The following is a 551,067-nucleotide window of genomic DNA, read 5'->3' on the forward strand; positions in this document are numbered from 1 at the left end:
GTCTACGCACACATTTTTCATCCCTTGACATTTTTTGGTCCATCCAAACACTGCAAAGGGAACACTGATCATTATAAACCTGCCATTTGCACATTCTGAAACTGCCCAGCTCAGATCTTAGACCAGCAATACAATACACCATTAGCACACCTAAATCAGCAGCCCAACACTGAATTTTAAAACTTCGGAATGCCCAAATTTTCAACAATTAAAAAAAAACCAAACAACCCAAACAATCCAGAGGTTAAGATTGAACAAGCAAAGGAACAAGGTAAGAGGAAAACACTGGAACAAAAGGAAGTATTTACTATCCAATAAAGAAATCTTCAATACACCTAAGTCCTTGTAAAAAAACTTACTAAATATACTTAACATTCAATTCCAAAGACAAAACAAAATAATTTTTATTGAGACATTCATTCATGCTAGCATTTAAAATCTCAGAAAAACCCAAAAAACAATGTAATGAAAGTAAGAAGTTTTATGAGTAACCTTCTGAACAGCACCATCAATGATTGTACTCAACACCTTCTGCAGACAATGCTCAAAACCTCTTCCAGCTAAGGTGCCTGAGCATTTCTGACAAGTTAATCAATGCCCTCAGACATGAAGGATCTGCTGAATGAAATAATCTCACAGAGCCAGCATGGACACATGCTGTGTATTCCATTAATTTACTTGTAAATGTCAGGATTTTCTGTTCCCCGCTCTGCACTTCAAGCACTGACAGCTCAATCCCTCTGCACCACACTGTGTTCTGCTCCACAACACTCACTCTGCTGTTGGCTCTTGCTCTAGTGCTCTCCTCAGCTTTTGGGTATTTTTATGGCATTTGTTATTGGGTTTGGGTTTCTCTTGTCTGACCATTTTCTCCCCATGCCAAATAAGCAGCCCCCATGCCAAGTAAGGGCCTTCTAAACCATGTCACGCTGCCCAGGGGCAGAACAGGAGCTCTCCACATGCAATCTGTCAGCCAGGTTATGTCAGAGGGTGCAGATTAGACCTTCATTCATTACCTAAGAGGCTGTTTGAAGAAAAGCTTAGAAAAGAATAGTGCATAAAGTGAAAATTATTCATCTCTCTTTTGCTGTACTGACCAGTTCAGAAGACAAAATAATATTCATCTGGCAATTGTCTACATTGCCACTCCAATATCAATGCTTCCAAACGCACATGGAAACCCTTTTTCCATACAGATCTTATGGAAAAAACACAGCCCTTTACTGCAAGCATGTACAAGAACTGTTCTGCACAGGAGCAGGTCATGTTCCCTTCTTCAAATAGCGGGAGAGGAACTGGCTCCTGACAAAGTGGATGAGCTTGGTCTCTGTGCAGAACATTGTAACGAGGGTTGCTGCAAAGCACAGGACACCTGTGCTGATGTGAATCAGCCTGGCCATCCAGCCCTTGTCACAGCAGAACAACACCTACAACAAAGAAAACAAGTGATTGCAGGAAAACCAGGCAGCACAAAGTGCATTTATTGTCTCAACAAGAAATAAGGTCCAACATCTCTGTCCAACATGCCAACACCAACACCAAGCGGTTCTGCCACATGCACTGACCCTACGATAAATCAACTTGAGGAATCACAACATCTGCTTTCTTAAGAAAATTCTGTCAGCAAAAAATAGCCATTTAGTAGATACCTGGTAAATGAGAAAGCTGGTTTTATCTGGCATGCAGAAATATGTTAATTGAGATGACACAAAACTCTGCTGGTGCTATCATGCAAGTCTGCTACTGCAGAGCAACATATCAGGCTATTTTCTAACAAAATTGGAAATCTCCCATTCCAAAATACAAAACTCTCCTTTCTCAGGCATAATGGATTTTCAAGCTGTCAAATTTCTGTACATTGAAAATACACCATCTTCTTTATGATCAGCCTGACCAATTACCATCGTGTATTGAATAAATGTATTAAATGTGCTCTTAGCAATTTTTGTTTCTGTTCTAGTTTTGGTTGTTTATCACTTCTTTTTATTACAGAATTTTTAATACCAGTTTCTTGGTACCACTGCAAGATTTCCATTATTAATAACTAAGCACATGGATTATCTACACACAGCAGAAATGTGTTAAAATTTTACTCGTCAGCTCCACCTTGTACAGGTGGCAGAGAATTTTGATACAAAGACAGAATCTCTTAATATTATATCCTGCCTTTCTGTAATGGAAATCTCCCAGCCTACCCTCAAAAGCCTTTTTTGCCAATAGCATTCCTGTTTCTGTGGACACAAAAGTCACCTGACAGCAGCACTCCCAGCGAAAGCAGAGAGGATGATGCTCACCTCTGAGAAAGCAGTGATCCCTGCACTGACAAGGTAAACCAGCAGCAGAAGTGGTGAGGGGAGCAGGCCTGTGAGAGGTCTGTGGGAGCTTTCTTTGAAGTAATCATAGATGTAGTGGATGCTGTGAGCTATTCGGATGCCCATGTTGAAGCAGTTGGCAAGGATAAAGCCCACACTGCCATATGAGTGGGTCAAGAAATAAGAGATGCACAGAAATATGAAAGACAAGGCCAGCATAACAAAATTGTATCTAGGGGGAAAAAAAAGAAACAATTTACAATGCATGCAGTTACAGCATTCATTTACTAATAATCTTACATCTCATTAAAGGAAACTAGTTCACATTTTAAAGGGATCATGAAAGCAGCCCTTGCTAAGTCAAAAAAGATCCTATCTCTTTATAAGGCCAGCACAAATAAATTTGCAGGAATATTCTGGAGACACTGTTTCCTACCTGTCCACTTCTTCTTTGCACATTAAGGCAAATGTAAAACATTCTGTTACTCCATTGACAGCAAGAAACAGGACATATAATGAGTAACACCGGAGGAGATCTGGACCTAAAACACACATTAGAAAGATCAGTAGATAATGACTTCTTTTACCAAACAGCATTGTTTTTACAGTCACTGATACAAAGAGACAGAAATTGTAGCATTAATAGTAATAATGGAAACTTAAGTTCATTTGAACAAGTTACTTGTCTAGATATCTTGACAGGAACACAAATAAACAAGGCAAAGGATTCTGATGAGCTGTCACAGATTTCAGCAGCAGATTCACAGGAAAAAAAAACCTGCTGATTTATGAAAAAAATCTTAATAGCTGTAGGCTTTTTTTTTTTTTTTAAATGGTGGTTTTTTGCCAGGTCTATAAATCTTTACCTGTTCCAGAACTGAGCATTGAGCCTCCATAAATATCCAGAGCCAGCTGAGAATAGGCATAGCCAAAAACGGTGATGGTGAGGCCAATAAGGAGCACAAGTTTCAGCAGCAATTCCAATACATTTGCAGCCATAGCAACATCATCCTGAAAAAAAATGTAACAAATCCCATGAACCAGAACAATGTAATAGTAGCCACTCTCATGCAGAAATACTACTTCACAGAAACAAATCAGTTTGGATAGCGTAAGAAGGTGTGAAACTTGTGCTTCGGTATTGAATTATTCACACATATGCTCTTAACTTAGCAACATTTTTTACTATCCACCATTTTTGCAGTTACACACACCACGTGGATTTTATATAAAATATACACACACATACACCTCTCTCAGCCCACCAAGGACCTGAAGCACATGATTTAACTGTGTGCTGATTAACTGCGTGCAATTAGCAGAATTGCTACAGGCCAACCTTCACAAGTGATCAGGAATATGACTCTGTGGAAGAAAACTCTTATTCATTAATACTCTTCATACAACTCAAACATACAAGAAAAATCCAATTCTTTTCTTCCCAAAGCTGCACTCTTCGGAAACGTTATCTAACAGCTATTGATATGCCTAAGAAAATAAAGTACTTCCAGACAGCACTTATTTAAGAGACTTCATGATTTAAATAATGGCTTGCTCTATCTGGAAATACACAGTAGAATATGCTTTACAACACATTATTTGGAGCAGCTAATGTTAACTTCATTGATTCAAGGCCACTGCATATTTTAATTTCTATTTCATTAACATTTTACCTATTCCCTTTTCTTTTTTGGTCCAGCCTCACTCAATTTTTTGAGTTTTTGTTCTCCACTTTTCAATTTCAACAGCCTCAATTACTCAAATTTAAAACACACATTTCTGTCTGTCACACTTCTGTAATGCAACATATCTGTAACAAAAATCGAGCATTTGACAAGTAATTAATCCAAAACAAACATACCTGTTTCTGATCCTTTACAGTCTTCCCTCTTTCCAATACTTTAGCAAAAAAGACGTAAAAACTCTCCTCAATAGGCAAGAAGATAAACCTCGCTACCAGTGAACCAAGGTTATTTACAATATCATATACACCTTAAAACAAAAAAAGCAATTTGTGAGTTTTAGACACATTTTAATTTCATGGCTTTAATAACAACATGAATTCTAATTTAACATGTCCACCAAAAAAAGCGAAAACAGGTAGGATTTAGTGCAACACTGAAGCAGTGTTCTCTAAAAATTCTGACAGTCAAGCAACTACAGCTTAAAATTGCAAGGTTTGTGCATAGCAAAGGTAAGAAAAAAGCACCAACTACACAGATGTGGATCCAGAACAGCACCAAATCACACTTAAAATTCTTACTGTAGAGAAATTTAGAGGATCCTGATAAAGTTCACTGAATGAGAACAGGAATATAAGGACTTACTGGTAAAATAAAAGAGAAAAGTATATATCTAGTGAAAGTTGTCCATGCCCATCGCAGGGGAGTTAGAACTAGATAATCTTGAATGTCACTTCCAAGCCAGACTATTCCATAACTCTATTATCCTAAATTTATTATTATTATCTATATCAATCATTCTCTGAAATGTATCTCAAAAGTCACAAAGGCTTTGAAATATTCTCAGATTTTTAAGTCATATTCAAACACTTTAAGTCATTTTCAGAACCATGTGAAGAGCAGTGACTAAGAAAAACTGTCAGCATTCCACAACACCATCGCACTTACCCTGATCTCCAAAATTTAACACATTCAAAAAAGTCATCACATATCGTTCACCTGTGAGTTCAAAACAAAGAATTTAAGAACAAATCCCAAAATCTTTCCCAATACTTTTTCAGGCACTTCCAACACTAAGTTTTCAAGGAACAAAGTCAAATGGGGCAGCACCTACTTCTGAGTACCCTCAAAAACTCCATTCAGATTGACAACCACATGCCTCATCTTCCCCCATCCAAGCTTCCTGAAGCTTTAAGTCAATTTTGTAAATAGTCTTCATGAGCCCTCTCCCCTCATACTTCTTTGTCAAGCCTCACCCTCTGTCAAAATCTGTTTCAAGAAGGACTGTTTGAAGAAACTCCAAGTCAAGCGTGCTTCCTTCCAGTTAACAAAGGTCTGCAAAAAAAGTACTGAAATGTAATAAACATAGTTGAAACTACAGAGTAGAAACAGAAAAGAGCAAGGCAGTGCAATACTGTAGGGTAGCTCTAACTACTATAGTGATGAGGAAACCTACAATGCCACAACTACTAACAACAAATCTAAAGTATTGCTCAATTCAAGAATCAACATCACTGATCTAGAAAAAACATATTCCCTTGTTGAAAAGTTGTTGCAGATAAAGTACCCATAGGAGCATTCTACAGAAAACACTAATCAAGGTTAGAGTCAGGAAAAGAAACACCCATGGCGTTTAATGTGCCAATATAACTTTCACCCTCACTGGAGATATGAATTGTTTATTGCTCTTCAAACTGTCCTTGTAAGACCTGCAACCAAGAACCACATTTATCTTATCAATCTGTAAATCTTATCCAGAATGTTGTCTTCCTCAATGAGTCTTTTAATTTCTTTCTTTGCCTCATTTCTGTTTGAGAGATATTAACAGTGTCTATAGAATGCTGTGTAACATCATGGTTATGTTGTGCCCAGGTCAAAGCACCATAATCCATTGTTATATGATTCTGGTTTCTTTTCTGCCTCAGATCCAGTGGTACCTGGTCATTCCCCTGCACAGTGCAGATGGCCTATCTCCCGTTAATGTCTATTAATATTTCGTACAAACCAAGACAGCAACAACAAACCCATAACCACAAGAGTTAAAGTTTTATGATGTTTTTCTGACAAGAATTTTATTAACACAAACTTCAAACACAAATTCTATGTAGTTTTTTGTTATTTAACCTATTATATCTTCTGTAGCACGAAAATACCCCTAAAACCACTAACTCCACTGTCTCAAAGTAACATTCAAAGTGCCCTCACGTGAGATTTTAGGAAGAAGAAAATTAAGAAATAAACTGTGCAACCTACCTCATCTTCCACAAAATTAGGTAATAGAGCTTTCACTCTAGCAACTGGGAATGACTTCTTTGTGGCTTCAGGAGATCCCAAAAATATCACAAAATAAATTACATAGCACATGACGAGAACACTGACGTATAAAAGCTGGAAGGATCAGGAAGGAGAGAAGAAAAACAGTGATACAAAACTAACTTAGAAATGTAGAATTATATACTAGTTAAAAATACAGTGAGGAGAAAATGTTAGTCTTCATGCCTATCAAATATTAAGGTAGGTAAGGATTTGAACATCTCTCAAGAATGCTGTTGATCTTTAATCTTTTTTTAACCTGTAGGTTATCATGTCCCTTTACTAATTCTCATGTTTTATTCAGCATTTTTAGAACATTAAAGGTCCAATTATAAAGCAATTACTCAATCAAAAAATCAAGTTGACAGAGTACCTACTGCCTACATCTCTTACTTCATAGAACATTTCCAATTTCCAGCAGTTAAGAGCTATCTGTGAGTGCAAAAACTGAAAAGTTTATCCCTCCTTCATTGTTATCAAGAAAAAGATTTTAACCTGAGTTCATTGCACTTGATTAGCACCTTCTGATAAGGTGATACAGGTTGGTGGTACAGGCTGATAAAGCTCTGTGTGATTAGAATAACATAACCTCATTTGCAAGATATGCCTTCACAGACAGGTGTTTTTTGTACCTCCATTTAACTCAATGTCAAAGCACCAAGTCAATAATGAGTATCAGGAAAATACTAAATACAAATTCTAAATATTAAACCTCACAGGAGCTTTTTCTCCAACCTCCCCAAAGTTTTCTAGCAGGCTAAATGTCAAAGCCAAATCAAAATTCAGCTGACAGAGAAAAAAGAAAACTTACCTGAGCCAAGGAAAAAATGTAAAGTCCCCACTGAGGATAAAGGACTACTAAAGTAACTGTCAAAACACATTTTGACACTACTGAAAGACTTTCGGCAATTACCTTTAAGAAACAGAAAACAGAGAAGGGTTATTTTCTGCCAACCTAACCACATACACAAGCTTAAAATACATTAGTTTAATGCACAGAATTTATGTAGGAATGTAAGATTTTCAAAGTCAGTGTGACTGTATCACAGTTTCTTTCTGCTGAGCTGGCCAGCTTAGATTGTCATTTCTCTGTAAGTTTTCTATTCTTGCATTTCACAATTTCTCCATTGCATTTTCCCAGTTCTTTGTATGGGACATAAGGGAGAAAATTTTGCTTGAGACTATCATGTTCGCAATAGATCCATTTCACAATTTGATGTAGAATTGTGGAAGCAGCGTGCCTCTCCCTCCAATTAAAACCTATGTTCCAGTATTTAATGGTCTTGAAGGTAACAATGTCTAAATAAACCAACTTGCTTGCTCTAATGGGTACAAATTCCTGGTTACATTACAAACCAGGCCATACAGTCCTAAAAAGTACACACAGGGGCTTTTTATACACTTGAATACACAAATCTCTAAGTCAGTCATCTGTTCTGTTCAAGAGAGAGATCATTTCCCCCACATGCACACACCCCATGTAGTTTACTAACCTTAAGTCTCACAAACAAATGAGCTTGTGCTAAAACCCAGAATGGCTCTCCCAGGAGTTCAATAATGGCAGAAAGACCAAATGCCACTACACCAGCCTGATAATGAGGAACCACAGAAGGGTCGGGTACTTCAAGCAAGTGTAGCCAGACTAAGCCCAAGATAATAGACCAAAAGACACCAAGAGGGACTCTAAAAAGTTAACATAAAAACTAATTAATGGAAATGTTACTTCAGCAGAAAAAAAAAATAAAAAACAACAAAGAAAATTCAGTTACATCATCACATATGGCCATAATGACTACACAAAATAAGACCCTGAGGATTTAATTCCTCTTGTTACTATACCAAGAATACTTTTTTTTCCTTTGTAATGAACACCCTTAAGGTGCACTCTTTACATGACACAGAAGAAGTTTTTCTGACTTGTCCATTTTCTTGTCCAGAGCCACAAGGTCAAATATCTGCATTTTTGTGCCTTAGGACCAAACAACTCTGATCCCACATCAGCCTGCACACTCCCTTCTGGTGAAACTGCTTCAGGAACACAGAGCTTCTGGCAGACTGCATAACATTTTACATCGCTGGAGCAAGATCTCTTTGACCCTCACACTACCAGACCCCTAAGATATTTGACATCAGGCTCCTAAGGCATATGTGAAATACTTCACCGAAGTTAACCTTCATTTGAAGTTATGCTTCTGTACAATGAAAACTGTGCCTTTTTAAATTTGTTTTAAACAGTCAATGTCATCTCAATCATTTAATGCTTACATGAAAGACTATCACACAGCAGAAAACTGACTATAATTCAGCTAAGGGAACAGTACTAATATCTCTTAAATATGGTATTAGACCTATCCATCACAGGGAAATCCCTCTGCTTCATACCTGGATGCAGATGACCACATATAACTCCCTCATTCCTGGGCCAACTTCAATTAATAGCTGGGAAGTTCCAGGAAAAGTCAGGTCCCCCAGTGGAAGAATACTATTTTATCATGCAGGGGTAAAACTACCAGATCAGATTTACTTCCCAACCCAGCCCAATTGGGGCTGAACAGCAACTAGAGCTGAAAGAGCAAGAGAGCAGAGAAAACCAGGAACCAAAAGGGAGAAACATCATAAAATCCACTTTACTGCAATGTGTGATTACACTCTCTCTGTATCACAGAGACTGCATGTATCGCATGCAGTATCACATGGACTTTATGCTGTTCTGATATAAACAGCACTACAGCTGAAAACAGCAACCCTACTTCCTCCCTGTTGTTTAATTCCAGCTCTCCCTTCCACTTTTTACATCTCTTCTACCCAAACATTTATGTTGCTGTGCCATTAACCTGCACCAGGAGTCAAGACTAAAACTTTAGCCTAACGAGGAAAGAAAAGATATCTACAGCAGGTTCACAAATGCACATCAGGTAATAAAAGAGCAAAACTGAGCAGGAAGAGGAAGAAAAAACAAAGGACTATGTATTTGTGCAACAGGGTTTTCCTTCAAAAACTACAACAGAAATGAAACTCAAGCAACAGAAGAAATTTCTCCAGGTGACACCTTTGGCACCTCATGTGCTCCAACAAGAAATCAAGTCCACAAATGCTAAAGCACCAGACTTGACAAGCTTCCTGCAACAGCCCTGAAACACAACTGAGGCTTCTAAAAGCTCTGTGCTGAAATAACTACCTCAGTAAATAAACATTTTCTCTCATTCTGTGAGCTCCCAGCCAAGAATGAGAAATTCTACAGAAGGAAACTTTTAAAGGTATCTTACGTCAGCCACAACAGATTAATTGTTTTGGTCCAGTTTCTCTTTGCACTTCCACTCAAACAAGCTCTGCGAAACGCCTCCCTGGCGAGGAAGACAACTGTTGAGTACAGCAGAGTCAGCCTAAAGGAAGTGAAAAGGAAAAAAACAAAGGAAGAGGAAACAATTTCTTTACATACTACTAAAATCCTTCATGCAGTAGTAGCACAATTTTTACACAGGACTGCCTAGCAGACAAATCTTACAGGTGTGCAAACATGGCGATATGAGCTAAATTATCACCACCTCCTAAAAAGGAGAGAAAGCAATTGATTCAAATGGCAAGTATACATGCTACAAAACAAAACTGCAGATACAGAGTACATCCTATAGGAAAAGCAGGTTGTATATAGCTTTTCCTCTGCAAGCTGATAATTTAAACACAAAAACTAGGCCAGTGCTATCGGTGTCTCAGGCCAAAACAGACCTGGGGAGGCACGAAATGACCCAACACTGTGACACACCCAACGGCAGATTGCACAGCATTAATCAGAGCATCGCCAGTGACGCTGAGCCGAGAGCAGCAGCGAAAACAAGCAAAGTCCCCCAGCCGCACCAGCGCCGGGACGGGGTCCGCTGAGCCTCCTTCTCCTCACCTGACATTGACCACGCCGATGAGCTCCCGGGACAGGTAGCGCAGGGTGAAGGCGTTCAGCCCGAAGGTGATCACCCGGAACAGCACCTGTGAAAGAAGCCGCACGGGAAGCACCTGCGGGGCCCCGCCGAGCAGCAGCAGCAGCAGGAGGCGGATGAGGATGAGGAGGAGGAAGGAGGGAAGGGCAGCCCCGCACCTGCAGCAGGGCGCTGGACGAGGCCAGCCGGGCGGTCTGACCCAACACGTCCTGCGCCGCCATCGCCCGCTCCCGCCACCAGGAAGTGGCGCGGCCGCCGTCGCGCCGGATTCCGTCAGCGGGGCGGCACCGCCTGGCCCAGCCCGGTCCTGAGGGGAGCCGGCGGCACCACCCGACGCAGCCCAGTCCTGAAGGGACACGGCAGCACCGCCCGGCCCGGCCCTCCCCGGTCCTCAGGGGGCACGGCGGCGCCGCCCCGGCCGACCCTGAGGGGAGCCAGCGGCACCACCCCGCCCTGGTCCTCAGGGGACACGGCAGCACCGCCCGGCCCGGCCCGCCCTGGTCCTCAGGGGGCACGGCAGCACCGCACCGGCCGGCCCTGAGGGGAGCCAGCGGCACCGCCCGGCGCTGAGGGGAGCCGGCGGCACCGCCCCAGCCCGGCCCGGTCCTGAGGGGGCACAGGGAGACAGGGCGGGAAACTGAGGGGACACGGCGGGGAGAGTGCCGCCCGCGACACAGGGTGAAGGTCCTAGGGGCTCCAGCCCGCCAAAACTGAGGCGTAGCGCCACAGCCTCGCGTTCCTCCGAAACCACCCCAAAACTGCAGCCTGGCCTACGGGAGGAGGTACCGCGGTAAACAGGGTGACATTCAACAAGAGCTGTTTTCTAGAGATTACTGAAAAACCTTCCGAGTTCCACCAATCCCTTTCTAAACTGAGGGCAAACCCACCAGCCTTCCTTGACCTAAGCAGAAAGACAAGCCGAACAGAGGGAAAAACTCTCGCAGCAGGAAGGAGAAAGGATCTTACTTCATTCTGTGGAGGAAAAAAAAAGAAGGAAAAAACCCAAACACACACAACCACAAGAACAACCCAAAAACCCCACCACATAAAATCCACCAAAAAAAAAACCCACCAAGAAAGCCAACATACCTTCAAAAACCAATATGCAATTTAACTGCAACAGATTGAATTTGATAATACAATGCACTGAAGCCTTCCAAACAGACAAGACTTTAGACTCTGTAAGTCAGGACAGTTCCAGACTATTTCAGATCACTGTTTAAGCAGCGATATATAAAAAGATTGTATCTTTCCATGTTGCAGAACATTCCCTTCAGAAGCACGGCACTTCCAGCTCAGAGGTCACATTTTTCTGAGCAATGCTAGAGTTGAACTAAGATTTTTCCTGTCTAACAGCAGCAGCTACAAAGAGCACTGGGGAGGGAAGTATCTGAGCCCTACTTGATCACAACTTCTTAGTGACAGGCTGCAAACAGCAGCAGTTTCAGTCGGTGTCTTCAGAGAATCTAGGGAACCAACCAAAATTCCATCTCATGCAAAGCAACCATGTCTCCATCAATTGTCTTCTTCATGAACCCTCCTTCTCTGAGCCATTTCACCCACCACTTTATTCCTTCCATACTCAGAATAAAGTTTTCCAGGCTGCTTTTTTCCCCCATTTGGTCATTTTCCTAGTAACATTATTCAAGTCATCTGGAAGTGATGTGTAGATGTAGATGTATGTGGCAGAGGAGCGTATCTTGTGATTAAAATAACCACAAACAAACCACCCCAAAAAACCCCACCCCACTAACAAAAAGGGGTTAATATCCTGTTGTAAAGATAAAATATGGGGAGAGAAGAAATTCATCTCTGTTGGGTAATTGCAGAGACAGATTTTGAGTTAGAGTACTGTAGCTAGAGAGCAGCAAACATTGCCATTCCCCTCTCCTTTAAGCAGTCCCCCAGTTATCAAATGGAAAAAGCAACTAAAATATTGTCCTAACTCAGACTCTAGAGTTTTCTCTTGTGGCAGTAAGGGTGACAGCAGAAATGAAAAGACTTCTAGTATGTTATGACTTGTGCTGATCTCAGTAAGAGTGGATGAACTGTGGGGATTAAAACCCATCATAAACTACCAAATGAGCTACACAGAAAACAAAAATTGAGTTGAGGAGCATAAAGCATGCACCTTACAACTGTTTAGGTTGGAAAGGACCTTTAAGGTCAGACAGCCTAACTGCCAGGTCCACCACTGAACCATATCCCTAAGCACCACATCTGCTTGGTTTTGAAATCCCTCTAGGGATGATGACACCACCACTTCCCTGAGCAGCCTCTTCCAGTGCTGTTTTGCTGAAGAAAATTTTCCTAATATCCTATCTAAACGTCCCCTGGCACAACTTGAGGCTGTTTGGTCTCATCTTATTGCTTGTTACTCCGTAGAAAAGACCAACAACCACCTGGCTATAACCTCGTTTCAGGTGGTTGAGTGATAAGGTCTTCCTTGAGCCTCCTCACTATCAGCTGCCTCGACAGCTGCTCCTCGTAAGACTGATGCTCCAGATGCTTCTACCAGCTTCATTGCCCTTCTCTGGACATGCTCCAGCATCTACCAACACTGCACTAAGAAAGACCCTTGTTATTCTCTCTGTGTACATAAACATTTCCATGACAAAATTGGGTATCTTCAAGGACTAAAACATGAGAATCCACTGTGCTATCTGGAGGCAATGGTCTGACCTTTTGAGGCATCTGCCATGGGCAACAGTAAGTGACAATGAGCAATGTTTTGTTGGACAGTTTGGCTTGTCACCTCATAAAGCCGAAACAGAAACAGCTGCAAAGCCTGAGGGGGGTGGAAAAATTAAGAGAAATAACTGTGACTCAGACAGGATTTTATGGGAACCAGCTTTGGCACGTGGAGCCTTTGGGCATTGACGCGGTTCGGCCGCGCGGTGGCGGCACCGGCCCCACCACCACCCGGGCGGGACGGGGCTCTTCCCATTCCAGCGGCACCTTACCGACTCTGCTGCTGCTTGTGTCGGAACTACAGTCGGAACAGCCCAACTGGTGATGGAAATGTGGCACAGCACAAGCCCAGCTCACAGCAGGAACAGTGTTTCATAGAAACATAGAACAGCCTAGGTTGGAAGGGACCTTAGAGCTCATGTTGCTACAACCCCCTGCCATGGGCAGGGACACCTTCCACTAGACCACGTTCCTCCAAGCCCTGTCCAATCTGGCCTTCAGCACTTCCAGGATGGGGCAGCCAGTGCCAGGGCCTCACCATCCTCACAGTAAAGAGCTTTTTCCTAATAGCCAATCTAAACCTATTCCGTGTGAAGCCATTCCCCCTTGTCACTCCACATTCTTGTAAAAAGTCCCTCTCCATCTTTCCTGTAAGGTCCCTTCAGGTACTGGAACATCACAGTTAGGTCACCCAAAAACCTTCTTTTCCAGGCTGAACAATCCCTTGATTCGGCACAATGGGACAGACCCCTGTTTTTATTAGAGGTATGTGAAATCTCCATGTCAGAGAAAACCCTTCGATCTATAAAAAAAAAAAAAACCCCGACAATGTATATACAGGCCTTAGAATGAGTTGGGACTCTTCCTCCAGGACTTGAAAAATGAAAAACTTTTGTGTTTCAGTAGCTCAGTATCTGTGTTCCACTTAGTGAACTTAGGGTATTTAATTACCCCATTTATAAGGAATTTCAACATGAAAGGTGGACTTTGACTTCAAATCACAACTTTTATAAAGACTGATGGTAGCCCAGAAAATTTAAAAACTGTTAAAAACAATTGCATCACCTCACTCAGAGAAGAAATCCCCTTGAAGGATACAAATGAAACGTATCCTTCCTTCACAGGATACTTCGAAGGAAAATATTCCCAAACAACAAAGTGAGACTGGGAAGCAGGAACCTATCAATTCAGCAGTAAATCTTTGCAGAACTAAAATCAAATCCAGCATAAAGGATCATTATCAATTTTGTATTTCATTAATCCAAATAAATGCTGCATTTTAGAATTAGCAATGTATTTTAATTTATTTTATTTGTGGGTTTCCATTCCCTTAAAGATCCCTTGAGGAATTAAGCTAGAAAATCAACTGTGCTATGAAATCATAGGCAGTTCTACGTCCTGGAATAGCGCATGATGTAACACAAAATGACAGACTGGGCTGTGAGCTAAAGACTGTAGATTTCTGCAGCTGCTGAAAAAGCTTGGGAGTCATGAATGATTTTAGAAATGAGCAAAACAAATACTCAAAACCCCTGGTGCTGGCTGAACAACCTTCCCCCTCAATGTCACCCTGTCTAGCTGCTTCAGTGCACAGAGCCCCAGATCCCCCATGGCCCAGGGAGCAGTCAAGTGGTGCTGCTCATGCAGCCAGCCCTGCTCTGTGCCCCTGGGCAGGGGGAGGCACCGAGGGCAGCATGGCCTGCTTTAAAGGATGGATACACACTCCTCCTCCCATCCCCCTGGCCCACATCACAATTCTGTCCCATTGACAAGGATACCAGTAAGGCAGAGGAGTGGTCCAGGACTGGAGCTGAAGGGTACTGCTCTGCAGAGTTCACTCATCCCAATTTCCCCAGCACGCTTTGTAAGGAGCAATGGTGCTTAACACAACTGCTCTGCCTCAAGTCTGCACTTTGCCATTTCATTAATGAGGACAAAAAATAATTTGTTCCTGAGATGTTTTTCCTATTCTGCTCAGAAGTCTTGTGCCAGCAGAGGCCAAATTATGTTGTCTGATTTTAATTTTGTTTCTTTACCAGAAAGAAAGCATAGAAGAGATCAGTCTCTTTGTTCCTGATCATATAAAGCTTGTTCCTTTGCAGCAGAAACTAGGAGGTTGAGGTCAAAGCAAGAAGTCACATGGAAACTTACCAGAGTAGGCATTAAATCTCATTAAGCTTCCTTCTTTCCTCTGAGCACCCCTCTTGGATCAGAGACATATCTGGGCCTGGGGATGTAGCATTTCCAATTCAGTGCAGAACTGCAGGAAGAAAAGAGAGTCACAGGCCATTCACTAGCAAAGAACACATTAGGAGTTACTGCTGTGCCAGTTTTTCTTCCCTTGAACCAAAGTGTCCCCCAGAGGGCTTTTTAGATTAGTTCCCCGGGCCTTGTGGACTGAGTTAATCTCAATGTGCGTGATAAATGGTTAAACAAAAATTTGCACTTTTTTCCTGGCTGCATTATTAGTTCAGGAAGGATATAATTTATGTCCTTGCTGTGGGATAAAAGAAGAAAGGGACTTTTTGAAGAATGCAGAGAAGTGGGTTTTTCTGTGATATGCAACATTTAAAAAAACAGTGTCTCAGCGTTACAGCATAGCTTTTGACTTTGTAGTGTTCATTTTGCCTCACACATTTTCACAGTGCCTTTAATGCACTGTTTATATGTAATTTGAACAACTGGTTTGGCTGCCTTATCAATTTCACTTTTAAATTCAACCTTTATTTATTGAAATATTTAAGGTACAGAGGACTAACACTTTCTTATATATGAAATAATATAACAAACCAATGTTCAACTCAAGGGAAAGGCAAAAAAATGTAGCCAATGTACAAATCATAGTAAAATATCAATGATAGGATAGTGCTAAGTTTTTAAAAACTATGCTAAAAAATTGACCTGCATATTTCACAGTATATTAGGCAGATTTTACGAAATTGTATATATTGATTAGAAGAGCAAAACCAAGTGTTCTGCACAAAGTTGTCTGCTTCAAATAAGCTTTCTTTTTCTAATCTTTTCAATTTAGAAATCTGTGACATTCAACAGACATTTTAAAAATCTACGAAAAAAACCCACCTTCTGGTTATTTAATCTGGGGAAGCAATAAATTACAATATTTTGTCACAGGAACTGGCAAGCTCCTTGCTTAGAATTCATGCAAAATGAATTCCAAAACATGTACATAATCAATTCTGCACCATCTTTACTGACCTTTGTGTTCTAAATACTAAGCATTTTTTTGTCTGCATTTATATATGTTCAACTGAAGAGCATTTCTGTCTTGCCTTCCTCAAGGCTAGAAATTCCAGCCATTTTTGCTAGGATCTGACTAACAGTCTCTGTCTTACCTGTCTCAGGAAGCTTTGTATCAGCCCCTCACTTTGAGCACTGATACCTAATTTATCTAATTGCTGTGTGCTTTGGAAGCCTATCAATATATAAAATAAGAAAACTATAATGGAACAGCTGTCAATCTTTTTGGAACATTTATCCTGTCAGCAATAATCAGAGATTCTCTTGTAGATTGTTTCTTTTACCTTGCAAAATCTCACTGCCTCTCCATTTATTGCTCATGTCAGGTATGCACAGCTATCACTATGATCAGAATTGTTTCTGGAGGATTGGACATCCCAAATCCTACCCTGCAAAAGGTGATGAGCAGGTGCTGAGCCAAAATGTACATTTTTCCTCCTTTCTATGCATTCTGTAAGATGAGCACCACAGTAACACTCACTGCTGTAGGTTTGGTGCTAATGCATTGCTAGTGAACAGACAGAAGGGTTTTCTGGTTATAACAGCCAGAGTAAAGTTACAGAAACACATCTTGCAACTGTGAGTACTTCCACTTGAAAACTCTGTGCTAACTAGTGCTTGGCACCTTTGCACTACAAAACCATTCCATGAGCTCCAGGCTACATCCTTGGAGAAAAAAATATACTTGAAAGAGAGAGGTGCAGAAAGTCTGCAAAAGAGACTTCTGCTTGCTGTACAAACACATATATTCACCAACACTATTTGCTTTAATACTCATGTAGAAATAAGGCTCTCTTCATTAAAAGACTTCACAGCTGCCAAGTATTCAAGCAGAACGATCCTCTTCTATTTTAGAATGCAACAAGAAGTGTTATTAAACTTGCTTTGAGGTCAGCATGATTTGTTTGTGCATGAAGTAACCTTAAGATTTAAAACCAACAGTGACGACAACTCAATGAACACAGTAAAATACACACTGTGGATTTTACACAGGAAAGACTCAACTGGCAAGAGCTTCTGAAATACATGTGAGAGGCATTTAGATTCTGAAAATGCACTGAATGTAAAATATTCCTGCAAAATAATCCAGTTTCTTATTCCTTTTCTTCTTTGAGTCACCTGGAGACTTTTGAAGGAGACGGAGACATGCAGAAATTATACTTAACAACCAGGAGAATAAGACGTGAAAAAGTGGTTTCGCTACTCAAAGTAATTCAGCATCTAGGAGAAGAATAACTTCATGCAATGCCGTACAAAGGTTGAGAATGCAGAATTTGTGAGTCACCATACGCTGCCTTCAAGTTACGTTGATTCCAGTATTATATAACATTGTGCACGATCACCTGTTGAACAGAGTTAATTATGAGTCAGGTATCTTTTCACATCATTCATTTCCATCTCACTTGAGAGCTGACTTTCATTCTTTACTGAAATAACCCCTCTCAAGATAGTGATTAGTCTGACAAATCGATAGAATAAAACACCCTCAGCCCCTTTATGGGACCTCCTCTAGCATTCATGACAACTACAGCTAAATGCAATACATTTCTTGGATTCCTCTTATTCCTTAGTGGCAAACAAGGAATGTCTTAAATAAGACCATCCCATGTTTACCTATTCAGTTTCACAAACTCCCACATTATCATTCAACAGTCAAAATTCACTTTCAGTGCAAACCCCTAAATTATTAGAAAAAAAGCCCCATTAGGAATATGGGGAACAGAACTTCACACTGTGTCCAGCAGAGCTCTCTCAACTAAAAATAAAGGAACAGAATAGTATTTCACCTTTTAGAGGGAAGTTACCTAAATACATCCCTTTGATATAGGGGAACAATAGAGCACCAAAATAATCTCTGCCTCTAATCCAGATGTCCATAGAGTCAAGTTCCTGAGCTTCACCACCTCCTTCTTGATTGGGAACATGACTTCATTGCACGTCTTTCTGTTCAGACGAAATTATTCTCCCCAAGCCCAAGGAGGCCCAAGGTCATAAGACAACTGACATTTAAAGTCCTGTAAAAATGCATTGGGAACAAGGCTCTACACTCCAAGTTTAGCTGCACTGCCACCCTCATTGGCTCAGTCCCTAGACTTAAAAGGAACAAACAAACACAGCATGGCTTAGCTCTGAGGACATCAGATGTCCTAAAACATCACAGTTATGGTGACAGAAAAACAGAAAAGACAAATGAGGTTAGTCATCACATGAGATACACTTCTGCAAGTCTTCAAACACAAGATCTTGTGTCATGCTAACAACATTAGGGGATTTCCCCAACTTTCTCCCTTAAAGAGATTGCAATAGAAAAACTCCCCTCTCCCTTCTCTACTAAATAAGCTGCTCTGTTTTATTTTCTCTTCAAGACATTTTGTTTTCAACTTTGCCAATCACTCTGAGTTTGTGTGCTAAGCACTCAAGTAGAAAAAAAATACTTTTCTTTGTTCAGCCAAGTTGTAAGTGTATTACAATTGAACCATGATGTGTCAACAGTCTGTGTGTAGCTAGGAAAAAAATAATATATCCATTCTTATTACTAAGATTGGTTGAGGAGGTGGTTGTTTGGCATTTTTTTAAAGTATATTAGTATATTAAATTCACAAATGGCATAAACCCCCTAAAGATGATAGAAGCAAACTGTTTCTTCAGCTGGGCTATGCACTTTTGCTTCCTCTCTCCCTCTCTGGGTTCATGGTTTAGTTGCAGAGGGTAAAAATTTGTCTATTACAACAGAATAATGTTGTCATCCATTAATGTATTCCTGACCACAACTGAATCCTGGTGAAAAGATTCTTTGTAGTACTGTGAAGACGCTTGGGCATAAATCATTAGGCAGTTTACACTTAAATACAGGAAGTCTAGCTTTAACGTGATTGGAAAAGTATTCCAGACACATTCCATGGGCTCTGTTTCAATCCCTGAGAATTGTATGAGGGCTGCATGGGCACCTTGGTGCTCATATGTCTATATTCACTACACTTCTCATATTCCTAAGAATTTATGCTGTAGAAGGAGCTATATATCCTACCAGATATTCCATTTTACCAGAAAGCCTGCATCCCTACATCAAGAGTCACGCTTTGACTTCTTGCCCAGTGGACGAGAGGTCAAAGCAAACATGGCCAACTTTATAGCCCATAAAAGAGCAAAGTAACCAACCTAAAAAAAAAAGGAAAAAAAAAACCTAACTAACCCCCGCCCCCAAAGGAAAAAACCATAGGCCTTCCCAGGTTTATAGAAAAAAATCCCTGTGAAAATGTGTTGTCCTTACCGAAGGCGAGAAACTCTGAATGAGCAGTGTGTAGCAGAACTGCTCACAGGCAGTCAAAGGAGCTGGATATTCCTCTCACAAATACTGGTGTTCACACAATGCCTGGTAAGGAAAGCCACACCCTGGCTCTTGTATTCTGATATTGCATCTGACCATCATTTCCACCAGAAAAGAAATCCCACTAAATGGAAGAAGTTTTGCCTTCCTGACATTGTAAGCTTTATGTTAGGAAAAGTGCAGTATACAACTACTATTAATCTGGAGCCTTAATCACTATTGCCTTTACTCACTGTTCTGCAGCTTTCAGGCCATGGTTCACACCACTCTTCGTTCATCAGCAGATTTCAGAAGCACCATGTGTCTTTAGACCTCCATGTCTATCCTACCTCAACATAAATTTGAAGTTCTTTTCTTAGAAGCCAGCAACACCAGAGGTTCAGTGTAAGAGAAGTCACAGGAGTCGTTTAAGGTTTTCATGTATGGGAGAATACTCCCACTCACATCCTGAAGAATGTGGGGAGGTTCAAACAAAAGGATTTGACCACATGTCTGAGACTAAACCAGCAATGCATATCTTCTTCTACCCACACCCTGCCCCCAAAACTCAATCTGTTACCAAACCAGTTCCTTTCCATCTGCAGGCAAAGCTCACTATTCTATGCTGTCAGTCTCACTGAGAGTCCAACAGAAAAAGCAAGAAATTGTTAGTGGCAAAGAGTTAGTGGGGAATCATGAAATCCTTTCAGTCACAGACACACGGAGAATATTATAACTTTTCCATAGAAACATTTAGGAATACAAGTCCCTTCTGACTATTCCACTGACATTGTATCCTTAGACTTTAATCACTTCATCCTCTGTCAGATATTAGATTGTACTGGGCTTCATTCTGTAACACTTTTGGTAATGTTTTCAAATGCTAAATGCAGGGTTACTGTAGTCTGGGAAAGTGCTAGTCAGGAAATTATGTAAGAAATTAGCTTTATTTTGTTACTGCAATTCTGGCAGGTTTCTAGATTCTTATGTCACTGGCTGCATGCGATTATCAACAAAAAAATCCCAGAGCTCGTCTTGCCATGATTGTAATTGATTCCAATATTCAGGTACAGAATACATAATTTGCAAAAATATAGGCCCAAAACTTGAGGTAATCCATAAGGAAGTCAACAATACTTCTCTTCATGTAATTCTGGATGTTTCACCAGTCTCATTTAAAACTGCTTGCCTCCTAGCTTATCTGTTTTTCAAACACGCTTTTAGTTATTCCTAAGAACATTTACATTAGCAGGACAGAACCTGTTGAGTCCAACTTAGAAAAATATAAAGTTATTTTTAAATCATCTGGGGTTTTTTAATCTCCCCCACACCCAGGAAGAACTGTCTGCTTTTTAAAGACCATCATCAGTTGTGACTGCTACTTGTACACTGGAACAATTGTTTCTCTTTATGAATAAAACTGTTTGCTTTCAAGTGCCATTTACCAGTTTCTTCCCTGATATTCCCTGTATATTCTTTTCTTTGCAAAAAGAAGTTGAGTGGCTTGGGGTGTTACAGGCCACTAAAACTGAAATCTGCACTGGTGGGATTGCTTCTGAATAGTTCTGTAGTAAGTCATTGTAAATTTGACAATGGAAAGCACTGCCAAAGCAGGGAAAGCTGTTCAAAACCTCAGATTTTGTTCTAAACATATTACTAAAATCACAGACTGCTTCCTGCTTTTTGAGTAGATAAAAAACACATGAATATTTGTGAGGAGGGGGGGAAATAGAACTCATTCACTTTGTTTTTTTCACAGTCTAGACTTACATTCAGTCACTTTTCACCTCCAAGACAAAATCTTGCATCGTGAAAGAGAGAATTCAAAGTCATTAATTTGAAGTTAATTCCATTTGATCACTCCAATAACCCAGGAGCACATAAGGAGGTTACAGCTGCTAAGTGTAGGAGACAAACACTAAACATTCAGCTGAGAAACTAGTGAGCTTTTGCTTTGCTACTACCACCACTGCTTTTGTTCTACAATTCTGTGCCAATTCTGTTCTACAATTCTGGGCACAACCTACTCATGGCCTGCCTGCTCTTCCACTGGCAAAGGATTGTGCTCTTTACTACTATGCTTTCTGTTTCAAAACTGGAAAGGAGATACTTCCCAATATACAGTAAAACATAAAAAAAAGTCTTCAAAAGTGCCTATGGGAAATGGACAATACAAGAACTCTCAATACTTCATTATATTGCAAGAGGAGAAAAGAGTGTCTTGAAAACAAATAAGACTCTTTGCATTGATAATTTTAAAAAGAATTATGATTCTATATTTAGAAAAGAAGTCAGACACTGGATTTCACAACCATATGTGGAAAACATTAAAGGGCAAACTGGATGGGATTGCCAAGGCAATATGGGGCCAAGAAATGCCGCCGTTTTTTTTTCCAAACTCACCCTGAAACACTGATGGAGGGTGGGGTGGGGAAGTTTCACACAACTTTCCTCTGCAACTACTGCTAGAGTAAATTTACCTGGCATTATGCAAAAAACTGGCAGTGCTGGAATGATGCTGAGAGCACCAGAACTAGCTGGGCAATTCTGGGACAGTTTCCAGTGTCGCTGCCCATTTTTGGCTGGTTTGTGAATAAAAAGGAAATTTCAGTCTTATTATTCCAATGCAATTTATGAGACGAATAGAGAGTAGATGTAAGAGCAAGACTTCCCTTGGAAGTGCATGGGAGGATTTCCACAGTCAATAAGCAGTTCACATTAGTGAAAATGTTACTGCCAACAGTAGAAAATTTGTGAGTCCATTGTCAACACAGATAAAAATGAATGGCCTGAACATGCATTGTTACTGTCTGCTTCTGAATGCCAAGAATTGCAAAAATGGTCTTGTTTACAGCTCTGAAAAAATGACTTCATTATTAATTTCTTCCTTTCTGAGAAAAGGTTATAGCTAGTGAAAATTCATAAAACCTAAAGAAGCCAAACATTGTTTCTTTGAGCTCATCCAGTTGTGCCAAAAGGCATATGGTCAGGTTGGCACTTGCTCTATCCAATCCTTAGCACATCCAGAGCACCATTTCAATATTGAGGAATTGTCAGAATGCTTGTACAAGACAAGCAAACAGAAATCTGACAGCCAGATGCTACAAACAACCCTGTATTCACTCAGACCACGGATTATCCTATCATTGCTTTCCCCCAGTATTTTCATGCTGAATAGTATAACTTCAGTTGCATTTTCTCAATAAGCATTACAATACAGTACATATTTACAGAACTAAGTAGAAAGTGAATCATGGGGTTGGGCAGGGGGGAGAAGGAGCAGATCACTTCTTTGTAAGATTAACATCTTGGGATTTTTATTTGTAAACTATGCCATGTAATTCCTAAACTTCCTTTTCATCCCAGTGTTTCCCAGATACTTTGTCCTTCACAAGATTGCATTTGCCTCTGGGGAAAACCCAGTATTTCCACTGTTTAAGCATGACAGCTTGGCAGGAGAAAAGAAGAAAAAGCATATTTAACCAAGTGAACCTGAAAGTTGCACCGACAGACTGAAATTATGCAGAGACCCTAAAAGCAAGTGTCATCGTCTTAAAAAAGACCAAAAAACTGCATGGAGGTATTTAGAGCTACAGCTTGTCCTCTGTCTTCCTTTTTATCACCCTGGAGCTCCTTACAAGGATGTCTGTGCAATCCTTCCCTTCTCCAAGACAAAATATGAGAGGGGTCAAATGACTCACTATGGATCAAGACCTCACAGGACCCATCAGTGCTTCATCCTCAAGCAAAGAATGAAGACACGCAGAGCTCCTCACAAAACTCCCATGGGAAGATTCATCCTGAAGGAGTCAAATGAATCACTGGGGAACAGACCAAAACCTGGCACCCTGGGAATGAGATTGGAAAGGCTTGGACTCTGAAAGGACAAAATATATGGATTTAGTTTACTTGTTTGCCTTCTGAGGAAAACAGCATTCACAGCTTGTCCAGAAATGAAAGCAATTCTGGTATTAGGTTCCACTCCCATTACCTGGAATGAGGGTGCTGTGGCTTAGCAATCTGGGCTTAGCACTGCTGGAGAAATGGGGAGCAAACCTGCACGTCAGAACCCAACAGAGACTTCATAACTAATACCTTGATATTCTCCTCAAAATCAGCCAGGACAGTCACATTTCAGAAATGACAGCTGACTGACTGATTTTCAGTCTAACTACCCCTTGCAGTGACTCTTCAGCTCTTTCCTGGATATGCTTTCCTTAGCACATTATAAAACTGCAAGCATTAGATATCTTGCGGTTTTGTGCACAGATAAAAGTATTTTCCATTTACCTAAGACATATTCAATACAAGATGTACCCCAAATGAGTTCCTACATCACCTTCTGAAGGCACTGGCTTTAGGAGATTACATAGTATGCTCCTACACCTGCATAAATATGGCATTTATCTGGGTACTGGGTTTCATTCTAGAGTATTTTGACTGCCAGCTGTTACTCTGAGAGACAGATAATGTAAATAATTAACAGGCAGGACATTCTTCCAGCTGCTAATGCTGTAAAATAATTTCTCAGATGTCATCCCAGAATTAGATTTAATACTGATTAAGCACTTAATAGTAATGTGCAGCAAAAGACAAGACAACTGTAACAGAATGAACAGTGCCCAGGAACTGCTGATTTTTATCTGACTGGCTTTCTGCCTCTATTGATGGCAGTCGATTAAAAACCATTTTTTGCATGCAGGGAGCAGTTTTCTGGCCCTTCTTTCTCTGCACTTTTCTCACATATCTGTTAATAGTGATGTCCTTTCATTAGCAATGAGACATCAGCAGCCACTGCCAGAAAGCAAGTCACACTGAGGTGTGCTGTGCTGCTCAGTAGATGTTTCCCCCTTACAGCACACCCAGCAGACTGGCTGTTCTACACAAAAAAACCTGTTCACACCTGCTGGACAGGCCAAGGACAGTCACCAGGGCACTCAGATCCATTCCATGCATACAGGGCACTTTCGTGAGTCACCACATATTTCAGAGGTGGAATCCACCAGGTTTTGGGTTTTTACACTCAGTTGTCAGAATAGGTAGACCTTTCCCTAAGGCTTTCTCAGCCCCAGAAGCTGCAGGAAAGTCCCCTGTCACTGCTCATGATGGAATAGAAGTTATTTTAGCCTTTGCAAGAACCAGTCATTTAGTGTAGGCTTCTGAGCAGATATTGATACCACTGATGTTGCTAATACAGACACAAAATCAGTCATGTCTGGAAAAACAAGCCTTCCACAAATTTTTCATCAGCCAGGATCTGCATCTCGTTATCACTTGCAGCTTGCCCAGGCTCTGGAATTAGTGAATCCAAGTTAATGAAGACTCTCTGTTTGCAAAGAGATTAGTTCACAATTAAAACTACACTTCTAAAATGGGAGTTAAACAGCATGTCCTGTAGGGTTTTTTAGCTGCAGTACCCAGAAGCTGTAGAATAAATGGGACTTGAACACATTCCAGTAACTTGTGTAATTAACAAAGATACAAAGTTGTTTAAATATTTAAAACTGCAGCCCTCACATACTGTCTCAAACTCTGTCCAGTCACCCAAGTAATCACATCCACCCTAGTACAGTTGTGGACTTTAACTTTAAAAGCATTAAATTGATTCTCATCTAGTGACACGTTATGTTGACTTTATTAAGACCACAATTAGGCTACTACTACTTGAAATCTTTACCAAAAACTCTCCAAGTTTGTTTTAATGTCACTTTTGACACACTGAACAAAACAAAAAATACCCAGTACTCTGTAAGAGCTAAGTGTTATGGATAGAGCAGACCTTAGGAGCTGAAAGCACTCAGTACTTGGATGCAGCTCCTGGAAAAGCTTCAGGAAGCTCCTTCATTAACAGTGTTAAATCAGTAGATAACACAACTTTTCTATTATACAGTTATTAAACTGAATTTTCAGTACCTGCAGAAGCTTTGAGTGCCTGTAAAATACTTTTGGCAAAACTGAACTATGAATTCTGACTATTACAAGGTTATCAGATTACTTTTTTTTCTACAGGAACACATGCACTGTGTTCTGAGTCTCTGTACTATTGCAGCTAAACCTGTCTGGAGACTGCACTGACTTCTCCTCAAGTTCAGCACTGCAGGGCAGTGCATAAATGGTCTGTTCTGGAGCAGATGCTTAAAGCTGAGGTAACTCCTGTCTGAACTTGACATATTAGATGAGATCCAAATCAGCAGTCTGAAAATGTTAGTAGGTACCAGTTAAAATCGCTTCCCTCTTCAATGACCTCTCACTCCTAGCCTAGATGAAAGCGCAGCCCTAACACCTCAAATATTGTTCTTGTCTTCAAAAACTACATTTGTATTATACTGCTGCTACTGTGGAAAAGCTGAAAATAACAAAATTTGTAATAATTTTCCAAACAGAAGCCTGTCAAATGGCAATAATAATCCTTGAACACTATTGACAGAGCTTAAGAAAAAAAAAAAAAGACAAGTGAACGAGTTTGTTGGAACATGAGAGACTATGAACTTCAGAGTTTTGTCCAGCCTACAGACTATCCAGTAGTGCCTTGCCTTTGTAGGCTTTCTCTATATGACTACATAATGTAAAAAAAACCAAACTCACAAAACCCAAACAAAATAAAACCAAACCAACCCCACACACAGAAAAATCACTAGGGAAAAAAGGACTTGTACCCATCCCTCAGTGAAACAGTTATTGCTTACAAACACTGTGAGGAACAAAAAATCTCCTTCCAGGAAGCAAACAGCTGTACCTTAAGGCTGGAAGTAGATGATACCTGCACATGATAAATCTCAATCTGTAGCCATCAGGACATCATCAGTGATTTCAAAGATGCCCTGATTAATCAAACTGTATAATTAAGTATACTCTAGCAATTAAGTGCCTTTACTATGGCTTTGTAAAGTGGTTCTTTTTAAATTGTGACTGGATAGAGGCTTTGCTGTGCTGGTAATCCAGTTATACTTTGGGAATTAGTGTGCACCACTTGATTAGATTAAGAGATAAAGAGAGAATTAAGTACCACTTGCCATAGCTACATCAATGTAGGCTTCTGTAAGTGTCTCAGGCTTTGCTTGAACAGGCTACACAGACAAATTCTGAAGAGACAGATGATATAGGCAAGAGTGTCCCTTTGCTGTTTAGGTTGATATGCGAACAAGCAAGGCAGAGGTATTACTCGCTTTTAGACTAATGACGAGAAACAAGCTCGCCTAGTAAAAACACAAACAAGCCCCATTTCCAAAATTGTGTCCTGCTTCTGTCAGCACTGGAACAAGCAAAATAAACCACATCATCAGGAAACTATTTTTTTTCCTACAGTACATACACAAAATAAGCTGTGTTTCTGTTGGGATGGGTGTGTGTGTAACTTTTACCAGCCATAACTCTACTACAATTGCTTAAGGATACATTAAAACAAAACCAGCAAAAGGATGTGATCCTGTAATTAAGGGACTGGAGCATCTCTCCTGAGGAAAGGCTGAGGGAGCTGCATCTGTTCAGCCTCAAGAAGAGGTGACAGAGAGGACCTCATCAGTGTCTGTCAGTGTCTGCAGGGAGGGCTCAGAGCATGGAGCAGGCTCTGCTCAGTGGTGCCAGGCAATGGGACAAGAGGCAACGGGCAGGGACTGATGGTCAGGAATTTCCACCTGAATATGAGGAAGAACTTTAGTGTGCAGGTGACAGAGCACTGGAACAGGTTGCCCAGAGAGGGTTTGGAGTCTTCCCCACTGGAGATATTCCAGAACAGCCTGGATGCAATCCTGAGCCATGGATGACCCTGTTTGAGCAGAAAGGCTGGAGCAAATGACCCCCCGTGGTCCATTCCAGTCTGACTCACTGGTCATTCTGTGACCCACTCACATTATCACACTACCAGGCACTGCATTTGCAGTTTTTACAATTAAATAAACCATAGGTAAATGTCTAGATTAATTCTCTAACCCTACACTTCAATAACACAATAAAAAAATCACAACCTCTCTGCAGAATTTATTGTGGGAAAATTACATGCATTAATTGTCTTTTTTAAAGACATACTTTTGGTGGCAGGAAGCTAATTTGCTTCACACCACTGCACATTTTTCAGAGTTCTCTACTGAGTATTTTAAGAGTGATTCAGCAGTAATTCCAAAGCAATTCTCATAAATACTTTACCATGTATGGACATAGAAACCTCTCCCCCCTTTTTTTGAGAGTATGCTCTGCAGCTTACTAGATGACTGTAAGATTTCTGTAGCAACTTGAAAAAATGAACTATGTTCTAGGTTTGCAAACAATTGGTTATTTCAGTTTGGGTTTGATAGTTCAGTGTTCAAGAAGAAATGTTACTGGCCAAAGGGCTTCAAGTCAAGACACCAGGGCTGAATATCTCTGCAGGGTCTGAGACCTGACTTCAAGCACTCATGTACATTTTATGTGCCTTATTTTCTGTTTATACAAAACACTTCACAAAGATAATACCATACAGGACAAAAGCTACAGCACACATACACAAAAAAAAACTTGTTAATAAAAACTTCTGAGAAATATTGAGAAATATTAAGAACTGAGTTTTGTTTCTATTCCATAAAACATTCATAAATATTCATAGAATTGTACTGGGAAAGGGAAGAATTGATACTGAAGAGAAAGCTCAGAGCACACTGCTCTTAAAATTTCAGTGGTGGATGAAGACAGATGCAATTTCTTTCTAGGAAAACTATAAATGCCTGATTATTAAACTATGAATTAGTTAAATTCTCACTTATTTCATACATTGCTGTTAGATAATTTACTCCAGGATGACACAAAATCTATTTGTAACAAACCTCCAGTCCTGTTATTTCTACAAGGTATGTAAAAATTGGCTATATTGTTAGTTATATGAAAACGGTATTTTAATAAAGAATCTATTACAGAAAAAAAACCCCAAAAACCAAAGAAACAAAGCACCAAACTTGTCATTGTCACTTTCAGAAGACTGATTTTTAAAGAATAAACGGTTGAAAATTGTGCTTGGTTTTGTGAAAGGATCCCTCCTGCCTATTCTCTGCCTGGGTGGTGCTGTTTTTTCTAGAGATCTGTACAGGTTAATGCCTTGAGTAACAATTCCATATGCAACAGGTATAGATTTTAGTGGGAGAAACTGATACATGATACAAAACAAGCAAAAAATAATTTATTTCTCTAAGTCACTGACCTCCCCAGATCCAGATATAGGTAGTAAATTAACAGATGGCCTTAAGGACTTAAGAATCAATGAAAGACATCAACCTCGACTTTTATTAAATGCTCAGTTTTGGGACTGGACATTGATTTTTATTGTCAAACTACATTACTACTGCAGGCACAAGATTCACTACCAACCCCTGCTCTGTATTGATTTTGTTGAACAGCAATCAAGAGTTCAGTATTTAATGGGATGTAGCTCAAACTGGAGTTCCCACTTACTGCACACAGGGTTTAATCAATTAAATCTGCCCATTACATATTCTCATATACTCTGTGTAACTGCCTTGCATAAAAACATAAAAGAATGATAATGTCATTTTGTTATCATTAACACTCCATGAAATTGCCTTTACTTGTTAATTTAGTAATATTTCTAGATCTTCAGTATGCAAGGCTTTAGAAGCAGTCTAAGAATTCTGTCACAGATTTTCTGCATGACTGCTCATCCTTACCACTTGGAATCACACAGCTGCAATGAAAGACAGATTGAAGTACTGGAGAGAATAATCTCCTCAAGTTACACAGCACTCTGACAATCAACTTGACCTTATCACATGGGGTCTAATTAAGATTCTTTTGCCATCTAGAATTTAAATGACTGCTACTGATGACAGTTACAGCACTGAAGATAGTAAACCCTCTCCCCAATAAAAATAAAATATACTTCCCTCTTTGGCAAAGATGATGAAATCATCAAAATAAATCCACCACGACACTGAAAAATTACTAACAGTTCCAGACTTTGCTGCATATGAACTCTTCAAACTGTGCATGAATGCTCCTGCACGTTATTAAGTGAGCAGAAATTAATTCTGTTTTTACCTCTGCAACCACTTCACGATGATGATTTCTGATAGAGCCAGTTTGTTACCACCATAAGAGCAAAGTGATGAAAACCTGAACCACTGCTCCTACACTTCCTGAATCCACTCCAAAATCAAAGAGAGATATTAAGTGTAATTATGTGATGGGTTAGATTTTACAGACATATTTAAGTAATTAACAATTACAGCTGATAATAGGAAACAGAGGGAAACATTAAAATCCATTTGTGTGAAAAGCAAGCTGGAAAATGGTTAAAATATAAACAAGACGTGAAATTATTCTCACAAATTATATGAAGCAAAATTTAATAAGTCATAACATACTCAAAATGCTAAAAGGAAGGGAAGCAAAGAAACTAATTAAGGCTTGGGGGCAATAGATGCTGGTCATAAGCATATGAAGTGACAGCATAGTCTGAAATAATTTATATACATAGCTAAAAGTCAGCACTATAACAGGAAAGTCACTTGCTTGTTATAAAGTGAAAAGGATGAAAATTAGTTAACTAGATCAGGGTTTTTTATTCCCTCCCATTTATTTTACACACTCTCATTAGATAGATGATTCTGATCACTTTACAAAAAAAGCTGCTGGTGAACAATTAGTGGACTTTGGGGTTCTCAGAGTACAAGGCTGAATGTTAGCAGACAGATCTGATAAGTAAAAGTTCTGATGATAAATTATTGGGGGGGGGGCGGAATTGAAATGTGATTAAAAAAGAAAATTGGAACAAATTATCACAAAAAAGAAGAAAAGAGTGATCTTGTCCTTTGAATCCACAACCTCTGAGGAATTAGAAATGTGAAGAATAAAGAGCAAGGAGCTTTCTGGCAAAACTTAGCTATTATGCTGGGGAAAAAAGGAACTAAACTAAAGCAGATGTAGTATTTTCTATTTAAAAATTCAAACCTGTTTTCCAACGCTGTTGAAACTGTTTAGCTCTTTCTCTTCTGAGAAGAATGTTCTGTAGACTGTATTTCATAAAATAGTTTTTGAAATCGTAGGTGGTGACAGAAAGCAAAACAGTGACCTTCTGAAAAGTGATAATTGGCCACTGTACTGAGGCAAACTCCTACCCAATGCTGTTTTCACTACCAGAACTTATCATCTCCATAAATGCAATTTCAAGTTTTAACAAAAGACACATTCAGTTGTTTTGCTCTACTGTCCAATGGAGCTAAAGCAGGAAAAACTCTTACCAAGAAGTGATACCTGCAAAGTGCAAAAAAAAAAATACATTTCTGGGAAACAAAACAAAAGGGGAAAAAAAGTTAAAACAAAGATGAGAAGGAAAGGAAAGAAGTAGAGAAAGAGCTGTCTGTTGGTTTTCCCACTTTCTCTGAGCTCTGTGCTAACTGATGCCAGGGGTGCCATTGATGATGTTGGCCATCTACACTATGAAGCAGAGCATATTTTTGTCACATCATTTTACTGATAATACAGATTGTATGTTCACATGAAATGGCAAACGGTAACAAGTGAGAGCCAAGGCAGGGGTTATTCATCCCTGTAACCTTCCTCAGCTTCAGCTGGATGGGCAGCAGGCAGATGGAAATTGGCTGCAGCAGTCAATATCCAGATAACCCAAGTCAGTCCAGGTACTTCCAGGTGGCTTCTGACAATAACTCCAAGAATCTTCAATTAGTTGATCAGGAGCATTGCATGAGCTACTCTAATCAATAGCACAGATGTTTAGGTGTACTCTATGGGTTCCCTATCCAAGACAGTTTGTCAAAATCCTTTATGAAGTAGCATTCCAGTGACAACTGCAGGAGATACAGTAATCAATGCTTCCTGCCACAAGGACTCCTTGGATAACCTAAGAGTAACCACTGTGTGGATGATTTCAGTTCTCAGTCCATTCAGTGATAAATAAAAATAAATATCTCTTTACAGCTACATTGCTTTCTTATGCAATTTAAGTAACAATGGACAACTGTAAAACACGGAGAGAAGCTCAACCATGTGAAATGTGCACAAAGCAAGCATATGATATAGCATGAATTATCTTCCCTACTACTGTAAGATTCCTGTGCTTAAATACCGGAATGGTAAGTGCTTCTAAACACAAAATTTGATCAAGTAATCAAATTGCTGAACAACTTACATCTTCACACAAAGTGCACACTCCTTCCCCACAACCTTCACTCAAGAAGTGTTTCAAATTGAAGTGCTATGAAGATGAAAAAAATCATTCAGCTCACACCTTCCGAGGTCGGAACAGCAACTAACACATTTCATTTATAATGTGGCATTATCTGGAGGCAGACTGAGATAATCTGAAGGGCAATGATTTTAAGTTAACATTCTTCTGTGTGTTCCTTTGCCACAGCCTGAGCCATCAATGGAGGGATTCAGAGCCTAGAGATTCCAGGGTTTCACTGCAAGGAGCTTTTTTGTGTGAGCCATTGAGATCAGGCACCAGAGCTGGTCAGCTGTAGCAGTCCAGGACTCAGCATGGGCCAAGAGGTGTTAATGGGTGAGAAGCCACAGTAACAGTCATTAGAAATGTATTTCAAGGAGCCCAACACTGAGTTTTGTAATTCCCATCAGCATGAGCTGGATTTTGCTAAGGCCTGGTCCTCTCCATATTTCACATTGTAGATCACTGAAACAAATGTGAAACCCAGTGTACCCCATGTTTTCTATTTCAGAACTCCAAAACAAACTTGGGACACAATGTGCCTCAAGTACATGGAGCCAAGTGATGATTTTTATGGGAAAAACACCACCATGGGTCCACCAAGTTATCCAACAGCGTTAAATGCTTGCACATGTAATGAAGCATGATTACAAGGCTGGTGTATCCCCTTTGTGTCATGAAGCAGCACAGAAAGGGAATCTAATCCAATGTGCTAAGGTGATGATCAAAACGAACCTGAAAGTACCAGAAGAACACCAAAGCTGCACATGATTGTTCAAATTTCATAGAACAGTGACTTGGTCTCAAAAGACAATAACTAAACAAATAGGTTTTGGTAGATTATCAAGTATGATACATTCACAAAAGACAGAAAAGAGTTGTACAACTAATACAGTAAGAGGAAAGCAACACTGCCTTTTAAAAAAATTTAACTGCTCATACCATCAGCAAAAAATAAAAGACATCAAAATTTGGCCACTTTCTCAGACACATTCTACTTCCTTTCATCTTGAGTGAGCTCTCCTCAGGCTCCCATGGAAAAGCAGCTTTTTATTGGATAGGAATTAAAAACAAATAAACTATGAAGCTAATATAAAATTCAGCTCCTCTTAAAATCTCAAAATAAGACCTATTCCCTTCCTCCACCCACTGAACCTTGCCAGACAAGAGCTAAGCAGTATTGGATAATACCAAGCTTGAAAAATGAGCTTTTCAGGGGAGAATATCTTTGCTCTTTACTCTATCTTATCTTTGCTCTAATTTCCAAAACCATGTTCCAAGTTGCTTTTATGAAAATTAGAGAACGATAAATTAAAAAATAAAAAGCCATCTTCTTGCAGCCAAACTGGAGCACACTTTAAAGTCAGTCTGGAGACTTTGCACCCGAGTCACAAGCAACCCGGGAATTTGCTCTATATTTTATAGCACAACATGGAAACTATCTGTGCTGTACATGTTAAATTATTCTCTCCATTGTTTTATACAATTATGCTTTATAAATGAAAATTTGGACTCAGAACACACAGGATATGAGGAATTCTATTACAAACAGTACTGCATAGTAAAAAGCAAATGAGCTAATCCAGCATCCCTACTCTCCTTAAAAAAAAAAAAAAAAAAAGGAAAAAGTAAAAGGCAATATTATTCAGCATTGTTTGCTACATATCACTACCCTCTGCAGAGACTTCTCTGTTCATTCAGGCATCCATTTTCACAAGAGAACAATATGTTATTCTCTTTCCCTTAATTTCTCCAAAACAATAGCAGCAACAACTAAAGTTCTGTCCACATCAGAGATGCGGCAGTGCAGCTCTGAAAAAAAAAAAAGAAAAACCCATGGCAGCAGGCAAGGATTAGACACACTTTACCTTGGGGCTAAGAAAAAGTGCCAAAGCATCCCTTACACCAAGAGGCACATTCTCAGATGTGGTTGTGCCTCTGTTTGACAAATGGGCCATAGGGGAAGGTGCTCCATCATCACTGAAATTCATTTCTCATCGTGGGAGTGAAATGACTGACACCTGGTGAGAAATGAAGCACAGAATGTCTCAGTGCCCACCTGTGCTCATACTTACATCATGCTAAAAATCCTGAAGGACATGACAGCCTTGTCCACATTCCTGTTATAATCCCCAAAATCCTGCAGTCAACAAGAACAAGCTTGCTGAGAAATTAATTTAGTCAAGTCAAATGCCTGTCCAAGCATGGATGCTGCCATATGGTTTTCCATGTGATGCATCTATAGCTCAGATTTTCACCTGATGTACCTGAAAACACAAAGGAATAAACACATGTATTTTCTCACTGATGTGTCTTCTGGATTCTGTCATTATCAGTAATATTATTGTCCCCAGACAGTAACTGTTACCTTCTGATATAAAGCTTTGCAAACGAATTTCTAAACTAACAACAAAAACTGACTCAGAGCTCAGGCTCCCCATGAACTATTTCCTGTAAGGGACACTCGCAGCAGCATCACTGCTCTGACTGCTCTGTGCATGGCACAGCAAGATTCTGGACCTTAGCACTCCTTGCTGAGGATCTTTTCCGGCACCTTAGGGCTCTACAGTCTGTGCAGGGCACAACAATCTTTGTTCAAACCAGAGTAACATCTTAGACCTCATTTACCACAGTTTTATGAGTGCTTTGGTTTTTTATAATATAATAAGTCAAAGTAAGCCTTTACATACATCTAAGTGACAATCAGATGTATATCACTTGAAAATCACATTTTAGAGTGAGTTGTTGAAGTAGAAGAAGGGAGTACACAAGAAATCATTGGGATGCAATGATGACAGTGGGGGTCTTCTTGTCTTTGAGGAAGCAAGGAGAATATTGGGAAAGAATGAAGGCACAAGTTGGGTAGAAAAACAAGGCTGAGGGCACTCAATGGTGAAGAGGAGGTATTGAACATGCACTGTACTTTATATTGAAGGAGTATTTAAAGCTCTGTTTGCTTGGTAAAGAACGTGAAAACTACCTAAGAGATAGATTCACATCTAATTTAGACAGACATCATTAAGATAGGTGCTGAAATAAATTGCAAAATATGGAAAGCTAGTACTAATGTAAAAAACACATTCCAATAATCTCATCACTAAGACTCCTAGCAGGTGATTTCATGAAGGGTGAAGCAAGAGTATTTCACATTGTCTAATCTCAGCTGCAGCCCTCAAAAATTCTTCTCCTACAATCATGGTTTGCTGTGGGAGGATGTGGGGGCTGTAATTGTCCCACTGAGGGTTTTTGATGGATGATTGTATTTTAGATATCTGGACCTGTGATTCTGTAAGCCTCACTTTGACTTATCATTACATTAAAAATAAAACAAAGTGCTCATAACACTGACTAAAAAGAAATGTGAAAATGGCTGGTCCTAAAAAGATGCACTGCAAAAAGAAGGGTAGTTTTTCTTTTCTTCATGAAATTTTGAATAAAATTAAAGATACCAAGTAAATACAGTGAATTTTATGGAAGTCTTGGGTGCAGGGCCACATGCCATGAAAATTAAGTGGAAAATCAGTAGCTTTTCTATGACAGGAGGAGTCCAGCAAGTTTGTTTCCCACATCACCTTCCTTACACGAATTTTCTTTAAGTGATTGAAAAAAAGAACTGTCCCAAGACATTCACATCAGCCCTTTGACAGAAGTTACCATCAAAGCAGCCAGATACAGACCTGCTGTGCAAAGCATGGTACACAAAGAGAAATGGGTTTGTTTTCACCTAACACTGAAATGGGTTGGTCAATACATGGTGAGGAGCAGAGCTCAGTTACCAAGTTTTAAACGAGTCTATCTACTAGAGCTCTTCTCTCTGAGCCCTTGCTCCAACCTGAGCACTTGGGTAATGAGCAGCAGGTCCACAATGACCTAATTTTAGTCTTGGTGTCATTATCTTTGCAATCTGTTGCTCTTAAATTGCATTTAACCACCATAAATGAAAATTTTAAAAAGCCCAAACCAACTACCCAAATAATAGGAGCTGAAACTGTTTTGTTTACACTGTTAACTCCCCAGACATCAATAAAGTTACTCCCCATTTTCAAGTAAAATAAGCCTCAAGCTATTTAAATTTGACATGATGTGCACAGTTGAGCAATTTGCGAAATAAACATATTAAATGACCTGAACATGGTATTTAGGAGCAGAATTCTTACTTGCAGAGTTGTCCTATTGTCTCTTCCTTCAGTCCAACAGAGCACACTGACAACTTACTGTTTACACAACTTTCTGCATTGAATGCTGAAGTCACAAATCCACCTACTTACCGTATGCCATTTGTAGTATGCAAATGCCAAGCCACTTAAGGTGCTGCTGTTTTTTCAGCAAGTGACATTTTCAAGGCATCCCCACAACAGCACAGAGATCACTTCACCAGAACTTGGGGCTCACCATTTACCAGATGAGAAAGCAGCAATGGTTGGCACTCAGAAACTGCTCTGTGCTTGTTGGGAATGAGATGTGTGACTCTCGTGCCCACCCAGGGACACAGGAGAGTTTGCAGCTTTGAAAGACTATTTAAAATACACACAACTGCATTTTAAGGTTTCAAATGCTTATATTATACACTACACATAACACTGATGGGAATATTCTTAAAATCTAGACCTCCACTTTAAAGCCACTACTCTGCTGCTTCTCTTAACAGATACTACCCTTACAAAACTGAAACCAACCAGCCCTGGATACAAATGCATACCAGTCAGTACCTGACCCATATGTGCAGTTACTGGTTTGGTTTATTTCATTCCCACTGCTTTGATAAGCATCAGGTAACTATTTGATGATGTTATATATGTCATAGATGTGTGTTCCAAATTAAATCTGTACTAAAAAAGAAAAAAAGCCAATAATTGTTTTAGATTAAACTTTGGAAGAGGAAATGAAGTTGCATTCTTGGCCTTCTTCAATATAAGACTTGTCCTTTTTTGAAATATTTATCAAGCAGACAGCTAGCTCAAGATAATGCCATATGTTCAAAGTGAAAAAGCACTTCTTCCCCAAAGAGCAATGTTAGGACTACTGGGGCTGGAGAAGGAAGAAATATTTGACTCCCTGCCAGTCTCTGAGCTCCCAAAACAGCTTGGTTGTGGCTCTGAGAACTGAGCTCAACACCAGAGCAGCTATTTATTTTTGTTAACTTGTTTGCAGTTCCCCAACTTTTCAACTCACACTGCTATTATAAAATTTCCCATCTTTCACAGTCTGGCTACACCTTTTTCCCCAGCAGAAGTGGCTCATGAAGGATATTCATAGTTTTACTATGAATCTTTTACATCCATTTTGTAGCATTAGTTTGAGTATCAGCACCCAGGAGCACTCACATTTAACAAATGAGCTAAGTTTCTTATTTATAATTCATTAAGTCTTGAAGTCATTTCTGTTTATATTTGCAATGAATCTAGGGATCCTTGACAGAAGCCTTTAAACATCTTTATTCCTTCAACCCAGTCTTGTGATCCATAAAGCTCCTTTTTCATCCAGAACTTCTATTACCTTCAACTGATATTTTGACATTTAGTTCCAGTCACTGCAAAAACTTGAGGGGCATGGAATTGACTGTACAGCGCTAAGTCAGTTAAGAGTGTGACTTCTTTTATCCTAAGGACAGAATATAAATCCTAAGTAGAAGCTCTGGTGTTGTAAAAAGCCCCTAACACTGGTGGCTGACTTGCCTTGTCACCATGGACACTCAATATGACACTTGAGAGCTTAGTTCATAATCAAAGCACAGAATACACAAAATTAACTCCAGGCACACAGGAGGCTCCATTGCTCTAAAGTTTCTCAAATGGCAAGGTACCAGTAAATGGTACCATTTGTGAAGTACTCTCTATTAAAGTGTTTTCCTGCTGTCATACACTCACTCCTGGGAGCCTGGAAGCTTAACCTTAATCCTGCTTAGGAACAAACATATAATCTCTTTGCAGTCTTGACTGGCAGCCTATGCACAGCCCACTGGACTGGATAGCATTGGGCTGCATCTAATCCACACAGAGGAAATCTAAATGATCAGCACAGCTGATTATATCACACTGCTCTAATGTTACTCATCCTACCCCACTGAGCTGCTTCCTCCAGCTAAAAGCACATTTGTTATTAATTTTTCCAAGACAGCTCCTGAGAGAAAACAACCCTTTCTTTCTGTTTAGATTTTTAAAAAAAAAAAAAAAAACATCGAGCAACAATCCAAGACAGGAGATACACATCTGACAGTTTTGAGTTACAACTGAAATTGATATCTTCTAATTCAGGCCAAGGTAGAAAAATCTTTTAAGTGCTATGAAACAGGCTCAGCACTATGTATTTTTAAATGTTTTAAAACCCTTATTTGATGTCATCCCATTAAATTAGAACTTCAGAAACAAAAAGATGGCAAGAACTGTAGATAGGAATCTCTTCCAAACAAAATCATTGGCGTTTAGATACTCTTGGCAGTGTCACTAGGATTAAAAGCATTATCTATTACATAGCCAGAAACCTTTGCAAGCTGTAAAGGTAAGGATATGATATACAAAACTACATCTCTGCTTGTCTAGCCCCAAGCATGCTACTGCCATCTGGGATATGACATGAGGTTTGAGCCATGAGAAATCCCTTCAGCATCTTGCCTGCCTTCTCAGCTCCCTTTGGTGATGTTTTGGTATCGAAGAAAAATTTCAATGCATTTTCAATTTTGTAAAGGAGTTCTTGAATATTCTGAAAACATCCTCCCCTTTCTGTTGATGATCTGTACAGATACAGCCACACTAGACATCTGGCAAAAAAACTTCTCTGTGAGTCTTAGCAAAGCCCCTCACCTTCATCACTGCTTTGAGATGCTGCTTACAGTTCTGCCTCAGCCCCACAGAAAATACCCTTTTCTTCCTCCCCTGGGGAGAATTTCAAAGAGTTTTGTGATAAACAAGTGTGGGTGGGAGCCTGGGGCTCTCCTTTTCGCTCCCAAGATACAGCCCAAATCCACAGCCAGCTCCCATACACAATTAAAAACATATTATTAAAATATTTTTGCAGGCTGCATCTGTTTTCAACACCCACAAACTTGCTCCTGCCCTGATACTGCTGCCTACTGATGTGTTTCAGCTTCAGATAGAAATTATTTTAGGGAAGAGAGCCCGTAAGGTTAATGACAGCTTTGATTATTCAGTTCAGTATGGATGGAGTTAAAGAACTTTCTTTGTGTGATGGAGAGGTCTCTTTGCATGTACTTTCACATCCAGTTTTAATAAATAAACAAGCTCAGCCTGTGGCAGTAGACAAGTTCAGTGCTGCAAAGAAAATTGTCATGGGAGAGCTTTGGTGACTCTTCCAAGACCATGCAGCACCTTCAGCAAAAGTTATTGGGTTGCTCGTTCTTACCGATGCTGTTTGATGTCTCTGGGAGGACTGGATGGTTTCTATCCTAGGGTAACTCTGACATTAAACAGGCCTGGACTTTTAAATCTGTCCATGATCCAACTAAAACTTTGAAATGACAAATTTTGTTTCTGTAGCTCTGCTTCTTACACATGTTCCACTGAGTCTAAACATATCAGTCAATTTTTCCAGTTGCCCAGGCAGTGGTACAATTATTAGAAAGTTAATTCCAGAACCACTGTACTGAAATTATTTTTGAGAGTTATTGACCTATGCAAATGTACATTGTCAACTTGGATTCCTTATGGATACTGAATATGTACCATGTTTTTTCTAAACCATGTTGACTGAATTTCATAGTCAGCTTGGAACTGGAAAAAATCCAAGAGGTGGTGTTAAAGTGTACAGAACATCACAGTGTCATTTTCAAAGTTTTCTACTTCTTCTATTTACAAATGCAGTTTGAGAACATTGTAAATAAAAAAAGAACATAAAAGGCCAACAGTCCCTCTCACTAACAGTTTCTATTACCGCTGAAATGAAAATGTTACAGCAATCTGGACAGTTGTAATTAAAAATCTTCTTTGATGTTCTTTGTCATGAAAAGTAACAGTTTAAACAAGAGATTAAATGCAGCAGGGGGGAAACAGGATAAAAGCTGATGTCATTGTTCTAACAAAATATCCAAGTTTATGTATGCTTCCCACACAAATTCAGGAATAGGAAATGGATTTTCCCCAACATCCTAGATACTTGAGGATGGCCCTACTTCAGCTGGGAGGTAGGACTGGACCTCCCTACCAATCTTGTTATTCCTATTCTAATCCCCTTCTCACTACACTTCAAAATGGCTGTAAACTTCAGGATAAGGAAAGCTGCCCATGACTAAATCACCTTTCCCACAGTAAGGAGTTGTTTTGCTCCATGACTCTACAATTCAGTTTTGTTTGTTTACACCCAGATGCTATTGTAGAAGTGGGGTGAGAGCAGAAGCCACACTGTGCCATAGCAATTGCAGCGGGCAGTTGGCTGGGATCCTTTTTCCCAGCATAGGGAATGTCAGCCTACAGAACAGTCACACGCTGGAAGTACCTGTACCACAATTTAAACTGCTGCTAAAATTCCTAGACCAAGTTTCAGAATGAAGAGACATTTGCTGAGAAAAAGCCTCCTCTGCTCAGGATCAGGCTGTCAAAGAAATGGACGTGAGCAAACAGTGAGCAAGTGACTGTCACAGGTTATGTGATTAAATAGTTGTACCCATTTTGGTCATTAAGGGTGTTCTCCCTCAGTGTAAAAGAATCTCACCCATGTCAGCTCCCTTTTATGGTCTTTCCTTAAACTGAGGTCTTGGTATTCACAAGGAACTCCAACACAAATTCAAAACGACAACTACAGCTAAAGGTAGAGCAAAGCCAGGAAGTTAGTTTCATTATTGCCTAAACTTACAAAATAAATACCTGACAGAAATACATTTCTTATCTTTTCTTCCTCCTCACAGCAAGACAAAGGAGAGTTTGGTTAATTCTATTACTCTGGATCTGCACAAGGCTAAATAACTCCAGTAACATCAGTTGAGTTAATCTGGCATGAACCCAGCATAAGCAAAAGCAAAATTTAGTCCCTTGTTTGTTCTTTATAAGGCGCCTGACCCTTAGAAGCATCAGCCTGTTTGGAAACAATCCCATAGCCTTCACGATAGGAAGGAAAAAAAGTCAGACGTACATAAAAAATACAAGTATGCCAAGTAAAGCCAGTGTTGCTTTACATTTTACTGACTTAAAAAGATGCTGAAACAAAACAAAAAACCCAAACCTGTACATAGCCTAGAAAGAAAACACTCTTGGTGGTTGTATTCTACTACTGAAACTGTTGCTCCATTTCTTTTGGGCAAACTGCCTTTTTTTTCTTAAATGGAAACCACAGTTCTTGCCTAACTTCTTCCTAGAAGGATTAAGAGTTTTGATAGCTATTTTAAATTGCTGGATTTTACGACAGATAAGAAAACATCTCTCTCTGAAGCTTCTTGAGGCATGGCTGTTGCAAGAATAGCAATGCAGTCATCCCGTGTGTCGTGATATGTTCATAACATAGCTTGTCATCTAAAAGGAGCACAAAGATTGTTTGTTTTGAAGTAAAAAACCTCAAAGAGGGCCAGAGAGACAAGTGGACCTCCTTTTGTAAAAACTTCCCCCATGGTGCCACTCATTGCCTCAAAATGCTTTTCCAGTTCACTCTCTTGAGCAGATATCTTCATAAAACAAATAGGAAGAGACAGCAATGGCACCAGTGATGGATGGAGCATAAATGATCTATGAAACCTTCCTGTTTCTCCCTGGGAATTGAGCTCATTGACAGAGTTTGAATTTGCATTTACAGTCATATGCCATTTGTGGGGCTTGAGAAGATCTGAGTTCAGTCATGCAATGTAACACCAGATCATTTTTTCTTCCTCTTTTTTCAAAGGAAACAGGACTAATTTGGTAACTGTCAGGGTACTGGCTGCAACCACCCATCTAACTGCTTGTATGAGTCTATTTAGTCATTTGGACCCAAACTTCCCAAGTTTGACAGTGTACAGGAACAGTCTCGAGAATGCAGACATTATCTCAGATGTGGATCTCCTGCTAGAACTGAAACTACAGAGCTCAGTGACCTCAGTTAAAAGAACACTACAAGTTTCCTTCATCTTCTCAACTGCATTTCTTTGTAGAGATACATTTTATGGATATTTTACCTAAAAATAAAATCCTACATAAAGAGAAGAAGCCCATAATTAGCAGAATCCAGTTTTTTTAATTAATTTTTAAATTTATCTTTCAAAAAAAGCACAAGAAATACTTAGATTAGAAAACCAGCACACCTGAACATCCCAGAGATAGAGGAGAAAACACAGTTCTAATTTAATTTAGCTCCCCACTGTAAATTCTCCTCCTCAGACACTGACAAAGCGTTGTGTCTCCTGCTGCTCCACAGCTCAGAGATGCACAGAGCAGCCCTGCTAGAGCACAGCATTGTTGTCAGATACCTGCAGCACTGGAAAATGCACCAACCTCAGGAGTCAGACAGCACCAGTGAGCTTTCTGCAGAGATTTCCCCATACTGTGACAGTGACATCTCTATTTGTGGACATCAAGGAAAGAAGTCCTTATACAGTATTACTCAGTAAACACCAAAGTGCACTTTAGCACTAATGAACTGGTTCTGGTCTCACTAAAGTGTTCTGAGCTACAATCAAAAATAAAGCCAAGCAAATTTCCTTAAGGGCAGCTCATTAATGCTGTTAAATTTCACTGACTAAAAGTCTCCAGCACTCTGTAGGTTGTGATGGCTCTGCATTACACTGCATCTGCTATAATTTAATCAGAAAATTAAAAAGAAGCAGGAAGATAATGGTCCATTTCAGTAGCTGTTCAAGATGTCTTGATAAACACTGGCATTTTTTAACAAGTTCCTCAGCACAGCTCATGACTGCATTTATTGGGAGCTTCTCAGTTTTCAGCTGGCACTATCTTCTAGCCTTACAGTCACTCAAAAAATGCTCACACCCCTGCCTGATAAGGCATTCTTCCCTTATCCCATATCATCAATATTATTCAAGCCTCTGAAGCTGCCATATATTAGTGATTTAGCAAATGTGATAAAGTAAAGGCAATGAAGCCAACAATTCATTGTGTTTCTTCCTTTACAGTTATTTACGTGAAGCACTTATAGACTCTTACAAAAGTAAGCTCTACACAAACATGCTTTTAATTATTGGAATTGAAATATTTTTGAGACAGAAGTCTTAATCACTTTCTTTGTCACACTTTTCAAAGTCCCAGCATATCACAAGACAGCCTCCCTCAAGCAGGCAAAGTTGGGAGTGAGCAGATGAAACTACTGACATCAGATCATAACTGCACCAGAAGAGGACAACATACTTTATGAGATCAACTGTTCCCTTCCAATTTTCACCTCTCCATGGTGCACTTAAGGTCAGAGTGGATCACTTTTTCAGTCTGGAAAAGTCCTATGTGGACACATGCTATTATGAAGGCAGAGACAGGCAACAGAAACATGACTACATTAAAATATTAAATGAAATATCCAAAAGAAGCCGGATGTCCAAATTATTTGGATAGCCAAATAAAATATCCAAAGAAGCTGGAAAGAAGTGATCAAATACAAGACATTTGCAGAGGCCACACCTCACCCAGATCAGGCTAGGCCAGTTCAATGCTCACACAGCAGCCAAATAGCTGATTTTAAGGAAAGATGCACACTTGCTCCTAAAAAACAAAAAAAAAAACTGGTCTTGCCACAAATCTTTAGTTATGAATAAATAGGGAAGTTACTGAAAGTTTCAACAAGCATTTTTATAGCCCCACAAGGATTTCTATGAAAACCATTATTTGAGAATCGTAACAACACGTAAAACCTGTGCTTTAAGGAAGGACGATTGTTCTCAGAAATAACTTAGCTAAAATCGACTATTTTCTATGGTAGCAATTGGTGAAATCTTGCTAAAGTGTTCCAGTGTTCCAAAGTCTAACCAAAATGGACTAAGAACTAGCGACAATACATTTAAAACATAAAGATATCACAGTCAACCCACTACACCTCACAGCATTAAAGACCATGTACTGTCACACAACTTTGCTCTAGTAAGACTATCAATCATTGCATCTCTCAGCCTTCTCTCTGCCAGGCTACATTTCTGTGGGGAATTTTTGTTCCCTATCCCCCCAGTCAACCAAATGAAATATTTACTGTTGGAGCCATCAGAATTTTTGAATTCGTATATTCGTGTAATTTCCAGAAACTGGAACACTCACATAGTACTGCAGCAGAAACCACATCAGAATTAGGTGTGACTGTAACCAAGCTGGAAGGAGGATTCAAATCCACTCACAAGTCTCTCCAAGCTGATGCTGGCTCCTTACAAAAAAGATGATTAAAACGAGGTTTTTAGAAAGTTGCTACGTAAGCAAGCAAGAAAGAATGGCATAGAGCAGAATTTAATGTGCTTCTAAACACCACCAATAGCTTTCTCCACACAATCCCCACACCCCCTGCCAGAAGGAGACAGAGACAAAAAACAACAAAAGCTTCACAAAAGATTCTGATCTAAATCATTCCTGTATGCACAGCTTATAAGTTAATAGGTCTATTTTTATACCTTTGAGAAGAGGAAAAACAGATGGAGAATTTAAACATTTTTTACAAAATGTTAAGCAGTAAATGACTTTATTTTTCTCAGTTGTGTTTACATTATCTATCTTTTTTTGTTGCTCTCCACTTCTCAGAGATTTTAAATATGGGGTTCCGTTAGTAGCTTCTAATTGCAATTGTTTTGGATAACATTTCACACACTGACACTTTACAACATAGGAGTTATGTGAAGCCTTGGAAGTCAGAAAGCACGAGAAATGGGCACAATGCCATTGTTTTGTATGATCAAATCCATTACAGTACAGGAAGATTAGAATATGTAACTGAAAAGATAATGTTGCATCTCTAATATAGAGCTAAAAAAAAAACTAGAAGTAACCCCACACTCAATGCCCACTTTCCAAATATTGCTATTTGCTCATCTGTTCTTGAAATCCAAGTCTTATTCACAAACTGGAGGAGAGATTTTGTTTTTCTCCATAGAACGTAAGCCCATGTAAGAAAGTTTGAATGCTTTAAACTTTTGTGCTGTGGTAATCCTAAAAATAAATAGTACATTTTGTAACAGCTTGTAGTCTTATGACAGGAGATGGAACTCACCAGGAGATTCAAAGCAGAGTCATTTGAAATACTTTTCTTTTGTTCCAAAACACTTTTTCTTTTCAAGCAATTCTTTGTGTTGTGATGCTTCAGACTTCAAAATGAGTGTCATCCCTGCCAGTACCTTGGGCTGGAATCTTCTGCCATTTACAGGGGGATCAAACTGGTGCTGGTTACTTTACCTCACCTTCACACACACTGATTTTCCCAAGGCGTTGAATTGAAGTCAGGCCTTCTCTTTTCCCCTTGAGTGACAGCGAAAAACACCTCCTCATTCCAAGTAACCTTAGGGCAAGAGAGAGAAATTTGTCCTTCCTACACAATGTGTGCTGTTAATGATTATCTGGAGATGTACAGTTGTTATTACACCATATATTGAAAGATGATGACAACTAATACCATCTGAGAAAGCAGTTGCTTTTAAGGCTGGTATTGCATCTAGTTTTTTGAGTCAGACTTGGTTTTTTTTAAAGTCTTACCATTACAAAACAGACCTTAACACTTTCTCCCATGGATCTGTGATCCTCTCCTTTCCAGCTCTGCAGTAACTATTGAGAGACCTTAAGTGATGCTTTGGCCTCTGCACTGGATCAGAAAGCAGAGACATGATTTTTCAGCCCATGGATGACTCCTCTGACTCAATTTCACTTCCATTTATTATTGCCTACTTCCCCATACTTATCTGCAGCTGAAATTGGAGAAGGAGCTTTCTACAATTTTTGAACCACTGTACAACTACACATTACTAATGGTTTATTCTCAGGCAGTTTATTTCACCAGTAACTTCACCAATACATACTAAATGCACCTTACACCTACACAGGACTTCTTTGACCCTTGGACATTCCCTTTATGTCCATCTGCCTTTTATGAAACAACGAGCAGAGAGTGAAGCTGACACAAACAACCAATTGCCTCGACACACCAGCAGCCTGGGTTGGCCTGTAATTTGTATTCTTGCACTGTTACTGCAGGATGATTGCATAGCTATTTGCCATGCCATAAAAAGGTACAAGAGACCAAGCCCTGCCCTTCTTGGTCAGTGAGGACCCTGTAATTTGTGGTGGAAACAATCCTGGGATAGCAGGAGGGGTGTGATGGGCCATGTTTAGGTGTTCCGCGTGTGCCAATAAAGCAGAGCGGATGGAAACGTCACCGTGCAGCAGGGAGGAGAAGGGCTGCTGGCACAGCTCAGCCCTGGCAAACCTTCCGGCTCATTAATCCTGTGCTCTCAGCTCTGCTCTAAAGCCTTGTTTTCTCCACAATTATTCTGCATTTAAACTCGGCCTTGCCATGACCTGCTATGCACCACAGCACCAGGGGCTGCTCAATGTCACAGAGCTGAACTGCTCTAAGGGAAGGGAATTTCTAAGGCATTTAATTCAGCCAAACCATTAGCAGAGTTCCTAGAAATACTTACAGAGAGCTGAAAGCTACATACAAAAACTTTTCCTGAAGAACAGGTTTCATAACTAATTCAAGATGCTTTCTAAAGTAATAGAAAAAATCATTGAAGCAAAGAAGACAAGTAATGAAGCAGTAGAAATAAGTACTGAGGAGCAATTTAAACATACCTGGAGATGATTCCTGTTTCAAATAAATTAATGACCTTCCAATCACACATACTTTTATTCATCTGTGATTATAACTCTTTATTTTCCTTTTTCTTTGCTATACTATTTCTTCAGATCTTGAAAAATTAATTTAAGCTGTTGGCAGCTGAAAGTAAATATAAATTGCATAACAATTCCACATCAAGCCATCAAATGTATGGGACAAATAGATATAAGCTAATGCAGTTAAACCAAACATAAAAGCTTTCCAGCTTTTCCATCTTTTATTTTTAGTATTTTCATCTTTCTTTATTGTTTGCTTCCCTAAATGAATAAAAATAGCATAGTAAGGTGTGTGACTCTACAAAGAAAATACAATAACACAAAATACACAGCTATCCTTACTGAGGAAACGAATGGAACAGAAAGGCAATTTATGAAGGAATTTAAAAGGCACTAAAAAAATGTCTGCTGAAAAAAAACAGACTATGAAGAGGCAGAAAAGAGTTCCATAAACTTCACTCTGTGTCTTTGCAGAGATCACTGAAGTAGACTTTAGTCAGACAATTAAGTTACAAGCTTTTTATCTTATTAAATACACCTATAACATAACCAAAAAAGGTTCAGAGCACAGGAGAAGTATTTAGTTTCTAACAGGTTCATGCTTCCTATCCATGTTATAATCAAGACATTGTCAGCACTAACACAGGGCAGAATCCAGAAATCAGAACTGGATTTTCCCTTCCTGTAACCTTGAGGAAAAATGGCTGATAGTCTCTGAGAGTCACAAGCCATGTAGTTTTGCTACATTATTTCTTATCACAATCATTAAGTACATAATGTCTGTTGAGGAAAAAAAAAATGCTGTGGAAGGAAAAGGGTGTCAAGTACCATAAAGTACAAGCATGCAGTTTGTTTCAGGACAGGAAAGGGAGGGAAAGAGAGAAAGAAAGTAGATGAGAATGGTAAAGCTTATTCCATTGAAAATGTAAACACTGCACAAAATGAAGGGTGGTTAAGTCTGGTCCGTGTACAGGGAATAGTGATCCTTTAAAAGGTTAGACCATGGTTTGTAAAGTACCAGTATCAGTTTGCATGTGTTTATGGCCTAAACCAGAAGCTAAACACTCCTGAAGTACTGGAGACCTAAGACAATACGCCAACAGTGGCTGCTAAAGTTCCAAATGATAGAGAACAGCACTCCTGCTAGGCAGGTGTTCAACAGTACTGAAATTTGTTGCCTCTTTTTTCCAAAGAAGCACTTTGAAGAAACCACTCACAATGTTCTCTCTTTGCTCCTTTTCAAAGTAAACTTTGTTTCCCCAGGCAGTTGCTCTTTCAGGCTTTGTAGTCCTTAATTGCATTTTAGGCAGATATTCACTCTGTGATGCTCTCTGTGGTGAAACAGAACACACATCGTGACATGTTCTCGCTATATATAAAGAAATGCTGTACTAATGTAACCCACAGATTAGTGCCTCCACAAACAGCAAGAGGCTGCTCTCTAATGCCAAGGGGAAAGATAGGAAGAGAACAGCTCTATGACTGTACAACAGAGATCTTGCAGAAAGACATTAAGCCACTTCACAGCACTCTTGAAATAGAAAATTCAGTCACAAAGAAGACAAGACATGGCTTTTAGATACTCTGAAAACAAAAGGTATTTTTGCTTGTGCACCTAGAGCTATTTGCTATTCTACCTCCCTATCAGCTTCTCATCAAAGACTGCCTACACAAATGCTTTGATAACAATAGGATCACAGCAAGAAGAGCACTCATCATTCCAGCTCAACAGGAAACTAACGTATGATATTAAGCAGAAACTGCAGCCCAAGTTCTGCACTCTCTTTCTGGCTCAATGCTGCAACAGCTTCAGCCCAGGTACTTTTAATTCACACCTTTGGAGGAGTACAAGTCAATCCATGTTTTCAAACTGGAACTTTTGCTAATAACTTGTATTTTATGGATCTGCATTGTCAGGCCAGCATGGGCAAGTCAACAGGGAGGCATAGCCAGTAGAAAATATCTATGTATGAAAAACACCATGGTGAAATAAATTGTGGCACACAAGAATTTAGTTAATCTGAAACCCCAAAACAACTTCATTTCCTATAGAAGGATCTTGAAAAGACTACTCTGCAGAGAATAAGGAGTTAAGCCTTCATTAGTATTTCCAAAGTGGCCTTGGCAAGGGCCCTCCAGAACAGGGGTTAATCTGGCCTCTGTTAATTAGGTCTCACTATGTCATAATAAACCATCTTCCAGAACAGAAACTGTCCCTGCCTCACAATATAATAGAGCTACAACATATCCAGTAATACAAGAAATGAAATTTTATTCACTACAAGCACTTGAGCTTTTCTCAGAATCCACTCTGACGGGTGATTTAATTCCCTTAAATATTTATCTAATATTCAAGGAGCAACGTTTTGATTCCTCAGCAGCTCTGGAGATAGTTTTCCAGCGACTGAATGAAAATACAGTGAGACTCTTCTGTGAAAAATGGAAACTGAAACAATACCATGAACCCCCAGTAAAGTTTTATGACACATTAGCAGCAAAGTCAGTTTGAGCTGGGTCATCTGTTGTGTCCATGTACAGGAGTAAAGTAATACCAGAACAACTCCAGCTGTGCTGCAGAGCAGATCAGTAAAAAGATCAAGTGTTTGTTTTGCCTTTTTATTTTGTTTGGGTTTTTTTTTAAAGAAGCACACACAGTTTTTGTGGTGTTTTCAACAGTCTGGAATAGATCAACACTACACAAACAACAACACATGAATGGCTGCTGAACTGAGGGGAGGACAAGCTAGTGAACTGTCAGGGCAGGTCTGCCAACCAAGCCAGTAGCTCAGGAAATAACTCTATTCTTCTCAGCAAAAACTGGCATTACTACATGAAAGGCATAACCTAGATGATAATACTGTTCAAAATTATGGACATTAAATGTTGTCTCACCCAACATTTCCACAGCTGTAACAGGGAGCATAAGTCTTTCCTTCTAGTTCACAGAGAAGACTCTGGGAACTGGAATGGATTCTGGAGGCATGACATCCTAGGTCTTACAAAAGAAAGAAAGGGGGTTTTTATTGTCAGTTTTTAACAGGTAAAACCCCTTTCCAGCTGAGATTTTCTCATCTCTACTGCACACCATTCACAACATGTAGAAATCTGATTTAAGGGGGTAAGAAGAAAAACTACAGCACAAAAAAATACCTCATTTTATAACAAATCTCATGATCTCTGCTGCCCAAGTTTGCAGCCTCACCTGCTCAGAAGGTACAGAACTCACTATATCACATTTGATTTTGTGAAAGTCAATATTCTCAGCAGAGAGTGGGATAAAAAGCACCAACTCATCCCCACACTCTCACTAGATGTCTGAAAATGACAGGCTCCATCTTACTCACTAACACCAGCCCCTGTGAATTTGGTATTATGGAAAGTTACCAACACTCCAGTGATTTCTTAATTCCTAGCTTTAAAATGCCCAAACTAACCATTTCACTAATTGTGTGGTCTGAGGGCCAAAAGACATAATGCTTTCCCCTCGGTTTTGTTTCTATCTCCATGTCTCCAGCTAATAGTGTTGTTGAATGTGGTTAGTGACAATGGCACTTTATCTCAGAAAACTGTAATTTAAAAGCACAGTTGGGTTTTTCATGCTCTTCCCTCCTCTAGGGATGGATTTCTGTGGAGAGCAGAACTGAAAACTGCTTTCATTTTGTTACTCAGAAAGGTTAGGGCCAAGGGAAAGCTTATGACACTCGAGTAAAGACATTAATTTCTCTGCAAGTTTGGCTTTGGTTCTATGTTTGTGTGTGTGCCCCTCAGGTGGGGCTAATCTCTATCCCTTCTTTACTCTACATACCTGTATTGGTAATTTTCAGTCTTGCCCTGCTCATATTTTGACAGCGAGCAGCTGCATTTTCACAAAAATATCTCTCCAAAGAGATACAGGGAAGACAAGACAGTACCATGAAGCCAAAAGATAATGATAGCACAGAAATCTCTCTTCTTGGAATCGTGAGGTACAGGCCTTCAGCAGAAAGACAGGGGAAGGCTTCCTTTCACCTACTGAGAACAAGAGGAGTTTCAAATGCTTTAAGCTACTTTAGAACAAAAGAAAAGCTAAGAGCAAGAGAAATTCTCTCATCCAGACTTAAGCTGTCAGAATGGAAATGAAGAGAAGAAATCAAAGAAAAAATAATCTGTGATAACATCATATGACTCACAAGCTTTAACAAACTCCCTTCAGAAATACTGTTAGGCAGAGTAAAAGCTCCCTTGTCTTCCTCTTTTCCATTTACACATCCCAAGATTTGCTGTGAAAGGAAACACCAATATTTTCTTCCAAATCTTTAGGGAGAAACAGCTTCGTGTTTTTGCAGCTGCACTTGCCAGAACGCTGTTCCCACCAGTCCCTTGGCTCTTTCCTCAAATGTCCCATAGTTCAGATTCCTTTAAGGGTAACTGTCAAATCCTCATATTAGTCCCCATGACACAGAGAGATAATCCCTGTCTTAAAAGACTTCAAATGATTATCCCATTTTGCAGTTGATACAGCTCCTGCTACATAACACTGCCAAAAAGAACCCAACACAGCACAGTGACCAAGTCAAAAACAATTTTTTTCTGATTTTTTTCCTATTTCAAGACCCAGAAATTGTTAAAGACACACACAATCTGTTCGAAGCAGCAGTTGGGCACATGTGCCTTAAATTTAGAAGTTGGACACCTGGATCTGTGCTGGGGGTTTTTAGAACCTCGTTCACAAAGCAGAGAGCATCAGAACAAGACTCAGCACCTGAGAACATTTCCCTTTGTTCTCCTTGGCAATATTAGCATGCTTGTCCTGTCAGGGCTCACAGAACAGCCTGGCAGTGCTCACCCCAGAAGATTGTATCTCATTAGAGAGAGCAGAAAGACAAAACAGCCCTGTGGGCCAGGTATGTTCTCCATGTCTTCTGCTTGACTCTGCCCACATAAGCAATCAAGTCTAGTAAAAGGTTACGAATACGAACACAATGGGCAGAATTTAAAGGTGGGAGTAGGAATATTACAAGATGACGGCAAGTAAGACACACATCTACTTCAGTTCTTTCCCCTTGCAGCTACTCCCAAATTAAACAACTATGAAAAATAATACCTGCAATACCTATGAAATTCTACCCCTGCTCATGAAGTTAATAAGGGTTAATCTCTAATACCTGCCTAACACACTTACACCTGTACTTTGACATCTAAAAAAGACTTGTTTATTGTGCTGACCTACACTGTATATAGGTTTGAGAAAAGTAATTACTATTTTTCAGCAATTAGGACTACACACAATAATACAATGCAAAGAACAATAATGTTCTTCATCACAGATCCGTTCTGTTGCAAATAAAAACCAGTTGGAAACAGTCTACAGGTTGTGCAGAAGCCTTTAAGAAACTCTCACTGGCTAACACCTACATCAGAAGTAACAACTTAAAAGTCAAAATAGCCTTGGTTGCCTCTGCAGCATTGACCTGCACATGGATGTGGTTCAGTGCACAGGATGTACTGGCAACCTCAAAGCAGGTGTATTCCAGACAGGAATACTGTTCCTAAGGCAGAGAACTTCCCTCAGTTCCCTTTCACAGGTACTGCAATCAAAATAGTGCACTCAGTACTTATAGCCCCACAAAGCACTCCACAGGGTTTAGTCATCAGTGCGTGAGGATGGACACACCCCTCAAGGCTAAAAATGAAAAACTGCTCAGGACTCCTGACCTGGATCTGGTGAGTGATATACCTATTCTCCATCAGCAGAGACATTTTTTATCTCCAGGTTTCCCTGCAGTTATTTACCCAGTGACATCTGAGCCCTCCTTAAAACATGCCTTGAGCAGAGCTAATGATTTTATGATTAATCTGCATAATCCTTGACTCAAAACAACTCATCAACTGTTGACAAGGGCAGTTGACAAAACTGCTTTCCCAGCCCCTCCAACACACAGCAAGTCACGCAAAGTAAATTCTTAGGAGGCAGTAGAGCAAGGTCATTTAAGCCTTTTGTATCACTTAATTCCAAGTATATGTATATTCATCCAGCCAAAACAGCAGAAAATACCTTTGCTTCCTTCAAAAAGAAAGTGAAACAAGCAAGTGATCTTTGCTTTAAATAAATGGCAGCAGGTGATATACCTTGCAAAATATACCAAAATTAAACTTCAAATGGTAATGAATCCTGAATTTTATATGGAATCATTTACCACACCAGATCTTAGCAGAAGCAAAAGGCTTTGAAAAAACAAAAAATCACCACAAACTAAAAATCCCACTTGGTGGAGTCCCTCAACCCATTTTTAAGCTTTTCCATAAAGCTCACGTGGGACTTGTCAGCTTGTTGCCAGCACAGACTGCATTAATCTGAGCTTTTCACTGTTCTTTGAAAGGGTACACCAAGATAAGATTTCCAAGAAATCACAGCTGGTGTGTTCACAAATGAACAGCCAAAGCATGTATGAAGAGAAAGATTCCTTTTAATCCCCTCCATGATACCTATTTCCTTCTCTGTTAGCGAAAAACACAGAACACAGAGCTCAGCTTTTGTAAAAATTTACACACTATGCCTAAAACTGATGGTATCAAAAGCTCCACCACTTAGCTGCAATTAACTATGATTTCAACCACCCAAAATCATCCTTAGGATAAGTGCTCCACATCCTGTTTTGATTGCCTCACCTGCTTCTGTTTCTGTGCCCATGGATGAAGAACATTAAAGAGCAGCATGGGGAGAAGGAAGAAAGAAAAACCTAAAACAAATTACAAATAAGAAAACAGATTCATCACCTATTTCCCTAGAAAATTCACATTTTTCTTTTGCTTCTCATGCTGTATAAAAAGACTAAAGTAGAATCAAAGAAAGCAGCATGTAATTTGCAGCAGCTGTATTAGCAAAAAAAAAAAAAAAAAAACCACCTTATTTCTAAGCACTTCTCTTTACCAAACTACTACTTCCACACAGTGGTACTGCAGAACAGTTTTAAACCAGGAAAATAGAATGGAAAAGTAGCCAATACAGCTAAGAATTGCCCCAAAACCACTCAATTATTTTCCTAGGCACTGCTTTCTTCAAGAGTATCTTTGCAGAAGTCCCCAAGATAAAGAGGTCTGTGTTTAACTTCTCTTGTACAAGATTTTGGATAGGGTGAGACAACACTAGAAAGGCACATAATTGGCATCCTAAATACATTTTCTGGCAACTCACCCCGAATGGAAAGAGAAACAGAGTAAGAATATAAATGGGCAAAGCCCATTCCCTTCTGGGGATTAGTTCTAATTTTATTTCTAAATGGCCCAACTGCTTAACTATGTGAATTTGTATTTTTACTGCTGACAGATGAAGCTGACATCACTTACAAAGAAGGCTTGAGAATCCACTTTTAGATATTTATTTTCATAAACTATTTAGCCAGAAGGTCATCACACTGAATTTGCAACTGTGGAGAAAAATCCAGACAACATTTCATTTTGAATCCCTTTCTAGCCTGCACATACCTAAATACCTTTTATAAAAATTCTTTCATTTTTTACCAAATGTATTCTTGCTATTTAACCCTGATACACACATCTAAATTTCAGTTGCCATCCAAGAAAAACGAATTTTTATTCAGCAGTGAACTCTCTTTGAACTCAAAATGCCCAGAAAGGTTTTCTGGCCATTGCTCCACACGGAGTAGTGTCAAAAGGGCACAGACTTAAAGAATCTTTCCCCACAAGGTGTGTCCCTTCCCGGGCTGTCATCTGACAGACACATGAAAAACACCCAGTGACCACAGAAGAGAATAGCTTAAGGGACAAAGGTGACAGCTGTACAAACATATGTTCAATGCCAGGTTTATGCAGGGCAGTGAAATGCTTGGTTCTTAACCTTCTGAGGCCATCATATATGAAGTCCCCCCAACTGTTTCCAAGAAAAATTGAAGGCATAAAGCTCCAAAATGTGACTTCACCAGAAAGTCAAACATCTTATAAAATGAACAAGCCAGGTTTTGCCTGTAGCAAATTTTACAGAAACCCCTTGACACTGCCTGAAAGGCTGGTTTGGTTTTGCTTTCTGAGTTTCTACCTCTTGGCTCTTGCTTGAGAATGCTTGGGCAGATCTCAGTTTTAGCCTTCAAATTACAAAGTGTCCGTGGTGTGTTTGACACAGCTCCAGGACAACGATGTCACACAGACTGCCCTGAGCTGCACAACGTCCTGGCACTGTCCTCTGCCAGGACACAGCCTGCCACTTCTCTCCTACAGGGATTCAGAGCACAGAAAACAGGAAAGATGTAACCTCCAAGGGTGAAGCTTTGTCTGGTGTACAAGGGAAAAGAAATTTATTACAATAACCAGAAGAAATTAATCCAGTGCAGAAATGGGAACTCCCTTCAATGCCTGGCTCCTCCGACAATAAAGAAATAGCTGAGGAGAAACAGGTGAAGCCAAAAAAGACCCTAATTTCCTTGTTCATCAGTGATACCTGTTAACATTTGGCCAACAGCAAGATTAATTTGGAAGCCAGTTGCTTAAAAGGATCTGCAAATAAGAGGAGGGATTTTTCACCCATCTGAACAGAAACCAACATCATCCTCCTTTACTTACTTTACCTTAAAGAGCTTCAGGTTGTCTGTGAACTCAACTACAGGAGTCAACACAACTGAAGCAAAATCTCCTGCTGCCTTTCACTGAAACTAGACCAGGACAATTCACAGGTATTCAGTCAATTTTACTGCAGCTGATGCAAATAACAAGGATATACAGCAGAAGACAGGATCAGCACTCTATGGCTCTACTACTAAGTTTTCCTGATGTTTTAAGCAGTGCAATTCATTTATTCAGGAAAACCATGTAGATTTGAACAGAAAACAAGGTACACAGCTGAGGTGGTCAGGCATCCCTTAATGAAATACCAAGTAAGAATTTTAACCTGATGTGAGAAAAACCTTTTCTGTCTGAATGGTGGCACTGGTGCCACTTTCCAGGCCACTAGTGAGGGTCACTGCAGCACACTTGGGGTATCAACTACAGCCCAAACCAGCCAGCAGCAGTGCCAAGAAAACAAATACTTTCTTGTATGGTGAAAGGGAAGCACTGGCATAAGTAAGTCTCACAAGAGACCCAAGAAGTTTGAATTACAAAGACGTAGGGGTTCTGCCAGCTTTTGTTCAGGCACAAGGACATGCCTGCATGGCCAGAGCATTCTGGAGAAAGTGAGCAGCTGAGCAGGCAGTGGGAAGAGAAACACTGCAGGTATGAAGCTGTTCCACATGCAGCACAGCTGCTGCCCAGTGTGAGCATTCACTTGCACAATTTGTTACTCACCTCAGAGCAGGTCTCTAAATATTCCTCTTTTAGGAATGTGCTCCTTTAAATGTGGCATAACTGTTTCTCAGGTGAGAGGAGGCTTTAAAAGTTGCAAGGCTTAACATTTGGCAAACCGTCCAGATTTCTCAGCTGAAGGCACAAGCAAAATTTAAATACCAACTTACCTGATACTAACAGGTGTTTTCCTGTAGTTGTCACATTGCTTGTATTGCTCCTGAGTCATAGTATGAAAATCCCTTACCAGAAGAATCAGGTCAATAGGAGTATCCACATGAAACCAGGAACATTAACAAAAAAGTTACACCTGAGTCAGCATCAATCAGACTGAATCACTGTCAGACAAACAAGGAAGTTAGGAAACCCTCTCTGACAGGTATTTTGTTTGGGAATTTCCTCTTACATATAACTTGAGATATTTTTAAAACAGCTTTTGTTGTAAAAGCTGACTAAAGGAACAATGATGGGAAATCAAATATTCCTCAAAGTTAAGTATTACATTAATAGCATTAAGTGACAGTGTCCTCTAAATCCAGTCTCTTGACTGTTGACATATTTAGTGATAAATTACTTTCACAATTATTTATTTGATACATAACTGCATTTATGAACATACATGGCTAAGACAGTTTGCCCAGTATGCACATTATAATATTATTTGTGTGTTCACATTAAAGCACTCTCAAGTTTTTGCAAATAAAAAAAAAATTACTCTGCTGATAAAGAAAACATAAATGCAGACAATATAAATTAAACTGCTCAAGGTATATTGACTTGCACCTTAAAAGGTTTTCAATGCACTTGGAGGAAGACATGGGGTCTATTTCACTCCTGGTGTAGAGGACAGTTCGTGGCCCTTGTTGCAGAAAACATAGTAGTGTAGGAGAGTATTGAAGCTGGAGACAGAAGGATTCACCCCAGTGAAACCACGAGAAAGGAAAATCAGGACAGTAACACTGCTCAGTTAGCTGTAAGGAATGCTAGCATATAAACCTGCATTATATTTTACACTGTTTACTATGAAAGCATCAGAGGACTCTAATCCAAATTACCGTGACTATGTCTTCGCTTTAGTTGATGCTCACGCTTATCCTCTACATATTAGACTGAAATACATGGTTTTATCTTCACTCAGTGGTTCATCCCTTTGGCTCAGCACTCAACCTCTTTACAGCCAAGGTGGTTTTTAAAAGCAGTTGCTCTGCATTGTTGAAATCAAAGGATGGAACTGTCATAACATCAGTAAAACTCCTCCACACCTTCAGCTCCTTAAATCTACAGCTTTATCTCTGGTAACCCACTGCACTGTAGAGCTCTAGTTCTACACATTAGGAAACCTCCATTTGGTCATGACATTTTGCTACTAAGTTTTTATGGCAATAATTAAAATTAATTTTCAATGCCACTGTGTTAGTTTCAGTAAAATTAAATATTTCTAATCAAATACTTTAATCCCTCTGGAAAAAGTGTGTCCATGCACTGGAAGAGAAGGAAATACAAAGTTTTCCATGACAATTTAGCCAGATGGAACACAGAAAATACAGTTATGAATTTTAATGTGACTGAAGTTCACGGGGCATTCATGCCAACCCTAAACACAAGAGGGAAAGAATAATCAATTTCTCTACAGACTTCTGCTTCAACAGGATATAGAAACCAGATGAAAACATTGCTTTTTATAATCACTGGGCTAATCAAACATTTCTGGCAGACTCTGTAGCAAGTAAAGGACTATAAAAGAATATTTTTGTCTTCTTTGAAAAGTGTATGAGTGAGAAGAAATGAGATTTTTAGTGACTCATTAGGTATTTGTATAACATTAAGTAAATTTTGTCTAGGCAACACTTAGGAAAAAGAAAGCTTTTGTTATTCCAAACCTTTATCTTTTAAATGGAAGTATGAGAAATACCCATCGTTCACACTCAATTTATTCTTGAAGAATCCCAGAGCTGCACTTTCAGTACTAAGGGGCCTAAAGTAAGCAAATGGACAGATTACAGGTAATGAAAAGGAAAAAAAGGAATCTCTTACTTCCTCATAAAAGCCTTTCCGTGTAAAAGACCCAATGATTTGCATCAGTGATGTCCAGGCCTGTGATGTTACTGCAGAATATTCTGAGTTTTAAATTTTTTTCCCTTGAAAGAAATTACTTCCTTGCCTGGAAGAAGCAATTTAAATATTCAGCCAGCAAAATCCATTAAAGAAGAACCATAAAGGTACTCTCAGACCATTCTGGCTTGAACTGGATTTTCTCTGCCCTAGTCTACAGATTTATTCCAAATCTCTCTCTAAAACCTTATGAAGATACTGATGTAAATCAACTTTACTTCTCACTTGCCTCCCTCACCCATTATGGTCAATCATCTGTTCCCTTATCAAAGGGCATCCTTCCCTTTTTATTTGTGTGAGCCTCTTCCAAAGAGATTTTCATCTCAAATTCCAGAAGTTGTAACATTAACATGCCCACTCCATACCACTCATTATCTTCATTACTCAGCCAAACATTCTACTTTCCTGCCCCCTTACAGTTGTCACATCTTTTCAAGTCACAGGATTTCAATTTACGAAAGATTGGGTGAAAAGGGCTCCTTTCAGGCACAACTACAGGAAAGAACACAAACAACAGCAGATTTTTTTCTTCCCAAAAACTTAGGTGTCAAATTCAAATGATCACGTGAGAATGTCACAAGAAGTTTCTAGCTAACACAATTGCAGGATAAAAGTTGACCCAAACACACTCCAAAGATTCAGAAAATAAAGAAGTCCCTACTTTTCATGCTTTTTCTTAGGTAATTTTGTTTTAGTCTTGATTTTTAATAATTTGAACAGTAAAATTATCAGTTGTGATACCGTGCCTGTTTCAAGCAGAACTTTCAGTCCGTTGGCAATAGCCAAATACCTCACAGAAGAATCACATCATAAAAATAAGACCTGTCACACATCTGTAAAGGCTCACTAAATTATAATGTAACATCATTAAACATCCTGATTTTTTTCCTCTTTGCTATTACAAATGTGAATTTGTTTTTGTTGCTGTTAGGGTTTTTGTTGGTTCTTTTTGGTTGGTTGATTTTTTGGGGGGTTTTTTGTTTGTTTTTTGTTTTGAGGGGTTTTTTTGCTCACAGCAAAGCACAAACAGAAAATGAAAGGGTCCACATGAGTGGTTAGGAAACTAAGTGTACTCTGCAAAGAACCTAATAGGATTAGGAAAACAGTAGCATTCCTTGTTAAATAGGGAGCAGAGAGACTGTTCATGAGGTTTGGGGGTTACTTGATCTATTCAGGAAAGTGTCTTAGAGAGCAGCAGCTGATCACAAGTGGAAGGTGAGGGGCACAAGGACACATAAAATATGCCCTAAGCACAAGAAGGAGCAATTCATTCCTTTCACCTCTTCTGTATTCCTCACAAAGAGGAGACTAATATTTCAATTATTATTGCAAACTGACTGAAGGAAAATATTTTATCCCATTTTCCAAAACTTTATTCAATAACTAAGGCAAAAAACCAGTAACAGACAGAATCACCGAAAGCTTGGAAGAGAAAAATGGACAAGTAAAGGAAGCACAATAATATGGATGGAAAAGGATTTTCACATTTAAATGAGATTCAACCTCATGAATCATTAACAGATCCATCTCACAAGTTATCTCAAGACATCTATCTAACTGCTTTGATGTTCTTTAAATGGTACATAAATACGATTCCTTCTATTACATGGCTGCTGTCAAAGGCTAACTTGGTGTGGTTTGGTTTTTTGTTGTTTGGGTTTTTACCCCTTGCAGTTACATTTTCAATAACTACACAAAGCAGCTTTCCCTCCACAGAAAACAGCAGAATTGCAAGTCTAAGACAGTCTTGCAGTGGGACAAAGATAAGCATCTTCTGCTTCATGATGGAAATAATTCTGATTTTGCAATTGATGATTTGTAAAGCTACAAGCCAAGTGATGAAACCTGACACCCTGGACAAGCACCAGCTCCTCACAGAGTAAACAAGCTTCAGCAGCCATGGAGCTGAACTCTGCACTGTGTTTCCACTTGCTGCCCAACTTCCTTGTGGATAAAAGCACTGCATGGTTTATAATACATGCCTGAGCACCACCGGTGTAGATAATTTTCTACAAAGCGTCTTATTTAAGATGCCTCATTTATAATGCAAATCAAGAACAAAAGAAGGTTGCTAAAACGTGACCTTTTGTCTAAAGATGGTGCTTGCCCTAGCCAAGAACTGCATTCCTTCAAATCCCCTGGGGACTCTCTGCATGAATGATTTTCGCATCTGAAGTTCCTTACCTGTACTTCACCTATGGCTGAGCTAGAAAAACCACCAAAGCATAGTAAGTTACTCTAGATTCCAACACTTGGAAATAAAGTTTGCAGCTGAACTGGACAGTGGTACAGCTCACTCTTGTTCTTTATCCTGGTTTTCCCCAGTGTAGAAGGGTTTTGCTCCTCACTGAGGAATGATGACCTTGAAAGCTAAGCCTGATCACATATTTTAAGCTCATCACCGGAGGGCTCCGCAATGCTGTAAAAAATGGGACTTAAACACTAACATCCCTTCCTTAAGGATGTGCTTTTCAAACCCTCTCCTGTATCGTGCTGGGTTTCAAGCCTGGAAACCCTGGTATTTCAGGACCCCACCTAACACCACCTGAATTTCATCAGAACTCCTTTTGGGACAGTAAGTGGTTCAGGACACAGTTTGAAATTACCAAAGTTATAAGTGACAGATCAGTTATCAGTAATAAGCTGAGGACAAAGCCACAAGAGTGCAGAGACACGAGCATCTTCTTCATTCTTACGCTCTATACAACATTCAACAGGTTTCAGTTATAAAAACAGATTAAAACCTTACAGCTAAATATATAATGTTAAATTACTTTTTGCACTCTGTGCAAAGATCCTCCATATGTAGCAAGCTAGTCTGAAATGCAAGTTTACTGGAAACCAGACACAGCACATCCTGCCTGCAAGGGCTCTATGGAGGAACACTTCCCAAGAGCAGCAGCCCCAAACTAGAGCAATTTCAGCCATCGCAGACCCGGGTGTGGTTTCTTTATCTCTGCAGTTCATCCTGCTTGCCCTGCAGCTGAACTTAGTCTATTAATATATAACAGTAAGGAAAGATTTCCTCTGGAGACAGCGCTGCACTTAAAACAATAGGTAGCTGGTATTATTTTCATCGCACAGCAAAAGCAAGTGATCACATAACAGCTCTCCTGGTCTCCTGACACATTATCCTTTGGAGCACATTCCATTTTCCTGGGATCACAGAAGACAATTTCTCCCAAATCAGGCACAATACTGCTGCAAATCAGCACCTTCCTCATCTGCAGTGTCAAATAAAACATGAATCAGAATCTCAACACACTGCTCCTCTAAAGTACGTGCTGAAGTATCAAAAATTTCTCCAGAACATGGCAGAAACATGATATGAAGTTGTATGAAATCACCACAAGAACACCAGTTAAACTGCTACTTTGGCCAAATTAAATAACTGTCTTAATAATCCTACCAAATTCAGAATGGTTAGAAACACATACATCTAGATCAATGGGGTTTAGGCTCTGAGGAAAATATTCTTTTACAGAGAGGTTTGGGGCTTGATGTGGGTGTATTAGCCACAACCAGTCCCCAGGGATAACAGTTCAAACCATTCCTCTCAACATTTGAGCTGCACCATTATTCTCACACTGATGTGACACTCTCCTATTGCCCCTATAATCCCAACCCCCCCCCACTAATTAATGCCTAGATAAAAACTCCCACCACCTTCACCAAATGGGACCACTTCCTCATTACTGTGGTAACGGCACATGGAGATGGAGAATCAAGAAAAGATGAGCACAACCTTTTCAATTTATTTCACGTGACAGCTAAGAAAATCCTTTCTGCCAGCTTGTGCCAGGAAGATGACAATTAAACTACCCTCAACAGCAGCCACGCACGTCAATCAGAATTGTCAAGCACAACAAAGTGGTGCCCAGTTCAGAGCTGCACTGGCCTCAGACAGGCAGTTTTTCCTGCTTCTCTGGATCACAGAGAAACTTTCAGCATCTTGCAGAGTGAAACTTGAAACTGGCAAAATGATGGACAGTTTTAAACACCCACACCTGAAAGTCATAACCATCATTTGTGCTCATCCACACATACCTGGAAATAAGGCAGATTTTCAATAGAAATCTCCATAAGATTGGGGCGCCTTGTGCTGTGGAATAATGAGTTCTTAAAAATAACAATTTGAAGACTCTCTGCAAAGTACATTTATCCGTCTACATCAGTTTCTCTTCACAATAATACTATCTTGTAGATGTCACTTAAGTGACATCTGTATTAACATCTACATCGCATATTTCAATATCACTGATTAATCTAGTTTCTCAGAAAAATGTACCTGCTACTGAAATCTCAGCCAAGACTTATAGCCCACGTGATATTTCCAAGATCTGAAAAACAGCTATGTACTCACAAGAAACCAGAAAAGCAAAGTGATCTGGAATGACTCCTTGTCATTCACAAGCTAAGATGCAAAATTAAAATTGCACGTTGTCAAGTGAAAAAAAGTTTTAGGCCAGGCTTTCTTTAGGGGGTTTTCTGCTGTGGATTTAGGGAGCGGGTTTTTTTAAGTTTTTAAATGTTTTTATTTTCCTGAACTATCTTCAATGAAGTATTTTTAGAATTGTCTTTTAATGAAGCTATAAAGAAGAAAGTAGAGTATATTTCCTGGCAACAAATCACTACCTGGCAGAACTCAGTTTACTGAGATTTTTCCAATTGCTTGAACCAAAACGCCTGTGACTCATTTTGTCAAAACTAGAATTACTAGTATTAAAAAGGGGATGAATGTGATAATTATTTCTGATGCCCAAATAAGTGTCCCTCAATCTGCAGAGACAATTAAAAGCTGAAAGAACAATCAGTCAGATTGTCCTGAGTAGAAAAACACTGCACTAAAATTCCATTAATAATAGGAAATTTGTTCAAAGTGTCCCAAACCAACTGTTGTTCATTAAAACCAACCCTGCCGCTTTAATATCCCAGTAATTTGGAACATTTCCAGAATTTCTTCCTCGTATACTTTTAAAATAAACGGGGGGGAGGAGGAGAATAAATATTTTAAATCTCCAACACATCACCACAGTTATTAAGCACAATAAATAGGACTTCGCCTCAAGGAAGATATGCAGCAATTCCTGCTATGTGCAGACCCCATGCTCTAAATTAAAACAGACACAGGCTCAGTATTCTGGACAAACACAAATGTTTAAATGTGAACCACAAGTTCAACATATAGAGACCACAAGGTACACCAGAACTACCAAGAGCTACAGGCAATGGCTTAGGCATATACTTAGTTCCATGTTTTACAATAACCTGCCAATTTTTTTTTATGTCTTGGCATTTACTGCATATTGTCAGTCCTTTGAATTAATGTGAATTTAAGTAGGTGGAATATATAGTTCCAGGAGAATTCCATTATAACTTATCATAAATGAATCTTCCCACCTACTATACCATCAAGTTCCTGTTGTGCCAACAGATTGGTTCACACAAGTATTTAACTTGTTTCTTATTAAAGCATTTGAACTCTGAAATAGTAAATTTTCTAAAACTTGAAAGGCACTAACAAGGAATTCACTTGATAAAAATTAGTCATATTCTTGCATTTTTAGTTCATTATGACTATACTCATGGGGCTTCTATTTTTATTAGGATATTTTGTCAGTTATTTGTACATCTTCCCTGATTAAAGGACTGATAATCTGACTCACACCTTCATAAAAAATAATATTATTTAAATATCACAGCATCAGAACATATGAAAAACAACTTGCATAAAGAGTATATTTATATTCAAATAATATTCCCCAGAGCACACACAATTTCTTCTCTGAATATCTTGACATTTCATCTTCAATTTTGGCACAGAGGAAAGAAAAAGCCAACTGAAAAAACCCAAAACCAAAAACCCCAAAAAACAAACCTAAAAACAAAACAACAGTGACAATCTCCGTATGTTGATTAAAATTAAATTCAGCTAGGCCTTGGCAGAGAGCACTCAGGATGGATTCCTTCATCCAGTTCAAAACAGCACAAGCACAGATCTTTATTGACTTACAGATTTACATAGCTGCAAAAATAAAAGCTTTTCTCAGAAGAGTTCATTTCTCCTGAAAGCTCTCAGGTTGAGATTAAAGTAATGCAATGTAAAAAGGAGCCACACAAGTCCCTGGCCACACCATTCTGGCAATATTCATCAGAGGTACTGTCTAGCAGGAATTCGAGAGTTAAATATTTTGACTTAGACATGAACATCTGTTTTAGCCATCTGTACATTTCCCTTGTGACCATTTGTCCACCAGAAGCTGAGCTAAAGCTAAAGGGATTGTGTATATCAAGAAATACCTGTGAAAGAATGAGAAAAGAAGAACAGAGTAAATGGAAAATACAAGGCAGAAAGGGAAGAAGAGCACATAAGCATCCAAACAATAACAGTAGAAGTAATATCCAAGAGAAGGATATTCCCAAGAAGACAAAACCAGCAGGAAATGTCTCAGAGAAGAAAATGAGAAAGTAGCGATGAATCCAAGCTGGAACATTTGGACCCACGTGCAAACACAGCCACTTGAAAGCACATGACCCTGCCTGGAAGCAGACCCCAGGGCTTGAGTCTCCATTTGTTTATTTTTTCCTGGAAACAAAACAGGCTTGAGGTCAGATTAGGATGACATTGAAGCTTTTTGCTGTGTTATTATAATTCTATAATTCGCTGCAATATCACAAGCCCATCAAACAAGTCCTCAGTTTGAAAAGGTGAATTCTTGGCACACTCAGTGCAAGAATTAAGATTCAAGGAACAAAACCTCTTCAAAATGAGATACAAGGTGGGTGTGATCATTTCCTGATTTTTTTTTTTTTTTTTTATTCAAGACTTAAATGTTTCTGAATGGGAAGAGCACGTCAAAAATCCTTTCTTCCTCCTATCTCCACCCACCTGGAATCAGAACTCAGTTCATGAGAAATGCAAGCTGGGTCCTGAAAACATTCATTATTTAGGACAAGTTTGGTGTTTACAGGTGGATGAATGAAATGCAGCAGTCAGCCCTTTGAGCAGCACAGAGACCCACACATGAGTACATTCAACTTCAAAGAAAGAATTGCAATGTGTGTGAGTACATGCATGGCTCTACTTGAGCACTCACAATCAGATTAAAATTCATGTGTACTTGCAGGTGCTCAAAAAGTAATGGGCCAAGTGCAATTTAACCCCTTGAGCTGCACATGTGACTGAAATCCACTTTAATAAAATCACTGTAGGTTAGGCTCTTTCCTACATGTCAGAAACATCATAGCAGCTCCAGCTGCCAAAAACAACAACTTTTGCTGCCCTCCTTTTGTGCTCTTTACTTATCCCAGACCCCTCAGGCACAGAACCCCCTCATTAAGTCGATGCTATTCAATAAAGAGGCAGAAAACTGACCACGTTTTTTGGGGGTTGGATGTGTTGGTTTGGGGTTTTTTTCCTGGGATAGCGTGCTGATATTTCAAGAGTTAAATTAAAGCATGAAGCATTCCAGCAAGCATCAAAGCTGGCACAAGGTACTTAGTGAGAAGACGTAGGCAGGAAGACAGAACAAGGAGATGGGGGATGATAGATGATATGACTCCCTGTTCCAGCAGCTGTGAGCTGCTAAGTCTGTCCACCCTGTGCTAAGAGCCTTGCAGATAGTGGGCAGATATTTAGCAGTTTTTCTTTTTGCTTCACAGCCAAGTAATTAAGTCAGACTTAAGATGGTAAAGTACCCACAACAGAAAACAGCATCTACATGAGATAAGAATCAGCTCACCTTCACCTCCAAGTTCTGCCATGCAGGTGTGCACACAGAGAATTATCTGCTCAGACTTTCTGTGTGGTCTCATACAAGTTGAATGAAACCAATATTATACATATTTGTTATCAAACTATTGAAGTCAATGTTGTTGTTAGAGGAAAAAAATAGAGGGTGTTTTTTTCCACGAGACTTAAGGAGACACTCTAAGCATTTGCTTTAAGCAACAAACTTTTCTTATAGTTAATGCAAAACAAAACTGTCCCTCCATAGGGCAGCTCAGAACAGGAATCTGGGCCAGGTGCTCTGAATTGCTGGTAGAAGAGCCTGGCTTTCTGAAACAGCCTAGGAAAGAACCATTTAAAACACCTGTACGTTTAGGAAGGGCGATCCCACAAAATGTGAAAAGGAAATTACTGAATTACATTATATCTGTGCAATTCAAAATCTGGCTTTTTTCCCAGATATATAGAGACTAAAACAGTACATTGAGATTTTAATCCCTGAAGGACAGCTGCAAATACATGGATTTGACACAGGCATATCCCTAATTTAATTTTTTTCTTTTTCACCACTTCTGACACTTACTCCTTCTATAAAGTGCATTCATCTACATTTAAACAAAGACTATAAGGCCTTCAGTCAATCCAAATTTGCCCTACTGCAATAAAAGAGGAGATATAACATGTATCTGAGGAAAAGGAGGATATGAAATCATTAACCAAAAATAAACAATTCTTCTGAAGTCCTAAATTGCTTTGAAGTTTTTCTGAACATATAATTTGTCCTAAAAGCTTGAGCAGGAAAAGAAACTTATTTAACTAGACCAGGAATAACTTCTCTACTCTGGGCCTACTTGAAAACAGTTTGGATAATGATAAGGGAACTATTACCTCTTCTCTCACCTCTTCCTCCTCCAAATGAGTTATGTCACTGGCATCCTCTACATAAGCAGCTCATAAATGCTTCCTCACAGCTCTAAATCTGCATGTAGAACATACTTTCCTATAGCCAGAAGTGAAGAAACGTCAAAAGAAATTGCCTCCGAACACATTACTAAAACTTTTGCTGAGTGAAAACATTTGGAAACATGGCAAACCTGTCCCTCTGAAAGTTTTGCTTTAGTCTTCAAGCAGATCAAAACCATTGGAGGAGAGTGACCAATAAAGAAAAACAGCACTTATTTGTCCTTAGCAATAAAATTTACTGTACTGATAGCATGAGAAGGCAGCTAGTTAATATTTGAACATCTGAATTGTTCTTCCATTTAACTTTCTGTCACAAAAAAAAACAGGCACATTTTTAATCATGAGAATGACATGCAGTGAATCATATTTAATATCAGCCTGACTAGAAGAAAAATTCTGTGGTGATCTAGGACACTAAGCCTACTAAGACTTCCTAGACATTTGGGTGTGTTGTGGATCATCCAGGCTTGAACAATCATATATATTCAGGTATGCTGTAGAACATAAAATATGTAAGCCATTAACCATTCAATTATATACAATGATATGTAAATTACAGGAGATTTAATGATACATAAATTAATTAGCTTACAAAAATAAAAGGGATCACAGACATACTGACAAACTGCATGTACTTAAGTGTTTCCAAGTGGCACTACCTTCAAAGGCATACAGGGTCAGATCAACACTAACCAGAAAGCTGGGTTTGACCACAGAAACACTTTCCAAATGTGGCAGAGCAAGGCCATGCAGTACAATTCAGAAGACACAAGACACCATACTGGCATCAAGACCCAGCAACTCTGGAGCCTCTTTTGAATAGAATTTTAACACCTCCAAAATTAACTTTTTTTGAAAAGCGACATAACAGCCTGCTGAGTAAAATTAACGTTCCATTGGCAAAGAGGTCAAAGTAGCTGAATGTACTCAAGGAATGTGTCTGGAACACTAGCTCTAGTACCTGTAACAACATAACCTTTCTTCAGACACATTTGCAAAGTAGCTCTGGTGCAGATGGACTTTTCAACTCTGTTATTAGCTACAATTTATGTTTATACAGCTAAGTCCTCAGGGAAATAATCAATTTTTAGCCTATTACTAGAAACTAAAATAAATATTCTCAGTGCCTTTCTTATTTTACCAGATCTTAAACAGCAACACCAAATCCTTCTTTCACCCTGCTACCAATAGCAGTAAATGTGCACAAGAAATGGGAGTTCGGCTCACTCATTATTTGGCAAGCTCAAGGCAGAGCTATTTCCCCCAAGCACTATCTCTAACCCACATACAATGTGGGGAAGAGAGGCATGTTGACATCTCTCTCTGAAGTCTCATGACTCAACATCTGTGCCATGACTCCAAGCATCAACTACACCAAACTCTCCCCACATGGCTCACCAAAACTGCGACGTGCCTGAGGCAGGTGACTTCAATCCTCCACCTTGCTCCTGGGCAAACACACATAGTCTGCAGTTTCATTATTGATGTTTGCTTTCATTTTAAAGGTTTACTAGGATTGATTTTATATATTATCTTGTTTCACCGATACTGTGTTTGGCTTTTGATAGCAGCAATGGCTGTAGCAATAAAACCAAATCCTACTAAATGACTATCTTAACACAATAATGGTCAAATAATATGGGCCCCAGTAGAGGCAAGAAGATTAAGATGGACAGCTTGAAAGACATGAAAACAGCATTAATAATCTATACCCAACCCTACAGCCCAACCAGAAAAGAAAACTTGAGAATTAAATGTTAGTGGCACTAACTGCCAAAAGTTGTTCATTTGCAGCGGCCAAACTGTGATTTAAAATGATACAACTAAACAATGAAATTAGGGTTTGAGTACTCCCATATCCTCACACCAGGCCACAATAGGACATATTTTTCTTTCTGCAAAGAAAGCCTTGTTCCAGTCACAGTGTGGGACTGACCCACGTTATTGTTTGCACAGTTTGATAGTATAGCTGAAGCATTTTAAGAAGACAAAAAAACCAGCCCCATGCAACAATGGCATTGCAGTTCGCATTTTTGGATAATCATTTACACTAACAAAGGAAAACCTTTAGTTAATACCTTCTGACCATCTGACAATAATCTGAAAAAATAACACTGGCCATTTGTCCCAGGGATTGGGTGGGTGGTGCACATTCTTGTAGCTGCGCCTGGCATGCCCTACTCCATCACTGAGGGGAGAGCAGGACAGAGCAGCCCTGCCTGCCCCTGCTGAGGTGGGGATAAAGGGTGACAGAGGCAGAGAAGAGAGAACAGCCAAACTCACCTGCTCTCCCCCCACAGCCACACCTTGTGCCAGGTGAGTGACAGAGCAGCAGCCTGACCAGCAGCCCTTAACCTCCTGCTCTCATTCCTCACAAGGAACACAGCAACTGCAGTCCCTGCAAATATCCACAAATAAGAGAGGATTAAAACCAAAACAAAGCCTGTGTGCACTATCCTAACATCTTACCATCTCATCAGATAACAGAATCTGGAATTCCTCAGTGTTGGAGCTCTTGATACCTGACACCTTTGAAACATCACTCTTAAAACATGAGCCACCTGCGTTTCCTCAGGTGATTCCATGGTATCTGCTGAGGTTCTTCATTCCAGTCAGGTGAGCAGCAAAAGCATAAAGTACTACTAGCTGATGTCATGTGATGGTCTAAATTCATTGACATCATGGTCTCCAGCTTGTTCTTATTAATTGATAACTTACAGCTGCAAACCAAAAGGGATTTGGGAAAAAGAACTAAAATACCCCCTGCCTGAATGAACACACCCAAGAGTGAATGCCCCTGTCTATGCCGCCCCTGTTCTGTGCACAAACAGAATCATAATCTCCTGAACCTTAAATTAACACCAAAAATCAATCTTTTTTCAAAATAGCTAAAAAACAACCATGAAATCAGAAAATAATGCTTGTATTCTTTCACAGCATGGTTTTCTCCAGTACTCACAGGAATATAAAACCAACCATGAATAGAACTGTGGTGAGCAAGAAAATTGCATCAATATATACACTTCCTTGTTCTCCCATCTACATTAACTGCAAAGGAAAGCTGTCATAAGGGGAAGTAGAACACTCACATTGCTCAGAATCAACACTGGCAGCTGGCATGTTGAAACCAAATGTAAGGGAGTGTAGGCAGTAAACACCATAAAAACCTTTTTTGTATTTCAATTCTTAAAAAATAACTACAGTCTCAAATGTTCAAAATGAAGGAATCAGTCTCCCACCCTCAGCAACAGAAGGCAGCAGGGGGTATTTACAAGGGTGAAACCTTGAGAGACTTTGGGTTAGTTTTATATGTAGTCCAGGTTTTTAATGTTTTAGGAACTCCAGGATGACATGTGCATGTATCTTCTATACAAACATGAAAACCAGGGTTTTTATTTAAGAAGGAGGAAAAAAAGCCTAAGATTTTAATGCAATTACTTACTCAAGTAAGTAGGAATTCCTTACCCAAGGAAGTAGGGCTTTAAAAGCACCAAACATCACGAGAATTGCCAATGCTCAAAACAAGCATCTCAGCAAAACTGTCAGGAAACTATTTACTTGTCTGGTTTATAAATCAAGCATATATAAAAGTTCCTTCAACTGAGCAGAACTGCAGCATGGTTAGGACATAAGCATATCTCATTTTAATCTCAAATTCTTAAGACTCTTATCTGATAACAAAAAAGTCTCTCCAGTAACATACAAACATGTAGAAATTCACATGATTGCATCTGACACCAAGATCTTCCCCAACACAGCCAGCTAACTTCCACATCTCATCCTTCAGGAAAAAGAAAATAAAACCATCATTTGACTTAAACTCTGCTAGGCACAGAACATTACACATCTTCAAGATCTAAAACACAGCAAACGAAGCTGAGATGAGAGCTTCTCCTAGGTGTAGTGCCTAACCAGTTTCTTACCTGCAGATAATGCTCCTGACTCAATTACAGCTCTGCACGAGCACCTGCAACATCCACAGAAGCACACCCTGACAAAGTGGGAAAAAAACATCTCAGCTTCAAATTAGAAAAAATAGCACACACACCAAACACAAAGAAGAAATCCTTCCTTAATCAATATAAAAAACTGTAAAGTTAAGAAGTAGAAATTAATGTGTCATTATCAAAACAATCTCTACAGTTAGAAGACTTCAGAAAAGGCAGACTAGTTGCTGTTTCACTTCAACATCAGCCCAAATGCTTATGGCAGCCAGACCTTCACATGACAAATTCCATATCTGTGTCATTGCTAACCCATAAAGAGCTCATGCCCTTCACAAAGAAAAGCATGAAAACCTGGAGGAAAAGCCTGACAGAGGACACAAGCCTCTCATCTCAGCCTTAAGGAAAAGCTGAATAAAAGACAATGAACAACGCTAAAACACCTCAAAAAGTGACTCTACACAATAGACCACAGACCCATGCAGAAGGTAATGGGTGGAAACTCCCATCACCACCAGACTCTTCACACCTCCCACTACTATCAGAAAAGAGGAAATGAGAGCAGGCATTTGGTGGTTAGGCTTGGGACTGAGACCAATGAAGTCCTTCTACAAAGTGGGGCTGTGAAAAAAAAAATGGCAGTAACAGCCATGACTGTTTTCTGTTCTGAAATTACGTTTTCGCAAGAGTCATCATCTTTGCAAAATCAAGTGTCTGCCATGAGAATTAAAATCAGGTTTGTTTGCTGAAGGTAATGGGTACTGTAGATACAGTGTTTCAGCTCACAGAAGGTTATTACACAGTGTAGACAGTGGTTTTCTATCTGTCTGGCTCAGAAATCCTCAGGGAACAAGTTCTGAACTTCCACTAGAAAATTTTAACTTATATTTGCCACTGAAAGTTTTATCTCTAACTTTCTATTCTAATGTGCATGATCAAAGTCACATCACCCCTTACTGCCATCATAGCATACGGCAAAAATTAAGTGGCCCCAGGTAAAGCAGGTTTTTGGATGTGAAAATACAAGGGAAAATTCAGCTGCAAGAGATCCTGGTAGTTTATCTTCTCCCCAGAGATCTCCTCTCACAAAGCAGTGATTTACCATGGGATTGGGAATTATTGGGATGTCTGTCCAGATACCAAAGAGATGAAATGTTTTAACCCAGCTTGAGACTGTTTTCTTTTTACAAAATATCCAAAGGCACATTTCAGAAAAATGGATCAGAGACCGTAATGCCCTTTTACTTTTCAATAGTTACCCTGCAATCACCATGAAATCCAGCATTTCTTACTATTTACTTAGAAGCTGACAGAGAGCACTGCTAAAGGATGTTCACTAAGAATTGATTTTCATCCCCTTTTCAAACCCACTGCACGTAAAATGGGTTAATAAAGCCTTCTGAGCTGCATTAGAATGCATTCTGATGAAAGACTGTCTCCAGCTGTAGGAGCATTTCCATGTATTTAGCACAGCTGAGTCGTATAGGAAAAAGTACAGGAAAAATAGGCAGCAAGAAAGTCTCAGTACCAGGAAACACCTCAAATTTCTAAAGTCACATTACTTTAATGGTTGAGAAGATCCTCCATTTCATTTCGTGTGGATCAAATTTTTACATCTTTACTTAGTCCTAATCCAACTTGAACCCATTGAACAAACAAAGATGTAAGAGGCAAAGCTCTTTAGGTCTTGCAAAATTTTCCACAGTCCAAATGAGAAATAACTATTTTTTTCAGAAAGACTTGGACTAAAGCGATGCTCTAAATAATTGAAAAGCAGTTGTAGTTAACAAATGGTTTGCTGCAACATTATATGGTAAGGTCACAAATGAAAATGGACTCTCTCTGACCACTTACATGCCATTAAATACCCAAAGAGCACGAAATGAAATCAAATATATTTTAAAGCACTGTTTCCAAACTTCACTGGAAGTACTGAAATGAGGAAAACTCCTTGCCACAATTAGCTTCTGCTTTTTCTCCTCTCATTCAAACTAGTTTTAGTTTTGCTTTTATAACACAACACTCACGAACAGCTCATGCATATAAAGCTCCTCAGATTTCAGCATAACAGCAATCTACACAATCTTTAAATGAAGGTCCTCATACAATTTATTACAGCATGATAGCTAATCAGATGACATTCTTCTGTCCCAAACCAGGAAAATATTGTTTAGACATTCCAGTAAAAAACCCCCACACTTAATCATGCATAAGAACATGTATCTGTATAAAATATTACATAGTTTAATTTGCAGCAGAAGTAAAAAGGAAATTACCTCACGTGAGTCTGCTCCTTTGCTTTCGCCCAAACTATGATCAGCAATATATCTACTAGAGCTCTCAATTTTAAACTAAGTTACTTCAAATTAAACTCTCCATATATAAGTCAACTATTAAGTGATTTATACACATATTACAGCCTTTCTAAGATGATGTCAGAACAAGCAAGGAACTTTGACATTACCTTATGAATATCAAGTGAAATGTTCTGGAAGCAAGTTGGACATCAAAGGGGTGGAATGAGGCATTTCAGAAGTGACTCTGCAGCCGTGTCAGAGCTGTCCCAGCCCCGCGATGGTGACACCCCCAGTGCACACCACGGTCTGGCACTGCCCGGAGAAACACCCAGCTACCACAGCCTCACCAAAAAACACTGCGAATTTCATCACTGCTCTCAGCTGGAGCAGAATGAGGTGATTCAAGATGAAAACATGAGAGCAATTATACATTTAGCTCACCTGGGTGAGTTTAAAAATGATGACAAAAGGTCTGCCTTGCAGTAGGGATGTGTTTTCTCTGGTTCCTACACCTGACACATTTCTGCTCCGCAGCCCATCCCTAAAGCACCTCATTTTAACACAAACGACTGCAGTGCTTGAAGAAAACCTAAGCCCAGTCCCTCCGAGCAGAGCACGGGCTGGGGGAGCCCGGCTGGCACCCAAAATGACCCTGTGAAGGAAGGCCTCCAGCTGTGGGCACACCAGCCACGGCTGAGGTCTCTGAGGTGAGCCGGCTGAGGTGACGCCAATGCCCACAGAGCTAGGGGCTGCGGCCCCGCGTTAAAACAACACCCGCGGCTTCTAAGCCGCTTCAAAATATTTTAACCAAAGGCCCGGTAAAGGCTGAGGACACCTGAGGGCTGTTCCCCGCCGGGCAGGGGCTCTCTCCGAGCTCCGGCACCTCAAACCCAGGTGCTTTCCCGTGTCTGGCTGACCAGAGGACCGCAACCTCCCAAACGCCACGGGCCGCAGGAGCGCGGGCACAGCCTCCTCCCTCAGCCGCCTCGGCTCGGCGCCGGGCCCAGGTGCGGAGCGGCGCTGAGGGCGGGGCGCGGCGCGGGACTCCCGCCGAGGGCTGGGCGCCCTCACAGCTGGCCGCCTACATGGGAGAGCGGAGGAGGGACAGCAGGGAGGGCACGGAGCCGCGGGGAGCCCGGGCAAGGGCAGCCGGCGCCTCCCGCGGCACCTCCGGGGCGGGGCTGTGGCGGCGGCGGGAGGAGCGGGAGCCGCAGGAGCAGGTGAGCGTGGCCGCAGCTGAGCCCGTGGGCGGAGCGGAGCGCGGGGCGGGGAGCGCCGGGCCGTGCCGGGCACACACTGCTCCCTCCCGCCCCCCCGCAGGCACTCCTTCTCTCTCGCTCTCTCTCTCTCTCCCGGGACAGCGCCCGAAACTCGGCGGCGGCCGCGGCCCCCGACGGCTCCTCGGACGCGGTGAGTGCTGCTACCTGCCCCCGGCGCGGCGCTGCCGCCGCCCGGCAGTTCCTGCCCCGCCTGGGGTGAAGGAGGAAGCGAGACGGGCTCCGGCTCCCTCCGGCCCGCCCGGCTTCCGTGGGGCGCCCGGCGGGCAGAACCAGAGGGAGGGAGACTGAGGGTTCCCGGGGCTCAGCCGCCGTCCCCGCTGTGCCCCGGGGAGCGCCTCGGCAGCGGGGTGGGGCGGGAGGCGCCGGGCTGTGCCCCCGGCCCGGGGCTGCCTCCTCCGGAGCCTCCATGTTGGGCTGCGGGGAGGGGGCTGCGGACCCGGCCCGCCCAAAGCCTCCCTCTCTGGGCTGCTGGGGACGGCGCTGGCTCCTTCGGGCCGGGCAAGCGCCACCTTGAGCGGGGAGAGCCTGGGGGGCTGCGGGAGGAGAGCGCTGTGCCCCGTGCGAGGAGGCAGCGACATCCCCGCCGTCGGTCCCGGACAGAAATAGGGAGTTTCCTCTCGGCAGAAATGCCAGCTTTGATACCGACAACTTTTTTTCCCACCCAGCCGTCCCGATACTCTGTTTCAGTCTCCGTGTCACAGTGAGTTTAGCAGACGAAATGCACGGTCTGTTAAATGGTCAGGTTTCCAGCTGAATGGCGACAGACAGTGAGAAATGAAGGAGCAGGAATGCCTGATGCTTTTGTGTACGTACATGCCAGGCGTGCATCTATTAAAAAACAATTTTCTGTTCATCGCTAGAGAATTCCCCGTTTGCATTAGGGCATGAAATATTAAAATAATTGGATTACAGCGTTCTGTGGTTACATCTGACATCTGTTTACTTGCGGCCCCTGACTGTTGCACCACTTCACTTCTGGATTGTCCAAGTAGCACAGAGCAGAGCGTTGATCTGGACCTAGGAGCTCTTGCAGGAGGTTTATGTGCAAGGATGATATTGCTCTGTATCCTGTCCCTTGACAGCTGGATCTGTCTGAGGACAGAACTGAGTCTGCAGAGCCGATGGGTGTGGGTGTGGGAGAATCAGTTCTAGTGCTAGATCTTCACCTAGTTTTAGAGACTCATTTAAGAACTGAATTCCAATATTTAGTATCTACAAATGGTCGATACCAAAATCTGAGATACACTTGTGGTGTGTTTAGTTCCTTTTAAATCTCTTTTGCTCCTGGACTTGTATAGTCAGTAGTCTATTAACAATGTAATAACAAATAAACTCTTCAGCTTTCCATCTATCAAATAATGCCGTGCAGCATTGGGCTAATCAAATAGGAAGCTATAGCCAAGCATAACCAACATAGATTTCTGAGCAAGACACTATGAAGAAGTGCTTCTTACGTGGTTAAGCAATAATTCATAAGCATTTTTTTAAGTGTATATGCAGGGTTTCCTGTTTATTTTAGTTCCTGAAAATGGCTGTTAAAAAATGAGCTGTTTGTCTTTGAAATTATAGATTTCAGTCCCCCCAAGTACTGACTGATAGGTTCAGTCATTATTGTGGGAACCTGCAAATACTGAGGAGAAAAGCAAACATAAAACTGCAAAATATAGGTTTAGTTGTTTGGTTTTGGGTTTTTTTTTTAATGTTTCTCATCCTCACCTTGGTTTTCATAGTAAAATACAGGTGTGTACTTTAATATAAGGAATTATTAAATGATGGCATTTTCAGTTTCTTTGACCCACATAGTTTTACTATGATTTGTAAAATTGAATACATACAAGTTCTACGGGCATATGATTTTCAGAATGAAGTGCATTACTTTTGGAGCTTAGACAGCTGAAAAATTGAAAAGTGCAGTAAGATATTTCACCAGTTATTTGATGTAGTGCTAAATATAAAAGAACTTAGGGGCAGCACAAAAGAATTAAGATTCAGGAATCCTTTGAGATTTTTGTCCTACATCTCATAATTCAGATTTAGGTATGAAGGAATTGCTGCCACTCAGTGGCTGATACAAACATACAGAAAAATATATTCAGTTTCACAGATATGATGTTTGTGTGGGGAGTGAGCGAGTCGTAAGGTGATTCTGCTCAGTCAGTATGAGTGAGATAATTGATCGGGAAATGCTCCTATTGTTCTCGCCAGAAAAGAGCTCATTGTTAATTTTTTTGCTACTTTGAACTTCATGAATTATAATCCACCTTTTTGTTAGACATAATTATACAGTACTGTCATTTTTTATTGAATGGAACAGAGAAATAGCATAATAAATTTTACTTTTTGGTCACTCAGCAGAGATTAAAAAGATACTTTGTACAGAAGGAATTATTTAGAAATTATTTCTAAACTGAAAAACTTAAGAAATTTTGTAGCTACTTTTCTTAAAGAGAAATCTTTAGAAGAATCTCTTAAAGACAACTTGGCTATTTTATGCAATATAGATCAAGGAAATAACAATAAATCTTGGAAAGATGCCATCAATTATTAAAGTAACTGATTTCCTGGGAAAAGCATAGAAGCTTTCAGGCCTCTGAGTTTATTTTGATGTCTAAAAGCCACAGTCATTGCAATTAAAGTCCATTCAGATTAAGTCTCATCCCTGGAAGTGTTCAAGGCCAGGTTGAATGGGACTTTGAGCAAGCTAGTCTAGTAGAAGGTGTCCCTGCCCATGGCAGGGGGTGGAACTGGATGATCTTTAAGATCCCTTCCAACCTAACCCAGCCCATGATTCTGTTGAGTACTTCAGGGCCTAATAGTTTCAATTAACCATACATCCTTGCTCCCATTTGAAGGGCTTCACTGTCACCCTGCCTCTGTGCAGAGGCACATCTCTGCACTCTGCCCATCCATAGCTGGAGCTCAGCTCTGGCTGTTGCTCCCGAAAAGAGGAGCTGTGACTGGAGGTGGGACTGTGGCACGTGTGGATGTGCCACAGCTTGCTCGGTGCAGCTGATCTGCAGGGAACTGCAGTGGCACAAGCCCCAGTGTGGCCTGTGCAGTGTAAATACTTTACAGGTGTTGGCCAGCACTGAGGAATGTGCCTGGCTGGTGTTCATTGACACAGGTATTTCAGTTCCCTAAAGCTAACTCAGGTGTGTCTCTTCCTGATGCAGTCCCCATGCATTATGTGCCTGTAGTCCACCATCTCTTCACTGCATTTGCAAAATATATACTTAACCTACTGCAGAAGGAATGGAGGAGAAAAGCAATACTGGGGATTGAACTGTTTGTTGCAGATGAGTCAGAGCTGAATGTAAAAGATGACAAGAAGGGATTTACCAGTGGAGTCTGGGGGCTGGTTGACTTCATTAGGAGCCAAATTCCTCTGTTAATCATCCACTGATGAGAAAGATTATGTGACTTTTTACTCTGGGGTTATCCTTGCATTGAATGCAGCTTCTGCATTCTGCTTATCAGGTTCAGTCCAAAAGCTGCCTAAAAAGCACCAAAATAGTTTGTGTTCTGGGAGTTTTTTAACTTGTTCAGTGACAAAACTTATCATCTTTCTCTGAGTCTTCCTTTACCTGCATAATCTGAGTGCAGAATTTGTTTCTATGGGGCTCCATGTGGAGCCAAAGGACAAGGAGCAGGAATGAGGAAAGGGGGAAAGCTGCACCCATTCAGAGCCATTCGGGTAGCACATTAAAAGTAATCATTCTGGATCCGCTTGGCTGCACTTTGCAAAGATGCAATTAACAGAAATGAGCCTGGGAGAGCTCTTTACAGCCTTGGTAAAATAATGCTGAAGTGGCTTGTGTTGTGTTCTCACTTCAAAGGCAGGTTTTTCTACCCAAAAGAGTTTTTATGCTTTCTTAAAAACGCATTGCCTCTCTAAGCCACAGCTACCCCAACAGGTTTTTATGACATTTGAGTACTTTTGCAGAAATCTGCTTCATAGGAAGCAATGTATTGCATCTAACTCTATAGGACTGCCTATGTTATCCATACTGCATTTATGCGTGGAAGCTGCACCGGTGTGCTCTTCCTGTACTAGAGACACCAGGAAAGGCAGAGAAATGAGGGATCTGGTGCACAGGAGTACTGGGAACTGCACAAATCTGACCTTGGCAAGAGTCATGCAGGGTTTATTTCTGGTCTGCTCTAGACCAGACTCTGTTATTACACGTAACATTGCTACAGAGGATGGAAATCTGACGTGTATATATATGTTTCAAGTAATTTTCTGTTGGTTTTTTTTTCCTTTTGATTAAAATTTATGCAAGTGGAATATTATGTCTGCCTTCTGGTGACAGGAAGGTGCCCTGACATCCATGAGATAAGTTATGTTTTGAATCTGTTGCTTTTTGACAATAGAGTTGACAGTTTCTGATTAAAAGATAGAAGTGATGCAGCACAGATTTACATCAATAGCTGCAAATCCAAGAGGCAGGCCATAAAATAAATTATTTTAAAATACTCTCAAGCCAAGAAAGTGCATAAAACCACATTTTATGGTATCCTCTTACTGAAATTAGTGTGTTTTCTGGTAATTGCTTCGCCATTGAGTGCAATGCTCTACCTGGAAAAGTTTATTTGAGGATACTTAAGCACAGCTGGTATTCATATGATAATAATCACCATCCATAAAGACTGGGAATGACTATAACAGATAATTTCATGGAACTGATCTGTGTTAAGATTTTTGCCTTGTATGATACTTGCCTGACTGCTAAGGGAGGAGGGTGTGTGCTTGCCATCTCCTCCCATTTAATCAGCCAACTATCAAAATTAAAAAAAAAAAGAAAGAAAAAGGCAGCAATACCTCTGTATACCTCAGAACAAGGTTATTTTTGAATTCCAAGGTACTACCTGCGTTTGAGAACAAAGCAGATGTGTAATGTATATACATATCCTGCTATTTCTTATACTTTTGCTTAGAGGTGTGAGCAAGCTATGGTCTTATTTGGTTGAAATGTAACCAGGTGGTTTCACTTTTACTCATTGGGAGTGGGGATGGAGTCAGGATAGCTCCTTGGAGACTGGATAATAGGTCAGGTTATCATTGCTCTGGGCACTGTGTGTCTGTGGCAAAGAGACTCTACTAAAACAGACTCTTCTCAGACAGCTTAGTAAGGTTGCTGCTCTTTGCTGAAGAGGTGCACGTGGCCTGACATCCCTTCCACCCCACTGGGTTCAGAGGAGTTATTGAATTAGTATCTTGTTTCTCACCTCCTGGATGGCTGAAAATCTCTAAAATGTCATGTACATTTGCACATGAGTGGCTTTGGTTTGTATTTTGTTTAGTCTTTTGCAGTCTCATAAATGATTTAGGGGTTTATGGACTTGTTTTAGTCCTGCCTGCCTGCTATCGATACAGCACATCTTGAAACATATGCACTAAATCTAAACTTCAGCTTTATTTCCCCACCCCTAAGCTATGAAGTAATTCATGCTACTGATCTGGAGCTGGAAGCCCAGACCTGTGTTAGTTTAGCCTTGTTTATTTTGTGATAAATTTGTAATGATGAGATGACAAAGAGAAAACTGCATGGCTGTTTAGCACTCAAGTGTCGAGCAACTTTCTGAGTGGTTGAATTTATCTACTCCTATCCCAATCTAATAAAATGCTTGTCTTTATACTTGACTATCATCTTCTCTGATTTCTTGAGGAAATGCAGCTTAAGCTTTGCCATGGCTTTTCTGCCAAAGGAACTCTTGAAATCTGAGTATTTGTCAGGACTAGTTTGTTCCTCATAATTTCAAAGATATTTAATTTTCTTCAGTGTGTTCAATGTGTCAATATTCACTATGAGGAACAGCTTAAGGAAGAAGGAGTTTTGGTTGTGATACCAGATTTCCCTTTCTGATAGTAAAGCTTTTTTTTTTTTTTTAACCTATAGACAGACTTTTTAAAAAGATTTTGATGCTTGAACATGTAGATACATATTTGAAAAGATGATCAAAACTGTCTTAACAGCCAAACTTAAGGTTAAGCTCAGCTTCTGAAGTCTGCCTTTGTGTGGGAAATTCTGAGTACAAAGGTAGCTAAGCAATTGCTAACACATTGTTTGATGTCTGAACTGTGCTTTTCTGGGAGACTGTATTTGATTCTTGCTGGAACAGAAGAGGAATCTTGTATTTCTTTCTTTGAAAAAAAGTCCTTCTTTTTCAAAAAGTCCCGTGTGCAAAAGTTTGGTAGGAAGATATGGTCCAGCCAGTAACAAGTAGTGCTCATCATATGTGTTTAACTTATGTTCTCAAGGAAAATTAAGATAAATAGACATTGTGCAATAACATTGAACGACTGTCATGTTTGAATTATGACACTGACTGCCCTGTACATTTTATCTCAAGATGTTTATGATATATTTTGGAATGCCTCTTGGTGAATGCATTTTGCTGGTATGACTTTGTTACCAAAATGATTATTTTGTACCTTACTGATTTCCTTAGGGCCTGCTAAGAAAATATTTCATTTGCTAAGAAACACAATTGTGTCTTAGAATATTTTACTGAAATACTGAAAAACTCTGTGAAAGTAAGACTTATTCTTGCTTATTAGAAAAAAAAAGCAATATGTATTTCTGTGAGAATGAGCACAACTGTCTCACATCAAGCAGGTGCTGTCAAGATCTATCATTTTGATAACGAACTCTGTTTAACTAGATCTGAAACCCTCAGTCATGCAAGTATCTCTGCAGGTGAAGGAGTAGATTTGACTATAGATGCTTTCACTATCAATGGGTTCGGGGGTTTTTTTAAGATTTTTTTTTTTATAGTCTGGTTACTGCACTTGCTGATCACTGATGATTCCATTTCTTCACACCAGTGTGCTGGTCTGTTAACGCTGTGCTCATGCTGAGCTGTGAATTGCTCAACAGGGGCTTAGCTGTTTCCTTAAGTGTCTGATGACTGTGGCCTTTGCTGAACTCAGGTAGTCTCACTAATGACTTGGGGTGCTGATTGCCAAATATCCAGAGCAGATTTGTGTGTCAGGGAATTGTAAGCACTCTCAGGTTATGTTTGCTTACATTCCTCAGTAGCTGACAGGAGCCCACAGTTGCAATTTCTGTTCGACAAGTTCACCTAAGAAGTAGTATCCCAGGGGCAAGAGCTTCTTGGTATAGACCTACACTTTTCCAAGTAGTTTAAGAGCTAAAATTCATCCAGTTTTGGTTTGTGCTGCATGCAGTGAGCCATTGCCACTTGAACATGTCTTCTCCCATTCTCTCAGCTGAAAAGGAGATGCCAACATCCCCAGTACCTCATTGCTTCAAACCTAGCACAAGGGTTAGGGAAGCACAGGTTAAACCAGGGGTCAGTAGACAGCACTTGCCTAGAAAAAAATCACATTGGGGAACTAGGGAGCAGAAGACACAGCTTGAAGCAGTATTCCAACCTTGGCAGATGTCATGGCCACAGCTCTGCCTGGTGAAAGAAACATCTCTCGTTGTGCAAGTCCAGTGAAGTCATTCCACTGAGGACTCCTCACCTCTACAATAACAGAAGAGAATATTCATGAGGGAATATTGCCAGGTATTTTTTCCTGGTGGTTTTTTTTTTTTTTTTTTTTTTTTTTTTAAGTAGAGGCCATTTGAACAAATGTTATTTGGACCAAGGACTTACAGGTCTCTCTGTTAATCCTCACCATGCTTGTATTAGGGTCTTAGGCCTCTTTCTACTTTCTCCAGTTTCCTTGGACCCTTACAGTAAGGTAATCTGCAGTCAATTTGTACCTCAGCTCATTGGTTTTACATCTATTTTGCTGGCAAAATTTGCTTCATCTCATATACATTTGAGAATACCTTAACATGGAAGGTCTTCTGGAATCTGATTATACCCATTTATTTGGTCTCGTTTCACCAGAGGCTGGTTTTCCTCTCCAGGAAGTCAGGGTGTGTCTGTCTCATTCCCTCAGTAGTCTCAGCTGTGATTTTTGCCTTCCCTGCCTTCCATCGCAGCCTGGGCTCAGGTTCGTCAGGGCTGCATCTCTGCAGAGCAGTCAGTTCAGGAAAGGGCAGGTTTTGTGGCACATGTGCAACATGCTGTTAAACTGCTGTCACTTTGCACTTGCTGTGCAAATACCTCACACTGCTGACCTAGGGAAGCGCTGGAGGTGGATGTATGGGTTTCTCTTAACTAGACTTAGAACAAGTTTTGTGCAAAGTGTGTGATAATGCTCTCTTGCAGCCTATACAGGTTGTTCTCAGCAAGCCTTTCCACATGGTTCTATTTCTCAAAAGATGAAGTCGTTGGATCTGCACCACACACACCCCACGTATCCCCTGAAGGGAATGTGGGGGTTGCTGATAAAGGAAAGCGGGAATGCCAAAACTGCCATTTAGGCAAGGGAGCTGATTGATTTCTGTTGTAAGGCAGGAGCAGGAAGGAAAGAGAAGTGCTGTGAGTGTAGCAATGGACCTGGAGCATGGCAAGGACAGCCCAGAGTGATGAGAAACGCCAGGCTCTGCCATGCTGCTCACCCGTGTCACACCCTGTGCTGCCAGTCCCCCTCCGTCCTCGGGAACTCCAGCTCCTCCCCAAAACTTTTGTAACACAACCCAAATGCTCTCACCAGGGCCAGGGTGGGGAGAGGAAGTGGATCTGGTTTGTTACTGTATCCTGGTTTTTGTTTCAGTTTAATTTGCAAGCTTGCTGATTTCAACCAGAGCCACTGAGATTTTCAAGGCAACCCCAGGGTTTTAATGTAATCTGTACCAGTGTCTGTCAGATTGATTTTTCTGACCTATTTTGGGTCTTGCAATTTGGAGTTAATGTTGCTTTCCTTTTCCAGTGGGTGGCAGTTGAAGCAAAGAGAAATATTTATTTGCTTGAAATTTTATATAGAAATGGATTTAAGGAGAAGGAGCCAAAGTAGGCCAGTCCTTCATTGTCTCTCCTTATGTTGAATTCTGTTCTTTTTTTCTTCCACCTTGTAGCTTGAGAAAAGAGCCAATGAAAGGACCTCTTGTGACCAAAATCCGCTTTTAGTTTCAATCTCCTACTTTTTGTGCATTGTTCTGCACTCATTTCTGTATTCTCTTACCAGTTAATAACTGTGAACCTAATCTTTCCATCACTAGAACTCTGCATTGCATAAGCCTTCTTTCAAAACTTTGAAGCTGGGAGCTGCTGACTTCTTGAAGTGAAGTGTTCACCTTCCCAGAATTGTATTTTGTTTTTGAATGTGACATGTAATATCATTTCTTTCTGCTTTTTAAAAGCAAATCTTGACAAGGAGTCTTTAATACTGATTATTTGAAAGTTAATATGTATTTTAACTCTAATATCTGTGTCCTCGCAGGGCCAAATTATGACTGAAAATTACTTCCATGCAGATTTCTTGTATGGAGTTAGTGCACATCTTATTCACAGCTGAGTTCAAGCATATGTTATTAAAACAAGCAGTACTTGGAATCTAGTGTGCTAGCTAAAGTGTACATTAGTGCATTTAGTAAACAGTTCTGAGTAAAACATTAGAATATGTTTATGGGAATAGAAATATATTTTAATGTATAAAATACTGCAGTTCTAAATACAGTAGGGGTTAGGTTAAATCTATTATTTTAAAATTGTAATAATTACCTATATCAGTGCTGAAATCAAATATGAGGTTGATAATTATTGTTGCATCAAGGAGCAGAATTTAATGTACTTTGAAAAGAACCAAATTTCGCTTCCTTCCCCAAAAAACATTTAAACAGTGAAAAGACTTTTCCAAGATTTTCCAGTGCTTTATTGTGTGGGTAAATACTTAATTTAGCATAAAAAGCAGAAGTCTTTTAATGATTTTTTTTTTTCCCTAGGGATGAACTAGCCATTCATCTTCTATAATGTGTGATTATAGCTAACTTAGCAATTAATCCCCATCTTTTCCCTGAAGAAAATGAGCTCTTATATGGGTATTTAATGACTGAGTCAGTTTATCATAGCTAAGCCTTGTCTAAGCATATGTGGCAGTCCACTTTGTCTGCCCTTAAATTGATGCAGTTAAATACAAAAGCTTGTGCAAACACAATAATTCTAAACATTTATAAACTGATTTGCCACTTGTGTGGATACAAGTTCTGCAACTGGTGTTATAGCAAAGTTCAACTTGATTGATGAATGAAACTTGCAAAATTATTTAGTACTCTAAATGGAAAAATATCCAGGAAGAAACCTTTCTTCCCCTTCTGGCCATGTGAAATTACAAGGAATTAATTACCAGAGCAGCAACAAGTTGAGCTTTGTCTGGTTGATAAGTAAAATCAGCATTGTTATCAGCAGTATTCTGTGGCTATAATAACCTAAAGTGGAATTTTTTTAAAGTAAAAAATACTCTGAAAGTCGTTACATAGCATGATTACAGTTTTGTCAAAGGGACACACTCAAACAGAAAATTACTCTTTTGAGAGTCATGACTTGTTCTTTTTATTTTTCTTTTTTTTCTTTTCTTTTTTTTTTTTTTGGTTGGCTCTGTAAGAACATCTGTGATGACTTCAATGTAAGTCAGTAGAAAAAAAAACCCACATTTATTTTCAGTTCCTTTATCTGTCGATTACTGGAATATCATTTGCTGGAAAATCACGCTTCTGGAGATGGTGAGGAAAAGACTCTAAACTATTTAAAAACATTTTGATACACACATCATGTGTGATGGCATGCTTGAATTCTGAAGGGTTTTATACTTTAAGACTACATCACACTGGCAAATAAATCTTGTTTGGGGGGCTGTGGAAGGATTTTAGCATTGCTCCTACTCTAGGTTGCAAAAAACGATCTGCTTGTATTATGATTTGGGTATTTTTCTTTTTTGATTTTTTTTTTAATAAATCTGATTTTCTTGCTGCTATTTTATGCTGTTTTCCAGTGAGTAAAGCTGATCTTAATACTAGAAAAATTTTGAGTGAGTCTCAAGCAGAGGGGTGTTTTCTTTGTTTGCTTTAAACCATGCGAGTTACACAGCTCTGTTTTGAATTAACAGCTCTCCAAGCTGGGCTGACCACTTAATGCTTCTCAGACACTGAACATTCAAATACTTCAAAAGAAAGACAGCCGTATCTAGTGTTTTATCCTCTTAAAAACACAAAAAGGATGCCAGACTCATGTAATTGAAAACGTTTGCTTACAGGCAAGAAGTCCTAGGCAGGCCAAGGTGGAAGAATAAATCCCTCTTCTGCTGTGTTTAGTTTTGCTTTAGTTAGCAAGGGTACCCTGCTGTATAATAAGTAAACCGTGCCTGTTTGTGTCTCTCTGATTTTGGTTTTATTCCTGTGGTCCTTTAGCTCTTACTTGGAGTTCTAGTGGGTGAAGTTGCAGTAAATGGAGAGCAGCATGCTTAATGCTCTTCTGATCAGGGTCTTATTTTCCAAAGTCCACTGAATACCACTTCTGAATTGCTTAACCATTCAATCTCCCAAAGTAATCTGTTAGGAAAGCTACAAAAAAACCCCTCACTTTGCAGTCCATCAGTGTCTGTACTGTGTAAGCCTTTTAAAGCCTGTGTATAAATTCCAGTGTAACTCTATCTGCTGTCTGTGCTCAAGGTGAGAGGCAATGGAGGGATGCAGAGGCAGGTGGGGGAAATGATTGGAGGTGGGTTTGGGACTCTGGAGAGGTATGGCAGCCACACTGCTGCTATACTGGCTAGCAGAATTGCTCTGCTTCTGCTTGACCTCTGATGAGTTCAGTAGTTTGGGTAATTAGTTGTTCGCTGCATGCCCAGCAGAACATAAGTAGTAAAACTTGGTTTTTGTTTTTCTCCAGGGTTTTGGTTGGGGTTTTTGTTTGGGAGTTTTTTCCTTTTTTTTGCTCGTTTTTCCAATTGCAGCAAGCTGAGTGTGGGTGCTTGGTTGGGACACCCCAGCGAGTGCTGTCCATATCCCGCGGTTTGCTGCCATCCCCATCTCACACAGGGGGAGCCCTGAGCTGCCCAGCTGGGATGCAGCCCATAGCTCCCATCCAGCAGTGTAGGACTGAGCATGCTGAGCTCAGCTGCTTGTGCTGCAAAGCAACACCCACTTCTGTCCTGGCAAATCCTGAGCCCTTCCCTGGTGCCAACTGGAGAAATTTCCGTGTGACTGACACTGTACAATATTGTATCAAGGCTGGAACAAAGATGAGGTAAATGTTCTGCCAACATCTTGGGGAAAAGCAAATACTCTTGAGTCTTGTGAATTTTCCTGTGTGTTCTTTGTGACTTTATGAAGTTTCTGAGAGATTTCTTTTACTTGAAGTTAGGTTTTACCTGTATAATTAACGTATTTTGTGCTCGTGCAGGTGTGTTAATAAAAATTAGTGGAGTGGAGTAATGGAGAGGGTTTTGTCCTCTGGGAAAAGAATCTGGAAAAGCTTTTTTGGTTCATTTCATCTTTCCAAAGATTTCAGCTGGACTCACTCAGTATCACTTAGAGCCATGTTCTCATACTGACTGCTTCTCTCTGGAAGCACTTGCAGAAAACCGGGGTAGGAACATCATGCTGTGCCCACATTTACCTGAGGTTATGGTTGGCTGAGCTTGCAAACCTTCACACACAACTATACAGAAGTTCTCATTTTGAATCTTCTGAATGCTTGATCTCATAAGTTGCTGGAAGGGCATGTTCTGGTTACCAGTGAACAGAATCCTTTCCCATTGGAGACAGAGTGTGGTGAAAGGGAAGACAGAAGCTGTGGGAAGTCCCTGTTGTTGTGTGTTTGATGCAGCCACAAGCAACTTAAAGGATTGTTTTCTTTTAATTGCTGAAGTTTGGTACTAATCTTCCCAACAGCTTGTTCAGTAGCAGGCAATGCAGGGGGGTAGCACAGTGAGCTGGCATTCAGAAGTTGCTTATAACTGGAGGTTTTTCCCTTTCAAAATGCTTTATAAAGTCAGCAGCAGGGTGAAAACTCAGTGTCAAATTCAGCCACAGGTTGTAGATTACAGAATGGGACATGCAAGCCTGTCCTTTCAGCCTCTCAGACTTTATGCAATGCAATGACTTCAGCTGTGGCAGCATTTTTTATTAAACTTTTCTCAATATTACCATGCTATATAAAATTAGCACTCTTGTAGTTTGTGTTCAGCTTGGGTTGGATGGCTGGAGGTGGAGGGGATCAGCTGAAGGACTTTGGCACCATTTGTCCATTAGTTGCACCTCCCCAAAAACTCAAACAGTACAATTGCTCTTTTCAAATGTGTAGTGCTGTGTGACATCAGGTGCATATGATATTAATCAATAATGAAAGTGTTCAGCTGTGCAGTAATAACATCTACAGATAAGTAACTATCTGTACTTATCTGAAGTCCCTAGCAAGCAACATATAAGTCCCTAGCAATCAACCTATCAAGAAGGAGTAGGCTGGTTGCTTTGGTTCCTTTAATGTGGATCCTGGAATCCAGAGGCTGATTGTCTCTGACTCTGCATTTCATAAAACACATTTCTAAACTGGTTCCCACATCATTTATCTGTTGAAGTTCTGATTTGTCCCTTTGGAGGACAACATTAGTTCTCAGAGTTTCCAGGTGTCGCTAAACACTGCGAAAGAAAAATGGGAGCTTTTACTTTGAAACAGTTTTTAAGATGTTTGGTTGTGTGTTCCAACTGTGCAAATCAAAACACTGCATTCTTTGTAGGTCAGAAGAAAGGGCTGAAGTGGTAGCAGGGAAGTGGCCATGGGCTACTTGAGGGATCTCCACTGGTGGGAGATGCCATGGGGCCTGAGAGGGGACCATGGATGAATTTCATCCTGGTAGTGCCATCCATTGCTAACAGTGCTGGGAGTAACCCAGCAGGCAAAGCAAAGTGCTGATTTATTTACTTCATAGCCTAAGCAAGAGCTAGAAACCTCTGTACTTCACCCTGCCCAGAGCCTTTCCCTGCTGCAAAGACATCCAGGTTTATCAGTTGCTGTTAGACTTTGGTTTGCCTACACGTATTCAAACCCTGCACAGCCCATCGTATCAGGAAGGAATTAGATAGTGAGTGGAGTTACATGGGCTCACCAGACTTTGAACAATGTCTGAGTAAAACCAGATTGAAAGCAGTACAACCAGTTTTCCTTTTGCTGTAGATGTGTTTACAAAGATTTCAGTATGGCCATAATTTATCTGGCTTGGTAGCAATGTCATTGACAGAGAAGTGAATTCTTACATTCGTACTTCATGCTTGCAAGATTGAGCTTCAAGGATGAAATTTCCCTGATTTTAACCAGACAACACATTTGATTAAAATGTTAATGAAGGTGATATTTTTTCCTTCTGCTACAATTGTTTTAACCAATGCCATTGCACCCATTAAAGGATGTGGGCTATGGGTGTCCTCCCCAAAACAAACCCTGAAAAAAAACCCCATCTTTTGTTTATAGAGTGTGAAAATAGCAAACCATGATCTTAATATTGCTTCAAGAAAGAAAATAATTTGAGACTTCAAATGCTGTACTTTGAAACGTATTTTGACATTCTGGTGATATCAGTCCTAGTAGAGCATATTTCACAGAATTGAAACTCAACTTCCACTTTTCACTTTGTATTCCTGTTCTCTACTTTCTTTTCCTAATCCTTTTCTGTGCTTTGCTGAAAAGACAGATGCAGTTCAGTACTTTGTTTCTAAAAGGCATGTTATACAAAGAAGTTCTGCAGTGAAACCTTTTAAATAATGAAACTTCATAAGGCTTTGTTTTTCTGTTTCCCAGCTTGCTCTTTGCTTTGACCTTTGGTTCTTATGCTTTAGGATACATAGGTAGCAAACAGTCAAAAACTGATTTTAAGAAACTTTTCTGGGTTACTTTGATTCTCCTTCGTACTTTAATCCTGCCAGAGACTGGTGGCAGTTCCCGTAGTGCTCCTAGGAAACGCTGAAGCCAGTCAATTATTAAAACAAATAATCAATTCCAACAGTAATTCTAGCAGGAAGCAGTGTACTGCAATTTAATGAATTTCTAAGATCAGTCCCTAAATCATCTTTCTCTATCCTTAATTTCTTATATAAAAACTGCTGGTTTTATATGTGTCCCAATTTCAGAGGAAAAAAACAAATTGATGGTCTCTAAAAATGCGCACAGTGTTCGTATGTAGTTTAATTAGAAATGGATGGTAAAACTCCAGAGGAAAAACTTGTGCTGTGGTAAAATGTGTTTGCTCAAAATTAGGTGTCTCAGTCGTCTTAAAGGAATGGGAGTATTTGGGGGTTTTTCCCACTTTTTTCTTCTGAACAAAATCTGGTGTGCTGCTGTCAAGTCCTCAGCAGTTTGCAGTCAGATGTTTCCAGGATCTGTCACAGTAATTAATTTGTGTGAATCCTTGCCAAAGGAGCAACTTAAAAGAGTCTTTTCTTTTAATTGCTGAAGTTTAGTACTAGCCTTCCCAATGGTTAGTTCAGTGGCAGGCGGTGCAGGGAGGTAGCACAGTGAGCTGGAATTCAGAAGTTGCTTATAACTGGAGGTTTTTCCCTCTCAAAATGCTTTGTAAAGTCAGCAACGGGGTGAAAACTCAGTGTCAAATTCAGAGCAACTGTACTCTGGTCAAACAATTCTGCAAGTGTGTACTCTGAGTCTCTTACAGTTTGTGGGTTTTTTGTTTGTTTGTTTTTTATTTGGTGAAATGCTTTGAAAGAGCTGATACGACATCAGTGTGAAGTGTATAGTTATACAAATACAGTCATGTATTCCTGTAAAATCCCACCTCTGGGAATGTCTTAGGGCATAGAAGTTTTGGTTCTCTTACAGTAGCTAGTTTGTCCTTCCTAGTTAGATTTCCCCATGTTTAAAAGGGTCTTTGTTACATGCTTTGGCTTGTCTTGCCATTGACACACAGGTCTGAGGTTTTCCTGTTCAGGGAAAATTTGGCTGCACTCACCGTGCTGCTTCTAGTAAAGCTGATGGAGCAGTGTTATCTTGGAAAATGTAACAGATTGTGTTTTATTCAGCTGGTATACTTTGGACCTTTACCATGTTCTCATTTATCTCTCACTCACAGAAACACTCTAAAATGGCAACCATGTAATCTTTTTTAGATTATGAAGCCTTTGTTATGGCTCCAGAGTTTGATGCCTGACGCTTTACTGTGTGCTTTGGTCCTAGTTTTCTGGTTTTTGTTTGGTTTGGGGTTTTTTCCCTTGGTGCCTGTGGAAACATTCAAAGTCCTGATTATTTTCAGGGACTAATCTAACTTTTTATGGAATCAGATTGAAAAAAAGCTTTGTTAGATTAGTGAAGCATACATGTGCTTTAGTTCTTTTGTAGAGTTGTGGTTTTGGTAAATCCTAACTCTTCTTTATGAGAGTACAACTTCAATAACTTTACTTTTGTGAACAAAGGAAAGATTCCTGGTGATGCTTCATCTAATACATAAGGGTTCCTCTGTTGTCTGTTCCTTGACTTGGTTTCTGTCATTCATATTCAAGTTATTGTGTGAATTCAGGATATTTAGGTGTGATAAAGTATAGCATTGTTTCTCCTTGTCGAGAGCCACATGTAGTATTTCAAACAATTGTTCTTGACCTCAGTGTTAGTACTCAAGAGAGTGAGGATGAAGCAGAGCAGTTCCATTTGACTGTTGTTCCATTTACAATGTGGAAAGCTTCTCTCCTGTGGCTCTGCCCTGTTTATCTGGAAAAGCAGGAAAAGTTTTCAGGCTACAAGGCTCATTTGGGTTGATTCTCAGTTTCAGTGGTCAGCTGTAATTTCCTAGCAGGTGCAAACACTTGGTGCTGAAGGACTTGGTCACTGTGGCTTAGATTTACCACAGCCTGGGTCTTAAAAGTTGTAGGTTATCTAGAAGAAAACTCATCTGTCTAGGAAGATACTACCAAAGAAAAATCAGGAAAAGGGGTTAACAGTGAGTCTGCAAAATATTTCTTTTGTTCTTGGAGTTAAGAGTTAATAGAGCTTAACTCTGTAGAGTTAATTTTTTGTGGTTAGGCTGTACTAGAAATAGGGAGGAAGCACAGACTGTTGTGCTGGGCTCCCTAAGAAAGACAAACTTGGTGACTTTCTGAGTTAGTGCATTACTCATCGTCTACCTTGTGTATTCAAGGAAAAATCCCAGATACTCTCCTGATGATGTGACTGTTTCTGTCTTGCCCAAGCGTGGTTACAGCCCCTATCCAAGAGGTTTAGAAGACAGAGTGAAATCTTTGCCAAGTATGAAAAACAGGTATGACAGGCAAGTATTCTTGGCAAGCAATATCATTTATTATGCAGCTATTTGAAGGGGAAAGCTGCCAGCTTTCCATGTTAAAGGGAAGATAATTGCCTAACAAGGTCACTGGGAACAAGGAATGCTATGGGACAGAAATTTTGTCCTGTCCCTTGGTAGAACAGATAATTTTATTTCATTACATGCTGGAAGGACCCACAGGGCCTAAATCATGCCAGTTCCAGACATTGTGTGTATACCATGTCTCCCACTGCCAGCAAGAAAAATGAGTTTATGAAATGTTGGAAAGTGCCCAAATGAAGATTAATATGCAAACTAGAACTGAGGCAGTCTGTAGTTATGTCGTAGCTTTCTTAAATGTGTAAAGGCAGAAGGAAGGTGGGGGGTTTTGTTGTTTTCATCCTTAAATGTGGAGGGAATTATGTCTTGGTTTGGGGCAGGATTTTGTTTATTTGGTTAAAACTGCTCTGAAGATAGTGCCAGTAATTTTGTTGTTCACTGTGTTTGTGATTAGAGTAACTCAGTTTTTTTTTGGGTAATTTCACAGTGTCATAGAGATGGAATTATTTGCATTTTAAAGGAGGGAAATTTACAGGAAAAATAAAAGTTTCTCATCTATTTAAGATACTAATCTCATATTTTATTTTTAGCTATGCCTGTGTCTTCAGAGTACATTCCAGGTGATTATATGTCCTAATAAAGAGCTGAAATTTTTTTTGGATGAAACTTAAAAACTCTTTGTCCCTTTGAGGCAGAAAACCTGCAAAGTCTGTGGAGCTTCAGTGTCATAATTAAAATTAGACATACTTCTAAGTAACCAAACCCACATCTACTGATCAGAGAGGTTAAATGATTTCAGTGGAGTTTGCTGGCAGTCATGCCTGTAGTGCATGTCAGAGGCTGTTATTGCTGTTTTGAATGAGTCATTTGGGTAACAGAGGTCATAATTTCATTTGTAGTTGTGTACTTAAGTACACAGAGCATGGGAACCACCTGTTAACTACTTCTGCATTATAATATATTTTTACTGTGTGTCACTCAAAAATGTATTTCCGAAGGGAGAGGAGCAATCTGAAAGAGGTATGAGTTTATATAGTTTAAACTGCATATATTCAGGTGGAGCTTTATCTTTCTGATGCCACACTGAAATATTTATATGATAATCAAATAATGCACATAGAATGCACAGTTAACTGTCAGTCAACTTCCAGAAAAGTCACTCAGTGTTTTCTGAGAAGGCTTCCTGACAAAAGAGAAGGCTTCAGCTTCCTGGCAAAAGAGAAACTATTGTTTGGAAATAATTCAGTGACCCATCTAATGAATTTCCATAGCTCAAATAGTCATCAGCATCCAGTGGAAGATTTTAAAAAAATGTAAATAGACTGATACCAGGAAAGCCATACTGGTGGCATAAGTGCCCAGCTCTTAGGGACTCTCCCTGCCTCTGCAGCCCAGGACCAACCTTTGCTTCATGTGCAGCAGGGATGGCCTATCACTCCAGTCCCCAAGCTTAGGGCTGATACAGCTTGGTTGTGCTGAGCCTGCTGGGGAGCTGGGGTCCCAGTCAGGGCTGGTGTATCTGTTGTACCTGTTCCTGGCATGTATCTCCTCCCAAGAAAGACATGTACTTATTTAGGAGCTCAGCTGAAGTGGCTGGTTGTGGTCCCTGAAATGCATCCTGACAAGGACACTGCCACTCAAAGGAGTGTACTCCAAACACTCACATGTGAGCTCTTTATTCCCTTAAGTTGTGGAGTGCTTCATTCCCAAGCTCCAGCACAGCTATTTCCCCCTCCCCCCAATACTTAATTTCTGTTTTCAAGACCTAGGAATTTTCAGTATCATGTCACTGCACTTATGGTGTTGATGCTTCTTGTTCTTTACTGTGTTTTTTAGCAAACTGTGTGTTCCCATGGACTCTGCCATAGTTTGTTTGAGCAGGAATGTTTGTCTGTAAGCTATGCCAAAAAGAGGGGTTAAAATTCTCCAGGAGTGATAGGAGCTAACTGAGGAATCATGAGAGGAAAAGAATTCTTCTAAATATACTTAATTAGGGTTTGTCACTTGAAAAAATCATAAACAGACTCAAATCTGTGATAATCCAGAATTCTCTATCTACAATCTGTTAGTTTGCTTGAGAAGGAAAAATCTAACATGTTGTCTAGATCCCAAAATCCAGGCCATCAAGGTCTGTCCCCTGAATGATTAAAACAGTGGTGAAAGCTAGCAACAAAAGTAACAATTTTCAAGTTCCTCCCCATCTTTCTCTCCCACCTGTTGCCTATTTTTAATCCCCTGCTAGATAGAGTTGTCATGCAGTTATCTGAATTCTCTTAACAATTTGGCTTTCAAACATGTTTGAGTCACTTGTTATGGATCTAGATCTTTCCTTTTTGCTCTCTGGGTTGGTTCCTACTGGCTTCTCTCTGCACACTGTGTGGTCCCAAACATTTATTTCACCTGCTAAATACCTATCAGGGAACAATCTTGAGTTCTTCAGGAGCTCTGGTTATCTCTATTTGTTTATCTTAAACTGTGTTTTGCATTGCTTGTACTGTTGGCTCTCAGTGTCATGTGTGTCTCTCTCCTGTTAGATGCTTAAGCATTATTTATGGAGTGTTTGTAAACTACAGGCAGAGTGTCTGGGAATGTTTGGTGTGTTCCCATGGAGCTGAACTGTATTTTGACAGCTGGTTAATGCCACAAAGGCTCCAGAGGCTACTTCGCTCTATCTACCATTCCTCTACCACTTAGATGATTTGTGATAGTTGTTCTGCAAACAAAGCTGTATTTAACAATCTAGATTTTAAAATGTATCTGTTATTTGTTGGGTTAGTTCAGACCAAGTAATTTTGCTTTCCTCTATGAATATGAGCCATTTGTTCGAAATTGAGTTGAGAGTTGGTGTTAACAAAGTCAATTTTTAATATTAAAGTTTGTGGTGTGAGTCTTCACAATTAAAGCACTCTGTCAAGTATATATATTGTTTTATTAGAGCAGACTAAGGAAAAGAGAAGTTAAAAGGTTTCTCAGGGTCATAGTGCATTCAAGATCAAATTCAAAGGGACACAGTACAGTTCAAATTGGGACCTTGTCTACTTTTATGGTTACTAACACCCCTCCCTGTAGTTGCAGAAGTCACCAATTGCTGCTGTGTAATCTTATCTCTCCCCATTGTTTGTTTGGATGTGAAAATGAGGTTTCAGTCATCATTTGTAGTGAGTCCAATGAATGCTGAAACCTGAAAGAATGCTGCTGTTTCCTACTTGAGAGGTGCCTCCTGAAACTAAGGCCAGCTGGGCCTCAGCACCAGGAGGAAAAATAAGAACTTGGGCTGTAGTGTAGTGTTCCTCGAGGTAAAGATTTTTTTTTTTTTTAAAGGTGTGTTGTGAAACTTTTATGAAAATGATTCCTTACTTGTGTGTAAGGAAATGAATAAAAGAATGAGCATGTTGTAAGGCTAGTCTTGTTGTTGGTCTGTGTCTGGACACCTTCTGTCCAGGTAGTTGAGTAGATAACATGAAACTCTTGCTAAAATGTCCTTTGCTAGTGTTAGTTAATAAACCAGGAAGAGAGTAGGATAGAATAAATTTAATCTTTCCATTTTAAGTTCTCTTTTTTTTCACTTCCCTGGGTATTTCTGTTCTCCATCATTCCTTGTATTCAGCTTGGTTTACTTAGTATTATTTATTATAGGGGAAGCTTAAGGTTTTTCAGAGTAACAGTTTTGTAGGATAAATAGGTTTCACTTAACACTGTGTAAGATATCAACTGAGAACTGATCACTTAAGGTGCTACTAACATCTGCATCAAGCCTGGCCTGTAGTCTTCTTATCCCAAACTAAAATGCACTTACATTTATCTGCCCTTCAGATCTTCAGCATGTTGTCCTTGTGGTTGATTGAAACATCCCAGTTGTTGCAAGGCCCTTGAAAGGAAAAGCTTTTGGGGAAAAAAAACATGTCAGTCTTATAATTTTATAAAGATATATTTCAAAGGTTGGTAGACAGTCTACAAACTACTTGAGATGCCCCTTGGATATTAAGTTTGGTGAATTTGTTTCAGATTGAAAAAAGGATGTTGAAAGGGTAATCTGTAATACTGTAATAGGTATAATGCTTTAATGAGTATTTGTAATGGCAGATTACCTGTCTGTGCAACTCTGAGCTGTATCCTTGCTCAGCACTCTTGCTCCCTGGTTTATGAGTAAGCGCGGAAGTTGGGAGTTTCCACAAGAATTACTCATATCAAAGAGGAATCTTAAGAACCTTGTCCCTGTCTGGTCATGGAAGCAAATTAATTAACCTGCATGCATAATGCATCTTCTGTAATGCAAAATTACAGCAAGTCTCTTGATTCCCTTTGCTGTAGGGGACAGGGGCAAAAGTTCTGAATATAAATTCAGTAACTCATTACCTCAGAAATGTGTAGAGTTGCTGTTTGGAACCTGTAACTGGCCATCCTGACACTTTGCTTAAAGTATAATATTGACTCTTTCTGTTGAGTGTTTTTGAAAGAAATGGTAAAACTCTGACTTTGAAGGCTTTAGATGATAAACCTTAGCTATGATGATCTATTACGACTAAGTAGACAAGCCTGTCAATAGCCATTTGGTCAGCTACACTTTGTGGTAGATAGGTGGTGATAGGAAAAGGGAGCAGAGGAAAAGAGGTCAGCAGTAAAAGGGTCACAAACCCAAACCTTGATCTTTTGACTCATGTCAAGATCTTAAAAGTGATACTGTGTTCTACTGAACTCCATACAAATGTCTGGAATAGCTGTTTCTTTGTGTAGCTCGAGTGACTTCACTAGAAGATGCTGGAAAAATTCAAACTGTGTCTTTTTAAGTTGTTACTGAAAATTGTGTAGAGATTCTAATCATTCTCTGGAAACAGAAAGTAGTGTTTCCATTGTAGTGATTACTGAAAGTTTATTCTGAATTAAGCAAGAGCCCCAAAATATTTACTGACAAGAAAAAACAAAGTGAACAGTGTTTTCTCTTCTGTGGACAGAGTTTATTGTACTTGCTTGTCCTAAAATTTAACATGGTGTTGGAAGTTGAGTTACAAAGAATGGAAACAATTCTACCCAACTACTGTTTAGGTCTCCTAAACTGCTTTTGTATTATGCAATGCTACACATTGATGCTTGAAATGTTTCTATTTTGACTTTGTGTTCAAAGATTCAGAGTAAAACTTGAGAACTGCTCAGATCTACTTTCAGGGAGGGTGAAGAATCTATTTCTTGGGCAGTACCTAAACTATGTATCATTGCTACAGAACGGTACTAAATACTTGTATTTGTTACTTATTATATCTGAGTCTTTCAGAGGTAGCTTTATGCAATATTTTCCTCATAACTTTTTAAGTATAAAAAAATCCCTACTGCTTCAGTGGAACAAAATGTTAATGAGAGGAGATAATTATGAAAATCATTCTTCTTACTCAGGATATCCGATCTTTATGCGTGTGATACATGTTTGCACTTCTCAGTGTTAGGTGAACATAGAGTGCTGACAGCTGCAAGAGAATTGTGAGGTTCTTTTCTCCTTTGACATCTCCTCAGATGAATTTTAAGTGCTGATTTTCTGTCAGACTTGGGTTTCATAACTGCATTTTCAGAGGTGGATTTCATTTTAAAGCAGTTAAGAAAAGGTTAGTCTTGTGCTTGAAAAACTGCATTTGGGACAAGGGGATGCATCACAGGAGCATAAAAATATATTTACCAAACCACTTTTTAATTAAGCATTTTCAAAATACAAGCAAATACATTTTTCAATATAGCTGTTTTTCACGTCTGAGTAAATATTTTAATTTTTTAGTAGTCCCACAGAGGCAGAATGGGGTTGTCTCTTTAAAGGCTGGAAATGTAGCTGTCTGCAGCTCTTTCCCACAAAGTTGAAATTTATTTGGCCAAAGTTGGTTTAACTTATGTTTACTCAGTACTGGAGACTCTCAAATTATCCAAGATGTGGACTAACTTCTTGTGAGAAGTGGATTGTGGGCATCTATTTACCTCTTCTTAATTGTGTGAATTACTTCTCAGTCCTGGTCACAAAACGTGTCTGTGGGTTGAGCAGTAATTGCTAATATGGAAAAAACATCATTTAGAGCAGGATTTATGTACTTTGTGCTGTAGTAGAAGCAAATATCCAGGCCTGTGGGGAAAAGCCAGCATCCTGTGGCCTGAGGAGTGCTGAGTGCTGTAAACCACGAGGCAGAAAGGAATCTTTTTGGGCTAATTTGTTCTAGGTTTGTTGTAAACACCAGGAGAGCTCCTAGCCAGCACCCACTGCTCACTCATTTGCTGCTGCATGGAAGTGAAAGGTGTTTCAGATACACAAAATGCCAGGGTAATTATAATTAAGCAAGCTGTGATTAAGCAAGTTGCATAGTAAACAGTGTGAAAGAGCCTCTTGGTACTGGAGAAGGGAAAAAATCAAGGCGGTGTGGATAATACTAATTCACAGAGGAAAGATCTGGAGGCAGGACTGGGCAGACCATTAAGGGTAGATCTACTCAAAGAAATGACACCATGTGGAAAGAGAATTTCCCACTTGGCTGCCTGGGGACAAGTGATCTTTCCATGCAGGAACATTTGCATTTAGAGCTGCTGGGAGCATTCTGGTTCCTGTGGGCTTCACTCCATGACCTGGCTGTCCCCTTTAAAACCGTGATTGCACTGGAAAGGTTAGGAAGAGCATTGTGCCCACCATGTGTGCTGCTGCCTCAGGAGCTTTGGGCCTTTACAGCTGTTTGATTTTCTTCTTGAGATCTTCTGTGCCAGTAGCAGCCATGCCCCTATCATCCCTTTTAACTGAATGATCTCACAGAAAAACCCCCCTAGCCTGCTGTCACCTCCAGTAGCACATTGTGGTTGGAAAGCAGAGCGTTAGGATGTGTCATTTCCATCAAAAGGTTGCTATAGAAGTTATTGTAAAGAAGAACTTCTATGGCAGAAGAAACATGTACAACAAAAACAGTCAGAAGTAATTGGAAGGTGCAGGGAAAGTGACCAAGCCTTTAATTCGTTTATCCATTTAGTGATGGAGAAAGTGATAGGCCATAATGAGCCAGGAAAGCTTGTCTGTAGGAAAATCATTGAACACTCTGCTGCATCTGTGGATTAACTGGAACACAAGAGTACAACTGTAATCAAAGACTTTCTTCAGTAGCCCTGACAGTTACACGTGTCTTCCTGAAAGTATTTTTTTGACAGGTAAAGAAGTTTGTGTCTTGTTTATCAATATGCTCATTAGTGCAATGACACAATAAAGTAACAAAACAGATGCTGACTTGCAGTGTTGCAAAGTGAAATTCTTGGGTATTTGGTTTGTATTTCTCTGTGTGTGTAGTGTTTTGCATATGAAAAGCCATTCATTATTTGGCATCACCCTGTGTATCCTCAGTGACACTCAGTTATGGTTCTTTTCTCTCTTCATTGCAAAAGAGAGATCACAGAATCACAGGTAGTCATGCACATATCCATGTATGGCTTCTCTGTTCTTCAGTTGATAAACAATAGAAAAAGGTCTTGATTAAGTTGACTTAAATTGGTTATTTACATTTCTTCTGTGATTTTTGGCCTTCACATTCCCAGTAATGAAACAACAAAAACAAAAAAAGTAAAAGGTTGGTTCCTTTATTACCTACCCTGAGCAGCCTTTGAGTACCAGAAAATAGCAAGAAGGAGGATCAGTGTGCTCAGAAAGGCAGATCTAGCCCATCATAGAAACACAGAATGGTTTGGGTTGGGAGGGACCTTAAAGGTCACCTCAAAAAAACAAACCAAACAACCCCAATAATGCCAGATAAAGCCAACAGGGTGGATTGGATCTATTCCTACAACTCCATACACAGTTAATGAGCAAAAATTTTGGTTCATAACTCCTGCACCCATTTAGTTTAAAAGCCTTGATCACAAGCATATATCCATGGACTGAATTGTTTCCTCTGATGAGGTTATCTGAGCAGCAGATTTCCAGCATGTATGAATAATGATACAGTCCTCTCAGCTAATGAATATTCTAGTTTTCCAGATACTTGGAGGATTAGGTCATAAGTGCTGGCAGTAGGATAAATTTCTGACTTGGAGGCTTGTGCTCTTTGAGAGGCATTTAGACTGCATAATATGCTGATGTCTTCAAAAGAGCAAACTAAAATTGTTTTCTAATTGCACTGTTTTAGAGGGCATTTTTTATATTTCTATTGAATGTCCAGTTTCTTTATTTCCATTTTTTCCTTCTTCATGGTTCATGTAGATGCATTAACCCAGTACATTTAAAATAAGACAAATTAAAAATTTCTCTCTTTCTTAAACTGTAATTTACGTACTGTCTTTATGGTATTTGGCTTTTTCAGTGTGAAGGGATTTCAGTGGAAAATATTAAAAAAACCACCCAAACATAAAACCCCTCCAGTGGTTTGAAGAGAATGGCAGTGTTTTCTGTTTGGTTTGAAAATATGCTGTTGGCATTTTCTGTTGTTCTTTCTGGGAAATACATCTCAATTTCCAGGAAGCTTATAATTGAGCAGAAAATCATAGAATTCTGGAAGGATTTGGATTGGAAGAGCCCTTAAAGATCATCCAGTTCCAGCCCCCTGCCATGGGCAGGGAAATCTTCCACTATCCCAGGTTGCTCCAAGCCCTGTCCAGCCTGGCCTTGGACACTGCCAGGGATCCAGGGGCAGCCACAGCTTCTCTGGGCACCCTGTGCCAGGGCCTTCCCACCCTCAGAGGGAAGAATTTCTTCCTGATATCCCATCTAACCCTCCCCTCTAGCAGTGGGAAATCACTCTCCCTTGTTCTGTCCCTCCAGGCCCTTGTCCAAAGTCCCTCTCCAGCTCTCTTGGAGCCCCTTTAGGCACTGAAAAGCCAGAGAATCTCGGATGTTATAATGGATCCTAGATAAAAGTACTCAAAGAATGAGGTAGCAGATGGGCTTGGTGTGTATCTCCTCTGCTGGAGGAGAAATATGCTACTGGAATGTGCCCAAATGTGGATCCCTGTCCACTTGATCATGGTGGTACCTCAGCAGTTACTGTGCATTGGGTTTTCTTTGGCTATTTTCCTTTCGTTTGGTCCTTCTGAAAGCTTTGAGTGGCTTGGCTGTCCTCACGTACTGATTGTTACAAAAAAGTCTAGGAAGCCTTTTGCAGAATGTCTTGCTTCCTCTGGAGAATTCGCATTCACATGATAAATTTGATGTACGGTTTTGCAATTCAGTCATGCTGACTAAAAACTGCCAGATTTCTTGACCATTGTTGAGGAAGTGGGAGCTGATCAGGGGCTCAGACTCAGCACAGCTCCTCCAGTGCCTTCTTCAGTGACACAGCCAGACCTGGTGTAGAGCTTGGCTACAGGCTGTATTATTATAGAGAAGTGTACCTTCATCCCTTTCACATAATAGGGGGTTTTTTCCCTCTCATGTGGAAGGGATTGTGTTACTTAATTGCAGGGAAAAAAACCTCAACCTCTACTTATTCCCTGTGTCAAAGAAAAAACCAGCTTCCTAATTAGACTGAAATTATGCATTGCATAGAGGAAAGCCTTGGTTTGCCTCCTGTCTAAATATTTTGGACACGTTCCCATTTTATAGTGTGGTTTGATATTAATGAATTGTTGGTTCACCTGAAGCTTCATAAGGGTCTGTCTAGCCAGCCCTATTGTATTAATCCTTCCAGAATGTTGTTTCAGCTGTACTTAACAAATTATATCAGCTTGTGCTATCAGAAATAATTAGCAAAGTCTTTGGGCTTCAGGCACCGTTTCTTCACTTGCATTGTTTTAATGTCTGATGTTTGGGCTTGAAATTAATGTAGAGGATTCATTTGCACTTTTGTTTCAAGCTTGATTTTGGTGATGGTGACAAACAGTGGCCTGAAGTGTTTTCATATTTAGCCCTGTGTGTTCACAGAGGAAGGAGAACTCAGGGCTCTTAAAAAAATTATTTAAATGGCTATTTCTTATGCACTTCTAAAGAAAAAAGAGCTGACAGTACTTCCCCCTTCTCCCCACCAAGCAGTGGTTGTGGAATATTGGAAAAGCCAACTTTGTTGCTCTAGATGTTCTTTCTCCATTTCCAAAAAAAGGATATTTAGTGTAAAATGGTGTTTTTATCTTGCAGCATATGTTGCATGACTGCCTGGCCTGCTGCCTGTTTCAGAGTCCAGAATTTCCTCATCTTACTGATCTTTTAGTGTAAAACCCAGATTTTTCATCCTCTGTGTACTTGAAACCACTTCAAGAACAGTCAACTGTTGTTACTGAGCTGATCATGTTATCTTATGCTCAAATAAATTGGGCTCTGTGTCTTCCTAAAAGCTCATAAAACCAGATCTGTTTTAACTCTTGCTTACCTTCAATCTGCATCCACCCTGAGCTCCAGGAGTTTGTGCTGCCAAGATTGAAAGAGTTTCCCTGTTTAGAAAAGTGTTTCTGGTGCTCATATTATGAAAAGTTTGAGTCAAATTGTAATTGTAATGATAAGGGAAAGTATCTGTAATTCTTTTGCCTTGAGGGGTGTTGGGGAAATACCAGCAATTTAGACAGCAGCCACAAATTTGGGCAGTTTGGAGACGCTGAGCATGCAAAAGAGGTGTGGAAACTTGGAAAAATCTGTTCTTCTGGCCAAGTGGGATGAAACCAAGGAACATCTCTTGCTCCATGGCTTATCTAGATGGATTCTTCTCCAGACTGTTGCAACACAGTGACAGATTTTATTATGTAATTGTTTCTGTTTCTGGCCTTGGCCTAACCCAGCAAAAGCAGAAGTATCTGAAAGAAAATACTTGGGGGAGGAAGGGAAGGAAATGGTAACTACACTTTTTTCCAGGCTAGATTTAGGACTCTGAGCCACTCTGCTTGTACTGATTTTTTTTTTTTTTTAAAAAGACAAAATAAACCCCAAACTTGTATCATTTATACTAAAATTCAGTGTATGGAATTGTCATTTTGAAATTATGAACCAGGAAAAAAAATCATTTGCTGTAAATTTGACAGCAAGGAAATTGAATTGTGAGTTGAATTTCTTGTTGTCTTTGCTTACTTTTCATAAAATTGTGTAATGATTTTAAAACATTTTATGAAGACACACTGGTTTAGAAATATTACTGCAGAAATTGTAGCTGGTTGGGCTGTTTTAAAAGTGCTTTTTTTTGTCCTTGACTTTCTGGAGATAACTGCATTTTTTAAAATATCACCTCATGGATATATGTTGCTTTCATGAGTGTACAGTCCCACAATTCTAATTTCTAAAGCAAACCATTCATAGGAGATAGTTGTACCATAATGGCTAAATCTAAATAAGAGTACAAGTGATGCTGCCGCAGGGGCAGTACTTTTTTGGATCTTTCTCCCTTTTTTTTTTTTTAGGCACCTACATGCAACATGTCAATTTAGCCCTGTTTTGTAGAGAGCACCTTTTAAGCTCTCTGTAGATTTTAGGCTTTCAGAGCATCACCTGAAGATAATGAGGTTTTTTTTGCCATCTCTGGTGTCTGTGAGTGTTCAGCATCATGATGTAAAGTGATTGGAGGTGGGATATAAGGATATTTTTCAGGGTTTACTTGAACAGCAGTAGTGCCTAGGGAAGTCTAGCTGGCAAAGGATGCTGCTGTGTATCTTTTTGACAAGGTTCGTAACAGCAAATATAATAAGTCTCTTGTAAACGGACTTCATTTTTGGATTGACTTTTGCGTACAGAGCATCAAATAAAGACTTTGACATGTAACAGAACCTGCTAAAAGTCGCTGTAGACTGATCATAGGTGTGCAATGTAGACAGTGGTCAGCACCATATTCCTGTGGTTCAGTGAAGTGTCCTCCAGCACAGGTATTGCTTTTCTCTCTTGGACCTTCAGCTGAAAGGATACAAGTGCAGGGACTGTGCCTTGTCACATATGGGAGCAATAAAAACACAGTTTGCACAGGTCAAGGATGCTAATCACTCTTCCAGCATCTCTGTTTGCAGGCTGTCTTGTATTAGTGCCATGAAAGCAGCATAATCACCTTTGCAGGCTGTACACAAAGACCACGGAGAACCTTGTTCATGGTTTTGGAGGTGCTGTGGGGGCAATAAGTTGGACAGTAATTTGTTGCTGTCTTTCTTGTCTGTTGCCAGAACAGAGGACAGGAAACCCTTGTGTAAAAAAGGTTGGAAATAATCTATATTTTTCCATCTTAAAGAGGAAGAAGTTACTGCTGCATCTTTTCAGGAAAAAGTGCAAATTGGTCTCGTGTGTGTGGTGCTGTTGGTGTTTCCGAGAGCAATTTTGTGGCCTTGGAAGCAGCCTCAGCAAGGAGCTAAGCAGGAATCAGGCATTTCATGCCACCCAGAACTGTTCTGTGAGACAGCATGCAAAAGCCATGATGTGTGTGCAGCTTTACAGCCATCTGCAAAATGTTGTGCAGACCAATGCAAGGAAATCAGAGGCACAAACCAGCAGGGGAGTTTTCTCAATTGTATTTCTCTTGGATATATGCTCCTTATCAGTGATGGAACAGCCTGGCTCTGTTTAGGCCCATTAGTTTTTAGTCTCTCCAGTGCTCTGTTGTCAGCCAGTGTCAGCATTTCCTCCAGATGATCCACTGCTTTCCTCCAGATCATCCACTGCTTTGATGTTCTTTCCTGCTTTGTGGAAGAGTCACAACCGTGCCTTTGTTTCTGGGCTGTGCTAGGGCTGGCTTGCCCTCACTGTTTATAACAAGGCAGAATTACAGTAACAAAGGAACTCTGGCAAGCACCGCCTTCACTGCCAGTCCCCGAGAGCTGGGCTCTGATGGAAGGAGAGAAACTACAGAATTTACTCTTTGTCCCTTTGGTCTCTGTGGAGTAGATTTCTAATCTAATATGAATTTTGTGTCAGCAAATCTTGATAAAATTCTCCTTAGAATATTTGAGGTTTTAATTTTCTTTAAAGCGCTGTGTTGCAAACACATCAGTGTGAAAATTGAGCATTTCTTCATCGGGCAGGTGTTGACATTGATGTAAAGATGTTCCCATTTTTTCCCTCTCTTATGCTGTACTGAGAATATGGAAAGAAAAGCAACAGGGTTAAATAGTAGAAACCCCTCAATTTTAAAGTCCCATGGAAAGCACTGTGGATTTTGCAGAATCTATCCCAGATAGCATAGAACATGGGTTTAGCTTGGAATAGAGAAGATCAGGGATCCCTGACAAAATGAACATTGTGCTGGACAGCATCCTGTGGCTGCCACCAGGTACTTCATATACAGGAATGTTACTGGGATATTTTTTCCTTAGGTTGGTTTTTTTTTTTCCAGATTGTACTTTGACTTTGAAACTGTTTGAGATACTGAACCTGTCATTTAAACTTGCAGTATTCTTAGAGCTCACATCTCAATTTTTCCACCATTTGGTTTGGATAAAATCTTGCTCTTTAGGGAGAAGAGTTTGGCTTTAATACTTCGTAGCTGCAATGCAGATTATGAGTAGATTGTAAAATCTCCCTCAATTCAAAGCTGGTGTTTTGTAGCAGTTTCAGTTCTTGACAGATACAGCCCTTAAAACAAGAGTCAGCAGTTGTGCTGCCACTTCTGTAGCAGTCACAGAGACTGGAGCAGGACTCTTGTCTAAAATGCAACAAGCAAAGCCTATGTGTTGCTTTCCTTTTCAAATATGAGAACATTTTGGATGACTGTACTCAGAAGGGATTTTGAGAAACTTTGTTGAATTAAAATTAGTTCTTTCACTGAGTTTCACTGCCAAAAGCAGTTTTAGTCGGGTATGTTTTTGTTTACAGCAGTGCAGCTGATACTTGTCAACTATCTCACAGTACATCTTAGCATAGGAAAGGATCAGAAAATGTATTTGAGGAGCAAATCCAAATCCTCCTTCCTCATTTAACGTCTCTCTGCCATGGTATAGTCTACAACATACAGTGAGAGTTTGCATGTAGGCATTTAAGATCTCTACTTCTGTGACAAAAAGCATTATGTATAAGAGTAGAGAAACTTGGCAAGAAAAGGCAGCTGCTGAGTTTGTTGGAGCTCTTTTTAAATTGTTGTGAAATTAAAAACAAACAGTTCTCTTCTGATTTCCACTGTGACCTTGGACTTTGAGCATTGTCAAAAACTCTGTGATATTTGTGTTTTCTCCTAACTGCTGAATTGCTTGTGTGTAGTGTTTCTGAGTGAGAAATGAGCTGAGTACAATGAAACTACAACAAATAACCACATTCAAAACCATGAAGCAGAGTTGAAAATATGTCCTCCAAATGTATTTGGCCATTGGAAATGAGAGATTGGGGATTGGAGAGAAATGTGGGATTACTCAAAATGCATATGCATTGTTTTTATTGTATCTGATAACTTGGAGTTAAAGTACTAAGCTGTAAGTCCTTGTATTCTGTGTCGGGACTAATGTTGGCTTGAGTCAGATGGGCTGAGTGAAATCAGTGCAATTGTTAGTTTAGCTTTGTCAGTGCTTTCCAGTTTTTTGTTAATATAGTCACAGGCTTACTGGAAATTGACTTTTAGCTGGGCTGTCCCTTACAGCAGAAATCTCCTGTAATTCTGTTAAATAAGCTTTCTAGTGGCAGCTACATGTTGACCTACCCAGCTTGTTTCTACCTGTGGCCTCACTGGGTCTTAGAGCTGTTTCCCAGGGATGAACTAGGCTGAAATCTGGTTTCTTTTACATCCATGTTGAGTAGTAATGATATGTGATCCGGTGTTGGCAAGTCCTGTAGCTGATCACTGGGGTGTAGCACTGAACACAGTGAGCACAAGGTCTCTTGTGCACCTAAAATATGTTCCTCATTAAAACTCCTGATGAGTATTGTGCTAAGTTGCATTTGTGAAAGTGAGCTGTCAGATGGTATTTGTTAATTTTTACAAAAGCTGTCTATTTTTCTTTCTTTGTGAGGTCACCTCAGTCTTCACTCTCATCAAATGGTGCCCCAAGCTGCAATAAGCAGTGGATTAGTGTGGGAGGGTTATGGTTTTTTTGTGAGCCTGGGGGAGCTTTTGTGTGAATGTGAATTATAGTTGTGGCTTTCAGTTCTTCAGGGGGATAAGCAGTGGTGCCAAGTAATCCTAAACTTGCATTCTAACTTCGTTTTACTCTATAGAAATGAAAATAGGGAGACAGTCAATTAATAAAAACTAGCTCAATAAAGTTAGTAATGAAATTTTTCCATTTATTGAAAATGGTCTCCACATGGGGAGAGTGTGAGATGTGCAAATAATGCTGTCAGGAGCTATATGCTGTCTTGCTGCAAAGAGTGTTGATTTCAGTCTTTTATCTAAATGACTGCATGGGCCTTCAGAGATAGAAGAGGGATGTTAATTGTTTCTCAGGTCGATGCCTCTACATAAAAAAATGCCAGGATGCCCAGGGCTGTTTGAAATGTTTTTACTAGCATTGCATGACCAAGCTGGTTGACAATGTGCAGTCAAAAGGCCAGCTCAGCCCAGTGTCAAGTCTTAATTTTTTTTTCCACCGTCCCTTCCTGTTACATTGTTAACTCTTTTCTCCTAATCCCTCCTTCCCTGCAGCCTTCATTCTCTGAATGCACTAGCATTGCTTTTCTGTCAGATGACTGTTTTCTCTTACCCTTTGAACAAGTCCTTTTTGTTTCACAAAACAATATTGACATATAGGGCAAACTCCATTGCTAAAGGTGCTGTGAGTTGTAAACTGAAATCTGCTCTTAAGAATGAGGGAAGACTGTAATGAAACACCTGTTTGCTGAATTAGGAATTACAGGTGTTCTGAATTCTTGTAATTCCTGATAATTTAAAGCAGGTGACACAGGAGTGCTGGAGCTTTCCAGCACTGTCTCTCTCCTCTTTGCCTGGGATGTGGAGGTAGGGAGGCTCACAGGTTGGATCACTAGCTCTGAAAGCTTCCTAGGATTGTGAACTGCCACCTGAAAGCAATATAGGAATAGCAGCCATGTGATCGTAGCTTCAATAGAAGCTCTGATGGCTGCTGAGAAATGTCTCTTTCTTATAAGAGTCTCAGACCAGATCTTTTATTCTGTAATTTTTATTCCTTTTTTTTTTTCCACCTAGGTTCTGTATCATTGTGAGCAATGGCCCCCTTTTTACGGATATCTTTCAACTCCTTTGAGCTCGGACCTGTGCAGAATCAAGGAGAACAAGTACAGCCTTTCTGTGCTATCAAGATGAAGGAAGCTTTAACTACAGGTGAGGTTACAAATGGGGATGCTTTTCTGAATATGAATAGGTTTTTGAGAAATACTGTAGTCCTTAATCTGTGAATGGCAGTGAGTCCTGCCATGCCAAGCACTTCAATGTGAGCTTTTCTTTTGGAATTGGAGAAATAGCAATGGCTGTTGTCTCTACCCCACCTTAAAGCAAGGCTTCTTTATTAGTACACAGGAGAGAGGTGAAGTGGGGGTGGCACAAAGAGGGAGCTGGACTGCAGCAGATTTGAGAGAACTGTCGCCAAGCATAGAGCAGGAAATTATCTTTATTGGCTTGGAGGATAGGTAATGATGAGAGGTGCAGTTAGTTATTGTTGTAGTGACTGAGGCACTTTGGCAGAATTGTTTGCTTGAGATGACTCACACCCAGGGTCCTCTTAGCACAGAAATACAGAATGAGCCGTGCTGGAAGAGACCCTCAGTAATCATCAAGTCCAACTCCTGGCCCTCCTCCTCCGTGGACCATCCCCAAAATTACTCCATGTGCCTGAGAGCATTGTCCAGACACTCCTGGCAGCCTTAGGGCTGTGGCCATTCCCTGGGCAGCCTGTTCAGTGCCCAGCCACCCTCTGGGGGAAGAACCTTTTCCTGTATCCAACCTAAACCTGCCCTGAGACAGCTTCAGGCCATTCCCATGGGTCATGTCGCTGTTCACCAGAGAGAAAAAATCAGTGTCTGCCCCTCCTCTTCCCATCACAGGGAAGTTGTAACTGCAATGAGGTCTCCCCTCAGCCTTCTCTTCTCCAGCTGAGCAGACCAAGTAACTCACCAGGCCCTCAGCCTTCAAAGAGCTCATCTTTACAGAAACTGGTCCAAAGGTTTATAATATTTTGGGACATTTGGCTAGAATACACCACTGTAGCCAAACAGGATGAGAGGGAATTGCTGTATTGGGCTAGACTGCAGCTCTCTAATCCTGCATTATGGCTCTAGGGATTCACAAAACATCAAAGAATGCAGAAAAGGGTCAATTTTCTTCTTCTTTATAATGTGATTAGTCTTTCCCTCATTGCTGAAGGTAAAAGCTGCATTTAAACTTTAAATACAAGGCATGGTGCCTTTTCCAGAAAGTGTTGTCATCAAGCAAATGTACTAAGCTCCAAAGAAGCAATTTCCTAGTCTGTTGGGAGAGCCTCTGAAGAAATGGTGTTGAAGGTGTTGCAGCTGCCAGAATATGTGGAGAGGTGAAAGTGATCTAAATAAATCCACTGGGTTTTTTCCAGCCATTTGATTTTGAAAAGTAGAATTGTCCCAATATTTCCCCTCTTTGCTTTCATGTGTCTTTGACATACTAAAAAATGGGGGAGGAGAGGGCAGTGCTTGGAGAGGTGAGTGATTAGAGTATCAGGAAAAGAATCTGATGCTCCTGTTGTCAGTTTGACAAGATCTGGAACAGCTTTTTGTTGGATTTGAGCGCTGAAACACAGTCAAGGAAAAGTTTATTGTATAGGAAGAGGAAAATCATGCTGCTTAATGATTAGGCATTGAGCCAATTTGCAAACATGTGATGTGTTTTGAGTCAGGAGTGTGAGCAGAGAAACCAAGGAGGCCTGAACACAGCAGAAATAGGAACAGCATTCTTGGAGGCTGTTCTTTGCTGACACTGAAGTGTTCATCTGCAGACAGGGAGTGCAATGCATGATAAATCCTGATTAGTATGATTTTAATTACAAGAGCAGCATGACCGGGCTGGAAGCTGTTGCCCGTAATTCAGACACATTGTTTATGTTTTACATAGGGTTAAAATGTGTATAGTGACTGAACAAAGCAGATATTAATAGGGAGGGGAGAGTCTTGTGGACAGAGGGAAATCACTCTTTCCCCCTCTAAGAATCTTATAAAGACTCTTCTACAAACTGCTGCTGTTTCTGCAAACTCTAAATTACTGTTAAAGGTTCTGCATATAGCTGTGATTTCTGCTATTGCCAAGGATGCCTCCTGAAGTGTGTCTTTTTGATGGAGTCTGGCTCTAGCAATCAAAAAAGCAGGCCAGTGTAAAAGCCTTGCTTTGCAGACAGCCTGCTTTTTATCCCCCTCCTCACCTTTCTTGTCTGCCCTAATCTCTAAATAAATGTGGAGATGTGGCACTTGGGGACATGGTTTAGTGGTGGCCTTGGCAGTGCTGAGTTAGTGGTTGGACTTGATATCTTAAAGGCTTTTTTTAACCTAAACAATTCTGTGATTCTGTGACAATGTTTTCAAATTTTTTTTGTAGAACAGAGCTCTGGAAATAGGTTTGCACTGTGAAGGGCTTGAGTCTTCTGTCTACAAAGTTCCCCGAATTCAAGAGAGAAGCTTTGGACTGAGTAGAGGAGGAATGCTCAAGTTTGCTTTGCAGTGGAGAGGCCCTCAGGTGGCCATTTCTGAGCAGTTTGGAATGTCCTTTGGCAAGTGGCTCAGGGCTGTGTCTGAGCTGTAAGTCCAGCACTGCTGTTGGCAGGCATTCCTTAATAATGCAGTGCAAGGACACCATTCCCTGTGCTTGTTTGCAGAGCTCAGCACAGCTGAGTGGAGTGCATCCAGCAAGATCTTAATGAATGAACTCTGACTTTGCCTTGAGTTTCCAGGAAGATTTTAAAATATTAAGTATCTAACAGACCACACTGCAGCTTCCTGGGGAAGGGTCCAACTATTTAATCTGCCTTACTACTGCCTTGATATCATAACAGCAAATGGATCATTCAGAGCTGGAGAGGCACTTAGAAAGCACTTCTACTGCAAAAAAAAATTACTTTGATATACAGCAGAAATTTTGTAGAATGTAGAAAATTATATTCAAGTTACCTGTGCACAAATGGAGAGTAATTGGCTTGGCAGCAAATCAGAGGCAAACTGGGAGGTGGCATTGTGTGCTAGAGTCACAGTGAAGAGCTGGATGTGGTTTCTTAGGAGGCACCGTGATTTTGGATGTGTTGATGGGACTCAGACCCAGATGTAGAAAAATGCCAAAGCTTGGCATAGACTGTGATGTCACTGGCTGTTTTCTGTGCCTTAATCAGCTTAATGGGCAGCAAGAGAGACTGAAGCTATGTATTAAAATCATAGAATACCAGGCTGGAAGGGACTTCAAGGATCATCCAGCCTTTCTTAGCAGAAAGGAAAAAATCCATATAATAAGAATAGTGAAGCAATGCAAAACTCCTAACAAATGAATCTGCTTGAGATGCTCTTAAGGGAAACTGGGTAAATGTTACCTAAAAAAAGAAGAAAAAAAAGACATTTTTTGAAATAATTTCAGCTTTTTTGTTATTTCTTAACTACACAAGGTCTGTATGTACTACAGGGGACAGATAAGGCCCTGAAATATCCTTTAAAAAGTAGCAATCATGGTAGAGTCAGAGTACAATGCCAAGGAGAGTGACTGACGAATACAAGTGAAATGTTGGGATAACTTGTAAGTAGATTAATGAAATGTGAAGACTTTCATGTCTCAGACACTGGTTTCAATTTGAACTGGGTCAGTGTAAGGTTTATCTTAATTTATCTTATAGCAGTAGGTATTCGCTATGATCAGATGACACTCCTTGCAGATTTATACCAGAATGGAGCTGTGCAAGTAGTCCTTGTCAAGTTGTGACTGACTAAATCAGCTTATGAATTCTACAACAGGGTTTGTCCCTCCTGCTCTCTGGCTGTATGTTAACACCTTCACTGCCTTTGCATGTTCATCAGGGTGGGCTTTGCCTTTCATGTCATGAATGTTTGAACTGAATATTAAAACCTTGTCCTAACCACACTAAAAGAAGTAGTAAGTCTGCTTTTAGTTTTGGTACAAGTATTCCCTCTTCTATTTTGTTGAGTTTAAGCACTAGATCTGTATTCATTTTACAGTTTCTTTCTTTTTTTTTTTTTCTTTTTTGGTGGCTTTCAGAGAGAGGAAAAACTCTGGTTCAGAAGAAACCCACCATGTATCCTGAATGGAAATCGACTTTTGATGCCCACATTTACGAGGGCCGGGTGATCCAGATTGTGCTGATGAAAGCAGCAGAAGAGCCACTGTCTGAAGTGACTGTGGGTGTGTCAGTGCTAGCAGAACGGTGCAAGAAAGGCAATGGCAAAGCAGAGTTCTGGGTAAGGAAAAAGATTAATTCCTCAAAATTGCTGACCTAGTTATGTTCCTTCAAGCTGAATGAATACCTTGTGCCTTTTAGGCTTACAGATTTCCCTAGGTTAGTAGAATCTCTCTAGTTTGTATTCACCTGTTACAGCTGGGTTTTTTTCATACCTTAACTTGATTTCTAAGACAAGAACAATTATTCAGAAGAGTCAAAACTAATAGTGATGAGTTTTCACCAGTTCAGTGGTCTCAAATCCTCTGACATCATCAGTGTTCAACTTTCTCTGTACAACCTGTCATGACTTGGACAGACCATCGTGGCCAGCAAAGAGACATTAGTTCACTCAGCATAGCCTATAAGGTCCTTTCTGTGTGTGGAGAAACAGCCTGGCATTAGTAGCTGTAAATGAGGTCTTTGTCTGCTGTAAAGTCGGTTGTGCAAATGTTCTGAGTGTCAGACTTCGCCTTAGAGATGAACTCGCTTGTTATCCCAGTAGGATGATGGGATTTGTGGGGATGTGTTCATGGGTGTATCTAATGTAACTGTGGTTTGGGTTTGTTTGGGAATTGGGTTTTTCATCCCAAGTTGTATTTAGTGTAACCCAGGGATACTTTGCTCTGTGCTGAAGTCAAGATTTAATCACCCTTTCATGTTAAAGAGTTTCTTATCTTTTATGAAGGCAGCAGTTTAAGAATTAGTGGCTACTTTTTGAGCACAGGAACTGACCTCAGCAGTTGGCTTACAAGGCACTTTTTTTTTTTCTGGTCTGTAGAATTTGCCACAGAAACCATGTGTAATGGTTTTGAGGAGGAAAGGAAAATAAATTTTGATTATACCACTTTTTTTCATTGCCAGCAGCAGCATTTGATATCACTATGGTTTGTACTCTCAATAAACATATAAAGGATTGTGTGGCCCTTTTCTTTTAAAACTGGGTTCCTGTGCAAAATGAGTTTACTTACAGTGAGAACAGAAGCCAACAAAGTTGTTTGCAGAAATGGGAAAGGGACATGGACAAACAATGTGAACTCTGACCGTGCTGAAGTCCTGAGTTCACTTCAAAGCAACACAGCACATGAGTAAAAGTAAGAGTATAAAAGCCCCTGACTCAGCTGCAATAGTGAGATATGGAAGAGGATTGTAATCAAATCGTTAGTGAATAGTATACTTTGATTGCCTAGAAAGAAATGTTACGATTCCTGACAGATGCAGTCAACCACACACTTCACTGTTGCTATCTTTCTTTCCACAGCTTGACCTTCAACCTCAGGGGAAGGTACTGATGGCTGTGCAGTATTTTTTGGAAGATGCAGGTAATGTCAAGTTTATTTTCAGTCAGTTATGTGAAAAAAGGTGTTTTTGCAGAACACAGGATGTAGCTTACAAAAAAAAAACCAACCCACCTGGTGTACTGAGTAGAATGTTATTAATTAATTTTATTAATTTGCTTTCCTGGTCTTTTTTTTTTAATCTTTATTATGTGGACTCATGGCTGGATTTGTTAATTTCTAATTGCTGTTGCATTTAGGCACTTTGGATCTTTAATATGGCTGTCCACATGTTTTGATGTGATAATAAATATATTATCTGTTCCTTTTTAGGTGAAAAGAAGTTGTATCTCTTGCTCTAGCTTATGTGGGAAACATTTTTTTGTGTATTGGAGACGTGGGTCTGAGTTTCCTGGGATTCAGACAGCCTATTCACTAATCACAGAATCTGATTGTAGGAATGAGTGAATGGTTTAGTGTTAAAATGCAAATCTAGTCAATGATCTAAAATACCAGTTTAAAAAGTGAACAGCCTGTTTGTGTCAGACATCTACACAGGCTATTTGGAAATGAGCTAGGTGGGAAGCTTCAAGTACAATAATAAACCCCAGTATTTTGGCATGGATTTGTGTGTCTGGGGGGTCCTTTCCTAAAGGAAATGCTGTAAACCTCACAACTTGCTTAGCTTGTAGTTAAGACTTTCCCATGTTAGAAGTCATGAAACTATAATTTCTTGGGAATAATATTGTAATTATAATATAACTAGTCTGCCAGATTAGCCTATCAGTTTTACAGGGTTTGATTGTATGTATGTATAAATAACTGAAAAGAGTAAGCAGGAAGTTTTGAAGCATGGGTGGGGGTTTTTCCCCCCCACAGACAATTATAGAGGGAGCACCATTCTGCTCTCTAGAACAAGTTAATTGTGAAAGTACCATACATTTTTATACCATCTGTGCAATCTGTGTAGAAGATACTGGAAAAGCTATGGAAGATAGTGTGATGGGCATGGGTTACATTTCAGAGGTGACATTTTTCTCTTTGTGATGGGAAAACCCCCAGCCTATGTGTTTATTTTGGTCTCTATGAAAAGTTAACTCTTTAAAGCAAAATTTAGAAAAATACTGTGACTTTAAAGAGTCTGTAAGTGAGAGCTTTTCTCAGGTTTGCATTTAAACAGGTGTGAGGCATTATATTAGAAAATATTTATCATGGTTTTTGTCATAGTTTCCTGTGCAAGGCTGTTTCATGGGGCTGTGGCATTGTGAGCCTATGTATTTAATGAGATGTACAGAAATCCATTTCACTTGAACACCTAAAAGTTTCTCAAGCAAACCTGTACAAACCCAATTTCTGTATTCTCAGTTCCTTATTTAATGAGGCTGAAGTGTATTTCCCCCTCTCCACACAGACATGTGGAAAAGTAGAGATGGCATAAGTGAAAACCTTCCATCATTTATTATTAGCTGTTAGTAGGAAGGTAATATACTTGTGTGCCGAAAGTACTAAATTAATTGTACTTAGTAATCAAAGTAATTTAAAAATAGATACTATGTTCTTGCAGTTCTTTTCATTGCCTTTATTAGGGAGTGCAGATGGTGGTGGATGAAGCCTAAATATCAAACAGATCATTATCATGCATTTATATTCTAATAGGCAAGTTAATATCCACATCTTACTGCACTTTTTTGACCTTCTACTTTGCAATGACTTTCTATTTACCTTCTGCTTTATAAAAAATTAGTCACTGATACTTTTTTTTTTGTAACTAAACCATAAAGGTGGTAGAAATTGCCTTCAAGACATTTATACATCTAAGTTTTGTGAAGGAAGGTCACTCAATCTGATATTTTAATGTGAACACCACAAATATCAGCACATTTTAACAAACTCCTTCTCCAGATTGTAAACCTCCCTCATGTCAGTGAGTGCAATGCTGCTAAATAGGCAAACACTGATTTTTGGCTCATCATTGTGTGGCTGTAAATGTTCTCTCTAGTTAAATCAGCAGTTACCAGTATGAGAGCAGAGAGGTTTGCTGGTGCATTACAAGGATGTTTGTATTAACCTCCATTCTCCACATTGCTGAAACCCTTAGTTACCAGCTGAAAGTTCAGAGACAATTCTCATTCCTTCCTATGCACTCGTCATTTTGTTCCCTCTCTGACCTGCCTTTGCATACAGAACTCTGTGGTAGCTGTGTTTCTAAAATACTAAAAAAGGCATGTTCTGCAGCTGGTATTTCAGTTGTTCCCTGGTTTATTCAAAGGTATTGCTGCCATTTGTATCTTTGAGTTATAGGTGCTTCCTTTTGTTTGAAAATCTCCAAGTGCTTCACAAAAGTGACTAATTCTTTCTTTGGCTTGTTTATCAAAGTGAAGCTGCTGTTTCTCAAACTTTTCTTCTACGCAGCAAACATTCTGCTATCTATAGAGAGTACTGCTTTCCTCTGCTTTGATGGTGCAGAGCAGTATTGAAATAAAAAATGTTATTACTCCATTAACAGGCATATTCTTAGAGAAAAAAATCACAGAATAAGCTGATATTAAAGGTCCTTCCATGGCAGACTACACTAAGCCTTTTCATTTGTATATTCTTTTTCTAGATTGAGGCCTGGCCAGTTAATTTAGGGCTGCATATGAAAAGTCTTACCAATATTAAAGGTTTTTTTTTCTTCTTAGACCCTGTAAAATGGGGACTGCAGAGCCCTTAGAGCTATCAAAGCACTTTTTTGTCTTCTGTCCTGTGATTTGAATATGAGCTTGTGCTGGAACTTCAAAAGCTTTTCTCTTGGTGTGTGAAATGTGAGAATAGGGTGTTAACCTCAATTTTCATTTTGAAATTGTTTTCCTTCTACCCCTCCTTCTCTCATTGTAGTATTGAAACTAGGTTATAGTTCTGTAAAGCAGCTTTACTTTTAATAGGTGGGAGTTGCAATAAGTTTAATGCTTTGCTTGATCTTTGTTTATTCAAATGTAGTTAATGACCTTCTCGAGTAAGAAAACGCAGAACCTCACTCTCCTGAGTGTCTTGTGCAGTGTTAGCAGCTTTAGGAATGTGCTTGTGTCTTGAATTCTGAATTGCTGTTTTGCTGGCTAAAGCTTCCTGCAGAAAGGGATAGTGATTTTTTTTCCTTAAAATGCCATTAGAAGTAGCAGAAGGTGAGTAATTTGCACGTGAACTTTTGATATCTCAAGTGTGTGACTTCTGGGAGAGAAACATGAACCAGAGAGAGCTGCATGTATTTTGAATGTGTTTTTCTCTCTGTGTGGAGATGAGTGTTGGGGAAGCATGAGACTTCAGCATTTTTCTGAGTTATCTGTGAAAAATAGTAGGGTAAATAACAGATTGGCTGTTTTAATCTGCATACTGTGTGGGCCTAAAGTAAGATTTGAAGAAAGTATCTCTATGCATGAGGTGTGTTGTGGAAGGATTGTCACATTTTTAATAAATAGTCATGATGAGGGCTGAAAAGCCAGAGCTGGGCCTTATAATTGTACATGGGGATGTTGGTATGATTTAATCATTTAACTGAGAAAATGCTGTTTCTGGAAATTTGGCAAATGCAGTTACTCAGTGGCACTTAGCATCTGCTTTAATCTGCACCTAGAAGTGAGATTGCATGAATTTAATAAAAACATCTGCAGGCTTTATTTTCTGATTTTCTTTAGGAGAATCAGACAATTTCAGATGTAATGATTACATAAACACCAAGCTGGTGTGTCTGTGGTTCCTAAGGTAGCTAACATGTTGTGTGGAGCAGGGAAAATCTGATATAGTTTGTACGTTCAGTAGACGTTTGATTCATATGCTGTATCTTTAAAGGTAGGGTTTACTGTGTAATTTGAAAAAGAAAGAAAACCTATTCTCCAGTTTATTTATCAGCACAAATGAGGTACCAGAGGTCTCTGCAGAGACATTTACCAGAACACTGAGCTGTAAAACAAGAGGTGTGCACAGCTCTGGGCAGGTGGGAGCAGCGCGCTACAAAGGCTGCAGTGTGCACATGGCTGGGGTTTTCTCCTGGACTGAAGGGCAGTGCTTGTTAAAAGTGGTGTTTGTTTCACACTCTTCTACAAGATCAGTGGTGTCAGTAATGCCCAGGAAAGGTGGGAGCAGTGCATACTCAAGTAGCTGCAGAGCAGCCCCTCAGTGTCAGAGCAGCAGCAGCAGCAGCAGCTCAGGGGTCCAGGCTGGACTTCATCCTTGATATGTTCAAGGCCAGGCTGGATGGGGCTCTGAGCAACCTGCTCTAGTGGAAGTTATCCCTGCCTGTGGCAGGACATTGGAACTAGATGCTCCAACCCAAACCTGTGATCCTCTTTATAGGGGTAGCACAAAGACCAAAATGATTTAACACAGCAAACTGATGTCACAGAACTGTAGGCTTTTGGGAAACCTCCATTTTTGTAAATGGTTTCTTGGGTTTTTTACAGATGGTCTTTAAAGCAATCTTCTCCAGAACCAGGTTAAAGAGCAGTTTGCCTCTGAGACAGTTCATGCTGGGAAAGTCCCCTTTATAAGGAACAAGCTTTCCCTTTTAATGATTGTTGTGAGAGATTAATATTTTTCTTGACTTGAAGGTGCACTTAACTTTCAAACAAAGCCAAGTGCAAGGCTGCAGAACAGCAGAAGGAGACAGACACTGAACAGAAATGTTAGTGGGGTTTGTAATTTATTATAAAGATTCAGGCAAATCTCAGCCTGAGCAACCAGCTCAGAAAATTCCTTTCCTGTCCCTGTGTGAAGTCCTGGTTCCCAGTCTCTGACAGTAGCACTGTTATTTTTCCCTCTCTTCATGAACAGCACCATGAAATGAGCAGGTTAAATGAAAAATGAACTCTGAACATGGTAAATATTTTTTCAGCTCTTTCTTTAAAAAAAAAAAAAAAAAATTAGGGTTATTCTGAGGTTGTTTTCTTTTGTCCTTGGACTTTTGAGGTTCATTTGTGACATCTCACCTTGAGGTTGATTACAGCTCAGCAGAGCCCTGGCAATACTGTTCTAGTAAATGTTTTCCAGCTGATGGGCTGGGTGTTAGTGGCTGTGGGGACTGAGAAATGTTCAGCAGGACAGGCACTGCAGCTGAGCAGTGAATGCAGGGGGTGTGTATGGAGTGCTGCTCTGTCAATTCACAGCTGTGCTGAATGGTTTGTTCATGAATGTACAGCATGGAGGAGTTTTGGGGGCTTTGTCAGGTCAGCTGCAGGCTTTGAGAAGGGACCTTGAAATACATGAACATGACAGTGATAAATATTAACCACAGCTCACCATACAGGAAATAGATTATGTTTAATGGTGTGTGCTGGGTCCAAAATGATTAATGTCAAGTCCAGGCTGCAGAGGTCACCTGGATTCTAGTTGCTGATTCAGCTGTTTTGTACATGACTCTGACCGTGTGTTGGTTCATGACAAGCATTTCACTTGTGAGAATCCTGGCTTGCTTGGAAGGGGAAGCAATATTTTTCCTTTTGTGTTTCTCCCTCCCCTCATCCCCACCCTGTATCCATACAGTTGTGAAAGTTACTTCTCTGCAATTGATGATTGTCTCTGCATCTTTGAAATTAAGTCTTTTTTTTCCAGTTAACTCCAGGGCTGGCTGAACTGTTTAAAACTTTTCTGGAGTTATACACATTAAAGGCAATTTACACATTAAAGATAACTTGTTAAACATGCCCATAGTAAATTGAAATTATGCTATAATTTCAGAGGCACCTCAGCTCCAGATGAACTTGACTCACAGCTGCTCTCCAAACCTCTCAGCTGCTTCTGAACCAGACACAAATGTTTTCAGCTATACTTTGATATATTGGTTGGTTTTGGCAAAGGCATTTAACGAGGCAGCTGGTTGTAAACACTGTAAAGCAGATTTTGAAGTCTTGCTGTGCTCAAGAATTCCTCCCCATTAAAGTATGTTTAAGGAAAATGTGCAAAGAAAAAAAAAATAGGAAAAGAACCAAAGCTATTCATTTATATAATTACCCTCTCAAAGAACTAAATGCCAGTCTCACATTTTTCTCTCAAGTTTGATATCAGGGCTTCAGACAGGGAGGAAACACCAGTGTTTGCCATATCTTGATCAAGTTTTGTCAGAGACTTCTGCACACAGTGTCAGCAATACTAAATTGCTCCAAGTATTTCAGTGTGGGGTGTCCTCACACCCATTTGTTCCTCACTAGACACTTGGTTTGCTGGTGTTCTGGACTTTAGAAAGGCTTTTTGTCTGTTAATTTGCTCCATCACAGATGATCTCCTCAGAATACTGTGCCATAAAAGCAAAAGGCCTTTCTCTGCTTTGTTGATGTTACTGATTAAATCTCCCTTATGAAGACATCCTTTTCATGCAGCAAACAAAATGAAGCATTGCTGCCTCTCAACCACCTTGTTTTCCTTGCCCCACACAAGTGTGGTTTCCCTGAAGCATTTGGGGAGCAGTGGGTGAGGTCTGTGTATTTGCTCAGCAGGATTAAACAAAGAGATAGCAGTGTTTGCAGACTGCAACAAGCTGAAGTGCAGCAGCTGATGAGTTTTTGTTGGGTGAACTCAGTAGTCTGTTTGAACTACTAAAGTGAACCCTGTTCCTGGAGGGGCAGGGCTAACTCAGGGGCTGTCACAGGGCACACTGGGAGGTCCTTTCAGGGGCTGTCAGGATGGGTTTTTCTCTGAACCAGGTGGCCAGTTTGTCAGAAAAGTTTGTCAGAAAAGAGCATTAATACTTAGTGGCAGAACCCGGGAACCATTTCTGAGCTTTCTTTTCACAAGTATCCTTAATCTTTGCTTAATCTCGGAGTTGATGATGTTGTTTCTTTTCTAAGACAGTACATGCTGCTGCAGTGTGGCTGCTGGTGGCTGTGACAGATAAATTAGTTTGGGACACTCAGAATAGTGTTACATGACAGATTGTATTCCAGGTTCAGCAGTCTTGGAATAGCAGTGGTGGCAGCCAGATAAAAATGTAACAAGAACCAAGTGCATCTAGCAGCCAGAAAACCAGAGCTCCTGGGTAACTTTCTAGTAAGCTCAGGCATTGCAGTGAGTGTGACTTGGCAAAGTAAACATCTGCTTCTGTCAGTACTGAAAGCAAGGCTCCCACTGATAATGATAAAAGGCAGCAATGCAATGGAGCATATTAAAAACCTATTATATTGACAGTGGGAAAATACTCCTCTTTTTCCTTACTCCATTGCTTTGGAAATTCCCAGCCTGCAAACGGCAAGCTCCTGTTGTCCTAAGCTTTACAGCACTTTGGACTTGTGAACCATGTCCACATTTCTTCCGGGCTGGGACCCACAAGCTGCTGGCCAGAGCTGATGGAGTTAGTGGTTGATCAGCTCCTCATTGCTGGCTCAAGCCTTATCTTATCCTGCTGGATGGGATTGTCCCTCAACAGCTCCTTTCAGTTCACAAGAAATGTGTTCTAGGGTCAAATCACCAGTTATGCAGTCTCTTGATACACCTTCATTGGGTTACCTCTTCTAGAAACCCCCATGACTTTAAAAATGCCTGAAGAAGACAATAGACAGAATTTGTGTCTCAATCTTACAGCCACAAACACTCATTTTTGTAAAAGAAACTCAGAAGCTTTGCTGGAAATGAGTGAAAGTAACCTTAACCTCTAATGAGGACCTGTATGAGCCAGTTGGACTTGGAACCTGAGAACTTACTTGTTTTAAATCTTGGCTTAATGCTACACATAATTTCTATGTGATACAGTATTAGATGCCACAGGAGATGGGAGCAGGTAGTAGTATTATAATACTAAATATTCCATGGGGGCTAGAAGAGGAGAGGAGTGAGACTGAGACCTCTGGATAGATAAAACATGAATGTTATGAGACAACAAAATGGAAATTATTTGTCCTTACTGCTTAACCATCCTGGAGGGTGGAAGAAAGCCATCTTCCAGTAGGATGGTCCTGTAGTGACCCAGAAGGTCCTGCAGCAGTTCATCTGAATTTCTGCCGTAATCCTGATTCAGGAGGGTACGTGGAGCAGCAGCATGGCAAGGCTTCTGCTGACCCTCCTGCTTCCAATAAAATGTTTATTTAGCCTAAGCATAAATCACATAACATAAATCATAGATTTTTTTTTTTTTCAAGAAATAACAGTGGTTGTCATTTCTCTATCAAAACTGTGCTCCATTCCTGCTTTTTTCTCTCAGTTCATCAGCTAAAGGCTTTTTCTGTGCTGTCAGGAGAGGGAAGTGTTTGCACACAGACACAGGGACACCTTAGGAAGCAGTGTGTGCTGCTCTGCCACCCCTGTTGGGCTGAAAGTCTGCAGAGTGCAGGTGTAAAATGAACAAAAACACAAATCTGAAACAGAAAAACAAGCTGAACATTTGGGAGAAGCAAATATTAACCTTTGTAATACCTGGAAGTATTAAAAGTGGGTCTTCTTGTCTCCACCTCAGATTGCAGACAGTCAATGAAGGAAGAGGAGGGGACAGTAACTATCAACAGGAGAGGAGCTATCAAGCAAGCCAAAATCCACTACATCAAAAATCATGAATTTATTGCCACCTTCTTTGGACAACCTACGTTTTGCTCTGTCTGCAGAGACTTTGTATGGTAAGAAGGAAAATCTATGCTTTCCCCACCTTCAAGGGCCAAATAACTGCAAAATTCACTTCAAGTATACTCAGACAAAACATGACAAATTCGTGTGTGTTGGGGAATTTAAATTATATACTTACTAAGAGCATAGTAGTTCTTTATACCTAAGAACTATAGTTATCTCTTTCATGTTGAAAAGTAGAGCTTGAACATTTTTGCCACTGAAATAATCAGCAAAAATTCCATCAGCATCAAGTGATGGCCTGTGATCATCATCAGCTCTGTCACAGGAGAATGAGAGGGGTGGGTCTGAGAAAATAATGCCCAGGCTTTGAGATGTGAAGTGGCTGATGGCAGAGTAAAGACCCATAGAGAGCCAGAAGTTGGATCCTTTCATAGTAAGGCTGGTTTTGTCTCTAAGTCAGGTTGGGAGGATTTCCCATGTGATTGAAACCTTGTTGTTTCTGGGTTTTCCTTCTCATTTGCTGGTCTATCAAAACACAGGACCTTATCTTCTAAACCCTGCTTTCCTAAGACACATTAGCAGAATTTAGATCACCTTATTGATTGGTTGGTTGACATGGTAAAAATAAAATAAAATCCAGCCACCTTTTATTCCAGAAAATGTATTGTTTTCATTTTTTATGATTTGTGTTTCAGGGGACTCAACAAGCAGGGATACAAATGTAGACGTAAGTTGACTTTTTTTTTTCCACTTATGCTGCTTTCCACATGAATGTGGAGATCTAATAGTTACTCTTGAAAAAAAATCTGTAAATATGCATTGCACAATGTGTCATCACCATAGGTAGTAGTAAATGTTAAGTATCAATTTTGCACAATAACCAAAGGAATCTGATTATGATTCCTACCTAAAGTAATCTGATTATGATTCCTACCTAATGTTTTAGTATCAAGATTGAGACTTATCTGTTCTTTCCAGAAGTGTGTAATGCTATTGAAAAGTTGCACTCATTTAGGACAGCAGTTTTTTGTGAAACCTTTTCTAAAACGAATTACAACTATTGAGGGGTTTTACAGCTGAATTGAAAACCACTTTTGACTTAGCATAGATCTGTGCATTAGCCCAAGCAGGGAGGAGATATCAAAGGGTGAAACTCAAAAGCATGATATTGTCCTTTTGTTATCAAATGCTGGGGGGCATTGCTTAATGGAAGCTGATTTAGTTTAGAAATAAAGTTTATGGTAAAAGAAAAAGGGTGGGAGAATTAGCTTAAAAAAGATTATCTTGATAGAAAAGTTGTTGATGTATATAGTAGGATGCAAAAGGAGTGTGATTTTCACATTCTGCTATTACATGCAAACGCCTCATCCCATGTATTTATTATCTGAAGAAATCCTTTCTTTTCTTGTGCATGTCTTGAAGAATGCAATGCTGCTATTCATAAGAAATGCATTGATAAAATCATTGGGAGGTGTACTGGTACTGCAGCCAACAGCAGGGACACAATGGTAAGAGCTGGAACAATATATTTAGAGTGTAATTATGTAATTAAACATTCCTGGACTAACAAAACCTTGTGCAGAACCTGCCTACTCTATTTGGGAGATGCTTGGCTGTACAACCCAAGGGTCTGTCTTTGCTTGAAGTTGTATAAAGTTCTGTAACACTCAGTGGGCAAAGCTTTCAAGTAAGAAAAGCAGCAAAAAGCTCTGCAAGGGGGTGGTGTGTGATGGGCAGATCCATTTCCCTGCTGGATGAGGGAGCTGAGGCTGATGTGCAATTGCTGTCCTGTGCTCAGTTCCAGAAGGAGCGGTTCAACATCGACATGCCCCATCGCTTCCGCGTCTACAACTACATGAGCCCCACCTTCTGTGACCACTGTGGCAGCCTGCTCTGGGGGCTGGTCAAGCAAGGCCTCAAGTGTGAAGGTGAGCAGGAGGCAGCTGGCAGCTCTCCAGAGTTTCCCCCACACAGGAGATTGGCTGCTGCTGCACACTGTGCCTTTCCATGTGTGTTGTGTCGGGTGGGATTCGTCTCACCCATATGGGGTGAGAAAGCTTTTGTACTAAAGAGAGGCAGAGGCAATGGGCTCATGGGACAGCTCAGCCAAGGTGAGCTGCTGAAGGAGTCAGGAAACACTGCAGAGCTGTAATCTTGAGTGTTATCAAAATTACTGCTTTGGGAATAGCTGAAATATGGTGACTGACTCAATGGAGCATCTAAAAGTGTGTTCAAAGAGTTTACTGTAAATCCTGCTTCTGTAATTCTCCCACCAAAAGGCAAGGTGATCCTTATTGTAACAGATTTTGAGAATAAAGTAATGATGATTGGAGGTTTTCTCCTTGTGAAACAATTTTTAGCTTTCATTGTGTTAAAGGATAAAAACAGCAGTTTTCGAGCAATGACAGGTCCATGTCCAGTCTGTTTTTAAAAAGGTTTCTGAACTGCAGAGAAAACAGCCCTGTTTGTTGTAATGTCAATATTTTCCTGATGCTTGTATAACAATCCTTACATTTCTTTTAGAATGTGGGATGAATGTGCATCATAAATGCCAGAAGAAGGTGGCAAACTTATGTGGAATAAACCAGAAGTTGCTAGCTGAAGCTTTAAATCAAGTTAGCCAGGTAAGCAAACAGCTTTGTCTTTTTAAATTTTACAGTTATAGAGACTAACAAAGATATCAATAGGCTGAAATTGAAATAGGGGAGGGGGTGTGCCACTTAAAGAATTTTTTTTAGAGGCGTGTAGTTTCCTGAAATGCAATTGTGTTCTTCTGTGGTGCCAAGATTATTCTCTCCCTTTCTATTCAATGGCATCATAATGCTGAAATCTGTTTTTACATGCTTCAACTTTAAAATTCCACTCGAGTGATAGAATTAATAAGGAGAAATATACCAGGTATTCTCAATTTTTATTCATCTGATCTAAATATATATACACACAGAGAACTTCTTTGGAATTAATGCTGGTCCCACAGCTTGCATTGTTCATCTCCTGCTGCGGCATGATTCTTTTGTGGTTAACTTCTGCAAATAAAGATTCAGACACAAGCTCTGGAATAAAACAGGAAAATATATCACAAAAGCCAACAGTGCTTCCTCTGAGATGTGTATTCCTAAGCTTTCACAGGATATTTACTTTGAAAACAGTGAGTGCTGTTGTGCCAGCTCTTTCATGACACAGGAGCTCAATCTTTTCCTTACTGAAATGTGATCTCAGGGATCTTCCATATGTAAAAGTTGTTTCCCTGTGCTAAAGACAGGATGTCACATACAGATATGACTTCAGCATGTCCAGTAGAAGTGATTCCCATCTCCTCTTTCACATGAACATACATCCAAGGGGACATTTTCCCACAGTTCAAATTCTTCCCACTGGGATTCAAACCATTATACTTTTAATTATTTTGCAATGAACAATACAACATAGACTGTCCAGGAATTTCAGTGACTTATTTTCTTGCAGTGAAGGAAGTAAAGCAATTGGCTGCTGTGAAGCTGTAAAGAAGGTGACTAAATTGACTATGAACTAGACTTCTTGAGAAAAGATATGTACTGGGAGTTAATAATTTAAAAGAAAAGTTTATGGTGCCATCATGTTACATTTAAAGCTGTTACTCTATTTCTAAAGTAATAGTGTTAATATAATTTCAAATGTTCCCCTTGTCCTCAGAGATCTTCACGAAGGTCTGATTCTGGATCTGTAGAAAGTGTTGGTATTTATCAAGATTTTGATAAGAAACATAAAGCTCCAGGAGACGCAACAGGTGAGAAAACACAGTGTTTCAATACAGCCACTTACCTACCAGACAATTTAAGTAGTTATTCATTCTTGCCTTGTGTTAGACAATTTTTTAAATAAGTGCTGTTAAAAGCAAAAACATCTTTCTTTTTACCATCTCCTGGCCACACAAAATGCTTACACAGGAGGTGGCCCTTATGTTTCATTTCACCAGTACTTCAGCAGCAGATGCATTGAAATACTGTGTCAGTACTTAATTCTTACCGAGGGCTCTGAGTCATGCAGTGTTTCTGCACACATTGAACTTTCCCCTCCCTGTTTTGATCAGCAGATAGCAGCGAGTATGATAAGCTCTGGGAGGGGAGGACAGCCAACACAGCGTCGAGACTTGCAAGGAGAAAATTCAGCGTAGACAGCTTTGTCTTCCACAAAGTCTTGGGGAAAGGAAGCTTTGGAAAGGTATGTAACTTAAGGGAGAACTTAAGGGTCTGCCTCGCTTGATCTCTGCTATGTGATGGGCTTTTTCCCTTAACCAGAATGGTCTCACAGCTTCTTGAGTCAGTAATCTCTTAACAGAATTATATACAGATGTCTTGGTCAAAGACACTAGAAATTCATCAGCTGGATATTGTCAAAACTCAAAAGTGATTCATCATGCTCAACAGTTTGTCAGTGTTTAGTGTCAAGGCAGAGGAGTTGTCCTTTAATGCACCCAGTACAGATGGATATTTCAGATTTGTTCCCTCCTTACAAAAATAGCCTCACAATGCCCCAAGCAATGGCAGAGGATGTTTGGGAGAGCAGTGACCTCCACAGGCTGTGTCCACTGCTGTCTCTGAAACCACAGCTCTAGTGACAGAACAGGCTTTACATGGCTGCTGTTTATACACTCACCAGACATTGACAGAAAGACTGCTGTGCCTTTGGGTGTTGGTTTTGTGTGGCCTGGTTTTTGGTAGCCGGGTGGCCACAGAGGTGCCTTCTGTGAGAAGCTGCTAGAAGCTTCCACCTTGTCCAATAGAGTCAATCCCTGATGGCTCTGAAGATGGACTTGCAATTAGAGATGGTGGTCATGCCTCTGATAACATATTTAAGAAGACAATCAAACCAAAGTGGGACACAGTCTTTTTTCTACCCAGAGGAGGAAGTGAGAACATGTGAGGGAAACAACACGGAGACACCAAGGTCAGTGAAGAAAGAGGGGGAGGAGATGCTCCAGGAGCCAGAGCTGAGATTCCTCTGCAGGCCGTGGGGATGACCATGGTGAGGCAGCTATGCCCCTGCAGCCCATGGGGATCCACGGGGGATGCAGAGATCCACTCACAGCCATGGGGAGGTGCCCATTCTGGAGCAGGTGGATGCCTGGAGGAGGCTGTGGTCCAGTGGGAGACCCCATGGAGAGAGGGAGCACCTGCTTCCAGGCTGGAGCAGCCTGTCCTTGGAGGAATGTACCCTGTGGACAAGTGACCCATGCCACAGCAGTTTTGGGAGGACTGTCTGCCTGTGGGAGGGACTCACATTGCAGCAGTTTTGGGAGGACTGCTGTTCATGAGATTGGAACCACTCTGAAGGAGTTCATGGAGAACTGTCTCCCATGGGAGGGTCCTCATGTCATAGCAGGGGAACAACTCCTCTCCCTGAGCAGCAGCAGAAGATCTCAGTGATGAACTGACCAAAACCCCCAACCCCTGTCTCCCTGCACTGTTGATGGGAAGGAGGGAGGGGTTTGGGGGAAAAAGGTGTCTTTAAGGGCTTAGTTTACTTCTCATTATCATCCTCTGACTTTGTTAGTAGTAAATTCACTTTATACCTCTAAGTTGAGCCTGTTTTGCCCTTGGAGTATTTTCTCTCTGTTCTTATCTCAACTCATGACCCGTTTGTGGTCATCTGCCCAGCTGTGGCAAGAGAGAACAAGTGAGTGGCTGTCATGGGTGTCTGGCATTTGGCCAGCATCAAACCACAATATTTTTGGTGGAGAATATGGGTAGTCATGAGGACTTTGAGATAAGGATACTAATTGGGAGAAATAATGGGCAAAGCAAGTATTAAATTGTGTTACTGGGTAGAATAACAGTGGGAAATTTGTGTTGTAATTGTAGTGAAGAGTCCAGGGGTGGATTTTGTGTAATTTTTCCTTTTTGTTCTGTTGTGATAATGATATTTGTGGATTTGGTGGACGGAACTTTTTCTTCTGTTTGGTTTTCTTTTGTTTTTGTTGTTCTAAGTGAAGATTGTCTGTTGAACATGGATTTTAATGATAATTCTTAAATATGTCATTCACAGAGGCAGGGGGTGGAATGTGTTGGTCTTGTGTGGCCTGGTTTTTGATAGTGGGGGGGCCACAGAGGTGGCTTCTGTGAGAAGCTGCTAGAAGCTTCCACTATGTCTAGCAGAGCCAATCCCTGATGGCTCTGAAGATGATGGACTTGCCTCTGGCCAAGCCCGGGCCAATTAGAGATGTTAGTAATGCCTCTATGATAACATATTTAAGAAGAAAATCAAAACAAGGTGGGGGGGATATAGTTTTTTCCTAGCCAGAGAAGAAGAGGAGGTGGGAACATGTGAGGGAAACAACACGGAGACACCAAGGTCAGTGAAGAAGGAGGGGGAGGAGATGCTCCAGGCACCAGAGCTGAGATTCCTCTGCAGGCCGTGGGGATGACCATGGTGAGGCAGCTGTGCCCCTGCAGCCCATGGGGATCCACGGGGGATGCAGAGATCCACTCACAGCCATGGGGAGGTGCCCATTCTGGAGCAGGTGGATGCCTGGAGGAGGCTGTGGTCCAGTGGGAGACCCCATGGAGAGAGGGAGCACCTGCTTCCAGGCTGGAGCAGCCTGTCCTTGGAGGAATGTACCCTGTGGACAAGTGACCCATGCCACAGCAGTTTTGGGAGGACTGCTTGCTTGTGAGATTGGAACCGCTCTGGAGAATTGTCTCCCATGGGAAGGGACTGCACGGCGCAGCAGGGGAAATACTCCTCTCCCTGAGCAGCAGAAGATCTCAGCGATGAACTGACCAAAACTCCCACCCCATCTCCCTGTGCTGTTGATGGGAAGGAGGGAGGGGTTGCAGGAGAAAAGGTGTCTTTAAGGTCTTATTTTACTTCTCATTATTACTAACAAAGCCAGAGGAAGATAAATTTACATTGTGCCTCTAAGTTGAGCCTGTTTGGCCCTTGGAGTATTTTCTCTTGGTTCTTATCTCATGACCCCTTCGTTAAATTTTTCTCTCCTCTGCCCAGCCATGGCAGGGGAGAGCAAGTGAGTGGCAGTCATGGGTGTCTGGTGTTTGGCCAGTGTCAAACCACAACACTGTGGTACATGGTCCTTGAGCCCATCTCCTTATCTCAGTGTTCAGCAGCTTCACCTTCCCAAGCCTCCCTCATCTTTGCCATTTAAATGTGTTTTTTGAATTGTCAGTGCACCTGCAGTGTACACCTTTGGCTTTCCTTCACTGATATAATCAGCAACAGTCTTTCCTGCATTTGCTCTACTCTTATCTTTTATTTTTTGTAGGTTCTGCTTGCTGAGCTGAAAGGGAAGAATGAATTCTTTGCTGTCAAAGCTCTGAAAAAGGATGTGGTGCTAATTGATGATGATGTGGAATGTACCATGGTGGAAAAGCGGGTCCTTGCTCTTGCCTGGGAAAATCCATTTCTCACACATCTTTACTGCACATTTCAGACAAAGGTAAGGAAAAGCCCCATGGTGACAGCAACACAACAGGCTGAGCCCTTTAATGGATTGCCAGCAGTCAAATGAAAGTAATTTAGTGATGCAAGAATTAAATGTTCTTTTGTTGTGCTCTGCAATAATTCATGGGCCCAATGGAAAGTAAATATGAGTATGACCAAACATATCTTGATAAGGACAGAATAAAATCAGAAAAACATCTATGCAGTCTGGAATAAGAAGGCGTTTAATTTAAATCACCCTTTGATCTGAGCTTCACCCTCAGTGAGAGGAAAAAGGATGACTGTCACAGGTAGAAATTAGTAATTCTGTGTAAATCTGTATTTTGTTAAGTCTGGAAACTCATAGAATACAAAATCAGATATTTATCTTTACAAGAACAGGCAGGAGCCTCATAGGGGTGCATGAAACAGAAACCCTTCAGGAGAAGAGGGAAGTGGCTGCTTGGTCCCCTGTAGGCACTCTGCTACTTCATCTGTGGTTGGAATAGCATCAGTAATTGTTTCATTCCCTGGTTATTTGCAAAAGGATCACTTGTTCTTCGTTATGGAGTTCCTGAATGGGGGAGACCTGATGTTCCACATACAAGACAAGGGGCGTTTCGACCTCTACAGAGCAACGTGAGTCCTCAACCCTTCATTCCCCATCTCCATGCATGATTTTGCTCTCTCGGTTTACTGCTTCTAGTTCTGTGCTGCTCCTTACCTGCACTCAAGTTTCAGTGGCTCATAATTGAAAAGCTGCTTCCAGGCACTGTCTGAATACAGTAAAGAGGTTTGCTTAGTTATTTGTGGAATTAAGCTTTCTTAATTTACATATCAGTGTGATGTTTTACTTTATGGGATGCTTGTAGCTAGGGGTGCAAAATAAACTGCAACATGAGCCAGCACTGAAAAGCAAAAGGTACAGCTTCAGTATACATTCATCTGCTATACCAAAATGGAAATAGTTTTGTATTTTTCCAATTAAAAAATAGGTTTTAATACTTTTTGGGGCAGAAGGAAGTATTCTTTTAGATTTCCCTTCATGTCCCCTAGATTATCACTTCTATTTTTTGAGGAGAGTGTCCCTGAAGTGATGCTTCTTTTCAGCCTGTCTTTTGTGACCAGGCAGGTGCAGAGGGAAACAGGTGAGGCCCAATTCTAACCTTGCCATTGGTGCTCAGCCCCTCCTACAGCAATCCTTGAGGGCTGAGCTCCCAGTAGCTGTCTTTCAAAAGGCACTAAAACCACAGACTGTTAATAAAGAGGAGGACAGGGATGGTTTTCCCTGAGGGAAGTGGGATGAAGCCTTACAGCAAATTGCTGTCGTGTCCCCTCTGCTGTTTGGTGTTGGACACTGCCGATGTGTGGTGAAGGGATTAACGTGCAGCTTAACAGCATCTGGCTGCTTAGACACAGGTATATTGGGATTTAAAGATGTGTACAGTGCTTCTCGCTCCATGGAAAGATGTCCACAATATTATTTTGGCTATCTGCATTGACTGTGTTATAACTGAGCAAACATTAAACAATTTGGTTTTGGTCTTTTCAGGTTTTACGGAGCTGAAATTTTATGTGGGCTCCAGTTTCTTCACAGCAAAGGCATTATTTATAGGTGAGTATTAGCTAGCTCCAGACTGGGACCTGGGAATTGTCTTAGCACTTCATGCATCTTTGAATTCCTGATTGATGTAACAAGTACAAGCTGTCTGTCAGAGATCTGATGGAGTTCCAAGACCATTAACATGCCTGAGATGAATCTCTATTTGTGTGTTTTTCCTTGGCAACTGGAATGATGGAATGGTATTTGTGTTACACAAAAGCAGTTTTGTTTCAGTTACTTTTAAACACTGCCTTCAAATAATAAGTCTGTTTCATTTGGAGTGAGGGAGAGGGTCCTTGAGAGGTCCTACTAATCTTGAGCAAACCTTGAGGTGAAAGTCACCTGCTTCTGCCTTCTGGTGAAACCAAAATATTGATGCTTCTGCCTCATCAGGTTGAAGCATCAAAGGCCACACCCTGATCCACTGCTACAGGGAACTTCAGTTACCCACAAGAAAAGACTGCCCTGTTCTTATGTGAAATTCTCTGCTGTTTCAGTCTTTCTTGGTAAGCAGAGGGCTGTTCAGTTTCTCTTCAGCCTGCCCTCCTTGGTATGTGCTTTTGCAGCCAGATGGACCAAAAAAAAAAGATGGTCAAAGGGAGGGAATGTAGCTTTTGGAAACTGCTGGGAAACAAGCTCTTACTTGGTCGAATAGTGTTATTCTGAGAAAAGACATGAATAGGACACTTCACAGGCTGTGCCACGACACATGAACTTGTGCTGTAACCAGGAACAAGTCACAGGTAGTGTTAAGAGCTGGGCAGGTTTCAAATAATCAAATTCCTGCCAAAGGCTCTCAGAATCCAACACAATCCTTCTTTTGAGCCCTGGAGCTGGTGCAGCACTGCTGTGTCAGCTGCTGGGGCATTAACTTATACCGCCTTCCAGCAGCAACAGAAGCTCTGGCTGTGCTTTTGGATCTGAAAGCAAATGTGGAGGATTATATGGTCACCTTCCATATATGCACCTCAGCCTCTTATTTTCTCTGACAAGAATTCTTCCCTTGTCCCTCATGCCTTCAAAGCGCAAAACTACCGGTTTGTATGGATAGCATTGATGAATTATTTTCTTGAAAAGCCTCTGTGTGTGCAGTATGGGAGGTGTGTATCAGTGAAGCTGTGTGCATCTCTTTACAAAAATGACTAAAAGCACAACATCTTTTAAACACTTTCTGCAGAGACCTAAAACTGGACAATGTGATGCTTGATAAAGAAGGCCACATCAAAATAGCTGATTTTGGAATGTGCAAAGAAAACGTTGTTGGCGACAACAAGGCGAGCACTTTCTGTGGCACCCCCGACTACATCGCTCCCGAGGTCAGTGTGGCACACACAGACACTGCTGGGCTGCATTTAGTGCCCTGATGGCACAACAGCTGCTGTGATTAATCACCTCTTTGTAGACTAATAATTCAGAAAAGCCCAAGTCTAATTAGAGGTAAAAATCAGAGGAAAAAATTATATCAGCATTCTTTATAAAAGGTACTTGAGATTTTTACATATTCGGTAGCTTTAAGCTTAAAAAATGTGATTTTAGAAAGTTAAAATGCTCAGGTTTTTAAGAGCTGGGGGTTAGCTGTAGCCAGCACATACACAGGGCTCCTGCAGAATGAATTTTTGTATGTGTACTGCAGATGGAGAAGAGACTTGTATCAACACAACCAACCAGGATTTAAAACAAAAGGAGCTTCTAAGGGGAATCTCACAGAGTTAAATTCTGTGTGCTTAGTTGTTTTTTTTTAAATTCTCATTTGCAAGGTAGCTCAACTAAGGTATTTAGCTTCTAAAGCTATAATCATTAAAGCCTTCTGTAGGAATCTACTTTGCATCACTATTTGCTTCTCCCTTCATCTTGTAAAGAAGCTAGAGAGGATGTTTACTAAGTCTATGGTTATTTAAAGTTAAGGGAGAAAATTTCTGAATGAGAGCAAAGACCTGTCCAGAGCTGGCCCCACTGCCACAAACAGCAGCCATGGGTAAAACCACAGCTCTGCATCAGTGTCCACAATTTCCCAGAGAGATGGATGTTTTCTCCTAAATGCTCTAGTTTTTAGTCTCTCTTGAAATCCCTTTCCTGGTTTTTGGGATGTATTGCTGCTTCTTACTGCTTACCTGCACTGGTTGCTGTGTGGCCCAAGATCCTGCAGGGTTTGCGGTACACGTTCTCTGTGGACTGGTGGTCGTTCGGGGTGCTGCTGTATGAGATGCTGATTGGCCAATCCCCCTTCCACGGCGACGACGAAGATGAACTCTTTGAGTCCATCCGAGTGGACACTCCTCACTACCCACGCTGGATTACCAAGGAGTCCAAGGATATATTAGAAAAGGTAGGACTGCTGATCACTGTGTGGGTGCTGCCTCTGTCCAGGGAGGGACAAATCTAGGCTTTGGGAAGGAGCTGTTCATCAGCAAATTGCTCTTACAACAGGAAATCCCGGTCAGATTCATTACTAATGCTCTGTTTACTGTCAGCACCCTTAGTTACTCTAGCACCATACCTGTTACTCTTCCACTGCCAAGTGCCTTTGGAGCAGCTGTAACACTTGATTGGGTGTCTTCTCTTGCAGCTCTTTGAAAGGGATCCAGCAAAACGACTTGGGGTCACTGGGAATATCAGAGACCATCCCTTCTTCAAAACAATCAACTGGACAGCGCTAGAGAAGAGGGAGGTGGACCCTCCCTTCAGGCCCAAAGTGGTAAGTGGGTTGTTCTTTGTTCTTAGTAAACAGCAGCCCAGGGATAAGGGGTGAATTCTGTATCTGCCCTAAGTATCTTACTTTCATTTTCTCCTCACATTTTACAGATGAGGAAGTTGTGTATCTGTAACCCCATTGTTCTTGGATGATTTAGTTACACACAGGTGCACTGTACTCCTTTGACTGCCCTGAGATCTTCCCATTAAGACTCTCTTCCTGCTTCTCTCAAGGAGCTTCTTTATGAAGAAAATGTTCAGGAAAACAAACAGATACCTTTGACCTCCATTCCCCTCTATGTTAGAAATTTCTGAATTTCTGTGTTAAAAATTAGTTGCCGTTTTCTTTTCTGAAATGCCATGTGGGAGGAGCAGCAGTAGCTCAAGGCTGCTCAGCTGGTTCCTGACTGCAGGCACTCTGTGCAAACATTAAATCTCTGCTGCCTCAAACTCACCCAGGCGTCTCCCAAGGGGGCAAGAAGCAGCATTCTCTATGCTACTGAACTTAGAATTAATGTACATGCCTGATGTCACCTAAAAAAAATCTAAAGAACAGCTTGTTACTCAGTCTGTATCACAGTGGGATGCTGCTGCTTCATCTCACCTGGTTAAACCTCCAAACCAGTGCTTCTCCAGCTTGTTACTGGAACAGGTGAAATTATCTGGAAGCAACATTGTCATTAAAATGTACTCGATGGAGGAGAATTGTCCCCTTCAAACCCACTTGGTTTCGTATTGCTTGTTCCCAGAGAACTGGGAAATCTGGAAATATAAGGATCCTACAAACAGTAATCTTTGGTGGTTCAGAGTGTAAAACAGTTTTCAGTTTCATGAATATTTATGAAGCACAGACACAAAGCAGCTGCTATAGGGCATTGCTTTTTTCTCTGAACAAGTCAAGGCTGTAAAATGCTCTCAGGAATTCAAGCATTTTGGTTAATGGCAAGAAATGTTGGCCTTACATGTAAATGTTGCATTGCCTTTGTCAATAGATAAGCTGTGGATAATAACCCAGTGTTATCACTAATCCAGGTGGTTCTTCTCCAAAGCAACCTGGGTTTGGTTTTTCTGTTGGTTTCCAACTTACAACAAGACATTGCACAGTTATAATCTTATAATCTTGTTATAATAGGTTAAAATGAGTTTTCTCTCTAAAGCGGGGGAAGGAGGGAGGGAGCTTTAAGACTAACTTCCCAACCTTTTGTATTGAAGTAATTTGTTCTGGAAGAAAATTACAAAGTTTCTCTCAACCTGTTTTGCCTCTCTAACACAGAAATCAGCAAGTGACTACAACAACTTTGACAGAGAATTTCTGAGCGAGAAGCCAAAATTGTCTTACAGTGACAAAAATCTGATTGAGTCCATGGATCAGTCTGCATTTGATGGATTTTCTTTTATTAACCCTAAATTTGAACAGATCTTGAACAAGTAAGTCTCTGAACAGCTGGACTTCAAAGCAGGGTTACACTCCAGGTTACAAACCCAGACTCCAAGTGTTAATGCACTCCAACTATGTCGATACTTCAGAATAATACACAGTAGTGTGATGAATTATGTTCAACTCCTGATTTATTGGCAGTGTTTTTATGCATGGTTGGGTCTAAGGTATGTGAATCGTGCATTATTTTCTCTGTTTGGGAAAATATAAATTCTGTTTGGTACTTGAATGTAGTTATGTTATATATATATGTGCTGTATATTTTGCTCAAGAGAAGACATTGGGGAACAGAAGATGTCTTTTTAAAATGTGTTTGAGCCCTTGGTTCTTTTATTTGTCTTCAATTAAAAGAAAGTTTAATGTGACTTTCATTCATGGCTCTATGATTTTTAACAGTATGTAATTTAATGCAGTTGTCTTTAAACTACAGTGAAAAAATGATGCTTGGTCAGCCCTGATCACTCTCCTAAAATATTTATTATGTTCTTGTGAATTAACCAAAATGAAGAATCAGGCAAAAGCAGAGATTCCTAGTGTAGCACTAGTTGCTTTGGGAAACAGCTCAGGGCTGCTTTTGCTGAATAAATGCTGCATATTTATTCCAAGGCAGTCCAAGCATGAGACAGAGGCCTAAGCATCCCAGAGCAGCCCCATCCTGCCTGGGAATGTAGGGTTCTGCCACCAAATCACAGCAAGGCAGAATCCAGGTAATGACTGTAGAGTTACTTGCCTGCTCTGCCTGAGGAATTACTCTGTTCAACTGCCAAACACAAAATCCTTCTTCTAGTTTTATTTGCTTGTTTGTAACACAGCAGCTGTGGCTCCTTCTGCTTGCTATTAGAAGGGCACAAAACCAGATTCTGCTTTGTTACAACACCTACTTCTGAATTTTCATTTTTAACCATTAATGAGAATGAAAAACTAATGTAATTACTATAAAGCTTCCAAAACCTTCTCTTTGCAGTCAGCTCATAAAATTCAGGCTGAAGCAACATGCCTTGCTTCTCAAGAGCTTTCTGTGTCTTGTAACACTATTGCAAATTATTTGATTTTCTCAACACTGAGCAGGCAGAAAAAATGTACATGTCTCAGTTCATCCAAGAGTTTTGAAACATTACAGAGCTCCTAGGAGCACCCTGGAGCTTCTGGGTAGTTTCAGACTGTTAATCCCACTCAAAGAGCATGAGAAAGCTGTAATGCTTTGCAGATACTGAAAAAAATACAGTGCTGTCTTTGTTCTGCTCCTAAAGAACAGCTCTAGCTTATTGTTTTAACTCAAGTAATGCCAGCATGACTTGGATGCCATTGGAGCCTGCAGCAGATTTAGGCTGGAAAGGGCAGAACACAGCTGGCATTCCCAAAGAGCCAGGGTTGGCCTGGTTTACAACCCCCTGTCCAAGGGCAACAAGCCTGCAAGCTGCTGCAGGGAGAGCAAGAAACTGGGCTTTTCCCCCTCATCTAAACTCTGGTTTGCCATTTTTCACCAGAAAGTGATTCTGCTTTCGAAGGTGAGAGCTGCACACTTGCACCTGAGCAGAATCACACTTCTAGGTAAGCAGTAACAAATGTGGGTGCCAGCAGCAGTGGGTATTTGCATAGCAAGAAGATGTAATGAATTACAAGTAGTAGTAATTGTTCCTTGTGGGAACGCTGGCTCCTTGCCCTCACCTGCTTTGCTCTGGAGTAACAAGTGCCAAACCTGCTCAAGAGGCTTCACACAGCAACTCTTTCAGCTGGCATTTGACTGATGTCCCAGGAGCATCTCCTGTTGCCACAGCTGTGCCCAACTGCATTTGTGCCACAGGGGCACAGACACCTTTCCTCTGCAGAGCCACTACTCCTCCACTCTGCCTCAGCAGCACTGTCCTGTTCAGCCACTGCCCAGGGCCCTGCCCTGTACCTCTGTTACTTCCTGAAAGCACAGGCATGAAAGCTCCACAGGCTGGTGAGCTCCTCCACCTCCTCTGCTGAACTGCTGCACCCCAGGGACACTTGTGGGCACCAAACACCTGCGTTCACTCACCCATCAGGTCTGCATCATCCTCATACTACAGCTAGATTCAGCCTAAAAAATCTAAAACAAACACAAAAATTGCCTCCCTCCCAAACAGAAACACATACTGGAGTTAAAAAGCAATGAAAACACTCCTCCCACCTAGCAGAGAAGAGACAAATGGTTACCACCTGGGGACATGCAGGCACTAAGACATGAAAATTTGAGTACCTAATTCTAAAACCACAAAGCAGTAATTAATTTTGTCCTTATCCTTCAGAATGACAAATAACCCTGCATATTTAATGCTCTCCCTCTCCCCTCTGCATACAAACTTGTACTGACAAGTAGCATTTGGCTGTTGATTTTCACTGTTCTCAGAACAGCAGCATTATTTTCAAGACAATGTAAGAACAGTGTAGTTCTGAGAGCGTGGAACAGATCTTAATCCCAGTGCCCAGGCAGAACTAATAAAATCTTACCTTTCTCCTCCACTGTGTGCAAATCCTGGCATGCATTTATTTACACAGTTCTTCCAACTTCTTTCTCCATTACTGAGTTTCTTACTTAAATCGTAGTTATTTGTCAGAGTAAAGCAACCACAGGGGTGAGTTAATTTAATTCTTACAGTTATGTATAAACTCCCTTAACCCAGCTGGTGGAAGCTGTGGAACCCTGGGGAGGCTCAGGAACACTCACCTGGCACTTCAGCCACTGGAAATGGACATGGAAAGAAACACACATGGGTGCACGTTGTAGCATTTGATCTTTATTACTTGAATCAAAGGTCAAATGATTACATTTGTCTGAAAGATCACAACGAAGGCCAACACTGTAAGAAAGGACATTTAATCCCATTCGAGAGACTGCATCTGAGCCAGGCACACACACAACAGTCAGAGGCAGTAAAACAAATGGGTACAAACACAGAAGGCCAGGACAAGAGTTCTCTCCTGTCAGTGACTATTCTGGCAGGAGAGGGGGACACACACTTTTAGAAAGTGACAGTAATCTGCAATTCTTAACTGTGCCTTCCGAGAACAGCAGTTACGGTTACACTGTGGGAGAACCCATCACTCCAAATCTACATTCACCTCAAATCTACATTCATCATCTACACCTGCTCTCTCCAGCCAGGGTCAGATGCAGTCACTGATTTAGTAACCTTCCTACTGTAGAACAAACAACTTCTTTTTTTTCTCTTCAAGTATCAGCACAATAGTTTATTTACACTTGTACAGAACTCTTTTTACTGAACATCCATTGTAGTAAAACACTCATCACAGTATATTTGAAAGCAGGCTATAAAAATACCTACTGTACATAGAACATGTAGCCTTGAGGATGTTACAGCACCTCTGACAGATCAGAGAGGTAAAACAAAGGGAGAGAGGAGACACTTCAAGCCATGCTCACCAGCAATGAGGAGCAGCCCCTGGGCTTAGCTCTCACTGGGGGAAACACTTTTTCCCCACATTTCTTCAGCCACGTTTAAGCTCACAATCTGCCAGTAAAATCCCACTTTCCTAATGCAGCCTCCTAGGATTTTTACAGATGAAGTCTGACATTCTCAGTGTAAAAGCTGTTTAACCACCACTGCTATCCCAGCAGAGGAGTGAGGGCTGCCTGGAGCAGAGCCCGGCTTTCCCACGCCAAAGCAGGAGGGGAAATTACTCCTTCAGTTGTGCCACAAAGGTGGCCTTGTTAACAACACATCAATAAATTAACTCCTCTGAGCAGTGCCAGGCAGGCTTTCTCCTCACCCCACAACTAGGGGCACAGCTGAATTAATAAAGGTCTGAAATGTCATTACCATAACACACACACACACACACACAAAGCTTTAGACAGCAGCGCTTGAAGCAAGTGTTTCTGGTCATTCTGCACCCTACACATTCCTCTTCTAAAACAGAACCCAGCAATGCACTATGGCTTACTTCCAGAGCTGAATATATTGCTGAATTTAGCTTATTAAAAAAAAAAGTAATCACAACAGCAGCACATTATTTTATAAACCCTGCACAAACAAAAGACAATTTAGCCCTTGCCTGCAAAACTATGTTACCAGGGCCTGGTATTCACACAGGAATTCGGGAAAGAAAAAAAAACAAAACAACAAAACAGCCCCAACAACTTACATGGTAAAAGCTCAATTAATTGAAGAGAATCCTTAGAAAAAACACAGTCCAACTACCTAAGAATAGGTCTCCTCATTTCAGAGCTAGAGCCAGCAGCAGTGCTGGCAGCTCCCTTCAGTTGTCTGGTAACACACATACAAAATACACTTTGATTTAGTACAGTTAAAAGGTTGTGACCTCAACAGACACAAAAAATTCCATTTTTAGCACTGGAGTTTCACTAGGCATAAAAGAGCAATAAAGAATTGGGATGATGGAAGGTGCTTAAAAACAATACAAAAAATCCTAAGGCAGGTGTGCCATGTTAAAAATTATTTCAGAATTTACCTGGTGGTTTTTGTTGCATGAGCTGTTAGAATGGTTAAACTCACCTAACCTTTCTGTACTGTTTCCTGATGTACGTATTAAATGTGGCTATAAAAGAGAAACATATACTTTTATGTTGAAATTCGTTCCGAAAATTCCCTAAAAAAATGACAAGCAGCTTTTCCAGCCCTTGAGAGGCTGAATCCTTTTTCCCTCCCTTCCAGCCTCAGAAAAACTGTTCATCCCCCTCCCATAACTGCAGCAAAAAGGACACGTCTCTCTCCATCTCTCCCTTGATTCCTTCCCCAGCTGTCACTCACACTAAAGTCCCCCACTGCCGTCCAAATACACTTGGTCTCTGGAAAATGTTAAAATCTTCCTAAAACAGCAGAATCTTCCAGGCAGCAAATCCAGCTTTAATGCTTTGATTTTCCAAAGGGAACATCTCCCTCAGAAATTTCAGAAAAATTTGAAGTTGCGGTTGGCAAACCAAAGTTCAGTTTAAAACGCAGGACAATTATCAGAGCTGATGGACTTCCCCATTTAAAGCAGCTTTGCAACATAAAGCCTCCAATGCTCAAAATGTAGAATTTCGCCCATGTTAAATACGCCATCAAAAAAACTCCATGTAATTCTAGGCAATCATTCACAGTAAAAATAAGAGAACTCTTAGAAAAAACACTTACAAAAGAAAATAAAATCTAGTTAAAATCTGACAGTAAGATCAACACGGGCAGTTAACCACCTTGCATTATCCACAGATGAACAGTAAAAACCCACTGAAACTGCACAAATTTACAGAAGAAAAATCTAAAACCAACTGTACTCTGCTTCCCACAATCTTTTTTACTGATACCTTTCAGCACCGGGAGTTATCCACGAGCACAGGTTTTCTCCAAAGCAGTGGAATCACATTCGAAATGTCATGAAGGGAAAGGGAGGAGCATTCATCCCAACCTGCTCTGCCACCTCCGGGCCCTGAGCTGCTGGAGGAAGGGCTGCCCCCGGGAGCTGCAGCTATAGGTGGGTGGGGACTGTCCTCAAAGCTTCTTCTCTCGACCGGTTCACACCTACATTCTGCAAATTTAAAGACAAAAATAATAACATTTTAAAGCAAAGGACTCTCAGCTGGCCACAGTTGTTGCTCAACATGTAGCTGTTACATGACGCAAAAGATGAGCAGGTTGTAATGCTTATTTCCTCAAAATGCTCTGTAAAACACAAGGAAGGGGCCCAGCCCCTGAGCAGGAGTCAGAACCAGGCTTGGACTTTGCCCCAGTGCAGGGAGCTCCACAGAGCCCTTCAGACACCCAAAAGCAGGATCTCTGCTGCCAGGGAAAAGCATCAGACCTGTGTCACACCAGTTCTGGCAGGACAATTGGTCCCTGTACACCATATGCACGTCTCAATGTTACAGCTTTTAAAACCTTTTTTCCTTTAACCACTGCTTTAACCATGTTTTTCTAATCCATTGCCTCTCCCAGTCTTTATGCATGCAGTGAAACGCAAAACAGAACCCTGAAAAGGTCATAAACCACATAAGAATCAACAAAATCTTGAGGGAGGAAAGCCCACCTCTCCTTGTTCCAAGCACACTCCAGGAAATTACTCCTTAACACCAACAGTCATAAAGTCAAATCTGATCCTGTCTGTGAGCAGCCAAGTCACTGGAACAACTCTGAATAACTCCCTGAAGAGCTGATAACATCAAGTGTTCCCTAAAGAGCTGGTAACATAAAGTTTAAATGCACTTTGGGATACACAGCCATGTAGCAGATGTCACACTGACATCAGGGAATGCTCTAGTGGTTTTATAACCACATTTATTAGAGTTTACATCCAAAACAAGTCTCTCCAGTCCAGCTCCAGGGAAAGGAGAGTCCCACAAGCACACAGAGGGGGTCTCTCATCACATGCTGATACACAACTCCATCAGTCAAAACTCGTCAACTCAAAAAGCAATTCAATCTCCTCCCCAAGCCCAGTTTCTAGATTTCCAGCCAGTTTTTATGAAAGCTGGATATAAAGAAGCAGCATCAGATTCTCTTTGGAGGTTGAATTCTGCCAGCATTGCTCTGCCCTTACCAGTTCTCCTATATCCATGTGAGCCCTTTCCTTTGTCATCAGCCTTCAAGCCCTTGGGTAAATCCCCATTTTCCACCATGAACACCACACCAAAGTTTCTGGGAACACACACACAGCAAATGCTGCTGGACAGTCATCCAATTACTGTAAATCTCTGCACCCACCAGCACATGGCCTGACCCACTCTCACATCTCTTTGAAAGAAACCAAAGCAACAACCCTATTTCAAAAAGAAGCTTCTGCAAGAAGCATCTCCTCTGCAGAAAGTGGAAAGCATCAGAAAACATCCATATCTGTCTAAAAACATGAGGAGTTGGCAAGGCAAGTCATATTCTGCATGGCTATTGAGAGGAAAAAAATAAAACCAACAAACCAACAGTACATGCTGGCATTTAGTGTGTTTGTTTGTGTTTTTCTTAGCAACTGATGCAACATATGCAGCAATTCCTTGGGACTGCAGAGAGGTCTCCACAGGCACTCCCAGAATACTGGCTGAAATCTTTTAAGCTGAACATCTGATGTTGATTCAAAGAAAATTAAATGGAGCATGAAATGGAGCATCAAAATGCAGGAATCCAGAGTACTGGAAATTAGTCCACAAGCAGCGAGAACTAGACAGCTCAAACATGAAGCTAAAAGGAAGTGAGGTGATTAAGGCAAGGCTTATTTCAGTCAATGAGAGGTATCAGATAAAAGCAGCATTTTAACAACTAAGACAGACACAAAGGGAATATTGATAAGTAGGCAAGAAAGCTGAAAGCAGAAAATGCTTGAATTTGAGTAAACACAAACAGGCTGTGGAAGCAGCATGCTGAACTATCACAGTGAAGGAAGAAAACTGGGATAAACACCCCCAAGGGCTTATTAAACAAACAATAGCCAGCAGCGAGACCAGATGAACATGGGCTCAGAAAGGGACCAATATCCTCATTAACAGTAAGTGGATTTCTACTCATAGGAATCCCATTAAATGAGATGATGGCAGCTGGAATTGTACCCACTTCCAGAACAGCCATGGGCACTGTGAGGGAAAAGCCATGCAACAAGGACAGTGCTGCTCCTTAGAAAAGTGGCTGAGGTTTCAGCCTTAATTCTGGGACCACAAGGTACAACTGCTTGGCACTGAAGCACAGCTGGACAAATGACCACCCTGGGAACAGCCACACACCAGCTGCAACACCATCTGGAGAGCCCAGGGAACACAGCAGGAGGAAAAAAAACCCCACATCTCTCCTAAACACTGTTTCTACCAAGCCATACACTTCTTCTTAGGCCAGCCCCAGCAGGAGCTTGCTGCTTCCAGAGCCCGCTCCCCAAGGCAGGAGCAATCTGACTCTGCCTTGCACAAGAGTCCATCTCCCCCAGTCCTTCCTGGAAAGACTCCAAGTACACAGATTACCTCAAATATCCTCCCCTCTACCACTGTTGCTGTTCTCCTGATTATACTCTGCCCTTTGTACATTTTTTTCCTATAGGACCAAGCTTTCCTCAGCAAAGTGCTGGGATAGGCCAGGATATCCCAGGATAGGCCCCATTTTTGGTTTTACTTTGACTCAGCTACATGTGATCTTCACAGCAGAACAACAAGATCATGCAGAAAGGCTCCTGCAGGGAAAAGGAGGAACCTCTGAAGACAAGAACCAGTCCAAGCATCAACAGTGAAATAAACAGCACAATATAAACATCCAGCACTCTATCAGCCAGCTTCCCCTTGGCAAGCTGTGCCACAAACTGCCACTGATGCTTCCCATCCAGCATCAGATCTTGCTTTGACTGACAAAGCAAGGGCTGTTGAGCAATCCTCCTGTAAGAGGAGACCCCTTAGAGCATTCTGCTTTTAAATATCCACTTCACTCTGCTGCACACATCAGCACAGTGAGTGCTGTGCTCAGCAGAGCACAGCCCCAGGAAATCTGGCTGGCAGCAGCTAGCAGGAATGGAAGGTCCTGGGTGCTCCTGCTGCTTCCCCTCCCTCTGCAACTTCTGCCAGCCACAGAGCAGGCAAAATCTGCTTTCCTTTCTAGCCAAGTTTCTGCCCCTGTCATCCTCCCCCTCCATTTTCTCCAACAGCCCAACCCATCCTTTTTCAAGCAGCAAAACTCAATTTTTCCACAGCAGATGCCTGCACAGATTTTGGCTCCACCAGAAACACAATGCATTTAGTTTAATATGAATGGTATTCCTTAGCTGTGGCCTGTGGAGGTGACTCCACTCCAACCTGCCTCCACGTGGCTCCTCAGTCCCTCACTATGGCCAGCATCCCCGTGATGCCTCAGGAATGTCACCTCAGCTGTCAGATAAGAGCAACTGGACTCACTGTTGGGTGCAAGGGGGGACAGCAGGCTCAGGTCTCCTCTGGGGCATCATTCACAGCCAAGATCATGCCCAGACCATAGAGCAATTAAACATGGAACAGTGACCAAACACTCCTACATCACAGTCACGACAGCAACAGGAAAATGGTCCAGGTTCTCCCGTCTCAGCCCAGGGGCAGTGGCTTAACTAAATACCAAGCACCACAGCAGGAGGTTATCTGATTATGGTAGACATTCCCAATTACTACAGACTTCTGAAAACTTCAGCACAATTTTAGAAGTGCAGATATGTAACTTTTTTTTTCCCCCAAAATCCTAATTTGGGAGAAACATACCACCTGAGAAACCTAACAGAGAAAATCTTTCCACAACCTACTTGCTTATTTTTATGACTAAAAGACCCCCTCAGTAAACAGTTCCAAGGTTCAGTGTTCTTCAGCCTTTCCTTGCCTCAAATGCTACCTGCTCAGTGGCACAGGTGCTTCCCACAGAACACCATGAGAAAGGCCCCAAGGCACCACATCTCCCACAGCCTGCAGTCTCCTCCAGCCTGTGAGAGGCTTTCCTGCCACAGAGTTTGGGATTCATGCCCTGCTGGTTTGAAATCCCACACCTACTGGAGCCAATACTCAGCTACAAAATCCTCCGGCTAACTGTTTCCCTGCTCTGGAATAGTCAACACTGCTTACTGGAGCCCACATAAAACCTGGGTACCCAGCAGCTGGAGCAGAGCTGTACATGCTTCATCACCCACATCTGTACAAAGCAGGAAAAGAGGGAATTCAAAACCACTTCTGCCCACAGGCAAACCCTAAAGCCTGGTTAATGCAGAACAGCTGTTAACAAAAGTTGTATATTAAAAACATTTATACACATGCCTGTTCTTTGAATAACAGTCCTGGAACTAAGTGAAAACGTATTACCCTGTTCCACCAGCACATCATTAATTAGCACAAGGAGAGCACTGGTGCTGTGGATCAGTGGGATTAGGGGTTTACAGTAATTATGAGTTATTTTACACTACATGGCAGTCCAATCACTCCCAAGGGCCCTGAAACAGATAATACTAGTGCTCTGCTGGGCAAAACAAATTCTGACTTTCTTATCTCACACAGGATGTTGTGTTTCATGGCTTTCATAAATACACTGCAAGTAACACTAAATGATTGCTGGCTGTTACAATAAAACTTGATGCTGCACAATATTTAAATTACAGCAATTTATAACACCAGCATTTCAGTGAGAGCCGATCAAGGTCTGATAACTCATCCACAATAAATTAGCCAGTGCAACACTTTTATTGCGATTTGATGGATTTTTTCAAGTCATGTGCTGTACAAACATTTGATTTGGGTTATGAGCTGGGTTTCGGTGGAGCTTTTTCTTTTTTATTTCAAAGTGATTGGAATGATTAGTTTTTCAATTTATTTTGAAGTAGTAGGATGAAAACAGCACCCCGAGTTCGATAGTTGGTCAGCACACGGGATTCACTGATGAGCAGGGACAGTTACAAGAGCTTCCTCAGCAGGTCTGGAAATGTTTACATTCTGTATAATAATAAAAATACAGAGAACATTTATCATGCAGCAGTAAGACCAACAAAAACCACCAATCAGATCCCTTCACAAGTACACAGCTGGGTTGATTGAGAAGCAGAGACGATTTTAGCCCCCCAGACCCCAAGAATGCAGCAGACTGAGAGCTGATCGCTGTCCCAGAACAAGACAGCAGGAAAATCTATTCACAGTAATCACTGCTCCCATGCTGACAGCACTACCCAAAGCTCAGTCACATTTAGGAGGAAGTCTTTCACAGACCCAAGCAGGAATCCACTTAATCATGTGCTTCAGCACATACACACCTACTCATTGAGCAACTTTCAGTCTTTTGCTGACTATGCCGCATGCTTCTGTGCCAAGAGGATTTTTAACATGTGTTTGCGTTATAGGCAACACACCCCCTCTAGCAAAATCAAAAGTATGTTCTCAGACACCTTAAACATTCAAGGCTGATCACACCAACTAGGTCTCACCTCGTTTTGCAGAGGCTGCAGAACAGTGACATTCCGTGCAGCATTCAATTATCCAAAACCAAATGAAACCAAGACCCCAGTGCAGCCAAACACGCCAGGAATCACACCTGCTGTGGTACCACCTCCTGCACATCCCAATGCCTGTGCATTTGGTATTCTCCCTTCTACCAAGAGAGCAGACTATAATAAACTGCTCTGAAGTTCTTTACGAGATCCACTGTAGGTCAAATCATTGACAATTCTTCAAACTTCACACTGATGGGTTTCATTATTCCTACCTGTTTTGCACTGTGGTAAGCCAGCTCACCTTGCACTAACATCTCCCTCCTCATATCCCCTCAACAAAATAAAAAAGGAGATGTGGCTATGAATAATCTCCTCTCTGTCATTCACCAACTGAGCCAGATGTGCAAAGCAGGCATTTCACCCCAGCTCTTGTTTTCTGGCCCAAAGAATGGACCCAACAACAGCTAAAGCAACTCCTCTGAATAATTTTCTACAACAGACTATAGACTCCTTTATTGGAAAAGGTCAGAACTTCAGCCACGACAATGCTAACAAACACAAGGCTTCAATCTGCTCCAGACAATCACCATGGTACTCTGAGGGTCACACATACCACAAACAAACACTCCAGAGCTTTGCCTGGATTTCTGCATTGTGAAAATAGACATTTTCAGCTGAGCCCAAAAGGAGGGCACTGTTCTGGAGCACAGACTACAAGTGACTGGTGGGTCACAGAACAGCACACTGGACAATTCTCAATCCAATAGTTTCATTGTTTAACAATGCCTTTATGTGACACTGTATTTAATTAAATGCTTTGACTTCAATAGACTACTTGAAAATTTAATTTTACAGAACTAATTAACCTTTTCATAGGTGATATAAATGAAAGCTTTTGAAATTTTCACAGTCTGAGCAGAAATTAAATGCAGACAGGACCAACTCAGTCCTTCATTCAGACCCACTACCTGAACAGTGTAACATCATCCATATTCACCAGGCTGGGTTTCCTCTGGGGCAGAGGGAAAAGAGGATTTGAGGGGTTTTTATGAAAATGCCACTATTCCTTTCTTCTTGTAAAATTCATTAACTCAATTTATTTCTGTTCAAATCAGTCTTGTGTCTTTGTGTCCACTGCAATGCAAGTGTCCTCATGATACTCTTCAAGTATCTAAACAGAGCCACACCACACCAGTGCCAGCATGGCCACATCACCCACTAGACACATTGAGGGTCACTCAGTGACACAGGCAGAGCTTTTCCCCTTGAAATAAACCTCTTCAGTCAGAGGAGTGGCATTTTCAGCAACATTTTAGCAAGCTGTAAATTCAGAACCAGTACTCTGATCAGTCAAACAAAAGATGTTCATCTACACTATTTAACACAAATAACCTACTGCTCCAAGACACACACATAGATTTTCACTATGCTTCTCCAGCTTTAGGTACTGCCAAAACACAGGCAGGACTCCCTAAACATGACAAATCAAACTAAGATACAAAATGGCAAAGCAGAATGACAAAGCAGAAAAAAAGAAGGAGAAAGCAAATAAGCAATGAACTTGTCAAAGAGAAAATATCCAAAAGTCAGTATTTTCAGAACTTGGAACACCCAGGTCATTAAAGCAAAACTTCTTTGCAGAAGAGTTCAGCAAAGGACTCCAGCATGAATTCCACACAAAAGTGAACCTTCAGGTAAGAAAAGCACTTTGTGTCACATGCCCTATTGAATACACACACAAAACCTCAGTTCTCACTATATTCCTTTTCACCATAAACTGTTCCTCTGAAAACCACCAAACATAACCCTTTTTTCTCATGTTATCAAACTGACTTCCAATTCACCAGTAGGCACTGCTCCTAACCTCAGCATGGAGCCAGTGCCATACCTGGTGGCATTAGCATGAGGATCTGCAAGGGAACCGGAGATTTTTAATCATGACACATTTTACACAACTTTCACAACGCAGCAAAGGAAGAGCTTGGCACAAGCAGCAGAATCAACCTGAGTTCAGGTGAACACTGAGGAGCACAGAGAGCCTGAGGCAGGCAGGGTAAGGAGCTGCCATGGGCTGACATCTTCTCTCCACTTACATTTTACAAACTTGCTCAATTTCCTTCCCCCGGTTTGTCCTGCTGTATCCCGAGAGCTAGTCTTCCTCTCCAGCTTTGGCTTAAAACACAGGTAACATCATCAATCCCTCTTTTTCATACAGCAATGACCGCAGTGATGAAAAAGCTGATGATTTCTCTCTCCAGAATAAGCGTGGCATTCATAACACAACTGATGGCTACACCTACTTCTGCTGAGTGACAAAGCCTGGCAGAACTTTATAGATTTTAGACTGACACCACATCTTCAAATTCTCATTTCTCAAAGATAAACTATTCCAGCTAGAATTCATATATAAATCTGCTCTATAAAAAATTTGCTCCCCTATCACAGCAAACCAGCAGCAAAGCTTCATATGTAAAATAAAATACACTCAGCTAAGTTATCAAATCAATTCTATCCATGAGAACAATGGAAATCAGCTCAGACAGTACATTACAGCTCAGACATTACATCAAGGTTTCCAGTTTGAAAAATATTCTTACCTCAGGTTTGTCTCTGTGTGTATTTACAGCTTCAACATTCAGAAATATAGATTCTACTTTACATCCTGTTGATAGAAAACACATTTTAGATACACTTGTTTTGAAAGTGAAGTTATAATAAAGATGCAATCTAATTTTGAGTTGGTTAATCACTTTCCCCTTCTGATTTATACTAGACTTTCCTGAATTTATGAAGAGCTAAAGCTAAATAAATCAATCTATTCCAGCTGGATGAACATTATTGTAAATCTGATAGTCCACATCCTCACCTTGACTTTATCATTATTTTCTTCAAAAAAAATTCTTGATTTTTTTTTTAAATATACATGAACATTCAGTGAGAAAGTTCTTATTTGTAACTTTTTGTGTTTAAAACATCCTAAACTCCTGTATTAGAGTGAAATTTTAACAAGATAAATGTTGGTGTCATTTTTTAAACATGAGAACAACTACAAGAAGGTGCTGTGTGTTGTTAGCTACCCCATTCCTCTGTATGTGCAAAATGGTTTTAACCCCAAGCTAAACAGAACTTCAAAGTTGACTCCTGAGAAGGAACTTCTGCTTTACATTCAAAAATTCAAAACTCCAGTGAGGCAAGGAAAATCAAACAGTGAGAAGAAACAACTATTTTCCAGGTAGTATAAACTGACCCACTTAGAGAATGATACAGTTACTCAATACACCATATAATTACTCAATACAGCACTGTAAGCAGTATCTGATTGCCAAGCCCTGGCTTATCTAATATGAACATGACTTTTATAAGCTACCACTATTCTATTAATAGTCATTATTAGTCATCCATTAATAGTCAGCATCCATTAACAGTCACTTCCCCTGACACACCAGAGTCCATCCTCCATCACAAGTAGGTTTCCAGATTTTTCGCCTTACTTACTCCCTAAAGTTGTAACACACTCCATAGAATTCCTAGATGACAGAAAAAGGTAATTTCCTTAGAAAGCCCCTGCACTTCAAAAAAATAAGAATAAATTAGTAAGGCCAGTATTTGCCTTCCCTGAGGGAAGCCTGTTCTGAGAAAGCCCATTTGCCAGGAACACTGTGAGCACACACTGTGGGAGGGCCAGCACCCAGAGGAATAGTGAACCATAAAACACATTTTAAAGAGGAAAAGTGTGCATCTCCCCCTGGAACAGGATCCTTAGTCATCCTTCTAGCCACAGATGCACTGTAACCCTTGAGACCCAGCCAAAACAAGCTCTGAGCCCTGCTGTTGGCCATCAGGACTGCTATGCAGCAGACACTTCAGAGACCTCTCCATCCTTACCACGAGCTGAGTTTAAGATCCAAAGGGAGCATCATATGGAAAGCTTTAAATACGAACTAAAGGGACATGCCTTTCTCCACAGTAATTACCACAGGCATACCTCAAGCTCATTTTTAATTACTGATGAGCAAGTTCATACCATAGCAAGCTGCAGTTTCTCTTACCATAGACCACCACTACCTTGGACTGCTAGGTAAAGGTCTCATTTATCCTAATCCAGCTGTAAGGCTGTAACAGATGTTCCCCAACTGCACATCAGACACTTAAGGCAGGAATGATACTCCTCTCCAACACCAGGAAGAGAAAAGCCCCACAGGCATTTCCCCAGAACAGGCTTAACTGGGAGGTATTGAACACACCAGGTTTGATTCTGCATCCTGCCTGGCTGGAGCCAAGTGACACATCAGTTTGGAACAGTGCCACAGATCAGTACTGTAGAAATAATTTACACAGTCCTTGTGTTTTCATATGGCTGAGTTCCAAAAACTAGGTTGGCTGAAATGTGCTCAGACACACATATCTAACACTTTAAAAAAGGACAATGGCACTCTTTCACTGAAGCCAAAAGGGCAAGGACAGTATTTCATACCACTTTGTTTCCTTCCTCACTTAGTGTGTGAGCAAACACTGCAAACATCCAGGCCCTCTTAAAATTTATGAAGTCACACAACTTCCTTCCCAGCCAAAAAAGAAAGAAAAACAAACCAAACCAAAAAACCCACAAAAACAAAAAACCAAAACCCCCCCAAAAAAAACCCAAAGGAAAAAAAAAAAAAAAAAAACCCAAAACAACCCCAAAAAGCAAACACCAGAGAACCCCTCAAAAAAACAAAGAAAACCCCAAAACAAAGCCTTGCTGTGGAAAACAGGTAGAGACTAGCAGGTCAGAAGATTCCATTTAAAAAAAAAAAAAAAGAAGTTTTAACTACACTGAATCTTTATTTCCAAAACCCCAGCTTGTCATGCAAGGCTGGGAACACCAGATGTCACCACAGCACAGGCTGTCGTTCCTACAGGACGACACTGCAATAAAATGACAAATCTCTTCAGACAGATTTCAGTGCAGCAGCTACTTTTTTCATATTCTTTGTTTCAACTTTATTTGGAACTTAACAAAGTACAGGTCTAGACTGCTCTTTTTCAGAGCTGGTAATCAAAAGACAGCTTTCAATTAATGACTGAACCAACATTTTTAGGCAATCCATTTTTCCTGATAAGCTGTGTAGATAACTCTCTGCCTAAAATGATCTTCTGAAATGTGGTAACAGCAGATACAACTTAGCCACCACTTAATGAAAATGAACAGCAGGCACACATTGAGCTGAGGTGGAAACACACACAAAAGTCCATCAGCAATCAGCCTAAAACCTAAGCAGGGCACACTGTAATCCAGACCACACTGCCCACAACGGCCAGTGAAAGCCCCTGAGGCCAAGCACCAGGAACAGCTGCTGACAAACAAGTGCCAACATCAACAAACAAGGTGAGTTCATGTGCTACTGTGATGGTCCATGGAAAAAAGTACTTCAGGAAAAGAGAATAAAGTTATTTAAGGCTAAGGGAACACATTCTGCAAGATGATAAACGTATATAAATGTAAATTTGCCTGTCTTCTGAAAAGCAGTACCCTCCAATACATCAGTAAAAACTCAGATCTTGCTGTACCAGAAGTGTAAATGTATGGGTTTGTCAGAAGAATTAGTGAAACAGAGTATGAACTGAACACAAAAGTGTCCCCTCCAGCAGTTACAGCCACTGGTGGTTTCAGGCTTTCAGCAACACATGTTTCCTGGCACAATCAAAGCAAGGGTAATCCAAAGGATTCATTTATTCCAACAAAGCTCAGCAGGCATACATGCAATGTCAAGCCTAACTATTTTAAAGCAAAAGAAAGTGTGTTTTAAATGCTTCACAACCTTTCCTGATGACAGAGGCAGGATAGACAGACTTGTACATTAAATATATTTAACAGCACTTACCATAAGCCACCGGGGTTAGCTTTAAGACAGTATGCAGTGGGCACTTCAGGTAGGGCAGTTGTTCTGAGAAATCAAACCACAAATTACACATGAAATACAGGTCACAAGTAACTTTTCTGTTATGTTTCAGGTCAACCACTTGAATGTCATTTTACCTAACAGTGTATCTGTTTCCCCAGCATGCAACAGAGATGCTAATCAAACTGAACAAAAAACAAACATCACAGCATTTCAGGTGAGGGAGCAGCTCAGTAACATCAACTACCAAGTTTCACGTGGGGGTCAAATATGAAAAATTACACTTGGGTACTTGCCTAGCAAAACCAGCCTCTGATGATAAAGCAAATTATTAGAATTTACTGTCTGGAACCTTAAACAGTAAATAAATAAAAAACCCCAGACAGTTTGTAATGTATCAAGGAAGACTTACCTGCGGGCTTGTCAAGAAAATATGCGAGCAAACAGCGCATGACAGCTTGGTGACAAATGACAAGCACATTTTCCTGCCTTTCAAGTTCCATAATTACTGGCTCCAGCCTCTGAACAAGATCTTCATAGGACTGGGTGGGGAGGAAAAACAGCACATTAAAAAGGGAAAACTCTTTGAACAGTATATGTATATAGAGGGGACCTTACTTTCATATTAGTCACCTTCTAAATGTTATTTAGTACACAGACAAATACTGCAGTAATAATTTTCCTTAAACTAAGAACACACTTCAGACCTAAGCATTCACATAACACATTTTGTTACACACAGAACAACCTCCCTCCTGGAAAAGCTTTATAAAATTAACCACTTTGATCAAGGATTTCCACAAAATCCCTAGGATTTAATTCACATCTGCAAATACGAGTCTTGCATGTTATTTTCCATACCTCGTCTTCAAAAGCAGCTCTCTTCCAAGCAAAAATCTAGGATGCCCAGCCAACAGTCAGCATGCAAAGAGTTCACAAAGCCTGACTTGTTGAGGCTGCCCTTTCAAAACAAGCCATGGGCGTGCTGAACTGGCCTGGTGACTGCAGCCACCATCCCACCACCAGTCAGTGTAAGGACTTGCTGGTGACCCATCCTGCATGGCCATGGCACAGGGAATTGCTGCTGCAGGTGAACAGCAGGGCTCCTGCATGGGCATGACTGAGCTAATTTTCACACGCAGGGTAAAGACACTACTTCCAAAATGTGCCAAGTACTCCCAAAAAGTGTCATGTGCGTCCAGAATGTGTCACGTACTGCACATGTGGAGAGCTCAGCATGTCACCTAGCAGGGCAGGGACCAAGCACAGCAGAAAGCCTTCACCCTTGTCCCCAGGCAGGACAAAGTGGCACTGCTGACTGAGCTCTGCACAACAGAAAGCCCCTGGCCCCCAGAGAGCTGTGCAAACCCCTCACACTGTCACCAGACACAACTCTGCCTTGGATAAACGGGACCAACTCATTATCACAAGGCACTGAGGGAGTTTGAAATGCCTGTCACCATCCCGAGGACCGCATTGGTTTGAAAAACAAGCACTCCTTGTTCAAATGGATGAGGAGAACTTTGCAGCTTAATGACTGCCTCATTAGCAGAACCAGGGTCACACTGCCAGGGACCCTGCTCTTGTCACAATGATCACTCTGGACTGCGCAGGAAGAAGGCACAGCTCTGCTCCCTCACAGCTCGAGCAGGAGCAGCTGGGCCAATCCCTCCTGGCAGCTGCCCAAACCCTCAGCACCCACTGATAGCCCTGTCACCATCTCACCATTGCTGCACTGCAGTGGGGATGCTTTAGAAAACCATCAGCAAGTTTATTTTCCCAGAGGCAAGGGGTTTAATAACGTGGCTGGAGATTTCTCCAGCCCTTCCGCCAGAGCTGCCCACAGAACAGCCACCACCAAGAGCCCAGATGAACAGAAACAGACCACCTTGGCAGCATGTTTGATCATGCAACAGTTGAAGCCCTGCAATAATTCCTCCTGCTTTATCACTGTGGGACCAGCACAGGAATGATGCCCACAAGATCAAAGCTCTCCACTGTTTTTCTAAATTTATTGTTTTAGTTTTCCAGCCCTGAATCAAATTAAATGGTTTGGGGCTCAATCCTTGCAAGATTCTAGGTGCTTTTCTGTGGAGAAAGGAACAACCTTTTCATTAATTTTCAAATTTGTTTTTCCATCCCAAAGCCAGGATGCATGTATTCAAGAAGACAAGGAAGCCCTTCAACTTGAGAGATTAAAAATAGCATACCTCCCCTTTAGGGTATCTGTATCTGTACTTGTCTTGGTCTCTCAGTGCAAATTCAAGCGGATAATTTTCCTGTATTTCTTCATATGTCATCTCTTCACACACTCCCTGTTGGTAATGAAAATTATTTTAAAAACCATGTATTTCCAGCAGTGCAAAAAGCAGATATCACCCTTAAATAAAACACATATAAATAACTTTTAACAGCTGTATTTTGCTACTCTGACACTTGAATTGTCACACACAATAAACAGGACACTTGACTCAGATGTGGTTAGCAGGAATCATTAAATCCCTGTACAGGTGAAGTTACACATATAGGCAAGCAAGGCCACGTTTTATCTCTGGCACCTGCTAATATATCTTACAGGTACAGCTGGAAATTGCCAACTAGCAAACTCCCCATACCAAAAACTTCTTTCCAACCCCCACCTACCCAAGATTTCACAGCATCATGGCATCTACAAAGGGAATATTTTACTGGGAAAGACAAAAGATGAATAAATTAACTATGGCAAAGTTCTATAAAATGTTTTGCCTTTTTTACAGAAATTAATGACAATCTTTTCCAGCCTCTAGAAGCAGTTTCAATGACTTTCTATCCCATAAAAGACATATTATAAAAAAACTAAGTACTTTCTTCACCCCTAGCAATCAAAGCAACTTATTAGACATTTAAAAGAAGAACTTACTGCATCTATCTCATTCAAAACCTTCCACTGCTCATAAGGCACTCCCAAGGCTTCAGCAGTCTGAATTGTCCTTTTCATCTGGCTGGTCCAAACTTTCAGATCTTTGATATTTTGCTCATTAATAAACTGTGCCAAGCTTTTGGCAAACTGGAAGAAAAACCAAGAGACACTGGATGAGGGCTCTGAGCCAACACACGGCGTTCAGTTTAGCATACACAGGCTCCAGCCTCTGTAAACTCATTGTAGCTTTTCCAGAAGACTGTCAAAGTTTTTGCTAAGAAATACAACATACTCCATTATCCAAGAGGGACAGGAGAAAGAAAAGCAGTACAGAGAAAATACAAGTTTTCAGCAGTTCCTAACTCTCCTTACAGGAATTTTCCTTTCAGCTTTAACTTGTGTGCAATCTCCCCATTACCCAACTCGTCAGGATTTTACAAAAAATATAGTTAAACAATAAAAGCCCTCTTGCCAACTGCTTTGTGCTGTAGGATAAAAAGGAATTTCAGCCAACAGAGAGACAAACAGACAAAAGAGTACGTACCAAACCACTACACACAAAGTGTCCATCCTGTTTCCACTACCCAAATACGTAACTAAAGAAGTCCTTTAAACTCGTTAAGAGGAAAAGGCTGTATAGAAGACAGCTGTAATTGCCCAGCACAAACACAGAACCCAGTCACGCCTGTCAGGAGGTACGTACTTCTTTTCCCCTGACAGACAGCCCAGGATCCCCTCCTATTCTCCCCTTCAGATTGAGTTCACTCTCTCCATGTCGGCAGAGGTAGATTGACCGAGGAGTCACATGGATATTCATGAGGTAGTAGACAATCCGGCTCTGGATGTGATCCATCACTCTGTTCACAAGGTAACTCCTTCCGACATCCATAATTTTAATGTAAGAAAGATCCCTTTCATGAGCAAGATTAAAAAAAAAAAAAAAAAAGAGTAAGATTCCACATTGCTTCTATTAGCACGTACCACAATCTTTCCACCTTCTCTCTCATTATATAACAAGAGGGCAACAAAGCCAATGAAATAAAAAAAATCCTCAATTAATCATGGAATACGCATTAGTCCTAAGAAACAACACAGTACTCCAAAGGTACAGGACGAACTCTATTCCTTTCAAATGGAGCTGCTCACATCACTTTCTTTTCTGCTTTCTTTACTTGCACTTTGTCCAAATCTGGATCCTACTCCTGGAAAAATACAGCCCACACACTGAAAGGGAGAGCCACTTGAGTTACCACAGCTGAATAAGATATCCAGCTATTTTACAATACCAGATTTTTTTTTCCAAGGTTACAAACACTTTCCATCAGCAAGTACTTGTCTGATTGCACCCAAGGGCCAAAAGGAACGGTCACTAATTACCCATCTCAATTAATCCCTCCAGAAAAACTAGGGCACTAGAAGCACCAGGGAGTAGTCTGAAGTAAGACATTTTCTCAACGGCTTTCTGAACAACTCTTTGTTAACAGTACTGTAATATACCCCTCCACTACCTTCTCTCAGGATCAGACAGCTTATAATTTCAATTTTCACTGCTTATCCTTTACCATCTATGCTATAATTCTAGAGCAGCCTCTAGCTCACACAAGGAAAAACATCTAATAAGCTGAAAATAACCACTACTGGTTTCTAGCGATACATTTCAGACATGACAACACAATAAAACAAGAAAACATAGAGTAAAACCAAACTGAGGTACTGAGAACCAAGCATCACCACCTCATTCCATGTTCCTTGAAGTTAATCATTACTATTCCAGCCAGGCACAGCCATTAGGTCCATCACAGGAATTACACGCATGAACTGAGCCAATTGAACCAGCTTCACGCTGCTCACGCTTAATTACATTAAAATACAGCTCAGCCTTCTCTGCAGCTCCGGGCCTGGAACAAACCAGGAGCACCTGGGATGGCTGCAGCTCCAAATCCTACTCTGAAATCCTGGGTTGTAGCAAGAGAAATGGGGCTCCTTCCTCACATGATTCATCCCTACCTTATTTGCAAGAGTGTAACGTTAAAAAAAAACCAGAAAAATGCTGTGGCGTGAGGATAAATAACGTAACTGAGAGTTTCTCACAGCCCTGCGTCTGCAGGATAACTTACAAGCACAAAGAAATTAATTTAGAAGTCACATTTTTAAGACTGATGTGTTCATAATTAACCTTAACCATGCCAACCAATTAAGTTACGCTTACAAATCACTCATGTCTCCTCTACACACCAAAAAAACAAGTACCAACCAACCACAGTAGAAAGTCTGGAATAATTGCTAAATGGTGCTTCTATCCCAGAAGAATAATACCTTTCTCCAAGTGGGAAAATCAAAAATAACATTGTCCCAGACCGTACTCATGAGCCAATTTTCCTCAAACAACGAAGTTTCCAGGCTACACCCCTAGAGTCAACACTCTCTAATTTGCCAAACAAGAGAGAGCTCAAGCCACTAAAATACATGACTTGAAAGCCCTAATCCCTAATACAGGATGCTCCAACCCTTAAGAAAACATTTCAGTAACACGGTGATCACAGTATTGCTTCATCACTTACTTGTCCAGAGTTTCATCTAAGGTCTCGTATGAGTTCTTGTAGCACTCTATTCTTTTCATGAAGTCTTCTGTTGCTTCATCATTACTACAATCAACATAGTCAGGGCTACCCAGCTTCACTTGCTGTTTAAAATAAAACCAGGAGAAGAGTATCTAAGTTTATTTCCCTTATTCATCGAAGTTCAAAGAAATAGGAAGTGTGGGAACACAACACAAAGTTTTGTCTGCAACTTCATTAAAATACATGTAAAGCAAAAAAACTATTCTTCAGAGAATTAAACTTCTGAGCTCTTAACATTCACATAGGGGAAAAAATGAAAATTTTTCCATTAATGAGAGCTAACATGGGGTTTTTGCTGTTGGAAGTTCTTATAATGTACTGCTAAAAATACTGAGCTACTTCAAAGCTCCCAATGTCAAGCAGTTAAAGCAAACTTTCCCATACTCACCACAATGTTTGCAGCAATGACCTCCGGATCGACACATACAGACTCCACAAAAAAAGTCTTCAGTCCAAAGAGGAGCCACATGAACAAAAGGGAGGAAGAAGGAAGATGCATGAAAACACCTCTGGATACCAACACACATGAGCAGCATGTTGCCCACTTCCATGCCAAGGCCTTTTTAACAGAGTCAAGTCTTAAAACTTCCCTCCATTTACTCAGAAAGCTTCTCCAGACCCTCTCATCAAAAATCCTTAGCTGACCATTCCACGACACATCATGCTCTCTACTCTTTTCCCCAACAATGCTTGCAAGTGAAAAATTTTTGCAGTAGAAAAAGGATGAAAGAGGAAGAAACAAATGCATAGGATGCAAGTTCAGCCCCACAAATTAACTAATGCTTCTGAAATAACACTTTAGAAGCCTCTCAGCTAATGGAGTAGCCTCACTGAAAAAGAGGTCTGTGTTTAGCTGTGTCAAAGGTTTATGGAGATTAAATTTAGAGGAAATGACAGATGACTGGAGAACGGCTAAATGTAAAACCAGAAGACAGAAAATTACAGAAAGTTTTTGGTTTGTACAGAGCTGACACAAAATCCCTGTGTTTCTGCAGCAAATATCTGAACTGCATGAAGAACCATATTTAAATAGCTCTTTCTGACCCTGCACTCAGAACGACAGGTCCAGGATGACAGAACTGAAGCCATAACACAAAATATCTTAGCTCCAAACGGTACAAACACTAAGGATTAGAAAAACGAGGATTGAATGACTTCTAATCACAAACAATACTTAGGAACACAAAACACACTATTGATTAAACATCTAAGAAGGATGTAGCTTATGCTAGCACACTTAAGAGTACAGATAAGGGCAGAACTATCACTGCCTTACTTGACCACACAATAGCTCAGAACTACTTTGCTTTTGACTCACCTTATATCCATTTTCTTCACCAAATTTATAAATAGTTTCTCTACGTTCTCGAGTTGTGTTTGTAGCATCAAAGACCTAGGAACAATTAAAGGGAGACAGAAAATGGAATCAGAAGAGCATCACTGTCTGTGGCAAGCTGTGATAGTAACAAAAATATGGATTCAAAGACCTTCAGTATGAAGGAAAACAATGGAAAACACCTCCCCTTGCCTCTACCCCACTACCTCAATATGCTCAACAGGAAAACAAAGACATTCCTACTTTACACACACTATTTTCTAAATACTAAAAACTAGCAATATTTTGAAAGCAGTACTAGCCTGGAAAAAGAAACAGAATTTATGCCTAACACATAATACAGAACAGAATCTTCCTCTCGGCCCATTATCAGCATTAAGTACTAATGCAGAAGTTTTTAGTGAACTTATGCTATTAAAAAAAAGTGCTCCAATTCAACCTGCTATTCAAAACCTAAGTGTGACATTTAAGAGCAGAAGATTTGCAAGAGTTGTAAATCCTGCCCATGAATAACACGATCAATGCAGCCCTTTCTCTAGGAACTCAGTTTAGCTCTGAACACATCAGTGTTTTACTAAAGTATGAAGTTTGCCAAAGCATAACATTTACCTCATGTATCCATGCAATTATAGTTAATGGATTTCCCTGATTGGTTAATAAAAAACCCAAAGTTGTGTCAGTAGTCTTAAGAAAAGAATTTTAAAAATTAGTCTCAACATGCAATGTCAATCATCGAAGAGCTGTTTTGCATCCCATTATTAAACACTCAGGTATCCATCAATTTGAGTTTCTCCTGCTCTCTTCAGACATTTCTCATGGCAGTAACCCAACTGCCAAGCAGTACAGAGGATACTTTTTGTTCAGCAAGTCTTTACCTTCCACTTGGAACACTAAACTATCAAGTAGACATGCAAGCAAAACAGCAGATGTGTTTAACAGCACATTGTGGAACAATGTCCTACAGTAATGTGGAGAGAAGGTGGACTTTTTTCTTACTATTATTCTCTTCTCAGCTAACCCCTCAAATCAAAGGTAGTTGCTTAATATGGCATCATCACCTTGAAATTCAGCACTCACTTCACTGCAGCAGCAAGGCAGATCTAACTGCCAAAGAAAAGAAATCAGGTACACTGGAGAGCTATTGGATTCACTCAGGGCGTGTATTATCCAGCAGACACACGGTGTTTAGTGCAGAGGCATCTCAAGAAGGTGCCTTCAACAAGAAACTTACAGCCACATGCCCGTTCTCTTCGCTGAGGTACTGCCGGACGTCGTTCAGCGCTGCTAAGGCACACTGTCTTCAAAAGGAGAGAACCAAAGTCAAATGCAAGTTAAAGGCATTTTATTAATGCACCTGTGAGGAAAGTGCCCTGCAAATGTTAGATAATCTGCCTCAAAAAGACAGACCTCCCTCCAAATGCAGGAAAAACCAACAGAGGAGAGCCAAGCTACACAAAGGAAATGTGGCCAAGTCATCTTGCTCCTGTGTCACTGATAGAGCTACACACGTCCATAGAACACCCATCAACTTTGCTGACCAGTGAGCTAAAATAACATCATTGAACCATCCCTGTAACTGTATGCTTTTCCCAACTACCTACTCATAGATACATTCTCCTTAATTTGATTCTCAAAAAGCAAAAAAGGTAAATAAAATAAACCAACTTAAGGCCTTTATCTTGTGGCCCTAAGTGAAAGTGGAGAGACAACCGTATTTCAGTAATCTACTCATTCTCTTCTGAGCTACTGCGTGAAAATTGCTTATATTAAATAAAAAAACCAAAAAACGGTTAAAACAGAGAGCAAAACAAAGCTAGCATCAAGTATTAGTGACTGAGATGAAAATAACATCCCACTGCAGTCACTAACCCAGTGTAGTTAGTACTGGAGACAGCTGAGGACAGGAACACCAAAAATCCCCAGCCTTACATACTTCACACTTGCGTTAAACCTGGAGAAGAACACATGAATATGCAACTTTCCTATGTCCCCAGCATTAGCATTATCTTCAAAGTCCATTACGATTCCTGACACATCAGTAATGCTGGAGGGCAACATTAACATTGTACACGATTTCCTTGTTAGCAGAACAAAGCCCCATTTATTCCCAGTATGTACAGCCTCTTTGCAGTACCAACATAAAAGCCTGCCCATTTCAACAGCCCTTCCCTGCATTACCCCTCAATTTTGACTTCCAGACTGAAATTCATAACCCCTCTATTAACCATATTCTGCAAGCACAGCTTTATCTTGAAAGAGAAATGAAGGCTTTCCATCCTGACAGTATTTCCACATTAGCACAGTTAATAAATGTCAGGAGCTGAGATTCATCAGTCAGGTCTTCACTGAATAAATACAAACCTTCTTTACTCATTGCTAACCGGGCAGATTATCTCACACAGCCCATTTCATGCTACATCCCTCACCATTTAGTCTAATAGGTGACACAGAGGCACTTTAAAAGGTTTGGCTCTACCTGTAGGCAAAAAGTAGTGGCTTGCAAGGCTAATGCACCTCATAACTGCTCTTTATCCCTAAGGACTGGGAGGTTCTTATGCAAGCTGCTCTCCTTTAGCTTTAGCAACACTCAATTCTGCTGAGGGGAAGAGGGAAGAGAGAGAGAGGACAAGGCAAGGGACAGCCACAAAAGGAAGTCCAGACAATAGGAAAGTCCAGACATTTTTCATGCTTAAAGTGAATTAAGAACAAAACAGTCCATATTTTAAGTAGCCTAAATAAACATTATTTCTATCAGTCTTAAACTTCTGTTCCGCCTTATTTCATACTGCACACTCTAAGTGCTTTCCTGAACACACTAAAAAGTATAGTGAAAGCTGAAGAAAGTTAAAAGATCTACTTTGATCTCCTCTAGGAAAGAAGCAGCTCCCTCTTGCTCTGACCTTTCTCCTCATCTACTCTTTGCTCTCAAGGTCTGTCCCTACATTAAAGCACAGCCTCTTTCCAGGCAAGAGCAGAGACTCAAATGCTTCCTCTGGACAGGTATTCACTCTGGTGTTCTCCTTGCTTTGCACAGCACTAGCAAAACAGCAATTTTAGAGGCAGTGCATTGATTGACTGAATGAGGCACCTGCACAGTGGCCAGAAAGAAAATTTCAGGCACAAAAAAATGATAATTTTGATTCCCACTCATTTAAGCAGATAATAAATACATTGAAAGTGCTCCAGATGAACAACTCCTCTATGCAAACCAAAAAGAAAAGCAGTTATGTGGGTTTTTTTCTTTATGAACCAAACAAAAGCTCTAAAACACAATTTCAGTAATTAGGCAGCAGAAAGAATCACATCTATTAGCTGATATCTTACAAAAAGTTAGGAAAAGTAATAACTATTTGTTAAAATAGTTTTTGAGTGAAAATATTGAGGAGTATCTACAGGATATACTGTCATCACCTCCTACTGAAAGGAAAAAGGAATCAAGAAGGACTTCTCTCCATTTTTGATGCCTGAGATGAAACAAAGACTCCAAATTTTAATCAGCTAAAGAAATCACTTCACCTTCTCTAGAATGTCTTTTCCTGCAGTCCCCCTAAGGGGCTTCTTGAGCATACAAAATGCACCTACAAGCCACCTCCAAGAGCAAATTACACAGGATATAATTTTAATACCATAAGCATTGTGTACCAACCACAATCAAAACTTACTTCCTGATTTTCAAGCCTTCTTCATTGTCAGGCAGGAAGAATTCAAAGGATTTATACTTTTTCACCAAATCTCGACGATACTGACCGACATTAAATTCTGTCAAGAGAAAAGAGCATTAGTGGGAGCCAGCAACAGTCACATGAAAAGGACAAAAGTTATGACAACTTTGAAACCAAACTTCCTGCAATGATAAAATAACTTGGCCTGTAAGAAGTCACCATATCATACTTCTTTTTGTGTTTTATGGGGTTTTAAATAGCAAGACAGCAATAAATCTTGGAAACAGCGTAAGAATACTTGGGCTGCATTCACTCCACTTCAGTGGCCATACAGTAGTGCCTTTGTCCACCATTTGCCTGAACAACAAAAAGAAAGTCTTTTCCTCCTTTTCAAGAGTTACTCAAAGTCTATAAAGGACTGCTAATGATTATTAGTATTAATAATAATTAATAACTATGATTATTAGTTTTTTCTTTTGTGTATATGTGCTGTGAAACAGCATTCTGACAGCACTTCCCAAAACTTAAAGCTCTTATTTAAACAAGGCAGAGTTCTAAATATAACTAAACAATCTCGCTTTCAGTAAACAGAACTTAAATTTCAAGTAGTGGAAGCATTTTTTCAGAACCCTGCTCAAATATTTCTATTCCTTAAGGATTAGTATTTCACAACCCCTGCTCCACTTACTGGGGAAAAAAAAAAAAAAATATGAACTGTTAAAAAAAAATCATTAAAAAAATCATCCTAAACATGGAACATAATCTTCCTGTGATCTCATAACAGTAATAAAAAAACACCTATGCCTTATCTGGGCAAAGGTGCAAAAGGTCTGTGGCCAAGCACGTGTCACAGTATCAGGTAGGGGATTAGGGCAAGACAGTTCTGCTTTGCCACAGAGCAGACAATGACACTGAACCCTCCCTCATTAATCTCATTCAATGGCTCTGAAATCCGGCCTTTGAAATGCAATTAATGTTTAAGTTGTTTCAGACCTACAGGTTTTTTCTGTTGAACTGCAAAGCTTTTGGGGTTTTTTTTTTTAACTTTAAATCACACTGAAGTATTCTGTTTGAGATGCTGCCAAGGTACAAAACTATTTGCCAGACCTGGTTTCTGGAAAGAGGAAAAGAAGCTGTAGACAAAATTATAAGGTTGCAATTAAGGAAAAAAATACATAGAATAAAAGAGCTCAAGTACCAGCTGCTGTATAGAGACTGCTGTTGGGATTGGAGGCAGAGCACAAAGATATAAATTTTTTTTTTTTCCCCCAAAAGTCAAGTTTTGTTTGAGCTCAGCGGTGTTGATGGAACTTTGCATGGTCAACTGTATGACATGGATTATAGAACAATGCAGGTGAAGATTCTGTGATGGTTTTAATGAGCAGTGGCCACAGTGACTAGATGAAAAGGTGGGTCCTTGTAAGAAAAACAGAAGGTGCAAGAAGTTCAGATGGCCAATATTGTCAGCCAACAGCCCTTTAAGAATCAAAAACAATGAATTTTATGAGAAGGAATAGTTAATGCCAGAAGGTCATGCACAGCAGAGGAAAAAGTGCTATCTAGTGGGACAATCTTCAGCCTTTATTCTTAGCATCCACGCCTATGGAAAAGTTTCCCAAAGCTGACTGGTATCACAACCACAGTTATTCAAAAAAGCTTCCAAGGCTCAGTATCTAAAAACCACATTGCAACACAATTCTATTCAGACATCGAACTGACCTCGTTTCCTTCAAAAAGCACAGACAAAACTCCTCTGTGCTTTTAACCATTTCAGATTCTAAGCAACAGAGGATTTTGGAAGGAAGAAAACACTGAAATGATGGCTGAAATGATTCAACCATCATCAAGCCTGGGTTATTTACCTCCACCTTCTGTTCTTGAACTCTCCAGCTTGCTTAATGTTACATGAAAAGATGGCATTTATCTTTTCTCTGGTTTACATAACCTCACAATTTGAACCATCTGTCTCAGAGAACAAGAACTCTTGCTAAATTAAGCACACACTAATTTCAAGACATTAAGAGCCAAAGGGTAGCAGATGTTAGGGCTACTTGATACTGATCCTCTATCAGTTCAGTCCTACCAACTGGAAGAATTAGGCAAAATGTCATCTATTCCTTCAGCCAGGCAGTGAGGTGCTCTACATTGACTTCAACTTCAGCAGAACTGCATCAATGAAGACACAAACAGAAAGGCTCTGTGGTTTTCCAAGAAAATCCCACGTCAGCCTTTCTAACAAAGACAAACAATAACCAGCAACTCAAGACAGAAGCTCATATGGTACATTCATGTTGCATATTTTTGCAAAATTAGGCAGCAATGCTCTACCTATTTTTCATTAAGCACAAGTGTGTGTTTCCTGATGTGCTGCCCACAGTAGCCCACAGAATTTTTCCTATAGCTGAGCCAAACCATACCTACAGTAAAATTAGTGTTTGGGACATAGTCAACTAAGCACAAGCCAGATGTGGAAAATATCTTGTTTGTTGTCCAATACTGGACTTCTGCTTTTCAAAGTTCACACAGTGAAATGCTCAAACACAATGACATATATACATAACACATCTAATGTGTTATGTATGTAACACATTTATAACACATGTAATAACATCTATCACACATAACATTTAAGTTAGATGTGTATATAACACACAAGCACCTTGTCACCTTGGATATAGGCTAATCTACTTGGATTGTTATTCCATTTCAGCCTAATGACTGAACTCTCCAGCTATCTGATACTGGCCATCAGAAGGATTAAACCATGTGACAACAGTCAAAATCAAGGATAATTTAAATCCTGTAAACTCTCAAACAATACAATATATTCCCCATAATGTCTCTTCTAAATAAAGCACATTAAACAAGTTTCTAAAAGCTTAAGAAAACACCTATGTAAAAAGCTATACTAGAATCAAAAGGCAGTTGAAATACAGGCCAGAACTTTTCATCTTGACTTCTCAGAGCTACTAGGAAATACATCTCTGAATATCCAGCCAAAAACTCCACACTTTAGTATGATCTCATATGTTTAATGTCATTCAAATTATTAACTAGGCATAAAGCTACTAATACTGCATTGGACACAGAATCACAACACACTAAAACTGTCTTGCTCTTCTACAGAGAGAGGAGAAGGAAGGGGAGGTGGCTGCTCAGAACCACAAATGGACTTGGGTCCTGTTTACTGGGCCCAGAAGATACCACAGGAGGCCAGCCAATCTCAGCCATTTCCTGCCCAAAACACACACATAAATCCTCTTAAGAAGGTGATAACAAGTGGCAATTGGCTGCCTCAGCTCCATGTGCTCTTCATATTTAGACAAAGAACTGCAAGTCATTCCACAAACGCAGTTACACAAAGAAGTAGATAACGAATTGCAAGTAGCACAAAGTTCACACAAAAAGAAAGATGGAGAAGTCTGGAAGTTTAACCCAGAAGTGCCGATTGCTCAACTGCTTGTAAACAACATTCCTTTTCACTCACGTGAAGGAAGGAAGGGAAAGAAGGAAAAAAAAAAGTAAACAAAAAAGGTCAATGCTTAATGATAAGGGAAAAAAGTTGATTTAGGCACCTAGCAGAACAAGATAAAGGGACAGTCAACAGAAATCGATTGATTAATTAACACTTAAACAGCAATGTGCCTGTGTATGTTATTGCTTAAAAATATATTAACAAAGGAGAAGGATTTTAAGTAATCAAACTTGGCAACAAAATTACTGGAAATCAGGTTTAGAAACCACCTAACACTGTGCTCTGTCCTTCTGAAATAAACAAAAGTAAATCCATCACCTTTCGTAGGCACTCCAATCCAATTTAAATAGCGTGTCAGCTTCTTTGAGATGTAGGTTTTTCCTCTTGCTGGGAGACCCACCATGACAATCAGAGTAGGGCAATTGGTCATACATACTGGAACGGAAACACAGGAAACCAGCATTTACCAACAACATTCCCACAAAGCAAAGGCTTCTGCTGCAGTGGAAAATCCCTCTCTGTGTGCTCTCTGAGGAGCTGACCATCCGAGCAGCTCGTGCACTGTGCCTGTGCCTCGCTATTTGGGGGTTTACAGTGAACCTGACCACATTTCTCATGCTGAATTTTGGAAGGGCGAGTCAGTGGTAGTGCAGTGATGGACACGTGAGTTGTAAACAGGCAGAAAAGAAGAAGCCTGTGTATCTGCACACAGAAACAGTACCAAAAATAAGGAAACCAACATCTTATGCCTCTGTGTACCTCAGTTCAGTGCTTGCATTGAAAGGAAACAGCAAGGTGCGTGTAATTTTTAAATAATTTTTACATCTCTAAAACAAGACCTAAACACTGCTCAATCTTTTCTTGGTTTTGAGCGAAACAAGCGTGACAGATGCAGATTAACACAATGCAGTAAGACATGCTACTCACTACTTATTACTTCTCCGTTCAGTATAATTAATACTGAAGTCTCTCTTGAGCAGAGCTCATTTTGGCTGTAACTAAGAATAAGGCACAAGTATTCTACACAATCAACTACAATAATCTGATATAGATGTATGTACAGAAATACTCAATCAAAGCCAGAGTGTTTAATTTTTAAAAACCCCAATACTGTAAGAAGTTGAAGGCATTTTATGTATAATGTGAAAACCTTGAGGCATTTCCTTTCAAATCACAAGTTTTTGAACATTTTAATGGCACAAAACTAGGGATACCTTGCATTAATCTATCACAGCTACAAGGAACTGCCTAAAAAGAAAGAAGATATTAAAGTGATGCAGATACCACCAGCTTCCTCCACCCTGTAAGGGAATTAATTTCTATACAACCACACATGTATCAATTTCCTCAATGTCTTGATAGAGGAGACATCAATTCACTCCAAAAGAATGAATCATTCTCAGTGATTACAAAGCACTGTGATTGCTCAAGATTCCCAAACCTTGGATTTACAAGTCCCACCCCACAAAGTCACTTGCACAAATCTGGTGCAGATACTTCACATAACAGATCAAAAAAGAACAAGTGGAATAGCAAAGGCAGATGTGTTTCTTAAAATGCACATTGAAAGACAGGAAACCAAAACCATTAAAACTGCTCCACTTTTCATGAGAGAGAGGAGGTAAAATGGTACCCAACCTCAAACCCATGGAACAGTCAACTATGCCATGTAATGACAGCTGCAGGGAAATAAATGCAAAGCAAAACAGATCCATCCAAACACATCCAAGTCTCTGGAAGGACATTGATAAAAGCCTTCAGGGTAAATTCCTCTGTGCAGAAGCCTATAAACCAGAAAGATAATTTCTTGTCCCTTTTCCCCTTTGTCATGGGTTTAGGCTGTGAACCCCCTCTCCAACAGTGGGAAAGAAGTCCCTGGGGAAACAATGAAGTCTTTGGAGTGCCAAGAGTACAGTGCTTATTAAGCTTAACAGCCTTGCTTCCTGCTTTAAGGACAATAAAATAAAATGAGATGAGAAAACCCTCTGGGCCCCTGGAAATTTTAAGAGAAGACATTTTTCTTCAAAGCCTGTTCAAAATGTTATTTACCTGAAATACCTAGCTCTAGTTTTGAACAATTTTTCAGTACAAGCAGTGAAGTAAGAGCTGTAAAAGACAAACCAGGACCTGTATGGAAAGTCTCTGTACACAGCCCCAACTCCTCCTGCTCTGCAACAGGCTTTTTTATCCATTCCAGGCAGAATTTATCAACTAACATTATTCCCAGAGTACCTTTTTTTTTTTTTTTTGTTTTGTTTGGTTGGGGGTTTTTTTGTTTTTGGTTTTGTTTTTTTGGGTATTTTTGGTTGGTTGGTTGGGTTTTTTTGCTGCTCGGGTCAGCCATGCATTTTAACCTTCTCACAGAACATTTGTCTTTTGGTAATGCAACAATAAACCTGTACTGGAGCAAAACTAAAGGCAGGGAAGCTGCCATGAAGAGACCTGCAACTCACTTAAATGATTGCTTCACAGATTACACCACCAGCTAAATTTCTAAATTAAGTCCTACTACCTACATGGGCTTGTAATAGACCTTATAAACGAGCAGGAAACCAGATCAACACAATGACAACGTGTAAGAAGGAACATTCAGCATGCCAGTCTGCTATCCCCTGCATTTTTACATGTGTTTCCTCAAAGTACAAACCTAGCAAAGCTACGTTTGTGAGAACCCCATGTGTCCAGTTTAACAGGCACATCTAACCTGTTATTCCAATCCCTTTGTGCGCTATCTGAGGGTAACTACAGAGCAGAAACCAAGAGAATTATCCCAAACAACTGGACCTCCTGCTCAGATTAGGTGCCAGGCTGACCAAGACTGCTTTTACTCTACAAAGACAGATGTCCCTGCCTTTATAAAGAGGAATACCACTGATCCTAATGATCCCAAATACTCTGCTTTTACAAAATGCCATAGCCCTGTAAACAACACTACACAACATGTGGTGCTACAGCACATGCCACTCCTTAGTGCTTGTCTTTAACAAGAGAGTGGCAGTACATAATCTACAATTCAGGGCACTAAAAAATGTTTGGTGTTCTGGTTCAGATGGCCACCAGTGGCTGCAGCCTCACACCACCTGCACAGGTGGCACTTAGTGACAAACACACCTGTGCATTGGGAAGTAGAAGCCAAAGACACCTGTGCTGGCCAAAACAGCACATTAAGAGCTAAATGACAGGACTGAAAATAAAAGCACACAAAGCAGCTATTTTACTTCTTCTGTACCTCAGTGAGGCATTCTCAACAACACACATAAGACTCAGCACAGCAGATTTTATTTCCTTCCTTATGATCCTGTGTAATTAACAAGGCTTAATTTTATTCATCAGTTCAGTCATAAAGTTAAGACCAGAACAGAACGCAAAGTTCTGAGGATGTATCAAGTACTCTAAAGTTAAAAGAAATTATCTTTCACTTCATCTAAACCACAGTTTTCTCAACACTGTTGCCAACACTCACTGAAAGCTCAGAGGAATATTCATTCCCATTATAGGTATTTTCAGTGTCAGCATCTCAAGGCTTACATTTTCCCTTGAAGAAATGTAAGCAAGTTTGACATGAGGAAGTAGACTGATAAAAATAGCCAAACGTACCACAAGAAACTCTTGGTTTCCCAACGGCACAGTGCTCAGTCCCCTTTTCACAAGACCTCACCACCATTCAATTTATTAAAAAAAAGCTTTTCAGTACAGAAGTAGTTACAGGTGTGTGAGTTCGAGCCAAGGCAGACTCCTAAGGGCAGTTTTCTCTCCACTCCTACCACTGGACTGTCTGGTTTACCTCCAGAAATATCTCTACACAGTCTTGTCTCCAGAAAATAACCATATTTTTTACTACTGCTTCACATATGTAACTCCTAGAAGTTTCTGACAGCCCCAACTTGTGGATGAGCCATCAACACTAATTTTGTTAGAGAAACACACACACACAGAACAGTAAAACAAAACTTACAGATTGTACACCATTATTTGCTAAAGATGCTCTAGGACTTCAGACAGTTTCTTCTTTAAAATGGATGTTTGCAATAAGTGCATTTAAGAGTGCATGTTTATAAACAGCATCGCCTAAAAGAGGGAACATGGAACAAACACACCCAAAATACCAATCAGTGAGGGAAAATGGCCAAGTGATGAAGTGCTGCAACTGAAGCAACGTCATTATCCCGGCTTAATATGTCTTTAATATTTAAGAACAACACAGCAAGTTGCAGCTTGAGGGTAAAATTATGACTGCCTACCCTTTTAAAGTTTAAGACTTAACAGTCAAGGAAAGAAGAAATTACATGCTTATTTCTCCCCTCTTAGACTCTATTGTGAAATAATGCAAATGCAAAAGAAGGTTGTGAAACCAAACTGGGACATGGAACAATCTAGATCGGCTGTGCTGCAATTCATCAGCCCTCAAAACTCTCATGGATCTTATGAAATCAGAGTCAAGAGTTGATATTTTCCAAGTTCACTTACTACCAAACATTTTATCAGCTGTCCTTTCCTTTTTACCCAGAATTAGATTTTGTTTTTTCCTTAGATGTGTTAAGGGCGGATGTTTTTTGTAGCAAGCTGTTACTGTTAGAGACCTGAAGTTTACAGAGTATTCTTGCCGTTTCTGTGGCCTTCAATTCAAGGCCTGTTCTCCAAAAATCCTGTACTATTTAGAGGGTCATACAAAAATATCTCTGACTATAAGCCAACACAACCACCCTTCCAAATAAGGTTAGTCCTACATGTTTCACCCATCACTTATCCAAGTTAACCACTGCTAATCCATTATTATCTTTTTAATCAATTACAATAACCAGCCTCCCCTTCTTTGCATCCCACAGGGACAAGTCCCCCATCCTGCTGTTCTTCCTGAAAAGCATCTGCTCCTAGACCAGAAGAAATCCATTCTCTTCTAATTTGTCTCTCCTCCTTTTGCCCAAACCACCAGTTTCTAACACTACCTTCGTGCGAGGGATTCAGAATTCACATTTGTCCCCTGGCCAACCTTGTGCCACCAGCTGCTCCAAGCAGCTCTGTCACCCACTTCCTCAGGGTTACCACTTGCTTCCTACAGCTTTGATGGCAACAGCAGTGATCCCATCACACATCCTGCTCCTCAGGCACTATCCTCACCTGATTCACTCTCCTATTTTCAGTTCCCAGGATTAGGAGCACAAATACACTCAAGCAGCATGTGCTCAAAGGGTAGAGTTCTCTGGAGCAGTGATAATAATTTGATATGCTTTTTCAATGTACATTTCTACTGCTGTACCAATAACAAATGACAATTATTAGCACGACCAAATTCCTGCAGCAGTAGGGAAACAGACATTAACTGGGGGCGGGGGGGGGATATTTAACCACAGGAAGTTCAGTGTTTATCTCCCACTATAAACATCCTCTGCTGGCCTCTCAAAAACTTTCACTAGGGCCTACTTGGCTATTTATTTTTTATGTCCATGGTTATACCCCATTGCTTGATTCAGAGCTTAAAGCAACCTGAACATCCAATGCCAAGAACAGCTTTAATTCAGCCTATTTACAGACAACACTTTTCACAAGTGACCACAAAAGGCAAGCCACAGCTATTAATAACAATATGCACTTCTACTGCCTCCAGGTCTGACTTTGGAAGGTCATCAGAACAGCTACCTTGGCTGTGCCAGTGCCACCAGCTATAAAAGCTGCCTGCTCAGTAGGCTGCACACGGACACAAGTCCTCCTCGAAGACCTTGTAATGCACAAACTGAAAGAACTGGCTCTCTTCAAAGCCCTGTGACAGCTAAACCCTAGCACAGCTCAACAGATTGCTACTTCCCCAGACAATTGTAGATGCTACAACCTTTAGAAAATCATAGTAAAAACAGCTAACACAGGTAAGTCCTTTTGTAGACAAATCTGCCAAGTCCTCAACTGAAAGTGTGCACAATTTTGCTCATCCACCTTCTAGAAGGATAAAGACTAAAGTTAGTGCAGATAAAGGTCAGCAGCACAAAGGAGAAAATAAAAAACCTAACCTAAGGAGAGTGAAAGAGTTCAGCCTGTTTAGCCAAGAACCTCAGAACACAAAGTGACTAACTTCACTTCTTCCACTGTAAAGCTACACTTGAGGACAAGAAAACCACTTCCACCCTGAGCTGGTATTTTTGGAACAGTAACATTTGACATAGTTACCTGAAGCAGCAGAGAACTGGAACTGTTCAACCAAACACAGCCCCAAATCACCCATCTGGGCAGTCCATCCTGAGCTGCCACAGCACAGCTACAGCACCCACAGGTCACACTGCCTCACCACAACACAGGGCAATGCAACACACGTGGAAATCTTAGGATAAAGGACTATGCAGCTCCCTCTCATGGGAAAAATCACCAAGTGTTCTCAGTCTGCTAAAAAAGATAGATGGTTTTACCAAGGAAGAGTAACTTCTGCTACGTTCAAGGCTGCAAGTCTTGTATATCACAAATGACGGCAGATTTGTTATGGGTAGGGCTGCAAAAGCAGAAGGATTAAAAAACAAAAAGAATTCCACATCTCTTTTTGTAGCACAAGGCTTTTTTCATTTATAAGTGGTCTTAGGCACTACACTTACAGAATCCTACAAGAAACCCCACAGATGTGTAATTTTTTTTAAGTTATAGTCAAGTGAAGCTAAATAATTCTGCCAAGAAGACTCTGAACATTACCAAATTACACAACCCATATGCAATTTTGTTCATGGGCTTGGTTTGGGGTTTTTCTTGTAAAACAGTATCTGTGTCAGAGCTATAACAGATACTCTGTTTGGAAAAGAAATGCCACATTAAGGCTAAAATGAAGCAGTCTTCTTAGCCTGTTTACAAGAGCACTTAGACATTTTCTGCCCCTTTTGCTATTTCAGCACTCATCTCCTCTTAACCTACCATGTTTCAGATGCTGCGTTAACTCAGTTCCCACAGAAACATGCCTGCCTGCTTGCCCAGCACACGGGACCAAAGTCTGGGGTGGGTTTTTCTTTTGGTTTTCCTTTTTAGCTAGAGCTGGACCAAAGCAAGAGCAGAGAGAGCCAAGGCTGCAGCCCATGGACTCCTGCCACACCGGCAGAGCCTCAGCTCTGTCAGCACAGCCTCTTTGCATGACAAATACAAACAATTCCACACGACAAAGCCCCTTTTGTCTGCAAAACTGCCGTATGTGGACCTCAGTTACTTAAGGAAAGGGGGGAAGTGAAAGAAAGAGGGGAGAAAAACAACCTGTGAGGCAAAGTTTGTTAATGAACTATGGTTTACAAACCTCACAGCCAAAGTCTCAGGAGGCTGATGACTTGGTTGGCTGCACCTCAAAATATGGGAAGTCATTAACTCATAGAACAGATGGGCTGATACAGCATTGCCCTTAAAGGAAAAAAAAAAAAAACCAAAACCAAAAGGAACACAAGAACCAAAACAAGAACGCAGTGACATTTTTAGGCCTCTCCCCAAGAAGAATACACTGAATATAAACGCTCCCTGACACCAGAGCGTCTAACAAATAAAAAACCCAAACAAGCCCCCAAAACACCAACAAAAGCAACCAGAAAACATATTCATTCCAGCTGAGCTTCCCTGCCTTCCGCTGGGCACTGAGCCAGCAGCTTCGGGCTTCGACCCTCCACGGGGGACCGCCACCGCCGCCCCCGCCCCAAAGCGCTCGGCTCGGCTCGGCTCCATCCCCTCGCAGCCCGACCCCGCGCGGCCCGGCGCTTCCCGGGGCTCGGCCCCGTTGGGTCCCGGCGCTGCCCCGGCCCCGTGGCGCTCACCGCCGCGCTGGGCGCTGTGCCCCGCGGGCAGCCCGTTGTCGTAGGGCTCCCATGTCTTCTGCAGGGGGTTCTGCGTGAGCTCCCGCGCCGCCGGTGCCGCCGCCATCCTCGGCCGCTCCCGGCTCCCACCGCAGTGGCGGCGGGCGGGGCGCGGCAGGGCCGCCCCCGGGGCAGGGCCGCACAGCGGGGGAAGCCGCAGCCCCGCGGGGGAAGCCGCAGCCCCGCGCCGCCCGCGGCACGGACGGGTAACCCGCCCCGGTGTCACCGAGGCGCCGGTGTCACCGAAACCCCCGCGGGCGGGGTCGCGCTGAGAGCAGGTGGCTCCGCTCTGTGCCGCTGCTGCGCTGCTCTGGCTGCGGAGAACACCGCGCTGCCTCGGAAAAGCCTTTTTTTTTTTTTTTTTTAATTTTAAACAAAACCTAAAAATAGCACGCCCCAGGAGCGTGCAGTGCGTTTTAAGTCATGCGTTCAATTATACATTTTTCCAATTAAACTTTGTTTTGGCCTGAAGGCTAAATTAATAGCGATGCAGAAAAACATAGATAAACCATAGATTTCCTATATCCTATTTAGCTCCCAAAAAGAGCTGCTGACAAACGGCCCTGGGAAGCTGCAGTGGGAGCAGTGGTTTGACTAAACACAATACAGAGCTGTCGCCTTTCCACATCACCTCTATCAGCTTTACATCTTGGGGAAACCCAGGTCATTACCTGGGCTGAGCAAAGTCCTAAAGAAGCTCAGTATTTCACATACATATACACCTCTCTAGTTATATATTTTACAAAAAAATAAATGGAATGCACTGGAACTATGGTAGTGAACTGTAATACACACCTTCATTATGAATCACTCCATTACTAGAACACTGGCCTAAACACAAGTGAAGGCCAGTACATACTTTCTTTTTTAATACTAACCAAACTTTGAGCACCCGAGGATCATTTTTAGTTTTTCTGTTCTATTACAAGGCAAAATGTACCTTTCTAAGTAACAAAAAATCAGTTCTCAAAGACATTTGGCAAGATAACTCTGGGAGAGTCAGCACTGTTTTTTCCAAAGCCATGTCTGCTTGACCTGCTTTTCCCTCTGTTCTGAGTTATTTCCTTCTTCCAAGACTGATTACAGTTTTCCACTGTTGGTGCCCTACACTATATTTTTACCTAGCATTTTCCTCCTAATTTTGTTTTAAGTTGATTGCTGGCATGGGGAGGGGCAGAGGGGTTACACGAATTACATTACAAGGGTCACGAAACTAGGAGCAGACAGAGGGAGGTTTTGAATACTCAAAAGCTTCTTGGTTTCTTCTGTCAACTGCATATTTACTTCCAACAGATGCCAAAAGATGTGGGAGCAGGAACAGCTCAAACTCTGTTCCAGGTTCATCCCAGGAGCATTTCTCCTGTGCACACACAGAATGTTGCAACACACAGATGACAGACTCCAGGGTAGAGTCCAGCATCAAGACATCCCCACCTCGCCCTCCTGTAATCACAGAAAAGCTGACACCAAGATCCTCCAGCTTTCCTAATAATGCCTCCAGTAAAGCCAGAAGAGTCCACAACAGTGTAATATTAACAGAAGTAAGAATCAGCAGGAATGCCAGTTTATAAACCACGCTTCTAAAACTTGTTTTACATACCTTAAGTAGAAAACTTATTAAAACTTTCCAATCTCCAGAAATAAAGTTTGTACTTCCTTTCTGGAAATCCACACCCTGCACAAGAACTGAATGTCTGCTCACTCACCTACCTCAAGCCAAGAACACTGACCTGATGTTGTCCATGCAAGAATAGCATTTTTCAGAAGTCTGCAGGGTGAACAATCACATTTCTAAGTCTCATCCTCAAAGCACCAGGCACGCTGCCAGTTAATTAATTCCCTTTGGCTCAGGCAGCTTCAAACCAGTGGCACCTGCACAAAACTTCAGTTAAGGGTTTGTCCAGGTGTCTGTAATAACATTAGAGGTGTGCAGAGACACCTGCTAGCATTTGTTTTTGTGAGGCAAAGAGTTCAGCTTGGCTGATGACAAGCATATGTGATTATGTTGTTCATCAAACTTATTCAAGGGTTGGTTGGTTTGAAGTTTGTTTTTAAACCTCAGTGCAGTAATGAGCTATTCGACCAAGGACACAAAGAAAGCAAATACAGGAATCTGTATATATAAAAAATACAGCCACGCCTGAGGTCCCATTTCAAAACATGGCTTACAAGGGTACTGCATGGAATTCCTGGGAAAAGACAGAACAAGTGTTGCTCATTAGATTCCCAATAAGCAACAGAGATCACCTTTTGCACACTCTCATTGTCATCAGCTGCTGTCTGAACACAAAGGCTGGAGGGAGCAGAGCTGGTGCCTGCAGGTAAAGAACTGGAGACACAGCTTTGTTTGCTACAGGGAAACCATGAACAAGGCTTTACCCCAGGAAGGCTTCTACACAAAGCATCTACTCTCAGGGCCATGCTGAGCAGAGAGCTTACCTGAGAAACCACCTCTCCCCAGAGGCGAAATGTCAAGGGGAAGGGCACTCTTGGAAAATGAACTGCTGCATGGAAATAATGTGCTTGAGCCAAGTGACCGAGTTACACTTACTCTTTGGAAACAACTGACTGACAAGACAGGAAATTTAGGGTTTAATGCCAACAGCAAATGGTAATAATTTAGAAACAGGGCGACATAGAAGAGACTGAACTAAGGTTTCTGCTTGATCCTACAGGAAACCCAACTTGTATCCATAAACACACTGTATCATATGGCAGCCATATAATCCAAGTTTCACAACAAGGGCAACTTCCACGTACCTCATCTCCTTAGTAAAGATATCACCCTTTGGTCTGACAGCCCATAAAACATCCATGAACCACCCAACACCTCTTCCTGCCGTCCTTCCACCATCTCTCTGGCAGCGCACACTCGCTACTCGGGACAAGGAGAGCAAAGTTCCCAGTCTGCAGGTGCCCTCAGCACACGGAGCAGGCCAGCTCGCCACAGACCCACCCACGGGCCCTTGTGGGGGACAGAGGAGCAGGCAGAGCTGAGAGCCAGGAGGGACCTGCGGCACAGCTCCGAGACATGGGCACAGCCAGAGGTCAGGCAGGGGGTTGTGCTCCATCACCGCGCCCTTCCATGGGTTCCGCTGGCTCGGGGCCGTGGCGGGGCCGTGGCGGGGACACGGCGGGGACACGGCGGGGACACGGCGGGGACACGGCGGGGACACGGCGGGGCCAGCCCGGGCAGCCCTCAGCATCCCGCGGGTGCCGGCACAGCCCGCGCCGCCAGGGGGCGCCCTGCCCCCTCCACCGACACTGCGCGGGCGCGCGGGCGCCCCCCGGTGGCCGCGGCGAGCAAAGGCAGCGGCCCGGCCCAGCCCCGCGGACACGGCGGGAATGGGGACACGGGAAGGGGACAAAACACTCGTGCCCAAAAACAGCTCTCCTGGGAAAAGGAATTCCCAGCTACCCTTCCGAAATGTATTGCCACAGCCAAGTGACAGCGCGATCGCCGTGCCAGGAGACAGCCAAGCTCCGCAGAACTAAAATCCATCAGCACTTGGCTTTGAAGCACGCGAGGTAGAGTCAGAGGTTACAGAAAGCTACAGGGAAGGAGAGTCCATCTACTGACCCTGCTTTGTTTCCTCATCCAAATGAAATAAAAAATTGGGAGGGGTGAGTCCACACTCAGAACTACATATCCCCATTTCTTTCTAGATATTAAACACTGACAAATTATATTTCATCATTACTTCAATTTCTCTAAAGCAATTCTCCTCCCACTGTGTCTTGGGGTATACTTTTCAGCTCTGCATTCTCAGCTACTTACTCTGACAAAGCCCATAGCATCTGACCTCTACACACACAGCTGGCAATAATTAGCTGGGAAAAACATAAACCCAAACCCTCTCTATTGCAACTGGCAGGGTACTGCTCTAGCTCGAAGTGACAAACAGAAATTAATTTACATGATCCCATCTTAAGATTGATATATGCATTTTCTACATGTGGCAATAGCGAGAGGAGGAGAGATCAGAGTTTAAGTCCTTATCCCCTTTTAAGAAGGTACAGACAGGGCTGTGAGGCCCCCACTTAAAACTGCCCTAAAAGACAGCCCCAGCACAGCACCAGTTTTGTTTCAGTACAATTTGAGGAGACACAGACTTTGCAAAGATCATTACATACGGCTGTTATTCAAGAAATACAGACACACACCAGCACAGGCCTCAGCCACACACATATCTTACATATCTAGCCTTGACACCTATCCAAAGCTCCCCCATTTCACATGGATTAGTTGGCTCTGACCAGCTAACAGGCAGCCTGCTACACTAATCACAGCATTTGTATAAAGCAGACAGGGTAATTCCTATTGAATTTATAACTGATTCTCTCTTTAAATGAAAAAAAAAAAAGTCAAATATACCTTCAGCAGGCTGGTAGCAGTCCTTCATTGGCCAAAATCAGTGCAGCTGGAAGCATCACCCCAGGACAACAGCTATCTAATATATGCAAGGCTGTTACAACACTGCAAGCCAATGAGAGGAGTCAGTGACCAAACACACAAATATGCTTCACCCTTTCTGCTCACAAGTAACAACACTCCAGCATTTCAAAACTGGGTTTCAGGTGGGAGAGATTTTTCCCCACACAGGGATGTGAGGCACAGTGCTGATGAGCTTTTTGGACCAATAATTCGTTGTGGTGTTCTTCCATGGTGAGAGGACTTGCAGCTGCACCCAGTTTCTGCTATAGTGACCAAAGCTACCACAGAGCAGCCAGGACACTTGGTGTGTTCTGTCACATCCCTTGTTACAGCAAGACCTCAGCAGGGAACAGACTGCTCTCTCCCTCAGGTAATTCCCATATTCCTGAAGTGCAGATCAAGCCCAGCAGGTTTTTCCTCCCTGTGGAAGAGAAGTCCCTATCACCCTCCCTAAAACACAATGCCCTTCTGCTCGCTGTGTTGTGACTGCTGTAAGGCAGGTACAAACCCAGCTTTGCTATCCAGTCAACAAGGAAATCCAGAGGTAAAGGAAGCTGCACTAAAAAAAACACCTCTCTGTCTCTGGGCTGTTCCTGAACTCCTGGATGATGACACAGAATATGCCTTGGGAACAGTCATCCTGCACAAGAGATCCCTGAGGAGCTAAAAACTTCTCACGGAGCTTCCCACAGAGAACAGAGTAAGTTCTTTGCCATTCAGAGCTCAGCAAGCACAATGAGCAATCAAGGCAGAGAGGTGCCACACTGTGTGAGCAGAGTGACACACACTGATTCACACCTGCTCAGCTCAGGCTCCCAGGACATTTTGTGGTGTCAGCTTCTTAAATGAAGACTTCCCATGTGGTCAAGACTGCCAGTGGTTCGTTCCTCAACCCAAAGTGCCATGCTTTTTGTTTTCCCAGAGTCTAATGCCCCTGGAGTCAACCCAGCAAAAATGACAAATAGCCCACTAAGTCCCCAAAAATTTCAAGCATCCCACATGACAGGTTCAGCAGGTTCCCCATACCATCTCCACAGGTCCTGCCATCTGGGACTTGATTCCAAACCAGCTGAAATCACAAGGACCAGGCCTTGTGATACACAGCCCTAGCACTTCCTTCATTTCTTCTGAGCAACAAGTAAGTTTTATCACTGGCACCACTCACTCCATATCTTATTTCCTCTCACTGCCCAAAGGGAAAATGTTCCCATTGTCTTCAAGTAGACTGATACCCCAAGGACAAGAAAAAAGCCAGTAAGAATTCAGAAAGAAAACAAGAATCTGCCCTCAGCGAGACACACCTTCAGAAATTATTTTGTTAGAATTCATTTTACTACGAGACTTCCTGGCTACAGATCAATCTGTCAAAGAGACTGATAAAAAAAATCATGCTTTAGATGACAATGAGCTACTACTAAGGACAAGAAAATTCTTCACTGCTACCTGGGGAAAAGATTTAAACAACACCCAAGATCCTACACAGACAAAGCTGTATAAATTCAGGAACTGAAAAGATCCTAAGCTTAAACAAAATATTCCTTAGCACAGATAAGATAACAACCCATCCAAACATAAAATGGTCATGTCAGGTAAATCAGCAAGAAAACAAGCTCCTATCTATTCCAACAATCATCACCACATCTGATACAAGATCTGACAAGGGTTTGGGCACTCAGGAGCCTCACACCACACTTATTTACCTGGAGAGACAGATAATTCCCACAACAATTTGCATTTATGGTGTTTTCCTCATTGTCTACTGAAACATCATCAGAGCTAGGCATGCAAAGCAATGAGGTATCCCTTACAGCAGTGCTCATGTGTGGCTGGACTCCAGCATGGTTGGGATTTCCAAACCATGACAACCCAGCAATCAGGAAACAAGCACCAGCCATACAAAGGTTTTATTGTAAGTATTGTACCAATAAAGTCTTAGATCACTTTCTACAGAACTCACTCATTGCAATGCAGGTGTATAAAATCTATCAGGCAACCTAAGATTATTTGGGGAGATAAAGCAGGTTTTTATATCAGCAGATATAAAAAGGTTTTGTATCAGCAGATATCAGCAGAATGTCACCTCACCAACACGTGGATTGCATGAGAACCCCAGAGCAAACACTGAGACTCACAGACACAGTGGTATCAACTGAAAAAAAAATACACCTTGCTACACTGTCACTCTGTCCTTTGTTATCTTTATGTGAATCAAGTATTTTCATTATTTCTGAGTATATAAATATGTTAGTTTAGATATTTTTTACATTTCAGAAGAAATTATTGCTCTCTTTTTAATGTGGAGAAACCTAATGTCTGGAGATAAACCCTTTTGACAAGAAGCTGTTGTTTTCATGCAAGGAAGTTTCCTGTGTTAAGTCTGGCATGAAGGGTTAGATTTAAGGCTAGCCTGCATTAAGTCTGTTAAATCTGAAGGACAAATCACGAAATCTTTACACCTCCAGTCCAAGCAGTCACCTCCTATCTTTACCTCAAAGAACACTGAAATTATTTCCCTGAAAAACAGGCAAGATCCACAAGTGGTGCTTCCAGGTATTGCTTAAAACTATTCCCATCATCACAAAGTTGAGCAACATTTTAAATCTTCCTGTTATGATGCAACATAAAGGGAAGATGGCATCCATTATCCATGTCTTCTGAGTGCAACCCAGTGTTAAAAATCCCTTTGTAGATAAACTCTCTCGCTGTATACCAGGGACTCCATACTATTTACATGAAGGGGCTTGTGCTTCTAGGAAGTGCAGAAAGAGGACATCAAAACACATGGCATTTGCACAGATTGCCTATTTGCATTCACACGTCCAGAGGTTAAGTGCAAATCCTGAGTTTCCAAGATGGCAAGTCTGCCGAGGACAGTGATTCCTGCACACTGCTCTGGTAGCACCTGGTGTTACTACAGCAACAGCACGTCCAGCCCAGCACAGCTCTGCTGGGTGCACCCCAGACACTGCCCACCTCCCTGCCAGGCCAAGACAGCAGCACTCCAGTTACCTGATATCCCTGACAGAACCACGGCAAACAAAGCTTGAATAATCTGTAGCATTTGAAAGAGAAGGGAAAACAAAACACCCCTGCATCCAGGGGGATGTCTATCTTTGTGCTTCTTGAATCTGCTTACAAGCAATCCCTGCTAGGCAGTCTGAAAGTGCCTCCATCACCTCAAAGCTCTCTACTCCTTTTCAATCACAGAAGCATATTAGAAAACCTCCCCAGTTCTGAGTTTGAATTTGCAGTTATGAGTAGTAATGTAATTAAAAAGAGCACAAGGAAAGGACTGACAGGTTTAAGTACAACAGACAGCCCTTATCCAGGCTGACAGGCTTATGAATTATGCTCAGCTACTTTAATATTAGATATTTGAACATTTCTGGTGTATACACATCCTTTCTCCTGTCACTCAGCTAGGATCCTGTGAATCCCACTTGCTCATAACAGTAGGTCTAGGCTGCAAAATAAAAAAAAAAATTATGAAACAAGAGCAGCTGCCTTCTCAGAGTGGAACTAAATCACTTTAAGCCATCTTTAAAACCAAACACTATCAACTGACTTCAGAAGTACAATTCCACAGGAGCTGTCACTTCAAAGAAAAACATCTGTAAAAACTATATATGTGTTAGGGAAGTTGTCTGACGAGATGAAAAAGGAGAAATGACAACAAAGAGTACACAAAATTTGCATGCAATTCAAATGTATGAAGTACACCAAATTATTTTTTAAAAATTCTTGAAGGCTTTGGGACAGAGCTACCTATCAGATGGCACCACTTAAAAAGACAAGAGATAGGGGAGCTTAAGAAGCACCACCCGGGGTGTGGGGCATGAAATATTGAATTACTGATGGGGAAATCAAAGGGAAAAAGACAAGCAGGAAAACAGCCACTGGGCTGGGTGACAAACCCTCGGAGGTGTAGAGTGAATCTGTGACTCATCAGCATTTAATAGAAGTTGAAGCCATGTGAACGCCTGGAAAAGAGCACAGGGAGACAAGAGCAAGACAAGGTCACACCGTGGGAGGAGGAGGAAAGGCTGGACCAGGAGAGGGGAAGAACATCACCAAAGAAAGAACAATTCCCTGGAAGCAGCAGTGACTGTGCAGAGAGGTCGTGGAGAACAGGAACAAAACAGTGGTCTGCAAACATTGCAGTGACATAAATAAGATGTAACTAGAGAAAAGCACCCAAACCAGCCCCAGCACAGGAGAGAGGTGGTACAGCCTCACCTTGTAAGAGGGATTAGACTTCACTGACAGCCAGAACAAATTAAAAAAGGGGGACAGGAATTAACGGTCCAACAGAGGATAGTCCAGCCTACCTCAGCGTATGGGACATGTAGGTCACTAAGGGAAAAGCCCATGGCAAGGACTAACACCCCAAAGTCCTCTCAGTCACACTTGGGTTCATGCATGTCCTGCAGGCAATGGCAAAAGGAGAGCAGGTTTTGTGAAAGTAAAGAATAAATCCCTCTGGAAAGCCAGCATGGAAAACTGACACTGACACAAGGAGGAAAACAACTCACAGCATATGCGACGCCAGCTGCCGCTGGAAATGTTCTTAAGCTCTGTGAAAAAGGAGGGTATTCACCCAAATAAAAATACAAGCAAACTAGAGCAAAGCTTCCCAGAAGCTACCAATGACAGAATTTATAATAAAAGCAAAAATTCATCTTAATTTGGCAAACTGCAGTGAAGTCAGGTAGTCTAAAACAGCACTGAAGGGGGAAAAAATACAGATCAGACACACAGAGATCTAAATCACAGTGAATCTCACTAATCAGAGCCTCCAGGGCAGATTTCTCATTTTCTGTGCATTTTCCAAGTAGAGCTAGATGGCTTATCAGCTTCCTGAGACTAACAGGATCAATGTGCAAATGAGGAAGCTTAATAAGAGTAATAAAATTACAACATCCAAAATAATCAAATTTACAGAGTGCAGACAGCCTAAACAGTACAAACGCTACAAATGAAACTCTTGCAAGAGGAAACATTCACCAAGTGAGTCCCCAGCACAGTATTAGTAAAGAAGCCTACTCTTTAAAACAAACAAAAAGACCCACAGCCCACCTGAGTTCTCTTTCTATTTTATAAAAATAACTTTGTTTCAGCACAAGTGTCCCTAGAGAAAATACAAAAAATTATTCAGGTGCACAGAAGCCCCTACTCCATCACATCACAAGGAACAGCCTTTGGCACCAGAATGTGTAAAAACACATTCCAAAATTTAAATATAAATTGAAAGCCAAACAGGATACAGAAATAGAAAACAAAGGGAATCAGAAGCAAATGAGCACACCAGCCCTCACACTCACCACCTCCAGTGAAACACCAGCTGTCCAGGCTTGCTGGCTCCAGCCACCCCAGCCTGGGTTGGTCTGTGCCTGCTCAGGTCCCCCCACACCACCAGGGACACCTGAACCTTCTTTCATACAGGACAGAGGTCTCAGAAACACTCGAGGAAAAACTGGCTACCAGGAGTGAAGGGGTGCCCTGCCAATGCTCCCAGCACACCACACACAGGGCTTTGAGCTGTCCCATCAGACCTCAGAGTGACACCAGACGAGCCCAAATCCCTGGAACTAGCCCAGCCTGGGAAAGAAAAATCAGTTCAAACCCCAAGATATAAATCTGTGGGAGGTATCTCTTCCAGAACTGCTTGGATTTTTAAGCTCCTCTACTCTAATCCCCAAATGGAGCATTTCTCAGGGTGAAAAAAAGAAGCTGCTAGATCTCCTACCAAAAATGAGTAATGACTTCAGCTGTAACTGGGCTGTTCCCCCTCCTCCTTCGCCCCATCAGTCCATCTCTCACAAGCCATCTGACATTTTTTAATTGCAAGAGGTCATGAACCCCTGAAATCTCCTCATTGTTTTGGAGAAACCAGTTTCACATGGGTAGCAGAAAAAAAATACAAAGCTCTTTTTTCCCCCTTCTTAATGCAGAAGGTAAATGCTGCACAGCTCAAGGATATCAACAGGGTTCCCATGAACAACAAATGCTGCTTGTTACAAACCACCAACAGCTATAGATTTCTGGGGCTATAAAAGGAAACTTAAAGGGACGGAAAAGCCAGCCTTAAATCCAAATACTGCTGTGGCAGTGATCACTGGTGAGAAGCAGTTTCAGATGCATTAAAACACCTCATGGTTGTTGTGTTCCTGATGTGAAAAGGAGGGGTGCAGTCATACACCCGCTTTTAGCTATAAATAAATCACCACATATGTTTTGTCTTTGCATCTTTTGTTTTAAGCTATCCACTGGCAAACTGTACCTAACCCAGACATGAGGATTTCTTGCTGCTTAGGGAAACCTTCCCATTTAGGCATCTAAAACACACAGGATCAAACCGAGCCTCTGCACTGCCAGCTCAGACTGAGACAACTCCCCAAGTGTGCTGCTGGCTGCAGATGGAGAAATCCCTCACGTGGGAATCCATTCCCAAAGAAGCAGCAGCACGAGTGGCTTTTCTGAGCAAGGCAGGAATAGCACGTCCAAGCCATTTTTAGGTGCCACTCGAGTGACAAGCACCAGCCCTGCAGCAGATTCGGGGCTGGCAGGGCTGCTGTACCCTTGTTTGGAGAGAGCAGCTGCCAGGGAGCCTGCATCACACAGCTCTCCTGGCAATTAATTCCCTGTGCCAAAGCACATGTGTGAGGCCAGCTCCACACAAAGACAGGGCACCATGCAGAAACAGATGAAAATGTAAAAAAAAAAAACTGTTCAGGAATGAACAGTTTCAACTTTCACTCAACCCTTTATTCTTTTTTTTTAATCCTTTCCTGTATTTTTCTACTCATGCATGGCCTGTAAACAATACAGTAACATACTGGATCATTTGAAAACTAATGCCATACAGGCATTTCACATATCCAGGTGCTGAAATTACACTGAAACATGGAATTTAAAGCTGTAACAGGCACATTATTTCCACAAGGGCACTCATGACAAATTCATCCTGTTTTATTAATAAAACATTCGCAAAACATCCTTTTTATCCATCACATGGATAAAAGTCAGTTGCAATTAAGAGACTCATCATTTGTATTCATGGCAGCTCCATATTTAAGGGCTTCAGGATTAATTCCAGTGCATTAGTCCAGACCCTTAAATGTTGCAGACACATCCAGGACAGCCCTCCATTCACCAGCTTCTCAAATGAGAGGTAAGTTTGACAGAATCAAAACATGACCCTAAAGGCACTTTAAACTGCACTGTCATAATAGCAAGGGTAAGTTGACACACTTCACACAAAAAACCAAGTATTTCCTCTCTTTGCATGGACACAAATTCACAGGCTCACCACATCAGAGTGATTTTGGAGAAGAGAAGGCTCTGGGAGACATTATAGCATCTTCCAGTGCCTAAAGGGGCTCCAGGAGAGCTGGAGAGGGACTTTGGACAAGGGCATGGAGTGGCAGGACAAGGGGGAATGGCTTCACACTGACACAGGGCAGCGTTCGATGGCATATCAGGAATAAATTCTTCCTTGTGAAGGTAGTGAAGCCCTGGCACAGAGAAGCTGTGGCTACCCCATCCCTGGAAATGCTCAAGGCCAGGTTGGACAGGGCTTGGAGCAATCTGGGACAGTAGAAGGTATCCCTGCCCATGGTAGGGGGTGGGATGGGATGAGCTTTAAGGTGCCTTCCACCCAAAGCATCCTGTGATTTTTACCCCACACAGCCCCACTGCACCCACAGCCACCGGGTCAGTCCCTCAGCAGGTAACAGCTTCAGTATGTCTGGAGATTAGGATTCATAATTAGTGTGTGATTACAGTCCTTAGGGCCAGGGTTTGGCAGGCACCCAGGAACAAACCTGGTTTATAAGCCACCCTGGCCCCACGTGGTACCTTGCCAGAGCACACCAGGTCAGTGCTGCCTCTCTGCGTGACCAAACCATGGCAAAATCAATCCAGCGCTGCTGCAAATAACGTGTCTGAACCAACACGGGACTCTCTCCTGCAGCCCCACTTGGAGTGCCTGGTAAAAGTCTAGTTAAGTTAGGAATCAACTTAAATTACTTAATTTTAGCTGTTGGAGAACCCAACTAGACAGGCTAGGGAGTTTGGAGTTGATTATTCTCTTTTAACGCCCTTTTACAATTTAATTACTTAACCTCTTACGGTCTCACAAACCGCAAGCCAAGTGCTTTGCCTGTGAGAAAAGGCTAACAGACTTAATTATTTCTTTTAAAATGGGAAAAAATGGCTTCTGGGGAAAAGCAGAGCAGAACCAAGGAACCCTGTATTTCTCATGCTCATGGCTGGTGCTTCCCCACTTGTGTTTTGAGAATTTTTACTCTTTCTACTATGCCAGCCTTGTGGCTCTCCCCAAGCAGCTGCCCCACCCAGGGTGTGGGGCCACAAGCTTACACCACATTCAATAAATTAAAGCAAACAAATTAAAAAAGAGAAACAAAACAAAACATATAGAGTGGGAAGGTGGGAATACTCCACCAGGTCATTTCTTTCAATAGAAAGCTGAAGCATTTCCCAAATACATGATCTTTTCCAGCAATTCAAGTGTAATAATTACAGCTATCTCAAGGAAAGAATCTCTGGGCATCATACACAGAGGTTAAGCCCCAAGGAAACCATGCAAGTCCAGTGAGCAATTCAGAACACATCCCTAGTGCTTCACCAGCAATTAATGACTGTCCACAAGTTGGATTTACCAAATCTCTTACTCATAAGAGCAGAAGGAACATTGACGCAATCAAATTGAGAAAAATAGGGGTGCAACCAGGCTGACTTTTTTTTTTATTGGATGGATGATACATTAATAAAATAAAGTGTTACAATCACTCAATTCAACAACATCCTTGTATTCAACTACTGGTAAGGGTTATATTTATAAACCAGTACATTTTCGTAACAAAATGTCCTATTTCATAGCAGACCTTTCCTTCAAATGACCTCAAGAAAGTTCTGAAACAAAATCCTCCCCAAAATGCTCTCAGCTTTGGGTCCTCATCCTGCACAGCTATCCCCACATGAATGCTCTCATTAGATGATGCACCAATTTAAAAGGACTGGCATCTTATGTAAATGGATGTTATTGCTTTTAATTGCAGCCATAATTATGGGAGTGCCTTGCAACTGAGTAAGGTCACATTAAGCAAACTTACTGGAAACTCTGCAAACTGCTCTGCAACACGCTGGTCGAGCACCAGGAGTCCCACAACAGGCATTTATTCAATCCCATCCTCAGCTCTCTGCAGAGCACTACAAAATCAGTCAACCCTATACAGGATTGCTCCGAGTCACAGTTGGTTTAGTACATTTTTGCCTCCTAAGAGCTAGTTTCTCTGACATTTGCCAATATAAAATGTTTAATTCGGAATTAACGTCTTTAAAGATCAAAAGATCTCAGAGTCTTCAAGTTTCTTTGGTATTAACATCTTTTTTTTCCCTCCTCACATTTTAAAGAGCCACAGGAGCACCATGGGACCTTCCACAGAGCCAACGAGGAGGCAGCGAGGGCAGTATCCAATTCCCCTGCACAGCCAACACATCCCTGCTCATGGAAGACACCAGCACCAGCATCGTGGGAATAACCCAAGGAGCAGTGAAGGGGTTTTAGTTCAGCCACTGATGGCCATCGCCGTGTCTCAACAGCTGAACTGGGGTCCCCCTCTCAGTCTGAGAGGTTCTCTAACACCAACCTCACTGAAATCCCTGTCCGTGCCCTGGCTGGAGTGAGATGAGAAGGAAGCAGGCAGCTGCTGACTGCAAGGCCGGCAGAAGCAAAGGATGGCTGTAAACAAGAGCAATGCTGTGAGTCACCAGGCAGGAGGCACAGCCCCTCGACACCTGGTGACACGCAGGTTTCTGAGGCACCAGGCAGCTCAGGGAGCCAGGCAAGGCTCCCTGGTCCCGTTAACAAACCCGAGCACAACACCCCTCTCTGCATCCATCTCTGCCTCACATCCTGCCCCACAGCAGCAGGAGCGCCTGCTTTATCTTCAGCCCACGTAATACAGTTTTCCTAGAAAGTGGGGAAATTATATCCAAACATAAGCTCGACTGAGCCCATGTTCAAAAGTTTTGGTGCATTTGCGTCACAGCTGTCACGGTGGATTACACCAAGTGCCTGACAAACACACCAGACCTCAGTGCCCAGGGACAGCCAGCCCTCTCCAAGGCCCACGAGCCAGCAGCCAAACCTCATGAAGGAAGATAAAAAAGGTGCAGATTATGTGCTTTTATGGAGTTGCCCTTAGGAATATGGGAAGAAGAGCTAACCAGCTGGATCAGTATTTGCCCAAGCACTGGTTTTACACCCTTCCTCAGCCAATGGAGAGCACCAAGGCTTGCAGGAGCGAGATGTAAACCCGCCTTCCTACAGACAGTTAAAAAAAAATCCATCACAGCAAAGCGATCTCCAAAAATAACTCGGCAAGCAAACAGCTGCTGGTACACTACGATTCCCTCGTTCCACGCCACATCTCCAAACCTTCCTCCGCCTTGCGCCGTTCCAGCAGCAGCCGCAATTCCCATTTCGCACCGCCCGAGCTTTTGAGATGCCGGGCACCTCGCTCCTCGGCGGAGCTGGGAGGGGAAATGCCGACCAGGGCCTCCAGGCAAACACCACCTTCCCCCTCCAGCCTCGCCCTGAACGCGCGTGGGTCTGCGGGGGCTCGGGGGTTGCCCCGCGGGTGGGGAGCCGGGGGTGGGAAGGGGAGAAGCGGCGGCGCAGCTCCGCGGGGCCCGGGGGGTCCTACCTCGGCAGCGCCGGCCCTGAGGGCAGCGGCCGCGGCGGCGGCAGCCCCACATCTGCGGCGGGCTGGGCTGCGGCGGCGGCTGGCACGGAGCGCAGGGCCGCGGGAGCCCCGCGGAGCTGCCCGCGGGTGTGCGCGCCCCGCGCGGGGCGGGGCGGGGCGGGCGGAGAGACCGGCCCCGGGCAGCCCCCGCCCCGCCGGGAGCCCCGCTCCGCTCCGCCCCGCGCCGGGCGGGAGGGGCTCCGCACCTCTGCGCGGGATTGCGGGGAGCTGCTGCCGCACCTCTGCGGGGCCGCACCGCACCGCACCGCACCGCACCGCACCGCACCGCACCGCACCGCACCGCACCGCACCTCTGCGGGACCGCACCGCACCGCACCGCGCCGCGCTCCATCGCCGCTCCCTGCCGCCACCGCAGCCATCCCTTCGCTGTCTGCTCAGAGCTTCGTGTTTTGTTAAAACGAGCCGAATTTAAACGTAAACAAATAAATAAACCAGTAAAAATGTAGTGGACGGGGAGGTGGGGCGGCTGTAGCCATTTTGGAGAGCTGGGTAGCTGTGAATGCGGCCGGGGGCAGCAGATAGGGATCAGCAGTGGCCGAGGAATGGCTCTGGGCAGCAACAGGCGCTCGGCAGGCTCAGGAACAGCTGCTGCATGGAGCCAGAGGTGACCCCAGGGGTGACCCCAGCGCTGAGCCAGCGGGACTCACCCACCACAGCCTCGGGCAAGGCAGGGAGACGAGCCCGGGCTGGGATGCACCTCCCAGGGGAAGCCAGCCTGGGCAATTACAGCCTGTACGTGCATTCGGGACACAGCCACCCACCTGCTTTGGGCTGAGCTTTTCCCTGCCCTTGCCATACAGCATCCCTGAGGACACTTTGGCAGCTCGAGCTTGGTGACAAAAATCCTCTAGCTCCTTATACCGTCCTTGGGGTGATACTGAAGTGTGTTTGTTGTTTTGTTCAGGTTGGGACCGGTTATTTTTGTGGTTGCCTTTCCTCACGGCTCTATAATTTCGTTATGCTGTCCCTCTGAGGTAGGCATGAAGTGTATGGGTGTGCAAAGAAGCTTCAGAGCTGTTATCTCATCACACTCTCTGTCCTGCACTGGGCTGAGGAGCTGGAGGGGCAGCACTGTGCTTGGGAGAGTTATCTGACTTTCTGAGCCTTTGGCCTGCAGAGATAGGCAAATGAGTCTGGGGAGGGGGAAACAGCACTGCAGATGAAAGAGGAGCCAAACAGTCAATGAAGGAAGGTTAAGGAAACATCAGTCTGAGGCCACCTACTAGTGAAAAATCAAAATAACTCCCCCTTTAAGATGAAAATAATCAACATAAGCAACGGAGTTTAGATTCTGTTTGGTTTTGGTTTTGCCTAAAATTCACATGCAAATTTTCTTTACCTTGGCAGGATGTCTTTTCTTCTACCTACACACCTCCATCCTGCTTCCCTAGCTGTCTCCAAGTGATATCAACTATAATTTTACTGTCTGGGCAGCTGGTTTCAGACCCCCACTGGTAACATAAGCAGTGTAACTATGCCGGCTCTGCCTAGGGATCAGGCACCTGGTGCTTTAAAACTGTACTTAATAAAATACAGCTTCTGAATTGCTTATAGAAATTAAGCTACATGAAAGAAAGGGTGGTTTGTTGGTGTGGTTTTTTTGGACAGGGAGTATTGCGTGCTTATCTCCAGGTGATGAGGCTTGCTGCAATGAGGAAACTCAGCAGCTGAGGTCAGTACGATGCTTGGTATCACTTCCTTCAAGTGTGTGTGTGTGTGCCTTCAGAGCAAAGGCTGTTACTTTGGTCTGAGAGACCAGGGCTCTACCACTTCTCCAATCCTACGCTGTAACAGTCCCTCTGGAAATGCGATTTTCTAGGAACTGAGGGCAAATGTGAGAGAAAAATATGTCACCATTGATGCAACGCTAAGGAATACTTCCTTTTCTTTGGGGGGGATCTTCTAAGAACTGAATGCAAATCCAAGAGAAAAATGTTTTGTTGATGCAATGCTAAGGAATACTTCCTCTTCTTTTGGGGGATTTTGTAGGAAATGTGGGCAAATGCAGGTGAAAAATGTTTCACTGTTAATGCAATGCTAAGGAATGCTTCCTTTTCATTTTGGGAACTATCAAAGTCAGATCCAGCTCCTTGTGCAACCCCTCGACCTGAACAGCTTCCTGAGGTGCCATAGTGCAAGTGTTGGGCTCTATGGAGGTGGAAGTCACCTGTGTCCACCTTCTGAACAATGCTTAATCCTTACTAGCACTCCATGATTTCATCTGGACTGTTTATGATTAGTTTGCTTTATCTTCTTAAGGAGCTCAAGTGACTTTACATAACTGTGGCCTCCTGTGTTAGCAAGCTTTGCTGTGCACTGTTAACGGCATGAAGGAGGGGATGCTGTGGGGTATCCTCACTGCCACCATGTCCCTGCTGCTGTTCTGGGGCAGAGCATTTATCACTGGCAGAAATGGCATAGCTCAAAACTTGATTTAGTTAACTCTGGTTTTGGTCACTGACTGCTTCCAGCTTGAAGCAAGCACCACTGGAGTTGTTTGAGTTCCTCTGAAAGAAATACTGTACAATTCTGAGCCCTGGGATAGGAGAGAGGCCCTTGCTTTCATCTGCTCTCCCTTTGAAACATTTTAGTCACAGTTTCTAGGCTTAGTGAAACCTTATCCCCATGTTGTGTTAAAAAAATAAAAGAAAATGAAAGAGGTTTTTTTCAGCTGGTGTGAAGCAGCAGGTAGTGAGGCAGGGCCAGGAATGGAGCTCAGGGGGGCTGGGCACTGCAGCAGCTCACCCTCCTGTCCTTGGCCTTAAAACAAAGAGAATCCTACAAAACCACCCAGCTGCAAGGATTCCTTACTGCTTAATGTTGGTAAAAAGGTTCAGAGTGACCCCCCTCTCCTGCTGTCCAGCGAGATGTGGCTCAGTATCAGCCAGAAACTTCCACTGCTTTTGGCAGAACAAAAGGTCCCGAGTACCAGTGGTGAAGGCAGCCTGTAACTCTGCACAGGCTGTGGGCAGAGCCTCACAGGACACCAAACAGGCTTTTCTTTTAGTGGTTTTTCTCTTCTGTTTAACCACACGTATCCTCCTCCACAGCTTTTTTTTTCAAGGTGGGAAGGCACACCTTGGTCTTTGTGTGCAGCAGCTGCACTCCCAGAAAAGCTGTACTGCAGGATCCTAACTGTGCAGAGGACTTCAGTGTGCTTAGAAGCAAAACACATTAAATCACTGATAAGCCAGTGCAAGTATTAATAGCAAAACTTGCTAGAGATCTTGGGTTTTGCTCAAGATCTGTGTAGCCAACCACTAATGAAGTTGTTGAGATTTTGTCCAAACTGGGGAGGTGTAGTTAATTTGGTAAGTGGAACTAGGAACAGATTCATGAAGGGAAAAAAAAATCTGGCTATTTTTTTGCATTTAGGAGAAGTCAGCAGGAGAGAAGAGTGTTGGAGGTAAATATTCACAGTTTGTGCCTGGGATGTTTGATGCTAGTTTGTGCTTGGATCAACTGAGCAAGCATGGTCATCCATTTGGAGAATGTTTGACTTAGTCCTGTGCCCTTCTCAAAAATAGTTAAATTGGAAAAATTTCTGCACTTACAGGCCCTGGAAAATATTTTGCCCTAAATGTGGCTTTGTGGTTTCAAAGAACTGAAGAGAAGGCCACAAAAATACATTTTTCCTTCAGCTGCTTGGCAAGGAAAAGCATCTGGTCGGGCTTATCGGAACAGCATGGCTGGGGCAGACCTGGTCTGCCTGGGGACACCAATCGTATTGACTCTGTTTTTCACAGGTTACATTTCTCCTGCTTTAGTGTAGAGGAAATAATTTTTACCTCTGAATGAAAATAATTGAGATATGAGTAAATCAATTGGATTTTTGTTCCTCAGTTTCATCGGAAGATTTAAGCTGTTCGGTCCTTTGTTAAATTCCTTGGAAATTTGCCACATGCAGGATTGCACTGTGTTCAGTTCAGCCAGATAACACAGCTCTTTCTTAAAGATATTGCTGCAATCTTTACCCAAATTGTAAACATGCAGTGGAAGAATAAAAGGCAGAAACCAGTAGGTGAACCAGCAAGCAAAAGTTAATACAATTATTCATGTAGTCACTATTCATGCTGTACCTTTTTGTTTTGTTTTTTTTTTAAATTTCTCTGAGCTGTTTCTTCTGTCCAGACTATAAGATCTTTAAAAAATCAGGTGTATCCTTATCCTGAAGCAGGTTAAGGTAACCTAAGAGTGGAGACCTAAAATTTTGGGAAGCCTTATCTTTGTGAGCGGGAATTCTCATCTCCAGTCTGGTCAGACCCTAGGAGCTTGCCTGGCCTTTCTCAGGCTCTTTAGAAGAGGGAAATCTTGTTATGTGCATTGCTGGAGTGCTTGTTGTGCTATTTTTGTGCTGCTCAGATTTTGTGTGTGCAGCTGTAGTCAAGTGTTGCTTCTTGATCCCAGACAACTGAGATTTTCCATAACCTTTGACTAAGAAAAAATGTATCTTTAATCACAGCTCCCCTTCACAACAGGCAGCCTGTAAGAAGATTATATAAATATTATATTAAGCACATTTTTTGGCAAATTGTTTGCATTGGAATTGCATTTCTTTCCACCAGTGTCTGTGCAGTAAAAGAAATAAATGAAGAACATGGACCATAATGGAAATGAAAACTCTGATGTGTATTCCTTCTATCTCACTTGGGGATTCCTTGTCAATTCACTGCCTTGTTAAAATAACACTGACATCAATTTATCTACCAAGAACCCAGATCATGGCATTTTAAAGATCAATCCCCTTACTCTAGGTTATTGGTAGGTGTTTTGTGATAAACTTGCATAGGTAGAAGTAATGTTTTCTTGCTTAGAAAACAAAGATAAGGCTTTTTTGGTAGCTGGCAGAAAATTAGCATTCATATTATACCCTTTAGCCACAAGTAAAGTGGAAAAGTTTTCATGACCCTTCTGACCAACATCCTGAAGATCAGCTCCAAGTAGATTTTGGTGGCAATTCTTCTTGGGCTCACCTGGTTTCAGACACTGATGGGGCACTGATGACAGCTTTTCAAGTTATTTCATTCAATTTGTATGTAATTACTAATCCAACAAGTTCTATGAGTGGATGAACAAGTGTTAATTCATTAAATAAAAAGCAACATAGGTGTTTGTCAGTGTGAATAAAAGCAGCATGTACTTATGACAGAAAATCTGTTTCATCCAACGAATTTTGATAGGATGGCAGAGGTGCAGAGAGAAAAGGATACCTTTGGGGGGCTCTTCTGTTCTAGGCCAGTGGCTATGAAGAGTCACTTGTGCCCCAGGAGTTGGTTTATGCAGTCAGGAAGAGCTGACCCACATTCAAGGCCACCACCTCCACTATTTCATAGAAGGAAAATAAGATTAAATACAGACCACCCTCTTTCCCAGCTGCCTTGAAGACAAGGAAGCAACACCTACCTGTGTGTTTATTCTGCTGATGCTTTGCAGCACACACACTCCCCAGGGCACGGCGGGTGCTTGTGTTCAGACATCCAGGGTGGTTCTGCATCAGGCACTGTGACTGTGTGGGAGAGATTCTGGCAAAGTCAGAGCACCACTTCCAACACCACTGCCCTCACTGTGCTGGATGCTGCCAGTTAGCCGTGTCCTCTTACTCTCCTTACAGATTTGTTGCTATGGTGAGAAAAGCCAAGCCTTAAATATTGAACTCCCTGTTATCTCAGCTGGTATCTGCTGTGTGCAGGTATCAGTTGGTGTGTATTAAAATAAATAAGATAATAAAGAATATATGCTTTGCACTGAGGGAGGTTCTGCCTCCAAATTTTTGGGTTTTTTACCCCCTGCTTCAATTCCAGCTTGGTTTGTTTTTGCTAAAACTAACCTTGAAGTCTGCCCAATAGCATAGAGGATTACTACTCTTTATGTCTTAATTGGGGAATAGAACCAGTATCTTTCTAATTCAAATTTTTCCTCCTGAGAAGTTACAGTCACACGCAGGACAGTTCCCACAAAATGTTTCGCTACATTATTTGGTGTTTGCTTTAAGTCTGCACCAGCAGATTAGAGCAGAGTTTGGAGCATTGTATGGTTTTATGCTTAACATGTTACTGGAAGAAAATGAGTTTACAAGGTGTTTTATACAGAGCAAGCCAGCGGCTTCACTTGAATCACTCCAAGGCCTCCCTCTGACCCTCCTCGGGCTGGTGATAACGCCCCTGCTGATTTACTAATGCCAGCACAGGACACTGATTAACCTGTTTTTAAAGCCCCAGGGTGGAAAATAACTAGGAGGGGAGTTGCCGCCAAATCAGAACAGCAGAGATGCTGCTACGATGAGTTGCAGGAGGAGTATTCTGCCTCTGACAGTCCCAAGGGCAGTGAAAAACACAAACGACACTTTTCTCGAGCAGAAAATAAAAGCCCCACATAGCAGCCCTGCCTGAGGCTGGTCTGGAGCACTCGCAACAAAGGAGCTGCTGCTGCGCCCACATTCTTGTGGTGAAAGTCCTGCTCTGGTGCCCAGCCCCAGTAATGGCAGATTAAAAAAGTTATGGAACAAAGCAGGACAAGTTCTCAAATGCAGAGGCATTTTTGTTTGTATAACCTAAAGCAAGGTCTGCTGTTTGTGCTGGATGTTTAAACACTTGTGAGAGGCCACAAACGGTGCTTCGGGGCTTACTTTGTTTTCAAGTAACTTCTGAAATTGCAATCTGTTGAATCAGAGGAATGAAGGCTTATATCCCTGCTAGTTCTCGGAAACAGGGGATGTCAAGTCCAGGGCAGTAGCAGAGTCTGTGGCCCCTGAAGAATACTTTAGATATTTCTTAAATATGGTTTGTTTTTTGTAAATCTTTCCAGATCTTTTCTAGAAATGCTTGAGTGAGGGAAAAGGCTAGGAGTGGATGACTTTCAAACACAAAACAGAGATACAAAGACACTGTGAGGAAGAGCCATTTTCATTTTAGGTAACTGGTAGCTTGAAAATTTGTGTTCAAGTCGGTGCTGCTCTGAGTGACACTGAGGGGGGCTGGGATACAGTCTTGCATTCAACCTCTGGAAGTTATTTCTGTAGGAGCTGATGTTTCACTTTTGAAACAGTAATCACAAGTGAGCTTTGACATTGCACGTGGAAAAGAAGTGGCAAGCTTTAGTTAAAAGTACTAACAGGAAAGCAGTGAAGCCTTGTGCACACCCTCAGTGCTATTGGCATATATGGGGATGTGCTTTATGCAAAGCCAATGAAACCTGTGCTGCTCTGGGGAGCACCTCAAGCTGCTCACAGGCTCGAGTGTCACTGGAGGCAATTTCTGTGCTTCTGCCTCCTCCTTCTCCTCCTCCTCCCGGTCTCATGTTTCTCTGAGGTAACTCTGAGTCACCTTAGCTGCTATGTCTGGGTGAGTTGCTCACCTAGAAGCTCTGGGCACAGCAGGGCAGAGTGTGTTTGGGAGTCAGGGGAGCTTTCTGCAGCTGCAGCTAAAGAGTGACCAAAACCTGCCCCGGGGCTGGCAGAGCCCTCCTCTCTCCCTTGAGGCTGTGCTATGTTTGCACACCCACGAAGCAGCCTGAGCTCTGAGTGCTCAGCCCTCGTGTGCCACAAGCCCCCACTGCAATGTGAATGGAATAGAAGGCATTTTAAAGACCCACATGCCCTCCCTTTAACTTCAAGCCATACAGTTGCCATGATCTGCTTTTGGGAAGGATTTATTTGTTCCGAAAGAGGTTTGTCTTTCTGGAGAAGCTCAGCATCCAGCCACAAAGGCTGCAGAAGTGGTCTGGAAAGACCTGCTTCCCATACTCTTGATTTTGGTTTTATGGCTTCTGCTCGGAGCTTTGGATGAACTGAAACGCAACAGCAAATGATAGCTAGTGAGATCCTAAAACAACTCCTGGGGTCTCAAAATACTGTCACCCCCTTGGTCATCTAACCATAGGCATGGGCTATTAATGCAAGACAAAAACAATCTCTTAGAGTCTGACTAAACTGATTACTAACAACGTGGGAAATTTCTCTCTATACCAATTTTGAGGTTTTTTAGCCAGGGAAAAAAGCAGATGAGAACTTTTCTTATTAGCTAAATAACAGGCCACTATTTTCCTGCTTGTATTTGAAAAGCCTGTGAACTGCTTGGAAGGGCTTCCTTCCATCTGTTTTATGCAAGACCTCACCCTTCAGCTGAACTACTTATGTCCTGGTCATATCAAAGCTTTTAAAGGCTCCTTACTACAAGCAACTTCATTCTAGATTGTAAAATAGTCTTTCTATCTTCAGAGCAATCAGCAGTTCAATTCTCTCTGTTTGGGATAGTTAACCATGGTAAATATTATTTGGAATATGGATTATTTGTGAAGATATGAGGCTTAAACCACCTTGACAAAAAACAATGAGTCACTGAAATTAAAAACTTGGCAATGCAAGGACAGTTCTAAGTGACAGTCTTCCCTTATGTCTTGGAACAGCACATGGAAAAAGCGTAGAAATTGATGTAGTGTGAACCCTGTAACACAGTGGATGAGTGAGCTCTGCACACAGCAGGTTCCTCAGTCATCCTCAGCATGGAAAACAGGAGCTGCTGTGACAACACCATGAGCACATCCCACCCCAGAGCTGTGGAGCAGCCAGAAATGTGACCCACAAAAGGCCTGTGCTTGGTTTACTGCTGGCTCCTCTCCAGCACACTCCCGCTGAGCATGGGCTCACTCCAGCTAGGTTTGCACAGATCTACACATTTACAGGTTTTCAGACCTGGAAAAAACAACTCAGCAGATGTCCAGTGCTTCCAAATTGTCTGCTGGCACCACATGCAGTGTCTTTCAAGTCTCTATTCCTCAGAGTCTGGAGTAAGACAAGCTAAATTACATGAAATCCAGTGTCTTGGGTATTTTCAGATACAGTACAAGAGGCAAGGACAGAAGAATAGCTACAATAAGTAGGATGAATAAAGCAACTCCTCTTACACATCCAAAACTATTGTTTGAAAGTGGCAAACTGCATTCATGCCCAAGCTTCAATAACAGGAAAAGGAGCTGCTTCAAGAAATAAAGGAAGTCTGTCACTTCCCAGTCTCACCTTTCTTTAAGAAAAGCCACAAACCCACACCTGGAAACAGGGTTTCTGCCGAGCTTCTGTGGCTCCTGACAGTGTCAGAGCCTCCACCACTGCTGAGGAAATGTCTCTTTCCTGGTGCCCACATCAGTGCTTAGTTCAGTTAATGGATTGAGATAATACTGTCCAGGAGAACCTCAGACCAGCTCCCAATTAGGCACCAGTAGCTGAACACTTGAAGCATATTAAATTACCTGAAGTTACAAGCACGCAGCTCTGATCCCTTCAGGCATAAGGAGGACTTGAAATTCATGGTAATTTTCTTTGTGTGAATAGCAAGGTGAACTTTGCTTTCAATTTCAGCATTTAATACAGGGCAAATATCAGACTCCCTGTAGCTTGGGAGGAGCGTGTTTGAGTGTTCATTTAAGTTAAATCACATTCCACATACAAAAAATACTAAGATAATATTGTTTCCAACATTTACATACAACATTTACCAAGCTATCTCTATAAGAATTAGATAAAACTATTAATTCTGGGCCTAAATCCAATTATGACTAATTTTTTCAGGGCCCCCAGCTTGTCAAAGAGCTTGGTAATAACAGAGTATATGTTTCTGAAATCTGTGACTGGGGAATCCAAAGGCCTAATTATGTCTCCAGTGGTATATTCTCAGATGTTCCTCAATGTAATAATAAGAAATGAACAAATTTGCTGTAGTAACTGCAGTGGTTTACATTAACCAGCTTAAAAATTAAGGGTGCAACTTTGTAAGTCCCCAGTACACACACAGTGCTATGCAGCGCAGTCCCAGCAAGGAGAGATCACCTGAATTAGGGCCTAAGGTCAGAGAACTAAGCATGTGATTTCCCCACCCCAAGATGAACATCCAGACGGAGATGCCAACATCTCTATCTCGGCTGGGCTGGGGTATTGCACCTTCTCTCAGCTGCTTTGAAATAGGTATGGTTAAGTCTGTGGCCTGGGCTACAGAAATCAGTGCTTCTGCATTTCATTTGAGGGCTGAACTGCTTTGCATATGGCTGTCCAGGGGAAAATCAAAGTGGGGGCACTGGTTTCACTCCACTCCTCTGTGCACAGTGAGGGGGTGGAGGACACACTCCCTCCACTGCAGCAGCACAGGCACATCTTTTCACCCCTTTTGCCTCCACTCTTCAGCCATTCCTTCCCCATCATCCCTCTTCCTAAGTCTTTGCCCACACATTTTCTTGTGATTTCTCTGAGCCGTCACATCCCCAAGCCCTTAGCCCAAAGGGCAGCCCTTGGCAGCCTCACAAGGCACCACTGCTGTTGCTGGAGGACTCTCCCACCCCAAAACGGGCTGCAGCAGAAGACAAGGAGACACCTGCAGGTGCTTTCTGTTTTTATTAACAGCCCCACAGTCACGTTCTCAGGCTCATGGCAAGGGTGCTGAGGTAGTGTCACCCTGTCTGCCCCAGTGTCCCCAGGGTGGGACTGGGGGGGGCGGGGTCACTTGGCAAAGCCCTGCGTGTCACAGCGGGGTCCCTGCCACTTGTCATAGCACTGGCAGCTGAACTCCTTGGCCAGCTGGGAGATGTTCTCCCCAGGCTCCAGGCTCTGAGCCACCAGCCAGGGCTTGCCAGCGTGCAGGTCGATGGTGAAGCGGGAGGGGTCGAGGTGGAGGAAGCCCTGCTGGTTGTCCTGGCGCACACAGCGGCCCTGGCCAGAGCACAGGGTCTGGCTGCACAGGTCAGTGCTGGCTGTCACATTGATGATGTAGTGGCCCAGGGGTCCTTCCACATAGTCCTTCAGCCTCAGGCACATCTCCTGCAATGGCATTCGGTGTCACAGCCCTGCACGGCTCAGGAACTGGGTGTTCCTGCTGGCAGGGACCTGGTGTCACCCTCTGCACTCACCTTGGAGGTGCTGTAGTCCATGCTGCCCCAGAGAATGATGCCAGCAGCACCTTGAGCCGCGCTCTCCCCAATGGTGTTAATCAGGTCCTCCTGCACCCACGGGTAGAGGAGAAGTCAGCAGTGCCCAAAGCCCCCACACAGCCCCAGCAGAGCTAATGACTCCCCGGTGCCAACTCATCAGCCCAAGAGGTGACCACTATCCCCCCATCCCCATCACCTGGGAAAGGAAGTCCAGAGTGCGCTCAAAAGCAATCTGGGAGTAGGGCAGGACAGGGATGCCACTGTCAAGGATTCCACGCTGGACAGCGAAAGCCTCAGCCACGCGGTGCCGGACGTAGGCGAGCACCTTGTTGGTGCCATTGAGGCGGGGGGGCAGGTAGATGCTGGGGTAGAGCGCCCGGCTGCTCTTCCAGAGCCAGGACAGATTCTTGTTCCTTTGCTGCTCCACCTCTGGGCACGTCCCGTTGTAGGGCAGGCTATCAAAGTCATTGTTGTAGCAGTCGGGGAAACCATAGAAACCCCAGGAGGCATTGGGGCGGAGGCTCTCGCCCAGCCACAGGGTCTTGTTCATGAAATCGCAGGCACTCTCCTCAAACTGCTGCTTGGCCATCTCCACCACCTCCTTGGGAGGCCACTGCGGGTGCTGCTGCTGCACCAGCTCCTCTGACTTCTGCTGGTAGATCTCCATGGAGTCCCAGTTGCGGATCCACAGCGGGCGCCACTTCTCCCAGTCGATGACAGCCAGCCCACTATAGTCAGGGTTGGGCAGGGTCACCTTGATGTCCTGGGTGGCCTGGTGGATGTGAGTTGCCAGGCTGGCATTTTGGGGGAGCCCCCCATTCACTGGCACCCCCTCAGATGTGTAGTAGGGGAAGAGACCCATCCTGTCACTGTAGAAGAGGGTGATGTCCTGCCCGGTGAAGGACTGCTGGTCGTTGGCCAACACATCAAACACCTCCAGGCTGAGGGTGACATTGTACTTCTCGGCGCAGCGCTGGGTGGGGATGTTCCAGATGGTGACAAAGGGACGGTTGATGAGGACAGGGCCAGGTCCCCCAGCGTCGGCCAGAGCAGGCAGGAGCAGTAGGAGAAGCCAGCAGGACCACACCGATGCCATGGTGGGCTCAGGGCAAGTCCTGGAGCTGCCTGGGGACAGCTGAAACCAGAGCAGATCTTGATGCTTTTATCCCCAAATCAGGACCATCATTAATCCACACCTCCGTTCCCCAGTGCTGCCAGTCACCCAGCGTTACCTCTCCCACCTCCTCAAAGTCCCTGATTTATCAGCAGCTGGAGCCCAGCACAGAGGCCCCGCGGTGGGACAGCAGCGTCAGCCCCGCGTAATGACCGGCGGCGGCGGGCTCGGCTGGGAAGGAATGCGCAGAGTCAACACCCCATGACTGGCCGGCGGTGAGTGGGCTGGAAAGACAAACAGACACGGACGGGGCGGGGGGAGGAAGGTCACGATGATGGACGTGGGCTGAGCCGGGCAGGCGCCGCTCGGGAAGTGAAGTGACGGCCACTCGCTGGCGGGAGGAGGGCACTGCTGGGAGGGAGCTCACGGCACCGGACAGGACATAGCACCGCAGAGCCCGGGGTGGCACGGGGCACTCCCGCGTGGGGACCGCAGCCACAGGACGGCACGGTCTGGGGACACTCACGCGTGGGGCAGGAGACACAGAAAGGCACGGCCTGGGGACAGCCACAGCACAGGACAGCGGCCACAGAAAGCACAGCCTGGGGACACTCCCAGCAGCCGAGGGGCTGGGCAGGAATGTAGCTGTGCCACGCGGGGCCGCTCCATACCCACGGGCAATGCACAGGGCAGGGCAATGCCCGGAGAGGCTGCACGGGCACAGGCAGAGCAGGACAGCGCCCGGGAGAGGCTGCACGGGGACAGGAGCCACGCAAGGGCTCCGCTGGGGGACACTAGTGGCACGGGACAGCGGAGCTCGGACGCTCGCGGCACAGGGGTGTCCCCGGCCCGGCGGGGCTGTACCCACCCCCGGCCGCGGCGCACGGCACGGTGTCCCCACACGGCGATCCCGCTCCCGGGGGCTCCAGTTCCGCATCCCGAACACTGCCCGCGCGTGTCGCGGGCTGGGGCGGGGCCACGCGGGGAATCCCGCTGGGGGCGGAGCCGGGGCGTGGCCGGGGGCGTGGCCACACGCGGCCTCCACGTGGGTGGCCCGGCCGTGGCTGCCCACGCGGCTCCGGCTCCACGGGCCGCTCCCAGCACCGCAGAGCTTTCCCGGAGCCGCATACCAACCCACACCGCTTCCCCCCGCCCCGGCGGTTACGTCTGCGAGTTGAGTGCCCCGTGCCCACCCCAAATCACCCCACACCCCTCAGTCTGACCAGCTTTATTCGAGGTAAAGCACTTCAGTGTGGGGCAGCACACGGGGGCTCAGCACCACGCAGCACCTGCTCCCCACCCCCGTGACCCTCTTGCCCCCATCCCTCTCCTTACAACAGGAAAGGGGTCCCCCTCCTCCCCCCATCCCCATGAGGGGCACCTGCACTGCAGCAGGGAGGATAGAGATGGGGCGAGCACAAATCTCTTTCCCCCATTCCCCCCCACCACAGTGAGGGACAGCCCTCCATAATTAGCTGCCTCCCAGAGGGGTAGGGATATCTTAAATAGGGTACTCCTACACCACCACAGAAAGGGGCAGCTCAGTCCAGTGGGGGTTAGCACCAGCTTGCAAGCAGCAACAGCAATCCAAGTCCCAGTGGTGCCAGAGGGCCAGGGGCAGCATCGCTGCGGGGGTCAGCACGTGTCTGGCAGCCACTGCCCTGCCAGCCCTGGTAGCAGTGGCAGTGAAAGTGGGTCCGTAGGAAGAGTATGTCAGCGGAGGAGAGCTGGCCCTCAGCCCAGAAAAGCGGGCGCTGGGGGTCATCATCATCCCGGCGCCGCAGCTGGAAGTTGGTCGAGTTGAGGTGGAGGAAGACATCAGCATTGCTGTCCTGGCGCAGGCAGCGACCCCGGCCCTGGCACAGCGTTGTGCTACAGAGCTCTGCTGCTGTCGTGACATTCACGACGTAGCGTCCCAGGTCCCCCTCCAGGTAGTTTTTCATGATCTGGCACAACTCCTAGGGAAAGGAAGACACCAGGGGCATGTTGGTGTGACCCGAGAAGTGTCTCAGATGGAGAGGACAGCTCAGCCACTGGTCCTCCACTGGGGTCAGGTGATCACCCATCATCTACTCCCATACTGACCCCAAACTTACCCGGTTTTTGGTGTCAACTGCATCACCCCACAAAATGGACCCGGCTGCACCCAGTGCCGCACTCTCTCCGATGGTGGAGATCAGGTCTGGCTGTGGGGATAGGGTCCAGTTAGTACCCACAGACCCCGTGCAGTACCCACAGCCCCAGCACAGTGTGCTCCAAAGTGTCTGTTGCAGGGTCAGGGGGGCAAGAGCCATTCCCTGCTCCAGGGAAAGGGGACTGTTCCAACAGCTTGGGGACAAGTCTTCCCAAGACTGCCCTCCTCCTCAGAGGCTAGCCAACAAAGCACAGGAGCTGTGGGCTCACACACCCCAGGGTCCCAGCTGCCAGGACCCTGGAGTCCTGCAGTACTTCCCAGGCATTTCCCTGGTGATGGTCACCATTGGTGCCAGTCCTGCTGTCAGACATCCCATCCATAAGGGAAACAGTTTGTGGCACCCCATCATCCAGCCCAGAGAGGGGCTGAGCTGAGGGTCCTAAGAAAGGAGGCATCCCTCCTGCTCCCTGGGGCCAGCCCCATGCCAAATGGTGCCACTTCCCACCCACAGAGAAACAGTCAAACCATGGTGTGCCAGTAACACCATGAGGGCAGACACCAGCCTCCAGAGCCACCTTGCTCCACAGGAGCAAGATGAGATACACAGGCAGAGGAACCACCTCAGCTGACCCCAAAGCCCTGACACCCAGCGCTTGGGTTGAGGATGTCCCCAGTGGCGCAGCCCTACCTGGCTGAGCACATTCAGATTGCGGCTGTAGGTGGGTCGGGTGTAGACAAAGACAGGAAGGGAGTAGTCCTCGTGGTGCTGCTGCGAGATGCGCAGGGCCTCCATCACCCGCGCCCGCACGAACTTGCGGCTGTTGGGAGTGGATTCCAGGAGTGGATCGAGGTAGATGGAGGGGTAGAGCGCCATGCTCTCCTTCCAGAGCCACGCCAGCTGGTCATTGCGGGTCTTCTCCACGTCCGGGCACTGCCCGGTGTAGCTCTCCTTGTTCTTGCTGTAGTCGTGGTTGTAGCAATCAGGGAAGAGGTAGAACCCCCAGAGCTGCTTGGGTCGGTAGCTCTTGGCCTTGCGCAGGGTGCTCACCATGAACTCCTGGGCAGCTGACTCGAACTCAAACACTGCCTGCTTGTTCACCTTCTCACGGGGCCAGTTGGGCTGACGCCGTAACACCAGTTCCTGTGATGCCTCCCTGTAGATATCCTTGGGCTTCCAGTTGCGAGCCCAGACAGGCCGCCACTCCTCCCAGTCGATGATGGCAAGCCCTTCTTTGGTGGATGAGCGGATGTACTTGTCGATGCCGTCCTGGAGGCGGGCAAGGTGCTCGGACAGGCTGCTATTTTGGGGGACGCCACCATTGACGGCCACACCTTCACGGCTGTAGTAGGGGTAGAGCCCCAGGCGTTCCTTGTAGAAGATGGTGATGTTCTGCCCCACAAAGCCCTCGTTAGGGGTGGCGTTCACGTCGAAGATGCTGAAGTCGAAGGACACCTGGAAGCGAGGCTTGCAGTCCTGGGTGGGCATATTCCAGGCCACCAGGAAGGGCCGACGGGTGAGATGGGGGGGGGCCGACGGCTTCTCGGGGGGCTGCCGGGCCAAGGCCAGCAGGGCCAGCCAGGGCACAGCAACCGCCGCCGCGCAGCCCCCGCGCATCCTGCCCGACGGGACCTGGGGCGGCGGGACACGAGAGTCAGAAGCGGGGCCGGCAGGAGGGGGTGCAGGCAGAGGCCGATCTGCCCGCACCCCCCAAGGCAGACCCTGACCCAAGTCCCCTCCCGGGGCAGAGAGATCCCGGGGGGTGCGGGCAGAGCCCTCGGCTGGGGGTGCTGCTTCTCAGGAATCCCGGTCCCAAGCGGCTTCGCCCGCTCGCGCTCCCCCGGGTAGCGGCGCGGCGCCGCCTTTGTTCGAGCCGGGCAGACAAAGCGCCGGGGCGCGGCCCCCGGCGGCCCCGCTCCGCTCCCGCTCCCCGCGCGGCTCTCACCGCGCCTCAGGCCATCCCCCGCCGCGGGCTCCTCCAGCACCGCCACCTCCCCCCGCCGCCGCTTTTAAACCTTCCGGCGCGCACCACCCGCGGGGGTGCCGCTCCCTCCCCCGCGCCCCGCCCGCCCCGCGCCGGGCTGGTGGCACCGACCACCGCGGGGCCGCGGGGCCCCAGACCGGCGGCGGAGTACCGCCGCACACACACCTCCGTGGGACCGCGGTACCGGGCACCGAGCACCGCGGAGTCACACCCCTGTCCCGCGGCGATTGGTATGGCCCAGGAGGATCCGCCCCCCCACGCGGCGGAAGGGGGCGGGGCGGGGCCGCGGTTGGGGCCGGCAGGGGGCGCCACGGCTTGCGGGGGGGAGCGCGGGGCTGCGGTGGCCGCCGGGCCCGGGGGTCCCCAAACCGTGACCCCGGGACGGGGCTGTCCTCAGCGGGGTGGTGGTGTCCCCAGAGGCTGGGGCTGTCCCCTGGGGGTGGTGGTACCAGGGTCATGGTCACTCCGAAACTGTAGTGATCCCAGAATGGTGGTGACCCTAGGGCGGTGGTGTCCCCAGGATCATCATCAGTACAAAATGGGGATTCTGGAATGGTGCTGAGCCCAGGATGGTATACCAGGATCGTGTTGTCCCTAAAATGTTGGTGATCCTACGATGGTAGGATCCCCAGAGCATTGGCAACCCCAGAATGCTGCTGTACTCAAGGTGGTGGTGACCCCAGAAGAGCAGTGTCCCTGCAACAGCAGTGTCCCCACGACAATGGTGACCCCAGGGCGGTGCTGTGCTGGACAGGACATCCTGTGCAGGGGTAGGGCAATCGGTGCTGCTGACTCAGCCATGGCCCCGTGGGTTTCCTGCCTGGAGAGGACGAGGGGGGCCATGGGTGTAACAGGGCTGGGGGGGCTTCCTTCCCGGAGCACTGTTGAGGCTCCAGCACGTCCCCTCTGGCAAGCGACGGGACAGGCAGGGCTCAGGGACCAGCCATGTGGCAATCCCCATGTCCTGCCTGTCTCCCACCTGCTCTGGCCAGTGCTACCCTGTTGGGCTGTGGCCATCGGGGTGCCCCCATGCAGGAAGCGCCAGACCGCGAGGGTGTGTCGGGGCGGACAGGGGAAGGAAGCGGGGCTGAATCTACGGAAGTGCTCCCCAGCCACCCGCTAGCTCCCTAAGGATCAGGCGGGAGCACCAAGCCCAGCATTGTTCGGTGTCAGCTCCTGGTGCCGCCAGTGCCAAGCCCTGGCCGCAGGCACCCGCAGCTGGCTCCAGTTAGTGACACCACTTGGGTGTCAGCTTTTGTGGTGAAGCTCTCACCGAGGGGGTGACAGTCCTGCTGGGGATGGGCACTGCATCCAGGCCAGCCACTCCAAATCCAGGCTGCACCCCATGGCTCGGCCCGGCCTGCAGGCAATGCCAGGGAGAGGGGCTGGGAAGGTCAGCTGCTGGCCGGGCGTTGGCTGCCAAAACCCTTGGGAGAGATTGTGGGGAGCCAAGAAGTCCCAGCGCTGCAGGCGCTGCCCTTCCCCTCTGGGCAGTAAACAGGCTCCCTTCGCCAGCAGCTAAAATTTTCCATCCTCCTCGTGCGAAGGTATCCAGCCCCACCGGCAGTGGGGTGGCCAGAGGGGTCACAGATTTCCACTGCTGGGAGGGCTGGAAGTCCTCGATGTGACGCAGATCTGTCCCCACTGCTGTCCACATCACCTGACTCGGTTTCCCTCCTCCCTTCCCACAGGGAAGACTCTTGCTTTTGGTAGGGGGCAGCTGGGCAGATCCAGCCTCCCCTTACTCTGCTGAGCATGAGATCATTCCAAGTCATTCCCAGAGTGCAGAGGGGTGCAGGATGGCAGCAGTGGGCAGTGGCCAGGGTGAGCTGAGTGGGTAAGCTGCTCCATGCAGGCAGCAGGATCCCTCATGGATGGCAAATAAAGATAACAGGTCGTAAATCATATCAGCTTATGCCAGATAGGTCCGGGAAAAGTGTGAGAGGAGGTCAGCTTGGGGATGGAACAGTATGAAGCCAGGAGGGGAGATCAGCACCTGCCTCTGCCCTGGGCTGGGGGCTCCAGGTATGGCCCTGCCCCATGGGGAGCAGGAGGGAGCTGTGGTGGCCCTTCAGGCACAGAGGTGGTTGCGGGGCCAGAGAGCCACAGCCACCACCCTGTGTAACCTCGCCAAGCTGTACCACCCTGCACAGCCACCCAGTCCCCTTGTAAGCCACCAGGATCCATCCATCCATCCATCCCTCCCGAGGCTGAGGTCCCTATGGATGAATGGGCTCAAGTCCCAGAGCCTCATCCCCCACAGGCTGGAGGGCTGGCAGGACACACTGCACCACTCACTCTCATTACAGCTTCCATCAGCGGCTCATTTCCGAGCCGGCTTGCGCGGAGGAAATGATGAGAGGTGACGGTGGCTGCAGGAAAACACTTGCAGGGCTGTCGGGGACAGGACGTGGGGCACAAAGTGAGATCACACTTGCCCCACGGACAGCCGGCAATGCTCGAGGGACGGGCGGCATCCCGGCACAGGGTCACGCCGGCTCCAGAACGTCAGGGCCCCGTGATTAATGAGGCACTGATTTGGCAGGACGGGCGAGGAAGGAGCGGCCAGGCGGATCCTCCCCCCCGCCGCGAGGCCCGGGCGGAGCCATGGGAAGAGTCAGCTTGAGGCTGGGCTGCCTGCGAACCCCAGGGCTCTCAGATATCCCTCTCCACATGGGAGGGAAGAGAGGCCTGAGCTCCAGTCCTCGGGGCTGAACAAGGAAATTACATATATTTCACATTAGTTATATATTTAAAAGATGTCACGGCAGCTACAAGTAGAGAGTCACAGCCTGACAAAGCCACCAACTTCTGCCAGTGCCATGTGTCAACTGGAGTACTTGGAATGGGTGTGACTCAGGGGTCCTTTACCATCAGTTCAGCCCCATGTGCACAAACACCCCTTTCCCAAAAAAACAGGGAGCTCGAAGTGTCGGTGGCAAAGTCCACCTCCCATCAGGCACAGCTGCCCTTCCCAGTAAGACAGCTCTGGGACTTGTGGGCTCTACAAATAATTTTATTGAAATTTAACAAAAGTGGACAGATGCACTGGGAGGAAGGACCGTAAGTAGTGTACATTTCCCAAACCCATGGGTCCTACCCACACGATAGAGGAGCAAGGAGCCTAGTGTTGGTGAGTACGATTCCGCTACACATCCACAGGGGAAAGCACAATGTTGCACAGAAATTGTAAAAAAAAAAAAAAAAGAAAAAAGAATCAAAAGGAAAACTTTTTTTTTTGCTTGCTCCAACACCACAGTGGACACAGATACTATTTACAGTGACCTTCACATTTTTAAGATCCCTCCAGGTGTTCCCAAGGCCCTGCTGCAGCAGGATTGCTGGGGTCCTGGGGGCTGGCTGCTGTGGGGACCAGCCTGGGAAGAAGCGGTGCAGGATGCAGCGTGTTGGCAGCCTGCAGAGGTTCGCTGCCACTCTGGTGACACTGAGGGGGTAGAAGGGCAGGAGAAGGCATGGGTTTTAGGGAAGCATGTTTAATAAGCTGGAGGAAGGATGCACAGCCTGTCAGGAAGGACAAAAGCATCCTTGCTAAGCTGGTCCAGCCTCTGTCCCCTCCCCCAGGTTTGGGCCGTGCCTTGCCAGAAGATTTTTGGCTGGTAGCCAGATGAGGGGCTCCCAACTGGGGCAGGCAAACAGTGCCAATCCCCTTCTCACTGCTCCTCCTCCTTCCCCCATGCCCAAGGCAGGGTCAGTGCAGCTTCCCGTGCCCTCAAACAGCAGTGGGGCAAGGCAGCACAGACAGCGTGGCCACGGTTTTCTCTCCTCTTCCTGTGGACAGCAGCTCCTGCTCTCCTGTGGAGCCCAAGGGATGCCTGTCCCAAGGAGCTCCAACCAGGGAGAAACTCAAGAGCAGGTGGTGCAAATAAGAAACACTTCAGTGAGGAATTGTTTTAAGACAAGACTCTTTCAAGCAAGCAGGAGAACAAAAGATGTTGAAAGAAGCGCCCAGCATCACAGTGTAGACGAGCCCTGCCCTCCCACTTTCCTGCATGGTGGCAGCCAGCACATCCACTTCACCCTGTGTGCTCGCTCCTGTCGATGGGAACCACGGGTGGAGGGACGTGAAGGGAAGAGGTGGTGACAGGAAGACAGCAACAGCCACGCTGCTGTTATCTCCCCGAAGCCGGGAATGTGGCCCCACGCCCAGGCGGCTCTCAACGGACGCGGTGATGGATACATCCAACGTGGACACCGACAGGGCTGGCAGCCAAGTGCCAGCAGCTTAAATTAAAAATCGAGGTAGCAAACATCTGAAGTGCTTAGAAAGTAAATAAGTTCTGGAACGAGAGGAGGAAAGCCGAGCTGGCTGCTGTGGGGAGTAGGCTCTGACCCACTTTAAAGCTGTGCCTGCTGCCGGTCCTCCTCTGCCTGCCCAGCCCAGGCACAGCCGAGCAGGGAGGCAGGGTCTCCTCATGCTGCCATGGGGCATTTGGGGTCAGGCCTTTCCCCCAGCAGCTGGACACATACAGGGGTGAGAGGTTCTTCAGTGCTGCCAAGACCTCAACCTTCTCAGGCAGGAGGAAAGAGAAAAAAAAGAGCAGGACCTTCCGAGGTGGGGCAGAAAGCCTCCCTTTAAAGTGCATCGCATTTCTCCTCCTGCCACCGGCTGGTATGCGGGAGGAACCACAGTTCACATCGCCAGGGAGATTTCCAAGCCAGGGCAGGTACGCTGATTGTTTGGGGGGGGCAGGGAAGGAAGAGAGGATTCCTTTCCTGCTTGGCTCAGTCAAGGCCCAGCCTACAGGGAGGTATGTTCAAACAGCAGCGGGGGGGTGAGGAAGCTGCCCGGCAGCCCAGCCCCGCAGCCGGCGAGTGATGGTGCTCAGCAGGAGCCAGTGTGACAAGGGGAGAGGCAAGTCCGCTGCAGAGCTGGGACCTTGCTGCCACCAGCAGTGGCCATGGATTGCAGAGACCTCCAGCAGGCAGCAGCAAAGCCAATCTCCCCAGCGCTGGCTTAAGTGGGCAAATGCAGTGGGGGAAGAGACTGAGGTCCAAGAGAGCGGCATCTGATCTCCAGCCCCTTCCCGAGAGGAGAGCAGCAGCCAGCCTGATGTGCTTCGAGACCCCTCAGCCTGCCCTGTTTATCCTCCAACAACAAACCCACACAGGGGAGCATCACATCACACTGGTGCCAAGGGACATGCTGCAACACTGGCCATCTAACCTGCAGGCCCCAAGGACTTTGGGGCACAGGGCAGGGTGTTACCATGCCCTGGCTCTCCCTGGGCCGCATACCTGAGAAGCAGGGGATTCTCTCTGGTGAGAAGTGCAGGCTTGCTCTCCCTTTAACAACTCAATCACAGCAGCTCGTTTGCAGTACCAGTTACCCATCAAACGTCGGCTAGAGGCTACAAAAGGTATTTTAGTCTTCTGACTCAAGCGAGGATGTTTTTAAGCAGTCGTTGCACAAAGTCACCCATCTCCTGCGAGGGCCTGTTCCATCCCACCTCACCTCCACGCGAGGGGAGAGCCACTATCCCGCCGCATGCCCGGAGTCCTCCTCGGTGGGAACACGACACGGCCTGGCCTGGTGAGGCTGGGGGCGGTGGGGCAGGACATCTGGCCCACAGGCAGCGATGTCTGGGACTCACACCTCGCAGATGATCACTGGGAAATCCACGTGAATGCGAGGATGCTCTAGTTTCACTATGCCCTGAAAGAAGAGTCAGAGTGGTGAGCAGAAGGGATGGCCAATCACCATCTCTGAGCCCTGCCAGTCACCCAGGGACAGAGAACACTGTGCCCTCGAGGAACTGGAGGAACCAAGGTCCATAAAGTAGCTGTGACACCAGGTACGCCTGAGCAGCAGCACGGAAAGCACCAGCACTTTGCTCTTTGCACTTGTCCCTGGAGAGCTGAGGGCAGCACGGCTGGCTGCCACACATGGCAGGGCGAGAAAGGAGGGAGCTGCTCTGCCAGGCACTGCCCGTGCAGCAGCTGGTGCGTGACTGGCAGATATTGGCTGTCTGGGCTTTTCATCTGGCACCTTTCATTCACAGGATTTAGAAGAATGAAAAGAGCTCTCTGAGAGAACGCAGCCGGGGCAGCTGGCGCCCAAGAAAAGCGGCTTTCTGTGCAGAGGGGAGGCTGCTGAATGCATGCTCCCTCCACACCAGCCACAGGAACCGTTCCCATGCCCTGTCCAAGCCTTCTCCTGTTACAGCACCAGGAGGAGCTGCTGGCAGGTGGGGGGCTGGGGCAGAGGGGGGAGCAGGGGCTTGGGGCTGGGTCTGCACCCACAGAACCAGAGCAAAGCCTGCACTAGCAAAGGACTATCCAGTGCTGGTACCTACTCTCTTCAGCTCAGCTAAGCTTTCCAAATGACTGAATTTCAACCCACATCAACAAGGAGTCAATCCCACAGTCCAAGCCTGCCTCTGCTAGAATGCCAGCCCAGGAAGCAGCATCAAATCCTTCCGCCCATAACTGCCTGCACAGCGCTCAGAGGGCTCCCGTCCTGCTGGAGGCCTGGCCACTCCTCAGAGCACACTGACAGCTCACCACAGGTGCTCACTACAGCCATGCCTTTCTGCTTAATTAGGGTCTCTCTCCAGTCCTGGTTTGATCTGCCCTTTTCTCCGTTTATGCCCCCAGAAGATTCCTTACATGCTGTCCTGCCCCTGCACCATGATCCTCACTTGATATCCCAGCCCCTGCACAGCTTCACACCACTTGCTTATTTAAAGAGGAGACTTTTCCACTGAGTAGCAAAGCACAGAGCTGTCAACACTGCTGAGCAGCTGGAGGGGACGTGCACACTCATGTCAACAGCTGACAGACTTTGACTAATGCTCCCCAACACAGGGCCTGGCCCTTTGCAGTGACATGACACCAGCTAAGCCAGCACAGCATCCTACACCTCATGGAAGGTGCTTGGCACCGTGGCCATGCAGGGCTGCCTGGTACTCTGTGCCCCACAGCACATACCTAGCTGAGCTATCTTCCCTTGCCTGGTAGCTCTGAAAGGCTCAGGCACTGCTTCTTTCCAAAAAGGGCAGCTGGAGGGTGCTACCAACTCTCCCTCTCCTGTCACAGCCTTAGGTGACATGGGTGTGAGCCAGGACACACAGGAATTGTGGCTCCGAGGCAGAACCTGGGGTGAGGAGAGAGCCTCCACCTTTCCAGCAAGATGCCCTGAGGGAGAGGGCTCCTGTAAAGCCAGGACTTCAGGTGTCACCGTGGCGCTTTCCACTCACTTTCCCCCACCCTTCTCCGCACATTACCTGAGGTATCAGGTTCTTGTGGATCCTCTTCAGCTTGGCGCGCTTCCTCCCGTTCTTAGTGACGATTGTCTCCTCGTAGAACTCGTGAGCAAGATCCCCGTCCTCATCGTAATACATGGAGCTGCCGAGAGGAGAGGGGAGGCGTTGAGGTGAGCGCCTGCCGGTCCTGCCGGCTCCCTGCGCCTCGAGCCGGGCCGGGCTCTGGGGCAGATCGCTCCTCCCTCCCCTGGGGAGCTGCCGCGACCACCCGCCGCCGGCTCAGCGCTGCCACCGGCTCCTCCCGACCCCGGCGGCGTGCCCGTGCTGGGCCGGCCGAGCAGCAGAGCCCCCCGCCCCACGGCAGCCGCCCCCCGTCTCACCCGCGGCGTGTGAACACGAAGGGGGTGGCGGCGCGCGCGGCCCGCGCCCGGGCCAGGGCCTGCTGTCCGCCGGGGCCCTCGGGGCCGCCGCCGCCCGCCGCCGGGGTGGCGAAGGGCCACAGCCCCCGCGACTTGGAGCCGCTGGCGCCCATGGCGGGGGCAGCGGCGGCGGGAGCCGGGCCGCGGGGGGAAGGAACGGGGGGCGGCCCGGAGCCGCCCGGCGACACCGACCGAGCGCCGCCTGCGCCGCCTCCCGCGCCACTTCCGGCGCCCGCGTCACGTGACAGCAGCTGGGCGCGCGCTCTTCCCCGCCCGACGCGCGGGAACCGCAGGTTCGAGTCCCGCCGCCGCCATCCCACGGCCGGCCGACACCGCGGGGACTTCGCGTCCCTTTCCACCACAGCCCGCCCCGCCAAGGACACACCGAAGGCCAGGCCTCGTCACCAAGATGCCTTTATTGGTGCTTGATGCCCTGCTTCTGCCCAGGGACACTCACTTCTCCGGGAACATTCGCTCCTCCCAGGACACCCACTCCCCTGGGGACACCCAATCCCCCAGGGTACACTCGCTCCCCCCAGGACACACGCGCCCCTGGGGACACCCACTCCCCTGGGGACTCCCAGTCCCTCAGGGTACACTCGCTCCCCCCAGGACACACGCTCCCCTGGGGACACCCACTCCCGGGTGACACTCGCTCTCACTCCCACCAGGAATCCTCACTTTCTGGGCCAACCCCGTGGGGGCTGTGACAGCCCGGTGGGTCCGTGGCGTCCCATTCCACCCCCCTCCCTGGTGCCCCCACCCGCCGACGAGCGAGGGTCCAGTGCACTGGCTGGCCTCGGGTGCAAGCGTCGTGGTCACCCCGGCGTGCGCGTGGCCAGCGCCTCCTGCATCTTCTGGCGGCAGCGCGCGTAGCGGTGCCGCAGCCGGCGCAAGTGCTCCTCCTCCTCCCGCTGCAGGATGAGCAGGAAGTTGTGCAGCTCCGGCAGCGTGAAGGCATCCCACTGCAGGCACAAGGGCTGCCATCGCAACGGGGACCTGGCGCGTCCCCCCATGGCCACCTCCCCAGGGAATGCGGGTGCCCGTCCCCAGCCCCCTCCTCGTCCCTGCACTCACGTTCACCTCTCCAGTCTCATTCTCCTTCAGGACGAAGCTCAGCACCTTCTCGCTCGGGCCGGCCAACAGCCGCAGCCGCAGGGGCTGCTCGTCGTCACCCAGCTTCCGCAGGTACACTGCAACGGTGGCCACGCGTCACAGCGGGAACATTGCCACGGGGACACTGCCATCATGGGGACACCACTGCCATGGGGATGCTGCCACCACCCTGGGGGACACCACCACCCCGGGGACATCACCACCACGGAGCTGCCACCGCCCAGCGGAAACTGCCACTATGGGGACATAGCCATCACTGTGCAGACAGGGTCACCATGGGGCACTACCTTGCTCATCCTTCTCAGACCGCTCAAAGAGGGCGAACTTGCGGGGGTTGTCAATGACGGTGAACTTGCGGAGGAGGGCATCGATAACCTCGCTGGCGCGGGTGTGCGAGAGGATGTGCAGGTGCTTGACGGTCCCCTTGGGCAGGTAGAAGGACGTGCGGCGCTTCACGCCCTGGGGGTGTTGCCGCCCCGCCTGCAGGGAGGGGACCCGCTTGGTGGCCGGCACCGAGACAGGGCGAACCAGCTTCAGCTGCACCTTGATGAAGCCGGTGTAGGAGCCGTCCTTGTTCTGCGAGAAACCAGTGGGGTGGTGAGTGGGGTCAGGATAGGACACCGTGACCCACCCCGGCCCTGTGTCGACCCCGTACCAGGCTCATGAAGAGGTTGCTGTTGATCTGGCTGTTGTACTCCTTGATCCGCTGCTCCACCTGCGTCTGATCCAGCTCTGTCTTCTCCCACTCGCTGGGCTCATCCTGCGTGACAGCAGCCGGGCTGAGCGGCACTGCAGCCGGGGGGAGTCCGTCTGGCTGCCCCGGTGTCGCGCCGGCCCCCAGCCCATCCCGCAGCACCGACAGACGCGCCTGCGGTTGCACTGGGTTGCATCAGCCCGGCCAGCGCTGAGCTGGGCTGTGCCGGGGAAGCACAGCTGAGCTCACCGAGGCCCCAGCTCTGCTCCGGGGACACCGGCCCCGGCCGCACCCCCCAGCGCCCGTCCCTGGGGCTGCAGGGCCGGGTGAACGCGCTGCGAGGACACCCGGGGCCGAGCGTCCCCTCCCGGCACCCCAGATCAGAGAGGCGTCCCCAAGGCAGAGCGCCGGCAGCCGCCAGCCCGGCACCAGAGCGTCTGGGCAGGCTGGGCGCCCGCGGGGACACCCTGGGATTTGAGGCAGGAGGGCCGGGCTGGGGGTGCAGCCCGCCCTTGCCGCCGGCACCCCACTTCAAAGTGCTGGCCCCACACAAGGGGGACCGAGCGTCCTGGCTTGGCGTCCCTGGCACCGGCAGCCACTAATGAGTGTTTACATGGGGCCGCGGAGCTGCCACACAGTGCTGCACGTGTCCCTAAGGCACTGAGGGGCTCCCAGCCCTGACAGCCACCCCACAGCATGCAGGCACTGCCAGACCCTGCGCGGGTCCCTGCGGGATGGGGACAGCAGTGAAGCTACCCGGGGAATCGTCCCGGCACCCCCACAGCTGAGAGCACCTCCAGCCCTGAGGGACCTTGGGGTGCCCGTGCCAGACAGCGAAACCCCATTCACCCCACGGTGCCTCGCTCACCCCACATCCAACCGGACAGAGGCACCGTGTCCCACGGCACGGCCATGCTTGACCACACTCTTGCGCCACAGCAGGGCCAAGCTCACCTCCAAGACCACCCGCACCTCTAGTTTTCCCCACACACCAAGGCCACCCTCGCCTCCTTCCCAGCACCCAGCCCGGGGGAATGTGCTCCCGATGACGTCACCCGTGTCCCCCATGACGTCACGGGACCGACCTGGCGGCGGCGCGGGCGGCGGCCGAGGGAGGTGCGGGCGGTGTAGAAGAGCTCGGGCTCGGAGTCGGAGTCCTCCTGGCTGCAGTAGCCGCTGCTGGCCGTGCTGCCCCCCGTGCCCCCCGCGCCGCCCCTCCGCAGCGCCAGCGCCGCCGCCCCGCAGCCCCCGGCCCCGCCGGCCTCCGCCCCGGCCACGGGAACGGCGGCGGCGGCGGAGGGCACGGCCCGGCCCGCCCGCCCCGCAGCCCCGCCGGGCCGGCGGGCACACGGGCACACCCGGCCCCGCGCCAGCCCGGCCGGCCCCCGGGCCGGGGCCCGGCTCGGTCCGCTCCCGGCTCGGCTCAGCCCGCTCCCGGTCCTTGGCCCGGCTCCGCTCAGCCCGGCCCTTGGCCCGGCTCGGCTCCGCTCGGTCCCGGTCCCTATCGCGGCTCGGCTCGCTCCGCCCGGTCCCGGTTTCAGTTCCGACTCAGCTCCGCCCGATGCCGGTCTCCGTCCCGGCTCAGCTCCGCCCGGTCCTACTCTCAGTCCCAGCTCTGCTTCGCCTGGTCCCTATCGGGGCCCCGTTCGGCTCAGCCTGGTCCCTATGGCGGTCCTGGTCCCGGCTCGGCTCAGCCTGGTCCCTATCGCGCTCCCGTCCCCGCTCGGCTCGGCTCGGCGCGGCGTCTATCACGTCTTGCCCCGTTCCCGGCTCAGCGCGGTCCTCGTCCCTGCCCCGCCCCGGCCGTGGGGTGACGCGGGCCGGGGGCGGTGCGGCGGCCCCGCTTCCGGCGGTGACTTCACCCTCGCCCGCCTGGACACGGCTTTGCCACGGCTCGGCTCGGCTCGGCACGGGCACGGGCACGGGCACGGGCACGGGCACGGTGCTGGCAGCATGGCACCGAGCACAGCTCGGCAGGGCACAGTATAGCCCGACATGGCACTGCCCGGCATGGCACGACCTCACACACCCCAGCCTAGACCAGCCTAGCCTAGACCAGCCCAGCCCAGCCCAGCCCAGCCCAGCCCAGCCCAGCGCAGTCCATCCAGATTTGGCACAGCCCGGCATGGCACAGCATAGCCTGGCATGGTTTGGAGCCACGTGATGTCAACCTCACGCAGTTCAGTTCAGCCCAGAAAAGCCGAGCTAGCCCAGCAAGACTTGGCACAACCTGGCATGGCACAGCCTGGCTTGCCATGATGGCCTCACGTGGCACAGCCCAGCATAGCCCACCTCAGCCCAGCACAGCCCTCAGTTCTGCCACACCCTGGCCAAGCTCTCCCTCACAGACAGGCCCAGGCCCTACCACATTGGTGTCCTTCTCCAGCACCTGCTCATTGCCATCATCTTCATCACCAGCACTTGGGGGGCCGCTGCAGTCCAGCCGCACCAGGGCCCGGCACCGGTAGTGGCAGGTGAAGCTGCAGTCTAGGGACAGAGACAGGACCAGTGTCACCACCATGGACAACTGGGGTGCCAAGGTCAGGGCACTGGTGCGTGGTGGGACAAGGGCTGGCACATGGTGCTGCTGTCGGCTGCCTGCTCATGCTGTGCCCAGGGGCTCAGGGGTCGCACCAACATGGGACATGGCACTGTGCCATGTGCTGCCCGGTCCCACAGTGTCTGTGCTCCCTGCAGGGCTGGCCAGCATAGCATGCTCGGTGCCTGGTACTGGGATGCCCACTATGGGGACCCGTATCTGTGTCCAGTACTGGGATACTGGACAGTGTATACAAACTGGGATACAAACACAGTGGCAAGTGTGGGCACCCACTGCTGGAATACCTGGTACCTGGTGCAGGAGCCCAGTAAGGGGTGTGTGATGCCTGGTGAGGCATGACCAGGGGCTGCCCAGTGCCTGATGTGGTTGCCCAGTACAGGGATGTCCAGTGTTTGGTGGCCATTCCTGGTTCCCAGAGGCCCAGTGCCTGGTGCAGGTGTCCAGAATGGTGATCCCAACTTAATGGAAGTGCCTATCGAGATGTCTGTACCCAGCCCGGTGCTGGGATGTTCAGTGCCTGGTGTGGGTGCCTGATGCTGGGATGCCTGTGCCCAGCTGGTGCTCAGTGAGGAGGCCCACTACCAGGATGGTCGGGGGCTCGTGGGGGTGCCTGGTGGCAGCATACCCGGTGCTGGGAAACCCATGCTCAGTTGTGGGACACCCGGTGCTCAGTAGGGCTGCCTAGTACCAGGATGCCCCGTGTCCTGTATGGCTGCCCGGGGGTGGGATGCCCGGGGGTGGGATGCCCGATAGCGGGATATCCAGTGCTCGGTGGGGATGCCCAGCGCTGAGGAAGCCGAGTGGCGGGCCGCCTGGTGCCTGGCGGGGGTGCCAGGTGCCGGGATGCCCGATGCCCGGGGGCAGGATGCCCGGCGGCGGGGTGCGGGGGGCCCGGGGCGCGGCGCAGTACTCACGGCGGCACTGGAGGCTCTTCCTGCCGCCGCCCCAGACGAAGTCTCCGCAGAGATCGCACCAGGTGTGTAGCCCGCGGCGCCGCGGCTCGAAGCGGTGCCCGGCGCCCGGTGCCGCCGTTAGCCGCGGGTCAGGATGCGCCCCGCTGCCGGGGCGGCGGGCCGGGCTGATGCGCAGCGCGTTCGTTCGTTCCAGGCGGCCCCGGCCCGGCCGCGGCTCCGGCTGCAGCTCCCGCAGCTCGATGAGCTCCATGGCCCGGCGGCCGCGGGCGCTGCTCGGCGGCGGGGCGGGGGCCGGCACCGGGCCGTGGCCGGGGCGGGAACCGGGAGGGGCCGCCCCGATCGGGCACTGCGGGGAAACTGAGGCAGGAGAGAGGGGGGAACGGCGCAATGCCCCGGGCTCCGGCTTGCAAACTTCGGTCCCGGCGAGCCCGGCGGGGCGGGCTGGAGGCGGGGATGAGGTTCCCGCCGCGGGGGAAGGGGGGGTCTGCTGCAGAAGCCCCGCTCTCTCTGCTTCCTCTCGGACGAGCAAGACAAACTGTGCTCCCTGCCTCAGTTTCCCAGGGGGCGAAGGGGCTGGAGGCACCCCTGGCAGCGGGTGAGAAGCAGGCGGAGAGCTACGGAGAGCCATCCTGCTTCTGCTGGCTGCAGCCCTGGACGTGCAGCCCGTGGTCGGGGTGAGGAGTTTATTCTGAGCTCCGAGCTCAGGCTGCTCAGCCAGGGCTGCAGCTGGACCGAGATGGTTTCCTGCCTGCTCTCGTGGCTCCTGCAGCAGCAGCCTCAGTGCAAAGCCTATTTTATGTGTTAGGGAGTCTCGGGCAGCTCATCAGAAAAAGGACGCAGCCAACCTTTCCCAGCTGTGCTCAGATCAAGGCTCCAGCCCTTTGGCAGCAGCTGCTGGCCAGTGAGAGGTGCAGATGCACCCCAAGACATCCCCACCAGTAAACCCTATTTACTGGTAATGTTGGTGGGCAGGGGGGCCACGCCCTTGGTGCTAACATCGCATCAACGGAGAGGAAATGGGGTGAATCGTCCCTGCAAGGTGGGAGATGACAAATACCCAAGAAACTCTTTCTCACAGCAAGATGCTCGTGCAAACCACATCCTCTGCTCCCCATGCTGCTCTAATGATGGTAGAAGGTTGCATGGAGGCCTTCTCACCCCCTTCCATCTGCAGCTGCAGTAAGATAACCACAACCTTATAGACATTTTTGGGTACTCTGGGATTTCTGTTGTTCCAGAGGGAAAAATGGACACACGCCCCTCACTGTGTAGAATGGAGGGGAGGAAGCAGTTTATCATCTTTAGCTAGGAGAAGAAAGCAGGAGCCAAGCAGCTGTGGAGTGCACAAGGAGGTTTATAGGAGAAGGCAGAATGGTGGGGTGGTGGGAAAAGAGAGGCTGACCCTGGCTAGTGCTGCCTGGGGCTGGGAGCAGGCAGAAGGGACCTTTGCCTGCTTCTTTCCAGCTCTGGACTGCATGCTGGGGGAATCTCTGCCTCTCTGAGCCACAGGCCAGATGCCAGACACCACTTCTCTTACAGGTCATCCACACTCCTCGGCACCTCAGCCAACAGGTTGCAGGCAGGCTTGTGCTTCTGCCAGTGCTGGACCTGGCACGCCCTGCAGAGGGGGAAGCTGCTGTCAGGGGCAGTGGAGTCCCATTCATACCTGGGAGCAAAGCAGCAGCAAGGACAAACCCCAGCACCACGCTCCTCTGGGAGCTGGGGGAAAGCTGATACAGCCCAGCATTAGACCAAGAGGGAGGTGGATGGAGCCCCAGTTCTAGGGGTTAAGACAGTTAATGCCAGACCTTGCCAGATGGTTCAGGACCAGAGAAGATTTAATTTACTGCCACTGTCCCAGCTGCCACTGTCTCAGCCTGTCACCTGCACAGGGTCATGGGTGCTTTCCTAGTCCTGCTCCACCAAGGTGGAGAAGAAGGAGACAGTGTCACCACAGAAAACACAGCCTGTCACTGCGGGCAGATGCAGCTCAGCACCTCGCAGCTGCAATACAACCCTCACCAGCACCTCCTCCACCAGCAGGCCAGCACATCAGCCTCACTGCAAGATTTGGAGGAGTACATGGCCAGCGGAGAGCCATTGGTGCTGAGCAGTGGTGGGATCCCTGGCTTTCCCTGACCCTTCCACAGCATTCTCCAGTGAGATCTGTGGTGCTCTGGGGAGTGCTGAGGGGCTGTAGGGGCACCCCAGGGGGCTGCAGGGGGCACAGGGGTGGCAGGGCTCCCTTACCGTGTGCAGTACCACTCGTTCCGGCAGCGAGAGCAGCGCTTGGCCGCTTCTACCCCACACACCCTGCAGCGAGGCTTGTCGGGGGCCAGAGCCTCCATCATGTCCAGGCTGTAAGTCTGTGCCCACCTGTGCAGGCAGAGAGGGGTGAGGCTGCTTACAGAGAACTGCTGACCAGCAGTGAGCTGTCCCTGCTGCACCCTGCCACTGAGGGGACATCTCCAGGCAGTACCACAGAACCTCTGTCCTCCCCATGCTGAGCTCCAGTCCCTGCTAATGGGGATACTGGCCCCCCTGGGCACCCTGCATACCTGTACCAGGGCCTCACCTGCGTGCCTGGAACTTCAGCTCCTCCTCAGTGGGGCTGAAGGCGTGCTTCACCTGGTGCTTGGCAATGGCCTCCCACTTCCCTGAGTTTTTCTTGAGGATATGGTCCCAGATGACAGGAACCTGGTGGGAGAGGCAGAGCAGGAGGAAGGGGTGCTAACAGCCTGAACAAAGGTGCTGTGGTTCAGGGAGAAAGGCAGCCAGCCCTGGGCACAAGATGCAAGGCCTTCCAGGAGGGCAAGGAGAGGCAGAAGTGCAGAGGCTGTCAGGGTGTGCTTTTGGGTACATGGAGGGGAAGGATCCACTCTCCAGTGGGCATTGAGGTGAATCTAGGCAACACTTTTGGGGTCCAGTTGGGAATGAGTGTTCAGTCCTGAGGCCTGGGCTCCTGACCAGAAAGCCCTGGGACCTCAGCACCCTGCATGTGGCAGCAGAGTGAACCCCGTGCTCTGGAGCCGTTTGTCTGAGCAGATTTTTCCGCTCGTCACTTCCCTGAAGATGAACACCCGGGGGAGGGCTGGCCAGCGCAAAAGGAAACATCCCAGCCAAGAGCAGAGAGTGGAGTTCAGGCTCTGGAGTGGCGATGCTGCTTCAAACAGCGCTGCCTTCTCCAGCAGAGTAAAAATAGCCAAGGAAGGGGAGGAGGCTGCTCTGGAGCAGCCAAATGGAAAAAGGCCTTTCCTTAGCTTGGCTCAGCAACAAGGAGTGAGTTCACTGCTCTCTGGGCAGAGCAGGGAGCCCATGTCTGTGCTTCCAGCTGGCTCCCCCTGACTGCCCCGAGGCTCAGCCCCAGCCCTTGGCAGGGGCAGGAGCAGCACCAGCACAAAAGCAGAGCTACAGAGGAGGGCAGCAGCCTGGGTGAGGGCTGGGGAAGGTCCCCATCATGGCAGCTGCCTGTCACTGCGCCACCAACACGCTGGCAGTTGAGGCACATGGCATGAATCCATGTCCATCTCTGCCCTGCTGCCATCCCCAGCCCCAGCAACTCAGGTTGCCAGTCTGCAGCTTCCCCAGCCCCAGCTCCCAGCCTGGGCCATGCCTCCAGCTTAGCCATGGCCACCTCTGACAGGGCACATCAGCCTACTCCCAGGCCATGCAGCCAGCTGCGATGGGGACAGTGTGCTCCCACTGGGGACAGCCCAGATGGGCCATTGCCCAACATACCCATCTCCTCCAGGAATCAGTGTGGGAGCCTCCGGCAGTGGGGAAGAGCCTCTGAGCTCCCACTTCTTCTCAGCAGCCTCTTTGCAGATCTGCCCCCACACTCAGTTTCTCCCCTCAGCTCATGAGAAGGCAGTAGAAACACATAAAACCACTTTTCTCCAGAGACCACCACTGCACAGATTAAAAACCCCAAGAACCTCCTGGCTGTTTAAAGACCCATCAGGGCCTAACTCCCAAAGGCCCAGACAACAGCTGGGACCAGTTTAACTCCAGACTCTTTCACCAGATCATGGTGTCCATCTGTACACAGTGTGCCAAGCAGTCTCAGACCAGGGCTGTAAAAGGAGACTTCCCTGGGGAGTTCAGAATTCAACAGGAAAACACCGATAAATGTCATATGAAGAGTTAATTGTCAAAACAAGTCAGTGTCTGTGTCTGCCCAATGCAGCTGCCATCCCAGTGTGACCTGGACTCAGTGTGACCTGGAGAACTGTTTATAAATCAGCATTTATGACTTTAGATGTGATTGCTTGGCCACTGAAGGGCACGACAAGGCTCTCACATCACCCAGAGGCAGCTTTGCTGGCAGTAAGGGCGTAACTGGAATGGGTGCTTGGCTGCTTTTCCAGGGCACCACCACTCCAGAGCTGAGCTTGGTGGAAGAAATAAGGGGTAGGGAGCCATCAGGCTTAAAGCAAAGTGGCTGTAGAGGTGAAGGAAGAGCCACAGGATACCTGCTCCAGGACGAGATCCTTTTTGGGGGGAGCAGGGTCTGTCACTGCAAGGTAACTCAGAAATCTCTGCATTTCCACCAGGTTGGGCAGCTGGTCAATGAGGACGTCTGTCAGGAATGCACGGAGCTGTGGCCAGGGAGAGGGAGAGAAGAGTGAACAGCGAGAGGTCAGGACAAGGAAGTCAGTGCTGGGGAAGCAGCAGGGCAAGAGCAGGGCTTTCGGGGGCACTGACAGAGAGAGCTGTTGGGGTCTCACAAGGAGCACTCGCAAACACAAGCTTTGCTGCTGCTGCTGCTACAGTGACAGGCCTGCTGTTCTCCCTCCACTGGTTCCTTGGAGCCCTCAGTGAGGATGGGGACAGATGTCTGGAGGTGCCCAGTTCTGGCAAGGGCCTTCATGCTGTAGGGTCCTACCTTGAGGAGCTGGCTCTTGTTGAAGCCATCGAAGCGGTATTTGCGCTGGCACTCGGGGCTGAGCAGGAGGTTGAGGAGGGCAAGCCACACCTGCCCATCCAGTTTGGTCATCTTCACCTGGTCCTCAGGGGGCACCATGTGCCATGTGCCATTCTCAAACTTCTTGAGCTTGCCTGAGGGACAAAAGAACCAGATGGACACAGTGCTGCCTGAGGGAGGACAGCTCAGAGCAGGGATGCTGGCCTGTGCTCACTGCCTCTCTTCACCCTCTGCTTCTGCCTGCCTCAGTTTCTTCACCCTTTGCTCTGCAGAGCAGCCTACTTGGTACTGAGGCAAAATATCAGAGAGCAAAAAAGCAGAAAGGACAAGTATTAAACCAATAGTGCTGTGACAGGAACAGAAAAATCCCTGAGACATCTCGCTCTGTACATGGCCAGGAGTGTAGAGCACTGGTAGGCAGTGGGGCAGCCCATGCTGCAACAACAGAGTGGCTGGAGAGACCCATTTTGGGGTACCAGCATGGCCAATACCCACTCTCCTCGAGCTTCCTCCACCAGGGAAAGCCAGAAGTAGCATTGATATGACAGATATGACAAAACAAGCCCCAGCAGCTACTGTGTGGTTCTGGGGGATGGAGCAGGATGTGACCCTGCATCTGCAAAGCCTGGAAATGCCTTTGTGCTTGTCTCTTTCCAGTCCCTCCCTCAGGGCCCTGGATCAAAGCTCCCTCTCACACCCCGAGCACACAAGCAGAGAGAAGGGATGTGTTTCACGGCTGGAGGAAGGAGGAAAGCTCCTGCATCCAGCTGGGCTGCTCTGGGCAGGCACAGCCACGTGCTTCCCAGAGCTCTTCCTGCCCTGCCCCCGCCGTGACTGCCCGTGCAGGGCTGGGGCAGCGCTGGTTCCCACGCCCCAGCCTGTGCCCCACCACAGGGAACCTGGGGGTTGTGAGGGGCTTGCCTGGCTGCAGAGCGGGGAGATGATGGCCAATGGGCATAGGCTGATCAGGGGCCTTTAGCAAAAGTGAAGCTCAGGAACCAGCAGCAGTATCAGGGCAGTGTTTGCTGCCCATGTTTGACTAGTGAGTGCTGCCCCAGAAGGTGCAAAGGAGCTGGTCTTTCTGTGTCCAGAAGACTCCTCAGAGGAGCACGTGGGGCTGGCAGACACGTTACAATCCAGTGCTGGCTGTGATCCCTCAGAAGAGACCCAGCCCTGAGTGAAGATCAGCTTTTGGGAGCACTGCTGGGTCCCCAGCCCAGCTGTGATGCAGCTGCTCTTGAGCTGAACAGCTTCACGCAGGGAGCACTGAGGAGCTGGGAGGGGAGGGTAGAGGGGGAGCAGCTCTGCAAGGGCTCCTACAGCAGATCCCTCAGTGGATGCATGTCCCAGCACAGCACCACGGTGCCCCAGATACCACGGGGCATGATCCATACCTGCTTCCCAGCAGCTCCAGGGACAATGCTCCACCAGCTCGACAAGGAGGCAGGGCAGGTTGTGGGTGTTCAGCATCCGTGTCAATGCACTCAGGGGCAGACTGGAGATATGAGAGAAAGGGGGGAAAGGCACACGCAGATTAATGCCAGAATTTGTATCTACAAATGATCCCTGAGGCAACTGGGAGAGGCAGTAAAGAAAAAATGATGTGGGTTCCTGGGAGTACCATGGAGCAGGGTTGAGTGCTGCTGGGTTTGCCTCCCAGGGCACAGTACCACTGCCATTGTGGATACAGCCAGCTGCTCAAAGGGGTCCAGGTGGCCACTGTGACCCCACAGGAATCCCGTCTGGAGAGCTGGGCACATCCTCTGCTGCTCCTGGGCACCTACCTCTCCACCTGATCTGTGATGAACCGCAGCACAGACAGGGCCTTCAGGGAAATCTCAAACTCCATTGTCTCTGCCTGCTTCTGCAGCTCCTGTGGAAAGACAGGAACAGTCTTGGGATTTCAGGCTCCATTTCCCAGGAGCTACAGGGAGGCAGGCTGTTGACTGCATTGGTAACCACAGTCTGGGTAGGAAAACAGAGCCCTGAAAAACAGTTTATTGCCTCAGCTGTGCCAGCACTGCCTGTTTGCTAGGGCAGCCACAAAAGTGCTTGCAGTTCCACTGAGGGAGCAACATCCACTGATGTTGCTCATCCCTCATGTCCCTGCCCCTAACAGGTCATGGGTGGCTACTGGCTGCAGTGCTCCTGCACAGGAACACCCCCTCAAAGAGGCTGGTCCCAGACTGTGCCTCTCTCCCTTTCTGAAACCATCTTGTGGCCCATGACCCTGCAGAGATCTGTGAGGGTTGAAGGAGAGGGGAGCTGCATGATCAGCAGAGGAACCAGAGGAGGAAGAGGAGGAGGGAGAAATTTGGCCCTGTGCAGCTGCAGTCCTACATCCACCCCTCCTGGATCTGCCTCTGCCCGGCAGCTTGGGAACAGCCAACTGGAATATCTGCCTGTGGTTATCGCAGCCCGCAGCTGTGCCATGCTCTCCAGGCACCCAGCCTCCTTCCCTTCCCAGACAGCATGGACACCCTGCTTGTCCCCCATAACAGCCTGACCACCCTCTGACTCAGCCTCCTTCGAGACCACAGGGAGGGCCATGCTGAGAGGTGCCAAGTCCTTCTCCCTGCCTGAGGCACAGCTTCTCTCCAGTCCCAGAGGCAGCTCACACTTGGTGTGCAGAGCACTGACCTCAGCATCCTGTATTTCTCCACAGTGCCACTGCAACAGTTCCCTTCCAGATTTCTGTGGTAAGCAGCTCTGCACTCCCTGTGCTGGTGCCCCAGTAAGAGATTTTTGTGGGCTCTTCTCTGCCTCCTCCCTCTCCAAACTACCCTAGTGAGGTTTTTCCTACAGCTCCTCCTTGTATCCAGACCTCATCTCTGTTGTCTTGAGGCAGGGACTATCTTTTGCCTTCTAAGGAACAGCAGAACAGGGGTTACCATCATACACAGTTCCAAAGGACAACAGGCTCCATAACACAGGAGATGGCAGGAACAGCTTTTTCATAAGGGTTATTGTACATAGAGTCAGGAGAGGCTGGAATCAATCAGAGGAAACCAGACTCCTTGGGAGATGAGTGCTTTTGAGAACCTCATTGGCTAGAAAAGGTCTGGGTTTTTAAGTTCGTGTCAAAGTACTAACAGAGACACCCCCTTCCCCTCCCCAGCTGGGAAAACATTTCCTGGAAAACATCCCCATTGTGCTCCAGATCCCTCCACTTCCTTCCCTTTTCTGAAAGAGAAGTATGTGTTTGGGCAACAAGCCAAAGGATGGAGGCAAGGGGAGGTTCAGGCTCTCTCTTAAATGCTCCTTTTCCACATACTCCTCCTGATGTGCAGTTTCATGTGCTGAGAAGCACCAGAGGCAAAGACAGCTCCTGCTCTGGGAAGGTGTGTGTGTGTCAGCCGGGGAACACCTGACTGCTACGAGAAAAGCTACGAGATCACTGCTGGCCTGGACCAGCACAGAGGAGGTATTTCTCCTCTAGAGAACAGAGGAAGTTGGGGGAAGTTGGGAACCTTATGACAATTCTGAGTTGTGGGTGAACCCTCTGACCCACAGTGGCTTTCCAAGCTTCAGGGAGAGATATCCACACAGCTCCCAAGAGATACAGCAAATGGCCAAACCCCTGTACTGAATATTTTGCCCATCAGCTCTCCAGCATGTCCCACCCCAGAGCTCTGAGCACGTCCTGCAGGAAGCCTCAGGCTTCAGCCCTGTCACCAGACAGGGCTCCGGAGTGGATGCAGCCACTGGCACAGCCAAGATCCTGGCACAGAGGAGCACCAGACACCCTCTGATATGGGCATGAGGTACCAGGGCTGCAAACAGGGGTTTCCCATGGAAAGGTCTCCCTGTGCCTTTGCAGGCTGCCCACGTTCTTCACCACATATGTCCCCAGTGAACTACAGCACTTTGTCCTGACCTGCATGGATGAGGGGCTGGCAAGATCCTCAGCACGAAGCTCCACTGAGGTCACTGCTGGTGCCTTGGTGCTCCGAGCTGCAAGCAAGGTCAGCTTTCGGTGGCAATAATCAATTAAATCCAGAATGCTGTCTTCTGCTGACTCGCAGATCTCCTTCACAACGATAAGGGTTTCCCACAGGGTCAGTCCCCACAGTCACTTCCACCCCCAGGGACTTTCCACTGAGGAAAGCTGAACCTGTCTCTCACCTTGTAAAAGAACACCGTCTCCAGGAGGTTGATGATGGAGGCTTCATGGTGCAGCTGTGGGAAGAGAATGGCAAGAGTGAGGTAACAGTGGAGCAGCATTGAGAACATGGGCGCTGGGACAGGGAAAAGGGCTCTTCTGAGAAGCTGCTTATGTAGTTGTGGCCAAAAACTAGTCCAAGAGAAAGATACATGGCTGTGCTTCTCCCAGGCCCTGGGACTGGGGCAGACAGCCTTGTCTGAGACTGGGAACCGTGGCATAAACTGCCCCGAGACAATCAGCTGCTCAGGAAAGACACCACCCTGCCTCAGCAAGGTGTTACCTGGGACTGAAAATTGATTAAAACTTCCAAGCCTCAGGCAGATTTCCATCAGGTCAAGGGCTGCATCCCTCTGCAAGGAAGCCCAGTTCTATAGGTTGTTTCCCTTGCCAAGCATGGCCCAAGGGACCACTGCTCTCAGGAGCTCAGTAAGAAAAAGGCACATTGGTTAGCCCAGAGGCACTCAGAGAGCCTCTGGCTAGAGGAAAACAGTGCTCAGAGGAGGGCAAATACTCCAGGGGTATCACTGCCTGGGAGTGAGGGCAGCACTGGGAGCTGCCAGCCAGGAGCACAGCTGCCTCCAGGAATGGCTTTTGCTCCATCCAGCAGCTCCTGCAAGCCCCTGTGTGAGATTAGAGAGGGGACAGCTCTCCACAAAGCCATGCTTCCCTGGGAGTCAGTCCCTGTCCCTCCTGGGGGCAAGGGCAGGGGCTTGCAGCTCACGGCTTTGGGAAAGCAGACACTTCCCACTGTGTCCCACTGCCCACCTCAGCCTGGTGAGATGCAAAACCTCAGTTCTGAGACCTTCAGAGTGGCACTTGTTTTCAAGCACAGCTGTGTCCACCCCAGTTCCAGGCTCATTCCCACCACCCCCTCTACTCACCACCACATAGATGGGGAAGGTGCTTCTCGGCTTGAAGTCCTCCAGCCGGCACAGCACGGGAAAGACCTTGTGCTTCCAGATCTCCACGGAGATCAGCTCCCCAATGAGAACAGGAATCTAGACAGGGATGGGGAAGCAAAGCCTTTCAGACCAGTGCTGCAGGGGAACCAGGTTTGTTGCTAATGGTCAGCCCCACTGGAGTCACCCAGGGAGGAGGGTGGCCTCGGGGCACACTCTATTCACTCAGCTCAGAAATGAGCAGCTTCTCTCATCAGGGCAGAGCTCCTGGGGCTGCAGAGGGGGAAGGTGACCCCAAGGAGCTGGGCAGGTCCAGGACATCTCACACCCTGGGGCTGGGACACCTCAGGCATAGGGCAGAGATCTGAAACCAGAGGGGCTGCTGCATGAACGAGACCAAAACCAAGAGAGAAACCAGACACCAGCAAGTAGAAATGCCACAGCTTGACCTTTAATTTTTTTTAAAAAACAAAACTGGCACACCACCAGTCAAACATCTTTTCCAGAGAAACAACATTCTTCAGCATTTTATTCCAAAATTGCACACTGCCCACAGGACAAGCCCAGCTGGAGGCTGAAGGCCCAGTGTGGGGATCACTCCTGTACTCAGGGGAGCTCACCTTGGCGTGGGTGACCAGCAGCTCGGTGAGGAGCTGCTCCTGGCCCGCTGAGGCGCTGAGGATGCCGTGCATGTTGAGCTTCTCCACGTACTCGTGTTGCCGAAGCCATCTGTGGGCAGCCAGCGAGGACATGGGAGCCACACACCTCTGGCCACTGGCTCAGCAAGGGTCCCTCGTGCAGGGAAACCTGCTCCTGTGACCCCAACTGCCCCACTGTGCTCTGAGCCTGGGGCCACAGCTCCACTGGGGCAGTCCTGCCCTCCTGCCTGCCCCAGCCAACACCTCACTGGGGACACCAGAGAACTGGGGAAGCCCTCCTCATCACCCCTACCCACACAGACCCTCAGATCTGGGACCCTTCCTTGCCCCCCTTCCCCTAGACCCTCCTTTCAGTCCTTTCAGGAAGGTTCCAGAATTGCAGCCCCTTCTCACACCCCACCCCACCCTCTAGGGTCACCTCACAAACAGGACCCCTCCTCTCTACCCTAAACCTTGTGGGAACCCCTCCTTAACCCCACCGTGACCCCTGGGAATGCCCCAAAACTACGGGCCCCTCCTCTCCTCCCACAGTCCCAAAGGCGACTCCCCAAATTTAAAGCCCCTCTTTCATGTTCTCCCCGCGGCATCCCGGGGACACCCCACTGCCGTCTTCCCGCACCCCTGCCCGCCGATGTCCCGCAGCTCGGTGCCCTGCAAGGCCTGCACCAGCGCCTCGGCCTCGGCGGGCAGCAGCAGCCCGGGCACGGCGGCCATGGCGTCCGCGTCGCTGTGGCAACGGCGCTGCTGCTACCGCCCCCTGGCGGCGTGGAGGACTCGCTGCGGGCCGGCGGCGGCGAGCGGCGGCCTCTGGTGCCCTCTGGCGGCGCGGAGGAGTGGCCGCAGCCAGCGGGGCGCTCCGGGGACATGGAGGGGGGACACGGGGGGACACAAGGGGGACACGGCTATAGTGAGGGCCATTGCTGCTGTCACTTCCAGCACACGATGATGTTGGGGTCGTTCTCCAGGCGCTCATCCAGCTCCTTGTAACTCATGCCTGGGGAGTAAGACAGTGGGGTGTCAGTGGGGTGTCAGTGTGGTGCCCACCGGCAGTGCTGGGGGGCCTCGGTGAGCTCCCCGAGCCCTGCCCCGGCAGCATGGGCTTGGCAGCCTGGCTCAGCAAAGAGCCTGGCTCACAGGTCTGTCTCCCTATGGTCTGAAGGCTCCCAAGACCAGTGCACAGCTATGGGCAGGTAGACATTCCCGTGTCTCCCACCAGCCCTGGGGCCCACATGGAGCAGAGGATCCTGTGGATTCTATGGACCGTACCAGTCTTGCAGCAGATCTCATCGTAGCTGTGGCAGCCTGTGTACAGCCGGGCTGGGTGGCTCCGCTCGTCCCGGGTGACCTTGACAGGGTATTTCTGGAGCCGCCGGATAAGGCCCTTCATCAAACCAAACTGGATGAGCCTCCTGGGGACGAGGAGGGAAGAGACTGAGACACAATGCTGGGGTGCCAAATGCCCCATCTGACCCCATTCTCTTCTGTTCCACATGCCCCACTCCTGCCTATCATTTCCTACCCTACAGACACAGGGGTTGGGTACTCCCTGCCCATTTCCCCACACTCTCTCTGCTACTCCCAGTGTCACCACTGCCCTCAGAGTCTGATCAGGTGGGCTCTGACCTCTCATCCACCCTCTGGAGCTGTAGGGTGTAGCGGGAGATGAGGTCTCGCACGGTGGTGCCAGGGCTCAGCCCACAGTACAGCTGGAAGACGTCCCTGAGGCTGGCTCGCTTGTGCCCTGTGAAGACAAGTCACCAGTCAGCTGCCCTGTCCCCCCCCGCCTGTGCCAGCATCCCCAGAAAGGGTCACTGTACCTTGTTTGGTGACGTAGGACAGACACTCTTCCTGGAGACACTTGTCATCCACCAGGTCCTGGACCTTCGGCGTGGTGCAGTAGACATTGGAGTACTGCAGGGTGATGGAAACCCAGCTCTGCTCAGCTGTGGCTCTGAGAGACAGGCCCAGCCCACTCCAACCTTGCTGTCCCCCCTCCACAGCCACCCTGATGGCTCAGCCACTGCCCAAATCCTGCTCACAGCCCCACGCTCCATGGCCTGACCCACCTGGAGTATGGAGACAAGCGTGACAACCCCGTAGTACCTGCAGATGGACAGGACAAGGTGAGAGGCCCTCTCTGGCAGCACCCACCCCCCTCCTGGGGCTGTCCAGCCCCTCCAGGCACTCACAGCAGGTTCTGCACAGCGATGCGCACCAAGTTCAGCTCCACGTCGGCTTCTGCCGAAATCTTCTGCACGTGCCGAAATCCATCAATGTAGGGCAGGATCTGGGAGGGGAGGAGGCAAGTTAGGAGAGCAGAGAGGCATCAGCCCGAAGCCCAAGGAACTCCCTGCATCTGGGAGCACCTGGGATGTGCAGGGTCCATCCCCAGGTGTATTTTGTGCTTGTGCCGGTGCATGATTTGCTCACAGGCCCAAGCACAAAGACTAGGGGAGCACCAAACCATGCTCATTAATGTGGTGATTTCCAGGACAGCCCAACTTCCCAGGTGGTCTGGAAACAAACATCCCCTTCAGAGGATCAAGCACACGGACCTGCTGTGTGGTGAGATCCCACTGGGAGTTGAAGAAGTCATCCTTGTCTTGGGTGAAGACAGGGACATCATACTCCTGCACAATGGGGGGGTCTGGGCGCTGCTCAATCACCTTCAGGTGGATGGTGTTCGACTCATCTGCCCAGGAAAAGGGGAAGGTTCAATCTCCATGGAAACCTGTGCTCCCTCAGGAGCTTGCAACCCACACCCCCAGGACCCCACAATGTCACATGGAACAAGGTGTTCACAGCCCATAGCCCCATCCCACCTGTCTCTTCAAGCCTCCCAGGGCAAGACTGCCTCAGACACCCCAGCTCCAAGCACAGACAGGCAGGGAGCTGCTAGGAGCAGTGCAGGCAGAGCCAACCTGGGCAGGGAATGGCCCAGCTGTCTCCCAGCAGTGCCCTGCCCCGCTCCTGCCCTTGCTGCTGGGCTGGCATGGCTGCTGTACCTATGGGCAGGGTGCACTTCCCTTTGGCATTCAGCTCCTCCAGCAGGATGGTCATGATGGGAACCAGCTTCTGTTTACTCTCCTCATTGGAGATGAATCCACTCTCCAGCTAAAGAGAACAGGAAGTCAAGTCAGCTCCTCCCCACAGGATTACTGGCTATAGGAGCCCAGATCCTATAATCCCTTAAAACTGAAGTGATCTGTAGGTAACCAATGCAATCCCCTCCTCACTGTAAAGCCAGCCAGTGACCCCCAGTGCACTCCAGGACACTGCTGAGGTGTCCATGCTCCGTGGGGAGGATCGGGAGGCAGCCTGGCAGTGCCCAGGCCTCACCTCGAGGGTGGTGAGGTAGCCAGCCAGCTTCTTCACGATGGGCTCCAGCGCACAGGCCTTGGCTCTGGCATCACACACGAAGCCCAGGTTGAAGAGCAGAGCATTCCGACTGTACTTCTTGTGCTCAATGCACACGGGGCAGCCGATCAGCTTCTTCTCCATGGCTGTCCTGTGGGGAGACACCCGTGACCTGCACCTAGGCCCTCAGGGACGCTCGAGTCCCCAAAGGATAGTTCCTGGTTGGCTCTGGAGGTGGGGGCTTCTTTACAGTGCAGGAAAAATGATGTCTAAGCCCTACATGCTCAGAGTGCAAACCACAGTCTGAAGAAGGGGCAGAAAAAGAGTCAGCCCTCAGAAAAGCAAACAGTCCGCTTTCAAAACCAGCACAGCTCTCCTGACTGGTCTGACTTTCCTGAGTTTAAGGCTGGCGGAGCAGCACATGCAGCACCAGCGAGCCCCAAACCAGAGCACCCACCCTCTGCACGGGTACCTGCGGCACCGCAGTGACCCTGCTGGCCACGGGGCCAGGAGCCCCCGCGCTGGCACTGTCACCGTCACACCACCGAGCTGTCCTCCGCACCGAGCCCGGCGGCGGGACAGCGGGGCCCCGGGGCAGGGACAGGGCTTTGGCCGCACTCACACGGTGATCAGCTTGTTCTGCAGCTCGGGCTTCGTGATGACGTACACCTGGATGGTGTCAAACAGCTCCCGGGAGATGAAGTCCTCCGGGACCTGCGGCGGCACAGGAGGCTCCGTTCAGCCGAGCCCCGTCCCGCTCCGGGGAGCACCCGCCACCCCTGTCCCTGTCCCTGTCCCAGTCCCCCTTCCCCTCCATTGGCGCTGCCACGGCCCAGTCTCAGCCCCGCCGCCGCGGGCAGGCGCTGCGGGCCCCGGGCCGCTCGCCCCGCACCTGGTAAGTGATTTTGGGCCCCAGCGTGGGGTGGAACTCGCTGAAGAACACGCACTCGATGCGGCCGCCCATGGCAGAGCGCGGAGCCAGCCCAGCCCCGCCGGCCACCGTACCGCCGCTCCCGCGGAACCACACGGCCGCGCGGCGGGGGCGGACCTTCAGTTTGAGCGACAGCGCCTTCTGCCAATCAGCGACGGCGCAGCGCGGCAGGGGGCGGGCCTTAGCGCTGACGGACAGCCCGCCTCAGCCAATCGGGACCCGTGCCGCTGCCCGGCCGTGTCGGCGGTGGTTCCGCCCGCCGGGCAACATGGCCCTGACGGCCGAGACCGAGTCGCGGCTGTACCGCTCGCTGCGCGTGGCCGCCGGCGCCGCCGCGCACCTCGTGGCGCTGGGATTCCCCGCCGCCGTGGCCGTGCTGGCGCGGCCCGGATCCAGTGAGTGCCGGCGGGGCCGGGGCCGGGGGAGCGGGGAGGGCCGGATGTCTCAGCGCGCCTCACCCTGCCCTTCCCTTGCAGGTCTCTTCTCCTGGCACCCGCTGCTCATGGCCCTCGCGGTAAGTCCCGCCGCCCCGCTCACCGGGGCCGTGCCGGCGGAGTCCTTGGGTGGGGGGTGCCGAGCCCCGGTAGCCCCGGGCGGTGGGTGCCGAGCCCCGGTAGCCCCGGGCGGTGGGTGCCGAGCCCCGGTAGCCCCGGGCGGTGGGTGCCGAGCCCCGGTAGCCCCGGGCGGTGGGTGCCGAGCCCCGGTAGCCCCGGCGGTGGGTGCCGAGCCCGGGAGCCCCGGCGGTGGGTGCCGAGCCCCGGTAGCCCCGGGCGGTGGGTGCCGAGCCCCGGTAGCCCCGGGCGGTGGGTGCCGAGCCCGGTAGCCCCGGGCGGTGGGTGCCGAGCCCGGGAGCCCCGGGCGGTGGGTGCCGAGCCCGGTAGCCCCGGCGGTGGGTGCCGAGCCCGGGAGCCGCGGCGCAGGGGCGCTATGCCGGTGCCAATCCCGCTGCCCTCTGCCCCCAGTTCTCGTTCCTGATGACGGAAGCGCTGCTGATCTTCTCCCCGGAGACCTCGCTGCTGCGCTCCTTCTCCCGCAAAGTCCGAGTGCGGGCGCACTGGGCCCTGCAGCTGGTCGCCCTGCTCTGCGCGCTCCTGGGGCTGGGAATCATCACCTACAACAAGCACCTGAACGGCAAGGGCCACTTTGTCACCTGGCACGGGCTGACGGGGCTGCTGGCCGTGCTGTATGCTGGCGGGCAGTGCGCTGGGGGCGTGCTCTTGCTCTACCCCAAGCTGATGAAGAACTGGACGCTGGCCAAGCTGAAGCTGTACCACGCGACCTCAGGGCTGGTGGGCTACCTGCTGGGCTGTGCCAGCCTGATGCTGGGCATGTGCTCCCTCTGGTTCACCACCACGGTGACCGGTGCCTCGTGGTACCTCGCCATGCTGTGTCCCGTTGTCACCAGCCTGGTTATCATGAACCAGGTGAGCAATGCGTACCTGTACCGCAAGCGGAGCCAGCACTGAGGGCTTGGTGCTGACCTGAACTTCCCAGAGCGAGCTGGGCCTCCCCTTGCAGCCCCCCTGCTCGCACAGGGTTTCCTTGGAACTTGGTTTTACCTACTCGTCTTTCGTTAGTCTTGGACTGTCTGTAGTGTCTTGTCCCTGGGGAGCAGCTGCAATGTGTGTGACACCTCACCCCTGCCTCGGCGGGGATGTTCCCCAGCACAGGTAAAGCTGCAGGTCCCTGTGGCAGCTTGGTGCTCAGTGCTGGGAAATGGAAGGCTCACTCAGGATTCCTGCTCCTTTTCCCTTCCCACACAGGACTGCCTTGGAGCAGGCAGGACAGGAACCATCCTGGTGAGGAGGGCAGGGGAGTCCCCTCTCCTGGGAGGCTGCAGCAGGCACTGTGCTGCCTTTCCTGCCACAGGGGCAGCTTAGCCAGGAAAGCATAGGCACGGTTGTGGCTTCAGCCCCGGCAGGGCTGGGGCAGGGTGGTGGCACCCAAGGAACGGTACATGTGTCAGCTGCACATGTGTCCCCACGGCTGGGGGACTTTCTGGGATCACAGCGGGCAGCTCTGCCCCGAGGCTGGGCACCCACTGCCACGCACAAACCCCTCCAAACCCCTCTGTGGGCTGGGCTCGGCCTTGTGGGGTGGGGTCAGTTTACAGAGCAAATTACTGAGCCGGGCTGTGAACCTGCACTCAGCAAGTCATTGTGTCCTTTGAGAGGCACAGGGAACAGTGTGAGCATGGGGGGAAGCACAGATCTGGGGGATGAACCCTTGGGGAGGCAGGAAGAAACCTCCTTGCTGGCACAACAGCCTTCCTTCCAGCACGTATCCTGCTCCTGGCAGGGGTGGAGAGCTGGGAGCAGCTCCCAGGCTGAAAAATTCCTCTGTATCCAGAGCTTTTATTCAATAAAAATTTCAGGCAGCTAGAGTGCAACAAGCCCTCTTTACTCCTTGGGTGGGATGACTTTTGGGGTGCAGGCAAACACTTTCCCCTGCAGATTTCCCACCTCCTGCTGCAAGCACCTGGGGAGAAATCCCCTCCTCAGCTTCCTGACAAAAGGCCCCAGGGGCTGCTCCGTACTGGGACCCCCACCCTGCTGCAGGAGCCAACACTTTCAAAGAACTCTTTATTGATACCCAAACGTCTGTGTTCTTCCCATTTGACAAAACCTTCTCGTGTGGTCCTTTAAAAAAATAATCATGACGCTGCTGATCCACATTGTGGGCTGGGAATTGCCTGCTGGATCAGGAGCTGTGGAGGCTGTCACAGGGAGCATCCTCTCTGCCCAGGAAAAAACCCCATCAACACAGAGGGAGGGAAAAGAAAGGGGGAACCCATATTCTACCTGCAGGAAAGAAAACCTGCTGCCAGAGGAAGCAGCAAGAGCCCCACTGTAAAAATTAATTCCAGCTTCTAGTGTAATCTGGCAAACGGATTAGCTGGGGAGCAGCCAAGGGCAGCAGCTCCTCGCAGCGGGAGGGGGCAGGAGAGGGAGGAGGAGAGAATCCCCACTGCGCAAAGCCTGGAGCTGGCAGTGCTGGAGCACCACCACGAGGGGCTGGGTGGCCTCTTCCTGCCCAATGTCCTGTCCCCTCCTGCCCAACAAACGTCTCACCAGTCCTGGAGAGCTCCTGCTGGGGCAGAGGGAGCCTCTCCATGGGAAAGGCATTCGGAAGAGAAACACACCAGCATTCCCATTGCCTCAGGGACAAAACTACCTTCAGAAAGGAGAAAATAAGTGTTGAGTGCTCTGGCCAAGCCCTAGCACAGAGGAGAAGCTGACTTCGATCCCATGAGGGCCAGTGCAGCAGCTTGGGGCAGGGATCAGCCCTGTGTCCCTCTCCTGAGCAACCCCTGCCACCTGTGCCAACTCCACGGCCTGCCCCGCGCTGAGGGGTGTGGCTCCAGGTAGTCCTGTCCTCACGGTGGTGGCAGTGTCACCGTCCCAGGTGCCTGGTGCTGGCCGCGAGCAGCAGCAAAGCGTTGGAATGAGGTATCCCCTGCCTGTGCCGCGGGAGGAGTCCCCGCTCCCGGCCGTGGGGGACACAAAGGGCATTAGCAGCTCTCCAGCGGAGACAGGGCGGGAAGGGGGCTGGTCACAGCTGGGCCGGGGCGTCCTGGAAGCTGATGAGGTTGGACTCCTGGCTGGGACTCTTCCCGGCCGCGCCAGGGTCGGGCAGCAGTGGGCTGTCAGCCTTCGCTGCCGCTGCTGCCTCCTCCTCATCATCCTCCATGCTGGGCCAGGCCGACTGGTCCTCCACTCGCTTCAGCCGCTCGTTCAAGGCCTTCAGGGCCAACTGCCTGCAGGACAAGGGCACATGGGCAGGTTAACCCCGAGTCAACGGCTCTGCCCCACGGGGCACCGTGCAAGTCAGTCCCTGGTCTCTTCCCAGCAGGTAAGGGTGGATTTGGTAGTGCTGGGGAAGACCTGGAGTACCTAGGACTGCTCCACAGAGATCCACTCTGGCTCCCAGAGTACACACACAGAGTTTTCACACCACGTGGTACACTCGGAGGCTGTCAGACAGCACATGGGCTGCTCCGGGAATGGGGAATAAAGGCATAAAGCAGGGCAGAGAAAAGGGACAGTGCCAGCTGTGTGCCAGCACCTTGTCCAAACCCTCCTGCCAGAAGTCAGGAAGGCCAGTGTGGGGTGTGGGGCTGAGTCACTGCCCTCCTCTCTGCCAGGGTGAACTGGTGTAAGGCTACCACAAGCAGGGGCTGTCACCTCCTCAGGCTGTCCCCCTTCCTCCTGCAGGGATCACAAACCCTGTCTGCCCCTTTCCCAGGATCTCCCTGCTCCTTCCCTGCCTTTCCATTGTTGCCCTACATCTGGAAGAGCAGCATAATGTGCCACCAGATCCCTGAAATGCTCCTCACCACCTCCCTGGCAGGGCAGCCCCCAGCAGACCCCATGGAGAAGGCCCCTGCTGAACCCTTGCACCTAAATCTCCCCCCTCCTCGTCTGGATTTTAAACCCCACCCTCGTTGTCCCTAGACACGATCCCCGTGGGCAGGGCAGGGCAGGGCAGGTGGTACCTTCTCCTCTCGGCGTCCTGGGGGTCCGTCCCCGGCAGGCTGATGGTGATGGAGGATGGGGCACCCACGTCGTAGCGCTTGACGGTCTTGCGGCACACCCGCACCTTCACCAGCACGCTGTGCACCAGGTTGGCCACCAGACCCACCACGGGCTGCAGGATCTCGGGGAAGAAGGTGGCGAAAGCGAAGTGGTCGCTCATATCTCCGCGGCCTCTACTGTGCCGCTGGTAGAAGCGGAGATAGACCCAGCTGGAGAGCAGCCCGAAGCCATACGAGGCCAGTACATTGCTCTCGACGAGGACAGCGAGCCGCAGCAGAGCTAGGAGGAGGAGCAGGAGCATGGGAACAGCCTTCATTCTGACCTGAGGCACCTTCAGTACGGTACTGTCCCCCATCGTCTGCTTGAGGGCCACCAAGACGCCCCCGAGGAAGCCCAGCCCGCCGTGGATGCGGACGGCGAACAGATAGTCGAGGTGGAAGGAGGCCACGTAGGTGAGGAAGTAGGCGAGGGCCGCCAGGAGCCCCACGGAGATGTTCACCACGGCGAAGAAGACGAGCAGCTCCAGCGCGCCCCAGAGGGGCTCCAGCAGCCGCCCGGCCGCCCCCAGCGTAGCCAGGCTGGCCGCCAGCCCCCAGGCGCGCTCCTCCACCAGCCCGTGCGTCAGCAGCGTCCACACCCAGAAGTTGGGGGGCAGGAGGTAGCCGGGCGTCACCCCCAGCCCGTAGGCCGTGTCCAGGCCGAAGGAGAGCAGGTAGAGCAGCACCACGGCGGCGCTCAGCGACTTCACCACCACGCTGGTGCCGGCCAACGCCGCCAGGAAGTGCTGCCGGGCCACCGGCAGGTACCGCCGCATCTTCGGCCCCGCGGGCGGGACAGGGCGGCCCCGCGGGGGCTGCCCGGCCCCACCCGCCCGCCCGCCTCCCCCCGCCGGGCCCCGCGCAGCCCCCGGCCGGCCCCGGCCCCGGCCCCGGCCCCGCTCCCTCCCTCCGCCGCCGCCTCAGGCCAGGCCGCGCTCGGACCCTCTGCTGGGCCAGGCCGGGCGCGGACAAACAGCGCCGCTGCGCATGCGCGGAACGGGCGCGCCGGGGCGGTGCTGCCTTGGGGCGGGGCCGGGGCGGCGCGGGGCACGTCGGGAGTTGTAGTCCGGCCACGTGAGCAGCGCGGGACGACACGGGACACACGGACGGGGGACATCGACACGGGAGGACACGGGAAAAACGAGTGACACGGACGTGGAGGGCTTCACGGACACAGCGGGACACGAAGGCATGAGGGCGCACGGACAGGGCGGGACGTGGGGGAGAGGGGTGGCGGAACACGGTTGTGGGACGGGAGGGGTACAGTCACGGGGATGAGTGCATGGGGGACACAAACCCTGGGAAACGGGGACATGGACACGGGTGGGCTGGACACAGTGGGACACGGGGACATTGACCCCCCCCGCAACAGGGGGACACGGGCATGCAGTGAGTGGGGAGTGGGGCCCGGGAGGGGCGACACAGGGAGATGGGGAGCCGCGGGGGGCTGAGCCTCTGCTGTCCCCCAGCTCTTCCCGTGCAGCATGTGGCGCTCTGTGAGCCCACGGCTCTGCGGTGTCCCTGCCTGTCCCTGTCCCCCCGGAGGCGCAGCAGGTGTGAGGACAGTGTCCCACCAGGCAGGAACCCCCCGATACCCTGTGCCCCCCCAGCCGTGCCCACGGCCCCGCGCAATGACGCAGCCACCGCCTGTGAAGTGAAAATATGAACATTATTTAATAACTGAGTCTCTGTAATAAACCATTTGAAAATATTTTACAAGGAGTCACACGCACGATATCTTACAAATTGTCTTTTTGTTGTTTTTTTTTTTAAGTTTTCCAACTCTTCTGTACAAAAAAAAATATCGAAACCCAAAGAAATTAAAAATAAATTAAAGAAAATCAATTAAAAACCCAATGCCTTTGAATGAGCAGAGAGAAGCTTTCGGGTGGGGACAGGGCAGGAGGTGACCCCGGCGGGACGGGGGACCCAGGGCCACACCGCCCCTTCGTCTCATTGGTTTTTAACTTAAAATAGACTATATATGTATATATTTATAGGTATGTATAGTGGTGGTTTTCTGGCAGAGCACCTAACTAGACTACAGAAGTACACACACTCCCGGTAACACAGAGCCATCTGTTCAAACACGGTTCCCAGAGACAGTAACCAAACACACACTGAAAAAGCTACAAGCAGAATGACCATTAATTAACCCCAGCACTAATTAGCGCCTGGCGCCCTCCCCAGCCCCCCCGGGGTGGCCATGCCGAGGGGGCTCCCCTGGACCCGGTTGATGGGGTGGCTCTGAGCGGGGTGTCCGGTGGGGGTGAGGGTCCCCAAGGCTGCCCAGGGACCCCCGGCACTGCCGGGACCAGCAGGGGCAAGGAGGGGGTGGGTGTGGCACCCCGGAATGTCACAGCTGGGGAACCTGCAGTGGGCTCCTGCAGCCCCGCGGCACCTCTTCTGGCTGGGTTTGTGGGGTGCAGTGAGGGCTGTGGGGTGCCAGAGCTGAGCAGCCGCGTCTTCCCCCTCCTTGGCACCCGGTAGTTGGACTGGGGGGACAACACCCCCACCCGAGCGCCCCGGCGTGAGCCCCAGCCCCTCGGGGCACCCACTGCGGGGCCACCTCCCGCTCCCCCAGCGCTGCGTGTCCCCAGCCAGGACCTCCGCAGCACCGGGGAGCAGCCCCGGTGCCCCGAAGGACGGATGGGCATGGGTGCCTGCTACGTCCCTTCTGGGGACATGTGGCACCTCCTGCTCCACTTGGCACTCGAGGACGTGCGGCACGTCCTGCGGGGGGCACGTGGCGTGACCCGCTAGGGGACAACATGGCATGTCCCCCAGGGGACAAGCAGCACGTCCCCCCGGCCAGTGCAAGTCTTTGGCAGGGCAAGGGGTCCGGGCAGGGCTTGGGGGGGCAGAGCTGAGCGGGCAGGATTCACAGTGATCTGCAGAACGGAAAAGAAACAAAACACATTTTTTCCCCCCTCCTTTTCAGCCCAGTATCTGTGCCCAAGAACGGCTGAGCCCAGCGCAGGGACCGGGGCTCCATCGTGCCCGGCGCAGGCAAAGGCCACTGCCCCCCGCCCCTGTCCCTGTCCGCTCCCAGCCCCAGCCCGCAGGGGTGCTGGAGCTGCCCACACGCCCTGGGGCCGGTACCGCTAGAACAAATGATACTGACCCGCACAGTCAAGTCCTTTCTTTCTTTTTTTTTTCTTTTTTTTTTCCTTTTTCCCCCCCGTTTTTTTTTTTTTTCCTTTTTTTTCCCCCTTTTTTTTCCCCCCTCCCTGTGTCCTCGTTGCTGACAATAAACCCCGCCGGTCTCCTGGTGAAAATGTTGGAAACTCGATGTAGAAAGATCTGCTTTAAAATCTTCAGGCTAAAAAAATAGGCGAGGTGGATGGGGGGGTCGCGGGCGGAGGACACCGACGCCACTTTTCCAAGTCCGAGCGGCCGGGAGGGCGCGACGCCGAGGCACCGTCCCGGTCCCCGCTCTGCCGGGGAGCCCCTGCCCGCACCCCGACTCTTCTTTGGCTGCGGCCGGTGGGGAGAGCGGGGCGGCACCGTGGGGGTCCCCGAGGCGGCGGAGGGGACGTCGCTCCCGCTCCACCGGGCCGGGGAGGGGCATGGAGATGGAAGTTGAAAGAAAAGAGAGCTGGCGGGGGCGGCCAGGGGGTTAAAGGCAGGCGGCCGGGGGCAGTGGGTGCCGGCTGGTGCTGGAGTAGAGGAGCAGCAGCTGCAGGGAGAGCAGGACCCCCACGGAGGGGGAAAAGGAAGCCCCTCGGCCGCAGTCTGAGGTATCTTCCTGGGTGGGCAGAGAGAGAGGCGCCGTGGGGCATCCGCAGCAGTGCCTCGGCACCCCGGGGGCACCCACTGCCCTGGCAGGGACATCTGCCACCTCCCTGCCCTGTGAGCCCTGTGAGCCTCCTGGCCCATGGCACAGCCCCGGGAACGACCCCTGGTGCTGCTCCTACCCAGGAGCCCCATGGCTCTGCTGTCCCCCCCAGGAGGGCACCCCACGGCATTGCTCTCCTAGGGACCTGTCATAGCTCTGATCTCCCCAGGCAATACCCCAGGGCTCCTGACCCCTCCCAATCCTCCCAGGGCTCCAAACCCCTATCAGAAGGGTCCTTGCACAACACTGCACCCGAGGATCTCCTCATGGCTCTGTTCCCCTTGGGGAGGCACTCAATTTTCCATTCCCCCCCAGGGGTGAACCCCTCAGTTCTGCTCCTCTGGAATCCCCCCCATGGCTCCACTCCCCTGCTCAGGGGGAACCCACTGCCCAAATTTCCCCCAGAGCAGCACCCCACAGGGGACCCACCCTTGGCTCTGCTCTCCCCAACAGAGGATACCCACTGCCCCCATCCCTTCCCAGGGGACACCCCAGCTCTGTTCCCCCCTGCACCCCACTTACTGTTGCATTATAGTCGAAGCAGATGTGGGGTCCTTTCCGGTAGCGGGGCCTGTCCACCAGCTCACACTGGTTGGGGTCCCTCGGGGGGGCTTTGCAGGTCAAGGAAACCACCAGGGACAGGGCAATGGGGGCTTGTAGGGCACCCCCAGCCCCTTTGGCCACAGGCCAGCTCCCTCTACCCCTGCCAAACTCCACAGGTCCTTGCCCCCCTGCCTGTCCCACAGACACCACATATCCCGCCCATGCTGCTGCTACCACATCCCAGTGGGATGCAGCTGAGACATCAAAGGATACCTCTTACCTCTGCCTGCAGCAGCTTGACAGACTCACACTGACTGCAGATGGGCTTGTCAGCCACCACGAAGAGCAGGTTGGTGTTGGCCAGTCTCTGTGCATGGAAGAGCCTGGGGGTGCGATGGCAGCAGGACCCCAGTTATCCTGTGCCCCAATCCCCCCCAGTCCCCAGGGCCAGCCCTGCTGGCATGTGGCTCTGGGGAGGCTGAACAAGCAGCACATCCTCAGACCCAATTTCATTACTGTTCTCATCCCCATCCCTGTCCCCAACCTCATCCCTATCCCCATTCCCTGCCCTGGTCTCCATCCCCATCCTCATCTCCACCTCCCTCTCCATCCTCATACTGAGCAGCTGCCCAGGCACTTGGCACTGATGGGCTTCCAGGGCTTGGTGCTACGCAGAGGAGCCCTGGGGACGTCATCACCCACAGCCTATGGGGACACTACTGTTCCTCTGTCCCCCCATCTGGGTACCACAGTCCCCCTGAATGCTGCACAGCATCTCCTATCAGTCCCACACAGGCTGCTGCACGGGGGTCTTGGCAAAGGCAGCCTCAGGGGTGTCCCCAGCCCTGCCCAGGGGTGGGACAGTGAGGACAGACCCACCTGGAGCAATTGCCACAGTCGATGATGGCGTTGTAGGTGGCGTTGACGGTGCTGAAGTAGTACTGGGTCTGCTTCATGATGCAGCTCGTCTCCCTGGCCTCCATGCTGTCTGCTGCCACCTCCTCTGTGCCAGCACAGCGCTGTGGGCCAAGGGCCACCAACCCCCCCAGCCTCTGCCCACCCTCCAGCCCAGAGCTCCCCAGGGACTCACCCGTCTGGAACCAGCTGCTGTAGGTGAGGCCGTACAGGAATTGCTGGAACAGGGACCTGGGGAATGAAAGCATGGCCATGTCAGGTGTCCCAGCCCCAAGGACATCCCAGTGTCACTCACCAGTGGAAATGGCCCCAGGGAGGGGACATGGCAGGACTCACCAGGCTGCGGCTGAGGTCCACCAGGCAAGGCTCAGGAGATCGGCCACAGTGGGCTGTGGGCAAAGAGTGGGCAGTCAGCCAGCAGATCCCTGTGAGGGACACTGGGGACACACTCAGGAGTCCCTGAGCTCCCAGACCACCTGGAATGCACCACCCCTGTGGGTGCTCACCACGAAGACGCCACGGGGCGCAGCACCCGTGTTGCTGGGGGCCTCGGGGGCACAGACAGACTGGAAGTCGTAGGACTCCTTGCGGGCGTAGAAGGAGTTGTTGTAGAGGGCAGACATCAGGTTGGCATCCACCTCGCTGAAGAACTTGCCCACCTGAAATGGGGACACTGAATCTGCACCCAAATACCACCTCAACGTGGGACTCCTCTGGAGGGGATTCAAGTGGGGCTGTGTCACAGCACTCATGACACAAGCTCAAGGGTCTCAGCACCCTGCTGGCATCCCACGCTCAGGAGAGCTGCAGGCACTGCTCACCTGGTACCAGTGGTCCTCCTGGTTGGAGAGCACCAGGAAGCCCCCATCATCGATGAGAACACAGATGAGGTCCTGGAGAAGGAAGGCAGTGTCATCCAAACCTGGCCATGTCCAGGGCAAGGCATGGCCAGTGGGGGATTTGTCAGGCTGTCAGGCAGGGGGGGCCAGCATGGTGTCCCCAAGCCCCAGGAGCATCTCAGCACCAGGGAGCACCCCTGCTGGGTGCAGGGAGCAGGAGACACCTCCCACCCTGAAGGGTTTAACAGCCCTCTCAGGAGGATCCACAGTCCATGGGACAACCTTCGGGTCTTCAACCCTGCAAGGTGGGCTGGGTCTGGCTGAGCTTGGGGAGCAGCAGGGTACAGCGTGGGTGCACAGGCTGGGTAAGCAGGGGACAGGGACCCTTCCAAGCCATTCTCTACTCCCCCACTAGCTGTCCCCACCCCTGCCCACCATCTACCTTGTTGTTGGCCTCACAGTCCATCTCACAGCTGCTTGAGGGGTCACACTGTCAACCAAAAGCAGGACAGAGGGACAGGTTAACAGGATGGTCATCCCCCCAGAGCTGTCCTCCTGGCCAGAAGGGGACATGCAGGGTGGTGTACCCAGGGGCTGGGGACAGGTACCCTGAGGAACAAGCCCGGTGCGAGCACAGGCACCATGTCCCAGCATTGCCCCCCAGCAAGCAGATCTCCCTCCCTGTCCTGTCCCACCCCTGTTCCCTGGCTGTCCCAGCCCCCAGGACATACTCGGCGGGTGCCCAGCTGGTCACGGTCCGTCCTGTTGCTCGCCAGCACTTTGAACTTCTCAGCCCAGGCCTCCAGGTCCAGCTTCACCCCCACCACTGGGGCAGTGGGGAGATGGAGTGAGCCCTGGCATGGCAGGGGTTGCAAGGACCCCCCAGCCTGGTGCCAGGGCACCCAGCCCTCTGCCTACCTGCAGGCTTCAGAGTCTTGCCTCCAATGCTGAGCTCCACAGCAGTGCTCACCAGGATCCCGATGGTGTTGTTCTCCAGGTCCAGCCCCCGATATCCAGCTGTGGAAGGCAGGGGTGACATCAGGGGACACGTGGAGCCAGCGGCAGCCTGGGTCACACCCCGTCGCCCTGAGCTGGCACCCACCATCCCGGTAGGGTGGCTTGAAGATGTAGCCCTTGTTGTCCAGGCTCCTCCGGTAGAAGCTGGCGTTGAAGGGCTCTGGTTCCTCCTCCCAGTCATCCGCGGCCCTGGCAGGGAGCAGCCACAGCCATGACAGTCACTGTCACTGTCATCTCCGGTCTCACCAGAGATGGCGCAGAAGGAGCAGACATGTCACCGTGCAGGGTGGACACTCACTTGTTAGGGAAGACACGGGTGATGCCCCCATCGGTGGCCGCAAAGACAGCCAAGAGGCTGTACCTGCAAGGAGAGGGGTCAGGTACGCCAGCCATCAGCGGGGTTTTGCTCTGCCCCTGTCTCCACAGCCCATCCCAATCCTCCTCTGTCCCAAGACAGTGCTGCCCATCCTGGGCCATCTCCCTCCACCTACGTGTTGAGGTCCTGGTCCCTCCAGACCCGGTCCACCAGCTGGCGTGTGATACCCGTGTCCAGGATCAGGTTGTGCAGGAGGAAGTTGTCGCCTTGGGAGGGAGGTGGAGAGGTGGAGATGAGGGCTTGGCTCCATAGGGGTCACCCACGTCCCCTGCCCTGCTCCAGCACCCACTCTGCAGCAGCTCTCAGGACCCCAACCCCACAATAGTTCATCCCCTGTTCCATCCTCCCCTGCATCCCTGTCCACCCACAATCCCCCCAGCAGGCCCCCCACCATCCATCCCAGCTACTCACACTGCTTGGAGTCTGGGGTCACCTTTTCCATGAGGGCAATAAAGTTTTCCAGGAATTCGGTGTTGTTATCCGATAAGTCGAGGTCTTTGCAATACTCTCTGGGGTTTGGGGGACAAGGTTTGTCGTTCGTGGGGATGGAAAAGGTAAGGTCAGTTCTCCCCCAGGGATGGCACGGTGGGTGCTGGCTGTACTGCCAACACCCAGGCTTGCCGGGGACGCAATGGTGGTGATGTGCCACCTCTGCTGGGAGTGTCACCCTGCCAGGGCAACTGGCTGTGGGCATCTCTGCAGACTGCCCGCTACCCAGCCCCTGCTGCCTGCAGTGCCACCAGAGCAGTATCACACCAGTCATGGCCTCTGTCACTGCCATGGGCACTGAGGTGTCATCACCTCTGCCAGGGCCAGGTTTGGATCCTGGTTTGTCCAGAGTGATAAAACACCGAGTCCATCTCTCCCCATACTGGTGGGACTGGGTGCCTCTGACACCATACTTACCTGCGGGGCCAGGTGGGCACCACTGTGCCCACACTGCCCTGCCCCTGTGACACCCCAGGGATTGGAGATGCCATCGTGGGTGTGAGAAGGAATTTGTCTTGGGAGCCTCCACAGCTGCGCTGGCAGCACCAGGCAGGCACTCAAAGCCATACCTGTACCCTTTGCACAGATGGTTGGGTGCTGGCTGAGCCCCAGTCGGTGGAGATGGGTGCTCACCCATGGGCACCACTGGCCCCAAGCCCCTCCTGGGAAGGACACCATGGAGGGTGCTGTGTCCCTGCTTCAGTCTAGAACACGCTGAGTGCAGAGTCCCAGCCCCACCAATGCCAGGGACAGCTGTAACCTGTCGGTCACGACGAGGCTCTGACTTGGTGGCACAGGTTAGTGCCATCCCAGGATGCCAAGAGCCTCCCATCCTCAGCGGTGTGGCTGTGAACAGTGGGGGGTGCTCAGGGTTCCCCCCACTCACAACCCCTCTGCCAAGCTCCTGACTCTGCCAAAAACCTCATTAAGAGGACAAATGTCGGAGCAAAGAGTGGCAGGGAGCATGCCCAAAGGGCAGCTGAAAAAGATGGGGCACTCTGGCCAGCTTGACCCAGTCCCTCAACCCCTGGTCAGGGGGGAGCAGCCACCTAAATATCTCCACCAACACGCACAGATACAGGTACTCACACACCCACGGGTGACGGGGGATATACGGTTTCTGAAAATTTCCAGTGGCCCATGGGCGCAGCAGTGCCAGCAGCAGATCATACAGTCGCCCTAGGTGCTGGGCATGCCCCGGCACACAGCTCCTCCCCGCCCTCTGCTCACACCAGGCAGCACCCACGGCAGCAAGGTGCTCATGGAGCTGCTCTGGGGACACTGAAGGGTTCACCCTGATTTCCACAGCTTGCTGTTTTCTCCAGCTGCACCGTCTGCAGAGCCCCACACCAGACACTGAACCCATCACTGCAGCCTGAGCAGGACAGTGGGTGCAGACCCACCCCTGGGGCCTTGGAATTGGGCATCACTTCCCTATCCACCCCCTTAGTGTGTTTACAGACCAATTTTCAATAACTGGGTTTTCCTATTCCTCATTCATACTCTGCTTTGCCTCCCATGTGTCCTGGACCTCACCCCCACTGCCCACACATAGCCTGGGGACTAAGCTCCCCCAAAAGCCAGGGCTGCACAATGACTGTACATTTTGGGCTGGTTTACCAAGAGTTAGTGTCAGTGGGGGACAGCTGCTGTGGGCTGGGAAGGTGGGGGGTACTCACTGGTGGCCGTGTTGTGCCTCAACCTACTGCAGTCCTGAGAAAACGTCCCCTAACAGGACGTTTAGCTACTATAATGACCTATCAGCAGATAGATGATTAGCTGGTGATGCTAATTAGGACTGCTCAGAGATTGCACTGTGGTAGCAGGAAGGGCAGGGTGGTAGCAGAGCCATGGGGCTCCCCAGACATCCCACTGAGGGATGGCCCTTCATCCCCGCTAGCTGAAAAGATTGGGTGGCACGGTCCAGGGGAGGGCACATATCTTGACTGTCCAGGAACCACTACGCTGTCCTCATGTCCCCAAACCCCCTGGGCATCCCAAATTTGAGCCGAAACCTCCCCTTCCTTCTCCCTTGCCCCCGCAGCCAGCACGACTGTATGATGCCGCTGCCGGCCCCTCGCTCGGCAGGGATTTTCAGAAACTATACCTATATATGCACGCGCAGAGGTCGGGCTGCACCGGGTGCATATATACTGTGCTGGATGCAACCGGGTGGCGCAGCGGGGCCGGGGTCCCGGCGGCAGCCCCGCGGCCGAGCGGGCACACGACACACACAGCCACAGGGCACGGGGAGCAGGGACAAGGCACGATGAGGCGAGGATGGGGGCGATGGTGGGGTCGGCAGCGGGGCCGGGGCGGATGCACACCTCGGCAAGCGCACACGCAAAGCTACCTGGGAGCAATGAACACATGTCCCTCCGACTCAAAGTTGGCGGGCAGCAGAGATTCAAAATCTGCAACAGAAAGGGAAGGTTATCCGGCGGGGAGCGGGGACGGTGGCGCCGGGGGCCAGGAGGGAGAGAGACGGACAGAGAGAGAGAGAGGGGAGGGAACCAAAAAAAAAAAAAGAAAAAAGGCATTTGCTGCTCTTGGTAACAAGAGAGGAAAGAAAAGGCCGTTCTGCTGTTGCTGGCACCGCACGGAAAGGAAGGTTAGAGCCAAATCAGGAGAGGTTTGCCCATCTCGGCTCGAATTTGCTCGGTCGCGGGCTGAAGGCGCACGGTTGCGTACGCGCGGCCGCTGGCGGGTACGCAGGGACACACAGACACACACACATATATATATGTGCGCACATGTATATATATGCATGTTTGAGGAGGGCGGGGGGACGTCTCTCTCTCGGGGAAGGGGTGGTGGGCGAGGGCAGGGAACCACATGCTGCGCTCCTGGCCGGAGGAGGATCACTAGAACACTCGGTTGTCGGGAGAAAAAATAAAAGGAGTTTTCAGGCATCAACATGGCCAGAGGGGAACCTTGCCGAGGACAGTCCAACCAGAGGCTCCCGCCCTGCTGCAGGGCCGTGCAATGCGGTGACGGGCTCTGCCGACGGGCTCTGCTGCCGGGCACTGGTGCCCCCTCCCTCCCCGGGGCGGTGCGATCCCAATGGGGACAAGGACCCACACTCGCCCGCAGGTCAATCTGCTTTCACAGGGTGGTGCAGCCCGGCAGGTTTGGGGTGGCTCTGGGAACGCCCCCAGGAGAGGAGACAGCTCGCAGTGGTGAGCCAGGTTAGGGGGTACATGGAGGGTGCTATGGGACACCCCGAGGACAACATCATCCCCCTACGGGCACCGCCACTCCCTTGCCCTCCCGCCAGCTCCTGGTGCATTGCACGGCACAGCCAGAGGTTGGACTGTTGCTCTCTGAGGGCTGGAGGCAGGGGCTGGGTACAAGCCGATGAGAGGAAGAAGAGGAGGAGGAGAAGGAGAGGAGTACAAAACACTCGTACTTGGTCCATCAGCATTGCCATCACAGGGGCGCTGGGAGGAGGCAACTCAAGGCTGATAGAACAGGGCTGACACTCCCAGCTCCCCACTGTCCTGCCCGCCTGGCCCTGTCCCCCATGTCCCCTCCTGTGCTGCAGTGCCCCCTGCCCCCCCGCCCCCCGCCATTTCCCTGCCTGTGCCAAGGAGCAGGTGCTGCTGGGCAGGCTGCTGGTGGGTGCCATGTGCTGGGTGTGCTGTGTGGGATGGAGAGTGGTGGCAGGTCCCATGGGGACCGTGTGTGCTGGGTGTCCCCTAGCCCGCTGTGGGGCTGTGCAGGAGCTGTGGGTCCAGCCTCAGGGGGCCCCTCAGGTACCAAGGGCCAAATCCTGCCCTGTGTCACATGGGCAATGTCCCACTCCACTGCATGGGGATACCAACTTTGGCACCTTGGCCTGCCTCGGTGGGACTTTGGCTCAAACTTGGCTGCTCCCAGGGGCACAGACAGCACTGTACCTGCCAGAGGCTTCATGCCATGCTGGTCCCTAGGGCAGGGGAAATGCCACTGAGCAGCTGTGGGGGTAGGCAGTGCGGCACCCCTGAGCTCAGCCATCCCACATGCTCATGGGGCCAGGCTCCCTGTCACCTGTGCAGCTGGGAGGCACTGCCCCAGGTGGTCGCATCCCCATCTCTGCAGAGGATTCCTGCCTGGGGGCTTTCCCCAAAATGCCTGTCCCAGAGGCTGGTGGCAGTGGAGGATTGGGTCCCCCACCTGCCCTCCATCCCTGCCACTTTTGAGTGCCCACCCCACAGCCCCCCGGCTCCCTGCACAGCCCTATCCCTTTCAGATTGAGTTGTCTTGGGGAGGAGAAAGCAAAGGAGCCAGGAGAGGGGGAGAAGGAGCTGGAGGAGACGAGCGGGAGAAGAGGAGCAAGAAGTGGCAGCACTGGGGAGAAAGAGCAGGGCATCCAACTAGCTACAAAAAACCTCGTGGATCGAAAATGGCAGTTTCATACAAGATCGGCCCTTGAACGATATCGAACCAGGTTTGGGAGTGATGCGCAGGGAGGGAGTGGGGATTTTCGTGACAAAGCTCTCATGAACAGAACAAGACATGTTGCTTTCAAATAAAGGGGGAACTGGAGGAGAGGAGGAGGAAGAGGAGAAGGAGAAGGAAGGAAGGGCGAGTTGGTGGCGGTTTGCAGGTTCGGCGTGGCAAACGGGCAGGGAGATGGGCAAGCAGGGGGCTGGGGGGGACTGGACATGGGGCAGGGGACGGGGTGGTGAAGGTGAGTGGTCTGAGACTGAAAATACTTGCCCTTTGTTTTGATGTTTGGAACTGTGTGAATCCACCATAGAGAGAAAGCAAGAAAAACAACAAACAAAAAACAACAAACAAAAAAAAAAGGGGTTGGGTGGAAAGGGGGAAGGGGGGCACAAACAATATTTTATTCAATCGACGTTTGAATAAAAATATTGTGTATTATAATCATACCAAAAGGAAACCTCTTGCAAAAAACGACATGAAGAAAAGAAAACAAAAGAAAAACCCAGTAACAAAAGGAAAAGAAAAGGCCACGGTGAAATAAGAACAAAAAAAATGCAAAGATATAACTAGAGAAATATATAGATATATATTCAACACTCCAAAGGAAAATGAGAATCAGTAGCAAACAGTTGCAACAGTCTTGATATCAAAATGTCCTCACTGAGTCAGGGGGCATGCATGGCACAGTGGGCAGAGCCGGGGAGGACAGGGGGATCCCCCCTCCCGGGGATGGGGACAGTCTGGCCTCGTCCCCACAGGGACAGGGGGCTCCTGCCCATGGGTGGAGGGGGTGGCAGGGGCTGGATCCGGAGCAGGGCTGGGGTCGGGCCACCTGGGTGGCCGAGGGGGAGAAATGGGGAACCAGAGGGGTGAGGGAAGGGTCCGGTTCTCCCATGGGGGAGAGGGTCCCTGGGAGCAGCGTGGACCTGAGGTGGGGAAAAGGCTTGGGGGTCAGGGGAGAGAGAAAGAGAGAGAAAGGGGGGGCCAGGCTAACACACATGTACACGGATTAATTCCAAACAAAAATCGAAACGAATCGAAACCGAACTCATAAAAAGAATAAATGGCTTAAATCGAAACCAAAGTATCGTAATAAACTAAAGGAAATTAAAGAGATCCATGCAAACCTCCCCAGGCTCACAAATTACCTGGCTGCTACAGCGCCATCCCTCATCCCCGGGAGGCGAACAGGCAGCACCTCCCTGCCTGCGCCAGCAGTGCCTGCCTGCAGCCCCGGGCTGGGCTTCTGGGGTGCAAAGCATAACGACCAAACCCTGGCCCCCCGGGGCACCCCAGGCAGGCAGCTCACTTGCCCCCTGTGTGCTCACCTCTACTCATGCCCCTCTTAGCTTTAGTTTTTATTTTGCCTCTCACAGTGATCCTATAACTTTCACAAGTCTTTGCTTCGTGTTTCTCACCCCGACAGCCGCGGGCTGGCGTGGGGTGAGGAGGAGAGTGAGAGGGCAGCAGGGAGGGCCAGGGGCTACTTACACTTCACTTGCAGGATCTGGTCACTGAGGTTGGCTTGGATGTAGTAGGTACTGTAAGGAGGCAGAACCAGCCCCAGGCTGTGGAGAGGGAGAGCAGACACCTGGTGTAAGACTTCACACCCACCCAGAATTTTTGGCCAGCTCCCAGTTCCTGTCTGGCACCTGCTGGCAGCAGCTTGACCCAGGCGATGGCAGGCAGCAGCCCCACTGGCCCCCTGCACAGCCTGCTGCATCCTTCTCTCCCGGAACTGCAGCCAGCGCTGTCCTGAGGCATCCAAAGTCACCCCCAGAGCACCCAGGGTCATCCTGGGGCATCCAGGGTCATGCCCAAAGGACCCAGGGCTGTCCTGAGAGCACCCATGAGCACAGAATTTCTCACATCTGCCCAGCCAGGGCTGAGATGAGCATGATGTGCCAGCCCAGGAACCAAGGGAGATGCATGTGGAAGAGGAACATGACACCCCTGTGAGGGAGGAAGGCAGGAAGAGACACAGCCCTTGAAAGAAGGGACAAAGCCTTCCCAGAGAGGAGAAACCAATGACAGCCATTATACAGGCACTAAGAACCAGGTAAGCCAGGAAGGAGAGGGATCCACCAGCCAGGAGTCTGGCATGTAGGGTGTGGGACAGGGGTGGGAAAGGAGATGGCAGGAGGTTGTGCTGGGGCCGTGAACCCACAGGACATACTGCCAGAGGGAACTGGGCTCCTTGCTGCCAGCAGCAGTGGCCACTGGCCTTTGGTGACAGGGTTTTTGCCAGGTGTTGCCAGGAACAAGTGAGCAAGGACCACATTCCTGACTCTCATCAGATGTCACACCTGCACCAGAGCCACTGGGATCTGGGCTTCCTCCCTAAACCACCCCTTCAGATAAACCCTGTTTGTGCTGGCAGCATGGTCTGAGCATCGAAGCACGCACAGCAGAGGTGGTGGCACCCCAAATCACAGGTGTCAGGAAGAGAATGGTGGCTTTTTTCTGTTCAGTGTTGGTGGCACCCTGTGCTGATGGTGTTCCAGGGAAACCCAGGAAATATCCCTGCCGCAGAGTGGAGCCATGGGAGCACGGGGCTTTCATCCTTCAGATGTCACCCTGTGTCATTGTCCCCTCCTCACCTGCGCTGCTTGGCTCCAGCAGGGTGACACCATGGGGGACAGGACTGGGGCTGCACTGGGGACACCTGGCAGTGCTGGGTTGTGACTATGACCCTTGGCAGCCCTTCCTGAGCTGGGTGTCAAGGAGGAGGAGGAGGAGGAGAAGGAGGAGGAGGAGTGTGGTACACTGGGCAACAGGGAGCCCATATGGCTCCTCCTAGCATGAAGGCAGCATGAGTTGTACAGCACAGAAATTACAATGTCAGGGTCTTTCTTATACATCTGTTGGTCCTAACTGTTGCAAACTGGGTGATAAATGCAGAACTTTGCTTTCCTCTGCCTCTGAAGACACTGCCTGTGCTGCAGGGTGGGCATGTCACTGTCATCCACCCTAGAGGAGACAGGGACCTGCATGAGCCCCTGGCTGGACAGGCAGGTGGTGGCAGGGGTGTCACTTGTCCAGCCCCTTACACACTAGCCCTGCAGCCTGTCTGGAGTCCTGGGGACTATGTCCAAGCTCCACAGTACCTAACACTGGCAGGCAGCACTTTCAGGAGTGCCCTCCAGCACATCACTGCCTGTGTGCAATGATGTGACAGTGCATTTGCAGCCCTACAGCCCATGGGACACATCCCTGATGGCCTCAGGGACTTTGGGAGCTGCAGGCACAAGCACCCAGCCCTGTGCTGGTGTGGATTCAGCCAGTGCAGGGCAGTGAGGGTGCACTGGCAGAGGCACTCACCTGTAGTTGGTGCTTTTGATGGGAGCCCATGTGTAGGTCCGGAACACCTCGTCAATGTATTGCTGCGGGTCAGAGGGAGCCAGTCAGGCCTGGGCGGTGCCAGGACTCCACTGGCTTGGGGACACAGGACCCTGGCTCCCAGTCCTGTGCCAGACACAGCCCCTGATCCCTGCTGCTGGTTCTGGGAGCTTGGCACAGCAACAATTTCAGCCGTGACCCCTTTCCCCTGCAGTTTTACCTCGTCCAGGGACTTGATGAGGGTCTTGATGAATCTCTGCCCGTCATTCCCATCAATCATGCTTCTCCGGATCTGCGGAACACAGAGGAGGCAACTGAGGGCCACAGAGCCCAGCCATGCACCTGTGGGCATCTGCTCCAGTGGGGTGGCACTGGGGACCTGTGGGGTGCAGGGGTGAGCAGCCTGGGTAGGTTCATCATGCTGGTACCCAGGGGACAGTTGCCCAGCTCCTGTCCCCACTGTGGCTCCATGGGAGCTATGTCAGGGCCTTGAGGATGAGGCGCTCCCCAGGGCAGGTTGGAGGGGCTGAGTGCCCTTTGCAACTGCAGATGAGGGGGCCAGCCTGTGCCCCAAAAGCTGCCCTGAGTCTGCTCACCTCCTCTTTGTTTTCATCCTCCAGCTCAGCATCCAGGAAGTCCAGCGTCACCGGCTCACGGAAATTGATGATCTGCAGGAAGAAAGGGAGAGCCAGGGAAGGGCTCAGGGCTCCTACAGTCACCAGAGTCCAGACAAATGGCACAAATCCCGCAATTTACTCCTAAGGACCCTGGGAAGTCATGTGTCCCTCAGGGCCTGGCTAATCCCCAGAGATGCCACCCCTTTGGGCTCCTCCTCACCTGGGGCTGCAGGTTGGGGTGCAGCAGGACGTAGCCGTTCAGGTCGATGGCAAAGACGTAGCCGTTGGCCCCCAGCTGCAGGAGGACAGGAGGAGGGGTGAGGCTGGCTGACCAGGTGGCTCTGTAGCATGACATGCTGTGCTGGTGTGATAACCCTCACCTCTGCAGGCAGAGTTCACCCCACATCACCCCCAGAGCTCAATCTGTTCTATCCATCTATTTCTATTCCTCAGGATAACGGAATCTCTCATCCCTGGGGTGAGAGTTTGCCTCTGGATTTCTCCCACTGCTCCTTTCCCCAGGCCTGTAAGGTTTATTTGCTGCTGACCATACAAAAGTTTTAGGTCTGCCCTGGGTCCCAGAGCATCACCCAGCTTTGATCCCTGCTCTCCTGCCTGTCCCAGTCCCTGCCTGCACCCATGGCTCCTGCTAGGTGCCAGTGCTTCTGGAAGTGCTGTGGAGTGCTGGGGCACAGTTTGGGGCCTCCATCAGAGGGATTCCACACCAGGATCAGGCAGTGCAGGGCAGGGACAGAGGAGAAGGGGCCCCCACGCACATTGTAACGCGGTGTCAGCCTCTTGATGTCGTTGAGAGCCACATCAATCCCCATCACGCCCAGGATGAGCTGGTTCTGGAAGGAAATGCAGGGAGGGAGGTGGGTGGGAGCAGGGCTGTCACCTGCCACCACCAGCACGGGGACAGGTAAGCAGCAGGATACACCTCTTCTCTCTCTGGGGATGCATGGGTCAGATTTGGATACTGCAGGGTCACAGGGTGAGATGTACCAGCCCCCCATGGGACACTGCACCCCCCAGGGACCCCCAGCCCACTGCAGCTGCCCCCATTGAACCATGAGAACTAACCAAGGCCGTTTTGGATCCTGGGGATGGAAGTCATCCCTGGCGTCACCCCAGGGAGGCAGTGTGGAGCAGGCAGCACCCCAGGGATGCCAGTGTCCCCCTTGCAGCAATGCACCCATTGCCAGAGCACCTTCCCCACCCCACAGTGGCCCCATTCAGGAGCTCCCAGTGCAGCCAGGGCAGCAGCAGCAGAGTCTCCTACCTTCCTGTCACTGCTGTCCTCTGTCAGGTTGAACACTGGCAACGTTCCTGTCACCACCAGGCCCAGCCCCTGCGCAAGCACAGAATGATGTCTCATGGCCCCTCAGTGGCCTCAGGGCTGAGTAGCAGAGGGGGGTTACTCCCCTGACAGGGGACATGGGGCATGTCCTGTGTAGGACCCTGGGGCCAGTGTTGCCATCCATTTGCACTCTGGAGTTGTGTGGGACACCTGGGTCAGTGTCCCCAGCTGCATCCTGGGCCTTTGCAAGACCCTGGTGCTGGTGTCCCCACCCACATGCCCCTCGGGGCAGTGCAGGACCCAGGGGTGATGGTCCCCACCTGCACCTGGGTGTTGGGGGTCCCTTCTTGCCCCGCAGAGCTGGGGGGTCCTTACCAGGGCATCCTGGTAGACGTTGGTCCACTGGACCTGCTTGGCTCGGTTCCCAGCCAGAACCATGGGTCTGCCCAGCACATCCAGGTACTCCTGCAGGGACACAGGATGGGAAGGGATGATGTGGCAGCCAGATGTCTACTTGCTCCAACCCGGTGACAACCCAGGGAATATTAATGGGGTGAGGCCCACAGCTGCAGGCTGAGCTAGGGGAGGGGGCTTGTATCAAACCTGGGGGTACTGGCTCCAGCTGGGACCCCAACAGGCCCATGAAGATGCACATAAGGTGCTGCTCACCAATGGCCATGCACAGGAAGGGCAGGGGCTCCCCAGGTAACACCAGCCAGAGACCCCAGCTCCCAGCCATTCCCGGGGCTGGGGCTGCTCCATGATGCCTGGACCATGTCACCACTCTCTCTCTGGCTGCTAATGCCAGCCTTTTGGGATCTTCCCATGGGATAGGTTTCCCTTTTCCTGTCTTGCCAAGGCAAGATCTCTGGGCAGGGAGGCAGCCCCTGTGCCACAATGCCAGCCCTGCCCTGAGGGACTGCCCAGCTTGGGGACCCTCATCACCTGCCTTCAATGGCACCTTGTGCACATCTGATATTTCTTTATCAGAAAAGGGGCAGAAAAGGGGGAGTGGGACAGGGTGTGGGGAAGACACGACTGGCTCTGCCGGGCTTGGCTGTGCCCACGCTCAGCTCTGCTCTGTGCTGATTAACGCCTGATGTTTCATAATTAGTCACTCAAAAGGCAGCAGGTCCGTGGGGAGCTGCAGAAGATGAATTACTTATTCCAATAGCGCAGGGCCTGTCTGAGGGCTCAGCTCGGTTCCCCAGCTTGCTGCCACGCTGGCTGCCAGCCTGTGGGCTCTCCCCAGTGGGGCTGCCTGAACTCACCCCCAGGCAGGGCAGCCCAGGAGGGCTCTGCCTGCCTGGCCCCCCAGCCGTACCTGCGTGTTGATGCGGATGGCACCGATGGAGGGGATTTCAAAGTAGTAACCTTGGAAAAGAAAGAGAAAGGCCGCTGGACATCCAGCAGTCTGGCTGTTCTGCTGCCCATTCCTCCAGGGCTGCAGCCAGTGCTTTGCTGGTAGTGGCACACACTGGAGCCCAGCAGCTTGCAGCCCCCCCATGCCTGCTGGGTGCCAGCCCCGCTCACCTTTGTTGGCACAGGCCATCCACTGCAGCGGGGTCACATCGTAGTTGTGCTGCCCCACAGAAAAGGTGAAGACCCGCACCTGTGACAGAGCATGGCATTGAGTGCCATCCACTGGGCACTCTGGTTTTCCACACCCAGTGCTCCCTGCCAATGCCAACCTCCCCAGCGACAGCGTGGCATTGCCTGCCATGGCACACAGAGTGTGGGCAAGTGGCCAGAAGACTCCTGCAAGTGCTGGCTGTGCTGGCAGCAAGGGAACTGCTGTCTCTCCTTGCCTGGCCCTGGCCAGTCTTGTCCTGTCACTGTGTTGGCTCAAGCCACCTACCCCAGTGGTCCTTGCTCTGGGGCATCGCTGCTCCCAGAGGGGTCCGTGCTCTCTGGGCCACAGTGATACATGGCGATACATGGGTGATACAGAGGGTGATACATGGGCCACAACCCCCCCACCCCACATGTTTCCAGGTACTGGGCAGCAATGGGGACCTTCCTGCTGGTTTGTCTGCCTTCCAGCAACCCTGCCCCCATGCTTGGGGTGTGCTCCCCTTGGGACCAGCATTCAGAGAGCCCACCAGCCCCATTCCCTCCCCAGTATCCCACCATAACTCCTTCAAGGTGGGAGCCAACTACCAACCCATTACCAGGGCAGCGGCTCCATGTAGGAGCAGGCTGTTGAGGATGGAGGATGAGAAGGAGACACATGGAGCAGAAGCCAGCAATGGAGCTGGAGCAGCCATCTCCCTCCATGCTGAGCAGCCCCAGCCCAGCACACAGACCCACAGCCTCTCACCGTCTTATTGGGCCAGTTGTACTTCTCAAAGACATCCTGCACGCGGTCCTCACCGCCATCCGTGAACATCATGATCATCTTGTTGCAGTTGGCACGTGTAATATTGGACTGTGGGGCAGACACAGCAGCTGAGGCCACACCTGGAGCCACCAGCGCTGGGCACAGGGCTGGATGCAGCCAGGAGGGCTGGCCCCAACCCTTCTCTTCCCAGCCCATTTTCCAGGGGTGAAAGTGACGGGTGAATGGGCAGGAGAAGGGATGCTGTCACGTGGGGAATGATGTTGTGGCTAATGCCACTAGGCACCTAATAGCACCATTCATCTTTATTTTGCCTTTGGCACAGCATCTGGTCAGGTCTGGCCCCTCCACCCAGCCCTGCTGACTTTTAATAACCCAGAGGGGAGCAGCACCAGCAAAACCTTGGCTACAGCAGGCCAGGAGGTGGGACATCTCCCCCAGCATTGAGAAGGAGAACAAGGAGCCCTCTGCACAGTGAAGCCCCAGGAGCTGGGCAGCAGCCGGGCACTCGGAGCTGTCCCATTGTCCCCAGCAGTCCCATCGTCCCCAGCACCCACAGATGCACCTGGTCCCCCAGCCCACAGCCTGGTCCCCAGCTCACGTTCTGCAGCTGGTCGAAGGCGTACTCAAAACCAGCCTTGTAGTCAGTCGTGCCCTTGGCCACCATCCCCTGCACGTCCTCCTTGAACACCTTCTTGTTCCGGATGTTGGCCTGCACCAGGTGCTTGAAGCATGACACCGGCTTCGCCTTTTCATTGAACTGGGAGGCGAAACGCAGAGGAATGGGTCACAGAAAGGGGAGAGGTCAGACACCAGCAGGGACAAGCCACCCATCACAGTCAGCTCTCACGGGCAGCAGGTGACCCAGATATGTCCCACCTCCCAGGGAGGGCTGATGCTGAGGCCGAAGCTTGGCTTGGGACAAATCCAGCACTGAGCTGTGTGGTGTGGGTGCTGGCACTGGGTGCTGGCAGCACAGAGTTTGCCTGCACCCTCACTTCTGCAGGACCCCCCAGCTTTTGCAAGCAGCTGTGCTGTGCCGTCAGCAGGAGCAGGTGCTGCCTCTCACTTACGGCTCCATTTACTGGCAATGGGGCCCATTCATTAGGGGAGCGGTGATGCAGCTAACAGAGCCAGGCCAGACACGTTAATTAGTGCTGGTGGCCAGACAGGGGAGGGCCAGCATGGGCTGGGCACCCAGTGACGCACAGAGGTCACGAGCTGGTGACATAGCCGTGGGCTGCAAGGTGTCAGTGGCTGGCGATGGACAGGAGGTGGCCGGTTGGGATCACCCACGAACATCTCTGCCAAATGCCCCATGATGGGGGCAGCTTTTGTGTGCCGAGCTATGAGCAGTCAATTCCCTGCTTATGTGCAGGTGGGTGGTTAAGAAGACAAAAAATGATATTTCTGTCTGAAGAGCTCTTAGCCAGGTGGGTGTGGGGGCAAAGGGCTCCTGTGCTGGGGAGCTAGGAGGTCCCAGGGGGCACAGCCCTTCTGCTCGCCCCATGACACTCACCGAAGCCACATTGACATAGTCATCATCTGAGAGGGTGTCCAGCATCTCATAGACTGAGGTCTTCATCAGCTTGAGGGTGAGGCCGCTCACACTGCCACTCCTGCAGGAGACAGGGGTGCTGGGGGCTTGGCAGCAAGGGAGCACAGGGCTCCCTGCCAGTGATGTCCCACACAGCTTTCCTGTGGCCACTGGTAGGACAGTGGCACCTTGGTGAGCTGTGTCACCATCCTGGCCTGTCTCAGCCCAGCCGTAGCCCCCACCGTGTACTCACACGTCCACAATGATGACCATGTCCTTTGGGGAGGAGGCACCTTGGATGTACCTGCGGGGTACAGAGTGGGGTCAGCAGGGTTGACTCATTTTGGGGGGGACCCTGACTATGCTGGGCGCAGTCCAAGAGGAAAGCTCTGCCAGGGCACAGGCACTGGGGAGCCATGTTGGGAGCCCCCAGGCACCCGGGGCTGTGGTGACCCTGTGTCAAGGAGCAGGGACAGGGTGGCTGTGGGCAGGTGGAGGCGAGGACACAGCTCCTGTGGCACAGCACAGCAGACGGCCAGCGACCGCTGCTCCGCACCGTGTCAGCCTAATGAGCTCTAAATGCTAAACTCTTCCATCATCACAGGCCCTTTCCTGCGTGCTGATTATGCTGACACACACATCCATATTAAGATGCTATTTACCCCCCTGGTAGCTCCAAAGGCCAGGCTGATTAGGTTATTTTTAGCTGCAAGGAGGAAAAATAATAACACTGCGTAAATCTTCCCCACTGAAAACAATTAGGGAACCCTTCCTCATCCCAGCCCTGCTGTGCCATCCGGTGTGGGAGGGGGCTTGCACTGTGCTCAGCACCCATCTCATCCCAGACACAGCCAGGCACAGCCCCACCTCACCACCCCATTGCTAAGGCCTGATCCTGCCATGGCTGAAGGCCAAGGGAGCCTCATTATTGGGTGATCAGGATCAGGCCTTGCGTGAATTAATTAGTGTGCTATTAGTATCAATTACTCACCACTACTGGGAAGGACTGAGGAAGGGGCAGGCTCTGATTGTTAATCCCAGGGCCTGATGTTCCCTAATTACAAATGATTACCCGGGCGGGATGCGGGATGCTGGCACATGGGGCCCTCATGACATGGGTACAGCACCCCCCCAGCACCTTCCTCTCATGTTGGGGTGCAGGACAGGCAGCTGCCCATGAGCCTTCTCTCTGCCAGCAGGGTGGGGGCTCTGCTCCCCAGGCTGGGCTGTCGGTGCAGCACAGAGCCCGACTAAGATGCTGCCCATAATGGGTTGTGGCAGCACATCCATCTCTGGCTGCCCGGCTCGGATGAATACCCTGGGCTCGGCAGGAGACGGCTGTGGTTAATGGGGCCATTCATCAAGGGAGGGGAAGGTGGGTGAGTGGCAACCATGGCCCCACGGCTGCAGGCAAAATCATGGCCCCAGAGCACTGAAGGTCCTGCTTGGAACCCAGGCGTGAGTGCAGGAGAGGATCCCAAAGCGGGGGTGTGCTGCCCCTAGTCCAAAGGGTGCTGCTGCTATTCCATGGCTGGATGTGGAAGCAGGTGGCCAGCCTGGCTAGTGGGCAGGAAGCTGGCCTAACTGGGCTCAAAAGCCCCCATACATATCAGCAGCCCCTGCCCCAAAACAACCTTCTAGTCCCTGCTCTGTAATAACCTGTGCAAACACCCCGGCAGGGAACAGTTAATAATTAATGTGGAGCAATCAAACCCAAGTAACCATAGTAGCAGGGCCATTAATTTTCTGACAAGGAGAGGGGGCAGCCCCCGGTTTGGGCAGGGGGATGATCCCCTGGGATATAGGGCTCCCTGGGCATGTGCCAGAGGTCTGTGCCCACTCTCCTCTCCACGACTGCAGTTTTAGGCAGCGAGTGTGGGCAGGATGGGGCTGCAGCTCCCCCAGCTCCAGCTGATAACCAGCCCTGCCACACCAGCACCTCCAACTGTGCTAAGGGAAGCCTCATTCAATCCCATCTCACTTGGTGTGGGCTAAATGGCTGTTCAGCTATCACTGAGCCACAGCCTAGTGCTGCCTGCCCATTCCTCTCCCCATCCTCCCAACTCGTGGTTTCCAAGCTAGTTGTTTTCTCATTTGGATGGGGATGCTGGCCAGGACTGAGTGCCAGCAGCCATGGCTGTGATTAGGGGACATAGGGCTCTCTCCACACTTTCATCTGTACCCAAGGATTTATCTCTCCATCCTGCTCTGCTTTCCCAGGAAGAGGGAAGGAGAGAAAGAGCCAAGCACCACAGCTCAGATGCCCATACCCGTGTTATGCTGTCCCTTTGCCAATGCCAAAATGAAATGAAAAGGGGAGGGAGCTGACTGCTCCCAGCCAGAACCCTCCTCCCCACCCAGCACCCCCTTACCAGGGCCGCCGGCGCACGTCATAGAGGTCGATCTTATTGGGGGCTCTCCATGGGGTGGCTGTGGGGAGAAGGTAGGTGGTGAGCAAGGCAGGGCTGTCCTGGAGTGGGGGACAGGGGGACATGGGGGACAGGAAAGAGGGATGCTCAGCACTGAGGAAGCAGCAGGCTCTGGTGGGGAGCTCACATCAATGGATTCTGACACAGTACAATTACATGTGTCAGACAGCCCCCAGGCCCTGTGGGTTTCACATCCACATCTAAGAGTGAGAAGTGCCTCAGCTGCCCTGGGTCACAGCCCCCTGCCCCAGAACCTCCCCCTGCCACGCACCAGGGTAGTAGCGGGTGACACCAGTGGCGCTGCCAAAGACCTGCCAGAGCAGGGAGGGATCCTCCTTCCGGTTCTCGATGAACACGTCCTCCAGGGCCTGTGTCCAGTTCAACTCGTTGAGGATGACAGTGGCTGTGGGACACAGAGATAGGAGTGGGTGGGTGGGTGGAGGGAGCTGGGGGTAGGCTGAGGTGTGATGGGGACTGTGGTATCCCCAAGTGATGGCAAAGAGGGAGAGGTGTGTCCCCTCTGCCTCTTTCCAAGAAGAAGCCCACAGGGGCTTTGCAGCTTCTACATCCCCCCAACCCCCCCACATCCACAGGACTCCAGCACCAACCTGCTGTCCCTTGTCCCCGGAGAAATGAGCCATCCTTCAGGGCTCCCCAGAGTGCTCACTGTCCCCATCTGCTCTGGGGCAGACACAGCCATCACTGGGGACAGTCAGCCTGCCATCTCACCCCCTTTGCAGCAAAACATCCTGTGCCAGCCTCACTCCCTGGGGACAGTCACCAGCTGGGAAACCCACGGCTTGTGTCCCCATGGGCCATGTACAGCCTCTCAGGCCCACGCTGCATTCCCACTGGCCCTGCACCTGACACAAAAGCAATTAAGATGCTGGCAAACAGCAGTTTTAAATTATTCAGCTATTAAAGCAAAAGATAAGCTGCCGGCAGCCCCAGCCTGTGATTAATCAAGGGAGGCTGGCAGAGAAGGGGGGGCAGTGTGGCATGGCAGGTATGGGGCTGGCTGGCAGGGAGCTGGGATGGCACCTCCCTGTGCTCTCAGGGGGACTCCAAATGCTGTGGGTACCCCAAGGCCTAAGCAGGCCAGAGGAATCCCACAATGGCCACTGGTGCTGGGTTGCCCCAGGACTGCGGCATGGAGGAGCCAGTGGTGAGTGTCACCACAGGAGCAAGGAGCCAGCAGCACCCTGAGACCAGGCACTGATCCCTGCTGGGGGACCCTCAATGCATTTTTGGGGTGCAAGAACTCCCAGGAGCACCCATCTCTTTGGCATTGGGTAAAACAACCCAACGCAGTGCTGCAGAGGAGCCAGGGTGCATTTGAGGAGTGTATTTGGCTCTCCTATGGCTTCCTCCCACACTTGTCCCTCCTGGAAACACCATCATCACCCATCCGAGCCTTCATCATGGTCCCGAGGCATTGGCGAGATTTAGGTATGTTTTACTGAGGCTGAATCCTAAATCCCTCTATCCCAGCACAACTGCTGAAGAATTGTGCTTCCCTCAGGCAACCATGCCTTCAAACCATGATTTACTCTATCCGTATCTCCCTAGCCATTCCTCAGCACTGTGCCCACACACAGCGCTGTTGTCTGGGCACTTAGGATGATTTCTTGTTTGGCTCTGCCACAGGATGTGGTTTATCCCAGGAGAAGTGGCCATGAGCTGACTGCCAGGTTGCTGCCTGCCTCGAACAGCCCCGGGCAGTGCTGCCAGCCTCAGCTGGACATTGGAATGGGCCCTGACACATCCATGATATCCCTGGCAGCACCTACACGCCCAGACCCTTGGGGCCCATCAGCCACACCAGTTGCTTGTACTGAATGCAACTCCTATGTCCTCCCTGTGCTCAAGCACAGCCCTTATAATATCTCTGAGCATGAATGCAGCCCCTACACCTTCCCTGGGCATGAATGTAGCCCCATTTCATCCCTGTGAACAAATACAGCCCCTACAATCTCCGTGTTCAGAGCGATGAAGCTGTGTGCATGGCTCCTGTCCCCCTCAGTGAAGGCCAGAGCTGCCAGCGCCACTGGTGACATCCCCATCCCTGCCCCCATCTCGTCCCTGTCCCCATCAGAGTAAGCCCAGCCCCGCCCCGCCCGCGAGCGATTGCAGATTTAATTAAAAACGGCACAGTAAATAAAACACATATAGGATGTAATTTGTGTGTGTAGCGAGGGGTGACGGCGGCGGGCGTCGCCGCAGGGTTTAATTAGCGTGCCAGGCAGCGATAGCGCCTCTCCGCCGGTCCCAGCGGGACATGATCCCGCCCACAGCTCTGCGGGGACGCGCCACGCTCACTGGTGTCCCTGGCAGGACAGGATGGCCCCGTGCCCTCTCCCCAAACCACCCCCTGTGGAGCAGCAGTTGCGGACCCTTCCCTGCACCCTGGATTTCAGGAGCACCCTGGTGTGGCCAGACACGGGCCTGATCCCTGTGCCCACACACTGTGCCTGTGGCTGCAGCCCCTTTCCCTGTCTGGTGAGGGGCACTGGGAGGGTGTTCCTGCTCTGTGACCGCCCCACCCGTCTCCAGCATCCCTCTCTGAGCAGCTGTGAGTCCCTGGAGCACGTTAATCTCCAGCTTGCTCTCGTCTCAGGGCTGAGTGGGGTGATTTATGTGGCCGCGGCGGGGCTCCAGCCGTGGCGTCGGCTGGCGAGCAGGGCTGAGGAGGAACGAATATTTCATCCTGCGCAGCCCACCCGGCTCGCATGATGTGCTTCATTAGCTGCCTGCCCTGCGCTAGCTGGGTAATAAAACTAATTGCAAATTTCTAATCCACCGCTGCCTCCGCGGTGAAATGATCGCACCGATACGGCTCCGAGCACAGCCATGCCCGGAACGAGCCGTGCGCCGGCAATGCTCCGTTCGGGGCAGGAACGTGAGCTCGGCCCCCGTCACCACCATCACCACCCAGGAGACCTCAGCAAGTGCCATTGAAATAAAGAGGTGTGGGGACAGTCGTGCCCTGGGTGGTGTGGGGCAGCTGGGGATGCCCATGACAGCAGAGTCTGGGGCTGGACACAGGGTGCGGCGGGCGGGTGCTGGAGGATGCCCTCCAGCCGGGAGCGGTCCCAGCTCGGTGCCGAGCAGCCACTAGAGGGAAATGGAGACCGACTGTCACCATGTGCCACCGCAGCAGGGCGAGGTACCGGAGAGATCTGAAAGCTCAGGGACTGTCACACCGCTCGGTGGGGACTGAAGCTGGTGTAGCACATCCTATCCCATCCGCCCATCCCTCCCTCCCTGCCCACTCCTAGGCTGGCCCACCAGCCCCATCGCCGTTTCTGGAGCAGCCTTGTGCCCTGCGGCAGCCCCGGGGGCATGGCCGCAGGGCTGACACCCCGTCCATGTCCTGGCAGCAGGGGCTGCCCCGGAGAGGCATCACACTGTCCTGCAGTCACCCTTGGCTGCCTTCCTGCGGGATTGCAGCCGCTTTTTTTCCCTTTTCATGACCTCAGCCCCAAGTAGGCTGAAGACAAGCAGCATCCCTGCTTTGCCCTCTCCCACTGCCAAGCCATATCTCACTCCCTTATACAAGCAGGTAGGTGCTCCCTCTGTAATTGCTCCTGCACAGAGCTGCTCCATCCCTCTGAACGTCTCTGGTGCCTGCTTTGAGTCTCCTCGAGCTTTGCTGGGCTCTTCTGCAGGGAGGACCAGAACCATGTGGGCATAGCTGAGCCCTACCCTGTGCAATAATCACCACCTCTCCTTTGCTCCCCATCCCTTTCCCAAAAACTCTTAATCCCTGATCTGCCTCTTTTACCTGTGCTGAGCTCTTGGGGGTCTCTGGGGAGGGACACATTGTCACCTCTATCCCGACATGGTGACTCTGCCTCTTTTCAAGGCTGGGAACCAGACTGCCCTGGCACCAAGACCCAGCTGGAGCACCTAGATCAGATGGTCCCTGGGGCTGCAGTGCACCAGGCAGGAGAGGTGGATGCCCAGCCAGGCAGTGAAAAGTGGAAAGAGTGAGGAGAGGCACTCACAGCCTTTGTAGATGTCCGTGGGGATCTGCACGGCAGCGTATGAATAGTTAACCTTGGTCTTGAAGTTGTCATCATCAGTGAACTCCAGCTTCAAGGAGTTGGACTTCTCCCTCTCGATCTCTTCTCCATCGGGATCATCCTGGGGAAGGAGCAGAGCACATGGGGTCACCCAGTGTTCCAGCCCCAGATGGATGCTGGGAATGTCACCACCTGGAGCCCATCCCCAAATGCTCTCTGGAGGAGACCAGCCCTGCTGGCTCTCATGTGGATTTGGCCTGCAGGCTGTGCCAGTGCTGATGGCACAGGGGAGCAGGTGCCAGGAGTGGGTGGGCACAAAGGCGAGCGCCCGTTACCTCTCGCCTCTCCAGCTTTGGTAGCACAGCAGGTATTAAATCAGACATTAAAAAAAAAATTTAAAAAATTTTAAAAGGCCTTGAAAATCAATTAGCAGCAAAAGGCAACTATCAAAGAGCAAATTAAAACGGAGTGCAGCTTAGCGCTCTGTCAATAAGCAATGCAAACAATATTTAATTATGGTGGAGAGACGGCAAATTCCCCACTGCTGGTGCTGGAACACACTCCCTCACCTTCCCAGCCCTCCTCTCTATTCCCCAGCCCTGCTGCTAGCATAGCACTGAGGGTAAAATCCTCTGGAAATCTGGAATCTGGAATCTGAAAATCCTCTGGATTCCTTTGGAATCTGGAAAGGCAGGTAGGGCTGAGCTGGTGCAGGCAGAACTGCTGGGTGGTTGCAGACAAGGGACAGGATGGGAGCTGAAGCATGGGGCCATGTAGAGAAGAGGGAGAATAGGGGTGGACTCACTACAGGACTGGAGAAATTGTCTCTGCCACACCTCCAGGAGCAAAGAAACCCAGGATAAGGTGCTGGCTCTGACCTGCCCATCCCTGCCACAAGCCCAGCAGCTGGGTAAGGCTGTTTGCAGCCAGCTGTGAGATGCTCAGGGTAGGAAGGAGGGAGAGGAGGATGCTGCAGCACCTCCTCTTTGTGCTCCTGGAGCGACATCCCTGCTGAAGAGGGGCTCAGGACAACTCTGTCCACCTTTCCCTCCATCCTCTTCCCCATTTCCCCTTCACAGATGACATGGAGAAACATCACCTCCCCTGCAACAGCTCCAGCTGGCCATAAAGGTGGTGACATTCCCATGACATTGAGAGGGGTGGCCAAACCATTCGCCACAGCTCGGGAGAGTAACAGGATTGATATGCAAGGTTTGGGCTTTAATTCCAACCAATGGATTGTGAGTGTAAACATGCTGCCCAGCCGACCCCAGTGCAGGGGCTCCAGCTGCCCAGAAAGATGCTGAACTCAATTACAGCTGCAGTAGCCAAACAGGAGGCAGGCAGGGACTGTTCCCAACTCCCTGGAGCCATGTCTCTGAGATCAAAATCCAGATTATGCTCTCAATTTCACGTAAATCGGGAGAAAAGGCACTAAACTGACTGCTGGAGCCCCTGCAAAGCGGTGATGCTGCAGCAGAGGCCATGGGCTACCCAGAGAGCAGATCTGGCCCCAAGCCTGCCGTCCAAGGGAGACTCAGGTCTCTGGGGGAAAACACACACAATAGTTCATCCCTGCAAACCTCTCCGAGTACCAGACAGTGATACAGAGGTGCCCGCTGAAAACAGGCTTTGGGATAAAGCTGTGGCCTGAGGGCATCTGCAGCACCGAAAACTCTGCTTTGACACTAAACCCTTTCTTTCCTCAGCCCAGCAAATTCCTGGTGACAGCTCCCCATCCCTCCCCATCTCAGAGCAGCAGGGCACCCTGCCACAGACCATACACTGCCCCTGCCACCACCAACAGCTGGAAAATCCAACCCTCCCTCTTTCCCCCATGCTGGCATGGCTATTCCCCACTTCATCGGAGCTGGAACTACTGTATATAATTACTGCTCCTCTGTTTATCATTATTCCGTGATCTCACCCACTTCTGAGGGGCTAATTTGTATGCTGCCAGGTTCGGTGCTGTCTGGCTGCTCTCATTCATGGAGCTGTAAAGAGGCACATGTATAGATCTTGGGGACAAATATACAGCTATCTATATGTGGGGCACTTCATGCGTCACTGACACCTATACGGCAAACAGACCAGCGGAAAGAGCTGATGTTATCCAAGCTACATTTGCCCTTTATCCATAAATCTCCCAACCTCAACTGAGTTATTTCTGTTTAAGCCAGGCTGAACTTGGTCCCTGAAAGGGGGTAATTTCCAGCCACATAAAGGCAGGTGAAGCTGTCACCAGCCCAGGCAGGGAGGGGAGTACCTGGGATACAAGGAAATACCTTGGGAAGGCCAAGGGAAGAAATTCTGCATTAAATTTAAATTAGAGCAAAGCAGATGATTCAAGTTCTCCTGAATTTACATCGGTTTAACTGTGAGCATCTCAGCAGGCCCCCAGCCAGATCTTACAGCACTCCTCATCATTACATTTCAAAAGAACTTGGAAACATCTATTTATCTGTTACAGTATGTACAACGTAACGCAAATAGATGCTACAGTTTGAATACATTATTTGCTACACACCATTAGAAATCGACTCCACGGCAATATATCAATATGATACGTATTTACTGCTTCAGCAAGAAGTCATCACGCCCTGAGAGCTTTTGCCATCTCCAGTGCTTTAGCAGCTGGGCTGTCAGTCACAGTTTCTCTTCAGTCTCCCGAAATGACAGACAGGGGACAAAACCCAAAGATGCCCCAACAGCCAGTGAGCACCAGCAGCACCACCCAACAGCTTTACTGGGGGCTGCCACGCTCTGGGCAAGTGCCTGCCCTCCATCCCATCCAGGCTAGTGCTGGCTGAGGAGAGCCTGCCTGCCCACAAGCACCAGAGCTACCAGGGTCCCCAGGGTTTGGAGCTGCGGATGGAGCCGGGGATGTGACCTGGTGCAGCAGCGATGCCTCGTCCCCGGCAGCTCCCGCAGATGCAAACACCCCTGTTCATTGCTCATCTCCATGGGAACGAGCCATCACAGCTAATGATGTCTGCTTAAATGGCAGCCCCGATGACAAACGCAGGGCTGATCCGGCCACAACATCCCGGCAGCGTCCCGGCATCCCCTGGCCTGTTCCCCACATGCCTGACAGAGAATACACCACACCGAGATCCCAGCACATCCTTTTCAATCTCCCAGGGGCACCCATCCATGCTAAGTCTGCAAAGGCCAGCGAAATATTCATATCAACATGCTGTGATTCTGCTAATAATGGATATAAATGCCAGCCCCCAACACATGGCTGAGAAACTCCAGGCCTGTGCAGAAGGGTCTTTCTCCTTAAATATATCAGTTTTTCCTGAAATGCGGTAATTTAATGCCAAGGAGGGAGATGGTGTGTTCTCCAGCCACATTCCTGCTTTTACAGCAGCCCAGGTTATAAATAACAATCAGCTTCTCCCGCCAGCCTGCTCCCCTATCCCCCTTCGCTTTTTTTAATCTTTGCCAAAGGTACTGTTTAGAGATCTTTCTAGACCATTTATTTTTAAATTACCAGCCAGAGGAGAGAAGTTAAAAAAAAAAGAAAAAAAAGAAAAAAGGCAAAATAAAGAAACTTCTGGGGCTGATAGCTTATCGTGAGGAAATCCAAATGTCACATTAGTTGAGAAAGTTGGAAGATTAAATTTTCCAACACCCTTCATCTGCTGCTGCTGACATTTAGGGGCTTTTTTCCCCCCCTCCTCCCTCTCCTTGCTGCATCTACTGAGCAGGGTGAGCAGTGAGTGGGGTGAGCAGTGAGAGGGGTGAGCAGTGAATGGGCAGCCCCAGTCTCCCCTGCACCAGAGGGGGCTGAGGCTGGCATGGATCCTCCCACCATCAGCCCCTTGTTCTCAGCCCTCCCCAGGACCTCAGGTGGGTGGGTGTGGGTGCTGGAGGGCTGACCTTGGGGCCAGGATACCTTCACAAAGCTGTGCTGTTTTCCACCTGAGTACTGTACATCCCAGGCTCAGCTTTGACAAGCATCATCCCCTGCCATGAACACAACACAAAAGATGGAAAATTACTTTATTTCTCTGTTGTTCTGCCTGTGATACCCAACCGAGACCGTGTGCTGATTTCAACACTTCTCCCCACATAAAACCCATGGCTCTTGCTAGCAGGGAAAGGTGAAAACTTCACTTCTGCAAACATTCTGAGAGCTTTGGGGATGCACCGGAAAATTTTCTGATGTTCCCATTTGTTAAAAACCACTTGGAAATCCAAAGTCTGTTTAGGGAGATAGTGGAGCTGAGGTGCAGGCAAAATGAATAGGAAGCTCATTTCCTTGTCACTGCAGTTAAAGCTGGTGTAAGGCTTGTGAATAAGCCCCAGTTACAGGGAGCAGCCATTGTCCATCAGCACCAACTCTGTCTCAGCTACATCCTGCTCCTTTTAAATAGAAAAATTGAAGCTAAATAAAGAAAGGATGGAAAGAGCACTATTACGTTCCATTCAAACTTACTGGTATCATCTCCCTCCTTTTTTACTTCAGCAGCACCTTTTTTTTCCCCCATTATTTTTGTTGGAATTAAATTTGCTGGGATCTCACTGGCAAGGAAGTAAAAGCACAGGTAGGGAAGTGCCCTCCCTGCCAAACCCGCCTACCTTAACAATGGGACACGCCCAGTTTTGCAATTTTGCTTGGTATCTCCCCAGAGCAGGACTAAAGCTGATGTGGCTGGTGATGGATTTTCAGGGCTGTTCCTCCTTGACAACATGTCAACTTCTTTGGGGAAGGACCAGGAATCAGGGAGCTGAGCCCTGCAATCCCCAGGGACACCGTGCCATGCCACAGTGCACAGCTTCTCCCCAGTGTCCCATGTGCTGGGAGGGCTTCATGGGCACAGCTCAGAGGTTGAGATTCCTCCTATTTCCTAATCCTGCCTAATGTGACCAGGATGGTGGAGTGTGCCACCCAGGGGAACAGTGGGCATGGGGACATCCAGCTTCTGTCCCCTGCCCTGCAGCAGGGATGGCAAAAGCCCAGCCCGATGGATGCATTAGTCCTGCTCCTCATCCCCTGGGCTGGGAGCTGCCCTGCTCCCCAGGCTGTCTCCTGCTGCCTCAATCGCCAGCCAGTTTTTCCCTCACTTCTATCCAAAATCCGCTTTAATGTATTTTAAGCCCATTAGCTCCATCCTCTCCAGAGCAGCCATGGCAGAATCCTCTCCTCCCTCCTTTGGTAGCTCCCCCCAGGCTGGGGAGGGACAGGAGACATCCTCTGCATCCTCTGCTCTGAAGGAGTGGGACTGTGGGCAGGGATACCTGCTCAGGAGAGCAAGCAGCCTCCACTTCAGTCACAGCATCTGCCCAACCCCTCTCTCCCACCTCCCAGTCTCTCTGGCTGGCTTCCCCTGCCGAGGAGCCCTCTTAATGTCACTGCCTGGGGACAATGGCACTGGCATTTAGTCAGTAACTCTGCTTTGAAGGCATCCATCCTCCACTCCAGCCTGTCCCTGGCTCTGCTCTGGGGCATCGACTCCCAGGTGGGTTGAGAGGAGAGCCAGACGTCAGTGCAGGGCATGTTACTCAAGCTGGTGGGACCCCATCAAGCCCAGATCCTCCCCTCCCTCCTGCACAGGACCTTCTGAATGCTCTTGGGGTCACCTGAGTGTTATTTTTGGATGAAGCCATGTGGTTTGCAAATGGTTTGCTGCCAACACCATGTGCTGCTGCTCCTCCTGTCCCACTGCGTTACTGTCTCTTGATGGCACATCTGCTGCCAGGTCTGCCTTGGGACAAGGACCAGTGCTGGTGTACCACCACTGGCTGAGGCTGTCCCCAAGGCTGCACCCTGCTGTGCTTGGGGCTCCTGGGCAGCTCCAAGGACTCTGCTCATCAGCCCCACACCAAGAGCATCACTGACCTGACAAGCCCCTATTTCATAAGGATGCCACAGCACAGTGTAGGAGCTGGGTGACTTGGCAGCCATGTGGGGTGCCCAGAGCAAAGTGGGGTGCTGCAAGGTAGCAGCCATTGCTGGTGGAGCTCCTTTTGCCCGTGGATCAGCACCTGAATGAAGTCACCGTCACTGTCACCACGGAGAGGAGATGGCAAATGCCAGCTCTCTTGGGAGCACCAGGAGAGCGGAGCTGATGGGCCTGTAGTTAAAGCACTGATTGCCAGAAATCACAGGATGGCTATGCTCGGAGTAGGGCAGAGAATTAGATTCAGTCTCTAATTAAAGGTTTGCTCTTCATTTGAATTTCAGATGCCAGCTTTAATTTTAGAAACTTTTGCAGGCAGCAGAGCGACCTGCCCACCTGCTTGCTGCCAGGCCCGGTGCCTGCGGACAGATGTCACCATGGCTCAGCAGGGAGGACACAGCTGCACACCAGGCACTCGCTGCCCACTGCAGGATCTGGTTACACCGGCTGTGACAAATGCTGTGCCATGACCCCTGGTGTCCCAGTGCTGGGACAGACTGGCAAGGGGCTCAGCACTGGGCCAGGGTGGTGACTGTGCCGGGGATGTGACACATCTGTCAGTGTGTACTCACTGTGCACAATATGTGTACTCACATATTCAGTGTCAGCCTTGGAGTCATAGTACTCGATGTCTTCCTCCTGCAGAGGAAAGGGAGAGCTGTTAGTGCCAGTCAAGGACAGGCATGGGAGAGGAGTTCCTCCGCTGACTTGTCCCCTCAGTGCCTCTCTCATGCTGCTGGCAGCCATCACATTGCTGGGGACTGAACCCTTCCCACCTCATGCTGTCCTGGGGACATGTTCAGGACCTCACATCCACCCTCCAAGGACTCGCCATTGCCTGTTCCACTTTGCTCCACTCATGACTGCTGCTGAGCCACAGCACTGCAGGGCCATGCACAGCCTCCACCACAGCCAGCAGCCCTGTGATGGTGACACTGGTGTGACCACAGCCTCTGCACCGTCACCATGTGCAAGACTGTGCCATGTCACCATAGCTGGGGTGCTTTGGTCCTCTTGCAAACATCAGGAGCCATATGAGAGCCAGGTGTAGGCAGCGTGGCAGGCAGCAGCCCTGCAGCCACCCTGGCCCCCTCCCCGTGCTGCAGAAACAGGGAGAAAAGTGTCCTTGCTTCCACAGAGAAAAGCACGTCGTTAATTTGGGGTATTTAGAGCCTATTTAAGCAGAAAGGTCTGCTTGGATTCCTCTTCCCAGAGTGTCAGGACGCAAGACAGCTGATAAAATTCCTGAAGAGGCAATTGGGAGAGCAGTGATGCTGTCACAACAGCGTTCTGTGTACCATCAGAAAGGGTAATTAAAGGGCACTCGGAGACTCTTCCCTGCATGCCGGGACCGAGCGCGATGCCGGCACACCGGCAGCCGTCGTGGTGCTGACACGTCTGCCAGTCAATCACCATCAGCACCCAACCAGCCTTCCCCGGCACGGGCAGCGCCTGGGGGTGATTATTGCTGTTATTATCTAACGAGGAAAGTGATCTGGACCCAGAGCAGAGGCACAGCTGAAACCTCAGTGGCAGTGACTGCACCGCTGTCCTGCCTGCTCCTGCCCTGCCTGTGGTGCACCCAGCCTGAACACAGCCTTGTGCCAGGGCTGGTGGCACAGTGACATCCATCCCAGCTTGGTCATGGGCTCGTACTGGAGAAAGAGACCAGCAGGTATAAGCAGCTCTCCAGGCAGCTGGCACCACCCATTCCACCACCCTGGCCTCACTGAGTGCTGGCAGTCACTGACCCCTCACCGGCATTACCCTCTAGCCACAAACCTGCTCCCCAGAGTGGTTTGCAGTGGCTTCTCCCTGCTTGCTAAGACTCAAGATCACCAAGAGGTGGGAAAGCCTCTGAAGCTGACCTTGAGGACACCAACAGCAGGGGATCCTGGCAGGCTGCACAGCCGATGTGCCCCCAGGATGGGGATTGCCAAGGGCAATTCCAGCATCCTCCTGATCACGGGGGCCGTCGCTTCCGCGGGCGCTGCGACTCTTAATGATTGAGATAAGACAGCCCCGGAGGGAAAAGTGGAAAAAAAAAATTGACGCAGCATCTTCCAATTTCTGCTATTAAAAAGCCCAGTCATTAAGGAAACGTACTTATTAATTATCTGTGATTTGTTGTGAAATGCTGAGGGGTTTACAACAACAAGAAAGGGGGGAAAAAATTAATTTTTCTTCAGCTGCCCTCCCCGTGCAGCTCCCGGCCCCACGCACGGCCCTGCCCCTCGCCGGCACTCCTGTCTCCCTGGGTCTGCGGCCATCTGCACTTCCTAATTAAAGGAACCCCCGGGAGACCCGTAACACAAACGAGCTAATTTCATGTTTAATGATCTTTAATCAGGAGTGAGTGTGACTAACAACGGCTGTCCAGAAGGTGCTTTGTTATTCATTTTATTTTCCATTGGCTCCTCCGAAAAGCTCGGTTCCCCTCCCACCCGCCGAGGTCCTGCTCCCATAGTGGAGAGAGCACGAGGTGATGCTCGGGCAGGAGAGCTGGTCCCCTGATCCTGCTTTCACCTGCTCCAGCACTCCCATGGCACGGCATGGCACGGGGAGCAGACCTCCTCTAAGGATGTCTGTCCCACCGATTTCCCGAGGGATCACAGAGCCCTTGCCATGCGCTCTTTCAAGCCCTGACACCCCCAGGGGCAGCTGGCTGAGATCTCAGCCACACTCCCTGCTATGGCTGAGGTTTTCACACGTGAGACAGCACGTGTGGGACAGCCAGCACCAGAGTGGCCGTGGCCCTGAGATGTGCCCTGATGCCAGGTGCCACAATCCTTGCCACAACCCTGCAGGTCCTGGGGGTTATTCATGGGGTCCAAGGGAGCCTGGGGTAGCTGGCAGGGCATCTGTGTCCTTGTCACTTGGAAACCAGTGGCTATTCCAGGAAGGAGGGATAGAGCCCTCAGAGATGCTCTATAAAGATGACATAGGTCTCCCAAGAGGCAGCAAAGGGTCCTACAATTTCTTCTCCCTAATATATTTTTTAAACCACATTTGCCTTCTTCACATAATCCTCTCCTCTTCCTCCTCTTGTTCACATTAAACTCAGCACCAGGTTTGTGTAAATAGCACTGATATTTCTAGAGCCTTTCAGAATAAATACCAATAAAGAAAACAAGGGGGTGAAGATGTCAAGGGATTTCAAGGCAAAATATTGTCCCTGTCTCTTGCAAACGAGCCTGCAGGAAGCACACTCAGGTTCCCATTGCAGGGGAGGCAGACAAGGAGTAGCTGCTGCTCCATGATTTGTTAACCACTGCCCGTTTTCTTGTACCTAAATTGCCAAATGCCACCTGCACAACAGTGCCACATGGCTGTGTCACTGGTGGGTAAGTGTGGGGTTATTTCAGCTCCTAAACTCTCAGTGCAACACTCTGGGAGTTCAGTGCAATCCCAGACCAATCTGCAACTGTCCCTGAAGGCATCTCCCAGGCTTCTCTCGCAAAGCCACTAAGGAACCACCACACCTGCACCAAACCCTTGTGCTTCAGTGTCACTGGGCAGCCCCTGGCCAAGGCTTGGCCCAGGTGGGACGTCCTGGATGTGGCCCTGGGGATGCTACATGTCAGGGACCCTGGCTCCTGCCTGACCCCCTTGAGCCCTCCCTAGGAGCTCTGTGCTCCACACCTTCACCGATTTCACACCAAAACACCAAAATAAAGCTGATTAACAAAACCAGGCTGTGAGCTTCTGGAGAGGTGCAAGCTGGAGCCTCTCCAGCGGCACAAGAAAGGACCCTGCTCCAGCACTGGTGCTCCCTTGACATACACCAGCAGGACAGGTTTGAGACAAAGTCCAGGACAAAGAGGGGCATGGGGGGATCTCAGGTAGGTGGTGAGGGGCACTCCTCTCCCACAACCCCTGACACAGCCCTATATAAGCATTCATATAGATCTGTTTTTTTCCCTAAAACAATTATAGCAACTAAAAATGCTGAAAAGGCCAGTGCTCTGTTACCTTGCTGCAGCCTGGAGGTATCTGGATGGAGGGGTGCTGGCCCAAACCTCCAAGTCAGTGACCTAATGAGGCGGCAAACAAACCAGATCACACACACAGCTGCCACCACCCAAAAAAAGCCTCGAAGGAGCTGTTGGTGGCACATCAGCTCCCTACTCCAGCCAACCAGCTGGAGCATGCAGCTGGCAGGGATACTGCAGAAGGGCTATGACTCGCTCTCCCCCATAGAGCTTTCCTGTAAAATCACCTAATCTGGCTCATCTTTCTCCCAAGGACCTGTAGGATCTGTTGTACTCCACAGGATTGCTCACTGTCATCGTGTAAGGGTCACTCTGCTGACCACATGCCCATGGGATGCTGCAGCTCCTCAGGGCAGTTTTGCAGCAGCACATTGATTTCGGTCCCTCTCAGCCTCTGGCTGTGGGTTTCATTTCTCCGAGCGGTACAGGTGACCCCTGTGGTCAGCAAATCCCTTTCAAGATTTAATTGGCTCTGGAAGAGCCAAATCCTGCAGCAGTTTGCCTTCAGGCAGTTAGGAAGAACTCGGAGAGTGGTGGGGAGGAAAAGATGGATCCCGAACTGGCACCTGCCTGTTTTCCAGGCGCTGGATGGGGCTGGTGGCAGGATCAGCATCCCAGCCCCCAGCATACCAATGTGGGGACAAGCCACGTAACCAGAGCTGGGCCTGTTCAGACCCGTGGGCAATTCAGTGGGTGGGGAGAGCAAGCAGGAGCTGGTGTGCCCATACAGCACTGGGGGCTCTGCTCATGAGCCCACCTTTCCTCTGCCATCAGCACTTAAGAGAGGACATTGAATATTTAGGTACTTCTTCATGTCCCTGAACAATTAAGCACACAGAAATAGCTACAGCTTTTGCTTATAGTTGCACCTTTCACACAGAAGGCATCCTGCAGCATATCATGAAGCTCCTGCAGCCTCACACCTGTGCTATGGCCAGGGGGAGCAGGGGATGAAAAAGCACACAGCACATCCCCACCATAGCATTGCCCTGCCAAGCCCTCCTGCATCATGAAGAGTGGGATGGGACTTCCTGATGGCTGTCCCTGGGGACCAGGTTGTGCTGGTCAATGGATCCTAGGTGGCAGCTGAGTGAGTGCTCAGCCTGAGGTGTGCCAGCCCAGCCTCAGGCACAGCAGCCTCTTGACTGGGGACTCACATGGCAAAGAAAGTCTTCCTGCTACACCTGCCATGGGGTGGTGTGGGGGCCACAGCAAGGAGCAGGCTCCCAAAGGGACTGGATGAATTCCTGGGAGAAATTCCTACCTGCAATCACAGCCTGGCTGTGGCTGGTAGGGGCTGAACCTTTATTTCCACCAGCTAGAACTATTCTTGTCCATATGCACCATGATGAATCCTTTCCTAGTCCCCAGAAGAGGAAAATATTCATAGTTAGCCCCAGATACCACTGGCTGTTGCATAGACCAAGGAGCAGTCTGGTGGGGACCATACTTCTCCTGCAGCCCTATGAAATCCCTGCATCCCATCCACCATCAGGGGCTGTATGCATTACCCAGGACAGGTGGAAACAGTCATCATAATCTGCCTTGGCATCTTTTTTTAAAAAGCAATTTCCTCCCTCTGCCTCTCTGACAGAGCTGGGGAAATATTTAAGTGACCTGTCAACAGTTTTTTCATCTCCCCAAGAAGATGTTTTATCTGATCACACCTCGCCAGCTATTCTTCTTAACATGGCATCTCCTGTCTGCTCCTGCTCCTCTGAGGCTGCCTCGAACGAGGCGCGGCTGCTTCTCCCCTCCACTGCACCTGGGCACCACAGGGATGCCAACACTCACAGAGGCTGCTGGAGACCCCCTGCCCCTCCAGGGACAGAATGGGATGGGATGGGATGGGATGGGATGGGATGGGATGGGATGGGATGGGATGGGATGGGAAAGCAGTGCTGAGAGGAAAGCCAGCAACCCCTACATCACAGTCATGGAGATGCCATGGGTTGCACAGCCATCTTGCAGAGTGGGGGGTTAGGAAAGCCCCCTCAAGCCCCATCCTTGGTTTTTAAGAGGGAACAGCACCCACACACGGATTTTGTGAATGATTTTCTTGTTCTGCTTTTCGGCCAGACCGGCGCTACAGCAGCAAGGTTGGTGCTATAGCACAGTAATTCTCCGAGCGTAATGAAAGCTGACATTATATCAAACACAATAAAGACTCTCAGTTGATGGAGATCATTCCTGAACACACAAACCCATTAAACTGAAAAAAAAAATATCAATTCTACACACTCGCCAGCCAAAAGAAAATGTGATTTGTTATCTAAAAGGGGGTTATAAACACAGCTTCAATGCACTTTCTGTGCTGTAATGAAAACTGGGTTTGAAATGGCAAGACGACTGCAAATTAGAGTATTTGATTTTATTTTCTAAGTTTTTAGGTAAACCTTCTACAAGGGCAAGTGCAAGGTTACGGTGACAATCTTTCTGTTCTCAGCCGATAAGTAGGATCTGTAATTAAAGGAGGAGAAAAATGAAAGGGGGATAAGGAGCTGGCGTTCGCCCTTCTGATGCTGCTTTGAACACAAAGCCCTGCCTGTGTGGCCATGCCCAACCCACGGGAATGGCTGCCGGAGCCCACGCGCTGCACAGCACGGCACAGCTGCTGCTTCCCCACAGACAGAGCCAGCGGTGCCGGATGGAGCAGCAGGATGGAGCAGCAGGATGGAGCAGGATCCTGCACTGGGAGGGATGCAGCACCTGGGGCTGTTTGGCTGTGGCCAGACACCCAGCCATGCTGCCATGTCCCCCTGCCTTATACCGCACCTTTCCTGGGCGGTCAGGAGCACAGTGTCTGTTATTCCTCCTGTCCATCCCCATTTGGCAATCAGCAAACCCCTTTTCCCTGGAGTTTCGTTTCTAATGGAGCTTGAAATTATCTGGGCTTTGTTATTTCTCATGTGCTTGCAGAGGGGGGTTACAGACGGAGGTAGTAGCATGGGGCTGTCCAGAACTTATGCACAGCACAGGGCTGTCCCCTGCCACCTCCACGAGTGTCACCACACCCCAAAACCACCTGGTGGCTAAACCCTGTCCTCAGCAGCTACTACATCCATAGCTCAATGTATGGCTATTTTTGCTTTCCAAGGAGCCTGCTGGGCTCTGACCCTTCAAAGGATCCTTTCCAACATCAAAAGGTGGGAGGGTGGGGGGCAGCAGGCAGAGGAAGAGGGGAGCTTCCCAGTATAGTGATGGAAAATGCAGTGAGGAAGAAGACTGGGAGAAAAACAACAGTAATAAACGTTTTATGAAGCAGAAAATGGCTTATAAAGAAGTCAACTTTTAAAGGCAATTTATATAATCCTGCCAAGCGCACATAAATGCAGGGATGGATCTCTGCAGCACTGGAGTGTTCCTTAAAGGCACAAATAGCTCCAGCAGCCCCAGCAGACCGACACACAGTGATGATGATGATGATGATGATGATGATGATGATGATGACGATGATGACGACGATACCCTGGGATGCATTTCGTGGCTGGCAGTGCAGATCTGCACCTCTGACAGCATCCCCCAGGTCAGCACGGCCCCCACTCCCACACACCATGGCAGTGTGGGACATCTGAGAGCCCACTGGTGCTGCTGGGCAGGGGCTGAAGGTCTGGAAAAGAACTGAAGGCACTGGAAAACTCAGGAAGAAAGCAGAGCATGCAGATGGAGAAGAGCAGGGAGAACACGGAGCTGGCTGAGACGTCTGACAGGTCACATGGCAGCTTGTCAGCTAGGATGGATACAAAGGATAGCAGCAAAATCTCAACAGGACCTTTCAGCATTTTAATAGGTACTTTTGAAGGTCCCTTGCCCAAGCAGGGCAGCAAATAGAGGATAGAAAACTGGAAAACAGCACTGCAGTCCCAGCACCTCTGCTTGCTGCTGGGGATGGTCTGCACAGGGAGGGCTCAACACCACTGCCACAGCTGGGGGACAGGACTGGGGACATCCAGAGCAGGGGGACAGTCCTGATGTGTCTTGAAGGACAAACAGTCATGGTTCTGCATGGAGTGGAGACAGACTATCCCAGTGGACCTCTGGATGGAAGCCTGTAGGCCAGAAGATTGTTACTGGGAAAACTGGTTGTCTAGCATGCTGCAAACTGGAAATTTTCTGTGGTTTCTTACCATACGAGTGCAACCACTTGCAACCCAGGTGGGTGCAGTGTCCCATGGTGGGAGCTCATCCTCTGGCAACAGGACCCAGCTCTCACCTTTCCAGAGCTCCACCAGCCATCTCCAGAGGGTGAATGTGCATCCCTGAGAGACCCTTGCTGTGCAGGCAGGGAAGGGAACAGTCTCTCCCCACAGCCTGTCTTGCTGTCCCCATCCCAGCCCACCAAGCCACTCTGAGCTGCCACCCAGCTCTGGGGTAAAACAAGCTGGAGGGAACTCATGAAGGGTGTCCAGAGTATGGGTGACCTTGAGGCCAAGGCTACTTTTGACCAAAGAAAACAGTCTGATGTCCAGCATTGATGTGGGGACACAGACCTGGCTTCGCACAGCTGGTAGACATGGAGTGTCTGAGGGTGGGCTAGCACAAGGAGCAGGGATGAAGCAGGACAAGATGAGGGGCCTGTTTTGGGAACAGGGAGGCACTTTGCAAAGCCCCCTGAGGTGGGAGGCTGAACTCAGCTCCAGAAAGGCCAGCATGGCTGGCATGTAGCTGGAAACACCACAAAACAGCAAGGAAAAAGGAACTTTCCCCATAGAGATGGATCATGAGTGATTACTGGCAGCAGCTCCCAGCTGCTCAGGCTCTTGCTCCTGTTTCATTTTCCCTTGGACTTCCATGGCAACCCATCTGCAGTGAGGTTTAATGGCGCTGCCATTAGCACTAATGCAGCGCAAACACTCAGCATCTGCCGGCGCCTTTGGATGGAAACACAAAAATAACCGCGCTCGCCGCAATCTGTCATCGACTCCGGCGCGGGGTTAGGACGCGACATGCTGGGAGAGGAGGGGAGAGCTGCAGCCAGGAGGAACGAGCTGCTCGGTGGGAAGGGAGGAGAGGAGGAGCTGGGATGCTGTGCTGCCGCCTCCCCTGCCTGCTGCCTGTGCCAGCCCCGGCAACAAGCTGGGGGCAGCCGCAGAGCCAGGGTCAGCGGTGCTGGCATGCAGGTCTGACCGTGCCCAGCCATTTTATGGATGAAAGACGGAAAAAGGAGGTTCAACCCCAGCAGCGAGACATGTACACAGCCCCTCCGTCCCTCTGCTCTGCTCGGGAGCTGGGGCTGGTGCAGGCAGGACTGAGGCAGGCAGGGCTGATGCCCAGCACCCTTGGGGCTGTGCACAGAGCTGGACCAGTCCATCAAGTGTCCCAGCCAGGCCTGGGCTGTCCTGATAAAGCTGCGCTGAGCTCTGTGGTGACGCATCGCTGCACATTGTTTCTGGGTGACTCGCTCCTAATTACCTTGATTAAGTGGTTGCAAACAGTCCTATTAAAAATATTTTTTTCTATGAAAGTGGATTTCTGAAAGGTTTGTGCCATGAATGGCAAAATGAGCCAAGAGCTCCCTAGTGCTGTAGCCTTTCCCAGCATGTTTTGTATCCCGACACACAAGATAGAATCAACACTGGGGATGGAGATGCCCGAAGCTCGCCCTGCACTTCCCTCAGCTTTCCTTGGGAGCCCTGAGCCTGCATGGCACTGGCATTGGCATGGCACTGGCATTGGCATCAGCTGGTGCCTGCACCAAATCTCATTATCCTCTTCACCTCCTCTCCACTGGCCTCCTGGGAAGAGGTGACAGTAATTCACCAGTGCGCTCATGCAGATGGGAAGACCCCTGTGAGCTCATCCTGCCCCTTGAGTGCCCATGGGACACAGAATCAGCCACCAGTGTCCACCTCATGCTGGCCACATGGCAAATGAAAGCCAAGCAGGTAATTTGCCTTCTCTTTTGCTCCTCCCACCACTTCCTCTCCACATCAAACCTGGTGAATGTCATCTATGGCAAGTGTGAGCACCTATGCTGCTGTGTGAGCAGCAGCAGCTCAGACTGTGAAATACCTCCCAAAACACACCAGCACAGCCTGGAAGTGGGGCTGTCCCCAGGCTGTCCCCTCAGAGACTGCAGGGGATTCCTCAGGGCTGGGCAGAATCTGGCCCTACCCAAGAGGAAGGGGCTGGTTGGCTCAGGAGTATTTTTTATTGCAGACTGTTCGCACTGGGAGAAAAACAATCTTTCCTTCCTTTTGTATTATGGTTATAATTTGAGAGCATTTCCAGACAGAATCCTTCAGGTTCCCGCTGAGTGCTATCACCGCCAGAATTACAAAGTCAAATGCAATCATTAAACCCGCGTCTTCCCTCTCCCAGCCCAGATTGCTCCTTCCCCAGAAACAGCCCCTACTGCAACTGCTGGCATGTGCCACAGACGAGCCACTGCTGCTGTCACCCCATGCAAGGCCCCTCTCAGCACCAAACTGGCTGGCTGCCGGAGATGGTGGGGGGTAGGAGTCTCCCCAGGCCCCACATCCTCAGAGCTGAGCTGTGAGTTCGACCTTCACCTCCTGCCTTCTCCTCACGGTATATGCCGGCTGAGGCGAGGCTGCAAATGAGCTCAAAATCACTTCATTTGCTCTCATTAGTGGTGGCAGGTGGTGGGGCCAGGGTGTACCGAGCACGGCATAGCCAGCAGCAACTCACGAGGGGGACAAGAACATGGGTAAGGAGGGATGGGACAGTGATTTCTGTGCCAAGAGTCACACCAAAGGAGGGAAGGGGTTGGAGTGGCAGGGGCACACATGGAGCCTTACCCGGATGTTGTCCTGCCAGTGGTGAGCCTTCTGGAATTTCTCTGCCGCGTTGGCAAGTCTCTGCAAAGCAAGCAGGAGAGGAGAAATGAGACCAGGGAAAGCAAGGGGATCCAGGCATTGCCCACACCAACCCAGGACCATGGGCACCACCCCAGCACCCAACATTCCTTTTTGGGGGATCCTGCAGCACCCCTCTGCAGCACAGACAAGGGGGCAGGAGGAGGGATTGTGGGCAGCACCCTGGAAGGATGCTCCAGGAACAGGGAGCCAGTGTTTCCCTGCTTGCTCCTGCCTTTCCTGGAAGAAGCTGCAATCTGGCTTTTTGTGGAGCCAAAGGGGACAGACAGGGCAAGAGCTCCAGGCTTTCCACAGGATCCTCTCCCCATCATTAACAAAATACAGCCAAGAGCAAAATGAACCCATTTCCCTCCATCCCTTGACCAGCCAAGCTGGACATGCTCTGGTCCATGCAAGTGATGATGGCAGCCAGAGAATGGGGGGAGAGGTGAGCCCTGGCTGTTTTCAGACACTGAATTGGCTGGGAGGAAGAAGAAGCACTGACAATGGGGTGACACTTTGGGCTAAACAAAAACCCCAAATCACCACCTGCCCAGCGCCACAGAGATTCACGTAGCAAACACAAGATTCCCAGTGCTACTGCACATGTGATTTCCATGCCATGATCCACAAATTCCAGGATGAAAAAGCACTCCTCTGCTCATCAGGAATGTGGCAAGCTGGCAGGAGCCCACAGGGGCAGCAGTGATGTCCAGCTACATCCTTAGGAAATTATTTCCCGAGGGCCTGAACAGCGGCCAGTTGTAAGAGCGCATCCACACACACGAGCCCTGGGCACAGCCACAGGTCACAGCTGCTGTTCCCACTGTCACCAGTTTCTCCAGCACTTCCATCAGCACACAGGGATGCAAAATATCTCAGCCTTTCCAAATGGATGCTCAGGGGAAAGGAAGTCCCCAGGTGCCACAGTGTCCCTATTGCCCATGCAGGAGAGTGGAAGCTGCAGCCTTGTCAGGGTGGCTTGAGCAAGGCCATGGCAGCAGATGCTGTATTTCTGTGAGCGTGGCAAAGCACAGGCACTCAAAAGTAAGGTGAAAGACATCACAGATCTGGCCCTCCCCAACCTGAGAATGCAGCTTGTTCTTATCAGATGCAGGGAAACACGAATCCATCACTGCATAATCTCGGCACGTACTGGTCGAAACTTTCCTGTTTAATCTTTTCTCTTTCTCTTAATCTTGATTTCCAAATCAAAGTGCTTGCTTTCAGTGGCCTGCATCCAAGGTGAAAGATCAGCTATCAGCTGAACATTGAAGCAAAATCCTTATGGCTCCAGTGGCAGAGAGAAGGGAATGGGAAACAACGCATGGCAGGACAGAAAAGCCAAGTGGTGTGAATATTCAGGGCAGTTTTTCATGGTCTCACCTGCACAGACACATCCCTGCCCCCAAGAGCTGCCTAGAAAATCCGTGGCCCAATTCTGTACCTCATCTCCCCAAGCTTTTGTGCTCTGTTTATATATTGAGATGGCTGATTAAAGACAAGCATTTATTCTGAGTCGCATTTAAGGCAGTGGTGATGAAATATGCATTTTTCTATACTTGATAAGAGTGTGTTTGTTTATTATGGGCTGGGGTAAGATTTATGGACATCTTTAACTATTCATCGGCTTGTGTGAAGTGCCTGGAGGGTTGCAAATGGTGCAGTAAGGGATGGCTACGCCCAGGAATGACACTTCGACAGAAAATATTTTTCCTCTGGAAAATGTCAATTTGTCAAAGTCAAACCAGACACAATTTTGGTTTAAAAAAAAAAAAAATCCAGATGTTCTTGTTTGATAAATAGCATGTTGCAGGGAAGGGGGAGCTCATGGCAGAATGGCACAGCCACAGCAGGGTACTGTGCTGGCTCCTGGCCACCACTGGACATCCACCCAGGAATAGTGTCACCAGAGCCCTCCAGCTGTTGCTTCTGGAGCACTCTCCTCACTAAAAACATTTTGGTTCCGTGATGAAGATGGTGACCGGGACGAGAGAGGGGCCAAGTGGGCAGCCAGCCATTCCTCCTGTGCTCACCTCCATCCCGGTGCAGGGACAGACCCAGAATGATGCCATATGGGGGCTCCCATGGGAACAGACCCATCCTGTCACATCCCTGACTGGTGATAGAGGGAGCCCATTTAGTTCCTGCCCAGATACAAGCTGCTGACATGAACAGGATGTGTGATTGCTGGATTCAGGACCCTCCAAAACTGTGCCAATAAGAACAAGTCCCCCAAGGGGGCTATTTGGGACAGCAGGACCTGGAGTTGTTTGTTAGGGCAGGGTTTGCTGCTGCTCCTGCAAACCCCACTGATGGCTCCCCAGGGAAGGTGACAGGTCTGCCCGGAGCCTCACGCTGCTGCAGGACGTCCCCATTAATGCCAAATGAGTTCATCATGAATAATGTTATTGTGATCGATACAGCTCAAGGATTATTTCTAATCCTTAATAATGATTAAACCATTATTTTTCAAGTGTTACAGATCAATCAGACCAGCTCAAGGTGTGCTGCGTGCAGGGACTGTGAGATGCCTGGGATGGAGGCAGTGCACCAGAGAGCCCAGCAGGGTACAGGGCAGCCACCAAAACCTCTCCAGATTTCAGAGCTGGGGTTGTCAATTGTGGGATTCAAACAGCAATAAAAATTAGAGGAATTACGAAAAATAAAGCATGAGTATGAAATACCTGCAGATTTCCAGCAGACTGTGGTGCAAGGACTGCCCTGGCACTTTAAGGAGCACAGCTCTTTCCCCAGAAGTAACCCAGAGCTAAGGACAGGAGATTTAGAGGCTGAAAACACTGAATTGAAATGACTCTGAAGGTCATGAAAGGCCAGCAGGAGATTTGCAAGGGATTGGTGTCTGGAGATCCCGACAGCGGGGTGTGTGAGGGGGAAGGTGCTGCATGGGTTTATCGTGGCCCAGCCTCGTTTGTATTCCGCATGTACTCCTCTCCGCCTCGCTGCTCACCCGGGCAGATCCATCAGGAGCTCCCTGCTCAGCACACCAGCTCGCCTGGGATTAAGGAGCCTCGGGGACGCCATGGACTCGGGATGGGCAGGTGGCAGCAAAGGTGGCACAGCTGGGCACGTGCCCTCCCTCCCAAAAGCTGTGCAGGAAAGGAAGGGGGCAACAAGGTGGGTGAACATCCATCTGTCCAGAGGATGGCAACTGCAGACACATGGCTGCTGCTTTTCCCTGGCTTCGCTCCAAGACCTCCCTCCTCAGCCTGATCCCCCACAAGCTCACTTGCCCCACCCTGAGCATGGCTCACCCACGTGTGCTCACCCCCAGCAGCACCTTTTGGGGACAGTTGGTCCAAGGCCCTGAAGCTGCTGGGAGTGTGGTGGTGGGGAATGCTAGGAGCACCAGAGCTGGCACAGGCAGGGACCATGACCTCCTTTCTAGGAGAGGGGACCATCCCTGCAGTTGGCATCCCCACTGCTCAAGGGGCCAGCACACAGGAGGATTGTCTCTGATGGAGCAGGCTCCCAGGGGTGAAGCTAACCTCCTCCTTGCCTCCCCTTCTCCCCCATCACACCTGGGGCTATTCTGCATTGCTCTGATATTTTTATACAGACTCTTTCCAAAGGAAACTGGTCCAATGATTTACTAAATCTCTTCTCCCTGCCCCACCATGGCAATAAGCGTGTCCTGGCTGCTCCTGCCTCAGTCAGATCAGTGGGTTTAACTCGGGAAGCAGCAGAGCAGAGTCCAGGGAGGCCAAAGACCAAGGCTGGATTTATAAAACGGGATTACAGCAAACACTCTGCAGAAGGAGACTGAGCAGCCCTGTGTAACAGCAGCAATGCCACCCTTGTGTCCAAGCCTCCACACAAGCCCCCCAAGCCTATGTCAATGCTGGGGAATGCTCCTTGGGCAGTCTGGGATGGTGTTCCTGGCTTCTCCCCACAGCCAGTGTGGAAGCCCCAGCAATGGCCTGTCACGCAGCAGCTGTGTGTGCCCAGGGATATTTGCTCTGAGGGAGAGCCGCTCCTGCTAAGCCTTCATTTAACTCCCTCAGCGAGGCTCTTATCACCCTCATCGCAGCGCCTTCCCCAAGGCTCTGAAGTGCATTAACCTCCCGCAGCCCAGCACACAGCTGGGTGGGGAGATCTTTGCTGCAGATTCAAACAGCCCTGCACTACCAGGCCAGGGAGTGCCACACGGCATCACACCTTCAGCCCTCCTCCCAAGGCAGGAAAATGTTGGTGAAAGGTTAAGGCAAGAAGGTGAAAACCAAACACACACAACAAAGCCAAGGAATGCAAGCCCCGGGGAGGAAAATCCCCCAGGAGCTGGTTTTGCAGCTCCTCCTTCATACTGAAGAAATGAGGATGGCACAAACCCTCTCCTGTGGTACCAACCCCTCCTCCATGGATGGGGCACCCTGAAGCTCCACCTGTCACTGCAGAGCATCTGGAAAGGCAAACACCCATTCCATGTGCTTCACATGCCTCCACTCTTTCTGCCTGCATGCATCAGGGCAGAGGGCCCCTTCTCATGGTCCTACCTCCTGCCACCAGTTCCAGGTGCCTCCAGCCCAGCTCTCCCTCTCATCCCCAGCACATCCTCTCCCATTCACGGAATTCACCCCTAAGCAAACCCGACCAACAGCGTGCATGCCACCATCAAAAAATGATCAACCAGCGACAAAAGACGACAACCCCCTTATGTACACATAGGGAATATAAATCTTGAGTAAACACTGTAAAGCAGCGAAGCATCTCATCCTGTAATAATCTCCGAGACAGTTGATCCCAGGGCTCTTATTACCCCCACAGCCGTCATCTGAAATCCAGTCGGCAGCAGGCTCAGCCACGGCTGAGTATTGATCACGGAGGCAGCTTCAAATATGCTGTGGCATTTTTCTTTCAAAGCACTAACTTGTTTGTCAATAACTCCCTTGGCTGTGAGGAAGGAGAGGGATGGATAGAGCTCATCTCTCCTTCTCTTGCGCCTGGATCCAGCCTGTGCACAAGGGAGGATGGGGCTGGAGCCACCACTGGCTGCTAACATTCTCCTGCTCATGGGAGGGCAGATAAAGCCCCAGTGACTGGCAAAGAGCACGTGGTAAATCCTTCAAGGGCTCCCAGACCTCAGCACTGTACCAGCTGGCAGGGCAGGGAGCAGGGACACTTCTGCAGAGCTAGCCCTGCCAGCAGCGAGGTCACAAGTGCAAAGCTGGAGCTAAATCAGAGCCAGAGCTGCTGCAGACCCCTGCATCCCCTGCCTGGGATGAGCCCCAGAGCCACAACTTCCACCATTTTACTGAGAACCTCAGTAACTCATGGTTCTGCAGGCTGGCAGTACATGGCTCTTGTTCCCCTGTCAGCATCTCTTACTTCTCTTTCTTCTCCAGAGCCACAATTTTTACCCACAGGAAACACCACCACCATCCCAGCAACCACAGGGAGGGGAGGAGTGAGAGATCCCAAGAAGAGAGGTACCAATGTCTTTGCAGAGATGGTGAGGAAAGGGAGAGCATTGCTGTGTTTTTCCTACCCCAAAAAATCGCTCAGGTCTCCGGGAGAGCTTAACTTCCCACAAACAGCAAAGCACCAAGGGCATAGGGACGGTGCAGAGCACCAGGTGTCCTCTGGCACAAGCTGTGCCTGGTGCCCTCTCCAGCTCTTCTCCCCATGCAGAAAAGCCTCCCTCTGTTACTCTTCTCCTGGTGGTCCTGTCCTCCACGAGGGTGGACACTTGCTTTCCAAAATCACAGAGAGCAGGTCTGCCCCTGCTCCCTGTCACCCAGGAGGGGAGGAGGAGGGCAGGGGTACTGTGCCCTGTAAATCCATGGGGACACTTCCCCCTGGGGATCAGAAATAGCAAAACGTCAGTTCAGCTGCTCAGACCCTCCTTGGCTCCTGTCCCATCCCACCTGGGGGAGGAAGGGTGCACACCAGGGTGCAGGATCTGTCCCCATCATACCTCCATCAGCAGTGAGACAGAGCTGTGGGATGCAGGATGGAGAGATGAGGCCAGGAACAGGTGCAAGCAGGCTTGGCCTCTCTCACTGTCCCCTTCCTCTGAGTGGAGTCAGCAGAAGGAGCATTTGGCCACACTGGCATTGCCTCATCCCGCATCCTCCTGCCTTTCACCCTGGACATATGGCAGCAAACTTTCCTCTTGCATTAGAGATGACTTTAAACTGTACTGCTAAATGTCATCATGCTCAAGTCCTGCTGGAATGGTCTGCTGTCCAGCTTTGGGATGCAGGTGGTCCCTTGGGAAGCCAAACCAGGCACATTTCCCTTCTCTGCTCAGGATAGGAGAAAAATCACTTTCCTCCATCCCCTTTGCCACACTACTTGCAGTCATGGTAGCCTTCTGCATCTCCTGTAGTTGATGGAGAGGAAAGCAGCAACCTCTGCTCTGAATTCCCAACACCCAGGCAGAGGAGAGCCAAGCAGGAGCATTCAGCTGCCCTGTGGCAGCACAGCTCTCCAAGCTGTCCCTACCCAGCACCTTTAAATGGTGCTCATTTCACACCTCTCGCTCTCTTCTGGAGCACCATCTCACAAGATGAGCAAGGTGGGGAGAGCCCAGCCTGTTCCTGATAAAAGTTCCTACCACTTCCACAGTAGTCAGACCAGTTAAAGTCTAAATTTCTGACTGACAAGGAAAAAAGTCTCTCTTGAGATGAAGCTGGAATATTGATGGCTACCTCCCAGGAGGTGCTGAAGAGCTGGGGCATGTCAGCAACATCCCAGAGAAATCACCCAAGAAATGTGGCTCCAGAGTTGTTTTTTGGTTGTGGGTGGGACAGATGTGTCCCAGCAGTGTCAGTGCTGCCCATCCCAGTGGGAGTCCCTCAGTAAGTGCAGCACTGCTGCACAGGGTGGGCTGCCAGGTATCAAAGCTAGAAGCCTGGCAAGCTCCATGGCTCTTGTCATCAGCCACTTTAGGGACAGATAATTCCACCGTCCTGCCCTGGGCTTGGAGACGGCAGCATGGCAGGGACAGGGCAGGCGAGTTACTGGACACAAAACACAGCATCCTGGCACAGTGCAGTGGATCTGCCAGAGCTCTGCCACGACTGGAAGGGCTTGGGGACTCTCCTGCTGGGTGACAAGCAGCTGCTTGCTGCACAATAAGGTTTCAGATGACCAGAAATAATTCAGGTCAAGATGCATTTGCTGGAAGGTCAGAGCTGGGAAATGTGACAGCAGGCAATCCAATAAGCTGTGGAGGAGGAGATGGTGCTGCCTTGGGCTCCCTCCATTTCCTCTTCCCCTCTCACCAGCATGCTGTGGCTCCTGTGGGATGAGTGACTGGAGGGACATGGCTCCCACAAAGGATTTTGGGAGACAACCTCTTCTGGCATGAGGTCCCAGGGCAGGCTCAACTTTTGCATTATTGGGAGGGTCAGCATTTTAGTCACCATCTCAGCCCACTGCTCCAGCCCCATCTCCTACCGATAAACTCCAAACATTCAAACAACCAGTGCTCCCTAAACCAGAGTCAAATATCCTGTGGACCTCCTGCTACAATCATCAAGAAGGACTCGTCACAGTTCAAAATCCATTAAAATAACCACAAGGCGTTTCAGCAGCAATTATGAGAGATAGTTGCACTTAAAAATCAATTTTACTCAGAGCTTGGAGGAACAGGGGTTTTTAAAAATAAAGGGAAAAAGAAGGAAGCGATACAGCTTGTCACTTGGGCAGGAGAAGGAGGAATTTGCCTGGCCAGGACTTGGCAGCCAGAGTGTTCAAAGAAAAAAAAAGTCCTTCCTTATCATTATCCTTCTATAATTTGGAGAAATAAGTCCCATGTGAAGATGAGAAGAAGTTCAAGGAGTAGCTCTCCCTTCCCTGCAGTTCCCCACATGGTGCCAACAACACAGAAGCTCCAGTGAGATGCAGGAGGGCATCCCTGAAAACCCAAAATGCAGCCTGCATCCTGGCAGGCCCCTGACTCCCCCCTCCATGGGCATGAAGTCTTTTGCGCCTTTGAAATCCTCCCCTTTAGCTCTCTGCCTTTCATTCAAGTGGAGGCTGTTGAAAGTTTGTACTGGAAACCACTTACAATCGATTTATTTTAAGGCATCACCTCTTGCTGCGCTGTGATGTGCGAGCTTTAAAAAGCACCTCGTTTATTATCTGCTGCCGCGCGGGGATTTCCATGAGGCACATCCAGCGCAGCCAGAGCTCCTCTGCTAGTGAGTTTTTATGCTAAGGCAGATTTTCAGTGTGTAGAAATTCCCACAGGGATGCCCCCAAAATACCACCACCCCACAATCCCAGCAAACCCTGAGAGAAACCCCCAAAACTTCTCCACTTGAAAGCCTCCAGGGACACATGTGGCATCTTTCTGATGTCCCCCAGTGTCACCAGCCACCATTGCACAGCCTGAGAGGGGTTGGACACACTGAGCAGTGACTCAAGCCCCCACTGCCACTGTGATAGAAACACGAGCAGAGCAGTTGACATGGTCAGTTTCAAACGCCAAAAAAAAGCAACTGCAGTGCGAAAAGTCATAAAACATAAAAGTGGTGTTTTTCACTAAAAACAAGGACCATAGCTGGAAGCAGCTTTGCTCAAGCTTTCAGGAAAACAGCAAAGAAGAAACATTGGCTCCAGGTGGGATGGGGAAATTGAAGGAAGGTGGGAGGGAGCAAGTTCAGGAGGCCACTAAATGGCTGTTCCCAGTGTGACATCTCACACTGATCTCAACACTCATCCATCTCCCCCTGGCATTTCCATGGGACAAGGGGCAGCCTCCAGGCTGCCAGAACCCATTTCCAGCCCTCTGGGACACCCCTTTTTGAGATCAAGATGCTCACTCCCCCTCTCCTGGTCCTTTAGCCTCCCACTCTTTGGCAAAGCTCGAAGCTCCAGCTCTTCAGGCCTCATTGCTCTTTGTCAAGATGTCCCAGTGTGCCTTCCCACTCCTGTCCCTCCTTATTCAAAGCCCCCAAATCCTTACAGATTATTTCCCTTCAGTCCCCATCCCTACATTAATGCTTATGGACCACAGGACAAATCCTGGCTGTGCTGATGGAGCAGGATGGTTGTTGCTTTGCTTTTGCCTTCCATTCACTTATTCTCTCATATCTGAGGCTTAAAATTTCAGTGTTGTTCAACTCTGAATTTTCACAGCCTAGCAAGCCCAATTCATGGCCCAGCTTCCTCAGTTACAATGAAAGAAGGAACCAAACAGCAGAGAACAGCCACCATGGATGCAAGGGGATCTGATGTGACCAACACCCAGCCCAGCCCCTGGCAGATGTGTCCACTCTACTTCATCCCACATATCCCCATTTTCTGGCTTACACAGACTTCTGACACTACTGTAACATAATTTGCCCAAAGAATTTCAATACAGATCCTCTCCTGACTCTGTTATAATTTTAATTTCTTTGTTTCTTTCCTTCTCTTTGTCCTTTTGCAAGGAGAGCAACTCTCGTTGCCTACTGCAAATCTGGCTCCTGCCTGGCAGATGTGATGCCCAGAAAGTGTTGGTGCTGATAAAGCCCTGCACCTAGAGGCTCCCTTCCCTCTCCTTCTGCAGGCATGGCTGCCTTCTGTTCCCATGGGGCATAGAGACACCAAAGCCAAGGAGGGCAACTCAAAGCACAGGTCCTGAAACCAGGACAACTTACCACTACACATACCTCTTGGGCTTTGTCTTTATCAATTCTGTCTGAGATATGTTCTCACTGCAGACCAGCCCCCTGAGGAGCCTCTCCCTTCCCTGAGGCCCATGGCTACAACCCTCCCTTGGGCTCTGTGTTGGTGGGGAGAAATCCTTCCCAGCTCAGGTTTTCCCTGTGGCAATGCTGGGCTGATACAGCAGATCCCCAAGGGAACCAGCAGTGCCCTTGCCTCTATCCTGCTCCAGGAACATGTTTTGCTGTTTCTGTTAAACCCAAAATTCAAGGCAACTTGACACTTTTTGTTTTAAAGACCAAGGTGGGGGAGGAGAAAGCGTGGAAGAGCTTCCCTAAGGGAAAAGCCATCAAGTGGAACAAGTTTTCAACAACTACACGTTTCTTGACCTTTTCCACAGTCATATCTTTAATGTTTCATGGACCGATTTGATAAAAAGAAAAAATTAATAAAATAGATTTCATTTTTAAAAAAAGGTCAGGACATGTGTTACAGAGAAAAACTCATTTAGGTCCCTACCTGATGCCAAGGAGCCCTTCCCTGCCTCCCACCTATGGCACTCCAGCCCAGGCATTCACCTCCCTAACCCTTTTCATCACATTCAGGGTTTGATGTCTTCTGGACTTTTCCTTCCCCTGCTAGACAGAGTCAGGAACCATAAGCATTCAGAGATGCTGACCAAATGCTTGGGAGCCACAAATACTTGGTGAGATGTTGCACATCTAACCTGGAGAGGCAGCCAGTGAGCTCAAACGTGGAGAAGATGCTTGTCCAGGCTCCAGCACAGCTCTTCTACGTGCAGCTGTTCAACTCTGGGCACAAAGTTCTCCCCAGGTATTTAGGCAGATGTTGAGGCTGTTGCTGTGCCCGAGCCATGCACAGCAGAATGGCCAATATTTGTACTCTTCTTCATCATTTCATGGCTCTTGCACCCACCTCATGAGCATCACCCCATGGATATCACCCCTTATCCCTGTGGAAATGAACGTGGATCCCATCTGCTGTGTCTGAGCTTGGGCTTGTCAAGAGCAAGCAAAGCAAAATAAAGTCCCCAAGCACAGAGCCAATTCCTGCTGATCAAGATGTTTTAAAAAATAAATGGTATTTAATAGCAGCTCCATCCTGACTGGCCCAGTGGATGTTCCCAGAGACTCAGAAACAAAAGCAGCCTGGACGCTGCTACAGACATTTCTATTATTAAGCCCACTCTGCAATTAGAGCAGACTTCTGTCCAACTTCTGCCTCCTTTCACCATTCCCTCTTTTTTTTTTTTTATTCACTAAGAACAAAATATTATTCATCAAAGTTTGCAAAAAAACCTGCGAATGGCTGTGATAACATCATACTAAGTTATTAAGTGGTGACAATGGGGGGACAATTACAGTATATAGTCCATTATACAGCACTGCTGTCGGGATGAATCAAAGTAAAACACCCTGTGAATGGTGAGGAGCTTATTAACAGGAACATTGGTGTGCCAGAACATAATACCTGCATTCAGCCCCAGAGTCAGTGCTGAGCTGCTGCTGGCAGGGACTGCAGAGCAAAGTGGTGGAAAGGGCTGGCAGCTCCACTGCGCTGCTCGAGGCATCAGCCCTGTGGATTGATCCTCAGTACTTAAACACAGAAAAAGGGCAAAACCTCAGTCCTGGGCCACCACCATGCAGTGTCACCTCCTCTAAATCTGCTTCTGGAAGGCTCTGAAGATTTTTCCAACAGCTCAGCCAAGCACAAGCAGACAAGAATTTCCCTCAGCTCCCACCAGGATCAGGAGCATCCTCTCTGTGCTCACCAGCACTCCAGAAGGTATCTCACCCCTGCCTTTCGGGCAAGGATTTTGTTCCACCACTATCAGCAAGTCTTTGCAGGTCCCACTCAGAGGTGTTGGGCACATCCCAAACTCCCTTTCCCCATCACCTGAGGCTGCTCCTTGCCTGCAGCAGCAGGTGAGGTGGGCCATGATGCTGGGAGATGCATGAACTAAATTACCTGTGCAAATTCTCTTTGTTCGGAAGGAAAACGAGTAAGCAAGCTGCATGCCTTCTTCTGGAGCACAGCAGCAAAATTCCTAGGTTTGAGTGTGCTCAAGGACTAACCTGTGGGAAGAGCTGGTTTTATGCTCTTCCTTCCAGGCTTTGCAGCCCCCTCACACCTGGATACAGCTCGGGTAGGTCCTGCCCCTTCCCTCTCTGCTGGCCTGAATTCTTGCCAGCGGTGAAACCCTGCTCTCCTTTGCCAGTGCTGGGTTTCCTGCTGCTCCAGCAGCTCTGGTTTGCTCCTTCTAAGATGTTATTTTTACACTTCCCTTAAAATACAACACCAAGAGAGGCTTCTTGACTATATTAACATTAGGAATCTAATCAGCAATCAGACAGCTCATAATTTTCTGATTAGCTCTGATTATACTCAATCTTTAGGAATGGAAAAAAAAAAAGAGGGAAAGAGGAAAAAAAATTAGAAGGAAAAATATAAAAATATTCTCTGCTCAGTTTTCCCACTCTGATTCCCTTGACGAGGCACAGAGTCATAGGAATAGCTTTGCTGTTCCCAGCTAAGAAGGAACAGTGTCACAGTGACCTGCTAAGACAGTGTTGGGCAATAACCTGGTGCCATCACACTGCTGGTCTTCATCCTTCCAGGCTTGGCTGGGATGTTGTCCTGGAAGGAAGCTGCTCAGGGAATGGAGAAGAGATCAAGGGTGCCAGAGCTGCTGACAAACCCAGAGGAGTGCAGTGAGCTCTGCGCTTGGACCAAACACCTCCGATAATCCACAAAAATCAGGGTAAAAGGATGCCATGGAGAAAGGAGATGATGTGTGTATATTCAGCTGGGTTCAGCCTGGATGGTGGAGCCTCTCCAGATGTTGACAAGGAGGAGGAGGCTGAAGAACTTTGTGAGATGTGGTCATGGCTACACACTGGCTTGGCAGGAGATGACTGGGGCTTTGGGGCAGCCCAGAGAGGAAGATCCCAAGGATTCAGGATCTGAGGACTGCAAGAAGGTGGGAGAAAAATGAGCACATGGCCTGAAGGTCCTGAGCAGTAGCAGAGGATATTTTCAGTAGATAGATTCACCTGCAGACCAGGCAGCAGGAACAGGGATGGCCTCTCCTCTGAGCATCTCCAGCATCCTACAACAGCAGAGCTTTTGTGAAGGAGGAGAAAGGGATGTCCTTGTGCTGAGCCTCACAGCTGCAGCCAGGAGGAAGGAAACTGAGGAACAAGCTAAAGGAAGGAGATCTAAACCAATCCCTCTAACAGAGTTAATCATTCGCGTGCGCTCTGTGTAGGAGATTCACTCCTGACTGCAGCAAGCGATCAGATGATGCTGTGAAGCATGAGATTTAATTATTTGTATCATAGCCACGGCCTGCATAACTACAAATGATATTAATGGTGATAAAATTGTCCAGCTGGCTCTTCACACCCATCACTGCCCTGACTCTCTGCCTCCCACGGCAGGGATGTGCTGCCTTGCAGGGACCGCTTGCACCGCGGCACAGCCGGCAGCAGAGCCCATCCGCCCGCCGCCGCAGCCGACAGCCACCATCTGGAGCGAGCATGCCATGTCCACACGGGATGGCTGAGCATGGAGCACATGCTTTTTGAAGACAGCCTCGATAACAATGAGGTGCTCTGTCAGAGCACTGCCCGGCTCTGTGTTTGCAGCAGCGTAGCTGAAGAGCCTCACGCCTGCTTGCAGGCTGGGCAGACACTTTGCTGGGGAGGAGGGGGAAGCTCCATGTCCCTCCAAGCTGCTCCCTCACTGCTCCAGGTTGCTCCTCAGGAGTGCTGGCAGAGCTGCCAGGGAAAGCACTGCTCCTCACCTTGGTAAAACCAAATGGGTTACAAAGATTTGCACTAAGCAATCAACCTGCTAAAAACCAGAGTACAGAAAAGTAGAGTAGAAGAGAACAGAACAGTTCAGGTGGAAGTGACCTGAGGTAATCATCTTGTCCAAATTGCAAGACTTAGGGACACCTGCCCACTTCAAATCCAGAGAATTCAACTGTCAAAGCAAATGGCCCAGGTCAGAGCAGAGCAGGCACAGTGTCACCAGCAATCTGATGCCACTCTCCTGCAGAACTCCTTGGCTGAGGTCTCAAGTCATTTTTACCATGACTTCAAAGAAAAAAGCTTGAAATCACCACTTGAACTAAACCGTGGAAGAGGAGAAGGTGCAAACACTCCAGGGCTTGGCTCCCCAACCTGCTTCATCTCAGCATCCCAAGTGTGCAGTGGGGTCACTCTATCCCCTTCCAAAAAAGCCCAGCAAAGCAGGTGAGACCCAGGAGGAGGTTGTACCTGCACTGGAGATAACAAAAGAAGGGGTCAATCCTTTTCACGTGCTGGGACTCAAGCCCTGGCATCTCCCAGCACCCACATGCACCCAGCAGGATTCTCTTACTAAACCATCTCAGTGCACACACTGAAACCCACCCCGGTTCCCAGGGACAGGTCTCTCCACTCCCCATGCTGGGTAAGTCTCCTCCTCACACTCCAGCCACAGCCACAGAGTTCTCTTTCATGAAGCGACTGCCAGAGCTGTAATTACTTTGAGGTGACCTCTAGGAAAAAAAAAGTTCAAGTTTAAAAAGAAAATCTCTCTGGTTAATGCTATGCAAATTGCCAGCGAGGCAATCAGGCTGACTTTTAAACACTGGCCCCTGTCGAAGGGCTCACAAGACAGTCTTATTGTCTTGCTATCAATTTGCATCTCATTACCCACAATGCGCCTGTGGTTGGAGGTAACCTTTTGGGGAACACGGCGCAGTGGCGAGGAGCCCAGGGACAGTGTGGTCACTCCTGTTTACAGAGCTCTCGTGTGGCCCAGCACCTAGAATGTGATGGGTGAGGGGCCAGGTCACTGCAAGCCACCTGCTGACTTTGTGCCACGTGTGCCACTTCCTCTGAGGGCCCTGCCCTCGCTGGCTGTCCCGTGGACACAGGCACACCGTGTGTCCTTCCCTCTGGCTCACCAGCCCCCGTGCTCCCCAGAGGCTGCGCAGTAGCAGTTTATCTCCACCCAGCTGATCAAGGCCATTCAAGACATTTCTGAGATGCTTTTGCACATCTCTGCCAACCACCCCACCTTGGGGAGATGATACCAAAATAGCATTTTTCAACAGGAAGGAAATCTGCCATGTCCTTGTCCTCAGCCTGCTCCTCCTTCTCTAGCCTCCCCAGCTTCTGCCGCAGTCTCCCACACCAGCTGCCTCCACTCTCTTCTCCATCCCCACCAATTTGGGGTGACAAAACCAAGTTCTCAGCAATCATGTCACCTCCATGAATTGCTCGACACACTCCTGCAGGGAGGCTGCCAGGCCCCATCCCATGTTACTTGGCTGCACCCCTCTGCCACCTGCAACAAGGACCTTTTGTTCCCCAAGACAGTAGCAACCTCCATGTCCCCTTTGTAATGTCATTTATCAAGTTCAAGCAGCCAGTATGCTCACCCTGTGCACATTGCCTTGCTGTGGTACCTCTGCAGCCAGATCAGGCATGGGCTGGAAAGCTGCCCAGTGGAAAAGGACTTGGGAGTGCTGGTCAACAGCAGCTGAACATGAGCCCAGGTGGGCAAGAGGGCCAATGGCAACTGGTTTGGATCAGCAATAGTATGGTCAGCAGGACCAGGGCAATGACTGTCCCCCTATACCTGGCACTTTTGAGACACCTTGAATCCTAGGTTCAGTTTTGGGCCCCTGATGACAAGAACCCTAGAGGTGCTGGATCATGTTCAGAGAAGGGTAATGGATCTGGGGAAGGGTGTGGAGCACAGGTCCTATGAGGAGTGGCTGAGGGAGCTGGTGCGAGCTCAGCCTGGAGAAAAGGAGGCTCAGAGAGGACCTTCTCACTCTTTCCAACAACCTGAAGGAAAGTTCTAGACAAGCAGCTCTTGGTGCCCTTGCCCAAGGAACAAGCAATAGGACAAGAGGAAATGGCCTCAAGTTGTGTCAGGCGAGGTTTAGATTGAATAGAAGAAAAACTTCTGCACTGAAAGGGTTGTTAAGCACTGGAACAAGCTGCCCAGGGAAGTGGCTGGGTTACCATCTCTGGAGGGATTTAACAGATAGTAGATGTGGCACTGGGGGACATGGTTTAGTGGTGAACATGGTGGTGGTCAGTTAGAGTTTGGACTCTGATCTCAGAGCTCTTCTCCAACCGAATCAATCCTGTGGTCCAGACAAACTGCTGACACAGCACAGCCCCCTCCTGCCCTGCCAGACCCTGCCAGCAGCATCACCACCTCCTCCTGTCCCCAGGGTCAGCTCAGCCAAGAGGACCTCGGGCCACAGCCCTGTGCTCCCTGCAGCTGCAGCAGGATCTAGCTCGCTCAGTTTTTCTTCTCCCCTCGAACTCGGCAGTGTCAGAGCTGCCCGGAGAAGCGGCAGCGCTGCTCTGCCTGCCTTTGGCAGCCTCCTGCCCTGCCCGGCTCCCCGGCACCCGTGTGGCACTGCCGTGTTGCTAAGCGCTGGCAGGGCCTGCCGCCAACGCGCCAGTGCCATCTCCCACCACGGCCAGAGGTGCCCAGGCAACAAAGGGACTTCTAACAGGCGAGAGAGCACCACTGCGAGGAAGAAAACCCAACTGCTTAAAATCCTTCTGAATAATGGTGCTGCCTCCCCGCTGCTCAAATCAGACGCAGCACTTTGTTGTTACGATGACTAAATACAGAAGATTTGAACAGCTGGAAACACAGTAACAATATTTAAAAGAGGTCTTTAAAAAAATTGTTGGTCTTTTATTCAATAATGGTAATGGGCTTTTTTGTGTTGTTATTATATATTTTTTTTTATTTTAGAGGCACAAGGTGTTCTACTCTAGTGTCTTTGCACGGTGCTGGTCAGGCTGTGAAGCTGGCTCTCGCCTGGTGATGGCAGGGAATAACTCTGAGACATTTAGTAACACCCAGACATGGGGGTGCTGCAGGGAGTCGCCAGCTGATAGAGGCATGGAAATCACAGCACTCTGCTCAGCCCTGCACCTCCCTGACAGGATCCAAAGGTGCAGTGGGAACCAGACAGCAATAACAAACAGCAGCACCAGCCAGGAACACCAGCTCCATGCCCACTGATGGGGAGGACTGGAGGTAGCTGTGGCTGTTATCAGCTCACACCCTCAGATACCAGAGCCCTTTCACCCTTGGAGCAAGGCAAAGCACTCAGTTATCTTCAACTCCATGCTGATAACAGGTAGGAGGTGTTAAGAGGAACCAAGGTGCTGGAGAGGGGGGTTTGGAAATGTGTTGGAATGAAAAGAAACCTCCAGAACCAGGGCATCCAGGCCTCCCTTGCCCACACAGATATGTAGGTAGTGACTGCATCCCTCTGGGATTTTTAGGAATGCAGGAGCACAGACCTTACTGGCATTCAGGCTGCAATGTCAGGCTTGATGAACCATCTGGGTGAGACACAGTGAGTCAGTGATGGCTGATGGGACACACAGTTCCCAATTTCCCACACAGGAATGGGACCCTCTCTCCTTCCTCCTAGACCTGCAGACCCCACGACCCAATGGTCATTCCTCTTACATTAATCTTTCAAATTGCACCATAAACCATTTCTAGTTTAACAGCAAGTAATTAGGGGAATACAACCAGTGTCAGTGTAAATAAAAATGGGGATTTTACGATGTAGTATTTTGAGCTGTGGGTTGTTCTTACATGCACCGAGCTGTGCCAATTCCTGAGATGCAGTTGGCAGCAACTCTCCCAGTCATCAGTGAATCACATCATCATCCACCCTTGTGACCAGCATCCCCATGTGGCTTCAAGTGTCCACAACATCGAGTGCAGGCAGATAAGCTGCCTGACAGTGTGGTATCTGGGAATGCACCTTGTGTCAAGGCCCTTGCTGCTTTGGGACTGTGTACCCTGCAGCTGGCAGCTGATGGGGATGCCTTGGAGAGCCCAGGCAGCAAATCCACTGTGGCTCTTCCATGAGCCAAACTGGACCATCAGTCATAGCAGTGTCAGGCATTGCTCCAGCAGGGAAAGCCTCCCATGAGGTCCCAAGAGGAGCACAGATGGAGACAAGGCTTCCAAGCATCACTTTTCCAGCTCTGCTCATGTTCTAGGAGTTACTGCCATCTCAGCACACCCAGCCCTGACTTTAACCTCACCCACACAGCTATGGTCCCCATACCCACCAGCTATGGAGTAATCTGAGCACACATGCTACTACCAACATGCTGAGAGACCACCATCATCTCCTTAGCCAGTACAGACCAGGACCTGGGCACCAGATCCTGCAGCTGTCACCCCTGTCCCAGTCCTGTTTGATGAAACTTCAGAGCAGGGGACATCCCCTGCCCTACACAAGAGCTCTTACCTCAAAATTACTAAAATCACCATGGAGCTCATTACTACAGAGCTCAGTACTGCTGCAGAGGTCTGAAATAAATAAAACAGGGTTTGAAGTACCAGCAAAACCAAGGCAAGGAGAGCAACCCCTTCAGCTGCCCTGGATTGGGGGACAGGAACCCACTTGCTCTGGGTGCATCCCTGCTGCAGCTGGGAGCCCCAGCCAGTGAGGAGGGGCTGCAACTGGGGCAGTGTTATAGGGTATTTATTTGGATGAGACAGGAAAATCAGGAACCAAGGGGAAAGGACAGAGAGATGAAAGTGGAAGGAGTGGGGAGACAAAAGGAGGGGCTGGGGTGGGGAGCAGGAGGAATGGCAGAGGGAAGCAGGGAGGAGGAGCTGGAGCTGACGGGGAGGACAGCACTACTCTGATGCTTCATTCCAAGGCCCTGCTGCCCTTCACCCTGATGCCTATTTAATGTCATCCTATTCAGCAAGTGTCCCCATGATCTGGTAATTATCTTTTACTTACAAAAGAGCATCTCTGTGTCACAAATGCCTCTTTCTCTGCCTCTGCCACAGATCAATATCTCCTCAAGGCCTTTGCCATTGTTTGGGGAATGGAATTGATTTCTCTGAGGAGTGAGGGGAGGGAAAATATATAAATAAGTGCTGCAGAGATGTATCCCTGCTGAAGGCTGAGCTGGGCAGTGGAGAAGCAGAAGTGTTTGGATTCCACCTGACCATTGCAGGTACTGCATCCTATTGCTGTCCCTGCTGAACTGGCTGCAGGGGAGAGTTGGTTGTTTGTCATTCAGTGCACAAACATCTGAAACACTGGAGCCAGAAGAAATCTCTAGCTCAAGATATCACCAACTTTCCAAGATTTTACAGCACAGTAAGAAGTGTGGAGGTGCTGATTCAACACTGTCCATAAGCACATGTGTGTGTTCCATGCTAGGGCTGAAGTATGTTGCAGCAGTTGCTGCTGTGACCCCATTGGGCCCTAGAGAGGAGTCTTGCAGACATCCTTGGCTTAGAGGGCAGCACTTCGGTGTGACCAGCATGGCACCAACACTGGAACTCAGAGCAAGGCAAGAGCCACTGAACCACACTGCTGTCGAGCTGCTGTCAGTGTGACCACAGCAAGCACAAGCTCCCCCCTGGCAGCACAATCCATACACCCTTCACGTTCCTCTCATCTGGCTGCAAGATGACCTTCAAAATCATGAGATACAGGATAAATACAATTCGATCCGGAGTTTGAGTTGGGGTTGCTAAACCTTTGAGATCTCTGAGCTGAGCCTCTCTGCATGATATGGCTCCTGCAGCCAGAGGCTCCAGGGTGCTGGAGAACAGTGTGGGGCACAGGTAAACCTTCTCCCCTGTCTCCCACTACACAGGGGCAGATGGAATCTCCAGCAGAGGGGCTGACCACAAAGAATTTAAAAATTATGCAGGTGCAGGGAAGGAGGAAGGATGCGTCACTTATGTAGGCAAATATGTAGGCTTTTACATATTTGAAGGCTGTTATCAGGTTTTATGTTCATCTTCTCCAGAAAAAAAAAACAAACTAAAAACCTCTGCTTGTATTATCTGCAAATGGGCCCTTGCTTTCTAATCCTCTTTTTGGTCCTTCTGCCTTTCCTTTTGCCTCCCTCTGGAAGCATGATGCCAGGCACCAGACCCCGAGCCAGCGCCAGCCGGGGCCCAGCCGGTGCCGAGGAGGGAGCCAGGGTTACACCACCGTGTTTGCACAAGGTGCTATGAGATCAGTATTTGTCTTCCCTTCAAACACCCTGGCAGGGCTGAGACATGCCAAGCCTGCGGTCCAGAGAACCACCACCATTTCTATCTTTCCCATCGTGTCCTAATTTTTTGCAGTTCAGGTGGGAGGAAAGGGGAAAAAAGGTCTGAGTGCAGAGAAGAGTGTATATTTGACTTGAGAAAACCCATGGTAAAGCTTTTCTTCTAAGGACCTTTAAAGGTGCATTTGTTCCATTCCTTGGAAGGAACTCACAGGTTTATAAAGCCCTGCTCAGATGCAGGGGCCACTTTGCCTTCTAAAAAGCAAACAAATGTCAAGAACACTCTTCTGTGCTACAGATCTCAGCTGAGCCCAGTCAGTTCCCAGAAGGAGAAACAAAGAGGATGGGAAAGGGCAGAAGGTGAAGGAGAAAAATGTCTTCCAATGCACAGGGATCAAAATGCTGGCTGTAGAACAGAATAGTGGAGCATCCTAAGAGGGAAATACATATATAGTGAGAAGAAGGCAGGGAGAGAAAAACATCAGGTGGGACTAGATATGTGTGAAAGTGGCTTCAGAAGGAGCCAGGTCATTCAGGGAATTCAACAGCATGTAGACAGAGGAAATTCAGGGCAAGGTACCACTGGAGAGCAACAATTAGGACCTGTCAGGCACACTGATACAGCTCCAAATTAATCCCAACCATTTGAGAGAGAGATGGAGGGACAAACACCTCAGTGCAAGTGATGGTCCAGAGATTCTCGTTTGTTCTCAGATAGGAGTGGAAAATACAACTGTCATATTAACAGCAGACCTATGAATCATGTGTCCCTCATCTGTGACACCGCACATGGTTCTGCTGTGCCAAGCAGGGGGACAAGGTAGATGTCGGGTAGGGAAGAGCATGGGGCTGCTGGGAGCACAGGAGGAACTTGCGCTGTGGCAAACTGAAAACATTCAGGGGATTTGATTCACTTACAGGAAGAAATGAATTTCAAAGGACACAGGAGTATAAATCCCCATGTAAGAGAGAAGGTACCTCTGAGCTCGATTATTTCAAAGTCCAGATCTGATGATGAGAAGCACAGTTCCCTGTGGAACTCAGTGCCTCAAGATACCAGGGACACGATACCTTTTTAGGGAACAGAAATCAGATTAATCAGAGTATCATCGGTTATGCTAGCCAAGATCAAAGTACAGAGGAATATAAGTGCTATCACTCAAGGATTTATACCTCCCAAGTAACTGCTTAGGATTAGAAAGAAATTTCAATAATCTGCCAGCTAAGTATGCATTGCGAGAGTAATAATCCTTCTCTCCCAACATCTGCTAGCAGCTACTAATGGAGATAGTAATAAGCTAGGTGGATCATAAACCTGACCTGATCTGATTGCTACCTTATAAACTGGAACACGAGGGTGTTATCATTCCTCTCGGGGTAACCTGTTGTCAAGCAGGATCATGCCAAGGGAGGAGCTGCAGGAGCAGAGCACTGAGATGCCTTCTCCTGCCTCACCACTGCAGGAGGCAGACCCTTCAGCAGGAAGTCTATTGATTTTTATATAATTTGTTAGAAACATTTCCAGTTGCTTCCTAAAATGGAGCATTTCCCCAGGAGACAATGAATGTACAAAGGCAGGGGGAGAGCTCACACGTGTGCAGTTTCTCTGTGGTAGGTCTGTAGTTCAAGCTGGTGCTCTATGTAGCGCCAGACCCAGCCAAGCAGAATGAGCTCGTGCCTTTGAAAAACTGAACCCAAACCCCACAATCACTCTTGTTGGGTTTCTCTTTCAGTTCTGCATTTTTCAAATATGTGTCACATTTTATTGAAGGTGAACCACTTGCCACTTAACATTAAACATGGTATTATGGGAAGATGCTGCCTGCTCACCCTCCTGTTCAAAAACACAGTCTGGTGGGCTGGGACACTCTCCAGGCAGGACATGGGATGGAGGACACTGCCTAAGCCCAAACAGCTCAAACACCACCAGGAATGGCTGATGGAGAGAGAAGGTACAAAAATAACAGTGAGAAGAAATAACATACACAAAGGGAGGAAGCAGTGGGGAGAGGAGAACTATAACACCAAGGTATCCAATATAAGTGATTTCCTCCAGCAAAACTCAAGGGAAAGGTTAGCTCTGGTATTAGAGCTACAGGAAAAATGTCAAGAGTTTTTCACAGAAAACCGAATAACATTTTTATTCCCTATCCTCTCTTGAGAAACCAAACCGAAGTGAAACAGGAGTGGGGAGCAACACCTGGCTGGTACCAGGCCCTGCTCTGCATATGCAGAATCAGCATAAAACACAGGAAAGAAAAAAACCATCACAGTCTCATTTCCTTCCAAATAAACTACAGTTTTGGATATAATACCCACACAAACCAGTCTTTCTCAAATCCCTTATTGGCTTACTTTCACCAGCAGCTGGTCTGGAGGCAGTGCCTCAGCACCTGTCCTTGTCCCTGTTCTGGAGGCTGGACATACCCTGCCCGTGTTTCCCAGTTCTCTGTTGAGATGGGACAGCTTCAGGGCACTGTCCCTGTGGGATGTGACACCCTAAGTCACAAGCACCAGAGCCTTCTTCAAGGCTGCTCCCCAGGGACCAAGTCTCACTGGTGGGAGCAGCAATGTCAATCCAGCCAGGCAGGTAGGCTGTGTCCCTGCCAAGGTCACCTGCATGACTTCTGCTGTATTGATGACAATCCTGGCTGGTACAGCAGCTAAGCAGCTCTCCACATGTGGTTGGCTGCCTCTGGGGAGGCTGCAGGGGTGACTGGATAACCTCCTGTGTTCATCACCTCTCCTGCTGGGTGCCTTTCCAGAAGGACGAACTGGTGATGGCCTCCCTCAGCTCTGCTTTTCATTTTTATAGGTTCTAAAGTGCAAATTTAGGAAAGGGAAAGCCAGAAAGTCCCTTTACAAACTCATCTTCAAAGGAGCAGGATGCAGCCTCAAGTCCCACCAGCTGCTGGCATGGTGACCCTGCTTTCCAGAAGCACCTCCACCAAGCTTGGTGCAGACGTCTCCCTTGGCACAAAAGGAGCACAAGGCATCCCAACGGCATCCATGGAAGCACACTGGTGTCAGTGGGAACACATTTCGCTTGTAGCATCAGAAGGCAAAACAGATGACAGGAATCCCCTTAAAAGCCCCATAAACACAAAACACTTCTGGGGGCAGAGCACCCATGGGAACTCTGCATGGAGGCACATGAAGGAGGATCTAGATGTCTCTCTGTGCTCCTGGAATAGTGGGAGCCCAGTGCTGGCAGTGCTCCCAGCTCCCTAGTGCTCTCCCTATACACCAGCATCCCTCTCACCAGCTTCTGGTGGTCACTGCTTGCTGAGTGCTGAAGGGTAATGTGTACAAAGCATTTGCCAGTGGCCCCTGTGTCCCATCTGTGGCCACACCACCTTGGGGAGAAGGGCGAACCCTCCCTTTGCAGCGCGTGTTTAATACAAATTAATCCCCTATTGATTCCCAGCTTAAGCAGAGCCAAGCTGCTTATCCTGCCTGGTGTAACCACAGATGATCACGCACCTCCTGGGCCTGCCTGGAGAGTGTGGTGTAGGTGACAAGGGCTGGGGCAGAGCCAAACAGGTCTTTCCTGCGGACAGGGATGTGGGAATAGGGCAGCTCACTCCTTGCAGAGGCACTCAAAACAATGCAGCTCTTGAATGGTTCTCCCCAGCCTAACTAGACGGTTAAAAAAAGAGCTTCTGCATACACACAATCCAAAGGCACCAGATCCTTTTCTGCACTTTAAATAATAATCATGAAAAGGAGGAATGTTAAGCAGTTCAGAGAAATTGCATCAAGAAACCTGCCCAGGACAGATGCCTCCTCTGGAAGCTTTGGCACCCAAACAAGACACCTCCTTGGAGTTCCTCTTGTGGCTGTGCTCACTCAGGAGGGTGTTTGCATCAGTCTCCCATATGGCAATTCAGCCATACACCTAAGGGGCTATGCATGGACCAGACTGCTGGAGTGGATGATTTGAGCCAGGAGCCCTGGGAACTCCTGGCAACTTAGCCCTGGGGACCAAGCATGGCTTCTTCCCACCAACACCCAGCCATGTACTGGCTGCAAGGTTATCTCAAAAAGAAATGCCTCAGTGAGTGCTCCCACCACTGGAGCTGAGCTGGAGGGTGATCCAGCAAAGGATGTCAGAGAGTGGCTGGCACTGGGATCCCTGCCCTGCCTGCCACAGCCCAGCAGCATCCAGGACAGTGCTGGAGTCTTGTCATGCATTTCATTAGCCATGAGCAGTGCAGACAAAACATTGCTATGGGAGTGTATTGCTCAGTCCCACTGTCTATCCTCTGGCACACGAGCCCTGCTTTGTCTCTGTCTTCCACCTGGAGATCAACACTGCTTCTCCTGGCCCTGACAGAAAGTGGGAAAACAGCAAGGAAGGAAAAGAAGGAGCTCAGTGAATGGGGCCAGTGAAAGATGGAGCTGAGCAGAACTCAAACTCAAATGGGGCCAGGAAAAATAGAAGCAGGAACCCACAGAAGCTGAGGTGAGATGGTGTCGTGGTTTGGGCAGAATGAGAGCCCTTTCACACAGCTCAGGGCTGACCTGCAGTGAGGGGAAAACTGATAGCTGAGGAGGGGACTTCCACCACTCCTCCACCAAAAGACCTGGTTTAAATGAAAGCAGATGTGCTACAAAACCTCTGATACTTGGAGGGCAGCTGCTTATAGTGTTTTGTTTACACATCAAACTCCCCCATGTGTCTCCATCTCCAACCATGCAACCTGTGCTCATGCAAAGCCCTTCTAGATCATAATATTCTCCAAGGCTCAGCACTTCAGTGTGGAACTCAGAATTAGCAATAAAGACCCTCGAACCCCAAGGAAATCAGGCAACAGAAAGAGGCAGCCAGGACCACCCTTTTGCTACTTCAGGGCTCAAAGACACAAGCTCTGCTCAGGTTTTCTGTGACCTTCATCAAGTCATTTAATCTCTCTCCCAGCTGGCTTCAAACAAGAGAGAACAACTTCCCTCTTGCAGAGAGAACCGTAAGGCACAACAGTCAGAACAAACAAAGAGGAGAAGAGTAGCACAAAAACCGTTTTTTTATTACAGAAGTTGACCATAAAAGTTAGAAAAACAACAAACAAGCCAAATCTGCAGTGTGTCAACCAGAACATTTCACTTATTGTTTCCCTCTCCAGAAAGCTTAGGAAAACACAATATAATTTCAAAAATATCACAAAAAGACTACCTTGGCTTTTTCTTGCCTTATTCTGTCTGCCTTCCTTTTACCAGTGAAATCCGTGGGTTTTTTTGAAAACAAAACCATCTGATAAAACATGCCCCCAGACAGGTACAGAAACACTGCAGACAGAACAGAAATATCCAGCAATAGGCTCCTGTGACGAAGGACTGATGTCAGAGACCTGCAAGATGCTCTGGCTGGCTCCACTGGTGAGACCCTAATCATACCAGAAAGCTTCTGGCTTGGGTCGAGACAATGCAATTGCTTTTTAATTTGCAAACTGTGCATATTTTCCTGATGATGTTTACACCGAGCTACAGATCGGTGCCCTGCTGTTGACCAGATAATTGCCAAAGAGTTTGCTCCTGTCTGGGCCTCTTTAACCTTGCTGTTTATATTCAGCAGCGCAATGGTTTAAGTCCAACTCAGAAGCACTTGAGGGTAATAAATTGGGAGAGGGGAGGGGGAGGGCTACGCTATACTGTTATGATTCTGCAAAGGTTTCTATTTTCTTTCTTGTTATCCTAATAACCCTTTTATAGAGCAGGCTGTTGGCAAAGCCCTCTGCTGAGGCAGCCGGTTCTGTGTAGGCACAAGACAATTTGCAAAAGCAATAAACTGACATTCAGCTGAAAAAGCCTGCTAGAAAGATGAGCCATCAGCAAATCCCCCTACACATGCATGGCCTTAAAGACACACTGGGTTTATATTGGAACGAAAAAAATAAATTAAACCAAACCCAAAACAAACAGGCAGTGCACCACAGCGCCCTAGCCATGCTGGCACGTGGCAGGGGCAGACAGAGCTCTGCTCTCCACTGGCTGGAGCCACGGTGGCCAGACAGGTGGCCTGGGGTCACCAACCACAGCTACCCACTTCCTGGGGACACCTGTGGAAACTGCTAACCAACTTGCCCGGAGACAGGTTGGCTGATTGCCTCTGCTCACGCTGGTAGGGTGATTTTCTGGAATCAGCTTCCTTTGGTGGTTGGAAACCTTCAGGTTTGCAGCCCGGAGCTATCCACTGGAAATTTCTCATTTATTCTGGGATCGATGCTGTATATGAACTTGAACAACCTTTCTTCCCCTGCACATTCACCCCCTTGCCGTATTTACAAGAACAGGGGGATCTACCCCAACCTTTGGGCTCTGACTCATGCTCACAGGCACGTGTCCCAGACAAAGCTGTGTCACGTCCTTCACTAGCCCCCATCTCTCCCCTCCCTGGAAGCTGTCACCCCACTGCAGGGATGGCTGAAGAGGACAGGTAGCTGCAGCCAGGCTGCTGGAATACCCAGGGTAGCACACACAGCAAGGTGATCACAGGCCACCAGAGCCCCATGGGATGGCATTTTGAGTCCCTGCCTCAGGCTCCTGTGTGAGCTTCCCTACATCCCATGTCCTTTTTCCACAAACACATCACATCAGCAGTTCATGGGCACCCTCCAACCAACAATCACAGCTCAGACTTTCCAGCCAGCCAATCCCCCATTTGCAGAAGCTCTCATGCTCACCCATGTGCTGTGTTATCTCTACTGCACTGTGTTGTCCTTCCAGCCCAGGCTCTTCACATTTGCCCATTCCTCAAGGTCGTGGGGCTCCTTGATGACAGCCTGACCCTCCTCTACCTGCATAAGCCACGTGGCATCCCAAGAGATTTGACTAGCACATCCCCTTTTGCATCCAGGCCATTAATCAAAACTAAGATTAATCTGGAGATTGGAGAACTGCACCAGTGATATCCTTCAACCCTAATAGCTACACACTGGTCCTTTCTGTAAGGACCTCATTGGTTTCAGAGTAAGCAAGCACAAAATGTAGCTTTAAAGGGTCTCTGGCTAGCCAAGGACACAGGCTCCAAAAAATAAGTCATCAGCTGAGGTGTAAAGAAGAGCAAAATTTATTGCGTTCAGAGCCAGGCTGGCTGGAGAAATCAAGCCTGAGAAAATAGAGACGTATTACCAGGGCAAAGCCTACCGCCGAGTCTTAAGCCTGTGCTTTTGCAGACAGCTAATCCTGCTAACATTAAAACAGGAGCTGAGGGTTTTTAATGGCAGAGCTATTTATGGAGAGCTCATCTACCTCTTCATCATCTCCCTGAGATCCTGGTGGAGGAAAGAGCCTCATAACTCAGAGGCCTGCTGGACACAAAAGGCAAACAGATGTCAATGGGCATGGGGAGAAGATATGGGGACGATCTGATGGTATAGCTGATGGCCCTGCTGATGGCCCTGCTCACTCAGAGAGAGCAGGCTGGGCCTGCAGTGATGCTGCTTTGGTGACACCATTTACAATCTGTGTAGCTCAAACAGCTTGTTGGGTTGTCACCTTCCCTCTCCATTCCTCTATCAAGCCTTGTCCCACCTAACATCATCAGGGATACCTTGTTGGCACCACCACGCTTCTCCCCAGGAATCATTCCAGTAATTGCAGACCTGCGGGGCACCCAGCCAAGTCAGACAACAAGCATAGGAAAAACTTTTCAGCTGGAAATCCTCATTGGCTCTGCAGTGTGACACTCACCCCTGCTGCTGGGATGGGCACCAGTTGCACCCGTGCCCAGTGGCTGCAGGAGGCTGGGAGTTCATCAGGAAGAGAGCAGAGTGGTGGAGCTGGAGAGCAGGTGGGAAGCAGGGAGCAGCAGCTTGCTGCTCGCTGGGGTCCTGGCAGCCCTGCTCGGTGATTCTCAACACTCTCTCTGTTTAATTGTCTTTTCAGAAGAGCATCTTGTTTAAATGGGATGATTCTTATTAAGATCATTACCTCTTCCAGCAAGAGCTGAGCTGAGCTGACCTCCTGTTACCCTGCTCTCTGAAGTCCCCTTCCACTAGGTCCACATTCCCCTTCATCCCACACCTCTCCATCCTTCTCACGTGCTCCATCAACACTGACTCAAAGCTGACCCAGTCCTTACCTGACCTAGCTCCATTCCCTCCCTCTGCAGGGACCTGCCATGACCTGCTACCCATTTAAATCCGTTTTTGGGCTTCCCACTGCTTCCTCTCACTTTCCTCCTGCCCATCACCTTCCTAGGGTGCCACTCTGCCAGCCAGGAGGGAGGTCCCACTCCATGGAGGATGAGCAGGGATAATGCAAGACATTGGTGAAGTCAGGAGGACGCAGCTCAGACACCCCATTTCTCCCCAGCATCCAGGGTCAGCCTGTGGGCCCCAAGTGCCCTGTCAGACTGCAGCTCCCTTCCCAATTTGCTGCCTTCTCACCTCTGTGCAAGCTCTCTGCCATTATGTCTTAAAGCAACTCAGCTACTGAAGGAAATCCATCGCATCCCTGCCAGGGAAGCAAGGGGGTTTGCTGCTCCAGCTATTGTCCAGCTACCAGCAAAGACATAATTTTTATCACCAGCTTCAAGACAGAAACCAAATCCCTTCTCATACTGTCACACTTACGCTCTCTCTCCCCACTCACTTCTCAAAACAAGGACATCTTTCTGGAGCAAAAACTTCTTGGAATGGGAAGGGTTGAGGGTTTTTTTACATGTTTCATGGCCCTTTTGTTTAAAAAATGCTTTATGCAGCTGTCAGAAACCAAAAAGAAAATTCTGTATTTTTTTTAGCAGTCTTTGAAATAAGGATGCTATGTGGGATCAATTTTTTATGGCAGTAAAGTAAAGGGGGAAAATAGCAGCAATTTTCTCTTTTGAACATGGCCTGTTTAATGGCATGGATGTCATGCTGTAGCGTTATCCAGAGAGAGGGAGAAAAAAGCCACAAAATGGCACTGTGGTCAATCAAAGACTTCTACACTACAATCTGCTTCTCCATCTCTCCTACAGCCAGCTGAGATTTCCATCACTTCTCCTCTTAGCCTTTTTCTTCCCACCTCTCCTCTCCCCACAGCCCTGACAGAAGCTGAAATAAACCACTAAGTGCCCAGATCCAACAGCCCCTCCAAGGAAAACACTGGCACTCCAGGCACAGCCCCTCCTCAGGAATCACAGAATGAAGCAGCACAGGGAGCCAGGGAAATGCTGCTGTTCCAGCAGGGTTTGGTCCCTGTGGTACCACACGAGCAAGAAAATTTGTTTCATTACAATGCTAACAAATCCCCAGCAGCTATGCTTAATCCCACAGTGCATCCAAGGACCAGGGATGCTGTGCTCTGCCCTTCCTGCTCAGCTCACAGCCTCCCTTCCATGGGAGCTGCCACCTGTGCAGCCTTATTCTCCGTGCCCATCACTGAGCTCTGTACAACGACGTGGACCTGCTGCACTTTCTCTGCAGCTTTGAATGTAGCCTGCTGCCTTTCCCAGCACAGCTCCACTGGGACAAAGTGGCACACAAGCCCTGGGAAGAGACACACATTTCAAATCACATCCCCAGAGATGCTGCAAACCACATCCCCAGAGGTGCTGCTGGCAGTACTCACCCCAGGTGCCTGGTGTAACAATGGCTGTGCTCCATCCCTCAGCCTTTTCCCACTGCAGGCCAGGTGACATGGAATAATAGAATCCTAGAATGCTTTGGGTTGGAAGGGATCTTAAAGATCATCTAGTTCCACCCCCTTACCAACAGCAGGGACAGCTTCCACTAGGCCAGGTTGCTCCAAGCTCCATCTAATCTAGCCTTGAAAATTTCCAGGCATGGGGCATTCACAACTTCTCTGGGCAGCCTGTCCCAGTACCTCACCACCCTCTCAGACAGGTTCTCCCATGGAGCAGGGGGCTTGGTCCTCATCTCCAAGACTCAGGCAGGAGGGAGGTCCCTCCCCAGGGAAGTCAAGCAGGGACAGACACAAGACATAGGTACCACTGGTGTGGTTGGGGGGACACAGCCCTTACACCTCATCCTCCCACTGATACAAGCCTGTATGGTTGGCCCCAGGGAATCTGGGGCAAGCTGGAGGTCACAGGAGCCCTGTCTGCACCAAAACACCTAGCAGGGCTCTGACACCAGTGATGGGGAGGCAGCAGAGCTGAAGGAAGCATGGCTGGGCACAGCAGCATGCCAGTGGCTTGGCTTACCCTCCATTCCCTGCCATGGCAGAGGAAGCCAGGGCAGGGGACAAAAGATGAAGTCCCCTGAAGAAAGTTCTGCCGGAGCCTGGCCTCTCTGGCATCCTCCTGCCCAACCCCATCGCAGCAGGCAAGGCAAAGAGAGCTGCAAGTCATGGGTGCCTCCATGCCCCCCTGACAGCACTCTGCCTGTGCATGGACAGAGGGTACAGACTTACAGGGACTCACAGGGACATCAAGACAAGCAACTCATCCCTGGACACCTGCACTCCATGGGGCAGCAACAGCTCAGCTACCAGGAGAGGATGGGAGGAGACTGGCAGAGACAAATTTATCTCTAGCTATGTCAGCTTCTTTAGGTCCCATTTTTGGGATACATTTTTTCCCCCCAAAGAATCCTGCACAAAACCTTATATGGACTAAAACACGTGCAGGTTGCATTTCTTCTCAACTTGACTCAAAACCCAGTGTGTTTGAGTCCCCTCCCACGCAGAGGCCCAGGCACAAGCATGCTTGGTTCCAGCAGGCAGCCCCAGGTACCCAGCTAGGATCCAGCCCAGCAAGGGCTGGGCACAAATAGCATTAGAATGGAACAGGTATGCCCCTTGATTTCATTATTTCAGCTCTAATTAGACACACATTGGAGGTTTGGAGCCAAGTTTCAGATTCCGGCTTCCCTGAGGGTTGGAAGCACTGGGGTCCAAGGTTTGGTTTTAGACCCAGAGTTGGTTTAATTCTCACCATTAACAACACAGGGAGGGTCTTTATCCTGGCCCACACTAATCTTTGCTTGTTGCCCAGAGAGGCACCATGAATAGAGGGGTAAAGTTATTTGCCTGAACCCAGACAGCGAGTCTAAGGCAAAATTAAGAAGCTGCAGCCAGGCCCCGCTTGCTAAACGAATCCCAGACCCAGAACAGGCACAGTATTTGTGTTAAGGGTTAAAAAGATAAAAATAACAAGGAGGGAAGCAAGGGAACAAGGGCATAAGTCCCTGTGGGAAGGCAAAGCATGGTCAGAAGGATGGATGCAGCCCAGGTCTTGCAGGCATTTCCGTCAAAACTCCAGGCTGGGGATGGGGAAGTGATGAAGCTCCAGTTGAGAAGCAGCATCAGGGGAGCACAGCACACATAACTGTACTCATCCAGGGCTGGAGCAGGGCTGGGCACTCATTGCTTCCTGCTCTTCCCAGCTTGGGCATGGTGGGCAGCCACCTGGACAGCCCCTGCCACCCCATGCTCCCTGCAGGGACCTGAACCCCACGGGCAGCACAGTGGGCATCAGTACAGAGAGACCCCGAGGCGACTGCTGCTGCCTGGCTCTGCCCTTGCTGTGCTCCACGCTGCAAAAGGCTTCTCCATCTCCAAGGGCACAGGAAGGACACAGGCTGCCAGGCTCTCGCTGTGCAGCAGGGAGGGATGTGAGGGGTGGCAGGGCAGTCTCAGAGAAAGGGGGTGCTCCTGTAAAAGGCTCCAGGAGCGGGGGGGCAAGCAGGGCTCCAAAACCGCACAAGCTTCCCAGGAGCAATCCCTGCTGCTGCCCTCACCAAACCATGGGATCCCTAGGCATGGCTCCCACTCCTGGGGTGACTGTGCAGCCCCAGGCTGCACTTCCCTGTGCTGGGGCATGTTGGGCACTGCAGACAGCAACGCTAAGGGTCCCAACAGTGCTCGGTACCCTCCAAATGAAGGGCAAAGAGACAGCACGATGCAGGGAGGAGCACAACCTGGTGACGTCTCTGCCGGGGGAAGCTGCTACTGCTGCCGTTATCAGAGCTGTTCGTGCAACTTTCCACCTAAAATCCTCATCTAATCCAGCTCCAGCAGCACCTGCACGGCCTGGTTAGCAGAGCAAACACCCCGTGTGCCCCAGTGCTGGCATTGTCTTGCCAGATCCTGCCGGGCTGATGTCTGCCAAGTGCTGTTTGCAGAGGCAAATGCTCACCTCTGGCTGCCTCTGCTCCACTTTCAGGAGGATGGGCTTAGTAACAATTTGCATTAACCAGCTCGTGGCTCCTCTTAACCCTTTTTGTGAATCTTCAACCTTCCTCTTGGAGCCACTGAACCACACGGGGAAGGCTGGTGGGGAGCAGGACTCTCCCAGACTCAGTACCATCATCTGAAGCACCGTGGTTACCCCAAGAGCACAGGTATGTGCTGGACTGTTTGGCATGTGGTGAGGAGGGCACATTGGGCAGCTAAGAGAGCAGCCAACAGGCAGCAAGGCAAGAGAAGAAACTGCCCTGGGGATGGGAAGCAGGCTGCAGGGGGTGGGCTCATGCCACAGCTCCCTGGCACCAAGGCCACAGCAGCAAGTGTGCCCACATGCAGCAGCACCCAGAAAGCCCCCAAATATCCCCAAAGTATTGTGACACACACAAGGTGGCTGAGGACCGCCAGTCTGGTTTGAGTGCCACAGAGCTTGTGCCACCTGCACCAGAGGGAACACTGCCAGGCACCACCAGCTGCTGGGCTTTGCCCCATGGCTGAATGCCCCACATGCCAGGAGTGCCTGCCTGGTGCCACACATACACTATGAGCTGCCCGCCCTGCCAGGAATGGGGAAGAACAGGAGACGGATGGGTGCCAGCACAGGGGGGCTTCCCTCTACCCCAGCCCACCCCTCCCCAGGGACAGGAGTCAGCACCAGCCCTGCTGACAAACCTCAAGGAGCCTGCCAGGATGCAGTGCCAAGGCCCAGGCTGGCAGCCTCAGTCAAAAGCCATTAGCAGGAAGGTAACAGACTCCATCACGCCGGGTCCTCGGGTGCTGACAGCACCCGCTACCTGCAGACAGCTCATCCTGCTCCTCCTGCAGCACCAAGCCTTCAAAGCAATTAGCAATTCCGAACTACAAAACATTGTCCCGGTGGGATAATAAACTCCAACATCTGTCAGAAGAGCTACCGCCTATCAAATTGCCAAGAGAAACGTTTTTCTTCTCATTCAATTCACAGCTAAATTGAAAACAACCCCAGAAAGTATCCAGTGGCACTGGCTCACCATCCATCTCTGCGAGCATGCAAGCTGTTCGCCATTGCAGGAAAAGCATCCCGGCCACGCAGTGATCACTCACTCAAATTAACAAATCATTTTATTTAGAGATGAAAAAAGCCATAATTGACTGATGGTACATTCCCATATGGCACCATACACTGGAGGAGAAGTAAAATACTCAATGCAATCACCCCCTTGGAGCACACACTTGTTGCAGCTCTGGGAGAGGAACGAACTGGAGGGAGCAGCTGCTGGGGGCAAGGTTGTAGATCTGAGGGGCCATGAATGCCTAGTCCCTCTGCACCAGAACCACTGCCAGAGCACAGAGGGAGGTGATGGTTTCCTGCCCTCCAAGCCCAGCAGCAAGAACCTCTGTGCAGAACAGACAGGCAGCCCTAGCCCTGCCAAGGTGCAGCAGTATCAGAGCAGCCTTTTGGGAAGAACAAAGCAAATCTTGGTGCTTCACCAATGACATTTGCCTCATAAAGGTTGTTATATTTGAATGCTGCCCTCAATGAACAGAGATGAAGCAAAGACCTGGTCTCTCTGCCACGCCTGGTAAGATTTGGAAAGGCTTCTTCTTTTCAAAATTGCTGCCCAGGATTTGCTTGCCACATATTCACATCAATCTTTGCAGCAGGTCAGGGTGTACTGGGCCTGAAACCCCACATTGTCACAGCTCCCAGGGCTCTAAGCTCCCCTGGGCATGGGCTGTATTTGCAGGACAGGGAACAGAGATGCCCCAACCCAAAAAATCAAGTAGTGATGCCCACAATAATCCCTGCAGGATTCTACAGGCCAAGGAGGCATCCTGCCTTCCTGGTTCACAACACACCAAAAGTCACAAATGTTATTACAGCCAAAACATAATGAAAAATTCACATACAGAACCCTTCAGCCTGGTCTGAGAAACAGTTTGCTGTAATATGTCTGAATTAGAAATAAATAGCAAATCAAGGTTGATTGAGAGCTGTCCACCTTTATTCATGCTGTCATAGACAGTTTTGCCAACCATGCACATTGCCAAGTGAGATTCCTCTCCTTTTCCAAAATGTCAAAATTGTTCTGACTTTGTGGTCGGAAGCATTTTGTCAGAGGAGGAGAGCTGCCTCCGGTGCCTGCCAGCCCAGGGACAGTGGTGAGGAGCACAGCCCAGCCAGAGCCTGCAGCTACACAGCACTGGGGATGGACACGGGCAAAGCATGTGGGAGATGCCTGCTGCATCCCTTTGCATCCCTCTCCCTCCATGTGATCCACAGGGACAGCTGGTTTCCAAATGGAGGAAGGACACAAGAAGGGAAATCCTTTTTGATTTTCCAGAGTGGAGAGAGGGGAGAAATTATAAGCCAATGAGGTCAGAAAGGTCCAAAATACTCTGCAGCTGGACACTGCCCTCTGACACAGCCTCTGCTGGGTCTGGCACACCCTGATGTCAAGTCAGAGCTGGCTGGGGACAAACTGGGAGCTGTGTGTGAGATAATATTTTGCCTGATGGTGAAAAACACCCCAGACTCTCTCATTCACATGAGTGACGGGGGAGCAGGGGAAGGTGGGAACAAGTGCTTGGGTTTGGCTCATTTTCCTCCTTTGAAATTTCAAGGGAGTGTGCAGTGTATAACACAAACTGGATAGGGACACATAGCCAGGCTGCCCTCCCCACACTCCATATGCTCAGAGGCTCTCACATCCTGGCCATAGACCCTTCTCCAAACCCTTCTCCCTCACTCCCTGCAGTGGCAGTGCCTGCAGGCAGTTGCAGGGATATGATGCCCTTGTTCCCAAGGTGGCTTGCAGATCATTTTAGGCTTAGCAGGTACAACTGACCTAGTGGTTAAAGCCTCGCTCAGGCTTGCAGCAGTCTTGAGAGCATCCTCGTGCTGCAGGATGCAGCACGGCTGGCTCCCTGTGTGACCACTGTCACCTTAAATAAGCACTGGGGCAAGGCTGCAGTTCAGCCAGGGCTGCTCCTCCTGAGCAGTCACAAGACCGCAGGGAAGCTCACCCTCAGCATGGCTGAGTGTCTCAGGGGGCCGGGTGACATTTTGAGACCTTTGCAGTAAATAAATGAGGCAGTGAGACGTTTTCCTGGAAATTATCCTGGATTTCCTCGCCCCTGCTCCTTTGGTTCTGCCACCACTGCAGGGGCTGTTTTGTGTGGCTGGGAGTCTCCAGCAACACTGACATGGGAGAGTCTTGCCTGGAGCAAGCTTCCACCAGGAGGCTTCTGCAAGCAGGTCCTGACCCAGCAGCAGGAGCAGGTTCAGCACAGCTGTACATCCTCAGATCTGACCCAGCTCATAGCAGGCAGAAAAACCAAACAGAAAATAACCAAAAGCAAAAACCTCAGCAGACAATCCTACATGAGACCAGCATGACCTCAAAACCAGACACGTCGCCACTGGGTCCAGCTATGTGGTGCTTTCCAGCTCAAAGAGAAGGCAGGGGCTGGAGGTAGGAATTACTGGGTGAAATTCCCTGGCCCGTGTTAGGCAGGAGGTCAGAGCTGATGGCTCCAACTGTCCCTCCTGGCCTTTGTGTCTATGAACCTCAGAGAGGCGGGAAACAGGGAGAAGCTGATTCAAGTGCTGCTCCTCAAGGTTAAAGAGGGATGGAGGGATGCTGAGCAGAGGATGGGGATGGGGCAGGCACACTGAGAGAGCTGTCAGGCAGCTTTTGCCAGGGGTTTGTGGGCCAGCAGGGCACAGTGGTACGAAAGAAGGAAAAAAAACCATTAAGAGCCTTGTTCAGCCCCAGGATTTCTCAGGATTCAGAGCAAAGCTGTGACCACACCCCCATGGAGAGCCCACAGCCCCAGTACAGGGTGTGCTCTGGGATGCTCTGGGATCCTCTGCACCCCTCTGACCACATTTGGGCATAATGGCTGCATCTCTCTGATTCTCTGTTGCTTAGAAATCCTTGAGATTAATGACCAGAAGGAGTCTATCTGTGAGATAAAAGCATTATGTTAAAAGCATGACAGCAATTACGTTAGTATTAGTCACAAAACACTGCACACTTGGAGAGGCTTTAAGTTGTGCTCCTTGTTTACTCGCTTTGCTTTTTCTCTCCCTGCGTGGCTGTGGTACCCTGTGCTCCCTGGAATGGCAGCAGCACTGCAGCAGCAGTGACAAGCTGTCTGGGCACCAAGCAGGGCGTCAGGGTCAAGGAACACCAATGGTCACCCACCAGATAATTTGTTCAGATGATTTCTTGTTCCCCACCTCTCTCCAGCTCCTTCACATGAAGGTAATAGCCCAACACACCTTTACAAAGCCAGAAAAACAGAAACATGAATGACCTTCTTTCCCTGAGACACAGCCCAAGCCTTCCAGGAATGTTGGGTGCTGCCCTGGTGACACGCAGAGCTCCAATTTCCACCTACAGCTCCTCAAGTGATGCTTGCTGCCCAGGGATATCCCCTAAGTGCTCAACTCCCTCACATCCTCACCCTCTTGAGACTGTAGCCCTCATACCCACCCAGTACCAGGATTTTAGGACCGCCAGCTGTCTTCACCCCAGCAGGACCCACAGCTATTCCAGCATGCTGCCCTGCTGCTGTCTCAGCCCTGTGATGGCTTTGCTCAGTTCTCCAGTGCTCAGTTCCTCTACTCTGCAGTCTACCAAACCACAGCTCCATTTGTGATGTATGTGCAAATGCCCCCAACAGAACACCCCAGCAGGATGACACCTCTCAGAGGAGAGTTAAACCAGTTTCAGTTAATCCAGGACCATCTCCCCAGGCACAGCCACTGGGGATGCCCAGGGAGTGTCATATGATCACACGAGCACCCACTGGTGCCCCTGCATCCTCCTGACCTCCAGCATCCTGTGATGCAGAGATTTAGCTCATCACTGCCACTGCCAGCAACACTCTCAATAGTATTTTCCTCTTACAAATTTGTCTAATTACTTCTGGAAGCTTTCTAAACTCATCTGGCAGCCAGTTCCGCTGTTCTCCTTCCTCCTGCCATAGAGGAGCCACGTGTGTTTGCTTTCCTCCTGCCATCTATTAATTTAATTTGATGCCTCAGCAACTGATTAGCAGTAGCAAAGAAAAAGACATTTCCTACAGACCCCGCAGTGCCCCGGCCTGGTTACCCCTCTGCAGCTTTTGAATTTTGCTTACATTGCCAAAGCTCATAAAGATGCCCATGGCTCCTTGTCACCCTGCCCTGTCCCTGCCCTGGCTCCCCACTCCTCTCTGCAGCAGGGATCAGAGCTGCACGCAGTATTTATTTCCCATGCAGACACACAGTAGATTAATGCAACAGTCCATAACTGTGCTCTGGCTTTCACTTTCTCTTTGTTTCCTAAAATCCATTACACTCAACCTGCAGTTTGGATCATTACAGAGTACCAAGTCAATATTTTCATGGAAGTGCTAATCCTACCTCCTAGACACAGCTCCTCACCAGCAGCAGCTGGGTCAGAGCATGGCATTGCTTACGGATGCGAGGATCGTTTCTCCTCATGTGCGTCACTCTGCCTTCAATGATGCTGGATTTCATCTGCTGCTTTACCAGGCAGCCACTCGTCACCTGATGTCCTTTGCAGCTCTCTGTACCTGACTCATTCTCACCATCCAGGACAAGCCAGGAGCACCAGGCACCTTTGGCATGGTGCTCTCAGCCTCCTTTCCCAGACTACATGCAAAAACACTGAACAGTGCTGATCCGACAGGGATCAGCACCGAGAGAACTTACACCATATCTTCTAATCTCTGATTTATCCAATTACCTATCACCCCTCTTATTCCAAAGCAGGTTAATTCTTTGTAAGCCCGTGCTGAGGGACTGTAGCACAGTGCTCAGGACAACCCAAGCAGGAATATTTCACCCAGAGCATCCCTCTGCCCCAACAGACTTTTGCTCATAATTGTGGTGCAGACCCCTCCTTGCCATGCCTCACCTGCACGTCTGCTGATGTGTCTGCCTGCAATGGCCCTGCACTGTGAGTAGGACATTGCTTCTCTTGTGTCCCCAGCTTAGGTGCAAGCCAAAAACACCTCTATCACAGACACGTGTTATGAGTGACACAGAAAATTCAGAACAGGAAGGAAGGAGAGAGACCTGGAATCCCCAGCAATAAGGTTTTGGGGTGCTGGCACCATGCCACAAGCGTGAGTCCCTTCAATCCTGCAAACAAGCCCATCTGAGAGCCAGCAGGTGAGGCAGCAATGAAACAGGGGCACCCACCATCCTAACACCGCTCTGTGGCAGGCAGGGACTGCTGGTGCCTGCAGGAGGATTTGCTGTCCCTAGGTTTGCTCATTGGCAATGATCTCCAAGGTGACAGTGACTTTAAGCGGAAGCAGCCATCAGGTCTCATCACGGCCCCAGATGTCAGAGCAAGGAGCAGGTACTCGGTGGGAGTCAGCCCCTAATGTCTGCAAACAAGCTGCCGGGCTCATTTTGCTGCTCGCTCTGCTCTGCCAGCTAATTACCGGATTGTCAGGGACACTGATGCATGTGCCACTCACAGCAATTCAATTGTCCTCTCTGCTCTGTACATCTTATCAATATATATGCAGCTATATTTTCCCTGAAATCTCTCAGAGGTGCAAAGAGCTGAGTCTACAGGGGATGGATTTTGCTCCTGGTGTGCCACGCAGGCAAACAGCACAGCCACTGCCTCTGGGAGCCATCAAGGAGCTCTGCATGTATTCCTGAAGGCTGCTGCAGAGACATGAGACAAAGTGAGGACATGCACTTCAGGGTGGGCAGAGGGAGCAGAAGGAAAGCCCAGGGCAAACAACAGAAGGTCTTGGCAAGGGGGTATTTTGAAGCAGAGAAGTCAATTTGCAGAGACAGAGGAGAGAGAAATGCCTCTGCAGCAGCTTGACAGGAGAGTGACTCTGAGGATGATGACTTGGAAACCTGGGAGAAACATGGGAAGGGCACAGGGGGGAAAATGTTTAACACAGGTAGGTTGAGAAGGTGAAACACAGTGAGAACGAGCAGGTAGATCCCAAAGAGAAATTGCAGAAAGACAAGGTGGTGGTGAAAACCATCTATGCCTAGAGGTTGTGACTGTGCTGTAGAGAGAAAAGGGGGAGGCAGAAACAACAGAAGCAGTGAGACGAGAAAGAAAACCAGCAACAACCTCAACTGCATGGGCACTGGAGCTGGCAGGGCAGGCCCCAGGAGGGGCAGAGGGGCTGTCAGTCATGGCTGGAGAGACTCACCCTTGTGTGCCCAGAGCAGTATCAATCACCCACAATTCCCTGGGAAGAGGTGGCAGCCCCTGCAGTGCCAGATGGCACAACCTCCAAGGGTCCAGAACTTGCTGTCCCCATGTGCCAGAGAAGTCCCAGGGTTCAATAGCATGGCAATGCCAACCAGGTGCTGGCACCATCTTCCCAACTGCTGGTTTGGCAAAATCCCAGGGGTCTATCACTGCAAAGGTGATCAAGGTAGGCTGTAAAGGGGCCTCTCCATAAACCCACGTGTCCAGCACACATTACTCACACCTGGGCAGACTGTGCAAATGTCCTTAGCCAGCACTGAAGGTACCACCTGATCAGAGACCACTACGACATTGGGATTGCCCTCAGCCACCAGAGAGCAGCATGAGGTCAGGGTCAGACATGAACTTCACTGCAATTCAGAGCAGAGTGTGATAAATCCACACATCTGATGTGTTTTCAGGGTGATGCTTGGGCTACAGGAAAATGTCACAACTCTCGGTATTTTTAAAGTGCACAGTCACTGATTGTAGCATCATGGCTTGCAGCATGCCAAGTGCATCCCATAAGAACATAAAACCAGAGCTTCTCATTTTGCATAAGTAAGTCTTCACAGAACTCAATGCCTGGAAAGTCTTTACATGAAATACATATGAAATGGGAGCAAAAAGTCACCTAAGAAACATTTTTAATTTATGAACTGTCAGACAAAAACGTCTCAGAATTAAAAGATAAGGGGGTTTAGAAGATAAAGGGCTCTGCATCTGACACCCTCTGCAGCCTGGAAGTAGCCACGTGATTCACTTCTGAAATACAGATTTTCCCACTGTGCCAGAACGTGGGAGCTATGGGTTGGGAGGCACAGACAGATGTGCTCCAAGCCAGAAGACAGATGTGCTCCCAGACAGAAGTGTGGCAGGAGTTTACAACTGCAGTACTTATTTAAAAGGCAGCAATGCATTATCCCTTGGGGGGGGGGAAGAATTTAAATAGTTTAAGAAAAGAAAACAGGATGATTAATTAAACTTGCTATTTCTAGAAAGAGCCTGCCACAGTAGATGTGCTCTGGTCCTTCCCTGGGGATGGTTTACAAAAACAGAGCCCTGTGGCTCTTCATTCCCCGCAGCTTCATGTTATTAGACAATGGCTCTGTATCTACTTTGTTATTTTAAGTTGTTGATTAGCAGGTGGTTCTGCAGGGAAGGGCCCTGGGCCACCTCGCAGAGACAGCCACCCTTCTCCAGTGCTGGGTCAGCAGCCACCTTCATCCAGCTGAGCAGCACAGGAGCTCCTTGGCTCCAGCACGAAAGGCTCCTGTGAAGCAGAAGTTTGGAAGGTGTTTTGGGGAGGGACAGTCTGGGGTTTAGTGGGTGAAGGCAGCACTGGCTGACCCCCAGCCCCACACCAGATAGGAAGGTCAGTGTGAAACGACTCTGCTCACCATCCTCACTGGATGCAATCAGAGTTTACTGAGGTAGCAACTATAGGGACAAAAAGAGCACTCTGAAATTTATTACAATCCTCCAAAAAAGCAAAAAATCCTAGTGCATGTTTCCTGTTTGAGGCACCCTCCTGGACTCCCACAGTGACAGGAACACGGTCCTTAGGAGGTGGCACACACAGCAGCGATTACAAACTGATAATGTACAAATTGTCACTTAAGTGGGATTACTGCTGCCTCCTCCAGCAGCTTCTTTGCTCCCCGCTCTCCCTCACCCTCCCTCTGCTTCAAAAGTGGGGGGGGGGGGGAGAATGACAGATGCAGTATTTTACAAAATGAGATAATTATATAGCAGCCACATGGTGAGATTAGATTAGCAAGAGATTTCAATGCAGGGATATTTAATAAGAATGAGACACAGGTACACGGAAATGCAGGCAGCAAAAGGTCATCATCATCATCACCACACTGAGATTATGAAACAAAACGCTTATGACCTACACGGGCTTTGATGCTCACTGCAGTAATTCTATTGTTATTGCAACACAAATAGGATTATTCTAAACAGGAGATGGATAGCCACACACAGCCAACAAGAATTAAAAAAATAACACTACAGTGACTACAGCAAAACAGTGCAGATGCAGGGCAGAAACTGTACCCCATTTCCAGCCCACCCTGCCACCCCATAAGGTTTGCACTCCCTGTTCCTCATGCCAAATACCATGGGAACATCCAAGAGCTTGGGACCAAAGCCCCATTTGCTGGTAGTAGAGCAGCAGTAAGACCCTGACTGCAGGAGGACAAGGGCAGCCCCTCCTCACCTCTGCTAGTCCATTCCACCTTCTGCACTGGGCCAGAGCATCCCCTCAAGGACATGCTCCACCGTCAGCACAGAGATTCCTCACAGAGGCAAGGCCTTCATTTGTCACTATCTCGGCCTTTGTTAACACTAATGCAAATCCATCTTTATGGATTACCGTCTTCTGTCTGTTGAAAAATTCTCTCCATGTTATCTTAAGTGTGAGGGGGAGCAGGAGGGGGCTGGACGAGTCAGTCCCGGCAGCGTGGCGGAGCTGACATGACAGCCGAAGCGCGCAGAGGGATCTGATACAGACACAGAGATGGATCACACAGATGAAGCGATAATTTCACAGCGATTAAGACACACTCTATAGGAGCCTTCATTAAAGTCTGCTGGGGAGAAGAAGCAAGCCCTCTTGTTCTTTTTTTTTTTTTCCTAAGACAGCGAATACTAACTTTCCAGGAGCATTCTTACATTTATTTTAGAGAGGGACCTTTCCTACAGGACTATCTCAGACCCTTTGCCAGTCTCTGGCTGTCCTCAAACCCCAAGTCCCCTGCCTGCCACAGATGCCGAGCTGTGATCTGGGTAAGCCTGCAGAGCTCCACAGAACCTCCCAGTTCAAGACACAGGCACCACAAGGACAGAGGAGTCTGGACCAAGATGCTGAACCTCGACCTTGGACTGAGATGCAGACTCAGAACTCAGACCAGCTGATTCCATTCACTCTGTCAGGGGCCCCCAGGCATGAAACCTAATTATGTGCCTGAAGCTTGAAATTTTACTTTTGCTGCCCACACTGTACTGCCCTGGATATAAAAGACTAATTCTCAGTAGCTGCTTAAAACCAGGCAGAAATAACCCTCCTGCGCATGACTGCTGCTCACCACTGCTGTCTCAGCAAGCTTCACCCTGGGAAAAATGTCAGTGTTTGATTGACACCACAGAAACACCCATTGCAACGTGTTCTAAACAAAAACATCTGCACTTACTCATACAGCACAAGTCAGAGAGACAAGCCCCCCTCCCCTTGCTGAACGCAGAGATCAGGGCTGGCTCTGCCATGGGGCCACCTGCACTCAGGCCCCTCAGCACAGGAGCAAACCAGCACCTGCAGGGACAGCCCCGGACACCACCTCACTGTGGGAGAATGAGCTTCTCCTGGTGAATTTAGCAGCTCCTCAGAGGAGCAAACAGCTCTGTGTTATGCCCCAGGAGGTTGGATCTGGGGCATGGTGATGGCTACTGCCTTTCCCATGTCTGTGGGGAAAGAGGATAAATCCTCCTCTGGAAAGATAAGGAACAGTGGCCCTGCTGCCTGGGAGGAGATGCCTGTGTCAGAGCTGACCCCAGAGATCATGTGCTCCCAGGGCAATGATGGTGGTGCAACACACCTCCAAGCCAGGACACCACAGTGGGCTTGAGCCTTCCCACCTGGAGTCGTCCAGCACTCAGTGCATCCCACCAGCAAGTCAGCTCATGGCTGCACAAAACAGACTGGCACTCAGCCCATGAGATGCAACTCATTTTCCCTTCCCAGGGCAGGGCAGACAGGTTCACATGCAGGCATCACCTCCTCTGCCTCTGCTCATCCTCCAGCATGGCTGGCAGCAAGCAAGCCACTGCAGTAGGCAGGGAACTCTGAGCAGGCAGGGTGATCTTATAGTTACATCCCAGGAAATCAGAGACCCAAAATACAGAGACACAGTTAAATGCATGCACGTTCCCCTTCTACAAGACAAATTGCTTTCAGTAATCTGGAATTATTTCTCTGGGGCTTTCTAAAGACTTCTCAAACATATTAGGACAGCCAGGAGCACAGATGAACTATTTAGCTTCCTTGATAGGAAAATATTCTCTTCACACAGTTGGTACGACTTACAAGAAAGCCAATGGGGAAATCTCTGCCATCTTCACACAGAGATGTGTAGAAATGATTAATAGCTAAAGTTAGCCATGATTTATTGCCCTATCCCAGGTAAAAGGTGCTAAGACTAGATAATTCTGCTGTGTCCAAAGCTAATTCATGGACTGGAACAGCGTCCTAAAAACAAATGTAGCTTCACCAGTCCTGCTCATCACTGAAGACCAAATCCTGCTAGGATGATCTCTTAATTTGATACCCACAGCTTAATGAACACATACAGAAGTGTCATAATTTTTTTCCATTTTAAGCTGTGTAAAAAGGCTGAAATTCGGGATTTGGATAGTCTCAACTGAACACCTCAGAAAGCCATTAAAAACCAAAGTCAGAATAAAACCAAGGTACAGCAATGGCGTAACAAGTGGTTTTGGAGAAGTTCTATCAGTTTGGTTCAGATCACTTTTTAAGCCATGGGAGAGGAGCCACTGAGGCTGGAGGACAGACGTCCATCCTCCTCCAGCAGCACAGAAGGACAGAGGGATGCTCCCTGCCGCAGGTGCAGCAGCGCTGGCTCCTGGTGCCCCTGCTGCAGTGAGTATCTGAGCTCCAATCACATGATCAGCCACACTCTGCTGGTGCTAAAATAAACACAGAGCACCTCTGGCTGCAAGGTGATGAATGTGCAGCTGGCACACCAAGATTTCTGTGGGTCACCCTTCTGTTTAAGGTCAACACAATTATTTTAATTAAGACCTGGATCTCAATTTCAATCAGCTGCCTAAGTGCAGGCATTTATCTGCATCCTGTGATGCAGGAGAGCATTTCTGTGGGCACGTGCAAGAGCTAATGCTTACTTTTGCCTGTACCAGGGATGCCAATATTTCCTTGGCCAGAGAAAGAGCTGGGAGGTTTCCCATGGGCCATCAGTATCTTCTTCAACCTTGCAAGCACCTCGGGCAGGAGGGGCTAGAGCCATGAGGTTTAACCCAAGTTTCTCTAATAAACAAACCTAACATTCCCAAATCCAGCAGCAAGAACTAATTACAGCTTGTGCTCTATATTGAGAGCAAAAACCCACACAGCTTAAAACGCCAAGGATTTTTTCTTGCAATCTCCTGAAGGGGAAGAGGCTGACAAGCGCAGGATTTGTACTAATGGTTGTGGTGAAACACTCGCCCGTTTGCAGGAGTGCTTTGATACTCTCACCAGATGAATGCCAGCCAGCAAAATGATTAAAAATGCTAAGGCTGGCAAAACGTAGGAAGCTTTGAAGAGCATGTATCAGAACAGCTTCCACCGCCCCGACACTGCCTTGGGCTCTGCAAATCCATTTCTCCCTACAATTGTGTGGAAGTACTAGTTTATCTCCCTTGTTAAGTAACCTGTATCAAAATGATCAGAGGAATATATTTTTGAAGTTTCTGGTGACCCAGTTCAAAGTAACAATGTGAAATTTATTCGTCCGAGCTGGGCACATGATGTGGGGAGACGACACTTCTCATCTGCATAGGCGCCTATAAATATCCTTATGCAAACCACGGCCAGGCTCTTGTTAATGCCAACACAACCTGAAAATAATGTTAAATACTGAAGGGAAAGGGAAATTCAATTACTCTCATTTGATGCAGAGCAGGAGAATGCCCTTTAGCAGTGCAGCAGTTTATGAAGTGCAGGCAGAGAGAGGTGATGGAGACTGCAGAGGGATCACATCTCGCTGAGCTGGGACCAGCTGCCCAAGGGGCCAGCGAGCCACAGGGACCCTCCAGCCAGTATTCACTCAGTTTTCATGCTGCAGAGGTGTCAAATAATCATCTCCAGCTTTGAAGACAGGGGGCCTACGAGCGATCACGTACTCTGTCCCCAGCTCACCTGGAGGCTTCGCTCCTCTCTCCAGAGTGCGAGCTGCATTTGGAGCCCCACCATCCCCTGAAATCCCTCAGTTAATGGCAGTCAGGAGCACTCAGTGAGTGCTCACACTCATGAAGGAGTCACTGTCAGTAATACTGAGTGTGCATTAAGCTCCTCCAGCGCCTCTCTGAGTGTTCACAGGGTGGAAAAACAGCCATCACTGACTCTCTGATGGCAGACCAGACACCAGAGCTGATCTGAGCATCACACTCCCTTCTCCTGGAGCTGCCCTCCACAGCAGGCTGGGGCTTGGCCAGGACTGCCTGTCCCACTGGTGCTATTATGAAGATCAGAAACAATGATCTAACTGAAAGCACAGTGATGTTAATCCCTGCCAAATGCAACCCTGGCACTGCTGGAGTGGGAAACAAGACTTGTTGGCTTGTGAGCCCCATGTGCATGTACCCAAGGACACAACCACAGGCAGCACTCCTGTACGGGACAGAAAAAATATTTCCAAAGACCTCTGCAGCCAACATCACTGACACCCCCCCTGCATCCCCAGCACTGCTGATGAAGATGGGCTGCACCCCAACACTCACACAGTCCCCTGAGCTCTGTAGGTGCCTCTGAACAAGGCTGAATCCTGGTGCTACTCAAAGCAAAGGGGATCTACAACAGAGTAAGAGCAGAGCTTTTCCTTTCAACACCAAGAGCTGCCATGAACCAGGGCTGGGTGTTCGTGCTGTGCTAGCCCTTGAACAAGTGACATGGGAGCTCACCCCTCCCACTGCCAGCTCCACAGCCACCAACAAGGATGTTCAGTAGCAGGTCCAGTTCAGAGTATCCCAAAAGCACAGTAACTGGGATCAAATCCCTACACTGCATCCATTAACCTCCACGAGCAGTGGAAGAACAGACACTCTCGCAGCCTTTATCACAGGCCACGTCTGATATCCTCTCCACAGATCACCTCTTGCAAGCTGTCCTACTCAATTCAGGAGAATAAGTCAAAGGTACCAGCCCTTCATCCTCCCTTTAAGGCAGCTCTGTTTGCTTTTCAAGGCAGATAATATACAGTGGCACAATACAATCAGGAAAAGCAGCGGAGGAATGGCACCAGAGCCGTAACCACTCGCGATAAGAGGCAAGCGTGCAGTGCAATGAACATCTCTTTCCCATTAAACCTTTCTGAATGACTCTCATTTCGAATCTTGATGCACCCTATGGAAAAATATGATAGGTTGTTCCTCATCTCTCTAATGTACTTTAAATAGACGATGCTCCAGATGGTATTGACATTGCTAAACAAATTGTGAAATCCACATGCCAAAAATACTGTGGGTAAACATACTAAACCACCCTGTGCAACAAAAGAGGCTAAAAGAACTGCAATCATCATCAACTTTAAATGCTACTCACATCGCAGAACAGGGACTGGGCTTCAATTTTTGTTACTTTTAACAAAAATAAGATAGTACAATACTAATCAGAGATGAGGCTTGTAACATGCTGCAGACAGGATCCGGGGGAAGAGCCGCCAGCTGCAGAGCCTTCCGAGTGTACATGGATGCGATAGGAGCAGCTCAGGTCAGCAAGGACAATGTCAGTGACACTCCATGCTTTGTGCCTGGCTGTAAAGTTGGTGAGACTCAGTACAGCTCTCAGCCAAAACCAACACACCGCATACAACCCCCCTCATAATACAACTCACCTTTCTTGCCCCACTGATGCTCTCAGAAGGGCAGGTTGGGGTGGCATGGAGGTAAATGGTCAGTGGGAAGGGCTCAGCACAGAGCAGCGTGGTCCTCCCCAACATGATTTTCCTTACAAACGCAGATCTTGTTATGAAATATGGTCAACTTCAGCATGCAAAAGGGAAATTGAGTTTCAAACTTGAACAGCTTGAGTAGTTAACTCAAGAAGAAGCCACAATACACTCTTTGTGCTATTAACACTCACAGTAAAACCCTACTTGGAATACAAATGGCATTTGGAAAATTATTAGGAAGAACAGCACTTAGCAAAATCCTTGGGGAACTACCTCTGCAAAATTCTCTCCGATGGTGTTCAAAGATACAGGCACAAGAGTGACCCACTCCCTCGGGGTCTCCAGGCACAAGTAGCACAAATAAGGCTTTGGGCAAAACCAGTTGCCACCAAACACTTTCTCTAGCCAGGAAGCAGGGTTTGTTCTTGCATGAAGAGCAACTCCGACCACAGGAGCAGCTGCCATTAAGCAGCTGAGGCTCTCAGGCACCAGCTCAGCTGTGTGAGTGTGCAGCAAGCGCACGCACAGCCACGTGGGCACACACAGCCCTTGGAGCGCCCTGCTGGCACCTCTCTCCAGCACCATCCTCAGCACAGCCTCACTACTACAGAAGGAAAAAGTTAACAAAGAAGCATTGCCACCCTTCACCCTGATTCTTCCCCCCAAACGCAGCTGAGACTCCTCAGAGAGCACTCTGAGGCACTGGCACAAAAATAACGCACCAGGTAGAAAAACACCCAGTTAATAATGGGAGCTGAGGTGAGGACCAAGAAATCTTTGTAAAAAATCCAAGGAAAGTGCTGAGGAGCAAAGGGCCTGCAGGCTACTGGGAAGAAGTCTGTCGATGGGTACAGTTGATCTGCGCTGCTTCTCTGGGAAGCTGTGTGCTATTCCCTGAACTGCACGAGTCAGCTCCATCACCCCCGGTGTGGGCAGGGAACACTTAGCCCTCTGAATTGCAAGTGGAGACAGTGAGGATAAGAGGTTACAACCATACCATTTCCACATCAGCCATGACAATTTGCATTTTAAGGGGCTGCTCCCAACCTTAGCACCAGCAGTTTAAGCCCAGCAAGGGCACTGGGATTTATGCCCTGTGTTGCAGGGTGGCTCGGCTGGCATTTGTTATTATTGTTACTGCTAATTTGTTTTACCATTGCTGCAGAGAGGAGCACGCAGGAGCTTCTGGAGCAGTTGTCTCACTGTTGGTTGCAAGAGGAGAGCCCAGGGCTGTTGGTACCCTCCTCCTGTGCTGTGTTCAGGGACCATTCAGGGGGCTGCTGAGCATCCCAAGCAACAGGATGAGTTGAATCTGGCATTCGTTCCCTCCCAATACACTGCTGTGTTCCTTCCCCTCATGACAGCCAGCTGCTGGCTCAGACAGATGTCATGCCATCACTTTAACTTGAATCGTGGAAACCAAAACAATTAATGACAGTTTACATTTCACTTTTATAAACCCCAGTTCTTCCCTTCAAGAGGACGCAGAAGGAAGAGGCCAGCAGGGCTCAGGACTTTGCATGGGCAGATGTCCCCCCAGCCCCAGTGTGGTGTTCCAGGGCTGGAGTGGTGGGGTGCAGCTGCCTGGGGACCCCCAGGAAGTGGAGAGGGCAGCTGCACTGGCCATGTCTCATCACCCCTTTGCACAGCATCATCAGCAACAGAGCTCTGGTCTCACGAGCTCTGGCCATGCTCATGAACTCCTGATGTAAACTCCCTCCTGCACTGCAGCCAAGATTTCTCTCTCCCCAAGGTGGGTTACACACAGTTTATGATTCCAGCTGGTCTTTTATCCCATACTGACAGTTAACAGCAGTAAATACAGCCCCCACAATTTCCTCCTCTGTGCCTTTCTGCCAAGCAAAGCCTGCCCTGTCCTCGCCACGCAAAGTCAGGATGAAAAAAGTGATGCTCTTTAACAGGCATCCCTAGATCTCAGCATCACGCTGAAGGAGCCCTCCGTAACCAGCATGACAGCACATTCCTGCACCGTCACTCCCAATTTAAACACGCTGGGTTGCAGTCATTGCCATCTCTGAAATACCAACAGGCAAATGTGCTTTAATTGAGGGCACACCACGTGCTGTGTTCTTGTACTCTGGAGGTTTCGCTGTGAGGGAAGAGGGGATGGAAGAGCATGGGGTAAAAGCAGACATGGGGAAGAGGGGAGATGCCCTTCGGAAAGGGCTCTTTAGCTGGTGCATTAGGGAAAGTTGGTGTTTAACAGGTGCCCACCTAGATTTGCAGGGTAAATCAGTTTCTCGCTGGGCAACAAGGCTGACTGTGTGAAGGAAACCAACACTTGGAGGCATTGGGCCACTGCAGCAAGAGCCTGAGTGCTTTAATCACAGCAGCTGGACTTGGCTGAGCACGAGAGCAAGAGGGGGAACGGAAAATGCAATTTGCGGAAAGCAACAGCCCAGTGACCTTGAGGTGTACAAAAAAGGTGAGTAAGGAAGAAAGAGACACAGAGCTGGGCCAGGACATTTCTGACCACATGCTCTGAACTAGTTTTTCTTTTTCCCTCACAACAACTGCACGGTATCTTTGGGTGCAAGGAGAGACAGAAACAGCAGAGAGACATTGGATCAGGTTCTCCTTTTCCAAAATGGCAGAGAGTGTTTATATCTTCACGGAAGATTAGCAGCAGCAAGCCCAGTCCAGGAGGCTGCATCTAGCACAGGGGAGGTCTGGTCTGAGATACATCCTGCAGCCCTGAGCTCTAAAACTGCCCCAGGAGACCCACTGGCCTCCAGTAACAGCTCTTGCTGTATCCATGGACACTCGTGAACCACAGCTGCCCATCATCCCTGTAAACCTGATCATGCCTTTGGTCTGAGACACAGCACCTCTGCAGCCATCACAGGTGAAAACCACCATCAGAATAATTTCCTGTCATCAGTCTGAGCTCTGCTTCCTTCCCTATTTGCTGCCCAGCCTTGGCTCTGGCAGCAAATTAAGCTAACAGAAAAAAACAATATTAAATTACAATTAAAAATATTAAATTCCCACACTGCCCCTTCCTGTACATTTGTTTCTGCTCTGCTCAGCTCATCCAACAGCAAGTCCCAGCCTCAGTTCACTGACCTGTTCCCATCACCACGGCTCATGTTTTCCTACCACAGTCCTGTCCTTGTGCTTCCCATTTCCAGCCCAGCCCTACCTTGGCAGAGAATGGCTGAAGGAGAGACTAGTTTTAATAAAAATTAGATATCCAAGAAATTAATAACCATAGTGAGAAGACAGTGAATGAGGAGAGACAGTCATTTTGGAACAGAAGAGGAGGATTTCTCTTCCTCTCCTGGTGATGTAGTTCACAGCCAGTTGGGAGAGTCCTAAAGCCTTTAAGTAAAAAAAGAGAAATAATTTTAGTCTCTGTTGCTTGTTTGGGTTGAAACTTTTCTACAGACTTTTAGGCAACTGAGCAGGTCAGGACCTGGATTCATGTGCCCAGCAGAATCCCACTTCAGTCCAAGAACCAGGCAAGCCTGCAGCATATCCAGTTGAATCGCCAAACAGCCAAAGGCATCAAAATCACCGCCAGCTTCTTCAAATTCTGCAATACCTGCTTCCCTTACAGACAGCCAGCAGCCAGGGAGCTTCTCTCTGTAAGGGAGACCCCCTCCAACAGACAGCATCCTTGCACATACAGGTTTTGGGTGAGTGGGTGACCAATTGGCTTCAACCTCATCCCTCGCCATCCAGCAGAAATGGTGACTGCCCCTTCCTCTGGAGACAAGGTCCCACCTTATCCCCGGATCCAGGTTCCCCTCCAGCCACCCACCCTGCCATGATGGGTGGTTCCCATCATGTGAGGTGCTGGGGACATGAAGCTCCCCGCAGGCAGCTGAGAGAGAATGGGTAGCGCTATAAAAAGCTCGAGATTCCCATTATTTCCTCTTCCATGACAGCTCCTCTCGCAAAGCACTGGCTGGGGTTCAGGAATCTGTCACTGCAAACAGCGTGCTGGAAATAAGTTTCCTAATTGCCGTATGTTAACAGATACACACATAACCAGCATGAGAGGATGCCTGGAGGAGGTTCCCTCCTGGCCCATCCCTTCTCCCTCCCTGGGGCAGGGGCTGTGGGGCTTCCCTTGCAAAGCTACAGTCCCTGGGCCATGAGATGACCTGACAATCTCCTGATCCACTTTACAATAGGAGTACATTGCTGCCCCTCACAGCTGTGGCATGAAGCTCTAAAATACAATTCCTTCAACTTCCAGATTCAGTGAGGAGGGGCAGGATTATATGTGGAAAGTTAACATTAACAAGGTTTCTTTTGCTGTTGTTTTCAGACTGTGTCATGGTCACAGAGACCTGGCGAAGCTGAGCACGGCAGGACAGGCAATTACTTCAGGCAGCTTTCCAGCAGGAGAAGTAGTGAAGCCAGCCCACTCACCTCATCTTGGCCAAATTATAGGTAAATCTTGTCAGCCCACCTACCTACAGGTACTTATGGCAGCCCAGGGACCTCCAAACTTGCTGCTCCATCTCTCCTTTACAGATAGGGAACAGAAGGACTGAACCATTTGCAAGTGATTTGTTCAAGGTCTCCATGCTGTTGCACAGCCAGGACGTGCAGATATGCGTCCCAGGACAGGATGTCACCCACGGGGCTACCTTCTCCTCTCCTGTCCCCTGCATGCTGGGTGGTTGCTGGCTCAGCCCCACTGCTGAGAATCTCCCATGGGAGGGCTGGGGCAGGATGGGCCATGCAGCGCACAGGCTGCAAACACAGACCATTTTTCTAAAACAAATTGGTTTTCAACAGAACATAGCATCATTCAAACTAAGCAAATAAAAGCAGCAGCAGCTGGTTTAATGAAATATATAGTGACTTATTTTCAGATTAGATATAGATGCCAAGCTCGGATATGAATGCTGAGCGCCGTGCCTGCAATTACCCCAGCCAGCCTTGGAGAGGTCTCTGCCGGGCAGCGGCTGCTTGGTGCGGACCAATAGTCCATCAGCCTACAGCAAATCTGAAGAGACAGCAATGCTTTTCTTCTTATTTTTACGATGCTGAAGAATTTTACCCTTTCTAATCCCACTCTCTGAGACTCCAGACAGTGCTGGAGAGAGGGAGCACAGCACCCAGTGCTTCCTTCACATTATAAATAAATAAAGCTTGAGCATCCTGGGGCTTTGTGATGGGTCCCACCTCCACTTGACCCTCAAAATAAGATCCATCCCATCACACTTGTACCTATCTCCATGCTCAGGTGGGGTTTGTGGCTTGGAAGTCTCCGGGCTCTGCAGAGCCCGATGGCTTGTGCAGCACATGCACAGCCCTGCCTCCCTTCCCCACCAAGCAATGCTGGCTCTTCCAGAGCACACAAGGGGAGGAGCACAGGGCTGCCCACCTCCCTCTGCAGCTCACCATGCTCCCAACAGTCACTATAAAAAGGACAGTACAGTACCTTTGGGTCTAGTTGTGGGACAGGGAAATACCCCCATCAGGGGAGAGGAGCTGCAGTCATTGGCACCTGCCTGTGCCCAGCAGCTCGCTCAGGCTCATCACACCCCACCACAGACCCAGAAGCAGAATGAGAAATAAACCATAAACAATGAATAAATAAAGGATCTCACAGAGCCGTAAAGGGCGTCTCACATGAAGCACACATCCTGGGGACAAGAAGGGCCACCCCAAGCTCAGCTAAGGACGTCCCCACTGCCCCATCAAGGCTGTGCTTGAGAGGGGCTGGAGAGGCAGAGCTGAGCTTAGGGCACATTCCCCACCCTCTCCTCCCCTGTGCTGTGCCCTTCCTGTCACTCCTCATCAGCGTCGCATTGCTGGACTCCAGGAAGAAACCACAGCAGATAAACTTTTCATCATATAAACAGAGGAGCAAGAGGAGCTTGAGGCGAGAGGGGAAGGCAGCTCCTGAACCACCAGACTTCCCACGGAGCCCAGGGAACTGAGGACATGCCACTGTGGGTTAGCAGAAAGGATGCTCTCAGACAGACATCCTCCACAGCCCACCCACACACAAGGGAGAGACAATCGGAGGTGATCCACATCCCAGCACCAGTCCTCCAGCTCTGGAGCACCATCCCAAAGGGACCATGCTTCACTGGGACAATGAATCCCCAAAGAGTGGAAAGCCACAAAAGAAAACTGAGGAATGCAGCAGAAGAATCGGAGCTGATACAAATAAAATGCTCTAGAAGCCAGGAAAACAAATAGCATCCTTTGTTTGTTCCAGCAGGCTGGAATAATAACATTTGCTCGCCCAGCCTCACTCCTCGCCCCTCTCACTATTGTACCTCTGCAAAGCTCCGGCAAGGCACGGAGGCAGGCTGCTATTGTAACTGGAGTGGGCTGAATGCTATTCACAAAATTCAGCAAATTGGGGCTATTTTGGGATTTACTAGGCATTTGCAAACAACTCCAGTTGGTATTTGAAAACATGCACCGAGTATCACAAGCCAACAGAAATGACAGCCCACGGGCTGTTATCCAAGAAGCACCCGATAGAGCCAGTCTGATTGTGAGCTTCCGATCTGTCCGTGCGACCACAGTACCTAAGGGTCACTGGAAATATGGGCCCAAGGCTTTCTGGCCAAAGTCCTGAGTCAAAGCCACTAAAAAGCTCTGATATGGCAGAAGGGAACCTCAACCCTCTTGCTTGCAAAAGTATGGCCCTTTCCATCTAACAGTTGGGCTTTCCCTGTCCTGCTCCTGGGATGTGCAGAGCCTGGGCATTGAGTTCCTGCATGGCTGGATCCATATCCTGACTCAGCCACTCTAGACTCAGTTTCCTCTCCTGTGAACACATGATTATATCTAAGGCCTGACTGAAAGCCCAGAAGGCCCACAGGAAATCTTCACCTTGACTTTCACGGATTTTGGGTCAGGTACTGAAGCAGAGCAGGCAGCATTGGGACCGGGACAGGGCTCCTGTGGATGGAGCCTGCCTGCAGGCACTGGCACTCCAGAGGAATATTAAAATAGGGTCGCTTTAATAGGCTAATTCCAGTATTTCTGGAAGGAAGAATGTTTGTAAAAGCCAGCTGTGGTGAAACATTGGAACAAGATGGGAGAAAAGTCAGAAAATGCAGCGGGAGAAATAATCCCACACCAGTCTCCCGAAGAAGGGCTTGGCAAGCACCACATCCCTTGGAAATACTGCTGTGCCCATTGCCTGTACATCAAGGGCCAGGGCTCAGGCATCTCCCCAACAACCCTGCCAGCCCCTGCCTGACCTGCTGCCTCCTACGTTACTCTGGCAGGGGGGCTTTCCTGCAAAAACACAGGGATCTGAACTGCCTTCTGCTGAGACTGGGATGCTGCTCTGAGGATTGCGAGGAGCAAACCCAACATCCAAATCCTGGGTGGTTCTGTCAATAGCACAGTGCTAACGAGAATTTTCCAGGACAAATGATACAGATCAACAAACCTGTTATCTGCTCTGCTGAAGTATGAGGCCTGAACCAGCTCCTCTGGCTGCCTTGGGACACAGCTCATCCCAGGACAGCCATACAGGCAACAGCTGTTGGGACCACAGCAATGAGATTCACTTGTAGCTGGAAGAAATCTCCCCAAGGAAAGCTGCACTGGGAAGAGCCCCAGCTGAGCACCCACCGCAAAATGCCCACCTCAGGAGAGGCAGGGCAGGTTCTGTTCTTAAAAGTGAATTTATGTCAGCCCTGGGACCTGGGGGATAACTAGAGAGCAAACTCCCAGGTGAGCACAACAGGGACAAGGGCTGTTTCAGTGCTCACTGCCCTCCAATGCACCCCCACAAGCGAGGAGCAAACAGAGGTGCCAGGCACTCTCCTGGGGCAGGAGTGTGCCTCATCATCCTCAACATCCTCCTCACCAGTTAACACCAAAACGGTTTTCCTGGAGACACCACAAGTAAAAAGGAGATGCACAGTGTGCATGCAGGCAGCAAAGGACGCTGCTTTGAAGGAGAAATTACTTAAGGCCCTGTTTGGAGTGCAGGAAGGCATAGGGCAGGCTTGCCCAGGACCGCTGCTGCTGGCTGTTCCCATCACTTGGCTGTTCCCCTCTGCAAAGCTGCCGGCTGCAGAGTGACACAGACTGCCTGATGTGGAGAGAACAAATTATTCATGAAAAACACAATTGTTAAGCCGTGTGGCAGCGCGTGCAGAATGAGAGGCAGACGGGAGGAACTCAGACCTGGCATCGCCAGCGAGGCTGATCTGCCTGGCAAACTGATCAGCAAAACGCATTAGCTGGAAGAGATGAAAGATTAAAAATGTCACCCGGAGTACAGCATCTCCTATAATACTCTTTTGGGTTACAATCCGAGGAGCTGCCTGACATGTCAAGTCAAACTTGCAAAATGAAAGTGCCTCAGAAAGGTAAACCTGTCACTTTGGCATGCTCCACCTTCAGGTCCAAATTTGTTTACAGATGCAGGAAGGTTTCTCCAAGGGACAGGCACCACCAGCCAGGCATGCTGGGCTATCAGAACACCACTCAGAGCAGCTGTGGGCAGTCATGAAGGCCATACAGACCTTGGAGCTATCTGAGTCCAGCTACTGACCTTGGCTTCTACAAGGCGGGAGATGGACCCAGCTGCATGCTTCTTTTCTGCCGTCACGGTCAGCTTCCTGTGGATGGGTGCAAGCTACATTTGTCACATCATTCCTGCTCCTCACAGCCTTCATTCCAGAGAGGAGCACTGACTCCTTATACCTTGCCGAGCCCATGAAGTGCCTGCAGGGTCTGTCCTTGGATATCAGCATCACACACAAGTCTGTGCAGTGCTCCAGCCAAGCCAGCACCCCTTCAACAGCCCGAGCTCCCACAGTGACAGCCTAAGTGCTCCCCCAGCAGTGAGGTCACAGCCCTGTGCTCACCCAGCACAGCTTGTTTTGCAGTGCTGGCCCTCACCCCCCGACTGGGTGAGCACACTACGCTGAGCTGCTTGTGGGGTGTCACTCAGAGTAAAACCTCCGCACACACCATGCATCAGCTGGAAGAGCTCCCAGCCACCAAACGGCCGTGCAATTAGCAGGCACAAGGCTGGAATTCCTGATTGATTCCAGGGCACCCAGAGGTCTGATAGATGGAGCACAGAAATGCTGTCTAAAACTAGAGGAACAGACTGGCACCAGCAGAATAAATGCTGGAATTGGAAAAGAAACTCTTTTCCTTGCTGTGCTCTTTGAAGGACAAATGGTAGAGTGATTCTGAAACCACAGTATTGCAGTGCAGAGACCATGGAAAGCAGCTTAGGTTAAGCAATGCTCACAGCTTGGAAATTTATTGTCCTTTCCAGGTATTTCCATGGCCCTTCGCAGTAGGGATGGAAATTTTCACAGTCACTTATGAATTTATCCTCACAGTAGAGGACAGGGGACAGCTTTATCCTACAGGCCCCCTTTATATATATATAGAAATAAGTCTGAGTTTGCCCAAGAGGCAACAGCAGAGGCAGAACCCAAGCCATCGCTCAACAACACAGTGCTGTGTCTGGGGGCCAGGCAGTCCCAGTGTAATGAGGTTATCCCTCATCCGTCTGCTATTCCTCCAGCCACAATTAGCTCAGTTGGTTGGAGCATGGTGCTAATAATGCTGATGTTGTAGGTTCAGTCCCAGTATGGGTTATCCACTTAAGAGTTGGACTTGATGATCCTTGTGGGTCCCTTGCAACTCAGAATAATCTGTGATTCTGGGATTTTACCTCCGCCAGCTCTGAGTGATGTGCCAATTCTCAAACCACAGAGAGGGCTGTGAAATTGCCACTGTCGGCACGTGAACAGCTTTCCCTCTCTCAGTGGTCAGCAACAGAGGGGCTTCTGCACCATCCTCAGGTTCAAAGGAGCCCCCGGACTCTGTCACAAAATCAATCAACCCAACGAACAACTCACTGAACTGCAACATAGGTGTTATCCATGGAACAGCACATCACAGACCCGATAAATCATTGTGTAGTGACTGGGGAAGAGGGGCTGGGACCCACATCACTTAATGCTAAGCAGGTGTGAGCTCAGGAAGGTTTTCCCTTTGCAAGCTGCCCCTGCAGACCAGCACATGCAGTGCAGGACATGCATTGGGAACATCTGCTGTCGCTCATTTCACTTTTGGGATACAGGGAGCACTAAGTGGGACATAACTTCCACTCTCAGACCTGCTTCCCAGAGCAGCAAAGCCCTGGCCTCAGAGCCTGCAGGGAGGTCCAGGGGGATAACTGGCATCTTTTCCGCAGCCAGAGGTTGTGCAAAACAGGCGTGAAAGCAACAGCGAGGAAGCAGAAAATAAAACAAGCCCTGCAGCACATGTCACATCGCTTTCCATGCTCCATGGCCAGACACAGCTCTACAATAAGATTGATGCAGCTGAAGAGCTCACTCCTTATCACAAACACTGTCACCAAAATGGAGAGGTCTCTGGACATCATGCCTGGACGAGATGCAGTCGCATATTTCACAGCATTCTAGGCTGTCACCATGTGCTGACCTCATGCTCCACCCTTTAAGCCCCATGGCCTTCATGTGCCCACTCCTGAGGTGGAAGTGCTGGTCGCTTGGCCAGTCAGGGCCCAGGTGAGCATCTAGGCCACCCCAGGAGTCCAGGACTGACAGCTCAGCCAGGCCTTGGGGCAGCTCTGGGGCACAGCAGGTGCTAAAGTGTCGTTGTTGAGCAGCTAGCAGAGTAATGAAGGCACCAGCTCTCAGTGGCAAGAAGGAATGACCTTTATTGTTTTGATTTCATCACATATATAGAGTTCTCAAAAGTCACCCAGATTGGTCAGTCAGAAGCCTTCCCCCAGGCCTGATTGGCCAGGCCTGCACTGCCCAAGTTCTGGGACACTGTTCCAACAACATCCAAACTTTATCTTTATTTATAAAACACAAGAAAATTTCTCATGGGAAAAACCTGTGCTAGCCACACTAAAGGCCTCACCTTCAGAAAAGCCTGGCTGGCCAGCCCCTCCCAGCAGATACTGGCACTGCTGTTCCAAGATGTTTCGAGACAGGCAACCTCCAGTCTCTGACAGCAGCCTGCAGTGACGGATGGCCTTGCAATGGCTCATCCAGTGCCAGTGTCCCTGCAGCTGCAGGCTCCACAGCTCTCTGAAGCCCAAGCCCAGCCCACAGGGCAGCTTGTGGCTGTGGCTGAGGTGCTCACCCCTGTGGGGGGTTCCAGATCAGAAAGGTGTGGGAGCAGCTAGACTGGGGCCTTGCCGCAATCGCTTCGGCAGGCCCTTTGCAGTGCCAGTGTTCCTGGAGCTGGAGGATCTTTACATCTTCCAACCCTAACCCTACGTGTAACCCTAACCCTACCCCTAGTTAATTACCCCAACGCACTACCTGGGTTCTCCAGCTCAGAAAGAGGTAGCAGCAGCAATATTGGGGCCCTGCTGCGATGGCCAGTAGGCCAGTAGGCCCTTTCCAGCCCCAGTGTTCCTGGAGCTCCAGGCTCTTTAGATCTCCCCAGCCTAACTGCAGCCCCTGACAGCAGCTTGGTACTGGGCTACAGGGGCTCATCACCATCGGTGGCACAGAATAAGAAGGGTGCAGCTGGCAATAGAGGCACCTGTTAAGCCCTGGATACTCAGATCCAGGGGTTTCACTCAAGGTTCTTTTGCTCTCTCTTTACACCAAGGAGAAATCCCCACCAGATATAGTCAAGAAGTAAAAATCACACTAAAGCTTACTGGCAAAAATATCAAAATAAAACAATCAAAAATCAACAGTCTTCGGCAAAGGAGGAAATACAATGCATAATTCAACACGAAACCACTGCCTTTGTGACAGGTTCTGCTACAGGGCACCCCCGACCGGGACTATCATGTGGATGCAAAAATATGTTTGCTGGAGCAGATGCCATCCCCTTGGTTCATCACTGACTGACTCTTTGTTTTAATAAGCAGAGAAATTCTCTTTGTCATCCTCAGCTGGCCATGAACAAGGGGTGCTTAAAGCAGAGGAGGGATGGTCCGGCTGTCTTCCCCTGTTTCTGCTGGCCTCCTCCAGGAGCCAACTCCTCTGACAGACAATCCAGTATGCTTGGCTAGAAGAAAATCATCCAAGCAAAGCAAATCAAGGGACATCTCTGTGTGGTTGGTGAGTCAGGTCAGCTCAGGGAAGGGCAGGCAGTGTGAGAAGAGCTCAGAGTAGCTCCGCAGTACCTAGTGCTTAGCGGGAAGTACCAGTGGGCTTAACTGCAGACCCGCAGCCTTGGGGAACACAGACAAGGAACTTCTCTGCAAGGTGAATGAAGGTAAATGATGAGTGTCCACAACTCATCATGGCTCCTGGCTGAGGCCAGACAGAGGTGATAAACCACCTGGGATGACTGACCAGCTGTAGCTGTGCTCAGCATATGAAAAGCACACTCAGCCCAGTCACATGCTCCCTGGCTGCACAACCAGCACTGCCTGGGGCTTTGCTTGAAGCAGGCACCACACAAGGGGCAAAAGAGTCTTCCAAGCAGCCATGGAAAGGCCCTGGCCTGGTGACCAACCCCTGTGCACTCAGGCACGTAGCAAAGGGCACCCATGTGGCCCCACAAATACAGCTCCCAGTCCAGCCACGCCCAGCAGGCTTCTAAAGCCTTCCAGAGCCCACCTCTCTGGCGGGGATTTGCAGTACTCTGATTCAGCTCCAGCGTGTCAGGTGCTGTGTGGGCAGGGAGACAGACTCAGCACAAGGAAAACCCACGTTTGGAGTGGGGCAATGCTGGGGGATGCCTGCCTGCAGGGAAATACTGAGTGCACACACACACATACACACAGGGCTGGGGGAGAAGGAAGAGCCATCCCTTCTCCATCTGAACACTCGAAGCAGACCTGACTGACAAGGGCACAGTGGCTTTGCACTCCTCAGAAAGAGTTTTCATGCTTGAAGGCGGCAGGATGATATAAGAGAGAAAGCTGCAAATGGATGAAGTGCTGGGAGAGAAGACTCTGCAGAGTGACAAAGTAGGGCAGAGCTGAAGATCTGGGGAGAGCCTTGAGATGAGGCTGACCCTGGCTCTGCACCCTAGCCCCCTTCCTCCGCATGGCTAAGACAACTCTTTTTCTTCCAGCATCCTCCTGGCAGCTCCTCTCAAATGCCTGCAGGTCAAACAGAAAAGCCCCACAGGCCTCATTTTGAGGAGAAGCTGATGATGCTCAGCAGTTCCCAAAGTCCTGCAGCTCCAGCAGATTTCAGCCATTTGCTCCACAAATCACTACGTTTGAGGGTTCATGACTTCCAGCCTCCCTGATGCAGCAAGGGAGGTCTCCTGGGCAGCCCATCCCTGGCTTTGGCACCCCACAGCCAGCTGAAGGCTGCAGCAGCAGCAGTGCCTGCCCCATCCCTCTCCCTGCAATGCCTGCCTCCTCCCCTGCTCTCTGCAAAGGTTTGCTCTAAAAAGAACAAATCTTGAGAGTAATCAGCTGCCTCCAGACAGGAGCGAGCGCTCTTCTGAGTGCCCTAGTTAGCAGGCAATGCCCCTCGCACGCACTCAAGCAGTTAACATTTGTTTTTACTGTGTGGAACACAAATTTATTCAATGTAAATTTGATCTTTCAGCCAAAAAAAGGAGACAAAAATCCTGGATCCACTCCCTCTCTGCTGCCCAGCTGAGCAAATGTCTAACTGACTTGCCTGTGCTGCCTCCTGCCTGCCACAGGATGCTGGGGAGACTGGAGGAGAGCCAGGCCTGGTTCCAGGGACAGGTCGGGGTCTTGAGCCCTGTGCCCTTGGAGGTAGTGCTGGCACTACTGCTCCCTGCCCTGTGTCATTCACACTGTCCAGACAACTCCATCCCTTTGCTTTCTAACCCAGCACAGGAAGCAAGTAAACAGAGCAGGAACTAAGGGCTGACACTGGGCACCCCAGAGGGACACAGTACTGGAGCAGTTAGAAGTAGAAGAAACAGTTATTATTAAGGACACTTCATTCCATAAGTGAGTGCAATCCATATGTGCAAGTACACTTTTTTTCGAACAGGGTGTGGGAAACCCTTCCAGCACTGCTCAGCCCTCAGTCTCCTGGATGAAGCAGAGCCTGGACAGAGGGCCAGAGGAGGCCAGGCATGCACAAGTGTTTGGTTTAGAAGCAGGAAGGCAGTGCTGATGAATGCCATTTTGAGCTGCAGGCTCCAGAGGGGCCATTTTCAGATGCTGGACACAAGCCTGTCATTCTGGTCTAGCTGCCCTGGAGTCTCCAGGTCTCTGCAGGCACTGAGGTTTGGGTCTTAGCCCTGCCAGCTATTCTGCAGTCACACACAAATTAGCTCCCTGATGTCCAGTGTGGGACAGTGGACTTGAATGTTCAGGAAAAAGAGTAACAAGCAGCCAAGGGAGCTGTCAAAACCTACAAGCTGTTGGCTTATGCCTGTCCCATTGTACAGAGCAGAAAGGGACATGGGCGACATGGGGGCAGTGTGGCAGCTCCCTATGTCCCCCTGCATCAGTCACCATGCTGGGATGCCACATCATGAACCCAGACCAAAGCAGACTTCTCATCACCAGTCTCCATTTCTGTCTGTCCTTCGCAGAGCACCTGATGGCGTTAAGCATCCAGATGCTCTTTCCCGTCCCCAAATTTAGCTCTTTTCATGGGTTGCTATCCATCTGAACCCTGCCCAAATGGCAGAGCTGCTTTAGTATTAGCTGTCTGCCACTAACCGACTCCTTGGTCCCAGAGCCAGCTGTACGATGGCACTTAACTGCCGAGCTCAGCCATGCGCAGACACCAGGCACTCCCAAGCCAAGCTGCCCACAGACATCGGGCTTTGCTTGTTTATAGCCCAACTGCAGATTTAGGACCACTGAGCTCGCCGTTAGCTGCTCAGCCTTTCCACACCCGTCTGTATTTTGACATTACAAAGCGTGTTTAACTCCATGAATACTCCCAGAATATTCCTGCTGGCAATTCTCCCCTCCTGCCCGCCCATGCTGGACACTCGCTCTGCAGTCGCATTTTCCAGCTGGTGGGTTGTTTTTACTTATAGACTCCTACCAGTTTTCCAGCTGAGCTTTTGTTCCAGGCTGGGAGTTCAGCTTAACAGTACAAGTCTGGCTTTTCTCAGTTGTCTTTTGCAGAACTGCAACCTGACTTTGAAAGTCTTGGGCCCATCTTCCAGGCCACTCTCAATGCAAACAGCACAAAGGCACTGGATGTGCCTGATGCTCAGGATACCCAAAAGGCTGGAGCTCAGCAGTGCTAAAGTTTACACAAACCCAAACCAAAAAGCCCCGTGGGTAAGCAAACCTGACAGTATTTTCCATCACCATGGGCCTCATATACCACACAGTCATGTATGTGCACATACAACACAACTCCCCCCCTGAGCCACCTGCTCTTCAGGACAGACACCTCGTGGTGGAAATCCTGCTCTTATTTGTCCTCTTATCCTGCCATGCTAGAATGTGGGCTTGCCATAAGAAATGTAATCAAAATATTCCCACACAAAATAGCTGAAAGCATTATTGAGGGATATTTTTCAAATCTCAATTAGAAACAAGCTACTCTGTAGTCTCAGTTTTGCTTCAGTCTCAGATCAGCAGGGATGTGGCATTTTAATTTCTATAAAAGAAAAGACAAATCTCAATACAAAGAGAAAGGAAAAGCAGACATGTTGAAAAAACAAGAGGATAAAAGGAAGAAAATCCAGCACAACTGCCCTAAACAGAACTAGAAGAGCACAAGGAGAAAAAAAAAGAGCAGCAACCATTTTCCTTGGTAATTTACTTAAGAGATTGAGAGCACAGCCCTAAAACTGCAACAACCATTCTTTCTTAGAGGACAAGGAAACCTCCAGGCATGGCTGCCTGCAGACAAGGAAACCACATTCATTCTACTAACACTGCAGTGGATTTGTGCTGTAGCAGTCCCAGAGTTCCCCAGGAAAGAGTCCCACTGTGCCCAGCGGTGTCCATGCACATCGAAGTACACACACACACCCCCACCCCTGTGTGTGCCCAAGAGAGAGTTCCCAACACAAAGACCTCCCAGCCTTATCAGACAACAAAAAGCCTGTGACTCTCATCCACTGGAGACTTCATTGGGCTTTAACTGGGAAACAGTAAAACTAGAATCCTGTAAGGCAGACATTCCACTGCAGGGAAGGCATCTGCCCTCACCTTCCTTCTCTCTTCACATTTTTTGAGTTAAATGGATGGATGCATTAAACTGACAATTTAATCACCAGCTGCCACACAGAGGCAGAGGGAAGACAGGGAGTTACAGCTCCCACTTCATCCCTTCCTTCTCCCATAGCGCCTGCACACTGGGGGACCCCACATCCAGATGGCATTTGACATGCAATAGCCTCAGTACTATGGAAGAGAAATGACAAATCCGCTCCCTGCTTTCATAGATGTGAGTTAGGGATCTAAAACAATCCCTGCATTTTCACCTTTCTGACCAGACACAGCTCTGATGAAGCTGGAGGTTCCATCCGTGCCACAGGCAGTGCAGCATGGAGCAATTCCACTGGGCATCCCTGTACTACTGTGGGATTGCAGCAGAGGGGACCACGAGGTGCTCTCATCTCTCCCCTGAGGAGTGTCAGTCCAACAGTGTTGTAACCTATAGGGTAAATAAGTAATTTCATTTGACTTTTAGGTTTTGTGGCCACAGACTGCTGGGCTAGTAGCCAAGGCATCAGTTTAAGGATGCAGAAATTGCCTCCCAGGTGAGGAGCACTACAGTGGAAAATCATGTGGAGGGCACAGGGGAAGTGTGGACACTGAGACAATCCAAGGCAGAAGTTGTGTTTCCACCCCTCCTGACCATGACCAGATCATGCTGCCTGCTCTTATAGGACAGAAATGGATCAAGAAATCTGTTCTGGCAAAGGCCAAGGTGTCTGGGACACACTTCTCAGGTGCTGGGCTAGCAGATTACCCCACGTTTTTTGGAGGTTGGCAAATGGCTGTTTCTATCTCCATTACATTCAACAAGAATGTCAGATTGTTAGAAGCAGTGAAGATTGGTGGAATCCAGTAGCATGTAAGTGAAAGATGCAACTTTACTGACTTCTGAAGTGGATTTACCAAAACATAAAAAACGTGAGGCATTAAAGCCTCACCCCTTTCAGAGATCTTGAGCTTCAGTGCTAAACAGCACCAGGGCTCTCAGTTCTACAACATTTCCAACAGGACAGTGTTTGAAAAGATTATGTGTAAAATTTTCTGGTTTCTACCAAAATCTAAAGAGTTGTTTCCCCTCCTCTCTGTCTCCCTCTGATAACAGATTATTATACTTCTCATACCATTTTATGTTCAAATCACCCAAACATCACAATCAGGCTTAAATGCAAGCAATCAAATAAAATATGCATTTCATAGACACTGATTTCCACACACTTACTACTAAATTGGCACAACTTACTACTTTTATCCTGAAAGATGGAAATGAAGGGGTCAAGATCTTTTAATAGACAGAATGGGTAAAATGCATGAAAAACTACTGCCTGCTTCAGAAATTGTTTCATTTTTTAAAAAAAGGCTTAGAAAAAAAATAACAAAGTGGAAGAAGAAGTACTGAAGATGCCCACACAGTTCTCTTATGGCAAAATTCTCATTAGAGTAATGGGCTTATTCTCAACTCTCCTGTTCACCTTCCCACTTAAATTCAAAAATATGTTGTTGGAGTTGGAAAGCAGGGTAGCTGTCTGGCTCAGCCACTAAGGCTGAGACACCCTAAATAATAGACAATAATAAAAGACAGTAATAAAAGACACCCTTCCTTCCTACCTTTCGTACTTCAGAGATACAAAGCAGTTTAGGGCTCAGTAAAGCAGCAGATGCTTGGGTGGCTCTCTAGAGAGTCACTGCCAAGGGGTCTCAGCCTCTGGTGGGTTTGTAAAGCATTGATGAGAAAGTTTATTGCATCTTTCAGGAAAAGCACAGAGACTGCTCTAGTGGAAGTGGCCTGGAGTCCCACCAACTTTCACACTCTGAAAATGGTCTGGAGAAAGACCCAACTCTCCTCAGCTGGAAACTGCAACTACATATGTTACAGAATATGTCTGCAAGAAAAGAAAGAAATTTCCTGGCTTCACTAATTGCCTTAAATCTTCCCAAAGCAAGAAAGAACAGCCTTGGTCATTTATCTTCTCAGCTCAATTTGCAGATATTCACATTGATCTTGAAAGCTTCCATCACTCAAACCAACCCACTGTTAACAATGGCAGCACTGCCAAGCGAGGATTATCACAACCACCGCAGACTTGCAGCTACTGCTCAGATTCACAACAAGCTCCCCCTCATTCTTCTGTCTTGCTAAATTTCTTGCTCTGACAGCATCTTCAGGCAACAAGTTCTATCAGTGAGCTACAAGCTGTATTAAAAAGCATTTAACTTGCAGCAGACCTGTTGCCTTTTAATTATACTGGGTGCCCTCTGCCTCTGCTTTCAGCACAGGGGCTGACAGGACCAGCAAACAGACTATTTTAACAGGCAAACAGGACATTAATGGCTCTACCTTATTGTCTCTTTGATTTTCAGAACTCAATCTTAATCTGTTTCATCTACATTTTAAAACTGGAAGAAGTGTGATCTGGGGAATTAGACTAATTTCAAGCCTTACTGAAATAGTGGAACAAACATTAAGAGAAAAGCCTAAAAGGATAATAGAATTGAACAATGAGCACCAATATAATGAGACAAACTTGATTGCTTTCTTTTATAAAATTACAAAACCAGTGATCAGAGGAAGGAGGTGGACGCCACATTCAGTTTTTTGTGGAGCTTTGATACAGCACCTCAAAACCTTGTTCTCAAGGATAAATTACTGTTGTTTTCAGTAAGAGTGCTGTTACTTCAGCTGAAGGACCAGAAACAAAGAACACTGGGTCACTGTTTAGAGCAGAATCCTCTTAATTAACCCTTTATAAATAATTAGCAGAGGTTACGAGCATGCTGTGGAAATGAGCGGTGTATGTTACAGATGGTTAGCAAGCCCTCAGCACACTAAATTCCAGATGATAATAAGTTATGGCTGTGGGCGACCCACTGACCCCTCTGCTGTGAGACAGCAATGAATCATTCATCCTCCCTTTATAACAACAAAACCACAACACAAAATTGTGTTCAAAAGACCAAATCAGAGAGGGATGGCAGTGGCAGTGTCCCTGTGATGAGCTACTTCTTCTCCATGACTTTCCCAGGAAGAGGGGGAGTGGGGAACCCACTGCCTGCAAGACCAGCATTCCTAACACACAACTTACTTGGCACTTCAGAAAGGCTGAAGCTGTAGGAAAAAAGAAAATCTTAATTTGAAATTTGCTTAAGTAGGTAAGGTAGATGGAAAAGGGTATCTAATGGGACACACCACACTTTAATGCTTACAGCAATTGAGGAGTGAATGTAGAAAACCAATTAGGAGATTACAATAAGGAAAGACAGCAAAAAGCCCACTTCAGCTACAGACTGAATGTGCTGTTAGGGAATAGAAAAATTCCTCTTCACTGTGGCTGCTCCTGGTGTATTCCAAATTCTGCAATTTTACAACCTATTTTTTCCCCATTTTTTTAGTTCTTTCTTCACTACAGCAGAAGCTATGGATTTAGCAAAGCACTAAAGGAAATCTTAAATAAACTGCCATGCCTAGAGAGCACACACCCTGCTACAGTCCTCTGGGGAAAATACTCTGAGCCTATCAGATGCCTCACCTGAAAGGCCAGGTGAATCCCACACTGGTGTTACTCCTAAGGCCAGGAGGCATCTGTTGACTTTATTGGAAAAAACAGCCAGATTGATTCTTTCTCGTCTCTAACATTGTCCTACACATGCTGTCATCAGTTTTGCTCCTATTTAGTTTCCCTGCCCTTCCTGTTTGGCTGCTCTGCCGGTGAGGTCCAGCATGGGGTAGTTTTACCACTTTGACTCCTTTGTTCCCACCAGGCTCCTTGGAAAAAGCCTCTCGACAGCAGTCAGCACAGCCCACCCTGCCAGTGCTGATTGGTGCTTGCTGCTGCTCTAGCTGAATGGCTGGGCTGTTTCCTACAACTGTGAAAAAAGCCAGTTTAACAAATCATGTATTATTTTAGCTCTGGCACATGAAACCTGCACAAGACCTATAAAGTAAATGGGAGACATGCTGTTCTCCTGATGATTTCAACAAAGTCATCCATAAGACTCCCTCCTCCAGCTTAGCTTGGCTGGAAGTCAGGAGCAGGTGTCCTACATACAGCCCATAGCTTGTCCTCTACCACTCCTGCACCACCACCAACCTCCTTCCTTAGTTCTGAGCCCGCTTTAGCTCTCACAGACAAAAATAACATCACATATCCAAGTCCTGGTCCCCATTCAGATGGGACCACTGAGTACTGGCACTGGACTGTGTCCAGTTGAGTCCAACCCATCTGTTCAACCTGTTCCAGTGTTCCACCACCCAACACTGGGCAGTGGGAGTGCTCAAGGGCAGTTGCACCATCTCCACTGATGACAAGCCAGCACCAGAACATGCAGGAGGGTTTCTCCATAATGTCAGCACCAGCGAGGAGTGTCCTCTGCTTGGTGACATCCAGCTCCCTGTTGCAGTCCATGGACATAGGCTGGACATGTAACTTTTGCATAATATTTTTTTCCGTGAATGAAAGGAGGCTGAGACATTCTCTCTTTAGAACAGGAACACTGCAATGAGGTGGGGTATCACCTAAACCACAGGTTCTGTATGCAGGGCATGCCAGAAATGGAAAACTGTGGGCAGAGGGTTATGCTGGTTATTGATTCAAACTCATGTGTTTAATGGGATAAAGGAGCCAAAGAACAAAGGAAGAAAGAGGCACCAAGCAAGAGGTCACGTGAAGGAAAGTCTCTAGGCAGAAGAACAGACAGGGATCAAGAGCGAAGGAGCTTCACCCTTGGAGATCTCCAAAACCCAACAGACAAGGCCCTGACCAACACATCTAACTGACCCTGCTTTGTGCAGGAAGTTAGGCCAGAATCCTGCTATATTGCCCAGCGTTTTAAGAAGAGTTTTCAGAGCACTGTTCCAGCAACAATTTCATGCAAGTGTGAGCAAAGATGCTGTATCAGCAAAACCAGCCTTGGCATGCGATCTCGGAAGGGAGGAGTGCATCACTGGCTCCAAAATTAGTTCCTCCTCTTAATGAGGCAACCCACAAGCATGAATGCATTTGCTAAGCAGCTAGACCAGAGCAGCAGCACTAGAAAGGAGGTTTGGGTCCAGACTGCTGGAAGGCTTTGCCTGCACTGCTCCGTGACATTGAGTTGCTCTCATCCCAGTCATCACTCACAGTGGAAAGCTGAAGGCATGAGGAAAGGATGCAGGGACAAACTTCCAGTTCACAAGCTGTTTCAAGAACTGCAGCAAAATCTAGTTTGTTTTGGTTTTTGTCATGTTCCTCTTTTCTGTGAGATGCAGGAAAAGCTGTGACACTTTGGAAAACAGATTCACTTACCAGGTCCTGAAACCCCCACAAGAAGCACAGCTAGGTAATTTGCAAGAGGGAGTCAGACTTGGGCTATAAAAGCCAGGTCCACAGCAGAGACATTCTGGGTCCAGGACACTCAGAACATTCTACAGATTGTCTATCAGAGACAGATAGGGGATAGATATTGTCTGTTCTAACAGAGAGAGAGTCCTCTAGGTATGTTGCTACCAGGGAAATTCTTATTCTTAGGAGCCTGCAAATGATGTCCCTGGAGGTTAATTCTATTGCTATCTGCCTTCACTAGGGAGAGAGGGAAAAAACACACAGAAAATAAAGCAGAATGTGGGATTATAATTCCTTTTGCACCCCAAGTAGGAGCAGAACCCATCTCCCTCTCTTGGCCGTGCTCCCCCCTTTTTCTCCCAATGTCAATGGCAGCTGCAGCGTGCTGAGAGGCAGCAGCACTTGTGCGCTGTGACTCGGCGCTGGGGATTAGGGAAATCAGCTGGCAGCTTCCTGCGGCACCGCAGCCAATCAGCCCCAGCTCCCTGCCTCGCTGGCCACAGTCAGCAGGAGGGAGTCTCATCCAGGAGAAGGCCTGCAGGTTTGGGATAGATGGAGGGGCTAAAGAGCAAGTGCCTTGCAGTCATTACCTCTTCCCAAGGAAAGGGTATGGCTGAAATCCTGCCACGAGAGATTCATCAGACATTTAAGGTGCTCCTTGCCTGGCTAGAGCAGAGCTGCCCCGGTGGGATGCTCATTCCACATGGAGGCACAAAGATATGGCTCAGACAAAGATAGCCTATTTTTTTCAGCAAACCCTGTGGCAGGAGCTGTAAGATGCTCTGTGGGCAAGTCAGGGTGGACCAGATAATCCTGACAGGATGGTGTAACTTGTAGGCTGACCTTTAGCAGAGCACTAGAGGAAGACAACTTCCCACGAGTCCTTGTCACAGAGAATCTCAGTAGAATAATGACTTTCACTGGTGGCCAGAAGGCCAAGGACTCTACAAAGAGAATTCCAGAATTCACTGCCCTTTTTCCTTCTCATTCCTTGTTTTCCACTCATTCCTGTATATAAACACCCAACAGCAAAGGAGCTGGCCTTTGAGAAGACAAATCTCTCTGATGCATTTATTTTCTGATCTTAAGGCTCTTCAAGTCTAACAGAACTTAATGACTTTGATTTCTGAAAAAAAAAATTCCTTAATAGAAAGACAGCACCACTGTAGCCAGGAGCTCTTGCAAAGATGAGTAAGCACACACATATGTGCCTTGCAGCCCCAAGGCCTTCTTCACCTTCTCACCCTCACCACCTGCACCCACCTTCCAGATATCACAGCCGTCACTGCCCAGGGCTCACCCTGCCCATCTGTAAAATCAGGACCATGACAGAATCTCTCCAGGAACAAATGAGTTCCTGGCAAGGCTGCTCAAACTCACCCTGCTTTGGTCAGGGGTTCAACTGGATGATCTGCAAAAGTCCCTGCAGACCTTAGTGACCTGGTGACTGACTTGTGTTGCTGCTCTGGGTTGTGGCACTCAAGCCACGTGTCTCTGGGATTCACTGGTACAATGTCATATGCATGTCCTGCCTATAGGGCCTGCTGGGAACTGAGCACACAGGACATGGCTGAGACCTCCAGCCTTGTCAGTGCAGAGCCACCAAAAACACAGATTCACTCTGAGCCAAGCTGCAGTGCACTCACTAGCTAAACCCTACACGCCCTGCCATCATTTTCAGCCCAAGATTGGAGCAGCAGACTCTAATTCACCTTCATCGAGGATGAATTTTAGATAAAATTCAAACTGATTAATGAAGAGGAGGTTAAGCACTTCCAATCAGGGTGGCAGGAAAAGTGCTAGAACAGTAAAATTGAATCCCACACCGTCTCTCTGCACTTCTTAAAGACGTGTAAGCTCAGAGGTCTCATCTAAGCTGCTTCCCCACAGTCCCTGTTACTGAGGATGGATGAGTCCAACTGATGGTCCACAACACACTGAGGCTCCATCATTAACAAGTTGTCCCAGTACACTTCCCCGTAGGACACCAAATGTTAAAAAATACACATCATAAATAATGCAGGGCAAGAGTTTCCTTTTAAATTATTTCCATCCATTTCCCCCATTTTGAAAATTTCATGTTCACCTTGCAGGAGCTGTGACAGCACAGTGCTCTGACCCTTCTGGAGCATGAGAAGGAACCAGCAATGGTCCCCAGAGAACTTGGCCTCCTCATGGTGGGGAGTAGCGAAAGCGTGTTTCCTCCTGGGAGCTCTTTCACACTTCCAGAGCAACAGGACACAAAGGTATTTGACCTATCTGGGGTGAATCCAGCTCTCTGTGGAGATTAGAGTGTCTCTGACTTAACTTTAGAGATGATCAACTTCTCTGTTTCTCCTGTGGGATATCCAACACCTGCATAGAACAGTGGCTGCAGCCTTTCCTCTCATTACTCTGATGGTACTAAAGACAAAAAAAAAAAACAACTGGATTTGAAGCAAAATTTTCTATCACTGTTGGCTTCACCCTGTATCCAAGCTCTGGAAGAATGTACAACCCAGAATTCCACAAGGTTCTCCCTTGCCAAATCTTTTGTAAGCATCCAGAGCTCCAGGCACTCACAAGATTTACAGTGTGATAGTTTAGCAGAGAAATCTTGTGCAGGGAAAGAGAGGGAAAAGATATCTATAGAAGATAAAACCTAAAGATATTAAGAGTATGAGTATAGATTTTAGTACATTACATAGTATTTTTAATCTGCACGTCCTCAGTGAGTATGCTCACAATAAAGGACGTAGTGGTCTTTATTCTGAAGAACCCAGACGAATCTGAAAGCCTAAAAGCAATTTTCCCTGGATGGATGTGCAAGAAGCATTCACAACATATAACCATTCTCTTTGTGAGAAGATTCTCAGGTTAAGACACTTCTGCATTATCTCTAATTTGTGCCAGTAGTCTTAATTTCCCACCTGAGTCCTGGGAGAAGCCACAGAACTAAACACCTGCACCCACAGACAAAAAGCAGCAGAAGACTTCTACAGAGTGTTTTAGCAAAACCTCAGTCCATTGGGGTTTGTGAAGCATTTTCTCAAATATATAAACCAAAGAAATTTAGAGTCCTGAGGGAAACAGCAAAGCCAGCATTAGTCTGAAAGACAGTCCTGACAATGACAGTGAGACCAGGAGGCTGCATGTGACATGGAATGCAAATGATGGGTGGGATCATCTTCATGCACCCAAATTTCTCCCCAAAACAACACAGTTGTCAAGTGTGTCCTAGAGTGAGAAAGGAGCAGCAGGGAGAGCTCAGGCTCATCTTCCTCAGCACCTGGCTCAAGGCCCATTTCAGCAGTGCAAACTCAATTTCATCCTTCAATGTTTCCAAATCATAGCTGTGACTCCTGCACCCAGAAGATGTCCAGATTTTAAATGTCCTTCAAACTGGCCAAGTCAGTGAAGATTTTTTCAAATCAAGTCCTAGGTTTGCACTTGGCAAAGAGGTAGAATTAAAGCAGAAATAATGTACCTTGATTTGAGGCCAGGCAGAGCTGATGTGGATCTTCCCCAACATCCCCTGACTGCTCTGGTGCTGGATCAAGAAGCCTATGTCCTCTTTGTTAAGAGATATAATAAAGCAAAATTGCTGTCCTAAATATTACTAAAGCAGTGGCTGGCATGTTTAATAAACCTTTCCATTTGGGTAAATTAGCACTCATCTGGACAAGTGCTGAAGTGCTGTTACTTGAAGAAAAAAATTCAATGCTCGGAGTCTAATTTAAATAATTATCAGCATATTTCTGCTCTGCCTGTTTCGCTGAAATTACCAGGAGACTTGATGCAGTCTGAGTGTAAGTGCCTTTTGTCTGCATGTAATTTATTGACCCCATTTCAGTTAAGTTTTTGGCCCACTTACTGCCATGCTGGAGCACCATAACCAAAAAGAACTTCATGGTCAGATGGAGTAAAATCAATAACAACTGATCTACTTTTATCCAAATCCCTTTTGAGATCTATAAGTTACTTTCTTGTGCTTTCCACATTGTAGGTCATAGATCTGTGACAATCTGCTGTTCCCACAGGCTGATGTTTGGGGACCACAGACATCGATGTGGAAGACCTTGACTGGGGATGATGGTCAGGCCATCCCCGCAAGCCAGGCTTCAGGTGTAGACAAACACTGCCAACCTGTGCAGTACTGGGATGTATGCTGAAATACTCTCTTACACCCTCCAAAACACAGGTCTTCAGCACCAAATGCCTCATCCTGCAGACCTCCAGCCATTCCACTGCTGTGTTCCTTAAGGGGGAGAGCCTGGAGCACTGAGCAGCCACAGGCGTGGCTCCCAAGAACAGAACAACCCTGGGGACACAGCACTAACCCACAGCCACGCTTGTAGCAGAAGGCCTTGGTACCCAGCACACTGGTCACAGGATTGATGTTATTTCTAGCAAGAAATAACATCAGAGCAGAGCGGGAACTCTTGAATTATTTTTCTCCTTTTTTTTTGGTTGAAATACAGCACTGTGTGTGCCTGTTCTTCTGCCCTAGCTCCAAGACTGTCAGCAGAAAGCATCACGAGACCACTTGCTTGCTCGAAACGCCCCCTTCCCTGGGAGCAGCTCCAACTCCAAGCTGCCAGCAGCACTGGTTTGGAGCGCAGAGCCAACCCTCACAGAATGCTGTGCAGCCCCCAACACCGGGTGGTGCTGCCAGGGAGGGGGCAAGGTCTGCCTTGAGATGAAGGTGATGCTCCCACCCTGCTCCCGCTTCCCAGGCTGTGTCTGCATTCCGTTCGCGATCCCGCCATCTGCACCTTATGGCTGCCGTGACGAGGGAAGCTTCCCTCCAGGGCACGTTCTGCAAACCTCGCATCCACCAGCTCATCAATCCCTGGCTCTCATCAAAAGACAAACTTATAAACAGGCCCAGACGCTTCTCCCAGGTTTAATGGAGGCAGCTAAGAAGCTGTGATCATTCGATGTTTTCCAATGATAGTGGTGATGCCTGAGGCCAGCTATAATATTACCATGAAATAAATCTGCAGTGATATAATTAGCAGGGATGCTATTACACTCAGGTTTTAGGGATGCTCAGCACAGAGGGAGAAGAGCAGCTACTCTGAATGGGACCTTGCAGAGGTTCTGGGTTTGAGATGTGGCTGGGAGCAGGAGAAACAGAAAAACTCTAATATCAAGGCAGTGTGGACTACCTGCATTAATCTGTATGCGAAAGAAATCTAGTTTTTTTTAATAGCCAGAGGCTATGGTAAACACAAGTCTGTGCCAGTCTCAGGGTTAAATCCAGCCACCTTTCTCCTTGCCACTCCAGCTACCTCTGCCCTACAAGCAGGTGTGGACTTTAGGTGGCACATTGCAAAGCTTATGCTTCTTCCAGCATCCAGTCCTTGATGTGCCTCGTGGTTCCCTAAACTAGGATGGGAGATGGAGCAGGGAGATGCAAACCAACACAACTCTGAAGCCTGTCTGGCAGGAGGAGATGACTGCTGTTTTATCTGTCCTGCTGCATCAAGAGAACAATACCCTGTTAACTTTGCCACTGTTACATATAAAAGGGAGACAAACACGACTAGGAACAACTAGGAGGAAAAGACAGAAGAAGCTGGGTTAGAAAATGGGATCCTACTCATATCTGCAAGGAATAGCTAAGAAAAGAGTTGGCACCTCCACAGTGTTTTCTGTTGCTTGCAGATGTAGCACTAAAAGTATGAGCATAGAAAAAGGATATAACTAGATCAAAATATTTTAGGATCAATGGTCACGGGGGAGGGGAAGGGAAAGAAGAAAGTCAGCACATGCCAGGATTGATGCTCAGTTTTGACACAAAATCCTTATGGCAGTTGTTGAAGAGCCACACTCAGGGAACATGGTGTTCCTCAGTACTCCCAGCCGGGACCCCTGGAAGGTTTCTGCCCCCTACACAGAACACAGACTCGTGAGCTGGAGCTCCTGTGCCAATGTCTGCATGGCATGTCATGGCTTGATTATAGAAGGTGACATGCTAGGGCAGAGTTTGCACCAAAATCAAGAGATCATCCTTTAAATGTGCTGGGCAGGAGATGCCCTGAGGAAAACCCTGAAGTAGACAGCCTGCCCTCAGCTCAGGTTCAAAAACTCTTCATAAGTTTTAAGTGTGTTTCCAAATCTGCAGTCAAATCCTACACCTTCCCTCTTTTTTGCTACAATAAACTTTATCTGAGAATGTAATCTAGTAATAAAAATGGTTTTAAAATGATCTGACAAGCACTAGAAACCCCATTTCTTTTAGAGTGACAACTCTATTTACAGCCTCACATACATATACCCTGGTTTATATTCTACATGCATGCCAGACCCTCAAGATTTGGTATATATCCTTTCCATCCACTTGCAAGAATCAATTTCAGTTGTGAAAAGTTCTTCAGCAGGCAGAAGGTAGGAGGAAAGATTGCCTCTAATGCTGGGGTCTCTGCACATCTCCCAGGACTGGGGCACAGAGGGATGGGCAGCCCCCACCTGTATCAGGGCTGTCTAACTGCACTTGAGCAACCCTCCCAAATGCAGGGGCCCACCTCCCCATCCTGAACAGGCCAGCCAGCTGTGTTGGTTGAGGGGAGGTGCAGAACAGCTGGGCAACATCACACACAGAGAAGATTCAGGATGCATTCAACTCTTACTCTTTCAAAAGGGTGCAGAAAATTGCTAAACTGCTAAAAAAATTCACATTCAAAGCCTGAAGTGGCCAGGGAACAATAGCACCAAACATGAGCAGAGCTGAGAGGCGCTTTGAGCTCCAGGGAGATGTTATTGTCCTAATCACGCATGAAGGACACCTTGTAGCTAAAAGTTCCAGAACTTAATTAGGAAGCACAGATCTTATTCCCGGGTGTATCGAAGACAAAGAATGAGCTCTCCAGGCCTCAGTTTCCCTATGCATAAAGCTGGAGCAGTCAAACACATCTGCCCTAAGGGAATACAGCACTTGCTGGAATGCAGTTTGGAAGCCAAACTACCACTGTGTTGAATTCTACTTCTCTGCTCCCACACTCACCCAAGCACACAATTCTCATCTCCTCTTCCCCATCATGGTTTCCCACTGCCCTGCAATGCTGACAAGCTCAACATCTTCCATAGCTTATCCAACTTCCTCAATTACAGGCACACCAGCAGAGACATCTTCATCTGTGTGAGTGGAGAGTGAGGCATGGCTAAGATTAGCAACAGGAACAGCATGGACTGGCATTGGCTCCCTATATAATTAGCTGATATAAAAGCTGTGCCATCTACTGGCATCCAACTGAAACATGCTCCCAGCACTACTCCCATCAAGTTGTTGCTCCAGCAGCTCTTTGTGTAGAGCTGAGGTGGGATTTCAACTCACCCTTGTACAGGTAGCAGCACACAAATGGCAAACAAGGGACGACCAAAGACAGTAGTTCATTTTGCAGTACCAAAACCAGGCACTCACTGGAGCCCTGTGTTCTTGTCTCACTCCCAGACCTTATAATCCCCAACTTGCTTTAGAATTACCAGTTTTACTTAAAGATTTTTTTTTTTAAATTTTCATGCCTGCAGAAAAAAAATCCTAACAAACCAACCACCATTTAAAATTAACGTCTCATTATTATGCTTAACATTTTGGGAAGACATTTTGGCAGGCACAATACTGACCTACAACTGGCAGCCCTGCACAGAAAACTGGAGTTACCACTTCCATCAAACCTTTGTAAGGTACTTCCAACAGCCTTCACTGCTATGTTACCTGGCAACTTTCCAGGATGTAGCATATCCTAAACATCAGAGGAGAGACAGAAACCAAGGGCATAAAGCAGAAACATCAGCCTAGAGAAGAGGTGACTGACAGGGGACAGGCAAAGCAGAGACACACAAACCCAGGGTGGGTTATGGAGAAGCTCCCACACCCTCACCAGCACTGCTGCAGCCCAGCTCTGTCTGTGTGGAGCTGCTTCAGCTCCCCCAGTTACCCCAGTTCCAGCCCTGCACATCCCAGTTCAGCTGGTGGCTCCACGAGCACTGCAAGGCAGGCAGGCAGGCACATGGTTAAATATTTTTGCTTGCAACCTTTTCATGTTGCTTTCATTTCAGATCGTGCCTCTGAATGCTGACAGATTTCTCATTGCAAGGCTGTATTAAGGTGCTTTTTAATTGCATTTTGAGGGACCCAAAGGCCAGCAGGCAGAAGGGCACTGTATTTTTTCCAAGGAACATTATTTTCATTGTAGAGGCAGGAAAGGTTTCCGTTAATCCTCAGCAAGCAGACAGCTTCCACGCAGCATGCTGGCTGAAGGGACGGCTGCTCCAGAACACTGGAATGATTTGAGCACTGTCTGCTGGAATATTGCGGCTCCCAACAACTCCTCTTCAAAAAGCAGATGACAGGCTTTGGCACGAAACTTGCATTAAATTGATACAATCTCTTTAATGTTATCTCAGGCTCTTTATCACAATTGTATGTGCAATTTACATTCTTGTCGCCTTTTTTTTTTTATTAAGATTTGCTAGATCCTTATCACTGATATTTTACACATTGTTGTAGTGTCACTCAAATATTTAATGGCCATCAGCTGCTCTGGGAATATATAATAGCTCCTTCCTATGGGGTAGGGCAGGATGCTGATGGATTTCAGACTTGCTCCATTAAAGCTTCAGTGGATGCAAAGCAAATCCATGTGGGACAGAAAGCACTGTCCTGGTGGGCATCATTCTAGGGCAGGGAGCACATTCTGTGCCAGTTCCCATGTGACAGCACAGCACCACGTGCCCGGAGCCAAGCTCAATGCTAATCATGCAAGGCACCTTGGGGGCTGCCTCCTGCTCCTCACCTGCAGCCAGCTCTGCTATTCAAGTCCCTCCTGTGCAGAGACCTACTGAGATAAACTATGTCAAAGCTGATCTGGGGCTTGTGGGCTGCAGAAATGAAATTTGATAAATCCACTTTTTTCAGGGAAAAAAAGTAAAAAAAAAAGTGGGATTTTAGGAGAGCTTTTGAGACAGAAAAAGCTTCATGCAAGTCCATTAACCTCCAGGACCAAGCCTCCACCCCTTCATTAGTCTTTAACTTCACTACCTGTCTGTAAACGTAGCTATACAAATAACTGAGTTTTAGTTCAGCCTGCCAATGAAACCCTTAAAAAATAATCCTCATTCCACCTGAAATGAACTCAAAATTATTCACTGTCCCAGGTCAATTACTCCCATTCAATATAAGAGCCTTCCGCCCCGAATGATGCATTTGAAACATTCAGGGAGAAAAACATTTAACAAGAATAAATTGGTTGGAGGTTTCTCTGCCCAAGATCTTGGGCTTTGGAAAGCTATTTAAGGACAAACAGCATCATGGAGGGCAAGGGCTGAACCCTCAGAGACTGAGAGCAGATCGGTAAGTGCAGAAGCACACACTCCCTGCAAACCTACAGACAACCCTGGGGAAATAAAGATCCCTCTCTCACCCTCTCCCACCACACACAGATTACAAAGTCACAGGACAGGGCACAGAAGCAACTCTAGCTACGAAACTGCCATGGAAATGCATTTTCTCATGCCAAAATTAACCAAGAAAACTCAAATAAATCCCTTTTTCTGTGACATGGTTTCTTTTATTTTGCTATCATTGCAAGCATATCTTCCCAATCATGTTTAAAGGTTGTTCTGTAAAGAATTAAATGGTAATTCCCTACCCTACCCTAGCACGAATTCCCTCAGAGACCTCCTCCTCTTCTGCATCACTCACCAGTTTATATCTGTATCTATCTTCACAGATAGACCAATAAGTCATATCCATCTGCTTTTACCCTTTCAACCACCCCAAAATGCCTCCTCTTAGTTCACAGCTTCACCAGGCCCCAGGAGCTTGACTGGGTAAGGACCAAGCTGAAGGATCCAAGTTTTGAGGCAGCAAAGCACTACAACTGCTGCAAATCCCCTGCCCACACCAATGGCTTTAGTCACCTCCACCTCTGCTAGGAGTGCTGCTCCTGTGCTGGAAAAAAAACAGGAAAACCTGGAAAACAACATGCAAACTGCTGTCAAATACATAACAGAGTTTGAGGAAGGGAAGTAAACACCTTTTTAGGACTATTTCATCCTTCTCTTCACTTGATCTCAGAGTTGTCTGGGTTCCTCACAGCTTGGGGTGCAGAGCACAGGAAGACAAGGCAGGCACAGCAATGAAATCCTCAAATAAAGGTTACTTCCCATTCCAGGGAGAATCTATTCCTCCTGCCTGTGCGTGCAAACCAGCCTGGCAGCTCTCAGAGACAGGGCATGAGGGCAGGCTTTGCTCAGGCTAAAAGCCCAGCTAAAGCTCCCAGCATGGCTGTGTGACCCGAGCTGGGAACCTCAGCCCTGGATGCTGCGCAGGCACTGGCAGAGAGCCGCGATTCCCTCCCTGCGGCGCGCCTGCTTCAGGGGTGAGTGCAGCACACAGGGCCTGCCCAGGGAAGATGCTCTGGGGCAGGGAGGAAGTCATACACCTAAAATAAATCCCTGGGCAAAGGCATCAAGTGCAGAGCTAAGTGATACAGACCGGGAGCGTGAGAACCAGCTCACCTCCTGACAGGGTAAGGGACCAGATGGATATTTCAGTCTTCAGGAAGGGCAAAGTCAGGCAACTATTTATTTACACAGGGTACGTAAGGAAGCTCCACTCTGGGTTGGAGAGCTATACCAAGACACTTCATCTTGTTTGCAGAGCTGGTTTTGCCTCCTCTTTTGCTTCAGGCCCTGAGAGGGCATAAAAAAAAAAAAAACCAAACCAAACAAACCAAAACCAGAGAGGTGTTTTCTTTAAACAGCAACTGTCCAGACTTCCTATACCAAGTCAGCAGAAATAACAGCCTCAGTCTGCCAAGGGCAAGAGAGGACAAAGGTTTCTTCATCTTGTTCTTTACCAACAGCCACACACGAGATCTGCTGTGGAGACTTACTGAACACTGTCAGGTCGGGACCACTGATTTTCACTCCCCCATCTGTGACTCCAGATGCACTGGTGGCACGGAGTCCATTCCTTGCAGGTGTGCCACAAAACAGGATCGTCCCAGGACCCCCCAACCTTCAGCATGCCGCAATGCTGGGGGAGGCAGCAGCTACCCTCAGGATGCTGGCAAACCTCTGCCGCCCCAGAGTGCACCCAGCAGCTCACTAAGTTGTAAAGCCCATCGGGCTGGGTTGCTGCCAAGTGTTCTGAAGAGAAGAAAGGGAAACGTTCAATGTAATCTGCATGAAAGTGCAGGAAGCCCTAAATTGTGTTAGCGCTATTAAGAAAGCTGGTTACATTGCTCAGCAAACTGGCCCAATACAGGTTTGATAGACTTGTTACAAACATCTGATTGTCCCTGATTAGATTAGACAATCAACCCCCATCCTGGTGTGTGGGCATTGTTTGACTCCCCTCTGCAATCTGTAAATTAGAATTCCAGACCTGGGAGATTGGATTCAAATTGGATTACTGGAGCAGGTCCAGCACAAGAACAATTGTGAAGCAGGAGAAGACACACACACACACATGCACGAATGAATAAATAAATAAATAAACAAACAAACGCATGGGGACTGTCAGCCAGAGATTTGATTAGGAGCAAATTAAAAATAGAATTAAAAACAAAAGCCACCAACCAGCAATTAGCAAAGAAGCAGGAAGAGGGCTGGATTTGTCACTATGAAATAAGAAAGCACAGAGGTCCTGCCTTTAAATAGTTTGTACCTCAGCATGCACAAGGTTGGTGCTGGTTGTGGTCCTTACTCCACCAACTCAAGAGTCCTGTCCGTGGCCATGCAGCTGGAATGGTGCAGCAGTACATGAGGCAATGAAGCCCCACACCTCACCAAACCCACAGGCTTTGTCTGAGCTCACCTGAACTATGTTTATTCCCTCTCTCCTACCCCATTTTGCTGCCTAGGCAAAACAGGTAGTGTGTCCCTTAGCTGGGACCCAGCAGGCCACAGTGTGACCACTGATAGCCTTCTGACATGCCCAGAAATGCCTCCCTCAGTCAAACCCAGGGCTATACCACACTGTAGAGGGGAAACTCACCAGCAGCACCCCCATTGCTGCCTGCCACCAAGACCAGAGGACAGCAACAACCCCAACAGTGAAGGAGGGAAGATTTCCTGATGATTTCCTACCAGCCCATGCCATGGCAGAGGTCAGTGCCTCTGCTGCCGAAAGAGGAGGGAGTGAGGAGATGCTCTGAACTAGGCTGAGAGATGCTTTGCTGTATGCCAATTTTTGCAGCTCATCAGGCAAGTGACACCTTTTATTGTCCCTATCAGGGAGCAGAAACCTGATAAAAGCTCTGTTCACCACATACCTGCAAGGGAAATCTCAGGGCTATCAGAATTGTTAAAGAGATAAACCTGTCCAATTAAATCCCCTCTGCACTCTTGAAGTATGCTTGTGCCAGGCTCAAATGGAGCTTGGAACTAGTCCCAGTTGAGTAGTAATGCTCCGAGTGTTCAACCAGGACTAAAAGCACAACTGGCCTGAGCTCCTCTCTCCTGCAATGCCCCCATTGACCAGCTTCATCATGAGAAGCTGATTTGGTCAGTACTTTGGGGTAACACACCAAACTCACCTCACCCTCCCTCACAGGATCCTAAAGCATGGCCAAGTACTAAGAGCATCAGCTCTTCAGAAGGAACATGCAAGAAAAAATGTGAGTTAGTGGGAAAAATCAAGGCTGAGGTAAGGGGTGGAAATAGGAGACAAAACAGCAAAATAGGGTTAAGACAATACAAAACCCCAAGCCTTACTCATCTCCAGACCAACCACCTTTTCTGTGAGCCAAATCCCAGCTCTTTCAGCCACCTTCCCTTAGGATCCAAGGCGAAGGAACATGGGAACACCTACAGCCATTCACCCAGGCTTTGTAGCCACAGGAAACCCAGCCAGACTTCCCTTCAGGATGCTTTCAAAACACAGGAAATCCCCAGTCTTGTCCTTTGTATTCTTTTTTCTGCCAAAAGAAAATGTCTAATGCCAAGTGTAGATTTTACTACTCTGATTGCAGTAAAATCTGAGTGAAATATGTTGTAACCTCCTACACCTTAGCTGAAAGAACAGGAACCTTGAACCCTCCTACCAAACCCCTGCTTTCCCCCAGATGCTCATTCCACACTGGAGCTAAATATGCAGCAATAAAAAGATGCTATTAAATTTCACAAAAACACAATTTAAAAAAAAAAAAAAAAAGCAACTCACAAACCTTCCTCCTACTCCTGGTAAGTGTTGTTAGTGTTCTCATCACCAGAGCCACGCAAGGTGCACCAAACCTGTTGCATACATCTACATCTACATAAAATACACGCAGATATACATACTACACATTATAAATCTGATACACAAAATGCCACTTTGCTGCACTTCTGCTCAACACATCATATTTGACACTGCACACAGCAGAGGTCCACAGGAAATGCAACAAACTTCACCTTAACTCAAAGGATTTTGCCAGCAATGTACAACTGAATTGTCCCCATGGAAAAAAATACCAATACAACCATGTCACCATCAGGGCAATGCCAGAGCCTGCATGCATCCAGACCATGTTTTATGGATCAGGAGGCCTCTTTTTGGAGATGGGGGAAGGCCACCAGCACAGACAGTAATCTTTAGACTGGGAATAGTGATAGTTCACTTCAGGGCATAACCTACTCAGTAAACTGTGGGATGTGTTGCTCTCAGGAGGAAAAGCAAATTGTCTGTGGTTAAATATGCAAAGAATGAAGCAGTCAGCATCCAAAAGCAGCCTTCACAAGAACTGTATAAAAAGCAGAAACAATCTTAAAACATATCCTAGGATCTAAAATTTCCACCTCTCAGCCTCCTCCTCCACCAAATCACAACTCCCTTCTCCCCCAGTCTGTGGAGCTTCAAGAAAGAATAGACCTGGAGGCATCGCTCATGTACTTCATATAGTATTACAAAAGAAAGAAAAAATTGGGTTTGGGAATCTGGAGCCACATGGGGCATATGCTCAGGCTTTTCCCTGGCTCACTCAGTGCTCCACCAAGAACAAACTCCAATATCTGGGCTCCTAAACAAGCTCCCAAAGAAGTCCCAGCCTGTACATATCTCTCTGGACACATACAAAGTGGGATCTGAACAGACTGAAAACCTGAAGAGAAGACAGGAAATAAAGTTTGAAACAGTGACAAAGAATTTACTTGGCAAAAAGCCAACCAGTTGAGTTCTAGTCTCAGATGATGTCAAGCCATGAGCCAGCCAGCTGTGATTCCCAGCACAAGGAAAACCCAAGAGGGATTTGTAGTCATTTGGTAACCTGCCACCTTGTTCCTTTCCACATCTTAAAGGTGTCTCTTTTAGCCCTAACAAGGACAAGCTCATGAGTGTGGACAAGAGCAGCCCATTAAACTCACACCCAGTCAGGAACACACCTATCACTTCCTTACACTTCACCTGTAGCTCTAGAACTTCCCCATAATGCAATACACTGGGTAAATGGAATGTCATCTCCTTCAGGAGTCACTCCACCTTAGTCTTTTACTTCCAATTCAAAGGAAATTAGATGCATTTTTGGTATTGAAGGCCACCTCTTTTACCTCCCCTCTTGTTAAAGCTTAGGAATAATAAGCAGCTGTAACTACAGAGCCCAAAGGAGACTGGGAGGTTGGGCTTGAAGCAATGGAATCATCACGGAAAAAGGACACTGGAAAAGGCAATTAGTGTTGATACAAATCTATGTCAAACAGAAGCCATTGTGTGGGACATGGGGTAGAAGTCTCCCTAGATCCAGCTGTAGATACTCTTGTGCCAGGTGGACATTGCAAAAACATCTTCCTAGGAACTTTTTTGTCCCGTGATGAGACTGATCTCTGATATGATGCTCTGGAACAAAAAGGGAGAGACAGCATTCAAATAACTAGCCTCTTGCAAATGCCTTATTTTAGGAAGCAATTACCCTCTCTGCCACACACCCCTGGCTCCAGCACACCTCCAAAATGCACATGAGAAATCAGTGTCCTATTAGTGCCAGATCCATGCCATAGTGCTGCACCATGGCTGTCAGGACTAGAGAGGTTTGGTTTCCCTGTGCTTGATTTCTGCCTCTTAGAAATGCATCACACAAGGTAAGAAACTATGTATTATTAATAAATGCTCTGCACATAGTTTAACTTTATTAAAGACATATTAATATTTTCACTTAGAGGAAAACACGTTCTTTGATGACTGGACTGAATCACCACCTAATCAGAACAGCGCTCTGAGCTGTGCATCCACGGTGTGTGCCCAAAGGTTTGTGAGCACCTTCCTACAAAGCCCCACTGAGACACAGGAAATATCCCTTCTCTCTCCTGCAGCAAAGGAGACAGGGATGTCTCCTCAGGAGAGTGAGCACACAAGTGACATGGCAATTCATACATCAAGGAGAGGCTCCATTTCTCCCTCCTCACCTGCTCTCACCAATACATGGAGTCCCACCTGACTCAGATGCTGAAAAATATGTTTCAAGAAATCAACATCACTCTTGTGAGTCATGAGAGAAGAGGAGGAAATGACTCCAGGAGAGATGATTCAACTAAGGGGAGAGCTGAGACAGAAGAAAACACAGGCAGGAGAATGGAAGGATCTATGGGAGCCTCACTGCTTCAAAGGAGCTCAGCAAAATGTGGAAGAAATTTAGAAGATTCAATTTCTCTTCCTCCATCAGCTTCCCTGTTTCCAGATTTTGTTGCTAGTACCACCAATCCAGAATGTCAAGAATTTACATGGAAAGTGGATGTAAAAGTCTGCTCCATCTGAGAGTGACTCTGGAGGAGTCTTCCTGAAAGACTAATTTAGGTCAAGGGATCACTGTTTCCACAATAAAGACAGCAGCAAGTGCTGTTACCTAACCAGAACTGCCAGAATTATTCCTGCGTCAGGTCGAGCATTGGATGAGCCCTTCACAGCACACCAACGAGTCCAGCCCAAAAACCCAACAAAAAAGAAAGAGAGTTGGAAGACAAACAAGGTTATTTGTACCATGGGCACAGTTCAACCCTTGATCTAAAGATGTACAAACAAAAGATATACAAACTCTCTATAAGTCTGTGTGACTCAGAGCAGAGGGCTAAGAAAAACAGTGTGACTGATGAGCTGAAATTCAAATGTCACACTGGAACCATTCAGTACAGTCATGCTGTGTAACTCAGGGTTATTACCCTGTGCATCCCACGGGAGCCACGGGTTGTCCATATGAGTTATGTTTGCAACTACCTTCTGTCACCTGTGTCTTCCTCCAGCATCTATAGATGCTATACATCTCTGGAACATTTAATATGACACATGCTCAAGTATGCACACACACTATATAAACACAAGGATGCAAAGTTCATGTTAAAAAAAAAACCTGGTATCCCTGGTTTTCACTTCCACAATCCCAAATGCAGTGCTGACACCTCTTTAGTCCCAGTTCAGCTCCTTCCATTCAAGCTAAAACACTTGGTGTGTGTCCCAAGTAAGATTATTCTTTATTTCCCCAAGTAAGGAACTGGGTAAACAGCCTTCTTCACCCAAGTCCCTACAGTTACCACCTTTGTCAGGCACTGTGGACAACTTCACACCATCTGGACATTCAGGCCAGACTTTGACCACCCTTGACTGAGATCCTATTTTGAGTCTTGAGACTCCCCTGGCCTGCATGGGTTTCTTGTGATTCCTGTTGTGTACCTTCTCCAAGCTACTTCTTACCCACTATGGAGACAGGTCCCTTCTAAACTCTCACTGCCTTAGTTACACCTCACTTACTGCAATATCCCTTCTCTCACCACAGCACTTTTTCCTGTGCTCCCATTCCTGCCCATCAGGTTGAAGGATGACCAAGTGTTTTTGGCTACAGTGCCTCTGTGGACACAACAGCTGTTACCTGCTCCAGGCTTTCCCCTTGTCTATCACTCTGCAGATGTCCTTTCAGTGAATCCAGCTACAACCTGCATCCAGCTGGCCACATTGCCAAATGCCCAGTGTACAGTTTCATGCCACCCAATACAATTGTGTTTTAGGGAGGGCATCTCAGCTCCTGGAGATGAAGTACCCACATCCCTCTGCAGTGGAGAGGGCTCTCCACCTCTCCAGGAAGGCAGTTACTTGTCTCTTCCCCAACAGCAGAGCATAGCCCTGCTGCCACCTCACTGTAGCCACCGCTGAGTTTTACTAAGCAGGCACCATGGATCAGATTACCTTCCTCCACTACAGATAAAATAAGTTCATTTTAAAAGGAGTGTTACAAAATTGGAAAATAGATTGGAAATGTGTGCAGACGCCTGTGAGGGCAATCCTTGCAGTTAGTCACAGGGCTCAAGTCCCAGGCACAGGCACAAACCCTTCAGCACATCATCTCCTGAACAGGAAAGACCCCTCTTGCTGAAACACTTCCATGAGCTTTAGCAGAGACACTGCAGTACCTCTGCTTCCAGCACACCACCAGCTAAATTACTGGCTCAAATCTGCTGTCAGGCTTTTGCTGTCACTTATATTCTTGTGGCAGCATCTTCAGGTGTCCACGTGATGGTGGGAGAAGATAAAAAGCAAGAAGATACCTAGAGTATATCCCCACATGACACATCCTTGCCTCACATGCTCCATATGAATCTGTCCAACTGCAGCATGCAGTTCCCAGAAAAGGCCACACAATCACAGCAATCACTTTGAAGCTGAAATCATAATGCTGTGCCAGCATCAACCCTCTTGTTTAAACTGAACATCTCCATCAAAGGATCAGCACACAGGCCCATCTCCTTACCTTTAAAGCACGGACTTTCTTGGCCAAGAGGCTCTCAATGTCCCCTGCGACCTTCTCCACCAATTTCCTGGGCACATTCTCCTTGACTTCAAACAGGTTGCTATTATCATTGTAGATCTAAGAAGGGAAGCAAGAGAACGAAAGACAGTCAATATTAGAGAGAAGTATAGCAGTCTTTCCACAGAAAAGCTGATCCTCTAACAGAATTCTAGCAATGGGGATTAGGTAACAATATAAGCTTTGGAAATCAGGGGAGCAAGAGAAGAAAGGCTTTGCAACCAGAAAAAACAGAAATGCTGCCCACACCACTGGCTCTATAGCTGCCTGCCTTCATGCTGGCAGGCAATGAGCATCCCACCCTCTCACTCAAAAGCTAAGCTGCCCATCCCCACCTCTGCTGAGCCACTCCTGCAGCACAGGCAGAGCCACTGCACTTTGTGCTGCGCCAAAGGCATCCCCAAAGCCCACTGACCACCTCGCCAAAGCCACCTGCTGAACTTGACAAGTGCAAGCCCGACTCCCTGCCCACCCCCAGCCCCCTGCAGGGCCCATGGGGCTCATTGGGTGCAGGGCCTGGCAGCACTGGGGCAGCAGGGCAGTGCAGGGTACCAGGACCAGGAACAAAGGGAGCACATGAAGCAGGATAAAACCTGCATCTCCAAGCAAGCCAAAGTAATTTGGCACCCTCAGGAAATAGGGATTTCTACAACCAGTCCAGAACTGGGCCAGGCTGTGGGGGTAGGTAGAGGCACAAATCTGTACCAGGATTATCCTGAAGGCCAATGTAATCATCTGGATTTGAATGTTTGCACCCAAAGCAACAGCAGTGACCCACAGGCACACCCTTGCAAGCCACATCACACAACTGCAGGAAACGATACCAGATCCAAGGGAAGTGCTGTTTGCATCAGCACTTCCCCAACAAGAGGGAATCAGTCCCACCACAAAACTTCATAACCACCAACCCCTCAGTCACCTGCTCAGATGATTTTGTGACTTAACTCCACCTGCCTGCAGACTCAAGTTCAACCAACACAGTGTCAAAGGGAAGATTTTATTGCCATCATCTGAGATTAGGAAAAAAAAATCCTCATACCTTATCTTTCTTTAAGCAAAGCACATGAAGAAAACCACAAAGCAAATAGGATTCTGCCTCTCTCTTTATCCTCAGGCTATTTGCAAATACCTTCAGCTCTAGACATGGAGACATATGGGAACAGAGAACCCTGTAAGGAGAGCTGGACCTCCCCAAGGAGGTAGCAGACTCCACACTTAACTGCAAATTCCATGCTAAGCATGTCTGGCACCTACCCAAGCTTGCATGATCCTTAGGAGCTGAATCATGCTTCCCACGGGACAAAACCCTCTCTTTGCTGGAGCTTCATTACAAGTGAAAGGCTCTGCCTGTAAGTGGTGGTTTGTTGCAGACCTGGCTTTGAGGACAAAGGAAGAGACCAGCCATCCTCACAGTAACTAATTTCTTCCTAATATCTAATCTAAACCTCCCCTCTTTCAGTATGAAGCCATTCCCTCTTGTCATGTCACACCATGGCCTAGTCCAAAGTCCCTCTTCAGCTTTCTTGAAGCCCCTTTAGGCACTGGAAGGGGCTCTAAGATCTCCCCAGAGCATTCTCTTCTCCAGGCTGAACACCCTCACATCTCTCAGCCTGTCTTCATAGCAGAGGTGCTCCAGCCCTCTGGTCATCTGCATTGCCCTTCTCTGGACCTTCTCCACCTCCTCCTTATGTTGAGGGTCCCAGAGCTGGATGCAGTATTCCAGGTGATGTCTCACCAGAGCAGAGTACAGGGTGAGCATCACTTGCCTCTCTTCACCCACTTTTGATGCAGCTCAGGATATGATTTCTAGATGTTCTTCACATCAGAGCTCCATCACACCCCGAATTTCAGACCTAAAAACTTGTATTGCCAACAGCACAACATCCTGCACTAGATAAGAACACCCCACATTGGGACAGAAAGGGTTAAAACAAGGAATGTTGGACACAAAGCCATATTCTCTCACATTCTTTTTTCTCCCCTTGGTAAGTAACAGCACAACAAAGTCATGTGCTTGGAAGATGCAGGATACCTCCAGCTGAGCAGCAGCAATTAGGAAAGCAAAGAGGAGCAACCTTCAAGGAGAAAGCTTTGGGTACAGAGGGAGTCCTGACATTAGTATTTTCCTATTATGAAACAGAAAATTGGCTCCTATTGGTTACAGACAGAAATGGTGCCTGTCCACAAGGGAGGAAAGACCAGAAAAAGAAACCAGGAGCTGTTCTTCCAGCCCTCTCTGCAGCTGCAGAGCTCTGCAGTCTTTGTGGCTGAACAGTTCACCGGCGTTAATTAGAACAATCCAAGACAAATTAACAGTGACCATACGTGCATGAGAACGTCCCAGACAGGCAGGGGAATGAATGGTGGGGGCTCCAAGCAATTCAGAGAACTTCACAGTCTAAACTGTAGCATTTTTGCTTTGGGTTGTTCAGAACGTGGCCAGGTTTTACTTATCTAAGGTGACATTTCCAGTATTGGGTTTTTCCTTGAGCTGAATCAAAGGGAGGATTTTCTGGCCAAAGACATCCCGAACATTCCTCAGTGATGGCAAAAACCTTTAGTTTTGTCCAGATTACAAAGCCATTCTCATTGAAATTCTCCTGTGATCCAGTGCTTTGGGACCTGGTTTTGAAATTTGTAACACCGGTGACCTCAGAGTCAAGGAACTGCTGCTTCTGATTCCACGTTCGTACCCTCACACCCAGCTGTGTCGGCACCCTCGGGGAGAAGGGGGTGCAGGTTGTGTGCTCTTGGCAGCCTGGGTTTCACCTGGCTGTACCTTCAGGAACAGACCCCATCCCCCCACAGCCTCCCTGACAAGCAGGGCAGGTGGGTGACAATGCAGAGACACGAACAAAGCCAAATCCTGCACTGCTTCAGCCACGTTGAAACAAGAAGCAATGCCCTTGTATCAGTCCCGCTCAACATGATTGGCAAAAATGAAGTTACTGGACAGGAGAATGGCCTCAGAGAGCCCCTGAATTACCTACAGAGGAAGTAGCCCTCAGGCAGCATAGAGCAGGAAGCTGTTGTACTCAGAGGATAGGGATTGAGACCAAATTATGAACTGCAATCTCAATAAAAAGTCTGGAAAGGGCTGAAGCTGGATGCAGTAGCAGAAGATCCAGCAGAAGTGGCAGTGGAAAGGAGTCCAGTAGTAGATGCTGAGAGCGAACTAATAAGTGGCAAGAGCAGGGGGGACTGAGGGGGTTATTAACAGCAGCCAAACAATAGAAAGTACTGAGTTGAAATGAAAAAAATAAAAGCAAAGGAAAAAGCCAAACCAGTGGCAGGTGGGGGGAAGAAAAATCCAACCGTTCAAGACAACCTGCAACATGAAAAATTTAATCCCAAATACTCCTAAGCATAGTGCAATTACAAACAGCCACGAAAATTATTTAAACCAGCCCAGAAGTACAAAGTAGCCTCACTTGAAAGCATAGCTGGTAACACAACCAATTGCCAGTTCATGTTCCCAGCAGCACCTGTACAGCCAAGGAGGCAGATCTGATACTGCCTTGAAACACCCATTCTCTAAATTCACTTGTTTGCCTTGCTCCTAATGCACAATAAATGATGCCCATCTCTGCCATTAATTCCCTCTGCATGTACATATTCAGGGTGTGGTCAGAGTTCAGAGAAAGTATTTTCCTCTCCCCAATTCCCTGTGAGCACACCCAGCACCATGAAACTTGGCAGCCTGAGAAGGGAAAGGGTGCAGAAATACTCCCATAAGTGCAGAAATCACCATTTGATGAGCTGCCATGAGAGGACCCAACACCTTCCCATGGGTCAAGGCATCCAATGATAAAACATGAAGGAAAATAACAAATCTCAGGAGAGCATCACTAGACAGTAAAAATTGTCTCCTCAGCCTCAGCCTTCCTGTCTCCTATGGGCATTGACCTTCCCTGCCAACTGTCTCCAGCCTCCTTATGGAGGACTCGAGGGAGGACACTGATGGGAGGGCAGGGATGCATCCCCGTTCAGGGTAGAGTACACCTCAAAGCAGACCCCTCCCTTCTCGTTCCCTCTACCCCCATCTCCATTTCGCATCTACCAAGATGCAGCCCTTCCCCAAAATCAGAGGGGCAGCACTGCACTGTGTTTGCACAGCAGCACCTCCATGCCAAGACTCCCCCCCCTCCCATCACCTTCCTCAAGAGCAACAGCAACTAAGAAGCTGAACCCCAACAGAGCAGCTGGTAACCCCAGCAGCTCTCAGCCTCACTGGGCCAGGAGACAGCTGTACCCACAGGTCAAACCCCAGCTGGGGTGTGCTCAGGGCCAAGCAGGGAGAAGCTGTGGTGCTCTCTGGCTCCTGCTGGAAAGTCTGATCTGAGTAATAGCAATTTTCCAGAAATTAATTTTTTTTCTCCACCCCTGTATGAATGCAATACACCAGGTTTGGACAGCTGCAGTCCAAACAGCAGCGTTTAATCACAGTGCAAACCTGGCATGTTTGCAAAAGAGCAAAGTACTACGTGCAGCAACAGAGCAGCTGCCTTCCTGCTCCCAGAGTATTCCACCTCAAAGTTGGGGTGCTCCAGGGGAGGGAGGCCAAAGATCAAACTACATCTCTGCAGGCGTAATAGCCACACATACCTGAGATAACCCTCATGCCCCAGAAATGTGGGCATGTCATACCCACACAAAGGCCAGCAAGCAGGAAAACAAAAGGGTTTTCCCACCCAGCATCATTATGGAAGGCAGGGAAAGTCTCTGTTCAGGGTTAGACTTCAAGCTCCTGCAGCCAGACCTATGCCTGGGATCAGAGTCGTACAGTGACCCAGATATGGCATCTGCAAAGGGAATTATTTGGTACAGCCAACACTGCAGCAGGGTACCTGCCCTGAGAGGCACTGCTTGCTCAGATGCTCATCTAGAGCTTCTCCTGGAGCTTCAGGATCTGTTGGTCTCCCTCAGACAAGCATCAGTCTAGCCCATATTGAGTCTCCTCTCATATACTGCCAGGTCCATTTCCCCATGGCTCAGAGTATGACTGAAGGGGAAAGGGGAGAACCCTTAAGCAGCCTTGCTTGTGCCTTGTGTACACAGAGCAGACCCCTCTGATGAAGAGGGAGCATGGAGGAGAATTGCCAAGTAATGTGAAAGACCAACAAGAGCACCATGAGATGGTCCAGGCAAAGCAGGGAGCACTGTGGCTGAGGTAACAGGGAGGAAAAGGAATGCCAAACCCCAGAGATCCTACTGCAAAGATGAAAACTGTTCAGGGCCATAGGCAGAGAGCAGAGACAGCACGATTTCCATCTCACCCCTCATCACTGCTGCACCTACTGTTGTTAAATTTCATCGTCTGGTGCTTATAGTCCTTGCAATGATGGTAATCATCTTGGTGTCTCTATTACATTAGGAGGATGTCAGGCTCGGCACAGTGTCAGGGATAATCAAGCAGGCAGTGATAAGAGCGATAGCGACCTCGCTGACAGCCCGCCAGGACAGGCAGTGCCGCCTGTGCTGCACCTCCCTGTGCAGAGCAGGTCACACACCACTGCAGGCACCAGGGGATGGGCACTGGCACAGGAATAGCCTTCTGGAGAAGTCAGGAAGGTGCTAGATCCTGGTTTTCCCTGTTGAGGAGTCAGGAGGTGAAGGGAAGCAGTTGCAGGTGAGCACTGGTGCCACAGCTCAGAGAGGGCTTTGCCATCTACCCCACACCAACTCCCAGAGCTGGAACCATGGATGCCACCAGCCCTGAGGGCACAGCTCTGTGGGTACAGCCCTGAGCCCAGATGCCCTGTTGGAAGCAGCATGGGCAGTGGCTCCCACAGAGCCCAAGCTGCCCCTTGTCACCACCCCTGCCTTGTCCTCTGCACAGCCACTGCTCTGGCAGCCTGCAGACGTGCTCCAGTGCGCGCAGGAGGCAAACAGCTTGACATTTACTAACCCCAGCTCCCCCTCTCCTCAGTGCCATTTCCCTGCTGTGCTCCATCCTTCCACCTACCTCACAGAAAGCAAGCACCCTCTGAGCAGCTCTTCACAGCTCTCCTGCAGAAGCAGGACAGGGAAATGTGAAGTTTAGTTGCTCCTCAGGGATGGTCAGCTATAATTGAAAGAAACAAACCATAGAACTAAGGTCTCTCTAGTTCACTAAGGAATCTGCTAAAAGGCAGCAGTACAACAGTGAACATGGAGGAAGAGGGAAAGGCAGCCCACAACCACCAGTGACGGAGAGGTGGGGCTGCTCCAGTGTTCCTCATCCTTCTCCAGCACTCACATTTCCCATCCTCTGTGGCACTGGCTGGACTTCTGCTTCCTCAGCACAGGATAACCATCCTCTACAGCTGGCTTCAGCCCTGCCAGCTCCAAAGCAGACCTGAGACTGCTGTACATAATTTAGCAGCTAGTCAGGGATAAAGGGCTATGCATGGTTAGCCTGGATTATAGAAAACCTCTCCTGGCCTGGAAAGCAGCTTTTAGTCTTCATCATCCCAAACCCTTGTATGGGGAGCTCTCAGAGCAACAGACCTGCCTGGGTGTTTGCAGAGAGTGAGAATCTTCTGCAAGGAAATTCAGTATCGCACAACTTCAACTTCAAACTTGGTCTTGTCCTTTCAGATAAAGTGCTGCAAAAATAAATTGCTGCACAGCTGAAGACAGAAGGTCTCAACCAGTATGGGAACTCTGCCCAGGCCCTCCTCTGCACACTCAGAGCCACTTGGATGGCGTGGGCCTTGCTGCCAGGTCAGGGCACAAGCCCCCCAGAGCCTGCTGTGCTAATGTATGAGAGGGAGAGAACAGCTACAGCTTCTCAGAAGAATGCCCAAATGCAGTCAGAGATCACATGATTTCTAAAAACACAAGCTTGTACAGTAAACAGAAACAAAACAAAAATCCTCCAACCTGATCCCGGAGTCTGGCTGCTGCCTTTGTTACATGGGACATAATAAAAGCTTTAGTAAGGATAACACAGTATTTTCAAAAGGTGCCTCAACTACTTTGCTTCAAAGAGCCAGCCAGTTTGGTTAAGTTACGTCTACACACAACACACCTACTTCAGATCAACGGCATTAGAATTGCACATCAAACACCCTAGGTGCATCCTAGAAGGGATGCTGTCACAAATAAATATTTGCTGTTTTGCTAGATTCTAGGTTGGATATCATGAAGAAATTCTTTACTCAGAATGGAGTGAGGCCCTGGCACAGGCTGCCCAGAAAAGCTGTAGCTGCCCCATCCCTGGAAGTGTTTAAGACCAGGTGGGATGGGGCCCTGACCAACCTGATCTAGTGGAAGGTGTCCCTGGCCACGGCAGGGGGTTGGAATGAGATGGTCTTTAAGGTCCCTTCCAACCCAAACCATTCTGTGATTTCCAACAGAATCAGTGCCTCTACACAATGGATCATGCTGGGTTTTCCCCAGCATCCCCAAGAGAATGAAGAAGATGAAGGTCATTAAGGAAGAACAAAGCAAGACACATCTCTGCTCCTCAGATCCCTCCTGGACCCCATGTGGTTGCAGTTTTGCCTTTCGCACAGCTGCTGAACAGTTTAAAACTGTTTTCTTTTATTACACTGGCTTTTTCCCAAGGCTAAATGTTTAGGACACTGCAATTACACAAGCTCAGAGACCCAAAATGGGATCTCACCATTCTCCATCTCCCTAGCAGTGAGGAGGATGAGAAAGGAGCCACCACTGCTTTGAGAGAAGTGGAAAGCACTTCACCAGGCTCTTTTGCAGTGCCTGGGGCAGGGCTGCTGCAGGTGGGCAAAGGCTGCTCCCCATTCCCTGCAAGTGTTCCCCAAGGACTCAGAGCTCCCTTCTGTGCTCTGCATTGAGTGATGCAAGACTCCCAGATCCTCAAAGACTTAACTTTAAATAAATAACCAGACCTCTTTCCCAAAACAGCTTTATCTTCTGTGCCAGGAAAGCTGTTGCTTTTTGTAGGAAGGGCTGTGGAAAAAGGCTGTGCTGTGCAGCCTCTAACACTAAAGCTCCTAGACATATTTTGCAGGCTTCCTTTTAACTACACAAGAAAAAGAGTAACAATTACCCCACACTGCCTTTTGTTTTTATTGATGGCTACCACTGGCCAAATTCAGCTCTCAGTTGCAGTGATGCAAATTTGGGATAACTGCACTGACATGGAATTAAACTAAATCTCTTATTAGAGCCAAAGCAATTGAAATCTAGGCCAGCATAAGTCAGCATTGTCAACAGTTACCCCCACAGTTTTCTGCAGAGTAATGATCTATTTTAAAGAAATTGAACTTTTAGAAACAGCAACTTTGCAATTCTCTTGATTTACCTTCTGATGTAAGTGTTGGGGCTTTCTCTGCACTTCAGAGATTCACGTTTACCAGCTTTACTCCCTAATCTCAAGCACTGGAAGCATTTCTGTAAAGGCACAGGCTCACTGGAAGTAAGGCTGGAAGAGAACCACCTGGCCAACCTATCCCCTCTGTTTCATTCAGGACCCACCTAACAGCTGTTTACAAACTCTGCTCTAATCCACTGGTGGTGCAAAGCCCAGGCTTCCCCAGCTGATGTTCTTCAGTGGTTTTGTAGAACCAGGCATGGTTTGAGTGGGAAGAGTTAAAGAACATCTCATTCCAACCCCCTTGGAAGGGACACCTTCCACTATCTCAGGTTGCTCCAAGCCCCAGCCAACCTGACCCTGAGCACTTCCAGGGATGGGGCAGCCACAGCTTCTCTGGGCACCCTGTGCCAGAGCCTCACCACCACACAATAAAGAACTTCTTTCTAGTATCTAATGTTACCCTGCACTCCAGCAGTGTGAAGCCATCCCTGCATTGTCCTTTCAGTCCATGGCCTTGTCAGAAGTCCCTCTCCAGCTCTCTTGGAGACCCTTTCAGTACTGAAAGGGCACCTTCCCAGAAAGTCATTACTGGTCTTTAATATAAAGTCCTCTCTGTCATGGCATAGGCTCATAAAGCTTTGCCTTATCCCCAGAGGATATGGAGAACAGATTTCCAGACAGTTTTCTTGCACACATTTCCAAACTCATCCTTTTTCCTGCTAGTGCCTTCTGCTCCCTGAGCCAGTGGGGTTCAGGAACTGTAACAAGAATACACCATGTACCTGGAGATTTTAATAAAGAGGTGACCCTCTGCAAAGTCGCATCAGCTGCAGTTTTCACCTTAGTGCCACCTCCAAAGCCTCACCAGCAAGACTTTAGCAGCAGCAATAAACCCTACCGCTGGCAAACTCAGCCCAGGTTTGTTTTCAACACAGTCTTGGAGAGGCACAGGGGCAGGACTGATATGTACCCACAGAGATCTCAGGGGATGTGTCTTCTGAAGGCAGCCTCCAGAGGTCTGACATCCGAATGAAAAGACTCCACTAAAAAATTCATAAACCTCTGCAGCAACACAGAGAATAGGGCTGGAAGGGATCTCATCAACTCATGTAGTCCCAGCCTGTTCCCATACCCTCAGCAAGAGGTGGTATCATGGATGTGTCATTTCTAACACAATTACCACAGTTATCTCATTCCTAACCTGTTCCTCTAACCTGTTCTTAAAGAATTTCTAGTGATGGAGATTCCTGTGTTTCACAAGAGAAAATGCTCTGGTACTTCACAATCCTATTTGAAAACATTTTATTATGCCTAAGTTGAAAATTCCTTGCTGCAATTAAAAACCATGTTCTTGGTGGAAAGACCTCAAATTAACAAAGAACAGGCACTTTGCCTTGTGCTGCTGTGCCCCGTTATTATTCTGAAGATTTGTCCTACTTTAGTTTTTACTCTTGTAAAAAAAAAAAATCATATTCATTTATTCCTTTCCTACAAGTTAATGCATTTCATATCCACGTGTCCTGGGCTCAAGTTACAATTAATGTGACAATTAGACAATGTCCTTGGTAGAGCACTCACCAGGATGCTATTCCAAACAGTCCTCAAAATATCCAAGTATCAGTCAAAGCTGGAGACTTTTGATCAGATGTCCAAACCCAAAACTTTGGGGGAAACAAAAGTACATACCAGGAGTGAGGCGGAGAGAAAAAATGGTGCAAAAATAGAACCCAAGTCTTGAGTATGACAAGGCACACATTTTTTGTTGGAAGGACAGATAGACAATGGATGAGTGCTCAAGCAGGAATTGCAAGAGCAGATTTGAGGAATTCTGAGATCCTTGGTCCTGATTTGGTTGCTGACAAAAGCACACCAGATAGTGGCTGCAGCCTAAAGCAGAACAACAGAGCAGGAGGTAAAGAACAGTAGCAGCACGCAACCACAAAACTGCAGCAAAGAGGGGCTTCAACAGCATCCATCTCTGCTGTGTCCCACCCTTTCCTGTTCTTCAACCTTCCTCTTCTTCACCACCTCCAAAAGATGAGATCTGCCAGTGAAAACCTGCAGTTGTCAGTCAGATGTGCCTGCTAAATTCAGCTTGCTGCTGCAGCCCCCCACTCCAGGCCATTTCTGCAGGGTTTGCCAGCACCCAGCTCCCCCTGCCATGCAGGTGCAGCCATCACATCCCAGCCCTGAAAGCCTACTGAGGAGCTCTTCAAATTGAAGAGAAAATACAATGGGGACCTCATAGCAAAGCAGCAAACCTTCCTTCCCCTGCAACAGCCTCCTCTGGAATCAGCTGCTCTTCTAGCTGGGGCTGTGACACACAACAAAGGCACATGACTGCTCAACGTCCTCATGGAAAGGACAGACATGGACTTGTCCTTGTAACCATTGCATGGATTCACCTTCTCCAGACCCCACAAGGTTTCTGACACTCGTTGAGCTGTGTCTCTGCTGGCACCATCTCCTGTTAACATCGCCGAGCTTTCTCCCTCCCAAACCAGCCACCACTTGCTTGAGCAGCAATTTTGGGGGATAACAGTGGCAAATTCTCCTCCATCAGCCCTGAGCAATGCAGCAGTGACTCACAGGCTCTCCTGTCCTCTCTCTGGTCAGAGAGAGCCAGAACAAGTCAGCTTCAGCCCCTGGGAGGCTGATCCTCAACATGAGAGAAGGGCCAAGGGCAAGGCACTCACATATAGCTGATCCATACAACTGGTGTGACTCACCAGTGCTGTGTTACAGGTTTAGGACAGGGAACACAGGGCACACTGTTTCTTTCCCATACAGAGCCAGACATACCAGCTTCTGAAAATCTCGTGTGTAGGGTTTATGACTTTCTGCTCTCCATATGGCCAAAGAGGAGGCAGCAGGATGCTCTGCAATGCTGGCACCACTCCTGCTGGCCACGTACATTGCTAAGATTGCAGGAGAGCTGGCCCTCAGGTGAGGAAAAACTCAGTCCTGAGGACGCCATTACCCCCCAGGAATAACAGGGTGCAGGGAAGCACCCACACTGTGAAAACACCCACAGTGTGAAAGCCAGAGCTGCCAGAAGTGCTCAGGTCTCCTCAACCACCATCACACACATCTGTGCATGTACTTGCACCCCACTTCCCTTGTCTTCTTCTTCTTCAGCTCTTTCCCAATATTTGAGGGCTGTAATCCCTGCTGTCCCAGCCCTCTTTCCCTGCACACAAGCACACACTCAAAACCAGGGCTGAGCTCCAGACCCATCTGTCTGCACAGGCTCAGCTCCCCACACAGCTCTGCTCTGTCACAAAGCACTGTTTAGACTCCACACCTGCCCTCCCTAAGACAGCCACTATCTTAATTAAGCTTTAGGCATAGGCAGGGAATAATTGTCTGGCACTTATGGTTGAGAGAGGGGACTTGGTCTGTATTCCCCCCTTGTCCCACGCACAGTGCTGACCTGTCCGCGTGATCGTTGGCAAATCACCTTCCTGGGTCTGCATGGTCTCACTGACCTCCCACTTTGAAAGAATTTACTGTTAATTTTTGCAAAGTGTTGTGGATGCCTTAGAGGAAAGGTAGCACAGGAATGGAGAGTATTAATATTCCACCAAGAGCTCTAGAGACCAACCAGCACATTAAAGCTTCCACAAGCAGAAACAAAACTCTTGCACAGCTCAAGTCAGACCCCCAAAGCACAGGCAGATTTTCTTCAATACTTTCCATCAGCATCAGGAAACATGTATTTGGCCTGTCATTACACATCCAGAGCAATGGCCCTGCCACATCTAAGAAAACACGAGGGGAGCATAGGACCGGGGATGGATTCAGATCTACTTGGTGTAAGAAAAAGTTGCATCGGGCACTGCGTACGGTAAAGTATTTGCCTCCTGCTGTTCCAGCATAAAGTTAATCAGGGACAAAAATTAATCCCTCCTGACAGCATGTTGCCAATTTCTGATTTCATCCCCATTTCCTCATAGCTTATCATCAAGGGAATGGGAAACTTGTAGCATGGACAAGCTTGTCACATGCCTCTTTCTTTGGTAAAGGCTCACACGCACAAGCCGTGAGTTCCTGTAGGCTCAGAGCAGCACATCTGTGCTCTGCATGCACGCAGGGCTCCTCACATCCATGCAGATTCACCCACCATGGCACAGGTAGTGAAAAGTTATGCATATGCTTAAGGCAAAATATGTGCCCAACCATCAGCTTTAATCCAAGACAGTGGGAGGGAGGAGAGAAAACAAGAAAAAGACGAAAGAAATCCTGTCCTCAGAGGGATAGTGCCAGAAGAGCAAAGTGGCATTTACAAATCATAAGCACTTCCCTTCCCCACTCCATGCTCCTTTGCCCAGAATGTTAATCAGCATTACTCTAAACAGCAGCGGCAAAAGCTGAAACCCAAGCAGCCTCAATGGCTTGAAAAGAAACCTGGTTGGGATTTTTTTCAGATGAGACATTTAAATCCAAATGGTGACAACATGTGATGGTGATGCATCAGGTGCTTTTTAATGCCTTGTAACTTCCCTCTTAAACTATGGAGTGAGTTCTAAAAAGAAAACTATAATTTCCCAGGGCTGTGGGATTTTGCCTCTTTTCCAAATGTCAGGGGTTTATTGAACAGCTTATTCTTTCAAGCCCAGTGGCTCATGGATGGAGACCCACAGCACGGCAGCAGCACCCTGCTCACTCTCATAGTCCTGAAGTGTGTCACTGCACTCCAGGCTGGGCAACCCCCAAGGGTGCTTTGCAATGCAGTTTAGTTGATCACATAATAGAAAAGTGGGTTTGCAATTACATTAATAATAGTGCTGACTAGGGTTTGTGTCATAAATAAAACTTAGATGATTATATAGACCACATATATCTCTGTGTTTGGATGATCAATACACATTTTAAAGTGTCACTAAATTTTAGCTACAAAAAGTGTAGCAGGAAACAGGCTTCACTATTTGCTTCTCCTTTTAGTGCCATTTCCTTCCCTACTGTATATAAGTCTCCTCATCCAACTCACCAAAATTATTGCCACCATCAGAAAAAACCCCTTGCCCTGTTTCTGGAGACCAGCTGCCACAGCTTACACTGCCAGGAACTTGTACGCCATCTCCTGAACAACACAGACAGTAGGGTTGATGGAATTAATTCCTGCTGAAATTAGAAATGCAACAACGTCCCGTGGGCTGAATTTGGTTCTCTGTACCAAACCCACACCCAGCTCCACACCTGGGTGAGGCCCCAGACTCAGCAGGGATGGTGTGACACTGAGCTCCTGCACTGGCAGGCAGTGAATGTGCCACCATCTCAAAGGGGCTCCAACACAACCCCGTATCAGAGGCGAAACAAGAAAGCCCCAGTGTTTTCTTCTCTGAGAGCAGAGTGTGCACAGGGTAGGAGCATCCATGTGCTGCAGGAGCACTCAGCTTCATTACCGCAGAACTGAAGTGCTGTTGTGAAGTACCAGAGGAACTGGGGAGGGCAGTACTCTTGGCCATAAACCCATCAGGAGAGCAAATGTATTGCAGCCACTTGCTGAGCTCACGGGAGAATTGCTCCCCTCCCTCCCTGCGACAGAGCCAGGCTGCAGAGCGCAGACCTGGCATCACCAGCCCCTGCATCCCAGCCTCCTGCTCGGGCCAGGGGCACATCCAGGTAAAACAGGCATTTTGCATATCTCCTGCAAGTGTGGGGTTCTGCTCTCCTTCCACTTTCTTTTCCCAGGTCCGCTGTCAGGCTGAGGAATTTCTCAAGTCAGCCCCATGCAGAACCACTTACTCAATAAGGCATAATTGACTCTTGTTGTAAAGAATTAAGTGCTCTCAATAGAGATGTCCATTTCTAATGGCTTTTTTTATTCTTACTAATGAATTAAGCCAAGATAACACCAAATAGTTCCCAGATGAGACTGATTGCCAAGCAGATGAGGATTTTATCAATAGATTTTTTTTAAAAAACTCAACTCAGAAAAACCATAATAAAAAAAAAAAGATACCAAACCCAGAAATGTCTCTTCCTCCTTGAAAAAGCATAGAGTAATCTCTCCAGGAGATTCCTTTCCCAGCTATATTGGTTATTACTGCCTCAGCATGATTTCTAGTTATGTGTGCATTTGAAGAAAAAGAGGAAAAAATGCCTGAGTTCACTAACCTCCTGTATCTGAATCTTAGAATGCTTTGGTCAACATTTTGAATGAAATGACCCATAAAGTGATTAACAGCTTATTAACTTGAAGGGCAAGTCACAACACCACCACAGAAAGGCAACACACTGTTTCTAGAGCTGGGGAGTTTGTTCATGAACACTAATGCTCTCACTGCTGGGGTTTTCTCCTCCCTTCCTTTTTTAAATAAAGGCTTGCTTCCATTTTCTCCTACCCAGCTCACTTCCCCACAAGCCCACTACCCTTCCAATTCACAGACTAGTATCCAAACCTGCCACAGACACTGCTTGCTGAAGATCACTCTTCTAAATTGCAGAAAACAAGTACTGTCTATCTCTGCTTGCTCCAAAAATCTCTCACACTCAGCCTGGAAATGTCAAGCGCTGTGGCTCCCATCATCTGTTCACTCCATCTCAAATGCTTTTTCAGATCTTCCTGTGCCTTGCTACTCAGGGTCCCTGTTCTTGTCTCTTCACCTTGCTTAAGGTTCAGGAAGAGGCTCACAACCCCTCCACCTCTTTTCCAAGCAGCTCAGGGCTCCCAGAAGGAGACCACAGTTCCTACAGGGTAGAGTAACCTGATTATGCAGGACCTGTGATCTCCAGCTGCAGTTCCCCATACAAGATAGGGACCTGACTTACAGAGCTGGTTTGCAGCCTGTGTGGCTGTCTGACCAAGCTCATGTTGCTTTCTGGAGAAGGGAAGAAGAGCAAGGAATGAGGATCACCCCTGAAGCATGTCGTGTGATGAAGTTTTGCAGTGTGTGGGTAGGAAAAGGACAGGACAAAGCACAGCAGAAGAAACAGCCTCGAAAGCCAGGCTGATCTGCTCAGGAATTCAGCACAGTCTGCATGGCCAGGCTGGACAGATGCTGGGGTAGAGCTGAGGAGTTTCACACACCAGATGGTCAAGGAGCTGTGATTTGCAGGTAATCTAATAATCAAGTAGTCATATCAGTGAGGATATGAGCCACAGGGTCATGAGGGGTTGGCACAGTTTTCCTCTTTCTGTACAAGTCATTGGACAGTATAAAGCAAGGACATTAACTGTTTAACTCTTAGCCACAGCCAGCAGCAGCTTCCTTCCAAAAAAAAGCCCTGTAGAGCACAACCAGGAGCCAAAGCTACGTAGACACTGTTACCCCAGAACCCACAATGGGACCATGACAATCCAGGGACTGTCACCTCCTCCCCTTCCCCCTTACCACAGCCCTGGTGCCAATACAAGCAACTCTGAAACAAGTCTGCTCAAGTCACTGATCCAAAGAAGCTAACCCTCTCAAAATTTCCAGTTGGGAACGTCAAACTCTGAGCATGTTATGCCAGCTTGAACCCCTTGAAATGCCAGGATTGACTTATTCACCCATGCCACTGCATCAGATTCAGGATACCTGTGGTAGCAAGGGAGGAAGAAGCAGAAAAATCCCAGAACAAAGCCCTCCAGTGAAAATAAAAGCCATGTTTCTAGAAGCAATGAAATGCCAGTACTCAATCTCTACAGCCCCCAACAAAAAACCCTGTTCAGATTTTTTTTCATTAACTGTCACAAAATGATGCAATGCATATAGTATAATTATGCCTAAGTGCTTTCCATGTTAAATGTCATTTCAGTTATCACTTTTTAAATGCAATTTTTATTGAGTGCACAATAATAATTTAGCAAGTAAACAGGCAAGTTACAAGAAAAGAGTGGAAGTGCAGGGGGAGGTGGGAAAGCCTCAAGTGTGACAATGAAATGCACTGGGGTACATGGAGCTGTTACTTCTGAAAGCTCGAAAAGAATTATAAAAAAGCCATAAATTACAAGGTTGCAAAATGCAATAAATTACAGCCTCTACAAAAGGCAGATAATGGAAATGAGAAAGGAGAGAGGGAAGGGGGAGGAATCTACATAATTTGTCACCACTGACCCCAGACATCTGCACAGCCTGCAAAGAGCGCCGGAAATATTTGGGTGTTTCAGTCTCCTCACAAACAACAGTGCTCAGAGGCCAGTTGGGAGTGGGTCAGCTTTAGCGGCACTGCCCCTCCATCACCACAAAACACAGAAGTTCTCCCTCAAATGGGCAGTCTTCCCTGCATTAGACATACCTTGGAGACACCAGGGAGCTCCAGGCTGAATACCAACAGCCCCACACTTTGTGGAAGCTAGAACCCATCAGCCTGCCAAGCCAAGAGGAATGGAGTGCAATCAAGGGCTGGCACACTCAGAAGGGAGAGGCATGAATGTGTTTAATCCCACCATTAAGCACAGACTGGTTTGAGTTAGAAGGGACCGTAAAGACCATCTCATTCCAACCCCCTGGCATGGGCTGGGACACCTCCTAAGGATGCTGCAAGCCCCATCCTTGATGGGACTTGATGGGACTTGCAGGGATGGGACAGCCACAGCTTCTCTCAGCAGCCTGTGCCAGGGCCTTAACCACAGATTTTCAAGGGTACAACCCTTACTCCTTTCCCTTTGCAGAGAAGGATGCTGGGGGCCTCGGTGGACACCAAAAGGACCATGAGGCAGCAATGTGCCTGTGCAGCAAAGACAGCCAGTGGTACCCAGGTCTGCCTTAGACGTGCCAGCAGGTCAAGGGAGGTGATCTTTCGCTTCACTCAGCACTGGTGAGGCCACTCCTGGAGTGCTCAGCCCAGTTCTGGGATCCCAGTGCATGGGAGATATGGAACTACTGGAGAGTGTCCAGAACAGAACCACTATGATGGTTAAAGGACTGAAGCATCTAACATACAAGGGAAGGCTGAGAGCACTGTGACTGCTCAGTCTGGAGAGGGGATGGCTGAGGGGAGCTTATCAGTGTCTATAAATACCTGAAGGGAGGGGGTAAAGAAGGCAGAGCCAGGCTCCTCTCAGTGCTGCCCAGTGACAAGGAAAGAAGCAACAAACACAAACTGAAACACAAGAGGGTCCATCTAACCATGAGGAAACAACTGATTATTTTTTCCTCCCATTCTCACTGTGAGGGCAACCAAGTACTGGTAGAGGTTGTCCAGAGAGATTGTGGCATCTCCCTCCTTGGAGATACTCAAAAGGACTGAACACAGCCCTGAGGGACCCACTCTGGGGTCTTTAGCACAAGAGGGTGAAACTTTTACCACCATTCAGGCTACATGGAGATGCTGAACCAAAGATGGCAGCACAGACAGCCTTCTACAGAGCAATCTTCTGGAGCTGGCAGCCAGAAGACAGCCCCTGCTATGGGAAAACACATTCCCAACAGAAACACTCTTCAGCGGCAATGCCAAAGCCCTTCGGAGGAAGGCAACAACCCACATTCCAGGCACGGAGGGCAAGAGCAGGCGAGATGGTGCCAGGTGTGGGAAGGCTCAGCTCCCTATCGATTTCACAGCCGGCTGGGTCCCCGGGAATCAGTGCCCTTGGGGTTTCAGGATTTTCAAAACAAAGCCGCCAACAGAAAGGAAAAACCCACTAGACTAAAACCAACAAACAAAACAGAGGCAGCCAAGTTCTGAGAGTGGAGATGAGCAGGATCTTAATCTCTGGAAAATTAAATCAGAAGAAAATGGAACAGGCACAGATTTTGGCTGACAGAGAGCATCCTCCTTTCAGGAGCGTGTGTGCCAGGTTTATTTGATTAAAACTCTTCAGGATGGAGAGAGAAGGGAGTGTTTTCATTACTGAAGTGGGAATGAGGAGGAGGAGGCCTGTAGTTGCTGTAGGACCATTTTTAGTACTAAAGGTAGCAAATAGTCCCAGTGGATAAGAGTAAAATGTTTGTACAGGTGATTATTTCATTACCTGGGGATGGAAGTTTTTTTGCAGGAATGGGATACAGGCTTCCTGGTGCCCAGCAGAGCTCTGGGTTTACACTGCAACCTCTGAAATAGTTTGGCAGTTGTTTTTACTGCTTCCAGACCTCAGGGAAGAAAAAAAAACAGCTTTGGTTGACTGGGAGCCTAAGATGAGGTTTTATTACTGCAGTGGCAAGTCCTGGACATTCCTCAGCCAGCGCCAAAAGCATAGGACAGGCTGGACACTGCCAATGGCACCTCGAGGGCCTTCTTGAAATGAGCTTGGCAGGGCTCAGCTTAACTCCCAATCTGTCCACTCTTTTCCCTCTGTTTAATCCAAGTCCCACCTACAGAACACTACCAGAAGAAAGCCTGGGCATCACCTGAGGGAAGAAACCAGCTTCTCAGCCTGCGTGGGCAGACAGGCAGAGCAAAGGGGAAGCCTCCATTATAGGAAGGAAAGAAGCTCAGGCAGAACTAGCTGGGAAAGGTAGGTCAGGCCACGGCAAGCCAGCGGGACACAGGCAGGCTGGCACACTGCAGAGCCAGCAGCACACACTGCAGCCCCAGTGCCCTGCCAGCACTGGCAAACCAGGCAGAAAGGATCCTCAAAGAGAGGGCTCAGAGCTCCATGGTTCCCTCCTTCCCTCCATCACTCCCTGAGCAGCCCAGCCTCCTGTGCTGATGTGCTCCAGCACAAGTTGCTAATCAGGACACAGCACGAGCAGGGACTGGCAGGCGCTGGGCTCCAGCACTTTTCCCCAGCAGGAGCTGAGTGCTAGCATTTCCCCTGAATTAAAAAAAAGAAAAAAAGCCAGCATCCCTATTTCATATGAACTGGGGAGAAAAGGCTTCAAAGGAGTTAAAAAAAAGAAAAAAGGCAGAAGGTTAAAAGGAATTGCAGTTTCCAAGTGAAGAAGTAAACCTCAGGGTCTGAGTGGTCCTGCCAGTCTCTCCTCTGTGCTCCACTCTGGCCCCAGGTTGCACTACAGCAGCATAACTACCTGCCTGCACTGAGTTGTCTGCCCACAGGCCCCCAGTTCAGCCCCATCCCAGGAGCCCTCTGTCACCCACGTCCTTCCTCCTGTCGTGCTGTGGTACTCTGCTCCTCTTGCCCTGCTCTCCCCTGGCCCTGCTTTCTGAGGAGACCAGCTAAAAAGGACAGTGCTTTTAGAGCCCCCAAGCTTGTTACGTTATTCAGCTCTGTGATGCCAAGTGGAACAGAGTCACTGAACTTTACTAGAGATAACACCTCAGGGTTACCCAGAGGTGTTACCAGCCCTGGCAGCTCACACCAGCCTCTCCTGCAGACAGCCCTTCTGTTCACCTTGGTGACCACAAGCTCAGGATGCTCCTCTGCTCACAAGTCACTGTCCCCCATGCACAGGGAAGATGCAGAAGTACCCCACCCGCCAGTGACTACTTTAGGGTAAGCAGAAACCAAAATACAAGGCAGTATCCTTCCAGCAAGATCACTGTCCAAACTCACAACAACCCCTTTAACCCACATTTGAATGCTGTCCTTGCCTTCAACCTCATGTGCCAAAGAACATGAAATATTCTGCAATTCTCCTCATGGCAATCGATTCCAATGCCGCTGAAGATGCACTGGTTTCTCCCATGTCTAATGGGTTAGGATAAAGCAAAGCCTGTCCTTACACTCCCTTTTTCTCCTGCCGTGCTCTCTGCCTCTGCAGCATAAAGATTCCTCTGCTCATGGCCAGAAGATTATAACCCAGTTGAAAAAGTCTGCTCTGTAACCCCTCAGCCTCCAATTTATATGGACAAGAGCTACAAAAGCAATTTACCATCTCATTTCATGATTCTGCCAGCAGCTACAACATGGAAATCAGGGAGTTTGCTCTCTGTTGCAGCCTTTAAATACTTTGACTCACTTTGGTCAGGCTTACCCGCGTGACTTTGCCGCCAGCACCACACTGACCTTACCTGAAGCACTCTGACACCCACAAGGACAGGTTACTCAGGGTTTGGTGTTGGGATATGATATTTGCAAAGTTTCCAAATGGGGAATGAATGCTAAATAAGAGCTCGGGCACAGGAAGTTGGAAAACCCATCACCTCCCCAGTAATCCTAAATCTGGTCCCTACCTCATCATGCCTCTGACCATGACTCATTCCCACAGTGCAATACCAGCTAGAAGCTGTGGCCTTCCGAGTTCCCCTCAGAGCTGCTAAATTCCTCTCCTGTCTCTCTCCTTTTCTGCCCTTGTCCAGCTCTCTCTGAAACATCAAGGAGACAGAATCATTGTACCAGCTCTTGATTTTGGGAGACAGCGAGTGATGGCCCCAAAGCAATCGAAATGGAGGGCACAGTGCAGGAGAGCTGGAGTCAGGCTAAATAAGGGGTACCCCCTTCCAAACAGCCCCTTCTGGCATGGGCTGCCCCCCAGCAGTGGCTGTCCCCTCTTAGCACTCTGGAACCAGGAGGGATAGATCAGGGCTGCTGAATGTCCCCATGAAAATGAGCAGAAATCAATGACGTGCCATTCGAGCCCTTGAGATAATCCTATCTAATCAAACAGACCCAGAGAAAACAGCATCTTACTGGCCATAAAACACCAGAGGCTTATTCCCCTCATAAATACTGAGCTGACACCACCATTGCTATAGCCCCTTTGGCTCTTCCTTCCTCCTCTCCCATCCTTCCACTTGAATGCTCGGCTGCTGACAGCTCCTAATAACTTGGACTCCGATGCAGTCCCTGACTGCCTAATCAGGGCTACATTAATGAAGGGGTTATCTCATCCAGCCTGACCCCAAAACAGCCTCTGTAGAGCAGTACCCATGCCCAGGACACCAGGGAAACAGGTACTTTCAGCAGCAGCCCTTGGCTGGTGGGGTCCAACTCTGCAGCACAAAGCAAGCCCCAGGCAGCCTGAGGGAAACCCTGGCTCTGCTCAAGTCCGCAGCAGAGCTCCTTTCACAGCAGAGATGCTGATGTCTCACCTTCATTTCAACCTTCAGGGTCATAAGAGTGGCCTGTGTTCTGTCCTTACCCCTTCTCTCAGCCAACCTTCCTCTCCCAGAGGTATCAGGAATTACCTAGGCACATGTCAACAGCAAAGGAATCTTCTCACACCCTCTAAATCGGGTGAGGACAAAGCACACCTGAGCCTTGTGAACATGATTAGTATCAGGAGGAGCTTTAGCTGGACCTCTCCTATAACAGAGTATTTGGCACTTTTCCTCTGATATCAGGTATGTCCCAATTATTGCCTTAGAACTGTGGGCTAAGAAATTCCTAGCAAGCCCTGAATGCTTGGCTGCCCACCCAAAGGGGACATGCACACATCACAGTGAAATGAAGTTCTCACAGGGGAGATGGTCTTATATTTCCCTGTGTGCTGCCACCCAACATAACTGAGGTCACGTGCCACCACCTGCAACACAGGTGATGCAAATCACAGGGAGCTGCTGAGATCCATGACATTTCTGCAGACAAGCTCACTGAGGTGACACATCCTAGAGCTGAAGGAAACACTGATGGTCCTCCCCAGAGACACAGCAGCTCAGGTGACAAGGGCCAGCTCAGCTTCTGTCTGAAACCAGTCCTTCCTCTGTTCTGCCTAAGGAGAGGTCTGTCCCCATGAAAACTCCTCTGGGATGCTATCCTGCCTGCAATAGCCCTCCTGTAGGGTTTAGTCTTGCTCCCTGGCTTCACCAGTTTCGGCTTCCAAATTCCCAGGAGCCTCCCAGTGTGCCCAGTCTTTCCTGTAAGAAAAGCTCTCTGTAGTAAGAAGAAATCCATCTGCTTCCCAGAAAAGCAGAACACAGCATGCAGCTGGGAGAGGTTTGGGGGAGCTTTTCGCACTCCTGCAGGGCGATGGAGTTTACCACTGCTCCCCCAGCCTCCCTGGCACCCCTTGTGCCTCTGGATGCAGCAGGGACATTTCTCCCTCCCTTCCCTCCCCTCTCCTCAAACAGGGCAAGGAGGGTGGGAATAGCAAAGCCAAGGGGAAAAACAAAACAACAAAGCACCGTATAATCTGTATATTTCACCATTTGGCAGAGAGGATTTTTTAATCATTTAATAGTTTTAATCCTTTATCAGATGCTCATCTAAGAGGATTTTGCTGCACATACAAGATTTGGTACAAATTCATTTGCAGTAAATATACTCATTTAGCAAGTTTATTTCCTGCCTGGGCACTGAGTGAGGTAAGTTGGCTGCTACTTGACAAAGGTGGCAAGACCTTGCTGCAACTCCTCTATGCTGTACTTTTCCTGATTTTTGCAAGCCAGAATCTCAGCTACTGGAGAAAAATGACATTGGGCATCCTCACAACCTCAAGGTCCCCATAGACACAGGGGCACACCTCTGTACAGCACCAGCCCTGCACCCCAGCCACAAGAGCATCTTCTCCCAGAGATGTGCAGACACTCACCCTGCCCTAGCAACTCTGTATACTGGAGACTTGCTGGCTGTTTCTACACCAGTATTTAAAGGAGGATACAGCACTGCCCCACCACCATCCACTCCAGAGCAGCAGTCATGGCCCAGGCTCCCAAGGGCATTTTGGCAGAGAGACAGTCCAGGTGAGGTTAATTTCTTTAGGGGAGAAGAGGTCAGCCACAAGGACATGAACCACACTATGCTGCTTGTTTTCAGAGCCAGAAAATGGGCATGAGCTTATTTTACTTGTAAGATAAAATTCTGATGAAAGCCCTGAGGTTTGAGACAGCAGAGAAACAGGCTGGCAGACCACGTTGCTGCAGCTGTAGAGAGAGGGTGCAACCCAGGGGAGATGGGTTTTGTTCAGTCCTGCTGCATTGCTGGCCCAGCCACATCCTCTTGTGCCCTGTGACTGACGGTGGATCGAGGCCAGCCCAGCAGAGCCCTGCTCACAGTACTGGCTGACTGCAACGTGTTGTGAAGGGTTGCAAGGGACACCTGAGAGCACAGCTGAGGCACAGCTGCCCCCACCAAGTCCCTCTATGCTGCTGAAATCTCCAGTTATCAAGATATTTTGGGGAGAGGAAATAGGAATGAAAACTACAATGAATTTACACCTGAGGCTCTGTTAATTTAAAAGTGGCCAGAAGATACCATCTATATTATAAGAGTGATGTGCTCTGTATGCGTGCAAGGCAACTGCTGAGGCACAGCAAAGGTTTTCCAACTGGAATACAATTAATAGGATATAACAATACTTCTTTAGATGGCTTAAAGCTACAACAGAGCCTGCTGCAGGGCTGATCTTTTCTCATGTTTTTGTGCGCTTTAGTTTCTTTATGTGTTTGCTTTCGGCTAAATACTTAGAAATACCCAGTGGGAACTCAAGCTGGATCCCCCAAATGCCAACTCCACGATTAACCTGTGGGTTGTTCCACTGCCAGCCTCTCTCCTCTCATCTCACAACCTCTGATCTTCATCTAGAGAACAGAATGAAAAGTTTCCGCTTCCCCACAGTTGTCAGGGAATGCACGAATCCCTCTTACCTATCTTTAAGGCCAGTACAAAGTTGTATTTAAAAGGAAAGGGCACACAATGTTTCCCTGACACTTTATACTCTCTTAGGGAAAAACCCAAGAGCCCCATTTTTGTGTCCACAGAGCAGGGAAGGGCACAAGCAGCATCAGTGTCAGTACAATGCTGTTTTTTCTGAGCTGAAACATCTTACCACCTGAACATCTTGGCCAGACAAGGGGGAAGAGCCAGAGGGTGAAGGGGTTGTCTTCTGCCTCTGTGGAGCAGCCAGCAAACTGAGTCATGCTGATGCATGGCTTTTGGATGGAAGTTTTGATTAAAACATAGGAGTGATCTTGGTTGGATTTACACCAGAAGCTTCCAGCCAGCAAGCTACATTCCTTTCTCTGGGACACCACTGATACAATCCCAGATACATGGTCAGCTTTTTAGACAAATATCAAAGCAGCTTTTTGGCTCCCCAGTACATAATTCCCACTGTAAGCATGGTGGGGCAAGAGAGCACACCTCCCTGGGCAAGCAGAGCGCATCACATCTGCTGCAACCAGGCATAAATTCTACTGGAGCATAAATAAGTCTGAAAAATATCGTGCCCAGTTCAGGCCATGGTTAATTCAAACAAGCCCACCAGTTTGACAGCTTGGTTTGAATGCTCTGTTGCTTCAAATGCAAAATACAACATAGCCCATTACCCTGTGTCTGCAGAGAATTATATCTTTTTTTTTGTAGCTTATTCAACAAATCCAATGGACTGATCCTATCCTATTCCCTCTGCCTTTAAGACAATCCAAGAATCTATTTACTTTCCTCTTTCCACATGGATAGCAACAGTGATAGGTGCTTTGGGAGAGAGAGTGCCCACTAACATTTATTTATGGTCCAGCAGTGGCTGCAGCATGCAAGCACTGCTTGTGTGCACAGTGAGATACACTCCCTGCCCTGCATCCTTACAGTTCATAAGGCTTCCTAAACCTTCATTTCTTGGGATAACAAGAGCCTAAGAAAATACTTCCTGTTGTAAATTGCCTCCTGCACCTCTCCAAGGTACCTTGTGCTGGCCCATTCCAAAGCCCAGGCACCAACCCAGACTGGTGCAATCCAATGTTGGCAATTCCCCATTTTGTAGATGGTAAATCTAAGGAATGAAAAGGTGAAGGGTCAGGCCTGACAAGCAAAAGAGGTCTTTAGCCTTCACAATATGTTTTCTGCTAGCAGCAAATGGCCAACAACGTTTTGGGTCTGGCAGCATCCAGGAAGAAGCTGCCCCAGGAGCTCATTCAGAATCTCAACCAATGCAGCGTTCTGCTCCTTGACAAACTCAAGCATTGAGCCACTAAAAGGGCCAAACAACCCTCAGCTACTGGGGTTTGGTATCATCTTAATCCATGACCAGCCCCAGATCAAAATTTAGCAAACAGTTGCTGCTGGGTACAGCAGACAGAGCAAGCCTCAGCCTAGGATGCAGCCTTGCTCATATTTCTGCATGACCAGAACAATGATTCAGAAATCTGCAGTTTAGGGCTTTTAACTCCCTGCATAGATATATCTGATAGATTCAGGTACCAATGTGTATATGCCACCTCCAGGGAATTTATTTTCCCCCTCTTTGCCAAGATAAACAGCATACCAAGCATGAAGGGAGGGAGGAGACAAGGCTGATTTAAGTGATTTCACTTTGCGATTTTCTGTGTTCTTTTTAAGTCGCTTATCCATTTCAGTGCTCAATATTCGGCTCTTTCCCTAATTAGAAAATCGCTAATCTGCTCTAAAAAATGTAAAAGTGAGTCTTGCTTACGTGCATTGCTTGGAATATGCAAGTGTGTTGGGTTTTGTGTTGCTTCCAAGCTCTTTTTAAAAGGCTTCTGGTGTCTCCAGCTGGCATCACTTGCTCCCGTTGATCCCTCCCCCAGTCCACATTCAACCCCGGTGTGCAGAGCAGTGCTATGCATACCTAGTGCCTCCAAGACATTATTCCTGCTCTATTCCCATCACACACATTAAAATTTTGGCACCCCTATAAATAACATATTCGACCCTTTCTTTGCCTGGGCAACAACACATCTCAACCAGAACAGAACAAATCTTTCCACACCACCTCCCAAGCACCAGCATCCCTGAAACCCTGGGAAGGAACAAAAGAAGGCTCTGAAGGTGGAAGCTCAAGAAGAGTGAATTTTCAAGTCAGATGAGAGAAGTGCTTCAAGAGCAGTACTGAATTAGCCTGTTATACCCACAGGGCTATACCAGGGAACAGTGAGAGTGGGGCTGCTCTACACAGGGGACAAGGCAGGAGCCATGGGTGACCACAGGACAGCCCCTGCCCACCCAGCACAGTCCCACCAAGTCTGAGCATGGCTAGGTGTGACAGGCCCAATGGACAGCCCCAGGCAAGGTGAGGTGACAAGTCAGGGGCAAAGTCCACCCACAGAGCTCAGGCAGGAACAAGAGCGAGCCAGAGACAGGTTACCTGCAGTGTAGGTCCAAAGTCCATTCAGTAGACAGGGTTAGAGGCCAGGCTACCTGCACTGTCTCTCCAAGCTTCATCCAGGAGACAGGGCAGTGGCAAGGAACTGTATGTAACTTAGGTCTAGAGTGCATCCAGGGAGCCAGCAGCAGGGACAATGCTGGGGATAGGTACAGCTCCAACACAGCTCAGAAAGACACAGTGAGCGGAACTCAACTGGAGCTCCAAAACCTGAGGAGTTGGGCATTGGGTCCCAGGTGAAGCTGGTTAAGGCAATGAGGCTCATTAACACACCGACTCCTGGCTGCTCAACACCCACCACCTTCCCATGCTGTGTGCTGCTACTGGAGAGCCCAGTGGGGACAGCTGGATAATTCAGCCTGGTGTAGGATGGACAGCAGATCAGACCAAGCAGCTCCTAGCCCCGCAGTGCTCTATGCATCAGGAATTCAACACCTGCTCTGAGGTATAAATCCAACTGTCCTGAAGGTCAGCAGCTGGTGGCCTTAGACAGCAGTGTCTAGCCTGGGTGATTCATCACTATCTTTTTGTGGAAGAAATCCCATTAAGCAGGCACCAGCGTAAGCCTGAAGGGTGAGGGGTTGGTCCTGAACAGCTCACCCCAAGAAGGCAGTGCAGAGATCAGGCTCCTCCACAGCAGGTGAGTGCACCTGCACCACATGCCTGCTCCCCAGGAACATGCCTGGTCCTCCTGAGCAGAGCTGGCTGCACCCCCACCAGAGCACATAACCCTAACACAATCCCAGCACTGCTCAGCCAGCAGTTAACATTGTACTAAGAAAAAAAACAACCCACCCACACTCTGCACAACCAGCAATCAGGGGAAAAAGAAATCAGGAGCAGTTGGCCTGCCATGCTCCAAGCCTCACTTCTAACAAGGCACCCCCCACCTTAGAGGAACACCCTGGAAACCTCCTGGCTAGCTGTGTACTATGAATAGTACCTGTTTAAGGACCACTCCATCTCTACCCTGGACAAGAGAGATCTCTTGCCTAGGTATCTACACAGCATAGAAGTGAGAATTAAAACAAGAGAGGTACTGTCCTGGCCAGGACAGCCCATTCCTTGGCCTCTGCACCACTCTCTCAAGTGTTATGGCTGTGGTCTGTCACACTTGGCTACCTGCACATTAAGGTGAGCAACTGCTTGTGCTGCTCCAGCATCCCACTGTGAGCTGCAGCTCTTGCACTGCACGTTTCAGATTTTTTAAAACCAGCTTCTCAGTGCTCTTGTACCCAAACCTCGCCCCATGATGGAAGAGTCATCCTGGTGCCCTCACTCCTCCCTTCTCCATTTTCTTGCTGTTATGGGAAGAGCTCTGTCCATAGCTCATTGTGTCTGTGCCCATTGCTCCCTCCCTGCAGGTAGCTGTGAGAGCCAGGCCATGTGCCCAGCACACCCAGTGGCTCATGGCAGTCACATCCCTGGCCACACAGCCAAAGCAGGAGGAAGAAACTGTGCAGCTGTAACCAGCAACAGTGCAGCTAAAGGACTCGGAGCCCTCACATTACACCATTTTCCAGGGGTGCTGTTTGCTCACAAGCTTTTCCCAAGCAAGCACTTTGCTAGGAAAAGTAGTACAACTTAAATAGTAATTAGTCACCCATCCTGCCTTTGTTCCCAAAGGATTTCCAGGAACATTTTGGGGAAAGACTGTGAAAATTAATCCAAGGCTGACATACAGGCAACATTGCATTGCAGTGGCATGGACAGTTTTGCATGAATCCTTTCCTGCCCAGATTGCTCACAGGAGAGGAAGGGTACACAGCTGCTAGCATAAACCTTTCCAGCCAAACCGCCCCGCTTCATAATAGTTTGTCACCTGCTCAGGGAAATCACTTGTCACAAAAATTTTCTTTTCCACTTAATGACTTCAAACTCAATTTGAGGATTGGCTCAGCAGACTGCAGCTGAGGTATCTTTCAAATGGAATGTGCACCTTCCCTGGGTGTGAGCCGAGGGCTGGAGGGATGACGGTGGCATCTACCATTTGGGATGCAGCGCTGCCATAAGCTTGGTGTAATTAAAGGCCTGACTCAGCAAAGCGTAACAACCTCCTGACTGTAAACCCACACATTGTTTAATAAGGATGAAATCTGTTAAACTGGGGCTGATGAGATCCTGACCTAAGTAAGGGCTAGCTCAGGAATTGGGGATCATGACAAGTGATCTGCAGAGCAAGGGAGAGGAAGAGGCAGAGGCCATGCTGCATGACCAGACTCATAAGCGTTTATCCAATGAAGTATGGGGCCAGGATCAGCCCTGAAATGCAGAATTTACTCAGCAGTAAGCAAAGGGAGCTGACTGTCACAGACTGGTACTCTAAACTGCTCAGCACCTCCTCGCTGATGAAGCTCACGTACAGCTTGTGTTGTCACCATGTACTGAGGTGGGTACAAGACAGCATATGTGGGTGGGGCAGGCCAATGCTCCTAGTCACTGCAACTACATAAATAATGCAAATACTGCACTCAAGAAAAGTCACAAATGAAAAAAAATAGACTGTGCCATGAGGGGATCCAGGAAAATAGAGGCTCTCATAAGTTAAGAATCTTTCCTTCAGTCACCAAGCAAGTTTCAGAGCCAAAACTAAAAGCTGGTGTACCCAGTGCCCTTTTCTCCACCCCAAACTATCTTTTCAGCATTTTATGCTATAGTGACAAGGTTTCCCTACCACAGATCTAGTCCAAAATTATTCTTGCTTACTGGAATTGCAAGAAAAGGATTAGCAACAACTATCTTGGCTGACCTAGAATGATCTGTTAAAATTCTGCACGTGAATGGTGTTAAATGCAAGCATAAGGTAAGCGAACGCTGTGTCCCACATTCCCAGTGAAATTAATAGGCCCTGTGTTATGATGGAGCAGACACAAAATCATTGCCAGGACTGAAGCAAGGCCATGATTTATTTATCTAGTTTGCACTGTTCCTAAGTAGCTGCACACAGTATATTAGGTAAACTTAAACATACATCTTGTTTCTTCAGCAGCCCAACAACAGCAATCACACCTCTTCTAAAAGCAGAATATATTGAACAGGAAACCAATGAATCAGCTTAAGAATCTCCTCACCAAGGCACTTCCTTCTTTGGTGCTGGGAGAGCCACCCAATTGCACCCCTGCAGGTCCTTGTCAGATGGATGGAGCACAGGGCTGCTCCTGAAATCCACACTTGCAGCTCCAGGTAGCAGGCTGGGGTCAGTGCCCTGCTCCATTTGGCTCGGCATCCAGCAGACTGAGTGTGTTCTCAGGAGAGAGCAGTTCAAATTAGCACATTAGCAGAACTGCCAAGAATTGAAAGCCCAATGCAACCAGCTAAACACTTGAGATTTGCTCCAGTGGCTGCTGGAGTAAATGCTGCTCAAGGCACAGATAAGAACATGCTCTCTCAGTGACACAGACCTCTCTACAGCTGGCAAGCCTGCCCCACGCCAATACCAACCCAAACACAAAGGTAGTGCTATGCAAAAGCATCACTCCATCTCCTAAAAGCAGTCCCATCCTGCAAAGAAGCTAAAAACAGTGCTGCATTAATGGAGAGTGCACCAAATCCTGCTCCAGGGTTAGCTGGAGCTCAGCAAGCTCATCCCTTTGCATGCACAGAGCATCCCACAGCACTGCTTCACCTCTCTTACCCAGCCTCAGAGGGGTTCTCACCCATAAATCCTCATCATCACCCCCATCCCTGCCCAGAAACCCAGTGAAGATTTAAGAAAAAAGAGAACTTTAAAACCATTTCATCATCAAGAGTTAAAAATACTTTCTTCAGCCAACTGCAAGGCGAGCAGAGGGGACAGTGTTTAGTGCAATGCATGGCTGCAAATTGAGATTCCTGTTTTAGAGGAAGATCTGGTGCTCTGGTGGTTTCAACATGTTCTTTAAAGCCCTGTAACACAGACTTATTTCAGCTCCTCTCTCCACAAGGAGCCTTTAACTTACTAGCAACCCCACTACATTAGTTACACAAGCAACCAGTTCCTGTCTAATTGGTTTATAAGACAGCAGGTTTTCCTTTTTAATGGCTGATAAATTGCCACGCTGTCCAATGCAAGGCTGTGATTCACTTGTCTTTGTAGAGATTAAACAGGGAAGCCTGAGGCTTCCATGTAAAGGAAGGGATTGGCACCTAAAAAAAAGTTGTGATCCAGCCAGAACTAAACTGGTTGGCAGCCTCTCCCAGTAACCTTCCCACCACCTCCACCCTGTAAAAGTCAAGGGAAATAAAAATACTCCAATTTTTAAGGCAAAATTCGATGTTCATCAGGGAGATAGGGCTCATTTAGTTTTTAATTTTTCATTTACCTCCAGGTTAAATTCAGGCAGGGAGCCTGGTGTTGAATTGGATTGAAACAACTGTTTTAACACAATACAGCTTCCTTTCCAAGCTCTTCCATCTCCCCATCCACTGCCAAGAAAGGGACCAAAGTGGACAAGAATAGGGAGATTAAACAGAAACAAAAGTCGGAGTCAGCACCAGGCTGGGCTAATGCGGGCATGGCTTTGTCGTCGGCATTTTGCTGTTTGTTGTCTGCAATCCTTTTAAGGTGGCTGCAGCTTGCAGCCAGCATAATCCTGATTTTGTAAGGGTTTGGGTTTTTTCCCTCCCCCTTCCTTTTTTCACATTGCCAGCAATTGATTTCATTTAACATTTTCATTCCTCTGCCTGCTGTAAATAACCACTTGGCAGTTGAATTTCTCAAGTAGAACAGGCAGCGGCTGCTTACTCTCTTCCTGGCAGCTGGGGGGGAATCTGGCAAGCACTAAAGCAAGAAGCTGTTTCAAGTAGCTTTGAAATGTGCAAGAGATTACATGGGTAGCACTTGGAGTGGAAGAAGTCACAATACTGAAAGGCTGAGAACTTATTTTTGAAAAGCTTGGTGAACTTGGTGGCTAAGTGACTAAATTCACCAGTGAGAGATGAGCATTTCACTCCCAGTTCATGGCTCTGCACAGCCACCGATGGATGCCAGCGGAGAAGGGGACCAGGCTGCTGCAGCTCGTGGTTGCCAGTCATCTGGCAGCACATAACTGCACTTAAACCAGCACACAAGGTACAACCCAAGGAGACAACAACCCAACTTGCCACCTCCTTGTGCTCTGCAAACAGCACTTGCTCACTGCCACGCTCTGCTGTGCACATCAGCAGGCTGAGATACTGCATCAGTGCTTGTCACACCGGCACTGCCTTCCTCCCATGGGGCCCAGCTTTCAGTGTGTTGCGTTCCCAAAATGTTCAGCTGCACAAGATACCTATGACCTTCAAGATACTCATGCCATGTCCTCTCCCACTGGCTGGGCAAAATGTGGCCACCCTGCCAGGAGAGCTCAAGAGCTGAGAGGAAAAGAATCCCTCATTACCATCAGTTTATGAGCCACAAATTTCTGTTCTGGTTTATAACCCCAAGAAATCCCTGACCTCACTAGAGTTGGACAAATTTAGGGCCAGAGCAAACTTCACTGTAAGTCAGCATTCACATCAGAGTAATAAAGGAGTCACAGAATCAATGTTAACTGGCACCAGATGAAATCCCTGGGTTCATCTTAGTCATGCTGGCAGAGTATCTGTGTAACTCCTTTAGGCTTAAAGCATTTTACTTGTATTTCATGTGAGCAGCGAGAGGGAGAGAGGTTGTTCCCCAAAACTGCCAAGCTGCCCCCAAACACAGGAGTTCCCAGTACAAGGCTTTGTTGCCATCCAAAAGAGGTTGAGCAGAGCACTCCACAGCCACGGAGATCAAGCTCAAGAATGGGTATTTACCACCCTGAATGGCTGCATGCATAGCTAAGCGAGCACAAAGTATTAATAATGATTAATTTGTAAGGGTTGCTTTTTAGCTTTTGTTCAGAAAAAGTCAGCACATTCTGAGCAGAGCTATTAACAATACCAACAAGCAGAGCTTATACCACAGGCTACGTGGCCTAATTCCACCCTGCTTTTCTGATGCTGCAAAAAAGCTGCAGTAAAAGATATCGTCAGCGCCAGGATCCTGCCACACACCGGCCCCCACCTCCTATCTCTGCCCTGAAAGGCTCCTCAGCAGGAGCTGCTTCCTCCTCCTCAGCTCCCTGCCCCTCAACCCATACTGCGAACTACAGTGAATGTCTTTGAAAATGCCCCCGCTGAACTCGTAGCGGCAGAGCGGAGCAGGGATGACAAAATCGGAGCTGGCAGCTCTGCAGAGCACAGCCCAACATGAGGTTCACTTTTCCCTTCCCCTCTCCAAGCCAGCACGAGAGGGAAGGCTCGGGAGCAGGACGGTGCAGCCGAGCGAGCGCCGGCGGCAGGCGAAGGAGGGCAGGAGCGGCAGGCAGCAGGCAGAGGTGGGCAGCGGCTGCACCGCGAGCGCCGTGACGCAGCTGGGCTCCGTGCTCCCAAAAAGCGCTCACCAAAGGCACGGGCACACGGCGATGCGAGCAGAGGCTGATCAGGAGTCCCTCGAGAGGCAGAGTCGGTCTAAGCCACAGCTACACAGCGGCACAAAACACTTGCTCGCCCTCAAAAATACATTGGGGACACCAAGGGGTGCGGAAGGAGCTTATGCGCTGTCCTGGCCGGGCGCTGCTGCAGGGCAGGAGTGCTGCTGTCACCTCGCTGCCGCCACCCACACCTGCGAGCAGCCGGGTGACTATGGCAAAGGCAACCGCGGTCCCACAATTCAGAGCACACCGCGCTACAGGGCAAGACAGGCAGGGCTAATCCCCATCTCACAACTTGCAACGCTAAGTACATTAGAGGCTGCTTTTCTATTTGTTTATTTTTTATATATTTATTTTAGTAACTTTGCTTCACCTCTTCTTTTTCCCCAGCAGACAAACAGTGGAGTAGAGCAAGCATGGATAATTCTCATCCCATTTTATTTTATTTCTCTGTGGCGTTTCTGTTTGCTTTTGAGAGGAGGGGGTTGTTGAAGCATGTGTATTGCTTTGCAATTACAAATTAGCTTTTTAAATGAAGTGTGCTGCAAGAGGCCTGATATGCCATGTGTGAGTGTGCTACTCAGCCTCTGATGAGAAACAAAAGTGGAAAAAAACCCACCCTACAAATAACTGCCGTGGTGCTGCTCCCAGGGCCGGTCTGAGCGGGGAGCTCTGCGCAAGTGCGGGGCAAGGAGTGGTCACAGTCAGGGGCTTCTCCTGGGGCTTTGGTTCCTAGGGACAGCAGAAAGATTTTTTCGCAGAGTAAATGGAAGCACTTGACAGCAGGAACCAGGTCAAAGCACAGCTCCGTTCAGGCTTCAGGGAGGCTCTGAGCAGAGGGGAGGAGACAAGGAAAAGGCATCCTCCTCTCCCATCGAGTGGGTTCAGTTTTCCCCAGACTTCCAAATCCAGAGCCTGCCATGCCAGCAGCACTCTCTGTGCAGGGGACCTCTGGTAGAGCTGAATTTTACATGCCCCAGAGTGCAAGGTTTGGATACTGAAACAACCTGCCATGTGCCATGTTTCTTTCATGAAAATCCTCAATGGCTGTGGCAGCAAAGCCAGGTCCCACACACACTTCCCAAGGATTTTGGTACTGTAAGTCATCACCACGTTGAGAATTTGTAGGTCTGCTCTGGATCGGACACCACTGAGGCAGCTGCTGATGGGAAACACACCTCCAAGAGCAGTTCTGGAAAAGCAATTCAATATGCTTTCAGCCTGCTCACAGATTTAGGGAACCAGTAATTGCCTGCAGAAGACTGGAACCACCTCTTTCCCAATGCCTGTTATTAGCAAGTCTAGTGAGCACCTTGTTGTTGACAAACATTCAACTGCAGATGTGCCTCAGCCATGTCCCAACCTCTCTACTTCCATCACCTGCAGTTGTTGCAGCAGCTGATCAAACGAGCATACGCAGAATGAGCGCTCAGCAAACGTTATCAGATATTCAGCACAAAAGGAAAAGTTGACAAATGATCAAATGCACTTCCATCTCCAGTCTGTTGCTCACAGACAACTGACAAACAGAACACCAATGGTGACAGTCTCCCTCTGAATTCAAAGGCAGTCAGCGAGCAGCCATTCAGCCAAACAGAGGCAATAAAAAAATAAATACCCCAGCAAAATTAAAAAACCTTTGTACTTTAACTCCAGAGCTCAGAAAACCTCAGTCCCAAAGCCACTCCTCAGAGCTGGGTGAACACTGAGAGCTTACTCAGATCCCCTCTGTGAACCTTTTCGTACCACTGTGGGGTTTCCCTACATCTTTTCAGACACATGTGGGCTTTTATAGTTTATTTTTGTTTAGGACATGGACAAGAATCTACTTGAAGCATCTTACAAGAGTTCTCAGGCCCTCATTCCCAGGTCTTGACCACTCTACCCTGTCCTTTCCCCTTTCATTTCACTTGTCTCTGCCCAACTCATCCAATCATTAAGGAACATATCCTATTTGCACTAACCTGCCATCCGTGGCCCTGTGCTGCTGATGTGCTCTCCTCCATCCCTCACCTGTGAAGGACTTTGTCTGCTTAGACCAGCAGGAACTGGTATTTTCCACCACATGCTCATTTTCTGCCCAGCAGAGCTGAGTGCAATTTTAAGGTCTTTATCAACCACCCCCTATCTTTCTTACTACCTCCAAACCTTTCCTTAGAGCTGCTAAATCATAAGCCTCTAAATATCTAGACACTGTGATCTGCGTTTAAGAAAATAAATCTCATGTTTTATAAAATACTGGCAGAGTTCTTCCCTCTGTTCCTCATTAAGCCTTTTTGGTTCACACGACATGTCCCCCATGCAGACTGTAGCAGCAGCAGCGTGCAAGTTCAATGTAGGAAGAATAAAGAGCTACCTCGAGATTCACAGCATATTAAAATTAACAGCCACTGCAGTCAAATGCTGTATCTCTCTCCAATCTCATTACGAATAGCTTCTAACATAAAACAGGATCCACTTCACAGTATTTCATAGAATGATCCACAAGGAAATACAGAAAAGACAAATATATGTCAGAGTTTGCTTGAGCAAAGACCAAGAACATGGAGGGAAGGAGAGCCATGCACTACTTTTGTGCCCTGAGCAGGCTGCACCCCACTCACTGCCTCTGCTGACCAGACACTGCTGGGTCACACGGGCAGAGCATGGGAGCTCAGGTCAGGGCTTTCTGTTCTGAATCCAAGAACAAAATAGTGACAAATAAAGGCAAAATAAATGAAGACATTCTAAGCCTGGAGCAAACCAAGCAGGCCACGGGCTCTCGTCTTTGCCAGTCATGCAATCGGTGTCCTAGTTCATCCCGGTCATCTGTGGTTAATTGAGCTCCCAAGGGTTTCTTGACCTCATTTCCCAAGACACAACCCACAGCTCTGCCCTTCCTGGGCACCTCACTTCAGTGAGCCCCTGGCAATTCCTCTGCACGTGGAATGTGTGCCAGCCACCCCCAGCTTCCCACGTTGCACAGCCAGCCCCGTTCAGCCCATCAGCCAAAAAGACAGCTTTTCATGAACTGCAATAGAAGGCAGAGCCAGGCTGGCTGCAGAGCAAGGCACCCTGGAGAAAAGCCACAGACATGGGGAGTACCCCACATGAGAGCCCCCCACCCTGTGCCTACAAGCAGTTGCCTGTTATGTTCTCCTCCACATCCAAGCACAACCCTTCACCTCAGCAAGTTGCAGTCACCACCTTTTCTTAAGCACAGGAAGGGTGGTTTCTGCCTCAAAGCACACCCAGCTGGCTCATCCCATCCATCCAGGCCAATTGAGTTCGCTAGACATTCAGCAGCCCCATGTTTCTAGGAGAAAAAGTGGTGCTGTCAAGAATTGCAACAAGGGAAATTGCTCTGGTAGAAAAACCTGGCAGCACATATAGCCTGGGAGCCTGCAGAGCCAAGCTGAGAGTAAGAGGGAGATAACTGAGAAACCAGTGAGTTCTGGGAAAAATCTTTCCACCCCCATTTTGCTACTGGGAATCCCTTCCAGCAGGAAACCTGTTATCAAGAGCTCCCTGGGCTTTGTCTCACCGGAGGATGGAAACTGGGGGCACAGATACACGAGGAAGCACATGGTACATGGCTCAACCTATTCCCAAAAAACCTTTTGAAAAGCCAGTTACAGCCATGGACATGCATGGAGAACTGGGCTGAGGACACCAGATCCCTGGACAGTCCTGTTGTACCTGACCTTTGCAGGCAGATGCACCTAGGGGAACAGCCAGGCATTATGTTATTTCCTAAAAAATCACCATCCCCTTTAATCCTAGGCAGCCATGTCTCCTCCCTGCAGCCAGTTTCCTTGAGAAACAGACAGCTTAAAATCTCTAGTGCAGCCTCCAGCATCATCAAGTGCTCCACACACAGAAAGGGCACAGACAGCAGCAGCATTCATCAGGCTGGTAGACACAGCATCATTTCGCTGGGTAGCTGGATGTGGTTGACTTGGATTCGCTCTCTCCCAGGAAATGATTGTGATTGTCAGAGGAGATTGGTATATGATTATTAATAACAACACCACAAGGAAAAATAGAAGGCAATCAGCTGAGCGGGGCCAGGAGAGGAAGCGGGGAGGGTTTGCAGCGTTAGCGCTGGATGCTGCTCAAGGCCCGGCAGGCTGAGAGTACCTTGGTACATGTGTTAGGCTGAAACGCAACTTCATTTTGCTTTTCCAATGAACAAATTCCCCAGATGCCATGCAGAGCAAGTTAATAAACAACAGCAGAAGCAGTGAGGAATAAAGAAGCACAGGCAATAGGGATGGGGTTTGAATAGGTGATTGCAGAGAGCAAGTTGCAGAGAGTAAAAACTGGAGCAAGGTGCTCAAATGCAGTGTTCTTACACAAAAATTTGGCATAAGAGAGCACAAGAAATAGTTGAAAGGAGCTCAGTGCTAGATTTCAGGGCATCATCTATTGTTTTGCTCTCTCAGGCACCCAGACAGAGGGCCGTGGGTGACTCTGCAGCCACGGGGCTCAAAGCCACTCACTCAAAGCCACTCATTGCCTGCTTATCACCCAAAGGCACAGACAGGTCTCTCCCTGTGGGGGTATCACAGCACGACACCAGCCTGGAACCTCTGCACCTTCCTTCTGCTCCAAAACCATCCCTATCCTGCATATGGATGCTCCAGATTAAATTGCTTGCCAAAATCAGAGGGCTTGAAGCACAAGGAAGCAATGCACAGCATGTGCCAAGTCTCAGCTTGGTTTCACCCAAAAAATATCCCCCCATGTGCCCTCTTTTCCCAGCTAATCATCCCCATGATGTGACACTGGCACTTGAATTTCAATTTTATGCTGTATTTGAGAACACATTTCAGTAACAGGAGACAAGCCCAAGATAATGCAAATTAAACCCTTGTCCGAATGAATGCCAGTTCTCCCCTCTGTACCTCTCACAGCAGAGGGGTGGTGGCAAGGGAGGAGGAGGAGGAAAAGGAGGAAGAGGAGGAGGAAGGCAGCTCACTCTGTGCTGGCCTCCCCGGGGAAGGGAGGCAGGCTGCCAGGTGGGGGGAGCACAGGGCTTCAGCCTGTAACTGTGCAAACACTAATGCTGCAAAAGCTAATTTTACAGAGTTCCACTCTGTGGACTCCTCTTTGTCCCAGCATTCCTCAGCCTGAGAGATTAGCAGTTTAGAGATGGAGAAAAAGAAGGTATTTTAAAATTCAGCATAAACTCACACAGACTGAATGAGCAAGTCAGTTTGGAAGGGTGGGGATGGGCTCAGGAGGGAGGGCTCAAATAAATAGGAAATAATTGAAAGACTAGGATGAAGAAAGAGCATATGTGCCACCCTAGAAAGCTCAATATTCACTTTCATTTTTATTCTCATCTTCATGCCTCTTTGCAGCTTACTTTCTATCCTTTCCAAGCTTTCCCTGATCTCCAAACAATATTCCTGTCTCTGGCAGCCTTTAACTCCCTATCCACCAACCTCCAATCGTACTGGCTATTTGCTACTATGCTACAGGCTCTCCAATAGTTCTTTTGAGCCCATTGCTGGGATGAGGCTATCCAGCCTGCAACAGAAATCCCTATTTCTATTGTCATAGAATGTCATGTGAACATGTCATAGAATCACAAAATGGTTTGGGTTGTAAGGGACCTTAAAGATGATCTCGTTTCAACTTTCTTACTGTGGGCAGCAACACCTTCCACTAGACCAGGTTTCTCAGAGCACCATCCATCCTGGCCTTGGACACTTCCAGGGATAGGACATTCACAACTTCTCTGGGCAGACTTATACCAGCACTTCACCAGTGTCACAGTAAAGAATCTTCTTCTAATACCCAGTCTAAACTTACCTGTGACACTGGTGAAGCCATTCCCACTTTTCCTGTCCCTCCATGCTGTTGTAAACACTCCCTCTCCATCTTTCTTGTAGGCTCCCCTCAGATACTGGAAGGCCATAATTAGGTCACACAGAAGTGTGCCCTTCTCTAAGTTGAACAATCCCAATTCCCTCAGCCTTTCCCCATAGGAGAGGTGCTCCATCCCTCTAATGAACTTGGACTTGCTCCAGCAGGTTGATGTCCTTCCTGTGTTGGGGATGCCAGATCTGGATGTAGTACTGTGCATGATCCTCCAATCCCCACCAACAACCTACCTGGACCTCAGACTTTCTGTCCTCACATTTCTATCTCCAGTGTATATACCCTTGTAACACATTGGAGAGGGATGGAGGAAACTGCTGTGGGGACAAGATCACAAGTTAAGCCCCAGAGTTTCCTGAAGGAATCTACAGGTGATGCCCCAGGCCTGAGCTCTCCAGACACAACAGCAAAACTTGAGGACTACAGCGCACTTGGAGCTTGAATCGTTCTTCCCAGCTGAATCCTTCTCGCAGATGAAGAATGGAAGCATGACAGCAGCTCCCCCCATCCAGCCAGCACGAGGAGGCTGCTCCTGCACACACACACACACTTGCAGCAAGGGAAAGACAACAGAGAAATGGCTTCAGCGGGAGTTCATTACACTTGTTTATCTTCATTTTGTCTCTAACAGATGAACAGTGTAATGGCTTTGGCTTTCCTGGATGCCACAAACCCAGAAACATCCTAATGAAAAATAAATGTATTTACAGGGAGACGTCAAAACAGCCCAAGACAAGTCAAAGTAATGTGCCTGTGTCGGAAAAGAGTGCTTTTATTTCATCGCCCCTCCATGGCCTTCGAGCAGATCACGCAGCGGAGAGAGATAAATATTTTAAATAGTGACACTTCAGCAATGCACGGTTGTGCAAGACAGAGAATAATTAGAAAATAAATTACTTTTTTTTGCACGGTAATTCCAAATGTTGAATGAATTGGATTACTTGACATCCAGACCCGTTTCAATATCGAGGGTCCCATCCAAAGAGATACAGGGAACTTGGCCTCCAAAAAGAAGCCAAAATACAAATAAATGCAGCTTAGAGAAAGTGTTTAAGATCTGCCTGGCAACCTCCATAAATCTAAAAGATAGAAGGCTTCTCCTGGCCTCACACCAACAGTTTGGTCTAAAAATAGGTTAATCTCCCCGAGAGCAAAGGAGCCATCAACAACACAACGCTGCCTGCAACACGTACCCTGCCCCCGCAGGCACACACCGCAGCCCTGGGCAGGCAGTCACTCGCTGCACAAAGGCCACTGAACTTACTAATTAATAGCCAAATTCCCTTCCTTAATCCAGCCTGGGGAAGTTCACGTGCCATCGGCCGACCGACGTGCTGCACTGGAGCAAGGAGAGTTGCTGTGATTACCTGGAATGGTCTCTCTTTGCTTCATTTCTTGGAAGACCATTTGCGTGGATGCAAATGTGTTTTACCCCCAACCCTGATTAACTACACAAATGTATAGGATGAATGTGATCAAATGTATGTGATGAATATGCACATGCATGCTTTACTGTTGTGCTGACAGAGCATATTGCTTATTTGGGGAAAACAGTGAGATTTCGACTTGTTCCACTAAAGAGGATTATATAATCTCTCCTCCCTTGTCCCCTCTCTGTCTGATTTCTGATTTCACTTGTCAGGTGGTTTTATACCTGCCTTACGCAGATATATGGAAATGGTCACTTACAAACTTTGGCAAGCCATGGTTAGGATGCTGTTAGAGAAAAGTTAATTGTTTAATGACCTGCTAAACTAGACATAAAGCTGGGGCAAATTTCCCAGAAAAATGTAATAAATGTAAAAAATATAATAAAAATATCTTAAGATAAAGCTCTGTGAGAAGAGTACTTATCAATTTAAACATGAGAAAACCCCTACAAATCCCAAATAGTTGCCATTAGTCCCCCAAAAAGAATTATAAAACAGAGCAGGCGTATCAGTTATTTTGGATGAAATATTTAAAAGCAACTGTGAAAGAACACGCATGATGAAATCGGGAAATTTGATGTTTTAACACTAGACTGGACTGCAAAGCTAGCAATATCCGCAACCTGAAATGCACAGTGAAACCATCCAAAATTAAATTGTGTGGTAGTTACATAATGTGGGACAGTATTTTTAAATATATTATGTTTTGAAATATGCTGCTTAACTTGGGTTCTTAAACCTTAATCATGATTGTTGTATTTTTGCTTAATACTATTAAAAGAAGTGAAAATAGGAACTTTCAGTATGAAGCTAACAATAAAATAGCCACAGTTAATTTAAAAAATGCTTTTAAAAAATCAAACTCTCACACAATTCAATGAATTTTGACAAGAGCAGGGAAATGGTACTAGTTTTTTAATTGAGATTTCTTTTGGTTTTATCTGAGAGCTCCTTAGCCTAACAGAATTATACATCATAATAAGTGTTCTTAACTGTGCAAATCCTGGGTTTAGATGCAATCATTGGCACTGCAATGCTCTGTTCACATTGCACTGATGTGCACACTCAGAAAGGTCATTCATCTTAGCACAGATTTCCCCTGAAGAATATCCTTTGTTTTCAAAATTATTTTTTAAAAAAGTAATGGAGTAGCCCAAGGAGGAATTTGCAATGCAATATTTGTTAGCACTTTGAAGTTAAGCATCAATCTCAAGCCATTTAAAAACTGCTTTTAAAAGCAAAGCTGCTAACACATAAAAGCTGGGAAAAGTAGCAACAGCATAAAAGCTGAATTTGCAGCTGGTTTGTACCACTAGAGCAGCTGAAGTGAAGTCATGAATCTGGCCTTTAATTTGTAATTGATTTTATGATTTGGCAGTCAGGAGCACAGGAACACAGGTCTGTGTGTAGGAGGAGACCAGGGGGACATCAGTCCTCTGGCTTGACACCTTTGTGTCCCCACGGCCCTGCAGCCCCTGACCAGCAGCACAGTGGGGCACAGCAGCTCTGCTGAGGAAGCCCTTGGCTTTGGGGTCTCCCACTGCACAAGTCATTGGGCTCCATCAATAATCAATACATTGATACACCGGGAAGACAGACAGAAATCAAGGACTCCCCTTGTCTGCACCGGCCAGGGGTCAGTGAATCATACACAAGTGACTTACACAGGAGTTCTAAGGTAACATTAGCTCCTACCTTGCAGGTGATGTGCTGCTGACTTCACTTGGTTGTACCCGAGTAAAGAAACACAAGAATATTTAATAATTTAACCAAAGGATGAGCTACTTGCCTCAGGTACAACCTGTACCAACCTCTCAGTCACAGCTATGGAAAATTTGTCTGCATTATCTTGTTATCATAATTTGAAACATAAAAAAACTAAGACAAATTCCTGAAAGGACTTGATAATTAATAATCAATCTTCTTCAGATTTGCTTATAGACTTTCAGAAGATTCCTCCACCCATAGTCCTAAATACTGTGCTATGCTATATTTTCACATTACAAAGACTATAGACTTCAGCTTTAAATGAAATACTTCTGATTTCCCATAGTCTTGGTACAAGGGATCACCACCTGTCGTACAAGCTTTGTACTGAGTGGGTGAAGTCAATGCTATACAGATGGGAACTACAGTGCCAAGAATGGTTTTCTTATTTAGTATGCATTTATCATTTGTGTAAGTCACCATCAGTCTTCAGTCTCTGCAACTAGAGGCAGAGCATACCAGTAAATACAGTAAAAGAGAGGGTCCTACTCACACCCATCAAGAAGTTTGTCTGAGCTGGCAATGTGATTTGCTTGGGCCACGGGAAAGACTGGGAAAAGCTGGTCTGCCTCCATCGGCTTTAAAAGAGTGAGGTATAAATATAGAAGCTTTGGAAAGCTGCCTTGAATTTTCTGCATTGCAACTGCTATAACAATTGGATTATGATCCCTATTTATCCTCATTGACAAAGTAATTGAGTTTGGTCAGCTGGATCCTTTCCCTTCCTAGGGGACAACAGATGGGTGATGCAGCTCCAGGTCTCCCAGGAAAGCAGCAGAGGTCTGGTGCTGGCTGACACCCACTGATCTCCAGGGCCCTCCCTGGACATTTTGGACAATCCCTCATTTTCCAAGTCCTCTGACTACTGTCAGAAGGACAAAAAAATTACAGCTATGAGCTGCTCTTGAGAAGAGATGCAAGAATGATTTCCTTGTACACCATGGATGTGACACAGACCCAGCCCGAATGCTGCACCCCTCTGTTGAGCTGGAGCAAACAAAAGGTCAGAGATGATGAGAGTTACCCACAGCTCAGTTAAGCCAGTGGTGTGGAATTCCTCTGACCAGACTAAAAGCTATCTAGATTTTTTAGACAAATAGCCAGACAGGCAGGCCAGCTGTAGATGACAAACAGAAGTAATTTGCACAGACACTGCAGTGGGGTATAGGGAGGATGATGAATGCAGGGGAAGATTTGAACAAGAGTTCTGGTATTACTCCTAAAGGAACATTTGCTCTGCCATGGTTTAGGATGCCTTGATATTTGACCAAAAAATCCAAAGCATGGAAAAAAGAAAAAAACAGGAAAAAACAATGACAAATGCAATCAAGCAGTAATAGTCAAAACAAAATCCAACAGACTCCTCCATGAAGTGTTATTCTATTATGGTATCGTCTATATAGCAAAAGCGATGCAAAGGAAGAGAAGTAGGAGTAAGAAGATTCCTAAACCACCTCCAGACATCACAAAGCATCAAGATGCCACTTGACAACAGCTGGTGTCAGGACTGAAGAAATGAATAGCAAACAGGAAGGATTTGCTGGCTGGGAAAATAGGCCAGAACCAAATGCAACAGGCCTGAGACTGTAGCTACAGCTGAAGCCCTGAATATCTGCTGGACAACAGGCATATCTGAACAGAAGCCACTAGTGAGAATCAGAGGGTACTGCGGCAACCATTGCTGTGCTGCCCCTCTCACTCCTGCTCCCAATGCTGCAAATAGAAACAGAGTCATAGAATGGCTTGGGTTGAAAGGGACATTAAGGATCCCTTTCAACCCTTTTGTTATGGACGGGAACACCTTCTACTAGACCAGGTTTCTCAGAGTGCCATCTATCTTCGCCTTGGACACTTCCAGGGATGGGGTAGCCACAGCTTCCCTGGGCATCATGTGCCATGGCCTCACCATCCTCACAGAGAAGAATTTCTTTCTAGTATCTAATATAAGCCTACTCTCTTTCAGTTTGCAGCTATTTCCTCTTATCCTATCATTCCATGCTCTTTTTAATAGTCTCTCCCCATTTTTTCTTGGAGGCTTCCTTCTATGAGCAGGAACTGCAACTGCAGTTTGATGTACCCTTAGCTCAGAGGTGCAGTGCTCAGAGGAGGACAACAGAGGAAAAGACAAACCTGCTACAAGGGGTAAAGGAGAAACTAGGAGGTATGCTACATGTATAGAAGAGAGCAGATCTGCAACAGACACATATTATAAAACCAGCACACAATAGATGGAAAGAAAGAAATACAGTAAATATTCTACAGCACATACAAGCAGCCCTAGAGATATACCAGAACAAATACAGAGGAAGAAATTACTACATATAGCTAACAGAGATCCACATTAGGAATGGTATTACAAGAAAGATTACCTCCGTCAAAGCCAACCCCTGGAGACCTTCTTAGGCTAATGTTTGTCCTCAGCAGCTGCTGTTAAGGTCCTTATGAAATAGGGACACCTTTTATTACAGCACCAATTTCACTTCTGCTCAGTCTTTCATGAGAAAAATAACTTTAACTGAGGCAGACCACAACAACTAGAAGCAGCTTGAGCTTCAGACCCCCATTTAGAAGCTTGGCAGGGGGAAGATTTAAGTGGGTTCACATGTGTGATTTCTCCAGGGTTTGCTGGATCTCCATGAAGAGGGCTATAATAGCACATGAGAAGCTGAAACTAGAAATCTGCCAAAATATATTTCTCCGTGAATTGTCACAAAGTAGCGCAAAGCCCTGTTGTGCACAAAGTTTTTCTTTGCTTTCAGTTCAGGCTAATTTGTACCTATGAAGTGCCAATTTCAAAACATGAATTACAAAACATTCTCGGTGTGCTTATTTTTCTTTTGGTTTCCTTTTAAAGATATCCAACAATGTGCAGTTTGTCCCTAGATTTTTCTGTGGCTGGCGTTACTAACATCCACTGGATGTGAATTCAGAAATCCTCACTGTGGGAGGGAAATCCATCAATAGATTGCTCCACCAGAAAGATACAGAGATCCTAGCCAGGCTCCCAGAGCAGGCTAAGACAGAGACAACACCCAGCCACAGATGCCCTGAGCAGCTACTTTCTACCTGAATCACAAAAGTCTTCCCATTCTTTTGCCAGCAAACCAGCTCAATTCATGCCCTATCTGGACTGACTGAAACTTCACAGACCTACTGATCCAGAAATAAATTTTTTATTTGTCATTAAATCCTAAACCAAATGCCATGAGAGAAGGTCAAAAATCAAGCAGGACGTGTGATTCCTCCAGATGTGAGTGGTTTAGTCAGATAATGAACAGTCCAGAAAACACCACAACATTCTCATGCCACAGAAATGCTCAGATAAATGTTTCTGTCTACCTCATTACAGGAATAACAAGAAAGTTTCTGTTACTTCCCTCATGAGTCTGTTGCAAGGGTTAAAGCTAGCCAGAAAGCTTAGACTGGGATGTTGAGGGCTGTTCAGATGACACATCTTTTGTTCATCTCAGATTCGGGTTTGAGCATAAGTAATATATACTGCAACAGCAATGGCTTATTATTAATTGAATTTTTTTTCTGTATAATAATTGCCCCTGGAAAGCAATTTTTGCTGTCTGGTGAAATATGCAGATATGTACAGTATAACTATCACTGGTTCCCATAAAACAATAATCCAGCATGGAATAAAAAATTCGCAATTTAACAGGCCTACATTTCTTTAAGCTTTTTGGTTTGGTTTTTCTTTTTTTAAACTAGTTAATGAGCCTCTTCTTCTAAATGAAACAAATCTTGTTAATGAGAAACTTATGTTGAAGAAAAAAATAAATCTACCCTTCTAGATTTTAATATAAACATGCTTTTCTTTAGTGCACGTTCCCCCTGTTTTCCCTTGCCCATTTTTAAAAGGATTCATGTGTGTTTGCCCTCTGGAAATGCTAGGGGCACAATGAGATGTGGGATGGACAGCTATTATCCCCACTGATATCTATACAACCAACAGTTTTGGTAAACCAAACCTCCAGCCCCAAAGAATGGTTCCTGTTTTATCACAAGGACCACCAAGACTTACCTGCTGGGTTTCCTTCCTCTGAAGCAGTGTGTAAAGTAAACCAGTGGAAAGAGGACTTAACGGATTATCAGACCTAACTGCCTAAATTCTTACTTGAGCTTTTCCTCCCACTTTGTTTTGGGCTTGGTACAGTGATAACAGGAGATCCTGAGTGCAGAAGGCTGCAGCTGAGGCACCAGAAAGAGTTCCTGTGTATATGATATTATTGTTTGCATGGAGCAAACCGGTTGCTGAGGTGAAGAATTCAGCTTTGCCACATCACATATACAAAAGTCATTTGCAGAAGGATTTTTTACAGCTTTGTTATTCCAAATCACATTGTAAACTGCTTTTTCCAATACTTCAACTTAGCCATATTGCAGAGTATGGTCCCTGCATACTCATGAACTGAGTGAGGAGCTTTGGAGATGCCCTCTGCAGCATCATGAAAGACCATCTCTACCACCTGGCTGAAGAAATCCAGTAACCAGAAGCTGACACACTGGTGTTGCTAAAAAAAACCCACCAAAATCAACCAACACTAAGAAAACATGGCAACCCCACCTCTCCACTTCACATGGAGCAATTACATGTGGATTCTGATGAGATCAGCCTGTAGCGTTATTCAGACAGGTGGATTTTGTTCAAATAAGTGCATAGACAAATACAAATTCAATGTTAACTGTGAAAATGTTGGGGCACCACAAACTCAAACATCTGACTTTCTCTACTTCCAGCACACCAGTGCCACTTGGGAGAAAGCTCATAGTCAAATAGAAATACAGTATCTGCAGTAAAATACATACAAAATTACCACAAAAGTAATTGCTTTTGGTATAAATGGTCGTCTTCAAAGTTTTCTCTAGCACACAAGTCCCTTCAGAAAGAGCAAGAATAAATTTACTGCATGTGAATTTATTCAAAGCTAGTAGATTCAGTATAATGAAATCCTCCTAAGTAAATATCTGATAAAGAAGCAAATGCTTAGCACTTGACCCCAGGAGCTGGGATTTCTTGACACACCGCCGTAATGCAAAGCAGCAGGAACCTCAGAACTGCTGGCACAGAGGACTTAAACAAGGAAAATCTCAGGGGACTCGACCCCTGGGGGGAGATGGAGCCACACAGGCACTGAAACTACCAGTGCCACCAGAGGGTCATCTCTGTGGGGGCTCTGAAAGCCCCCAAATCACAATCCATCCTGTACCCTTCCTTTGCCAAGGGCCATGAAACACTCTGCATGCATCTAAAAATGGTGATTTTTGATGAGTTTTCCCCCAGACTTCATTGTCATGTTGCCAAATATGTGAAAAGCAGCACACTTTGGTTTTCCCTACACAGACAGGTGCTCCTTGTGAGAATAACTTTATTAGTCTGTTATAACAAGAGAGAAAAAGAAGTTGCCATTCAGTTGCATGAAAATCTTCACTCCCATGACACCAGTCCTTGTCCAGAGTGTTGTCTCTCTGTTACCAGACATCCCACAGTCTCAGGAGCTGAAAGGCCTTGATGCCCACTATGCCATTCAGTGGGCTCCCTTGTCTGTGGGATGGCATTTCCTCTGCCACAGATCCTCCCACATGCCAACTTCATGGTGTGTCATGCTCATATAACTGTTCATACAACAAACACCACAGGAGTCCTGTAGGTTATGGGTGACAGCAGGGGTGGCAAACCCTGCTCATGGAAAAGTAACTGAGATGAAAGACCAAACCCATGGTGACCACTGACATCATATGTATGGTGTGTAACAGAAGATGAAGTACAAAAGCTCTCTGAATTCATGTTATCTCTGCATACAGCATGTCATTTAATTGCCCAGAAAAGCCTCTTGGAGAAGCATATGGGAAGTTTTCCCATGAAAAATGACACTGCTCAAAGTCTTTTCTAGCTAGAAACCACTCGACAGAATCTATCACTACTGACATCTGGGACATAAGCTTCAAAGCAGTTAATTTACCATTAGCTTGAGCCAGTTTCCCATAGACATTGATATCCAAAGTAGGTAATTGTTATGCCAGAAAGCAGAAATCATTAGAAGAGAAAAAAGTTGAAGAAGAAACCTATGCAGTCATTCTCCTGCAGTATCCAGACCTGCAAAAGCTTCATTTAGGATTACTGATGACCCCCTCTTTGGCCTCCCACATTGCTGGACTTTTAAGACAATGCTTCTACAAGATCATGATTAGCTTGTAGAAGCACTGCAGTAACAGCCACCAAGACAAGCCCTCAGCAAGGTCTCCAGCCAGAACAATAAAGCCTTTGTGCATCTCTGCTGGTACAACTGCAGCTCACCTTTAGCACTGAGCTCAGGCTCTCAGCTGTGCTAATTAATTGCTTAAGGAGTTGTCACTGTCTCGGTGACGCAGAGGCAGCAGCCATTGCCACCCCTCCCCTTGCTGCCGCAGTCACATTACCTGCTCTTCTCAAGGACCTCCTAGGGCTGTCTCCCCATCTGTCCCCTCTACAGCCTCCACACACCCCAGCTCTGCCTCTGAGAGCAAGAACTGACAGGAGCCAAATCACAGCAACTCTTCAGAAGCAAATACTTCCTCTGTCCATGGGTTCCCTATCTCTGTCACCCCAGAATTTAGCAGGAGCTTCAGTCCACCTGCAGAGTTTCTAACCACACTGACAAAGCTGGTATCCCACCTCTGTCTGGCACTTGCAGCTATGGAGGAGACACAAGGACATCAGGACCTTCTGCCTAGCACATCCCTTACTGCATTCAGAGTGTGCACCCCTACCATATCCATGTAAATCTTGTGGTCATGGACAACACAAAAAGAATGTTCTAAAACCTCAGAAATCTATTGCAATAAGGTTCTGGAGGAGCTGAATAATTCCCATTAACTCATTTGTATGTGAATCCTTTCCAATAAGCCTTTCCAGTGGTTCCAGTACTCTTTCCAGTCCATGAGGCTAGGACCTGTGATAAACCTGATCCTACATGCTGAAAGCATATGGCTTTCCTCTACTGACACCACTCCTGAGGATGCCCACAGACAGTAAAAGACCTGTAAAAAAATTCAACAGCTTCATCAAGCAGGGCATGGTCCAGAAATCACATGCCACTTCACAGGCTGGCAAGTGGACACCCCCTGTAAAACTAACCCCAACCTTATTTTGCAACTGCACCTGGGCAGTAACCAGCTGTTGTTTAAAAATGACTCCCCTCATTTCACAGCCCTGCCTTCAGAGCTTTGTGAAGAACACTGCTGGTTATTTTTTAGAGGTGAATCAACACTAATTCAAACTTGATGGCAACTTAATGACTCCCATCAGCGGCTCTGCACAGAGCAGAGCAGCAACCTCAAGCCAGTGGCCAACTGAAGGGCACTCACACCCACCATAACACACCTGTCATGTGTAAAGGGATCTTCTTTACCTTGCACTGGGTATCAGCATATATTTTAGAAGTGAATCAGATTGTAAACAATATGTTAGGAAGACAGGCCAGACTCCTGAACAGTGGGGCTAGGAGATGGTTTCTGCTAGCAGAGTGCTTTCAGTTTGAGGTTTACACTGAAGTTGTTACACCTACAGCTGTGATGAAAAGTCCTTCCTTAATACTGCACTGCAATAGCAGGAGAAGCCTGATTCCTTATTAAGTTGTGTAAGCAGAGAGGTCAAGTCTAGAAGTGCTGAAAACCTGCAATTCCCTACCCTCCTTCGGGATGCCACAGGTCAAGGTAGAAGTACAATGGCAAATACATTTGCCCTGATGCTGCATTTGCTCTGTGGGTAAACAGAGACCATCTATTCCCTGGGCTGTCATTCTGGCATCTTTCATGACCACTAAACTATCTTCTAAAAGAAAAAGGAGGTTTTATTGGAAAGTCAGTGGACAATCCAAATGTCAGAGTGAAAAATCCAGAGGAAGGTTGAGGATTTTTTCACTTTTTTTTTTTAATACAGCTGCACTGGAGGTGAGTGAACACCAGAGCGTTTTGATTTCCTGCCTGGTTTCAATAAATGTTGCACTCCCAGGCACCCAAGGGACTGCTGTGGTTTGTCAAAACCAATTAATTTTCTTCCACAGAATGCTTCAGGCACCTCAAAATGTCGTTCAAGAGCTAGCACACATCTAAGGAGGAGGGAAAGCTGGCAATCAGCTGCTGCTCGGGCTCTGCATCAGGAGCACAGCCCTACAAACTCACACCAACAGCAGACGCAAGGAGAGAACGATGGCTTAGCACTTCAGTCATAGGAGGGAGCCGAGGTCAGAGCCAACAAGGAAATGCCATGTGTTATAGACCCTATGAATATAAACAAGAAGCTGCCAGTTTTGAAAATTGCCAGAAATGTTTCCTAAGGGAGAATTCAAAGCTGAAAGTTTCTGTCTCTCACTTGCATTTCCTAGGATTCACTGCTCAGTGCTAATAGATGTAGTAATGAGCCAGAAGAGACAAACCAAACAGTTGTTATTAAAGAGGACATTTGGTAGATAAGCCCTGGAGTCAGGATTCACAGGTTCCCTCCCCAGCCCTCCACCAGACTCAGTGTGCAAAATAAGGATTTTCCTCATCCAGGCCCCAACTTACCAATTTACAGAGACAATCTGTAATGTTTTCCTTCTCTCCAGTATTGTGATGTGAAAGCAAACGTGTTTACAAGTAATTTTAATAATCAGCCATGAAATGCACTTGAGGTAAGCATGGTATTATCATGCTAGGATTTCTTTTTCAGTGAACACCAAGTCACTGGCCACTTAAAAACACACTGGAGCTATCATTTATACTCAGAATTGGACATATCCAGTATCGATGCTATGAATATTCCATGTATATACCTCACAGCAACTTATTATCACTGAATGTTAGGTAGCCATCCGTTGCTTTCTACAAAAAGCGGGGATGGGATGGATGTTTTTCTTGTATGCCAGCACTCTGCAAAAGGGGCAGAAGACAAAAGATAAGTTGAATTTTAACCAATTTGAGTTGACTGTGGAGTCACAGGCAAATCCTGCTAGAGCAAGAAACAGAACAACAGCTGATGTTCCCAGCAAGCACTATAGTAAGGCCCAGCCTACTCAAAATGCCCAAGGGAACCTAAGCTCCTTTGAAGATCCCAGGCCCCTAATCTCAGGTCTAGTGTCATCCTTGCTGGACCACTGACAGAAACAAAGAACTTCCAAAATTAAAAATTACAGCATGCTGAGCAGTGAAGCGAGCTTTATACTGTAACAAATCTTAGAAGAACAAGGAATAAATCCGCCTTTTTCTCTTTTTCTGTTCACCAACCATGGTATCTTCAATGACCTACTTGTTTTTAAAAGTAATCCAACATTTACCATTACAATCTTCTTTGCTCCTCAAGTCACATAAACCCCCTGCTGTCTCCTTCTTCTCTATTTACCTGGCCTTACAGTCACAGCGGGGAATTGAAAATCTGCTCCCTACCTCCTTGTTACAAGCAAAGGCTTTGCTTGGGCATCCAACAGATGATAACTAATGCTACTGCTTAAACAATCCCTAGAGTGGCTCCTGACAGATGCAGACATTTAAATCCTGCCACCAGTCCAAGCCACATCAGCCAGGCATTTGGGAAACTGCCCTGATAGAAATAGCCATGCCTCTCATTCACGGCATCTCTTCGCATCAGTAAATCTCATGTTTCATTCAGGCAGGATTTTTCTCAGTGCTCTTACTTACTATTTAATATTTATACTATGGTCAGTGTCCAAAAAGCATGACACTATTGGTTATAGTAGGCGCTGAAAAAACACATACTAAATCTGTCTTGGATGCTTCCAGGTGTGAAAGGTCAGTTAGAAAAGGGAGAAAAGTCAATAAAATCTCAAGTCCAGTGAATAGCTGAATCACAACAACCAGCCCCAAATATAAATCCTAAATAATGAAACAGAGAAATCCTACAAAATGTATCAAAAGAAAGAGGAGATGCCCCACATGTCAGTTGGCATTGATCAGCCCAAGAGCAACAGAAGAGAGAGGAGAATCCATAGCCATTAGCATCACCTTCTTACTACATTTCCTCCTTAGCCTGTTCACCTTCCTTCATTCTGCTCTGGATATGACTTCTCAAATCATGAGAGAACCTGGTTTATCCCTAAGACACAAAAGAGTGGGGATTTTTTTCAAGCTCATTGTATGCAGCATTGTCAAAGTAAGATGCAAAGTGCTGGAAAACTACAGATCCCTGGTGATTACTAAGATCTGGAGTCTCCCAAGAAGCAGTTCCTCCAAAAGCAGAGCCATCTCTTTCAATAAAGTGACAGCAAACTACAGCTTTAACCATAGCACAGATTCTCAGTGTTGAAGCAACACTCTCCAGTACTGAAGTCCAGTTGATCTGCTTAGGAGGAAGGCAAGACTGATCTAATAACAGACTCCACTCTCTCTCCCTCCCCTACAATCATATCTTAACTCTAAATAATTAAAAGGAAATAAGTACCTATAAAACTGGCAGCATCATTGCAGGCCAAGAGGTCGACATGGCTGGGTATCTGAAATAAGGCGCCCATTCAGGTTATTCACTTCAGATGTCAGAGGTGATCTGCTGTAATGAGGCACGATAAACATGCTCACTTAACATGCAAAGTGCCTGCTGCCATTTACCAGGCTGGAGCCACATTGGAACATAACAACCACCACTCTGCCCTTGAGAAGTCACCTCCTCCCTGGCCTCCTCAACATCCCAAGCCCTCCTGCATTTCTACATACAGAACAAAGGAGATGTGACACATCTTGCTGCTTACTCCCTACAATACCCCAAGTATCTAATAACAGTTTCCTTCTTTAAACATTTCAGTATGACTGCATATTTCACTCCTCTGTAGTCCAGTGATGGATGGAAGTGATGGATCATCCACAAGAAAGTCAGGATCCAGTTGTGTCCAATACCTAGTGCTTGCTTGACAAACCTATCAGGAAGAGAAATGCAAACTCCCCAGCCTGCAGCATTTCAAGTTGAAGGGGCACTTAGAGCCAATAAATAATATTTAAAATCACAGAATGGGAAAAAACTGAAACTGTGATGGAATACAGATACATATTTTCTGTGTTTCATATCTTGATCAGTGATAGAGCTACATTTTTGGTTATCAGCTCTGCTCACAGGAGACTGAATTCCAGGCTATATCAATTCCCCTGTGAATGTAAAGGAAAAGAACCATCTGGAGAGAATAATAAAACAATTAACTTTCCATTAAAGAATAATCTATGTATGTTTTTAAGAAGGGAAACTTTAATGAGCTCCACCTAATTATTCATCCTGTATTCTGGCAGAGTTGGTATGGATTTTGCCTTGCTTTGTTTTTAAAGACAGCCTGAAGTTAACAACTTCAGCTGGAATGGATGTGGGGACCACACAGGCTCCTTCAGTTGAGAGCAGAACAACCTGGATGAGGGAGACTTCCACAAACATCAGCCAAGGTCTCATCCTTCCTATGGATTCATATGGCTGTGTAATGGCAACAGCATCAATTCAAAGAGTTTTACTGAATATTCATGAGGATTTTACAAACATGGTTATTGACTGGCTGGGTACATCAGCTACATTTTTGGACGCGAAACGCAAAGCAGTGCACTCAGGAGATGCACGCACCTGAACATCAGTCTGTTGAATGCTGGGCTCATTTAACTTGTCACTGATGGCAATATAAATCAGAAATGACTCCATAAAACTCAACAGCAATCCCCTCTGTGCAAACTCACCAACTGGCTGCAAGTGTATTATCTTTACAAAGTAATTCTGTAAAGTGAAAAGGTTCAAAGCAAGGGCTTTAAGGACTATTACTCTGCCTGTTACCTGTCTAAACACACCCTCCTCTATGGACCTGCTGGCTGTGCCCATGATGGAGAACAGCCCAGGGTGCACCACACCTTGGTTCTGCAGATCTGCTCAGCTTAACCACCTGCCTCAGTTTCCCAGTGGATAACACCAATGAGCCAGTAAGTGTGCATGCCTGCACTTCATTCCAGTTTACACAGCGCTTTCCAGCCAAGGCTCTCAAACATTTGGAAAGGACCAAATATAGTTTAAGCTAAAATTAACTGGAACATAAATACCAGAATTCAGCTGCTCAGATCACTCCTTTAGAACACCTACCTGGGACTCTGGACTTTCCAGCATGAGAACTCACACATTAAAGAGCTGGTAAATAGTGAGACAGTGCCCAGGCAATTCTTTGCTACTATATATTGACCAACTGATTGAGATCAAGCTCTGTGACACAGTGCAGGCATGTTTATGCCTCTCCCCTGCAAGCTGCTAAGTTTTATGATCTGAAAAAGTAATTAAAAAAAAACCCAACACATAATCCTGGCACACAAACTAGTCACACCTGAGTCCTGCTGGAAAAATCCCTGCCTCAGCTTTCAAATGTTGCAGAACATTTTCTTTCACAGCTTCTGCATAAACGGAGCAAGTATTGAGCCTAAGAGTCTAAGGAATTTTAGCCTCTGAGACTTCTAGTCTGCTCTTCCCGTAGAGCCCATCTTTCTGCACTAAATATATATATATATACATATATATATATATATATATACACACACACAGACACAACCACATACACAGATATATGCACACCCTGCTGTCTCAAAGCAGGGCCCCTGCATCTGCTGACAGGCTGCACACTGCATCGGCACAATGGCTCTGGTGCAGGATCTGCACCACCCACTGGATAGGATTTAGTGAGGGGTGCTAACGTCACACACTGAGCAGCCACATAGAGCTATAAATTATTCATACACATTACTCTAATTATGCAAATGTACTAAAAGCTGGAGCATATGTTTCCCTGACATCTCGCAGTACAGATGCAATATGGTTCTAGTAGAGAGAAAGAGTGAGAAGTGAGATGATGGGTGTAAGGGGGCTAACGATGGCACACACTGGCCCAAGCAAGGGGTGGCAGAGGATCCCTCTTTCCCAACCAAGCTGCTGCAAGCCTAAGGACATTTAAATGCTCCTCCTTGGTAATATAGTGTTGGCTTTGCACTCAGTGCTGAACAGAGTGCTGAGGCTGCTGAACGGCCCAGGCAGATTAAAATAAACCCAAGCAGTTTGGAACAGGAATGTGTTTATCTGGCATCGCACACTTCCTCTTATCAAACATGAGGAGCAGGGGAGGGCACAGTGATGGTGTGCGGAAGCAGGCTGTGTGCACACTGGTAGGAGAGGGGGAGGGAAAACAGGAGAGGAAAGCAAGGATCAGACAGATTATGCATGAGCTTGGGAACCAAGGGCTTGGAGCTAGGTATCATCTCCTTGGGGTACAGAGCCCATACCCCTGGTCAGGTCCCAGATGGGCATTAGCTGTTGGAAAAACCAGATCTTTTCTCCCTTGCAGCATCTGAAAGATTCAGTGCTGCTGCAGCATAAGCAGCTGGCTTTGTGTGTTTCCCAAGCTTGGGGTTCAAACTCCTCTCAACTCTGTCAAGCACAGTGCAATCACTGGGCATCACTCATCTCCCATTCCAGGGGCTAAGGCTGATACCTCAAAAGGAAAAGGCCAGATGCATTCTGCTACAGTATTTTGAAGATAGGACTCGATTGAATATCAGATAATGAGCAGCTTATTCCCAACCCTGCCATGTCTATGGACCACATCACTGCTTCTGTGAAAGCCCAGTCTATTTGACAGAGCCCTTTGGAAGCAGACAGGCTTCTCAAGACACTGTGTCCAGAGCACTGTGCAGGGGGGTTCTGATTCTCTTGCATCCTTAATTTAAAATTCCATTAACACTTCTCAGAATGTCCAGCTTTACTGAATGACCAGGTGAGTGTTTCTACACCCAGAGAAAACAAAAGAACAAATTAAACATCATGTAATACCATGGTTACTTGGGAGATTTAGACTAACTTATTATTATTCCAGGAGTTACCTAAGATCAAAAAAGTTGAACAGAAAACTTTGACAGCTCCTTTGATAAGCACATGTCTCACCTCCTGGTGCTGGCATTAAAGAGGCTGTAGTTCTGTACCAGCAGTTTTGTAAGGGATGCACTCACAGAGCCACGTGAAACACTCAATACTGCAGAGACCCCATCACAGGAGGAGTGCTAAGTGACTGCAGCACTACACAAGGCAGATGCCACTTCAGCTCGTCAGACCCAAGGCAAAACTCTGCTAGAATACTAGTTCTTTTAATTCAAGTTCTTGTTTGTGCACGGCTCAATCACAGTTCCTCACCTGCAGCTGCCTCAACTAAAGCATGGCCATGCTTTGAAAACAAGAGGGGATATATCAGAGAAGCAGCACTGAGAAGGGACAGGCAGGCTGAGGCAGACAAAGGAGGGGATACCTGCACAGACCCTGGTCACTCTGGCCCAAGCCCTGGCCAGCAGGATCTGTCCTTCCCTTTCAGAAAAACCCAGAGGAATGAACAGCAGCATTTCTGCCACGCAGGGATGCCAACTAGCAAAACAAAGTACAAGATAAAAAGCAAGAGTAAAAGAAAGATGTGAAAATCCATTGAAGTAAAATCAGACATTGATTACAAGGACCAAGCTGAGCCACTTCCACTGTGCCACAATCAGCAAAGTCCTCAGGGCAGCAGGCTGAGTCTCCCCTTTCCCAGGGCTCATCCTCCTTTCCATGCAGTCACACATGTTGAGGACTAAGCACAGCTCAGCCAGCAGGCTGCTCCCCACATCTCACCCTAGGCTCAGGTTTGGGGCTGTCTCACCCTTTATAGACTAAGTGGTTCCTCATCACCAAGGCCAGCAGAATCCTTATCTCCTAGTCATACACTGGTAAGGCAGACCCAGACACTCCCCTTGACTTCCCTTGGCTGCCCAGAGGAAAGGGAAGAGAGTACAAAATCAACTTGACAGACTAGAGAGGAGAAGCAGGTGCAGCTCAGGTCCAGCTCTGCTGCCCACCCTGCCCCACTAAAGCCTGTCTGTGGCAGGGTGCAACACCCAGGAGAGAGCTTGACCCTGCTATGGAAGCAGTCCTGAGGAAAGACAACCAGAAGGAAGAGAGAAGGGAAGACAGAGCAGGAGAGGGGGCTCAGCATTTACATCTCTTAGCTTTCCCCCCTCTCATTTGAAAGGCTTTGGTTTCCTCAGTAACTGTCAGCAAGGAAACAAGGCCATTAGAGGCAGCCAGGGATAACAGGTACTAGAGGAGGAGGAGGGGATATTCTGACCAGCTTGCTGTTCACCTCAGGAGACACAGGATCAAACACAATTTAGGTAACAAGCCAGGGCAGACTTGAGCCTCAGCCCAGCTATCCAGAAAAGGAGTTTTAACACAATACCCGGGGGAGCTGCTCAGTAAGGCACAAAACCCAGTGGCACACAGAGCTCTGCTGTCATGGGTCCTGCCATGAGTGCCAGCACAGCAGGACACTGGAAGGCTGGGACAGAGCTGCACTAGCATGAGAAATCTCTCGAGTACACTGTACCCTGGAGCAGGTTTTGCAGCATCTAGGCTGGAAACACAAAATATTCATTCATTTTTTACTAAAGTCAATAACTTCTACTTGTGCCAAAATACTAGAAATGTCAAAACTAATTTTTTTTTTGTCCTGCAAAGTGAAGAATCCACCATAGCCACAAAAAAGTCACTAACAGAAAAAAATGGAAGTCAGAGACTTGGATTTTTAGTGTAATATTCCTTATTCTAGAAATAATTATTTTAAGGATGTCAATCTATTCAGCCAGCATTATAAGGTCCCACATATCATCATGCCAGTCAGAGCTAAATTAGCAGTGATTTGTGCTCTCAATTACCTCTGGTGAGCTGTGAGGGAGGTGAGGACAGGGAGGGAAAGCAACATGCCCTTATCCAAGTGCTGGGATTTGTTTTGAGAAATGCCTGGAGGAACCAGCCAGCCAACAGGATGCTGCACCACAGGCACCCTGAGGGCTGAACACTGACTTCACCAGGCAGAGAATCATCTCAGCAAGGCAATGGTCCTCTGTACAGCCCCAAGCCCAAGGTGTTCAGTCATATGGGTGGCCCCACCACAGCTAGTCTGACCAACAGGGACATTTTCACTTTAGTGTTTTCAAGGTCTGGACATCAGGAGAGAAGCAAGGTGGTACCTCACAGCTGAAAGGAGAGCCCTTGGCACAACACCCCTTTACATCTCAGAGCTTCTCACCCTCCTGTAATTGCTCCAGAAAAATGGTCCCCTTGTGCAAAGGAGCATCTGAATGGTACAAGCTTGGAAAATCTCCCCAGGTGATTGCCTATCCATCCAGCAGGAGAGGAGGGAAGCAGGAATGCTGAACATTTAGTATCCTAGCTCAAGGTTGTGACTGAAGAGTTAAAACAAAAATCTTTCTGGGATGGGCAGCACTCCAGGAAGATAAAATATTCAGTACCATTATGTCCCTGGACACCATATTTCTGACAATAAATTTCATGCCTCATATGCCATAACAGTTATGATTTCAGGCAATAACCAAAAAACAGGTCCCCATCCTTTCACAGAAACCCAAGAAAAAAATATTCATAAGTAAAGCTGGCAAATCTCAGAGGGGGGTATTTTTTATTTCTATTTGGCCTGTCACTTTGGTAGTCAGGCCTGAACTGGAAAGGGAAGATCCATTTCTTGCATGGACCCACCTCCCATGCTTACAGGCTTCATAGGCCCATGAGAGCTGGCAGTGGCACCCACCACCTCACAAGAGACCCCGCCAAGTTCAGAAGGACCAGTTCTGTCTTTGGTGACACTGGAGCACTTTTCCCCCTACTTCTAACATCCCTATGTACAATGAACCAAAAGTCCCCTTTGCAGACACATCCCAGGCCATCATGGCAATCCCAAAGAACATCAGCAACTTTTAATAAAAACCAGGCTCTACTTGCCTCATTTTTCTTTCTCCTTCCCACCCTGCATGGGTCTACTCTTGCTTAATAATAAACCTTCCTGTGAAATCCCAGTGGGTGGAATTAGCTTCCAGCTATACCATGTTTCAGCTCCCACAGCTCCTCAGGGGCTTTCCCTTCCCCCCTATGCCTGCCCACCTTCTAAATTCTGAGAGTGGTTGTTCCAGAATATGGACTGTTTTTAATACAACTTTTTTAATCCATGTCTCCACATAGGTTACAGTGCCACTTTATAACATCAAACAGCTCCCATACTGTAACCCTGATGAACCCGTGTGCAACTGGTGGGTAAGGACTCCCTGCAGGTACAGCTCTGAGTTCTTCAGGATTAAGCACTCCATGCCATTTTCCATCAGTGAAGCTGTGCTAGTGTGCACTACCAAGCGATGTGGTTCTTAAGTATCATCCACTTGATATTGCATTTACGAATCAAAGCTGAACTCCACATCCCAAGTTCCCCCCTAGAGATCAACAGAGAGCCTCCACCAGTCCTTTCCGGTGTTCAAACAGCTGCACATTGGAATTTTCAGTAGCTCATTTCTTGGCTTCAGCTGGTTTATGCATTTACTAGATACAATAATTAGCTTCCTCCCTTCACAAGAAGATTCCAAAACAGATTTCAAAAAAACCCTTCAATCCCTCTGTAGTCAGTTTATCCAGTATTAATCCACTGAAGTACTGCATTATGTTCTACCAGAAGAATTAAACAGGAAAAGTGGGAAGCTCTCTTACCTGTAATTGACTGACTGGCCAATAGGAGTCAAGTGCTGGCAAATTGGAGGTGTAATTTCTATTTAATTATGGCATTAAAAAAATTACATGATATACCTATTTAACATGCAAAGGAGTAAAATCAAAGCCAATAAGAATAAATTGTGGAAGAGGACATGTACAAAAATGTAGTAGCAATCCTTTTGTTTTTTAAAACTGTGCTCTGCTGAAGAGAATGCTGGCTGCTGTATCATCATATTGCCTGGAAAACATCCACAGCTCTGAATCTAAGACCCTGCCAACATGCAAAACTGCATTGTACAAATGCATGGCTACACGCAGAAATATCTGTTGAAACCCAAGTGGTGTATATGCTTTTCATGCTGCACATGAAGGTTACATCAATCTGGTTGAAGTTCAGTTGAAATGAATGCAGACAAAGCCCAGATACACCATTCTAGAGTTCAAATATGAACACAAATGAATGGATGAACCATGAAGAGTTTTGCAAGCCTCCAGGTAAACTCATTTCAAAATGCATTTAAAAGAAAATAGTGTGACCTCTGTGTTTAGACAATGGATTACAACCAACAGTATAAAATATGAACAGAACTGTTAAAGCCAATATAGCTGGTGGTGCAAGACACACGGTAGGAGTCCCATGAAGTATTGGCATCTGAGAAGAACATGTCACTGCCATGAGAAAACACAGATATACCAAAGCTTTTTTTCTGGGGTAACATATTTATCACTCTAGAGAAGCCTATTTTCTTTAGATTAACACTATAGCTGTAATTCCAGATTGTTCCATTTCAAAACAGCTAATCAGCACAAGAGTGTGGGCAAGGGGAAACAGAGTCTTACTGGGAAAAGGAAACAGGGAAGGTTTCAAAGGCTCTTTGATCCCAAACCTAATAAACCCCAACCAAGCCATTCTGTAACTGCCCTAACCCAACTCAGAGCACTGCTGCCAGGAGAAGAGCAGGTCTGGCTTCTGCAGCCTTTGTATCCTGGTGCTAACTCAGGGAGCAGGAGGCAGATGCCAGCATCAGTAACTGAATTTTGTTTTGTGGCTCTTGGAAACAGAAGCCAAACAAGAATTACAGTTTTACCTGTAATGTGTATTTAAAAACAAGGAGCTTCCAATGGCTAGCCAAATTATCCTTTTAACATTTCCTGCTTTGTCAACGCAAGTTTAAATTTAAAACACAAATTAAACTATCTTCAGTCCCTGGAGGAAAGGTTAGTTGGATTTAATATTTTTTAGTGTTTCATACAGGAAAAACCCCACAGATACATGCTGAGATAGCAGTGACATGCAGCCCCAGAGACAGACAGATACAAACCACACTCACTCCCACACACTTGATAAATGCATCAGATTGCCCAGGAACCAGAAGCACAGCCAGCCATGACCCTGTACATGGAGTGAGCTGAGAGGGTGACTTAGTGCAAGTGTTCACACAGATGATGTGTTCAGATGAGAACATCCATTGCCACAAGGAAGGCAGCACAGGTAAAAGAAAGACAGCTTACCCGTGTGAGCTGCTGGACTCCACCAAATAGCCTCATCACTCCATCAATCTCCTGCTCCAGCCTCCTGGCCCAGTACTGCATACTGCAAGAGATGGAGAGAAAGAGAGAAAGAGAAAGGGAGAGAAAGAGAGAGAAAGAGTCAGAGCCCTGACACTGAGTAGGTAAGCAAGGGACTGAAGGGAGAGGGAGGAAATCAGTGCCTCAAGTTCACTGCTCTCTCTCTCTGCAGCACTGAGTGCAGGCAGAGTACCAGGAACACACAGCTTTGAGAATTATGACTGGGCAGGTTATAAACTGCAAAACTTCAAAATTTATGCACAAGGCACCACAGAGAGGAGAGGAAAAGGTACAACAAAAACTGCAAGGCTTCGGGCTTTATTTTCTCCTTATATAAACATTTGCTATAGATAATTATTTAAGCCCAGAGTGATTAACAAGGTCGAAGGGCTGTGGAGTACAGAAAACAGCTTATTGCTTCAGCAGGGCTCTGTGGCAGAGAGCAAACCCCGAGCCATGGCAGGGCCAGAAGTGTCTTGTCCTACTGCAGCAATGGATTATCACTGCGGCACCACGGAGAGACCTGGGCACAGCCAGGAGCCAAACACAGAGCAGCGAGTGCCCGAGGGCTCAGCTGCTTTGCACCTTCAGCAAAGCCCAACCTGAGCCAGGCACCGACTCTGCCAGGCCCACTGCGGGCAGGGCTGCCTCCTGAGGCAGTGGGAAGGGCCAGGAGCTGCCACTGGCATGTCCTTCATCCTGAGCCCCATACAGAGAGGGAGCTGGCTGCCAGGCCGTCCAACAGGCACAACACCCCTCCAGACATTCAACCACACAGATTTCTGCTTACAGCAATAACACCAAGTTAAAAACAACAACAACAACTAAACCCTCTTTTAAATCCACAGAACTTGATAATTCTCCTTCTTTTAACGAGATTTCCTGGCTTCAGCTGCTGCCCAGGCAAATGTCAAATCTCCTGTCTGACCTGGAAAAGCAACACTCGATTGCCTCTGCATCACTTGGCACTGCCTTCGGTGCTTTTTTCACAGCAACATTTCTCTCTCAACAGACACCACAGAAAGGAGGGAAGGAGCACAAGGAGTAGAAGCTAAGGCCAGCAGGGCAAAGTGCTGGTGGGAGGGAGCAGACCAGCTGGGGGAGGTTGCTCTTTTGTTAGGTCCACCAAGTGATTTCATTCTTCACTCAAAGAGATTCCCCATCAGCCCACCCACTCTCCCCCATACCCCCAAACCATGGAGAGGCTCTCCCAGAGATCAAGGAGCAAAGAAACCCAACTATTTTTCAGCTGTGCACCGGAGGACTCTGAATTACACAGCACAGCCCAAAAGCTGGACAGAATTACCAAAGCAGAAAGATGCCCTGAGCCGAGTGGCAGAGCCAAGCTGAAGCATCACTTGCGAGGGGACAAGCAGGACAAAGGGAAGGACTGGCAGACAGACGTGTTACTCAGGCAAAATTCATGCCAGTTAATAACATACAAGGCTGTGGATGAAAACAGGATTTAATTGTGCATGCCAAGCCTTTTCAGTTTTTCACTGTAATTTATGCTATTTCCCATCTTCCCACAGAGGCAACACTGTCTCTTGTCCCCTGGAAGTGTGGCTGGGGAGGGGAAATCTAGGGAATGAGATGAGCAAAGATATCAGCAAACCCCCTATTCTGCCAAAGGAGGGAGAGCAAAGCCTTCAGTGGGGCTGCCAGTGTGAAGGTACCAGGTCACAGACAGAGCTGAGGGGGATTGGGTTTTGGGTTTGGATTTTTTTCTTTTCCTTTCTCAGTCAAACATTTTATCAAAGGTATATCCAGGTTAACCTGAGTACCAAAGGTACCCACAAATCTTCCAAAGCATTTTCACCAAAATATATCTATTTTTTACATAGGGCATTCATTTAAAAAAAAAAAGCCTCAAAAAACCAAAACTGAATTTATTTTTCCCCTCCTCCAGTTTGTCCAGTGAACTGAAAAAAATCAATTATATGCTCATACTCAGCCACAGGTCTGAGAACCCCCACTGAGCACTTATGGAGCTGACACTTTTCCTTAACTTCCAGCTCTGTACAAGATCCTCAATTTCAGCGACACCTGCCTGTGTCAGCTCTCACCAGGAACACCTACACCACCACAGCAAGGAAAAATTACCTCCCATCTTGAGCTGTATCCATCAACATTAACAACTGCTCATATCCACTTAAATGTCACGTATGGCCAAGCCTTCAGAAAGGATTAGTTATAGAGGAAGACAGAGGCATCAATATTACTCTGTTGGCATATGCAAAAGAGACACTGAGCACTCAGTTGAGCTGGGATTTACAATTAATTTAAATTTAGTCAGCAGATTTGTTTAAAAAAAAAAATTAAACTTATTCCACCCCCTGCCTCCTCCCCAAGAAGTACTACTACTTTAGAGAAAAGCCACTAGGTTTTTCATTCATGAGAAAGGCTGCAATTCCCTTTAATTGTACAGTCTTATGATACCTGGCTCTCAACCTTACAGGCAAGCAGTTTCCTAAAGAGTCCAGCTAAGCCTTGTGACATCACTATTAAAAATAAATAAATAAATAAATATTACACAATCAAATAAAAAGGACAGCATTTTGGCATAGCTGACACCAGGTTTCTGTATTTTAAAAAGTAGCAGCAGAAGCAGCTTCTTTTCTTGGTGTAATATAGCTATACAAGAGCTTGTGCCAGTGGTAGTAAAAACTCTTTTTTCTACCCAGCACATTCCTCACCCACATCAAAGCACTGGCAAAACCCTTGTCTGACCTATTACTATGTCCCTCTAGCCCTGATAATGTCCAAGACATCAGTCTGCAGAGTGGGCCATATCCCAAAATTTGGAGGTTTCATCTCAGTTGCCATATACTGGGTTGAAAGTTACCATTAAAAAAAATTACCTGAAACTAATTCACTTAAAATTTTATGTAAGATGACTGTAGCAAGGCTGAAGAGGGTAAAGAAACTGCTAGCCCATGATGAACATGGAGATTTCTGTGTGCAGTGGTCTCCTATGGAAGCTGTAAGCGATAAGACATGACAATCATTGCATTCCTGAGCCATTTCTGCACGCCTCAGGTGCGTTACAGGGCTTCAGGAGCGATAACTCCTCAAAACACGCTGCCAGGAGTGCCCTACTGCTCTTGTGAAATGTCATTAACAAATAAAGCATTAAGAACACAGCTGATGCACTGGCTGGGAGGCCACTGGCATGGCTGTGGTGGTGCTCACGGAAAGCCACCAGGCTCCTTTACGAGCCACATGCACAGTCCCCTCCTAAAACTGAGCACCACTTTGGTGTCTGCTGCAGTGAAAAAAACAGGCCAGGAGAAAAGCTTTGAGCTCAAGAATTTGTGATGGCACTTACTAGCTCTGTGCCTGCAGGAATTGCATGGAAGGAGCCTGGCAGCCCCACCATTCCCTGCCCTCTCTTTGTGACATGCCCAGTGACATGCCCAGCATATCTCATTGATCCCCATCATCTCAGATGGCTCTTCCTTTGCTACAGAGATAGGACTCTCCCGACCCAATGACTCTACAACTATCATATGCACACTCAGGATATCCACCAAAAAAATCTTTAGTATTAAAAAATGGTTGTTTCCTTCACCTGTATATATTACAGCCTCCAGTGTAGCATTTGCAAGGGATGTAAGTGATTTTTGAAAACACACCATTTATCACTGCCTCTCCAAAGAAAACTACACAAATGTTAATTGATTACATAATTTGCATATCTGATTTTTCTTAAAGATTATATAAAGAAGGCTTTAAAAAAGAAGAAGATATTCAAAACTATTTACTGTGTCAAGCAGAACATCATGAGGCAAATCACTGCTATTGCAGTTGGGGCCAAGAAGCAAAACATCTCACAGTCCCACTCCTGCTCGGTGGGAGTTACCTGTGCCTTGCCACTGGTACCAGCAGCCCTTTCTGAGGGTTAGGGCACCTTTCATGCTCCAGGTCACCCAAGCAGTTGCAGAGACTTCTGTGCTGAACCATCAGTGTCTGAGGCTACACCACTGCTCCAGCTGTGTAGCTTCAGAAGAAAATGATAATTGCCTGGAAAGACAGGAGACAGGCTGTCCTTGGCCCACATCCTCCCACACTTGTGCACACAACAGATGGCAGCCTGAGTCCTGGTCTTCTTTACAGAACCTGGAGACACTTGCAGAGAAGTCACCAGTGCAAGCCGTGTGCTGGCAGTCTGTGGCCAGCAGCAGGGACGTGCCACAGCAGCTCAGCCCAGGGTCACTCTGTCCCTTGGTGGCTCAGGGTGCATGGGACAGACCCCCCATGGACTGCAGTGACACCTCCTCATGGCTGACCTAGAGGTGGGCAAGGCAGTTACACAAACCACTAATGAACATAAGCCTCATTGCAAGGCACCTCTCAAAAATGCACTGGGAAAAGAGAAGTGCTGAGATAAGAGCAAAGAAATTTAGTTTTCTGATTGAGGACATTTTTTCCTTAAAAGAAGCCTTAGGAGAGTGCTTGTTTTGCTGTGAACAGAAGAAGATATTACAAGAAAAAAAAAAAAAAAAGGAGATTTGGTCCTTTTCTTTTGCTGCCTTCCTGGCTCCCAAAATAAGAGAGTCACAGAAACATAAAAGCACAAAAGTAAAACTACTTGCTAAGTGGATCTACTGCCCCAAAGCTTATTGGGTTCTACACAAAGTGTGTTCTGAACAAGTGTCTACACTTCACGCAGCGTGTTCAGCCAAGAATGCTTCACCCTGATTCATACGCTTTGGTTCAGTGCCCAAATATTGCTATTTAATAAGGTTATTAATTACTGTGTTGTCTAATTTCTGCTGTGCAGGAACTTCTTATAATTGGCTTATTCCTTCAAGATGTTTAATTCTTTAACTATAATAGCATGTGTCAGTGCACACACATGCATGTGTGTGTGCAGGATATGCCCCCTCAGAGCTCTCTTACATACCTAGGCTGTAAAAACCCCACATGAGCCAATATTTACCAATCAAGGAAAAACAAGTTGCCTTTTTATTTTCCCCCTGAAGATACAACTTACAGAGAGCACCTGTTTCCTTCCAAATAACTTACTGACCATGCTTCCAGACATTATCAAGACTCCCACATTGTCATTTTATTACTCTGTTTTAACTTAAAGTATGTGCCCAGGTGTTTATATAAAGGAAGGGTGGGAAAAATTGCCTGCTGGACTAGTCTTTTCTTCATATTTATCAAGACATTATTCACCTCTACCATCTGGTCTTCTGTGTAATAAGAAAGCATCTGTGACATTATTAAAGGGGGGAAGGATGGGACAAATTAAGATTAGAACTATATCCTAAGGAAAATCTTTAAGAAACAGGAAAGAGACAGTCTGTCTACATTCAGCTCTTTCACAACATTACTTTGTTCTCCTCAATTCAAACACTAACTTTCTTGGTCTCTTTCTTTGTCCTATCTTCTGCTCATCTTCACAATTTTTTGCACCAAGCTATGTCTTGAAAAAAAAACACATACAGAAAAGCCTCAAAGTGCCAAAACCCCTACCAGACCCATCTTGATTCCAGTTTGACACCCCAACAAGTATTAAAATGTAATAAAAAGGATAACTGTGGAGTTTTCTCAACCTGCAGGATAGATAAAACTGGGTGAGGGGAAAATAAGTCTAGGGGAAAATCACTCAAAAAAAATTGTGTTTCATTAACAGCTCTTGAGCACGAATATTCCTGTAGGTACCTGTGAGAAAACCAACAGTAACTACCAGCTTGTCACCAGTGACATTTAGGATAATAGGAAAATTGGTCCTTAAATATGATTTCACTATCAAAAACCAGAAACATTGGAGTCTGTCTCCACCTGAGAACAAAACAGGCAGTAGCTATTCAGTCAGTCATAGATATGCAGGATGGGAGGGGCTTCAGGAGCTCCTCTTCCACCATTAATTGCACTAAGACATCTAAATACCTGAACCCTCTGCATGAGGTGTTGTCTAATCTGTTCATTAAATTCTCTGCTGAAGGTGAACCCAAGATCCCCACAGCACATTTTCCCAGTTCAATTTTTCAGCACGTGGTGAAAAAGTTACCTTCTTAATCACCCTAAATCTCAATTCCTTCTTTCCACATATCCCACGTATAGCTGACACTAAAAAAAAATCTTATAGCAAGCTGCTAAGAACTGGAAGATCATTATTCTGTTGCAGCCTTTCGAGTAGTAGATAAATAGAGAGGCAAACTCAGCTTTTCCCAGCTTTCTCTATTTTGCACTGTTTTCTAAATATTTCTTTTTTGTTGTTGTTGCTCTGCTCTGGATTTTCTACCGTTTGCCTACATCTTCAAAGGCTCATGCCAAAAGGTGAGGTCAGGTACTCCAAGAGAAGCCAAAGCCAGTGCTGTATGAGGAAGAAGACATCACCTCCCCAATCTTGTCCAAGAATCTACTGAATACTGAAGAATAAATGTGCCCTTCTCCTGTGACAGCACTTCGTTGATTCAAAGCGATCCACAATAACTCTCAAGATCTTTTTTGCCACACTGCTACCCAGCCGGATGTTCTTTATTCTGTATTTGTACATTTCATTTCTCCCTCATAAGTGCAGTACTTTGCATTTGTTTTCACTGAGTTTCATTTTGCTGATATCCAGCTCACCGTTCAATTTTTCTAGATAATTTTGAATTCTGGTAATGCCGTTCAAAGTACATCCAACCCCTCCTAGCTCAGTGTCACCTGCAAATTTTATAAGCATATTTCCCATTCCATTGCTTAAGTTATTAATGAAACCATTGAATAAAAGCAGGTCCAGGGCAGATCCCTGCAGGACCCCACTTGAAATGCCCTCCCAGTATGACAGAGAGCCACGATAACTATTCTTTGAGAGCTGCGTGTCCAATCAAAATATCTTGAATTTCAAACTTTACAAAAAGCTGATTTGGAGTATTTGATATGCAAAGAAGCTGGAGGCCAAAGGATAATGTAGTGAATAATTTAAAGCCTAGGAGTAAGTTTGAGGAAAATTGCAATCTGTTGGTGGATGATTTGCCCAAAGACAGAGGAAGAAGCCACTGAATGTGTGAGCTGGTACATTTGCCTGGCAGTGCTGTGAAATGCCCCACACGGGCACCGATTTCTTCTGACCAAACACATGCATGACCTCTCACTGCTACAGCAATGAAAAGAACAAATGGCAAAGGAAGCACAGCAAATGTCTTCTGCAAACCACAGGGCAGAGAAGAGCCCTTTGCCAAAAGGCCCTCGCAGCTATGAACCCAGTGCCCGACTCCTTCAGTATAACACAAACAAAATAAGCCAAAGGCAATGACTGCCAGTACTGGAGCAACGCTGGTGATACCAGCAGCATCCTACCCCAAACAATTAACTGTCTTTTTTCAGAGCCCAAGCTAACATAATGTCTTAGCCTCCCTGCTTTTCTGAAAACTCTGTTCCCAGTCTACGTCTGGAAATTCTATTTCCATGGCACACTTGCTGATGCACATCAGGAGCAAGAGAAGCCCATGGCTTCTTTGCACCATCTTTGCACTCTCGTCGCACAGGATTAGAACTGGGCTCCTTATCTCAAAGCCTGTCACAAATCTAGACTTGAAACACAATGAATTAATAAATAAGTGAATAGGTGTCAGTTTTATGGAGCACACTACCTGCATAAATTTCACCCAGTGCAGCCACTTGTCATTTTCAGCACCCCTTGAGACCCCCGTGGCTGATAACTCTTGCATGTCACTTTGCAACCCATTATACAGATGAAGTTTTATGATAAAACCTCACTCCTCGCTGACTCCTTCTGTTTTACAGATGCAATCTGAGTGGAGGCTGAAGAGATCCCATCCCCCACGGCAAAGATAAGGTTACAGAGGGTAGGTCTTAGTAAGGATTTTGCAAGCTGCATGAATTATTAAAGTCCTTTATGATATAATGACAGACATATCAGGTTATTTGTTTATTCTGTGTATAATTCATGACTCTCTTGGGAGCTTGACAGAAGTAAGATCATTTGTTGCATCTTCTTGTTCATTCCAGTAAATCCTCATCACCAGATGGAAGGCTGAACCATCTCAGAAGACAAAACACCACACCTTGCAGAACCTGTACTTGGGGTTGGAGATGGGACAGCCTGGAGAAACAGTGAAGCTGTCATTTGAGTACGTCAGGCTGGATGGCTAAAGGATGACAGTCTGGGTAGTGTTTCTGTATCATGCCACCAGAACACTGTCCACTAAAGCTTTATGATTACATGCTATGGATTGCCCTGTGCTCCTCTATCACTGCTGAGCAACAGCAGGATGATCCAAGCTGATGGAGGTTTTTATAAGACTTTAGGATAGTTCACAACCACCACCTCCTGGCTACTCAAATTGTGTGATACTGGACAAAGCAGAACAGTTTCCCTTGTTTGGGTCATTTGTGTAGAATCTGGTCAAGATATGGGGCCAAGCATGATAAAAAAGGGATACATCTTGATGGCTGGAATTGAGTTTTGAATGCTCTCCACCCTGTGATGCTCCTAGTGCCAAGAGTCACAATACTATGGAGAGTTGCAGCAAAACACAAAGGTAGCCAAACTGAAAACAGCACGCTGTAAATTCTTACCAAGCACTGGACACCAGAGAACTGCTTTCAGCATCCACCCTGCCCCTGCCAGACTTCAGCTGATCAGAAACAAACTCAGCACAAATGACTGGTTTGATCACTTAAAGACAAGACAGGAGTTTGGTAGAGGACTACGGACTAGTCAGAACTCTGCTGAATTTGTGTCGACAGCTTTTCTCCTTACCAAGGAAAGATATCATTAAGCTGTGCCACAAAGACCTCCTGCTACAAGAGCTATTTAGGGGCATCCATTGTCATTGCTTCAGCCTCAAACCATGTCAGTCCAAGTTTCCTGGGGTTTCTGGAGTAGCCTCTCACAGCACCATATGCAGCATTCCGCAGGGGTTTCTGGCCATCACTGTCACTAGATGTCTATCTAGTTAAACCCCCCACCTTAAACAAGCCCTCTCCACACCATCCCCCTACCTGAGAGTTCCTGGCTCCTAAGAGAGCATTGCAATCATTGTTATTATAAAGCACTTAGCGATGCTCACTTATTGCATCTCTCACCAGCCAAACACCCAGAACCCTGTTATTTCAAAAGCAGTTGCCTTCATTTGCAGAAGCTCTTCATTGTATTAGTCCCTTTCAGCAATGAAAGAAAAAGGGGGAGGGGGTGGAAAGCATTAAAAAAATAAATAACAATTTACTGCATTTTATGCCATTACCTCACTACTTTGTGATACACATCTAAAAGCTGTTTGTAAGACCTCTCCTGCTGTAAGGAGGTGGCATCCAGACAAGCTGAAGCAGAGAGAGTGGAAGCATGAAGACCACTTCAGTTTGTCCCAGTACTGCTGCATCACCCAGAGCATAACAGCAACAGGGATGAAGCTGCCAGCTTTCACAGGTCACCTCCTTTCTCTTTCTCCCTACCCAGCTGGGACAAAGACTGCTCCCTCCACAGGAAAAAGTATATACATACCACTGTTCCTCTGAACAGGATACAACTCTGTATAAATGGAGGTCCTGAACCACACTGGGCATACCCTGAAGGTACTACAGGATTTGCTGTGCATGGAAAGGATGCCAATCTGTCAGTCTCAGTTTCCCCATCTCCAGCCATAGCCAGCTTTTCCCACTGAAAAGGACTAACCTCTTGTCCTGGAGAACCCCATGAAAGGAGGATCAACTTTAACTTGTCAGATCCTCCTAGTATGTCCGACAAAAATATTTTCCATCTTTTTGAGGAAGGAAGAATGGAGCTACAAAGGTGAAGCACTAGACTCAAACCCAGACAGAGTTTTTGGAGCAGAGTCAAAACTGCAACTCAACCTCCTGATGCTAACTTTGATGTTTGCCTTGGGAAGGCAGCACAGGAACACCTAAGCAGGAAACTCACACACCTGTGGGTAACCCAGAGCAGTGTTCCTCCCAGCTCCCACACACGAAATGTTCACATGTAACTGGAACTGAGGATTACACAAAAATTCTCTTTTCCGCTTTTCTACATGAGTATTGACATTAAACCCAGAAACTTCTGATATCCCAACACCTCTGAATAAAATGCCTTGGACTCTTTCTTGTAAGAGAGAAAAATCCCAGTGTCTAATGTGGTCTTCTCGATGGGGCTCATGACATCACCAGCCCCTTTCTGTTCAGAATAATGACTTCTTCCACACGCCAAGAGATTTGAAATTACCTGTGAAATATATTTCCCTAGGCATAGGCTCAAGAAGCATGTAAATTACCCAGCTTAATGGCCTCCAGAATTTCTCTCCAAGACACACATAGAGAGCAGGAAATGTTCAGATGATGTCTCAGGTACTGTCTGAGGGGTTAAATGTCCAAGGGATGGTCAGGAGCTACTGCCCTACAGCTTGCCCAGTAACTGATCCCACTGGTGAACACTTGCTACAAGGAGGCAATGAGCACAAGATCCAATTCTAAATGAGTGCATCATCAGCACAAAAATGCAATTTTAAAGAGAGCATTTCTTGGGAAAGGTGCCTAACCATAATTTACATGACACAAAGAGCCAAAATAGGGCTTATTCTGCAGAGGGCACCCATTTAATTTGGAGAAGTCCAGTGCTGAGCACTCAGTAGCAAGGCCTCTTGCCCTCTGACTGCACAGAGAACAGCACTGCCCAAGCTTTGATGTCCAGACATTTGCCAGAGAAAGTGTCCTTCTGGAAAGCTTTTCATCCACAAGGACAGTTCCCACCCTCCCAACACCAAAGAAAAAGACACATTCCCTGGAGTCCAGATCCTCCTGCCCATGTTTTCTGTTCTTGCAGCTCAATCTGATGTCTTACTACTACTACTATGTCTTATTAGTACATAGTGGAAAAAACATTTATCCCAAAACTAGGAGCATGGATTCATTCAGAGGAACAAAGGAAGAGGAATTCTGTGATCTGGTTGCCTTTCCACTGACTTATTGGAGCGTCTGAAGCCTTAGCTTCTGCAGCAAAATGAGCAAAAGGGAAGTGCAAGTGCTGTTATGAAGTGCATGTACAAAACCATGACAAGGAGTGGAAGATTGACAGCAGGACAAGATGCTCACAGTGCAATAGGAAGGATTGGGGGCGGGGGGGGGGGTGACAATCCCAAGGGTATAATGAAAGAATTACCTGTCTCCCCAGGGAACAAGCCTGAGGCACACAAGCTCTGCTCCTGATGCTGGCCAAGAATGACAGGTTGGTCACCTTTTAACACACAGTGGACAGAAAGTAGGCCAGAAGGTCAACTGGGGATAAGAAAACACCTGGAAGATAGGCCTAGCAATTGAAAAATGGGCCACATTCCTCAGTGTAAACGTCCTCAGAGCAAAGGTGTAAGACAAGGTCTTTGCTGAGACTCTTTTAAAGTGAGAACCTGCCCTCATTCTCAGCCACAACCATCTTGCTAACCCACATACTGCCAGAAGCTGTGGTATCACAGCAAGATTAACACAGAAGCAATTTTAACAAACAGCAATTTCCAAGCTAATTTCCTCACTCACAAGTGTGCCACTAAGGGCTGAAGTCCGTCTGGACCTCTCAAAGCTATCTGTGCTCAGGATTAACTATACATCACTGCCAGTAATGCAAGCACTCTGGTACTTAGAAACTATTAGAAGATAAATATTAAACCTCAGTATCATAGCAGTAGAAAAAAAATGAGAAGGAGGAATGTCATTGTAATAAATACTGTAACCAAGCCAAATGAGGAAGCAAGGTTAGTTTCATGTGGAAAATCAGGCACAAAAAATACAATATACTTTGAATAGTCCTCATTTTGGTCATGGGATCTGGACTTTTGTGCAATGAACCTCACAAACTTCAGAGCAGTTCAACAAACTGCAGTTCAGTACTGCAGGTTGGCAGTTGCAGGATGAAACAGGGCTCTGGCCACCAGTTCCAGCCAGCCCTGGACCACCAGGCCTTGCACATGAATCCTTCATCTAACATACATTGTTAAGCAGAGAAACTGCAGGTCCACACATTACTTGTAGCCCCAACATAGGCCTCAGGTAATGCAGCTGGAGGACCTCACCTGCAGCCCAAGCAAGTCCCATTTCATTACACTGCAATAATTTTAATATTCCTCCATAAGAAGGACAGGTACATTTACTAAACTTTTCCTTTCAGCAGCTGTTTGGTGTTCTCTGAAAGCAACTTCAGATACAAGAACCCTCATGTTATCCATTGAGATCTGAGAATGACTGGAATGGTACAAACACAGCAATAAGTAGATTTAACTAAGAATGAAAGTCAAGTCTTATGGAAGCTACCATAAAACCACTCCTTTTTTCTGGCAATCTGCTCATCTACCAGCTAGCTGTGACTCCAGAGAACAGGATAAGGTCTGGCAGCTACTCCCTGATGAGAAGGTGGCTGGCCATGAACTCAGCTGCCTGAGTCCCCAAGTAAGTGACATTTATTAAGAGGCCCTTACAAAATAAAAAAGGCAAGGCTGCTTTCAGCACACATAATCACATTCATAAACTGCACAAACCAGCAATGCTTTCAGCACAACGATTCACTTGGAGTGGTGTCAAGAGAAGAAGGGCAGTAAGAGAAGTTTCCCACACAGCAGTGTGGCCACAGGCAGTGCTCCATGCAGAGCACCAGCCTTGGGATGCATCCTCACCTCTGGCTTGGTAACCCTGTGCCTGCTGGAGCAAACACAGCCCCGGCAAGGCTGGCACGACAGGGCTGCAAGAGGGGAAAGGGTATGAGCTAGCTCAGCAGTGACAGTGCTAAAGTGAGACCTCATGCCAAAACGTGGCTGTCAGAGCCCTTTCATACCCAGCTGCTCCATCCTCATGTCTGGGCAGGGAGCACAGGGATGCAGGGGGAAGCTGTGGGTGTAAATTCACCTGTGGAAGGAGCCACTTCACATGAAAAAGAGCCCCAAGCATCTAGAAGGCAGCTGAGGTGAGACAGAGCTGGTTAGATTTTTCTCTACAGTAAAGACTAGATCAAAACAAATAAACAGCAAGGAGCAAGTGACACAGAAGGGTTCAATTTAGCCTTAAGATGATGGGGGAAAAAGGCGGTATTGATGTCAGAAATGCCAACACAACATTTTTGCTGCTGGGTCAAACAGGCGGGCAGGTGCTAAATGGGGTTATTTAGAAACTGAGACCAAAGCATCAGCAGACAGTAGATGTGTTAGCTACATTTCTTTTCTCCACCTCACAATAAAAATCCCACCAGAAGAGACCACAACCACCACCATATTTAAAAGACAAATGCCTGAAAATATTCCCTGGCATAATCCCACAGCATCGTTACATCAGGGATGAATTTGCCCCAGCATCTTGGAAATTTTCTTGACAATTCTCAGCTTTTAAACCTACATAGCTGTAGCAGAGTACAGCACACAAGACTGACAACAGTAAATTCCTCTGCATTGTAACAAGCCTAACACCACGAATGGCTCAATCAGAAATCCCACAGCACTCAGCCAAGGGGTGGCATGAAAGCATCCCTGTGCACAGGGAGGGTCCCTTTTGGTCTGTGCTCTTGGAAGTGCTGTTATTCTGCGGGAGGCAAAATAATGTCATCGTTAGTTTGGTCACTGATCAACAATTATTAAGACTTCCCAGCCAACTAAAACAGAATAAATAAAAAATAAGAGCTGTATGAAGAGAAAAATATTGATTTTTTTTCATACGCGTGTAATCTACCCTCCTTCCCAGAGCAGGCAGGGGAGAAGGAAATAGCAGAGTGCCCATGAAGCTTTGACGCATGCCTAGCTCACTGTCCTGAAACCCTTTTCAGCTTGCAGGCCTTGAATAATTAAATGCTTTTCCTTCTACCCTTTTTTCCCCTGGTGTGCATGACACACTGCTGCAGAAGGTTAACTTTTAGCTGGGCAAGGGGCATCCCTCTCCCTGCAGAGGTACTGGAAGCACATGAGCCCACACAATACGTCCCACACACACTGATCCCAAGAATGTGACACTACAGTGAATGCTTAGCAGAGATGTCTAATTTACAAGACTACCTCAGACATGAGGAAATGGCACTTTGGCTCCTCCTGGGTCTACTGAGTTTGTTATGGAGCAATAAAAAGACGTTCAACCACTCACAGCCCAGAATCTGACTCAATCTTCAACACCTGATAAAGCTGAACATTAGGCGCTTCGCTTGGCTTAAGTCTTTCTCTATTTTGGTGTTCATGTTACAGCTGCCAAAAATCTACTTGTGAAACCCACTATACGTTAGAAATGCAAACAAGGCACTGCATTCATGACCCTCCCCGTGTCATACTGTACAGTGTCATACTGTACAAGAATACTGTACAGGAAGTGTTTATTAGCCACAATAGAGAAGATACTATTACATGAAAATTAATAGATGTGAGAATTCAAATACAAGAATATCTCTGGTTCAACAGAAATTACATCACTGAGAGCTTTATACATTTGTGAAGGGTAGTAGCTTATGCAAGGGTAGCTCTGAAAATTATTTAGATATATGCCCCGTGTTTTGCTTTCCTGTTTGGAGAATGAATGTGAACTCAGACTTTAGATATGGGATTCTTCTGGACTGCAGAATATTAAGTGCCCACTGGAGAAGAAACAGAGCCTGACAGCAAACTGGCAGCTTGTAACAAAAGTTTCAGGACCCAGCTCTGTTGTAAATTGAGAGGCATTGGTATTTTTAAGGAGAATCATATCCTCATTTGTCACTTCAATGGAGATGGATACAACACTTTCCCAATTCCTTCCACCAATTTGACCGTTTAAGGACTAACATTGTGCTTGCAAGGCCAAGAAGCTCAGAAGCCCAAAGGCACGGGGTAGGCTCTATTTACCAACAAATAAGGTACCCCGTGGCAGCCACACCGTGAACCTGTGCTATGCCTGCTGCAGCACTGACTTTTAGCAGTGAGATGGTGTTGCAGCAGGGATTGAAGCAAGCCTACACACTGCTGCCAGGACTCTGACTCTTACTGCCCTTGCTCTCTGCGGTAGACAACACTGACTTAATGCTCCTGTGGACACACATGTTCCAGGTTATCCTGGGCAAACCTCTCTGGTACACAGCCACGTGCTCTGCACACTTCCAAGCCTCTCAGCTGCTGAATGCCACACAGAAAAGTCAGGCCAGCTCTGGCTTGAGCCTTCTTTTACTGGAACTCGGATAAGAAAACCTCACCAAAATTAGTATGTACTTTAACCAAACTACCCCTGCAAACAGCATTTCTACAGATGGGAAGCAGCCAGTATTTTGGTCATGAGATTTTCACCCTTCTCTGTCCTTGTGTCTGTACTCCCCATCCTTTCCACCCCCCACCCCTCCCTGAAGCATGGGCTGCTTTCAAACACTACACAGATTTTTGCTCCAATGCACAGCATGATCTAACTAATTCGCACTTCATTGCTCTGCACACCTCATCATTTGCACATGAAAACAGCAGTCTCTCTCTATCCCTCCACTTGCTGCCTATTTCTTCCTCCTCCTCTTCCATCCCCCACCTCCTGTACCTCCTCAGAACACCTCCACTACGGAAGCTGCAGTGAAGAGGCTCACATTACCAGGACTCCATTGCTTTTACAAAATTTACTAGTGTGCTGTGAAACCTCATAAATAATTCAAGATAGACAACCTTTGTCAGGTAAATGAACGTGCCTTTTGTAATGCATCACTCCGGGTTTCCTATCACAGTGATACTCACTGTAGGCACAACCCATATTGATCCAGGAATTCCCCAAGTGTCACTGTGGGAAAGGGTAGAACAATTTTCACACCAGCAGAAGCCAAGGAAACCCAGAGTCTACCCAGAGCTTCAGGGGACTCATAACAGATACACACTGGAGCAGAAGTAGCTCCAGCCTAGCCCATGGAAAGCGCTGCTCCATCCCCACTCTTCAAGGACAACGAAAGCAGGAACAAGGTCGAGGGAGGCAAGAGACACCCTTATTATAGATCTCCTTTTCATTGCAAGAACTTTAGGGATTTTGACACACACCAGAGCTAAAAATCACGTTGCATGCTGTACTTCCTGCAATTTAACTCTGTGCACAATCAGTGGTGTCGCTGCACAAAGAGATAGGCAAACTCAACTGCTATTTTGACAACTGTGCCCAAGGCTTTACCATCATTATTGACCCAGATGGTTTATATGGCATTTAGCACCCAATCTGATTGCTGTCAGCAATTATCTCCTCTGGAGTTCTCAGTCCCTACTAGACGTGCAGGAGGAGAATTGATTATGGTTCTCCTGCAAGGCAGACTCACATAGCCGTGGAGAAGCTGTGCTGTGCGACAGCTCCAGCACCGTCCCCCACCAGACTGAGAAGCAGCTTCCGAGGAGGTGGCACGGTACCCTAATCGCAAGCAAGGATAATGACCTTGCGATGAGTTAATGAATAGATACAGAAACCACAGACCGTGCACCCTTTGTCTGGCCTGACTGCGTTCAGATCCTTGTGTGTCTCGCCCTGCAGCCCTTTCACCCGTCACAAGCTCATGTGGTTAAATATCCTGATCACTCACGCATCAGTCAATGCGAGAAACACTTTGCTTTACAGAGGAAGAATGAATCCTTTAGTCTGCATAAACACCTTTTATTTCTCATTATATTCATGACCAAAAGATAATGGCTGAGACAGAATGGGAAGGGTCATAGGAAAACTGCCAAAGTTATGAAGAAAATCCACGTACATTCTCTGAAGATCAAATAATTCAGGCTAAAGAAAACCGTGTCAATTACTTGTTGACAGAAACTGACTCTCCAGTAACAACAATTTGTACAACCCCGTTCCCCATGCAACCCAGCAATAATAAACTCGAGGATGAAGGCTGGATTACAGGAACTACTATAAAACAACAAACTACTACCAACACCCCAGAGAGGAAAAATAATTTTGCTAACAAAACACATTTTGCTTTCAAGAGGATCCTAGAAAAGTAAATATTGAAGCGTTCAGATACCGTCCTTTCTTACTGAATATTTCACTCCAGTATGTTTCTTGGTAATGACTTTTGCTTTTATTTCATCCCACTTGAGTATTTCATTGGGTGAAAAAAGCATTTTCTGGCTCGTTCAGCATGTGAACGTGTACAGTGTTGCAGCGTGCAGATGCCCCAGCACGCAAGCCCTCGAGAGCCCTTCTGATGGCTTTTGAAGCCAAGCACCAGGAAGCTCATTCAAGGATAAACCGTCAGGTTTCCATTCAGACCCTCCGTAACCACCTTCAGCTTTTCAGGGGCTGTTGCACACATGCACACAACAAACACAAAGCTTCTTTACAATAAAGCTGCTGAACTCTGCCTGTCAAACACCAAGCAGGAGCCCATTTTATACCCTCAGGTCTATGTGCAGGAACCTTATTGATTTCAGTGGGAACCCACACGCTTTCTCAAGAGAATTTCAATTAACAATTTCTCAATGTATACAGTTGAAAAACTCGAACTCTTGAAACCACAATCTGGAAGGGGATGAATACAGGCAGGTTACAGTGTTGAGGTGTTACAAAGACAGGCAAGAAAGTCCTGCTCTTTCCCCATGTGATAACTGAGCAGGAAGCATTCAGGAATAGTAACAGGAATGGAGAAATTTGTTTTTAAATAGCAAGAAATATTGCAAATGGCTTTTAAAAAACATTTGTTCCTTTTTGTGAGGCTCTTTTTTTACTTCTGGAAAGTTCAGGATGCCTCTGCATACCTCGAAGCGGTTTCTGCCACCAAGCACAGCCTGCATAGGGCTGTTGCAGGGACACTGGGCATTTGTGCCTCAACTGGGTACAAATTGTCACAGAGGCTGCTCAGCCCTCACAGGGATGGAGGGACATTATCTGTCAGTCACTCATCGTGGTAGATTGCCCTCCCAGGGAGCTGTCTCTCTGCTTAGCCAAGCACAGCAGAAGACAAGCAGGGCCATCTCCCAAATTCTCTGCTCCTTTCCTGATGAGTTCCAATGCCAAGCATCAAAACCATAATTGGAAGAGATTTTCTGACTGCACAGCAGGTGGGCAGTAGAACAAGAGAAGGAGCTTCCTGTACATGGCATCCTGCAAACCCTAAAACATCCAGTCCTAATAGAGTTATTTATTTCAAGCCCTGCTAGCCCAGATATGCCATCACTACCAGCATCATTAACCTCATTTGGGGTGAAATGACAAGTACAAATCAAAATCTGCTACAAAGAAGCAACTAATTTGGAAGAGGCAGCCTCAGGCCCACCTTCCAGTGGTGATGGGAAGCTATTAGACCTTATTGCTCTGAGCAGGAGTCTTCACTGCTCACTGTCTGACAGGAACAGGGGTAGTACCTGCAGCTTGCTGCCCAAAACAACTGTCTGCATCTGACAAGTGCTAAACCTGTTGGAAAAGCCAGGCTGGACCCTGGACCCCACGCTGGCACTTTTCCCTGCAGACATCTCTTTCTCCTCTGCTGCCTGGTCAGAGATGCCCTGCAGAGCAGCAACGAAGCCAAGCAGACACGCAGCAATTCTGCACACACCTGCTTCCTCACAAGAAGCAAATGGCTCGCCACCCTCTAGCAGATGGCAATTTTCTTTCAAGTCCAAGTGACAAAAAGCCTTGCTGGAAAGTGAGGAAGGGGTTTGTTCTGCTCCCCAGTGGCAGCACTGGCAGCCACATTCCCCAGCACTCACGTGCACGATCTCCACTAATGTGAGGCAATGGCGATACAGGTACAGGACTCCCCTGACTGACCAGGCTTTCAATCATTTCATACCAAACTGCGCAGAAATTCAAGCAGAGGTTGTTACCATGCTGCCACAGGAATCCCTCTGTGTACTATTTAAAAGAAAAATTAACTGCAACCAACAGCCTTCCTTTCCACAGCCATTAATCCTGTTGCCCACATAGATGCACATTCCTGTACGTGATGATTCCTAAAAGGAGACTTGTCAGTCAGTGGCCATCACCTAACACGCCCGCCCCAATGGGTTTGTTCCAATCTGGGATTTTGCTTTTTAAATCTCAATGAGAAATTCCCCTTTGGACAACTGGCTGAGCTGAGCTTTCCTTAGCTCAGCATAAGATGATTAAAACCATGCTACCCGGGAGGAGAGAGATAATGTAGAACACCAGCGATTTATCAGGGACAGAACCAAGAATCAACACACTGACAATAATTAATACAATTGTTACCAAAAATAAAAATGTTATTTATTTTCTTCTTTCCCCCCCTCAGGCAAAATATCCTAATCATTCAGTCTGCTGCGTGCCAGAATGAAACTGTTCTGAGGCTGCTTAAAAAAGCTGCCTCATTTTTGAGAGTCCTGTAATAAAACATGACTTCAGTGATTTACAGAGAAAACCTCCAAAGACAAACATGTTTCTAATCAATGTTCTGAATCATTCACAAGAGTGCATTGTCCAAAGTAGGAGAAAATTAGCTGGTAATGGGAAAAATTCAGCAGCACATCTCATCAGCTCAATTTGGCTCCCAGCCGGAAAATCTGCCCAAAAAACTTAAGTTGTATCCACTCTCTTTAAAAACAAGGGTGCAAACAGGTTAACTACCCAGGGGAAAATGGTCAATTACAGAGGGTTGTTCAAGCCTTGGTGTCAGTTACCATTGCACTCTTTGCTCCTATTAAGTATTTCCTTCCCAAGAAACAAACGAACAGAGCAGCCCTAGGGTAGAGCTCACCATGCATTTCAGCCCACAGGTTACAGCATTAACCCACTGCCCAGCAACTGTACATCATCATCAAATATGACTCCTCTCTTCTCTGGGTTCATAGAACAGATCATGAGGGGAACCAAACAAACAAGAAGATACTAGGTCAGGTTGTGGTCTTGCATCCCTTCTGTGTCCCTTCTCCAGATGCAGCCAGATGGCATTGATTCCCACCAGGGGCACACGCAGCACTAGTGGCCTTTTCAGGACTGTTCCTCCATATTTGCAAAAAATTATGAATCTTTGCCTGTGGGTTCAGTTTTTGCCCATCTTGCCTCAGTGCAGGATCAGGCCCACTCTGATAAAACCTCAGGTAAGAGAGTACTGAGCTAACAAAATCTCTTCCAGCAAACCCCGCCAAATTAACTGGAATAAAACTGCCTTGATTAAAATGCTGGCATGGTTTATTGGAATAACACAGATAATGCTCAGTGTGAAGGAAGGCAAGCACATTATTTACAACTTGTAAGACTTCTTATGTCTCTCCCAGTAGAGGAACCTTCTTATAAAACTTTCTGCAGCTAGAAAGAAAACACAGCTTTGACTCGCAAACTGTTACCCAAAATAAATTTATTCTATAATACGATACTGTGTTCTGAATTTAAGAAGAAAATGCAATAACTTGCAATCCATGTAAGGTTGCTGAAATATCAAAAACATCCCACAAACTTTAGCTGTGCTTCATCACGTACAGAATCCCCTTTGCTTCTTTAGGCGTTCTCACAGAATCAGAGATCATTTATGGGAGAGCAAGGCAGGATCAGGCCATAAGGCTGTGGTACTTGGAAGAGAAGTGGCATGTTCCCTTTCATCTCCTCCCCCTGTAGGTAGACATTTCTCAGGGTCTTATTCTGAAGAATTTCTGTATTTACGTGACAACAAGAAAAGGGAAGCCATTGGCTCCCAAAGGTCAAAGACATTTAAAAATATGAATACATGCCCCACAAGAATTCAGAAGGAATCTGTCTAAATGGGAAGGATTTTGGAATAAACAACCATGCATTTGGTGAAGTCAGGTATTAACACAGTAAGCTACAGCTCTCCTAAATAAACAACACTATTTCTTATGCCGATAAGCCTTCTTTTCAGAAGGCCTGACAACATGCTTGCAAAAATGTACTTTGAGATCAAAGACACTAATCTAAAAGGCTTTCAAAAATACTTCCTGTGACATATACATATATGTATATATATATGAAATGTATTTCTATTCTTAAGCAAATCACAAATGACAAGACAACTCTGACATAAAGCAGTGCACATCCACTGGGGCAGCACGAAGTTAAGGGCAACACTGCTATTATTAACTCTATGTCATTGAAATCTTTCCCCCACCTTCAGAAACGCAGACTGTAAGGACACAGTGTCAGCCTTTACTTTGAATAGTCTGGATTTTTTTCAGTTTCGTGTCAACAAACCTCAGCAATTCGTAACAGAGATGACAGCCTCTTAAAACACATCTCGGCAAGGTTTCCCATGGATGTGCGGAGGGGGACAGGCTTAAGGGTTATCACGATAGGCAAGAGAGCCATCCGTGTTGGCAAATATTCCCAAACATTAACTTCTAAAGCAATTTCTTCTTCTTCAAAAAAATCTATTTATATCCTTCCTGCAGCGACTCTCCAGTCCCCCACCCCCTCACCCAAACGAGCTGCTTTCGACTCTCTTTCAGTAGATTACGGTCAATTTCAGTCGGTCCAGAGGGAGGGAGAGGAAGACCCGCCAGCTCGGATAGCCTGTGGAACTATCCAGCTATTATTAGTTTATGCTCAAACTCCGGTGGGCACGGCCGGTTGTGGGTACCATATTGTGTGCTTGAAACGAGGATGGCAGGGATGGAAAATAAGTCCTTTTTGGTCTTTCCCCCCTCTCGCCACATAAGGGCTCCGACAGCCGCCCTGCGGACCGGCACCCGCCGGGGAAGTTTGTGCTTTCCAGCAACTTTGGGTCCGTTCCTCGCCCCGCCGCTCCGGCGGGGAGCGGGCGGAGACCCCCGCGCCCGCCCGCATCCAGCACAGCGCCGGCCGCCGGCACCGGCAGCGCCCGCCGCGGCCCCGCCGCCGCCGCTCCCCCGCAGGCCCCGGGGCGGCCCCGCGATGCGCCACCGCGCCGGGCCGAGCCGAGCCGCGGGGTGGGGGGTCCCGGCCGGGGCGGCGGCACTTACGTGTGCTGCTGGGGGAAGCTGTAGCCGTGGGCGGCGGGGGCGGCGAGGAGCAGCAGCAGGGCCAGGTGGCCGCAGAGGGCCGGGGCGACGGGCGCCGCGCTGCCGGTCGGAGCCGCCATCGCCATGTTTCCATTAACGGCGCGGCGGGGAAGGGGCAGAGGCGGCCCCGCGGGGCGGCTCCCCCCGCCGCCACTCGTGCGACGAGCGCGGCAGTCCTCAGCAGGGGGGCAGCGCCGCGCCGGCTGCGGGCACCGACCGGCGGCCGCTCGCCCGCTGCCTCTCCGCGGCGGCCGGCACTGAGCGCCCGCCGAGCGCTACTTTCCCTCAAATAGGCGGCCCGGCCCGGCCCAGCCTCCTCCCCGCCCGCTCCCTCCCTCCCTCCGGCCCCCCGCGCCGCCCCGGCCCCCGCCGCCCCGCCGCCGCAGCGCATGCGCTCGGCTCCGCGCCCCCCCGCCGGTCCCGGCGCCCCCGACTCCGCACCGGGCTGGGGCGCCCCGGCCGCTCCATCCCGACCCGGCCCGCGCCCCGCGCCCCGCCCGGGTTCTGGGTACCCACCCCCGCCCCGTTTGCCCCCGCCCCGGGCACTGCCCCGCCGGCGGGTCCCTCCTGCCCCGAGCAACGAGGGACCGCGCGGCTCCTTCCCATCCTCTGCGCGGGTCTGTCACTGCCATTCGTGCCCGGGTACCGCGTTCCCTTTCGGGGCCACCTCCCGGAGACACGGCAGCGTATGGGAATCTCTAGTTATGTTTAATATAATAATAATAGCAGCTATGTCTTTTTGTAAAACACGCTATGATTTCGGGGAGCGTTCCTGAGCGCGACAGGAGGGCAAATTACAAATTCAAAATAACAGAATTAATAACTGCAGCCCCCAAATTGGCAGGGTTTCTGAGCCAGACTTTTGAAGGCCTGGATTTTGAAATGCTGTCTTCTGGGTAGCTGCAGCATAATTTCATCTTCCCTAAACTCAAACCCACGCTGTTCGGCTTCACGGGAACTGACCACTGGCGCGGCAGGGACAGCTGGCAAAGGCAGAGGCAGAAACACTGTTCACATGCTCTCCTCCCGAGACAGCCTAAACAATCAGGGGCCAGGCAATGTGTAAGTAGCACCACCTTGCCCTCTTTAGCTTCAGGAAAGGTGTCATATTGGCAAGGTTGCCAGATCTGGCCAGATCTCTCAAGGAAGAGCCCCACAGATAAGGCATCAGTACTTTAAAGATGCAAATGCTCCTTGGTCCTGCCCACTGTAACAGTGCAGCAGCAGGACAGAAGCTCCTGGCAGATTGGATTCCAGCACAGAGGTTTAAAAGCCTTCCAGCTTGGGAAGGGTGAAGGATTTTGATAGGGAGAAGTTGCTTCTCTATAGTGTTCCATACCCTCCATTTAAGGAGGGGTTTTCTTCTGCTGATCGATGGAATTGCCTCCACCCTTTGTTTCTGCTTTGTAAAGGAAACATTTTGGAGTAACACAGATCCAGACTCAGACTCCTGGTACCCTAGAAACACTGAGAGTACCATCTAAACTCACATGGTCACAGCCAGGCACACCATGAGTTTCAGCAAGGAGCAGTGATGGAGCTTTCAGGACTTGATGCACTGACTCCAGCTCAAGCTGGTTCACAGAAACAATTCTTCTTTCAAAGAGGTAGAAAAGCACTGTCATTTTCCCAACTCATATTGGAACTCAGCAGCAAAACCCACTCCTGAATCCAGAAAATAGGACTTGAAAAACATCAGACCCTGACCTGATATATTCAACATAGAAATGAATATGCACAGTAATTTAATACTTCAATAAATTATTAAGAAATACTTCACTATTCCCTCTCTAGCTTCTGTACCACTGCAGACTAGAACTATGCTTTGCACATTCTTCAGGACATTGTCTGGTTTTGCATCCTGTATTTCAGCTGCACCTGACATACAGTTTAATCCAGGTTTGCATGGGCTATTACAGTCAAAATCACAGTTACTGACCTGTCATACAGAAGTTTCCAATTTACAACCTCCAAGTGTGTTTCAGCAGTGGTAAGTGGATAATCTCTAGTGTATACATGGGAAACAGAGTGACAATAGGATAAACAGCTTGTCCTTTGCTGGCAGAGTCAGCAGCAGATAGTAAACACTCTGCATTGTGTAGAATTTGGCTTTCCAAACTCTTGAAAGACAAATTCTGTTCTCTGTTACATCCCTACTTTCTTTCCCAGAGGACCTGGGTTAGCATCTGTCTAACAGATACAGTTTAACTCAAGATATGAACCCACAAGGTCCAGTTTTCTGGTTCCCATTCCAACAAGATAGCCAGGGTCTATGAGGCAACATTGCCATTGCCAGATATTTATAATATGGGATTTTTCTGTATTATGCAATCTGATCCTCTGTCCTATATGAAAAGCTCAGGGACACAACTGTGTATTGCCACGGCTATCAAGTGCTTTTCCAAATGCCTGGCATCCAGCAGCTGGCTGCTCTACAGTTGCAAATGCATGGCATGTATGCAGCAGCCCCAGCACTGGATGCTCCAGCCTGTTGTGCTTAAGCTGTGTGTGTGAACAGCCCAACTCCCCATCACAGGCACAGCCATTTGGAGTTGTTCCAACACATTTGGAACGGCAGGAGTGATTTATTTCCTTGAGATGTGGCTCTCCAAAATCCTTACAATTGTTTTGGTTTGATACCAATAACAATCCTTACAATTGCTTTGTTTGATACCAATAACCTTCAGAGCAAAATTTGATCTTAGGGTCTTACAGATCTCTGGATGTCAAGTTATTACTTCCAAATGTCGCTGTTTGGGTTTGTTAACAGTAAAGCCTTGCCTGCTATGTCCTTGTTTGTAAAGAACTGTCCTGTACTGCTAAGATGGATGTTTTGGTTTAGTTCTATGAAATTGTTTTGTTTTGCTATTTCAAATGTTTTTGACTATGTAGTATTTGTTGCTAAAATCTCTGCAGTCCATACATGGATAGGTTGGCTAGTAGCAAGCTGGGTGGAAACAGTCTTAAATGTAAAGGGGCATAGTCATAGAATAAGCCAAGATACATGGCACAAAAAGTGTTCATTCACTCGTGTGTGCTGCTAAATTAACCATGTCACCTCTCAGCCAAACCCCTTCTCCTGGGGCACATATATATATACAGATTTATCAGCGGCCTCCTTTTACTGCCACCCTTAAAAAAGCTGCAAGTTTAATTTTGAAGCTCCACATAGGAGAGAGTCACATCCAGAACCTGTATAAACAATGTATTATAAAGACTTTACATGGCAAAAACTTTCAAAATCAATGCTGTCCCCAAAGGGAGGGAAGCAAATAAGTGGAATCATCTTCCACCCGGTATTCTGTTGAGAATGACAGGGAAGACAGCATTGCTATGTATATTATCCTTCACATTTTCTGCAGCAGGTGCTGCTACACTGTGGCCTGTTTGAAACACTGTCTAACCTGCAGCACCAAGCACCACCAAGCCACAAATGTGGGCTTGAACAGGGAGTTCAAGCCACCCGCAGCAGAGCAGTTTGTGATATGTCAGTGTAAGTTCTCAAAATCAGCCTAACATTGCACTGAAAGCACCATCATCTACACAGGACCCGGTGAAATTCGGCACAATACCTGAAATACCAACAGGGTTGCAGCAAAACAGGCAGCACCACTGCTGTTCTCCCACGTCTTTTAGTGGAGAAGCCATGTAGGAGGAGGCTGTCTAAGTTGTTCTTATGGCTGATTTATTTGCAAATGCAGGTGGATGCTAGAGAAGGTGTGAGTTTAACTCTTCCCTGGCTGAACATTTCTCAGGAAAAATGTGAGCCTTTGCAGTCAGTAACTGCTGCATGGACATGTTTGTTTCCTTACTCCTTCAGGTACACCAAGTTTGGCCTTCCACAGCCTCTGCTTTCATGCAGTACCTTGATGAAAAGAAACAGTCACCCACACTGTCCTAGCAAAGCACATCCCCTCAGCGGAGCAAGTGATGAGAGGAATTAGCAAGGATACTCTTTCTGCCCCTCTTAGCAATTTACAGTGAAACACCTCTGCTTTCCTGATGGCCAGCTGAGATTCCAGCATGCCTAAGGGAGTACAGCTCTGCACAGGATTCCCCATGAAGAGCAGTCAGTGTCCAAGGACACAAGCTTCAACTTAAGGCAGATTGGCACAAGTGCCTAGCTTGGTACATGAATATAGTCAGCACAACAGATCTGTCAATTTAAACCTGAAGCCCTTTCATGGAATTAGTACAGATCCACAGTTTTGTAATTACTACTGTAGTTTTGCCCCCCATGGCTAAAGACATAAATGCTGCAGTAAATGACACCTATAGTCTTGACAAATCAGTTGCTGAGTGAGAGGTTAGAAGATGTTGTTGGCGTGCTCTTAAAGAGAGACAAATAAGGGGAAGAGGTAATTAAGAATGAGCAAATGATAACAGCTAATGCACATCTTGACTTCAGAGGGTTGCTCTTATTCCAGGTTCTTAAATCTCCTCAACTAATGATGTATAGAGTTGCTTGATGCAAGTTGTCATTGTTTCAGAAAGAGGAGAAAAGAATGCACTTAACATTAACATTGATAAAAGCACAAGAAGTAATTTTTGCACTTACCACAAGTCATGGAAAGCCACATTGTTTTCAAAAGCCCAAGAAGTAAGGAAACAGCGTCATGGATGTTTGCACAGCTTTTCAGCCAGAGCGAATAAGAACCTGCAAGTAAGAGTAAGGAGTAGTTTTGCAGATACTACTATGGACAGGAAAGAGAAACGGCACAGGGACAAGGTCAAAACTATTACAAAATCCTTTCCCAGCGGTCTCCACAGGACACTTACCTGCATGTTTCAGGGCCTGTTTTGGCCTGACAATACAGAGTCCATGAAGTGTACTTTTGAAGAAGCATACAGGTTCTTTGCCCAATCTTTGCCAAGGCAAAGGCTTGATCTGAGTCCACAACTGAAATCAATTCCTTCAGTGCTATCATTTTGCGCTGTATGTCTTTTCTAGACAGTCTGTGAAGTGCATGCAGTCTTTCTCAAACTGGCAAGTCTCACAATCACTCAGGATGATATTCACATTACAGAAGCCTTGGGCATGACTGGAAGCCTAATCTGGAACTGTAATTGGAATATGTCTGTTAACTTAATTTTTTTTCTTTTTTTGCCATTAGTACAGAGATGCAAAATCCAATCCAGGACTGTAAAATTTGCCAGCTCTGTAAAGACCTAGCCTCATTGCCAAAGGGCAGATGGGCAGCTTCTAAAATGGAGTACTGTCCTGCAATCACTTTGGAGGCTACTGGGACAGCTGAAGACAGAGTGTTCTTCCACCTTTTACTTGTACCTGTGCTCAAAGTAGAGCTGGTGTGGCAAAAAATAAAAATGTGAGCATTCAGTCAGTCAATTTAACTCAAGCCCAAGTCACCTGCCATTGAATCATTTGTCTTTGGGATCCAAATGATACTTCTGCATGATGTGAGGGTGAAATGGCTGAGGTCAGCATCGTAACAAGTCACACAGCATTGCACTCAGCTACCTAATGTAGTCACACCTCACTGTTGCTTTAATTTAAAACGTGGTTACTGCACAACAGGAATCAGCATTTGTTTCAGAGTTCAGTACAGGAGATACTCAACCTTGACCCATATTGAACATGAGATGGGTTTTTTTCATTTAGTTGGACAATGATTTAGGATTGTCGTCTTGTTAAGTGCTTCTCCTATGTTCAGCACAGCGACTAATACTGTTCCCCTAGCATTTTACAGTGGAGGAATATGTACTTGTGGTATATATACACTCATGGTAGTTCCATCTTGTAGGTGAGCACATAGTAAAACAGAGGAACTGAGTGACATTCCCCAGAACATGCCAGAAATCTGTGACATAGGAGGAGTGAACCCCAGTTTCCTAAAAACTGAACCCTAAAATCTGCCAATTCCCCAGGGCCCTGCTCTGTGACTGGGGCCTGCAAATGCTTCTACTAAATAAATACATTTTTCTTATTATTAAATTCAGAAGAGGACCTAAAGGTGATTTGATTAGATCATGTAAGTACCTTTATCATGAGAACACAGGGTTTTTTAAAGGGCTTCTTAATCTAGTGGAAAAAGACATATTAAAAGAGCCAATGGCTGGAATTTAAAGCCAGAAAATTCCAATTAGAAACAAGGTGCAGAATTGAGGGTTTTCTAACTGTAAGGATGATTAAATACTGGAAGGACTATCCAGGAATTACTTGCCTTTTGAATTCCTCACATCAAGAGTAGATGTCTCTCCAGAAGATCCAATTTTGTCAAACACAAGTTACTGGGCTCAATACAAGGGTAACTGGATGAAATGTCTGGTTTTTGCTAAGCAGGAGGTCGGATTAGATCATCTTATCATCCTTTACAATCTTAAATTCTATGAATCTATGAATAGTAATGACCATCATTGTACGCTACAGCTTGTAAAACAGCAAAGAGTGTGCTGCAACATAGCTGGGAGACAGAATAAAGAAGCACATTATGAAAAAAGCACTTTGCTCTGGAACTAAACCTGTGACTGGTAATTATTTAAACTTCATCCATGTGTTTCCAAATTTTTCCCCCAAACAATAATTTAATTAGATTTCAATTATAGGAAAAAAAAAATCTGATAATCAAATAGGTCCTACTGCACTCAGAACAACATCATCAGCATTCTGCATAACGTTTAAAAGCCCAATTGATACAGAAATAGCTGCCGATTTGCAGGAATTATACATAGGAAATCTGTAAAGGAGGGCTTTTCCATAAAAGGTTTTATAGGCCTGAGCCTGGGATTCCTCTATTATATTTGAGTAGCTATAAAAACTTTTGTGCTAGATCATAACATTCTGTAGTTGTGAATGCAACAGATTTTACAGAAAATCTGTTTTAGCAATGTCTCAGGGAGTTTTTCAAATAAAGACATTGGCACTGCTCTGTGCTTCTTTGCCCATAAAGCCAAATTCTTTTACTGCTACGCTACAGCCTTCATCCTAAGCTTCCACATCAGTTTAAAGACCCACTCATAAATCAGGACTTGTGTCTCCTTCCTTGGGGTTGTGAATGTGATACTTGTTTGCCAGATATGGGTCTGGAAATAATCCACGGAGAAGGATCTGAAAGCCTCCAGTCTGCATATTTGCCTAATGTTCATCTCCACACCATAATGTCTGAGCATCTCACAGTCTCTAACAGATTTATCTTCCCACCACTTCCGAGATAACATGAAGTGTAATTCCCACATTACAGTTAGGAAACTGAGATACAGGGCACCTTAAATGATTTTCCCAACATCAAACGTTTGTAGCAAAGGAGGGGCTGAACAAAGGTCTTGCAATTCTGAAGAGGTGTGCCTCATACTCCAGATTGTCTTCCCCCTTCTGCGTTTGGCTGGAATGAAAATGGTTGAAAGAAAAGTGACACAAAAAATCAAGTTAGACAGGCAAATTTTCCCTACAAAGTGCTGCTTTTTTGATGGGGGAAGGTAAGAGAGATGGTATGCTTTACAAGCTTCTGAAAATTTCTACTAACATATTTCTTAAGAATTTCAATCATTGATTGTGCATGTGAATTTTGGAAGGAAACACAGACACGCGCACAGAAGTCCTTCTTTTGGAACAAGAACTAAAACTATAAAAGCAACAAAATGTGGAAAGCAGGCCTGCAGCAGTGTGGGTTGATATTCTGTCTTTAAATCATTCTGGCACTTGTTTTTTTCCCCTCGAGGTAGAAGTGGTAAGCATCAAGGCAGAACTGCAGTAGCCCTAAATCAGAACATGCCTCTGTTCCTGGGTTTACAAAGCAGACTCTTTGCATTCCCAAACAGAGGTCTTGGTGGTTCTCTACAGTGCTACAAAGACAGCTTTTGCACAGGTATTCCCTGTATACAAGCCAACTTGGTTTCTTTTTCACCATGCATATTTTAGTACCATTGACACTTTCTAACATGGCCATGTCCTTCTTTTCTGGCCACATATAGGTGGCCCCTAAATATCCAGTGTTTGAATGATCCAAATCTCTCTTGCTACTTGTTCTGTAGAGGTCAAAGCAGTATAATCTTCCTGATGTTGTGGTATAAACTAACCGTTGTGAATTCTTTTCTATTTTAAGATACATTTTTCTTACTCTTTTCCTCTGCAGGTGCATCCTCACCCTTTGCATCTTCCATCCAATTACTCATTTTTCTTTCTCTTTTCTCACCCTCATCCAATTAGTCATCTTTCTCTTTTCTCACCTGCCCTATTGAGCTCTTTAGTCCAAAGAAGAGGTGACAGTGCCATCTTCCCTCAAATCCCCTGGATCTTTTCTGCAGTCTCTCTGTTTCTATCAAGCCAAATTTTCTCTCCTTTCTCTCTCCTCCCCAATGTTCCATTTCTCCCCTCCTCTGTGTTCCCGCATCTGAAATACTCCCTTAAAGCAAGAGTCTCTGTCTCTTGTGTCATTTTGATCTTTTCAGTGCTACCAATCAGGCTATTCCAAAATGACAGGAAAATATATCTGGCCTGTTAATCCCAGTTAGTGTTAGAGCAAAAGCAGGCAGCTATAGCAAACACTGAAAAGTCAAAAAGAGATCAAGGAGCACGCTGCTTCCAAGCTAAAGGATGGTGAATCACAGTGTGTGGGGCTACAACATATTGTCATGATATTCCATGTTAATATTCCATGTTAATGTTAAGGAGAACACTGAAAAGCGGTCAGAGCACCTCTGAAGCCCATTTTGTAATGGGGTCTAAACACAGAGCCCACAAACAGGTTCTTCCCAGATGATGTGTCTTCTGAAGGAGATGCTGGACATGATTACAGTTGGAGATGCACTGCACATGTCTGTGATGCAATTCCATGCATCTCCCAACATTAATTCTTCCATGAGCTGTGGGTGGCTGTGACATTTTTCCAGAAGACAGGCATCTGCCACAGCTCCTGGAATTATGGCCGAGGTAGCTCATGATTCATCCATGCCCATAGGCTTTATGTAGCAGGCGCTTGGCAGGACAGAAGTGGCAAGTGTAGCAGAAAGGCCAGTGAGAACAGTGGTGAATCAGGCACTCCTCCCGTGTCCTGGGCAAGGGGGGGCATAAAAGAGAAATGAAAAGATAAACCCAAATACAGGTTAGCAACACACAATGGTGAATGTATTCCACATTTAACCACCCCAGCTGCTTTTCTTGCCCCCTAAACACATTCCACCTTTTGCTGGGTGTCAGCTTATTGCTGAAAGCAAAGCATTCAAGTGATATTCACTGAAAAACAAGCATAGCCCAATCACAGCTTCCCTCTCCAGTGCTCCTGCCACCCACCACCAGCCATAACATGGTCCATGCATCAAACTGACGGGAGAGCCTACGTGCTGGACACAGGCAAAATTAAGTAATGATGCTGGCAATGAAAGGAAAGGTCATGGACGTGGACAAATTGGAAACAAAAAATAAGCATTCAGGTGAGAATATATTTACTACTTTCCTTTAGTCAGCTATTTATTTTCTTTCTTGATATCTCCCACCTTGCCAAAATTACTCTGGCCAGATTCATAGTTAAGTGAAGGCTGTAGGGTTTTCTGTTCTGGTAGCATTTTTTTTTTTTTTGCAGAATCCAGACCTTTTTCCTGTGCCATGTGCCAGATCATTCTTGAAATGGGGTGGCAATATCCTGTGTTGCCTGGGGTTCAGGGAAGCAGAGTGGAGTTTTCAGTGTGATTGACATATTTTTGCCTTCAAACCAGCCTGAGCTCTCTTTGGCTTGTAGTGCAATTGAGGGGAGAAAGGAAGGATTTTGAAAAAGAGAAAGGATCTCAATTTCCATTCCATCCTTGATCCTTTAGAGAAGGAGCTGGAAAAGACACTCCAGATAGGTGCAGAATAAGATTAGGCTCTGGAAGTGCTGTTTTAGGAAGAATGGGTGTAGAAGTTCTGATGTGGTATTTTCTCTGTACTAGGCTATGAGAGATAATAGGTCTACTGGTTAAGCTAGGAGTATCAGGAGACTTTATTTCTATCCCTAATTATATCAGAAATTATCTGTCTTTCCTTAGGCAGATCCCTTGGTAACATAGTGCCACAATTTTCCAGTCAGTAAAATGTTTAGACACCTTCAAAGCACTGAGATGCACAGATTAAAAACATTACTGTCATCACATGCATGATTCACAAATGGAAGTTCACATATGCAAAACCTGTGACCGAAGTTGATGTCCAAAGTTTGCAAAGCTTTATTATATCCTGAACTGCCTCTTTTTTAGTTCAACCACAGTATCTGGGAACACTCTATTTTATAAGCCCTGTGATACTTTCTGTTGGTATTGGCTTACAGTTTCTCAAGTCTATCTAAGTTTGTAAGTATGTTTATTGCAAAATGAAAATCAATAAGGAGGGCTTTTTTAAAAGAATGGCAGTATTATATGCTTAGATAGAAGGGCAGGAATCCTGTGCATCTGAACTGCTTTTAAAACTATCTGACAGTGAGGTCTCATCTTTGGCACAGAAATTGAGCTGTTCCACAGGCACCTTGTTTGGGCTACACACAGCGTGAATCTGTTCCCCCAATCAACCCTCACCCCAGGTCTGTTGGCTGACTGTGGCTGCCACCATACTGTTGCAAAGAAAAGAGGTATCCAGATATCAACATGATTCAAGGGCCTGGGAGACTGCAAGAGAGAAAAAGGGTATTTTCCGAATCAGTTCCCCATGAAATCACTGGAACTAGCGTTGTCCTGGGGGATAATAGAATGGATCATTAGGTGCCTTAAAAAGTTCACATTGGATTTTGAAGCCACCCTGTGAGATGAAAAATCAGTAGTTTAGGCAAATAAATAAAAGTCAGTGAATCCTCTTTAAGCTATGAACGCAGGGGCAAAAGGGTTGTAAGAAGAAAGAGATTCCAGTCTTCACAAATGATATGTTTTAAAACTCCCCCCTTCCATCTCAAATCCTTTTTTCTCTTCCCTGGTGATTTAATCACATGAGGTACCGTAAATCAAATTGCTTCCTTTTCTCCTCAAGTATGAGTTAGCTCTTAATTAGGCTATTGGGCAGAAATGAAATGCATCCTATTAATAGCTTGGGATATCCTTTGTGCTAATGTAAAGGTTAAAACCTATCTTTGCAATGTTTCTGAAGTGGGATTTTGCTCTTGCAGACAGATGATTTACCTATTACTGAATTCACTGGAATTTATTCCAATTTGCATACACATAAAATAGTAATTTGGTCCATGGTACTTAATTTTTCTATTTCAAGCTTCTGTTCAGGTAAGAGAAGAAAATACATGGGATTGAATGCTAGGGTGAGTGATCATTTGGGCTCAGTTATTTTCATTCTGTGCTTCCCAGGCATACATCAGAGTGTATAATCTAAAACATCCATATCCAAGTGAGTCTCAAACCTGACAGAAGGATACAATCTGTGTATGGAAAAAACTGGACATTGTCCTGAGATACTGCTCCATCTGATAAACAGGCGTTGCTCAACCATGCCAGCACCAAGTGATGTGATGACACTACACTGTGTTGTGATGGCATCTCCTTACGAGGAGAGCCTTCCCTGCTCATTCTCTCAGGTCACCACTCAGAGGAACAGAGCCTGCTGCAGCTTCCAGCTGACATCAGAATGTGCTGGCTGCCTTGGCTATGCAGGGTCTTGGATGCAACCCCTAGCATATGTCTAAGGCAGATGTGGAACTGATGGGAGCTGACTGGGTCTGACAAAACCAGCATCTGAGTGGAACTTATCCCAGCTTCGCATGGAATAATGATAATATGTGTCTTCATTTTAAAGCTGATGAAATAAATGCACAGATTTACCATCAACATCTGGAAATACAAGCTAAGAATACTGGTGCCTCCAGACAATGCTGACTAATATTTATTACCAAGCTCATTCTTTACTAGGAGATATTTACCAAGGTTCATGCAAGTCTCAGTTACGAAAACTTCTTCCCTGTCAGAATTTTTCATAGAATAACTAAAGATGTATAAGGGAAAGGTATAAACTTTGCAGATTTCTTTCATAACACAGATTTGGATTGCTTAGTCTTCTGTATCCTGTTTCAAATCAATCACTGCAGTTTAGGATAGCTCTTTGCAATGAAAAGTAAAGCCCTATCCGAGACACTCTACTACTACAAACTCCCAAAAGAGCAAAGTACACCTATCACTTATGCTCAGAAATAGGTCCTTTTCCACTGCTAGCTGTTTTTCATGTGAGCAGTATAAAGCAAAATGGAAATGATTCCTGCACTAGCTAGTGTGACTCGGTTTATAAAACATCAAACAGGAACTCAGAGAACAAAACATTAGTTTCATGCTAGCTACAGTAAACAACATTAGGCTGCCTGAGAGCTGTAGTCGGGTCCCAGGCAAAACAAGATCTTTGCTAAACAACATCAACACAGTAACTAAAATGTGAATAACTAAATCATACACTGTGCAAGCTGAACTACCAAATGAAAGTAAAGCGCTGAATTATTTGAATGCTCTTCAAACCTAATTTAAATTTCACCCACTACTGAGACCTCCATCTACTGGCATCATAACTAATAATGGGAATGCTGCTGAAACGTCAGTTTTTGCAAGAAGCCCATTAAGAGAATGAGAAAAAAAAAAGAGACATCATACAAGAAAACCAGCCATTTACAACATGGCATATAAGCTCCTTGCATAGAAATACAAAATAGCTGGAAATAAAACCCAGGCAGCAAACTGTCCTTTTCCCAACACATTCAATAATCACATCCATCCAGAGCTTCACACAGGAAGCCCTGAATATAAATATTGTACAGCAGATGCTGCACTGGCATGAAAGTTCCCTGTTGGGGGACTGGATGATTCAAAGGGTAGTAGAAAATCTGTACGCCTTTAAGATATTGGTCTGAAACCAGCCCAGGTTAATTTTGCTATGAAAGTCAATTCCATCTGAGAGGATTTTTTAGCCAGCTGGAAATAAACTGGAGGTCTACTACATCCCAGTCTCATCTGGCAGCTCTACAGAGATGCTGATATATCAGAGACACTGATCTGTTCCTCAATCCTACCCAGGTTAGTGGCTTGTATAAGGATGGAGCTGGTCAGGAGGCAGACATTCTTGTTCAATGCTGTGCATGCACACTCTTATTCCAAATTAAAGGTTATGGAGACTAAACAAACCCCTGCGTGTCTGAGTTGTGTGCATATTCCTATCCTCTGCTCCCAGCTGCAAGGTAAAATGTGCCAGCAGAAGCCACCAACAAGAGAAAAGCTGGTGCCACAGACTCAAGGGGTCCATGGGTGTTTGCACAGACCCACTTAGCCAGGGCAAATTGCCCCTTTTGGAGTTTGTGTCCAAGTTTTATCAATTGTTGAACCAAAGCGAGTATGAAGGGTTGCACACAAGGCTAAGATTAGGCTTCACAACATAATGGCTGAACATTTATAGAAATATGTTTTCTTCTTTCCTAGTTCCTGTCAACAAGGATACCAAAGCCCCAGAGAGTGCTGGAACACTCGAAACATTGCCAGCTGTGTGACCTCAGGATTTTGAAGGGTTCCATTTCACCTTTTTCCATTTTACCTCCATCAACCATTTTCTAGCCCATTCCTCTCACATATTTTGTGCTTTTTGAAGGAATTGTCTAGCAGATTCTTTGAAGGTAGCAGTATTTTTTATGTAAGTGTCAGAGAACCCACTGTTCCTTTGCGTGCAGCCTTGCTCTTAGTCACTGGGGAGCTGGGGAACTGTGCTGAGGGTCTTTGCAAGTGACCTACTCCTGTAAGAACCCGGTGGCCACAAGAACAACTTCCTCATTGGTCATCTCTGTTTCAACACACAGGAACTTCTCATGCAGCTTGAGTAGCCAAAGAGTCCAACCTTTTGAAAGGAGATTTTTATCAGCAGCTTTCAAATGTCTATACAGATAGAAATGTCATCCACATTCATTTTATCACCTCTCTTACTGGCCTCACCATAGAGAGTAATTAGGTTAGTTTGGTCTGGGCTGTTTTATGTGCAGTTGTCTTGATCTTCTTTTATTTATAAATCTTGCTATTTCAGCCTATTCCATCAAACTGTCTTTTATAATAGGCTCCACAGGGCTCAGCTCTCCTCTCACAGGAGGATAAGTCAGGAATGTTTGTATTCAGTGAATGCTGCCCCCCTAGTTTAAAACCGTGGTCCTATTGATTAGTCAGTCCTCATAATTTTGCCAAATATTGAAGCTAAACTAAATGTGTGATTCTTACATGGTTGATAAGTTTTGGTGGTTATTTTTTTTTAAGCTGGGTTCACATGAGATATTTTCTAATATGAAAAAGTTGCAAGCAACAAAACTTTACATTCACACTGGCTGGTCTGCTGCTCCTCATCTACTGTGCCTCTAAAATATGCCATATTTCACACAATGTGCTTATTAGCACAGTCAGGAGCCATTAGAAAGAACTAGCAAAAGTCTTGTTAAAAGGCCTGATGATAAAAAAAAATCTGGTGTCACTCAAGAAATGTAAATATTCTGTTGTAGATGGCACAAAGAGACTGGGCTTATGCCCATTACTGATACTGCAGAAAGGAAGAATTCAGTGTCAGCATCCAGTAAGTTGGGAGCTCCCTTACCCCACTGGAATGCAAATTATTTGAACCTGGTAATTTATTTGGTCCACATTTTTTAAACATAATCAGCATGAACCTGATTTCTCAGCTTGTAAACTCATCAGGGCAAGGACAGCCTGCAGAGCTGAGTTCAGGGCATCCTGATCCCAACTGGTGTTACTGAACAACAGTAGGGAAAAGCCAGTGACACCTTCATCCACTGTGCATGTTTGTAGCTTATTTGTTTAGTCAGCATCACCGTCCACCTTAAGACAACTTTACTCAGTTTCTGCCTCTCAGACATTGATCTTTCTTGCACCAATAAACTTCCCACAGATTCCCTCCAAAGGGGTTGTGACATCTTTCTGCATATTCTCGGTTACGGGGTTTTTATTGATTAACTGTACTTGCACAATTCGACATTTCTGAATGGCTGACAAGAGCAGGCTACACCCTGCTCTGTTGCAGCTGTCTGAGCAGCAGTGCTGGAGATGAATGAAGAGATTTGCTTAAAGCTGGGCAGGGATGCTCGTTCTGAAAAAAACCCAAAACCCAGAGAAAGTGTAGTCTCTCTGGATGTGGATTGGCAGGCTGAGGTTAAGGTGCAAAGCTTATGTTGGGATTGTCTCCAAGGCATGAAGACATCTCACTCCAGAGCTCTGTGAACTGTACACAGCCCACAGACAGCAGCTGGCCTCTGCCTGCAAATTAGTTCACACCAATCAGTCCTCTTCTCTCCTACTTCACTGACAAAACTCCACTCAAACAGTAACAGGTCTCGTTGCTCACTCTCTCTTGAACTGTTGAAAATTAGCTGTTCCTTGGCAATTATTATATTAGTTTTTCAAGGGCTTCCTACAGGAAGCCTGCATGGAGGCAGCCCTCTGGGACCTGGATATGGACAAGGCTTGGGAGGAAGCAGGGAGACCTTTAGTGCTTTCATCCTGGGATTTGAACGTCTGAAAAAAACAAATGTGTGCATGGAGGAACAACATGAAAAAGATCTTAGCAGGAGTGCCACTTTCATGTCCCTTTTCTGGGCCACCTCTCTTGGCAAGGTTAAAAACTGCTACAGTGAGGGGTAAATATCCTTTGGCTTTGGGGTTCAAACCTCCCCAGTTTTACTGCCTTCACAGGGGAATACTGGCATAAGAAAGTCTGCCTTAAACCTGTGCAGGTGAGTGCTCAGAAAACCTCCACAGGCATGCAGAGCTCACTGTGTTCAGACCACTTGATTAATTGTGAAAGAAAGTTTGATGTGCCAAAGCCCTTACAGTCATTTGATAGATGCTAGATACAAAAACTTACATCTCTTTACCACTTCACTAACACAGATCTCAAGAGGTTTGCTTTATGCACCTATAGTGGTGGTGATTTTTGTTGTATTGTTTGAGGTATCTAGAGATTCTGTTACAGAAAAATAGAATTTCCTCATCTTCAGGATTCCCATACAGCCATGTGAACTGGTTAGTTTCATAACCCAGAAGGCAAACATGCAGAAATGGGAATTTGTAATTTTTAACCCAAGCTGGTGGAATTCGGAGCTTTAATGTTATTGGAATAGCAAGGCTTCATGATATTACTTGGTTTAACTTCTTGTTATACCCCTAGGAAATGTAAATAATATTATGCAATCTTCACTGCTGTAAAAATTCAAGAAAGTTCCCATTGTAAAGTCACTGACATTACCAAGTCTTGGAAAGTAGAACTGGAAGAGAACTTGGGAGATCATCTGGCATACTCCCTCACCCCAAAGCAGGAATAGCCATGTCTAAGCCTAATCCTCTCCAGTCACTGGCTCTGAGACATTTTTAATGATGACTTGAACATAGTCATTTTGGACAGCAGTCTTATGGAAAAAAAGCTGATATTTACAATCAGCTGACAATTTTGACATACATAATATCTGCTATAAAACGTTATTAATAGGATCCACACTGTCCAACTACTAATGTTCTGACCCAACCTTTGACTATATTTTTATTCCTCCAGTATTTATTAAAGTGTCTTTTCTTAACAAATGTACTGTTCTTTATTCTCCTTGGCATTGAAAGAGTGTTAGTCTGTGTGCATTCCTGGCACTGGGAGGGAGACTGTTCCTTTTTCTAGTGAGAACCAAACTGAATATGCTTCAATGCCTGCCCCAATGCTCTGTCCACAGACTGACTACTTCAATTAAATCTCAAATAGTAACTTGAAGCAAAAAGAAATAGGCAAATGTGGGACAGGAGTGTGAGAGACTGCAGTACTAAAACCAGTATAGGTTTTGCTAAATATGTAAAATAAGTTATTTAAAAGTGGGTTCCCCTTCTCAGAGAAGAGTAAAAATACCTGCATGTTTCTGTCCACTCTCATCAGATCCATCTGCAAATAATTTAATGAAACCTGCACTGTCTGAATGGGTTTGTATGACATACATTGCAGTTCATTCTGCAGTAATCAGAATCCACATCGAAATTATCTGCTATCCTTAGTGAGATTTTCTACAGAGAACTAAGGAAAGCACACGGACCAAGTCCTTGTACAGTTTGAGTTGGTCTCTCCTATTTTATACAAGCAGAACTGGTGCTGTTTATTTTATTTATACCCATTCAGTGCACTATCAAAAGTGTATTACCCATATCTTTCCTGTGTATAAAACTGCTTATGACTTCAGTGAAAAAAAAACCCAACAAACAAATCCAAAGTATCACTGCTGTGGTGGCTTATACTCTCCTCCTATTACAGAAATAATTTAATTCAATCCTCGTCCTTGCATTCCCAAGGAAAAGAGGCCTCAGAGTGCATGGGAATCTGGCCCAGTAGTTAAAACATTAGTTTTAGAGACATACAAAAGCTAGAATCTATGCTTTGCTTTGCTATTATCTTCTCCGTGACACTTTCTTTCCCTGGAACAGTTTCAGCTCTGCCCTATTTTTTGTCTGGTCACCAAGGCTCTAATGTAGTAGTCCTAAAAAAAGCAACACAGTAGGTACAGCGACTGCAGGCTCATCTTTGCTCAGCAGTGCAATAGCTTCTTGGAAGCCAGCAGAGGTGCAAAATATAACTAACTACCTTTCCTATCAAAATCAGCAGGAGAAGCCAAAGCTCGAGTGTCATCCCACTTAACGCGGACAAGTCCTGGAGCAACACCCTCCTGCAGCAGTTTGATCAGCACTGCTCTCTCTGCCTCAGAACACAGAAGAAGCTGAAGACATTGACACTGAGTGATTAGTCCAGGATGCAACAAGAGGCTTTTTCAGAGCTGGATTAGAGAGTTCCCAGAACCTGGTCTTTTGGTCTTTCTTTACATCTTTCAACCACATAATACTGAGGTAAAAAATAACCATCCAAAATCACAGTACAGAACTCCCACAGAAATTAGAAGCATTATCTGGAAGAAACCAAATAACATATGTCTGTTCAATAAGAAAAGGCCCAGAATACGGTTCTTTTGAGGGGTTTGGATAGGACTGCAGAAGGATGACATCCTATCTGCCTGCATGATGCTGTGATTTATTTTTGCCTTTGTTGTTTGCATTTGCAAACAACAGCATTTGCCTCTTATTCAATCCATCTTCTATTTCCTTATCATCAGAAATAAATTTTTTAGTTATTTAATGTCACATAATCTTTAGATCTAATTCTTCTCAAAGAATATTTTTATGCCTAAATAAAATATAAATATGTATTACTGGTAGCAATGCCTACTATTATGGTAGCTTAGCTCTCTCTCATGTATGACACTGTGAATGGGAATATGTCTTTTGTCATCTTCAGGAAAAAATATAGTAAGATAATAGAAGAGACCAGAATTAGAGTGAGAAACTAAAAAGACACAGAGAGGGTGGAAGGAAGAGTCCCAGGACTGGCTGGGAGTGCTGAGGGAAGAAGTCAGATTACAGGCCAAGTAGATGGCAGAAGATGAGGTTTGTAAGATCAAAAGAAGGCTCTGAGGGAAAGAAAGCACAGGGTGGCTTTAAACTAAAAGGAAAGGAGATAGAAATTTGGAAGATTGAATTGGAATGATGAAACTTTGCTTCTTGGTGGAGTGAGTGAAAAAAAGAGATAATGAGAAAAGTTGGGGGGGGAGAGTGAAAACTCAGGAGGAGAAACAACTGACCGAGAGCAAGGGAACTACAGCATAGACTTGAAACTGAACCCACCCCTCCTGCATGATCTATTGCCAGCCAGGATTAAAAAAATTCCTGACAGTGTGCATCTGGTTATTTCTTTATTCTGCATCCTTTAATGTCAGGATCTCATGACATACATCACTATAACAATGTACCCTGTTAGCTGAAATGATAGAAATCTGTGCTACAGATCTGAACAAAGCAACATTAAACTCTTGATGCAAGAACTGCTACAAGCCTTTCTACACTGTGGATCTAAACATCAAAATCTTGCTGACTGGGGAAAACCATCTCTTTGCTCTAATGAAGAGAATTACACTACAAAAGGTTTTAAAGGCTGTTAATTCTGCAATGCCAGTGATCATGAAGATGTGTGTCAATTAGATCCCAAAGATCAAAAAAGGAGAAAAGTTTGTCCAACAGACTTTGTGGCTGAGACCTGAACACGTGCACATGTCCATAAAAGTAGAGACAGAGGCATGGGTGCTATTCCGAGGTCTGCTGAAAGAATGACATGACCTTGGGCAATCTATTAACCTTTCCACACCTCAACCTCCCCATCTATATAAAAGAGTGAGGGTGACATATTTTGCACTTGACAGGTTTGTAGATCACTGAGACCTACGAGTTACACCCAAGGGTAGCTCACATTAACTGGCTGGTCCTGCATCTCTTGGTGGGAGAACCGCTGTTGCCATTTTATGCGTCACCCAATGCAGTCAGAATTATGGTCAGAAGTCATCTCCTGTGGACCATTAATACACATCCTGGCATCCCTCAATGCAGCAGTCGAGAACTAATCTGCCTCCAGTCTCGGCTAATTGGAAAAGGTTTTTTTTTCTCTATGTTATGTGGATTTCCAAAGTTAAATCTTGAGTGATAGACAGTGCTGTCACAGCAGCATTAAGTGTTTAGAGAGTGATTATTCTTGAAAGACTTCCATTTTTCAAACTTGTGCTTTCAGAAAAAGCTGTGGAAATAAATGAGAACACCAAGGGCTAAACAACACTTTGAGCTTTACAACAATGATCTCCAGAAAGGAGATGCAATAGCCCAAAGCTTTGCCTATTGCATTTACAATTACAAGAATCTGCAGGTTTCCTCATATCACTGTAGGCATTTAGGGGCTTGCATCATGTGAAATCCTATTCATAACAGTCAATGTGCTCCTGAGAAGAATCACTCTCAAAATGTCAACATACTTTTTTGTAACCTTTCTATTTAATAAAAAAAGAGACAGCTTCAATTAGTGAGGAATGTTCCATATAAATTAGATTATATTAAAAGTTCCAGCAATATTAAAAGATATTTTTAGTAAATGAACATTTGTCACTTCAGCAACATTTGTAGCCTTTTAGTGTTCCCCCCCCTTTTTTTTTTTTTATGTTTTTTAATTTTTATACCTGGTCACTTATTCTGTATGAGTCAAACCCACACTCATAATTTCTCACTGCAACTAACAGAAACTATGCCTGCTGAGAAGATGAATAAGAAATATTCAGTATTTATGATCCCACTGCCACCAGCCAGCTATGTGAATGCCTAAACTTGCCCCATGGAGTCTGTATGTTGTTGATCCCTGGATCAGTGTAAGTGGGAGTGACTCCATGGAAGGGCACATAAGGGCTCAATTTAGAACAGCAGCCCATCTCACTGTCTTGCCAGAGGAAATCAGCACATTGTGCCCTGGTGATGCATGGACAGCCCAGGCTTCAAGCACTGAATGGCTAGCCCTGCCAAGATGAACCATGCTACCTGTTTGGAGATGAAATCCCAAATCTTGCTGTCAGCAGAGAAGGAAAAGCAGGTTCCTTCCCAGCAGCTTCCTCTCCTCTTCCATTCTCCTGGCCTCTAATCAGTACCAGGACATGAACACTTCCTTTCCTCTTATTCCCTAAAGAAATATTTAACTTGCATTTTTGCAAAAAGCTTTCATTATTAATATTGTTATTATATACAGATTTATCAGTGAAACTCTTCAGGGGGAAAGCTTTTGTCATCCGTGAAAGTGCAGCACAAAGAAACCTGCCCTTATCTTACTAATTACTCCAGTGCCTCCCCAAATCCTATCAAGCTGCTTGTTATTAATCAGTTAGAACAGTGTTGCCTCTATGGCAATATAATATATGCCAGGATGAGATCTGTTTACAGAACTGCAGCTTTGACACTGAGCAGGGAGGTGCTGATACCAAGAGAAGCAGGCTTGCTACAGTCTATCAGCCAGATTGGGGGCCAGCAGACACCTGAGATTTCAGGCACTGGATCCAAAGGGCTGTGGATATCATGCCCATATCTACCTTTCCCACATTTTCCCTACAATAAAAGCGTATTTTGAATTAGTCTTGAGCCCAGAAGAGGAGTTATTGGGATAGATGTGGATATAAGTCTGTTGGAGGTATCAAACATTATGGTGCACACTTGATGTCCCATGAAAAGAAAGAGGCTCTTCTACCTGCCCACTGGCTTCATACCGCTATCCCAGCATACGAAAGAACTGAGAAAATCCTATCATCAAGTTGTTTTACTGTCACCACTCTGAAATTTTTATGTGAAAATACATGGATAATAAGGGGCAAAAATTACTCTGTCAATCCTATTCAAGCATCATCTTCTCTGGTGGAAGCTAAGAAATTCACTAATAAACCAACTGATCCAAACCGCAAGGCACAGAGTGCTAATGCAGTAACCAGTGGCATGGTCTCTCTTCTCAGAGGAGTGTGAGAAAGCTCCTCTCATATGGGTTAGTGCCAGAGTCTTGACTTAACTCTTCAAGCAAATTCCTGCTAAAGGTGAGAGTGAGAATTTTGCTCTGAGAAAAGCTGCTGCAATGAAAACAGAGGGCAAAGCATTCCTCTAAAAGTCAAGTGTCTACTGAGAAAAAAGCTGCACATGTTGATGAAGAAAGCTGAACAATAAAGTTTTGCTCTTATTCCCTACAGGGAATAAGAAAGCGATTGTGATTTTACTAGAAACACTAGAAAGTGATTGTGATTTTTTTTGCCAAGCATAAAAATAATGGTCTAAACCAGAACTGCTTTCTTGGGGTGGAGGTGAGTAGATACATAGGAAACAAGCAAAGTATTATGTGATCTTTCTCTTGAGACATCATTCTACTTTGTGGCAATCAGCAGCTCAGAGTGAAGATGCAGCTGAATCCATTCCTCTTTCCACAAGAATGTCAAAACACTTTGTTAACTGTGGCAGGTCAAGTTTCACAGCCAGGCTGAAAACAGCAAATTATTACTATTGCTATTTACAGGTCATGAAACGGAGACACAGGGAGATGAAAGAACTTGCCTAGAGTCTATTAGGGGCAACACTGAGACAAGAATCCAGGAAATGTTGTGGCTCATCATCTGCTTTGTGCATCATTTCATTTTCTTTTCCCAAAAGGCAATGCAGTGTTACAGGTACACTGCACTCAATGAATACGCTTCAAGCAATAGCCCACAGTAAACTCACCACAGTCTTTGGCCTTATTTTCTTCAATGTTCAACATTGCCTCTTTCATTTTACACATTACTCCTTTCCCAGTTTATGTTCAGTATTTCCAGTCAGAAAAGATACTGATTTTGCAAGAAAAAAAAATAGAAGTAATTCTGCTGACTTCAAATACAAGCTGGCTTGAGTCTTTTTTAATGAAGGAAAGATGCTGGCTAGATATATAGAGTTATCCTCTATTCAAGGTGTGCTGTAGGATTTTAAATATCCATCTCGACAGGACATGGAGCGAGCAGATGGGACTTCAGTTTAACATTTATTCTAGCAGCAGCATTCAGGGAGGCAATGAGCCTCTGAGCCTGAGCACCAGCCCCAGCTTAGTAAAACCTAAGTTGACCTTCTAGCCAAGGAGTAAAAGTACTGTTGAGTCAGCTGTATAACAATGCAGAGGGAGATGGCAATGGCTCATAAATCTGTTTTGTATTTTAGCATGCCATTAAACTGCTCATAATTAGGACAAAGCACAGGATGAAACCCTAGGCAGGCACTGATGCTGCCCTTATTACCTGTGGATTGATTCTCCCCTCACTCATGCTGGCATTACATCCTTGATTTGCTGGTGTTCCTCTGGTTTACTTTGCAACAGTGAGGGTATGAATCTGGCCCAGAGCTCTAATATCCATTCTAATTTAATTCGTGTCTCTGGCTCCACATGGGAATTCTCATCTAGACACAGCCCCCCTCTGGGCCCTGTGCTATTTCCAAATATAGGGCCCTTTCCCATTTGTGCTGGATTGGGTGGGAACCCCACCTAACTCTATTCATTCACATGACTTGCACAACGTTTTAAGGTTAGATTTTAGATCTTTCCTCTGCCTACAGTCAATTTTAAGTACATTGCATGCTTTATTATTTTGTGTAGTTTTCTTGCACATAAATCAATATATAATGAAGCTAAGCACTTTTACACTTGCTAAGGCACTGTGCAGACATTAACTCTCCTAGGCCCCTAGAGGTGAGTAAAATAGAGAACATTACTAGCTTCTCTATCTAGGTCTATCCAGTGCATTCCACAGACAAATAGGTACACATTGGATTTTACAAACAGACAAAATGAGGCTGGAAGATTAAGGAGCGAACTGTACTAGGACAGGGAAGAACATGACCCAGAGAAATCAGCATGAAATTACTGCAGCTGAAAAGTGTAGAGAACTCACGCCCCTCTGTACCAGGAATCTGTGCTCTCAGCATCTGACTTTGGATATAAGTTGGATGCAGATCCAAGGCCAATGGATTTCTGGCCCTTGATGATCTAATGACTTCCTAATTTCACCCCACAATGCATATGCTTCAGAAGGCAGACAGCTCAGAAAACTTATGGAGATCGCTTTTCTTTGGGGCCTGTGCCAAGTGTTCAGTGTGTTGGGCTAGAGATGCAGATGTAGTGATTTGCCCAAGGTAACACAACAGAATGGGCCAAGGAACTGGAAACTCAGACGTGCTCCAAGTGCAATTCCACAGAGCAGCACTATTGCAGTGTTCTCTTCTACTCATTGACAGATTCACATCATATATGTCCTTAAACTCTAGAAAGGAAAAACCTGTGAAATGGACCATTCCCCTATTCCATCAACCTCAACTGTCATAGATGACACCCCAGAGCAACATCATTCCATGAGTAAATTCCTGGGAATGTCTAAGGAACAAACCTGTGGGGGAAGCAGGAAACAAAGTGTCACAGCGTAACCTAGGGGTGATGCTTTTTCACAAAACCCCTTCATTCCCTGACAGGGAATATGGGCTTGCTGGAGCCTGAAGCTCACACTACTGAAGAGCACAGTTGTTAATTCTAGAGAACCAAGCTCAAACCCTGCTATGTTTGCCAGGATGGAGGCCAATCATGACACGAGGCAAATCTTTTTAATATGTTGCATATCATTGCAGTAATCCAAGACAAATCTCAGCAAAGAATGTGACTTTTGCAAGGGTATTTTTGTCACTGTGAAAATTAGTCCAGCAAAGAAACAGCAAAATTATCTTAGCAGCATTTAAGTTGCCTGTCAGCCTTCAAGTGAGAATCTCTGAGCAGGAGTCTGAGGAGGCCACAGTGTCCAAGAGGATGCCAAGGAATGCTGCAGTTCCTGTCGACTTCTCCACTCAAAGGCAGAGAACTACAACTACACCACTCAGCACCAATGCAAAAATCTTTGCATTTCTATTCCAGGAGACCGAGTCCATTTGTTGTAAAAATGTTACACACATGTGTGCACTTACCACAGCTTCTTTATAGGCGTTTCTGACTTCCAAGGTCTAATGGTACATGCTGAACATGTCTGCAAGCTTCTCATTTTGCTATCATCGAGTTTCGAAATACACTCTCTTAAAACATAAAAGCTTAGGTCCAAATGACTCCATATTATGCCAATTTAAGAAAAACATTAAATATTTCCAGACATAATGAAATGCACTTTTGTGATAAGAACTCCCTTCAGCACTGCCACTGGGGGCAGAGTGACTGGAAAGCGGCCTGATGGAAAAGGATCTGGGAGTGTTGGTTGACAGCAGCTGAACATGAGCCCAGGTGTGCCCAGGCAGCCAAGAAGCCCAATGGCATCCAAGAGTGTATCAGAAACAGTGCTGCCAGCAGGACCAGGGAAGTGATAAACCCTCTGTGCACTTGGCACTGGTGAGGCCACATCTTGAACCCCGTGTCCAGTTCTGGGCCCCTAACTGCTAGAAAGACATTGAGGTGCTGGAGCCTGTCCAGAGAAGGGCAAAGGAACTGGGGAAGAGTTTAGAGAGTAAGTCCTGTGAGAAGCAGCTGAGGGAGCTGGGTGTGCTTAGTCTGGAGAAAAGGAGGGTCAGGAGGGGCCTTATTGCTCTCTACATCTCCCTGAAAGGAGGTTGTAGCCAGGTGGGCGTCAGCCTCTTCCCCCCCCCCCCCCGGTAACAAGCAACAGAACCAGAGGACATGGCCCCAAGCTGTTGCCAGGGGAGATTCAGGCTGGTCATCAGGAAGAATTTGTACACAGAAAGGGTTGTCAGGCATTGGAACAGACTGCCCAGGGGGATGATGGAGTCACCATTCCTGGAGGTGTTCTAGAAATAACTGGGTGTGGCACTTGGTGGCATGATCTAGTTGACAGGAGGTGATTGGTCAAAGGTCAGACTTTGAGGTCTTTTATAACCTAAATGATTTTGTGATTCTGTGTGAAAATTGTGAGAAGAGTCCGTTCCTATGAGTGTTTGTTAAATAACTTACACGAAATCCTGACTCAGTTGCTAAGAAAGTGCAATAGATCTAATCAGAAATTTCCACTTACCTCATGATGGCAGGAAAATCAGCCTTGTTTCATCTGTGGCAATCCACACCATTCTCTGGGTTTCTCTATTTCCATTACACAAGAGAGAACTGTTCAGATGGAATAGATGAATTCTGGCTCCTCTAAACATGTTTCCACAGTATAAAAGTTCAAAAGCAGGGGAAAAAATTATTTTAAAATATACTAAAAAAGATGCTGATTGCAAAAATCTCTGAATTAGAAGAATGTCTTACACAATGAAAAGATGCAGATGAAATCTATAATGAACAAAAAAGTAATTTAAGTTGCTCCCTGAGGAAAATAACCCAAAGTGTATCTCCTTAAAACAGCAAAGAGATTCCCAGAAACAAAGAATAATTTACCTTTTTCTTTTGTTGGAAAACAAAACTGCAATTCACACACTGCAGAGTGCTTTACTCTGTAAGCTGTTCTGGAAAATAAAAACAGTGCTTGACACAGGATCTGAAGTTAGCAGTACAGCCCTAATTTCTAATGTCTAAGCTCTTATCTTTTTCAATTCTAAAAGAAAATTCTGAGCACTCTTAATAGTATTTAACACTTCTATAACACTTTCCACCAGTAAGTCTTAAAATGCCTTACAAAGGTTGGAGACATTATCCCCATTTTAAGAGAAGGGAAGCAAGCATGGAGAGCCAATTTGTCCAGACCCGCCAAGCAGACTGGGAGCAGACACAGAGCTATGATCCATCCTCCTGTGTGTTCTAGTCCTGAGGAAATTAGCATTCCCTCTAATTGCATTTTTATTTCCTTTTAGAGAGCACATAGGAATATCTGGAAATTTAGTAGCAATTTTTAAAAGTGCTTTTGGGGAAAAGGAAGATTTTAGTCACTCATTATGTGACTAAATTAATTCACATAGAAAAACACTCTTATGAATATAAAACATGGCATACATCCACATTCCAGGCTATTTAATATTTGCTCTGAAACTCTGAATCAGATCAAGTCCCTCAACTCAATATTGTTTACAATTTATTTCAACTTCAGTTGATGAGACAACAGAGAGGTTCTCTTCAGTTTACAAGTGACTGTGCTGTGCTGATGCCACATTCAACACCACTTTTGTCATCCTCTGCCACCTAAATTTCCTTAAACTTTCTGAATATCAGTACCTACCCATCCCAGCTCTGAAGGGATAGTTGAATCAGTTTCACAGTATGTTTCAAGACATATATTTAACACAACAATAATTTCAGAGCTTTTACTTACCACTTTAATTCTGTCTCAACCTTAATTCAGGAACTTAACAACATCCACTGATCATCTGGTTACAGAGTCACTTTCCATACATTCATATATGCAGCTGCTTTTTATATATATATTTAGCTACAAATCAATTTACAAGCATCTCTAGACTTAAAACATAAACTCCCCTGCAAATTAGAAAGAACGTTGGGCACCTTGACAAGGCAATGTTGAAGCAGAAGAATACTCATCACACGAATTAAAATTGCCACCACCTAATTGACCCTTCCATTTCTCTTTGAGTCACAGAGATGGGAAGCACGTACTCCCTGAAATATTCCCAGCTTGAGTACCGGCACATTCCTGACATGGGAAACGGCTAACCCATGTATTAGTGTCTGGGGTAATAGTAGATATTTAACATCTCAAACCAGAAGAAAACAGAAAAACATTTTAGCAGGTGGGAGAGCTGGGGTAGGTAGACAAAGTATAATTGTACTCACTGGAATTTGGCCAGAACACTTGATCAAATACACCCAACAGCCTTGTTAAAGCCTTAAACAATTACGGGTACTTTAGTTTTTGGTCTTCGGTAAGGACAGTGCCTTGTCCATGTGTGTACTAACACATCGACAGGGGCACTGCAGCTTGCAGGGGAGTTTTAAGTGCGTTTTAGAGGTATGAGCACACACTTACCAATATTTGAAGCCAGAACATCAGTAGAATCTCCTTAACGCATATTTGCATACATATACATCCATTTGCATCAGATTACACAAATGCGTGGTCATTTTCCCTGAGCATTCGGTGCTTGAGTCTCACACCTCATCTCTCTCCAGGGCTGCTCTTCCCTCCCCAGCAGCCCTGCGGGAATGGCTCTCGGAGCAGGCAAAACTAGCACTGTGAGGGAAGGAATGCCCTCAGAGATGGCGAGAGGGTCCCGGCATCGTGAGGGGAGCAGAGCCCCTCAGAGATGGCGAGAGTGTCCCGGCACCGTGAGGGGAGCAGAGCCCCTCAGAGAGGGGGAGAGGGTCCCGGCACTGTGAGGGGAGCAGAGCCCCTCAGAGAGGGGGAGAGGATCCCGGCACCGTGAGGGGAGCAGAGCCCCTCAGAGAGGGGGAGAGGGTCCCGGCACCGTGAGGGGAGCAGAGTTTTTCGGAGATTGTGAGAGGGTGCCGGCACTGTGAGGGGAGTGGTCCCTGAGAGACAGCAAGTCTTGGCACTGTGGGGGGAGCAGAGCCCTGAGGGGAACAGCCCCCTAAACAGGGTCAGTCTGGAGACCAGGAGGGGAAAGACCTTTGAAGGGGAAGAGCCCAAAGGCTGCAAGTGCAGTAGTTTCTCAGAGCAGGAGCTCTGAGGTAAGCAGGTTTCAGTCCTGTGAAGAGCAGCTGTCCAGGAACCATCTGAAGAGAAGACAGACAGTGTGGAGGTACCTATGATAGAAGGGGAGCTGGTCAGACTCCTCTGAGTTTTGCAGTGCTGGGAGGAAGAAGGGCCTGAGAAGGGCAGGTAGCACATCCAGGGTGGGCTTTGGAAGGGCAGGGAGGATATCCAGTCTTGGGCTTTGGAAGGGCAGCCCCACGTCCTCAAGTGGGTTTGGTGTGTGAAAGGGAGTAGGGCCCTGGCTGGGAAGTGTTTTTCAATGCCTTTGAAAGTGGAAGGGCAGGAGTCTGCGTGAGGGAAGAAATGACAGCCCACCCCTCCTGAGGGGTAGCTGTTCCTCCCTTGGAAATGTGACAGGGAGACCACCAGAGTGTCTGCTGAGGTTTACCTGCAGACAAGCCAGTTGTTCTGCCAACCCTGTCACCCTGTCTGAGGGTGTTCAGACAGTGTTTTGAGGGTGTTTTGACAGTGGCCAAAGTCATGCTCTGTTCTGTACTCCTGCAGGGTTTGATCTTGATTTGTGGGGCAGGTGGGAGGTCAAGAGAGGCCCTGTCATACACCTGAAGCTCGAGGCCAGTAGCTGTTTTTAAGAAGCGTTCCTGTTTGAAATGCAGGGGCAGTGAGAAATCCCAGCACTCTGCTCCTGAGAAAGCAGTTCTGGAGGCCAGCAGATGGGAAATGCCATGACCGGTGGGAAAATGAATGAGGTAGGCTGTGGTCAGCAGGACACTAATCATTCTGAGCAAAATGATCTCTAGGGTTACAGTGGTGTCTCTAGGGATGCTGCACTGAGAGAATAAAGTAGTTCTGGGCTAGTTCCAGTGTGATTAAGATCTAAATCTCAAAACCAATGGTTTTGTGGTTCAGGCGTCAGACAGTGGCTCAGTGGCTGTGGCCTCAATCCTTTCTCCCTGATTGGCACTTTAGACAAACTGGAGCAACTCCATTAATTTATCTGTGTCTCACTTGCACATTTGCAACATTTTTGCTATGCCAGTCAAATCAGTGATGTTCCTTTCTCTCTAATTGTATGGGACTCAGTGCGGTGATGATCAGCCATTCTCTCAGCTTCCACGTGGGCTAAATTTACTGAGGAGAGTAAGTCACTTGGGCAAACAAGACTTTATAAATTATAATTTTCTTTAATTGTAAATGTTTATTATATAAGGCATGAAGGTGAGACAATGGAAAAAATACACATATATAGAAATTCTTACAATTGAAAGATTCTTGAAACCTTGTATTAGGGGGCAATAGGCTTTTAAATGGCATTGTTGAGTAATATTAAAAATATTTTCAGTACTCACAGCTTGTAGAAGTCTCTCACGACCCTGCAAATGATTTCTCTCTGTACCAATTTTGTCCTTTTCCCATTCACTGAGCAGTGATTATTTCCCATGCTTTTAAATGGGGCTGAAATTAGCTTGGTTATTTTTGTTTAACAACAACAACCTCAATGCATGTTGTGTTTTTTATCCTGCTAAAAGAGCTTTGTTTGTTCCCTGGCATTGGAGATGATGTCAGCAAAGCTCCTGGAAGAGCAACTGCTGTTAGCTAATTGCTGTCTGCTTCACAAACAGCAAAGGTAGGAATGAAACCAAGGAATGTTTGTGGCCCTACAGAATGTAACCTGCGCTTACATTCAGTGGTGTAACTTCATCACAATGCAGTAGCATGAAGTAGGCATGAAGTACTTAATATATTACACTCATGTATCATGATAGTTTTCAGAATTAAGTTATTCTTCTCGGTAACAATAGTAGTAATATGTAGACAATTTCTTCTTTTTGTGTTCAGAGGTGCAACTTTTGAGTAAAATACAGGAGATGGGAATGTCGAAAGGATAACCTCATTTACACAATCTGACAGGGGTTTGCACTTGGGGTTGATTTTTTTCACTTCACATATGATCAAGAAACTGTATTTTTGTTTGTTTTGTTGGGAAGCATCATTCATCAATTTAGGACATTATCAATCCAATACATGCATCCCATTTCTACTAAAATCAGTGAGACAGGCCCTGAGAAATGAGGGCAGAAGATAAATACTGTGAAGACAGAAGAAAATGTCTTCTTTAATTCCTGCTGGCAGCAGTTCATTGTGTCATGCAGAGTGCTAAGGTCTAATTGCATAGAGATGGGCAGCCCTCATACAGGAGTTTATCTCTTTTGGCAGACGAGTAACTGGGAGAACAGTGACTCCTCAACCCTGCAGTCCCATGAGCCAAAGGGTTAATTTTTATTCCTGCTGTGGATTCTCAGACTCTCTCCTTTGATGGAATCCGCATTCAGATTCTCCAGCAGTGAAGAAGAGGGCAGGTTTTTCCCTTCCAGGCTTTCATTATGTTACAGTCTTCATGATTTTCCAGGGCTGCTGGGTTCATGAAAATTAATGCAATTCTGCCAGACTGTTTCCTTCACTTCTGATGTGCCCTGATGCATTATGAAACCATTCAAGGGACTGAAATTTCCCTTCTACTGAGTTCGAACCAACAGCATTTGATTCGTGCTGTTTCCCGAGGCTTCCTTATGACTCTGGTATTCCTCCACGTAACCCAACAGAATGAACTGGAGGAGTCTTCTATGCTTGCAACCCTTCCACCCAGAGATTATTCCCATTTGATGGCATCAGCTCACTTTGCTGGGAAGTGTTACATGTACTCAACAGGCAGATTTTGCAGAAATGTCTGTTCTGTAAGATTTCAAAACCATATGTTGTCCTTTCTCTTCCTGGGTAAGGAGATGGAGACAGACCATGGACAAGGAATACTTAGTAGTTTGGAGTTTTCAAAGGTAACCAGAGACTGAAGCAATTGGTGCAATGATAACAGGACAGTTTCTTCTCTGATGTATACTGTTAACTCCTCCAGTGAGGACACCTTAGATGATGGTAAGCTCAATTTTAACTAGGGGAATTTCCACTGAAGGCTTTCTAGTACTTTATTGATTGCTATAAAGTAGTCCTGTATTTCAGAGAAAATCTTCTGTCAGGCGCTTAGAGTTTGGATTTCTTGATTATGTCATGCCTGTGTCTCAAGGCAGAAAAAGTAAACCTTGAAGAAAAGTTGATTTTGAACATAAAGGAACATGAGAAATCAGGACCGAGTTTGATCACATTTACTAGAAAGGAATAAGGGTTTCTCTCAGAGATGTCAGGTAAACCCATGTGAAGAGATGTTCATCCTGAATATGAGGGTGATTGGGAACTGTAAACTATTTCCAAAATGAGCCAATGTCTATGTATGTATATGACAGGCCAGGATGACCAATCCTGGAAGCCCAAATGAGCATGATGATAAGGTTTTATTTTTATGATTTCAGTGTATGCTTTCAATATGTAGGATCCACCCAGAATCTCTTCCCTGCCTTTTGACAGTGGTGTTTAGGTGTTCAGCCAAATGGCAGTAAAAATGGGTCACAATGCTGGCTTTTCACAGGGGCTCCTGTCTTTAATAAATAAAGAGATGTTGCATAGGATAAAGCATTGCTCTCTAAATCTGAGCTAGCTGAAGGATGCCAGTGTGTGCTGCAATCACATTCCTGATTGCACTGTAGTCATACCTGCAGAGAGGAACAAGTTTTGGAGTGCCCCAACTCCATCATTCACATTGCAACTTCAGGTGGATAAAGGGTTCTTCCAAGGACTTCTCCCCTGCCTGACTCTTCTGCATTACTGGATTTCTGCCTACTTGTTCAGTAACCTGCAAAGATGGCCAAGGGGCAATTTACCTCCCTTCCTCTCCCTTGTTCTCCCCCAATCAGTTTGCTGAAAGGTGAGATAAAAATCCCAATGAGCATCTCCTAATTATTCATGGATAAGATTTAACGTGGGTAAGGGACTTCTTCCAGCATCCTCTTCATTTTTAGTGGTTTCCTCAACAGCCTCAAAACACTCTTGTGAGTTTTCAAGTATGTAGATGAGCTAATTCCTGTCTCTTCAAGTATTTCCAAGTAGAAGGCAGGCAAGCACCACCTATTCCAGTGATTATATGCCTCTTCTTTACTGTGATCCCCTTCTCATCTGCTGGGACACCTCATACTGTTTAGCAGTGTGTGAATAGCAGGGTGCTTATGACATGCTGACATCTACTTACATCTTGCATCTGAAAACCCTGGTTCTACAGAGAAAATTGCTGTAATTTCAGGTATAAATGCATGGAAATTCTTGGTATCAGTACTGTTCTGTCTTTATAATGGTCCCTGATGCTTTTTTTGGAGGAGTGGGGTGACACTGTGAGTAGGAAGTTGGAAGGGTTATTTGGTGGTTGAATAAGTGGCCATTGGGTAAACTGTAGCTAAAGCATCTCACATATGCATTAGTACTGCTTGCAGAAATGAAAATATCCCAGTGCACGTGGCAGGAAATGAATGGCTGGCTAAAACTGCACTTGTAATGGTTGGCCACAGATTTTCTCTGTCCTGGGACATGGTGCCAGTGTCACAGTGGGCTGCTGTGACAATGACCTGTGCCTCCATCAGCTGCTCTGATGAATCTCCCAGAAGACATTGTCCAGTGCTGTTGGACTGTGGGCTGAGCACCAGCAACCTGAGCTGCCTGTAGTCCTGACCCAGCATGGAACACTGACATCCAGGTATGTGAGCACAACAACTTCATGGCAAAGTCTGAACTCGAATGAAAAAGCCCATTAGCAGCATGCCTGCCTTCCTTCCTTCCTTCCTTCCTTCCTTCCTTCCTTCCTTCCTTCCTTCCTTCCCCCCTTCCTTCCTTCCCCCCTTCCTTCCTTCCCCCCTTCCTTCCTTCCCCCCTTCCTTCCCTCCTTCCTTCCCTCCCTCCTTCCTTCCCCCCTTCCTTCCCTCCTTCCTTCCCTCCTTCCCTCCTTCCTCTTCCTCACTGTTCCAGCAATTTCATTTCTTCACAATTCTAACTGCTTCACATTTTTCAATGTGAAAGGATCAATAGGGAACCATCAAAGAAATGGTGTAAGGATTCATTTATTTCCAGTTTTTTCTTTCTTTTGTCATTGTTAATTGGATTGCTTGTAGCCAGTGGGCTTTTGATCTACTTAGCTGCCCCGATGGCAGGGGAATGGAGAGGAAAGGAGAGAGTATTTAAAATGCTATAAATCATGTAGAGATGCAGGATGGTTTATAATGATCAATAAAACAAACAATTATCCTGTCATTACCCAATACACTGTCATGATGGCTTCAAGCACTGGCAAGGAAAATATAAATAATAGTAGCATGTATAAAAAGGAAAAAATTGAAGTTTGTGATGGTAAAATCCACAGCCCAGTAAAAAAAGGCTCCCATCTTAGAGTGTGCCTGAGGTAGAACTCATCTGCAATTAGTTAATACTGGTTTTGCTTCTGTTCTAGCAAGAGCTTAACACTTTTAGTAGAATTATGGCTCTGAGAACACTCCTCACTGTACAGAGTGAGAGCCAGGCCCTGCTCTGGAGTGTTTCAATTAAAGCAGAAGCAACAAGAAGCCAATATTCTTCACTATCTCTTCACAATGGGAGGCACTGGTAGTGACTACAGTAGTTTCTGTTTCTACAGAATGCACAAGTTCAGGCTGAGGTTTGCCTCTCTTTGGATTCCTGAAAGAGACTCCATGGGTGCTTGTTGGACTTGAAGTGTCTTTCTCAAATTCAAATTGGTGTGAAAACTTCTGTTGGTTTCAAATAGTGCATATTTAATTCATCATTTTATACACATTGCTTGAACTACCACACCCAAAACAGAAACAGAAGAGGTCTTTTAACACAAGTACCACTGAAAACAAGGGGATTGCCAAGTGATGATGCTGTCCCAGCTCCCTGCCCTTGTAGTGCCTGTGCACTCCTTAGGTGTGACCTGGACCTGTGCCACTGCATAGCCTCTGCCTCTTCCCCTGCTTCAGTGAAGACATGTCCCACCTACAGCTGCACCTGTGGTGAAAAGTTGTTCCACCTAACAACTGACTAAATTAAAGATTTCTGGTGGGATTACGTGTTTTACTGAGAACTTTGTTGGGGCATAAATTGTAGTTATAGCCAATAGCCACAGCACCAGTCCCTTTCCCTGCAGAGAAGAAACAACTCTACCAGTGACTATATTGTCCTGTCTTATAGAACCATGATGGATTCCACTTCTACAAATCCATTGCCAATGGCCATGGATCCAATTAGATAGGATGTACCTGTTATGTAGGCAAACAAGCTAAATGCATCCTTTTACTAAAGGTTCACCCCTGCTGGACATCTCTGATAGCAAAATAGTTGCTTTGTACCAGCAAACAGCCTGTGTGAATCTTGAGCGTTACCCTGGTTTCCATGGAAATCTGCCAGCCCAGCAGTGGGTCTGGGAGACCAGCAGGGAAAAAGTTAATACAATTGAATGCAGAGAAGAAAAAGCATTGAACTTTTCAGTGGTATTTTTCTGTTTCGTTTTTTTAAATGCAAGTGCTTAAAACGATATATTTATAACAGCTGGAGGAGTTTTATAGTGCTGTAAAATGCAGAGTTTTACAGACTTATAACCTGTTGTGTAAGGGGTGGGGGGGATGTTGCTATGTAACAAAAATAATGATGTCACATTATTATTACTTTTGTCTTCAATGTACCTGGGTGCTGGAAAATTACAGTGTTTGCAATAGACATTGCAAAGATAAACATGCAAAATTTGAAACAAGAGCCACATAGTAACTTGTTAAAAAATTAAACCCACCCACAGAAGCCATTTCTTTGTTCTGGTATCTCTTGTGCTAAAGGAATAGGAATGGCATGATGTTTATTATCAGCCCTGTGTTCACACAGGATTTGTTACAACCTTCACTTACTTTCTCTTCATGCAGCCCATCTTTGGGAAATAAATGGGCCTGATCTTGCATCCACTGTGCAGATATGGCTGTTTGGTTGTACATGGTGTTTAGCAAACACATCTTCCTTGAGCTCTGCTACCTCTTCCTGTAAGAGGAGAGGGATCTGGAAAAGTCTCTTGGAGACAGAAAGAAGGTGTGAATAGAATATTTGGGTGATGTGTGTCTCAGACTGAGATTAACCCTGCACAGGAGTTTCTCTACAGTCATTGTAACCTTTACTTTGACATTTGCTGAACATCCTGATTGGGCTCAGGGCTCATAATATACATATATGTAATCACATCTCCCTCATCAGGAGTAAGAGAGGGCTAGAGTGCTCCAGACATTTGAAATTACTAAGTAACGCTGTTGCTTCTGGATATAAGCTGACTTTCACAGAGCTGCTCCAGCACTGCTGCAATCATTGACCTCTCAAGTACATCTGTATTAGGGGAGGCCATTTAGCAGGGCACAGGTCTGTACAAATATACTGGGACAATCTACTGCTGAAGTGATTTTGCTTTCTTAATGCAACACTCTGCTTCAGCTGCTGTGCCTGTGACAGGCTCCAATGGAGCTTATTGGCTGTGCTCAGTGTGCCTGGCTATTCTGGACCCAAGCTGGACTGTTTACAAACAGTCTGCATCTGTAACAGTTTTTCTGCAATTTATAGAAACATTTCATGGCTGATATAGAGGTGTCAACAATAAGTGGAAACCTCAGCCCCAAGAGCTGATACTTTAAATAGAAAGCAAGGGCAAGGGAATGATTATTCATCCTCAGTTTGCAGATGAGTAGCTGGTACATACTGAAATGAAATGTCTCATCAAAGATTATGCAGGAAATCTGTGAATGAGCTGAGAACCAAACTCAAACCTCCATTGTCCCAGCTTGGTATTGTCTTTCCTCTATTTGCTGCTTGAAGATTATTTTACTTTCTTGATATAGCTACCTAATTCTAGGCTCAAAGCTGTCAGTGACTGAGATCCTTCCTACATTTTTAGATGTGTGTTGGGAAGAGCAAAGTGCAAGAGACAAGTTTAAAAGCAAACATTTCTTGGCTATACAGGGAATGAAGACAACACCTGTTCTCTCACAGGGGGTTAACCACTGCCTGCTGAAATCCACAGACATCTATTTGTTGATTTCATCAGGTGCTCCATAAAGCCTTTATTAGTCTGTCTAAGGTGCTTAAGCTAGAACACATCAATGTAGGTTGGTATATCTGAGTGCTTGCATTGTTTATCATACTTATTCTCATGATACTTCATTTGGCAGGGCAGTTTTGCTGTTTCATTTAACAGAGGGAGAACTGAAGCTCAGAGAGACCAGATGACTTGTATCAAAGTACACATAGTCAGTGGCAGAGGAGAGAGTTGGATCTGGCACTCTGAAATTCCAAGCTTGTACCTTTAGCAGTGATTGCCCCCTCAGCCTGCTTGGCTACCCCTTCTAGCAGTTCCACTTCACTGGGACAATTTCTCAAGAGACAGCAGAGCAGATAGCTATCTACAGATGGAGGGAAGGACAACCTGCAGATATGGATGCTTGGGTATGTTCTCTGAGATGTTTATAACCTGCGCAACCTAAAGTTAGTGATTCTATGTATATATGGAAGTATATAGACTTGGTGGGGGAAGGCAGGCATTGGTTTTATGCCCTGAGAATGTGCTGCCCACTGTCACAGCCTGTCAGCTCCTCAGCCTGCATGCTCTGTAATTTATCATTTCCTTCAGCTGACAAAGATATGTCAGTTTTCATGAACTGTACGTGTTGGGTGATACACGAATATGATCCATTTGACACATCACTGCATAATTTTGCCTTTCATGCAGTGCAGGTGTGACTTGTCACGTATGTTATGTGATAATTTTCCTGTGACACTGATTGTGGCAGCTTGAGAACAGCTACCTATGGTAGCTGAAAGGGAACAGCTGAAAGGGTAAACAAGTCCAAGTCTGGGCCAGGAGTGACCCTGCTGGGTGTGAGAAAGTGAAGGAGCCATTCTGAAAAGTCTATCCCAACCACTGTACTTCACACTGGACATCTGTCACGTGAAACAGATTACAAGTGAATCTCTACCAGCTTGGGTGCCTCAAGGCTCTGAAGATCCTCTGTACAGAAAAGGCAGAAGGACAGCATCAGGGGCATTGGCCTGATAATGCAAAAGCACAAAGTCGGACTGGGCTGCACCTGCAACACACGCTTTATCTGTCTGGCTTTATCCAGTAGAAGGGTGTGTTGGATATTGACCTGGAGACAGCATTTTTTCCGAGGTGTGATCATTGCATGGTCCCCATTCTCCTTGCTTTTTCTGGCATTTACAAGCAATATATAAGTTTTTTTACAGAGGCGACATGAACAGATTACTGTGCTTGTTATTTACAAGGGAAACTTGTTGATGTTTCAATTAGTGCTGGTTTTAGTGATTGTACACCTTTAAAGTGTAAATCTCAGATGACCTTGCAAAAGGGGAAGGTTTGGGCTGTGGCATACCAAGAGAGTAGGACAAAAGTACTTTATGGTGGAATTGGGGATGATAATGCAGCATTAGGCCTGCATGAATCTGTATGGAATAGAAACCAAAGCAGATCTGTAGAGGGTGATCTATTGAAGAGATGCCTTATAGCTAAGAAATAAGGTACCTCAATTCATTCTTGGAGCAGGGAATACCTGGATATGCTGTCAATATTTCTTTTGTTTTCTTAGGTTTGCAGTTTGGTTTTGGTCAGGTGGCACATCACTTATTTCTAGACCTAAACTGTTGTGTAATGCTGCTATTTACTGCTAAACAGATGTCATGCTTCACTACAGAGCATGCTGTCTATCAGTTCTAGGTAAAGTCCTTGCATGTATTTCCTTAAAATAAAAACCAAACCAAACCAAAACAAAAAAACCCCAACAAAAACAACAACACAAAAACCAGCTGTGGAAGTACTGTGGTCTAAAAACAGAAGTTTCTGGTTTTATTCCTGAGGGTCACTGCTTACTGTGTATAGTGCATTGACAACTCATGAAAAGGGAGGACTCTCAGATGTCTTACTATCAAGAGAAAGAGCTGGAGACCATTTACCATTACAAAAAAAAAAAAAAAAAAAAAAAAAAAAAAAAACCATGAATTGTGTTCCAGAGAAGTCAGCAAGAACTACGTGGACCTTTGAACTTTCCATAGGAATATAGGAATTGGGTCAAATTGGCTAAGGAAAGTTATGCATTTGAAGCTAACAGCAGACCTTCCTCTATGGGACTGTATTTCAGGTCATAAGCACTGTGGAAATATTGCTTTTTCCATGTTTTTGGTCTCAAAAGAATTCCCAAGTAGGAAAGTTGAAGCCAGGATCAAAGAAAAATGTTTTTTGTGGAAGTATTGACTAAACCCACAGGAATAGATTCTGTTGTGGTTTGGCAGTGTAAATCAGAATGAACTCACCTGTAAAGAGAAAAGGAGTCAGACTAAATCATGCCTTTGGAGTTAAGTCCAAATGGAATCAGCACAGAGATGATGTTCTAGCAGCAGACAATGAAAGCAGCAGGATGATAATGCCCAGCAACAAGCCTTTTTTGGACATCTCATGAATGTACCTGGATAAGAGTCAAGATATCAACCTACTTGCTTTCGTTCTCGTTCCTTTCCAAGAAGAAAGCTGAAGAAAATTAAGAAAAACTACGATTTAGAAAAAGTAAAATAGAGCTGTAGCAGCTGGGGAATCCAACTCCTCCTGAGATTTGAGTTATTCCTTGCAATTCAATTAAGAGATCTTTGGGTTAAATCTGTTGGCAGTGAACTTGATTCTGATCCAGGCTCAGGCATCTCACTGCCTGTCACATGACCTTGGCCATGCCAGTATGTCTCCCTATGCCTTGGCTTGTCCAGCTACAAAATGTGGATTGAACTGCCCAGTGAGAAGGGCCTGGAGCAACCCCTTTCAGCATTAGCGTGTCTAAGGCACCAAAAGAGATCAAAGAAAAGGGTAAAGGAATACTCTCTGGAAGTGCACAGGTCTACTGAAATAAATGGCCATGGAGGATGCAGAATCGGAGCTTTGGAGGCCAACATATTTTGGCAAGTTGGCATCCTAAAAGGAGCTGCCTTTTACTTGATAATTATTTGGACCTATCCCTGAGCCTTTGTCACAGATGAAACCCTCCTTTATAATGCACAGCTGGAAATACTTTATCCCCTTATATATTTCTTCTATTGCCTGGTATTTTCTACAGCATCATGCACTATACTGTATAGTAAATCTCTCCTCCATCAGACAGACAGATACAAAACAGAAAGTGATTTATTATTCAGTCCCATTATGCCTGTTTTCATAGAAACTAATTATTCTGCATTGTTGTATTAGATACTTTAGGAAAGATTACATTTTTCTTACTTTTGGCTGATCAAAAAAATTAAATCCATCAGTTTTCCTAAACACATTAGAGTAAAGACAGAATTTCTCGTTCTAATTATTAATCAGTCGGATTTGAGGACACAGAATATTTGACTTAAGCTCAATATATGCACGAACAATGTCCCAATATCGCATTTTGTATTGAAACAATTTTTCACTTTATTAAAGTCTTTGGGAGAGGAACCCAAGCTGCAGCTCTCGCTCAAGGTCGTGGGAGCTTAACGCAGCCTCATTGGTGTAACAAAGCTTAAACGTTATCTTCAACTTTACAGGCACTACAGGCATCTTCTTCCATCCCCTCCAAGCCCCTCCTTATGCCTTAGTGTTGTAGGGATGAGATAAGGAAGAGGGAAGCTATCCATCATGCCTGGAGCCTGGGTGGGAATGTTCTGTAGAAGGAAGAGAAACCAGGGGCCTGGGGCAGAGTTAGGGTGGGTGCTAGAAATTTTGATAGACCATCATATTCAAAATCATGATAGAGCATGATTTTTTTATATTTGAATCTGGAATTCAGCCATTATTAGAAAAATAGCATTATGTGTGTTCTTAAACCTGAGCACCTAAATCATCACACTGCAGGTACAGGAATAGGGAACGTGAAGCACATATTTTCCCAAGTCTGGTCTGCTGGCAAGGACAAGCAGGTAGCTTGGAGAATTACTCTGATTCTGTAGCCATGTCACCACTGCCTCATGGAGCACTGCAGAGCTATCAGGATGTGAGCCTGGATACACTGATGGAGCCTGAGAGACCTGATCCATCAAGCCTCTGTACATGAGATCAGGCAGCTCTGAGGAGCATATCACCTAGGAGAGCACAGCACTCAGCCCTTACAGTTGTATTTCTCCTTCATACAATTGTCATGCACTCAATTTGTTACTGCCTTTTGCTATGTAAGCAAAAATTCAGCCCCAAGCGGCTAAATTTTATTTTAGTTTTAGCCTGAACTGCCTTGCAGTCTGTTTTGTTGGTGGTTTTTTTGCTATGTTTGTTATGGTTTGATTTGGTTTGGGTTTTTGTTTGGTTGGTTGTTTTTTTCTTTGGTGGTGGTGGTTTTGTTGGTGTTTGGGTATTTGTGGGTTTTGTGGGTTTTTTGGTGTTTGGGTTTTTGTTTGTGTTTTTTTTTAAAGAAAAAAATTCATCAGCAGTGTAAGACTTGGAAGAGGTGGTAATTTCAGGAAAATCAGAAATAATTTAAACATTTTCCACTCCCTATTTGGGGGTTCTGTGGGAGGACCAAGCATACTTGACTTGAAGAGACAGGTCAGATACAGGCCCTAATCTAAGGCAGAATAAATTTTGGCTGCTCCAGTTCTGTAGAGGATAGATAACTTCCCCATTAAAGGATTACTGAGCTTTTAAAGTATCTGCCCCTCCTGAAAGGGGTGTTTAGGATGTTATCCAAAGAAAAGGACTTTCAACACAACTCAGTCAAGAAGTAGACCACAGAAGAGAGGATCTGTTGTGGGTGCCTCATCCTGGAAGTGTTCCAGGCCAGGTTGGAGAGGCTTTGAGCAACATGGTCTGGTGGAAGGTGTCTCTGCCTATGGCAGGGAGCTGGAAGAAGATGATCCTGAAGGTTCCTTCCAACCCCATTCTGTGATTCTAGGTTCTTGGCCTGCCTTTGAGGCTTAGCATTAAACTAGTGGGTGGGCACTGTCATAATCATTCAAAAGGGCTTGTGTCATTGCTGGAGCATTCCTCAGACATCCCAGGATGTATAATGTGAATTAACCCTTCCATGGGCTTGAAACAGTGCTCTATGCAATGTACACCTTTCCCTAAATGTGAGCTTCTCCATTCAGCCACTCCACTGCAGTTAGGAAGAATCTCATCTCATAGGGCTCATTTTCTAATCAACCATGCTCCATTTGTGAGCACCACTTGTGTACACAATTATGGTACAGTCAGTTAACAACATAAGGTAGCTACATGATTTGCAGGCACCTGCATTAAATATTTGAATAAACTCATGCTAATGTCACATCAAATTTCCATTTTAGAGGCAAAAATTTACTGCGCACACAGTCATACACGTATTTTCTAAAACTGGGCTCGCTGTCTAGCAAGTGGCAATACAAAGATCTTGTCTTCTTTCAGAGACACCAAGAGCCTGTAATTCACTGTGTTGTGCTCATGTTCAGAATCACATTTGCTTTTTTAATAACAACTACAAAAAAACCCCAGCTCTACAACCCTGTGTCTTTTTAGGCTCCCCCCGCAAAAGCCCACTGTCAACATAAAACGTAGGGCATCAAGATTAATAGCAGAGTAATGCACGTAGATGTCATTTCCATTTTAATTCTAATCAGCGTTTAGCATGGCAAGTGTCACTGTAACACCAGCAGATGGAAGCTGACACTGTCACTGCTGTCAAGTGCAGAGGGTTGTGGGTAGCTAGGGCACTGCTCTGTTATTTTCTTCTGGTTAAATACCACATTGCAGCAAATTAACTTTATTTTGTTGTCACATGCTCTCCTGTAGCTGCTTTCTTAACACTGCTGACTCTGCAGGCTTGAGAGTGAGTGCCAGTGGCTGGAGGGAGGGAGTTACAGGCTCCTTCATCTTGCCAATGGCACTGAAACCCATGTCATGGGCATGCCATAGAAGGAAATGGAAAGAGCAGGGATAGAACTGGGAGATGGAGAGGTAATAAACATTTCTATTTGTGCAAAATATTTTGCTATTTCTTTCTTAATTTAGCATTTCAGTGATTCAGAAATATGCTGGGAAACAGCAAGCCTCTGGCCTTTCCTTTCAGAGTGCTCTGTAGTGGGTGCCTCAGCCTGAACCAGGCTCCTCAAGTAGTCTTGTCGAGGGTTCTCTAGGCTAAACCTGTCTGCCTTTTGTTTCTCTAAAACACTGCACTGCACAAATGTTGGGGTACACGCACATTGTGTGTGTCATTTGTTTGACCTTCGCATGTGCTGCTGTCATTGAATCTGCATCTCCTGCTTTTGCAGCACAATACCTTTGTGCTCTGTGGTAGGTTTGCCAAATTGTTGCAATTCTTCATTGAGGTCTCAAAATAGAAAACAGAACAAGGGGTTGTGCTGCTTTTGGGGTATGCAGTCTAATGGGGCACCTCTATTACAGGATTGTTGCTGAAAATACCCCATCTTGCTTGAGGCTTAGGTAAAAACATTTTCCTAGCTCTGCTTTTCTGGATCCTCCCATTCCTTAACATTCAGGACTTTGTTTATTATTGTAAATGCAAGCAACTGCAGAAGAGATAGCTGATTGTATCTGTAAATTTTCTTCCCTTCTGCAGGCTCCCAGTTTTGACTAAGTATTCTTTTAAAAAGAATAAATAGCCCTTGGGAACATGTGAACTGGAAACTGAGATCTCATGGCAGTGAAATGTGCCTATGTAGCTCATACATACTTCCTTGATAATCCTTTTCCTGACTGCTGTTCTCCAGGGCAGATAATGATTTTATCTGAAGATGTCACCCCTAGAATATCCACAAGTTGTATTCTTAAATGAATTTTCAAAATAATCCCGTTTCCTCATTTTGGCTCTGCAGAGTACTTGACCTTGGTCTGTCATTTCCTGCCTTAGGATGGTCCTTCTGCACCTTTTTCAGAGGAGAAAGAAGAGGAGCAACTGGTCTCTAGGAAGGGTTGCCAAGACTGGGGAGATTCCACAGGGACCTTTCTTATATAGTTACATTGGACTTTCTCAAATATTGACACCAGGCCTGCTACAGCAAAGTCACCACTGCTCGAGCTCACTCCATTCTCCATCAGGAGACTGACCCAGTAAGACAAAGTCACTGCTGACAGTTGTGATGAGTGCCCATCATGACACAGTCTGCTCACTTCTGGCTGCACTCCTGTGCCTGCCTCTCACCGTGCTTCCCACGCAAGTCCTCTGCTTCTTATAGATGCAGGAAAGGGGCCATGAGGTTAAATACTGTGTGGGGTTTGTGGACAGACCTGACAAATATAATTTGTCCTCTTCTACTATTTTGTTATTCAAGGGGAGGCAACCTACTCTTTCTAGTTTAAAAAAAAAATTACAACAGAATCCTCTTCTGGCCACAAAGCAGCATATCCAGGAGATTATAGTTTCCACTTTGTCATCTCTATTGTAAAAAGCTTATCGATTGGATATTTGCACTACACTTAGATTACAGGCAATATGTTCTAATGGATGGGACTGGAACCCAGGAAGCTTGAATTTTAACTGCATCTCTGATTCTGGTTTGCCATGCCCTTGCAAAAATCACTTCTTGGCTGTTTCCCTTCTACTAAGTTTATCAGCCTTTCTAGGGAAAAGGCCATTCTTCTTGTAGATACAGAATCCAGTGCAGTGGGTTGGCCCCATTTACCACAAAATCTGATCTATGGAGATCTGAATGTGTATGATATAGCATAAAATTTTAATTTTTGAACATCAAAACTTGCCTCTAGCACTGTTGTTCCTCAAAGCCTCGATGACCATGTCCCATAGAATTGCATCACTGTTGCTATTCTGTCACAAAGCAAATATCAAAGCAACCTTAGGAATCAAAAAAAATCTCAAAATAAGAACAGAAGTTCACGGACAGGAGCTGGACAGCCCTGTGTCCTGCCACTTCTCCGTGCAGAATTCCTTGCTGTTCAGATCAGATTGAAGGGATCACTTCTCTTAAACAGCTCTCCAGTTCCCTTTCCTGTGAATGAGGCTTTGCAGAAGCAAACTTTGTTTTTAGGGGCTTTTTTAGAGGGCTGATGCACCAATGTCAGATGGTTTAAAAACACACAGTGACACTGACTGTATGTAAACACCTAACAGGAAGACACAGAGATAAATTTTAAGCTTGAAAAGGAGTCTTTCATATTTAAGCTTTCAGATATATTCCTCTTTTTCCTGATAAAGACAGAGGAGCACCATCAAAAGCTTCTAAGAAACATATCTACAGCACACATCTCTCTGTCTTCTCCCTTTCTTTTACTCCCTTTCCCCCTGTAGATGCCTGTCTACTATATATAGACTCATTGCTCTTAGGGTTTATATTGTTACTTGACATCTTCAATGGAAGTGCTGGCTTGTAGCATACATGGCTTGGGATGTGTTTTAGAAAGACCAGATTTGAAAGCACTTCACTCTTCCACTCTTGTAGCAATCTCTGAGCTCCCTGTGTTTCTTGTATGTCAGTGTAGGACTGACCAGTGTTTTGGACAGAACAACTACTGTAGGGATGGTTTTATGTCACCCAGTGCCACCTTCAGCTGAGCCTCCATCCTGTGCAGGGGAGATGGAAGGAAGCTGAGCCTTCATGGCTGAGGTGTTCATTGGAATATCTGCCAAGGATGACAGCAAAGAAGCTGTGCTGGTTTGGCTGGGACTGTTCTGAATTTTGACAAACTTCACTAGAAGATGAACGCCTTGGCCACTGTCCCAGACCCACACTAGAATCTTTCCTCAGCTCCCTGCCTGTCTGCTTCTCTCCCCAGAGACACCCATACTTCCCTTTAAATAGGCACAGTTCCATCTGCATATTGGAAGTCAAAAACAAATAAAACTAAAGCCTGATAGGGTGGCAGCTGTAAAAGAGCGGTGCAGCCTGCAGGGAAGAGTGGAGTTTGTTTCCAGAGGGAAGTACAGGTCCCTGTTCAGGACTAGAGACAGGGAAAGGAAGGGCTGCAGTGTGTGGAGTTAGGTAGGACAGGGCTGAAGCCAGGGAGCGCAAGGGCTGAAGCAGGTTGGTGGTGATGGAGGACCCTCACAGGGGTCCAGTGCTCGCTGACATTGTGGGGATGAGGGAGCAGTGCCCTGATTGCTCTTCCCCCTTACCAGCAGTGCTGATCTAGCAAAATGACGTTGTTTCCCCCCAACAGGAAAGGAACTGAGGCAGAAATCTCATCAGTATACCACACAAGACAACTGATATAAAGCATTCCCCTGCTAATACCATTCTAAAGAATCTTTAAAAGATATTTCTTTTCTGTTTTGTAGCAATCTCTTCAGCTCTTGCTGATCCCTAGGGAAAAAAAACAAAAAAAACCAACAAACCACAACCTGGCTTAGAAAACAAAACCAAAAAATAACCCCCAGCAGACATCACAGGACTGGGATCAGGAGATAACAACAGAGAATTCCTCCCCTGCATGCAGGTTAATTAAATGACACAGATAACCTTGTGCATGCCCAGAAAAACTGTGTTTTCTTTCTGAAATCATATCAATCATTTAATTATCCCACTTCTCACTCTGCCATTATCTAGAGCTAAAGGCTGCACAATTATTTTTTGATTTAGTTTTTTTTAAACTCACCTTTTTTCTTTCAAAGTCTGAGTTATCACTCAGTTAAAGATACATGTAGGCACTCTAGCTCAGATCTGACCTCCCAGCTTATTTTTTCGAAGTTCTTGCATTTCATTTCTCATCACTGTGTATGCTAACAACTTCTTAGTGGAGTATGCAGCAAGTTAATTGCTATTTGTCACGCATGGTAAAGTAAGATGCTCAAAGTCATAGAGTAGGTCAGTGTCAGAGAAGGGGTTCATTCCCAAGCTAATGAACTCTTTCTACAGCCTGATTCTGTCTCACCTTGTTGGGTTTAGGAAACAAAGATGGTCTTTAGGCTTTGAATGCCCTCAATCTCAATAAAAATAGGTTTAATTAGTATCTCAAATCAAAGGGAGGAAAAGCTGCTCGTCTTCTCTGGTGATAAATATGCTGTGAATGCATCAGGACAGGTGTACTGCAAACAACACACAACATAGTTTGGCCATAGCTGACTGACTTTGATCATAATAAAATGACTTCTAGAACACTTGAGGGTGTTGCAGGGAAGAACTGGATTTACATCATCTCTGTGGTGCAGAACTGAAAAGTGGGAAGCTTCAGGGCAGAACTGAGTGAAATCAGCTAAGCTGTATCAGATTTCAGGACAGAAATGGCAGGTGGAGTTCTGAGTGTGTGAAATACATTTGCAGAGCTAGATGGAGTCTACGGCTCCCATGGCAGTGGGGGTCTGCAGGACAGGACCACATGCATTTTTCTGGTCTACAAGCTGCTTTTGCAGGATGATGCTTGCCAAATCTCAGACCTTGCATGAATCACCACATGTGCAAACCTGCAGTGTGTGGCAGAGCACACTCTCCTCTTCTCACCCCATGGTTGTAATCCAGGCCAAGGAGTATGGGCAGCTTGTCTTCCAAGATTTTCCATTCCCAGCTATCTGCATTTGCACTACTAAAGCAGGGTGGTGGAAGGCCAAGAAGGAGTGTGTGGGGAAGCTGGAGAGATGGAGAGAACTTCCTGTGCATTAGAAGGAAATTCTTATTGGCTTTGACTGCAATTTGTGCCTTCACAGCCTGGGTCCCTTGCCAGCTGTTTTTCCTGTGCTGAGTGCTCTGCTTGCTCTTGTTCACATTGCAATCTCCAGGACTGTATTATTTTTTTTTCTTAACCAAAGAGCTGCCAGCTGGTGTTGTTGATCACACCCCCAGCAGCAGGCACAAAGGCCAGCACACACTTTACACAACACTCCTTCTCTTTCCCATTCTATTTCAGCACTAATAAAAACATTGTCATTTTAAACAAGCAGCTGGGAGTGTCACTAATTTCAATCTTTTCATTAAGGTAGTGTGGCAGAGCTTTTTTCTGTGCAGCTCTTCTTGCCCCAGAGCTATGGTTGAGCAAGGGTTGGTCAGAGCCCAGGTGCCATACTCTCAGTCTGCAACATTTTGTAACCCTAACCCATCCAGGCAGCCCGGGCAGCCTTCATTAGCTGTGTGCTCCCCTTCTTCAAGCTCCCCACATGACCCTCTGCTAAAAGTGTCCCTGACCACATTATTCATGCTCTTGAGTTTCTGAGCCCTTCCTCCCTCTTTTGGCAGTCACTGCTGTCCCTCCACTAAGGGCACAAAACCCTAACCTAGCCCCCTTCCTCATTCAAAGATAGTCAACGGCAGTCACGCTACCAGAGGGGAGAATCTGCTTGTCAGAAATGCCAGAGAGAGAAGCCTGCAAGGTGAAATCAGTCCAGACTCAGGTGCTTAACTGAGATGCTTCAGCTAGGATGTCCTTGTCCTAGGTTCTTTGTATGTATGGTCTGTGGAAAACTAAAGGCTATTGAAGATCTGCTTTCCACTCTGGAGGTGTTTTTTCTCCCCTGACTTCAGAGAGAGCCTAGAAGGATAAGATTTCCATCTCAGATGCTGAATTTCAGTAGCTGAAGTTGGGTGCAATGAATCTCTGCTTTGGAAATCTGCTACTGCTTATAGTGCCAGACTCATGGATGTCTCCTACTTTTGTCTTACAAAACGCATCTTTTTTTTTTCATCCAGTACCTGTGTAATTACCTGTCTAATACAAAGAAATTGAATATGTAACTTGTGCTAGGAGTGACCTCATGAAGCACTGATATTCAAAATATATGCACCTACCACTGACTTTTTCAAGATACAAGATTAACCTGAGTCACTGACTTCCCCTCTCTCTGATGGATACTATTTCCATACCCTTTCCATTTCCATTATATCTGTATCAGCATGCATGACAGAGAGAAAGTGTAAAGAGAGTCAGTGTACATGATAAAGAGCAGGGTAATACATTTTTTATCCCCACCAGTTAGTGATGACAGCATCACATATCTACTCTTTGTGAGCTCTGCTTGTTTGCTTCTAACAAATGTAAATCAGGAGTATGATACTGCACAATCCATCACTCAGTATTTTTAGACCATTCCAGAGTTGTTGAGGTTCTACCTGAAGTCACTGATGTTATTAATAGGGGTGGCAATGATAACAAGATGCTCTGATATCTTATTTCCCAGCGGGATTCAGTCCTGCACAGCGCATATCTGTACTTTTCCAGCCTTGACTTGCCTTCTTGCCCCTCCGGATTTGAGTGACAGCGTTAGTTGTAAAAATCTAAAGAGAAACAATGATCATTTTCATCAGGTGCATTTGCAGTTGCCCACTTTGTCGTTCAGCCTTCCTAAGGATCTAGGTATTGACCATCACACGGCTCTGAGCGGCTCCCAACAAGCAGGCAGAGCAGCACCCCTGGCTAACCTGCAGTAATTCAGGAGGGGAAAGCCAGCCTCTGAAGGTCTCTTGTCACACAGTGTGCTGGGCACTGCTGCGTACTAGCAGGAGGTGGGAGGGGAATAAGGAACAAGAAAGCAGATGATTGATTTAGAGAGATGGCTGTCTGCTGTCAGAAGCCTGTCACTGCAGAGCAGGCACAGGATGACGAAAGCAGCCTGAAGGGCTACTCACCTTCTCTCTCTCTCCACCCCACCCCCTCTTTCTCTCCCTCTCTCTCTCTCTCTCTCGCCATTCCTCCCACTTGGAGGGCAGGGACAATGGGGTACATGGCCTTGCAACCACCAGCCTTCCTTGGCATTCACAGTTAGTTGCACTTCAACATGAAAAACGAAGGTGGAATGTCTCCATATTTGCTCATATTTTAAAACAACACTAGAAAAAAAGCCACCCTAAACAATTACCGGTCTCTCCACCTACTCTCCTACTCTTCTTTGTTCCTGCACAGAACTTGTCAGCCTTCCATCCATAAGAGAGAGGTACTGCAGGGAGGGAGGAGGGGTGAGGGAAGGCTGGGGGCTGGAGCCATTTAAGCTGTCACCAACTCTATCAGTGCATTTAAATCACTGACACGGAATTACAATGCCACATATTGCAGTTCAAAAACAACCGGCACCAAAATTCCCTTCAGCATAGCATCCTTCCTCCAGGAAAATGCATTTTCTAACTTTACAGTATATTGGTATACAAAGAGCACAGAACGCTCATGGACTAGATAGTGTAGCAGGGAGCTATACATGGGACTTTTTTCTGCTGATGGGTAAATCAAATCCAAACAGCACAAGCCATTTATGCTCTCCTCTTTCTTTCTATTTAAATGGGTTACTGCTGGTAAGCGCCATAATAGTTAAGGATCTGTCAGCAATTCCAATACAAAGAAGAGCAATCACACCTTTAAGCAGACTTCCAGTGATGGGCTATAGACTATCAAAGTTAAATAGATTCTTAAAATCCTAGCCGTTAGGGCTGGGAAATCTTTCAGCACTAATAGTGCATGACTGTTCCCTGCAATGAAACCATCATGATAAGTGGTTTAGCCTGTGCTTCTCAAGAATAGCTCATCGTGCCCTTGTGGCCACCCCTGTTCAGGTCAGATGTCCCATCATCTAACCTGCATCAGTCTGAGAACTTGTCCCCTCAAGGCACTTTCAGTCTGCAGAGATGCCCCTACTCTTTCAGGACCGGCGGTTTTGGGGGTTTTAGTGCTGATGCTGACCTATCTGTCTCAGTACTTACCACTTTTTGCCCTGCCAAATGTCTGTCTTTGCCTGTGATCACAGCAGCCGATGCTCGGAGAGGTGAGGGACTGTGGTAGGTGCCAGCTAGTAGAGGTCTCCTTTAACTGTGATTTATAGAGTAATTGCCTGTCTGCAGCACATGGGTACACTGTCGGCCATGCCTTTGTTCCCCTTCAGTTCCTCTTGAATGCACTATATACTAAGCATTATCCTCTCTCCCTGGGTTGCCCTTCTCAAAGATACACTCTGCCGTTCAGTGAAACTCATATCAAAGCCAGGAGCTCTGAATTTTCGCAACAACTCTGCTGCACCGTTTCTGGATTCTCTGCAGTTTATTTACATCTCCCTTGTGTGTCACCTAATGTGACTTCTATGTGTGTTTGATACTGGTTCTCCTACAGCAGTCTGTTGTAAATTGCTAGGGAATAATGCAGGAAACAGTGCATGTACCGAATGTCTCTCTTGGTAAATTCTCCCAGTTCTCAGCCATTTTCAGTGTAAACACTTCTCGAGACAGAGTTTGGGGCAGGAGCAGTAAGACTGGGGGAAATAGCGCATCTTCAATGCTTGACAGCCTTTTCTGAGGTGAGACAGGGATTTTTTTTTTCTGACAGTCATTTGATGAGATGCTGTAGGAGAACAGTCTGTTCTGATGTGTAGAACTGTTTTCTCAATATATTCATTTGAGAACATAAAAAGGAAAATCCGAGGAGCCACTTGATTTTAGGTCATACTATATTTGCTTGAAAGTGGAAGACAAAATAAACAGACTTTTGCTTCTTACTAGAACACTGATAAAATTGCATGGCATCTAGTAGTTTTGGAGAATTGCAAATGAAGATACAAAGACTTCAGGTTCATTGAGAAAAGATTCGTTGCAGCAAGATGGTTCTGTACATGTGAACAAAAACTCCCCCAAATGTGCTAAGACCTCATTTTGAAACAATGAGTTTGAGTGGAGCAAAGTAAAATATGAAAGTCAGTCGTTTCAGCTTGTCTCTAGGATTCCTTTTCCAAGAATTACTGCCACTGCAGCTTAGAGGGCTAAGTCCTGAAGTTTTGCCTAGGAGTTGCCTAAAGTATACAAAGTCTGTGGCTTTGCTCTGAAATAGGCTTAAAAGCTCCTGGCAATTCTGCTCCAAACCTTGCCTTCTTTGGGAGATTGAGAGTGACAAACAGCTTGAGAATAGAAGCCTCTCACAACACTCCAGCCATTTCCCAAGTGCACCAAACCACCCTAAGGCGATTTGGAACACCCTGAGGGTGTTCCTTTTGATCTCTTCCTGTAAAAGAATAAGATCACTGGCAGCCTCCATTCCACAACCAGTGGAATATCTGTTGCTGCAGCTGCAGATTAAATGTGTTTGGCCTCACAGAAGTGAAGAATTGGACTGTTCCCTGCCTGATACTCCTTTACTTCTGGCTGCTCTGTATATTGCTTTTTACTTGACCCTTGACATATTCTGGTTGTTTTCATTTAGCAAAGGTAATTGTCCTCTAACAAAGCCATTGCAAGTAGGGAAAGATGGTGCTTAAGATAGAATAATGCAGAACAAAATGCATCAATGCCATAATGTACCCAGATTTCCTTTCACCAAAACTCAACCCTCCTGCCCTCTCTAGCACCAGAGGCACTCACAGCCTTGCATGAATACTTGTGTGGGCTAGGTATGTCCAAACACAGGAGTTTCAAGTAGTGTGCTCTGTCCACATAGGCCTTAGGGCAGATTCCTCACACTTCCACCAAAGTTTATCCTTTGAGTCCTGCAGAACAACCTCAAACCAAAGCAGCCCTTATCTTACTTTTCTGGTTTTGTTTTCCTTAAGTCAGAGCTATTCAGTGGGACTTGTCTTCTTAGGGGAAAACATAGCAGGAGCTACACTTAGTATGACTACTCTGTATAGTGGTTAGCAGATTATGAGATGTGAATTTACTCATCTTGCATCAGTTGCTAGCAGGACCCTGCTGAAGTCACTACATGCCTTGCTTTTGTCACAAAATCGTGCTAGAAATCACTTTGCACACCTGAGGGCATCCTTTCCGAACACAATTGGCCCACAAAAATGCAGTATGGACTAAAACATGCCCAGACCAGGAATCTTCATTTCTCATGATGCCTTTCCCTAAGGGTGCTAGTTTAGGTAGTCAAGTCCTTCTGAGCAAAGAGAGGCATAGATTTCCCTCATTGAATACAACTGTGAAATACTGCATGTGTTTGTGGGAACAGGTATTTGCTGTTCCATGAGCAGGATTGTAATTCTTCTGTAGAGCATGAGAGCCATGATTAGGAAGCCAGGATTGCTCTGCTCACAGGAATCCTGCCATTGTCTTTGATTGCATGGTATTAACTGTAAATTATAGCCTTTTGGAGACTGCATGTAAAAATAAAATTTTAAAAAATTGTCAAAAGGCAGAGAAAATATTGATTCCAAGGCAGTGGAAACTATGTCTTGGTTGAATTAGAGCCTTAAAAATAATAACAAATGAGCATTTGTGGGGGTGAAAGAGGGACTAGGAGAAGAGAGCCCTGATTCTCCCCTTCGGAGTATGCAAATTTCTAGTAGCCCCATTGCAGGCAATGAAACATCACTGGTTTAACTTAGTCTGGCTTGAGGTATTAAGGAGAAGGTACAGGACAAAGATTACAGAGTTGTTATTAAGCTGCTGGTGAGCTGTGAGCACAATGTATGGAAGCACAAAATGGAAGAAGCTACAGCCTGAGACTGCTGTTAAGGCCACTCAGGTTTCTGATGGCTTTTCTAGCACTGAGTGACACAAGTCTCCATGTCAGCTTGTTCTCCAGAATCAGCTCTGTCTGTTGTTCTGTGCTGATGACAGATACCACTGCAATCAGTCAGCCTACAATTTAACTGGTAAACTGGAATTGCAACTGGACTTGGCCTCACTCTAGTCCCTGGAGGCTTCCCTGCAAAAGCTTTGAAGGTGCAAAATGGTGGTAGAATTATAATCACTAAAAGCCTTCAAGCCTGAGGCTGCTGAAAGCTGAATACAGATACCCTAGAGAGATAATGGAATTGCAGAAAAAGCAAAGCATAGGATAGATGGCTTTTCCCCCAAAGATACATAGATTTTAAAACCAAAAATGTCTATTAGGTCATGGAGCCTAGCTTGTTGCATGGCACAGGCCAGAGATTTTCACCCAGAAATTCCTGTTTGAAGCCCATAAGTTCTGGCTGAGCTCGAGTGTCTATCTCTAGAGCACTCATGCTGTGGATGCAATTCAGCCCTAACAATCTGTGAATCTATTTATCTTTACCAGTTAGAGCATATATGCCTGGCTGTCCCAGCCTTGTCTGTTAAAAAGGCTAAAAGAAGGTCACTGGGCAAAACATGAACATAAGAAAAACAGCTTAGCAAATCTTTGAACGAGTGTCTAGGACAATGACTATAATTTAATACCTGCTGGTGAACTTCTTCCACTCCTGCACTCCTCTGAGTGAGTGTAGTATTTATTCTGTAGATTTCTCCTCCTTCATCCTTCTTGGAGTCTGGTTTTATTGGAAACTCAGAACACAAATGGCAAAAACTTCCTCTTCTCATCCCTCTGCTGCATTTTGCTGTTCTTAGAGTTCCCTTCTAAGATGCCATCAGTCCTAGATATCTGAACAAAACAATATTATCACTCTCACGAAGTTTGATTTGAAACCTGCGTCCAACCATAGCAATTCACATTGACTCTGTAGTAATTGCTCAGATTTTTTTATGTGGAGTTCTAGGAGATCACTCCTTTCTTCTGAGCAGCATCTGACCACTTCTGTCCAAGATGGATTGGCAGTTGCATCCTCTTGCCTCAAGAATCCATTAGTAAATCTGTATGTCTTCCACTATGCCCCAAGCCCATACATATTAGCTCCATGAAGATTGTTTTCTTTCACCTGAATAAGTTCCCATTCCAATACAAAGGCGGGATCAGGCATTCTATTGTCCTAAATTTTTCACATCCAAATCTTCTTAACTGCCTGATTGTTGTTGGTATTTCAGGAAAGGGACACTAGAGAGATCATTCAAGAGGGAGAGTGCAGTGGTTTCTAGGGTGGTAGACAAAGAATTTTCAGATTTATATGACATATTACTTATGATTTGAGAAAATGGATTTCATGACCTAGGACATCCATCTGTTGTTCATTACCCTTTTTTTTTTTTAATGGGGAAAAGTAGGCCAGCGACCTTTACAGATTTTCTCTCTTCTCTTTCAGTGATGTTCTTGCCTTTTGCAGAGCTTGCCTCACTGGAAATTATTACATATCCATAGAAGGCAGAGTGAGACTTCCTTTTGCACTTCTCCCAGTATTCCTTGAAAAGTAAGAGGATCCCTGTTGAAGAGGGGAAGCAAGACTGTGAGATTAACTAGTGCCTCTCTGATCCAGGGAATGAACCAGGCTGTTTTTTCACCCCTTGTCAAAGGAATAGAACACATGGTTTGAGTGACAGTTTAGCCAAGTCCCCTCACTATCAGCAGTTACCTACTGTATGCTTCTGCTAATATTCTCCTAGAAAGGTTATGATAAAACAGTTGGGAAGGAAGAGAAGGAATTACAGGGGATGGTGAGAATGAAAGAGGCACAAGTAACCTGAGCATGACACATTCTTATGAAGCCTGTCTTTTATTTCCTATGTTTAGAGAAAACAGTTCTCACTTTATGGCTTTTGTTCAATCAAAGAGAAAATTAGCTATAAAAGCAGAGATAGGAAGGAGTTAACCAATTTCCAATTCAGTGTGTTACAATTTGCTTCAGAAATAATAATAAAAAAAAAGAATACTGAGAAACATAATTTTTAAAATGAAGACTACTAAATCAATAGGCACTACATGACTAATCATTTTCTATTTTCTTGGTGGAGGAAGGTAGAGCTGTGATCAGAAATCAAAAGCAGAAGTGCCCAGTTTCTCTGCAGTCTGACAAATTTTGCTTTACTGTAAAACACAAGAAAGGAGATTTTTACATGAGCAGAAACTAATGCTGGTAAATGGCATTAAAATCACTGCACGCTATTATCTCATTTTGTGGAAAGATAATGAAATTCATTTGATGTTAGATGAGTTAATTCCCAAATACCTGCATTTCTTGGCAACTGAGTGTTTCAGCCTGAGACCAGAGGTCAGGGGTGACTTCTTCTCTTACACAATCTTCAGTTGTGGTGGGACTTCACATAATAGCTATTTAAGTCTGTGTTTGACTTGCAGCATGTGAGTAGTCCTGTCAGCTTCAGTAGGACTAGAGAGTCTGTAAGAAAGGCAGGTGTTTGAGTGCTTCTTGAACCTGCCACTCCAGCAGTAATTTGTAAAATCCTATTTGTACAAATAGTTCTCAAAGTAGTGAACAAAGGTGAGCAAATACTCTCTCTCCCAGCACTGAATATTCAGAAGCACACAGCATCAGTAGAAGACTGGGACTGGGAGAAGATGCTCAAGAAAGAGATTTCAGTGTGCGTTGCAGTTCCCCAAATTACTTCCAAAATTTCAGCTGAGGTTTCATAACATCTACTCTGAGCCTCCAGAGTCCTCTGGCACTTAACCACCCCTTTGCTTTTCTTGGGGCTGATGGTAGATGTCTTCAATACTGAAGATTTTTATAAGTGAACAAATGTGTGCTGGCTCCTGGCTGGAGCATTTTACTGTACAATATCTTACATCCTAAAGGACTTAGCACAGCTGTCATAGTTGAACATATCCCAATACAAGGTAGAGTTGCAATAGTTTTTAACAGGACAAAGCAACTGACTTAGAAGTTTCAATTTCCCCCATTTTTAACATAGTGTCCAGAAATTAAACACAGTGAATTGTGGTACGGGACAGGAAAAGTGACTCAGATCATGGGGCATTCTGGTGCAAGAATTCTGCCAAGGCCTGTGTGACAGGGACACTGCCCCCAGCCTGTTGTGGGTCGGTGACAGCAAACTGAGCAGTACTAAATATATGACTGATGTCATCTAAACAGATCAAATACCACCACTGCTTCTGCACAAGGGTGGAGGAACTGGCACAATTGACATAAACAAAAGGAATTTTGATTTGATTGAAGGTCCCAGGATGTATTTTCCAGCACATACTACATGCCAACTCAAAGTTACTGGCTAATGGGTAAGAGAAAAGCAACTTTGGTTTAGCAAAATTCCTTTTGCAATGGTGCCTGTGTTTTGAAGGTGCCTGCTTTCATATACAAGTGTTTGTGGGAGATTAGTACATATTAACTAATAACCTTTGATGATGTTTACTCCCATAGTTGATTTGCTCAGGTGTTTGTCACACAGAAGTAGAAATAAGCTTCAATGACACAGCTTGTTCATGGTTCAGTCTTCAGAGTTTTGTGATTTCTTGGCAACTAAGTGATGGATTACTATTTTCTGTGAAATTCTCCTCTTTCCTGAAAGGCCTTTCATGCAAGGACTCTGGGGTAATTAGAAAAATAATAACCTTGCAATACCCTCTTGATCTGTTTTTAATGAAATGAAGTGTGCAGAGGGTAGGTGCTTTGTCCATAGTCAAATAGTGGGTAAGTGGCAGAACTGAAAATAGAACCCAGGAGCCCTAGTTTCTACTCTTTGCCTCTAAGAAGCACTTTCACTCACATTGCGTTATCCGGTGTTAACAGACTGCTGGGGCTTTTTGCCTTTTTTTTGGGTACAGGGCTGAGAAAGAGTGTTTAGTGTACAGGGAAATCTTGCATTGGCAAAAGCTGGACCAGATTAATTAGCAGACTTATGCTGGGTTCTCATTTTTCTGCAGCTCAATCATAGTTTATTGAGCAGATTAGTAATTTGTGATGTTACCCTTAAAAGAGCCTGGTGAAGTATCACCTTCATTTTAAACGCAGGGAAATAAAAGCAGAGAGAAGATGAAGTTACATACCCAAATTCACAGAGGGAGTTTTGGACATACCTTTGAATTTTACAGTCTGGTTCCTTTTTTCCTCAGAAGAGTCTCTTCTCTGTTGGACTGCACTGTTTCAAGAGTTAGAAATACGCATCTGTGGTCAGGTATTAAAACACAAGTGAAGTTTCTGGGCACATGTATAAACAGCTTCCAGGATCTCAGCCTTGAATTGAACCAAATCAGGTTTCTAAAACAATAGTACAAAACTAACAATTGCCAGAAGCTGCCAATCTGACATAGATCTTTTGAAAAGGTGACATTACCTCTTCAAAATGTGATGGGGCAGCACCACTGAAGCCCTTGAAAGCTCAGACCTGTGCTGTCCACTTACCAGTGCATCAGCATATATTAGGAAGGAGGGATAATAAAAAATGCTGCTCTGCAACAGCTGTGTTTGTGGAGAAGTTCGCAAGATTAAGGACATGCTTTTGGTCTATTTGTAGTGATATTCCCTGGCAAGATCACCACCTGAGGACAAAACCAGAACTTCTGATTTAAAACCAAAAGACTTTACTGGAACCGAAGACTAGATAATTTGCTAATGGACTAATTTTCCTGTACAGAACCTGACTTTTCTGTCCTTCTTTGAATATTTAATGTAAGTTTAATGAAAAGATGTGTCTATTAGTAACTGGAGTGATACTGTCAGTTCTTTACAAATGTGCCTTTGGCTCATAAATCAGGTACCAATACTTGCAGAATTGTGCTGATTTGTGTTGATTTTCCACCAAACAGTACTACGTCTTTATCCCATTCCCATCTCATCCATCTCTAATTGGGTCAATATGAGAAACATCACTTCTTTTCTGGAGGGAGAAAGAAATTCTTCACAGACAGCTCAGATCCCATCTGCTGAAGGTAAATGAGGATGTCCACCCCTACATTTTGGAGTGAGATTGGATTTAGTATGTTGGAGAGGTGTTATATTACTGACTGATAAAGTGCTGTTTACCTCCATGTATGAACAGCCTTGTGGCTGAAACAGGGAGGAGCAATATAGCTCTTGGCAGAGCAAATGTGCTATCGTGATGCTGTCGTGACACACAGCAGCTCTGTGGCAAATCAGTGCCTGTGCCTGCCTCAGACACATGCAGACATGTGCACAGTCATAGAGCCATATGCAAACATCATGACACAGCAATTACCTTCTGCAAAGAGAGCTAAAAAAAGGCTGGTAGAATGATAAAAGTATCCAAACTTCCTGCCTAGATGTGGCGTGGGTGGCAGAATAAATCTATGTCTTCTTCCCCTCTGGGAGCAGCTGCTTGCTGGAGAGAACTAAGCAGAGTATTAGCATCACATTGCAGTTTATTAGCAGAGGGATTCTGGACAATGGTGTTTCTTACTAAGCTGATCAGAGCCATAAAACAGCCATTCCAGTGCTGGAAGCAGCTTTTGTCTGGCTTGGCCATGTAACAACATCCTCATTCAAGGTGCCTAAGTCTGGTACCATCTGACTGAGCAGCAGGTCTTGCTCTCAGATCTTGCCAAGCTGCCTTTTACCCAGCTGCACATGACAGTCTAATACCTGACCAAATAGACTGCAAACAAAAATGGGCATTTGCTCTGCTCATGAACATCCTCACTTATATGGGAAAATCTAATGACATTGGAAATGGTGTAGAACTGAATTTTCATCACAGACCCTGCTCCTGCCCTACAAAGCATCTCAGCAGAGTCCAGCACTTTGCAGTGATCTCATGAGAATTAAAAGTATCCATCAGTCCATGCAGGCTATGGATAAGGCCGAGTCAAACTCTAACAATTGCTCTGGCAATGAGTGTATCTCAGTAGAGTGAGTCTAGAGCGTGTTATGCAAAGTTTTCCCAATCTAAACAAGATTATTAAAAAAGAAAAGCCTTCTCTATTAAACATTGGTGCCTCAAGGTTTATTAAGCTTCATATTTCTTATGAGTCTTCCTGTGTAATCTCAGTTAACTTTTTAAAAATTAAAGTACTTATGAAATAATATCAAAATGACTATCAAGTAGTCTATGCTCTGGGAGTGTGTTCAAGTAAACAAAATGTGATTTTGCTATGTATCAGATTTTATTTACTGAATGTATAGTATTCAGCAAATAAAAGGTCAGATGTGTTTTCAAGACAAAAAAAAAGGAAGAAAAGTATTGACAAAAATGTTATAGTCACTCTCCTGACAAAGAAGAAATTACTCTATTTCAAACCCAATGGGAAGAAAAGAGCTGAAATGTCATTCAAGATGGGCTTATGTGCCCAAAAGCTTTTCTTCTTTTTTTTTTTCTTTTCAGCTATACCAATTGGTCTTTTAAAAGACATTAGCCTTATCGACACCCTTAGATGTTCACAGCACAACAACTTGATGCACAACCTTCTCTCTAAATTTGTAGCAGCATGTTCTGAGTGTGCTTGGCTGGAGTCTCTGTGTCTTGTCCTCAGGGTGGCTGCTGGAAATGAGGAACATGACCAGCCTGTGCTGGAGCACTCCAGCAGTCCAGGGGCAGCTCTCGCCAGGCACTGTGGATTCACAGCTCTTCCTCAATCCTTTCCAGAGTTTCCTCACACTTAGTATCTTCCTTACTTATCGAGCTTTGTGGTGGGCTTTTAATAATATTAACATTTCTTGTGACCCTTAGAGTAAAGCTTGGTTGATAGCCAGATTTTATACAAAGAGATGCTAATTTCTGTTTAATTTTCTCCCTTTTATTACTAATCATATCACTGCAAAACGTAGTTTACAGCAATATAAATAGGATCCATTGCTGGAGGGAATTGTGCAGCTTCTGTCAATTTTTCAGCACCCAAATGTGAAACAGAAGCAATTAAACTCTGAGGGGAAAAAAGTAACAGTGTGGAACACATCAGAAATCGGGTCATGAATTCACACAGATGGGAAAGCCAGGAAGCAGTGGGAAAGCAGGATTTTGATTGACTCACCGTCAACAGTAAATGAGCCATTGGCAGTTTACTGTCAATTTTTTGCCTTTTAATCTGCAAGTTCCAGAGGTGATGGCACCACCTCAGCCCACTGCTTGGAGATGGGAGGGAAGAAGAAAGGGGTACAGAGAAAGCAATGGCAGGAGTTTAGGTGAGAACAGGATTTGGTTGGCATCACAGAAGGAGGAAGGCAGTTTTATCATTCTCTAAATCTGATGTGTGGAGCTAAAATTAAACAATATCCAGGCAATAGTCATGGGTATTTAGAATACACCACCCAAAAGGGGTCATGAGGTCTCTGCAGATTAATTAATAATAACAACACTGGCAGTAATTAGAGGCAATGACCAGACCCAAACCCTGTGGTGGGAATTGTTATACAAATATAGTTAAGGATAGCTCTTGCTCAAAAAAAATATGAAGCAGAGGCAAAAGAGGAAGGAGCAGAAGCCTCCCAGGTGCAGACAGAGGCACTGTGACCCTAACAGGGCTTTGGTATTACCTAGAATGACATGCAAGGTGCAGATAGGGAGTGCTCCTTTGTTTGCTCGTACAGAGCATCTGCTGAACAGGCTGAGAGGGGTCGATGTGATGTTTCAATCCTGTGCTGGTCCAGCTTTCTCCAGGGAAAATCCAAGACCCAGCCACAAGCCTGTGGGGCACACCAGGACACTTCACAGGCCACCGAAAGACCAATTTGTCCTTGCTCACTAGTATGTGCCCATGGCCTGAACTAAACTCTGTGGGATTTGTGGGATTTTCATACCACCCAAGAAAGCACAAAACCTCGGAAAACACAGGGTATTTTAGCATGCAGAAGCTCAGGATATTTTTCTTTTTGAGCAGCAGCGCAGCACTTCTGAGAATGAAACAATCAGTTATAAAACTAACCTTGCAGCAGAGCTTCAAGGGGGAGTTATATATGCTGGCAAATTTTCACTGTTTATTCATTCTAGACATACTTATAGACTAATTCTCCTCTTACTCTGATTTTATATCAATTATTCGCCATTGATTGAGTGGAGTTAATTTAAATTTACAGCAGTGTAAGTGAGGAAAAGCAGCTCGTAATCAGTAGCAAGTTGATTCTGCCACCTTTACTCACCATGAATAGTACCTTACTCATTGAATAATCCTATAAATTCCTCTTGGGGTTTCTCACAGAATAGGACTGTATGTGATCTGAGTAAGGATGGCAAATACTTCTCATACTTTTCACATCAATTACCCTGCTGGACTGGACTAGGTGACATGTTCAGCTGTGCATTTTTAGTAATTTTCTAATGTGTATCCTATAATGACATTTCCTTCTTACTGTGTTGATTGGAGTTTGGGAGAGGTGTGATGCAAGAAAAGAGCAAAAAATGTTGTAACAGCATTATTGGACAGACAGCACTGGAAAACTCTTCCCCAGGAGAGACAAACCCCTTTTAAATTGCTTATTTTCTTGTGCTTCTGAAGAGATTTCTTGATTTCCTCTTTCTGGTAGTTAATGAATATGAAATGGTATTAGAGCAGGGTAATAACTTGCTAAATTTTCACTAAGAAACCAAGTTTCCTATTGCAATGCTTGTTCAGCCTATGCATGTGCTGAAGGGATTTAATAGATCAGGAATAGCCTTAATAGGTGTGGCCTATTGACATTATGGACCATGACAAAAAATTAGTGATTAAACTTGGTGACTGCTGAGAGTTACCTTATTTAAAATATTTCTTTTTTTTTTTTTTGAAGTCCAAAGCAGTAATTTTTAAAACTGCCAGAGAGCAATTCAGGATCCCTCAGTGGTGGCTCAGCTCTGTATTCGCATTTTAGCACAGCTGTCAAATAAAAGCTCAGAAATTTAAAGAACAATAATAATTTTTAAATAACTTTGTTTCCTTTTTTTTCTTACCAAAACCAACTGAGTCCAGTTATCACTCAAGGCATAGATAAAATTAAAAATAATTAAGTATGAGTTTGTTAATATTTCAAAAATTGCTTCTCTTGGAGACAAGCATTCAGTAAGCAAAAATTGTATTAAATTGTTAAGCAAACAAAATAGAGGCTTCCAGTGAATACCCTTTTTGGGGTTCTCTGCTATGATCTGTACCAGGAGACAGGATCTGTGCCTCTGCACAGGAGCTTGTATTCTCCACTGAGCCAACAGCTTTGCCAGTGGATAGGCCTGTGCTTAAAATTATATGCCTTTTCAGTTTTTTTCCAATTAAAATGGACAGGAGAGGAAACAAAGTGTGGGAAGCAGAAGAGGAGATATGAAGGACAAGGTCAAGAGACGTGCATTTCCCTGGCATTAACAAGCAAGACAGACCCCACAAAAGGGATACATTAAGCCTGTGATACAGTGTGGGTGTATGTCCAGCACTTTGTTTTACTTTTGCAGTGTTAAAAGAGCAAGTTCTCACTCATACCTGCTCTGTCTGTTTTGCTAAAATGATTTAGGTGAATGATGAGGAGATAGACAAGGAATCTCATATCATGCAGATGGAAGGAGTTGGTGGATGCATGTCAGGCAGAAAGCACCCCTGCCCCAGGCCTTGAGGGCAGAAATCAGCTGAGGCTGCTTGCCACCATTTCACAGCCTCCACAAAATCTGGATATTGTGTGAAAAATCAAAATTGCTTGTCTCTACCTGACTGCATGCATTTCCACTTGATGGGTTTTATATTTACGTGTCTCCAGTGGAGGAATGTGCATGTATGGAAGTGCTGAAATGTTCAGGACATCTAAGTAAACATGGCTTCTATTAATAAAAAAGAACTTTGTGATTCATTTTATGACAGCAAAAATACATTTTTTCCACCCAGTAGAAATCTCTCCACTAATAAGAGAGGTGCAAGAATGTTTCAGTGAGTGAGATGGCTGCATATTGATGAGACCACTGGAACCTCATTAGTCCTGGTGGTGATCCTGGTAACCCCATGGGCTGGCAGTGGGATGCAGAGCCAGCCCTAGTTCTGATTCAAACCCAGGTAATCATTGGAAATTGTTCAGAAGTTTCTCTGTGTTGAAGCCAAAGCATAGGTTTTCTTTGTGGGACAACACAGTGGATGTGACTGACACATAGAGGCACACATTTTGTGTGGTTTCTGGTGGGCAGCTGGAGACACTGCAGAGAAGAATTTGTTTACATTTGGAAGCAATGTAAATACAGTGGATGCTGGGACCTACTGGAAAAAAAGGGATTCTGGCACTGCTATTGATCTGTTATATGATTTATTCGATCCCCTGCTTGCAGTGTCACTCGTCTTGCCTACTTATCCTATAAACCTTTCAGAAAAGAGATTATTCCTAGCCCAGAGGATCCTTGGTATTATTTGAATCTCTAGATGCTTCTGTGATAATAATAGTAAAGAAGCTAGAAAACCTGTTTTAAATACATGGTGTATACCTGTGAGAGACAAGGTATGGGAACAGCAGAAGAAATGGGGTGACCTTGCTGTGCATACTTTTAAGCTGAAAATGCACAGATTTTGAGAGAAGAGTTAGGGAACATCTGTATACGGAACAGGGGCAAAAAACCTAACTACATTAAAAAGAAATGTGTGAAAGGGAGTTTTATCCTGGTTGTGGGCAATAGTGGGAGCTGTACTCAGTGGCCAGTGGATGTGGTCCTGCATCCAGAGAGCACAGGGAAAGAACACAAAGTCAGTGAATGATGACAATAAAAGCATCTGAACTTATTTTTTTATGTAACTGTATTATTGCCTTCTGACTTAGCTGAGACCTGAATAGATTGAGTGAAGCAACAAATAAAATAAGCGTTATAAATTTTGTAGGGCAGAGCAGTTTGACAGAGATGAAGCAGCTTCACCACAAAAAGAAAAGTTGTGTTTCACTTATCAACCACATTTTCATTTTCCTGTCTGCAAAAGAGAAGCAAGGGAAAATCAAGTAATAGGATTTACCCACATAGTCAAAAAATTAGGGTGCAGAAATGGAGGGGTCAACATTAATTGTGTTAATAATTTTCAACATAGGAGGGCTTCCAGAAGCAGGGATCTGCTGGGTTGTGTAGTGGAAATGATGTTATGCTGTGTTTCTCAGTGAGCTGCAGGCCAGGTGATCAATAGAGTCCAAATTTGCAGCAAACCATTCTGAGTTGAGAAGACCACAGGTGATAAAGAGGAATGTTAAAGTTACGTAACCAAAGAAATAAATAAGCTGCCAGTAGCAGCTGAAAGTTACCTGAAGGGATGTTTCAGGGTAGTGAGTGATTACGGCTACTACCACTTACTACTGTTTGCAATCCTATAGGTAACAAATAACCTGTAAACCTGGATTATTACAAATTCAAGTTCCACTGAGTAAGAACTATGTTGTATATAACCCATACATAAGAGGAATAAACCTGTGTGCTTCAACACATGAAGCATAGCTACTGGTCCAACATCATGAGGAGTTAGTAGATTTACTTTGTTCGTGTTTTGTCATAAATGTCTATTGCAAGGAGAGGCCATCTTTCTCTGAGCCAAGAAACAATTTTGGTAGCCCTCCCAGTACATACATTATACAGTTATATAACCTTGGGTTCCAGGGCACAAGAAAAGTAACTTCTATAGAGCTTTAAAAGAGATCCTTAATTTCTTCCTTCACTTATAGGGCTATTTGATTCTGCTTCATTCAGAACATCCTTTTTAAAACAATTTACTTGTTCTTCACAATCAGCACTTCAGTCCAGTTCAGAGGCCTCCCAGATCTTTTTTGTTCGAACACTTCAGCTCTTCTGAATTCTAAAGTCAGCATTTTATGTCTTCCTTTTCTTGACAGAAAACATAGTCACTTTGGAGATGATTAACATTTTTGTCACAGAAATGTTTTCCCATCAGACAACGTGATTTCACCTAAACTGAAATTTGCAATGATAAAATGTCATTTCTGACCAAAAAAAAAAAAAGGCTTCCAGCTGGGAGAAGCATAACAAAATATTTTGTTTGGGGTTGACATTTCAACATAAAATGACTTATTTTTTATTTCAATGTGTTGATTCAAAATTAAAAATGCTGTAACAGAATGCCATGTTGGATCATTCTGTTTTGATATAAAATGTCTAGATCTTAACATTTCTACTTTTTCTCAGACTTTAACTTTTCATTTAAGTTTGAAATGAAGAATTATTTTGAAATTCCCTGTGGGAGGAAAAGTTCTATTTCCTCCTCTGCCCTCACTTTAGGAGGAGAGACTGTTCTGAAACCAAAGGAATAGGAAGGAGAGTAGGGCAGCCTCTGTTTTGCATCCTGAGTAGTATGTCATAGTTGATCTGCATACATTTGGCCAAACTGCTTCACTCATTAACAAGCTGCGTGGATTGTGGAGGGTTTTTGTTGAAATGAGGCAGAATGCTTGTCGACATCCCTGGCAATGCTTTGGAAAATCATCAAATCCAGTTTGTAAATTAGGAATAACAGTACTTGCCTGTCTCACATGATAGGATGTGAGTCTTAATTGGTGCTTATGAAATTCTCTCAGATTCTTGAAAGATGCTGTAGAAACCTAAAATCATATTTACCGAAATGAGTTATTCAGGTGACTTAGAAGTGCTGAGCAAACTTAGCCGTCATTTTTAAGAAGTGCAAATTATTCATTTTAAGCAGTACCTCTAATCCTTTCTGCTAGGTTCTAGACTCTCTTCTTTGGGTTCTTTTCCTTGTTCTGCACTTTTATGCACAGATATAAAGCAGCACTTTTCAGTAAGCTGAACAGTAATGCTAATTACAAGCATAGTTTCTTCTGCTGTTGACAACAAACAGAGATCCATGAGAAGTTTCCATGCTGTTTCACTTCCAGGCAGATAATCATGCTTCTGTCCCTTTAATTTGTTTTTTCTATTTTTGACATCATCTATAACTCATGCACATAGATACAAAGTGGTAAAAGTTGTGGGATCAGAAGGGCAGAAAATGCTACAAATAAAGGTGGATAAAGTAGGAGTTTTTATCCAGGGTTCCTTTAGCCAAGGCTCTGTCCTGCTCTGCTTGACATTCAGACATTTAAAATTATTTTCCACAGAGAGGAAAAATATAGACCATATCAATTCAAGGGGAAGAAGATGGGCCAGGATTCTTGATTGTATCGTGCTCTAGGTTCTTGTTCTCTCCAGTTCAAGGCTCTTCATGCCAGTAGCTTGCACTGAGACCAGTTCTTTAGACTCCAGTATCAGGTGTGTCGATATCTTCAGTCCATGTTTACAGTCAAATAAAGGCATGAACACCACTCCTATCAAATTCAGCAGCATCTGAATAAAGTTTTGTTTTCCATAATTCTCTTTCTTTTTATCTTTCTAGATCTCCTCTTTTTCTACCTCAGCATCTCTTGCCCTTTCTGAGTTTTCATTTGGATTCCATCACTCATTGGACAAGCATGGTCTGTTCTGCAGCATCTGCCACTCAGCCACACCACTAAGTACCACCCCAAACAGCTCTCTATCCCTCCCACCTGAAAATGAACCTCTCATCTTTCACATCCCAAGCTCTTTTAGACTGCTGTTTGTCAGGTAAGTTTCAGTCTGCCTGCTGTTTAATCTGTTTATTGCTCTGTCTGATCCTTACCATCTGCATCCTTATCTTCTGTATTCTCCTGAGACTTTGAGCCTCTTTACTTCCAAGCCCAGAAGGACAGGAGTGTGGTTTTTCTTGCATTTGGGCTATAGGAACTGTTAGAAAACATCATGCAAGTGCAATTGTGTCAACATACCCATGATTATGTAGACACGGGCAAAAGAGTGCTTTTCCCAAGAGGCCTTGCAACTCTTTACAAAATTAAATTCACATGAAAGAAGGCACAAGTAGTTTTGTCTATTTTTTTGTTTCATTGTGTTTCCTTTCTTGCTAGTGCAATGGTCTCCATAAAGAGGCTTAGGCTAGTGCACAAAAATCATATTAATCACTAACTGGTATTATTTAACAGGTTTCTAGCACAGGACCAGCAATGTCTGGCTTCAGTGGGCATCTGGAAATTGCATCTCCAGTAGGGTGGTGCAGGAGTTAAGCAAGAGTGTGTGTACAGCTTGTGTTTGCACCCTCATTCTCCTCAGCTAACGAGTAGCTTTGCTGTTCTTGGTAGCTGCTCTTTGCTTTTCTGGTGTTTTTGCTGATACAGGAACCACCACCCTTGGTCATAGTGGCACCTCAGTCACAGCTGTTGTTGCACAAAGTGCAATGCTTACATGTGCAAGGGGTATTTAGGAGGGTCTGTGCCTGATGGCACACATCAGCTCTAACAAATCGACTTCAGGAGTGAGTGAAAAACACAGAGTGAGAGAGAAAGGGAAGGAGAAAACTGTCTTTTCAGGGACCAGACAGGAAGGCTGAGGTCCCAGGCTCTCAAAGCAGGTGCAAGACCATGAGAGCAAAAGTACAAAAGCATGAGGACAACAAAGGAAAAAATAATGAGAATAGCAGCATGGGAACAACAGAGGGAAAATGCTGCCAGTGACACTTTGGAAAAGCACTCACTCAACAGCTTATGTGAAGGGTTACAGAGCTGCATGTAGGAGGCCCTTGGCATAACTAAGGCTAGAGCATTAATGTACCTGAGGCCTTCTGTAGCACTGGGAGTGCTCTGCTTTGTTTTCCCATCCTTTTGCCATCAGGCCTACAAGCAATCTTTTCTGAATTCCTGGCTGGGCAATCCCCAAGCAAGCAGGGCAAGGTGAAGCATTTCTTAAATCAGATATCTCGGCAGTTTCAGCCTTCTGGTAAGGGCTTCAGTTTAGCTGGGAAAAAAACCCCAACAAAACCTACAAAATTACCTCTGCTATAAAACAGTACATTCCAGATTTATCCCATAACCAGTAGTCATTGGCATTTCTAAAGCACCAGTAAGTGCATCACACTACGTCACTAATAATCACTGCCATGAACATGGAACCCAGACAGCTATTAATTTCTTCGTTCCATTTCCATGGGTTAGTACCTCCCTGTGGTATTCACAGGGAAAGTGTCCCTATTATACATTATATGGGGACATGGGGGAGTAAAAACTTGTAGCGAGGATTTTCAAAGGAAACTAAGTGGATTAAGTACTCAAATACCCTAGAATTTCAGTGGCTTAGTCACTTTTAACAGCTCAAGACAAAACTATTGAGGACCAACTGGTAGATTCATTATAATAATAATATTTAACATGATTCATTCTTATTTATATTCTTGTCTCTGAGCCTACCAGTCCCAAGAACTAGATTCCCTGTCCTACTTCCCTCTGTGTCTTTCCATATTACCTTCTTAGTGTCTGATCACATTTGTCTCCTCATGCTTGGTGTCATCTCTCCAGTGACTCATTTATTTTCTCTGGCTCTCCCACAACAACCTCACCTTTACTTAGGAAGGCCAGAAATGTCTATTTGCATGTGGCATCCAGAGCTCTTGCACTGAGCACTTCCTTTGCACTGTGACATCTTTGTTTCCCCATCAAGAAGTATAATATGCTCCTTATGTTCAGGCGAGGAGAAAAAGCAAACCCAGTAAACAGGCACAGTAATTAGATCTGATGCCTTGACTCTGGAGAGGAAATTGGGAGATAAATTAAAAGTTGGTCCCATTGGAAGGTTCCCCAATGGATATTGATCAGGCTCAGGTGAACTAGAAACCGTCCAAGGAGAATTTATTGATTAGAAGCTGACAACCAATTGTTTCTTCCTCTCTCTGTTTCGAGGTTGTAGTTTTTGTCTGCCTGCTTCTTTAATAGAGGCCACAGGTAAATTCCTTTAACTGTACTCCTTTGTCTATGTCCAAGGGGCAGCAGAGTGGAAGTACAAAGGCTGGCAAAGCTCATTAAAGTCAGGAGCACAAAAATGGAGTGCAGGTCTTGCCACTGGCTTCCCCAGAGATGCTCAGGGTTTTTCTCTTATTCCCTTCTGAGACCCTGACCTCTTGTCCTTCAGATTACAGAGTTGGTTAGCTGAAACCTTTGCTCTTTGACTTCTAACTCTGGCACAGACAGCAGTCCCACGAAAAACACACGTACCTCAGTTGAGGAGAGGCAAGGAGAGAGGCAAAGAGGCCCAGATACCCCCCAGAGGCATTTTTCTGCCTTGTCAGCAGATCTAGCTAAGAATTCAGAAGGAGAAAGGGTATTTTTCCCTGACTGCAGGAGCCACCTGTGGTTTTAAAGTGAGTTATCAGTTTGCCTCATCGTTTTAACAGTTTACTACTGTTAATAGATTTCAATACCACTGAAAGCTAAAGGAATTAGGGAACCAATTCTGAATATAATCCTGCTCGGGGGAAGACAGAAACATTCCCACACATAGGAATGTACTCTTCTATGAACATCTTTAAAACTGAAAAATAAGCTTCAAATCTTAAGCAATGTCAAATACAAAGTTAGCAAACACAAGCCTGAGTCTTCTCCTGGGTATCCCATAAATCTTTACCTGCATCTCCTCATACTACTTTTTACTCAGCAGTTCTGTCTCAGGACAGTGCACAGAAAAGATGGAGCTTTATGGGTAAGCAGCTAGTCAATATTTTATTTCCTTCTCATTGTTTGGCATATGGCTCCAGGCTCTATTTGCTGGATACAATTCAAACCCTACTCTGGAGAGAAAATGATTAACTTTCTACTAGATTCTTTTGGTGGCACACATCACTATAGTGGCTAACTGCTGTACAGAACTTAACTAACTTAGTGCCACAGCTCTGGCTGATGAGGGTGTTCTATTGTATTGGGTTCCTGCTTGGGAAACTTAGGCACAGACATTGCAGGAGGGAGTTTTGAAGCACTTCATATAGTTGGACAGCTCCCATCCTTCTTTGTTGTAGATAGCTATGTTCAGGATGTCCTGTAAATCACAGCTCAGACCTCAAGTCAGGATTCAGGAAAGCAGGGCATCTTCAGTGAGTGACCTTTCATGGTACTTGGCTCAAGTGTCTTGCTTAAACCAAAACATTTGTACAAATGACATTTATACTAGCAGGCAGGGGAAAATCCATCCCTCTAGACATTCAGCTACATTAATCTCGAGACCCACCTCTTCTTTCCTCTCAGTTCCTTGCCTCATTTACTGTACACTTTTCCATCTTGGCAATAAATGAGTAGAGAACCTAAAGACAGCATCCTCTTTCAGTATAACTTCCTGTTTTGCTGTAATATGCAATATGTAAGTCAGTCTTCAATCAGCAAATAGGCTGTGATAGCATAAGAAAAGACCAGATCATCAGAAATATGTTCAAAGGAACTGGATTTATCAGGTCTTCATGTTCAATTTGCACCCCCTATTTCCTATAATCCAAATACATGACTTACTGGTATCAGTATGTTTTTCAGTGCCTTGCTTTTCTTATGTATATTTGTGCATGCGTTAGAAAAAATAAGCAAATGGAAACTTCAGAAATTCCATCATGTGAGTTCAGATTCATTCCTAGGTGATTCATCAGCAACGTGGGAACATTTATACATGCTGTATAGACCTCTGCTACCCAGGCTGTGGGAGGAACTGATAGAAGAAGTACACAGTTATCTTCCTTGTAGGTCAGCACACAGAGGGGAATAAGGCGAACATTTTGCATCTGGGTTTTACAGTTGCTTGCTAACAACAACAGATAGTGAGACTCTTGAATCCTGGATTATATTGTGGGCTCTGAAAGGGAATTAAAGATAGTGGGCCCAGACATTTCTGTCTTTTCTCCCCAAAGTGGTCCTAAGTGCCCTCTTCTCTACAGTTTATCTCATACTCTATCTTCTCTAACTTTGCTGAGCTCATACCCTTAGGAGGTGTGAATGCAAACCCAGACAATACAAGGTTGCTATTGAAATGTCAAAATTCTGTAACAGCTTTACAGCTTAACATAAAGGATATATTTTATTTCATGGTTTATTGATTTAAGAAAAGATGTATTGTAGAGATGTTATAATACTGACTGATATTTGTTGTCGAATTTGAAGAAAAAACAGTAAATAAACTGCATTCCTCTATTTCTTCTCTTTTAAAATAAAATCTGCAAAACTCCAGGAAGATTTTTCCTAGATTTATCTCCATTGGGTTAGTCGCCGCTAGGCCAAGATGTTTTCCTATGTGATTTATATGTCTTTTCACTGGTCCTTGGAGTTAATGCTTCCCCCCTAGGTGTTGGCCATTTGTAGCACAGCTTGAAAGAATGAAATAGTGTTTTAAACTCTCCTTCCCATCTCAAAGTTGGGCTTTCAACTTTAAAAATTGATTCACTTTAGGTGAAAGGTCCTGGCTTGAAGGGTTCTGGGGAATGAGGTTCTTTATTAAGTGACAGAACTTGTGCATCACGGACGGAATCAGGAGACACTTCCCAATCACCGTCTCTCCTTCCAACGTGACTTGCTCCTGAACTAGAGGTATCTGCTGCAGGAGTGAACTATTTTCCAGGTCTGGTCAGTCTCTCTACTCCCTAGTTTTGATGGTGACTTTCTCTGATATGGACCCTTTTCTAGGAAGAGCTAGATGGGGATTGCTGGCATATTCTACACAAACCATTTGGCCATTTGATAAAGTTGAGCTGAGGTTACACAGACACTTAGAGCCTGGATTAAATGAGCTCACACCCCATCTTCAGCCATTTGGCAGATTGATTCTCTTAGGAATTTGTTTTTCAGCTTGACAAAATATGAAGCTTGATGAAATGCAATTTTAAAATATATGTATTTGGTAGATTAATGAACTGGCACTGACTAAATGAAATTACCAAGAGCAATCAAAACTCAGAATTTTTTTGTGATTACAACGAGCTTCTCTCTTCCCATGGACAGAAAGTTATATGTGAAATCAGTGTTACAGAGCAAAAAAGTTAAATTTTAGCATCTTTAATAAGACAACACTCTATAAAAGAAGGTGCATAAGAAAACCCAGAGTGTTCAGATCCATTTCATTGGTTTCAAATTTGTTGAGTTCAGATTAATATAAGAAGAACAGGATGAGACAGGGTTTTATTGATGTCCCCATTCTCCTTTTGCAGTTACCAGGGTGTGTTCCCATGGGTTCAACTTATTTGCAGCAATTCATTATCCAGTGAAAAGCTTCCCACCCTGCGTGCATTGACAACAAATAATAGTGAAGAACAGAAACCAGATGGGAGACACGAAATTCTGGGGTAACTGGAGCTAATACCAAAGCTTCCACTGTCTTCAGTAGAGACAAGGGTTTTCTCTGGGAGTTTGGCTTAAGACAATTTGTGTTAGCAACTTCCCACAGTAAAGGAGTTCATCCCCCGGTGACTTGGGCCTGGGTGAGTCTTGAGGATGAGTTCAGTTTTGGTAAGCTGGGCTTTGTGGAAACATGTGGAAACATGGCCTCTTGTGGGAAACAGTGATCTGGGGTGTCTTTCTCATGCAGACTGTGTTTTAGCCTTTAGTTCTCAAATTTCTTGTTCAAACAGATGCATTTCCTTATAGTGAGGAAAATGTGTCCCCATTCAACCCTATTCTCTATTTTTTTGAAGGGAGGACATGATAAGGGCACATAAGACAAATGGGCTGATCCAAACAGTCATGAAATGGTGGCAGAGTTTTGACTTCACTCCTCTCCTGATTGTGGCCTCATGCTTTCACCATGTGCAGTGGAAATATGCCTGAGCATATGTTTGAATTTCTGCTGTAGAACTCAGTAAAAACAGGCTGCCAAATTCATCTCTGATGTAAGCCCTGTCTGACTTCAGCAAATTTACTCTGGGGAGAAATTTGGTTCTGTGTATTTATGTGTACTAAATGGAAAAGTGTATTTTTCTGTTAATACTCTCTGCTATGGTTAGGCTAGAAAAAATGCTATAGCACTGTGTTTCTGATGGAACAAGAATGTATATTTATGTATCTATATCGCTACAGCTTTCTCTATGTCTGCTTATTTGTAGAATTAAAATATTAGATAATGAAAGTGGTCTTAGAACCTGAAATAATTAATATGCAGACTTTTTACTCATTAACAGGCAAGCTTGCATTCAGATTTTGAGGGAGAAGCATAGGCAAAGCTGGGTATAGATCTGCAGGAGCAGTTCTGGATTGGGACATGAGTGCAGGACCTTGGCATAGCCACAGGGAGACGAAGGCAGGCCCAGCCATGGGGTGGTGCAGGACTGTGGTGTGTGGGCAGAGGTTGCAGTCCCTACACTGAACTGCTCCAGGCAAAGTCATAAGATCCTTCATGTCAGAAAAACAAAGGTTACCTAGGGAGCAATTTCAACACTGAAATGGAAACCACTCCTGATTTTTAAAAGAGAACTGAATGGAACTGAAGAAGAACTGAAATGGAAGCTGACAACAGCTTCTTTTTCTTTGTCTGTGATTTAGGAAGACCTCAAGAGCAGAGTGAGGCTACCAGGGCCAAGAGCCTCCCATCAGTGCTGCCTTGTGCAGAGTCTGTCCCATAGGGTGTGAGTTGCACAGGTGTCCCCCAGCACCACCAGGCACCCTCTCATGCTGCAGTGGTGTCAGACTGTGCAAGCCATCCTCCCTCAGGGAAGACAAGAGCAGAGATGGGTATAGTTCTGTCTCTCTCATTTGAGTTCTGTGTTCCCACCTCAGTGGAAGCACAGTACACAAACATGGGATTCAATCACCCACACCAGGGCTCCTGAGGAGTGATAGTGCTATGGCCCTCCTGGACTGCTCCTCTGCAAAGGCTACCACTAAGAAAAAAAGGAGGAAAGATGGAGTATGGATAAGCTTACTCTCCTCTGTGTAGCATCCTGCAAGTTTGTATAATGACATTTACTAATGCTGCCCACACAGTTCTGTCTCACAGGAGTCTGGAATAGAGGTTAGACTTTGTAGGTCACCATTATAAAACCAAGGCCCTGCTCCAAAGCTCTTCACCGACTGTCCTGTGATGCAGAGCGAAAAGGTTCTACCATTCTGTACCTCATTCTGCCCCAGTGATACCAGCTCTCCTCCAGGAAGGCTTGGATGGCTGACAGCCATAGCATTCCTGCAGGAGAAAGGCTTCCTGTGTTTGTTCAGTGGCTGCTCTGAGTGAATCCATAATATCACAGCCTAAAGTAGGCAGAGTTCCTACTCAGAATCCCTCTCTGCCCCTCACTGACAGTCTTCCTTGTGCTTCTGTGCTTCCTGGTAAAAACACAAGGTGGCACTGAGTCAGCAGGACCTTAGCTGACAGTTGCCTCTGCATTTCTTTCTATTTATATACAACTATGGCAATTTGCAAGCTCTCCTGTGGGTAGGCTGCATCTCCCATTTCTCCAATCATTTTGTGAAGATAGTGCCAGTGACCATCCTGACTCATTTATTGCAGAAGTTATTGTTTAGTCATTTTATGTAATACACTGACAATTTCATTAGGAATTTGCTAGTAACCTAGCAAATGGACACTCTCAAGGACTACATTCTTGCATCTGCAAGAAAAAAAGCAGTTGAGAAAATTAAAGGAAAGCTGTCTCAAGGGACCCAGTGATCACCTGAATTGTGATCTACCATCAGGCCCAGACTACTCCTCACTGACAATATTTCTGCTAGAGAGAGGCCTAAATTGCAAAACGCCATCTCAGCTCCCTGCAGGATGGATGTGCCTTATGAGTTCTACTTTTTGCTAGCAGCAAGCAATTACCAAATGTGAAAATAGCAATGGCATGATTACAGCTATATGAAAATACAAACTTGCCCAATCCCTAATGATGGCTTCAAACAGCAGTGTGAAAGCCCCAGCTACACAGTGCCCCTTTCCTCTTTGCTCTCCAGCTGAAGGTACATGCCTGATAACACAGTTAAAACTGGGATTTGCCTCCCTCTAGGATCTGGGCCCAGTAAGCAGAGATAAGTGCACTGTTTACCATGGAAATATGTCTGACACCTAGAGGGGAGAACTGGGCTGCAACCCTAAGGTCCATTCCAAGACTTTTTGTAGTATTCCCTGTGCAATGTGCTTATTCCCTCCAGAATTTCCTCAAGTGTCATGTGAGGAGGATAAACTCTCTCCCTTTGAACAGCAGTGTGATGACAGAGTACTGGGTGATACAAAGTTCTAATAGATGTGCCATGCCAATAGGTGAAATGTGTAATGCCATTGCATTTGGGCTGTTTGATTGAAAGGTCTTGTTTGACTCCCTGCAGGGGGAATGTCATTTTGTGTGACAAGGCTTGTGCAAATATATTACAGACATCCCCTCATAAAGGAATTTATGTGATTCTCTTTCTGCCATCACTGAGGTGATAGGACTAAAGCACAAGTTTTTGACTGGAAAATGCTATCAAAGTATATTTAAAAAAATTTTACCTTTTGTTTATTACAGTACTGCCCAACCAAAAATCATATTCTGTTTTCCATTATACAAGGCCCAACAGGACGACAAAAAATAGAGAGTTCTTTGTGGATCATGTCTCCAAACCCTCTGTTTGCTGTTGCCTCAGACAAGTCTCTCTGGGTTCAGGAAAGTGTTTCCATCCTGCCCATTCTCCACTCCCTGTGCTTCCCCACCTTGCTCCTTGTCTCTGTGGCTCTTCCTCAATCCTCTGCCCACAGAATAGTTTATTTAACCTTGAAGTTCCCTTATCAGCTGCATCACCCTGCTGTAGCTGTGAGACCTAAATTGTTTTCCATCTCCGTGAGCTGAATGGGGCCAGGCCTTCAGAGAGCACAGGCTTGGAAGCACTTTAAATTAGGCAGTCTGAGATGGAAATGCTCCAGGTAACAAGGAAAAACAAACAAGCCCTATCCTTCTTCTGAGGTCCTTTCCTCCTTAAATGCCTGGTGGCTCTGTGGGAGCTCCAGCCCATCTCTCAGGAGAGTTATGCACAGCATATGACTCTTAATTAAATACATATTTCTGCACAATGTGGAATGAGAGAAGGCTGGTACCAGTGCAGACCAGCAAGCTCCTTCTCTGTCACCAGTAATGTCCAAGTTCTCTCCTCATTTTCAGGTCATGACTCGGCAACATCCCCTGTGAAACTACACACATAACGAGGGCATGGTCCCACTGCACCCCGAGTACTGTGGGTTCTCCCTCCTCCGAGTCTGTGTGGGATCAGTCCCTTCCAAACCCCAATGGGACAGAGCCTGCAGGCCAGGCTGTGAGGAGCTGTGGCTCAGGAAGCACAGGACAGGCTAAATGCCAAGTGCAATGGCCACCAGACATGGCTTCTTGGAGACAGAAGTACGGGAGCAGGGCAACATGGCAGGGGTGATTGCAAAATGGGTACCACCACTTGGAGCCATGTCTGCAACGTGACTGTCAGGTGCAATTGCAGCATATGCAAACATAGATGAGCTTGCTTGAGTGCCAAAAGTGCATGGTTCAAAGTAGGGCAGCTGCCCAAATTTATATTTAGGACTTGTGCAATGGCTGTGTGCAATCCATGCCATTACATCTTCACCTGATTTACTTCTAATCAGGGCATGGAGTTGTGCTTTGCACAAAACAGTTTGCCTTGATGTTGGAAAAAGCACACAGAAGGGATTGCAGCTCATCCTGAAAATTTCCTATACTTTTGTGGCCTGTACTCAATCACAGGACCATACACCTGTTCCTTCAAGGGGAACTGCATGCCTTTACTCTCCCTTGCACTGCAGTCTTGTGTGGTAATTAAGTGACTGGGATCCCCTGGAACCACAGAGTGAATACAAAGACAGATTATGTCTTTTATGTCTTTGACTATCTTTTTTGCATTTGGATAGCAAGTTTCCATTCATTTTGCAAGTCGCTTTTCAGACCAAGTGTGGTTTTGGTGTCAGTTACCACCAAGTTTGACAGAGCCCATAAGAAACCAGGAGGAATTATGTGGGAAGAGTTTGCCTGGCTGCGCAAATGTTCTTGGACATCAGAGGGAGCTTCCATCTTCCCATGTGTTTATTCAACAGGTGAGCTCCAGATGAAACATAATTATTTAATTAATACTGGAAAATATTAATTCCTCACAGCACAGGAGGCTCATGAAGGGACTAGTGGCAGAACTGTGCTCATGAGAGCTGCCATGTGGAATGCTTTAAGCAGTTTTGTCCCTAGAGTAACAGGGTATTGGTGTGGAGCTGACAACACCATCTCTCCAATGGTGATCACAAGGCTTAAAATGTCAGGAGCAGGGAAGATGATGAATTTATAGATTGTGTGGCTCAACCAAAAAACACTAAAATTGAAATTCTGTATTTGTGGGAGCCAAACAATATTCTTTTTTTTCTTTTTTTTTTAAGTTCTCAGCTTATTTGTCCATTTCTCCTGCATTGTTATTTTTTCTGGGTTTTTACTTCAAATCAATTTCTTAAGTAAAGGATATTTTAAAGCAAATAGGAAACATTTTGTACAAAAATGAACTGTTTTGACATTTTGAAAACTCTCCCCTGATTTTCTGCATATACTGCTCAGCAATTTCAGTGCAGTCACACCAACAGCTTTATTCTCATAATCTTATGCTAAAATACTATTTAGTGCAAACTTACTGTCTGATGGGAAAAATAGGGATCTATTTCTTCTGGGAAGGCACAAATTAGGACTTAGCAAGGACTTCCAATACATGGGCCCCTTCCCCTGTCTGCCAGTGGCATGCTGTGCTTTCCTAGGTCACAGCACTTCTCTGCTTGTTTCCTCTTTCTCTGGGTGACAAGTTTTCAGGCAAGTAATGCTACTCAGTGTGTATCCATCCAGCACAGACTAGTGAGGGCAACTGATGCTGATTGTGATTCTGGGGGTTATTTTGATAAAAATTTCTATTGCAACTTCTCTTCGTGCAGTGAACAGGTTGTGGCGTGTGGTTCCAGGTCAAGGAAATAGATTTCATTTTACAAAACATAGCAGGATTTCATCTGCGTGAAATCCTAATTGCATTCTTTGGTTTACTTTAAGCAAGCAAAGCAAATTAGAACCAAAGCAAATGCTATATATACTTAGAAATTGAAAATACCTTCCCATTTTAAGCCAAACGTTGGGAAGCTTTTGTTCATCTTCTTTTATCACTGTGTCTCATACTGCATAAAGGAGAGCATGTTGGACCTCCTGCCTTCAAATCCAGCCCAGTCCGGCCTGCCTTATCCTGTCCCTTCAGACTCTCTGAGGATAGCCAGGCAGTTAGGACTCCAGGTTTTGCACTAGCACAGCAATCTTTTCCAGGGATCTGTAAGTACTGGATAAAGAGGGGCAATACTACCAACCCTATTTTACACAGTATCTTGACCCCAGAGAGAAGTGGTTTGAAGAACATCATGAATCAGAGTCAGACCCAGACTCCTGGGCTCAAATCTGCTGTTGCACAGCTGCCCTTCATTGACAGCAACATGAGTCAGAAAGCGCCTGTGCATATGGTTCCTAAAATAACTGGTAATCAGCAAAATTCACAGACCTTTTACTCAGTCACTTCTCTTGAAAGAGTCTTGTTTGGCCAAATTTCTTTTATTCCCTCCATCATACAAGTGCTGCTCCATTGAAGATAATGGATTTGTTTGGGTATATCAGAGAACAAGATAACCATTGTGGTGTTCAGGAGGTATTTTATCCGTGTAAGGATTTGGCCAATTACTATTATTTAGTTACAGGCATGGGTGTGTTTTGCTAACCATAAAGGAAAGCAAATCTTTTTTATTAGATCTAATCAACACAAGAAGCTGGCTTAAAAGAGAGGTGAGAGAACCAATTTCAAGCTGGAAATGCAGTGTGGGAACCTTTGGATATTTATTTATCCATCATGCTCCACCATGCCAAGCCATGAAACTTGAGCCAGCTCTGCATAAGCCAGTTTTACAGTCAGGAAGCAGTGCAGCAATGGTAATTCCACTGACAGTCATAGCCCTGCTGAGATGCTGTGCTTGGCCCAGGCAGACCCTAACCTTCTCATATTAACAGAGCTTTCTTTCCTCTGCAACAGCCCAGCAAATCCAAACATCTACAATTTTGATATTTTCATCTCTTTTTTCTGTCCTGTTTCTCACTCAACTTAAGGATTTTGCTGATATTATGTGAAACTCACAGTCATATGACTAAACTGACCAACTATAAATTTATTAAATAAACCATAATGCTAGATGGTTTTAAAACATGTTTTTTAAGGTTCATGGGAATTTTTTCCATTTATGGAAGGAAACCAAATCAAGCATATAAGTTGTACCACAGTGTGCAGAAAGCAGAAAGCATTTGGCATCAGCCAAGCCTGTCTTGGACCACTCCAGTGCCATGTACAAGCTGTTGAATCACAAAGTTCCTGCTTTGTCAACCTGCCCTTGGCTTGACCTCTTGATTTAATCTGGTAGTTGTTTAGGGAGCTTTCAATCTAGTATTCTCAGAAGATGGCAGGGAAGGTCTGCCTTCTACCCAGCATTTGTACAGCTCTGAGTAAATTGCTTCTTCTCCAGCACTTTACCTGTGCTACCACTTTGCTCTGAGTATCACATTCATCATCCATGAGCTTGACTTGCTGTGTCACGACTCTGCTGCTGTGGTTATACAGAGATTTACAGTGCAGTGGTGATGTGGAGGGTATCAGACACCCAAGGAGCAATCCTTGCCCAAATTGTCATATCCTAGGTCAGTCTCTGACCTCAGGAACAATGCTTCTTCAAGAAGGTTGACTAAAGGACAGGTCCTTAGCTTCTGTTGCCAGAGAGATCACTAAATGACCTCTCAGAACCTTTGCTTGACTTGTTACTTTATCTACTCTGCTTTTAGGAAAAGTGTCAGAGAAAACGCTAAAGGAAAGATCATCTGTGATGTTTACTGAAAAAAAATTAATTTTTCTTACTTTGATGTCTTTCTTTAAACAGTTTTTCTGGACTAGGGACAGCAGACATGCTTTTAATTTATTTACTTGAGCAGGTGATTAGCCAGAACACAGAACCACCTGGTGCATATGACCAACCTTAACACAGCCTTCCTGTGCATATGTTTGTCATGGGAGGAACTCAACTCCAGTAGTGTCTCACCTGCCCCCTTCCATTAAGGGTCAGAAATTGCCTGGGGAGCTTCACCCCAGGGTGCAGCACAGCGTATGAGACTCCAAACTATTTCCTCCCTGAGGCCTCCAGCTGAATCCAGTGTTGATCCCCAAGCTTGTGAGTGCAGCCTGGATGAGAAAGACAGCCTGAAACAATAGCTGCTGCCCAAAGCATCCACCCATACTCCCATGAGACCAGGCTCCATTGTCTCCTAGTCAAACTTCCAGACCACCATCTCCATGTTTTCTACTGTGCTGCCCTTTGTGTGAGAGGAATCCCTCCTGTAGGCATTCAGAAAGCCATGTCATTATCCACCTCTCTTCTCCACCTTACAATTCTTTATCTCCTGCAAGGTGATGCAGTGCTGACACCTTTGACTGCCTTGCTGGCAAAAGTTTTCTCCCACCACTACATTTCATTGTTCAGATTTTGTCTTTCATCTTCAAACTACAAGTTTTTTTTTTGGCAGGCAGTTGTCTCTTGCTTGGCAGAGAACAGTGGGGTCTATAGTTATGTTGCTATAAACTGTGTATGATATCAAAGTATACCATACTAATCCTTTCAGCACAGTCCACCTACTGGTCTGCTCCACCTGAGTAATAAAAGCTATGAGTTGCCCTACAAAACAAGCAGAATACCTAATACCTAATATTTGAGGAATGCAAACCACATGTGCATCAGCCCAGGGAGCATGGGCACTGCTAGCAGGGAAGGGGTTAATCCAGTCTTTTTTTCCCTGCAGTCCCTGCCGGGTGGATGAAAATGAATCACATTTCATTCTGCTCTCAGTCAGCTGAGATTGCTCTATAATTTTGTTTTTAGTCATTCGTGACTGAGACCTTCTCTGGCAAATTTAGTCACTGAATGTTTTTTTGCTGTTTAGCCCCAGTCGTTTGAAATCTCGGGGGAAAGTGGGTTTCATATTGCGACAGCTGAGAGATGAGCAAGGGGAAAGCTGATGGATGTTGATAGTTCAGGCTGATGATATTCAGCATCGTTTCCATATCCCACATTGCTGGGCAGAGATACTCAATTCATTTATTCATGATCATATACAAAGCATTTTAGTCTTCAACTCATAATAGCTTGTGACCTTAAAGAGACACAGTCAAGTACTTTTTGGGCCAGAATTTAACCTACTGTAGAAATTGCTATCTGCTGAAAGTGATATATAATAATAGCTGCTACCATTGCCATTCATCCTGCCATCTCTACATACTATACACGCATTAAAGTGAAATTAATTTCATGACCATTAGAAGAGATAGAAGCATATAATTTTCCCTTTTAACAGAAGAAGAAACTGAGGCACAAAAGTTAAACCACTGGCCATATACAAAATCAAGGACAAAATTACACACAGGATTGAGATCTTCTCTTCCTGTTATGAATAGCCAAGCAGTGTCTTACACATGCTAAACAGTTAATTTGTGCTAATCCAGCCCTAGCTCTTGAAGGAAAGTTTCAGACAGACTTTGAGCAAGAGTTTAAAAAAAACATCTTAAAATGCAAAAGGTCGCTTTTGTTGCCTGTGCTTTAGCAGCATTAGCAAAGAACTATTCCCGCTATTTCCAGTGGTTTCACAATGGCATTGACAGAGCTTCTGAGGCACAAACAGGACACCAAATAAAACTGAGACATGAAAGTATTCGTGCTTCACTCAGAGAGAGATGGATGAGCCTGGAAGGCAGAGGGCCAGTGCAGAGACATGTGCATCCACCCATGAGCTTATGTGTGCAGGACACAATGGCAATCAGTGTGATGAGAGACGTTTTGTTCCCCATTTTCCAAGAGGAAGTTAGGAGCACTGCAGAGTCCTGCAGCCTCTCTAAATGGAGTCCCGGTTCACTTGTCATGATCAGGAAATAAGTCTGCAGCAGGATTGCAAAGGGCTGTGGCACAGCTGAGACATCCAGTTGCGTTAGTATGGTGAGACCCTACGGTTTCTGTGGAATGGTGCTGGCTGTTGACAATAGGGGCTGATGGAGAAGGCATTTCCATGAAGTTAATGGCTGGCTGGTGGAGGTTAGGGCCTGAGGCCATTATTACCATTGTAAGTTCTGGAAATATAAAAATGCAGGGAGAAAAAATAAAGAAAATTGCCTTTTTATATATCAGAGGGTTTAAAGTTGAGCTGGCTGTTGCCATGGCTACAATATTCAGTTTGCAGTCTTTAGTTATTTAAGACCAAGGGCTCGATCTTGCTGAATCAGTGAACTCAATGGAAACATGTCACCCAGCCTCAGCAGGGGAAGAATGAAACCATGGTAGGGTGGTAGGAAAAGAGAACCCATTCGTATCCCATTAGAGCTCACATCCCTGGTGTTCAAGGAGGCTTTCTGAGGCTCAGGAGCAGTGCCTCTGGGAGGAGATGGGAATGGATACAGGCTTCAGGGAACTCCTGACTTCACAGGCCAGGATGGTCACACCAGTTCTCAGTTCCTTACAGTACAACATGGGCATCTTTGGAATGGAAAGGATTGGGAGTAGGGCTGATAACTCCTGTCTGTAAACTCTAGCAACTACATAAATATTTGCACTATATTAATAATTTTGAAGATCAAGACTTCTTAAAAGGAGACATAACTTTTCACTGGCAATTAGATGTTTTGGATCATAGAATTGGTAAGGTTGGAATAGAGCTCTAAGATCCTTGAAATGTTCACCTTATTCCCAGAATGGGCTTTTCATGGTTCATCTAGCAATGACAGAGTTTGTGTTTATGATGGAAAAAAGTTTTCCCAGTGTGGATGTTCAAATTCCTGTTAAAATGGATTAGAATCCTTTAAAGATTGCTGTCTATTTGGATTAAACTGTGAGGTCAAATGAGACTGTGATAGAGTACCAAGAAAATGCAACCAGCAGGGTTTTTTTTTCCCCATCTTTGCTTCTCTTCCAGGGGATTCCCAAGGGGACATCTACCAAACATAATATTGTGTTGTAAAGCACTGTCTTACAAAAAAGTGGGTCCCAACTATGTGCCTTGATGTCATTCTTCTGTTTCTACAATTGCCAAAGAAAAACCAGAAGGATTTCACAATCTTTAGAGACAGAAACAAGAAGTACAAAATTAAGTTCTCCAGGTCAGAGACAGCCCAGTGTGTGTGTCCTCTGTAGCACGTTGCCCCAGTGGCACGAAATAGCTGCATTTCTGTATGTTTTAACAAGTATGTTACAGGCTTAGATGCACTGCTGAGAAATATATATGCCTTATAGTTGCAGAATTGACTACCACATCAGAATCTGAGGTGAAAATGTATGGATATGATTTTCTGAGTTGTGCCTCTCTGCTAAAGTATATCTATCTATGTGTATAAACACATAATCTCAGAAATTAACATAGTAGTTTTGTATTTACTATAAGGCTGTCATGTCCCAAAGCTACACTGCAATGCCCAGGATTTGTCTGTGGATCCCTGTCCCCCACATTAATCTAGCAAGCTCATCCTAGGATATTCAAATTGTTCCCTACATCTGTAGGTGTGCTGTTTCCCTGCTTTTCTGATCTATTATGCACATTCCTTATTTCCTCAAGAATAATGGTGATCATATGTCCCCTTTGAGACATCTTGTTCGGCTGTGCTGTGGTCGCTGGCTTTTCCTCCTTGCCAGACGGGAGGTAGAGCATTCCCCAGATCAGCCTCAGAGCTCCTGCCACCCCCAAGTGAGACTAGATAACAATGCCCCATATTGAGACAGAGACAGGAGAGTTTTATCAGGGAGGAACATAAACCAAATGAAAGCTCTGGGATTTCACTTCAAAAGAAAGATGCCATTAGCAGCCCCCTTTGTGTTTGGCTGCATGGGTGGGCAGGCATTTTATTAATGTCCTGAGCAAGCAGAGCAAATAGATGCCTGTATGTGGTTAGTAAACAGCACAGGGAGACTACATTAGTGTGAAATTAAAGAATTCATGAGGGAAAAGGGAGATTTCCAGAAAAATTAAGCACACCTAGATGACCAGGGAGAAATACAGTTATATATTTCTCCTTAGGGAGAGCTACACCAGTTTCATCAAAAACTCTGGAAGATGAGAAGTGAGAGGGCTCTCCAAGAGCTGGCATATCCTATTCACCACAGCATCACTCCATGCTTCCTCCCAGCTCCTCTGCCAGCTATAGAGCCCTCACACACCTCTAGCCTTTTTCCACAATGGAAACTCTGCTGAGTTTCACCTTTGTGATAAAAAGAAATATGATCTAAATTTCCAGTTTAGAGCTGAAAGCCAGATGAAGATTGCAAGCAGAGCACCCCACACCGTGTGGAAGAACAGGAGGTTGCTCACACTTCCTTCCTCTCCCATAAGGATGCTTTTCCAGGGTATGTTAGCAGCAGTTCCCAACATTTCTGTTAACATTTCTCTCTCTGTTTTTCAATGTTGCAGGATTCATTTGAAGAAATAAGCATGCTAGGAAGTAGGAAAGGGATGATTTCCCCATTCATTAAATCAAAACAACTTGTATTGGGAAATATTGAATTTTTACTGAAGATGGATGATGCAATTGAACTTCCTTTTATAAATGAGTTATTTTTTGTTGACTGCTGCTGCCATTGTGTGTGAATCTTAAGGCTTAAAAATTGCTGGATAATATCGTTTAGGCCTACATGTGGTAGTAAGAAAGGATGTCAAGAGTCCCTGGGAGAGGTGTTTTTCCTGAGTCAGCTCTGCCCCTCTCTTAGAGGCTTTCTAGCAGGGAAGAGAAGATTCTGTACTGATCACTGCTGTGTGGCCTGATGTTTGCTGGAGGCTCAGCTGTTTTGTGGGTCACAAGCATAGGCACAGTTAGCCCTTCATCACCATTGCTCACACTGTGTAAATCTGGATTTGATATTCCAAGGTCACCTCCAGGCTCACCACTGAGCAGGATGAGGCCTGGAATATTGGTTCACGTAATTTCCTGTGCCCAATGCATGACTTAATACACTGCCTTAGTATATCCTGTAATCTCTACACAGGAATTTCATACAATTTACATGTTGATAGATAATTTCTTTTCTCCTTGTATCCCAAACCTGAATTTCCTTTCCCTCTGTCTCTCCCCCTTCTTCCCTCCTTCCTTCTCCTTCTCTGAGCTGTCAGTACTAATGAACAAAGAAACATCTTTATTTAACCCCTCGTGACATCTTCTGCATCTGAAATCCCTGGTAATGGCTTATGGGAACCTTCCATTGATTGGGTTAATAGAGAATAAAATTGCTTCATAACTGTATTTCTCTTTGATTTTAAAATTATGTCCCCTATCCCCAACACTGGGAAGGAGTTGTTAACCCTTTCATTGTTCTATCCCTGCCGGGGCTTCCATTGCCTTCTCTGGATGTTACCCAGTGTGGAGCTGGAGAGGATGGCTGGAAATTACTAAAATCCCTAAAGGAAATATGTGGTATTTCTGTGAAGATAATGAAACTTGTTTGAATAGAAGAAATATCATGAAGGAAAGTAGGCACAGATTATAAATGTTACAGAGAGAGGGGGAGAGTGCAGATTACTAGGTTGGTGTATTTCAGCCCCTCATATTAAAAACTCAGTTCCTTTTCCATCAGTCTCATATTCTTCATCTATGTTAAAGGAAATGGAGGACATTGTCTTCTTATGACTTCTCTATTACCTAAGTTTTATTGAAATGCTAGAGAAAAGTAAAATGTTGCCTGGCTCTGCTGCCACCCATTGGAATTACACTTTTCTGTGTGCATGGTTTATGCAGCATTTTGTGGATATTTATCTTGGTTTGAAGTTTTTTCAAGATGTTTGTAAAGTGCACAGAGAGGATTTCCTTCTGTCTCTGTACTGCCTGTGGCCATTGCAACAGTAGATGAATATGGACTTATTCTGGTGACCAAAACAATCTGCCAAATAGCAATTCAGCTGGAAAATTGGTCTGCAGCACATATTAGAGTTTTACACATCTTCAAGATCTCCTTCCGCCATGTTATGGCATTACTGTCCTCATTTCTAGTCTTTAACGACTTGTCACAATAGGAGACGATAACAGTGATATAATTTCTTATAGTAAACATATGTGCTTTCACCCCAAAGGGTCCAAGTGTGCTTTGCCAATATGAGTGGCAATAACCCTGGCTGTGGAACAGCTATTTGAAAACACAGAGGAATCTATGTGGAAGTATGAAGAAGAGAACAGCCCAGTTTTGCTTTGACATTGTTGTATAGATGAGATGAAGGAGGAATATTTCAGAGTGGTGGAAAGGAATGCTCAAATATTAATTTGATCAGGACAAACAGAATAAATACCCCATCATGGCCCAAGGATCTTTAGCAGGAACAGTAATTAAGAATATCAGCATTTCAATTTCTTTTTAAGCATTGCAAGAAGCACAGGTCCCTTTAATTTTGTTGAGGAATTCATTCAGCACCAAGTCTGAAAGAAGAGCTTTCCCTCAGAATAATAAATACTGTTTTCTTAGGCTCTGTCTCTCCTGCAGGTCTCTCTTCCATGGCCCAGCAAGGCCTGTTAGTAATTAGGTGATGAGATTTGACAAGATCACAACACAGGCAGATATGGCTGCAGGTTTCTGCCTCAGTTTTCAATTATTATTTATCTGCACAAAACAGCTCCTCTGCTACATTGTAGTGGTTCACAGGGTAATTTTTCAAATGAGCATTTTAGTTAATATCCCATAATGGCTCAGATATGCAGACTGAACCTCCTAAAAGATTTAGATGTTTATGGTATTTACCGTAACAGTTCCAGCTCTTGGACTGATTCCACAGCAATGCCTCTTTCCAGACTGGTTCAGGGCAGTCTATGACAATCATCACTACATTTGTTCTTTCCATCTCAGGAATGGATTCCCATAGCTGATACAGATGCTTTCCCTGTCTGCTGTTGATTTGCTACAGATGGAGACCCTTCTTAGATAGCAGAGGCCCTGCTCTAGTGACAGCAATCACATCCCAAGCAGCACAGTGTCCTTCAAAAACAATTTGTGCACATCTTTTGTCATTATTCATTGTACCAGACTTGCCCAAAAACATGGTTTGAAAACAATCTCAAGCCTTTTCTCTTGCAGCTTGGGACATTCCCAGCTACTGCTGTGAGAGAAAACAGATTCTGAGATCAGTAACTGCTTCCCCCTGAAAGCCTGGCATAGATATCAATACAAGCACTAAAGACTATACCATTACAGCCCAGATTTGGGCTATACGGCTCATGATTTTCTCCTGCATGTCATTTACACTCTTCTTATCCACTGCTGGCGGTGATGGGGGTATGAATCACATTACTGCAGCTGGTAATTTTAGAAACACTGCCTGGGAATGCTGCTAAATATAGAGAGGGGCGAGTGAAAGGCCTTCCTCTTATCAGGCATCTGTGTAGGTTCTTGGCATCTCACGGGTACAGGTTGTATTGTTCCTGATTTAAGGCTCTGGAGAACCTTTGATGAAGCAATGCCTGTCCATCACAGAGCAGAAAGCTGCTTGAGGCCAGTAGAACTTTTACACAGACTGAGAGGTCTCTCAGGACCGGGCAACATATTGGCATTTTGTCAGGTAGGACTGTGCCCATGAGCACTGCCACTGAAGGTTTAATATGAGATCTGCTCTGTGTCATTTACACGGATCTCCAGGCTGAGCAAGAAGGAAGAAACACTTGCATTTGTATCCACAAGCTGAGGGGTAAAACACACAAGCTGCACTGGGTGGAGGAGAAGAAGTAGACAGTGTAGACCTCTAGGCAGCACATGAGAGTACAAGCCTGCCCAGCAGGAAGAATTTAAAACACCATTAAAGGCCAAGTGAATAAAACTATCACGCAGCTCACGCCTGACAGCTTGACTGTGAGGACTTGTGTTGCCATGCAAGAGATGCTGCTGCAAAGATCTTTTTGGACATCAGCAGTTGTAACTTATCTCAAATGGTAGAGAAAAAGGAGGAATCCTGCCAGAACTATTTTTTGGAAGAAAACCAGGACTCTCTTCTATACTAGGACTGTCTCTCTCTAAGTGAAGGGTTTCCTGCCCCGTTAGCCCACTGAAAGGCCTTCCACAGCAGTCAGAGCAGGAGAGCCAGCAGGAAGCTGAAGGCAGGATCTTCCAGTCAGTAGGACTGAACTGAATGCAAGTGAGAGTAAGAATAAACTTCCACATGTGCTTGTGGTGCCAAAGTAATGCAGTTTTATTGGTGCAAAGCCACAGCCCACTCTTGTTGGCAATGGGAGAGAGATTCCAAAGTTTCCATGTTTAACAGCTTTGGTTTCCTTCAGGAGCAAGAAGTCATCCTGGGGTGAGCTCCCACAGTGTTTCTTCATCTGTGTACATGTAAAGGGAGTTGGAGAATTATTGTTTTGCCTTGTATTTTTTGTCTAGATTTTTATGTTTTCACTTTGTAAAATTTTCCCCTGAAGACCCAAAGTACATTCCTTTGCCAAGGACAACCAGTCAAGTGTCAGCATTTTCCCAAAAAATGTCCATTCCCAAAATGGTTTTCTGCCCCCAAAATGTCAGTGGAATTATTTGAAGTGGTTCCATTTATACTGACAGAAAAAAACCCAACAAGATGCCAATATACGTCTCCATGCAAATGACATCTTGCAGCCCTGTGATAACCAAGACTTGGAACATTCTTGTGCATGGAAAGAGAAAAGAAATGGTGTGTGTGCCTGTGTTCAATGGGTGACAGAAAGGAGAGCCCATACAGAAAAGGCCTTGCAAGCCAGAGCAGAAGAGAGCTTTCATCTTCTTCCAAACTGAAAAGAGTCTGCATATCAACTGTAGAACAGAGGTACAATTTCTATGCCAATATCAAATGAATCCTGCATGCCAGTGTAGAAGGAAATTTACAGGTCAATATAAGGGAGCATTTCTGTAAATCATACTACAAAAAAGGTGCTTAGACTGCCCTAAAAGCAAGTGCTTATTTTCCCAAATTAGCCCAGAAGAGAGCCTACGAATGGAAAAGAACCTGCATAAAAATCTCTTGTTGCTGCCCTTGAATAAAAAGAATGACAGAACCAGTCTTTTCAAACCTAAACCAATTAACAAGGTAAAAGAAAAAGTCTTATGATAATTAAAAATTAAAACCAACAAGACAACAGCGTAAAAAATGAAAGAAATTAATAAAAACAATTAGCAGAGATGAAAAAACCAGGGATGGGAGTGATATAAATTGAACCTATTATAAGGCACTAATGACATTTGAAAACCTAATTTTTACATTGTCAAACCATTTTGATTAAGTGTTAAAAGCTGCTCTTATGAACTTGGCGTATATTGTGCAAGAGCAGTAATTTCTGGCTTTATCTTTTTCATTTTCTCTGAAAAGCTGCTTGTGTGCTGAAAAAGGCAGCAAGCACTCAGGAGTTATCAGTGCTCTTTTCCCTTCCATTCCTCATGCCAGGAAGCACCAGCCCTGCCTAACAATGGCTATTTTCATGTTCACAGGGAGTGGGACCTAAGTAGGTTTGGGGGGCAATGGGGAGAGAGAAGTGAGAAATGATGAGGACATTGGGTGCTGATGAGAAAAACAGACGTCTTTCTGACTAGGAAACTTCTCTCCCTTTTTCCCGGGTTTTTTTCCCCCCTCTCTCTCTTTTTTTTTTTAATTTCAAAAATGGAATAAGCAAAATAATTGAAAGAAAGAAAATTGACTTTTTATGGCTTTTTAAGTGCTTAACATGAAGTTTCATCTAGTAAAATTATTGTTATTTTTATCTTTAGCTGCGTCGTTCATGCTTCTCCCTAAAGAAGATATTTCTCCAGTCAGGATGCCAGCTGCAAGGAGCCGCGCAGGGAATGACAATGGCCTATGCAAATACAATGCATCAGCTATAAAGCTGTTCCAGAGCACCCGCCCTGCTCGGGAAGAGCTGCTGGCAGCACAGGAGGAGGCAGGCAAAGCCTGGCCCTGGGATGGGGAGTGACCACGGCTCTGTTGCTGCAATGGGAGGTGAGGATGCTCCACACCTTGAATGAGTCCCTCACTATTGAGAGTATCACACAGCAGGGAGTGGCCAGCCAGGGAAGAGAGTGCTGGATCGACTCACACATCAGCGAGGCTCGGGGAGGCCAAATGAGATTATTGATTTGGAATTCGTGACTCCAGATCACCAAGGCCTTGGTGTCCTAGAGTCACTTCAGCTCCCCAGACCCCATTGCATTAGCCCTTGAAAAGCTGAAAGTCTGTGGGACTGCCTTGTTTCAGAGCATGGCCTTGTGTTTTCTAGCCTTGTCTGCAAACTCTCACTGACCAAAATCAGCAGCATAACATACCAGGCACCAATAGACTTGTGCCAGGGCTTGCTACTCCAGAATTGGCCAGAAAAGTGGAATGCAGGGACATTTTCATTGGGAAATTAGGAACTTTTAGCAAGAAAAAGAATTATTTTAAAAAATCAGGTTTTTTTAACTTGAAAACTGAGAAAGGGCCAGGAAAGCACTTTGCAGGCAGGAGGGAGTATATGGCTGTTTGGACTGTTCCTGGGTGTTGTGCACTCCTCAGCTCTGCCCATAAGAGAGTGACAGACTTGTAAATGACAGATCTAGGCTTGGTGACAGAAGAGCCCCAGTCCAGCATGATGGTCCACATGCAGCACTAAGTAACAATGTGCTTCTCTCCAGCACAGGTAGATCAGCAAGTCACAGTAACTAGGACAGGGACATGCAGGTATTATCACCAAGGGCAGCAATCAGATGAAAGGTGATTACACAGAAAGCAAATTGGGCTCAAGAAGCTGGCATGTCTGGAAATGATGGTGCAGAATCGCTCTGCTGTGGCAGGGCACAAAGTCTTTTTACAGAGACATTGCATCCCTCAGGATAAAAGATTTGATCACAACTCTGTTGGTGCCAACCTGACATAGAAGAAAAATTATACATTACAAAATGCTAAAAGACAGCTACAGGGAAGGACTCAGAAGAGGGGATAGAGAAACGAAAATAAATCAGAATCACTGTAGAGAAAAAAGACTGAAGGCAGAATTAAAATATAGAACTTTTGGAAGGTAAATATTTTAGAAGGAAACACATATTAAAGAAAATAGGAGGGGGTTTATAAAAAGACAGGACATAAAGCCAGGCAGCGTGGCCAGTGTCATTTATATCAATTTTTAGTGCTCCTTTTCCGCTGCCCTAGGAATAGTTCATAAACCACAGCATTTATTATAGGGGTGGTGTCAGACACTGCAAACCTATTTGTGAACGTTACCACTGAGGGATCACATGTGGAACTGGCTTCCATTGCAGCTGGTGGGCTAAATAAATTCAAAAAGATCAAGAAGAACACAGGTGACAGGGGGTATTTGGAGTGTGCATGTTCTGCTCTCTTTTTGTTGCACAAAGAAAGAAATGTGAATCCCCCATGCTACCAGTCATCACATTTTTATTGTAAGCCTTGTAAAATCTGATGTTAAAGTCTAAGCTCTCGGGTCATGCAATTATGTGAGTCTCTCCTTTCATTTTTTAAAATGTCAGTTTCTAACCCGTGCACCTGTGGAGAAAGACTTGGAAGCACAAACATGTACAGACTCAAATCCAACTAATTATTGATTTTTATTTTTTTTAATGTCTTGATGCTGCATTCTTGATTTTGAATTTCCAGGGTATAGACAAAGAGCACAATGGCTTTCTTGCAGCCAGCACCAAGGTACAAGTGAAATTTTTACCATATTCCTCCAGTTTTACAGTCTAGTATCTCCATGAGCTATCTTTTGAAAAACCTGTAGGTCTTGATGCAAGCTATAGAGTCCTGACCAGCCTTTAATTTATAGAAAGTGCCTCATATAAGTGAGTGAATACAAGTCTACAAAGCTTACCCAGCTTTTATTACCTGCACATACATTCCTCATGTTCAATATTTATCATATTTATCTGCTCCGTTTATTTAATTGCAGGTATCTGGGAGCAAGCATCCATTAAATTCTGTCAAAACTGGATACTAATGGTGCTACTAAGAACCATGCTGCTAATAAGAACCATGATGATGAGGATTTCAGAGTGGAAAAGCCATATTGGGGGTCCACTGGAGAATTCATTTAATGATGTGAGAGAAGGAGCAGCAATTCAGTAGGTGAGAAAGAGGGAATGCAGGCATCTGGATCATTCATGCATTGCATGAAAAAGAGTAGCAAGATAGTTGAAAACCCTCTCTGGTCTGTTTTCAGGTGCTGCAGCCACCCTTGATGACAGTGTAGACATAGTAAAATATATTATTTGAAAAAAGAGGAGTACTCCTGTCAGAAAGAGCTGATTGCTTTGAACAAGGCCACTACAGCATAGCCAGGATTTCTGCTAGCTCTCCTCTTGCCAGGTGCCACGTAGTCCTGTTTTCTCATGACAAAGAATAGTGGAAGTGAGGATTCAGGGAAAGTTTGGACTTCATCTCCCCTTTCTAGTTACCTCCAGCTCCTGTATTTCTGCCTTGCTGCAGGAACTGGCTGTTTGATTCTCCAGTGCTGTGCTACAGCTCGTCTCCAGCTGTGCACCAGGAATATAAAACATGCCAGTGCTGCAGCAGGGCAGGAGAGATGGGAGCATTTGCCTTACTAAGGCTACTCTGGGTGCTTGTGTGGATTCTGCGCTCCAGCCCCATGAGAAGCTTCCCTTGGCAGCCACAGCTGCCAAAGCCATGGTGCCACTCCCCCCAGGACTGTGCTAGGGACAGGGCTGTGACAGAGGTCTGTGCCAGCACAACCACTGTGCAACCTGCTCACTAGGGAGCATGCAATATCTAATCCATGCACGGGTTCTGATTGTGGAGAAACAGGGAACTGAGGCTGCAACTTCTGCCAATGTGCTCCTTCAGTTTACAGTTTAAGTGCTGTGGAAAATTTAGAAGGACAGACAAGCAGAGGCTGAAAGGTTGAGTTGTTTACAGAGTCAGACCTTGGGAAGAAGCAGATTTCAGACAGTGACTCAGGTCTGTGTGATCCATGAAATGGCTCAATTTGTTTGTGGGATCTGGTAGCCAAAGAAACTACATTGAGGAGGGATGTAGAGTTGAGCTGATGGATGTCCAGATGCCCAGATTTAGCAGACAGGAGTGTGCGTACATGTTCACATCTGCCTCTGTGTGTGTGCTTGCGGGACAGAGCAAGTCAGCAGACCAGATGTTCCATCTTCTCCCATTCTCCTGGTTCTTGTTAACTTAGTTTGAATTTTTTTGCTTTCTTCCCTCTCCACCCTCCTATTTGTGTGATTACCTCCCTCCTAGTTGGAGGGCAAGCAATCTAATTCCATTCAGTGCTTTGGCAATGGAGATCACTGGCTCCAGGTTAGAGAGAGTGAAGTGGCAGCCAGCTGGTAAATTCGTCCTCAGTCTCCCCATGGCAGCTACCTGTGGGCCCTGAAAAAGCCTGTAATTTGTACTCTGTTTCATGCACCTCATGGCCTGAGGAACAACATCTGTCAGGACTGTATGGGACTGAAAGAAGTTGTCACCACTGAAGGGACAGTGCCAGTTGTGGAACTGGACGGGAAGAGGAAGAAGAAACAAGATTTAGGAAATAGAAGAAGAAAACTAAACAAACACCATGGTCACATTCTTCCTTGTACGAGAAAGTGGTGCTAGATATTCTTGGACTCAGCAAGTCCGAGAAAAGACTTCATTCTATTCCTGCAAAGAGAGAAATCAAAGGTGGTAGAAAAAAAGGCATTTCTAATGTGCTGACCTTGAGGTGTGAAGCAGTTAGGTCTAGTATTTCCTAACTGGTTACTTATTGCCTGGTCATCCCTAATGTTGGATTTAATGTTCTTGACTCCTCTGTTTAAGCAGAAACTGGAATATTAACTCTTCCTGGATTTATTCTTCAAAATCTGTCACAGGACAGTTGGAGGGGCAGAAGAAAAGCAGGATTGCCTACCTAATAAGAAGGAAAAAGACAGCAAGGAGTCTGGGTTTATCAACGTTTCTGCCACTGACTCATTGCATGGTTTGGTTTGGTTTTGTCTTTGCTTCTTCACAGCACTCTTGTAAATATGGTGGGTGTATGTAAATAGCGTTGATGGGCTTGGATGGAAGCCATGCAAGAAGAGAATTTACAAGAGCATAGCGTGGTACTAGAGAGCCTTAGCAGAAAAACTGGAAAGACATGGCTTCCCTGGAGTCACCCTGAGATACTTCCATTTGTCCTTTGGCACAGCAGTTTCCAGGCCTGACATTTAGATGTCCCTCCTGTGGCTGGCTCCTGCTGTGCTGTAAATGGAGTGTGAGAAGAGCACCCCTAGGATGGGGCAGAGTCCTGCAGAGCAGCAGCACTGGGTTTGGCAGCACAGAGAGAAGGATTTGCACTGTTCCCAACTGAGAAGGAAGTGCTAACAGAGACATCCTGCAAGAGACTACTTCTCTTAAAGGGGAGTCTGACAGGATGAAGGTCATACAGTGGAAAGTCCTTGTGTGTTGCAGACGCTCAAACCTTCTCTGGGTCCCCTACTTACAGTGTTATTCCTCTCCCCAAGACGTGCATCTTTGAAAATGTAAATCATAGGCAGTTTTTTCCTTGTTTATTTGGGTTGGGGGGTTTAGGTTTGTTTATTTTAACAAAGGAAAAACAAGAATCCTGTGACTTTTTAAAAGAAGAGGTTCTCAGAATTTTGGTACTTTACTCGTGACTCTTGAAGGCCTGCGACTAGCATTACTAAGTGGGTTAGTACTACCAGTATCTCAGATTATTAAAGATAGAAACTGAAAGCTAATTAGGAGTTCATGTTGTTTTTACCTCTAGTGTTCCACTCAGCTGGCTGGAATGATACCAGCCAGTTTAATTTCCTTTCCTTCTGCTTGTCAGTTCCACTGTCTGTTTTTCATATTGGTACCAGGACGCTCCTGGGTTCATGGCCTATTTCAGGGAGAGAAGTCTTCTGTCAATATCCAGTGATTCTTCATCAGTTTAAATAAAGTGAATAGGATATTACAAATATTTTTTTTTTGCTGATGGTTCCAAATTTATAAAGCTTACATTTTTACAGATACAGGTAGGCAGTTGAGACCATTCCCTGCAGCTGCTATATTCATTATCCCACCCCTTCCAGTCGAATTTTTCTCTATCTTGTCCTTACCTTCGCTTAGATATACTCTCTCTTTCCTATGTCTTCTCCCCAGTGTTGTCTTTCTCATGCTGCCTGTACCAGGCATGTCCTTTTTTCCCTGAATGCCTCCTGCCCTGCAGTTGTGGTTTCATACCACATCATGCATGGCACTTTCTGCCTGCTGTGTTTCCATCTTGGCTCTTCTGCTCTCTTTCTTCTCTCCTCTACCTCTCAGTGCTTCTGACTTTGTCTCCTGCTGCCTCACTCTTCTGTCTCCCAAGGGCTGCTTTCCCAAGAGAAGCTAAGTCGAATTGATCTGCCATTTAATTGCCTGATGTGTTCATTGCCTGTGCCTGCTGTTTGAAATAGGTCTGTCTGAAAGTCCCTGGGGGAGGTGAGGTTGTGTGGCAATGGGAGAGGCGGATAGATGGGCTGGCAGCAGCTCAGCCAGAAGGCAGCTTCCTCAGAAACAAAACACCTGCCAGGAACACCTGTGCTCATAAATGTTTGCTGCCATCCTTGGTCAGGTCCCAACACTCGGAGAATGAATGTGTCTATTCCATGGCACCAGACCAAGGCAGCTTCCTGGCACGTGTGAAAGCTTCTAACTAGCACTTATACTGGGCACTCCATGTTCAGGTGGAGAAATGCCAGCCAAGAGTCACACACCTCTGTAGCTATGGGTACAGGTGAACCAGGAGTCCTCTTGTCAGCCCAGCAGCTCCAGCTCCAATGGGCCTTGTCATTGCACCTCCCCGTGGGATGGGTGAGTTGCACAGAGGTGCAGATGAGGGAGGATCACAACTTTGTCTTATTCTAAAACCTTTCCCTCCAGAATGTCAAAGGACTTGGTCAGAATACCTGGCTCCAGGCCTCATGGTCCCTCATGCAGGCAAGAAAGGCTCCCTCCTCCGTATCAGGCATCAGGAAGTCATTGACTAATCCAAGGTTATTGCAATGATTTTCAATTGCAGTTAAAATGCAATCACTGTCTTCTGCTTCTAGACTGCAGACTCAGTCTTCTTTTCCCAAGGGATTGAAAGAGGGACTATGGTATGAATAGAAGCAAACCCATTTAAGCAGACCCATTGTCTTTGCAGAAATCCCATCTATGAATTGAGCTAGCTTGGACTTAACAGCACCAGGTTGATTAAAGGTTCCTTAAAGATGAGGTCATAAAGACAACTGGTCTTGCCAGAGAGGCAAAACTAAGGATTTTTGCACTCAGTATGGTGGAGATGTCCCTCCCTTCCCCAGTATTTGTGCACATTTAGTTAACTTGTTTGTTACAACGTTAAAACATGAGCTCCATCCATCTACAAGCATCCCAGAGGCTTCACTTCACCTCAATGTAACAGCTGGGTGAAAGCCCTAGGCTCCAAAGGCTTTGCCAACTAATGACATTTTCTCCTTTCTTTAAACACCCCATGTGGCTTCTTAAGCTTTAGGCAGCAAAGCATTCATGGAAGAGCAGGCCATTCAGTAGCACCCATCACACTGATTTTTGCTGCTCTCCTAAGCACTGTCCACGGTGACCTTTGTTGTTAAGGGAATAGGAACAGATTATAGCGTGTGCATGGAGAAGAACATTACTGCTGCTTTGCCTGATCAGACACTAGAAATAAAGGAATAAGTTAAATCAAATAATAATAGATGAGAAACACAGAGCCAATCTGAATAAGCCACAGCAAGAGCTAGCCAGTTGTCTTCATAGCTTTTGTGAAGAAATTTCATTATTTGCTCTGCAGCATCTAGCTAATGGCATGGCAGACATTATTAATATGGTATGGGCCTTTCTGGTGGGCAGGGCTGTACACACAAATCCATACCCTTGTATTGTTTCTGCTGGGGTTTAGGTGCATGCATTCACCAGACAAAATATTACCTGTCTGTTTTTACTATCTCCCTTTCTCAGACTCTCTTTCTGTCCTTCAAGGCCTTGAGATTTCTTGGGTTTATTCCTCTGTTCTCTTCCTCTCAGCACTCTTTAAGTCAGCAAGCTCCTTGAGAAGGAATCCAGTTTAGCATTCCATGTGTGAAGTGTGGCCCCAGTCCTGTTTGGATCCCGGAACTGCTACAGATCATCTGCAACTGTGCATGTGCTGTAGAGAGCAAAAGGTGACTGTGCTGGTTCACTTCAGTGAGCTGTGCCCATGTAGGCAGGGAGTCAGGATATACACTTGGTTCTGGGCAAAGTCAGATCCTTATACTGAGGATTACATTAGGAAAAAAGATAATGTGTGGCACAGACAAAGACTGACTTAAGAGGTACATCTTAAGGAAGGTTCTTGGGCTATCAAAGAAACAAAGAGATATGACTTGCTCTTCCTAACATCTGGGACAGCAGGATGGCTGCATATGTCCATCAGCACAGAGCTGGATAGCCCCATCCTCCTACGTGCTCTTGCTTCTGACTTTGAGCTTTTTGCACAGAATATTCTTCAATTTAGTAAAGTGCCTTGATTTAAAAAACTTTTAAGCTCATACCTCTGTCTTACTGAATCAATTGGATTTAAACACATGCTTAACCTTAATCATGTTCTTGAGTATTCTCCTGAACTGGGCCCTTTACAAGGATACAAGTCCCAGGGAACTTGTAGTAGTTTTGTCTTCTTGCATGCTGCTCCTCATATTCTATTGATGGAACAATCTGTTACTCATTAATGCTACAGATTAAGCCATTTTGCCTGAGTCTGTTTTTTCAGTAGACATTTTAACTGCTTGTCTTATGATATATTTATTTGATTTCCAGTGCTTAGTTACAATATGACAGCAAATCTAGGATAGGTTTAATAACTATTTATTCTGTCTCCTCAGGCACATATTGACTGCAGGACGAGGCATGAACTCAGTGTTGGCATTGAGCTACAGCACTGATGGCCATCCTACAAAAAGAAACAGAGACAGAGAATGAGAAATTTCCAGTTGGAAATTATTGTCATATAGATGTGAAGGATGGGAATCACTTCCACTGGAGTTTCAAGGACAGATTCCACATAAACCTGTCAGGAAGGTTCAGGGCCCTTGCTGCTGGTCAGTAGCTGTTCTTTGTATCTTTCTGGGGGAGAAAGTGTACAATCTCATTATTAAGGGAATTAATTTATCACTGAATGGGAGCCCCAGCTGTAGAGCAGATATCCCCTAGGGAACCCAAATGATGTCCATGTGTATGTTACCCCAGAGTTACTGGCTTGCCTGTCTGGGATGTGGCTTTGTGATTGATAAATATATGGAGAGCATACTGGACACCATGGAGGTGTCAGCTTTGGTGAAGGTTCTTTGTTCTTTCTCTTCCTTGTGGGGATGAGGGGTTTTCAGAGCATTACCAACAAATCAGTCCCTGCTGTGAGGCATTGCACACTTGTCTCTCCACACTTGTCACTCCACACTTGTCACTCCACACTTGTCCCTCCACACTTGTCACTCCACACTTGTCACTCTGTCTGCAATGGTGTGGTTCCTTTTCATGCCCTGGCAGGAAGTTAGGAGGGTTTCCTTTGGCAGATGCTTTTCATGCTGGTTCCCTGGGGAGCAGCGATCCTTCTGTGTATCTCAGCTCAGCACCCACTGCCCAGAGTCTGTCTGTCCTCTCAGAGGTTGGACTTCTATGTGCTCAGCTGTGCATTGAGGTACATATCCAGGGAGCTACTAAAAAGTGTGTTCTTCACATTAGACCAAGGTCTGTGAGGCCAGCGGATTACTGGCTACCAGAGAACCCTTCACTGAACTGAGGGAGAAAGATGTCAGTACAGCTGATGCAGAGAAGATCTGCTACCAGACAAAGGGTAGTGGGACACAGGAAAGCCTTCAAAACAGGTTTACTGAGAGGTCATATGAAAAAACTGAACAACATAAACAAATTTCCCATGGGAGCAGGTCCCAGTATTACAGCTTTTCTTGGGGTCTAGTTTAGTACATCACTGTGAAAGGACAATATTCCTCAGTCCTTCCCATGTCCAAATGCATTCAGAGCCTGGTGCATGTGAGCTGGGGGACTCTGCCAGTCCCATTGCAATGCCTGCCCTTTCTCCTGCAAGGTATTTAAAAACAGCCATAGAGCTATGAATCCAACTGCAAATCCCTTGCTGCACTGCGTGCCAAGTGAGCCTCTTGTGAGGCATGTGTCTCCCTGATTCTAATCAGCAGAAAGGAGACAGGCGTGGCCCAGAGCAGCAAAGGATACAACCTCCCCGTCGATCACAGATGCCAAGGACTGCCATTCACACTGTGGCTCAGGAAAATCCACCCCTCTGGATGCTCAGGAACTGTTACAGGAACAGCTGCTCTGGGCACTGTGTGAGAGGAAAGGCCAGAGATGCTTCAAGGGTTTTATCACACTCTCACCAAGCCTGTCCCCCGTGGAGACACAGCCCTGACAGTTTTGTATTCATTGTCTCGTAGAAAGAAGGTGGCTGTTTGCAAGGGCTCAAGAATTAATTAGTGGTTTTCTTAGCACTGTTTAGATGCTAAAAGAAATCAAGTCTAGGGCAAGAGATACCTTGTGAAGGGACCATTATGTACTGAAATAGCTTTCAGTAAGCAGTGGCACTATGTATTAGTATTTTTTCTCCACTGAGCATTGTTATGATATAGAGAATTCAAACACCATCAATAATTTCTTGACTGTAAAATAAATCAGAGATATAAAGACAGCTCACTGCAAGCTTCTCTTCACTTTGCTTTAGTCGTGGTGTTGATTTTGCTTCATCTAGGTCTGAGCCTGACTGGGAGACTGTTTCAGCACCAAATATTGTTGCTCTGGTGTTTATGGTACAGAAGGGTGTAGGAGATAGGCACCATCAAGTTTTGCATTCTTCATTTGGACTGAATCTGTGATGGTCACAAAAAAAATCCAGTCGCTTTTGATCCTGAATAAAGATGAGAGTTTACTTGACACTTTGCTCTGCATTTTAAGATATCCAAAATTCCAGGGTTGTGAGCTCTGATTTGGATTTCTGGCAGCACAACACATGAATTAGATAACTTATTCTTCTTCCTAATACAATTAGATAATTTTGTGCTGTTTCACCAACCTCTCCTTGTGTGACTTGGGTGATGAGTCTGTATGTCTGGGACAGGTTTAATGCCTACCCACCCACAGGTTCCTCTTAAGCTGTCATTCTACACTGTCATTTTATCAGAGTTCCCACCTGAGACTGTGACTGCAGTGGAGTTCATTTAGTCTGACTTTCAGCTTGAGCTGCTTCCAGCATTGCTGCTTTCCCTGATTTTTTTTTTATGCTAACTTACAGGTGATCTCACAAATGTTATAGGAGACTAACAGGAGGCTCTACAAACAACTCCCTGACCCATTATGTTTAACCTTCAGGGAAGCTGATGTGAAAAACTTGCTTTTACAATGGAGAAGGGATGTTTTACTAAAAACAAGAGCTGTTCCCATGCTGCTCCCAAACAACTGCAAATCTGTGCTTAACACTGCAGGCAGAAGGGGAAGGATATTTCCTTTGGCCTGCCTGTCTCACCATTTCAACACACCCAAAAGTCATATCTGCAGGTGACCCACCAAATTTTCAATACATAAAATTCAGGAGCAATAATTTGCTAAGCTCCGTTTTCCTGAAGGTTATGTGGTTCTCAAAGCAGAAGGATCACTGAGAGATACAGTTCTAATTGTATGTGATGGTGGTCTGATTAATTAAATTTAAATGAGTCTTCCAATATAAAAAGCAATAGTAGTCCTTCTTAGTTGGACTGCATAATTTTCTATGCCCTGTAATGATTCTGCTGTTTAATTTACACTTTCTCCAAGGATTAGCCTGGCTGTTTTGGAAGACTTTAGACTGGGGCCAGTTTCTTTGAGAAGGAGCAGGAACATGTAGTATTGTTTCCATTACAGAATTACTTATTAACAGGGAAAAAAATCTACTATTTCTTTTTGTTCTTTTCCTGCAAAGACAGTTTGAAATTATCTTTTCCAAGTACCTTCCAAGGAACTCACCCCTTTTCTCTCTGAAGAAGCTCTTACTCTGATTACCTGTTGTAATGGAGGCTCTGTATGGGACTGCCTTAAAAGATCACGCAATAGTTCAGAAACCACAGTTCTCTGTAGACAATGTCAGCTGCTGGTTTCCTATAGAGTGCAGTTCAAAGCAACAGATTTAGTGTCAGCACCTGATGTGAGCCCAGGTTTTGTCAGGGTCTGTCTTTCATGCATCACCTCTCCCTGCTGCTCAGAACTGACAGCAGCCTGTTGCCCAAACATCTTACTGGAGCCCTCATGATTGTGCTGCTCACTTCGGCCATAAAATTTTGATTTTTAAATAATGCAACATTTACTTAGCTGTAGGCTCTCTCTTAGAGGGGAGCCTGAATGGCATAAGGTACAGTGGGATTGCCTAATGGAAGTTTGGGCTAGAAAGAAGCTGAATATGGTCATATATACGGTTTACAACCTCCAAAGCAATCCTACATTTTCACTGTAACCAGAATTTTGATGATTAGACATTCTGATGATCAGACATTCTGATTTCTGACCCAATTTCCAGGTCTAAGTGATTCTGGACAAATAACCAGACCTCTTTTGGGTATTCATATGAGTAGTTAACATGAAGCTAATTATAATTGGTTGTTTTGTTCCAAACTGGAGAGGACTAAACCTCCCTGGCACCACTGGAAACTTCCTATCTTGCAGTTCTCTTCAAGTAATAACTTCACTTTTTGGCTCTACCTTGAGCATAACTATTTGGTGACTTCTTTCATTTCTATCACTCATTTCAAGGGGAAGCTCTTGGAAATCTTTTCCAACATTAATAATTCTAAAATAGGGCCCTACACAAGTGCTTAAGTTGGAGTTACAGCTATACAATATTGTCACAAGTTACAACCCTTGAAAATCTAATTTTGGGGTAGCACAACCAGTAAATCCACCTGACTTTCCATGGTTGCTGAAGTCGTTATTTAGGCTGTATCCTGATGTTTCTGCTCCCCCAGTGACCTTTTGCTAACCAATGTCCCTGGGCATTTAACAAGAATGTTCCAGAGTTCTAAGTTTTACAGAATTTTAGCGTGTGGCGAGTATAGAAATGAATAAATAAATATATATGATAGATATAGAAATTACTCCTTTCTTTAATTTGGACAGGTACAGTAAAAGCTCTAAGTTCCTTCTCCCCACACAGTGCCAGTTTGC

At 46.2% G+C, this 551,067-nt stretch overlaps 12 protein-coding genes and 1 long non-coding RNA gene across 33 annotated transcripts; 3 read left to right on the plus strand and 10 right to left on the minus strand.

Annotated features, from left to right (window-relative positions):
• Positions 1-340: 340 nt before the first annotated feature.
• On the minus strand, positions 341-73,667 carry RFT1 (RFT1 glycolipid translocator homolog). Of its 6 annotated transcripts, XM_085072887.1 has the most exons (19): positions 73,147-73,667; positions 72,873-73,017; positions 70,388-70,455; positions 68,748-68,862; positions 49,280-49,382; positions 46,346-46,490; positions 15,082-15,190; positions 10,203-10,288; positions 9,574-9,690; positions 7,801-7,990; positions 7,119-7,220; positions 6,248-6,382; positions 5,251-5,329; positions 4,943-4,993; positions 4,174-4,304; positions 3,179-3,323; positions 2,749-2,854; positions 2,295-2,544; positions 341-1,427 (listed from the first exon to the last, which is right to left on the minus strand). In XM_085072887.1, exons 7-19 carry the CDS (start codon positions 15,091-15,093, stop codon positions 1,263-1,265), a joined length of 1,569 nt encoding a protein of 522 aa, XP_084929013.1. In that variant the 5' UTR covers positions 15,094-15,190; positions 46,346-46,490; positions 49,280-49,382; positions 68,748-68,862; positions 70,388-70,455; positions 72,873-73,017; positions 73,147-73,667; the 3' UTR covers positions 341-1,262. The 6 variants fall into 6 exon arrangements, with proteins under 6 accessions (XP_084929013.1, XP_084929011.1, XP_084929012.1 ...); XM_085072885.1 differs by lacking the exons at positions 46,346-46,490; positions 49,280-49,382; XM_085072886.1 differs by lacking the exons at positions 46,346-46,490; positions 49,280-49,382; positions 73,147-73,667 and having other exon boundaries at positions 72,873-73,057.
• Positions 73,668-73,814: 147 nt separating this feature from the next.
• PRKCD (protein kinase C delta) lies at positions 73,815-134,661 on the plus strand. Of its 6 annotated transcripts, none has more exons than XM_085072878.1 (18): positions 73,815-73,925; positions 107,142-107,276; positions 111,168-111,367; positions 112,607-112,667; positions 121,036-121,192; positions 121,838-121,869; positions 122,565-122,650; positions 122,941-123,070; positions 123,666-123,766; positions 124,815-124,908; positions 125,212-125,342; positions 128,401-128,574; positions 129,106-129,197; positions 130,111-130,173; positions 131,339-131,477; positions 132,299-132,487; positions 132,728-132,856; positions 134,126-134,661. In XM_085072878.1, exons 2-18 carry the CDS (start codon positions 107,162-107,164, stop codon positions 134,282-134,284), a joined length of 2,052 nt encoding a protein of 683 aa, XP_084929004.1. In that variant the 5' UTR covers positions 73,815-73,925; positions 107,142-107,161; the 3' UTR covers positions 134,285-134,661. The 6 variants fall into 6 exon arrangements, with proteins under 6 accessions (XP_084929004.1, XP_084929003.1, XP_084929006.1 ...); XM_085072877.1 differs by lacking the exon at positions 73,815-73,925 and adding an exon at positions 73,955-74,115; XM_085072880.1 differs by lacking the exon at positions 73,815-73,925 and adding an exon at positions 73,956-74,115 and having other exon boundaries at positions 125,215-125,342.
• A 2,369-nt stretch (positions 134,662-137,030) lies between these two features.
• On the minus strand, positions 137,031-193,573 carry LOC146431815 (6-phosphofructo-2-kinase/fructose-2,6-bisphosphatase 4). 7 transcript variants are annotated; one of them, XR_014854769.1, is made up of 15 exons: positions 172,801-173,015; positions 165,359-165,475; positions 161,566-161,662; positions 159,135-159,201; positions 157,886-157,960; positions 156,956-157,012; positions 156,508-156,629; positions 154,650-154,857; positions 153,947-154,093; positions 153,258-153,362; positions 151,460-151,589; positions 151,030-151,092; positions 147,763-147,827; positions 139,584-139,804; positions 137,031-138,835 (listed from the first exon to the last, which is right to left on the minus strand). XR_014854769.1 is itself a non-coding variant. In XM_085072892.1 (15 exons), coding segments are annotated over exons 1-15 (1,425 nt in total). In that variant the 5' UTR covers positions 193,559-193,573; the 3' UTR covers positions 144,407-144,672. The 7 variants fall into 7 exon arrangements, 6 of the variants coding, with proteins under 6 accessions (XP_084929019.1, XP_084929018.1, XP_084929021.1 ...); XM_085072892.1 differs by lacking the exons at positions 137,031-138,835; positions 139,584-139,804; positions 172,801-173,015 and adding exons at positions 144,407-144,674; positions 147,259-147,337; positions 193,468-193,573; XM_085072895.1 differs by lacking the exons at positions 137,031-138,835; positions 139,584-139,804; positions 172,801-173,015 and adding exons at positions 144,407-144,674; positions 147,259-147,337; positions 177,215-177,279.
• Positions 193,574-198,432: 4,859 nt separating this feature from the next.
• On the minus strand, positions 198,433-201,220 carry HYAL1 (hyaluronidase 1). The gene is made up of 3 exons (XM_085072902.1): positions 199,172-201,220; positions 198,955-199,044; positions 198,433-198,865 (listed from the first exon to the last, which is right to left on the minus strand). Exons 1-3 carry the CDS (start codon positions 200,069-200,071, stop codon positions 198,548-198,550), a joined length of 1,308 nt encoding a protein of 435 aa, XP_084929028.1. The 5' UTR covers positions 200,072-201,220; the 3' UTR covers positions 198,433-198,547.
• An 82-nt stretch (positions 201,221-201,302) lies between these two features.
• Positions 201,303-204,447, minus strand: HYAL2 (hyaluronidase 2). 2 transcript variants are annotated; one of them, XM_085072898.1, is made up of 4 exons: positions 204,371-204,447; positions 202,912-203,853; positions 202,186-202,275; positions 201,303-202,047 (listed from the first exon to the last, which is right to left on the minus strand). In XM_085072898.1, the coding sequence occupies exons 2-4, from the start codon at positions 203,836-203,838 to the stop codon at positions 201,646-201,648; spliced, it is 1,419 nt and encodes a 472-aa protein (XP_084929024.1). In that variant the 5' UTR covers positions 203,839-203,853; positions 204,371-204,447; the 3' UTR covers positions 201,303-201,645. The 2 variants fall into 2 exon arrangements, with proteins under 2 accessions (XP_084929024.1, XP_084929023.1); XM_085072897.1 differs by lacking the exon at positions 204,371-204,447 and adding an exon at positions 204,167-204,245.
• A 2,753-nt stretch (positions 204,448-207,200) lies between these two features.
• Positions 207,201-212,148, minus strand: TUSC2 (tumor suppressor 2, mitochondrial calcium regulator). The gene is made up of 3 exons (XM_085072906.1): positions 211,809-212,148; positions 211,450-211,570; positions 207,201-209,879 (listed from the first exon to the last, which is right to left on the minus strand). Exons 1-3 carry the CDS (start codon positions 211,958-211,960, stop codon positions 209,814-209,816), a joined length of 339 nt encoding a protein of 112 aa, XP_084929032.1. The 5' UTR covers positions 211,961-212,148; the 3' UTR covers positions 207,201-209,813.
• A 97-nt stretch (positions 212,149-212,245) lies between these two features.
• RASSF1 (Ras association domain family member 1) lies at positions 212,246-217,783 on the minus strand. 2 transcript variants are annotated; one of them, XM_085072899.1, is made up of 6 exons: positions 217,132-217,783; positions 216,023-216,144; positions 213,619-213,723; positions 213,251-213,539; positions 212,925-213,040; positions 212,246-212,812 (listed from the first exon to the last, which is right to left on the minus strand). In XM_085072899.1, exons 1-6 carry the CDS (start codon positions 217,757-217,759, stop codon positions 212,666-212,668), a joined length of 1,407 nt encoding a protein of 468 aa, XP_084929025.1. In that variant the 5' UTR covers positions 217,760-217,783; the 3' UTR covers positions 212,246-212,665. The 2 variants fall into 2 exon arrangements, with proteins under 2 accessions (XP_084929025.1, XP_084929026.1); XM_085072900.1 differs by having other exon boundaries at positions 216,047-216,144; positions 217,132-217,781.
• A 684-nt stretch (positions 217,784-218,467) lies between these two features.
• ZMYND10 (zinc finger MYND-type containing 10) lies at positions 218,468-228,588 on the minus strand. 2 transcript variants are annotated; one of them, XR_014854770.1, is made up of 13 exons: positions 228,398-228,588; positions 227,740-227,848; positions 227,102-227,218; positions 226,181-226,234; positions 225,933-226,085; positions 223,840-223,928; positions 223,450-223,550; positions 222,017-222,189; positions 221,604-221,729; positions 219,707-219,828; positions 219,382-219,507; positions 218,940-219,045; positions 218,468-218,749 (listed from the first exon to the last, which is right to left on the minus strand). XR_014854770.1 is itself a non-coding variant. In XM_085072901.1 (12 exons), exons 1-12 carry the CDS (start codon positions 228,490-228,492, stop codon positions 218,665-218,667), a joined length of 1,350 nt encoding a protein of 449 aa, XP_084929027.1. In that variant the 5' UTR covers positions 228,493-228,588; the 3' UTR covers positions 218,468-218,664. The 2 variants fall into 2 exon arrangements, 1 of the variants encoding a protein (XP_084929027.1); XM_085072901.1 differs by lacking the exon at positions 218,940-219,045.
• A 37-nt stretch (positions 228,589-228,625) lies between these two features.
• NPRL2 (NPR2 like, GATOR1 complex subunit) lies at positions 228,626-232,185 on the minus strand. The gene is made up of 11 exons (XM_085072903.1): positions 232,028-232,185; positions 231,758-231,849; positions 231,118-231,286; positions 230,784-230,892; positions 230,334-230,470; positions 229,968-230,065; positions 229,845-229,881; positions 229,596-229,689; positions 229,402-229,519; positions 229,045-229,187; positions 228,626-228,772 (listed from the first exon to the last, which is right to left on the minus strand). The coding sequence occupies exons 1-11, from the start codon at positions 232,097-232,099 to the stop codon at positions 228,705-228,707; spliced, it is 1,137 nt and encodes a 378-aa protein (XP_084929029.1). The 5' UTR covers positions 232,100-232,185; the 3' UTR covers positions 228,626-228,704.
• Positions 232,186-232,285: 100 nt separating this feature from the next.
• CYB561D2 (cytochrome b561 family member D2) lies at positions 232,286-234,458 on the plus strand. Its single transcript, XM_085072904.1, has 3 exons — positions 232,286-232,461; positions 232,543-232,580; positions 233,029-234,458. The coding sequence occupies exons 1-3, from the start codon at positions 232,335-232,337 to the stop codon at positions 233,530-233,532; spliced, it is 669 nt and encodes a 222-aa protein (XP_084929030.1). The 5' UTR covers positions 232,286-232,334; the 3' UTR covers positions 233,533-234,458.
• Positions 234,459-234,634: 176 nt separating this feature from the next.
• Positions 234,635-237,499, minus strand: TMEM115 (transmembrane protein 115). Its single transcript, XM_085072905.1, has 2 exons — positions 236,562-237,499; positions 234,635-235,823 (listed from the first exon to the last, which is right to left on the minus strand). The coding sequence occupies exons 1-2, from the start codon at positions 237,413-237,415 to the stop codon at positions 235,619-235,621; spliced, it is 1,059 nt and encodes a 352-aa protein (XP_084929031.1). The 5' UTR covers positions 237,416-237,499; the 3' UTR covers positions 234,635-235,618.
• A 790-nt stretch (positions 237,500-238,289) lies between these two features.
• On the minus strand, positions 238,290-450,154 carry CACNA2D2 (calcium voltage-gated channel auxiliary subunit alpha2delta 2). Of its 2 annotated transcripts, XM_085072907.1 has the most exons (38): positions 449,812-450,154; positions 427,955-428,036; positions 367,248-367,364; positions 281,335-281,394; positions 271,176-271,220; positions 264,655-264,793; positions 260,919-261,050; positions 260,591-260,648; positions 258,472-258,522; positions 258,201-258,300; positions 257,283-257,441; positions 256,664-256,771; positions 255,877-255,955; positions 255,668-255,717; positions 254,719-254,808; positions 254,326-254,394; positions 253,820-253,894; positions 253,264-253,338; positions 253,023-253,094; positions 252,647-252,718; positions 252,409-252,470; positions 250,579-250,655; positions 247,010-247,070; positions 244,579-244,676; positions 244,283-244,373; positions 244,090-244,152; positions 243,877-243,980; positions 243,693-243,791; positions 243,506-243,600; positions 243,217-243,264; positions 242,757-242,828; positions 242,442-242,594; positions 242,272-242,324; positions 242,111-242,166; positions 241,900-242,023; positions 241,294-241,403; positions 241,000-241,088; positions 238,290-240,387 (listed from the first exon to the last, which is right to left on the minus strand). In XM_085072907.1, the coding sequence occupies exons 1-38, from the start codon at positions 449,934-449,936 to the stop codon at positions 240,259-240,261; spliced, it is 3,342 nt and encodes a 1,113-aa protein (XP_084929033.1). In that variant the 5' UTR covers positions 449,937-450,154; the 3' UTR covers positions 238,290-240,258. The 2 variants fall into 2 exon arrangements, with proteins under 2 accessions (XP_084929033.1, XP_084929034.1); XM_085072908.1 differs by lacking the exons at positions 427,955-428,036; positions 449,812-450,154 and adding an exon at positions 393,393-393,502.
• A 28,291-nt stretch (positions 450,155-478,445) lies between these two features.
• On the plus strand, positions 478,446-482,402 carry LOC146431825 (uncharacterized). Its single transcript, XR_014854643.1, has 3 exons — positions 478,446-478,525; positions 479,306-479,403; positions 482,225-482,402. It is a non-coding gene; the product is annotated as an uncharacterized LOC146431825 (long non-coding RNA).
• Positions 482,403-551,067: the final 68,665 nt, after the last annotated feature.

The sequence above is a fragment of the Lichenostomus cassidix genome, chromosome 12, assembly GCF_008360975.1.
Source record: "Lichenostomus cassidix isolate B80296 chromosome 12, HeHo_3.0, whole genome shotgun sequence".
Classification (NCBI taxonomy): domain Eukaryota; kingdom Metazoa; phylum Chordata; class Aves; order Passeriformes; family Meliphagidae; genus Lichenostomus; species Lichenostomus cassidix.

Excerpts from the sequence above, each read along its gene's own strand:
- CYB561D2 (XM_085072904.1), top strand. The coding sequence starts at position 232,335 with ATGGCCCTGACGGCCGAGACCGAGTCGCGGCTGTACCGCTCGCTGCGC. Across the intron at positions 232,462-232,542 it reads GCTGGCGCGGCCCGGATCCA|GTCTCTTCTCCTGGCACCCG; the intron begins GTGAGTGCCGGC and ends CTTCCCTTGCAG. Across the intron at positions 232,581-233,028 it reads CGCTGCTCATGGCCCTCGCG|TTCTCGTTCCTGATGACGGA; the intron begins GTAAGTCCCGCC and ends CTCTGCCCCCAG.
- CACNA2D2 (XM_085072907.1), bottom strand. The coding sequence starts at position 449,936 with ATGGCGATGGCGGCTCCGACCGGCAGCGCGGCGCCCGTCGCCCCGGCC. Across the intron at positions 264,794-271,175 it reads CCAAGGCTGACACTGAATAT|GATGATCCCGATGGAGAAGA; the intron begins GTGAGTACACAT and ends CTCCTTCCCCAG. Across the intron at positions 254,809-255,667 it reads CCATCCGCATCAACACGCAG|GAGTACCTGGATGTGCTGGG; the intron begins GTACGGCTGGGG and ends GTGTCCCTGCAG.
- TUSC2 (XM_085072906.1), bottom strand. The coding sequence starts at position 211,960 with ATGGGCGCCAGCGGCTCCAAGTCGCGGGGGCTGTGGCCCTTCGCCACC. Across the intron at positions 211,571-211,808 it reads TTCGTGTTCACACGCCGCGG|CTCCATGTATTACGATGAGG; the intron begins GTGAGACGGGGG and ends TCCTCTCGGCAG. Across the intron at positions 209,880-211,449 it reads ACAAGAACCTGATACCTCAG|GGCATAGTGAAACTAGAGCA; the intron begins GTAATGTGCGGA and ends CTCTTCTTTCAG.
- HYAL2 (XM_085072898.1), bottom strand. The coding sequence starts at position 203,838 with ATGCGCGGGGGCTGCGCGGCGGCGGTTGCTGTGCCCTGGCTGGCCCTG. Across the intron at positions 202,276-202,911 it reads ATCTGAATGTGCTCAGCCAG|CCAGACCTGATCTCCACCAT; the intron begins GTAGGGCTGCGC and ends CTATCCCCACAG. Across the intron at positions 202,048-202,185 it reads CAGTTGACACCAAAAACCGG|GAGTTGTGCCAGATCATGAA; the intron begins GTAAGTTTGGGG and ends TCCTTTCCCTAG.
- RASSF1 (XM_085072899.1), bottom strand. The coding sequence starts at position 217,759 with ATGGCTCTCCGTAGCTCTCCGCCTGCTTCTCACCCGCTGCCAGGGGTG. Across the intron at positions 213,724-216,022 it reads TGGAGAAGGACACCAATGTG|GATGAGCCCAGCGAGTGGGA; the intron begins GTAGGGCCTGGG and ends GCTGTCACGCAG. Across the intron at positions 213,041-213,250 it reads GTCTGAGAAGGATGAGCAAG|TGTACCTGCGGAAGCTGGGT; the intron begins GTAGTGCCCCAT and ends CCACCGTTGCAG.
- PRKCD (XM_085072878.1), top strand. The coding sequence starts at position 107,162 with ATGGCCCCCTTTTTACGGATATCTTTCAACTCCTTTGAGCTCGGACCT. Across the intron at positions 112,668-121,035 it reads GTATTTTTTGGAAGATGCAG|ATTGCAGACAGTCAATGAAG; the intron begins GTAATGTCAAGT and ends TCTCCACCTCAG. Across the intron at positions 132,488-132,727 it reads CCAAGGATATATTAGAAAAG|CTCTTTGAAAGGGATCCAGC; the intron begins GTAGGACTGCTG and ends CTTCTCTTGCAG.
- HYAL1 (XM_085072902.1), bottom strand. The coding sequence starts at position 200,071 with ATGGCATCGGTGTGGTCCTGCTGGCTTCTCCTACTGCTCCTGCCTGCT. Across the intron at positions 199,045-199,171 it reads CTCTGGACTTCCTTTCCCAG|GAGGACCTGATTAACACCAT; the intron begins GTGATGGGGATG and ends CCGTGGGTGCAG. Across the intron at positions 198,866-198,954 it reads TGGACTACAGCACCTCCAAG|GAGATGTGCCTGAGGCTGAA; the intron begins GTGAGTGCAGAG and ends ATGCCATTGCAG.
- LOC146431815 (XM_085072890.1), bottom strand. The coding sequence starts at position 172,906 with ATGGCGGCGGCACCGGCGGCGCGGGAGCTCACGCAGAACCCCCTGCAG. Across the intron at positions 165,476-172,800 it reads GCACAGCGCCCAGCGCGGCG|TATGTATGACCAATTGCCCT; the intron begins GTGAGCGCCACG and ends TTTCCGTTCCAG. Across the intron at positions 156,630-156,955 it reads TCATTGCTGCAAACATTGTG|CAAGTGAAGCTGGGTAGCCC; the intron begins GTGAGTATGGGA and ends TATTTTAAACAG.
- RFT1 (XM_085072884.1), bottom strand. The coding sequence starts at position 10,460 with ATGGCGGCGCAGGACGTGTTGGGTCAGACCGCCCGGCTGGCCTCGTCC. Across the intron at positions 6,383-7,118 it reads ACATTTTTTCCTTGGCTCAG|CTTTTATACGTCAGTGTTCT; the intron begins GTAAGTTTTCTT and ends TGATCCTTCCAG. Across the intron at positions 2,545-2,748 it reads TGCAAAGAAGAAGTGGACAG|ATACAATTTTGTTATGCTGG; the intron begins GTAGGAAACAGT and ends TTTTCCCCCTAG.
- TMEM115 (XM_085072905.1), bottom strand. The coding sequence starts at position 237,415 with ATGCGGCGGTACCTGCCGGTGGCCCGGCAGCACTTCCTGGCGGCGTTG. Across the intron at positions 235,824-236,561 it reads CAGGACGCCGAGAGGAGAAG|GCAGTTGGCCCTGAAGGCCT; the intron begins GTACCACCTGCC and ends CTTGTCCTGCAG.
- NPRL2 (XM_085072903.1), bottom strand. The coding sequence starts at position 232,099 with ATGGGCGGCCGCATCGAGTGCGTGTTCTTCAGCGAGTTCCACCCCACG. Across the intron at positions 229,882-229,967 it reads ATCGCTGTGCAGAACCTGCT|GTACTACGGGGTTGTCACGC; the intron begins GTGAGTGCCTGG and ends GTCCATCTGCAG. Across the intron at positions 229,690-229,844 it reads CGCTTGTCTCCATACTCCAG|TACTCCAATGTCTACTGCAC; the intron begins GTGGGTCAGGCC and ends ATCACCCTGCAG.
- ZMYND10 (XM_085072901.1), bottom strand. The coding sequence starts at position 228,492 with ATGGCCGCCGTGCCCGGGCTGCTGCTGCCCGCCGAGGCCGAGGCGCTG. Across the intron at positions 223,551-223,839 it reads ATCACAGATCAGGTGGAGAG|TCTGCCCCTGAGTGCATTGA; the intron begins GTAGGTGCCCAG and ends TCATATCTCCAG. Across the intron at positions 218,750-219,381 it reads AACGAGTGGTACTGCACACG|GGCGTGCCAGGTCCAGCACT; the intron begins GTAAGGGAGCCC and ends CCCCCTCTGCAG.